The following is a 522846-nucleotide window of genomic DNA, read 5'->3' on the forward strand; positions in this document are numbered from 1 at the left end:
ATATTTCAATGAATATGCGGATAACATAAATACGGAAAGTGGCCTGCAGGTGGGAGGTGAGGAGTTGATGCGCTGGGGGAAGGCTGGGGAGATACAGTGCTGTTTAAGGGCAGGTATGAACAGCAGCTGTAACCAACTTGCTCCTAAGCTCTGAAGTTAGGAGAGGGGGATGGAGGGGATGGAGGATGGAGTCGAGGGTTAAATTAAAATAAGAAGGCAACTTCTGGGCAATCTTCCATTGTGAGGTGGGGTCCACATCCCCACAACCCACAAACTTGGGTGGCCGCGACGCCATGTGGAAAACCCGGAGGGGTGACTCCAAGATGCTTCACTCTGCGCTGCGCCGGAGGCCTCACCCGCCAGCTGAGCGTGCAGGTGCTCCGGCCAACCGCCCGGGTGAGCCCCGCCATTCCAGCCGAGGGTGCCCCAGACCGAGCAGAGGCCTCTGGATGGCTCCAGCCTGTCCTGCGGAGCCGCCCGGTCACTCACGTCCTCCCACGGGAGCCCAGCACCCCGGGGATTGGGGAGGAGCTGCCCTGAGTGCCCAAGCTCCTGACTCACAGGACCTGTTGCTGGACAGCACGGAGGGGGGTGGTTTGTCGGACACCGGGTGTCTCCGGACACAACGGAACAGACGAGGGAGAAGGGAAGGGTGGCGCTGGCAGTTGGACAGGGCGCGTGCTGGGGGGACAGAGGGAACTGGCAGGGGTTGGTGCGGACCAGGGAAGAACCGGCAGGAAGTGGGACAGCGCCCAGGAGAGGGGCACAGAACCGTCAGGCCGCGCTCCGTGGGGTGGAGGCGGCCAGCTGGGCCCCTCCTACCGCCGGGACAGCCTCGGCCCCCGGGGGTCCAGCCCTGAGGCCGACATGCCTCAGCGACTCCCACTCCGGGCTGAAGCCCGTGCTTGGGGCCCCCCAGCCTCTGTCGCCCGCCCCGTCCCCCCCATTCCCCGCCCCAAGCGCCCGGCTGCCCTTCTCTCCCTCCTCCGTGTCGTCCGCTCCGGTCTGGGTCACGCTGTTTTCAGGAGGCCGCCCCGACTCCCGGCCGGGCCGTCCCCCTCCCCCGCAGCCCCCGCGGTCCCCAAACCCCCGCACCCCGGTCCCCGCGCTCCGCCCCGCGCGCCGCCATTGGCTCCCCGCGGCCTGGCTCGGCCCGATTGGCTCCGCGCGGCCGGGGCCCGATTCGCGGTGGGCAGCTCCGCGGCGCGGATGCTGCTCGGTCCCGCCGCCGCCCCAGGAGCGCGGAGCCGGGAGCGGCCGGGCCGGGGGCACCGCTAGGAGCCGCCCCCGCCGCCCACCCCGGGCCCGCGGCCGAGGGCAGCCCGGGGGTCGCGGCCGCACCCGGCGGCCGCGGGCGGCGGACAAAGGAGCATGCGGGGCCGCGGGCGCTGAGCGCGGCGGGGCGGGCCGGGGATGCGGCGCGGGGCGGGCGGGGGCCGGGGGCTGCGGCGGCGCCGCTGAGCTGGGCCGGGGTCGGGTGCGGCGGCCGCGATGCCGCGGCTGCCGGTGAAGAAGCTCCGCAAGCAGGTGAAGCTGCTGCTGCTGCTCCTGCTGCTGAGCTGCGCCGCGTGGCTCACCTACCTGCACCTGGGCCTGGTGCGCCAGGGCCGCGGGCTGCGCCAGCGCCTGGGCGACGGGCGAGGTACGCGCGGGGGGCGCGGGGCGCGGGCGGCGGGGCCCGGGTCTCCCCACACGCGGGTCTCGGCTGGGCCTGACCCGCCCGGAGCCCCCGCCCGCCGTCCCCAGCTCTGCGATTCGGGGGGAGGGGGCGCGGCTCGGCTCGGCCCGGACGCCCGGTGACGTCGGCGGTGACGCGCGCGACCCTCTCTGGGAGGGTCCCTGACTCCGGGTTCTGGCCTGGATCCGGCGGTGAGGGGGCTAACGGTGGGCACCTGGGGAGGCCGCTGCCCCCCGACCCTGCTGAGGCTCCCTAGAGGCCTTCTCAGGCCTGGCCTCTACCACCTGCCCGCTTAGCAGGGCCTCAGTTTCCCCGCGTGCTGGGGACCCGGGCCGGGGCACGGCGAAGTGGCCGGTGCAGCTGGGACGCTTCCCGGTGGAGGTGCCCTCAGTGAACTGTGCCACGGTTCTGGGGATCCAGGTGTAGGGATGGGCCCAGCCTGGAGGAAGCTCTCCCAACCCACAGACAAAGCACATCGTCCGCGTGGGCCAGCGGGGGAGGGCCTCCTGGAGGTGGTGATCTTTGACACAACCTTTGGGCGAGAGGATTCCAGACAGGAAGGTGCAGATGAAAGCCTGGGCTGGGGAAGGAAGGGCAGACCCTCCCGAAGGAGGGAGGGAAGTACCGTCCACAGAGTGGGAGAGACCCCAGCTGGCTGCCTCTGAGCCTCTCCAGGGACCGGGTGTCCTGGCAGAACAGTGACACTGGCTGGGGACACCTAGGCCGCTCTACCTGCCAGAGCCCCTCTGTCTTTTCCTGTGCCGGGATGCCCGGTCCCACACAGGCCAAGGGTCTGGTTCTTGTCCCAACCCACGTACCTCACGGCTGCCACACCCTCGAGAGACCCCCAACACTGCTGAATCCCTAAAAGAAGCCCCAGCATAGCTATCAGCAGACAGGGCAGGGTCCACAGCTGACCCAGTGACCCGAAACAAAACCAGCACCCCCCAACAGCCCCTGCAGGCGCATCTGGTTTTCTGAGCAGCCAGGGGTCTAAGCCCAACCAGGCGGGGGCAGAGGCACAGGAAACCTTCTTCCAAGGACCCCTTGAGGCCAGGGCCACGAGCAAAGGAGGCCAACAGTGCCCGGGACAGACAGACCCTTCCCAGGTCCGCTGGGACCCCTCCACAGCCTCCCCACTCGAGCCGGGGCAGGCCTCTGTGCTCCAGCCCTCTCCACCTCCCGGACCTCCCTACATCCTCACTGCGGCCCTAGGGGACCTGAGTGTCTAAAGGGAGGCTTTGCTTCACCCCAGTTCTGCTCCTCCTGCTCCTCCTGCCCAAGGACACTCAATCCAGGGCCACGCCTGGGCTTCAGCATCCATGCCTGTCCCTCAGTCCAGACTTGGAGAGCTCAGATCCTTCCACAGAGGCAGTGCTGGCTGGCTTTCCTTCCACAGTCTCTGGCACTAGGCATGAGTTCCCGGTTCTGGTAAGGGAGGCAGACGTGGGACACTCCAGCACACAGAAAGGCTGAGAGTGCAGGGCAGTCCTGGGGTCTTCCTGGAGGCAGACCCACTCGACAGGAAGGGCCAGATGGGAGTGCCTGTGGGTGCCTACACACGCCAGCTGGCACACCCGGCTTTCCTCCCTCACACAGCTGCAGGATGGGAAAAGCCTGGTGGAGGGCTTAGGCCGGGCTGCCCCACCAGAGGTGAGGTATAGAAGAAGCTGCCTCGCTGTGGGGTGGATCATCCCGTGGCAGAGGAAGCAGATGGGAAGGAGAGGCTTTAGCACGGACACCACCTCCCTGCCCTGCTCCAGCCATGTGGGTCCCTGCCCCGCTGACCCCAGCAGCAGGTGGAATGGCTTTGGAGAGAGCCTAGGCCCCAGACGGACCTCATGTGCCACCTGCAGACGGCGAGAAGCTGACCAGTGTGACCGACGGCCAGGGCGTCCACGCTGTGCCATCCACACAGAGGGCGGAGGACTCCAGCGAGAGCCGTGAAGAGGAGCAGGCGGTGAGCAGGGCCTTGGGAAGAACGGGTGTGCAGAAGCTCACAAGACCCCGAAGCCACTCGTGTGTTGGTGGCTTGAGAACCTGTCCATTCTGGAGGGCGCAGCAGGGGGGCAGAAGACACAGGACACGTGGGTGGTGGACGCGTCACGGCTCGTCTATGCGTGCTCCAGCACCAGGCGTCCTGCCTGAAGTTGTCTCGGGGCTGCAGCAGGTGCATAAATGTGCTGGCGGGCGGTGTGTGGGGCAGCTGAGCATCTTCTTGGGCTAGAGTGACCAGGGTGCCTGAGTGTGTGTGCCAGGCGCCATGCCAGGCTTTGCGTGGTTGTGGGCTCTCGGGCATCTAGGGCCGTGTGGCTACAGTTGAAAGGGGTCTTTGTGAAGGTCTGGCTTGGGGTGTGTGAGCCCCTCCCTGCTCTTTGAGCCCTGACCCTGCTGCCTTTTCTGTCCTGTAGCCCGAAGGTCAGGACCCAAACATGCTGTTTCCCGGGGGCGCCAGGAGGCTGCCGCTGAACTTCACCCATCAGACACCCCCGTGGCGGGAGGAGGTGAGCGTGCGTGGCCTGCCGTGGGCCGGGAGGCAGGGCGGGGGCTGCGGGCCGTGGGTAAGGCCCTCCCATCCCCAGTACAAGGGGCAGGTGAACCTGCACGTCTTTGAGGACTGGTGTGGGGGCGCCGTGGGCCACCTGAGGAGGAACCTCCACTTCCCGCTGTTCCCTCATGTGAGTGCCGGGGTTGGGGGGTGCAGGGCGGGCAGGGAGTGTGGGGGCGTCAACGGTAACAGTCACTGCTCCCCCCAAGACTCGCACCACCGTGAAGAAGCTGGCCGTGGCCCCCAAGTGGAAGAACTATGGACTCCGTATTTTTGGCTTCATCCACCCTGCGAGGGATGGTATGGGGGTGAGGGCGCCCTGGGGGGGGGTGTCATGAGGCCCCACCCCCCTGAGATTAGTGTTGCGGCCTAGGAGACGTCCAGTTTTCTGTGGCCTCGGATGACAACTCTGAGTTCTGGCTGAGCCTGGACGAGAGCCCAGCTGCTGCCCAGCTGGTGGCCTTCGTGGGCAAGGTACCCCCACCCCAGCCCCGTCGTCTTCCTGGGCCTCCTGCAGCTCAGTCACCTGTCCTTCCAGCCTCTTGGGAAGGAGGACCGGATGGGTCTGGTGTCCCCAAGGAGAGAGTGAGCCCCCACCACCCCTGCTCTGTCACCCTCCAGACTGGCTCTGAGTGGACGGCGCCTGGGGAATTTACCAAGTTCAGCTCCCAGGTGTCCAAGCCCAGGCGGTGAGTGACGGGGGTGCATGTGCGCCTGTCCTCATGTATTGGTGGGAGGGGGCTGCCCACTGTCTCCTTATCCTGCGCACACTTGCACACATGCTGCACAAGCACCCTCCCAGCCCAGCTGCCATCCTCCTGAGGACCAGCCCTGAGGGGTGTGGGAGCTCCCCACCCCTTCCCTGGCTCCCCGCTTCCCTGGCTCCCCCCCCAGCTTCCCCCCTTCCCTGGCTCCCCCACTTCCCTGGCTCTCCGCCCCCAGCTTCCCCCTTTCCCTGGCTCCCCTCCTTCCCCCCCTTCCCTGGCTTCCCCCACTTCCCTGGCTCCCCCTCTTCCCTGGCTCCCCGCTTCCCTGGCTCCCCCCACAGCTTCCCCCCCTTCCTGGCTCCCTGCCTTCCCTGGCTCCCCCCTTCCCTGGCTCCCACCCTTCCCTGGCTCCCCGCCCCCAGCTTCCCCCACTTGCCTGGCTCCCCGCCCCCAGCTTCCCCCCTTCCCTGGCTCCCCGCTTCCCTGGCTCCCCCCTTCCCTGGCTCCCCCCTTCCCTGGCTCCCCACTTCCCTGGCTCCCCCCCTCCCTGGCTCCCCCCTTCCCTGGCTCCCCCCCTTCCCTGGCTCCCCCTCTTCCCTGGCTCTCCGTCCCCAGCTTCCCCCCTTCCCTGGCTCCCTGCTTCCCTGGCTCCCCCCCCAGCTTCCCCCCTTTCCCTGGCTCCCCGCCTTCCCTGACTCCCCACTTCCCTGGCTCCCCACTTCCCTGGCTCCCCCCTTCCCTGGCTTCCCCCCCGCCCCGGCTTCCCCCCATCCCTGGCTTCCCCCCGCTTCCCTGGGCATGGTGGGCTCAGCCCCTTCTCCTCGCGTCCCCAGGCTCATGACCTCCCGGAAGTACTACTTTGAGGTGCTGCACAAGCAGGACGACCGTGGCTCGGACCACGTGGAAGTGGGCGTGAGTGCGGCCCCCCACTCCCCCCACCCCACAGAAGCTTCTGGAGGCTCCACTCCCACCGCCTCCTTGCAGGACAACTGCAGTGGGGTCCCCATCCCAAAGTTGACAAAGCAGATGGTCAGGGCCGTGGGCCTGAGGTCAGGAGGAGGGTCCGCTCTGCCCTCTGGGGGGGCTCGTGCGACTTCCCTGAGGAGTCACCCTTGAGTAGAGTCTTGAGAGGACGCAGGCGTTCAGTAGAGAGATGTGGGGGCAGAGAATTTGGGGTGCGGTGCACAGTGAATTCCCGACCACCAGAACAGCGAAGGAAGGACCCAGCCGAGGAACCACGTCTTAGGGACTAGAAGGGATCTGGTGGCCAGGGCAGGCGGGGCCCGGGGGCTCTGGACAGACAGGGCTTTGTCCTGAGAATGAGGCCATCGGATTTGCATTCCAGGAAAAAACCCTGGCCGCAGAATAAGAGAGCCTGGGGGAAGAATTTTTACTGTGGCCTTTGGTCCTTGAACCCAGGGAGGTGGCTGGGACGGATGGGGGAGGGGGAAGGGGTGACAGCAAGGCAGGGCCTGGAGCCTCGTGGGTGTGGGGGCCTGCGCCACGTTGCCGGTGTCTAGTGTGTATGGGGCGCGTTTCACCCCAGCTCAGTTGGGCAGAGGGCCCGGGCTGGAGACGGGGTCGGGGTGGTCTGTGGAGGCCCCAGGTTGAGGTGAGAACAGCCCCTGGAGCCCCAACTTGGTGGGTGGGGTAGAGAGGTCTAGTGGAGGAGGCGCCAGGCCTGGCCCTTAGAGGCCGGCAGTGACCTCTCTGGGAGTGGGTGGTGTTGGAAGGTCACAACCTGAGGCCCGGAGGGTCTCAGGGAGGGAGGGAAGGAGGGAGGAGGAAAGGTGAGGAAAGGAGCATGGGGGCTCTGGCCTTGCCCCCAGGGCCCCTCAGCTTTCTGGGCTTCCTTCCCCAGCTTCCCTGCTGCCCCTTCCTGGAACCCCAGGACCCCTCTGCCATCTCCCCTCCTGCCTCTTTTAAGGGACTGGTCCTATGAGTCCCCCGCCCTGAGCCAGGGTAGACCCTTTCCTCCCTGGACCCAGCCACGGCTGTGCCCGACCCCCACCCTCTCTGCCCCCAGTGGCGACCTTTCCTGCCTGGCCTGAAGTTCGAGGTCATCGGCTCTGCTCACATCTCCCTGTACACAGGTGCGGAAGCCGCCTCTGGGGTGGGGCCTCTCGGGATGGGCTCGGTGTGAGCGGGAAGAGTGGAGGAAGGGGTCTGAGCACTCCTGGGAACTCCTCTGCCCCCAGATGAGTCAGCCCTGAAGATGGACCACGTGGCCCACGTCCCCCAGTCTCCAGCCAGCCACGTGGGGGGGCGTCCGCCGCAGGGGGAGACCAGCGCAGACATGCTGCGGCCAGACCCCAGGGACACCTTCTTCCTGAGTGAGAGGGGGCCCGCGCAGGGTGGAGGGGGTGCCTGCCCAGCCACCCTGTGACCGCCCCTCCTGCAGCGCCGCGCGTGGAGCCCTCGAGCCTGGAGGACGTGCTGGAGCCCTGCGCCTACGCCCCCACCTACGTGGTCAAGGACTTCCCCATCGCCAGATACCAGGGACTGCAATTTGTGAGTGCGGCTGGGGACCCCGTCCGGTCCCTCCGGGACTCCAGGCAGCCTCGTCCAGCCCCGTGGGAGGCCCGCCCTGAGCCCCGCACCCGCCCCCACCCCCAGGTGTACCTGTCCTTCGTGTATCCCAACGACTACACCCGCCTCACGCACATGGAGACCGACAACAAGTGCTTCTACCGCGAGTCTCCGCTGTACCTGGAGAGGTGCGCGGCGGGGCGGGGTCCGCTGTACCTGGAGAGGTGCGCGGTGGGCGGGGTCCGCTGTACCTGGAGAGGTGCGCGGCGGGCGTGGGGGGGCGGGGCGGGGTCCGCTGTACCTGGAGAGGTGCGCGGCGGGTGTGGTGGGGCGGAGCGGGGTCCGCTGTACCTGCAGAGGTGCACGGCGGGCGTGGGGGGGCGGGGCGGGGTCCGCTGTACCTGGAGAGGTGCGCAGGCGGGGCGGGGCGGGGCTCGGCTCTGATGCCCTCCCCGCCCCAGGTTTGGGTTCTACAAATACATGAAGATGGACAAGGAGGAGGGGGACGGAGACCAAGAGGAGGTGCAGCGCCGAGCCTTCCTCTTCCTCAACCCCGACGGTGAGGGTCCCCAGTGCCCCCAGCCCGCACCCGCCGTGCGCGGAGCTTCTAACCCGCGTTTCCCGCAGACTTCCTGGACGACGAGGACGAGGGGGAGCCGCTGGACAGCCTGGAGCCCACGGAGGCGGCCCCGCCCAGGAGCAGCCCCCCGTCCCCCGCCCCGCCGACCCCTCCCAGCCCCCGAGACGACAGGACCCCCAGGCGCACCCGGGCCCTGAGCTGGGCCGCCCGGGCCGCCCGCCCCATGCCGCTCTTCTTGGGCCGAGCTCCACCGCCGCGCCCTGCCGCGGAGCAGCCGCCCGGGACACCCGGGAAGGTGTACGTGACCAGGGTGCGGCCAGGACAGCGGGCCTCCCCCAGGGCCCCGGCGCCGCGCGCGCCCTGGCCGCCCTTCCCCGGCGTCTTCCTGCGCCCCCGGCCTCTGCCCAGAGTGCAGCTGCGGGCGCCCCCGCGCCCCCCACGGCCCCACGGCCGCAGGACCGGCGGCCCCCAGGCCACAAAGCTGCGGCCTCCAGCCCGGGCGCAGGCCACCCCGGGGGGCCGGGAGAGCCAGGCGCGCACGCTGGGACCTGCGGCGCCCACGCTGGACTCGAACTCGTCCTCCGAAGCGCGGCCCGTGACCTCCTTCCTGAGCTTGTCCCAGGTGTCGGGGCCACAGCCGCCGGGGGAGGGCGAAGAGGAGGGGGAGGACGATGGGGCCCCCGGCGACGAGGCCGCGTCGGAGGACAGTGAGGAGGCCGCGGGCCCGGCGCTCGGACGCTGGCGTGAGGACGCCATCGACTGGCAGCGCACGTTCAGCGTGGGCGCCGTGGACTTCGAACTGCTGCGCTCGGACTGGAACGACTTGCGGTGCAACGTGTCGGGGAACCTGCAGCTGCCGGAGGCGGAGGCCGTGGACGTGGTGGCTCAGTACATGGAGCGGCTCAACGCGCGCCACGGCGGGTATGGGGGGCGGAGACGGCCGCGGAGAGGAGGGCCTGGCCTGGGTGGGCCCCTCAGACCTTCCCCAGGGCACCAGCCCCCACCCCAGGGAAGCCCCGGCTTCTCCTCTTCCCTCCGGCGTTCCTGACTGCCCAGGACACTTGTCTAGCCTCAGGGACCTTCCTGGAGCCCCACCCAGGGCTGCGGTCCCATCCTTGTACCTGTGAGCCTCACTTCTGTCACCCTGAACGTGGGCACAGGGATGGTGAGTCCAAGCTGCAGAGATCAGCTCAGTCTCAGTTGCTGGACAGACGGCCTCATGGGGCCCCAGACCCCTCCTCTCCCCTGGCGGTGCCGGAGTGTTCCCAGACCTCAGGGTCTGACTGCAGCGGAGGGTGCAGGGCCTCTGCCCCACGGGCCCCTCTCATCTCCCCAGGAATCTAGTGCTGTCTCCACTCCAGCGGGCTGTGGGGGCGGGAGTGGGGAGCCTACTTTTGCTTTGGGGAGGTGCTGTGGACCTACGAGAAGGGGCAGTGTCTCTTGAGCCAGCCTTGAAGGCAAAGTAGGAGCCGCACAGTGAGGACAGGCAAAGGCAGGGGCAGAGGATGGAGACAGAGCCGCGCGGGACTTTCTCTTGTGTGTGATGGAAGGTTGTGAGCAGGGCAGGCGTTGGCCCGGTTTGGGTGCAGACAGGTGGGGCCGACAGCCTGGAGCCCTGGGGGGCGGGCGCTGGATTCTAGTTGGCTGCGAGGGCACGCCTGCCTTTGCAAGGTCTCAGCTTCCTGAGAGCAGCTCGTTATCCCAGTGGGGCCTCCTGGGATGGTGATGGTTGCGGCCCCACCTTTGCCCACCTGGGTGTGGAGGCGCCAAGAGCGTTTGGGGCAGGGGGTCCCTGACTCTTGGGCCGCGGGGTGCATGGGAAGGATAGTTGGAGGGAGGCGTCTGGACCCCTTACCGGTCACTCAGGTGGGCGCCCCCGTGAAGGGCACTGAGGGAGGGCATGAGGCCCACTGAAGAGACTTAGTCTAGGGCAGGGTTCTGTTTTCTCCAGATTCGGAGAGCAGAGTGGAGGGAAAGTGATGAAGAGGAGGGGCCAGAAACGGCCTGGGCAGTGCAGCAGCCCCCTCCACGCAGGGGTTAGGGTCGGCCCGGAGCTGCTGCCTGGGGAGAGGGGTGCTGTGAAGGCACAGGGGGCTTCTCAGAGGAGGTGACGCAGGGCCTCAAAGAGGAGGGGCTAGGAAGGCTGGGACAAACATCCCAGCTGGAGGACATGAGGGCAAAGGAGACTGGCTGTGCCCGAGGAGGAATCTGCTACCCCAGTGAGGGGAGGGTTCGAGGCCGCAGGTTAGAAACTGCTTAAGGTCCTAGAACGCTGCAGAAGCCGCTGGAACCCGGTCCCACGGGTGGAGGCAAAGTCCTGAGGGTTTCTAAGCAAGGGGGTGACTGGACAGGCAGGCATGTCACAGAGGTCACCTGGGACGTGCGTGGTGGCCAGGAGGCCTGCTGGGAGTCAGGGACGGGCCTGGGCTCGGTGCCGCAGGCTTGCCCCGCCCAGGGAGAGGGTGGCTGGAAGGGGGACCTGCCTGCTGGGCCTGCCTGGCGGGGCAGGAGCTGTGCCCAGGAGCTCGCAGCCTCCCCCACCCCAAGTTGGCTGAGTTTCTGTGGCCAGGGCGGCCCGGGGTTGGGCCTGGGGTGCCGGCTCGAAGCCCGCTTACGGGACTGACCACCGCGCCTTGCAGGCACTTCGCGCTTCTGCGCATCGTGAACGTGGAGAAGCGCCGGGACTCCGCGCGAGGGAGCCGCTTCCTGCTGGAGCTGGAGCTGCAGGAGCGCGGGGGCCGCCGCCTGCGACTGTCCGAGTACGTGTTCCTGCGGCTGCCGGGAGCCCGCGCGGGGGGTGCAGACGGAGAAAGTCCCGAGCCCGCTCCCGCCGCCTCCGTGCGCCCCGACGGCCGCCCGGAACTCTGCCGGCCGCTGCGCCTGGCCTGGCGCCAGGACGTGATGGTCCACTTCATCGTGCCAGGTGCGCAGGGCGGGCTGTGGTTTCCAGGAGACCCCACGGGAAGAATGTGATCCTCACGACCGGGAAGGGCGTGGGTGTCAGGGACGAGGTTTTCGCGGCTGGGAGGCCCCAGCGTAGCGTCAGGGTCGGCTCAGCGCCCCCCGCCTCCCCATTTCTCCTCCAGTGAAAAATCAGGCACGGTGGGTGGTGCAGTTCCTGGCGGACATGGCCGCGCTGCACGCGCGCACCGGGGACTCGCGCTTCAGCGTCATCCTGGTGGATTTCGAGAGCGAGGACATGGACGTGGAGCGGGCCCTGCGCGCGGCGCGCCTGCCCCGGTAACGGCGCGCCTTTCCTCCCCCGGGGGTGAGTTTTCCTGACCCCACCCCAGAGCCCCTGCCTGTGACTCCCCCTCCCCAGGTACCAGTACCTGAGACGCACCGGAAACTTCGAGCGCTCCGCGGGGCTGCAGGCAGGAGTGGACGCGGTGGAGGTCGGAGGGCCAGACGGGGTGGGGGAGCAACGCGGGGGCCGGGGAGGAGCGCGCCCTCGGGAGAAGAGCGCCGGGCTCAGACCTCCCGCGCCCCCAGGACGCCAGCAGCATCGTGTTTCTCTGCGACCTCCACATCCACTTCCCACCCAGCATCCTGGACGCCATCCGCAAGCACTGTGTGGAGGGCAGGCTGGCCTTTGCGCCGGTGGTTATGCGCCTGGGCTGTGGGAGCTCGCCCTGGGACCCCCACGGTGAGGCCCCGAGTGCCCCACCCTGTGATGCCAGGGTTCCCACCAACCGCCAGGGGCAAGTCCTTGAACTCTGGGCCTCTCTCAATCCCCAGGGGAGGCCTGTGAGTCCGTCGGTGCCCTCAGTGGTGCCCAGGGCCCCAGTCCCCTGACATCAGCACACCCGGGGCCACGGTGGGTCCCCAGGAACCTCCTCCAGTGTCCCGCACTTAAGCTCGGCGCTCCAGGGTCATGACCTAGCACCAGTGCACAGACTCCTGGCAGCCCCGGTGGTGACGGGACCCTGCACCTGAGCCCCTCCCGGGGTCTCCTAGGGGCCCTTTGCGGGGGAAGCCTTGCAGGACCTGGCCTGAAGGGCAGCCCCTCACCCTCCCCGCCCCAGGTTACTGGGAGGTGAACGGCTTTGGCCTCTTTGGGATCTACAAGTCGGACTTTGACCGGGTCGGAGGCATGAACACCGAGGAGTTCCGAGACCAGTGGGGGGGAGAAGACTGGGAGCTCCTGGACAGGTGACCGCCTCCCCACGCTCAGGGAGACAGAGGAGACGCCCTGACCGCTGCCTCCTCCTCCTCTGAGTGGGGGAGGGGAGCGGACGTGGAGCGAGCCCTGCGTGCCCCCATGGGCCCCCACCTGCTGAGAGAACTCTGCCCTTCCTCCTCTTCCCAGTATCCTGTAGGCCGAGAGAGACCCTCCACCGGCTTCACTCCTGAAACCCGTTCCCACCCTCAGGGTCCTGCAAGCTCAGGGACGTCCCTGACCCAGCTCTGCCCCGACCCTGTGGCCCTGTGGCGGCCCTGAGTCCCCCATCCTCCCACTGGGGTCCAGTCCCCGGACCAGGGTGCTGACCACCTCTCTGCTCCCCCCCACCAGGGTCCTGACCACCTCTCTGCTCCCCCCCACCAGGGTCCTGACCACCTCTCTGCTCCCCGCCACCAGGGTCCTGACCACCTCTCTGCTCCCCCCCAGCCCAGGGTCCTGACCACCTCTCTGCAACCCCCCACCAGGGTCCTGACCACCTCTCTGCCCCCCCGACCAGGGTCCTGACCACCTCTCTGCTCCTCCCCAGCCCAGGATCCTGACCATCTCTCTGCAACCCCCCACCAGGATCCTGACCACCTCTCTGCTCCCCCCACCAGGGTCCTGACCACCTCTCTGCCCCCCCATCAGGGTCCTGACCACCTCTCTGCCCCCCCAACCCCATCCTGACCACCTCTCTGCCCCTCACAGGGTCCTGCAGGCAGGGCTGGAGGTGGAGCGGCTACGTCTGCGGAACTTCTTCCATCACTACCACTCCAAGAGGGGCATGTGGAGCGCCCGCAGCAGGAAGGCCTCTCACACGGGGGTGGGGGCGTCGTGATGACGGGCAGCGCCTCCCAGCCCCAGCGGGAAGCCCGGGGCAGCTGCTGGGGCCTGGGCTTAGAGCTTGGTCCTGAGGGACCCGGCAGGGCTGGTCAATGGGTCACAGCCACCACCATGCCTGCCCCTCCTGGCCCACGGGGCCCCCATGCCAGGCCCACCCCGGAGGGGCAGCTTCACGGCGGGTCAGGGCCTGGCCTTGTCCCCAGTCTGCGATGATTTCTGTGAAATTTTGCTGTAGCGATGACATTGTTTTCAGCATATCCAAGAGTTCCATCTGTTCTGTTTTTTATTCAGAATGAAATGAAATATTTTTTTTAGTTCTGACTCGTCCTCTGCGCCTGTTCTCTTGGGAGATAGAGTCCTCACCCCCGGGGTCCCTGAGCCCGATCTCCTAACTCCAGCCGCAGCCCTTCCCAACCCACCCTCTCCCACCCCCAGGACCACATGCCCCTTCCTGCCTGTGAGCCTCTGTGCCCTGGGCCCTCCTTCCGCCCTGAGTCTGTAGGGCCTGTGCCCACTGATAGCAGATGTCATAGTCCTGGGGCGAGGAATGAGCAGTTACCACCCCGGTGGCCTTCATTCTGCAGTCAGAATCAGGGTGTCAGTCCCGCCCCAGCCTCCTCTAGACTGGAGGAGCCCTCTGCACCCAGGTGGGGCATGTCCTGTGCTGGGGTTGTGGGTGATCAGGCAGGACTCCAGGCTGCCAGAAACAGAAACCCAACTCAAGCTGGTGAAGCTGTCAGCAGGGGCCTGTGTGACTGTGGTAAGTGCAAGGTCAGAGTCAGCAGGGCACCCGAGGACTGACCCAGGGGCCGGTCGAGGACACTCCACCTTGTCTGCTCTGTGCCCGTGGGTCCCAGCGCAGCCCTATCCTGGACCCGGTCATGGGAGGGAGGCTGTCCCCTGCAGGCGCTGAGTGCCTGTGTAAGTTCCTTATGGCTGCTGTAGCAAATCAGCACAGATGTAGTGCTTTAAACACACACTTTTATTATCTTACAGTTCTGGAGATAAAAAGTCCTAAAATTAAGCCTGACACAGTGGCTCATGCCTGTAATCCCAGCACTTTGGGAGGCTGAAGCAGCTGGAGCCCCAGATGAGCTGGTGTGCACCTGGAGTCCCAGCTACTTGGGAGGCTGAGGCAGGAGGATCACCTGAGCCTGGGAGGCTGAGGCAGGAGGATCACCTGAGCCTGGGAGGCTGAGGCAGGAGGACCACCTGAGCCTGGGAGGCTGAGGCAGGAGGATCACCTGAGCCTGGGAGGCTGAGGCAGGAGGATCACCTGAGCCTGGGAGGCTGAGGCAGGAGGACCACCTGAGCCTGGGAGGCTGAGGCAGGAGGATCACCTGAGCCTGGGAGGCTGAGGCAGGAGGACCACCTGAGCCTGGGAGACTGAGGCAGGAGGATCACCTGAGCCTGGGAGGCTGAGGCAGGAGGACCACCTGAGCCTGGGAGGCTGAGGCAGGAGGACCACCTGAGCCTGGGAGGCTGAGGCAGGAGGATCACCTGAGCCTGGGAGGCTGAGGCAGGAGGATCACCTGAGCCTGGGAGGTCAGGCTGCAATTGGCTGTGATTGCGCCGCTTTACTCCACCCTGGGAAACACAGCAAGGCCCTGTCTTAGAAAAAAAAAAGTCCTAAAAATTGAGGTGTCAGCAGGGCCGGTCCCTTCTGGAGACGGTGTGGGGCTGTTTCCTTGCCTTCTCCGGCTTCTCAAGGCCACCTGGATTTCAGCAGCTTGGTCTCTCTCTCGCCCTCTCTCTCTCATCTCCTTCCGTGACTCTGACCCTGCTGCCTCCTCTTGTAAGGACCCCTGTGATTACGCTGGGCCCACCCAGCGAGCCCACGGTAACCTCCCCTCACACCCCTCACTGGGTCCGGTAAAGGCCCTTTGCCACGAAGGCGGCGGTCACAGGTGCGGGGCAGGCCCATCTCTAGGGGCCACTCTTCTTCCCACCTCCTCGTTCACACTGCGTGGGAAAATAGCTCACACGCCCAGCAGCCAAAATTATCCTCTGAAGATGCACCCAGATTGTGTCCTGAGGTCACCGCGCACCATGCACTAGGGCGGCGGGAGCTGGAGCCGGAGGAGGAACCGGGAGGACCTGCCCTTGGCCAGAGCAGCGCCTGGCCGCCTGAGGTGGGCTGCACAGGTCCTGCTGGTCCACGGGGGGCAGGAGCCACAGGGCGGGGGACCCGGCCGGCCACGCATGCGCCTGTGGGCCACGCGATGACCAGCCGTGCTGCCCACTGTGCCCTGTGCATCTAGTTCAGATGAAACTGTCCCCATGCGCAGATGTGTCCCAGCAAGAGAACTACCATTGGATTTAACGATCCACGCTACCCCGAGAGGATGAGGAAAGGAGAGAAGAGCCCTAAGCCACAGGCAGGCGAAGCCTGCACATCAGAGAACTAACCTTGGAAAACAAGGAGGTCAGACAAAATTCCACGTGATCTGGACGACACAGCGTCATTTAACGCACTTAGCAATGATTCATCGCCCACTCACTGCGTCACCCACTGAGGAAAATCAGTGAGCAGAACACAGGAAAACGGCTGCCCGCATGGAGCTTACGTTCTAATGTGGGAGGAGGGGCGCACAATGATGCCACAAATAAAATATCTGTATACAGCTGGCAGCGAGCACAGCAGAGGGACCGGGAGCCTGGCAAGGTCGCGGCCCATGTGAGTGCGGCCGCGTTTCTAAGTGGGGTGGTCAGGACCAAGTCTGAGAAGGTGAAGGCGGCCCGGGACACAGGCTGGGGGGCGGGGGCCAGCGGCGCGTGAAAGGAAATTTCTTAAAAATAATGACGAGGCCGGGCACGGTGGCTCTCACCTGTCATATCAGCACTCTGGGAGGCCGAGGCAGGAGTGATGGCAGCAGCAGCCCATCCAGAGTGGCCACTGGCCGCCGTGGGGAGGCACGGCCGGGCCTCCCACTCCACAGCACAGGCAGGAGCCCCACCCTCCCGGGCACTGGTTTCACTTGTGTGCACCCCAGCATTCCTGTGCTCTTGGGGACCCCCCACCCCTGTAGGCTTGGAAGTACAGGGCGCTCCGGGTAGCTGGAGTCAGGGCCTGCAGTCCGCTCCCAGAGGCGCCCCCCTGGCATGGTTGTGAGCCAAGTGAGGGGTGGCCCCAGGCCGCCCTTGAGCGCTGGAACTGCAAGGGGGAACTCACAGTGACATCACCTCCGCCCGGATGCCGGCCTGGGCCCTGCGAGGGCCTGGCGCCCCCACCCTAGGCTGCAAGGTGGCAGACGGGGCAGCAGGATGGCAGCAGTGGGTCCCTGTGTCCCATGTCCCCAGGGCAGCTGACGGTGCCACCCCCACCCTCACATGGCTGGGAAGGACACACTCCCAGGCCTGGAGCCCCCACCACAGCCTCAACCTCCCTTCCTGCTGTAAGCACCTGGCCAAAGACAGCTGGGACCCACGGGACCAGCGCTGGAGCACTGGGTTTTCTGTTCTGGGTTGATCTTGGAGCGGGGTTGGGGGCAAGCCCTGGTGCTGTTGCAGCCCAGCCGGGTGCGGACACCCTCAGAGCAGTGCTGATGCACCAGTCCCCTCCCACCTCAGCCCTCCAGACGGTGGGGACCACCGAGTGCAGAAGGGAGGCCAAGGTGGGGCTGGGGGCAGCTCAGAGCTGGTCTGTGGGAACCCCTTGGCACGAGCAGCCTGGGCACCATGTGGGAGGCAGACAGGCTCCCGGGAGGGAAGGGGCAGGTCCCTGGTGAGGCCCCACCTTCAAGCTAGGGTGGGCCTGAAGGCTGGGGCCCAGGCTGTCGGTCCCAAGGACCAGAGTGGGGACTTGTGGTGCCTTTTCTGGGCCCACCATGGCTGCCCATGGGCCAATTGGCACGCATTCCCCCCCTCGAAGCCCAGCCTCAGCTGAGAAGAGGACAGAGACAACAGAATGACCAGCTGCAGAGAGGAGCTACCCTCTGTCCTGAAGCCGAACACCCACTGTGATGACCTGCCTGGAGAAGGTGCCGCCACTCCCGGCCTCCTCTGCTGAGGGCCTCCGAGCTGCTCTAATACGGAGTAAAGCTCCTCCTCATCTTGCTCACCCTCTGCTTGTCTGTGTACCACGGAGGTGTCTGGCCAGAAAAGCAACACCTCGAATATCCTGTAACATTCTGGGGGCTCGTCTGGGGTCTGCGGAAGGCTGAGTAAAAGTGGGTCTTCCCTTTCTGTCCTTTCCTCCTGGTCCCTAAACTCCACAGTAACTCAAATGCAAGAATACCAGGCCTCCGTCAGCCAGTTAAATGTGACCAGTGCAGCTGCCAGGCTTAACACCTGGAGAACAGGCTCGCTAGGAGGACCCTGTCCAGTCCCTCATCACCCTCGGGGGTTGGGAGCGGTGGCTTCGTTCATGGAGGTCTAGCTGTCACATGGGACCAGAGGAGGTCCCAGAGCAACTGAGGGCATCTGGCCGGGGTCACCCCTTGCTGTTATCCAAAGGCCCCTGACTAACTCCAGACCCCAGCCTCCCACCAGGGCATGGGCACGAGGACCTCCACTCTTCCCGGCGCTCTTTTCTTTCTTTCTTTTGTGACTGTCACGGTTCCCAGCTCTTCTTTATACACAGGGTTAAATACTAAGTATGTTGTTGCAAACCGGAAACGTGACCGGCTAGCAGGAGCTTTGGCTTAGTCCTCAAAACCGCAAAACGGAAGGTTAAGAGCACCACGGAGGGAGCCTTGGCATCTGTGCGTAAATTTGTGGCAGGAACGTTCTTGTCATTTCCTTGGTTGCCAGCTTGGTGCCAAGCACCTTCAGACTCGGAAGGGAAGCCCGGTCTGAGGAAGGAAGGTTTTCTGTAAACGTGAGGGCCAAGGTCCCACGTGCGTGGCTTTCTTTGCCTTGCAGGGTAGCCTGGACCTCAGTCTATGCTGTAGAATTGATCCAGCCCTCCCAGCGGCCACCTCAGGAGAAGCTACAAGAGGCAATCCCAGGGAAACAGAGAACCGAATCCCAGAGGCACCTGCAGTGGGGAATCTAACCCTCTGCTCCTCCCTGTCCAGGTTCCCTCTCAAGCCTCCCCCAGCGCAGAAATCCTCGTTTTAGACAGTTCCCCATCAACTTAAGGGCGATCTTGGCACGTTTTCGGATGGCCCTGACAGATATATAGAGGCTTCCCAGAACTTAACCCAAGTATGTGAGCTCCCCTGGAAGGAGATCATATTGTATTTTGAATCCAACTCTGACCACTGCTGCAAAGCAGGCCGCCCTGCAAGTGGCAGAGAATTCTGGGGATGAGCTTATACAGGGCCAGGGAAGAGGATAAGCTTCATCCACCCAGGAGAACAGCAGGACCATCGGAGGATCCTAAATTCAACCCCAGCGATGAAAGGGGAGAGTGGAGGATGAAACACTTCCAGGCGCGTACTGGAGGGCTCGTGAGGGACTGGGACGAGGCTTTGGATTGTGCTGGGCTGCCCTGCTGGGGCAGGGATGGGATGGAGGCCCGCTGCCTTCCTGGGGGGGCGGGAGGGGCCTTGGTGAAGTGTGTGAAATCTCCTGATTCGGTCAAAGAACAGCTCATCTCAGGGGATGAGGGGGATGAGTTTATTGCACAGGCAGCCCCTGATGTCAGCAGGGGGATGAGGAAATGGGCTGTGGAGGGCATCCTGGGAGTGGTCACTTCAGCTTTCTGCAGTGGGGACTGGAAGGAAGTCCAGAAAAGAGAGGGGAGGTACGGGAAAAAGGCAGAGGCTCCAACAGCTGCCTTGTGGGCTCGCGGACCCCAGAATCCCTGGGTGCAGCTGCTGCCTGCTGCAAAGGCGCTGGACCAGGGCATTCAGGAGGGACTTTCCAGACAGCTGGGGGAGGCCACCTTGACCCTGCCCAGTTTGCGGCGGGGACCACTGGAGGGCAGCCTGTCCCTGGAGACGTGGGTTGCCGGGTCTAGGGCTGGTCTCCCAAATGGTACAGCAGGACTGATGGGTCCTGGGGCTCCTCTCCCCACCTCCAGGAGTCCAGACCACCACTGCTATCCAGGGGCCCCAGGTGATTCTGGGGGTCGAGGGGAGGAGGATGGACTCCTCTGGACTCCAGAGTGGGCCTGCCAGCTCCTTCTGCTCTGAGCCCCCCATCTCTTGGCACAACCGTGAGAGGAGTCAGCACAGTCCTGTGAATCCAGGAGCTTTTCTGTGCAAGGGCTTAGCTTCTTTTCCTTTTAGGAGGCATCTTCTCAGGCCAGTTCCCCAGTTCCCAGGACCTGCTTCCTCCCTCTCGTTGGAGGAGGTCCTGGCCCCACAGCTCCACCTGTTTATAATAAGGAAGCAACAGCGGGGCTGCCCCCACCTGCTAGTAGCTGCAATTTGGGACCAATTTAATGGGTCATACACCCTCCTGAGGCACCTTTCTATCCCAAGCTTCAGTCTGAAGCCCCGGAATGGAGCACTAGACCTGAGGGAGGTGACGGCAGGAGTCGAGGGGGCACAGCATAGGTGAGTGTGACTGATCCCTGCCAGTTAGACCCTCCTGCTTCCTGGATGGAGGTTGTGCTCACATCCACGGCCTAGATAAGGTCTAGGGAACTCAGGGGTTACTCACAGTGGGAGCCTTAGGCACCACACAGATGAGTGTGAATATTCCTGCTGGCTGTGCCTCCCCGCTTCATGGGTGAAGGTTGAGCTTGCACCAATGGTCAGCGCCTGCACTGGTCACTGGGACTCAGGGATATAATGTTGGAAGAAGAAAACGGCATGCCTTTCTCTCCTCTCCATCGCATACCCTGGTATTAGCTGCAGGGAGAGGGGACCACAGGGTTGCCTTCTTCCCCTCTTTCCAGATGGGTAACCAATCAATCATTTTCAGCCTGCATTCCTCACGTGCACCTAAAATCACTAGAATTCATTTGACCCTCAGACTCTGAAGAAAGAAAAAGGCTTTTCCCTTTTTTCCTCTTCTGTCTTCTCTTCATGGATGGGTAATCACATCTCTGTGCCCCAGGACACTCCCCTCGGGTACATTCCCCAAACTGGGAAGGGTTTCGTTATCCCAAACATTAAACTGCTTGGAAATCTCCTGAGGAGGAATGACTTCTCTTTGTCCATTCCCCCGTCACAGGACTCCAAGGTCAACAGAGCTCTATGGCTTGGGGGAAAGGAACCCAGATGCCTGGCGTGCCAGCAAAAGGGTAAAGATTCTTACCAGTCATACCCTGGCTTCTCTTTCTCTGTGCAAACTGATTGTAGGAATGACAAAAAAAAAAAAAAAAAAAAATCACCATATTCTCTACCCCTCGATGAGTTTAAAAGTCAGAAGTATTGGCCACTTGGCACTGCTGAGGTCAGGTAATAAAACATATCAAAGGACTTTTTAGAAAAGGAATGCTAGGGTTAAAAGTTAGCTTAATTAAAAGTGGATATCCATGGATATCCAAGCTGTAAGTATATTCAAAAGCTCTGTATATCATTTCTCTTTGTGGATCCTGTTTTTCTGAAGAAAGGTTTTTCTTTTCTTTGCAGTCAGCTGAATTATTTTTCTCTATTTTTGTCTTGCCAGTCTTTCTTTTTTCTTTTGAGAAGGAATCTCATGCTGTCACCGAGGCTGGCGTGCAGTGGTACAATCTCAGCTTACTGCAACCTCCACCTCCTGGGTTAAAGTGACTTTCCTGCCTCAGCCTCCCAAGTAGCTGGGATTACAGATGTGCACCACTGTACCTGGCTAACTTTTGTATTTTTAGTAGAGACGGTGTTCCCCATGCAGGCCAGGCTGGTCTCAAACTCCTGACCTCAGGTGATCCACCACCTTGGCCTCCCAAAGTGCTGGGACTACAGGTGTGAGCCGCCGTGCCTGGCCTTGTTTTGCCACTCTAATGCACACATAAGCAGCTCCAAGATAAACTTCTGATGGTCTGGGACTCCTTGGTCAGGCAGAGAAGGTGCTGCTGACCTTGTTTTAGGAAAAACTTGTTTCCCTCCCTGAACCTCAGGAATTAGAAGTGAATGGATTCCTCTCAAAATCTGTTTCGGTTTTCCAGCTGTGCCCACTTATCAGGTCTTAGAAACTGCATGTTTTTCTAGCCCTGGCTCCGAAGAGCTCCACTCCGGGGCCAGGAATCCAATTAAGAGATTAGCACATGAAATATCTCACAGCTACAGGATCTCCTTTTGTCTGTCTGCGTAGTTATATACGTGTGATGTTTATATAAAAGAGCTCTAATTGGTTGGCTTAAGGTAAAATAAGCACTTAGATCAAACATTCCTAAAGAAGAATAGAAGTTGTAATGTCTTTCAGTTCATGTGACTTTAATCTCTGAGAAATAAAAAGTTTTAAAAATTATCAGTAAAATTAAAATGTCTTCGGAGTGTACACGCGGCCCCAATCATGCAGGTCAGATACTGGGTTTGATGGATGCTTCAAGCTCTAAACTGCTTCTGGGCTTCTGAAAACTGCTCAGCTTTCCTGCTTTCCAGCTTGGTGAAGCCCGGGGACAGAGCGTAGCCACACCACTAACTATGCTGCAAAGAACCAGACCTTACCGGCGCCTAGTACGTAATTAAAATGACTCACCGTGTTCTACACCGGAATTAACAATTGTCAAGAGTTGTCATTATAACATGTAATTGAGACTACTGAAACTAGATTTACATGCAGGTGTGTAAGTAGAGGAAATTGTGGTTTGGTAAAAGATTATAACAAGGCAAGGGAAGGTACATTTCTTTCTTTCTTTTTTCTTTTTTTGTTCTCTGAGGTGAACGAAGGGGAAAGGTACATTTCTACCTGAGTTTAGAGGGTTAAAGGATGTTTAAAAGCTAAAGGTTTGAACAAATCGTGGAAGGTTTATAAATAAAAATAAATCTCATAAAAGAAATGTATATTGACTAAATTCAAAAGGTTATAATTTGCTTTATCCATAAATTGAACGATGGAATATTGACATAGTAACCTGATCTTTTACAAAAATCTGTAAAGGGTTATAAAAGGTTTATAAGAATCTCACCTTGTGGTCAAATGGATTAAGATTGGATTAATTTGTCTGTAAGGTTTCATTTTAAAAACTGAGGTTGATGGTAATGGTAAACTGATGCAGCGTGAAATCTGGCTTTTTCTCTCAAACGAGATCTTCATGTAATGAAAAATTTTTGTTTGCCTTGTGAATAAACTGAAAAAAGAAGGGAAGGAGAAGAGACAGGCTCTTTGGAAAAATAAGTAAAAATAAGTGTTCCCTCTGAGTGAGTGAAAGGTTTTGCTTTTTTAAAAATTTGAGTCATCATTTTGGCTACATCAATGACTTATGGTAACCTGAAATTCTATTAAATGCTTTTTTGGCGGGGGGGAGGTTTGTTTTTGATTTTGAGACGGAGTCTTGCCCTGTCACCCAGGCTGGAGTGTAGGGGCGCAATCTTGGCTCACTGCAGCCTCTGCCTCCACCTTCCAAGTACCTGGGATCGCAGGTGTGTACCACCACCCCCAGCTACTTTTTTAGATTTTTAGTAGAGACAGGGTTTTGCCATGTTGGCCAGGCCGGTCTCAAACTCCTGACCTCAGGTGATCCACCTGCCTCCGCCTCCCAAAGTGCTGGGATTATAGGCGTGAGCCACTGTGCCTAGCCTATTAAGTGTTTTAAGACATGTTTAGTTACGTAGAATGATGAAAATAAGGTGGTGTTTGATCTTCAGCTTATATTTTAGTGAATAATATTAATATGTGTTCCAGAATGGTGTGCGGTTTCTAAAAGCCTGATATCTGAGTGTCGCCAGTCGTGATGAGGGTTATTGTCAGCTGTGCTTTTGACTGTGACTACCCGAGGATGTTCTGACGTTCACAATTGTCTCGTTTTGATCCTCTTCAAAGGATGGATGATACGCCTTGACAGCATGGATTGTAACTCGGGAGACTGAAAACAGGCTTTGACCGGGTGTTCTAAACTAACGGAAGACTCAAGTCACGTTTTGTGACTTTTTTGCTTGGAACACGCTGATCCTTCGTTTTGTCAGTTGTGGGGGTGAATCCACCAGTGACCTCTGACTGCAGCTCGGAAGAAACGAAAGGGATGGGCCGTCAGACCCCAAATGGTCCCGCAGATGAGCCTCAGATGATGGCCCCCTTTCTCCAGGAACCCTTAGATAGGTCCCAGAGAGAGACCTGGCTGCGTTTTCCCCAAACAGTGGCCCCGTCAGCACGAGGAGTTAGAGTGGCATCGTCCCTATCCTAATGGCAGCTAGATGGAGCTCTTCAGAGGTGGCGTGACGGCAGCAGCAGCCCATCCAGAGTGGCCACTGCCGAGACACCCCTCCACGGAGCAAATGGGAGCCCCGACCCACCCAGGCTCAGGGCCAGAAATTTATCTACACACCCTGGCTTGCTTGGTAACTTCTGGAAAGTGAGTAGCCTGTGGGGCCTCAGTTTCCCCACCTGTAAAATGGAAGCTGTCATAGCTCTGCCCTTCTGGAACTCCAATGAGGATTAAGAACAGAGCAGGAAGGCGGGGTGCGGTGGCTCATGCCTGTAATCCCAGCACTTTGGGAAGCCGAGGTGGGCGCATCACGAGGTCAGGAGTTCGAGACCAGCCTGACCAACGTGGTGAAAACCCATCTCTACTAAAAATACAAAAATGTTTTTTAATTTTTTGCTGGGCATGGTGGCACGCACCTGTAATCCCAGCTACTCGGGAGGCTGAGGCAGGAGAATTGCTTGAACCCGGGAGACAGAGGTTGTGGTGATCCGAGATGGTGCCACTGCACTCCAGCCTGGGTGACAGAGCAAGACTCTGTCTTAAAAAAAAAAAAATACAGTCACAGCAACAACAGTAAGAATGAAGTGTTTGGCGGTGCCCGGCACGCAGGACCCCAGTCCAGGCGCCTGAGGGAGGCTGCATCGCCTGCACCCAGCAGTACAGGGCACTCACGGCCGGGCGGGCGGAGGGGCAGATGCGTTCCAACCCCTCACCCACCGCGACCGGACAGCAGCCATCGCCTCCCCAGCCCTCCCTGCCCCCTCCCTGCCCCCTCCCTGCTCCATTACTTGATTCTCCATCTGGAGGCTGCTGTCCTCCTGAAGAGCATCCAGGGTACCCCTTGCTCACCCGCTCACCTCCAACTCCGCACCCCCCTCCTGCTGTCAGACGCCACTCTGCTCCTTTCGGGCTCTTCCGTCCTTTTGGGGACCCTCTGTCTGGAGGGCAGCTACAGGGCCTCTGGAGCCAGAGGCCTCTGCTGCACCAGCCGCCCTGACAGACCCTGGGAGAGCCCCCAGAAGTGCCCTGCCTGTCTCAGACACACACACCCTTGCCCAGAGCCTTGCCAGGGGCTTAGGAAGAGCCCAACACGTCCAATGAGCCACAAACGCTGGATGGACGGATGGACAGGATGTCCCACAGGCCGGCAGTAGGTGGGGTGTGTGCAGATGAAAGGCCCCCCCAGAGCCTATGGGGGCCATACCCCTCAGCTACCTTCCAGGCCAAAGGCCACGGCTGGAGATCCCAGAGCTGTCCCAGCCCCTGGCCACGCTCCAGAGGGAGGGGGTGGTGCCCACGGGCAGCCCCGTAGGTTCCGTGGAGCGGCTGGAGCCCAGCTCGGACGGTTTGCAGGCGTGGGTGCTAACAGGAAGCGCCAGGACGCTTGCCGGTGGGTGAGCTGTGCCCCCACACCGGGTCCATCGACCACCCAGGGGCTCCCCTCAGGCACCCCCACCTCCCCCTCGGGCGGTGGGACCAGAGGCTCTGTGCACCAGCACACTCCTCAGTTCGGTTTTGATGATCGTTTTGCTTTTAACATCTTCACACCTTTCTCCCCAGATTCTCTCCCTGCTGCTCCTCGAGCCGCCCACCCCACCCCCCTCTGCCCTGGAGGTTTGTCTTCCGTGCCCCCCCCACAACTCCAGGCTGGCACCTGGGCCAGCCCGCCTCCTCCGAGAGCCTCCCGTGCCCCCATGCTGAGCCCGCCGCCCCCCGAAGGCCTCCTGTGCCCTCTCCCACCTCCTCTTGGAGATGATTGACAGGCCGCCCGCCGCACAGGACCCATCTAAGGGCGGCGCTCACTCACTCACCCTTCGAGACTTCCAGGTTCCAGGCTGTCAGCCTGACTGTGTGCCAGACCTGCCTGAGGCCAGATGCAGATTCCAGGCTCCACAGACAACCGCCTCCTCCAGGAAGCCCACTGCTAGGCCCTCCTCCAGGGCTCCTGGGAGAGTGAGACACTCAGGGCTGGTCACAGGGTCAGACAAGACTCCTCCGGGCCCGGGCTGGAGCTGTAGTGACAGGCCCGGCCGGAATCGCATCCCTCTGGCCCTGCAGCAGTGAGCGAAGGTGAGCCCAGGTGCCCGGCTGTGCCAAAACTTCCCAGCTTTGCCAAAACTGCCTGGCAGGGACCGTGCATCCTCAGGGAGGCAGTGCAGCTCTGGGGGGGCAGAGGGAAGGTCAGCAGAATCGCAGGCCACGGGCACCAGCGCGCCCATCCCGGCTCGGGCCACACGGAAGCCCCTCCACCGCGCCCTCTTGTGAGCCCTTCGGCCTCCCGGGGCTGCAGAGACCCTCCAGGCCGGCTTCCCTGTCACCAGGCCCAACCTGGCCTCGGCAGGGCCCCAGGTGGGCTGGGGTGGACCTGGGTGCGGGGCGGGCCCCAGCCCGTGCCAGGTACATACCTCAGCCCGCTCTGCACCGCACAAACTTGTCTCCCAGGGAAGCAGCCAGTCTGATGAGTTGGGCGTTCCCACCACGCCCTCCGGGGCCCCCACAGTCCTGGCCCGACGCAGAGGCTGCCCCGCACGCTGGGCTGGGGATGGAGCCCAGGACACCTTGGCCATCTGCAGTGGCCTCTGGGATGAGCTGGGAGGCTGGTGGGGTCCGGACCACAGGCAAGGTAGGTCTCCCACCTCACCCGGCGGCCCCAGCCCGGCCTCGCCCATCATTTCAGGGGCCCTCCCTTCCCCTCTAACCCCCAACACTGACCTCTGACTCCCACCCTCCAGTTTCCGCCCCTCAGCACTGACCCCACCCTCACCCTCACGCCAGACCTCTGCCCCCAGCCCCACTAGGGCAGAAGTCCTCAGGGGACGGGGCTGGGGTAAGGGTCTGCCCTGGAGGAAAGCCCAGAGCCAGAGTCCAGGGTCCAGGGAGAGGCACAGGCTGTCAGATGAGCTCGTGAGGGAAGCCGGGGGGTCACGGATGTTCGGCTCCCACCCTCAGCCCTCCAAGGCTTGCCCCCCTCATCTACCAGGGCCTGTCCCAGAGGCCAGAGAACCTCAGAGCCCTCCTGCTGGCCCACTGGCTGTGGTGCTCAAGGCAGATCTTCCGGCACAAGCCTCGCTTGATCTGGGCCGCCCCCCGCCGTCCCCACCCCGCTTCACCCTCACTCCCTCTCCACCCCAGCCTCCGCTCTCCCAGACCCCCGGTTCTTCCCCGAACACCCACTCCTGCCCCAGGCCTGGCATGCCAGGTCCCTCTGAGTCAACCCCCTGGGGCAGCCCCACCCCCTGCACCCTGACTCATGTGCTGGGAACAGCCTCTCACCCCAGGGCCTGGGGGGCAGGAGCAGAGTGGTGCCAGGGTCCCGGGAGCCAGAAGGGGTTGAGCCAGCTCTTTGGAGGCCTCTGTGGGGGTGAGGGGGTCCTCGGGGTGAGTTCCAGGGTCTGCAGGCCTGGGGGAAGGCCGGTCCATCCACTGGGGGAGGACCAGGAGGTGGGGAGGGGTTCACTGGGTTCTGAGGACCAGGGCCAGGGCTCCATGGGGTCCCGTTGGACCCTAAAGCTCTACCCCTCCAGCCTTTGTCCTGATCCCTGGCACTGACCCCTGCCCCTCCCCCCGCACACTGTCTCCTGCCAACGCTGCCTCAGCCTCATCCCCGCCTCCCCAGCAAGGCTGGGCCACCACGGAGGCTGTCTGGTCCTCAGAGCTCCCACGGGCCCTAGACCCCCAGGGGTGGGACAGCTCCCATTCAGGCTGGGGGTGACGGGACGCACCCCCCACAGGCCCCTGGCCCTTCCCCGATACTCAGGACGCAGGGGGCCCCTCTGTCCCACCCCCACCACAAAGGGCCCAGTCTGGCCTTTACAGGCCGAGAACAAGGAGGACCCAGGCCCGTGGCCCAGTCGTGGGATGGGAGAAAAGGAGGCAGGAGGCCAGGCTGGGACTGGGGCCGTGCGGACGGGGCCTGATCTTCCACCCAAATTCCACCTTAAGCGGTGGCAGCCCCTCCCTCCCACCTGGCCAGGTGTCCCCGCCCCCAGCTGTGCTCAGGGCTGGGCAGGCGTCTGTATCCAGGCGGCTCTGGGTGAGGCCAGCGGGGCGGGGACTCCGGGGAGAAGGCCTCGGGGACGGAGCAAAGACAGTTGGGCTCAGAGGCGCCACCAGGCCCGGCCCGAGGACGGCAGGCGCCCACCGCCATGCAGGATGGTAACTTCCTGCTGTCCGCCCTGCAGCCAGAGGCCGGCGTGTGCTCCCTGGCGCTGCCCTCTGACCTGCAGCTGGACCGCCGGGGCGCAGACGGGCCGGAGGCCGAGCGGCTGCGGGCAGCCCGTGTCCAGGAGCAGGTCCGCGCCCGCCTCCTGCAACTGGGACAGCAGCCGCGGCACAACGGGGCCGCCGAGCCCGAGCCCGAGGCCGAGATGGCCCGAGGTAGGCCACGGCCGCAAGGCGGGTGCCGGGCGGCGGGACGGAGGGGCAGAGGGGCAGAGGGGCAGAGGGGCAGAGGCCTCGGCGGGCCAGCTCCTGACTCACCCGGGCCTCACACTGAGTCATGCACCCCGCCCCAACGGGCGTGGGGAGAAGCCATGGGTGGGGCGGCCCCATCCAAGCAGGGACCCCCGCGTCCTCCAGATGCGGAGCCTGTCTGGGCCCCACCTGTGCCCAGCCTTGAGCCCTCCCTGTGGGGGATGACGGGAAGGCTGGCACCTGGCAGGCGGCCCAGGCCCCTGGGTCGGGAAACCCGGAACACGCCCTCGCCTGGCCCAGTCAGCACAGGCTCACGCAGGGTCTCGGGACACCCAGACACCCACGCTCCCCCCACGCCTCGTGGGAAGAGCAGGGCAGGGAAGCGGGGAGGGGTGGGGACGCCGGAAGTCCTGTCTGGGCCAGGGGCTCCCTGAGGAATTAGAGGGGAGGGCCGGCTGGAGTGACCCAGATTTCTCTGTGGGGACAGCAGGTGGAGGGGCACCTCGGTGCCTGCCAGACCCGCCCGTGGCGGAATCCCGGCCCCGCTCCGAGTGTGTGTGCGTCCCTGTGAGTGCAGGTGACAGGCTCACACACACACTGGGAGCAAAAGGCAGTCGCCCTAGAAATGTCGTTTCCTCCTTTGCCAGGCTACAGCAACAGGGATTAAGGTTAGACAGTAAGATGAACCTCCCAGAACGCCAGGCACCCAGATGCCAGTTCGTCGTGGTCCACCTGGTGTTTAGAGGGGCCTCCCCAGGACAGTCGCCCAGCAGAGGGGCCAGCCCTGAGGCCTGGACTGAGGGGTCCTCCCTCCCGGGGCCTCAGCCTTGCTGGTGACCAAGCTGGGTGCCCAGGGGTCATGGGGTGGAGGAGGGTGAGGGAAGGGTTAATTACCACCCGGCTACCCTGCCAATTAGAGGGAGGTGAATTATAATTGGGGGGTGGGGGTGAGGTCTCCAGGCTGGGGCGTGCCCCAACTCCAGGCTGGGTTTCAGGAGCGTCACAGGGTTAATAGCCCCGCCCAGAAGCCCCATTAACCAGGATGGGTGACGCCCCTGATGTGGGGTGTCCCGCATAGAGCATCCAGCTTCTGGGCAGAGTTGTGGGAGGCCACGGCTCCCTTCCCACACCCAACCCTGAGCGCCTCAGCCAGGTCACCCTGCCAGGCCCTCTCATGCCCCCACCGCCAGCCTGTCCACTCACTGTGGGGCTGGGCTGATGCAGCTGCCCTTGGCCTGTGTGTGGCTGGATGGGGTGGGTGTGGCCCCTGCCTCGGGCTCTGCCAGGTGGGAGAGGGCACTGCAACAGGACATACTGGTCCAGAGAGACAGGGCCACTCTCCGGTGACCGGGCACAGATGAGGTCTCGGCACAGCAGGAGCTCAAAAGAAGTCAGTGTGGGCCGGGGCAGGCCAGGATGGCTTCCTGGAGGAGGGGGCTGGGCTTGGACAGAGAGTCCCTGGCACATTCCCCAGGGACCAGGAGGTCAGTGGGTAAGCGCGTCTGCCTTCTCGGGCAGAGGAGACACAGCTGGGGGTGGGCTGTGGAAGGTGGACCCCCAGGCTGACAGGGGAGGCACAGCTCGGGGTGGGCTGTGGAAGGTGGACCCCCAGGCTGACAGGGGAGGCACGGCTGGGGGTGGGCTGTGGAAGGTGGACCCCCAGGCTGACAGGGGAGGCACGGCTGGGGGTGGGCTGTGGAAGGTGGACCCCCAGGCTGACAGGGGAGGCACGGCTGGGGGTGGGCTGTGGAAGCTGAGGAGACCAGGACATGGCAGGAACAGGGAGGCACTGGCCCCGGGGCCCGCCTGGCCTCCCTGCCCGGGACTGAGGCTGCTCCCAGGGTTGGGAATGGAGACGGAATGGTGGAGAGGAGGCAGGAGGCCAGTGAGTTGCTGTCTGGCAGAGCCGGGCTCCCACTGTCCCTCTCCGCAGGTGCATCCAGGGGCCAGTACCACACCCTGCAGGCCGGCTTCAGCTCTCGCTCTCAGGGCCTGAGTGGGGACAAGACCTCGGTGAGTGATGGCTCTGCGGTCTGGAGAGCGGGAGGCTCTGCAGCAGGCTGGGCACAGGTGAGCCAGGCGCGCCCTCACTGCCCCCTCCACCCACAGGGCTTCCGGCCCATCGCCAAGCCAGCCTACAGCCCGGCCTCCTGGTCCTCCCGCTCTGCCGTGGACCTGAGCTGCAACCGGAGGCTGAGTTCCGCCCACAACGGGGGCAGCGCCTTTGTGGCCGCTGGGTATGGAGGTGCCCAGCCCACCCCTCCCATGCCCGCCAGGCCCGTGTCCTTCCACGAGCATGGTGGGGTTGGGAGCCGGGCCGAGTATGACACACTGTCCCTGCGCTCCCTGCGGCTGGGGGCTGGGGGCCTAGACGACCGCTACAGCGTGGTGTCCGAGCAGCTGGAGCCCACGGCCACCTCCACCTACAGGCCCTTCGCCTACGAGCGCCAGGCCAGCTCCGGCTCGGGCCGGGCAGGGGGGCTGGACTGGCCAGAGACCAGCGAAGTTCCCCCGAGCCGGACCATCCGTGCCCCTGCCATGCGGACCCTGCAGCGATTCCAGAGCAGCCACCGGAGCCGCGGGGTAGGCGGGGCAGCGCCTGGGCCGGTTCTGGAGCCCGTGGCCCGAGCACCATCTGTGCGCAGCCTCAGCCTCAGCCTGGCTGACTCGGGCCACCTGCCGGACGTGCGTGACTTCAACAGCTACTGTGGCCACCGAACCCTGCAGAGGCTCAGCAGCGGGTGAGGGGCTGGGCCTGGCACGGGGAGGGGGCTTCTGCCATGGCCTCAGCCTGAACCCAGGTTTGGCCTGACCCCTGACCCCTCACCCCTGGCTCTGCAGTTTTGATGACATTGACCTGCCATCAGCAGTCAAGTACCTCATGGCTTCAGACCCCAATCTGCAGGTGCTGGGAGCGGCTTACATCCAGCACAAGTGCTACAGCGACGCAGCCGCCAAGAAGCAGGTGACCACCCCCTGACCACCCACTCGCTGCCCCCAGGCGACCACCCCCTGACCACCCACTCGCTGCCCCCAGGCGACCACCCCCTGACCACCCACTCGCTGCCCCCAGGCGACCACCCCCTGACCACCCACTCGCTGCCCCCAGGCGACCACTCCCGGACCACCCACTCGCTGCCCCCAGGCGACCACCCCCCGATCACCCACTCGCTGCCCCCAGGCGACCACCCTTGGGGGCTCCACCACTTCCCACTGACCTCTGCTCCCTGACCACCTCTCAAGATCCCCAGGCTGACTGGGCAGACCCCACTCTGTCCAGAGCCCCCTCAGTAGAGGAAGAGCAGGAGGGTACAATATGGATATACCTGTATCAGCCACATACACCCGCACGCACCTGCATCACGTCCGTCCCCCTGTACACACCTGCATCACCTCCGTACCCTTGTACACACCTGCATCACCTCCGTAGCCCCGTACACACCTGCATCACCTCCGTACCCCCGTACACACCTGCATCACCTCCGTACCCCTGTACACACCTGCATCACCTCCATAGCCCCGTACACACCTGCATCACCTGCATAGCCACATCTATACACCTGGACATATCTGCACACATGTGCATAGTCTGTTCACGCCATATGCCTGTGCCCACAGGCCCGCAGCCTTCAGGCCGTGCCGAGGCTGGTGAAGCTCTTTAACCACGCCAACCAGGAAGTGCAGCGCCATGCCACAGGCGCCATGCGCAACCTCATCTACGACAACGCAGACAACAAGCTGGCGCTGGTGGAGGAGAACGGCATCTTTGAGCTGCTGCGGACACTGCGGGAGCAGGACGATGAGCTTCGCAAAAACGTCACGGGTGCTGCCCGGCCCCTCCTCCTCCTGCCCCTCCAACTGTCCTCCCTGCCCCCATGTCCTCCCCCTCCACCTGCACCCTCTGCCTGGCCCCTTCCTCCTCCGCCTGTCCTTTCTCCTCCGTGCTGATCCCTCCACCCCATGCGGTTCCCCTCCGTCCTGCTGTTCGGCCCTTTTCCTGGCTGTTTCTACTTGGCCTCCACTCCTGCCTCTTTCCCGGACCCCGGGCCACCCTGTTCTGCGGCTGTGTCTTCTGGTAGCTGCCTCCACCCCCAGCCCGCTCACACGCCAGCCAGCTTGTCCCCTTTTGCTTGGTCCGAGCTCTGTCACCCCAGATGCCACCGCAGGGTCTCCCCAGTGGGGCTCGTGAATGAGGCACAGAACACAGGGACAGCCCTGGGGAGAGGCAGGACCTCCTCACGCCATCCCCAGAAACGCCAGGGGGTCGCAGGGCCGACGCTCACAGCAGCCTCCCCCTCGTCCAGGCATCCTGTGGAACCTTTCATCCAGCGACCATCTAAAGGACCGCCTGGCCAGGGACACTCTGGAGCAGCTCACCGACCTGGTGCTGAGCCCCCTGTCGGGGTCTGGGGGTCCCCCCCTCATCCAGCAGAACGCCTCAGAGGCGGAGATCTTCTACAACGCCACCGGCTTCCTCAGGTGCGCAGCCTCGGCAGAGGGGTGGGGGCCGCAGGCACGCGTGTTGTCAGGGACCCCGCCTGGCCCGGCACCCACAGCCCCACACGCTGCACGGGGCGCACTGCGGTGGGGCGAGCAGGGCCCAGGGTGGGACGGCATCGCGCTCAGGGCCTCGGCCCAAGGCAGGGCCTGGGCCTGGGGGTCCCTGGGGGGCTCTGATCTGCCTCCGTCCCCAGGAACCTCAGCTCAGCCTCTCAGGCCACTCGCCAGAAAATGCGTGAGTGCCACGGGCTGGTGGACGCCCTGGTCACCTACATCAACCACGCCCTGGACGTGGGCAAGTGCGAGGACAAGGTGAGGGCCGCGCTGCGGAGGGGGTCCCGTGGCCCTCGGCGCCGCCGCCCTGACCCGTGCCCCTGTCCGCAGAGCGTGGAGAACGCGGTGTGCGTGCTGCGGAACCTGTCCTACCGCCTGTACGACGAGATGCCGCCTTCCGCGCTGCAGCGGCTGGAGGGCCGTGGCCGCAGGGACCTGGCCGGGGTGCCGCCGGGCGAGATGGTGGGCTGCTTCACGCCGCAGAGCCGGCGGCTGCGCGAGGTGGGCATCGGCCTGGGCGGGGCTGGGGGGCCGTGGGTGGGCACCGGCCTGGGCGGGGCTGGGGGGCTGGGCGGGCACCGGCCTGGATGGGGCGTGGGGTGGGCGGGCACTGGCCTGGGCGGGTCGTGGGGAGGGGCGGGCACCGGCCTGGGTGGGGTGTGGGGGGGCGGGCACCGGCCTGGGCGGGGCGTGGGGGTGGCGGGCACCGGCCTGGGTGGGGTGTGGGGGGGGCGGGCACCGGCCTGGGTGGGGCGTGGGGGGGGCGGGCACCGGCCTGGGCGGGGCGTGGGAAGGGGCGGGCACCGGCCTGGGCGGGGCGTGGGAAGGGGCGGGCACCGGCCTGGGCGGGGCGTGGGAAGGGGCGGGCACCGGCCTGGGCGGGGCGTGGGGAGGGGCGGGCACCGGGCTGGGCGGGGCGTGGGGGGGCGGGCACCGGCCTGGGCGGGGCGTGGGGGGGCACGCGCCTGGGCGAGGCATGCGGGGTGGGTCCGACCCCGGCCCCGCCCCGCTAACCCCGGCCCCGCACCGCGCAGCTGCCTCTCACCGCCGACGCGCTCACCTTCGCGGAAGTGTCCAAGGACCCCAAGGGCCTCGAGTGGCTGTGGAGCCCCCAGATCGTGGGAGTGTACAACCGGCTGCTGCAGCGCTGCGAGCTCAACCGGCACACGACGGAGGCGGCCGCGGGGGCGCTGCAGAACATCACGGCGGGCGACCGCAGGGTGGGGGCACCCCCAGACCCAGGGGCTCCTGGGAGTTCATGCTGCGGGGGCAGGGGCAGGAGAGGGAGGGGGAGGGGAGGAGGCAGGGGGTGCCCGGAGCATCTGAGGTCAGCGGCCGGTGGGCAGGCCTTGGGCCCTGGGAGGATTTAAGTTCTGCCCTGAGTTTGAAGGGAGACACCTGATCCTGCCTGCGGCTGACGCCCCCGGCTGGGGGGCAAAGGCAGAAGCAGAGCCCCCACCGCCCGGAGTGGCAGGAGGATGCAGGGACCCCAGGGTGGCAGGAGGATGCAGGGACCCCAGGGTGGCAGGAGGATGCAGGGACCCCAGGGTTGCAGGATCCCCCCAGGGTGGCAGGATCCCCCCAGGTGAGGGTCTGAGGCCTCCAGTCACCGCTCGCGCCTCCCTCCCTCCGTCTCTCCCTGCAGTGGGCGGGGGTGCTGAGCCGCCTGGCACTGGAGCAGGAGCGGATCCTGAACCCCCTGCTGGACCGCGTCCGCACTGCCGACCACCACCAGCTGCGTTCGCTGACCGGCCTCATCCGAAACCTGTCTCGGAACGCGAGGAACAAGGACGAGATGTGTGAGTCGAGCAGCCCTGTTCCCGCCCCGCCGGGTCCGCGCACGTTACGTGGGGGCTCCCGGCCACGGGGGCCAGTGGCGTAGACAGGCACGCAGCTCCCTGGGGGAGGCAGGGGACCCCCAGTGCCCGGGTGGCTGGAGCGGGGGTGCAGACTGATCCCCGACCTCCCGCAGCCACCAAGGTGGTGAGCCACCTGATCGAGAAGCTGCCGGGCAGCGTGGGTGAGAAGTCGCCGCCCGCCGAGGTGCTGGTCAACATCATAGCCGTGCTCAACAACCTGGTGGTGGCCAGCCCCGTCGCCGCCCGGGACCTGCTCTACTTCGACGGGCTCCGAAAGCTTGTCTTCATCAAGAAGAAGCGGGACAGGTGGGGGCCGCCCTGCCCTGCAGCAGCCCAGCCAGGGGGTTCTCCGGGTGCCTCCCAGCCACCTGGTTTCTGGCTGCGTCCCCTCCTGACTTCCCTCCACCCTCAGCCCTGACAGTGAGAAGTCCTCCCGGGCAGCTTCCAGCCTCCTGGCCAACCTGTGGCAATACAACAAGCTCCACCGAGACTTCCGGGCGGTATGTTCCCCGAGCCCAAGGCGAGCAGGAACGCGGGTGCGGGGCATGGGACTCGGGGGGAGGGTCACGGAAACCCATGTGGAGCAGTCGGCAAAGAGGCCAGGGGTGGATGGAGACCAGGAACGCAGAGAGGAAGTGTCTAGGCCGCACCCAGCACACTGCAGGATGGACAGAGGGCGGAGGGCCACACGGGCAGACAGGCCATGACTTTGTGCCCTCTCTCCTCTGTAGAAGGGCTTTCGGAAGGAGGACTTCCTGGGCCCATAGGCGAAGCCTCCTGCAGGAGAAGGTGACGTGACCCAGCGTCCAAGGGACAGACTCAGCTCCAGGCTGCCTGACTCGGCCCAGCCTGGAGGAGAAGGCTGATGACCAGGGGCCCCTCGCTGGGACCCCCGTGTGCACCTTTGAGGGTCCTGGGCCACCAGGAGGGACAGGGGCTTATAACTGGGGACTTGGCTTCCGCAGGGCAGGGGGTGGGGCAGGGCTTGAGGCTGCTCAGGTGTGTGGGGTGGTGACCCAGTCACACTGACAGAGGTGGGGCTGGCCGTGGCCTGGCAGTATCTTGGGATAGCCAGCACTGGGAATAAAGATGGCCATGAACAGTCACTGCCCTGCATCTGTCCATGGCTGGCCTGATCCTGTAGCTGGCAGCATGACCAGGGCGGCTGATGCTGGGACTCAGGGCACCCCTCTGACCCTGAGGACACCCACCCCTTGGACTCACACACAAGGCTCCCAAGGTCAGAGGACACAGGACAGGGAGAGCCCAGCAGAGGGACACCTGGTACCTCAGGCCCAAGAGGGGACAGGGTGGACACAGGGGGACCACAGGCACACATGGAGCAGAGCTGGGGGCCTCAAGAGCAGAGGCGTGACTGGAGTGGGGAAGGGGGGCTGCCTCGTGGGCTACACTCATGCGGCAAATGAACCCGACTCCCTCTCCATGCACCCTGGGCCTGGAGTTGCCAGGACCTGGGGCTCTCACACTGGCTGCCTGAGGTTTGAGGCCCAGCAGGCTCTGGACCCCATTCATCTCACCCAGAGCCAGGCCATTTAGTTGTGAAGTTATTATTATTATTATTTGAGACGAAGTATTGCACTGTTGCTTGGGCTGGAGTGCAATGGTGCAATCTCAGCTGACTACAACCTCTGCCTCCCAGGTTCATCCAATTCTCCTGCCTCTGCCCCCCAAGTAGCTGAGATTACAGGCACACACCACCCCACCTGGCTAATTTTTTGTATTTTTAGTAGAGATGGGGTTTCACTATGTTGGCCAGGCTGGTCTTGAACTCCTGGCCTCGTAATCCACCCGTCTCGGCCTCCCAAAGTACTGGGATTACAGGCGTGAGCCATCACGCCGGCCTACTGTTGATATTCTTAAAACAAAGCTTCTGTGAAGCTCAGAACTTGAGGTCTCTAGGGGCCTGCCCATCGAGGACCTGCCTGGATTGGGAAGGGTCTAGGGACAGTCACATCCCCAACCAGGGACCAGGCAGGGAGGCTACCGTAAGCAAGGGACATGCCTGAGCTTAGGAATGGGGATGGGGAGAGGGCAGATTTGGCGATTTGGGGGGTGAGGAGGGAGGGACGAGACTCAGGCCCAGGCACAATCCAAAAGGACTTTATTTTCTGGCACTGGGAGGGGTCCTGAGGGTCCCAGGGCTGCAGACAGGGGTTGTGGTCCTGCTGAGGAGGAACGACCCCCGTGCCCTGGCACCCGCTGTCCTTATCATCCTGCACTCTGAGTGGGGGCTACATATCATCCTCTGACACCAGGCAGTAGAAGTCGGTGCGGGCACTGTAGTTTCTTGAACCGAGGTCCGATATGTCCACTTCGCTGCCCCGGCCCTCTACCAGCGAGACCCCACCCGTGCTGGGTGGAGCTGATGGCTCTCCAAAGACAGGCCCCGGGACACCTGCGGAGGGGAGACCGAGATGCCTGAGGTGACCACCCACAGCCTTGGCCCAGACACACTTAGGGGCTGTCCCAGCGCAGCTCCTGCAGTGGTGGCCTGTGAGGCCCAGGATATTCCCAGGCAGGCCCAGGGCTGAGCACCCCCGGAGCAGAGAGGCTGTGCAAGGGCCGTCGGTGCCAGGAAGAGTCCCCAACACCGGGGCCCCTCCAGGCCGTCTGCTCTGTGCCTGCCCCCGCTACGCCCTGGGCTGAGCTTCTCCGGTCCAGAGTGGAGCTGGATGGGCATACCCAGGTCGCCTTCTTCCAGGGCCCGGGCCTCCGGGACTCGGCCTTGAAGAATCAGCATGGGGTCCTTGTCGTCCTGCAGCTGCGTCTGGGGGTCTCCTTCCGCTGGCCTGTAGTGCACCTTCCGCGGCAGCGCCAGCCGCAATTCTTTCCAAAACTCAGAGGAAGGAGTCTGGGGGCCAGGTTGGGGCGGTTTGCAGGTGTGAACACGTGGGAGGGCGCGCACATCGTCAGCCCGCGGCTCACTAGCCCCAAAGAGCCCCGCGGCTGCAGCAGCTATTCCGCCGCTCCAGGGCCTCCAGGGCAGCTCCCCACATCGGTCCCGGACAGCAGAACCTTCCCCCAGGGCCCATTCACAAAGCGAGGTGCCTAGAGCTCTCCGTCTGCAGCCTGGACACCGCCGCCCATCTCTAATACGCCGCGCGCCCCGGCCCCTCCCACACCCCCCGCGCACCGCGGAGCCGCGCGCCCCGGCCCCTTCCACGCCCCCCGCGGAGCCGCGCGCCCTGGCCCCTCCCACTCCCCCGGCGCACCGCGGAGCCGCGCGCCCCGGCCCCTCCCACGCCCCCCACGGAGCCGCGCGCCCCGACCCCGCCCACGCCCCCCGCGCACCGCGGAGCCCGGTCTCCAGAGCAGCAAGGTCACCAGGTGGCGGTGCTGGCGCAGCAGGCGGAGCGCGGGGTGCGCGGGGTCGCGCCTCTGGCCCTCGAAGGTGATGAAGATGGGTCTGCGGGTGAGCTCCAGCAGCCGGCACAGGCCTTCCCTGCGGGGCGGGACCGTCAGGGGAGACGCCAAGCCGGGGCCTACCCACCCCGCGCGGGACCCACCGGAAGCTGTGGTTGCACCAGGCCCGGCTCAGGAAGGCGTCCGAGAGCACCACGATGAGGCGCCGGCAGCGGCTCAGGTTCACCAGGAGGTCGGCGGACGGCTCTGCGGGAGGACGGGCGTCGGAGGCGCGGGACTAGGGGGCGGGGCCTGTGTGGGGCGGAGCTCCAGGGTGGGGCGGGGTCTCCGGTGGGACGGGGCCGGGCGCGGGATCGAGGGGCGGGGCCGAGCTCCAGGGTGGGCGGGGTCTCCAGTGGGACGGGGCCAGGTGCAGGACTAAGGGGCGGGGCCCGGGTGAGGCGGAGCTCCGGGGTGGGGCGGGGCCCGATCGTGGGGGCGGGGCCCGGGATACCGGCGCGCGGCAGGAGGTCGCGGTCATCCAGGAAGAGCTTGTAGCCCCGACGCCGCTCCAGCTGCGGCTTCAGGATGAAGTTCACGAACTTGCGGTCCTCCAGGCAGTCGCTATAGGAGACGTAGGCATCGTAGAGCTTCCCGTCTGCGGACGGTGGCCAGTCATCCCGGTGGCTCCCGAGGCCTCACGCCAGCCCTCCCGGACTTTGACCCCAGCACGGAGCCCCCCGAGGCTGACGCCTCCCCGCCCCACGCCTCCAGAGCGGCGGAGGCCGCGGCGACCCCTCCTTGCGCCCACGGGGCCCCACGCACCGTTCATCTCCACCTCCCCGTACGCGTCCTGGTACCAGAGCAGCACGTTGAGACGGCACTTGACGTAGAGCGCGGCGGCCAGCAGCAGGGCCAGCAGGACCAGGAGGGAGGCCAGCACCGCAGCCACGTGGCTTGCAAGGCCTGCGGGGGGGTTGCCTGAGCCACCGCCCCTCCGCGAGCTCCCAAGCTTTGAGGTTCCCTCCTACCCTCTACCCAGGGGACCCCATCACCAGCTCTCTGAAGAGTGAAGGAGGAGGAGCTGACGTTCTGGATGGAGCAGGTGAAGGCCCCATAGTCCTCAGCGCTGGTCATGTTGACCCCCAGGACACTGGACACAAACCCCTCTGACAAGTTGGCCTTGAACCTGGGGATACCAAGCCAGGGTCAGGGTCCACTGGGGATACCAGTGGACACCCCAGAACCCCACCTGTCTGGGTTCACCCAGGGAGGCTGCAGAATTGGGCCTCTGGGTGGTTCTTGGGCTTTAAGCCAAGAGAAGTGACCAGAACCTGGAGGGGGGGCAGATTTGTTTCAGAGCAGCCGTCCCAGTCCTGGGTGTGGGGCCTGGAGGTCCTCTGATGGCAGGCTTGGCCAGGCGGTTGGCATTCATTCGGGCCCTAGACCTTGCTGACACCCAGAGCCCTGGGCAGTGTACAAGGTGTGTGTCTACAGGGGCCATGCAGACCCCAGCTCTGTCCCTGACATCACTGACCCTCTGTCTGGGGCCACAGAGGCACTCTGCTCACGTCATGTCTGGCCAGGTGGTTCTGGACCCTGGCATAGTTCAGGGAGACCACTGGCCTTGGCATGTCTGAGGGGTCACTCTGACCCTGGATACCCAGGCCTCTTACCAGGAGTGCTCGTGAAGGCTGTAGCGGCCCCCATTTCCCAGTGGAAGCCCGTCTTTCAGCCACTGGACTGAAGGCAGGGAGCAGTGGGGCCCAGAGATTACCCAAGCCGTGCAGTTCAGAGCGACTGAGCTGCCCAAGGCAGGCCCCAGCACCTGGTCTGCAGCCGGGGAGAGGAAGTCAAGGGCCCTGTCGCAGACACCTGAAGAAAGAGAGAGGACGCAGTGGGTCAGCTGTGCCAGGGTGCCCGGCCCCGCCACCTCCACAGGGGCCCACGGTGCAGGAAGAAACAAGGCCTCCGTGTGGTGTGGTGGTCACACCGTGTCTGCCCATGAGTCCCACAGGGACGGGCCTGGCACTTGCCACGTCTTCCCCCAGAAGTGGCCGGGCTTTGTGTGTTCCGCCCGCCCTGTGCTGAGGGGACAGAGAGCAGTGGCCAGTCACAGTTGAGCTGCCCCAGGCCCATGCACGAGCCTCGTCTGGCTGCTTGTCCACCCAGGACATGAGTCTGTCCCCCCATTTCCCAGATGCGCCTGGTGCCCTCCCCTGGTGACACCGTGATGCCCGTCTCAGAGGAGGGGCCGGGCACTGCACCCCTCAGCTTGGCCTGCCTCTGCTGGGGTATCTGCAGTGACTGTGGGCACCGGTGGGTTTGAGGACCCAGATGCCCAGTGTGCCAGCACCTTCCACTGGATGGGCAGAGCTGGGAGCCGGGAGCAGCTGGCCTTGGCTTGTCCCTGGCCCAGGGGTCTTGGGGCCCTCTGCTCCTGGCCACAGGCAAGCCCTCCCCACCACCTGAGGCCTGGACTTTCTCATCTTTACATCAGGGTTATGAGCCCTAGTGGAAGGCCAGACCGGCATCTCCTCGGTCGAGTGTGATCTCCTACCAGCCCACATCTACCACACCCCCGCCGTGGTCCCCGAAGTGCCCACTCCTCTGTTCGTGGGCCGTACTGACCCTCATGGCCTGGACTGGAGGCCTGGTGCAGGAGAGGGTGCAAGGCGCCCATCCTCACCACCCGCCCTGGTTTCAGAGCGAAGGGCCCAGGGGAAGGGGTGAGCAGGGCCTGTTACCCCCGGCACGTGGCCAAGCAGAGAGCCTGGGATAAGAGCAGGATGCATGATATGGAGTCAGCCCGAGGGGCAGGAGGTGGGACTGGGGACTCGCGCCCATCCCTCTCTGACCAGCCTACCTGGCATGGCTCTGAGCCAGGGCCTCCTCGGGGCAGGCTGAGCTCCAGGGCCACCCCCGGCTCCACAGGGCTCCTCAGCCAAGCAGCCTGATCCAAGAACTGGGTAGGATTCCTCTCTGCTGGCAGTCAGCTGGACAGGGCACCTGGATGGGTCAGAGGCTGCCGCCATCCCCAGGGAGCAAGTTAAACAGGAACAGGGTGAGTTAACCAGTAACTGCCGGCCGCAGACGGCACTGGGCCTGACCAGATGCCACCCGGAGCAGCCCCATGGATGCTGGCAGAGCTCCCAGAGGCCAGCAGGGCATCTCTTCGAGCCCCTCACACATGGCCAGAATGGGCCACCTTACACAGCCCAGGGCGACAGGGAGGGCCCCTCAAGTCCAGGGCCACCTCCACCGGCCCGGGGCCACCATGATGACCCTGCGGTACTGTGGACCTACCCCAGGTGGGACCCTGTCTCCTGAGATGGCAGCTGGCCTCACCCCTGGCTGTCCCCTTCAACAGAGCTGCCACTGCAGGGGCGTGCTGCTGTGCCAGTGATGTAGCCTGGCCTTGGGCAGAGGTATGATATGCCCTGTGCCATGGGGTGGGTGCCCAGCTGAGACCCTGGGCCACGCCTCAATGCAGTCAGTAATACACCTGGGCACAGACACCTCACACCTCGGGAGCCCTAAGCTTAGCCTCGCCCTGAGGTTGTGAGGCAGGAGACTGAACAGGGCCAGGGATGAGGCAGCTCTGAGGGGCTCATAGGAACCCCTTCTTCCTGGTCCCTGGTCCCTGCTCCCGGGTCCTGTGCCCTCTCCCAGCCCATGGCAGCAGCCACACACACCTCACGTCTCCCAGAGCTCCTCAGTGAGGTGGCTGCAGGGAGGAGCCCGGAGCCTCTTCCTCAGCATCCCGGGGGCCCCTCCTTACTGGGTGCCACAGTGTCACCCCGTTTATCCAACAGGCACTGACTGAGCATCTGCTCCCCTCCCTGCGGCAGGGACACAGTGGGAGTGGGGATGAGGGGATCGAGCCTAAGGTTCTGCACCCCAGCTTCCTTGGGACTCCACCCCGAAGGCCCCAGAGGCTGTGGCAGGGACAACCCTCTCAGCCTCCCACAGCCAGAGGCCCAGGTTTGGCTGTTTGACATTTCCCCAGGAACCAATACAGCATGAGGCACAGTCCCATGGGGGTGGCAAGGGGGTCCCGGAAGAAGCCCTTTGCAGTGGAGGACAGTCCAAGGAAGGTCATTGACCCACAGGAACCACCCACGTAGGGGCCATAAAACGCACACTTCCTCATGCAACCAATCCCTCACAGCCAGCCCAGGAGGACGCACCCCAGTCCAGCAGACCCCTGAGCGCCCCAGGCTCAGACCTCAAACCCCTCCCTCCAAAAGCAGCCTTAGAACCTTCTGGAAGTCAAGGGCAGACTGCCAGGATATGAGCACAGCAAGAAAGCAGATGCCCTCCCCTGCACCCCCTCCCCTGCCCCCTCTCCCCTGCACCCTCTCCCCTGCACCCCCTCCCCTGCCCCCCTCCCCTTCCCACCTTCCCCTGCACCCTCTCCCCTGCACCCTCTCCCCTGCCCACCTTCCCTGCACCCCCTCCCCTGCCCACCTTCCCTGCACCCCCTCCCCTGCCCACCTCCCCTGCACCCTCTCCCCTGCCCCCCTCCCCTGCACCCCCTCCCCTGCTCACCTTCCCCTTCACCCCCCCGCACCCTCTCCTCTACACTCTCTCCCCTGCACCCCCTCCCCTGCCCACCTTCCCTGCACCCTCTCCCCTGCACCCTCTCCCCTGCACCCTCTCCCCTGCACCCCCTCCCCTGCACCCCCTCCCCTGCTCACCTTCCCCTTCACCCCCTGCCCTGCACCCCCTCCCCTGCCCCCTCTCCCCCTCCCACCTTGCCCTGCACCCCCTCCCCTGCACCCTCTCCCCTGCCCATCTTCCCTGCACCCTCTCCCCTGCACCCCCTCCCCTGCTCACCTTCCCCTTCACCCCCTCCCCTGCACCCTCTCCTCTACACTCTCTCCCCTGCACCCCCTCCCCTGCCCACCTTCCCTGCACCCTCTCCCCTGCACCCTCTCCCCTGCCCACCTTCCCCTGCACCCCCTGCCCTGCACCCCCTCCCCTGCACCCTCTCCCTGCACTCCCTGCCCACCTTCCCCTGCACCCCCTCCCCTGCACCCTCTCCCTGCACCCCTACCCACCTTCCCCTGCACCCCCTGCCCTGCACCCCCTCCCCTGCACCCTCTCCCTGCCCACCTTCCCCTGAACCCCCTCCCCTGCACCCTGTTCCCTGCACGATCACACACAGCCCTCTGGCCCATGCACACCTGCACTGAGCTTCAGTCTCAGCCCGTGCACACTTGCACCTCCTACGTGGGCACACTTCCTACGACACACACCTCCCGTTAGCTCTGCACACAGCTCAGGCTACACACACCTCGCACACCCTCTGAGTATCTGCGACACCCATTGCAACACTTGTCACAGAACCCAGGGCCCCAAGCACCCCACGGCACACACTGCACCTCACACCCACCCTTGGCCACCAGTGCCACACTCAGCTTCCTGCTGCCCCTCACTCACACACACACATGCACAGGGCCCTGTGCGCCGCCAGCCTCCCCTCAGCAGGCCTGGTTCTAAGGACAGGCCCTGGCTCAGGCTCACTCGGAGCAGCAGGGAAGGCACAGTCACCTGTTTCCAGTTCTTCCCTCCGGGGCTGGGAGAATGTTGGTCACTGATGTGCCTTTGGGAGCGAACTGTCCCCTCCGCTGGGCCCCAGGGAGTGTCCACAGCACCCAGGCTGCCCCGGATGCATCGGCGAGCACCGTGAGGGCCTGGCGCGTGTTTATGTGTATTTTCATCAAAACTCTGCCTGTAGCTTCCTGGCCTCGCAGTCACATCCTCTCCTAAACCTAAACCCCACCCGGGCACCCCCCCTTCCCTAGGCGGGCGGGCAGTGGTGGCTCTTGCCCCGCCTGCCCCAGCTCTTCCTGTAGCTCTGAGTCAAGCGGCTCCTTCCTCTGGGGCCCGCCCCAGCCCACCCAGGCACGGCACTTTCCTCTGTGCAGTGTGTGAGTGTGTGTGTGTGTGTGTGTGTGTGTGTGTGTGTGTGTGTGTGTGTGTTGGGGGCTGGGGGGGTGCTCAAAGGGGCAGGTTCCAGGGGTGATGGGTGGGGCGTCCTCCTGGCATGGAGACCCCAGCCGGGGCCATCGTGTGTGCATGCACGGAGGACAGGGCTGTGCGGTCTGCAGTCTGCCTCCCAGTCGGCACTAGGGGTCACACTCAGGAGCCAAGGGGCCAGCTGGTTTGCTCCCCATGCGTCTCTGACCTCTGACCCCAGGGGACGGGGCCTTCCGGAACTCCAGGCCAACCATGGGGCTGCAGCAGGGCTCTGTGGCCCTCTCCCCGTCCCTCTCCCAGGCAGGGGCCCCCAGTGGGTGAGGAGTTGCTATGGCGTCTTGTGGACCTTCCCTTTAGGCTGGGGTGGGGGGGCAGCTGTCCGAGGCTCCTGGCTCAGAGCAGATGAGGGGCAGACGGCCTCTCCGTTGTCACCACACGGACACCCCCCAGGCTGACCTGGGACTCGGGACCCGGTGACTGGTGGCTGGTACTGCCCACAGAATCAGACAGGGGTCACCTTTGGCCCCTGGCCCTGCCCTCAGCCGCATGGGGCCGGGAATCTCAGTCCCAGCCTGGCCCTGGCGGCCGCGCACTGCCCACCGCGCTCTGCCGGGCACCCTGAGGTTCTCAGAAAGCGCCAGCTCGTCCCGCCCTCAGACCCAACCAGCGCCCTCGGTGCGCTCAGAGCCCTGCAGCTTGAGGGCGACTCCCGCGCAGCTCGGACGCACCGCCGCTCCGCTCCCCGCGCGCGCTGGGCCCCCCACGCCTGCCCTGAAGCGGGAACGTGCGCAGGAGGCTGCGGCCCGGCAGGCCGAGGGCCGCACCTCGCTCCCCTTCCCGGCGCCCTTCAAGTGCGGAGAGTGGAGGGACCGGGACGCGCACCGGGGCGGCTCGGGGTGCTCGCCCGGGCACAGGAGCGCGGATGGCGGAAGCTCCACCCGGCGCCCGGCGAGCTCCGGCCCCAGCCTGACTCTTGGTCGCCCTCGGCGCCTGAGGACGTCTCGAGCCGGGATCCAGGCTCGGGGGACGGAGGTGGGATCCCCGCGCGCCTCGGCCCTCTCTGTCCTCCTGCGCGGGGTTCGGGCAGAGGAAAGGGCTCCCCAGCCCCCTTCGCGCACCGTCCCTCCTTTCCCCAGGCCTGGAAGGGGCCGGGACGCGGGCGAGCTCGCGCTTCCGGGCGACGCGGGAGCCTCCCTGGCTCCGAGCCGCTTCCTGAGAGACCGCGCCCAGGGACAAGCAGCGCCCTGGGCCCCCGACTCCAGGCCTGGAGTGGCCCTGGGAGGACAGCGGCCTCCACTCACCTTCGCGGGTCCGATCGCACCGCCACTCACCTGCTGCCGGGACCTGGGGCTCGCGCGGGGCGGGGGCAGGGCAGCTCACCTGAGCCAGGTGCGCAACGGCGACGGCCCCGGCGGCGGCAGCAGGTGCGGCCCTGCCCCGCAGTCAGGGCGGGGGCGGACCCAAGCGTCCCGCTCTGCGCCCGAGGCTGGCGCTGAACTCGGTACTGCTGCCGGGGAGCCGCGGCCGCCGGGCCTGGGGCCAGTGGTCAAACCAGCCCGACCAGTGCGCGGAACCCCAGAGCCTTGGGGACCTTTCAGAGCGTACTTCCCTACCTCTTTCCTGTCCTCCAGGAAGCCTGTCCTGACCCCCGCCCCACCCCCAAGTGACCCCTTGTCTTCTCTTGTCACCCTCAGCACCCTAGGTGCAGGGACGAGAGGACCCCCATAGGCGTCCCTCCCTACCGGAGAAGGGTCAGGGCCTGAGGCTGCCCCTCACCTGCTTCCAGACCTTCCACACTCTGTGCCTCAGTTTCCCATCTATCCCCGAGGGCAGATATAATCCCCCCAGGGCCCAGCAAAGCCAAGAAAGCAAGACAAACAGGTTTAATTTTATTACGGAAACTCCTGCTGGCCGAAGGGAACAGGCCGGCGAGGTCGGCTCAGGCCACCTCCCAACACCCAGAATGGGGGCACTGCAGAATCTGGGGCCCACAAGTCAGAAGCGGCCCAGGAAACTTGGGCCAGTTTTCCAGCCTCGTGGGTGCCTGAGAAGTCCCACTCCCAGTTCTGTGGGTGCCCAGGGTCACCCAGAGTTCAATTCAGGATGTGCCAAGCTGGAGAGCCCCCACAGAGACGGAGCAGGCGGACCAGGCCGGCGGCTCACAGATGCCCTGAACATACAGGGAACTCCTGCAGCCCCCATGGGCACAGCCTTCTTACAGCACCGCTCCCTCCACACGCAGAGTGGGAGGCCGGTGGGAGGTGCGCTGGTGCTGGCACTGTCTCAGCTCCTGGGGGCCAGGGCCTCTGGACGGGCTCTGGCCCTACACGTCTGTGCTCCTGGTGCTGAAGATGGAGGCCAGGGTGGGACGGGTGGGCGTCGGGGGCTGAGGGCCCGTCCGCACCCTGCCCAGCCTCCGCCTTTCCCTCATCTTCTCACACAGACGCTGGTACTTTATCTCCAGGACGCTGTTCTTCACCGACTGCGGGACGTCAGGCACGAACCAGGCGGCAATGAGCTTGATGCACAAGGCCACGTGCTAGGAGCAGCACAGGAGAGGCCCAGCACGATCAGGCGCAGGGCTCCGGACGCTCCGGGGAGGAGGGCTGGAGAAACTGCCCCGACCCGCTCCGAGGCGTCCCCCGGTTCTTGCTCACCTCAAAGAGGATGACGAAGGCCAGGCGGATGGCCAGGAGGAACCAGAACTTCTTGGTGAGGGTGTAGTGGTGGGGATGGCGGTAGTCCCTGTACCTGGGGAAACGGAGCACCTGAGGTCAGGGGTCAGGAGTTCAGAGGGCATTCGGGGGGGAGGGGGAGTTCCAAACCTGCAGTGAGTCACGTTTTCTGAGCCCTCAATCCCATCAGGGTCCTGGAAGTCCTTGGTGTAGAAGACAGACAGGCTGTGGTTGACGTAGCCCGTGAGGCAGCTGGGGAGAGGGGAGAGGAGCGTGGGCGGGGGTGGGCTTCCAGGCGGCCCCTTCAGGTCCCAGGGTGCTTCTAGCCTGCGTTATGGAGGCCACACCACAGACAGCCACCAGTGGGATGGGCCCCCGGGCCAAGCACATCTTCACATCCAGGGGGGTCGGGGGCCTGCGGGGACTCTAGACATCACCAGCCGCCTTCCCTGCCAAGGACTGACCCTGGGGACCCAGTCTGCGGTCTGGTGGCTCCTCGACGTCAGAGGAGCTGGATAAGTCAGAAGAGGACACACAGGCCCCACATCGGCAGGGAGCCGAGTCTGGGAACTTCACCCCCAACTGCAGTCCTGGTCAGTTACTCTTGACCTGCAGCCCAGGGCCTGCAGGCCACCCCCGGCCCCAGCCTCACTGAAGTCCCAGGGGGAACCGGCAGATCCAGCCATTTCCAGGAGAGAGAGTCTGGGTCCTCCCCAGTCCCCCTGGGCTTGGCTGTGGCAGGACATTTCCCAGGGGTCTCCAGACACTTGGAGGCCTCACTCGACTGTGGAGTTGGCCTCTTTCAGGCACGGGCTGTATCGGTACTTGTAGACCACTCGAGGGATGAACTCAGACGTGAAGGCAATGACCATCCCGTTGGCAATGACGGCCAGCACACCGATGGTCTCCAGCACCTGGAGCCAGGTCCCTGCACAGAGCAGCGAGCAAGCGGCTGGATCCTCCGGCCTCCCTCGGCCGGCTCTGCCCCCACCTGCCCACAAGGGGTCCTCCACGTCTCTATGCATGGCGTCCCATTGCAGCTCCAGGGCCACGGAATTCACTAGGAAGTCCCCAGCCCCGCAGAGCATGGCCTCAGCTCTCCTGCGCCCTCACCCTGAGGTGGACAGCGAGGGACCCAGGAATCCTCACCCCTCCACCTTCCTGAACTTCTCAGCTGCCCCCGAGCCCCTCCACCTCCTGGGTTCCCACCCCAGGGCAGGACCTCGCAACCTGGGCTCAAGACTGGGGGCCTCCCCAACACCCTCCCCCATTCCCCACGTCCAGCACCCCAGCCCCGGTCACTACCCTGCTACCCGCCCTCTCAGTGTGGCCCATCTTGGGACACAGGCCACTGGCAGCATCTGGGTCCCCCTTGGGGGCATCAAGCCCCTCTGAGATCCTGACGGTTTGTGGGAGGGCCTACAAAGCGCCCAGCCCTGCCCACTCCCGCGACCCTCCCACCCAGGCTCAACCCGCATCCAAGGCCTCTGGAGAAGGGCTGGGTCTGTCTGCACGGTGAGATCGGAAAGATTATTTCAAGGAGAGCCCGGTGGCCAGAGAGAAGCCCACAGGCTGAGCTCGGCCTCGGTTCCCGCCCATCCTGCGCCCGTCGGGCCTGACCGATGTCCTTGGCTTTGCGGGGCACCAGGCGCCGCTGCAGCCGGACCATCTTGATGGCGTCCAGGCGGATCTCCACGAGGTTGCTGAAGAGCGCGAGCAGCGGCGCCAGGGGGAAGGCGGCCACGAAGATGGTGGTGAAGCCGTACTGGATCACTGCGGGGTAGGGGTCACGCTCGCGGGCGCCCCGCGATCATCTCTGGGAACCCCGCCCCGCAGCGCCCGCGCACCCGTCCCCGGGGACCCCGCCCCGCAGCGCCCACGCACTCATCTCCATGAACTCGTCGAACAGGCTGAAGGTGTTGACGGGGTTCAGAAGGTAATTTCGCTGCCAGTCCCTGAGCTCGGGGTCCCGGGCGGGCGCAGAGGCCCGCTTCGAGCGCCACTTGTGCGCCAGCCACCTGCGGGCGAGCCAGCGTGGGGAGGGCGCAGGGCGGAGGGGCCTGGGGCTCCCGGGGCTGGGCGGGGGCGGCACTCACGGGCCCAGGTACTCCACGCAGTTGCTGAGCGTCTGCTTTAGGCCCATGATGATGGCCATCTGCACGAACAGGTCCATCATGCAGCCGCTGGCGTGGCACTGCGGGGTCAGACGGGAGGGGGTCAGGGAGGGGTGCTGCGGGAGGGTCAGGGGAGCAGGGCGGCTCGGAGGCAGGGCGTGAAGCCTGGGGGTGACTGACCTCTTCCAGCTTCCACAAGCCCGCCAGGCGCGTGGACTTCCCCGGGTGGCCGTTGATCCTGTGGAGCGGGGGGAGGTCTGGGCACTGCGGGCAGCGTCCTGCCTCTTGACAGGGTGGGTGCAGCAGGACAGAGGCGGGGAGGAAAGAAACAGGACAGGCAGGCAGGCCCTGCAGGTGAGCGGGGCACAGGCGCTCACACCCAGACGGACCGCCCCCACACGTGGCCCACGCGCAGGCGACACGCAGGCTCCCGACGGTGTCTGTTAGGAGTGGCCTCGGTTTCTCCTCGTGGAAACGGCACGCTGGGTTATTTTGTGTTTAAAATCATCAGCTTTCCATAATACGAGAAAAATGTGAACTCCCTTAAACCAAACGTCAGGCTCGTGGTCACTGGTGAAATCCCACAAGCGTTCCTATGGTAGGTCACGACAACTAGCATTTAACACGGTTCTGGAATTCCTTGCAAACAGGCACGAGAAATACGAAGTATAAATAGAATACATTTGCAAAGGACAAAAATTACTATTTTTAGGCCGGGCGCGGTGGCTCAAGCCTGTAATCCCAGCACTTTGGGAGGCCGAGGCGGGTGGATCACGAGGTCAAGAGATCGAGACCATCCTGGTCAACATGGTGAAACCCCGTCTCTACTAATACAAAAAAAAATTAGCTGGGCACGGTGGCGCGTGCCTGTAATCCCAGCTACTCAGGAGACTGAGGCAGGAGAATTGCCTGAACCCAGGAGGAGGAGATTGTGGTGAGCCGAGATCGCGCCATTGCGCTCCAGCCTGGGTATCAAGAGCGAAACTCCGTCTCAAAAAAAAAAAAAAAAAAAAAAATTACTATTTTTAGAAAATAGGATTATATACTTGGAAAACCAAAATAAATAACTGAAAGCTGGGTGGGTAAATCAATCCAGTGCTCAAGTGGATACAAAATTAATGTCCAGCAGAACTGGCTCTTCTGTGTGCCACAAAGCCACAGGGAAACGTGGCATGAGAAGTATCAGTGGCAGCCGGGCACGGTGGCTCCCGCCTGTAATCCCAGCACTTTGGGATGCTGAGGTGGGCAGAGCACCTGAGGTCAGGAGTTCGAGACCACACTGACCAACACGGTGAAACCCTGTCTCTGTTTAAAAAGAAATATATATTTTTTAAAAAGAGAGAGAGAAGTATCAGTGGCCGGCAGACACCAGCGCTTTATCCATAACAGGAGTGAAATCCACAAGGTATCTGTGGGGCCTAAATGAAGAAAACTACAAAACTAATAAGGAGCATGAAAGAAGACTTGAATGGAGAACCTTGTTCTTCAGTAAGAAAACACAGGATGTGGCCAGGCGTGTGGCTCCAGCACTTCGGGAGGCCAAGGTGGGCGGATCACAAGGTCAAGAGTTCGAGACCAGTATGGCCAACAGTGAAACCCCATCTCCACTAAAAATACAAAAAGTTAGCCGGGGATGGTGGCAGGTGCCTATAATCCCAGCTACTTGGGAGGCTGAGGCAGGAGACTTGTGTGAACCCAGCAGGTAGAGGTTGCAGTGAGCCGAGATTGTGCCACTGCACTCCAGCCTGGGCGACAGTGCGAGACTCCGTCTCAAAAAAAAAAAAAAAAAAAAAAAAAGAGGCCAGGCATGGTGGCTCACGCCTATAATCCCAGCACTTTGGGAGGCCAAGGCAGGGGAATCAAGAGGTCAGCAGTTCAAGACCAGCCTGACTAACACTGTGAAACCCTTGAAATAATCTGTCTCTACTAAAAATACAAAATTAGCCAGGCATGGTGGCAGCTGCCTGTAGTCCCAGCTACTCAGGAGGCTGAGGCAGGAGAATTGCTTGAACCCGGGAGGTGGACATTGCAGTGAGCCGAGACTGTGTCACTGCGCTCCAGCCTGGGTGACAGAGCACGACTGTCTCCAGAAAAGAAAAGAAAATGCAGGATGTATTTGTAGGCAGAGCGATAGGCTGCAAAGATGTCCACGTGCTCATTCTTGGAGCGCTGACTACATTCTTACCTGGCAAAGGAATGTTATCTCACATGGCAAAGGTATTAAGGCTGCTAATCGGCTGAGTTTAAGACGGGGAGATTATCTCGGGTTATCTGGGTTTTCCCGGTATAATCACGGGGGTCCCTACGTGGGGACAGGGGGCAGATGGGAGCTGTCCTGACGCAGAAAGACTCAGAAGGACTCAGCCCCACGCTGTGAGCTCCACCGAGGGAGGAGCAGCCAAGCGCCAAGCGGAACCTGAAAACGAATTCTGCCCTGGAGCCTCCAGAGCGGCCCGGCCCTGCCAGCTCCTTGGTTTTCACCCGGCGGGACTCAGCTAGGACTCGTGGCCTGCAGAACCGGGAGAGAAAAGTCTGTTCTTTTGAAGCCACTAAGCTGTGCTCATCCTTACGGTGATTCTCCTGGAAATAATGTATCATTTTACTGATACAATCTTAAGTCCCCCAGGATTTTGAGATAGTTTGACAAAGTGATTCTGACATTCATCTGAAAGAATAAACATGTAAATAACCATTAAAAAAATAGAAGAGAAGAGTGATGGACAGCAGGTAGCCCCACGCAACAGCGAGGCAGAACAGATCACACCAGACGCGGTAGGGGCCAGCGAGGCAGAATGGATCACACCCGACGCGGTAGGGGCCAGCCCCGGAACGTCAGAATCCGTGAAAAGACAGAACAGATAAGTGAAGGGTGGAATTTGGTGTCTGGCAAAGAAGGCATTTCAAGTTAAGAGCGGTGGTGGGGACGGTTAGTCCATGAGTGGTTTAGGGACTAGACAACTGGCTGCCGTTTGAAAAACAAACAGGCTTCCCTCCTCTGCCCTGTGCAGAAAAGAAAATCAGGGATTTGCATGTTTAATTTTTTTTTGTTTTTTGTTTTGGTTTTTGAGACAGGATCTCTGTCACTCAGGCTGGAGTGCACTGGTGAGATGATGGCTCACTGTGGCCTCCACCTCCCAGCTCTAGCGATCCTCCCACCTCAGCCTCCTGAGTAGCTGGCACGACAGGCCCACACCACCACACACAACTAATTTTCTATTTTCTGTAGAGATGTGCAGGGGCAGGAAGGAGGGTCTCACTACATTGCCCAGGCTGGTCTTGAACTCCTGGCCTCAGGTAATCCTCCTGCCTTGGCCTTCCAAAGTGCTGGGATTACAGGCGTGAGCCACTGCACTCGGCCAAATGTTTAATATTTTGAAATCATAAACATCTAAAGGAAATCACAATTAAATATATATATACATATATATGTATATGTGTGTGTGTGTGTGTGTGTGTGTGTGTATATATATATATTTGAGATGGAGTCTCGCTCTGTCGCCCAGGCTGGAGTGCAGTGGCACCATCTCAGTTCACTGTAACCTCTGCCTCCTGGGTTCAAGTGATTCTCCTGCCTCAGCCTCCTGAGTAGCTGGGACTACAGGTTCACGCCAACATGCCTGGGTAATTTTTGTATTTTTGGTAGAGACGGGGTTTCTTCATGTTGGCCAGTCTGGTCTTGAACTCCTGACCTCAAGTGATCTGCCTGCCTCAGCCTCCCAAAGTGCTGGATTACAGCCATGAGCCACTGCACCTGGCCCACAGTTGAACATATTTATTAATGAGAAGTGGCATGAAAAAATAGAACCATAAAGGAACATATTGTCAGAAAGAAAATTTGCCTCTAGTGTAACATGGGAACCAGATCCATTTTTCACCTCTGTTTTCCGAGAGACACCTCTGTGTTCTACAGCTAAGCTCTAGGGTCAGACTTTGTGGTTTTTGACTGTTCCACCACCCACTGGCTGTGTGACCTGGTGACAGTTTCTTAACCTCTCTGGTCCTCAGTCATCTGATCTGTAAAATGGTCATGAGAGAAGCTCTGCCCTAGAGGGCTATTGTGCACATTGAATGTGTCAATGAACATAGCTAGAACTTAGGATAGAATGTGTGAGTAGCTATTATTATAAAGACCCATCTCATCCATCAGGAAAAACCAATTCAGTTCTTTAGTCTTTATATGAGTGAATCCCTACAAAGATTTACTCCCAAGAGGGAAAGCAGCTGTGTAAGGCAGAGGATGATGATTTTTTTAAAAACGGACCCTTTAGGAAACAAGAGATCATTAGGGAACAGATGAGAACTTAGGGAGAAGGAAAACCTAATTGATATCCTCAAGAAAATAAAAACACAAAGGCCAGGCATGGTGGCTCACGCCTATAATCCCAGCCCGAGGTGGGCAGATCACGAGGTCAGGAGTTTGAGACCAGCCTGACGAACATGGTGAAAACCCATCTCTACTAAACCTACAAAAATTAGCTGGGCATCGTGGCAGGTACCTGTAGTCCCAGCTGCTCAGGAGGCTGAGGCAGGACAATCACTTGAACCCAGGAGGTGGAGGCTGTGGTGAGCTGAGATTGCGCCACTGCACTCCAGCCTGGGCGACAGAGCGAGACTCTGTCTCAAAAAAAAAAAAAAAAAAAAGGAAAAGGAAACCATGAAAGGGATGCTGTGACTAAAAAATAAATAGGGAACAAAAAAAATCTTAGAAATTAAGACTTTAATTGTTAAATTAAAAAAAAATCAATGGATGGAGAAAAAGGCAAAGTGAAGGAGATCTCCCCAAATGTTGCAGGAGGAGACACAGAGCCGGGAGGTGCAGGAGAAACGGAACGTGGTCAGCGAGCCCAAGGGCCAGGAGCTCCATGGAGAGAGAGGGCAGAAGGAAAACATTTTTAAAACCAAACCTGAGGGGAAAAAAAAACGTTTAAGACTAAAATTGAATGAGCCAAGACAGGACACAGGTTTTCCACTGGAAGGGCTCACGGATTGCCCGGCACAGTGACAAAGAAGAAACCCACTCTGTGTGGCTCCCCAGCTTAAAGAGAAGGTCCTGGAGCTTCCAGAAGAAAAAATAAGGGTTTCCACACACTTCTCACCAGCCACTCTGCATGTTAGAAGGCAGCAGAGCAGTGACCTTCGACTTCTAGAAGGGAAAATTATCTTGAACTGAGATTGCTACACCCAGCCACGTCACGCTCACGAGCAAGGGTAGAATCGTGACATTTTCACACATGGGAGAATTCAGCAAGTTTACCAAATAGACATCTTTTAGGAAATAAGAGCAAAAACCAAGAAAGAAGGTGGCTTGGGAATTCAGGAACGAGTGGCCCTAACCCAGGAAAGCAGCAGAAGGAAGTCCAAGAAGAGAGCTCTGCAGGGGCCTGGAGCAGCCTGCGGCGTGTGGGTAGGAGGAGGGCTCGCAAGGAAGATCTCCAGGAAAAGAGGCTCCGTGCGATGCGCGGTGTACTAGAGACAGGCTGTGATGAGGGTGCTCAGGAGAAAAAGGCAATTAGAAACCCCGGGAAATGGATTGGAAGGCAGACAAAACTCCAGGAAAAACAGAGCTGTACAACAAATGTTCTGAATATGACGCAAAGTCAAACATGCCATAACTTTAAGAAACTGACAGAGAAGGAAGAAAGAAAGAGGGGAAAGAGAAGGAAGAGAAAAGAAAAGAAAAAGGAAGGAAGGCAGGAAGGAAGGAAGGAAGGAAGGAACACACACACACACACACACACACACGGCTTTGTTGCTACAAGAAGCTAACGAAAATGCTCGGCTGATATGAACAGCCAAGAACAGTGTTCGATATCCAGAAAGATGCTGGGCCTCACCAGCAGTTTTTAAAGGCACTTTTACAAAATGAAAAGACTCTGCCTGTCAGCTCAAGATGGAACGTGTGGCTTCGTACCCTGCGGGTGGCTGTGTGACCGACGCAGCCTTTTTGCACGTCTGTTTAGCAGTATCTATATTAACGTAAATGCACACTCCCAACTTGAAATTAAAATGGCTGGCTGCAGGCATGCTAGCTCACACCTGTAACCCCAGCACTTCGAGAGGCCAAGGTGGGAAGATTGCTTGAGCCCAGGACTTCAAGACCGGTCTGGGCAACATGAGAAAGCACGTCTCTACAAGAAATACAACCAATTAGCCAGGCGTGGTGGCACATGCCTGTAGTCCCAGCTACACAGAAGGCTGAGGCAGGAGGATTGCTTGAACCAGGAGTCTGAGGCTGTAGTGACCCTTCATTGTACCACTGTACTCCAGCCTGGGGCAATGCATCAAGATACTGTCTCTAAAAGTAAATAAATAAAATAAAAACAGGCTGCTGACACTCACTTCCCGGTATCACCATATAGGTGGAAGGGAATCGGGGCGGCCTACAGGCCCCTCAAGACATCCAGCTTTCGGGGGAGACACTCAGGAAGCAACCCAGCCTGCCAGGATCCCCAGGAAGCCTCAGGACTTGGGTACCTCTGCTGGTTTGGGGGCATGCAGACCCAGCTGGAAGGCTCCCTGGGCCTCCTACCTGACCACAAAGCCCCCCAGGAGGACTAGAAGCTCACTCGGGGTTTGAACAGCTAAGGACTCAGCACGCAGGGTTGGACCAGTTGACACTGAGGCCCCCACTGTCCTCCCCAGCCCCAGCTGGCCTCTCTGCACACAGGCAGCACTCTTCTGCCTCCAGACGGGAGATCAGGGTTCACCTCCAGGAACTTCCAGAGTGAGAGGCCCTACCAGGAGAGACGTGGCCCACAGCAAGCCATGGCGCATGCCTTTCCCAGGACAGATGGGGGTCAGGAACCAACATCTACGGGGCTGGGTGTGGTGGCTCACACCTGCAACCCCAGCAGTTTGGGAGGGCGAGGATGGAGGATCACCTGAGGTCAGGAGCTCGAAACCAGGCTGGCCAACGTGGCCAAACCCCATCTCTACAAAAAATACAAAAATTAGCCGAGTGCGGCAGTGTGCACCTGCGGTCCCAGCTACTTGGGAAGCTGAGGCAGGAGAATTGCTTGAACCCAGGAGGTAGAGGTTGCAGTGAGCAGAGATTGTGTCACTGCACTCCAGCTCTGGGCGACAGAGCGAGACTCCGTCTCAAAAAACAAGGGTAGGGTAGAGCTGCAGCCGCATGCCTCTCACCTCGCCTCCTAATTAGTGAAATGACCCTTTCTAGTCCCATCAATCTGTACCTTTGGCCGGTGCAGTGACTCACGCCTGTAATCCTCACACTTTGGGAGACCAGAGCAGGAGGGTCACTTGAGCCCAGGAGTTCAAGACCAGCCTGGGCAACACGGCGAGGACCCGTTTTTACAAAAAATATAAAATTAGTTGGGGGTGGGGGTGCGTGCCTGTAATCCCAGCTACTGAGGAGACCCAGGAGGTTGAGACTGCAGTGAGCCAAGATTGCGCCACGGCACTTTGCCTGGCGACAGAGCGAGACCCTGTCGCTCACTCTGTCTCACGTGCGCTCTCTCTGTGTGTGTATTTGCGTATGTATATATGTGTGTGTATATCTATGAAGATGTATGGAAAGGCGGACCCGAGTGCCCTTTCAGCATAAAGAGCAAGCGCAACTATTCTCAGGACAGAGCCATTTCTGCCAGCGCTGCTCTGTGTGCGCAAACGCACGAGAAGGCCTGGAAGACTGCCGACGGCCGTGACGCCCCCGCTGGGCCTGGGGTTCAGGGGCTGGGCTCGCTGGGGGCTTCCCTCACAGGCCTCTACATCGGATTTCCAATTGCTCTCAGCACTAATTATTACTGGAGACAGAGTCTCACTCTGCTGCCCAGGCTGGAGTGCAGGGGTGCGATCTCGGCTCACTGCAGCCTCCACCTGCCGGGTTCAAGTGATTCTCCTGCCTCAGCCTCCCGAGTAGCTGGGACTACAGGCACCTGCCACCATGCCCGCATAATTTTGTACTTTTAGTAGAGATGGGGTTTCATCACCTTGGCCAGGCTGGTCTCGAACTCCTGACCTCAGGTGATCTGCCCGCCTCAGTCTCCCAAAGTGCTGGGATTACAGGTGTGAGCCACTGTGCCCGGCCTGTTTTTAAAATTAAAGAAATGGACATCACCACGTCAAAGGCAGTGGGACAAGCCCCCTGCGTTGGTTGGAAGGGGCCCGGCGCCGGCCTACCTGCCCAGGATGAAGGCGATGTAGATGAGCGAAGAGAAGTGGGCGAAGAACTGCAGCGTGAAGAAGCGGATGGTGAACCTGCTCTCCCGCTCCGAGAAGGTCCGGGGCTTCTCTGGAAAGGGACAGGCCCTCACCTCTCTCCCTGCTCAGCGGAGAGCCCCCTCCCCGGCCTCTGACCGCAGCTTCGAGGCTCCAGCCCTGAGTCCTCCCGCCGGGTCCCCCGGGAGGATCTGGGTCGTCCTCTCACCGAAGTCGCAAAGCTTCAGGGCCACGAGCTTATTGACCTGCGGAGGAGAGTTCCGAATGACTCACTGCGGCCCCGCGGACCCCAGCTCGGCCCACCCCGCTCCCGGCCCCACCTTGGTCATGATGACGATGGTCACGTAGTGCACCAGGGCCCCGGTCACCACCACGGCCGTGGTCACCTGCTCCTCCAGGAAGGGCAGCACCGAGCTGCTGAAGAGCGCGGAGGCCAGGACTCGGTAGACCACCAGGACGTGCGCCATGCCGATCATGAGAGAGATCTGTGGGACGGCTGCGGTGGGCGCGGGCCCGGGGAGGGCGCAGGCGTGGGGGTGGGGGGATGTAGGGCTGATGGGAGGCGTGGGGGCAGGGAGGGCGGAGAGGGCGTGCAGCCGGTCTCCATCCCCACCACGGCATCCCCTGCGTACCATGAGCAGGGTGAGGACGAGGATGACGGTGCTGCGCAGGTAGGAATGCTCATGCAGCTGCGGCTTGTAGCTGGGACAGTTAATGAGCTCAAGTGCCATTTCCTCCTGCGGAGAGTGGAGGGCAGGCCTCAGACACGGGATACACGACCCACACGTGGAGAGACAGACACGGGACACACGACCCACATATGGAGAGACAGACACGGGACGCACGACCCACACGTGGAGACACGGGACACATGACCCACACATGGGGAAACACAGGGACACACGCCTCAGACACGTCAGGCGTAGCTGGGCTGTGCAGAGCTCCGGGCCGCCCCACCTCACCTGGTCCTCGTCCCACACGTAGAGGTCCCACTGCAGGACCACGCTGGCTCGCTGCCGCTTCCAGATCTCCAGGAACACTGTGGCTGTGGCCGGGGGAAGGGGGCGCATCAGTGCATACTCTGGGGGGCCTTGGATCCGGGCTGGCCCTTCCCCTTGCCCCGCAGAGGCGTCCTGCAACAACTCACCCCAGAGAGCCATGAAGATGGCAAACACCACCGTGCCATCGTTGTCAAAGAGGTGGGTGAGCTGGAGGGGGTGGGTGGGCCAGAGAGGGGGGCGGTGAGCAGGGTGAGTGGCCGGCAAGCCAGGGAGACGGGGGCGGGAGGCTGGAGAGGGGGCGGGTGGGCCAAGAGATTGGTGAGTGGGCCAGAGTGGGGACGCAGGGGGCTGGGGAGTGGGAGAGGTGAGCCAGGGAGAAGGGGCCAGAGCAGGGCCCAGATGAACTGGGAGCTGGGGAGGTGAGCCAGGGAGGGGAGGGGGTGAGCCGGGGAGAGGGTGGGTGGCCGGGGCCCCCGTGGGGAAGCTGAGCAGTTCTGCAGGGCTCCAGGCCTTGGCCTCCCCACCTCAGGTGGGTGCACCTCGCCCATCTTTCTCAGGCCCTGGGGTGCCCGGAGGCGACAAACCTTGGCAAAAGTGCAGGTCTCCGAGAGCCGCTGGTACCTGCGGCTGTGGTCTCCGAGGGGACACATGAGGATGTCGTGAGCTTCACAGATCTCCCTGCTATAGGGCAGGGTGAGGCTGCCGTGGCTCCTCCTGGCAGCGGAGCCCACCCCGGCCCCCCACGCCCAGTGCGCGCTGCAGCCCACCTGATCTGGCTGGCCTCGAACAGCGAAAATCCACTCAGGAAAACCACGAGGCCCGTCAGGGCGGCTGGCACCAGCATGTAGGTGTACCAGCCCAGCCAGGCGAAGTACAGGGCCACCTTCTCCCCGAAGTAGTCCCTGCAGGCAGCCGTGGTGAGGCTTGCTCCGCGGGGGGTGGGGCTGTCGGGGGCGGCGGGGCAAGGACGGGGTGGGGGAGGCGGGACTCTGCCTTGGTGGCGTCAGTGAGTCTGAATGGGGAGCACATCTGCGGGCGAGGGGGCGTCCACGGCGGTGTAGGGGTGTGGGGCCGTCCGTGGCGGTGTGGGGGTGTGGGGCCGTCCGTGGCAGTGTGGGGGTGTGGGGGCGTCCGTGGCGGTGTGGGGGTGTGGGGGCGTCCGTGGCGGTGTGGGGGTGTGGGGGCGTCCGTGGCGGTGTAGGGGTGTGGGGGCGTCCACGGCGGTGTGGGGGGCGTGGGAGCATCATGGCCATGTGTGGGCGTCCACAGGGGTGGGGCATCCGCAGTGGGGTGGTGGCTTCCGGGTGGTGTGTGGGGGATTCTGTGGGTCTGTGGGGGCATCTGCAGGGTGGGGCCCTCCGTGGAGGGTGTGAGGGTCCTGTGGCCGCCGTGGCCACCTTACCTGATATCGTCCACTGGCTGCTTGCGGAACATGCCCCTCCACTGCGCCCACGTCTTCAGGTTTTTTCCACCCTGGCTCGGGTGGCAGGGAGTGAGAGCTCCCATCCCGGAACACCGCCCCAGGGCCCTCTCCCGGCTGGCCCACCCCTCACCTTGTGTAGGGGAAACCTGGCCTCGAAGACCCCGTCCTTCACCAAATTCTCGAATGTCTCTGTGGGTCACAGGAGTTCACAAGTCGGGGGAGTGAGGTGCTGGGAGAACCCTGCCCTTACCATGCCCCTGTCTGTGCCCACCCCCACCCTAACCGCCAGCCCCCTCTGTGCCCAGCCCTGCCCCGCCCACAGCGCCCTGTCTGTGCCCACCCCCACCCTAACCACCAGCCCCCTCTGTGCCCACCCCACCCTGCCCTGCACTTACTGCCAGCTGAGGTCTTGTTTTTCTGGACCACGAAGTTCACGATTCGGATTCTGAGACCCAAGAGCCGGGACAGGGTGGCTGCGTGTGGCCGCAGTGGACCCTGCCTCCAGGTCTCCACCTGCCCTCTGGTCTGGCCAGGCCCAGGCCCCTTCCCGTCCTGGCAGAGCCCCCAACCTGCCAGCCCTGACCAGACCCCAGAATCCACAACTCACCCAGGAACCCACCCCGCCACTGAAAGCCCTCCCAGGATCCAGCCTGCCCCACGGCCTCCAGGATGGGCTGCTCTGGGGGCTCCGTCCCCTCCCAGCCCACAGCCCCCACCTCCAACCCTACCCCCACCTGCAGGCCCATGTGTCCAGAGCACACCCAGCTGTTAAACACACAAACCCTCCCTACACCCTGTGAGCGATTTTGTTCTGCCTGAGCAGGACTGAGGCTTAGGAAAGGAACGTCCCAAGGCCGCATGGCCAGGGAGCAGCACAGCCAGGCGGGCTCCAAGCCGCTCCTCATGCTGAGAGACATGGCTCCTGAACATCCCAGGGCATGTCTCAGGCCCACGCCCCCCACAGCAGCTCCCCTCAGACCCTCGAGCCACCTCCCCGCTCTGATGCCCCTCGCTCCTCCCCAGGACCCACAGCTCTCTGCTCACAATGCCCGTCCACTGCCTCGTAGCCAGTACCAGGAATGTCCTTGGCTGGTCCACCAAGCGGGCTGAGCCCCTGGGGCCTGGACAGGGCTGAGCAGGTCAGGGGGGCGTGGAGGGCCCGGCTTCGAGCCTCTCTCCTGGGCTGGAGGACTGGGGAGAAGCAGGGGCTTGGGGAGCAAGGAGGCTCTCCCTGCTGGGCCTCTGGGAGGCCAGGGACAGGGTCCGGGGAGGGGCATTGGACCTGCAGAGGAGGGGCCTTCAGGAGATGCTGGCCTTAGTGCAGGAGGGGCCTCTGGGCCTCTGTGAATCCTGCCCACCCCTCAAGGCTGGCTTTGACTCTGTCCCAGGAACGCAGGCAGCCACATGGAGCCCTCAGAACGCGCCGAGAGGCGAGAAATGTCAGAAGCCTTTATCGGGACGGGAAGCTGAGGCTCACACAGCTGGTGGGTCTCACACCCGGGGCCCGTGCCCTGAGACCGTGTGGCTGTCTTGCCTTGGTGGCACCCGGAGCCTGGCACTATCTCCTGCTCGGTCTGGACCAAGCACGCAGGTGGCGAGGGGTCCTCCCGGCCGCGGCTCTGGGCTCAGTCTCTCACCTCGTGGTGACCGGGACAGGCGTGGCCTCAGCCTGCTCGGTGTGGCGGGCGGGACCCTCGGGCTCCAGGAGGAGACTGCCGTACAGGTCGAAGATGCTGTTGTCGGCACGGATCCCGAAGAACACCTGTTTCTGGTCCTTTATCATCTGGGGGTGGGGGGCCACCTCAAAACCTTCCCCCACATCCTCAGCGGTGGCTCCTCCCCTGATGGGCCCCACGCCCCTGCCCCTCGCTGGGCACCAGCCCACCTTGGTGTGGAAGCCCTTTCTCCTGAGCTCTTCCAGGAACTGCCGCTGCTGCTGCACCTGCCGGGGGTCCGTCTGGGTGCGAAGGTCGGCCACGAGGACGTAGTCCCACTGCTCGGAGGCCTCGGTCTGCAGGAGGAGGCATAGGGCCAGGTGCAGGCGAAGGGGCAGGGCAGGGCCAGGCGGGGCCCGGGAGGGGCCCACGGACACCCACCTCACAGGGACTGATCTCCATCAGCGGGAAGCTGTCCCCTTCAGGCTCCACCAGGATCTGGAGGTTCTCTTCGCCCTGGGGGTTCAGGGAAGAGGAAGGGATGCCAGGATGTGATTGGGGTGAGATGCCCCTTGCTGGCGGGTTCCTGCAGCCGACCACGTGGCGACATACCACCCCTCCCCACAACGAAAACAGCAAACAGTCCCAAGGAGATGGCTGTGGGCGGTGACAGCCCAGCGGGGCAGGGCCTGCTACAAAGGGCCCGCAAAGGACCGTGTGGACGCCTGCAAATGCAGCAGGGAAGACGCAGCCTGCAGAAGCGGAGCATGGTGAGCAACCGACGGGGGAAGAGACGCAGGTCAGAGGACAGGACGACACCGGCGGCTTGGGGGAAGCTCCTGGTGCTGTGTGTATCAGAGCGTGGGTCTGGAAACTTTTTGCAGTGTTTAAAACTGAACGGTCCTAGTGCCTGGTATGGCCCATCTGCCCCTGGAGGTGCAGACAAGGGCACTCCCAGAAGCCGGATTTCACGTCAGGCCCCTGGGGGCTGGGCAGACGGAGGACATCGTGCTGTCCTCACACAGAAAGGACCTGCCGCAGGCGAGGTGAGTGCCCGCAGGGCGCTGTGCACGGGCTCCCGCAGGTGACTGCCTCAGGCACATCCCAGCAGACACGGGGACACGAGAACCATCTGGAAGAGGTGAATTTGGAGGGCCTCTGAGTGTCTCCCTGATATTTGTGAATGACTGAGGCAGCCTCCATGCTGTCTCTGGCTGCATCACACCCAGTCCCTGCCCCTGCAGCCCTCCCCTCTCCCGGCCACATGCTTGCCAAGCTAAAGACCTGCCTCCTCCAGAAAGTCTCACTTGACTGCTTGAGACAGGTGGCCCTTGAGGGCGGCCAGGTAAAATAGAGGCCACCTAGTTACCAAGTCACACTTCATTTGCAGATAACAGCAGCAGCATAGTACAGTATTAGCACAGTGGTAGTATACTGTACCATTAGAGTTTTAATCTAGGATGTTACAGTGTTAGTACAGTGTTAGCATGGTATAGTATTAGTGGAGTATTTGCAGTATAGTATTAGTATTAGTATTTGTACAGTATTAGCGCAGTGGTAGTATACTGTAGCATTAGAGTATTGATCTAGTGTGTTACAGTGTTAGTGTAGTGTTAGTAAGGTATACTATTAGTGGAGTATTTGCAGTATTAGTATTTGTACAGTATTAACACAGCAGTAGTATACTGTAGCATTAGAGTATTAATCTAGGATGTTACATTGTTAGTACAGTGTTAGCATGGTATAGTATTAGTGGAGTATTTGTAGTATAGCATTAGTATTCGTACAGTATTAGCACAGTGGTAGTATACTGTAGCATTAGAGTATTAATCTAGTATGTTACAGTGTTAGTACAGTGTTAGTATGGTATAGTATTAGTGGAGTATTTGCAGTATTAGTATTAGTATTTGTACAGTATTAGCACAGCGGTAGTATACTGTAGCATCAGAGTATTAATCTAGTGTGTTATAGTGTTAGTACAGTGTTAGTATGGTATAGTATTAGTGGAGTATTTGTAGTATAGTATTAGTATTCATACAGTATTAGCACAGTGGTAGTATACTGTAGCATCAGAGTATTAATCTAGGATGTTACAGTGTTAGTACAGTGTTAGCATGGTATAGTATTAGTGGAGTATTTGTAGTATAGTATTAGTATTTGTACAGTATTAGCACAGTGGTAGTATACTGTAGCATTAGAGTATTAATCTATTATGTTACAGTGTTAGTGTAGTGTTAGTATGGTATAGTATTAGTGGAGTATTTGTAGTATAGTATTAGTATTTGTACAGTATTAGCACAGTGGTAGTATACTGTAGCATCAGAGTATTAATCTAGGATGTTACAGTGTTAGTACAGTGTTAGCATGGTATAGTATTAGTGGAGTATTTGCAGTATTAGTATTTGTACAGTATTAGCACAGCGGTAGTATACTGTAGCATTAGAGTATTAATCTATTATGTTATAGTGTTAGTACAGTGTTAGTATGGTATAGTATTAGTGGAGTATTTGTAGTATAGTATTAGTATTCATACAGTATTAGCACAGTGGTAGTATACTGTAGCATTAGAGTATTAATCTAGTATGTTATAGTATTAGTACAGTGTTAGCATGGTATAGTATTAGTGGAGTATTTGCAGTATTAGTATTTGTACAGTATTAGCACAGTGGTAGTATACTGTAGCATCAGAGTATTAATCTAGGATGTTACAGTGTTAGTACAGTGTTAGCATGGTATAGTATTAGTGGAGTATTTGCAGTATTAGTATTAGTATTTGTACAGTATTAGCACAGTGGTAGTATACTGTAGCATCAGAGTATTAATCTAGGATGTTACATTGTTAGTACAGTGTTAGTATGGTATAGTATTAGTGGAGTATTTGTAGTATAGCATTAGCATTCATACAGTATTAGCACAGTGGTAGTATACTGTAGCATTAGAGTATTAATCTATTATTTTACAGTGTTAGTACAGTGTTAGCATGGTATAGTATTAGTGGAGTATTTGTAGTATACTGTTAGTATTAGTAGAGTGTTAACATAGTCTGGTGTAGTATTAGCAGAGCATCTGTAGCACAGCACAGCATAACGAAGTATGTTTCAGTGAATGCACAGGCCACACCTACACTAAGATCGTTGCTATTTATCTGACATTCAGCTTGACTGGGTGTCTGCTTCTTACTTTGTGTCGCTAAGTCTGCTGCCCTGGTCCAGGTCTGCCCTCCAGCGCCCACCCTGACCCGCACACCAGGAGCTGCCGGTTCCGGGAGAGGCCTCCCATTCCAGCCACCATCTCAACCACGAAAGCCACGAAAGGCATCCAAGTGACCACAGGATGGGAGGCGCTTGGCGGGGGGGCTGGTCCACACCAGTTGGGAACCAGGCGGCACAGCAGGAGGTGAGCGCGGGAGGGCGGGCGGCATTTCTGCCTGAGCCCCGCCTCCCATCAGACAGGTCGTGGCATCAGAGTCACTGGCGGGTCGGGGAGCGCAGATGTGCGCTCCCAGTGAGACTCGAACACCTGATGATCTAACGCGAAACAGCCCCCACACCCGCAGCCTTGGAAAAACGCTGTCCTTGAAAGCAGCCCCTGGTGCCAGAAAGGTTGGGGACTGAGGCTCTAAGGCATCGGGTGCCCTGGTCACGAAGGTGGGCCCATGCAGACACCTCCTCTGTCACGGGGACCTGGGCCCATCCAGACGCCTCCTCTGTCACGGGGACCTGGGCCCATCCAGACACCTCCTCTGTCACGGGGACCTGGGCCCATGCAGATGCCTCCTCTGTCACGGGGACCTGGGCCCATGCAGACGTCTCCTCTGTCATGGGGACCTGGGCCCGCGCAGACGCCAGCTGAGCCCAGTGCCACACTGCAGCCTTCCTGGGCAGGGAGGTTTTCACCCCGGTTGGCCCACGGGGCTCACCTGGTCCTTCTGCCCCCTCCTAGGCCAACGGTTCTTCTGCCTCTGAGCCCCTGGTTGGTCCTCCCCACAGCTCACAGGCAGATACCTGCACACAGGTGTGGTGGGCCACAGAAACTTCCCCCCATCCCGGGTCAGAGGAGAAACTTCCATCTTCAGATGGAGATGCAGGGAGGGTGTGGCACCTGCCCAGGCAGGGGAGGCCTCTGTCTCAGTGCAGACGGTGGCCTCCCCCGAGGGGACTGGTGGCTTGGGGGCTGTGGGAGTCACGGCAGTGGCTCTGTGGCTTGCCTCTGTAGGGGTCCAGGGAGTGTCGTGTTAGAGGGGTTAGTGAGGGAACGACCCCTCACATGCCTGGCTTCAGACCCTGGGTGAGGGTCCCTCCCCTGCCCAGAACCACAACTCCTCTGGCAGAGGCTGAAATTAGAGACCCGTCACGTCAGCCTGGGCCCAAAGCTGAAAGGATAAGCCCAGACCCCCGAGAAGAAAGGGACCAGGCAGGGACCCCAGGCCAGGCAGGACTTTCAGAGAAGCCTGGGGAGGGGGGCCGTCCCTGGGGAACACTCTCAGAGGTCGGGGAGGGAAGCCATCCTTAGCCCCAGAAATAAGGCACAGAAAACCCCTCCCCACCAAAGGTATCGTGCAGCACTGGGCGATGACCACACGCCTCTGGAAACGGCAGAACCAGTCTCCCCGGGGGAATGGGGTGTGGCTGGGACTGGCCCAAGCCCCCATCACCTTCCTGGGCTGACAGGGAGTCCGCCACCCCAAAACAGAGCTACACGCACACCTGGGGACCATGATGGCCCCTGGCTGCCCTTAGCTGCTCCCTCAGACAGGGGCAGAAGCACAAGGGCTACCAGGTGGAAGCTCCCTCAACAGCCAGACAGGGGGAGCCCCCCAACCCACAGCCAGATGGGGAGCCCCCCAACCCACAGCCAGATGGGGGAGTCCCCCAACCCACAGCCAGACAGGGGGAGCCCCCCACCCACAGCCAGACAGGGGGAGCCCCCCCACCCACAGCCAGACAGGGGGAGCCCCCCACCACAGACAGACGGGTGAAGCCCCCCACCCACAGCCAGACAGGGGGAGCCCCCCACCCACAGCCAGACGGGGGGAGCCCCCCAACCCACAGCCAGACGGGGGGAGCCCCCCAACCCACAGCCAGATGGGTGGAGCCCCCAACCCATAGACAGACGGGGGAGCCCCCCACCCACAGACAGACAGGTGGAGCACCCCCACCCACAGACAGACAGGGGGAGCCCCCCACCCACAGACAGACAGACAGACGGGTGGAGCCCCCCACCCACAGCCAGACGGGGGGAGCCCCCACCCACAGCCAGACGGGGGGAGCCCCCCAACCCACGGACAGATGGAGAGCCCCCCAACCCACGGACAGATGGGGAGCCCCCCAACCCACGGACAGACGGGGAGCCCCCCAACCCATGGACAGACGGGGGAGCCCCCCACCCACAGCCAGATGGGGGGAGCCCCCCAACCCACAGCCAGACGGGTGGAGCCCCCACCCACAGACAGGGGGAGCCCCCCACCCACAGACAGACAGGGGGAGCCCCCCACCCACAGACAGACAGGCGTAGCCCCCCCACCCATAGACGGACAGGGGAGCCCCCCCACCCACAGACAGACAGGGGAGCCCCCCACCCACAGACAGACAGGGGGAGCCCCCCACCCACAGACAGACAGGGGGAGCCCCCCACCCACAGACAGACGGGGGGAGCCCCCACCCACAGACAGATGGGGGGAGCCCCCCCACCCACAGACAGACGGGGGAGCCCCCCCACCCACAGACAGACGGGGGGAGCCCCCCACCCACAGACAGACGGGGGAGCCCTCCACCCACAGACAGACAGGGGAGCCCCCCACCCACAGACAGGGGCAGCCCCCCACCCACAGACAGACAGGTGGAGCCCCCCACCACAGACAGACGGGGGGAGCCCCCCACCCACAGACAGACAGGGGGAGCCCCCCACCCACAGACAGAAAGGCCTCAGGCTCCCAGACTCTGCTGTCAAACACTGGGCCCACCGGCCGGTCCCGGGGCCACAGCCACCAGCCCCCGGGATTGGGCCGTCCGTCTGTCCGTCTGTCCGTTTGTCCTGAGGGCTAGTGTCCAGGGAGCCACAGGGCTCTGGCTTCTCTGCTCTGCCCTCAGAGCCTTCACAGGTGGGGGCTGGACGACCCGAAGTCACTTCCACTTCCAGCCAAGTAGACTGTTGGGTTGGTTTGTCCACAGAGAGGGGTCTGGGACCCCCATGTCCCCAGTCCATGGGCCCCACCTCTGGGAAGCCACGTGTGGGCCGACAGGCTTCCAGATGGCAGGGCAGTGACAGAGGCTGGCCTTACACACTCAGTCTCAGGCCTCTGAGGCTTCAGCCAGCCTTGCCGTCTGCAAACCCAGAGAGGGAGGCCAGCTCTGGGCAGACAGCCGGCCAGACCCTGGCTCTGACACCACCGCAAGACCCCCTGCCTTAGCTTCCTCGTGTGTACAGCAGGGTACCCCTCACCCCTGCTCACAGTCCCCTCGATCATGTGCAGACACAGGGAAGAGGTGGACGGAACCAGAGACACTGTCGTCCTTCCCGTCCTTCCTGCCCCACACCCTCACAGGCCACATGCCCAGTGATCCAGGGCCCCAGGGAGTGGGTGGGGGGCCTGGCACCACATTGTGGGCACGGGCCAGGGTCCAGTGGGCAAGCCCCTGGCTCCCAATGAGGAAGCTTCTAGGGTCCCACAGGGACCCTCCCTCCCCAGGGCTGGAGTGTGAGGAAGGAGCTGGGGGTCCGGCCCATCCGTCCTCACAGTCCAGCCTCCAGGCTGGGACAGGCAGAGGAGATGGACCCCAGCCCTCTCCCAAGCACACCTGGCTAGTAGGTCCTAGGATACACATCGCCCCAGGTGTGCACGGACAGTGTTGGGACCTCATCTCCCCTGAGGTCGTGTCGAGCCCCTTTGCCGGCATCCCGGGCCCTCTGGGATCCGCCCCTTGAATACTTTGCAGTTTCGTCATCCGCTGAGGGTCGTCCCACGTACAGAGAGGCCCACCCCGTGAACCAGAGCACCTGGCCTCTGCCCGGCCACAGGCCCTCTGAGCGAGTCCTCCCCACCTGGCTCTGCTCCTTGAGCCCCCAAGCTCGTCATCTGCATCCCCCACTCCCCTCCAGCCGCCCGGTCTGTCATCTGTCAGTTCACCCATTCTCGTGCCCATCCACACCCAGACACTGATGGGGTGACCTGCCTGCTGCCCTCCCAGGCAGTGCGTGGTGTTTGAGGACATGGCGGGGGCCTACTTGGCAGATGTGGAGGCATGGAGCTTGGCATTGTAGGGCAAGAGGTTGGCAGAGGTTGAGAAAATGAGGGCAGCATTCTTGGGAGAAAGAATGTGTGTGGGCAGACCCTGAGGGGCAGGGTGCAATTGGCATCTGGACTCAGCAGTCAGCACTTCCCAGGGACTCAACACTCAGCACCTCCAAGGAGGACTTGGTAGCTACTACTCCTGGTGACTCAGCACTCAGCACCTATGGAAACTGAGTCTTAGTCCTTCCAGGGACTCCGTCCTTGACACTCCACCTTTGCAGAAGCAGAAAGGGCAGAAAGGGAGCCGCCGGGGGGGGAGGCTGGAGGTCGGCAGAAGCCGATCGGGGAAGGCAGCTTGGGCAGCCGGAGAGTTTGCACTTCAGCAGGGGGCAGTGGGGAGCTACAGAAGGGGTTAGAGCAGAGGAAAGGCATGCCCAGATCCAGCCTGGAGCTGGGACTACCAAGTCCTCCCTGTGTCTGCAACTGTCCTTTTTCATCACCACGAGAGTTTGACCTGCTCCGTTTCCGACCTAGACCGGTTCACCCCTCCTTAGGCAACTCGGTGGTCCCCCGCACCCAGGAGGTCACCATACTGGGGCTGAACTCAGTGTGGACACCCAATCAGCACAGCGCTACAGCCCAGAACTCCTGGCTCCAGCAGTCCTCCCGCCTCAGCCTCCAGAGAAGCTGGGACTACAGGCATGCGCCACCGCCCTTTTTCAAGGGCTAATGCTCTCACTTAGGGCAAACCAGATGCTGCTTCCCCACAGCCCCTAGCCAGCCCCAAGTCTCTCCTCGAACCCCAGCATGGGAGGAAGGGGCTGGCAGAGGGGACCCTGAGCTCAGGCCAAGGGGCATCAGGGGCTGGGCTGAGCAGCCAGGATGTCAGGGCTGGATGTGGAGGGCCGAGGAGAGCCCTGGGCAGAGGTGGAACCAGAGGCTGCCTGCGCAGCCCACACAGGGAGGCGGCAGGGAGGCTGGTTTCACTCCGCCTCGGCACTGCCTCCTCCCCGGGCCGACCAGGAGCTGGCACGCCCAGGCGTTGGCCCGGCCCCAAGTGACCTCCTCACTGGCAGAGGGGAGAAAGGATGTCCTCCTGCCTGTTCTCCTGCACCCCCCTTCTGCTCTGCACCCCAGGCCCCTGAGTTGGAATCCAGCAGCAGCGGTCGGTCCTCACCTGTGCCTGGGGCAGGGCTCCTTGGGGAGCAGAGACCCCACAGCCTGCTGGCCACTCTGCAGCTCCCAACCCCAGGGCAGCCTGCCTGGAGTCCTCAGCCCCCTCCCGCTTAGGGGCCAGCTGCGAGGCAAAGCCGCCACGTCTGGGGTCCTCACCAGCAGCCCCCGGCCCGGGTGGGCGTGCTCTCTCCATCTTGTATTGAGGACTCTGGGAAGGGTTTCCAGTCCCACACACTTGCTAAGAGCCCGGCCCTGGTGTCCTCAGAATCCCGGGCTGGACGGAGGAAAGCCGCCCTCCTCCAGCGCTTCCGACCCACAGCGTGCCCCAGCGGTCCAGGAGGCAGCCGAGCTCTGCTGGGGTCTCGCCCACACCCGACCTGGCAGCCTGCAGGGACCCCCCCACAGGAGTCTTCCAGGTGGGGCTGGCGGCAGGCGACTGGGGCCCGGTGGCTGGGGCGTGGCTGGGGGCAGCACAGGTGTGGACCCTTTGTAGCAAGGGACTCACCTGCATGCTGGCTGCGGCTGGAGTTCCGGGGCTGGGGCCGGCGGCCGGGAGAGTGGCTGCCCGTGGCGGGCACTCCTGCCTGACTTCCGCGTGGGACTTGCCCCTCCCTCCTCCTCCACCGTCCCGCCTGCCCTGCCGCACCTGGGTGTAGTTGGGGAGGAACCGGCATCTGGGCCAGGAGAGTCCCCCAGCCCCTGGGGCCTCAGACACCTTCCTGAGGCCCAGATGGCGGGTCAGGGGCCGGAGGGGCAGAAGGAGAGTTCCTAGGCTGGAGTTCCGGGAGGGGGTTTCTGCTGTGAGATGGGGCTCATGACACCCACTCTTAGGGGGAAGCAGGATGGCATGGAACCCTGGCTGAGCCTGCACCAACACCCCCACTTGCTTTGCCTCTCAACCCCAGCTCACACATCCCCACGTTCCCTCCTCAAGTACCCCATCCCGAGCAGCATCCCACCCCAGGCCATCACCTCCCCACCCCAGGCAGCACCCCACACCAGGGAGGACCCCACACCAGGCAGCACCCCACCCCGGGCCATCACCTCCCCACCCCAGGCAGCACCCCACACCAGGCAGCATCCCACACCATGCAGCATCCCACGCCAGGCCATCACCTCCCCACCCCAGGCAACACCCCACACCAGGGAGGACCCCACACCAGGCAGCACCCCACCCCGGGCCATCACCTCCCCACCCCAGGCAGCACCCCACACCAGGGAGGACCCCACACCAGGCAGCACCCCACCCCAGGCCATCACCTCCCCACCCCAGGCAACACCCCACACCAGGCCACCACCTCCCCACCCCACAAGTCAGTGTTGATTCACTTAGAGGAGAAACTGGGGCAAGAAGGACCGAGGATGAAGCAGACTCCCAAAGAAACTGTCTTCTCCCACCTCAGCTCTGCTTTCTGGACTCCAGCTGGGGAGTCCTTGGAGTCTTGGGGACACATGGCTGGCCCCGGGCTGTGTGGACGATGGAGGAGGAGCCCCCTGCATCCCCAGCCTGTGTAGACAACAGAGGAGACCCCGCATTCCCAGGCCCTGAACACATTCTGTGCAGCCTGGGCGGAGGGCAGCAGCTGGGAAGCTGGGAAGACTCCTGAGAGTGGCGTCCGGTGGAGTTCCCCGAGGACAGAGGTGGGCAGGGAGTGGGGCCCAGGCCGGCGGGCTGGCGGGCATTATCTGCAGGGTGTGTGGTGAGACTCGGATATGGGACGGCAGGTGCAAAACTCCAGGCGGAGCGCTCCCTGTAGAGTGCAGGGGTTCAGGGTGGAGGCTCTGGGGTCTGGAAGCAGCTGGGTGTAGCTGTCACCAACCTTTCTCTGCTTCAGTTTCTCCATCTCTAAGTGACAGTCAAAAATAGAACCTAAGGGGGTGTGTAAAGATCACAATAGTTGCCCCCGCGCTGTGGCTCACGCCTGTGACCCCAGCACTTTGGACAGCTGAGGATCACCTGAGGTCAGGAGTTCGAGACCCGCTTCTGAAAGCTGGGGAGGCAGGGCCAGAGCTCCACGGGCAGACGCTGTCACACAGACGGCACCACAGGCCCGCTGGGCTGGAGCACGCATGGGCAAGCCCAGCACCCTCAGCTGTGGTTCAGGCCCCGGCTTCCTCAAGGGATAACATGGCCCCACCCACATTTCTCCTTGGGGCACCTCCTGGCAGGCTGGGACGGCAGCAGAGGCCACAACTGTGCCACTTTAGCAAAGACAAGGGAGTGAAATGGTGGCCGAGGACCAGTGAACTCAGATGGAACAAATCCAGATGGAACACGCTAAGATTTGTGTGCAAAAGGGTTGTGGCTTAAACAAGCTGAGTGTTTTTCCTATAAGTGAAATCTGGAGTTGGCTGGGTATGGTGGCTCACACCCAGCACTTTGGGAGGCCGAGGTGGGCAGATCACCTTAGGTCAGGAGTTCAAGACCAGCCTGGCCAATATGCTGAGACCCCCATCTCTACTAAAACTACAAAAAATTAGCCAGGCATGGTGGTGCATGCCTGTAATCGCAACTACTCAGAAGGCTGAGGTTAGAGAATCACTTGAACCTGGGAGGTTGCAGTGAGCCGAGCTCACACCACTGCACTCCAGCCTGGGTGACAGAGCGAGACCCTGTCTTTCTCTCTCTCTCTCTCTCTCTCTCTCTCTCTCACACACACACACACACACACACACACACACCCCTGGACTAATGTGGCCAAACTATAGTCATTAGAGACCCAGAACGCCTTTAACTTGTTGATCTGCCACCTTACACGTAGGGTCCAAGCACCCGGTCCAAAATGGCTGCTCATGCTCTGGACATCACATCCACGTTCCAGCCAGCGGGAAGAGGAGAAGGTGAAGGAAGGAACCCCACCCTTCGCCTGGTTTGTCACATGACCACACTTTACGGCAAGGAAGCCTGGGGCGTGTGAGCTCTTTTCCCGTGGAAAAATGCAAGGTAAGTGGGAGACAGACACCCGGCCGTCTCACCAGTGGGTCGCAGCCGCCGAGTTAGAATTCAGAATCAGAATCCCCAAGGCTTACTGAGCACAGGAGGAGCTCACGTGCAAGGGCCATGTGGCCAGCCAGCTCCTGCCTGCTCCGGTACAGGTGTGGGTCCCCAGCCCCCAACTCGGCCAGCCCAGGACTCTCTGTGCTCACGTTTTCACTGCGTTAGGACAATCTGCCAGCAGGTCACAGGTGTTGCCCTACTGAGGTGTCACTTCAAGCATCTGCACAGCTGTGCTCTTTTTCAGTGACTTTTTCAGCATTCCGGTTGCACCGCAGAAACACTGCTCCTCTTCCCCCCACACGTTCCACAGGCATCACCTGGGGAATCCCCAGTCTCCTGGAGTCCTCCCGGCACAGCCGGGGTGTCCAGCCTCAGGGGAGAGTGCTCACCGAGGCGGCCGCATCGGACGCTGGCCCCACGCGTGTGGAAGTTCCCTTACATCCAGCGAAGTAGGCAGTCGGGGAGGAAGGGCAGACCCCACCCGGGCCCATCTGGACGGAAAACCAGCACAGCCCTTTCAGAAAGCAATTCGGCCATTATGCGTATGAAGAGCCTTAAAATTGTTTAGACTTTGGTCCATTAATCTAACTTTCTGAAAACTGTCCTAAAGGAACAATGCAAAATAATGAAAAAATATATATGTCATTTGCAGCGAAAGTGTAAACCAGCAAAGTTCAACAATAGGAGAGTATCAGAGCAAATGTGTTCAGATTTGTATGCTGATTAAGCGGCCATGAGAAGTTACGCTTTCACAGAGTTTTTGAGAATATAGGAAGATGCTTCTGTTATAAAAAAAAAAAAACAGGTTACAAATGTATAAAAAATTTGTCTAAATTAAAAGAGATTTATTAATTTATTATTTATTTATTTTTGAGACAGAGTCTCACTCTTGTTGCCCAGGCTGGAGTGCAATGGCGCGATCACGGCTCACTGTAACCTCCGACTCCCGGGTTCAAGCAACTCTCCTGCCTCAGCCTTCTGAGTAGCTGGGACTACAGGCGTGCGCCACCATGCCCGGGTAATTTTGTATTTTTAGTGGGATAGAGTTTCACCATGTTGGTCAGGCTGGTCTCGAACTCCTGACCTCAGGTGATCCACCTACTTCAGCCTCCCAAAGTGCTGGGATTACAGGCATGAGCCACTGTAATCCGGGCTTAAGCTTTAAATTCAGGATACCTGTGCAGAACGTGCAGGTTTGTTACACTGGTAAACGTGTGCCATGGTGGTTTGATGCTCCTATCACATGAAAATATGGGAAGAGTAGGGCCGGGCGCGGTGGCTCACGCCTGTAATCCCAGCACTTTGGGAGGCTGAGGCGGGTGGATCACGAGGTCAGGAGATTGAGACCATCCTGGCTAATACAGTGAAACCCCGTCTCTACTAAAAATGCAGAAAAAACGGGCGTGGTGGCGTGTGCCTGTAGTCCCAGCTACCTGGGAGGCTGAGGCAGGAGAATTGCCTGAACCCGGGAGGCGGAGGTTGCAGTGAGCCGAGATCGCGCCACTGTGCTCCAGCCTGAGCGGCAGAGGGAGACGCCAACTCAATTAAAAGAAAAAAGGGAAGAGCAGATTGATATGTGATTTTATATGTGCCTAACTGTGAACTAAGGGTGCGTATTATGCTTTTCCTCACTGTTTGTTTTCAAATTTTCTGACACAAACAATCACATTCAAGTCTATTATTAAAACCTTTATTTCCCCCAGACTCAGCCTGCTCAGCTGCCCGCTTTGCATGCAGCTCCTGAGTGGAGCTTGGCCTGGACGGCCCTGCCCTGCCTTCGCAGAGAACTCTGGTCGACGTCCCCGCGGGCCTCCTGCTCTTCCTCTGTGGACCTTGGACCCTGCTCCTCTGTCCTTCCTCCGCCCCCTCCAGAAGACTCATTCACCAGATGCCTCCCCCACCCCCAGGCCCAAAGTGCAGCAGAGGCGGGCCCTCCATCCCTGCTGCCTCCTTTCAATTGTGGGATCTGGCAGAGGGGTCAGGATGACAAAGCCAGCAAAGGCCCCAGGTGAAATCCCACAGGCAGGTGTGAGCACCAGGTGCCATTACCGTCTCCCTGGGCCCCTCCCTAAGAGACCTGTCCTCCCAACCCCACAGCCTCCCGGGCGTGGCCGCAGACACTAATGTCTTGTCCAGGGCGCTTCTGAGAGGCAGCCCCTCCAGGTCAGCTGGAGTCGGTGCCTCTGGGAACCTGCCCCTGCCCCTGTTTTCTCTCTGGGCTGGTCTCAGGCATCCTGCTGGCTGGAGCCTCTCTTGGCTGACTGCTTGGCAGGCGACCCCCAGCCTCAGGCCCCTGCAGGGGAGACCCTCTCCCAGCTGGGCCTCTGCCCTTGAGGTCCGCCTGAAGCCGTCCTTGGCTGCCACACCAGGTGGCAGTGGGGTGGGGACTCAAACCCCTCATGTCCTCATGACAGGGACGACCCCATCTCCCTGCTCCCTCCCCAGCACCTCTGGGCCTCACATTTCCACCAGTTCCAGTTTCTTGACTTAGGGAGCAGTCCTGCTGTCCAAGCTCCCTCCAACAAGCCTGAGAAAACTCTCAGGCACAGGTGTACATGTGGCAGGTGAGTGTGCTGTAATCCACTCACTGTTAGAGATTTACCACAGCAGAGGAAATATTGTTACTTTAGAAATCCCACCGGGTGCTGTGGTTCCTGCCTTTAATCCCAGTGAAGAGGGAGACCCAGGCATCTCAGATCAACTTCCCCTTGTCATTCCTAAGACTGTAAACTGAAGCCCTTTTCATATATAATTCCTGAGACTGTAAACCGAGACCCTTTTCATATGTTAAGTTATAAACCTAAGATTCTTCCACGTGTAACATCTAGAGTATAAGCCTATATAAAGATGGAACCTTCCTTTGTTAGGGGAGCTTTGCTGTTAGGTAACTATGCCACCTTGCTCCCGGCCGAATAAACTCCTTCCTCCTGTATTCGGTGTCCGAGAGATCCGTTTCCCATGGCTGTTCCTGCTACACCAGCACTTTGGGAGGCCAGGCAGATGGATCATGAGGTCAGGTGTAGGGCTGAGGGCCCCACAGGGTCGTGGGGTGAGCCTTATGCTGTGCTGAGGTGCAGGATCCGAGAAATAAAGAGACAGGACACAGAAGTGCAAGGAAAATGCAGCTGGGCTCGGGGGGCCACGCCACCTATAAGTGGAGTCAGGCGAGGCCCCGAATGTCCAGAAGCGTGAGTATTTATTGTGTATAGGTTAGGGGGCAGGGCAGTGAGTGAAGTCATCTTTAAGGATAGTGATAGGGTCGTGAGCAATAAAACATGGGGTCCACCCCCATTAGGTCACCTAGGCCAGGAGGTGGACAGTGAGCAGCAAGGGGCGGGTTCCCACGAAGGCAAGGGCCGTGTGCAGTAAGGGGTCCACCCCCATTAGGTCACCAAGGCCAGGAGGTGGACAGTGCACAGCAAGGGGTGGGTTCCCGTGAAGGCAAGGGCCGTGTGCAGTAAGGGGGTCCACCCCATTAGGTCACCGAGGCTTGAAGGTGGGCCGTGCGCAGTGAAGAGGGTGCATGTGCAATACTTCTATCTGTGGGAAACTACTACTAAGAAGATTTATGAGGGGATGCTTTAAGTCACACAGCAGTGACAGAACTGTCAGGGTTACCACCACCTGCTGGCAGCTTCCAGTGGGTTCTATGGGAAGATGCTTTTCGAGCAGCACAGTAGCAAGAGCTGATAAAGTTCACAGTCACCAAGGTGGATTGCGGGTCTGAGGGCAGCCTTCCACAAGAACTGGAGCAAGGTCCTATAACTCCTTTATCAGGAGGAGTGGCTCTCGCCCCAAGCCTGCCGTACAGCGGGTGTCTTTACGATACTGAACGCTGCCGCCTGGGCCATGGGTTCTTGTCCTGGTGTAACTGTTTTCCCTTAAATCATGCTCTGCACTGTGTCTGCTCTAGACATTCCTCCGATTATAAGCTGCTTATTCCTTAATTCATGCTCTGCACTGTGTCCACTCTAGGCATTCCTCCGATTATGAACTAAGATATAATTATAGGTATAGATGTAGGGAAATATTCTTTAGGCACTCATACTATCGACTATTATATGATTATATATAGAGGATCATATAAAGGGATTCTTCAAGCCCTAATTCTATAACTAATATATGATTGTATAAAGGATTATATAAAAGGAAATAGCTGAGTAGTAACCCTATAAACTGAGATATTCCTCAAGCCCTAACTGTGCCAGGGTTCTGCTTAGCTCTCATTCCTCGGTGCCTATATGGGGGGTTACCCACAGTCACGAGTTTGAGACCAGCCTGACTAACAAGGTGAAACCCCCATCTCTACTAAAAATACAAAAAAATTAGACGGGTGTGGTGGCGGGTGCCTGTAATCCCAGCTACCCGGGAAGCTGAGGCAGAAGAATTGCTGGAACCCAGGAAGTAGAGGTGGCAGCGAGCCAAAATCGCACCATTGCACTCCAGCCTGGGTGACAGAGCGAAACTCAGTATCAAAAACAGAAAAAGAAAAAAGAAATTCCTAAGCTCCCTCTCCTCTCTTTGCAAGGGCATTTTTAGAAAGCATTTTGGCCAATATTTCACTATTTACCACCATAAATATGACTCTGGCCTGCTCTGGCCCTGGGTAAGGACGGAATTGACCCTTTTCTTTTCTTTCTGTTTGAGATGGAGTCTCAGTCTATCGCCCAGGCTCGAGTGCAATGGCACGATCCCAGCTCACTGCACCCTCTGCTGGCAGGGTTCAAGCAATTCTCCTGCCTCAGTCTCCTGAGAAGCTGGGATTACAGGCGCCTGCCACTGTGTCCAGCTAATTTTTGTATTTTTAGTAGAGATGGGGTTTCATCATTTTGGCCAGGCTGGTTTTGAACTTCTGAGCTCGTGATCCACCCACTCCACCTCCCAAAGTGCTGAGATTACAGGCGTGAGCCACTGAGCCCGGCCCCGGCCCTTTTCCTTCTTTTATTATTTTTTCTTTATGACTGCTTACCAAAATAGCTGGTGGGCTGGTCTGATGACCCCAGGTCAGGAGGTAGATCTCGTCACGGAGGGAGCACAAGAACAGGGACAGGGGTTTGGTCTCCCACAGGAGTTCCCCCGTCCCGGATTTCCAGCACCAAATGTTAAAAACGCTCGTGTTGAATGAAGAGACGCCCCAAACAGGCTTTGTGTGAGCAACATGGCTGTTTATTCACCTGGGTGCAGGTGGGCTAAGGCCGAAAAGGGTGATAGCCCGACTCTTTTCTTAAAAGTTCCAGCGTCTTGAGGCTCTGGCAGGCATCTCCGCAGCTGTCCATGCACCCTTCCCCAGGCGGGGGACCCCCAGTTCTGCTGCTCTGGCGCCGCAATGGACCAAGTCCTCCAAGCTACTCAGCTGCCTCCTCTCACCAGCCACAGTGCTCCCTGAGCCACAAACCTCTGGCCTCACCCCAGCCCCTCAGGCCCACGTCTTGCAAGGGACTCTGCTGGTCCACTCATGCCCGGGTGGGGCCGTGAACACTTTTGCAGTTGGGGGTGAAGACAGGAACAGGTAAGGTGAGACTCAGATATGGGACGGCAGGTGCAAAACTCCAGGCGGAGCGCTCCCTGTAGAGTGCAGGGGTTCAGGGTGGAGGCTCTGGGGTCTGGAAGCAGCTGGGTGTAGCTGTCACCAACCTTTCTCTGCCTCAGTTTCTCCATCTCTAAGCGACAGTCAAAAATAGAACCTAAGGGGGTGTGTAAAAATCACAATAGTTGCCGGGCGCGGTGGCTCACGCCTGTAATCCCAGCACTTTGGGAGGCCGAGGAGGGTGGATCACGAGGTCAAGAGATCGAGACCATCCTGGTCAACATGGTGAAACCCCATCTCTACTAAAAATACAAAAAATTAGCTGGGCATCATGGCGCGTGCCTGTAATCCCAGCTACTCAGGAGGCTGAGGCAGGAGAATTGCCTGAACCCAGGAGGCAGAGGTTGCGGTGAGCCGAGATCGCTCCATTGCACCCTAGCCTGGGTAACAGGAGCGAAACTCCGTCTCAAAAAAAAAAAAAAAAAAGATCACAATAGTTGCCCCTGCGCTGTGGCTCACGCCTGTAACCCCAGCGCTTTGAAAAGCCAAGAATCACCTGAGGTCAAGAGTTCGAGACCAGCGTGACCAATAAGACGAAACTCTGTCTCTACTACAAATACAAAGTTTAGCCAGGCGTGGTGGTGGGCGCCTATAATTCCAACTACTCAGGAAGCTGAAGCGGGAGAATCACTTGAACTTGGGAGGTGGAGGTTGCAGTGAACCGAGATCACGTCACTGCACTCCAGCCTGGGTGACAGAGCGAGACTCTGTTGCAAAAAAAAAAAAAAAAAAATTACAATAGTTAGCATTTGCCAATGCTGGGAATTCTATTTGGCAGGTAACCAAAGCTCTATTGTGTTGGGTAACGAACACGTGGTCTGCGCGCCCAGAGCGGGAGCAGCAGTGTCTGATGGGCCACACCCGCCAGATCCCGCTCTGGGATCCCAAGGTCCCGCCCCTCACGCCCCACACGCCCGACCCGAGGGTCCCGCCCCTCACGCCCCACACGCCCGCCCTCGGGTCCCGCCCCTCACGTCCCACGCCCGCCCTCGAGCCCCGCCCCTCACGCCCCATGCCCGCCCTCGGGCCCCGCCCCTCAAGTCCCTTGCCCGCCATCGGGCCCCGCCCCTCACGCACCACGCCCGCCCTTGGGCCCCGCCCCTCACGTCCCTCGCCCGCCCTCGGGCCCCGCCCCTCACGGCCCACGCCCGCCCTCGGGCCCCGCCCCTCATACCCCGCCCCCAAGCCGACTGGCCCAAACCTCTCGCCAGGAGGCCTTGAGCTAAGAGTACTTGGGGCCAGGGACCCCAGTGGGACCGGACATCTCCCCGCCCTGGCCTAGAGCTCTCTGTGCAGTTTGGGAGAAACACCCATACCCAGGAAATGATCCTAACGCCACTGAGAGGGCAGCTGGAATGTGAACGCCACGGGCTGGGATGGGAAGTGTGGGTACCCCCCATCTGGGCACCCAGGAAGGAGAGCTAAGCAGATCCCCGGCACAATGCCTGAAGGCTTAGTTTATAGTATTATTACTCAGTTATTTCCTTTATGTAATCCTTTATATATAATCACATAGTTTATAGTCAGAACAATTAGTGCCTGAAGAATATCTTACTACCCAGTTACTTCCCTACATTTGTAATCATATCTTGCTTATAGTCGGAGGACTGTCTAGAGCAGACACGGCGCACAGCATGATTTAAGGGAAAAACAGTTACACCAGGACAACAATCTGTGGCCCAGGCAGTAGTGCCCCTGCCTGAAAGGGCATGTGCTACATGACAGGCTGGCCCAGGTGGCAGCGTTCAGTATCCTAAAGATATCCGCCGTATGGCAGGCATGGAGCAAGAGTCACTCCTCCTGAAAGGGAGTTGCAGTACCTTGCATCAGTTCTTGTGGAAGCTGGCCTCAGGCTGGCAAGCCCTCGAGCGTCTGAGAGCTTAAAACCCCTCCGGTATAATCGCTCCCTGGTGGCTGTGAACCCTGTCGGCTCTGTTGCTAGGTACTGACTCAAAGCATCCTCCTGTAGAAATCACTGGAAGCTGCCAGCAGGTGGCTGTATTCCCTGTCAGCTCTTCAGCTACTGTGCTGACTCAAAGCATCCGCCTATAGAAGTCCTTAGAAGTAGCCTGCACCCTAGATAAGAGATATCGCACACTGCACCCTCTTCACTGCGCACGGCCCACCTCCTTGCCTCGGTGACCTAATGGGGGTGGACCCTTTGCTTATCGCATGCATGATTGTCTTGACCCTATCACTGTTCTTAAGATGACCTTACTTACTACTGTGGGTAACCCCCGATCTGGGCACCAAGGAAGGAGAGCTAAGCAGATCCCTGGCACAATTAGTGCCTGAAGAATAGCCTACTACTCAGTCATTTACCTATATATACATACATATATATAATTATATCTTAGTTCATAGTCGGAGGAATGCCTAGAGCAGACACGGTGCAGATCATGAATTAAGGGATAAACAGCTATACATGTATAAGCGTATCTTGCTTATAGTCAGAGGAATGTTTGGAGCAGACACGGCGCAGAGCATGATTTAAGGGAAAAACAGTTATACCAGGACAAGAATCCATGGCCCAGGTGGCAGCGTTCAGTATCGTAAAGATACCTGCTGTGTGGCAGGCTTGGAGCAAGAGCCTCTCCTCCTGATAAAGGAGTTGTAGGACCTTGCGTCCAGTTCTTGTGGAAGGCTGCCCACAGACCCGCAACCCCAAGAGCCTCTGAGAACTTAAAACCCCTCCAGATAATTGCACCTTGGTGACTTGGTAACTTGTCAGCTCTCTAGCTACTGTGCTGCTCAGAGCAACCTCCTATAGAGATCATTGCAAGCTGCCAGCAGATGACTGTGGACCTGGTCAGCTCTCTAGCTACTGTGCTGCTCAGAGCATCCTCCTATAGAGATCATTGCAAGCTGCCAGCAGATGACTGTGGACCTGGTCAGCTCTGCTACTGTGCTGACTCAAAGCATCCGCCTATAGAATTCCTTGGAAGTAGCCTGCCCCAGACAAGAGATATTGTGCACTGCACTCTTCACTGTGCACAGCCCACCTCCTAGCCTAGGTGACCTAATGGAGTGGACCCCTTGTTTATTGACCACGTGATTGTCTTGTCCCTATCACTGTCTTTAAGATGACCACACTCACGACCCTTACCACTGTCTGGTACCCAATAAATACAGACGCTCCTGGATGTTCCAGGCCTTGCCTGTCTCCACTGGGAAACGGCGTGGCCCCCTGAGCCCAGCTGCTCTTTTCCAGTCCTTCAGTGTCTTGTCTCTTTATTTCTCGGATCCTTCACCTCAGCACAGTGATAGGGGACACCCCACAACCCTGTAGGGCTTGACCCTGTAGGAAGACGTCTGGGAGAGGACCTGAAGGATGCTTCACTGGGAACGAGGCCTGTGCAGGGATTGCTGGAAAGATGGCGTGGATGGGAGCTGGCTGCCCTGGCCACCCAGGCAACCCCCAGCTGGATGGGCCAGGGCCTGGGGCAGAAGGTGAACCAAGGGGTGGGCAGAAGGTGGCAGCATCCAGGCCTGGGGAGGCCCAACAGCATGCCCCCTGAGGCCAGCGCATCCTGGCACTGCCCAGCCTGTGTCCCAGGCCCACTGGGGGCTCCACACCGTAGCCAGGAGCTTGGGTGAAGCTCACATCACAGTCAAGCCCCATGCCTGCTGGACATGGCTGTGCAGGAGCCCCACAAATATATTTATATATTTAGTATGTGAATTATATTTCAGTAAAGCTGATACAAGATACACTTCACACACCATGCAGTTCAGCCATTCAACTCATTTAGAGTGTACGGATCAGTGGGTTTTAGTACCTTCAAGATAGGAGCTGAGGTCAATTTTAGAGCATTTTCATCGCCCCAAAAGAAATCTGCTACCCTTTAGCAGTCGCCCCTTATCACCCCTTCCCCAATCCCTGGTGAAAACTAATTTCTGTCTTCATAGATTTGCATTTTCTGGACATTTCATATAAATGGATCACATAATGCCTAGTCTCCTGTGACTGGCTTCTTTTACCTAGAATAATTTTTTTTTCTTTCTTTCTTTCTTTTTTTTTTGAGACGCAGTTTTGCTCTGCAGCCCAGGCTGGAGTGCAGGGCGCGTTCTCAGCTCACTGCAACCTCCGCCTCCAGCGTGCAAGTGATTCTCCTACCTCAGCCTCCGGAGTAGCAGGGATTACAGGCGTCCACCGCCACGACTGGCTAGTTTTTGTATTTTTATTAAAGATGAGGTTTCGACATGTTACCCAGTCTGGTCTCCACCTGCTGACCTCAGGTGATCTGCCCGCCTAGGCCTCCCAAAGTGCTGTGATGACAGGCGTGAGCCAGCGCCCCCGGCCTGCCTCGCACAGTGTTTTCAGGGTCCAGTCATGCTGTAGCGCGCACATGCTTCTCCCCTCTATGGCCGCCGTTATCAGGATGCTGCAGCTATGAGCGTCCATGTGTAAGTCTGGTGTGGACACGTGTTTCCATGTTTGAGGAGCTGCCATCTTGCTTTTCAAAGTGGTTCAGGAGCTTTTTTGCGGGGTACCATGCCAACAATTTGAGTCAACCAAAACCAGCGTGTCCGCACCATCCTTGACGCCCAATTTCACGCGATCCCGCGAAAAGATGACCCGGATCGGGCAGGACGCAGTGGCTCACGCCTGTAATCCCAGCACTTTGGAAGCCGGGCGGATCACCTGAGGTCAGGAGTTGAAGACCAGTCTGGCCAACATGGGGAAATCCCGTCTCTACTAAAAAAAAAAAAACACAAAAATCAGCCAGGCGTGGTGGCAGGCGTCTGTAATCCCAGCTACTAGGGAGGCTGAGGCAGGAGAATCGCTTGCACCCGGGAGGCGGAGGTTGCCGTGAGCCGAGATCTCGCCATGACACTCCAGCCTGGGCGACAGAGCCAGACTCCATCGGAAAAAAAACCAAAAAACAAAAAACCCAGATCGCACTGGGGTGAAGGGTCGGGAAGCGCCCAAAGGGAGAACCGGGCTGGACTCCGGGATCCGCCGGCGAGGACGGGGCGGAGGGGCGGAGGGGCGGAGGGCCTCGGGCCAGGCCGCTGGGGATGTCTGTGGTTACCTCCGAGTTCCGGCGGCCTTGGCGAGACCCACGCCACCCGCCGCTCGGTTCCCGCGGTCTCAGTCGCGCGGCGGTCCAGCCCCGGTTACCTGGCAACCAGGTGGCATCCTTCCCAGCAAGCCCTGCGTCTAACCCGCGACGTCAGACCACAAGGCCAAGCATGCCCCGCGCGGACTACAAGCCCCACAATGCACCGCACACCCTTTTCTTGCCAGCCCCGCGCCGCTCTCCGGAGACCCCGCGGGCGAGCGCCGCGACCCCTTCCCGGCGCTCCTCGCGCGGTGCGTGGCGCGTTCCCTCGCCGGTGAACCGCTGTGCGTGAGGTCGCGGCGCCGGGCGGAGCGGCTCCGGGCCGAAACGCCATGCGGAGGGGCGAGCGCAGGGACGCCGGGGGTCCGCGGCCCGGGTCCCCGGAGCCCGCGGGCAAGGCCTCGCTGGAGGAGCCTCCCGACGGGCCGTCTGCCGGCCGAGACGCCGGGCCGGGCGCGGGCCGCCGCAGCACCGAGTCCGAGGTGTACGACGACGGCACCAACACCTTCTTTTGGTGAGGAACGGGGGGCGGCGCGGGGCGGCTTGGAGGCCGGGGCCGCGGCCGGGGTTCGAGGGTGTGCGGCACCGGTCCCGGGCAGCGGCCGGCCCGAGCTCCCGAGGCCGGGCGTGGCGGGGCGGGGCGGGGGGCGCCATAGGCGGGGGGCCCTGGCCAGACCCTCCCCGGGGCTGCCTCGCGTGTCTCCCGCCTCCGCGCCGCCCCACAAATGCTGTCTCTGGTCTCCGTTCACGCTTGAGCCGTGTCCCGTCGTTCCGCCTGTGGCTGCGCGACATCGTGTCGCGCGTGTGTCGCCCCGACCCCCGCGTGGCGGCCGCGTCGGTGATGGTGTCGGCGAATCCAGGCTCTGCGTCTCTCCCCCATTGCCCCCAGCGGGGCCGGCGCGTCCGCCCTGCACAGCTCAGCCCCCGCCAAGCCCTGGGGTCCCGCGCCGCCGCTCTGCCTTTCCCGGGGTGGAGGCGGACGAGGTCCCGGGAGCCGCAGGAGGGCGGCGCTCTGTCCAGGCGGGCTCCGGGCGCGCTCCTACCCCCGCCGGCGCTGCGACCCGGCCCGGCCCTCTACTCCGCCGCGAGGCCTGCAAGCTGCTGCTCTCCGCTGCGCGGTGCGCGGTTCCCGTCCCGGGGAAGGCCCGGGGCGCACGTGCAGAAGTGGCCTCAGCCTGCGCAGAGCGTGTGGGACAGACAGACGCCTGCGGCCGGCGGTGGAAGGAAGGCGGCGTGGACGCTTCCAACAGACCCGCCGGATGGTCGGAGAACAAGTCTGAGGGGTGACGAGGAAGGCGCCACAGGACAGAGACTTCACGGGCCTGGCCTGTCCCCGGCAGCTGAAGCTCGAGAGAGACCTTCCGAGGGGTGGGAAAGCGGATTCGGGTGGAGGAGGCAGCCCTGCGTCCGGACCCACGCAGGGTCTTCCGTGGGCCGTGGGCAGCCGCTGTTGCGGGGAGGGTGTCCAAGCTCTGCTTTGGTTGCCTGTGGAGCCATCGAGAGGGAGAGGAGGTGGGGAGCATGCTGTGTGGACCCTCTGCCTCGGCCCCATGGACTTCAGGCCTCCCCATCAGAGGTCCCGCTGCGCCCCTTCAGGCGGAAGGGAGAGCGCAGTCCTCCCACAGCACGGCCAGGGACCACCGGGATCTCTGAGGTCCTGGAGTGAGGAGGCTGCTCTGGCTCTTCTTGTTTCTCATTTGGCCATTCAGCACATTTTGGAGACCCTGCTGCATGTCAGTTGCTGTTCTAAGGGATAAGAACTAAACAAAGTTTAGATTCTGGCACAGGCATGGAACTTCAGGAGGCACAGAATGTGCTGGCTGGAGGGAGGCTGAGTGTGAGAGAAGCCAGGGAGCGCACGCAGCCCACCCAGCTCGCCCAGGACCAGGGAGCGCACGCAGCCCACCCAGCCCGCCCAGGACCAGGGAGCACACGCAGCCCACCCAGCTCTCCCAGGACCAGGGAGCACACGCAGCCCACCCAGCCCGCCCAGGACCAGGGAGCACACGCAGCCCACCCAGCCCGCCCAGGACCAGGGAGCACACTCAGCCCACAGTGCCTGCCTGGTGAGAATTCTCTGTACCTGCAGGCCCCCACCAACCTCCTGAGTCCACCTGCACTGGCTTGCTGTGCTGGGATGTTTTTAACTCTAGTTTTGTGTTTCAGATAACTTTAATTTTTTATCTTTTCATTTATTTATTTATTTATTTTTAATAGAGACAGGGTTCACCTGTGTTGCCCAGGCTGGTCTTGAACTCCTGGCCTCAAGTAATCCTCCTGCCTCAGCCTCCCAGAATGCCGGGATTATAGGCGTGAGCCACTGCACCCAGCTAGGGTGCTCATTTTCAAAGATGGGTGCACTTTCTCAGGGCCAGTGATGGCTGCCATGTGTTGTTCTGTTGTAAACGATGAGGATAAGGCATGCAGTTAGATTCAGAGTTTGCCTGGTCCTGGGAGCACGAGGTTGAGCTCTCCTTCTCTGGATCCATTAAAGGTAGCAAGGACAATTACGGGGGACATCCAGAGGAAAATGTTTAGAGCCACAGACTCCCAAGAAGCACTGTGTGAAGATGTGGCAGCTGGTGTGGTCTGAAAATTGTTTGGGAGAACACATGGAGACCCTTTGCCCTGGCGAGGTGCCTGTGAACGCTGCCGCCTGTCCGTGGAAGACGCTGAAACTCTGGCACGACCACATGTGCTAACCAAGCCCTGAGCAGGGGGCCATTGTGATGTTTGGAGGGTTTTTATTGTATGTAGGGCTGAAGGCCACACAGGGTCATGGGGTGAGCCTTATGCTGTGCTGAGGCGCAGGATCAGAGAAATAAAGAGACAGGACACAGAAGTACAAGGAAAACGCAGCTGGGCTCGGGGGGCCACGCCACCTATGAGCGGAGTCAGGCGAGGCCCCGAATATCCAGAAGCCTGAGTATTTATTGTGTATAGATTAGGGGGCAGGGCAGTGAGTGAAGTCATCTTTAAGGATAGTGATAGGGTCGTGAGCAATAAAACATGGGGTCCACCCCCATTAGGTCATCTAGGCCAGGAGGTGGGCTGTGCGCAGCAAGGGGTGGTTCCCATGAAGGCAAGGGCCGTGTGCAGTAAGGGGGTCCACCCCATTAGGTCACCGAGGCTTGAAGGTGGGCCGTGCGCAGTGAAGAGGGTGCATGTGCAATACTTCTATCTATGGGAAACTACTATTAAGAAGATTTATGGGGGGATGCTTTAAGTCACACAGCAGTGACAGAGCTGTCAGGGTTACCGCCACCTGCTGGCAGCTTCCAGTGGGTTCTGTGGGAAGATGCTTTTCAAGCAGCACAGTAGCAAGAGCTGATAAAGTTCACAGTCACCAAGGTGGATTGCGGGTCTGAGGGTAGCCTTCCACAAGAACTGGAGCAAGGTCCTATAACTCCTTTATCAGGAGGAGTGGCTCTCGCCCCAAGCCTGCCATACAGCGGGTGTCTTTACGATACTGAACGCTGCCGCCTGGGCCATGGGTTCTTGTCCTGGTGTAACTGTTTTCCCTTAAATCATGCTCTGCACCGTGTCTGCTCTAGGCATTCCTCCGATTATAAGCTGCTTATTCCTTAATTCATGCTCTGCACTGTGTCCACTCTAGGCATTCCTCCGACTATGAACTAAGATATAATTATAGGTATAGATGTAGGGAAATATTCTTTAGGCACTCATACTATCAACTATTATATGATAATTTATAGAGGATTATATAAAGGGATTCTTGAAGCCCTAATTCTATAAACTAATATATGATTATATAAAGGATTATATAAAAGGAAATAGCTGAGTAGTAACACTTTAAACTGAGATATTCCTCAAGCCCTAACTGTGCCAGGGTTCTGCTTAGCTCTTCCTTGGTGCCTATATAGGGGGTTACCCACAGTTGTATGCTTATGTCTAGGAGTGGCGCCTTGAATGAGCTTGTCAGTGACCCGAGGACTTTGTGTGTGGGGTCATCTCAGATACCCCAGGTTTCCGGAAGATGCCCTGGATCTGCGTTTCCCAGCTTCACCTACACTTGGGAAGCATGAGTAGCCTGGTGAAGTCTTGCTGGTCTTGCTGGTCAGAGCCATTAGGGACAGCGTCACGGTCCAGGAGCCTCTCACAGGCCTGGGACAGCCCTTTAGGCGATGCCACTGTGTTTTCCTCTTGGTCTTGGCCTTCCTGCCTGCCTGGCATAAGTGCGGCCATCTCCAGGGAGGCAGCTGGTATTTTCCACTCCTCGTGGCAGAGAGCCAGCTGTCCTCATGCCCTCACCCTCGTGAAGTGGCTGAATTCCCAAGATTTATCGCAGCTCTGTTCTGCGTGCCTTCCTGGGGAGTCTGCCCAGATAGCAGGCAGGTAGGAGGAGCCATTGGGCAGACCCAGCATCCTGGTGGGGATACAGAAGTCGGCCTCTGAGTCTTTTTTGTGCTCTCTGGGGCGGCACTCTCTCCCCTCCGTGATGAGTGGACGTGGTGCTGTGTGTAGGGCAAGGACCGGAACTCATAGTTGTGGACCTTACTCTCCAGGAGCACTGGGTTTGAGCAGCTCTGAAGCGTGTCCTCCTGCAGGGCTGCTGTGCCTGGAGCCCTTTCTCTGGGTCACTTGCTCTCTGCCTCCCTTCCTGCCGGGTCCTCTTCATTCCCATTTCTGCTTCCACAGAACCAAGAGGGTGCTGGGCACTTGGTGACCACCTCGGTGACAGGGTGCACATTTATGTCAAGGGACAAAGGGTTATCTTTATCTCTCAGGTCATCTCTGTGTTTGGGGGGAAATGGGAAGATGGTGTGCCAGTTAGGGTTGATCACTGATCATTCTCCCTGCGCTGCACAAGGAGTGACTGCTGGGAGCCACTTTAAACGCTGCGGAAAGGTCTCTGTCGTGGAAAGCAGTATTAAAGAAGTCAAGTTTTATGCCAGGAATCCCAGCACTTTGGGAGGGTGAGGTGGGTGGATCACAAGGTCAGGAGTTCCAGACCAGCCTGGCCAATATACTGAAACCACTTTTCTCCTAAAAATGCAAAAATTAGCCAGTGAACGCTTGGAGTCCCAGCTGCTTGGGAGGCTCAGGCTGGAGAATCACTTGAACCCAGGAGGTAGAGGTTGCAGGGAGCCGAATCCAGCCAATGCACTCCAGCCACGGAGACACAGCAAGACTCCATTCCCCACCCGAAAACAAAGTCAAGTTTTAATTTTACCTTCTGTTGCACTCTGATCCTGTCTCTGTGTCCTCTGGAACGTGTGTTGGAGGGTGATCCTGTCTCTGCTGTGGAACGTGTGTTGGAGTGTGATCCTGTCTCTGTGTACTGTGAAACAGGTGTTGCAGTCTGATCCTGTGTCTGTCCTGTGGAACGTGTGTTGGAGTGTGATCCTGTCTCTGTATCCTATGAACTGTTGGAGTGTAATGCTGTCTCTGTGTTCTGTGGAACGTGTGTTGGAGTGTGATCCTGTCTCTGTGCTGTGGAACGTGCGTTGGAGTGTGATCCTGTCTCTGTGTCCTCTATGAACTTCTGTTGGAGTGGAATCCTGTCTCTGTGTCCTGTAGAACGTGTGTTGGGACTGTGGTCCTGTCTCTGTGCTGTGGAACGTCTGTTGGAGTGTGATCCTGTCTCTCTCCTGTGGAACGTGTATTGGAGTGTGATCCTGTCTCTGTGTCCTGTGGAACGTGCGTTGGAGTGTGATCCTGTCTCTGTGTCCTGTGAACTTCTGTTGGAGTGTGATCCTGTCTCTGTGTCCTGTGGAACATGTGTTGGAGGGTGATCCTGTCTCTGTGCTGTGGAACGTGTGTTGCAGTCTGATCCTTTCTCTGTGTCGTATGAACTGTTGGAGTGTGATCCTGTCTCTGTGTCCCGTGGAACGTGTGTTGGAGTGTGATCCTGTCTCTGGGCTGTGGAATGTGTGTTGCAGTCTGATCCTGTCTCTGTGTCCTGTGGAACGTGTGTTGGAGTGTGATCCTGTCTCTGTGTTATGGAACGTGTGTTGGAGTGTGATCCTGTCTCTGTGTCCAGTGGAACATGTGATGGAGTGTGATCCTGTCTCTGTGCTGTGGAACGTGTGTTGCAGTGTGATCCTGTCTCTGAGCTGTGGAACGTGTGTTGGAGTGTGATCCTGTCTCTGTGCTGTGGAACGTGCGTTGCAGTCTGATCCTGTCCCTGTGTCCTATGAACTTCTGTTGGAATGTGATCCTGTCTCTCTGCCCTGTGGAACGTGTGTTGGAGTGTGATCCTGTCTCTGTGCTGTGGAACGTGTGTTGGAGTGGGATCCTGTCTCTGTGCTGTGGAACGTGTGTTGGAGTGTGATGCTGTCTCTGTGTCCTCTGGAACATGTGTTGCAGTCTGATCCTGTCTCTGTCCTGTGGAACGTGTGTTGGAGTGTGATCCTGTCTCTGTGTCCTATGAACTTCTGTTGGAGTGTGATGCTGTCTCTGTGTCCTGTGGAACGTGTGTTGGAGTGTGATCCTGTCTCTGTGCTGTGGAACGTGTGTTGCGGTCTGATCCTGTCTCTGTGTCCTGTGGAACGTGTGTTGGAGTGTGATCCTGTCTCTGTCCTGTGGAACGTGTGTTGGAGTGTGATCCTATCTCTGTGTCCTGTGGAACGTGTGATGGAGTGTGATCCTGTCTCTGTGCTGTGGAACGTGTGTTGGAGTGTGATCCTGTGTCTGTGTCCTGTGGAACATGTGTTGCAGTCTGATCCTGTCTCTGTGCTGTGGAACGTCTGTTGGAGTGTGATCTTTTCTCTCTGCTGTGGAACGTGTGTTGGAGTGTGATCTTGTCTCTGTGTCCTGTGGAACGTGTGTTGGAGTGTGATCCTGTCTCTGTGCTATGGAACGTGTGTTGGAGTGTGATCCTGTGTCTGTGTCCTGTGGAACGTTTGTTGGAGTTGATCTTGTCTCTCTGCTGTGGAAACTGTGTTGGAGTGTGATCTTGTCACTGTGTCCTGTGGAACATGTGTTGGAGTGTGATCCTGTCTCTGTGCTGTGGAACGTGTGTTGGAGTGTGATCCCATCTCTGTGTCCTGTGGAACGTGTGTTCGAGTGTGATCCTGTCTCTGTGCTGTGCAACGTGTGTTGGAGTGTGATCCTGTCTCTGTGTCCTGTGGAAGGTGTGTTGGAGTGTGATCCTGTCTCTGTGCTATGGAACGTGTGTTGGAGTGTGATCCTGTCTCTGTGTCCTATGACCTTCTATTGGAATGTGATCCTGTCTCTCTGTCCTGTGGAACGTGTGTTAGAGTGTGATCCTGTCTCTGTGCTGTGGAACGTGTGTTGGAGTGTGATCCTGTCTCTGTGCTGTGGAATGTGTGTTGGAGTGTGATCCTGTCTCTGTGTCCTGTGGAACGTGTGTTGCAGTCTGATACTGTCTCTGTCCTGTGGAACGTGTGTTGGAGTGTGATCCTGTCTCTGTCCTGTTAACTTGTGTTGGAATGTGAGCCTGTCTTTGTGTCCTGTGGCACGTGTGTTGGAGTGTGATCCTGGGTCTCTGTCTTGTGGAACGTGTGTTGGAGTGTGATCCTGTCTCTGTGCTGTGGAACGTGTGCTGGAGTGTGATCCTGTCTCTGTCCTGTGGAACGTGTGTTGGAGTGTGATCCTGTGTCTCTCTCTTCTAGAACGTGTGTTGGAGTGTCGTCCTGTCTCTGTCCTGTGGATCGTCTGTTGGAGTGGGATCCTATGTCTCTGTCTTGTGGAATGTGTGTTGCAGTGTGATCCTGTCTCTGTGCTGTGGAACGTGTGTTGTAGTGTGATCCTGTCTCTGTCCTGTGAACCTGTGTTGGAGTGTGAGCCTGTCTCTGTGTCCTGTGGAACGTGTGTTGGAGTGTGAGCCTGTCTCTGTGTCCTGTGGAACGTGTGTTGGAGTGTGATCCTGTGTCTGCGTCCTGTGGAACGTGTGTTGGAGTGTGATCCTGTCTCTGTCCTGTGGAACGTGTGTTGGAGTGGGATACTATGTCTCTCTCTTGTGTAATGTGTGTTGCAGTGTGATCCTGTCTCTGTGCTGTGGGACGTGTGTTGGAGTGTGATCCTGTCTCTGTCCTGTGGAACATGTGTTGGAGTGGGGTCCTATGTCTCTGTCTTGTGGAACGTGTGTTGGAGTGTGATCTTGTCTCTGTGCCGTGGAACGTGTGTTAGAGTGTGATCCTATCTCTGTCGTGTTAACTTGTGTTGCAGTGTGATCCTGTCTCTGTGCTGTGGAACGTTTGTTGGAGTGTGATCCTGTCTCTGTCCTGTGAACTTGTGTTGGAGTGTGAGCGTGTCTCTGTGTCCTGTGGAACGTGTGTTGGAGTGTGATCCTGTGTCTCTGTCTTGTGGAACGTGTGTTGGAGTGTGATCCTTTCTCTGTGCTGTGGAACGTGTGTTGGAGTGTGATCCTGTCTCTGTCCTGTGGAACGTGTGTTAGAGTGTGATCCTGTGTCTCTGTCTTGTGGAACGTGTCTTGGAGTGTGATCCTGTCTCTGTGCTGTGGAACGTGTGTTGGAGTGTGATCCTGTCTCTCTGCTGTGGAACGTGTGTTGGAGTTTAATCCTGTCTCTCTGCTGTGGAACGTGTGTTGGGGTGTGATCCTGTCTCTGTCCTTTTAACTTGTGTTGGAGTGTGAGCCTGTCTCTGTGTCGTGTGGAACGTGTGTTGGAGTGTGATCCTGTGTCTCTGTCTTGTGGAACGTGTGTTGGAGTGTGATCCTGTCTCTGTGCTGTGGAACGTGTGTTGGAGTGTGATCCTGTCTCTGTCGTGTTAACTTGTGTTGCAGTGTGATCCTGTCTCTGTGCTGTGGAACGTGTGTTAGAGTGTGATCCTGTCTCTGTCCTGTTAACTTGTGTTGGAGTGTGAGCCTGTCTCTGTGTCCTGTGGAACGTGTGTTGGAGTGTGATCCTATGTCTCTCTCTTGTGGAACGTGTGTTGCAGTGTGATCCTGTCTCTGTGCTATGGTACGTGTGTTGGAGTGTGATCCTGTCTCTGTCGTGTTAACTTGTGTTGGAGTATGATCCTGTCTCTGTCCTGTGGAACATGTGTTGGAGTGTGATCCTGTCTATATGTCCTATGTAACGTGCGTTGGAGTGTGATCCTGTCTCTGTGCTGTGGAACGTGTGTTGCAGTGTGATCCTGTGTCTGTCCTGTGGAACGTTTGTTGGAGTGTGATCCTGTCTCTGTGTCCTGTGGAACGTGTGTTGGGGTGTGATCCTGTCTCTGTGCTGTGGAAGGTGTGTTGGAGTGTGATCCTGTCTCTGTCCTGTGGAACATATGTTGGAGTGTGATCCTGTGTCTCTGTCTTGTGCAACGTGTGTTGTAGTGTGATCCTGTCTCTGTGCTGTGGAACGTGTGTTGGAGTGTGATCCTGTCTCTGTCCTGTGGAACATGTGTTGGAGTGGGGTCCTATGTCTCTGTCTTGTGGAACGTGTGTTGGAGTGTGATCCTGTCTCTGTGCTGTGGAACGTGTGTTGGAGTGTGATCCTGTCTCTGTCGTGTTAACTTGTGTTGCAGTGTGATCCTGTCTCTGTGCTGTGGAACATTTGTTGGAGTGTATTCCTGTCTCTGGCCTGTGAACTTGTGTTGGAGGAGGAGCGTGTCTCTGTGTCCTGTGGAACGTGTGTTGGAGTGTGATCCTTTATCTGTGTCCTGTGGAACGTGTGTTGGAGTGTGATCCTGTGTGTGCATCCTGTGGAATGTGTGTTGGAGTGTGATCTTGTCTCTGTGCTGTGGAACGTGTTTTTGAGTGTGATCCTGTCTCTGTCCTGTGGAACATGTGTTGGAGTGTGATCCTTTGTCTGTATCCTGTGGAACGTGTGTTCGACTGGAATCCTGTCTCTGTACTTTGGAACGTGTGTTGGAGTGTGATCCTGTCTCTGTCCTGTGGAACGTGTGTTGGAGTGGCAGCCTGTCTCTGTGTCCTGTGGAACGTGTGTTGGAATGTGATCCTGTGTCTGTATCCTGTGGATCGTGTGTTGGAGTGTGATCCTGTCTGTGTGCTGTGGAACGTGTGTTGGAGTGTGATCCTGTCTCTGTCCTGTGAAACGTGTGTTGGAGTGGGATCCTATGTCTCTGTCTTGTGGAACGTGTGTTGCAGTGTGATCCTGTCTCTGTGCTGTGGAACGTGTGTTGGAGTGTGATCCTGTCTCTGTGTGCTGTGGAACGTGTGTTGGAGTGTAATCCTGTGTCTCTCTCTTCTAGAACGTGTGTTGGAGTGTGATCCTGTCTCTGTGCTGTGTACCATGTGTTGGAGTGTGATCCTCTCTCTGTCCTGTGGAACGTGTGTTGGAGTGTGATCCTGTGCCTCTGTCTTGTGCAACGTGTGTTGGAGTGTGATCCTGTCGCTTTGCTGTGGAACGTGTGTTGGAGTGTGATCCTGTCTCTGTCCTGTGGAACATGTGTTGGAGTGGGGTCCTATGTCTCTGTCTTGAGGAACGTGTGTTGGAGTGTGATCCTGTCTCTGTGCTGTGGAACGTGTGTTGGAGGGTGATCATGTCTCTGTCGTGTTAACTTGTGTTGCAGTGTGATCCTGTCTCTGTGCTGTGGAACGTGTGTTGCAGTGTGATCCTGTCTCTGTGTCCTGTGGAACGTGTGTTGGAGTGTGATCCTGCGTCTGCGTCCTGTGGAACGTGTGTTGGAGTGTGATCCTGTCTCTGCTGTGGAATGCGTGTTGGAGTGTGATCCTGTCTCTGTCCTGTGGAACATGTGTTGGAGTGTGATCCTGTGTCTTTATCGTGTGGAACGTGTGTTGGAGTGTGATCCTGTCTATGTGCTGTGGAACGTGTGTGGGAGTGTGATCCTGTCTCTGTTCTATGAACTTGTGTTGGAGTGTGAGCCTGTCTCTGTGTCCTGTGGAACGTGTGTTGGTGTGTGATCCTATCTCTGTTCTGTGAACTTGTGTTGGAGTGTGATCTTGTGTCTGCGTCCTGTGGAACGTGTGTTGGAGTGTGATCCTGTCTCTGCTGTGGAACGTGTGTTGGAGGGTGATCCTGTCTCTGACCTGTGGAACATGTGTTGGAGTGTGATCCTCTGTCTGTATGCTGTGGAACGTGTGTTGGAGTGTGATCCTGTCTCTGTCCTGTGGAACGTATGTTGGAGTGTGATCCTATGTCTCTGTCTTGTGGAACGTGTGTTGGAGTGTGATTCTGTCTCTGTGCTGTGGAACGTGTGTTGGAATGTTATCCTGTCTCTGTGTTGTGGAACGTGTGTTGGAGTGTGATCCTGTCTCTGTCCTGTTAACTTGTGTTGGAGTGCGATCCTGTCTCGGTGCTGTGGAACGTGTGTTGGAGTGTGATCCTGTCTCTGTGCTGTGGAACGTGTGTTGGAGTGTGATCCTGTCTCTCTGCTGTGGAACGTGTGTTGGAGTTTAATCCTGTCTCTCTGCTGTGGAACGTGTGTTGGGGTTTGATCCTGTCTCTGTCCTGTTAACTTGTGTTGGAGTGTGAGCCTGTCTCTGTGTCCTGTGGAACGTGTGTTGGAGTGTGATCCTGTGTCTCTGTCTTGTGGAACGTGCGTTGGAGTGTGACCCTGTCTCTGTGCTGTGGAACGTGTGTTGGAGTGTGATCCTGTCTCTGTGCTATGGAACGTGTGTTGGAGTGAGATCCTATGTCTCTGTCTTGTGGAACGTGTGTTGGAGTGTGATCCTTTCTCTGTGCTGTGGAACGTGTGTTGGATTGTGATCCTGTCTCTGTCCTGTGGAACGTGTGTTAGAGTGTGATCCTATGTCTCTGTCTTGTGGAACGTGTGTTGGAGTGTGATCTTGTCTCTGTGTTGTGGAACGTATGTTAGAGTGTGATCCTGTCTCTGTCCTGTTAACTTGTGTTGGAGTGCGATCCTGTCTCTGTGCCCTGGAACGTGTGTTGGAGTGTGATCCTGTCTCTGTCCTGTGGAACGTGATTTGGAGTGTGATCCTGTCTCTGTGCTGTGGAACGTGTGTTGGAGTGTGATCCTGTCTCTGTGCTGTGGAACGTGTGTTGGAGTGTGATCCTGTGTGTTTCGTGTTAACTTGTGTTGCAGTGTGATCCTGTCTCTGTGCTGTGGAACGTGTGTTGGAGTGTGATCCTGTCCCTGTCCTGTTAACTTGTGTTGGAATGTGATCCTGTCTCTGCGTCCTGTGGAACGTGTGTTGGAGTGTGATCCTGTGTCTCTGTGCTGTGGAACGTGTGTTGAAGTGTGATCCTGGCTCTGTCCTGTGAACTTGTGGTGGAGTGTCAGCCTGTCTCTCTGTCCTGTGGAACGTCTGTTGGAATGTGATCCTGTGTCTGTATCATGTGGAACGTGTGTTGGACTGTGATCCTGTCTGTCTGCTGTGGAACGTGTATTGGAGTGTGATCCTCTTTCTGTCCTCTGAAACGTGTGTTGGATTGGGATCCTATGTCTCTCTCTTGTGGAACGTGTGTTGCAGTGTGATCCTGTCCCTGTGCTATGGTACATGTGTTGGAGTGTGATCCTGTCTCTGTCGTTTTAACTTGTGTTGGAATGTGATCCTGTCTCTATGCTGTGGAACATGTGTTGGAGTGTGATCCATTCTCTATGTCCTGTGTAACGTGCGTTGGAGTGTGATCCTGTCTCTGTGCTGTGGAACGTGTGTTGGAGTGTGATCCTGTGTCTGTCCTTTGGAACGTGTGTTGGAGTGTGATCCTGTCTCTGTGCCCTGTGGAACGTGTGTTGGGGTGTGATCCTGTCTCTGTGCTGTGGAACATGTGTTGGAGTGTGATCCTGTCTCTGTCCTGTGGAACGTATGTTGGAGTGTGATCCTATGTCTCTGTCTTGTGGAACGTGTGTTGGAGTGTGATCCTGTCTCTGTGCTGTGGAACGTGTGTTGGAATGTTATCCTGTCTCTGTCGTGTTAACTTGTGTTGGAGTGTGATCCGGTCTCTGTGCTGTAGAACGTGTGTTGGAGTGTGATCCTGTCTCTGTGTCCTGTGGAACGTGTGTTGGAGTGTGATCCTGTGTCTCCGTCTTGTAGAACGTGTGTTGGAGCGTGATCCTGTCTCTGTGCTGTGGAACGTGTGTTGGAGTGTGATCCTGTCTCTGTCCTGTGGAACGTGTGTTGGAGTCGGATCCTGTGTCTCTGTCTTGTGCAACGTGTGTTGGAGTGTGATCCTGTCTCTGTCGTGTTAACTTGTGTCACAGTGTGATCCTGTCTCTGTCCTGTGGAACATGTGTTATACTGGGGTCCTATGTCTCTGTCTTGTGGAACGTGTGTTGGAGTGTGATCTTGTCTCTGTGCTGTGGAACGTGTGTTGGAGTGTGATCCTGTGTCTCTGTGTTGTGGAACGTGTGTTGGAGTGTGATCCTGTCTCTGTCCTGTGAACTTGTGTTGGAGTGTGAGCCTGTCTCTGTGTCCTGTGGAACGTGTTCTGAAATGTGATCCTGTGTCTGTATCCTGTGGAACGTGTGTTGGACTGTGATCCTGTCTGTGTGCTGTGGAACGTGTGTTGGAGTGTGATCCTGTCTCTATGTCCTGTGTAACGTGCGTTGGAGTGTGATCCTGTCTCTGTGCTGTGGAACGTGTGTTCGAGTGTGATCCTGTCTCTGTCGTGTTAACTTGTGTTGCAGTGTGATCCTGTCTCTGTGCTGTGGAACGTGTGTTGGGGTGTGATCCTGTCTCTGTCCTGTTAACTTGTGTTGGAGTGTGAGCCTGTCTCTGTCCTGTGGAACGTATGTTGGAGTGTGATCCTATGTCTCTGTCTTGTGGAACGTGTGTTGGAGTGTGATCCTGTCTCTGTGCTGTGGAACGTGTGTTGGAGTGTGATCCTGTCTCTGTTCTGTGGAACGTGTGTTGCAGTGGGATCCTGTGTCTCTGTCTTGTGCAACGTGTGTTGGAGTGTGATCCTGTCTCTTTGCTGTGGAACGTGTGTTGGAGTGGGGTCCTTTGTCTCTGTCTTGAGGAACGTGTGTTGGAGTGTGATCCTGTCTCTGTGCTGTGGAACATGTGTTGGAGTGGGGTCCTTTGTCTCTGTCTTGAGGAACGTGTGTTGGAGTGTGATCCTGTCTCTGTGCTGTGGAACGTGTGTTGGAGTGTGATCCTGTCTGTGTGTTGTGGAACGTGTGTTGGAGAGTGATCCTTTCTCTGTCCTGTTAACTTGTGTTGGAGTGTGATCCTGTCTCTGTGCTGTGGAACGTGTGTTGGAGTGTGATCCTGTGTGTGTCGTGTTAACTTGTGTTGCAGTGTGATCCTGTCTCTGTGCTGTGGAACGTGTGTTGGAGTGTGATCCTGTATCTGTCGTGATAACTTGTGTTGGAGTGTGATCCTGTCTCTGTGCTGTGAAACATGTGTTGGAGTGTGGTCCTGTCTGTCTGTCCTGTGTAATGTGCATTGTTGTGTGATCCTGTCTCTGTGCTGTGGAACGTGTGTTGGAGTGTGATCGTGTGTCTGTCCTGTGGAACGTGTGTTGGAGTGTCATCCTGTCTCTGTGTCCTGTGGAACGTGTGTTGGGGTGTGATCCTGTCTCTGTGCTGTGGAACATGTGTTGGAGTGTGATCCTGTCTCTGTCCTGTGGAACGTGTGTTCGAGTGTGATCCTGTCTGTGTGCTGTGGAACGTGTGTTGGAGTGTGATCCTGTCTCTGTCCTGTGGAATGTGTGTTGTAGTGTGATCCTGTGTCTCTGTCTTGTGGAACGTGTGTTGGAGTGTGATCCTGTCTCTGTGCTGTGGAACGTGTGTTGGAATGTGATCCTGTCTCTGTCGTGTTAACTTGTGTTGGAGTGTGATCCTGTCTCTGTGCTGTGGAACGTGTGTTGGAGTGTGATCCTGTCTCTGTGTCCTGTGGAACGTTTGTTGGAGTGTGATCCTGTGTCTCTGTCTTGTAGAACGAGTGTTGGAGTGTGATCCTGTCTCTGTGCTGTGGAACGTGTGTTGGAGTGTGATCCTGTCTCTGTCCTGTGGAACGTGTGTTGGAGTGGGATCCTGTGTCTCTGTCTTGTGCAACGTGTGTTGGAGTGTGATCCTGTCTCTGTCGTGTTAACTTGTGTTGCAGTGTCATCCTGTCTCTGTGCTGTGGAACGTGTGTTGGAGTGTGATCCTGTCTCTGTCCTGTGGAACATGTGTTGTAGTGGGGTCCTATGTCTCTTTCTTGTGGAACGTGTGTTGGAGTGTGATCTTGTCTCTGTGCTGTGGAACGTGTGTTGGAGTGTGATCCTGTGTCTCTGTGTTGTGGAACGTGTGTTGGAGTGTGATCCTATTTCTGTCCTGTGAACTTGTGTTGGAGTGTGAGCCTGTCTCTGTGTCCTGTGGAACGTGTGTTGAAATGTGATCCTGTGTTTGTATCCTGTGGAATGTGTGTTGGACTGTGATCCTGTCAGTGTGCTGTGGAACGTGTGTAGGAGTGTGATCCTGTCTCTGTCCTGTGAAACGTGTGTTGGATTTGGATCCTATGTCTCTCTCTTGTGGAACGTGTGTTGCAGTGTGATCCTGTCTCTGTGATATGGTACGTGTGTTGGAGTGTGATCCTGTCTCTGTCGTGTTAACTTGTGTTGGAGTGTGATCCTGTCTCTGTGCTGTGGAACATGTGTTGCAGTGTGGTCCTGTCTCTATGTCCTGTGTAATGTGCGTTGGAGTGTGATCCTGTCTCTGTGCTGTGGAACGTGTGTTGGAGTGTGATCCTGTGTCTGTCCTGTGGAACGTGTGTTGGAGTGTGATCCTGTCTCTGTGTCCTGTGGAACATGTGTTGGGGTGTGATCCTGTCTCTGTGCTGTGGAACATGTGTTGGAGTCTGATCCTGTCTCTGTCCTGTGGAACGTATGTTGGAGTGTGATCCTATGTCTCTTTCTTGTGGAACGTGTGTTGGAGTGTGATCCTGTCTCTGTGCTGTTGAACGTGTGTTGGAGTGTGATCCTGTCTCTGTTCTGTGGAACGTGTGTTGGAGTGGGATCCTGTGTCTCTGTCTTGTGCAACGTGTGTTGGAGTGTGTTCCTGTCTCTTTGCTGTGGAACGTGTGTTGGAGTTGGGTCCTTTGTCTCTGTCTTGAGGAACGTGTGTTGGAGTGTGATCCTGTCTCTGTGCTGTGGAACATGTGTTGGAGTGGGGTCCTTTGTCTCTGTCTTGAGGAACGTGTGTTGGAGTGTGATCCTGTCTCTGTGCTGTGGAACTTGTGTTGGAGTGTGATCCTGTCTCGGTGTTGTAGAACGTGTGTTGGAGAATGATCCTTTCTCTGTCCTGTTATCTTGTGTTGGAGTGTGAACCTGTCTCTGTGCTGTGGAACGTGTGTTGGAGTGTGATCCTGTGTGTGTCGTGTTAACTTGTTTTGCAGTGTGATCCTGTCTCTGTGCTGTGGAACGTGTGTTGGAGTGTGATCCTGTCTGTGTCCTGTGAAACGTGTGTTGGATTGGGATGCTATGTCTCTGTCTTGTGGAACGTGTGTTGCAGTGTGATCCTGTCTCTGTGCTATGGTACGTGTGTTGGAGTGTGATCCTGTCTCTGTCGTGATAACTTGTGTTGGAGTGTGATCCTGTCTCTGTGCTGTGGAACATGTGTTGGAGTGTGGTCCTGTCTCTCTGTCCTGTGTAACGTGCGTTGTTGTGCGATCCTGTCTCTGTGCTGTGGAACGTGTGTTGGAGTGTGATCCTTTGTCTGTCCTGTGGAACGTGTGTTGGAGTGTCATCCTGTCTCTGTGTCCTGTGGAACGTGTGTTGGGGTGTGATCCTGTCTCTGTGCTGTGGAACATGTGTTGGAGTGTGATCCTGTCTCTGTCCTGTGAAACATATGTTGGAGTGTGATCCTATGTCACTGTCTTGTGGAACGTGTGTTGGAGTGTGATCCTGTCTCTGTGCTGTGGAACGTGTGTTGGAATGTGATCCTGTCTCTGTCGTGTTAACTTGTGTTGGAGTGTGATCCTGTCTCTGTGCTGTGGAACGTGTGTTGGAGTGTGATCCTGTGTCTGTGTCCTGTGGAACGTGTGGTGGAGTGTGATCCTGTGTCTCTGTCTTGTAGAATATGTGTTGGAGTGTGATCCTGTCTCTCTGCTTTGGAACGTGTGTTGGAGTGTGATCCTGTCTCTGTCGTGTTAACTTGTGTTGCAGTGTGATCCTGTCTCTGTGCCGTGGAACGTGTGTTGGAGTGTGATCCTGTCTCTGTCCTGTGGAAGATGTGTTGGAGTGGGGTCCTATGTCTCTGTCTTGAGGAACGTGTGTTGGAGTGTGATCCTGTCTCTGTGCTGTGGAACGTGTGTTGGAGTGTGATCCTGTCTCTGTCGTGTTAACTTACGTTGCAGTGTGATCCTGTCTCTGTGCTGTGGAACGTGTGTTGGAGTGTGATCCTGTCTGTGTCCTGTGAAACATGTGTTGGAGTGAGGTCCTATGTCTCTGTCTTGTGGAACGTGTGTTGGAGTGTGATCCTGTCTCTGTGTCCTGTGGAAATTGTGTTGGGGTGTGATCCTGTCTCTGTGCTGTGGAACATGTGTTGGAGTGTGATCCTGTCTCTGTCCTGTGAAACGTATGTTGGAGTGTGATCCTATGTGTCTGTCTTGTGGAACGTGTGTTGGAGTGTGATCCTGTCTCTGTGCTGTGGATCGTGTGTTGGAATGTGATCCTGTCTCTGTCGTGTTAACTTGTGTTGGAGTGTGATCCTGTCTCTGTGCTGTGGAACGTGTGTTAGAGTGTGATCCTGTCTCTGTGTCCTGTATAACGTGTGGTGGAGTGTGATTCTGTGTCTCTGTCTTGTAGAATGTGTGTTGGAGTGTGATCCTGTCTCTGTACTGTGGAACGTGTGTTGGAGTGGGATCCTGTGTCTCTGTCTTGTGCAACGTTTTTTGGAGTGTGATCCTGTCTCTTTGCTGTGGATCGTGTGTTGGAGTGTAATCCTGTCTCTGTCCTGTGGAACATTTGTTGGAGTGGGGTCCTATGTCTCTGTCTTGAGGAACGTGTGTTGGAGTGTGATCCTGTCTCTGTGCTGTGGAACGTGTGTTGTAGTGTGATCCTGTCTCTCTCGTGTTAACTTGCGTTGCAGTGTGATCCTCTCTCTGTGCTATGGAACGTGTGTTGGAGTGTGATCCTGTCTCTGTCCTGTGGAACATGTGTTGGAGTGGGGTCCTATGTCTCTGTCTTGTGGAACGTGTGTTGGAGTGTGATCTTGTCTCGCTGCTGTTGAACGTGTGTTGGACTGTTATCCTGTCTCTGTCCTGTGAACTTGTGTTGGAGTGTCAGCGTGTCTCTGTGTCCTGTGGAACGTGTGTTGGAGTGTAATCCTGTGTCTCTGTCTTGTGGAACGTGTGTTGGAGTGTGATCCTGTCTCTGTCCTGTGGAACGTGTGTTAGAGTGTTATCCTGTGTCTCTGTCTTGTGGAACGTGTGTTTGAGTGTGATGCTGTCTTTGTGTTGTGGAATGTGTGTTGGAGTGTGATCCTGTATCTGTCCTGTTAACTTGTGTTGGAGTGCGATCCTGTCTCTGTGCTGTGGAACGTGTGTTGGAGTGTGATCCTGTCTCTGTCCTGTGGAACGTGTGTTGGAATGTGATCCTGTCTCTGTGCTGTGGAACGTGTGTTGGAGTGTGATCCTGTCTCTGTGCTGTGGAACGTGTGTTGGCGTGTGATCCTGTCTCTGTCCTGTTAACTTGTGTTGGACTGTGAGCCTATCTCTGTGTCCTGTGGCACGTGTTTTGGAGTGTGATCCTGTTTCTCTGTCTTGTGGAATGTGTGTTGGAGTGTAATCCTGTCTCTGTGCTGTGGAACGTGTGCTGGAGTGTGATCCTGTCTCTGTCCTGTGGAACGTGTGTTAGAGTGTGATCCTGTGTCTCTGTCTTGTGGAACGTGTGTTGGAGTGTCACCCTGTCTCTGTCCTGTGGAACGTGTGTTGGAGTCGGATCCTATGTCTCTGTCTTGTGGAATGTGTATTGCAGTGTGATCCTGTCTCTTTGCTGTGGTACGTGTGTTGGAGTGTGATCCTGTCTCTGTCCTGTGGAACGTGTGTTGGAGTGTGAACCTGTGTCTGTATCCTGTGGAACGTGTGTTCGAGTGTGATCCTGTCTGTGTGCTGTGGAACGTGTGTTGGAGTGTGATCCTGTGTCTCTGTCTTGTGGAACGTGTGTTGGAGTGTCATCCTGTCTCTGTCCTGTGGAACGTGTGTTGGAGTGGGATCCTATGTCTCTGTCTTGTGGAATGTGTATTGCAGTGTGATCCTGTCTCTTTGCTGTGGTACGTGTGTTGGAGTGTGATCCTGTCTCTGTCCTGTGGAACGTGTGTTGGAGTGTGAACCTGTGTCTGTATCCTGTGGAACGTGTGTTCGAGTGTGATCCTGTCTGTGTGCTGTGGAACGTGTGTTGGAGTGTGATCCTGTCTCTGTCCTGTGGAACGTGTGTTGTAGTGTGATCCTGTGTCTCTGTCTTGTGGAACGTGTGTTGGAGTGTGATCCTGTCTCTGTGTTGTGGAACGTGTGTTGGAATGTGATCCTGTCTCTGTCGTGTTAACTTGTGTTGGAGTGTGATCCTGTCTCTGTGCTGTGGAACGTGTGTTGGAGTGTGATCCTGTCTCTGTCCTGTGGAACGTGTGTTGGAGTGGGATCCTGTGTCTCTGTCTTGTGCAACGTGTGTTGGAGTGTGATCCTGTCTCTGTCGTGTTAACTTGTGTTGCAGTGTGATCCTGTCTCTGTGCTGTGGAACGTGTGTTGGAGTGTGATCCTGTCTCTGTCCTGTGGAACATGTGTTGTAGTGGGGTCCTATGTCTCTTTCTTGTGGAACGTGTGTTGGAGTGTGATCTTGTCTCTGTGCTGTGGAACGTGTGTTGGAGTGTGATCCTGTGTCTTTGTGTTGTGGAACGTTTGTTGGAGTGTGATCCTATCTCTGTCCTGTGAACTTGTGTTGGAGTGTGAGCCTGTCTCTGTGTCCTGTGGAACGTGTGTTGAAATGTGATCCTGTGTCTGTATCCTGCGGAACTTATGTTGGACTGTGATCCTGTCTGTGTGCTGTGGAACGTGTGTAGGAGTGTGATCCTGTCTCTGTCCTGTGAAACGTGTGTGGGATTGGGATCCTATGTCTCTCTCTTGTGGAACTTGTGTTGCAGTGTGATCCTGTCTCTGTGATATGGTACGTGTGTTGGAGTGTGATCCTGTCTCTGTGCTGTGGAACATGTGTTGCAGTGTGATCCTGTCTCTATGTCCTGTGTAATGTGCGTTGGAGTGTGATCCTGTCTCTGTGCTGTGGAACGTGTGTTGGAGTGTGATCCTGTGTCTGTCCTGTGGAACGTGTGTTGGAGTGTGATCCTGTCTCTGTGTCCTGTGGAACATGTGTTGGGGTGTGATCCTGTCTCTGTGCTGTGGAACATGTGTTGGAGTGTGATCCTGTCTCTGTCCTGTGGAACGTATGTTGGAGTGTGATCCTATGTGTCTGTCTTGTGGAACGTGTGTTGGAGTGTGATCCTGTCTCTGTGCTGTTGAACGTGTGTTGGAGTGTGATCTTGTCTCTGTGCTGTGGAACATGTGTTGGAGTGGGATCCTGTGTCTCTGTCTTGTGCAACGTGTGTTGGAGTGTGATCCTGTCTCTTTGCTGTGGAACGTGTGTTGGAGTTGGGTCCTTTGTCTCTGTCTTGAGGAACGTGTGTTGGAGTGTGATCCTGTCTCTGTGCTGTGGAACATGTGTTGTAGTGGGGTCCTTTGTCTCTGTCTTGAGGAACGTGTGTTGGAGTGTGATCCTGACTCTGTGCTGTGGAACGTGTGTTGGAGTGTGATCCTGTCTCGGTGTTGTGGAACGTGTGTTGGATAATGATCCTTTCTCTGTCCTGTTATCTTGTGTTGGAGTGTGATCCTGTCTCAGTGCTGTGGAACGTGTGTTGGAGTGTGATCCTGTGTGTGTCGTGTTAACTTGTGTTGCAGTGTGATCCTGTCTCTGTGCTGTGGAACGTGTGTTGGAGTGTGATCCTGTCTGTGTCCTGTGAAACGTGTGTTGGATTGGGATGCTATGTCTCTGTCTTGTGGAACGTGTGTTGCAGTGTGATCCTGTCTCTGTGCTATGGTACGTGTGTTGGAGTGTGATCCTGTCTCTGTCGTGATAACTTGTGTTGGAGTGTGATCCTGTCTCTGTGCTGTGGAAGATGTGTTGGAGTGTGGTCCTGTCTCTGTCCTGTGTAACGTGCGTTGTTGTGTGATCCTGTCTGTGTGCTGTGGGACGTGTGTTGGAGTGTGATCCTGTGTCTGTCCTGTGGAACGTGTGTTGGAGTGTCATCCTGTCTCTGTGTCCTGTGGAACGTGTGTTGGGGTGTGATCCTGTCTGTGTGCTGTGGAACATGTGTTGGAGTGTGATCCTGTCTCTGTCCTGTGAAACATATGTTGGAGTGTGATCCTATGTCTCTGTCTTGTGGAACGTGTGTTGGAGTGTGATCCTGTCTCTGTGCTGTGGAGCGTGTGTTGGAATGTGATCCTGTCTCTGTTGTGTTAACTTGTGTTGGAGTGTGATCCTGTCTCTGTGCTGTGGAACGTGTGTTGGAGTGTGATCCTGTCTCTGTGTCCTGTGGAACGTGTGGTGGAGTGTGATCCTGTGTCTCTGTTTTGTAGACTATGTGTTGGAGTGTGATCCTGTCTCTGTGCTGTGGAACGTGTGTTGGAGTGTGATCCTGTCTCTGTCCTGTGGAAGATGTGTTGGAGTAGGGTCCTATGTCTCTGTCTTGAGGAACGTGTGTTGGAGTGTGATCCTGTCTCTGTGCTGTGGAACGTGTGTTGGAGTGTGATCCTGTCTCTGTCGTGTTAACTTGCGTTTCAGTGTGATCCTGTCTCTGTGCTGTGGAACGTGTGTTGGAGTGTGATCCTGTCTCTGTCCTGTGGAACATGTGTTGGAGTGAGGTCCTATGTCTCTGTCTTGTGGAACGTGTGTTGGAGTGTGATCCTGTCTCTGTGTCCTGTGGAACTTCTGTTGGGGTGTGATCCTGTCTCTGTGCTGTGGAACATGTGTTGGAGTGTGATCCTGTCTCTGTCCTGTGAAACATATGTTGGAGTGTGATCCTATGTCTCAGTCTTGTGGAACGTGTGTTGGAGTGTGATCCTGTCTCTGTGCTGTGGAACGTGTGTTGGAATGTGATTCTGTCTCTGTCGTGTTAACTTGTGTTGGAGTGTGATCCTGTCTCTGTGCTGTGGAACGTGTGTTGGAGTGTGATCCTGTCTCTGTGTCCTGTATAACGTGTGGTGGAGTGTGATCCTGTGTCTCTGTCTTGTAGAATGTGTGTTGGAGTGTGATCCTGTCTCTGTCCTGTGGAACGTGTGTTGGAGTGGGATCCTGTGTCTCTGTCTTGTTCAACGTGTTTTGGAGTGTGATCCTGTCTCTTTGCTGTGGATCGTGTGTTGGAGTGTAATCCTGTCTCTGTCCTGTGGAACATGTGTTGGAGTGGGGTCCTATGTCTCTGTCTTGAGGAACGTGTGTTGGAGTGTGATCCTGTCTCTGTGCTGTGGAACGTGTGTTGTAGTGTGATCCTGTCTCTGTCGTGTTAACTTGCGTTGCAGTGTGATCCTCTCTCTGTGCTATGGAAGGTGTGTTGGAGTGTGATCCTGTCTCTGTCCTGTGGAACATGTGTTGGAGTGGGGTCTTATGTCTCTGTCTTGTGGAACGTGTGTTGGAGTGTGATCTTGTCTCGCTGCTCTTGAACGTGTGTTGGAGTGTTATCCTGTCTCTGTCCTGTGAACTTGTGTTGGAGTTTCAGCGTGTCTCTGTGTCCTGTGGAACGTGTGTTGGAGTGTGATCCTGTGTCTCTGTCTTGTGGAACGTGTGTTGGAGTGTCATCCTTTCTCTGTGCTGTGGAACGTGTGTTGGAGTGTGATCCTGTCTCTGTCCTGTGGAACGTGTGTTAGAGTGTGATCCTGTGTCTCTGTCTTGTGGAACGTGTGTTTGAGTGTGATCTTGTCTCTGTGCTGTGGAACGTGTGTTGGGGTGTGATCCTGTCTCTGTCCTGTTAACTTGTGTTGGACTGTGAGCCTATCTCTGTGTCCTGTGGCACGTGTTTTGGAGTGTGATCCTGTCTCTGTGTCCTGTGGAACGTTTGTTGGAGTGTGATCCTGTGTCTCTGTCTTGTAGAACGAGTGTTGGAGTGTGATCCTGTCTCTGTCCTGTGGAACGTGTGTTGGAGTGTGATCCTGTGTCTCTGTCCTGTGGAACGTGTGTTGGAGTGTCATCCTGTCTCTGTCCTGTGGAACGTGTGTTGGAGTGGGATCCTATGTCTCTGTCTTGTGAAATGTGTATTGCAGTGTGATCCTTTCTCTGTGCTGTGGTACGTGTGTTGGAGTGTGATCCTGTCTCTGTCCTGTGGAACGTGTGTTGTTGTGTGATCCTGTCACTGTCCTGTGGAACATGTGTTGGAGTGTGAACCTGTGTCTGTATCCTGTGGAACGTGTGTTCGAGTGTGATCCTGTCTGTGTGCTGTGGAACATGTGTTGGAGTGTGATCCTGTCTCTCTCCTGTGGAACGTGTGGTAGTGTGATCCTGTGTCTCTCTCTTGTGGAACGTGTCTTGGAGTGTGATCCTGTTTGTCCTGTTAACTTGTGTTGGAATGTGAGCCCGTCTCTGTGTCCTGTGGCACGTGTGTTGGAGTGTGATCCTGTTTCTCTCTCGTGGACCGTGTGTAGGAGTGTGATACTTTCTCTGTGTCCTGTGGAACGTGTGTTGGAGTGTGATCCTGTCTCTGTGTTGTGGAACGTGTGTTGGAGAGTGATCCTGTCTCTGTCCTGTTAACTTGTGTTGGAGTGCGATCCTGTCTCTGTGCTGTGTAACGTGTGTTGGAGTGAGATCCTGTCTCTGTCCTGTGGAACGTGTGTTGGAGTGTGATCCTGTCTCTGTGCTGTAGAACGTGTGTTGGGGTGTGATCCTGTCTCTTTCCTGTTAACTTGTGTTGGAGTGTGAGCCTGTCTCTGTGTCCTGTGGAACGTGTGTTGGAGTGTGATCCCATGTTTCTGTCTTGTGGAACGTGTGTTGGAGTGTGATCCTGTCTCTGTCTTGTGGAACGTGTGTTGGAGTGTGATCCTGTCTCTGTGCTATGGAACGTGTGTTGGAGTGTGATCCTATGTCTCTGTCTTGTGGAACGTGTGTTGGAGTGGGGTCCTATGTCTCTGTCTTGAGGAACGTCTGCTGGAGTGTGATCCTGTCTCTGTGCTGTGGAACCTGTGTTGGAGTGTGATCCTGTCTCTGTCGTGTTAACTTGCGTTGCAGTGTGATCCTGTCTCTGTGCTGTGGAACGTGTGTTGGAGTGTGATCCTGTCTCTGTCCTGTGGATCATGTGTTGGAGTGGGGTCCTATGTCTCTGTCTTGTGGAACGTGTGTTGGAGTGTGATCTTGTCTCTCTGCTGTGGAACGTGTGTTGGAGTGTGATCCTGTGTCTCTGTCTTGTGGATCGTGTGTTGGAGTGTGATCCTTTCTCTGTGCTGTGGATCGTGTGTTGGAGTGTAATCCTGTCTGTGTGCTGTGGAACGTGTGTTAGAGTGTGATCCTGTGTCTCTGTCTTGTGGAACGTGTGTTGGAGTGTGATCCTGTCTCTGTGTTGTGGAACGTGTGTTGGAGTGTGATCCTGTCTCTGTCCTGTTAACTTGTGTTGGAGTGCGATCCTGTCTCTGTGCTGTGGAACGTGTGTTGGAGTGTGATCCTGTCTCTGTCCTGTGGAACGTGTGTTGGAATGTGATCCTGTCTCTGTGCTGCGGAACGTGTGTTGGAGTGTGATCCTGTCTCTGTGCTGTAGAACGTGTGCTGGAGTGTGATCCTGTCTCTGTCCTGTGGAACGTGTGTTGGAGTGGGATCCTGTGTCTCTGTCTTGTGCAACGTATGTTGGAGTGTGATCCTGTGTCTGTGCTATGGAACGTGTGTTGGAGTGTGATCCTGTCTCTGTCCTGTGGAACATGTGTTGGAGTGGGATCCTATGTCTCTGTCTTGTGGAATGTCTGTTGCAGTGTGATCCTGTCTCTGTGCTGTGGAACGTGTGTTGGAGTGTGATCCTGTCTCTGTCGTGTTAACTCGTTTTGCAGTGTGATCCTGTCTCTGCTGTGGAACGTGTGTTGGAGTGTGATCCTGTCTCTGTCCTGTGAACTTGTGTTGGAGTGTGAGCCTGTCTCTGTGTCCTGTGGAACGTGTGTTGGAGTGTGATCCTGTCTCTGTGTCGTCTGGAACGTGTGTTGGAGTGTGATCCTGTGTCTCTGTCTTGTCGAACGTGTGTTGGAGTGTCATCCTGTCTCTGTGCTGTGCAACGTGTGTTGGAGTGTGATCCTGTCTCTTTCCTGTTAACTTCTGTTGGAGTGTGAGCCTGTCTCTGTGTCCTGTGGAACGTGTGTTGGAGTGTGATGCTTTCTCTGTGTCCTGTGCAACGTGTGTTGGAGTGTGATCCTGGATCTCCGTCCTGTGGAACGTGTGTTGGAGTGTGATCTTGTCTCTGTGCTGTGGAATGTGTGTTGGAGTGTGATCCTGTCTCTGTCCTGTGGAACGTGTGTTGGAGTGTCATCCTGTCTCTGTGCTGTGCAACGTGTGTTGGAGTGTGATCCTGTCTCTGTCCTGTTAACTTCTGTTGGAGTGTGAGCCTGTCTCTGTGTCCTGTGGAACGTGTGTTGGAGTGTGATGCTTCCTCTGTGTCCTGTGCAACGTGTGTTGGAGTGTGATCCTGTGTCTGCGTCCTGTGTAACGTGTGTTGGAGTGTGATCCTGTCACTGTTCTGTGGAACATGTGTTGGAGTGTGAACCTGTGTCTGTATCCTGTGGAACATGTGTTCGAGTGTGATCCTGTCTGTGTGCTGTGGAACGTGTGTTGGAGTGTGATCCTGTCTCTGTCCTGTGGAACGTGTGTTGTAGTGTGATCCTGTGTCTCTCTCTTGTGGAACATGTCTTGGAGTGTGATCCTGTCTGTCCTGTTCAGTTGTGTTGGAATGTGAGCCTGTCTCTGTGTCCTGTGGCACGTGTGTTGGAGTGTGATCCTGTTTCACTCTCTTGTGGACCGTGTGTAGGAGTGTGATCCTTTCTCTGTGTCCTGTGGAACGTGTGTTGGAGTGTGATCCTCTGTCTGCGTCCTGTGGAATGTGTGTTGGAGTGTGATCTTGTCTCTGTGCTGTGGAACGTGTGTTGGAGTGTGATCCTGTCTCTGTCCTGTGGAACATGTGTTGGAGTGTGATCATGTGTCTGTATCCTGTGGAACGTGTGTTCGAGTGTGATCCTGTCTCTGTGCTATGGAACATGTTTTGGAGTGTGATCCTGTCTCTGTCCTGTGGAACGTGTGTTGGAGTGGGATCCTATGTCTCTGTCTTGTCAAAAGTGTGTTGCCGTGTGATCCTGTCTCTGTGCTGTGGTACGTGTGTTGGAGTGTGATCCTGTCTCTGTTGTGTTAACTTGTATTCGAGTGTGATCCTTTCTCTGTGCTGTGGAACGTGTGTTGCAGTGTGATCCTGTCTCTGTGTCCTGTGGAACGTGTGTTGGAGTGTGTTCCTGTGTCTGCGTCCTGTGGAACGTGTGTTGGAGTGTGATCCTGTGTCTGCGTCCTGTGGAACGTGTGTTGGAGTGTGATCCTGTGTCTGCGTCCTGTGGAACGTGTGTTGGAGTGTGATCCTGTGTCTGCGTCCTGTGGAACGTGTGTGGGAGTGTGATCCTGTCTCTTTTCTGTGAACTTGTGTTGGAGTGTGAGCCTGTCTCTGTGTCCTGTGGAACGTGTGTTGGAGTGTGATCCTGTCTCTGTTCTGTGAACTTGTGTTGGAGTGTGATCCTGTGTCTGCGTCCCGTGGAACGTGTGTTGGAGTGTGATCCTGTGTCTGTGTTGTGGAACGTGTGTTGGAGTGTGATCCTGTCTCTGTCCTGTGGAACATGTGTTGGAGTGTGATTCTGTCTCTGTGTTGTGGAACGTGTGTTGGAGTGTGATCCTGTCTCTGTCCTGTGGAACGTGTGTTGTAGTGTGATCCTGTCTGTGTGCTGTGGAACGTATGTTGGAGTGTGATACTGTCTCTGTTCTGTGGAACGTGTGTTGGAGTGGGATCCTGTGTCTCTGTCTTGTGCAACGTGTGTTGGAGTGTGATCCTGTCTCTTTGCTGTGGAACGTGTGTTGGAGTGTGATCCTGTCTCTCTCCTGTGGTACATGTGCTGGAGTGGGGTCCTTTGTCTCTGTCTTGAGGAACGTTTGTTGGAGTGTGATCCTGTCTTTGTGATGTGGAACATGTGTTGGAGTGTGATCCTGTCTCTGTGTTGTGGAACGTGTGTTGGAGAGTAATCCTGTCTCTGTCCTGTTAACTTGTGTTGGAGTGCGATCCTGTCTCTGTGCTGTGGAACGTGTGTTGGAGTGAGATCCTGTCTCTGTCCTGTGGAACGTGTGTTGGAGTGTGATCCTGTCTCTGAGCTGTAGAACGTGTGTTGGGGTGTGATCCTGTCTCTGTCCTGTTAACTTGTGTTGGAGTGTGAGCCTGTCTCTGTGTCCTGTGGAACGTGTGTTGGAGTGTGATCCCGTGTTTCTGTCTTGTGGAACGTGTGTTGGAGTGTGATCCTGTCTCCGTGCTGTGGAACGTGTGTTGGAGTGTGATCCTATGTCTCTCTCTTGTGGAACGTGTGTTGGAGTGTGATCCTGCCTCTGTGCTGTGGAACGTGTGTTGGAGTGTGATCCTGTGTGTTTCGTGTTAACTTGTGTTGCAGTGTGATCCTGTCTCTGTCTTGTGAAACGTGTGTTGGATTGGGATCCTATGTCTCTGTCTTGTGGAACGTGTGTTGCAGTGTGATCCTGTCTCTGTGCTATGGTACGTTTTTTGTAGTATGATCCTGTCTCTGTCGTGATAACTTGTGTTGGAACGTGATCCTGTCTCTGTGCTGTGGAGCATGTGTTGGAGTGTGGTCCTCTCTCTCGGTCCTGTGTAACGTGCGTTGGTGTGTGATCCTGTCTCTGTGCTGTGGAAAGTGTGTTGGAGTGTGATGCTGTGTCTGTCCTGTGGAACGTGTGTTGGAGTGTGATCCTGTCTCTGTGTCCTGTGGAACGTGTGTTGGGGTGTGATCCTGTCTCTGTGCTGTGGAACATGTGTTGGAGTGTGATCCTGTCTCTGTCCTATGAAACGTATGTTGGAGTGTGATCCTATGTCTCTGTCTTGTGGAACGTGTGTTGGAGTGTGATCCTGTCTCTGTGCTGTGGAGCGTGTGTTGGAATGTGATCCTGTCTCTGTCATGTTAACTTATGTTGGAGTGTGATCCTGTCTCTGTGCTGTGGAACGTGTGTTGGAGTGTGATCCTGTCTCTGTGTCCTGTGGAACGTGTGGTGGAGTGTGATCCTGTCTCTGTTCTGTGAACTTGTGTTGGAGTGTGATCCTGTGTCTGCGTCCTGTGGAACGTGTGTTGGAGTGTGATCCTGTGTCTGTGTTGTGGAACGTGTGTTGGAGTGTGATCCTGTCTCTGTCCTGTGGAACATGTGTTGGAGTCTGATCCTGTCTCTGTGCTGTGGAACGTGTCTTAGAGTGTGATCCTCTCTCTGTCCTGTGGAACGTGTGTTGGAGTGTGAACCTGTCTCTGTGCTGTGGAACGTATGTTGGAGTGTGATCCTGTCTCTGTTCTGTGGAACGTGTGTTGTAATGGGATCCTGTGTCTCTGTCTTGTGCAACGTGTGTTGGAGTGTGAGCCTTCCTCTTTGCTGTGGAACGTGTGTTGGAGTGTGATCCTGTCTCTCTCCTGTGGAACATGTGCTGGAATGGAGTCCTTTGTCTCTGTCTTGAGGAACGTGTGTTGGAGTGTGATCCTGTCTTTGTGATGTGGAACGTGTGTTGGAATGTGATCCTGTCTCTGTGTTGTGGAACGTGTGTTGGAGAGTGATCCTGTCTCTGTCCTGTTAACTTGTGTTGGAGTGCGATCCTGTCTCTGTGCTGTGCAACGTGCGTTGGAGTGAGATCCTGTCTCTGTCCTGTGTAACGTGTGTTGGAGTGTGATCATGTCTCTGTCCTGTTAACTTGTATTGGAGTGTGAGCCTGTCTCTTTGTCCTGTGGAACCTGTGTTGGAGTGTCATCCCGTGTTTCTGTCGTGTGGAACGTGTGTTCGAGTGTGATCCTGTCTCTGTGCTGTGGAACGTGTGTTGGAGTGTGTTCCTGTCTCTGTGCTATGGAACGTGTGTTGGAGTGTGATCCTATGTCTCTGTCTTGTGGAACGTGTGTTGGAGTGTGATCCTGCCTCTGTGCTGTGGAACGTGTGTTGGAGTGTGATCTTGTGTGTGTCGTGTTAACTTGTGTTGCAGTGTGATCCTGTCTCTGTGCTGTGGAACGTGTGTTGGAATGTGATCCTGTCTCTCTCGTGAAACGTGTGTTGGATTGGGATCCTATGTCTCTGTCTTGTGGAATGTGTGTTGCAGTGTGATCCTGTCTCTGTGCTATGGTACGTGTTTTGTAGTGTGATCCTCTCTCTGCCGTGATAACTTGTGTTGGAGTGTGATCCTGTCTCTGTGTTGTGGAACGTGTGTTGGAGTGTGATCCTGTGTCTGTCCTGTGGAACGTGTGTTGCAATGTGATCCTGTCTCTGTGTCCTGTGGAACGTGTGGTGGGGTGTGATCCTCTCTCTGTTCTGTGGAACATGTGTTGGAGTGTTATCCTGTCTCTGTGCTGTGAAACGTATGTTGGAGTGTGATCCTATGTCTCTGTCTTGTGGAACGTGTGTTGGAGTGTGAGCCTCTCTCTGTGCTGTGGAGCGTGTGTTGGAATGTGATCCTGTCTCTGTCGTATTAACTTATGTTGGAGTGTGATCCTGTCTCTGTGCTGTGGAACGTGTGTTGGAGTGTGATCCTGTCTCTGTGTCCTGTGGATCGAGTGGTGGAGGGTGATCCTGTGTCTCTGTCTTGTAGAATGTGTCTTGGAGTGTGATCCTGTCTCTGTGCTGTGGAACGTCTGTTGGAGTGTGATCCTGTCTCTGTCCTGTGGAACATATGTTGGAGTGGGGTCCTATGTCTCTGTCTTGAGGAACGTGTGCTGGAGTGTGATCCTGTCTCTGTGCTGTGGAACGTGTGTTGGAGTGTGATCCTGTGTGTGTCGTGTTAACTTGTGTTGCAGTGTGATCCTGTCTCTGTGCTGTGGAACGTGTGTTGGAGTGTGATCCTGTGTCTCTGTCTTGTGGAACGTGTGTTGGAGTGTGATCCTTTCTCTGCGCTCTGGAAAGTGTGTTGGAGTGTGATCCTGTCTCTGTCCTGTGGAACGTGTGTTAGAGTGTGATCCTGTGTCTCTGTCTTGTGGAACGTGTGTTGGAGTGTGATCCTGTCTCTGTGTTGTGGAACGCGTGTTGGAGTGTGATCCTGTCTCTGTCCTGTTAACTTGTGTTGGAGTGCGATCCTGTCTCTGTGCTGTGGAACGTGTGTTGGAGTGTGATCCTGTCTCTGTCCTGTGGAACGTGTGTTGGAATGTGATCCTGTCTCTGTGCTGCGGAACGTGTGTTGGAGTGTGATCCTGTCTCTGTGTCCTGTGGAACGTGTGTTGGGGTGTGATCCTGTCTCTGTCGTGTTAACTTGTGTTGGAGTGTGAGCCTATCTCTGTGTCCTGTGGCACGTGTGTTCGAGTGTGATCCTGCTTCTCTGTCTTGTGGAATGTGTGTTGGATTGTAATCCTGTCTCTGTGCTGTGGAACGTGTGTTGGAGTGTGATCCTGTCTCTGTGCTGTGGAATGTGTGTTGGAGTGTGATCCTGTGTCTCTCTCTTGTGGAACGTGTGTTGGAGTGTCATCCTGTCTCTGTCATGTGGAACGTGTGTTGGATTGGGATCCTGTGTCTCTGTCTTCTGCAAGGTATGTTGGAGTGTGATCCTGTGTCTGTGCTGTGGAACGTGTGTTGGAGTGTGATCCTGTTTCTCTGTCTTGTGGAACGTGTGTAGGAGTGTCATCCTGTCTCTGTCATGTGGAACGTGTGTTCGATTGGGATCCTGTCTCTGTGCTGTGGAACGTGTGTTAGAGTGTGATCCTGTGTCTCTGTCTTGTGGAACGTGTGTTGGAGTGTGATCCTGTCTCTGTGTTGTGGATCGTGTGTTGGAGTGTGATCCTGTCTCTGTCCTGTTAAATTGTGTTGGAGTGCAATCCTGTCTCTGTGCTGTGGAACGTGTGTTGGAGTGTGATCCTGTCTCTGTGCTGCGGAACGTGTGTTGGGGTGTGATCCTGTCTCTCTCGTGTTAACTTGTGTTGGAGTGTGAGCCTATCTCTGTGTCCTGTGGCACGTGTGTTGGAGTGTGATCCTGTTTCTCTGTCTTGTGGAACGTGTGTTGGAGTGTGATCCTGTCTCTGTCATGTGGAACGTGTGTTGGATTGGGATCCTGTGTCTCTGTCTTCTGCAACGTATGTTGGAGTGTGATCTGTGTCTGTGCTGTGGAACGTGTGTTGGAGTGTGATCCTGTCTCTGTCCTGTGGAACATGTGTTAGAGTGGGATCCTATGTCTCTGTCTTGTGGAATGTGTGTTGCAGTGTGATCCTGTCTCTGTGCTGTGGAACGTGTGTTGGAGTGTGATCCTGTCTCTGTCGTGTTAACTCGTGTTTCAGTGTGATCCTGTCTCTCTGCTGTGGAACATGTGTTGGAGTGTGATCCTGTCTCTGTCCTGTGAACTTGTGTTGGAGTGTGCGCCTGTCTCTGTGTCCTGTGGGACGTGTGTTGGAGTGTGATCCTGTCTCTGTGTCGTGTGGAACGTGTGTTGGAGTGTGATCCTGTGTCTCTGTCTTGTGGAACGTGTGTTGGAGTGTCATCCTGTCTCTGTGCTGTGGAACGTGTGTTGGAGTGTGATCCTGTCTCTGTCCTGTTAACTTCTGTTGGAGTGTGAGCCTGTCTCTGTGTCCTGTGGAACGTGTGTTGGAGTGTTTTGCTTTCTCTGTGTCCTGTGCAACGTGTGTTGGAGTGTGATCCTGTGTCTGCGTCCTGTGGAACGTGTGTTGGAGTGTGATCTTGTCTCTGTGCTGTGGAATGTGTGTTGGAGTGGGATCCTGTCTCTGTCCTGTGGAACATGTGTTGGAGTGTGATCCTGTGTCTGTATCCTGTGGAACGTGTGTTCGAGTGTGATCCTGTCTGTGTGCTGTGGAACGTGTGTTGGAGTGTGATCCTGTCTCTGTCCTGTGGAATGTGTGTTGTAGTGTGATCCTGTGTCTCTCTCTTGTGGAACGTGTCTTGGAGTGTGATCCTGTCTGTCCTGTTAACTTGTGTTGGAATGTGAACCTGTCTCTGTGTCCTGTGGCACGTGTGTTGGAGTGTGATCCTGTTTCTCTGTCTTGTGGACCGTGTGTAGGAGTGTGATCCTTTCTCTGTGTCCTGTGGAACGTGTGTTGGAGTGTGATCCTGTGTCTGCGTCCTGTGGAATGTGTGTTGGAGTGTGATCTTGTCTCTGTGCTCTGGAACGTGTGTTGGAGTGTGATCCTGTCTCTGTCCTGTGGAACATGTGTTGGAGTGTGATCATGTGTCTGTATCCTGTGGAACGTGTGTTCGAGTGTGATCCTCTCTCTGTGCTGTGGAACGTGTTTTGAAGTGTGATACTGTCTCTGTCCTGTGGAACGTGTGTTGGAGTGGGATCCTATGTCTCTGTCTTGTCGAAAGTGTGTTGCCGTGTGATCCTGTCTCTGTGCTGTGGTACGTGTGTTGGAGTGTTATCCTGTCTATATGCTGTGGAATGTGTGTGGGAGTGTGATCCTGTCTCTGTTCTGTGAACTTGTGTTGGAGTGTGAGCCTGTCTCTGTGTCCTGTGGAACGTGTGTTGGAGTGTGATCCTGTCTCTGTTCTGTGAACTTGTGTTGGAGTGTGATCCTGTGTCTGCGTCCTGTGGAACGTGTGTTGGAGTGTGATCCTGTGTCTGCGTCCTGTGGAACATGTGTTGGAGTGTGATCCTGTCTCTCTCCTGGTAACTTGTGTTGGAGTACGATCCTGTCTCTGTGCTGTGGAACTTGTGTTGGAGTGTGATCCTGTCTCTATGCGGTGGAACGTGTGTTGGAGTGTGATCCTGTCTTTGTGCTGTGGAACGGGTGTTGGGGTTTGATCCTGTCTCTGTCCTGTTAACTTGTGTTGGAGTGTGAGCCTGTCTCTCTTTCCTGTGGAACGTGTGTTGGAGTGTGATCCTGTGTCTCTGCCTTGTGGAACATTTGTTGCAGTGTGATCCTGTCTCTGTGCTGCGGGACGTGTGTTGGAGTGTGATCCTGTCTCTGTGCTATGGAACGTGTGTTGGAGTGTGATCCTATGTCTCTGTCTTGTGGAACGTGTGTTGGAGTGTGATCCTGTCTCTGTCGTGTTAACTTGTGTTGCAGTGTGATCCTGTCTCTGTGCTATGGAACGTGTGTTGGAGTGTGATCCTTTCCCTGTCCTGTTAACTTGTGTTGGAGTGTGATCCTATCTCTGTGTCCTGTGGAGCGTGTGTTGGAGTGTGATCCTATATCTCTGTCTTGTGGAACGTGTGTTGGAGTGGGGTCCTATGTCTCTGTCTTGAGGAACGTGTGTTGGAGTGTGATCCTGTCTCTGTCCTGTGAACTTGTGTTGGAGTGTGATCCTGTCTCTGTGCTTTGGAACGTGTGTTGGAGTGTGATCCTGTCTCTGTCGTGTTAACTTGTGTTGCAGTGTGATCCTGTATCTGTGCTGTGGAACGTGTGTTGGAATGTGATCCTGTCTCTGTCATGTTAACTTATGTTAGAGTGTGATCCTGTCTCTGTCCTGTGGAACGTGTGTTGGAGTGTGATCCTGTCTCTGTGTCCTGTGGAACGTGTGGTGGAGTGTGATCCTGTGTCTCTGTCTTGTAGAATGTGTGTTGGAGTGTGATCCTGTCTCTGTGCTGTGGAACGTGTGTTGGAGTGTGATCCTGTCTCTGTCCTGTGGAACGTGTGTTGGAGTGGGGTCCTATGTCTCTGTCTTGTGGAACGTGTGTTGGAATGTGATCTTGTCTCTGTGCTGTGGAACGTGTGTTGGAGTGTGATCCTGTCTCTATCGTGTTAACTTGTGTTGCAGTGTGATCCTGTCTGTTTGCTGTTGTACGTTTGTTGGAGTGTGATCCGGTCTCTGTCCTGTGAACTTGTGTTGGAGTGTGAGCGTGTCTCTGTGTCCTGTGGAACGGGTGTTGGAGTGTGATCCTGTGTCTCTGTCTTGTGGAACGTGTATTCGAGTGTGATCCTATGTCTCTGTCTTGTGGAACGTGTGTTGGAGTGTGATCCTATCTCTGTGTTGTGGAACGTGTGTTGGAGTGTGATCCTGTCTCTGTCCTGTTAACTTGTGTTGGAGTGCGATCCTGTCTCTGTGCCGTGGAACGTGTGTTGGAGTGTGATCCTGTCTCTGTCCTGTGGAACGTGTGTTGGAGTGTGATCCTGTCTCTGTGCTGTGGAACGTGTGTTGGAGTGTGATCCTGTCTCTGTGCTGTGGAACGTGTGTTGGGGTGTGATCCTGTCTCTGTCCTGTTAACTTGTGTTGGAGTGTGAGCCTCTCTCTGTGTACTGTGGAACGTTTGTTGGAGTGTGATCCTGTGTCTCTGTCTTGTGGAACATGTGTTGGAGTGTGATCCTGTCTCTGTGCTGTGGAACGTGTGTTGGGGTGTTATCCTGTCTCTGTCGTGTAAACTTGTGTTGCAGTGTGATCCTGTCTCTCTGCTGTGGAACGTGTGTTGGAGTGTGATCCTGTGTCTCTGTGTTGTGGAACGTGTGTTGGAGTGTGATCCTGTCTCTGTCCTGTGAACTTGTGTTGGAGTGTGAGCCTGTCTCTGTGTCCTGTGGAACGTGTGTTGGAATGTGATCCTGTGTCTGTATCCTGTGGAACGTGTGTTGGACTGTGATCCTGTCTGTGTGCTGTGGAACGTGTGTTGGAGTGTGATCCTGTCTCTGTCTTGTGAAACGTGTGTTGGATTGGGATCCTATGTCTCTCTCTTGTGGAACGTGTGTTGCAGTGTGATCCTGTCTCTGTGCTATGGTACGTGTGTTGGAGTGTGATCCTGTCTCTGTCGTGTTAACTTGTGTTGGAGTGTGATCCTGTCTCTGTGCTGTGGAACATTTGTTGGAGTGTGATCCTGTCTCTATGTCCTGTGTAACGTGCATTGCAGTGTGATCCTGTCTCTGTGCTGTGGAACGTGTGTTGGAGTGTGATCCTGTGTCTGTCCTGTGGAATGTGTGTTGGAGTGTGATCCTGTCTCTGTGTCCTGTGGAACATGTGTTGGGGTGTGATCCTGTCTCTGTGCTGTTGAACATGTGTTGGAGTGTGATCCTGTCTCTGTCCTGTGGAACGTATGTTGGAGTGTGATCCTGTGTCTCTGTCTTGTGGAACGTGTGTTGGAGTGTGATCCTGTCTCTGTGCTGTGGAACGTATGTTGGAGTGTGATCCTGTCTCTGTCCTGTGGAACGTGTGTTGGAGTGGGATCCTCTGTCTCTGTCTTGTGGAACGTGTGTTGGAGTGTGATCCTATCTCTCTCCTGTGGAACACGTGTTGGAGTGGGGTCCTTTGTCTCTGTCTTGAGGAACATGTGTTGGAGTGTGATCCTGTCTCTGTGCTGTGGAACGTGTGTTGGAGTGTGATCCTGTCTCTGTCGTGTTAACTTGTGTTGCAGTGTGATCCTGTCTGTGCTGTGGAACGTTTGTTGGAGTGTGATCCTGTCTCTATCCTGTGAACTTGTGTTGGAGTGTGATCCTTTCTCTGTGCTGTGGAACGTGTGTTGTAGTGTGATCCTGTCTCTGTCCTGTGGAATGTGTGTTAGAGTGTGATCCTGTGTCTCTGTCTTGTGGAACGTGTGTTGGAGTGTGATCCTGTCTCTGTGTTGTGGAACGTGTGTTGGAGAGTGATCCTGTCTCTGTCCTGTTAACTTGTGTTGGAGTGCGATCCTGTCTCTGTGCTGTGGAACGTGTGTTGGAGTGTGATCCTGTCTCTGTACTATGGAACGTGTGTTGGAGTGTGATCCTGTCTCTGTGCTGTAGAACGTCTGTTTGGGTGTGATCCTGTCTCTGTCCTGTTAATTTGTGTTGGAGTGTGAGCCTCTCTCTGTGTCCTGTGGAACATGTGTTGGAGTGTGATCCCGTGTCTCTGTCTTGTGGAACATGTGTTGGATTGTGATCCTGTCTCTGTGCTTTGGAACGTGTGTTGGAGTGCGATCCTGTCTCTGTGCTTTGGAACGTGTTTTGGAGTGTGATCCTGTGTCTGTCTTCTGGAACGTGTGTTGGAGTGTGATCCTGTCTCTGTGCTGTGGAACGTGTGTTGGAGTGTGTTCCTGTGTGTGTCGTGTTAACTTGTGTTGCAGTGTGATCCTGTCTCTGTGCTGTGGAACGTGTGTTGGAGTTTGATCCTGTCTCTGTCCGCTGAAACGTGTGTTGTATTGGGATCCTATGTCTCTGTCTTGTGGAACGTGTGTTGCAGTGTGATCCTTTCTCTGGGCTATGGTACGTGTGTTGGAGTGTGATCCTGTCTCTGTCGTGATAACGTGTGTTGGAGTGTGATCCTGTCTCTGTGCTGTGGAACATGTGTTGGAGTGTGGTCCTGTCTCTCTGTCCTGTGTAACGTGCGTTGGTGTGTGATCCTGTCTCTGTGCTGTGGAACGTGTGTTGGAGTGTGATCCTGTGTCTGTCCTGTGGAACGTGTGTTGGAGTGTGATCCTGTCTCTGTGTCCTGTGGAACGTGTGTTGGGGTGTGATCCTGTCTCTGTGCTGTGGAACATGTGTTGGAGTGTGATCCTGTCTCTGTCCTGTGAAACGTATGTTTTAGTGTGATCCTATGTCTCTGTCTTGTGGAACGTGTGTTGGAGTGTGATCCTGTCTCTGTGCTGTGGAGCGTGTGTTGGAATGTGATCCTGTCTCTGTCGTGTTAACTTGTGTTGGAGTGTGATCCTGTCTCTGTGCTGTGGAACGTGTGTTGGAGTGTGATCCTGTCTCTGTGTCCTGTGGAACGTGTGTTGGAGTGTGATCCTGTGTCTCTGTCTTGTAGAACGTGTGTTGCAGTGTGATCCTGTCTCTGTGCTGTGAACGTGTGTTGGAGTGTGAACCTGTCTCTGTCCTGTGGAAGGTGTGTTGGAGTCGGATCCTGTGTCTCTGTCTTGTGCAACGTATGTTGGAGTGTGATCCTGTGTCTGTGCTGTGGAACGTGTGTTGGAGTGTGATCCTGTCTCTATCGTGTTAACTTGTGTTGCAGTGTGATCCTGTCTCTGTGCTGTGGAACGTGTGTTGGAGTGTGATCCTGTCTCTGTCCTGTGACCTTGTGTTGGAGTGTGAGCCTGTCTCTGTGTCCTGTGGAATGTGTGTTGGAGTGTGATCCTGTCTCTGTGTTGTGTGGAACGTGTGTTGGAGTTTAATACTGTGTCTCTGTCTTGTGGAACGTGTGTTGGAGTGTCATCCTGTCTCTGTGCTGTGGAACGTGTGTTGGAGTGTGATCCTGTCTTTGTCCTGTTAACTTCTGTTGGAGTGTGAGCCTGTCTCTGTGTCCTGTGGAACGTGTGTTGGAGTGTGATGCTTTCTCTGTGTCCTGTGCAACGTGTGTTGGAGTGTGATCCTGTTTCTGCGTCCTGTGGAACGTGTGTTGGAGTGTGATCTTGTCTCTGTGCTCTGGAATGTGTGTTGGAGTGTGATCCTGTCTCTGTCCTGTGGAACATGTGTTGGAGTGTGATCCTTTGTCTGTATCCTGTGGAACGTGTGTTCGAGTGTGATCCTGTCTGTGTGCTGTGGAACGTGTGTTGGAGTGTGATCCTGTCTCTGTCCTGTGGAACATGTGTTGTAGTGTGATCCTGTGTCTCTCTCTTGTGGAACGTGTCTTGGAGTGTTATCCTGTCTGTCCTGTTAACTTGTGTTGGAATGTGAGCCTGTCTCTGTGTCCTGTGGCACGTGTGTTGGAGTGTGATCCTGTTTCTCTGTCTTGTGGACCGTGTGTTGGAGTGTGATCCTTTCTCTGTGTCCTGTGGAACGTCTGTTGGAGTGTGATCCTGTGTCTGCGTCCTGTGGAACGTGTGTTGGAGTGTGATCTTGTCTCTGTGCTGTGGAACGTGTGTTGGAGTGTGATCCTGTCTCTGTCCTGTGGAACATGTGTTGGAGTGTGATCATGTGTCTGTATCCTGTGGAAAGTTTGTTCGAGTGTGATCCTGTCTCTGTGCTGTGGAACGTGTGTTGGAGTGTGATACTGTCTCTGTCCTGTGGAACGTGTGTTGGAGTGGGATCCTATGTCTCTGTCTTGTCGAAAGTGTGTTGCCGTGTGATCCTGTCTCTGTGCTGTAGTATGTGTGTTGGAGTGTGATCCTGTCTCTGTCGTGTTAACTTGTATTCGAGTGTGATCCTGTCTCTGTGCTGTGGAACGTGTGTTGGAGTGTGATCCTGTCTCTGTGTCCTGTGGAACGTGTGTTGGAGTGTGATCCTGTGTCTCTGACTTGTAGAACGTGTGTTGGAGTGTGATCCTGTCTCTGTGCTGTGGAACGTGTGTTGGAGTGTGATCCTGTCTCCTTCCTGTGGAACGTGTGTTGGAGTGGGATCCTGTCTCTGTCGTGTTAACTTATGTTGGAGAGTGATCCTCTCTCTGTGCTGTGGAACGTGTGTTGGAATGGGATCCTATGTCTCTGTCTTGTGGAATGTGTGTTGCATTGTGATCCTGTCTCTGTGCTGTGGTACGTGTGTTGGAGGGTGATCCTGTCTCTGTCGTGTTAACTTGTGTTCGAGTGTCATCCTGTCTCTGTGCTGTGGAACGTGTGTTGCAGTGTGATCCTGTCTCTGTGTCCTGTGGAACGTGTGTTGGAGTGTGATCCTGTGTCTGCGTCCTGTGGAACGTGTGTTGGAGTGTGATCCTGTCTCTGCTGTGGAACGTGTGTTGGGGTGTGATCCTGTCTCTGTCCTGTGGAACATGTGTTGGAGTGTGATCCAGTGTCTGTATCGTGTGGAACGTGTGTGGGAGTGTGATCCTGTCTATGTGCTGTGGAACGTTAGTGGGAGTGTGATCCTGTCTCTGTCCTGTGAACTTGTGTTGGAGTGTGAGCCTGTCTCTGTGTCCTGTGGAACGTGTGTTGGAGTGTGATCCTGTCTCTGTTCTGTGAACTTGTGTTGGAGTGTGATCCTGTGTCTGCCTCCTGTGGAACGTGTGTTGGGGTGTGATCCTGTGTCTGTGTTGTGGAACGTGTGTTGGAGTGTGATCCTGTCTCTGTCCTGTGGAACATGTGTTGGAGTGTGATCCTGTCTCTGTGCTGTGGAACCTGTGTTGGAGTGTGATCCTGTCTCTGTCCTGTGGAATGTGTGTTGGAGTGTGATCCTGTCTCTGTGCTGTCCATCGTGTGTTGGGGTGTGATCCTGTCTCTGTCCTGTTTACTTGTGTTGGAGTGTGAGCCGGTCTCTGTTTCCTGTGGAACGTGTGTCGGAGTGTGATCCTGTGTCTCTGTCTTGTGGGACATGTGTTGGAGTGTGATCCTGTCTCTGTGCTGTGGAAGGTGTGTTGGAGTGTAATCCTGTCTCTGTGCTGTGGACCATGTGTTGGAGTGTGATCCTTTCTCTATGTCCTGTGGAACATGTGTTGAAGTGTGATCCTGTCTCTGTGCTGTGGAACGTGTGTTGGAGTGTGATCCTGTGTCTGTCCTGTGGAACATGTGTTGGAGTGTGATCCTGTCTCTGTCCTGTTAACTTGGTTTTGGGGTGTGAGCCTGTCTCTGTGTCCTGTGGAACGTGTGTTGGAGTGTGATCCTGTGTCTCTGTCATGTGGAACGTGTGATCGAGTGTGATCCTGTCTCCGTCCTGTGAACGTGTGTTGGAGTGTGATCCTGTCTCTGTGTCCTGTGGAACGTGTGTTGGAGTGTGATCCTGTCTCTGTATCGTGTGGAACGTGTGTTGGAGTGTGATCCTGTGTCTCTGTCTTGTGGAACGTGTGTTGGAGTGTGATCCTGTCTCTGTCCTGTTAACTTGTGTTGGAGTGTGATCCTGTCTCTGTGTCCTGTTGAACGTGTGTTGGAGTGTGATGCTTTCTCTGTGTCCTGTGGAACGTGTGTTGGAGTGTGATCCTGTCTGTGTGCTGTGGTACGTGTGTTGGAGGCTGATCCTGTCTCTGTCGTGTTAACTTGTGTTCGAGTGTGATCCTGTCTCTGTGCTGTGGAACGTGTGTTGCAGTGTGATCCTGTCTCTGTGTCCTGTGGAACATGTGTTGGTGTTTGATCCTGTGTCTGCGTCCTGTGGAACGTGTGTTGGAGTATGATCCTGTCTCTGCTGTGGAACGTGTGTTGGAGTGTGATCCTGTCTCTGACCTGTGGAACGTGTTTTGGGATGTGATCCTGTCTCTCTCCTGTTAACTTGTGTTGGAATGTCAGCCTGTCTCTGTGCTGTGGAACGTGTGTTAGAATGTGATCCTGTCCCTGTCCTGTTAACTTGTGTTGGAGTGTGAACCTGTCTCTGTGTCCTGTGGAACGAGTGTGATCTTGTCTCTGTGCTGTGGAACGTGTATTGGAGTGTGATCCTGTCTCTGTCCTGTGGAACGTATGTTGGAGTGTGATCCTATGTCTCTGTCTTGTGGAACGTGTGTTGGAGTGTGATCCTGTCTCTGTGCTGTGGAACCTGTGTTGGAATGTGATCCTGTCTCTGTCGTTTTCACTTGTGTTGGAGTGTGATCCTGTCTCTTTGCTGTGGAACGTGTGTTGTCGTGTTATCCTGTCCCTGGCCTGTTACTTTGTGTTGGAGTGTGATCCTGTCTCTGTGTCCTGTGGAACATGTGTTGGAGTGTGATCCTGTGTCTCTGTCTTGTGGAACATGTGTTGGAGTGTGATACTGTCTCTGTGCTGTGGAACGTGTGTTGTAGTGTGATCCTGTCTCTGTCCTGTGAACTTGTGTTGGAGTGTGAGCCTGTCGCTGTGTCCTGTGGAATGTGTGTTGGAGTGTGATCCTGTCTCTGTGTCCTGTGGAACGTGTTTTTGAGTGTGATCCTGTGTCTGCGTCCTGTGGTACGTGTGTTGGAGTGTGATCCTGTCTCTGTGCTGTGGAACGTGTGTTGGAGAGTGCTCCTGTCTCTGTCCTGTGGAACATGTGTTGGAGTGTGATCCTGTGTCTGTGTCCAGTGGAACGTGTGTTGGAGTGTGATGCTGTCTGTGTGCTGTGGAACGTGTGTTGGAGTGTGATCCTGTCTCTGTTCTGTGAAGTTGTGTTGGAGTGTGAGCCTGTCTCTGTGTCCTGTGGATCGTGTTTTGGAGTATGATCCTGTCTCTGTGCTGTGGAACATGTGTTGGAGTGTGATCCTGTCTATGTCCTGTGGAACGTGTGTTGGAGTGTGATCCTGTCTCTGTGCTGTGGAACGTGTGTTGGAGTGTGATCCTGTGTCTGTCCTGTGGAACGGGTGTTGGAGTGTGATCCTGTCTCTCTGTCCTGTGGAACGTGTGTTGGAGTGTGATCCTGTCTCTGTGCTGTGGATCGTGTGTTGGAGTGTGATCCTATGTCTGTCCTGTGGAACATGTGTTGGAGTGTAATCCCGTGTCTGTGTCCTGTGGAACATGTGTTGGAGTGTGATCCTGTCTCTGTCCTGTGGAACGTGTGTTGGAGTGTGATCCTGTGTCTCTGACTTGTAGAACGTGTGTTGGAGTGTGATCCTGTCTCTGTGCTGTGGAACGTGTGTTGGAGTGTGATCCTGTCTCCTTCCTGTGGAACGTGTGTTGGAGTGTGATCCTGTGTCTCTGTCTTATGGAACGTGTGTTGGAGTGTGATCCTGTCTCTGTGCTGTGGAACGTGTGCTGGAGTGTGATCCTGTCTCTGTCCTGTGGAACGTGTGTTTGAGTGTGATCCTGTGTCTCTCTTGTGAAACATGTTTTGGAGTGTCATCCTGTCTCTGTCCTGTGGAACGTGTATTGGAGTGGGATCCTATGTCTCTGTCTTGTGGAATGTGTGTTGCAGTGTGATCCTGTCTCTGTGCTGTGGTACGTGTGTTGGTGTGTGATCCTGTCTCTGTCGTGTTAACTTGTGTTGGAGTGTGATCCTGTCTCTGTGCTGTGGAACGTGTGTTGGAGTGTGATCGTGTCTCTGTGTCCTGTGGAACGTGTGTTGGAGTGTGATCCTGTGTCTTTGTCTTGTAGAACGTGCGTTGGAGTGTGATCCTGTCTCTGTGCTGTGGAACGTGTGTTGGAGTGTGATCTTGTCTCTGTCCTGTGGAACGTGTGTTGGAGTGTGATCCTGTGTCTTTGTCTTGTAGAACGTGTGTTGGAGTGTGATCCTGTCTCTGTCCTGTGGAACGTATGTTGGAGTGTGATCCTATGTCTCTGTCTTGTGGAACGTGTGTTGGAGTGTGATCCTGTCTCTGTGCTGTGGAACGTGTGTTGGAATGTGATCCTGTCTCTGTCGTTTTAACTTGTGTTGGAGTGTGATCCTGTCTCTGTGCTGTGGAACGTGTGTTGGAGTTTGATCCTCTCCCTGGCCTGTTTACTTTTGTTGGAGTGTGATCCTGTCTCTGTGTCCTGTGGATTGTGTGTTGGAGTGTGATCCTGTGTCTCTGTCTTGTGGAACATGTTCTGGAATGTGATCCTGTCTCTGTGTTGTGGAACGTGTGTTGGAGTGTGATCCTGTCTCTGTCCTGTTAAGTTGTGTTGGAGTGCGATCCTGTCTCTTTGCTGTGGAACGTGTGTTGGAGTGTGATCCTGTCTCTGTCCTGTGGAACGTGTGTTGGAGTGTGATCCTGTGTCTGTGTCCAGTGGAACGTGTGTTGGAGTGTGATGCTGTCTGTGTGCTGTGGAACGTGTGTTGGAGTGTGATCCTGTCTCTGTTCTGTGAAGTTGTGTTGGAGTGTGAGCCTGTCTCTGTGTCCTGTGGATCGTGTTTTGGAGTATGATCCTGTCTCTGTGCTGTGGAACATGTGTTGGAGTGTGATCCTGTCTATGTCCTGTGGAACGTGTGTTGGAGTGTGATCCTGTCTCTGTGCTGTGGAACGTGTGTTGGAGTGTGATCCTGTGTCTGTCCTGTGGAACGGGTGTTGGAGTGTGATCCTGTCTCTCTGTCCTGTGGAACGTGTGTTGGAGTGTGATCCTGTCTCTGTGCTGTGGATCGTGTGTTGGAGTGTGATCCTATGTCTGTCCTGTGGAACATGTGTTGGAGTGTAATCCCGTGTCTGTGTCCTGTGGAACATGTGTTGGAGTGTGATCCTGTCTCTGTCCTGTGGAACGTGTGTTGGAGTGTGATCCTGTGTCTCTGACTTGTAGAACGTGTGTTGGAGTGTGATCCTGTCTCTGTGCTGTGGAACGTGTGTTGGAGTGTGATCCTGTCTCCTTCCTGTGGAACGTGTGTTGGAGTGTGATCCTGTGTCTCTGTCTTATGGAACGTGTGTTGGAGTGTGATCCTGTCTCTGTGCTGTGGAACGTGTGCTGGAGTGTGATCCTGTCTCTGTCCTGTGGAACGTGTGTTTGAGTGTGATCCTGTGTCTCTCTTGTGAAACATGTTTTGGAGTGTCATCCTGTCTCTGTCCTGTGGAACGTGTATTGGAGTGGGATCCTATGTCTCTGTCTTGTGGAATGTGTGTTGCAGTGTGATCCTGTCTCTGTGCTGTGGTACGTGTGTTGGTGTGTGATCCTGTCTCTGTCGTGTTAACTTGTGTTGGAGTGTGATCCTGTCTCTGTGCTGTGGAACGTGTGTTGGAGTGTGATCGTGTCTCTGTGTCCTGTGGAACGTGTGTTGGAGTGTGATCCTGTGTCTTTGTCTTGTAGAACGTGCGTTGGAGTGTGATCCTGTCTCTGTGCTGTGGAACGTGTGTTGGAGTGTGATCTTGTCTCTGTCCTGTGGAACGTGTGTTGGAGTGTGATCCTGTGTCTTTGTCTTGTAGAACGTGTGTTGGAGTGTGATCCTGTCTCTGTCCTGTGGAACGTATGTTGGAGTGTGATCCTGTCTCTGTCCTGTGGAACGTATGTTGGAGTGTGATCCTATGTCTCTGTCTTGTGGAACGTGTGTTGGAGTGTGATCCTGTCTCTGTGCTGTGGAACGTGTGTTGGAATGTGATCCTGTCTCTGTCGTTTTAACTTGTGTTGGAGTGTGATCCTGTCTCTGTGCTGTGGAACGTGTGTTGGAGTTTGATCCTCTCCCTGGCCTGTTTACTTTTGTTGGAGTGTGATCCTGTCTCTGTGTCCTGTGGATTGTGTGTTGGAGTGTGATCCTGTGTCTCTGTCTTGTGGAACATGTTCTGGAATGTGATCCTGTCTCTGTGTTGTGGAACGTGTGTTGGAGTGTGATCCTGTCTCTGTCCTGTTAAGTTGTGTTGGAGTGCGATCCTGTCTCTTTGCTGTGGAACGTGTGTTGGAGTGTGATCCTGTCTCTGTCCTGTGGAACGTGTGTTGGAGTGTGATCCTGTCTCTGTGCTGTGGAACGTGTGTTGGAGTGTGATCCTGTCTCTGTGCTGTGGAACGTGTGTTGGGGTGTGATCCTGTCTCTGTCCTGTTAACTTGTGTTGGAGTGTGAGCCTGTCTCTGTGTCCTGTGGAACGTGTGTTGGAGTGTGATCCTGTGTCTCTGTCTTGTGGAACGTGTGTTGGAGTGTGATCCCGTCTCTGTGCTGTGGAACGTGTGTTGGAGTGTGATCCTGTCTCTGTGCTATGGAACGTGTGTTGGAGTGTGATCCTATGTCTCTGTCTTGTGGAACGTGTGTTGGAGTGTGATCCTGTCTCTGTGCTGTGGAACGTGTTTTGGAGTGTGAGCCTGTCTCTGTCGTGTTAACTTGTGTTGCAGTATGATCCTGTCTCTGTGCTGTGGAACGTGTGTTGGAGTGTGATCCTGTCCCTGTCCTGTTAACTTGTGTTGGAGTGTGATCCTGTCACTGTGTCCTGTGGAACGTGTGTTGGAGTGTGATCCTGTGTCTCTGTGTTGTGGAACGTGTGTTGGAGTGTGATCCTGTCTCTGTGTCCTGTGGACCGTGTGTTGGAGTGTGGTCCTGTCTCTGTGCCGTGGAATTTTGTTGGAGTGTGATCCTGTCTCTGTGCTGTGGAATTGTGTTGGAGTGTGGTCCTGTGTCTGTGTCCTGTGAAACGTGTGTTGGAGTGTGATCCTGTGTCTCTGTCTTGTGGAACGTGTGTTGGAGTGTGATCCTGTCTCTGTGCTGTGGAACGTGTGTTGGGGTGTGATCCTGTCTCTGTCCTGTTAACTTGTGTTGGAGTGTGAGCCTGTCTCTGTGTCCTGTGGAACGTGTGTTGGAGTGTGATCCTGTGTCTCTGTGTTGTGGAACGTGTGTTGGAGTGTGATCCTGTCTCTGTCCTGTGAACTTGTGTTGGAGTGTCAGCCTGTCTGTGTGTCCTGTGGAACGTGTTTTGGAATGTGATCCTGTCTCTGTGTCCTGTGGACCGTGTGTTGGAGTGTGGTCCTGTCTCTGTGCCGTCGAATTGTGTTGGAGTGTGATCCTGTCTCTGTGCTGTGGAATTGTGTTGGAGTGTGGTCCTGTGTCTGTGTCCTGTGGAACGTGTGTTGGAGTTTGGTCCTGTGTCTGTGTCCTGTGGAACGTGTTTTGGAGTGTGGTCCTGTCTCTGTGCTGTGGAATTGTGTTGGAGTGTGGTCCTGTGTCTGTTTCCTGTGGAACGTGTGTTGGAGTGTGATCCTGTGTCTTTGTCCTGTGGAACGTGTGTTGGAGTGTGATCCTGTCTCTGTGCTGTGGAACATGTGTTCGAGTGTGATCCGTTCTCTTTGCTGTGGAATTGTGTTCGAGCATGGTCCTCTGTCTCTGTGTCCTGTGCAACGTGTGTTGGAGTGTAATCCTGTCTCTGTGTCCTGTGGAACGTGTGTTGGAGTGTGGTCCTGTCTCTGTGTCCTGTGGAACGTGTGTTGGAGTGTGATCCTGTCTGTGTCCTGTGGAACGTGTGTTGGAGTGTGGTCCTGTCTCTGTGCCGTGGAATTTTGTTGGAGTGTGATCCTGTCTCTGTGCTGTGGAATTGTGTTGGAGTGTGGTCCTGTGTCTGTGTCCTGTGGAACGTGTTTTAGAGTGTGGTCCTGTGTCTGTGTCCTGTGGAACGTGTTTTGGAGTGTGGTCCTTTGTCTGTGCTGTGGAATTGTGTTGGAGTGTGATCCTGTGTCTGTGTCCTGTGGAACGTGTGTTGGAGTGTGTTCCTGTGTCTGTGTCCTGTGGAACGTGTGTTGCAGTGTGGTCCTGTCTCTGTGTCCTGTGGTACTCAGTGCTGGTGACACATGGCTGTTGGCCCCACCCTTGTGCTCTGCATTGCTTCCTGGGTTCCTGCATGTGAATTGGAGCCTGTGCTGTGGCAGGATCTGGGAGATGCTGCCTTGAGGTGTCAATGTGCTCTCGGGTTCGTATGGGGCCAAGCCTAGCCACGTCTTCCTGCGGGTTGCCTGTGGTGTCCCTGAGGCCTGGTTGTTCCACCTTCTTCCTGGGCCCACTTGTTCCTGTTGGTCTCTTGCGGAACAGGGGTGTGGGGTCCTCACGTTGACCTGGCTTCTGGCTCTCCCGTGCTGCATCTGAGCAGGCTGCTGGGCTAGTGTCTCTTGCACGGGTCGCCTCCCTTAGGAGATGTTCACCCCTGTTTCTTACAGACACTGTGTACACCCCGAGTGAGAAGCCCTCATATGGGACGGCCGTGCAGCCCCAAGGCAGGGTCCTGTGGAGGTCCCATTAGCTTCCCCACCTGAGGCGTCCCTCACAGCAGGCTCCCATCCCGGCACCGCGCTCCAGCCAGGCCGAGTCCTGCTCCGTGCACGCTGCACCCACTCTGTCTGTGCTGTGGACCCTGAGAGTGGTTCTGGGTGTCTGGAGCCCCTTGACCCTTGTTCCTCCTGCAGGGTGGGCCTCTTCAGGAAGCCCCAGGGTGAGGCTCGTCCTGGCTTCCAGCACTTATGTCCTCCGAGGTCACTTCAGACATGTGCACCCTTTGGGGAGGTCCTGGGAGCCTGAGCCCAAGGGTGCCTGCTCCTCTGCTCCTTCCTCATTGTGGTCTCCGGTGATGCCTCCCAGGCTGCAAGCCCTCCTGACGTGGTGGTACTGGGACGTGGCTTTGCAATAGAAATGGTGGTTTCGCCGGGTGGGATTCTTTACATCTGTAATCCTAGCACTTTGGGAGGCTGCAACGGGAGGATAGCTTGAACCCAGGAGTTTTCAACCAGCTGCACAACATAGCAAGACCCTGTCTCTACCAAAAATAAAATTGTTAAAAATTAGTTGGGTGTAGTGGCCCGCGTCTGGCCCCAGCTCCTAGGGAGGCTGAGGTGGGAGAATTGCTTGAACCTGGGAGGTTGAGGCTGACCCTGTTGGTCATTCTTCTGGATAGATCTCAACCCAAACACTCCTAGCTCCTCAGGCCTGCAGGTTCACGTCCTCACCGCAGCTGCTGTGGCTCCCAAGGTGCCATGGAGTTACAGCCCTGCTCCACCCGCTGTCCTGCAGCTCATGCTGAGCCACAGCCACATCTGACCCTCCAAGGGGGCCCCTTCCTCCTGCCACACTGGCCCTGAGGCTGCTTGCACAGGCCTGGCTGCCCTGTCTCGAGGCCTTTGCATGTGTGTCCCCAACCCCCCATCTCTGGTCTGCCTGAGTGTCCCTGCGTGAGGCCCTCCCTACCCTGCACTCCCATCCCTCATGTTTTTCCCTGTAACATGCAGGGTTCCTTAGCCTCCCGTATTGGTCTCGCTCCACTGGAAGGAGGGCCCAGAAAGGCAGGCTGTGCCTTGTCCTGGGTGTGGCCGGGGCAGGGCTCAGGGAGTGGCTCCCACACTTGCTGTGTGACCTTCACAGTGTCACTTACCAGCCCGGACTTGCCTGTGGGCACCAGGCACAGCCCGCGAAGCTGCCCTGGCCCTGGGCGCGATCCCAACACTGCTCTTCGTAGAGCCGCGCTCCTCGTCCTCGTGTCGCCGACTCTGCGATCCCGACGCTGCTTTGTTTTGTTTTGCTTTGTTTCTTCTTTTTCTCCTTTTATTTCTTTTATTTTCTTTTCTTTCGACAGGATCTCGCTCTCACCCAGGCTGGAGTGCAGGGGTGCGATCTCAGCTTACTGCAGCCCCCGACTCCTGGGCTGAAGCAGTCCGCTCACCTCACCCTCCCTCCTCCCAAGTAACTGGGAGTAACACGTGCCACCACGCCCAGTTAATTTTGTTTTTTTTGTTTTTTTTTTGGTTGAAATAGGGTCTCACTATGTTGCCCAAGCTGGTCTCCAACTTCTGGGCTCAAGTGATCCTCCAGCCTCAGCCTCCCAGAGCTCTGGAATTACAGTTGCAGCCAATGCACCTGCCCCCAAACACTCTTTACTCTTCTTATCCTAACCAGGGCCGTCTTACTCTCCACGGAGATCTCATGTCCCCTGTGTGGAGGAAAGGGTGTGCCTCATGGAGGGACAGGCAGGCGCACAGGGGACTCCTGGGCCCCAGCTGGGCTCCAGCCTGTTTCCCCGCAGGGCTGTGTCCAGGAAGACACTTTCTGTGAGCCACGTGTGTTCAGCAGAGTGAGTCTCTGGGTAGCCAAATCCAGGCACTGTTAGGAATGGCATCTAAGCGGGCCTTCTGAAGTGGTTTCTCTGTGGCGGTTGTGGCCAGGTCCCACATACTGAAGGGCTCCTCCATGCGGAGCTCAGCTGGAAGGCTGAGATTCCCTGCAGTTTCCTCATGGCTTAGGACTCAAGTGAGAATGGATTGAAAGAAAAAGGTGGTTGAGAACTAAAAGGAAGCTCTTATTCACCTCTGGTTGTCTTAAATGCCCAGTATTGTGAAATATGGCAGAAGAATTCGCTTTCACACCTGTAATCCCAGCACCTTGGGGGGCCGAGGTGGGCAGATCACTTGAGTTCGTGACTTTGAGACCAGCCTGGACAACATGGCGAGACTCCTTCTCTACAACAATACAAAAAAATTCCAGCCTGGTCAACATGGTGAAACTCCATCTCCACTAAAAATACAAATTTAGCCGGGCATGGTGGTGCATTCCTGTAATCTCTGCTACTCGGGAGGTTGAGACAGGAGAATTGCTTGAAGCCAGGAGGCGGAGGGATATGTATACGCACCCATAATTAGCTGGGTGTGGTGGCACGCACCTGTGGTCCCAGGTGCTCCGGAGGCTGAGCTGGGAGGATGGCTTGAGCCCAGGATGGGAGGTTGCAATGAGCCAAGATTGCACCACCATACTCAAGCCTAGGTAGCAGAGCCAGACCCTGTCTCAAAACAGAAGAGTTCGCTTCTCTGTTTTCTTCGCTTGGGGCCAGTCTGCTTAGCATAACTGGATGTTTTCATAAGGAAAGTAAAACTTAAAGGGCATAAGACAATTCCTGAATGGATGGAGCACGTTCCATGTCTCACGAATGGGAATCCTGTGTTAGCTACCTGTCAGTCCTCACGCTACGTTATACATTCGGTTCCATTGCAGTCAAAATCCTCATGGAATCATTTGTACCCACTTGCCAAACTGCTGTTTAAATTACCATGGATTAAAATGAACGTGGAATCAATGTGCACGAATTGTTAGGGTTAGAAACGATAGGGGGCAGCATTCCGGACACAGGCGGGCTGGAGCCCCCACCCTGGCTCTTCGTGAAACCAGCCAAGTCCAGTGTGAGTGCGTTCAGTGGCAGCACTGACTTCGGGTGACACGTCCATGCCCCGCCATCACCGCGCTCAGCCCCGGAACCTTCCATCACCCAAAAGGCTTGTGTCCCGCTCCTGTTTGCTCTTCATGGGTGCCAACTCATTTCCTCGGGTCGTGTGTAGGTGACAGATGGGAGGTGGCTTCTGTGCCTGGCTTCTATGCCTGGCTTCTGTGGCGTGCTTTTCTTTTTCTTTCTCTTGAGACGGGATCTCACAGTGTTGCCCCGTCTAGTCTCGAGCTACTGCCCCAGAGCAGCCCTCCTGCCTGGGCTCCCGAGTGGCGTGTCTTTGAGCTCCATCCACACTGAGGTCCTTGCCAGCAGCACGTAACTCTGAGTGCTGAGCAGTGCCAAGCAGTACGGAGGGACATGGCGTTTCACCCACTGATAGAGTTTTGGTCTGCTTCCGATTTTAGGTTATTAGCAACGAAACATCTGCATGTAAGTCTTCGAGTGGACCTGTGTTTTCATTTATCTCAAGTAAACGTTTGAGAGTGTCTGGCTGGGCTGCATGGTAGACATGGGTTTAACTTTTCTGTCCCACTTTGCCGTCCCACCCGCTGTGTGTGAGCGTCTTCTCTACCCCGAGACCTCACCAGCACTTGGCGTTGTGATGCTTTTAACTTCAGCCATTGTGGCGGCTGTGTCTGATGTCGTGTCGCGGCTTTGATTTGCATTCACGGTGACCGTCTGTTCATGTGTGACACTTCAGCTGTTCATGTGCTTATTGCCCATTTGCATATTTTATTTGTGAGGTGCCTGTTCAATTTTTTGCCTCTTTTTTCCATTAAAGTGTTTACTAAGCTGTAAAAGTTTTTTTTTAATATATTCTGGATACAAAGTCTTTTTTTTTTTTTTTTTTGAGATAGATCTTGCTCTGTCCCCAGGGTGGAGTGCAGTGGCACGGTCATCCTAGCTCACTCAACCTTGACCTGGGCTCAAGCGAACCTCCCGCCTCAGCCTCCCGAGTAACTGGGACTACAGGCGCGTGCCACCACGCCAGCTAATTTCCTATAGAGATGGGGTCTCACTGTGTTACCCAGTCTGGTCCTGCATGCCTGGCATAGGCAGTCCTGTCTCAGCTGGACAAAGTGTTGGGACTACAGATGGCGCAGCCTGCAAAGTTTTGTCCAATGCACGACTGTGAATATTTTCTCCCAGTTTGTGACTTGCCTTTTCATTTCTTTAGGGCACAAACAGTTTATGTTTTGTGGAGGCAAGTCCTGGGCAGGGTGCTTTACATGCGTCATTCACTTAATTTTTACAATGTCCTTGGAGGTCAGAAGCTCCTCCGTTTAGAGATGAGGAAACTGAGGCACGAGGGGTACATCCTCTCTCTGAGGACACACTCGGTGGGTGTAGGAACCAGGTTACAGATGAGGAAACTGAGGCACAAGTGGTACATCCTCTCCGAGGACACACTCGGTGGGTGTAGGAACCGGGTTACAGATGGGGAAACTGAGGCGCGAGGGGTACATCCTCTCTCCGAGGACACACTCGGTGGGTGTAGGAACCGGGTTACAGATGGGGAAACTGAGGCACGAGGGGTACATCCTCCCTCCGAGGACACACTCGGTTGGTATAGGAACCGGGTTACAGATGGGGAAACTGAGGCACGAGGGGTACATCCTCCCTCCGAGGACACAGTGGGTGTAGGAACCGGGTTACAGATAGGGAAACTGAGGCACGAGGGGTACATCCTCTCTCCGAGGACACACTCGGTGGGTGTAGGAACCGGGTTACAGATGGGGAAACTGAGGCGCGAGGGGTACATCCTCCCTCCAAGGACACACTTGGTGGGTGTAGGAACCGGGTCTCTGGCTGCATTTGCAGGTGGTTGTGCAGAGGGGTCTCGGGCGAGGGTCTGGCACCGGCAGTGTTCCAGTTCTGGTGGCGCTGTGGTTCTGGTCCTGGGCCTGTTGTGGGCTGTTTCTGAGTGAGACATTTTCCACCAGCGATGGGACGGGACAAGATTGCAAAGAGAGCACCCTGCCTCCTCCTCCCACATCTGGGTCTGACAGCCAGGCCAGAGGATAAGCAGAGATGGCTGCCGCCTCACCCGCTGGCCGTGGTCATCTGCAGGCCTCTGCTCAGGCCCCTTCTCAGCCCTCGGTTTCTTGGGATGTTGTCCTGAATCTCTCAGATGTGATTTCCTGAACCGGAAGGCTGGTCGTCTTGCACAGTGAAAAGTACCATGTTTACATCTCCAGTAACTTTAACAGCAGACAGCTGCCTGAATGCCAGTGCCCTCCTGGCCTCTGAGCAGCAGCCTTCAGCTCCCCAGGAGTACGGGGCTCTTCTTGTCCAGCATCCTGGGGGCTGGTCTCAGCCCTCACTGGCCAGCAGATGCAGGGTCATCTCAGAGTTCCCCGCTGGGACTCGCAGCCACGTGCTCATTGGGAGTTGGAGAGTGGAGTTGAAGCTCTCTCCTCGGTGTGGAGCGGATTGGGGGCCTGTTACGTGAGCGTTTAGCAGTGCTTGCCATGCTCTGACACCATGCTTATGCGTTTCTGGATTTCAGGCGAGCCCACACCTTGACCGTGCTCTTCATCCTCACCTGTGCGCTTGGCTACGTGACGCTGCTGGAAGAAACGCCTCAGGACACGGCCTACAACACCAAGAGGTAACCGGCCCTCCCATCCTGCTTTCCGAAGCCGCCCCTGTGCTCCGTGTGGGGTTGTGGTGTCCTTGCCGCGTGGGCCGCCACCCTCTCCCTTGAGTGTGTCTGACGCGCGGACTCCTGGGGCCGCCCTGGGTGCCGTGTGGTGTTCCTGCCGTGGACTGGTCAGCCCCCCTCGCCTGTCCCCAGGAGCAGGAGTCTGCCGTCTCCATGTGCCCAGCGGCCTGTGCCGCGTTTCCCGAGTGTTGCGTACTGAGAGGCTGGAACGTTCTGTGGCAGCCTGCGGGGCTGAGCCCTCGAGTTCGGACGTCTCCCGGTGTGAGGTTCCTGCAGTGGCTGGTGCTGGTTCTGCCAGCCGGCGTGGCTCTTGCACGGATGGGGGTCGGCGGCCTGCTACCCCGCTTCTGTGTTCAGGAAGTGAGCAAACGCGTCTTCTCAGCGTGATCTCCACAGCAGGCAAGACACTGGGTGTGTCCTTTCCGGAGTTCCACAGGTTCCCGCGCCGGTCTCAGAATGTGTGTGGGAGAAGCTGCTTTTAGAGCCTGGGAATTTGTCGTGAGTTTTCTGTGCCTGATTTCTCCTCTCCCGATCCGTGCACCTTGCTGTGTCTGCCCAGGGCTGCCTCCTGCACAGCAAGGCCGCTGACACCTTCAGGGCCTGGGCACCGCTTGCTCCGAGCGGATGGTGGGAGGAGGCCAGAGCGGGGTCCGGAGAGCAGCACCAGGGAGGGCAGAGGTGGAGGGGGGCACAGGAGGCCTGTTGGTGCCCAGCCACACGGCGGCTCTGGTTGGCAGGAGCCTTGGGGCTCGTGGGGCGTCCGCTGTCCCTACGCTCTCGGGCCAGCACTTTGTCTTGTAAAGCAAGGGTCTCGATGTCTTCTTGAGTGTCGGACAGGCGATGGGTAGGCGCCGTGTGAACGTCATCACGCATGCACGGGCCTCGGGGGCCCTCTCTGCTCATTGACTTGCCACCAGCCCTGTAGGCTCCAGAGCACGAGCACACCCAGTGCCCTGTCTGTAGGGGACTGGGATGCTTTAGAGTCACCCACAGCAGACATCACCGAGCCCATCTCCCTGGGGGCAGCTGGCATTTCTGGTTACAAATTGCTGTTGGGTGCCTGGACCCAGGGCTCTGCAGCCTGCTCCCCAGAGGAGCTCACCTCTCCGTCCTCCCCTGTGAGACACGGTGGCCTCTCATGTCCTGGTCTTCCCCCTGCTCCTGGCTGCGCGCCCTGTGGGCTCTTTGCCACCTCGCTGACATCCCTCTCCCAGTCACCTCTGCTGGGCCTTCCTCTTTTTTCTGAGCCTGAGGTGGCAGCTTACTCTCAGGCCTGGCCCGGCCGGCGTCTCCTATCCTCCTTCTCCCTCTCCTAGGCCATCAGTCCCTGTTGGGGCCACGTGCAGAACCTGCAGGCCCTGTGTGCACTGGGTAATTAGGGTCCAGAAGTAGATGAGGGAGCATGTGCCATGCCTGGGCCCTGTGGAGGGACCACCTGGGGATGCTGCCCCTGTGGCTCTGGAGGCAGTAAGGCTGTTGGCAGGAGCTCCATGTTGTCTAGAGGGAGCTTTCAAGTAGGACTTGGTCTTTCTTGAATTCATCCGTCACCACCTGGCCAGTAGGGTCTGTGGCATCTGCCAGGCACAGCAGGGCAGGTGGATTAGGAAGCGACACTGGGTCTCCCCTCGCGTGCCCCCATATGGCAAGAATTGCCAAGGAAGAGCAGGAGTGCAGAGGGCATCAGGAGCGCTCCGCAAGAGCATTCACCAGACTCCACCAGGCATGTCATGAAGCCTCGCCACCCCAAGCCAGTCCCTGCCCTCCCAGGCCTGGGTGCTGTGGGAAGCACTGGGGGACGACGCAGACCCAGAGGGGTACAGCAGCAGTGGACACGTCCCCCGCTTCACCCAGCGCTGGCCTCTCCTGAGTGGCCCCCGACCCGAGAGGCTGGGTTCTGCCACCCTGTCCTCTCCAGCAGGGAACCCCTGTGTGTGTTCATCGAGAGGGCTAGGAGACGGGAATTCACGGGGCCCTGGGCACTTTCCTCTGAGGTTCTGTTTTGGGAACACTGGACGTGCTCCCAGCTCATGTTCTCTGGCCTCCTCACCCACTTTGAGGGCACAAGAGAAGCCACTCCTTCTCTGCTGCTGGCTCCTTCCACTGACATTGCCGTGGTGCCCCTGTCCGGAGTCCGTTCTCACGGCCCAGACCCGCACTGCAGGCACCAGGACCCTGACGGCGGCACCACCCTGACTCCTGCACAGCCTCTCTGCCGCACACTGGCTGTCCAGGAGACTGCAGGGGCTGGTTTATTTTTAATACAAGAGTTATTTGATGTCCTCAAGGGTAGATTTCTTACATAGAAAGTATCTGGCTGGGCACGGTGGCTCACGCCTGTCATCCCAGCACTTTGGGAGGCCGAGGTGGGTGGATCACCCGAGGTCCAGAGATCAAGACCATCCTGGCCAACGTGGAGAAACCCCGTCTCTACCAAAAATACAAAATTAGCTGGGTGTGGTGGTGGGTGCCTGTAATCCCAGCTACTCGGGAGGCTGAGGCAGGAGAATCGCTTGAACCCGGGAGGTGGAGGTTGCAGTGAGCCGAGATCACGCACTGCACTCCAGCCTGGGCAACAGAGTGAGACCTCGAAAAAATTAAAATTTCTGTTTTGTAAAAGACACTGTCAAGAGAATGAAAGGGTGGGCCACAAGCTGTTGAAAATATATACAAAACACTGACAAAGGGCTTGTATTCAGAATATGCAAAGAACTCTTAAAGCTCAACAGGAAGAAAAGAAGCAGGTGGGGCGGGGTTGCCACACCTGTAATCCCAGCGCTGTGGGAGGCCGAGGCAGGAGGACTGCTTGAGGCCCGGAATTCCAGACCAGCCTGGGTAACGTGGTGTATTAGTCTGTTTTCAGACTGCTAGGAAGAAATACCCAAGACTGGGTAATTTACAAAAGAAAGGGGAATTGACTCACAGTTCCGAACTGCTGGGGAGGCCTCAGGAAACTTACAGTCATGGCAAAGGTGAGGGGGAAGCAAGCCCCTTCTTCACAAGGCGGCAGGAGAGAGTGAGAGCCAGCACAGGAACAGCCGCTGCTTCCAGTCTCGCTGTCGCCGGGCTGCAGTGCAGTGGCGCGATCCTGGCTCCCCGCAACCTCTGCCGCCCTCAGCCTACCGAGTAACTGGGGCTACAGGCGTCCGCCACCATGCCGAGCTAATTTTTGTGCTTTTTAGTAGAGACAGGGTTTCACCATAGTGGCCAGGCTGGTCTCAAACTCCTGACCTCAAGTGATCTGCCCACCTTGGCCTCCCAAAGTGCTGGAATAACAGGCATGAGCCACCACTCCCAGCAAAAACTGCTACTTGTAAAACCATCAGCTCTCCTGAGACTCCCTTACCACATGAGAACAGCGTGAGGGAAAGCCGCCTTCGTAATCCAGGCACTTCCCTCCCTCGACACGTGGAGGCTACAATTAGAGATGAGATTTGCGTGGGGACACAGAGCTAGACGGTCACGTGGCGAAACTCCGTCTCCTCACAAATTAGCCAGGCATGGTGGTGCACACCTGTCATTCCAGCTACTCAGGAGTCTGAGGTGGGGGAGGATCCCTTGAGCCCAGGAGGTCAAGGCTGTAGTGAGCCAAGATCACACCACTGCACTCCAGCTTGGGCAACAGAGCAAGACCCTCTCTCAAAAACAAACCTGGGTGACAGCTACTCGGAAGGCTAAGGCTGGAGAATCACTTGAACCCAGGAGGCGGAGGTGGCAGTGAGCCGAGGTCGTGCCACTGCACTCCAGCCTGGGCGACAGAATGAGACCCTCTCTCTAAAAGATAGTAATGATAAGTGAGCATCAAGCCACGACCACAGGGAGGAACCTTGCATACATGTTCCTACGTGAAAGAAGCCAGTTGAGAAGACCACGCACTGTGGTTTCAGCTCGATGACCCTGGAAGAGGCGAAATGACGTCGTAGTGGAAAGATCAGTTGTTTCCAGGGAAAGAAGAGTGACCCTGTGGGGTTACTCCACCTCCTCCAGCATTCGTGTGGCACTGAGGCCACTCTGTGGTAGAACACGGCATTCGTGTGGTACTGAAGCCATTCTGTGTGGCACGGTCATGGTTGATACATAGCACTGTGCGTTTCTCCAAACCTGTAGAACTGGACAACACAAGAGTAAACCTTGTGGAGATTTTAAGCATTCATTTAGGAGATCGGTGATCCCAGCAGGGAATGCAGACTGACGAGAATCTTAACTGTTGCATATATATTTGGTGACCTTCCTGTGGGGTGTTCAGAAGAAGGTGCTGAGTAACTTTAGAAATCAGCAGCGTCTGTAAGGCCGGAGGGAAAAAGAATGGCATAGACGCTGCTCTAGTCGATAAAGTTTTGCTCCACAGAGGTGCTGGGTGGCAGCTGTCGCCATTTTGTTTATGATTGTGTGATGGCGTGAAAGCCAGCATCTCGCTGTGGGAGGGGAGTGTCTAGGTAATCAGAGGGAGGAGGCCGGAGTAACCCTGTGATGGTGGATTACGCTGTGGGAGGGGAGGGTCTAGGTAGTCGGAGGGAGGAGGTGGATGACCCTGTGATGGTGGATTACGCTGTGGGAGGAGAGAATCTAGGTAGTCGGAGGGAGGAGGTGGAGTGACCCTGTGATGGTGGATTACGCTGCGGGAGGGAGGGTCTAGGTAGTCGGAGGGAGGAGGTGGAGTGACCCTGTGATGGTGGATTACGCTGCGGGAGGAAGGGTCTAGGTAGTCGGAGGGAGGAGGTGGAGTGACCCTGTGATGGTGGATTACGCTGCGGGAGGGAGGGTCTAGGTAGTCGGAGGGAGGAGGTGGAGTGACCCTGTGATGGTGGATTACGCTGCGGGAGGGAGGGTCTAGGTAGTCAGAGGGAGGAGGTGGAGTGACCCTGTGATGGTGGATTACGCTGCGGGAGGGGAGGGTCTAGGTAGAATATAGCCTAAAGTGTGAGATGGATATCCAGGGGCCCATACCCATTTCAGTGACTGAATAACCACGTGAGAGATGGATCTTCCTGTGCAAGACAGTGAACGAGGTCGATACCCACTCCAGGAGTTGGTGCGACTCCCTGCCCCCGCCGGGCACTGCACACGTGCCCTCCTTCCTGGGTGTGGAGCACGGAGAGGGCGATGGGTGGGCGCCATGGCGGAGGCACCCACAGACACTCCAGAGCCTGGCGGCCCGGTTCAGCGGGCACTGGTCACGTTCATCGCGTGGCCCCGATGGCACGGCGAGGCTGCTGCCCGGTCCTCCCGACCCAAAGGCCCCAGCCCAGTCATGCAGAGCACGGCCGACACCTCACTAAGGAATGTTCCACAGAATTCCCGGCCAGGCCTCCTTCAAACAGTCCAGGTCATCAGTGACGAGGGGAGTCTGAGAGATTGTCCCGGCCTAGGGGAGCCTGAGGGACCCGGACGAGTAAACGCCACGTGGCGCTGAGGAAGGGATTGCGGGCGGGAGGAGGGCGCCAGGGAGGAGGGCGGTGCGGGCTTCGGTGAGCAGCCGTGCGTCAGTGCTGGCTTGTCAACCGTGAGGCGTTAATAGTGAGAAAACTGGGCATGGGAGATAATAGGAACTTTTACTAGTTTCACAATAATTCTGTAAATCTAAAGCCAGCCTAAAACTAAAAGTTTATTTTTAAAATGTAATATATTTGTTTTCTTTCTTTTTTTTTTTTGAGACAGAGTCTCGCTCTGTCACGCGGGCTGGAGTGCCGTGGTGCAATCTCGGCTCACTGCAACCTCTGCCTCCCAGGTTCGAGCGATTGTCCTGCCTCAGAGTAGCTGGGATCGCAGGCATGAGCCACCACGCCCGACAAGTAATTCTTATGAACAAATTAGGCTTGTGAAGTTGTGGTAAACATTATGTGATGTGTGGCCAGCCAGGTTAGAGTCCAGTGTGACCCGGTCTGAGCTGGCCTCTGGGCGGTGTGCACACATGTGAGGGGCCGCAGGCCAATTCAGGAGCTGGACACCCGCAGCACACCACGCGGCCAGGTCACACCCAGCGGCCTGGGGTGGCGTGTGCCTGTCCAGCGGATGGCAGGGGTAGCAGCTTCCCTGGGTCAGTGCTTGTGTTTCTCTTTTCATTTCTATCTTTTCTGGGGTGGGGGGCGCAGAACATTTCAGCGTCTTTCCTCTGAGTGTTAGGACTCTCTGCACGCGCCGTGGAGGCACAGCTGAGGCGGGGCCTGGGTACTGCCCCAGGGGCCTCTGCAGGGAACTTTTCACACCCCTCCCACCCCTCAGCACTGAGAGAGCTCAGGAGGGGCACCTGCACAGGGACGGGGGTCCCGCCTTGCTGAACCTGGCACAGGCATCACTGCGTCTGTCCCTGGAGGCTGACAGCAGGCATGTGGGAGCTGGGGCTTGGGTGGAGACAGGTCAGAAACTCAGGTTTTGCCTGGGGGGGCCATGGATGTCCTGCCTCCCAGGTGAGACCCTTGGGGCTCTGAGTGGACAGCAGCAGGTTCCCAGAATGACCAGACCGTTTCCCCGGAGGCACTGGGGCCCAGCCGCCTGCGCCCTCCCTATCCTCCATCTTGCAGGCCTCCTGCGGGCGCTCCAGCGGGCGTGACCTCACCTCGTCTGCTCGGGACTTTCTGGCCCGGGCACTCCTGCAGGCAGAGGGGAATCCCTCAGACCGAAGTTGTTTCTGGATACTTTTTAAGGGCGCAGTCTTACAACATAGCTCGCTTGTCTCTGTGGCCCCGTCTGTTCCTGCAGCCACGTGAACGTGTGTGTGCGCAGCGGCTTCCTCTGGAGGCGGCCCAGCATGTCAACACCCCGAGGTGTGACCGGAGGGACTGGGCGGTTCAGCAGCCAGCGGGTCTCAGACCTCGAGCTGAGCACGACTGAGGAGGACGTGCGCATGGAGCACCTGCGGAGCACAGGGGGTCCACGCGCGGGTGGGGGTGCCGACGTGAGCGGGTGCCCGCGGAGCACAGGGGGTCCACGCGCGGGTGGGGGTGCCGACGTGAGCGGGTGCCTGTGGCCAGGGCTGTCTGCACATCCGCCGGCCTAAGCTGCTTCTCATGGAGACCCACTGGGCCTCTGGCTGAGGCCGGCCCCAAGGAGCTTTGCCCAGGAGGGAGCACCTTCCCCAAGGCTCCTCCCCGATGCCCAGCGCAGCCCCTCGCACCTTCCTGGGTGGGGGCTGTGCCCCTTCCTTTCCGTGAACCTGCATCTTGGTTGCAGTTACAGCCCTCACGCTGCCATCTAATGAACCGCAGGAGTCCTGTTGGTATCAGATGAGATGACCCCAGAAAGACACAGGCGCTCTATAGAGACACCTCCTGGGTCCTGCCACAGTGGAGCAGGGAGGCGTCAGCGACACTGTCCCTCCTACGTGGGCGTTTGTGCTGATGGTCACATGCAGAGCATTCGGTGCTTTGCGTGTAAGCGAGTGTCTTGTCACGTGACCCTGGGAGCCACCGGCCGCCTGAGTGCGAAGGCCTTTGCCTGGCGTGGGCCACTGGGCAGGTGGAGTGTGAACGCTGGGCCCAGGTGGTGGAGGTAGCCTTCCCCCCGCCGACCCTTCCTCCCGCCTGCGTCAGGCTGTTCCACAGTGGGTGTCTGGGGGTCCCTGCAGCCTCCCACCTCCCTCCTGGGAGAATCCTGCACACACTGAGGGGCTGTTTGTTCTTTATTTGCAGAGGTATTGTGGCCAGTATTTTGGTTTTCTTATGTTTTGGAGTCACACAAGCTAAAGACGGGCCATTTTCCAGACCTCATCCAGGTAACTTGCCATTTCTTTCTCGTGTGTGCCCCTGTGGCAGTTGTGTTCTGAGCGGTCACTCCGTGTCTGTGCTGCTGGGTGTGAGTGTCCTGTCCTCCCCAAGGCCTCCGAGGCCACTTCCCACACTGGGACAAGGGCGTGGGGTTGCAAGCTGGCCGTGTACTCCTCCTCCAACCCCGGGGGTCCCCCCAGGCCTTCTCCGCCCCTTTCACTCTTCTGTGTCCAGGGGCCCTCCAGCGCTTCTCTTCCTGCTTCTGCCTCCTCTCCAGGGACCAGGGTGGTTGCGGGCTCCAGATGGGACTGTGAGGCCGGAGGGGTGTGGGCTCCAGATGGGGCTGTGAGGCCAGGGGGCCGTGGGCTCCAGATGGGCTGTGAGGCGGGGGGGCGTGGGCTCCAGATGGGCTGTGAGGCCGGGGGGGCGTGGGCTCCACATGGACTGTGAGGCGGGGGGTGTGGGCTCCAGATGGGCTGTGAGGCAGGGGATGTGGGGGCTCCAGATGGGGCTGTGAGGCGGGGGGTGTGAGGGCTCCAGATGGGCTGTGAGGCCAGGGGGTGAGGGCTCCAGATGGGCTGTGAGGCGGGGGGGCGTGGGCTCCAGATGGACTGTGAGGCCGGGGGGCGTGGGCTCCAGATGGGCTGTGAGGCCGGGGGGCGTGGGATCCACATGGACTGTGAGGCGGGGGGCGTGGGCTCCAGATGGGCTGTGAGGCGGGGGGCGTGGGCTCCAGATGGGCTGTGAGGCCAGGGTGTGTGGGCTCCAGATGGACTGTGAGGCGGGGGGTGTGGGCTCCAGATGGGCTGTGAGGCGGGGGGGTGTGGGCTCCAGATGGACTGTGAGGCGGTGGGGTGTGGGCTCCAGATGGGCTGTGAGGCCAGGGGGTGTGGGCTCCACATGGGCTATGAGGCAGGGGGTGAGGGCTCCAGATAGGGCTGTGAGGCCGGGGGGTGTGGGCTCCACATGGACTGTGAGGCGGGGGGTGTGGGCTCCAGATGGGCTGTGAGGCCAGGGGGTGAGGGCTACAGATGGGCTGTGAGGCCAGGGGGTGTGGGCTCGACATGGGCTGTGAGGTGGGGTGCGTGGGCTCCAGATGGGCTGTGAGGCCGGGGGGGTGTGGGCTCCACATGGGCTGTGAGGGAGAGGGGTGAGGGCTCCAGATGGGCTGTGAGGCCGGGGGGTGTGGGCTCCAGTTGGGCTGTGAGGCCAGGGGGTGAGGGCTCCAGTTGGGCTGTGAGGCCGGGGTGGGGGCGTGGGCTCCAGATGGACTGTGAGGCCGGGGGGTGAAGGCTCCAGATGGGCTGTGAGGCGGGGGGCGTGAGCTCCAGATGGGCTGTGAGGCCGGGGGGCGTGGGCTCCAGATGGGCTGTGAGGTGGGGGGCGTGGGCTCCAGATGGGCTGTGACGGCCCTGCCTTCAAAGTGTTTGCCTAGCACACTCTGCCTCAGTCACCACCCTACCTTATGGCCCTGAGTTCCAATAAGCCCCTGTGGACCAGAGCATCCCCCCAACCTCAGTGCACTCTGTGGCTCAAGTCCCGCCCCAGGACGGCAGCTCAGGCATCTGTAGGGTTGGCTGTTTCCCCTCATGGCCACATGAAGTAATTAGAAACATGTTTTCTGCTTCAACAGGAGTGTGTGTTATAGGAAGTTGCACTGTTGAGTTTTGATGTGTTGGTGTGTGTGTGCCCACAGCTCGCAGATGGGTTACTGTGTGTGGTCGTGCAGCCTGCATTCTCCACGTTCGTCATTTCCTTACTGATTTTTTGATAGCTGAAATTTTAATGACTGCTTGTTAGCCGTCATTCGAATGTACTATATTTAACCAATTTGTTTAAGACATAATATTGTATATTTAGGAAGTTGCCAGTTTTATTTTAATAAACCAGGCTTTGGTGAATTTTTGCACATATGCTTTGTGTAAATATCTGATTATTCATTTAATAGAATGTCCCAGAAGTCAGTATTAGATGAAAGGGTATACGCATTTTAAGCCTGTGATACGTGTTCTGAAATTGCCCTCCAGGAGGGCAGTGTCTGCTCCAGGGTCAGTGCCGTGGTGGTGAGTGAAGCTGCCCCATCCCCAGAGGCCCTGAGCAGGGAGCCATCAGGTGACCCAAGCAGGCTGGTCTTGCTGGCGCCTTCTTTGCCCACGCCTGGAGAAAGGGCTCCTTGAGTGCCTGATGGGCTGCTCTGCTGGCTGACAGCTGTGTGGGAAGGGCCAGGGCTCTGTCTGCCCAGTCCACTGAGCACAGATGGTCCTGCCTCAGACGGGTTTGGATTGATAACGCAGAGTGGTGGAAAGTACAGTGAGGGTCTGAAACCTACCGGTCACACCGTGAAAAGCCTGGTGCCGTTACAAGCTTCTTAAGTGGATTTGGAGCAAAGAAGAGCTGCGGGAAGCTCAGCGAGGGGCCATCCTTGGAGGTGCACCACATCCCTCCTGGGTGCCGGCATCCCTGGGCGCTGGGATGCAGCCACGAGCAGGACAGACTGGTCAGCGGCCAGCAGCTTGTCCTGGCACGCGGCCCTGACACAGGGCGAGAACCCTGGGAGACCCTCAGCTCTGACACAGGGAGAAACCCCTGGGAGACCCTCAGCTCTGACACAGGGAGAGACCCTGGAAGACCCTCAGCTCTGACACAGGGAGAGACTCCTGGAAGACCCTCAACTCTGACACAGGGAGACCCATGGGAGACCCTCACCTCTGACACAGGGAGACCCATGGGAGACCCTCAGCTCTGACACACGGAGACCCCTGGGAGACACTCAGCTCTGACACAGGGAAAGACCCCTGGGAGACCCTCAGCTCTGACACAGGGAGACTCCTGGGAGACCCTCAGCTCTGACACAGGGAGACCCATGGCAGACCCTCAGCTCTGACACAGGGAGACCCTCAGCTCTGACACAGGGAGACCCCTGGGAGACCCTCAGCTCTGACAAAGTAAGAGACCCCTGGGAGACCCTCAGCTCTGACACAGGGAGACTCCTGGGAGACCCTCAGCTCTGACACAGGGAGAGAGTCCTGGGACACCCTCAGCTCTAACACAGGGAGAGACTCCTGGGAGACCCTCAGCTCTGACACAGGGAGACCCTGGGAGACCCTCAGCTCTGACACAGGGAGAGACCCTGGGAGACCCTCAGCTCTGACACACGGAGAGACCCCTGGGAGACCCTCAGCTCTAACACAGGGAGAGACCCCTGGGAGACGCTCAGCTCTGACACAGGGAGATTCCTGGGAGACCCTCAGCTCTGACACAGGGAGACCCCTGGGAGACACTCAGCTCTGACACAGGGAGAGACCCCTGGGAGACCCTCAGCTCTGACACAGGGAGACTCCTGGGAGACCCTCAGCTCTGACACAGGGAGAGAGTCCTGGGAGACCCTCAGCTCTGACACAGGGAGACCCTGGGAGAACCTCAGCTATGACACAGGAGAACCTGGGAGAACCTCAGCTCTGACACAGGGAGAGACCCTGGGAGACCCTCAGCTCTGACACAGGGAGACCCTGGGAGAACCTCAGCTCTGACACAGGGAGAGACCTGGGAGACCCTCAGCTCTGACACAGGGAGAGACAACTAGGAGACCCTCAGCTCTGACACAGGGAGAGACTCCTGGGAGACCCTCAGCTCTGACACAGCGAGACCCTGGAAGACCCTCAGCTCTGACACAGTGCGAGACCCATGGGAGACCCTCAGCTCTAACACAGGGAGAGACCCCTGGGAGACTCTCAGTTCTGACACACGGGGAGACCCCTGGGAGACCCTGAGCTCTGTCACTGGGAGAGACCCCGGGGAGACCCTCAGATCTGACACAGGGAGAGACCCCTGGGAGACCCTCAGCTCTGTCACAGGGAGAGACTCCTGGGAGACCCTCAGCTCTGACACAGGGAGAGACCCCTGGTAGACCCTGAGCTCTGACACAGGGAGAGACCCCTGGGAGACCCTCAGCTCTGACACAGGGAGACACTCCTGGGAGACCCTCAGCTCTGACACAGGGAGACCCTCAGCTCTGACACAGTGCGAAACCCATGGGAGACCCTGAGCTCTGACACAGGGAGAGACCCCTGGGAGACTCTGAGCTCTGACACAGGGGGAGACCCCTGGGAGACCCTGAGCTCTGTCACAGGTAGAGACCCCTGAAAGACCCTCAGCTCTGACACAGGGAGACCCCTGGGAGACCCTGAGCTCTGTCACAGGAAGAGACTCCTGGGTGACCCTCAACTCTGACACAGGGAGACCCCTGGGAGACCCTCAGCTCTGACACAGGAAGAGACCCCTGGGAGACCCTCAGCTCTGACACAGGGAGAGACTCCTGGGAGACCCTCAGCTCTGACACAGGGAGAGACTCCTGGGAGACCCTCAGTTCTGACACAGAAAGACCCTGGGAGACCCTCAGCTCTGACACAGTGCGAGACCCATGGGAGACCCTCAGCTCTGACACGGGGGGATACCCCTGGGAGACCCTTAGCTCTGACACGGGGGTAGACCCCTGGGAGACCCTAAGCTCTGACACAGGGAGAGAGTCCTGGGAGCCCCTCTGCTCTGACACAGGGAGAGTCTCCTGGGTGACCCTCAGCTCTGACACAGGGAGACCCTGGGAGACCCTCAGCTCTGACACAGTGCGAGACCCCTGGGAGACCCTAAGCTCTGACACAGTGGGAGACCCCTGGGAGACCCTCAGCTCTGATACAGGGAGAGACCCTGGGAGACCCTCAGATCTGACACAGGGAGAGACCCTGGGAGACCCTCAGCTCTGACACAGGGAGAGACTCCTGAGAGACCCTCAGCTCTGACACAGGGAGAGACTCCTGGGAGACCCTCAGCTCTTACACAGGGAGACCCTGGGAGACCCTCAGCTCTGACACAGGGAGAGACCCCTGGGAGACCCTCAGCTCTGACACAGGGAGAGACCCCTGGGAGACCCTCAGCTCTGACACAGAGAGAGACCCCTGGGAGACCCTCAGCTCTGACACAGGGAGAGACCCCTGGGAGACCCTCAGCTCTGACACAGGGAGAGACCCCTGGGAGACCCTCAGCTCTGACACAGGGAGAGACCCCTGGGAGGCCTTCAGCTCTGACACAGGGAGAGAGTCCTGGGAGACCCTCAGCTCTGACACAGGGAGGGCCTCCTGGGAGACCCTCAGCTCTGACACAGTGCAAGACCCGTGGGAGACCCTCACCTCTGACACAGGGAGACCCTGGGAGACCCTCAGCTCTGACACAGTGCGAGACCCATGGGAGACCCTCAGCTCTGACAAAGGGAGAGACTCCTGGGAGACCCTCAGCTCTGACACAGGGAGACCCTGGGAGACCCTCAGCTCTGACACAATGCGAGACCCCTGGGAGACCCTCACCTCTGACACAGGGAGAGAGTCCTGGGAGACCCTCAGCTCTGACACAGAGAGAGACTCCTGTGAGACCCTCAGCTCTGACACAGGGAGACCCTGGGAGACCCTCAGCTCTGACACAGTGTGAGACCCGTGGGAGACCCTCAGCTCTGACACAGGTGGAGACCCCTAGGAGACCCTCAGCTGTGACACAGGGGGAGACTGCTGGGAGACCCTCAGCTCTGACACAGGGAGAGACCCCTGGGAGACCCTCAGCTCTGACACAGGGAGAGACTCCTGGGTGACTCTCATCTCTGACACAGGGAGAGGGTCCTGGGAGACCCTCAGCTCTGACACAGGGAGAGACCCCTGGGAGACCCTCAGCTCTGACACAGGGAGAGACTCCTGGGTGACTCTCATCTCTGACACAGGGAGAGGGTCCTGGGAGACCCTCAGCTCTGACACAGGGAGAGACTCCTGGGAGACCCTGAGCTCTGACACAGGGAGACCCCTGGAAGACCCTCAGCTCTGACACAGGGAGAGACCCCTGGGAGACCCTCAGCTCTGACACAGGGAGAGACCCCTGGGAGACCCTCCGCTCTGACACAGGGAGAGACCCCTGGGAGACCCTCAGCTCTCACACAGCGAGACCCCTGGGAGACCCTCAGCTCTGACACAGGGAGAGAGTCCTGGGACACCCTCAGCTCTAACACAGGGAGAGACTCCTGGGAGACCCTCAGCTCTGACACAGGGAGACCCTGGGAGACCCTCAGCTCTGACACAGGGAGAGACCCTGGGAGACCCTCAGCTCTGACACACGGAGAGACCCCTGGGAGACCCTCAGCTCTAACACAGGGAGAGACCCCTGGGAGACGCTCAGCTCTGACACAGGGAGATTCCTGGGAGACCCTCAGCTCTGACACAGGGAGACCCCTGGGAGACACTCAGCTCTGACACAGGGAGAGACCCCTGGGAGACCCTCAGCTCTGACACAGGGAGACTCCTGGGAGACCCTCAGCTCTGACACAGGGAGAGAGTCCTGGGAGACCCTCAGCTCTGACACAGGGAGACCCTGGGAGACCCTCAGCTCTGACACAATGCGAGACCCCTGGGAGACCCTCACCTCTGACACAGGGAGAGAGTCCTGGGAGACCCTCAGCTCTGACACAGAGAGAGACTCCTGTGAGACCCTCAGCTCTGACACAGGGAGACCCTGGGAGACCCTCAGCTCTGACACAGTGTGAGACCCGTGGGAGACCCTCAGCTCTGACACAGGTGGAGACCCCTAGGAGACCCTCAGCTGTGACACAGGGGGAGACTGCTGGGAGACCCTCAGCTCTGACACAGGGAGAGACCCCTGGGAGACCCTCAGCTCTGACACAGGGAGAGACTCCTGGGTGACTCTCATCTCTGACACAGGGAGAGGGTCCTGGGAGACCCTGAGCTCTGACACAGGGAGACCCCTGGAAGACCCTCAGCTCTGACACAGGGAGAGACCCCTGGGAGACCCTCAGCTCTGACACAGGGAGAGACCCCTGGGAGACCCTCCGCTCTGACACAGGGTGAGACCCCTGGGAGACCCTCAGCTCTCACACAGCGAGACCCCTGGGAGACCCTCAGCTCTGACACAGGAAGAGAGTCCTGGGAGACCCTCAGCTCTGACACAAGGAGACTCCTGGGAGACCTTCAGCTCTGACACAGGGAGACCCCTGGGGGACCCTCAGTTCTGACACAGGGAGAGACCCCTGGGAGACCCTCAGCTCTGACACAGGGAGAGACCCCTGGGAGACCCTCAGCTCTGACACAGGGAGAAACCCCTGGGAGACCCTCAGCTCTGACACAGGGAGAGACTCCTGGAAGACCCTCAGCTCTGACACAGGGAGACCCATGGGAGACCCTCAGCTCTGACACAGGGAGACCCATGGGAGACCCTCACCTGTGACACAGGGAGACCCATGGGAGACCCTCAGCTCTGACACAGGGACACCCTCAGCTCTGACACAGGGAGACCCCTGGGAGACCCTCAGCTCTGACACGGGGAGAGACCCCTGGGAGACCCTCAGCTATGACGCAGGGGGACTCCTGGGAGACGCTCAGCTCTGACACAGGGAGAGACCCCTGGGAGACCCTCAGCTCTGACACAGGGAGAGACTCCTGTGAGACCCTCAGGTCTGACACAGGGAGAGAACCCTGGGAGACCCTCAGCTCTGACACAATGCGAGACCCATGGGAGACCCTCAGCTCTGACACAGGGAGAGACCCCTGGGAGACCCTCAGCTCTGACACAGGGAGACCCTGGGAGACCCTCAGCTCTGACACAGGGAGACCCTGGGAGACCCTCAGCTCTGACACAGTGCGATACCCGTGGGAGACCCTCAGCTCTTACACAGGTCGAGACCCCTGGGGGACCCTCAGCTGTGACACAGGGGGAGACTCCTGGGAGACCCTCAACTCTGACACAGGGAGAGACCCCTGGGAGACCCTCAGCTCTGACACAGGGAGAACTCCTGGGTGACCCTCAGCTCTGACACAGGGAGACCCTGGGAGACCCTCAGCTCTGACACAGTGCGAGACCCCTGGAAGACCCTCAGCTCTGACACAGGGGGAGACCCCTGGGTGACCCTCAGCTCTGCCACAGGGAGAGACCCCTGGGAGACCCTCAGCTCTGACACAGGGAGAGACCCCTGGGAGACCCTCAGCTCTGACACCGCTAGACCCCTGGGAGACCCTCAGCTCTGACACAGGGAGAGACCCCTTGGAGACCCTCAGCTCTCACACGGGGAGACCCTCCTGGGAGACACTCAGCTCTGACACAGGGAGAGAGCCTGGGAGACCCTCAGCTCTGACACAGGGAGAGACCCCTGGGAGACCCTCAGCTCTGACACAGGGAGACCCTCCTGGGAGACCCTCAGCTCTGACCCAGGGAGAGACTCCTGGGAGACGCTCAGCTCTGACACAGTTAAAGACCCCTGGGAGACCCTCAGCTCTGACTCAGGGAGAGACCCCTGTGAGACCCTCAGCTCTGACACAGGGAGAAAGCCTGAGCAACCCTCAGCTCTGACACAGGGAGAGACCCCTGTGAGACCCTCAGCTCTAACACAGGGAGAGACTCCTGGGAGACCCTCAGCTCTATCCAGTCCAGGAGCCCCGTCTGCAGGGCACCTGGCGGGATGGGGAGTGTCTTGGCCTGTAGGTCTTGACCTTCCGAAAGCTCGTGCCACAGCGCCTCTGTGCTGTGCCTCGTCCCTTCCCACTTGGCAGGGCAGGGATTCCTGGTTTTTGTTTTGAGCTGTGCCCTACCTTTCTTCCATCAGTTTGGTTCGCTTGGCATCATTTCCACGTGACTTTGCCAGTCTCCGACTGATTGGCAGGGAAGCCTGTCCCGGAGCCACATGTGTCTCGTTAACTTGGGGGCTGGCAGGCAGCCCTTGGACCTCTCCAGTCACAGCACATTCAAGAGGACGAGTGATGAGTCCTGCGCAGCGGAGGCTCTGGGAGGGGCAAGGGGATGGGCTTTTCTCCAGAAAAGTGGTCCCCGTGGCTCTGGCCACTTTCTTCCCATTCCCTGGGTCCTGCCCAGGAACACCGCGTCCGGCTGCTGTAGCCGTAGCCATGAGCGACTGGGCCTCGTGAGGAGGAGTGGGAGGGGGCCCAGCCCGAGCATCTGGGCGCTGCTTGCTTGGGAATTTCTTGGCAAGGCTGAGGGTCCCGGGCCACTGAGGAGGGCAAACTGCATTTTCATCCTGCTTCCCCTGAAGGCTGAGTCAGCCACAGTTACCAGGGCTGTGAGGCTGCCTGTCTGTCTTTCCCTCTGGTTTGATGTTTAGAAAGACGAATGAGCACCAGGGGTGGCGGGGTGCGGAGTGGCGGGGTGGTGCTGGGACCAGGGAGCCCCCCGGCTGAGGTGCTCGGGGGAGCGGAGCGCCTGCTGGGCATTCGGGGCGGCAGGCCTGGTGCTGCTCGGGGGTAAAGCATGAGTGGGAGAGGGTCTGAGATGCCACCTTTCTGATCTGGGGCCTTCCCCAGCAGGACAAACATGAAAGACGGAGCTCAGCAGTGCAGGAAGTTCAGCCTCAGACGTGGTGACCTGAGGGGCCCACTCAGAAGTTTGTGGCTTCATGGGGGTGGCTGTCCTCTCGGAGAGAGCCTGCAGGCTGAGCACCCGCCCCGAAGGTGTCACCTGCAGTCAGCTAGTCCTTATGGGGCGAGGGCTGCCCCTAGTTAATTTCACCACAAGCTCCCCCTCCTTTTTTTATAGAGATGGGGTTTCACCAACTTGGCCAGGCTGGTCTTGAACTCCTGACCTGGTGATCCACCCACCTCAGCCTCCCAAAGTGCTGGGATTACAGGCATGAGCCACCACACCCGGCCCACAAACCGCTTTAACTGCAACTCTTGAGCCAGTGGGAATTTTCCAGATTCTTCTCATCCTCCAAGGCATGAGGAATAAGTTTGTGATCTCACTTAACAGATTTTCCTAAGAACTTTCAGGCGTTTGTATCTCCTGCCAATGCAAAGCGGCTTTTCGTGAACCATAGTGACCCCTGGCTTCCTGTGGGGCTGCATTTGCTCCTGAAACCTCACATCTGCATGTCTTGCCATGAGCTGCTCAGAGCCATGGCGAGGCAGGAATTGTGGGATGGTTTAACACTACAAGTCTATTAATGTAATTCATCACATTAACATGAAAAAATGATCCCCTTAAATGCAAAAAAGCAAAAATTCATATTCATCCATGACAAAAACTTAACATACTGGAATTAAACAAATTTTTTTTCTTTTTTTTTTTGGTGCCATGACTCAGATTGAAAGATTTTTTTTTTTTTTTCCGATTAAACATCTCAGGAGAAAGTTTTTTTTCTGTTTTTTTTTTTTTTTTTTTTCCAAAGACAGAGGTTTCACCATGTTGGTCAGGCTAGTCTTGAACTCCAAAGTGCTTGGATTACAGGCGTGAGCCACCATACCCGGCCGAGAAAGATTTTTTTAACATGATAAAAAGTATCCCAGCCTGAGCAAGATGACGAAACCCCATCTCTACAAAAAAGTAAAAATAAAAAGGCCAGACATGGTAACTCACGCCTGTAATCCCAGCACTTTGGGAGTCCGAGGCGGGTGGATCACGAGGTCAGGGGTTCGAGACCAGCCTGGCCAAGATGATGAAACCCGGTCTCTACTAAAAATACAAAAAAAAAAATTAGCTGGGTGTGGTGACGCGCACCTGTAGTCCCAGCTACTCGGGAGGCTGAGGCAGAGGAATCACCTGAACCCAGGAGGTGGAGGTTACAGTGAGCCGAGATCGTGCCACTGCACTCCAGCCTGTGCAACAGAGTGAGACTCCATCTTAAAAAAAATAAAAATAAATTAGCTGGGTGTGGTGTCATGTACCTGTGGTCCCAGCTACTCAGGAGGCTGAGGTAGGAGGATTGCTTGAGCCCAGGAAGCAGAGGTTGTAGTGCATCAAGATTGCACTCCAGCCTGGGCAACAGAGCCAGGACCCTGTCTCAAAAACTAAAATAAAATAAAATGAAAGTGGCCGGGCACGGTGGCTCACACCTGTAATTCCAGCACTTTGGGAGGCCGAGGTGGGTGGGTCACTTGAGGTCAGGAGTTCCAGACCAGCCTGGCCAACATGCAGGAACCCCATCTCTACTAAACATACAAACATTAGCCAGGTGTGCTGGTGCACGCCTGTGATCACAGCTACTCGGGAGGCTGAGGCAGGAGAATCGCTTGAACCCAGGAGGTGAAGGTTGCAATGAGCCAAGATTATGCCACTGCACTCCAGCCTGGGTGACAGAGACTCTATCTCAAAAAAAAAAAAAGTATCTACCAAAAACCTACCACATACTTAGTGGTGCTAGGTTAGAAGTGTCATAGTAAACATAGCACGGGGATGTCTGCCGAGTGCTTCTGTGCCACAGTTTATGGGTGAAAGATTTAAGGACTTGAATGGAAAAAAATGAAGAAAAAACTTCCACGTCTGAGAGAGAAATTGTGCTTAATTCTGAGTTACAGCTTGCTTTAGCAAGTCTCTCCCAGGGACCTGTGAGGGCCCAGAAGAGACACGGGGTGTCCAGGAGCCAGGAGCCAGCCCGGGGCGAAGCAGGGCAGGGAGTCCCGGGCCGGACGCACTAACGCTCTGTCTGTCTTTGTAGCTTACTGGAGGTTTTGGCTCTGCGTGAGTGTGGTCTACGAGCTGTTTCTCATCTTTATCCTCTTCCAGGTAAGCCGATTTTCTTAGTTGGATACCTGGGAACCTAGGTGAGAGCCGGGACCCCAGGCAGGGTGACAGGAGGCCTGGCACACGCCGCCCTCGAGTGGTGGGAGGAAGCAGAGCTAGACCCCCAGAAAGCAGGCCAAGCTGCGTGGGTGCTGACTGCATCCGCTCAGCAGGGCCTCACCCATGTGGGTGCAGACGAGGGCAGGGCCAGCGGTGCGGCTGCCGGGTGGCTTTGCCTGCAGCTGTCGTGTTCGAGGGCGGGTGGGCACCGGGCATGAAAGGAGCAGCCAGTCAGGCCCCCCATGCAGGCCAGTGTGTGCGTGACCGGGGCACATCTGGGCCTCCCAGGGGACCCCAGCGCCAAGAGGGACTGGGTTTTTGTTCCTGTGTTGTGTGGTTGACCAGCTGTGGCTGCGTGTGCCTCTTCCCCTCTGGCCACGTTCCGCAAGACGGGCAGGGCAGGCGGGAGAGGCGGCTCCTTCGTAATCCCGGGTCAGGCTGTGCGTCTGCCGCCAATGCTTGCTATGTCGATGCTCTGTTCCACTTACCTCAGTTTAAACACCCTTTTTGGTGTCTGTCTTCAGTTCACAAAGGACTTTGCTATTCCCGGTCTCACAGTGTGAGACTTTGCTATTCCCGGTCTGTCAGTGCGTGGCCAGATGATTCGTCATCGTGGCAGGATTGCCTTTTCCGGCGTAGATGTACACTCTGAATGTTAACACTTGCACAGATGTATAGAAACACAGGACACAGGACAATTCCACTGACCCCAGCGGCCGGTGAGGGATGTCCTCTGTCTCTTCAGAAACGTCCTACGCGTGGAGTCACGTGGTGGGCAGCCTCTCGCCACCCTGCACGGTGCCTCTGAGGTTCATCCAGGTTGAGTGTCTCACGGTGCCTGCTCCCTCGCTGCTGAGTGGCATCCCACATGTGCGTGGAGGTGTCCGTGTGCCCAGGGGAGGCTGTCTCGGGCAGAGCCGCTCTCAGCGTCGTAGGGCTGTGAAGGCCCCACAGGGTCGTGGGGTGTCCCTTATGCTGTGCTGAGGTGCAGGATCCAAGAAGTAGAGACAGGACATTGAAGAACTGGTGAAGAGCAGCTGGACTTGGGGGGCCATGCCACCTGTGAGCAGAGATCAGTGGCGGCCCCCAAATGCCCCAGAGCGTCTGTATTTATTAGGTCCAAGCAGGGGGCAGGGTCATGAGTGAGGTCATCATCTAGAGGCTTAGTGACAGGGCATACATAATCACATGAGTCACAAGCAAGGGGGCCACCCCATTATGTCACCTGGGCAGAGAGGTGGGCCGTGTGCAGCAGGGGTCCGTGCCGTGAGCAGTAGTAGAGGGTCGTGTACAGAAAAGGGGTCCACCCCCATTAGGTCACCGAGGCAAGGAGGTGGGCTGTGTGCAGCAGGTGTCATGTGCAACACTTCTCTGGGGGCTGCAGACTTCAAAGGATTTCTAACAGAAGGATACTGTCAGCCAGTGCAGTGGGAGCTGACAGACGCGTGCTCTTCTCTTAAGATAGTTATGGGAGGATGATTTGAGCCAGCACAGAAGCGAGAAAAGACTGCCAGGGTGTACAGCCGCCGTGACTGGTCACACCAGAGGGTTCTTCTCCCTCGGTTACTTCCAGGATCTCAGGCCTGAGGCCGACTTTCCACAGGAACTGGATGCAAGGTGCTACAACTCCTTTATCGGGAGGGGAGGCTCCTGCTCCAAGCCTGCCATACAGCGTGTGCCCTTTCAGGCAGGGACGCCACCGCCTGGGTCTTTGGTTCTTGTCCTGGTCTGGCTGTTTTCCCGTGTACGGCTTCTGTTCTGTGACTGCTCTAGGCATTCCTCCTGCTACAAACTACCATATGGTTATATGGAAGGATTGTATAAATCAGCACTGAATGTGTCGGGACAGCTCCGACTACGATACCTATATGTTTATACAGAAGTAAGTATGCTAGATATAGGTAAGCAGTTACACTTCAGGCGCTAATTCTATAAACTAATATATGATTATATGTGAAGGATTACATAAAGGAAACAGCTGAGCAGTAACACTATAAACTAAGATATTCTTCAGGCACTGCTTGTGCCTGGGGTCTGCACAGTTCTCCTTCCTCGGTGCCCATGGCGGGTGTTACCCACAAGCATCCCTGCACAGGCGTCTGTGTGGACACGGTCTCCGTTTCCCGGGTGGACCTCAGCCGTGGGATTGCTGGGCCAGGTGGCAGCTGTGCAGTGCTGTGTGGCTGCGCAGGGTCCCTGGACCAGGTGGCGGCTGTGCGGTGGCTGTGCGGGGTGGCTGTGCAGGGTGGCTGTGCAGTGTTGTGCGGGGTGGCTGTGTGGGATTCCTGGGCCAGGTGGTGGCTGTGAGGTGCTGTGTGGCGTCCCTGGGCCAGGGGGTGGCTGTGTGGGGCGGCTGTACGTCCACTGTCCGCTGTGGGTGTCCTGGTGCCTGGCAGCTTTGTCAGCACTGGGAGTCGTCAGCATCTCTGTGGTGATCACTCTAGCAGGGGGGCACCAGGACCTCACTGTGGCTTTCACTTGCGTTTCTGTGATGGCTAGTGATGTGGGCCGCCTTCTCAGGAGGAGGCGTGTGGATATCCTCCTCGGAGCCCTGTTAGTTTCTGCTCTTTGGAAAAGTGGGTTGTGTCTGCGTAGAGCGGTGTCCTGACGGTGCTTCAGGGCGCCTGCTGGAAGGGCCTGTGCCGTCTGCGTGACTTGCACACACTTCCTCTGGGGCTGACGTTTGCACAGATAGCAGCAGCGTCGTTCATTTTTGTGTGTGCGGATTGAAGACTTTTTGTCTGACATCAGGTTGTTAAGATTGTCTCCTATGTTTTGTTCTAAAACTTTCCTAGTTTTATATTTTACATTTAGATCACTCATCCATTTTGAGTTTGTTTTTAAATATTCATAGACTCACAAGAAGCTGCAAAAATATGTGTACAGGGAATACGTGTACCCGCCACCCTGCTTCCTCCAGTGGGAATGTGTCCCGCAACCGTGGAACGGTATCAAAACCAGGAGGCTGAGGCAGGAGAATCGCTGGAACCCAAGAGGCGGAGGTTGCGGTGAGCCGACGTCGCACCGCTGCGGTCTGGCCCGGGTGACAACAGCGAAAGCGTCTCAAAAAAAATTAAAGGGTTTTCTGTATTCGACATTATGCCGTCTTCCCTTCCAGTCCAGGCGCCTCTCGTTTCCTCGCGTGGCTGCCCCGGCGGGAACCGCGGCTCCACTCTCCACACGCAAGGGTGGGCGGCGGTGCCGGTGCTGCTGCTGCTGCTGGCGGTGGTGTTTCGGGACGGGGCCTTGCTCTGCCGCCCGGGCTAGAGTACAGTGGTGCGGTCCAAGTGTCTGCAGACCATAGGGCTCTAACTTCCCAGGCTCAGGTGACTCTCCTGCCTCGGCCTCCGAGGTATCTGGGACTATAGCCATGTGCCACCACGTTTTTTTGTTTTTGTTTTTTTTCTTTTTGAGACATGGTGTTGCTTTGTTGCCCAGGCTCTGGCATAATCTTGGTTCATTGCAACCCCTGCCTCCCGGGTTCAAGCAATTCTCGTGCCTCAGTCTCCCAAGTAGTTGGGTTTACAGGCATGTGCCACCACCCCTGACTAATTTGTATTTTTAGTAGAGACGGGGCTTCACCATGTTGGCCAGGCTAGTCTCAGAACTCTTGGCCTCAAGTGAGCCACTGCACCTAATTTTTAAATTTTTTGTAGAGATGGGCTTTTGCCATGCTGCCATGCTTTGCCAGGTTGATCTAAAACTCCTGTGCTCAAGCCGTCCATCCTCCTTGGCCTCCCAGAGTGCTGGGAGCATAGACATGAGCCACTGTGCCTGGCCAGACGGGCCTTCATTTGCTTATCCTGAGCCAACCTTGCATTTCTGTGACAGATCCTGCTTGATCCCAGGGTGTGCCTTTTTACACACTGCTGGACTTCTTTTCTAAGATCGTTGCATCCATATTTGTAAGAGATGTTGTCCTTCAATTTTCCTGGAGTGTCTCCTTCTGGTCTGATGTTTCCTCGTGATTTGACTGGGGCGAAGGCACACACTAGAACCCTGATGCATGCTGGTGGCGTGGACGTGGACCACCTGGTGAGATGTGTCTGCCAGTTCCCCCCGTAAAGTCACTCTCTTCCCCATTCCATAGTGTACGCCCCACAAGGAGGTCACTGTGTGCAGCCCCTGGAGGGAAGGAGGGGAGTTTCATTGCCCTCCTTGGGGTGTGGCATCTGCACGTTACCTGAATTCCTGTGCATGAAGATACCCTGCTTCTCTACTGTTCATTATTCCATCATTTGTTTCTATCAGTGTGGACACTGCACGCACAGTAGGCACACAGCACCTGTGCACTGGCTGTGTTATTCCATCGTTTATCTGTATCAGTGTGGGCGTACAGATACTTATCTTACACTTGGGTATTTTATTTCACTGTGACTCTGTTTATCTTGATGCCCAAATCGTGTTGCCATTGGGAGTTCCCACTGGGTTCCTGTATTGCTTTCACACAGCATCACTGAGTTCATGGCCGGTCAGGGGCGCGTGTGCTCACTGTGAGGGGGCGTCTGTAGACACGGCCAGTCAGGGGCGCGTGTGCTCACTGTGAGGAGGCGTCCGTAGACACGGCCAGTCAGGGGCGCGTGTGCTCACTGTGAGGGGGCGTCTGTAGACACGGCCGGTCACGGGCGCGTGTGCTCACTGTGGTGCGGAGGCGTCTGTAGACATGGCCGGTCAGGGGCATGTGTGCTCACTGTGAGGGGGCGTCCGTAGACACGGCCGGTCACGGGCGCGTGTGCTCACTGTGAGGGGGCGTCCGTAGACACGGCCAGTCACAGGCGCGTGTGCTCACTGTGGTGCAGAGGCGTCTGTAGACACAGCTGGTCACAGGCGCATGTGCTCACTGTGAGGGGACGTCTGTAAATGATGTAAACCTCCCTCGAGGTCAGGCCCAAACGCCTACCTCGCTGCAAGGCCCAGGGTCACATCGGGCGTTGCCTGCGTCGGGGTGAGGAAAGGGCACTGTCCCAGAGGGGGTTTCTGTGAGGGCGTTGGCCCGAGTGCACGCTGCGGGGGTAGGGGGGGTCTCGCAGCGGGAACTCAGGGGCCCAGCCGCTCCCGTCTGACCAGCAGTCCTCGTCCCCCGTCTCCTGAAGCTCCCCGCTCCCCGCAGCAGCACAGGTGTGGAAACGGGGTGACATGCCTGGGGGTTCCTGCCACACATGCTGCCTCACCCGGACTTCCCTGGGCGGGAGGGCTGCTCAGACGGGGCGCTGCCCTCCTCCCAGGCTGGTGGAGATGCAGTGTGCCACCACCGTCTGTTTCACGTGGCCACCATTAACTAGCCCCACTCTTGTGGGCACTGCCTCGCAGACCGTCCAGGACGGCCGGCAGTTTCTGAAGTATGTCGACCCCAAGCTGGGAGTCCCGCTGCCGGAGAGAGACTACGGCGGAAACTGCCTCATCTACGACCCCGACAACGAGACTGACCCCTTCCACAACGTCTGGGTGAGGCGCCGGGAACGCTGAGGCGGGTCCCTCGCCAGGCGCGCCCCTCGGCCCATACGTGGGGTCTGCTGCTGGCCCCAGCCGTGCTCAGGCGCCATCCCTGTGGGTCGCACTGTGGGGGGGGCACCTCCTCTCTGGGCTGCCAGGGCGTGGTCTCCACAGCACCTCTGAGTCCCCGGCCTGGTGCTCGGGGTCTGGCTGGTGCCGCTCAGGTGTGGGCTGACCTGCCAGGGTGGGGCTGAGGCGGCTGTGCCCCAGGGTCAGGGTCACACCCTGTCGCCCACAGGACAAGCTGGATGGCTTTGTTCCCGCACACTTTCTTGGCTGGTACCTGAAGGTACGTCACCTCCTGTCCCAGGCCGCCCCGTGCCCTGGGCTGTTTCTGCTCATGGGGTTGTCCTTGGGGTGCTCTGAGTGTGGTGGGATGCGCTGCACCCGCCCGGAGGTTCACGAAGCCACGGACCTCCCGGGCGTCCCAGAGACCTGGAGCTGAGCCCCGAACCTGGCGGGATCCCGCCTTGTTCCCGGGGCAGGACGGTGGAGAGAGGCAGCAGGGCAGGAATTCCCACCCCCGCCTGGGCTTGGGCACTGCCTATTCCACTTCTGAGGGGGCCTGTGCTACCTTTGGGGTCAAGAGCAGTGCCCACTTGACCTGGCAGCCCCTGCACACAGCCTCGGCTGGCGTAGCAGAGGGACACGTTTCCCCTGCAGAGCTTGGCGTCAGGCCGGGGCATGGGGCTGCTTTGTTTGCTGACAGTCATAGCATCAAGGCTGCTGGAGGGGCAGCCGCTCACCCCACACTCACCCCAAGACCTCACTGGGGGCCCTGCCGGTGCTGTGGACTCTGAGGACGCTGCCAGCAGGGGTGGGGGCTGCGTGCACCGTGGCCGGGCCTGCACGCTGGCTGAGGCGGTGCCCGACGCACGGTGCCCGCAGACGCTGATGATCCGGGACTGGTGGATGTGCATCATCGTGAGCGTCATGTTTGAGTTCCTGGAGTACAGCCTTGAGCACCAGCTGCCCAACTTCAGCGAGTGCTGGTGGGATCACGTAGGTGCCCAGCGCGGCCCCCGGGGGCAGCAGGTGCAGGCCTGGGGGCATTCCAGGTCCCCCTGTGCCCTGCGCGGTCCTCGGTGGGCATTCCCCCACATCTGCTTCCTCCTGCCCGCAGTGGATCATGGACGTGCTCGTCTGCAACGGGCTGGGCATCTACTGTGGCATGAAGACCCTCGAGTGGCTGTCCCTGAAGACCTACAAGTGGCAGGGCCTCTGGAACATTCCAACCTACAAGTGCGTTGTGGGGTTGCAAGGGCAGGGCCGGGTGGGTGTTACCTGGGGTGGCCTTAGCATCCGTGTCCCCGTGGACCCTGAGCACCAGGCCCGTCCAGCGTGCGGCTCAGGAGGGCTGACTGTGGGGCTTTGCCTCCTGGAACCTCCCCTCTGGCCCGCTGTCACTCAAGGCCAGGCGTCCCTCACGGTGGCCGCGGCATCACCCACTCAGCCCCCTCCTCGGTCCCCAGCAGCCCAGCTTGGCTCTGGGATTGTCCTCTGTATTTCTCCCTCCCTTGGTTATGAAATAGTTGCAGGTACTTTGCCATTTTCACTTTGGAATTTAAAAAAGAAACAAAAGTCTCAGAAAAGGCCTGGAGGGCCGGGTTCAGTGGTCCCCCTCCTGCCTGTGGGCGCCCCTGCCCTTCCTGGACACCTCTGCACACGTGGCCAGATGACAGCACCATGACACCCTCTGAGGGGCTGCAGCCACTGCTCAGGCTGGAAGAGACTCTGAATGCAGAGGGCCGTGGGGAGGCAGAGCTGGTGCCTGGGTGGCCAGACCTCAGCGAGCAGCCAGGCAGCAGCCGGGTGACCAGGGGCAGAGCTGGCGACGGTGTGGGGCGGGGTCTGGCGGGCTGCCGTCCTCAGCCTTCCGGCTCTGTGCTTCCCAGGGATAAGATGAAGAGGATCGCCTTCCAGTTCACGCCCTACAGCTGGGTTCGCTTCGAGTGGAAGCCGGCCTCCAGCCTGCGTCGCTGGCTGGCCGTGTGTGGCATCATCCTGGTGGTAAGGCCGGGCTGCCTCGCAACGGCGCGGGGGGCGGGGGTCCCGAGCGGAGCTGGTGCTCACCCCTCCTCCCGCTAGTTCCTGCTGGCGGAGCTGAACACGTTCTACCTGAAGTTCGTGCTCTGGATGCCCCCGGAGCACTACCTGGTCCTCCTCCGGCTCGTGTTCTTCGTGAACGTGGGTGGCGTGGCCATGCGTGAGATCTACGACTTCATGGATGACCCGTGAGGGCTGCCGAGAGCCGGGTGGAGACGCCTCCGTGGGCGGGGGGCGGGGGAGCAGAGCTCAGGAGGCCGGGGCCTAGGCGAGGCCGCCTGCAGGACTGTGGGGCTAGGGGTGCTGAGCCCGCTGCCGCCCCTGCAGGAAGCCCCACAAGAAGCTGGGCCAGCAGGCCTGGCTGGTGGCAGCCATAACGGCCACGGAGCTGCTCATCGTGGTCAAGTATGACCCGCACACGCTCACCCTGTCCCTGCCCTTCTACATCTCCCAGTGCTGGACCCTCGGCTCCGTCCTGGTGCTCACCTGGACCGTCTGGCGCTTCTTCCTGCGGTGAGCGAGGCGGGCGGTCCCCAAGGAAGGTGGCTCTCCGGGTCTCCCGGCGCAGGGGCTGCGGGAGCTGGGTGGTGGTGGTCTCGCCGTCCGTGTCCCGGCCCTCTGGCTGCCTCTGTGGGAGTGTCCAGCGGGGGGCGCCCGCTTGGGCCTTTCCTGACCCAGCCCTCGGGCCGTCGCTCTGCACGGATGGATCCAGGCCATGGCTGCCATCCAGGCCCAGGGTACCCAGCCCGTCCTGGATCTCCACAGGGACGAGGTGCCAGGTGTCCCTGGACCTATGGGGGCTGGTGTGGGAGCAGGTGGTGACGCCGCCCCCTGCCCCCAGGGACATCACCTTGAGGTACAAGGAGACCCGGCGGCAGAAGCAGCAGAACAGGGACGACCCGGGCAGCGCCGTCGGCAATGGGGACCAGCACCCGCCAGGGCTGGACGAAGACCTGCCGGGGCCCGGGGCGGCAGAGGGCGAGGGAGCCGCAGCTCCAAGCTGACCTGGGTCGTGGCTGCCTCGCGAGCCTCCCAGAGCCCCGGCCTCTGTGGCCACCTCGCTTGTGAGTCCCACCGGGAGCCACGCGCCTGGCCGTGCCCTCGAGGTTTTCCTCTCCCTTTGTCCCGTGCCCTTGGCAAGGCTCAGGGCGAGGGTGGAGGCGGCCTCCTTCGTGTGCGTGTGTGTGTGCTCGTGTGGCCGCCTGTGGCTTCTCCAGAGCTGGGAGCTGGCCGGCGTGGCAAGGGCGGGCTCTGGGACTGCGGGTCCCTCAGGAACCAGATCCTCCCTCCCGCTTCTGCCCAGTCAGCCCCGTGGCCTCTGGCCCACCCAGCTCCCTGTCACCCAGCTGTGGCGTGACCCAGGCAGGGACATCTCGGTACCATTTCTGCACTCTGTGGGCCCCAGGTGCACTGAGGCCCAGAGGAGCCTATGCTGGCCCCACATCCACCTCCCAGCAGCACCTGCGGGGCGTGGTCCACAAACACTCCGTGGCCGAGAGCGGCGGATCCAGCAGTGACGCTGAGCCATCTCCTCCAAGTCTTCCTTTCACAGACTGCCCTGGAGGACGTGTGGACGGGGTTAGAGGTCACTGAACTGGCCCTTGGGACATCCAGTCAGAGCCGGGGCCCTGCTGCCTCCACGGCTCTGAGTCGAGGGTCATCTTCACGAGCAAAGAGAACCAATAAAGTGACGGAAGTCCGAGGCTTCAGCCCTCCCCCCAGCTCCCCGTGTCCTGCTTTGGGGTCTGGTACGGCCCCCCCAGCCTGCCCTCATGCCCAGTGCCCACTTGGGGAAAACCACACAGAGGACGGGAGGCACCAGGGTCAGCCTCAGCCTCTGAGCAAGGACTTAGCGCCTGCCCCGCCCCCCAGAGCAGAGCAGGTGCGGACACAGCCCCTCTGCTGGGGCTCCAGGAGGGTCCAGGTCCACCCACCCCCTGCTGCGTTTGTTCCTTGCTGGGAAGCTGGGCTGGTGACCGCTGGCCAGTGGACACAGGATTCCTGGGGAGGGGCCGCTGCCTTCTCAGGCCACTGTTTTTTTGAGATGGAGCCTTGTCCCATCCCCCCGGACTGGAGTGTGGTGGCGTGATCTCCACTCACTGCAACTTGTGCCTCCCGGGTTCAAGCAATTCTCCTGCCTCAACCTCCCAGGTACCCAGGACTACAGGCACCCGCCACTACGCCTGGCTAATTTTAGTATTTTTAGTAGAGACGGTGTTCACCAGCTTGGCCGGGCTGGTCTTGAATTCCCAACCGCAGGTGATCCACCCGCCTTGGCCTCTCAAAGTGATTACAGACGTGAGCCACCGCCTGGCCAGAGCACTATTCTTAAAACTTTACCATGAAAATTTGCAAACACAAGTTGGGAGAAAAGAGGTCTCCTGGGCGCTGTTCTTCACTGTGGGCATGGGGTACGGGGCGTGGGTGGCAGGTTACAGGGTCTCCTGGGCGCTGTTCCTCACCATGGGCATGGGGTACGGGGTATGGGTGGCAGGTTACAGGGTCTCCTGGGCGCTGTTCCTCACCATGGGCATGGGGTACGGGGTGTGGGTGGCAGGTTGCAGGGTCTCCTGGGCGCTGTTCCTCACCGTGGACATGGGGTACAGGGTGTGGGTGGCAGGTTGGATACAGCCTGGGGGGACTCCGAGAGCCAGATGCACCCTCGCCCCCTACTCTTCCTCGGGCCCCAGGCTTCAAATAGCTTTACTGTTAACATTAAGTCATGAGGCTGGAATTGGAGACACAAGAGCAGCTGCCCGGGCTCAGCAGGATGGCGTCCTGTGGGCACTGAGCCTCACACCCAGCAAGTCCCTTCCCCACGGTCACGGCCACTCACCTTTGGCCTCTGCAGGCCTGCAGACGGGGTTCTTCCCGTTGCTCTGCCCCACACTGCCCCGTCCACCTCTGCAGGATATGCAGGGCCTCAGCATTCCGGAGCCCTCAGGAGGAACAGGTGGCAGCTTTGACCCCTCAGGAGAAAATGCCACCTCGTCTTCCCACTGCAGGGGCCCCTCCCCTCCCTCACACCCCACAAGTCCCCACACCTCCCGGTCACTCCTCCATGCTCTGCATCCCCGCTCACACTGAGCCACGTGTCTGGGTGGGTGGAGGCGACGCTCTCCTGGCAGTCACCATCTGCTCTTCCTAAGGACTGGGCAGGGGGCTGTGATCAGTCCTGTGTTCTGGAACCCACCGTGTCTGGAGGCGGCCCCTGGGAGCCCTCCTGGCAGCTCCTCAGGCCCAGACAGCACCCACGGGCTCCGGCTCCTCACACCACCAGCCACTCCAGACTCACCCATGGGTGTCTCTTACCCCAGGCAGGCCTGGCACCACCCGTTTCCTCAAAGAGCCCTGTTCCTCTGACGGGATCACGGTTACTTAGAAGCTAAGATTCTGGGTTACTTCATTGTTTTTTTTTTTTCCCCAGCCAAGCAGCAGCTTTATTAGTGGCGCTGGGTTCTCCCCATACCTTACAGTGTGCTTGGAAGCATTCCTGAGGGTTTCCATGGAATGCCTCCCAGCGCTCAGGACAACACTGTAGCATCAACACTGGGATGATATAAATAAAGCTTTGGTGTGTAGGTTTGCAGGAAAGAGTATAGGTTAACACTGTGATACGAAAACTTCAGACAACATCAGATCTCAATGTGAATTGGATTTCTGGCCAAGGGGGTAACTTCTAAGTGACTGGACACTGGGCCTGTTGCCATGGCTACTCGGGGCCCCGGCGGCGGGAGGAGGGTGTCTAGGGCTGGGGCTCCGCGTGGCCCTGTTGCTTCGCCTTCATCTGCAGGTACCGCCCTTTGCCTTCCTCAAAGCGCTTCTTCTCGTCCTCGGTCTCGGGCACAAGCTGGGGCAGGGGCAGCGACCTGCCCTCCTGGCTCAGCGACACATAGGTGAAGAAGGCACTGGCGGCCCGGTAGCGCTTCTGAGAGCTGTCCACAACAGGGTCGGCGTCCACCAAGACCTCGATCTCCATGGACTTATTGCTCGTGAAGGTCACTCATCCCGAGATGGTGATGACGAAGCCTTTTCTGATCTTGTCGTGAAAATTAATGGCGTCCACGGAAGCTGTAATGATGTTGGTCTTGCAGTGGCGTGCAGCCACAATCCCTGCTACCTCGTCCATGAGCTTCATGGTCACGCCTCCATGCACAAAGCCGTGTAGGGTACAATCTGAAGGCCCCACCAGGTGAATCAAGCTGGACTGGCTGTAGCTGACAGTGTTCGGCTCTGGGTTGAGGACTGGCTGGACAATGTCCCCGTTCCTCCACTTCGTCTCCATGCGCTCCAGCTTCTGGGCTTCGTATCGCTTCCGGCCCTCCTGCTCCTGCTCCTGCCGGGAATACACAACGGGAGGCACTTCGAGGACCTTGTCCACATTCTTCAGCGACAGGGGCACATACCAGAGGGTGGCCTTATTGGTCAGCTTTTTGGCACCTGTGAGGATGTTTTCAGACAACACGTTGATCTGCACCTCCGCCGAGTGCTTAGAGGTACAGGTGATCTCTGCGCGACGTGGGCCACCTCCCCGATGCACATGGGCAACAGGAAGTCGGTGCGCTCAACCCGAGCCAGCGCGGCCACACGGCGCTCCCCGTTCTGGCTGTGGCAATGCCGGGTGCTGATGATGGCACCCGCCTCCTCGATCATCTTCAGGATGGTCCCCCCGTGGACATTGCCGGCCACGTTGCCGTCATCTGGCCGCATGATCCGGCAGATCTGGATGGCGGACGGCGTCTGGGCCCGACATGCTGGCAGCGGCGGCAGGTGGCTGCAGGAGGGCGCGGGTGTCTGGCAGGCCCGGCGTGGAATCTGGTTTTTTTTTTTTTAATGAGATGATGGAGTCTCAAACTCCGTCTCCCAGGCTGGAGTGCAGTGGCGCAATCTCAGCTCACTGTAACCTCCACCTCCTGGGTTCAAGCGATTCTCCTGGCACAGCCTCCCGAGTAGCTGAGATTACAGGCACCCACCAGCACATCTGGCTGTTTGTATTTTCATTAGAGATGATGGGGTTTCACCACGTTGGCCCAGCTGGTCTCAAACCCCCGACCTCAAGTGAACTGTCCACCCCGGCCTCCCTCCCGAAGTGCTGGGATTACAGGCGTGAGCCACCATGCCCAGCCCCAGGTCACTTTAAAGGGCTTTATTGGGCCAGGCCAATGGCTGACACCTGTAATGCCCGCACTTCAGGAGGCCAAGACCAAGCACCAGCCTGGGCAACATGGCGAGAGACGCAACTTAGCAGCTCATCGCAAGTGGCATGGGGTGCCCGATACCAGCGCCCTCGCAGCGACCCCAGGAAGGACGGGAGCCCGACACCAGCACCCTCCCAGGGACCCCAGGAAGGACGGGGAGCCCGATACCAGCGTCTTCACAGGGACCCCAGGAAGGACGGGATCCCGACACCAGCACCCTCACAGGGACCCCAGGAAGGGCGAGAGCCCGATACCAGCACCCTCTCAGGGACCCAAGGAAGGACAAGAACCCCTCCTGCCAAGAAAGTGTTTTAATGATTATAAAGTGTCCAAAATACACTAGCAGAAATAAGCTGATCTGAGCGTTTCTCTTCAAATCTAGGATACGCAGGGTGAGAGCCCAGGGGTGCCTCGAGCCCGGGCTGTCCAGGGAGAGCGGGTCTCAGGAGCCCGGCGGGCAGGAAGCGGCTTAGGAGATGACCCTCAGGGATGACTTCTCCTTCTCCAGGGCCTGCAGCCGGTTATCCATGTCCAAAGACCAGTAGATGTCGTACAGGCTGCACACAAGCCAGAAGGGACGCGTAGGCAGGTGTCCTAGCCCGGGCCTGCCCACGCCCCGCCCCGCCCACGCCCAGCCCAGCCCCATCACACCCCGCCCATGCCCAGTCCCGCCTACACCACACCCAGCCCCGCCCCGCCCATGCCCAACCCCACCACGTCCCGCCCCGCCCACACCCCGCAGTCCTGCGCACGTACACCAGCTGCTCCAGGAGGCAGGCCGGCTGCCGCAGGCTCTCCATCAGCTGCAGGATGCCCGCGTCCCCCATGCAGTTGTTGCTGAGGTCCAGCTCGCGCAGGCTGCGGTTGGCCAACAGGGTCTCGGCGAGGCTGCCGCAGCTGCTGTCACTCACGTCACAGTCCCCCAGCCTGGGTGGAGCAGGGTGGGGTCAGGTGTGTGGGTGACCCCCGACATAGGCACCGAGGAATGAGAGCTAAGCAGAACCCTGGCACAGTTAGGGCTTGAGGAATATCTCAGTTTACAGCATTACTACTCAGCAATTTCCTTTTATATAATCCTTTACATAATCATATTAGTTTATAGAATTAGGGCTTGAAGAATCCCTTTATATAATCCTCTATATATAATCATATAATAGTTCATAGTACGAGTGCCTAAAGAATATTTCCCTACATCTATACCTATAATTATATCTTAGTTCATAATTGGAGGAATGCCTAGAGTGGACACAGTGCAGAGCATGAATTAAGGAATAAGCAGCTTATAATCGGAGGAATGCCTAGAGAAGACACAGTGCAGAGCATGATTTAAGGGAAAACAGCTACACCAGGACAAGAACCCATGGCCCAGGCAGCAGCGTTCAGTATCGTAAAGACACCCGCTGTACGGCAGGCTTGGGGCGAGAGCCACTCCTCCTGATAAAGGAGTTATAGGACCTTGCTCCAGTTCTCGTGGAAGGCTGCCCTCAGACCCGCAATCCACCTTGGTGACTGTGAACTTTATCAGCTCTTGCTACTGTGCTGCTTGAAAAGCATCTTCCCACAGAACCCACTGGAAGCTGCCAGCAGGTGGCGGTAACCCTGACGGCTCTGTCACTGCTGTGTGACTTAAAGCATCCCCCCATAAATCTTCTTAGTAGTAGTTTCCCATAGATAGAAGTATTGCACATGCACCCTCTTCACTGCGCACGGCCCACCTTCAAGCCTCGGTGACCTAATGGGGTGGACCCCCTTACTGCACACAGCCCTTGCCTTCGTGGGAACCCGCCCCTTGCGCACTGTCCACCTCCCGGCCTAGGTGACCTAATGGGGGTGGACCCCATGTTTTATTGCTCACGACCCTATCACTATCCTTAAAGATGACTTCACTCACTGCCCTGCCCCCTAACCTATACACAATAAATACTCAGGCTTCTGGATATTCGGGGCCTCGCCTGACTCCGCTCATAGGTGGCATGGCCCCCTGAGCCCAGCTGCGTTTTCCTTGCACTTCTGTGTCCTGTCTCTTTATTTCTCGGATCCTGTGCCTCAGCACAGCATAAGGCTCGCCCCACGACCCTGTGGGGCCCTCAGCCCTACGAGGGTGCAGGCGTGCCTGGCACTGCGCTGACCGACTGGGCGGCCTGTGCCTGGGGGGCACGGGGGAGGCCCACGCCGCGAAGCCCAAGCTCCGACATATACATGTACTCGGCTGCTCGGGACCCTCGGGTGGGGCCGTTCCCCAAGGCTCAGCCTTGGCAGCTTGTCTCACAGTCCCTCTGTGGCCCTGAAGGCGGGCACACACAGCCCCTCAGCAGAGCACAGCAGACTGACTCCCTGAGCAGCTCCCTCCTACGAGGCGGAGGAAGGACCAGAGGGCAACAATGTCCACCCACAGAGCCACACCCACCCCCCGGCTCCCCGCCTCCTCAACGCTGCCTGGCCAAGTGGGGCTGAGAGGAGAAGCCAGCCACAGAGACCAAGGGGCAGCTGTGGGGAAACGAGGGAGGGTGTGGAGGGTCCCGAGGAAGGCGCAGTGGACGACGGACTTCAGGCTCCCGAAAGAGACCAGGGTACAGGCCAGACGAGAGATGGCGGAGAAGAGCCAGCACTGACTCCCCAGGGTGCGGCCGGGCCAAGGAGCTGCGCTGGGCCTCTACAGAGTGGGAGCCAGGGAAGCTGCAGGACCCCCATCCCGGCGGTGGCTCCGGCAGACAGGCCTGCAGTGACCACGACCCAGGGTTCCTTGCCCCACCTGGAAGGCCCACAGGGTCCCGGCAGCCAGGATGGTGTTCCCTGAGAGGGAACTGGAAATCCGTCAGGAGGAAGCCCCCAGGAAACGCAGCCACGACTCGGCCTGCCCAGCTCGCCGCCCAGGGCTCCTGGGCCAGGATGACCAGCCACCCATGGAAACCCCCTGGCAAGAGGCACAGGTGAAGGAGCACACAAGACAAAACACTGATGGTGGAAATTCAGTAGACTGGTTGGCGAACGAGAACATCTCCCAGAAATAAGAACAAAACCTCAAACAGACAGAACATTTGAAGAACACAATTAGCAGGCCAGTCCAGGAAACCTCATGACAGGCTCGTGGGCGCACCAGAAAGAAAGGGGCGGGGCACGGTGGCTCACACCTGTAATCCCTGCACTTTGGGGGCTGAGGCGGGTGGATCACCTGAGGTTGGGAATTCGAGACCAGCCTGAGCGACATGGTGAAACCCCATTTCTACTAAACCTGACCAACTTGGAGAAACCCTGTCTCTACTAAAATACAAAAATTAGCTGGGCGTGGGAGGCTGAGGAAGGAAAGTTGCTTAAACCCGGGAGGTGGAGGTTGCAGTGAGCTGAGATCACACCACTGCACTCCAGCCTGAGCAACAAGAGTGAACCTCTCAACAAAAAGAAAAAGGAAGGAGAAGAAAAATCCCCAAAGGCGTAATACTTTCTTAGGAGGACCAAGTATCCAGCACAATAAAAGAACCAAGACACACATCAAGGCAAAGCACATGGAACCCCCAAACACAACGGGCAAAGACATCTTTAAAAGCTGCCAGTGAGAAAAAGCACATCATTCACACAAGATCATGGTGGCTCACACCTGTCATCCTAGCACTTTGGGAGGCCAAGGCAGGTGGATCACCTGAGGTCAGGAGTTCGAGACCAGCCTGAGCATACATGGTGAAACCCCATTTCTACCAAAAATACAAAAATTAGTCAGGCATGGTGGTGTACCCCTGTCATCCCAGCTACTTGGGAGGCTGAGTCTGGAGAATTGCTTGAGTCCGGGAAGCAGGGGTTGCTGTGAGCAGAGATCACGCCACTACACTCCAGCCTGTGTGACAAGACTCCATCTCAAAAAAAAAAAAAAAAAAAAAAAATCAGACCTCCAGGGGCGGGGCCACGGCAGCGAGAGGCAGGCTGGGAAGCTGCGCTGTACTGGCGTCGGCCGCGCTGTATCGTCATAAATAGAGCCGGTTTTGTGGTGTTTTCACTACTCGGTTGAATGTCTCAGCCATAGTAAGTGGGAAAGTGAGCTACAAGCGACCAGAGGGAACTGAACCAGGGAGAAGGGAACAGCAAGAACAGGACTCAGAGTGAAAGACACTCGCTGGAGAGGGAGACGCAGGAGGCGATGAGAGAGATGTCTGCAGCAAGGCCAGCCTTCTCAGAGATGATCTGGATGGCAACCTGGGTCCCAGTTAACCTGTGCTGGGCCAGCTCCTTCGCAGATGTTAATTACTGTGGAAGACTTTCCTTAAAGTATTGATCGGGCTGAAATTCTTCCATTTTTCTATGGCCAAAGTTTCTATCAGTCAAAAATCTATTAGTAATTCATTTAGAAGGAAACAGTAATATATTTCAACATTCAAATTCCCATAGAATGATTAGGCTTAGTATTTATTCACTGCCTGTTTTCAATTGCTTGTCCTGTTGCTTTTCTTATAATAAAGGTATTAGCAAGACTGTTCAGTATTCCAATATTAACTGACATCTATAGCAACTGAAAAGGAAATATTAGAAAACTTTGTGTTATCGAGATTCAAATACGGTAAAGATATTAAATATTTCATGTTAATAAAGCTATACAAATTTTCTCATTGGGAAAAAAAAAAAAAGATCACAGTGGATTAAGAATCAGAACAGCAAAGTCCTCCCTGGAAGCCAGAAAATGATGTAGCATCACCTACCAACTCTACGGGAACATCTGTAGCCCAGAATTCTATACCCAGCTGAATTTGTAGCCCAGAATTCTATACCCAGCTGAATGACCCAAGGGCAGAGCAGATGCACGCCTCCAAAAATTACCTTCTGCAGAACCCGTTCTTAGGAAGCTGCAAGACAACATGCTTTAACAAAGGGAGGAAACCTGGGAAGACATCCTGACCCGGGGTTCCTGCATAGCAGGAAGGTGGGCGGGGCTTCCAGGAAGATGGACCACAGGGTGGCCAGGGCAGGCTGGAGCCCCATAAAGCTATCAGGCTTTATGAACCAAGACCTCTGACTCTGATCAAAGTTAAAATGAGAACTAAGCCAGAGTGGTGCCACCACCCTGCCTTCCCCAGCACATGTGTTCTCACACAGATGCTCATGCTCACACACGTCCATACGAGCTCCCAAATATGCATACTCACGTCCCTTAAAGACTCACCAGAGTGACCGTAGCACGGAGCCAGGCTGGCCCAGGCCCTGGCAGAGCTCCTGCACACCTGCATCCCCCAGCCTGTTTTCGCTTATCTGCAGCTCCAGGAGAAACTTATTCTGGGCCAGCACTGAGCTGAAGTGGGAGCAGCAGGCAGCTGTGAGGCTGCAGGACTTCACCCTGTGGACATGGACAAGGACTGAGGCCTGGCAGGGGCCCAGGCTGGCCCAAAGCTGCGACCGGCCCTTCCCCTAAAGGCCCCACATGGACCTGAGCAGAAACATCCGAGAGCCTCCCAGCTTGTGGGCACCTGTGGCTGGTCCTCAGCCTCAAGCGGTGTCCCCAGCCCGTGCATTCTGAAGGTCAGAGCTGAGCCCAGCACCTCCCCTGGCCTCCTCGGTCACCCTGGCCCTCTCTTGGGTGACAGGGTCCCATCCCGCCAGCCACACTCACCACAGCGACTCCAGCTGGCAGCCAGGCTCCAGCAGGCTCTCACACAGCAGCCAGGCGCCCTCGTCCCCAAGCTTGTTGCCAGCCAGGCTGAGCTCCTTCAGGCTGTCCTTGGCCCTGAGGACACGGCACAGGTCCACGCAGCTCTTGGCGGTGAGGCCACACTCCCAGATCCTGCGGGAGACGGACCCCCATGGACTTTCCTCAGCACTGTGGCATGGCCTGAGGCGAGTCCAGGGGGTGGGGGAGGGCTCCGAGAATGGCCCGAGCCCCTGACCCTCTGGGAGGAGGCCTTGGGGAGGTGACTTACCACAGGGTCTTGAGCCTGGAGCCGGGGTGCAGCAGCCCCGGGCACAGCTCCGCGATGCCCACGTCGCCCAGCTTGTTGTTGCCCAGGGCCAGCTCCCGCAGGGACGTCTTGGAGGCCAAGATGCCGCACAAGTCCCTGCAGCTGTCCGAGGTGGCACCACAGTTCTCCAGCCTGGGATGCGGGTCACGCGTGAGGCATGCCGGACGCCCCCACCCACACCCCGTACCCCCCCAAGGCCCAGCACATACTTGAGCGTCTCCAGCCGGCAGGGGGAGTCCTTCAGGCCCTGGCACAGCATGTGGACGCCGGCCTCCTCGATGTCATTGTTGCTGACCGTGAGCTCCTTGAAGTCCGGCTTGGCCCTGAGCACCGCGGCCAGGGGCTCGCAGCTGGCAGGTGAGAGCCCGCAGTACTCCAGCCTGCGAGGCAGACCGAGCTCGGCACCACACAGGAATGTGCGCCAGCCGAGGGCATAATGCCAGGGAGTGTGGGGGTGCTGGCATCTCTTCCCCCCAGCCTCCTGCCTGGGCACCGGCTGGGAGTGCTGAGGGCCCCCTAGAGACTCATCCAGGGTGGCCGGTCAGGGACAGCCAGCCAGCGGCTCAGGCCCCTGTGGACACTGGCATTCATTCCTTCTGGAAACCCCCTCACTAACCAACGGCCCCACCTCAGACTCTGGAACCCAACCAGGCCCAAGAGAAAGAAACCAGCCTCCGGAGGGCTGGGCCGCCGGCCATGCTGGCTGTGGTCAACTCACGGTGGCCGGGCCCCCCACACACGGGGGTGCTGAGTGCAGCCTGACTCAAGGCCACACATATGTTCCCACTGTCAGGTCCCAGGACAGCTGTTCCTTGCCAAGGGCAACTGGAGGGGGAGGGAGGGCGACGACAGAGCCCCCCAGGGACCCTGTGACCTGAGTCCACTCATCACAGCTCCTCCCCTGGCAGGTGCTGTGTGTGCGGGGACTGCTGGGGGACAGGCAGTGGGGAGCACAGCCTGGGAAGGGCACACTCACTGCAGCTTTTCTAGGTGGCACTGGGGGTCCAGGAGAACCTCGCAGAGCAGCTGCAGGCCCGCATCCCCCAAGGGATTGTCGCTGAGGTGCAGCTCTTGCAGCGTGGGCAGGGAGCGCAGTGTGCCAGGCAGGACCCCGCAGCCAGCCGCCGTCAGGTAGCAGTTCTGGAAGCTGGAGCAGGCCTGGCTGTCAGCAGGGCTCCCCTGAACCAGCTATCGCCCACTTCACCTGCCGGAGCCCGGAGCCCGGAGCCCGGAGCCCTACTCCTTCCCTGGACGGGATCTGGGGTCTCCAGGCCGGGAGCAGGGGGTACACGTGTGGCTCAGCCCAGGGAAGCCTCATCTGCAGAAACCCCTTCAGCAGGGGTCCGGGAGAGCCAGCCAGAGGCTCAGGCCTCTGTGGACGCCAGCGTTCCGGTGATACCGGAAGCCCGGGGATGGCGGGCAGGGCCAGACCTTGGGCGCAGGGGCTGGGACAAGGCAGGAGGGGCCCTGTCCCACCGCTATGAGGCCACCAGGCCTGTCTGCCTCCGGCTGCTGCCGGAAGTGCCCGCTGCCACCACCTACCCGCCCACGACCCCTGGCAGCTCTGTCCCCTGCTGCCGGGCTACCGGAGCAGGCCGCATGGGGCAGAGGTGGCGCCAGCCCCGCCTCACCTCAGCTTCTGGATCTTGCAGGAGGAGCTCTGCAGGGCCTGGAGCACGCGGCGCACGCCAGCATCGCCCAGCTCGTTGCTGCGCAGGCTGAGCTCCATCAGCGCGGGGTTGGCCTGGAGTGCGGAGCTGATGTCCTCGCACTGGGCCTCTGTGAGGTTGCAGTCGTCCAGCCTGGGACCGGAACCCAGGGTCAGGCGGGCCGCGGCTGGCGCCGGCCTCAGACCCCACCGCCCCCCACGCGCAGGGGACGGCCATCGGCGGGCCCAGAAAACAACAAGGCGAGTCGCACGGGACGTTGTAGAAATGAAACGTGAGCTGTGAAAGTTCTCAGATGCTCGCACGCAGGCAGACGTGTGCCTGGCCTGACGCATTCTTCACTCCGACCGTGCGGCTCTAACCTCCAGGTCTGTCTCCAGGGAAAAAGCAAACCTGGCCGAGGTGACAGCTGTGGGAGCTGCCCGGAACAGGACACGGCTCGCCGTTCAGACACAGGAGCAAATAAACGGTAACACCAGCTTCTAATGTGATCAGTGAATGCACTCAAGTGCTTCCTGATGAATGAGGAACTGAATACACACAGCTAGGAAGAAAACCAGGTCTTGCTCACAAAAGAATGACAACTGATAAATGTGGAGAAAAGGGCTGGGTGCGATGGCTCACACCTGTAATCCCAGCACTTTGGGAGGCCGAGACGGGTGGATTATGAGGTCCAGAGATCGCGACCATCCTGGTCAACATGGTGAAACCCCATCTCTACTAAAAATACAAAAAAATTAGCTGGGCATGGTGGCACATGCCTGTAATCTCAGCTACTCAGGAGGCTGAGTCAGGAGAATTGCCTGAACCCAGGAGGCGGAGGTTGCGGTGAGCCGAGATCGCACCATTGCACTCCAGCCTGGGTAACAAGAGCGAAACTCTGTCTCAAAAAAAAAAAAAAAAGATGAGGCCCACACAGGCACGTGTCCTGCTGTGAAGCCGCTGGGTTTGTGAGGACCTTGAGGGCCAAGGACTCCCAGCCCCAAGCTTGGCAGGGACAGCCAGTGCCCACAGATGCCCACTAAGGGGGCTCAAGCTGTGTCCTGCCCTTGTGTTTCCAGGGGAGGGAGAGGGGCCAGGACGCTGGAGCCAGAGACCCACTGGCTGGTGCCCACCCACCTCGGCCCACACTGCATGAATCACATTTCACACACATGGAGGCTGCACAGTATTCACTCCCCATCTATAAACAAGGCGCTCCACAGCAGCGCACCCTTCAGAGCGAGCTGCCACCCGCAAGCCTGCCCCTGCCAGTGCCCCAAAGCCACCGAGGGCAACTGTACCTGACCACCTGGCACCGCTGGAGCAGGGGGAGCAGCTCGGCCCACCTAGCATCGCTCAGCTCCTCGCACTGGATGTCCACGCGCTGCACGTCCACACTCATGGCGGAGGTCGGGAGTGGCCTGGGTTGGGGGCAGAGGGAAGAGAACGTCTTGGCGGAACCCCTTCATAGTTTTACCAGCTGGAGAGTCTGCAAATTCTGCTCCAGGGCTGACGCTTCAGGAGGAGCTGCAGCCTCCCCGGGCCAGCACGTCCTCTTCACACCTTCCCACCTTTGTCTCCAAGAGCAGGGACCAGAACCCACCCCTGGAAAGGCCACCATGGGTGGCAGAGCTTGGGGACACAGATGCCACCCACCTCCTGGCTGATGCCACCCAGCCTCTGTGGGCACCTCCTCCTGCCCCACAGAGGCAGGGACAGCAGCAGCCCAGGAAGTCCGGCCTCTCACTTGCCTGGGCAAGGACAGGGTAGGGGTGGGTGGTCGGCGACCCGGGCAGGGGAGCAAGGGGGCCTGTGCATCACTCTGGGGACAGGCGGACTGGGCGGGCCGGGCAGGCTGCCCATAAAGCCCAAGACCTCCCAGGATGCCAGGATCCTGGACCCCAGCACCCCCCACACAGCCAGGCTCCACAGCCCTGAAACAGCTGGCAGGAGGCGCACCAGCCACAGTGTCCCGCACAGGGCAGAGCAGGTGGGGTGGGCACTCGGGGTGTCAGCTTCCATGCCCCCTTCTGGGGCTAGGGACTCCGCACCAAACCAGGGCATGTCCCCTGCCCCACAGCACGCCAGCCTACACAGAGGCTCGGCTGTCAGGCTAGCTGGGAGAGGTCAGCTGGGGACGGGCACAGCTGCCACACCCTGAAACCTCCCGAGGGACAGGCACAGAGCCTGAATGAATGAGGCCGGCTGCCCCGAGAGTCCAGCTCAGGCACCCACCTGCCAGGGGCCTGGGGAACGAAGTGGTCAGGCTGAGACAGCCACTCAAAGCCTGATAGGTGGATACATTCCCAGAGCACCTGCCAAACACTGGCCTGGGGGCCTCAGCAGGGCGGGAACCTGGAGAGGAGGGGGGACCCTGGAGGTAGCAGTCCTGATGCCATGCTGGGGGGAGGGGCAGGCACAGTGGGCAGAGGGCCCTCATCTAAGAGCCACAGAAAGCTGGCAGGACGCACTCCGGGAATGAAGAAACCCCGGCTGCCCTTCACAAAGACAGCAGAGTACAGCTCAGAGGCTCCTGCTGCCCTGAAACCCCGGCTTCCTGAGGCTGTGTGCCTGGCACGCACTCCCAGGGATGGTTCTGAGGCAGCCAGTCCACTCTGGCTGAGTAGAGGGAAGAGGCCCCTGGACCCACCGGGAGGAAAGAGCAAGGCTGCGTTTGGGTCCACGTGCCTCAGCGCCAGGTGGCTGGGCCTGCAAGGACGCTGTGGCAAAGGGCGGTGACACCCCATGGCCCCACACGGAGGAACAGAATCCACCCGGCCCCAAGCATGTGAGCAAACCCGGCCAGGGCGTGGTCGCCCAAACCCTGACTCCAGAATCGAGTCATCGGGAGGCACTGTGGGCGGAAGGGGGGGGGCTCCCCAGGCTGCACGCGCTCCCTGGATCAGCCTGACAGTCCTGTGTCCTCTGCACCCAGACGAAGGTGACCCCAAGGTGTCTTCCTCCTGAGAAAGCTTGGTGGGGGCTCAGGGCGGCCAGCACTCCCATGACCACCTGACACGAGGGCTGTGAGGGGCTCAGTCCCCACCACTCGGGCTTGACCAGACCCTGCTGCATCCCCAGGGCTGCACGCTGGAGCCAGGAAGGCACATCTGAACCTGTGTAGGACACTGAGCCCACTGAAGACCCCATGAGAATGTGGGTGTGTCTACCCTTCTCTGTGCCGGGAGGAGGCCGCCACCCCCTACTCAGCCAGGGCTAAAAGCACATTCAGGCCGCCAGCCGGCAGCCCGCTACGGTGAGGCCCTGACGGTCCCTTATCCAGAGACCAGACCTTCTCAACCTTACAGGAGGTCTCCGCAGCGCCCACGGCCTGAGCCCCACCCTGAGGAGCCACATAGGAGGGAGCCGTCCGGAGGCCGCTTCGGGTCCTTCGGTTCCGACGTGACCAGGTCGTGGACACGGCGACCACAGGAGGCACAGGGCCCCCCTCTAGGGAGACATGGGCCACTCTCAGCTGACACGCAAAGGGTCCCGACCCTGTGACCCCACCTCCACCCCACGTCAGGTCCCTGACCCGCTAGTTCTGGACACCCTGCCCCGAACTAAAAGGCTGGGACGGGACCTCAGAAAAACACGCAGGGGCTGTCCCCTCCTCTCCGTCCCGGCTCAGCCCAGGACGCTCACCCGGGCTCCTTCCGCACAGGCGGGGGCGGGCCGGGAGTCAGTCCCGGGGGCCGCGCCCAGCTCAGCCCCCGGGCTCATCCCAGTTACTTCCGCGGCCTTCCCACTCCCCACCGGGTCCAGGGGCAAGTCTGGGGTCCACACCCCGTTTGCCACAGTCTGGCCCCAACCAGCCTTTCCATTTAACCTCCCGGAACAGGCACCTGCACCCGCCTTCCCCGGACAGTCCCTCCAGCTCCCACAGCCCCCACCACCCAGGAGGGACCGGCCCTGCCCCTTCCCACAGGCTGGCCGGATTCCAGGAATTCCCCAAACACTGAACAAGAGCAAACCTGAGACACCCCTTGTTGCAGCCAGGCTGGAGACGATAAGGCGAGATGGGCGAGGCTGTGAGGAGGGTTTTCGGACCCTTCATGCCCGAGCTCGGGAAACATGTTCAAAAATCCTTTGTTTGGTCCTGCTTTTCTGGACCAAACCAATGCATCTTAAATGTTTTCGTGAATGTTTCACGTCTCTCTCAAATGCATAAAACCAAGCGGCATGAAAAGGGACGGTGCAGAATTTATTAAAAAAAAAAAAAAAAAAAAACCGAGCTGCCCCAACCACCTCGACACATGTTCTCATGATCTCCTGAGAGCTATGTCACCGGCCACACTCACTCATATTTGGCTTAGAATCAATCTCTTCAAATATTTTACACTATTCTTCTTTTTTTTTTTTTTTTTTGAGCCGGAGTTTCGCTCTTGTTACCCAGGCTGGAGTGCAATGGTGCGATCTCGGCTCACCGCGACCTCCGCCTCCTGGGTTCAGGCAATTCTCCTGCCTCAGTCTCCCGAGTAGCTGAGACTACAGGCGTGTGCCACCATGCCCAGCTAATTTTTGCATTTTTAGTAGAGACGGGGTTTCACCATGTCGGCCAGGCTGGTCTTTAACTCCTCACCTCAGTGATCCACCCACCTCGGCCTCCCAAAGTGCTGAGATTACAGGCATGAGCCACCACACCCAGCCGGTCTCAATCTCTTGACCTTGTGATCCCAAAGTGCTGGGATTACAGGGTTAAGCCACCACGCTCAGCCTATTCTTATCAACAATACGTTTTTAAAAATAAGAATGGCCCTGAAAGATGTCCACATCCTAATCTCCAAACCTGTCCCTTTACCTTAAAAGGGACTTTGCAAATGTTGAGACGCTAAGACAACCCTGGGGTGTCTGGGTGGCCTGCATAAAATCATGAAGGTTCCTATGCAGAAGGAGGCAGAGAAGACAGGTTTTCACGATGGAAGAAGGTCACCTCCAGAAGTTGGAAGAGGAAAAGTAGGTTCTCCTTGGGAACCTCCAGGACCAGCCTTGCCAATACCTTGATTTTCACCTCCTAAAACCCTCTTTGGGCTTCTGAGCTCCAGGCCTATGAAACCACCCATCTGTGGCAAATTTGTTATGGCAGGGATGAGAACACAGCTAACTGCAGCCTCCTCCTCCAGGGCTCAAGCGATCCTCCTGCCCCAGCGTCCCAAGTAGCTGGGACTACTGGCATGCACCACACAACTGGCTAATTTTTTCTATCGTTTGTAGTGATGGGCGTGCACCACTAAACTGGCTAGGCTGGTCTCCAGCTCCTGAGCTCAAGTGATCCGCCCGCCTCAGCCTCCAAAAGTGCTGGGATTACAGGCTGTGCCAGAGCGCTCAGCCCAATATAACTTTTTTTTTTTTGAGACGGAATTTCACTCTTGTTGTCCAGGCTGGGGTGCAGTGGTGCAATCTCGGCTCACTGCAAACTCTGCCTCCTGATTTCAAGCGATTCTCCTGCCTCAGCTCCTGAGTAGCTGGGATTACAGGCCCCAGCCACAACGCCAGCTAATTTTTGTATTTTTAGTAGAGACAGGTTTTAACCATGTTGGCCAGGCTGGTCTCGAACTCCTGACCTCAGATGATCCGCCCGCCTCAGCCTCCCAAAGTGCTGGGATTACAGGTGTGAGCCACCGCGCCTGGCTGCAATGTAACTCTAATGGCCACATCCTGTGCAGTCTCCTGCTTGTATTCGGTTTACTCAGCAATCACTAAGACAACATTTAAAACTGATTTCAAGGCCGGGCGCGGTGACTCACGCCTGTAATCCCAGCACTTTGGGAGGCCGAGGCGGGTGGATCACGAGGTCAAGAGATCGAGACCATCCTGGTCAACATGGTGATACCCCGTCTCTACTAAAAATACAAAAAATTAGCTGGGCACGGTGTCGCGTGCCTGTAGTCCCAGCTACTCGGGAGGCTGAGGCAGGAGAATTGCCTGAACCCAGGAAGCGGAGGTTGCGGTGAGCCGAGATCACGCCATTGTACTCCAGCCTGGGTAACAAGAGCGAAACTCCATCTCAAAAAAAAAACTGATTTCAGATTTTTAGGCTTTCCACCATTCTGGAAGAGGGCCCGCCTGGTTCTAAGGCCCTTCTGAAACACTGCCAAACTGTCCTCGGGAAGGGTTGCCTAAGTCCTCTGGCTTCCCCCGAGGCGCGTGGGCACCTTGGCTGGAGCCTCTCCCAACAGGACGTGCCTGGGGCCTGTTCGTCATTTTCACCAACCCTGGCGACAGCCCTGACGCCAACCCCCAAGTGCTGTCCCAGTTACGCTGCTCTCCTCCCCGGAGCACCAGGCGGCGGCTTCGCGGCCGGACATCCCGCCCCCAGGTGGCGCCGGGCGAGGCTCCACAATGGAGGGCGGAGGACCCTCCTTCCCCGACCGAGACCGCCCACCGTTCCCCCAACGCTTAGTGGTGGGAGCCGGGCGAGTCTTCACCGGGGCGGTCATTCCCGGGACGCCGCTTCTTTGGGAGAGTAAGGTCACGGCTTACGGGACTTGGGGAGGAAAGCTCGGCTGCGCCAGCGTTGGTTACGTCGCTCGCTGACACCCAAGGAACTAGGGTTCTCGGCGCGCGAGGACGAACCACGCAGGCGCAGCCGCGCCCCCGCGCAGGAACTTCCGGCGCGCCCCTACGGGCAGCTCGTGATGCGGTGACGTCACCAGGGAGCTACCTCCGCCGCGCCGTGCCGCTGCCTAGCGCAGCCTCCGCACCGCCTAGCCGGCCCCGACCCCGGCCTGCCCCGACCCTGGCCTCCCCCGACCCCGTCCCGCTGCGGGAGCACGTGTCTCGCCGGCGCGGCAGGGGCCTCCGAAGCGCCGAGCGCGCGTCCAACGGAAGCCCGACCAAGGCCGGCGCGGGGAGGCCTGGCTACAGGCTGACGCACCGCTGGAGCTACTGACCTCGGGACGGCTGGGGACGGTCGCGGGCCTGGAGACCGAGGGTTAGACGGCCGACTTCCTTCTCGAGCGTGCGGAACGGGATGAATGAGTCGACAGCTCCGGCCGCCAGAGCCAGCGGCGCAGGCGTGCTTTAGCCGGCGGGTGGGCGTGGCTCGATGCGGGGGGCGGGGACTAGTGGGCAGCACTCGGCGAAGGGGCGGGGCCTGGCGGGCGGGGCTCGTTCGGGGACCGGGACTGGTGGGCGGGGCTCGGTTAAGGGGCGGAGCCTGGCGAGGCACAGTCTTGGTTCCCGGGCAGGGTCTGGTGAGCGTGGCTCGGTTCGGGGTCCGGAAGCGTCTCCTTTGGGGGCGGGGCCTTCCCTGGTAGGTGGGGCCTGGTGCCAGGGGCGGGGCCTGGTACGCGCTGGCGCGAGTTGCGGGCCTCGCACCGGCCGACGTGTCTCAAATTCCTCAGAATCCTCGGAGCGGGAGGCCGGGGCCCGGAGCGGCGGCGCCGTTGGAAGCAGAATCCCAGGCGCGGGTCGAGCGTTGCTGGTGTGCAGCGCGCGGCCCCCAGGGAAAGTGGGCGCCTCGGGCCAGAGGGATCCGAGAGGAGCTCCGCGTGTTGGGGTCGCCGCCTCGGTAGCGGGGCTCGTTTGCGCCGGCCCCGCGTCCTCCCGCCCGTGCTCGTGGGACCCCCGCCCGCGAGGCTTGCGGAGCTGCGGCCTCGTCCCCTCTGGGGCCGGCATCCGGGCGGTGCTGCGCGGAGCCCCGCGCTGGGGGGCGCAGGCCGCTTTCCAGACCAGCCTGGGAAACGCAGAGCGCCCCCGCCTCCACCAAACGTGGGTTTCTTGACGTTTTTGACTAGTCCCCGATTCGCAGAATTGACATTTTGGCAGGTGAAGATTGCAAGTAATTACGGAAACTGTCAGATTCGTTCTTTAGCGATGTGTTAAACCTCTCCCCTGACTGCCTTTCTTATTTATTTCGGGACTCGCTCCGTCGCCCAGGCTGCACTGCAATGGCGCTCCCAGCTCACTGCAGCCTCCGCTTCCCGGGCTCCGGTGATCCTCCCACCTCAGCCTCCCGAGGAGCTGGGACCGCAGGTGCCACCACGCCCGTCTGATTCGTTTGTTGTATGTACGGAAGAGGTCTGCCTGTGTTGCTCAGGCTGGGCGTGTACTGGGCTCAAGTGATCTCCAGCCTCGGCCTCCCATAGTGCTGGAATTACTGGCATGAGCCACTGCACTCAGCCTGTTCATCTTTAAAAGTGGTTCGGCTGGGTGCAGTGGCTTAAGCCTGTAATCCCAGCACTTTGGGAAACCGCGGAGGGCAGATCACCTGAGGTCAGGAGTTCAAGACCAGCCTGGCCAACATGGTGAACCCTCGTCTCTACTAAAAATACAAAAATTAGCCGGACATGGTGGCGCGCACCTGTAATCCCAGCTACTCGGGAGGCTGAGGCAGGAGAATCTCTTGAACCCGGGAGATAGAGGTTGCAATGAGCCGAGTGCCACTGTACTCCAGCCTGGTTAACAAGAGTGAAACTCTCTCAAAAAGGGGGAAAGAAAAGGAATCGCCGTCTCAAAAAAAAAAAAAAAAAGTTGGTTCCCACACACACACACCCAGGAAAGCTCAGGGCCGGGAGGCAGCCCCCCTGGCTGTGACCCTCATCCTGTACATGTGACTAGTAGCTGATTATTTAACCCTCTAAGCTTTGGAGGCTGGATGTGAGGTTTAGAACTCATCACAGGAAGCTAGAAGGGTGCTGCCAGCTGATTCCTGGCCTGGCTGTCTTGACTGCTGCAAGAATTACATTTTGGGGAAAGCTGCTAAAATGTTCTGGTTTCACTTCATTCTTTTCTATGTCATTAACCTCTTACATTTGTCCCTGGCAGTTCTCATAGGAGTGAAGAAAATGAGGCCGGGCGTGGTGGCTCACGCCTGTAATCCAAGCACTTTGGAGGCCAAGGCGGGCGGATCACCTGAGGTCGGGAGTTCAAGACCAGCCTGACCAACACGATGAAACCCTGTCTTAAAAAATAAATAAATAAATAAACAGTGAAGAAAATGTTTGAAACGGCTGTTTGGGCTCCCTTTTCTGACACCCTGTGAGGAAGGTGCCCAGGTATGTGCGGGCACTGAGTCTGGCACCAGCACTGAGTCTGTGGCCAGGCTTCCCTCCTGGACAGTACGGCCACAGCCCCTGGAAGGGATGTCTTCATTTTTATTTTTGAACTTATCAGCTCCCCTAGTTATGTCTTTATCTTACTTTTAAACTTACCCAGTTCACTTAGTGTGGAATTTGGAGAATCAGAAATAGTCCCACCCCCAGTTTTTGTTTTTTTATTTGAGACAGTCTCACGCTGTTGCCCAGGCTCGAGTGCGATGGCGGAATCTCGGCTTACTGCAACCTCCGCCTCCTAGGTTCACAAGATTCTTCTGCCTCAGCCTCCTGAGTAGCTGGGATTACAGGCGCATGCCACCACACCTGGCTAATTTCTGTATTTTTAGTAGATACAGGGTTTCACCATATTGGTCAGGCTGGTCTTAAACTCCTGACCTCGCGATCCGCCCACTCAGCCTCCCGAAGTGCTGGGATTTCAGGCGTGAGCCATTGCGTCCAGCCCACCCCCAGTTTTATATACCGCCCCGGAGATGACCACTCTCGCCCGCTTCTGCTGGGTCCCAGCCGACTCCAGTGTGCCTGTCCTCCTGATCCTGCCGCATACAGGCCTGATAGCTGTCACCCTTTCCCTCCCCACCTGCCTGCCTCTTACACATCCAGCCCCACCAGGCTACATGTTAGCGTCAATGGGGAGCTTTTACTCTCTCCCTGAAAGGGAATCCAGGGACAGGCTGAGGCAGGAGACCCCCAGTGTTTATGAGGTGACTTTGGGTGCAGAGTCCCTGTGCCTGTTCTACGTATAACTATGTTCAGGCCAGGCGCGGTGCCTCACGCCCGTATCCCAGCATTTTGGAAGGCCAGTGCAGGCGGATCATTTGAGGTCAGGAGTTGAAGCCAGCCTGGGCAACATGGTGAAACCCCATTGCTACTAAAATACCAAAAAATGAGCTGTGCATAGTGGCGCATGCCTATAATCCCAGCTACTCGGGAGGCTGAGGCAGGAGAATCACTTGAACCCTGAAGGTGGAGGCTGCAGTGAGCCGAGACTGCACCACTCACTCCAGCCTGGGTGACAGAGTGAGACCCTGTCTCTAAATAAATAAAGAGATAATACGTTCACCTAAAATGCCTTTTTAACTAAGTATATGTACAGAAAGTGCATATCACATTAAGTATAGCGCTCACTGGATTTTCATAGGCGACATGTAAGCGCCGAGGATGAAGTAGCAAATATTTGGGAATTCTGCTTGGTTGGTGGCTGTTCCAAGTTCATATGTGAGTGGTCACGTGACCGGCTGAGCTTCGGTGACAAGATTGCTCTTAAGGCTTGGAATGTAGGGCATGCTCCAATCGTGGGCTGAGCTCTGCCTCCTAGCAGGAGGCGTTCACGATAGAGCAGGCTGGGGAGAGATCTTGACGTTCCCCATAAGGGCTCCTCACTGCAAGTGACAAGGTCTTGGCTTTAAGCCACCAATTTCAATCAGACAGGAAGCAGGCCAGTCAGCAGCACAGTGTACACTTCAGGAGATCCGTGCTGGCGTCGGGATACGCGACGCCTCTCAGGTCCCAGGCATGCCCTCTCCTTCCCTCCTGCGTGGAGGCACTGTGAGAATCAGACACTCCTCCAGGGCCCTGTCAGACACTGAGCTCCCCTCTGGGAAGTGGAAGGTACTCAGAATGCCAGCCAGCACCTCCCCCCAACACACACACACACACACACACACACACACACACACACACACACGGCGCTGTAGTGGACGCTGTGCAATGGTGGGACATGGGAGGTCTCCATCAGTTAACTCAGTGAGGTCAGGTGACTTTTTTTGAGATGGAGTCTCACTCTGTTGCCCAGGCTGGAATGCAGTGGCGTGATCTCAGCCCACTGCAACTCCCAGATCCCAGGTTCACGTGATTCTCCTGCCTCAGCCTCCTAAGTAGCTGGGATTACAGGCACTCGCCACCATGCCTGGCTAATTTTTGTATTTGTAGTAGAGATGGGGTTTCACCATGTTGGCCAGGCAGGTCTCGAACTCCTAGCCTCAGGTGATCCGCCTGCCTCAGCGTCCCAGAGTGCTGGGATTATGCAGGCGTGAGCCACCGCCCCCAGCCATTTTATTTTATTTTTGAGACAGAATCTCGCTTTGTTTCCCAGGCTGGAGTGCAGTGGCATGGTCTCAGCTCACTGCAACCTCTGCCTCCCAGGTTGAAGCAATCCTCCCACCTCCACCTTCCTAGTAGCTGGGACCACAGGTGTGCACCACCACACCCAGTTACTTTTTTGTATTTTTAGTGGAGACGGGGTTTCACCATGTTGCCCAGGCTGGTCTCCTGAGTGCAAGCAATCTGCTCACTTGGCCTCCCAAAGTGCTGGGATTACAGGCGTGAGCCACAGTGCCCAGCCTATTTTTTTGGTGTTGAGGGAGGGTAGGGTAACGGGAGCCCAGCTTGGGAGGGAGTGAGGAGTTGTCAATAACGTATTTTAAATTAAGGTATGTACATTGTCTTGTAGACATAATGTTACTGCATACTTAACAGACTGCACTGTGGTATAAACATAACTTTACTATGCACTGGAAACCCAAGCAGTCCCTCTGACTGGCGTCACTGCGATATTTGTGTGATTGCAATTGTCTGGAACTGAACCTGGGATGTCTCTGAGGTCGGCCTGTGCTGACTCCCGGCGCTGCAGAGTCTGGCGCCGCGAGGTGGTTTTCTGCTTCTTCCTGGCTGGCTGCTGCCGCTCACTGCAGACGCGGCGGGACCCTGGCACTGGGTAGGTGACAGAGCTTCCTCGCCACTGCTGCCTGGCTTCACCCAAAATTGGGTCGTTTGACAGACTTGAAACGGTCACCGGTAAATTCTTTTTACTTTTTTTTTTTTAATAAATTTAAACTGAGATGGAAAGGAAAGGCTAGGTTGTCAGAGAAACCACAAAGGTCTTTCTTCTAAAAAATATGGAACGTGTCACGAATTTGCGCGTCATCACTGCGCAGGGGCCAGGCTAATCTTCTGTTTCCTTCCAAGTTTAGTGTGTGTGCTGCCCAAGCGAGCACAATTCTTTTTTCTTTTCATAGAGTTTCCTCCTCCTGACGTTGGGGAAGACCCCAAAGGCCCGGCCTATGGGTGACACGTGGGAGGGTCGGGTCTGTGGGCCGAGGAGGGCAGCGGTAGAGGACTTGGAGTCGTGCTGCTCAGGGGACACCAGTGACCTGGCTGGAGGGTCTCCCATATCTGCCGTGAGCACAGCACCCCACGACTCCTGAGAGCTCGTCACAGATGCTGCGGGTGAGTCGGTCCTCAGACAGGAGGTTTGCTGATGCCTCCCCCAGCCTGGGCTTGTCTTCCCAGGGCCTTTCAAGGTACACACCCTTCATTCTGAGGAAGGCCAGTGGCTGACGCTTTCCTTCATCATCACGCTTTTGTTGTTTATCTAAGAATCGCTTCTCTAACCCAGGGTCATACTGACCCTCCTTTTCCTTCTTACACACATTTTACAGTTGTAGGCCTTACATTTTGGCTTATTATAAGTATTGAGGCCAGGCACAGTGGCTCATACCTGCAATCCCAGCACTTTGGGAGCCTGAGGCAGGGGGATCACTTGAGGTCAGGAGTTCGAGAGCAGCCTGGCCAACACGGTGAAACCCCGTTACTACTAAAAATACAAAAATTAGCCAGGTGTGGTGGCACACGCCTGTAGTCCCAGCTACTCAGGAGGCTGAGGCAGGAGACTCACTTGAACCCGGGAGGCAGAGGTTGCAGTGAGCTGAGATTGTGCCACTGCACTCCAGCCTGGGCGACAGTGACTCCATCTCAAGAAAATAAAGTAAGTTTTGAATGGATTTGTGTATGTGCTGCCGTGTGTAGACTGAAGCTTCTGTTCATAGCCACAGCCCCATCGTTCTAGTACCAATTGTTGCTAAGATTCTCCTTTTTTTTTTTTTTTTTTTTGAGAGAAAGAAAGAAAGGGGGAGAGAGAACAAGATTCTTGCTTTATTGCCCGGGCTGGAATGCAATCTAAAAATAGGTATTAAAAACCTCTTTTATGCTGATAATTGTGCTTAACAGCGGAGACAGGAAGGAATAAGGGAAGAAAATAACAAACAAACAGCCAACCAATATTTCATTTAAACCTATGAAATGCTATGCAAATGCTGAAGAGTGATTTACTTCCAATTATGTGGTCACTTTCAAAATAGGTGTAATGTGATAGTGAGAAAAATGTATGTTCTGTGGACCTGGGGTGGAGAATTCTATAAATATTCACTAAGTTTACTTATTCCAGGTCTAAGTTCAAATCATAGATGTCCCTACTAATTGTCTATGTCGTTGATCCGTCGAATATTAACAATGTGGTGTCAAAAATCTCCCGCTATTATTGTGCGGGAGTCTAGGTCTCTTTATTAGTCATTAAGAACTTGTCTTATGTGTCTGGGTGCTCCTGTATTGGGTGCATATATATTTATGATCATTAACTCCTGTTGTTGCATTGATCCTTTTACCATTATGTAATGTCCGTCTTTGTTTCTTTTAGTCTTTGTTACTGTTAAAGTCTATTTTGTGAGAGACGAAAGTTACAACTCCTGTTTGTTTGTTTTTGCTCTCCATTTAATTGGTGAATCTTCCTCCATCCCTTTGTTTTGAGTCTTTGTATGTCATTGCTTGTGAAATAGATCTGGATACAGCGTACCGATGGGTTTTGACTTTTTATTCAATTTACCTGTCTGTGTCTTTGATTGGGGCATTTAATCCATTTAAATTTAGAATTAATATTAATATTTGTGAGTTCAATATTGTCATTTAATGCTAGCTGGCTATTTTGCCCATTAGTTGATGTAGATTCTTCATTGTAGAGATACTCTTTACGTTTAGGTAAGTTTTTGGGATGACTGATACTGGTTGTTCCTTTCTGTGTGTAATGCTTCTTTCAGAAGCTCTTGTAAAGCAGGCCTGGTGGTGATGAAATCTCTGAGTGCTTGCTTGTTCACAAAAAATTTTATTTTTCCTTTGCTTATGAAGCTTAGTTTGGCGGGATATGAGATTCTGGGTTGAAAATTCTTTTCTTTGAGGATATTGAATATTGACCCCCACTCTCTTCTAGTTTGTAGGGTTTCTGCTGAGAGATCTGCTGTGAGTCTGATAGGCTTCCCTTTATGGGTAACGTGACCTTTCTCTCTAGCTGACCTTAGAATTTTCTCCTTTATTTCAACCCTAGTGAATCTAACGATTATGTGTCTTGGGGTTGCTCTACTTGAGAAATATCTTTGTGGTGTTCTCTGGATTAGCTGGAGTTGAGTATTGTCCTGCCTTACTAGATTAGGAAAGTTTTCCTGAATAATATCCTGAAGAATATTTTCCAACTTGGATTCATTCTCTTCATAACATTCAGACCTATCAATCATAAATTAGGTCTTTTCATATAGTCCCATATTTCTTGGAGACTTTGCTCATTCCTTTTTACTCTTTCTTCTCTAATCTTGTCTTCTCGTTTCATTTCATTAAGTTGGTCTTCGACCTCTGATATCCTTTCTTCTGCTTGATCAATTCGACTGTTAAAACCTGTGCAGGCCAGGCACGGTGGCTCAAGCCTGTAATCCCAGCACTTTGGGAGGCCGAGGCGGGTGGATCACGAGGTCAAGAGATCGAGACCATCCTGGTCAACACGGTGAAACCCCGTCTCTACTAATACAAAAAAAATTAGCTGGGCATGGTGGTGCGTGCCTGTAATCCCAGCTACTCAGGAGGCTGAGGCAGGAGAATTGCCTGAACCCAGGAGGCGGAGATTGCGGTGAGCCGAGATCGCGCCATTGCACTCCAGCCTGGGTAACAAGATTGCGAAACTCCGTCTAAAAAAAAAAAAAAAAAAAACCTGTGCATACTTCTCGAAGTTCTCGTGTTGTGTTCTTCAGTTCCATTAATTCACTTAGATTCCTCTCTAAGTTGTCAATTCTCGTTAGCATTTCATCAAACCTTTTTTCAAAGTTCTTAGTTTCTTTACATTGGGCTAGAACATGTTCTTTTAGCTCACTGAAGTTCCTTATTATCCACTTTCTGAAGCCTAAATCTGTTAATGGAATGCACTCGTTCTCAATCAGGCCTTGTTCTCTTGTTGATGAGGAACTGTGATCCCCTGTAGAAGGAGAGGCATTCTGATCTTGGGTATTCTCAGCCTTTTTATGCTGGTTTCTTCCCATCATTGTGAGTTCATCCACCTGTCGTCTTTGTGATTTCCGACTTTCAAATTAGGTCTCTGAGTTGATGTCCAACTTGTTGATTCCCAGCGCTGGAATCTGAGCAACCCACTGTGCTGGCCAAAACAGTGGTATTAAGATTCGTGGTGCTTTTCTGCCCGGGAATCTCCGGTCTGGCTTCCCTCTTGAGTCCCTTTTTCAATCAGGTAAATGGGTGACTCTGCCTTCCCAATCAAAAGGGGACCCAGTCTCGTTTACTCTGCACCAAGAACCGCCGCGCCAGGGCGCCGGCAAAACCGCGACACTAGCCACAAGAGTCGCCCTGGCGACCCGTGAGGCTCCTCCGCTGGGAATCTTCTGGTCCGTGGGTAACAAAATTTTGTCTGAAAGTGTGGCGTCCTCTCATTCTGTGCGCTTTCTCTGGGAGCTACAATCCCGAGCTGCTAGTGATCAGCCATCTTGGATCTCTCTCTGCCAAGATTCTCCTTTCTCTACTGAATTTGCTTACACTTATTTCAAAATCAGTTGAGCATGTATGTGAGGGTCTCCCCTGGACCCTCTGTTCTGTTCCACTCATCTATTTGTCTATCCTGTTACCAATGCCACACTGTCTGGATTTCTGAACCTTTATAATACATCTTGGGCCAGGTGCAGAGGTTCATGCCTGTAATCCCGGCACTTCCGGAGGCCGAGGGGGGGCAGGTCACGAGGCCAGGAGTTCAAGACCAGCCTGGCCAACATGGTAAAACCCGATTCTGCTAAAAGTAGAAAAACTAGCTGGGTGTGGTGGCACGCACCTATAGTCCCAGCTACTCGGGAGGCTGAGGCACAAGAATCACTTGAGCCCCAGAGGTGGAGGCTGCAGTGAGCCGAGATCACGCCACTGCACTCCAGCCTGGGCAACAGAGCAAGACCCCATCTCAAAAAACAAAACAAAAACATCTTGAAGTCAGGCATTGAATGCCCTCTCACAATTCTTTCCCAGAGCTGTTTTGATGATTGTATGCCACACAGAAACACAGGCCCATGAGCACACATACATGGGCAATACAAATACAAGTAAATGCACACCACGACCCAGGAATGCAAGGCTGGTTCAACATGAAATATGAGCCAATGGAATTCACCATATTCACATATGAAAAGATAAAAACACCAGACATGGTGGCTCACATCTGTGACCCCAGCACTTTGGGAGGCCAAAGCAGGAGGATTTTCCAGGTCACGACCAGCCTGAGCAACATAGTGAGACCTGATCTCTAAATAAATAAAAAGACAAAAAATTTATCATCATTTCAGTAGACTTAGAAAAGGCATTTGAGGCTGGGCATGGTGGCTCACGCCTGTAATCTCAGCACTTTGGGAGGCCGAGGCAGGCAGATCACCTGAGGTCAGGAGTTCAAGACCAGCCTGGCCAACACAGTGAAATCCTGTCTTTAAAAAAAGAAAAAAGAAAAAGAAAAGGTATTTGAGGCTGGGCGCAGTGCCTCATGCCTGTAATCGCACCACTTTGAGAGGCCGAGGTGGGCAGAACACAAGGTCAGGAGTTTGAGACCAGCCTGACCAACATGGCAAAACCCTGTCTCTACTAAAAATACAAAAATTAGCTAGGCGTGGTGGTGTGTGCCTGTAATCCCAGCTACTCATGAGGCTGAGGCAGGAGAATTGTTTGAACCTGGGAGGCGGAGGTTGCTGTGAGCCCAGATCACACCACTGCACTCCAGCCTGGGTGACAGACAGAGTGAGACTACGTCTCAAAGTCTCAAAAAAAAAAAACAAAAAAAAAAAAGGCATTTGATAAAATTCAGCAGCTTTATAAAGCTTCCAGAAAACTAGGAATAGAAGGGAATGTCTTTAAACTGATAAAAAGGCATATATTAAAAAAAGAATCTTGCCTTTGTGGTTCCTGGGAGGGAGACTTTAAATCTTTGGATTTTTTTTCCTTCTTCTTTATTCCACCTTGTAAGTAAGCTCCGACAGAGTCTCACTTTGTGACCCAGGCTGGAGTGCAATGGTGTGGTCTCACTGCAACCTCCTCCTCCTGGGCTAAAGCGATTCTCCCACCTCAGCTTCTCAAGTAGGTAGGACTACAGGTGCGCCACCACACCTAGCTAATTTTGTATTTTTAGTAGAGACGGGGTTTCATCATATTGGCCAGGTTGGTCTTGAACTCTGACCTCAAGTGATGTGCCCACCTCGGCCTCCCAAAGTGCTGGGATTGCAGGCGTGAGCCGCCGCACGCGGCCGCCTGTTCGCTTTATAACTTGGGGACCGTATTCCGTTCCCATAACCCGGGGGATCCGGCACGCACGAGCGTCAGACACCCGCAGGTGGGGCGGGAAACGCAGCGAGCGCGGAACCGGACGCCCAGGAGCCGGCCCGGGGGTGCGCGCAGCGGGGCCGCTGGACGGACTCGCAGCGCCCCCTCCTGGACGCGGCCGGCGGCGCGCGAGGCAGGAGCCGCCCCGGATGCGCAAGCGAAGCCGGGACTCGGGCGCCCTCTGCCGGCAGCTCTCGGGGCCTGGGGGGCGTGTCTCCCCGGTCACGTGACCTGAACCCTCGGGCTGAGAGGACGCCGCGCGCTTACGACGCCGCGAGAGACGCTGCAGGGGGGGCGGCTTCTCCGACAGCCGCGTGGACCGTTCCCGTGTGTCCGCTGTGCAAACCGGTCCTTCCCCCGAAGACCCGCTGCCCAGCCTTCCTCAGGTAAGAACTACCCAAAACCCAGGAGACGTTTTCAGAACATATGAGCACAAACAAGAGGGCGTGGTCCGCAGCGCACCCTCGGCCACGCGCGTCTGCGCAGCTCCGCGGGCTGCTCACAGACGAGCTCTAGTGCTGCTTTTTGTGTGTGTGTGTGACCGAGATTCACTCTTTTTGCCCAGGCTGCAGTGCAGTGGCGCGACCTCACTCACCACAGCCTCCGCCTCCCAGGTTGAAGCGATTCTCCTGCCTCAGCCTCCCGAGTAGCTGAGACTACAGGTGCGTGCCACGCCCGGGTACGTTTTGTATGTCTTGTATACATGGGGTTTCATCGTGTTGGCCAGGCTGGTCTCGAACTTCTGGCCTCAAATGATCTGCCCACCTCGGGCTCCTTGGGATTACAGGCGTGAGCCACCGCGCCAAGCCTATTATCGAATATTTCAAACATACAAACAGGTTTTCAAAAAGTAATGAACCTCAGGCCCGACCTTTCCCCTTAAACACATGCTCCGAGCCCCCGAGTCGCGCTCTCCCCTCTATCCAGGGTCTCCCGGAGGCCTGCCCCTGCTCCTTCCCAGACGGCGAGGGCCTCTCCTGCACCTCTGAACGATCTGGAAACGCCGCGCAGGGCACACCCACCCGCCAGCTGCTGGTTCCATTCAACAGAATTGGGGTGGGAACTGTCCACATTGACACTGGCGTAGCACGCGGTACTTAGGAGACGGAGACTGGCGCAGTTCATTCGTCTTAGCTGCTGTGGGCTGCTCCTGCCAGAACACAGGCACTTACTGATTGATGCTCCCGTCCTGTCTGACTTTATCCCACTGCAAACGCTCCCAACACCAGCGCACTGCGGGCCTCTGTGTGCCCCGGCACGGGGCAGACGCCCTGTCAGGCCCAGTCACCCCCCACCAGTGGCTCTCAGAATTTACACCCCCACCCCAGGGCACAGTCTCCCTCCCTGCTCTAGGCCTTCACCAGGCGGTTCCACTGCCTCAGTCTTCCTTGTCCCCACCCGTCATAGAATGTGAGACGGTAACTCACCGAGTGCTGGGCAGGACACTTTAGCTTGGACTTGCCTGTTCCTAACCTTTGCTTCGTTTGTTCTTTTTGAGACAGGGTCTCGTCCAGGCATGGGGAACGCAGTGCTGACGTCACAGCTCACTGCAGCCTCAACCTCCTGGGCTCAGGCGACCCTCCCGCCTCAGCTTCCCGAGGAACTGATACTACAAACACACACATCACGATGCCCAGATAAGTTTTGTGTTTTCTTCAGAGACAAGGTTTCAACATGTTGTCCAGGCTGGTCTCAAACTCCTAGCTCAAGCAATCGGCCCACCTCAGCCTCTCATAGTGCCAGGATTACAGATGTGAGCCCCTGCACCCAGCCAAGAGATATTTTCAAAAACACAAGTACAGCCGGGCGCAGTGGCTCACGACTGTAATCCCAGCAATTTGGGAGGCCGAGGCAGGCAGTTCACAAGGTCAGGAGATCGAGACCATCCTGGCTAACACGGTAAAACCTGGTCTCTACTGATAATACAAAAATTTACCCGGGCGTGGTGGCACGCGCCTGTAGTCCCAGCAATATATGGTTTTAAAAAGCAATCTGGAGGCCAGGCGTGGTGGCTCATGCCTGTAATCCCAACACTTTGGGAGGCTGAGGCGGGTGGATCACAAGGTCAGGAGGCTGAGGCAGGAGAATCACCTGGGAGGTGAAGGTTGCAGTGAGCCAAGATTGTGCCACTGTACTCCAGCCTGGGCGACAGAGTGAGACTCCTTCTCAACAAAAAGACACACACACGGCCGGGCACGGTGGCTCATGCCTGTAATCCCAACACTTTGGGAGGCTGAGGTGGGTGGATCACCTGAGGTCAGGAGTTCAAGACCAGCCTGGCCATCATGGTGAAACCCTATCTTGAAATAAATAAATAAATAAATAAAAATCACACTCACACAATTAAAATGGGCTGCCCAAAACAGCTCACACAACCCAAATGAAGGCAGAAACGGGGAAACGGACATGGGAAACAAATGCCATGAATGGCAAATTAATAAAATCTAAATCCAAATCCAAGTATATCGATAATTACATTAACTGCAAATGGTCTAAGCATTCTTTTTTTAGGACAGTGTCTTGCTCTGTCACCCAGGCTGGAGTGCAGTGGTGCGATCTTGGCTCACTGCAGCCTCTGCCTGCCACGTTCAAGCCATTGTCCTGCCTCAGCTTCCGAGTAGCTGGGACTACAGGCACGCACCACGGCTGGCTAATTTTTGTATTTTTTATAGGGTTTCACCATGTTGCCCAGGCTGGTCTCAAACTTCTGAGCTCAAGCAATCCACCCACCTTGGCTTCCCGAAGCCTTTTTTTTTTTTTTGAGACAGAGTTTTACTGTTGTCAAAAAGGCTGGAGTGCAGTGGCACAATCTCGGCCCGCTCTAACCTCCACTTCTCGGTTCACACCATTCTCGTCTCAGTCTCCCAAGTAGCTGGGATTCCAGGCTTGTGCTACCACGCCCAGCTAATGTTTTGTATTTTCAGCAGAGACAGGGTTTCACCACATTGGCCAAACTGGTCTCTGTATATATTTTCTATCTACGAAGATAATCTATTACTATTGTAAAACAACAACTTTTTTGTTTTGGTTTTTTGAGACTGAGTCTCACTTTATCGCCCAGGCTGCAGTGCAATGGCGCAATCTTGGCTCACTGCAGCCTCTGCCTGCCAGGTTCAAGCGATTCTCCTGCCTCAGCCTCCCAAGTGGCCGATCTGAGCCCAGCAGTAGTTTTAAAAACAGTCTGGGGGTGTGTATTCCTCTCTGAGAGCTCCAGTTTCATCCGTCTGTCATCCCATCCCGCAGTTTCAGCCACAGTGGTGCATGTGAGTGTCCCGGCTGGTGCTCTCAGGAGCACCAACAGTGCCGGAAAGCGGGGCAGACACCAGGCGCTTATTAGGCCGTGCTCCAGAGTCATCGTCCGGTTTCTCACCGTGATGATGCAGCGTGGGCACGCTGGTGAATCTGAAATCACTGACGATCACAGAGCTGGGAAAACTGTTGTGAACCTCACAGGCAGGCTAACAAGTGTGGCGTGATCGGCCCCGTGTGCAACTCAGAGATCTGGGAAAATGGCAGTGTCAGCTGCTGCCGTCTCCGTTTGGTTTCATTGTACTAACAACCTCAGCTGGCTTCACGGACCGAGAAGCGGCAAGATGAAAACACACAGGAGGGAAAATCCTGGGACTCTTTTTCTAGGGATGTAATACATATATTTACAAATAAAATACCTCATGGAAAAAAAAAACAATCTGAGGCCGGGTACGGTGGCTCACATCTGTCATCCCAGCACTTTGGGAGGCTGGGGCGGGCGATCACAAGGTCAGGAGGTCAAGACCAGCCTGGCCAACATGGTGAAACCCCATCTCTACTAAAAATACAAAAATGAGCCCGGCGTGGTGGCATGTGCCTGTAATCCCAAATACTCGGGAGGCTGAGACAGGAGAATTGCTTGAACCTGGGAGGCAGAGGTTGCAGTGAGCTGAGATCGCACCACTGCACTCCAGCCTGGTGACAGAGCAAGGCTTTGTCTAAAAAAAAAAAAGGAGAGAGATCCAAGATGGCTGATCACTAGCAGCTCGGGCTCCTAGCTCCCAGTGAAAGCGCAGAGAACGAGAGGACGCCACACTTTCAGACGAATATTAGTTGCTCACGGACCAGGAGATTCCCAGCAGAGGAGCCCCACGTGTCGCCAGGGCGACTCTTGTGGCCGGCGCAGCGGTTTTGCTGGTACCTTAGCACGCCAGTTTTTGGTGCAGAGGCCGGAGATTCCCGGGCAGAAAAGCACCATCAATCTTAACACCGCTGTTTTGGCCGGCGCAGTGGACTGTTCAGATTTCAGCGCTGGGAATCAACAAGTTGGACGTCTGCTCAGAGACCTAGTTAGAAAGTCGGTAATTACAAAGACAACAGACGGATAAATATATAATGAAGGGAAGAAATCAGCGTAAAAAGGCAGAGAATACTCAAAATCAGAATGCCTCTCCCTCTACAGGGGATCGCAATTCCTCATCAGTAACGGAACAAGGCTTAATAGATTACGAGTGTGTTCCAGTAACAGAAGCAGGCTTCAAAACGTGGGTGATAAGAAACTTCTGTGAATTAAAAGAACTTGTTCTAACCCAATGCAAAGAAACTAAGAACCTTGAAAAAAGGTTTGACGAAATGTTAACGAGAATGGACAATTTAGAGAGGAATATAAGTTAATTGATGGAGCTGAAAATCACAACACGAGAACTTCGCAAAGCATGCACAAGTTTAAACAGTCGAATTGATCAAGTAGAAGAAAGGACATCCGAAGTCGAGAACCAGCTCAGTGAAATGAAACGAGAAGACAAGATTGGAGAAAAAAGGATGAAAAGGAATGAGCAAAGTCTCCAGGAAATATGGGACTATGTGAAAAGACCTAATTTACGTTTGATAGGTGTACCTGAATGTGATGAAGAGAATGAATCCAAGTTGGAAAATACTCTTCAGGATGTCATTCAGGAAAACTTTCCCAACCTGGCAAGGCAGGGTAATATTCAACTCCAGGTAATACAGAGAACACCACAAAGATACTCTTCAAGAAGACCAACCCCAAGGCACATAATTGCCAGATTTATTAGGGTTGAAATGAAGGAGAAAATACTAAGGGCAGCCAGAAAGAAAGGTCAGGTTACCCATAAAGGGAAACCTATCAGACTTACAGCAGATCTCTCAGCAGAAACCCTACAAGCCAGAAAAGAGTGGGGACCAATATTTAACATCCTTAAAGAAAAGAACTTTCAACCCAGAATTTCCTATCCAGCCAAACTAAGCTTTATAATCGAAGGAAAAATTAAATCCTTTGCAAACAAACAAGTATTGAGAGAGTTCACCACCACCAGGCCTGCTTTACAAGAGCTTCTGAAAGAAGCACTATACATATAAAGGAACAACCAATATCAGCCTTTCCAAAAATATATCAAAAAGAAAAGAACATTAACACAATGAAAAATTTACACTAATGGGCAAAACAGCCAGCTAGCATCAAATGCTAGTATTAAAGTTATATATATTCCAATTGGATAAAAAGCCAAAACCCATCGGTATGCTGCATCCAGACCCATCTCACATGCAACGATACACAAAGACTCAAAACAAAGAGAAGGAGGAAGATTTATCAACCAATCAGAGAGTAAAAATAAACAAATAAAAAGCAGGAGATGCAATTCTCGCCTCTGATAAAGTAGACTTTAACAAAGAGCAAAAGAGGCAAAGAAGGACATTACATAATGGCAAAAGGATCAATGTAACAAGAAGAGCTAACGATTTTATAGATCAATGGACAGAAAATTAACAAGGACATCCAGGACTTGAACTCAGACCCGGAACAAGTAAACTTAATAAACATTTATAGAACTGTCCACTTCAAATACACAAAACATACATTACCACCTCATACCTATTCCAAAAGTGACTACATAATTGGAAGTAAATCACTCCTCAGTAATTGCATAGCATTTCATAGGTTTAAATAAAATATTGGTTGGCTGCTCGTTTGTTATTTTCTTCCCTTATTCCTTCCTGTTTACATCAAGTATAATTATTGGTATAAAAGAGGTTTTCAATACCCATTACTAGGCCGGGCACGGTGGCTCAAGCCTGTAATCCCAGCACTTTGGGAGGCCGAGGCGGGTGGATCACGAGGTCAAGAGATCGAGACCATCCTGGTCAACATGGTGAAACCCCGTCTCTACTAATACAAAAAATTAGCTGGGCACGGTGGCGTGTGCCTGTAATCCCAGCTACTCAGGAGGCTGAGGCAAGAGAATTGCCTGAACCCAGGAGGCGGAGGTTGCGGTGAGCCGAGATCGCGCCATTGCACTCCAGCCTGGGTATCAAGAGCGAAACTCCGTCTCAAAAAAAAAAAAAAAAAACCCATTACTAAACTGCATTCTAGCCTGAGCAAGAAAGCAATACTCCCATTCTCTCTCTCTCTTTCTCTTCCTTTTTCCTACTCTTCTTTATTCTTTTTCTTTCTTTATTTAAAAAAAAAAAAAAGAGAAAATTCAAAGGAACTTGTCAGAAATAAAAAAGACATCTAGCTACAAAACCTGGTCAAGACCTGCCTGTAGTCCCGGCTACTCAGGAGGCTGAAACACCAGAATCACTTGAACCCGTGAGGCGGAGGTTGCAGTGAGCCGAGATGGCACCACTGCACTCCAGCCTGGGCGACAGAGCATGACCCTCTCTCAAAAAAACAAAACAAAACTGGAAAACACCCCATTAAAAACAACCAAATTAAAAAACAAGAAAACAAACCAGTTTCAAAAATGAACAAAGGCTGGGCACAGTGGCTCACGCCTGTAATCTCAGCACTTAACAGAGGCTGAGGCAGAAGGATCACTTGAGGGCAGGAGTTTCAGACCAGGCTGGCCAACACAGTGAGACCCCGTCTATTCAAAAAAATCAAAAGCCATGTAACCAGCATGCTGGTGCACACCTATAGTCCCAGCTACTCAGGAGACTGAGGCAGAAGGATCACTTGAGCCAGGGAGGTCGAGGCTGCAGGGAGCGACAATCACACCCCTGGCACTCCAGCCTGGGGGACACAGCCAGGCCCTGTCTACAAAAAATAAATAGGCCAGGTACGATGGCTCACCCCTGTAATCCTAATACTGTGGGAGGCCGAGGCACATGGGTCACACTGAGCTCAAGGCTCAGGAGTTCAAGACCAGCCTGGACAACATGGCAAAACCCCGTCTCTACAAAAACAGGTTTTTTTAAATTAGCCTGGGAAGTCAAGGTTGCTGTAAGCCATGATCACTGCACTCCACCCGGTGCAATGGTGGGGGCGGGGGGGCTTGTTTCAAAAACAAATAAATAAAATGAAATAAAACATAGGCCGGTCATGACGGCTCACACCTGTAATCCCCATGCGAGCCCTCCCTTTGGGAGGCTCAGCTTGAGGCGGGTGGACCACCTGAGGTCCTGCGGGATGTAAACGAGGTCCTCCTCAAAGTTGACTTTCTGGTTATGCTTATTTTGTTTGCTTTTTGTCTTTCTGTTTTTTTTCCTTTTTGTGGAGAACGGGGTCTCCCTATATGACCCAAGCAGGTCAACTCCTGGGCTCAAGCTGTCCTCCCGCCTCTGCTTCCCGAAGAGCTGGGATTACAGGCGTGAGCCACAGTGCCCGGCCTTCTTTCTTGTTAAATAAGAAATCCTTCTTGCTTTTTGCTAATAACTTTATTAAGCCCTGTCCTATGCAGCTGTTAGACATGATCACAAGCACACAGTACATTCTGTGTCCTTGTACTTTAACCAAGGTATCTGTGCTGGACGTGCTCACAGGCATGTCCCAGCTCTCCCTTGCTTTTACCTGTTTAGAAAAGTTTTAAGTTGTAGCCAATCGGGTTTTAGTTTAGATTGTGAGGTCTGGCTGCAGCCAACAGAGATCAGACACTGCAGTAAGGACGACCCCAAGTGCATGAAAGATAAATATGTCCGCTTTTCCTGTGTTCATTGTACTCTCGAGGCAGGATAGCTGGCGGAAGTACCCTTCCTGCAAGAAGCAGAAATTGCCTTGCTGAGAGACCCTTTGTCTCAGTTTTTTTGCTAATTTTTCTTTGCAGCACTAAGCATCTGTTTCCAACAGGTCAGGAGTTCGAGACCAGCTTGGGCAACCTGGTGAAACCCTGTCTCTACTAAAAGTGCAGAAAATTAGCCGGGCATGGTGGCAGGCACCAAGTACTACTACTCGGACGGCTGAGGCTGGAAAATTGCTCGGACCTAGAAGGCGGTGGTTGCAGTGAGCTGGGATGGAGCCACTGCACTCCAGCCTGGGTGACAGAGTGAGACTCTATCTCAAAAATAATAATAATAAAATAAAAACAAACAAAACCAAAAATTAGATGAAGACTTGAAGACAAACTTCAGCCAATGGGACAGGACAGGCAGCAGGCACAGCAGCCCTGAGGAGACGCCACGGGACCACGGGACAGGCGGCAGGCACAGCAGCCCTGAGGAGACGCCACGGGACCACGGGACAGGCGGCAGGCACAGCAGCCCTGAGGAGACGCCACGGGACCACGGGACAGGCGGCAGGCACAGCAGCCCTGAGGAGACGCCACGGGACCACGGGACAGGCGGCACAGCACACCTCAGGAGACACCACGGGACAGGCGGCAGGCATAGCAGCCCTGAGGAGATGCCACGGGACCACGGGACAGGCGGCACAGCAACCCTCAGGAGACACCACGGGACACGCGGCACAGTAGCCCTGAGGAGATGCCATGGGACAGGCGGCACAGCAGCCCTCAGGAGACACCACGGGACAGGCGGCACAGCAGCCCTCAGGAGACACCACGGGACAGGCGGCAGGCACAGCAGCCCTGAGGAGACGCCACGGGACAGGCGGCACCGCAGCCCTCAGGAGACACCACGGGACCACGGGACAGGCGGCAGGCACAGCAGCCCTTAGGAGACGCCACGGGACAGGCGGCAGGCACAGTAGCCCTAAGGAGACGCCCAGGCTGTGGCCAGCCACGGACTGCAGACTGAAGCCACGGTGAGATCCTGCAACACTCAGAAGATGAGAATCTCGGCCGCCGTGGGCGGCAGGACTCCGAGGCATCTGGCTAGGAAGGCAAGGGGCTCAGCTCGCTGCAGAGTCAAGCGTGAACCCCAGGACCCCCCCGCGCCCCCACCCCACCCCGTCTCCCCTAAAAAACCGAAGTCTACGTCCACAGAGGCACAGTACACAAATGCCTATGGAGAAGGCTCCAGTCATAACGGGCAAGACCTGGCAGCAAACTAAATATTCCTTAGCAGGCGAACAACCCGCGCCATACATCCCCACAAAGAAATACTGCTCAGCAGAAAGTGCGCTGGTGCACACAACCTCCCATGTTAGAAACGGAAACGTGCGACGCAGCACCGCTAAGCACAGGCACCACGTGCAGCGAAGCCTGCCCCTCACGCATCCTCCCCGACTGACATCTGCTAGAGGCTGACCAGCAACTGCAGTCCCTCCGCGGCCCCTACCCACGGCCACCCTGCATTCCGCTTCTGAGTTTGACAATTTCCCACAGCAGAGAAATCGTGCAGAATTTCTCACTTGGCAAAATGGCAGGGCAAGGTTTTTGTTTTTTTCTTTTTTGAGATGGAGTCTCACTCTGTTGCCCAGGCTGGAGTGCAGTGGCACAATCTCAGCTCCCTGCAGCCTCCATCTCCTAGGGTCAAGCGATTCTCCTGCCTCAGCCTCCTGAGTAGCTGGGATTACAGATGCATGCCACCACACCTGGCTAATTTTTGTATTTTTGAGAGATGGTTTCACCATGTTGGCCAGGCTGTTCTTGAACTCCTGACCTCGTGATCCACTCACCTTTGCCTCCCAAAGTGCTGGAATTACAGGCGTGAGCCACTGCACCTGGCTTTTTTTTTTTTTTTTTTCCCCTCAAGATAGGGTCTTGCTCTGTTGTCCAGGCTGGAGTGCAGTAGTGTGATCTCAGCTCCCCGCAGCCTCAGCCTTCTTGGGCTCAAGCAGTCCTCCCACCTCGGCCTCTCGGGTGGCTGGTCTTGAACTCCTGGCTTCAAGCAATCCTCCCACCTCAGCCTCTCAAAATGTTATTACAGGCATGAACCACCATGCCTAGCCGTCTCCTGCTTCAAGGCTGAGTGATACTCCATTGTGAGGAGAGGCCCTGCTTCTGTTTGTTTTTTGAGATGTTGTCTACTCTGTCACCCAGGCTGGAGTGCAGTGGCGTGATCTCGGCTCACTGTAACCTCCGCCTCCCAGGTTCAAGCCACTCCCCTGCCTCAGCCTCCCTAGTAGCTGGGATTATAGGTGCCTGCCACCATGCCCAGCCAATTTTTCTTTTCTTTTTCTTTTTCTCTCTCCTCCTCATATAAATTATTTATTTTTAGTAGAGACAGGGTTTCGCTACGTTGGCCAGCCTGGTCTGACTCCTGACCTCATGATCTGCCCACCTCACCCTCCCAAAGTGCTGGAGTTAGTCATGAGCCACAGCACCCGGCCTGAGAGCGTGCATCCCTATCCGTGCCTCCCCGGACGGACGGCGTTTCCTCATGGCCGTGTGGGATCACTGTGGCTGGCTCTCAGCTACCAGAGGCCTTGGTTGGGAGGAGGCAGCTGGTGGTGAGTCCTGAGCAGGAATGTGATCCGAGGGGCAGGAGGGGGCGAGACGGAAGCTGACCTCCCCCAGGCTTCCTCCATCCCCTCAGTAGTCAGCAGGGCCTGTCGATCACTGGTCAGCTGGCCACTGGGGGACCTCAGGCAGAGGGTTTGTCCTTGGGGCCTCCCTGGGACATTCACGGCACCAAGGACAGCTCCTCAAGAAGGCGAGACACAGGTGCACTGAATCCAGCCCTGCTGCGCAAACCCGACCCTTTGCACCAGACCCAAGTCCCACAGAGGGTGGAGCCGGCCCCGAGCCCCCAGCCCCCAGCCCCCACCTCCCACCTGCATCTGCATCCCCAGGACCACCCCAGGTGGAGAGGGCTGAGTGGGGCGCCCCCACAGATGCTGACGATCGCCTGGGGCCACAGGGGTGACTGACGAAGACCTGCATGCACACGTGAGCGGGACAGCCAGGCCTAGCTGGAGAGAAACACACCACAGACGGGTTCACCCACACGCTGATACACATCACACACATGCAGACAGTTCAGAGAGTAGAGAACACTGACTCCAGGCCCAGCTGACCTGGACAGGACCCTGTGGTGACGTGTGCGGCCACCCCACGATGTCACCAGTGCCAAGCGCCCACCGTGTGTGGAGCAGCTGGGGATATGGCGGGTGTCCGAGGGGCTCTGCATCAGGATGCTTTTCCAGGCAAGAGGCGCGTCTCAGCACAGCTGCCCTGCCCCACGGCATGAGGACAGTCACTACCAGTGGCCGGTGCCAACCTCCACACACAGCTGCCAAGGGTCATCCTGAGCACTCAGCGGGTGCCCTTTCTGCGCAGACTACAGATGACCGTCTCGTTCACCTCGGGGTGACTCCGTGAGGTGGATACGAACGCACGCGTCTGACAGGTGATACGTCCAAGACCAGAGGGGAGGAAATGGACCTGACCTCGGCCCCGCTCTCCAGCCCTGCCCTGTACTAGACCCAACCCAACCTCTGCAGCCTCCTGCCCCGGACACACATCTGGCTGAGACCCCAGACCCAGATGGGGCAGAGCCTGGCACTGAAGAGCCACCAGGTTGGGGGCCCCATGTGGGCGGAGGGTGGTCCTCAGTCCTCCAGAAGATGGGTCCCCGCGGGAGGGGTCTTGGCGGCTCACGCTTCAGACAGATGGGTCCCCGCAGGGGGGGTCTCGGCGGCTCACGCTTCAGACAGATGGGTCCCCGCGGGAGGGGTCCTGGAGGGGTCTCGGTGGCTCACACTTCAGACAGATGGGTCCCCACGGGAGGGGTCCCAGAGGGGTCTCGGCGGCTCACGCTTCAGACAGATGGGTCCCCGCGGGAGGGGTCTCAGCAGCTCACGCTTCAGACAGATGGGTCCCCGCGGGAGGGGTCTTGGCGGCTCACGCTGCTTGCTGTGGGGCGGCTGACATGGAGCCCTCTGTTCTCAGTCAAGTGCAGACAATGAAAGAACCCTGGAGGGATGCTGGTAGGCAGCAGGGTCCTTCCTGCAGGTCAGGGTGCAGGGACGGGGCCTTCCCTGCACAGCCCTCCCTCGGTCTTGTCCTCTGGGATCGGCAGTTTGCAGGGGTGTCCTATCAGACCACGGGGGCCACACAGGGACCCAGATCTGTGAGGCCCAGCCCCTTGAAGAGCAGATGGGCTCAGTGGAGAAGCTGACTGCACCTGCCTTCCCTTCGGCCACACCAGGGCGAGTGTTCCGGCATCCAGGCCTCCGCAGGTATCCCCGTGCCTCGAGACCCTCCTGGAGGGGACAAGCTGGCTCCCCGCTGCCTGTCAGCACAGCTCCTGAATCCCAAGGGGTCAGCTCCCACGTGGGACCCTGGTCCTCCCACACCCTGGCCTGACTGGGCTGTCCCCAAGGCATGAGGGGGTTTCTGTGGAGCCTAGGGCAGCGGCTGCTCTCTGGGAGTCCCCAGGATGGGGATGTGGCTGGCCTGTCCCAGCTCAGGACAGACCCCAGGCTGTCCAGCAGTTCCTGTGCTGAGACTCCCTGTTGAAGCCACCCAGGGTGCTGGATGTTGAGGGCCCATGCTGTCCAGAGCTCAGCATGGAGCAGGGGCCCTGGACCCTCCACATCTGCCCTGGACACCACAGGACCACAGGACGGGCCCGGCCCTGGACCCTCCCCATCTGCCCTGGACACCACAGGACCACAGGACGGGCCCAGCCCTGGACCCTCCCCATCTGCCCTGGACACCACGGAACCACGGGATGGGCCCAGCCCTGAACCCTCCACATCTGCCCTGGACACCACGGGACGGGCCCAGCCCTGCAACCCCAGCGGGACCCTGACACCAGTCCCTGCCCAGCCCCGTAATGACCAAGAGGCAGGTCCAGAGACACGCCCTGCATGGGTTCACCTACATCTGACCCCCTCCGCAGGCTGTGACAGGCACGCTGTGGAAGGGGCCAGGGTGGTACCCAGTAAGCTGCCCCATAGCCCCAGACGGCACCCGGCCTTGGGAAGTCACTGTCACTGTTGATGGGGAAGCCGGTCGCTTGGAGGCTGCCGGAGAGAAGAATGAGTGTGGTGTTCCTGCAGCCCTGGCCAGCCAGCAGCATGCCCTGAGGCCCACAGAGACCCCCACTAGGGCAGAAGTCCATTCCCAAAGAGGCCTGGTCCAGCTTCAACCCGAGCCCTGGAAGGGCAGGGGCGCTACGAGCCCCCAGGAGCAGCCGGGATGACCACGCTGGGGACGAAGCCCGCTGTGGCTGTGGCCAGACTGAGAACTTAGCCCAAGGCAGGGCATGCCCCTCAGAGCAGAGTGGGTGCCGGAGCCTGGGTGTGCCCAGCAAGGCAGAGCCAATGACACTACCAGACTCCAAAAGCAACCAGCCATGAGGTGGAGCATGGCGCGGTGGGGCGGGACACAGTGGGGCGAGGTGGACCAGCCGCCAACCTCATCTACAGGAGGCAGGGATGGCCAAGCTCCCAATCCCCGATGGGGCAGCGAGGCCTGAGGACAAGTGTGGGTGCTGGGGTCCTGCTTCCAAGGTCCACAGACTGCCCCAGGCAAGAGGGCCAAAGAAAATGGGGCACATGAGGGTCCAAGAGTTGGGGTCCCTACATCTGCCATTCTTGGCAGGTACATTTCATGGTTGGACAAAGTCAGGAAACGTGACGCCTCTCACCGCCCAGAAGGCTTTCAGGTAGACACCTGCCAGCACAGATCCCCAGCCCCAGCCCCCGCCCGCTGCAGGACCAGGATGCCCTCCTAGCTGCTAGCATAGTAAGTCCTCTGTCCCGACAATCTGCCTGATTGTCCAGAGCTCCCTGGATGCTCTGGACCCAGACCCCTGACCGGCTTCTCCCAACCTCCCACTTCCAAAGTCAGTGGAGGGCCCAAGGCTGGACAGGCAGGCAGTTCCCACATAGCACGTACCGGGCCACACGCACGCCGCACCCCACCCTCAGCCAAAAACCAGGGTCAAGACCATCCAATAATTTACTGCGTTCCCATCTGCACCTGACAAGGGCCCACAGAGGCCTGGGAGGGGAGCTAAGAGCCGGGGTTCCCGTGGCATTTGGGACACTCAAGACAGTCTGCACAACGCGTCCCTTGGAGGGTCTGCGGTCACCTCGGCCCACGGTCCCTGGGTGGCTGGGCTCCAGCAGCCCTTCCTTCCTTCCTCCTCCTCCTTCCGTCTGCACCTCCTCCCCGCATCCAGCACCTCCACGTCCTCAAGCCTGTGCTGGGTGAGGCACAAAGGATGCTGCTGACCACAGGCCGGGAGACCACAGGGGCGGGGAGCCGGGCAGTCCGGTGGGCGTGGCGGCCGCCCTGGGAGCCACCTCACCTGTGTCAGGAGAGCACACACTTGCAGCTCATGCAGCCGGGGCCACTCTCGTCGGGAGGGTTCAGCTTCCGCAGCTTGTGCTGCCGAATCTCACGCACCAGCGTGTAAAAAGCATCCTCCACTCCCTGGGAAAATAGGGATGGGATCAGGGGGGACCAGCCAGGGGCCCCCTGCCTGGGCGAGGGGGGCTCCCTGCTGTGGGATCAAGCCGTGCCTGGCCCAATGCTCCCGACTCCCCCAGCCTCGTCCCCAGGCCCACCACACAGACAGGAAGCTGGGCTCTGGTTGTCTCGAAGCCCCCGGGGCCACCCCCATCACTATAGAGCAGTTCTCTCAGAGATTAGGGTGATACAGGATCCTCCTGAACTCCAGGTCTGGCCAGGGTTTGACCGCCCTGCACCCAGCTCTCATCTGAGCTATGGCCAGTGTCCCTGGCAGCCCCACTAAGGGCTCAGAACCAACAGATGCCCGTGGGACACTATGGGGCAAAAGGGGCCAGGCCCCAGGGTCACCGCTCCGGCCTGGCTCAGGGCAGCTCTCTCCAAGGACCTCTGCCTCCCCAGAGCTGTGTCGGCCCAGGACTGCAGGGCGTGAGCCCAGGCCCCGGCCCTCGCCTCCCTCACTGCCCTGCCGTCCCGGGAGACTTACAGCGCAAGGGGCCGCTGGGTCACATGGGTCCCGGGGGGTCCCAGAGGGTCCCGGAGCTGGAGCCAGAGCCAGAGCGGCTGCCCTGTGTCAAGGGAGAGGGCTCAGTGAGTGCTGCTCCCTGGCTGGGGCGGGGCGGGCGCGTCCCTGGCTAGCAGCGGGGTGGAGAGCTGGCTCACCTGCCGGGTTTTGGCCGAGGTCTCAATGTAGGGGATGCCATAGCTTCGGGCGAGGTCCTGAGCCTGCCGAGACTCCACGGTGCGTGCAGCCAGGTCACACTTGTTCCCCACCAGCACCATGGGCACGTCGTCCGAGTCCTTCACCCGCTTGATCTGCTCCCTGAGAGACGAAAGGGGAGAGCTGGCGGGGCTGCAGGCACAGCTGCATCCAGGACAAGCACAGAGAGGACGGGAGGCCCCGTCGTCCGGCACGGCCCGCCGGGCCAGCCTCGTGGTTCACCTGTACTGATGGATGTCCTCGAAGGACTTGGTGTTGTTGATGGCGAAGACACACAGGAAGCCCTCCCCGGTGCGCATGTACTGGTCCCGCATGGCGCTGTACTCCTCCTGGCCGGCCGTGTCCAGGATGTCCAGCAGGCACGTCTCCCCGTCAATGACCACCTGCTTCCGGTAGGAGTCCTGCAGGAGGACACGGCTCAGGGACCCCCTCAGGACCGTCCTCGGGGTGAATTCACACTGCCAGCCCCTGCCTCATACTTCGCATGCCCCTTCTCGGGGGTGCTGAGACGAGGGGCTCCCCTCCTCTGGGGGAAGCAGGAGACAGGCCCACACCACCGTGCAGGGCCAGGGGCTGCAGCCACCCCATCCTGGCCGTGTTCTGGGCCCGCCCACAGCGGCTGTGGAGGTCTGGACAGCGACGCCAGGCTCACCTCTATCGTGGGGTCGTATTCGTCCACAAAGTGGTTCTGGATCAGCTGGATGGTCAGGGCACTCTTCCCCACGCCACCGGCGCCCACCACCACGAGCTTATATTCCGTCATCGCTCCTCAGGGCCTGTGGCCGGGGGTACTGCGGGGTCTCCTGCCCCACCTGCCAAGGAGGGCCCTGCTTAGCCAGGCCCAGGCCCCAAAGGGCAGCTGCTGGCAGGGCCATCTGAAGGGCAAACCCACAAAGGGCCCTGGGCCCCCCCAACACTGGGGCGGCAGGGGTGGCAGCGACGACAGCAGCGTGCCTACCTGCGCGGCTGCGACCCGGCGGGTGGGGGGGGTGTCGCCTCGTCCCCACCTGCTCTTAATGACCCAGTGAGGCGAAAGGGTGCCGGCCCCCAAAGGCAGGGCTGACAGCTGAGCACTCTCAACCACGCACCCAAATTAGAAGCTGCTGGGTCGGCAGAAAGGCTAACGGGAGGCGCCCGAGGGCTGGTTACCGTCCCCCGGAACAGGTCTGGCCACGGCGGAGCGCGCCACGGCGTGCCCGGGCAGGCCAATGCCAGCCCGCAGGCCCCGCGGCGCTACTGCCTCGGACAAGTATTTGCTGAGCGCCTACTGCGTGCCAGGTGCCGCCGGGGGGAGGGCAGACCCGGGCGGCGCCCCGCGCCCCCGGCGGGGATGCCGGGCATCCAGCAGAAGAAAGCGGGAGTAGACGGGCGGGCAGGGCTCCCGGGAACAGGGGCCGAGAGGCGGCGCGGGAGCCCCGGCCTGGCCCACGACCTGTGATGCTGAACCGGGGGTGCCGGGCGGGCCGTGGCCGCCTCCGCCCAGACGCGCCGGGCCCGAGGCTCCAGGGGACGCCGGCGTGGGGACCGCAGGCCCTGAGGAGGACTGGGTTCGAGCCCGCCCCCGCCGCCCGCTCACCTATGCCCGCGGACCCCGCCCGGCCCGGCCCCACCCGCCAGCCGCTCACGCCCGCCGGCCCCGCGCCCCCGGCCCGCCCCGCGCGTAGAGCCGCCGCCTGGGGGCGGGGAGGGCGCGCGGCCCGGCCGACCCCCGCCCGCACTCACCGCTCACTGGCGCGACTGCCCCCGGGGCCAGGGCCGGGGCGGGGCGGGGACGCGCGGCTCGCCCCGCGCATGGGCTCCGTCCGCGGCGGGTGCGGCTCAGGCTGCGGGCGCCGGGCGCGGGCGGCGAAGACTCTGCCGGGCCCGCGCACGCCCCGCCCCGCGCCCGTCCGTCAGCCCGACGCGGCCTACCATTGGCCGCGCTCTGCCGGGCCCCGCCTCGCCCCACCTCGGTTGGCTGAGCGGCCCGTCCGTCAGGAGCCGCGGCCGGGCGGGGCTTCCGGGAGCAACGCGGGAGGCGGAGCCAGGAGGGCCGCGGCCTCGCGGGGGTGGGCTCGACCTGCGCGCGGAGCCGCGCTCTGCGGTGCACGAGGAGTGCGCGGAACCGGCGTCTGGGGCCCCGGACTCTCCCGGGAACAGGCCGGCGAGAGAGCCCGACTCAGCGGCGCCCGTGGTTCGGAGCCCTTCCCTGCGCCGGCAGCGCGGCGCCGCCCACCGCGGAGGTCCCTGGGCTCCGGGTTGGGAAAGGCTGGGGTCCACGCGGGACCAGGCCCGGCCGCTTGGAGCTGGGACCCTCGGGTGGCCGCGCGCTCCGGATGAGCGGCCCGGCACCCAGACGGTGCGCTCGCCGCCTCCCCCGTGCACACCCCAGCTCCCCTACTCCACCCGCAGCCCACCCCGAGGACGCCTTGCAGGCCGGTGGGGTTCCGGGCGGCGGGCGCAGCCGCGAGGACGGCCTCACCGCCGCCTTCCTCTAACTTGGGCCTGCTGGCAGGCGACCCTGCCCGCCCAGTCCCCCCAGACTTGAAGGTCCAGTTAAACCGTAGCCACAAATTGCCATCGGGGAGCGAAGTGCCCGGGGCTCACCCCAAGCACAAAAGCGCACATCCTAGCTCCTTTCACACTCAAAAGGACGTGTTTTTAACATTTTTTTAAATTGCAAAGGAATCAGAAATACATCAATAAAAAACAAAAGGCGGGCCGGGCGCGGTGCACGCGCCTGTCATCCCAGCACTCGGGTTAGGGTTAGGGTTAGGGATGTGGGCGATCACCTGAGGTCAGGAGTTCGAGACTGGCCTGGCCAACATGGTGAAACCCCGTCTGTACTAAAAATGCAAAAAATTAGCCGGGCGTGGCGGCGCATGACTGTAATCCCAGCTACTCGGGAGGCTGAGGCAGGAGCAGTGCTTGAACCCCGGAGGCGGAGGTTGTGGTGAGCCGCGATCGCGCCATTGCGCCCCAGCCTGGGCGACAGGGGGAGACCCCGTCTCAAAAAGAAAAAGGGCAGGTGATTTACAGACCCGCAAACCCTGCCTCTGCCCAGCCCAGCGCCCGCCCCGCCGCCACGCCCTCCCGCGCTGGTCGCCGCTGTCCCCGGGCTCCACCCACGTGGGGTCCCGGGGGTCCCGCCTGTCGTCCGTCCGCCGCGCGGTCGCAGTCAGCGCCCGGCTCGGGACGGACGCGCATGGACGCGGCCGAGAGGCGGCGTCCCCCGCGAGCCTGGCGCTCGGGCGCACTCCGGCGTCCGGTCTGTTTCCTGGTCCTTGGGGGCGCTTTCACCGGGGGTTCCTTTTGCGCTCGGCCTAACTTCCAAGCAGAGGTCAGGGCGGCAGGCCTCGGCCCCGGGAAAGGCGGGCGCGAGCCTCCTGCAGAGACCGCCTTTGCCGGCCCCGCGTGGGAAGCCCCGGGACGGCGAGGAAACGCAAGTGCGCCGCGACGGCCCGGGCTCGGAGCCAGAGGGGGCTGGCACCTGACGCGTCTGCGCCCACCCGCGTTGGTGGCGCGTCACCTCCCGCTGGGACCGCCCGGGGCTGCAGGTCGCCCACGCGCAAGCCAGCCCGCGTGGCCCCGCCCCAGCAACCGTTGCTAAGGGGCGTGGCTCTGCCCCACCGAACGCGAGGCTCCCGCGGCTTATAAATATTAGCGGATTCAAATAAGGCCCCGCCCTCGTTGTCATGGCGCCGAGGCTGCAACCCCGCGGCCGGAGGAACAGCCAGGAGCAGGAGACGGCGCCTGGCGGCGGAGGGCAGCCAGGGCCGAGCCCCCAGAGCCGGACACCCGGGTCGGACACCTGGGCACTCAGGTGAGAGCCGAGCGCACCCTTGGGGTGGGAGCCGCAGGCCTCGCTCTACGCCCGGTGTTAGGGGGAGCCTGCGCCGAGACCTGGGCGAGGGATGAAGTGGCACAGCCAGCGGGGACGCAGTGATGGCCCTGCACGTCAGATCTGGTCCCCTGGGGACCCTGGCCCCCAGCAGACCCTGGGCCTGCCCTGAAGGGGCTCTCTGTCAGGGGACGGGAGGGGCCCCAAGCCCTGCCCTGAGGGAGACACAGAGGCACGGACTCAGGATGCTCCGGAGGCTCCAGGGTGGGGCTCAGGAGGCGAGCAGGCTCCGCCCTCACAGCCCCCCAGGTGAAGGGGCCAGGGCTCCCGGGGACCCAGAGGTGATGAGCTACCCACCAGGGAATGGCACTAGCTGGGGTCTGGAGCCTGGGGGCTCACAGAGAGGACGCCGGGTGGGAGCAGGGCCGTGAAGGGCATGGATGGTTCAGGCCTGAGTAAGAACTCCAGGAGCACTGTCTGAGGTGGGAGTCCGGGGGGGCTTTGGACTCCACAGCCTCCAACCCCTGGTCCTTGCACCCTCAGGCCTTGGGGCTCAGACCAGCCTGATACTTGGGGCTCTCGGGCACAGAGGAAACGAGGGTGACTGATTCAGCCCCTGGTACCACCCATGGGTGTCCAGGGGCTGCCTCACCCGGCCAGTTCTCGTCCTCCATGAGGCTGGAGGCTGAAGGCCTGGATGGAGGTGGCAGGGTCCTGCTGAGGCCTCAGGCCTTGCCCCGGCTGGAGAAAGGCAGCCAGCAGGGGAGAGTGGCTGGAAACTCCATGAGACTCTACTGTGGGCTTCTTTCAGCCTTGCTGTACGGTGACCTTCCAGACCAGGCCACCGAGGCACGGGAGCCTGCGCTGCTGCCCCGTTCCAGCACTCCCCCCACCACCTCCGTCAAAGACCAGCCACGGCGGCTGGCACTGGGGCAGCTCTAGACAGGATGGACAGGACGCATCTTCAATGTCCGCACGAGGGCAACAGATAAAAGCCAGGACGTTCTAAGTGACTATATGCACATCCGCCTGTTCACGGCTTTCTTCTACAAATATTTTAGCGCCCCCTCCTGCCACTGTGGACAGCAAAGAAGCACCCAGCTCCGGGGCGAGGCAGGCCCTCAACCCGACGCGTAGTAAGACACACGGGGTTCTGAAGTGGATCTGTCTTAGGAGGATAAATCTGGGAAGGCTGGGGGCTCCTACAGGAGGGAGGTCCAGACTGAAGACGAAGCCGCTGGTCAGGGAGGAGGACTCCGGACACTCTAAGCACACTTCTGGCTCCACCCCTGGAGCTCACGATTCCAGGGTCTGGGGCCGAGGCAGACGTCTGCATCTTTAAGGGACAACACCAGGCTCACCTGGTGCAGGTGGTCCAGGGACGCACCGGGCAGACACCCTCAAAGGCCTGGGGAGGGGCTCTGGAAGAATGGGGTGCCACTGGTACCCCAGCACGCTCGGTACCCCACACACCCACGCCGGTACCCCCAGCACACTCGGTACCCCGCACACCCACGCCGGTACCCCCCAGCACGCTCTGTACCCCGCACACCCACGCCGGTACCCCCAGCACGCTCGGTACCCCGCACACCCACGCCGGTACCCCCAGCACGCTCGGTACCCCGCATACCCACACCAGCATCACAGAGGAGGGAAGTGGGATTGGGATGAGCACCAGGCTTTGCGTTGGGGGATCCAGAGGTACCCAGCATCAGTCAAACACCTGACTCTCTTCCTCCTCACCAGCTGGGCAGGGAGACGGTCAGGTCCTGGGCTGACCTGCCCACCTCCGGGTGCTGTGACCTCAGCCCGGCCCATTCAAGGTTCCCCTGGGCACAGTGACACGGCCAGGAAGCCGCCCTGACTCCTGCAGGTACTGCCTGAGGCTCATGCTGCCTCCTTGCCCGGATGTTTGACCCACAGCAGAAGGCGGCTGCCTGCAGGTGAAGGGGCTCAGAGGGCACAGGGTGGGTAGGGGAAAGCCTGGGACCTGATCCTGGACCCCAGGCTCAGAGACCATCAGGTGGAGAAAGACCTGTAGCCCAGAGCTTGAGGCAGCCTCGGGAACCCCACAGCGGCAGGCAGCTGGCCTGGCACCCCCAAGCTCGCAGCCCTCGTGGGCCTCAGATGGGGCGGCCTGGACCCTGAGCATGCGCAGAAACATCGGGAGGGTGTCCTACAGAGCAGACGGGTGGAGCAAGGCTGGGGAAGGGAGTGCGAGGCGCTCCAGGCTGAGTCCAAGCAGACAAGGGCCCCATGAGGCCCAGCCAAGTCAGGAGCCTTCTCTAGGCTCAGGGTGGGGGCAGACACCAAGGGCTCGCTGTGTGGGGGGAGGGAGTTGAGGGCTGTGCCAGGGTCTCAGCTGGGCTAAGGAGGAAGAGGAGCAAAAACTTGGAGCTTTGCGTTCTGCCTCTGCCAGCAGGTTTCACGTGAATGGACCCCGTCTGGGACAGATCCCGGGGGTCTCGGCCCGGCACCGCCAGCATCCGGGTGCGGGAGCTGAGCTGGCAAGGCCTGCACAACCCCTGCCCACAGAGCAAGGGCCCTAGCGGCCAGCAGGGCAGCTGCAGAGAGCAGCGGGTGGAAGAGTACCTGTCCCTTGCCCGGCTGGTGAGTTCAGGCACGGGGCGCTGGCCACAGAGGCCTGTGTGGGGTGACATCCCAGGACCCTTTCTGCTGATGTCCAGCCTGCCCTCGGTCCCCCTCCTGCTGGTCTTCCTGCTGACGGTTGGCCTCAGCCCAGCCCCTGAAGCTGGGTCTGCTCCACACACTCTGCCCTTGGGACCCCAGCCAGGCCCCAGGTGCTCGGTGACACAGACATCCCCAGACATTTGGGTCACAGACAGGAGGGAGCCAGGTCAGAACCCACAAGTAGAGGCTGAGCGTCCACTGCCCTCCAACCAAGAGGAGTCCTTCCCTTGAGCAGGAGACCAGGTGACTCAAAGCTCAGGGCAGGGCCAGGTGCCGTCTGGGCTCCGGGCTCCGGGCACAGTGTGTCTGCCCTGGGAGTCTCCTTGGAGATGCCAGCCCCCACCCAGGGCAGGTCCTTCCCTGGCAATGGCCCCACCAGCCACGTGCAGCCCAGGTTCTGCTCACCCCCATCCCACCAGCCAGGCCAAGGCCAACGTGGCCAAGGCAGGGAAACGTCCATGCCCGCTCCAGCGGGAGCCCCACAGAGTCCTACCAGCCAGAAGCAGAGACGGAACTAGGGTGGGGAGAGCCGGGACCAGCGCTGACCCCTGGTTGCTTTCTACAGCAGGCCCTGGCCCTGGTGGACGACCTTCGACTGGTAAGGGCGCTGGAGTTGTGTGTGGACACCCGCGAGGGCAGCCTGGGGGACTTTGGTGAGCCCCGTCACACCCCACCACGGCCACGGCCAGGCCTCCCAGTAAACAACACACGTTTTCTGGTTATGAACACAAAGCTGTCCACACCTCTCAGCTCAGGCCACAAAGCAGCTTCCTTAGGGTTGGCCCCTCACCTGAGGTCTGTGTCAGGTACAGGCAGAGGACAACACACTCAGTACCCCACACAACCATGCCAGTACCCCCAGCACGCTCAGTACCCCACACAACCATGCCAGTACCCCCGGCACGCTCAGTACCCCACACAACGGCGCCGGTACCCCCGGCACGCTCAGTACCCAGCACGACCACACCGGTACCCCCGGCACGCTCAGTACCCAGCACGACCACGCCGGTACGCCCGGCACGCTCAGTACCCAGCACGACCACGCCGGTACCCCCGGCACGCTCAGTACCCAGCACGACCACGCCGGTACCCCCCGGCACGCTCAGTACCCAGCACGACCACGCCGGTACCCCCGGCACGCTCAGTACCCAGCACGACCACGCCGGTACCCCCGGCACGCTCAGTACCCAGCACGACCACGCCGGTACCCCCGGCACGCTCAGTACCCAGCACGACCACGCCGGTACCCCCGGCACGCTCAGTACCCAGCACGACCACGCCGGTACCCCCGGCACGCTCAGTACCCAGCACGACCACGCCGGTACCCCCGGCACGCTCAGTACCCAGCACGACCACGCCGGTACCCCCGGCATGCTCAGTACCCCGCATGACCACGCCGGTACACCTAGCATGCTCAGTACCCCGCATGCCCACGCCGGTACCCCCAGCACGCTCAGTACCCCACACGACCACACCGATACACCCAGCACACTCGGTACTCCACATGACCATGCCGGTACCCCCAGCACGCTCAGTACCCAGCACGCCCACGCCGGTACACCCAGCACGCTCAGTACCCTGCACAACCACACCGGTACACCTAGCATGCTCAGTACCCCACACGACCACGCCGGTACCCCCAGCATGCTCAGTACCCCACACGACCGCACCGGTACCCCCAGCACGCTCAGTACCCCACACAACCATGCCGGTACCCCCAGCACGCTCAGTACCCCACACACCCACACCAGCATCACAGAGGAGCAAAGGCCGATATGGTGCTGAGTGCCATATGGCGTCTCCTGAAACTCATCTTGAAATAATCTCAGCTATAGCAGGGTGTGGTGGCACACACCTGTAATCCCAGCTACTCGGGAGGCTGAGGCAGGAGAATTGCTTGAACCTGGGAGGCGGAGGTTGCAGTAAGTCAAATTCGCTCTACTGCCTGCTAGCCTGGGCAGCAGAGCAAGTTTCCATCTCAAAAATAAGTAAATAAATAAAAATAAAAAATTAGACCGGCATGGTGGCACCTAGGGTCCCAGCTGCTCGGGAGGTGGGGAGGTCAAGCTGCAGTGAGCTGAGATTGCACCCCTGCACTCCAGACTGGGTGACAGAGCAAGATCCTGCTGCAAAAAAAAACCTCCCTGCCCCCGCCAGGTCCCTTCTCCTTCGCCAGGTTCACGTGTTCATGTGTTCATGTGTTCACGGTGTGTCTTCGCCCAGGCTCCCTCCCGTGCATGCGCAGCACATCAGGCCGCGGTTATTTTTTCTGATCTAGTTGAGAGTTGCAGATACAAGGCCCCTTTATTTACTGACGCATCAGCATGTATTTCCTGAGAGGGAGGACATTCTCTTAAATGCCGCACAATGATCAAAGTCAGGAATTGACACCGTACGTGACTCTCAGCCATGCTGAAGACCATAATCAAATGTCAACAGCTGTCCCAACAGTGACTTCTTTTTTTTTCTTTGTTTTGAGACAGAGTCGCTCTGTTGCCCAGGCTGGAGTGCAGTGGCACGATCTCAGCTCACTGCAAACTCCGCCTCTTGGATTCAAGTGATTCTTCTGTCTCAGCCTTCCGAGTAGCTGGGATTACAGGCACCTGCCACCACACCCAGCTAGTTTTTGTGTTTTTAGTAGAGACGGGGTTTCATCATGGTAGCCAGGCTGGTCTTGAACTCCTGACCTCAGGTGATCCGCCCGCCTCAGCTGTGAAGCCACGGCACCAGCCGACAGTGACCTTTAGAGCAGGAGGCGCTTTCCCACCCAGGGTTGCTGGCTGTTTGCATTCCTCTGACTGAGATCCACGTCGGTTGGTCTTGTTTTCTGTTTTGCAACGGCCTGTGAAGTCCTTGACCACTGTGTTTGGCCACTCTGTGCACCCCCGAGGCCATCTGCACTCGCTCGAGCCCTTCCCACCAGGCACGGTCTTGGAGCGCCTGTGCCCACAGGCCTGCCTTCCTCCAACGCCCGCTCTGCATCCCTTCTCACGGTGCAGGGATTCTGTCTCACAGGGCCACGCCCCATCCTACAAAAGACTCCAAATGCAGGGCCTTTTCCTGGGACCTTGGGCTGTGCAGAGACACTGGCTGGGGCGTCTGGCCCCACGCTCTGGGGATCTGGGCCTGAGCTCCGTCTGTGTGCAGCTGTGTGCAGCTGTGTGCAATGGTCTGGGATGCCAGGGGAGGGCTGTGGCGGCAGCTCAAGGGCAGGGCCCGGACTCTGGGCCATGGGAGCACCACCACCCAGCCACGCTGGCCCGGCCCTCATCCCGAGCCGATCCTTGGAGCCGACTCTTGCAGCCCAGCTGCAGACGAGGGCACGGAACATGAGGCTTCGGGAGCTCAGGGCAGCTGGGCCAGGTCCTCTACCAGGCCCACAGAATCAGCAGGCCCCTTGGGTCGTTAGAGGAGCCACAGCCTTGGAGCAGTGCCCAGGTGCCACATAACTCCTCTTTCGGTGTGGAGAGAGAGAGGCCTGTGAAGTTGACCCACGAGTAGTGAGGGGCCAGGGCCACTGATGCCTCGGGGTGCAGGAGGGTACATAGGTGGGCGGGGTGAGGGGCCCGGCCAACCTCCTCCTCCCGTGCCCTACAGGGGTGCACCTGCCCAACCTGGACCAACTGAAGCTGAATGGCAGCCACCTGGGCTCCCTCAGGTGAGCGCCTGGGTGGGGTGGGCTGGGCCCCTGCCATGAGGGGATCCCAGGGGCAGGCCCTGCAGGAATGAGGGGAGAACTTGGTGGGAGTGGGGGGCCTTGGGCTGAGACAAGTGTCCCAGGGGTCTAGAGAGCACCATCCTGCTGGCTGCCTGACCCCGAGTGACCCTGTGGAGGGTGGATGGGCAGGTGGGGGGAGCCTGGGACATTCAGGCAGGTGTGGGCTCCCTCCCAAGTGTGAGGGGGTCTCTCAGTGGGTCTTTGTTGAGAGGACTACTCCTGGGCCAGCCTGGCTCCCAGGGGTCCTGCCTTTGTCCTGTGGCCTCTGGCTCAGCCCGGATGCACCCCCTTGCCGCGTGACTCCAGCACTTGTAGCTCTTGTGTCTAATGGGTGGGAGGCCCCCGCTGCAGGGACCACCCCACTCGGAGCTGGGCCAGGGTCAGGGCATCATTCCAGGTCGTGTGGTCAGCAAACACCCCAACGGTGCCCCCAACCTGGGCTCAGAGCCCCCACCTGAGCTGTTCCTGGTGGGCACCCCAAAGCCTACTAAGGCTGGGGGCCTTCTGGCCTCTGCACCACTCCTTGCAGCCCGGGACTTTGGCTGCACCATGAGGCCAGGAGCTTGGGGTCTGGGTAAGAACAGGAACCTCCAGCCAGAACCCGCCCACGGAACCCGGACCGGAGGCAGCCCCCAGGAGAAGCTCCGTGCCCTGACAGCACCTCATGATTTGGAGCTGAAGACATGGTGGCTCTCACGTCGTCGGAAGGAAAAGAACAAGGCGGAAGGATCGTTATTCCGGAGGTTTGGGCAAAGTGGATTTTGTGAAAACGCTGCTGGTTTTACGTAGCCTGTTCCCAGCAGCATAAGGCAGAAGAATTCCAGACAGAGTTCTAGAATATTCTCCAGCTGTTTGAATTGGGCTTCAAGGGCCACATCTAGTTATTTCCAGATGAGGATAAGGTATTAAATATGCAACCTCGCTTTGAATGTTCCTCTGTTTATGAAGCAAATATCAAATGGGCTGGGCACAGTGTCTCATGCCTGCAATCCCAGCACTTTGGGAGGCCAAGGTGGGCAGATCACCTGAGGTCAAGGGTTTGAGACCAGCCTGGCCAATATGGTGAAATCCCATCCCTACTAAAAAGACAAAAATCAGCTGGGCATGGCGGTGCATGCCTGTAATCCCAGCTACTAAGGACACCGAGGCATAAGAATCGCTTGAGCCCGGGAGGCAGAGGCTGCAGTGAGCAGAGACCGCGCCACTGCACTCCAGCCTGGGTGATAGAGTGAGACTCCGCCTCAAAAAAAATAAAGTAAAATAAAATAAATATCCGGAGGAATTTAATAAAATACATGAAGATCTGGAAATGGAAAAATATTGGAAAACACTCTGGGGGCAAAGACACAGTGAGCAGCCCACAGAACTGGGACAGAGAAGGGCCTGGAAATGAAGCCATGCCTGCAGCAGGCACCCAGACAATGCCATGAACCAGAAACTAGGACGGGTATGGGAAATAGACATCTTGGAAGCACACCCCCTAGCCAGGCGCGGCGGCTCACGCCTGTAATTCCAGCACTTTGGGAGACCGAGGCAGGAGGATCACTTGAGATCAGGAGTTCAAGACCAGCCTGGCCAACATGCTGAAAATCTGTCTTTACTAAAGATTCAGAAATTGGCTGAGCATGGTGGTGCTGGTAATCCCAGCTATACAGGAGGCTAAGGCACGAGAATCACTTGAACTTGGGAGGTGGAGGTTGCAGTGAGCTGAAATCACACCACTGCACTCCAGCCTGGGCAACAGAGCAAGACTCCTCCTCCTCAAAAAAAACAGAACAAAAACAAAGAACATAAAAAGTGCCCCAGTACAAGACTATTGATATTCTAATGGAGATGGCCGTTTTTTTTTTAGCTTAACAAAGAAGCCTCTATTGTTAAGACCAACAAATTGGCTCAAAGAACAACAAAAATATATGTTGAATAAATAAAATATAAAAGCTTTTGTTGTAGGATTGCAGAAAAAACATTAGGAAAAAAAAAAAGAAAATGCAAAAGAAAGCCAGGCACGGTGGCTCACGCCTGTAATCCCAGCACTTTGGGAGGCTGAGGAGGGCGGATCACCTGAGGTCAGGAGTTGGAGACCAGCCTGGGCAACACGGTGAAATCTCCATTACTACAAAAAAATAAAAAAATTAGGGGGGCTGGTGGCAGCTAATTTTGCGGTCCCAGGTACTCAGGAGGCTGAGGTGGGAGGATTGCTCGAGCCCGGGAGGTGGAGGCTACAGTGAGCTAAGATGGTGCCACTGCACTCCATCCTGGGTGACAGAGCAAGATTCCATCTCAAAAAAATAAATAAAAATAAATACATAAATAAATAGGTTGGGCACAGTGGCTCGTGCCTGTAGTCCCAGCACTTCAAGAGGCCAAGGCAACGGGACCACTTGAGTCCAAGAGTTCAAGACTAGCCTGAGCAGCAGAGCAAAACATCATCTCTATCAAAATAAAAAACAAAAATAAAAGAATCAGGCCAGGCACAGTGGCTCACACCTATAATCCCAGAACTTTGGGAGGCCGAGGTGGGCGGATCATCTGAGGTCAGAAGTTCAAGACCAGCCTGGCCAACACGATGAAATCCCATCTCTACTAAAAATGCAAAAATTAGCTGGGTGTGGTGGTGCACACCTGTAATGCCAGCTACTCGGGAGGCTGAGGCAGGAGAATTGCTTGAGTCTGGGAGGAGGAGGTTGCAGTGAGCCAAAATCGCACCACTGCACTCCAGCCTGGGCAACAGAATGAGACTCTTGTCTCAAAAAATACGTATATATTCAAAGGAACTTGTCAGAAATAAGACATCTAGCTACAGACCGAAAGGAAAAACAAACTGAATTGTTGGCACTGAAACACATCCTAATAAAGTTACCGGCTTGAAGATAAAGGCAAAAATTTGGGGCAGCCAAGAAAAGAGATCGAGTTGTCTTTTTTCTTCTTTGAGACAAGGCCTCACTCCGTCGCCCAGGCCGGAGTGCAGTGGCATGACCACGGCTTACCACGGCCTCCACCTCCTGGGCTGAAGTGCTCCTCCCACTTCAGTCTCCTGAAGTGCCGGGATTACCGGCATGAACCACTGCGGCCGGCCTCAAGTTTTTTTTTTTTTTTTTTGAGATGGAGTCTTGCTCTGTTGCCCAGGCTGGAGTGGAATGGCGCAATCTTGGCTCACTGCAACCTCCAGCTCCCTGGTTCAAGCAATTCTCCTGCCTCAGCTTCCCAAGTAGCTGTGATTACAGGCGCCTGCCACCACGCCTGGATAATTTTTGTATTTTTAGTAGAGATAGGATTTCGCCACGCTGGCCAGGCTGGTCTCGAACTCCCGAACTCAGGTGATCCACCCACTTCAGCCTCCCAAAGAGCTGGGATTACAAGCGTGAGCCACCTCACCCGGCAGGTTGTTTTTTAAGGACAGAAAAAATGTAGTGCTCCTCAGACGTCCCCACAGTGGACACCGGAACAAAAGCCTCAGCAGCCTCCTGGGAAGACGCTGCGACTCACAGCCTAATGGCTGCAGAAGCTCCCAGCCAGGAGCCATCTGTGCGTGAGTCAGAGATCAAGGAGTTTCCATTAGCCGCTCTTGAAGCAATCACTAGACACAGATCCCAGCCGATTAAGAACTGAGTGGAAAAGCCACGTAAGGCAGCAGGCTGAGGCTAGATGTTGACTCCACACACCGAAGATGGATGGACCACAGGGAGTGCACCTGGCAGGCCACAGAAGGAAGCGAAAGTGACGGGCAGGATGAAACCCAGGTAGACGCAGCGCTGTGAGCCGGAGAGCATCCCAAGAAACCACCCAGCCCTGGAGGAATCTGGCCGCAGTGGGGGACAGCCTGGGAGCTTGGGTGACCCTTTCACAAGGAGGTGTTCGGAGACAGCGTGGTGGCGCAGAAAGGGGCGGGCGCAGGGTCCCGGGGACACTGCGTGGTTGAAATCGGCACGGCTGCAGTGGTGGACAGAGCGGACAGACGGCCGTGGGGCCCGGCAGGAAGCAACACGTCCCCGCACACCACAAGCTGCCCTGACCCCCCAGCTCCAGCAGCTGGTCCCCACCAAACCTGCCAGCTCAGCACGAGGGCAGCCCCCACCTCAGTGTCCAGGGGCGCAGGCTCCTGGGCAGCTTTCCGGACCCTTACTCCGAATTCGAGTGCCCCCAAAGCTACTGAGGGGATCATCAGAAAGAGAGAGCTTGTGATGCCTGCAGGCTGCCGGGGAAGGGCGGCGGTGGCAGCAGGTGGGGCGTGGCTGGGCCACCTGCCGTGAGGGTGGCAGCAGGTGGGGCGTGGCTGGGCCACCTGCCGTGAGGGTGGCAGCAGGTGGGGCGTGGCTGGGCCACCCGCCGTGAGGGTGCAGCATCCAGCCCTGCAGGGTCCCATGAGTCCCTCTCTGCTGCGTGGAGACGAGAAACTGTGGAAATAGAAGACACAGGACACCGAGAAAGAGAAAGCAGCGTCTGGGCCCGGGGGCCGCTGCCCACCAAAGCGCCGAGTCCGCCGGTGGCCCGAGTGCCTGGACGCTCTGACTTACTGAGCACAAAGCAGGGGGCAGGGCAGGCAGGGCGAGGCCACGGCGGGCAGTGGCAGGGTCAGGAAAATCCCGTGTCTCGGAGACAGGGCCCAGGACTTTGAAGAAGCCGAGGCGAGGGGAAAACCTGAGGCGTCAGCACTTACTTCATCCTTGTCAAGAAAGAACAAGGTCGCTAAGATTTATGTCACTGTGACTGATTCTTCTCTTCGGAGGAGAAGAGGAACCAGGTGCAGAAGCAGAACTTGAAAGTAGCCATGGAGCGTGACCGCTGAGGCACGGTGCCACGCAGAGACTGTTAAGTCCCTGGATGTCCCCGGGTGTCCCCGACGGCCGCCAGGCCCGCCGCAGGAGCTTGGAGCGGCGGTGTTTCCTCCTCGCTCCCCCGAGGACAGAGACGGAGACGCCTCGGCCATCCTGGACATCTCCTTCCCTGGCTGGGTAAACAGCGGGCGCTCTCCCAGCACGGGCACTGTCGCACGGCCGGGCATCCTCCGGCGGCCCTGATGCGGGCGGAACGGAGGGCTTAGAGCATCTGGCCTTAGGGTCACCTCTTCTCCAGTGCCACTTCAGTCCCGTACTTCCTGACCTGAGACTCAGTAAGATGAAAGCTTATATGATTATATACGTGTGTATGTTTGTGATTACGTATGAACAGCTGTGTGATCACTTAGGATTAGATACACAGGAATAACTGTGTAACTGTATGTCTAATTCTTTTCTAATTCTGTGTTTATGTGAGAACATGCTGAGGCTTCGGGCCCTTGCCTCGGTTCTTGCGGGGTTCCCCCCTACGGAGGGCAGCTCCCCAGGGCTCGGAGAAGGAGGGGGACATTGTACCCACACCAGAGCCAGGAGGGAAAGGCAGAGACCCTCCTCCTCAGCCTAGAGGCCACCATGCGAGGTCACACCTGCCCCTGCCCTCGAGGCAGCCATAGGCTGGTGTGGCTAGGCACCGTGTCGACCACCAAACCCTGCCTTCTGCAGGGACCTGGGCACATCTCTGGGCCACCTGCGGGTGCTGTGGCTGGCTCGCTGTGGCCTCACTGACCTGGATGGCATCGCCGCTTTGCCAGCACTGAAGGTGAGTCTGGGCGCCCTGGGCTGGGGAGGGCCGGGCTGGACCCTGGCTCAGAGTCCACGCTGCCCAGGAACTCTACGCCTCCTACAACAACATCTCGGACCTGAGCCCGCTGTGCCTGCTGGAGCAACTGGAGCTGCTGGACCTGGAGGGCAACGGCGTGGAGGACCTGGGGCAGGTGCGCTTCCTGCAGCTGTGCCCTCGCCTGGCCACACTCACCCTGGAGGGCAACCCGGTGTGCCTACAGCCGGCCCCCGGCCCCGCCAGCAAGGTGCATGTCCGGGCACCCGGCCAGCGTGTGCATGGCAAGGGGAGGCTCCCTGTGGCTCCAGCCCTGGGCCCCTCCCTCTGGCAGGGACTTCTGTGCCCACCTGTGCCCTGTGGCCTGTTCACCAAGAGTTCATCTCTTCTGTCACCAGAAGTCTGACAGCTCCCAGGGTGTCCTCCTGGGCCAGCCCTCCCAGTTCCCACAGGGTCACCTGCAAGCACGTCACGTCCCTCAACCCACGTATGCACCCGTGAGGCCCACGCACAAGCCACACGGAAACACACAGAATCGTGTACACAGATGTGCACACACCCACACACCTGTGTGTGCCCCGTCCAGAGCCACGCCCGGCCCAACAGACCCCACAGACCACCCTGTGCACACATCTGTATACGCCCCGTCCAGAGCCACGCCCGGCCCCACGGGCCCCAGAGACCACACTGTGCACACATCACCTCCCTACGCAGCCTGTGCGTGTCCTGCTTAGAGCTGGCACAGGTGCGTGCAGGCCCCAGGGGAGCTCACAGACCCTGCACAGGCCACGCCCGCCCTGAGCTTCATTAGCTGCTGCTTGGTGCTGCCACATGCTGGGGTCAGCGTCCACCAGTGCCCAGTGGCTGCTGTTCCGTGGGCCAGAGCCCTGAGCTCAGGGCAGCTCCGTGGGCCAGAGGGCATCCCTGGCCCCAGCCTTGGGTCTGGAGAGTGGGGTCCTGCATCCTGAGCGGGTGAGAGCCCATCCCTGAAGTCCCTGGGGTCTGAGAGTGACCCACGCCTGCCCCAGCAGGGCAGGGCAGCATCACCATCTCCGCCCCCTGCCCTGCCCCACGGTGGGTCTGGAAGAGGGAGCCTGGGAAAGAGCCGGCCTGAAGGGCCCACCTGACCCAGACCTGCCCTCCCTCCCCCTCCGCCCGCAGGTGCCCAGGGGTTACAACTACAGGTCGGAAGTGAGGAAGCTCATCCCCCAGCTTCGGGTCCTGGACGAAGTTCCGGCCACACACACAGGCCCACCGCCCCCACTGCGGCTGAGCCAGGACTGGCTTGCGGTGAAGGAGGCCATCAAGAAGGGCAACGGCCTCCCCCGGCTGGGTAGGACAACCCCAGGCAGCTGCCTGGAGGAAGAGGCCCCCACCCCAGGACGGACAGCCGCGTTTCATGCCCGCCCCCAGCCTTGATCCCTGGTCCCCAGAGTCCAGGACACGGTCTCTGAGCAGCCCACGGTGGGAGAGGAGGGTCTGGAGGGAGGGCCTCTCCAGAAGGCAGCAGCGTCAGAGGCCAGCCTCTGGCCATGCAGCGTGGGTGTCGGGCTCCCTGGTCTGTGGACAGAGTCCGGGGCGGGCTCTCGGGCTGACCAGCTGGCCTGGGCCTTGGTGACCTCTGCTTCTGACCCTTGGGCAGACCGTCCCCATGGAGGCCCCATCCGGAGACTTGACCCTGAGCTGTCCCTGCCTGAGACGCAGCCGCAAACCTCCAGGCCCTGGCCCTTCTCACTGCTGGTCCTCGGGGGCCCCCTGCCTGAAGGCCTGCTTTCTGAGGACCCAGCCCCAGAAGATAACACCAGCAGCCTCACCCACGGTAAGTGACACACCCGAAAGCTGACCCTGCAGCCCCTCGGCCCCGAACTAGGCCCAGCCATGCTGTCTCCCGCAGGTGCTGACCAAGTCCTGTGTGGGAACCCCACCAAAGGCCTGCGGGAGCGCAGGCACCAGTGCCAGGTACACCCCCGGGGACCAGCCTCCAGGGCCCCAGCTCCCCACGCGCACCACCCTCCAGGGATGCAGCCCTGACGGTGCCCTGCCCCACTGCCGTTCCAGGGGAAGAATCCCCAAACCAGTCCCCTTTCCTCCTCAGGGCAGGGAGCCCCCGGAGCAGCTGCCCCAGCACAGGCCAGGAGATCTGGCCCCCAGCAATTCCAGCCCAGAGCCTGACCCTGCAGACAGCTCTGACTTCCCGGCCTTGGCCGAGCTTAGGCCCTGGAGGGAGCTTGGCACGGGGTGGGTGTCACCCCGACCCGACCCCTGTGTGTGTCTGTCTGGTGGGGGTCAGGGCTGCGGCTGCCTTGGCTGAGTCATCATTGCTCCATCCCTGAGCCTCATGTGCAGTTGGGTCAACTCCAAGAAGGGTCAGGGCTGAAGCTCCTCTTCCTCTCCCCACTCTACCCCCTCCCCTATAGGCACCTGGAGTCCCAACAGGAAGGGGCTGTAGCCCCCGGGAGCCGACGGAGGGTCCCTGAAGAGCAAGTGCACCAGGCGGAGCCCCAGACTCCCCCCAGCCCCCCGAGCCTGGCCTCAGGTACTGAGCCTGTCTGCCATGCCGGGGAGTGACCCAGCACCCCACCTCTGTAGGTGACACCTACAGATCTGACATTCAGCCTGGTCCCCTTCCTCAGCTGGGCTCTGAGAGAAACTGTGACAGGGAGGTCCCCTTCTGGGGCTGGGGAGGGCCAACCCAAGTTCTCCCTCTCCCAAGCCATGGTCCAAGCCCTGTGACCTTGTGGCCACCCAGACTGGACTCAAGAGAGACCTCGTTCCACAAAAGCGTGGTGTGAAGAGTCCAGAGTGGTCTGGACAGAAAGAAGCAGCCACCCCAGGGCGCCAGCAGGCAGAACATGCCCACTGGGCAGCTTTCAGGGGCACAGGCACCAGGCCAGGGGTCAGCGGCCAGTAGCCTCCCCAGGAGATCAAGGCAGGTGTACTCAGGGTACAGAATTAAGCCACGCAATGCCCTCTCCCAATGACACCAGCTTCAGTGTGACCACAGCTTCGAGGCAGAGAGGACCCTCCCTCAGTGGGCAGGCAGGCTGGGCGGGGCGCAGTGTAAGCAGGGGCGATCCCGCGGTGGGCAGGCTGACGCTCCTGTGCGGGAGCCTGGTCAAGGGGGCTGGGATGTGCAGGGAACAGGGCAGGCCAAGCCTCTGCCCTGCTGGTGGGTGACTGTGAAGGGGCAGAGAGAGGGGTCAGCAGCTGGTCACCTAGTGGCCAGGCAGGGCAGCCAGGAGGAGGGCAAGCTGCAGTGGCCTTGAGCCAGGGTCAGGACAAAGGCATGCCAGGGCTGCAGGTGCCGGTGCAGGCAGGCACTGGGGGACCGGCCTGGGGCAGTCGGCCGGTGACCAGCCTCTCTGGGACAGGGCACAGACGACCCAGGGCCAGAACCAGGTCTTGGGATCGCCTTACCTGCCCCAGAGGTGGGCCTGCCCAAGCAGTCAGGGGTCACAGGGCTGGGAGCACAGAAGGTGGGGTGCAGCGGAGCAGCCTGAGGGGCAGGGATGCTGCTGCCTGTGGACCCCTAGCCTGGACCATGGCCTTGGGGCTGCAGAGCCATGGGTGGGCTGTGGCCTCCCCTTGCCTCACAGCCTTTCTGACAGCCGTCACTCTGTTTGCTTTCCAGAGCCCCCCAGGACCTTCCGATGTCAGCTTGTCCCTTCCCCTCCCAAGCACCCGATGCCACCAGCTTCTGGCAGCAGCTCCCCCCGGTGGCCCACAGACCTGCAGTCCAGGGGGCGTCGGCTCCGAGCCCTGGGCAGCTGGGGGCCTGGCCTGGGTGATGGGGCGGCCGCAATGGCCTCAGACCTGAGCCCTGGAGCCCCGGGATGTCCTGGCCCAAAGCCAGCAGCAGATGCATCAGCCAGACCCCCCAGGGCAGCTGAACTCTCCCACCCCACCCCTTTCCCCCACTTAGTGTAACCCCCACTGCCTGTGCCGGGGCCATGACCTGCCCATATATGTGGTCACGGGAGCACGGGGTGGACTTGGCCTCATGGAGCACAGAACGTCTGGGCGGGTGTGTTGGCGGGTGGAGGGAATGCTTGGCCCTGGGGAAGATCCTCTTGGTAGAAGGGAATGGGGGATCGGGCTTGAACCCAGTTTAGGCCCCTGACAGGGTTTGGCTTGGGAAGGGAGGGTCCCGATCCAGCCCTTCCTTCGGGCCAGGCTTTCCCGCGGGCACTGGGTTGCGGGGCTGGTCACAGGGGCAGGCCTGTCAGAGGCCTCTCCTGCTAGAGGTGGGTGTGGCCGAGGGGCAGGGGCTGGGGCTGGGGCTGGGGCTGGGGCTGCGAGTCCACCCCCGACTCCCCCACTCCCGGCCGGCCCCAGGGTAAGAGCCACCTCTTAGGCCTCCGTGGCCGAGTCCCAGGGTCCCAGCTGCTCGCCCTCGGCTTCCCGTCCCCGGGGCATCTGCAGGGCTCCCGCGCCGCGACAGGGCGGCAGTTCCCTCCTGCTGGGTATGCACTGGAAACCAAGCGAATCATTTTCGCCTCTCAGGTGTACAGAAATGCGATTTACTTTGTAGGCAACGTTGGTTCATTAAATTACGCAGTGGACCCCGCCTGCCTAGTCCCCGCGCTCCCGGCCCCTAGGCGCGGCGGCAGGCGTCCGCGGTGAGCGGCGGGCAGCTGAGGAAGCGGAAGCTGTATCTGCTCTGGGCCGTGCTCGGCACGGACAGGGCCACCAAGGGGCAGCTGCGGTCCACGCTCTTCCGGCACACCTGGGGGCGCGGGGGCTGAGAGGCGCGCAGGGCGGGGCGGGGCGAGGAAGGGAGGGGAGGGGGGACGGGGAGGGAACTTGGAGGGGCAGGGGAGGGGAGGGGCATCGGAGGGGAGAGGAGGGCAGGGGAGGGGAGGGGGGAGGGGAGGGGAGGGGGCACTTCCGCAGGCGCGCCCTCACCCGAACTCGGTGCTCCTTCGGGAGCCGCCAGTCCTCCAGGCCCAGCGGCGGTGGGGTGGGGTCAGGAGGGCCGCGCTCTCCCTCCGGCGCGCGCTCCCCGGGAATGGCGGGCAGGTGCTGCGCGGGCCCCTCCCGCGGGTGGAAGCGCCTCCCCAAGCTCGGCGGCAGCTGTAGGGCCCGCGTCCTGAGGAGCGAGGGTCGTGAGGGCGGCGGCCGGCCCGGGAAAAGCGGCCCTAGAGGGCTCCGCGCCTGGTGACTCGGGGCTGCAGGGCGGGACCTGGGGAAGTTGGGGCCGCCCCGGCGAGGGGATCCGAGGGACCGTTTTGCTGGGGGGGGGGGCCAGGAGAGGAGGCGGGGTCCCGGGGACCCGCGGTCCCCACCGTGGCCTCCGGCGACCGACCCGGGGCTCCCGCACGCGTCCTCTGCACGGGGTTCCAGACCCCGCCTCCGGGAGCGGGAAGCGGTCGATGGACAAGTCGGTGTCGTCGGCGAAGACCCTCGGGGCCGGAGTCGCGCAGTGTGGGATCCGGTGCTCGCCGAGGACCTGCGGGGCGCGTCGGTCACCCCCGCACCCGAAGCCCGGCCGCCCCCCGAGGGCCCGCGCCGACCTCGCCCTTGGGGCCCAGGAGCAGCGTCACGCGGTCGCGGCTGGAGTGAGAGGGTTCGGGCTCCCGGCCCGAGGACGCGCACGGCGGCTTCTGGGCGTCGCAGGGCCCCTCGCCCCAGACCTGGGAGGGCGCGGAGCGGCGGGTGAGGGGCGGCCGGGCGGGCTCGCGGGCCGGGGCTCACCGTGATGTGGCGGCGCGGGGCCAGCAGCCTGGCCGGCGGGAAGCGGTACAGGCGCTGCGGGAGGCCGCGCACGAGCTGCTTCAGCACCGCGCAGCCCAGGTCGGCCGTCTCCCGCTGCGACTGATTGAGGATGCGGACGAGCTTCTCCAGGACGCTCACGGCCACGATCTTCGGGCAGCTGCCCGTCGGGCTGGGGCGAGAGGGGGACGCTGTGAGCAGATGCGGCCTGTCCACCCCACGGCTGTGCGCCCCGCCCGGAATCCAGCTCCAGCCGAGCGCTGGAGGCCTGGGCCGCCCCTCACCTCTGCTGGTGTTCGGGTCCCGGGTAGTCACGGTCTGTGCAGGGCTCTGGCGCCAGGACCGGCTTGCGGTGCCTGGCCGATCGGGTTTTCTGGAGATCTAGAGAGGAGCACTTTTGGGGAGGGGGACCCTCGAATGGCGTACCCAACGAGATGTACCCTGTGAGGCCTGACCAGGCCTGCAGTGCCTGGGGGCACGGGTAGCAGGGCCAGGGTCAGAGGGGTGGGAAGAGCGGCTGTACCCTGGGGCCTGGAGGACCTCCTTCAGGACTCTGGGTGAGATCACGGGCCTGAGGGATGGAGGGTGGGTGAAGGGTAACAGGGAGCCCCGCTCCACTGCACCTGCTGATCCTCTTCCGAAGCTCCTGGCCTGCACCAGTGCCTGCTCGAAGGAAGCACCCCTGCCCTGGGGAGAGTGCCCTGACGCCTTCAGCAGGTGGTAAGGGAGGCCCCGCTGGCAGCTGCTGGAGTCGGAGTCAGCGCCCCCTGAGCTGCTGGTGCCCAGACAGGGCAGGGAGCCCCAGTTTACGGTCTTGTGATGCCCCTCGGAGTGCTTTCCAGGGGACCCCGGGCTCCCTGTGTCCAGCTGTGGCCAGGGCCAGGGCTGCCTGTGGACCACACTCTGCTTCATGTCCATTCCAGCTCCAGGCGCCAGCCCTGCCCCCATCCAGCCAGAGCGGGCAGCGCAGCAGGGAGCCCCTCTTGGCTCCCGGTACCCAGGACCCAGGCCCAGCACATGGCAGGACAGTGATGGCCCCTTCAACCCCAACCCGTTCTACAGATCACAGGACTGAGCATTGGAGGCTTAAGGGACTTATCCAGGGACACCGAGGGGTAGTGTCCTTGAGTGGCCTGGGTCTTCACCTGCCAACGTGAGCCCTCCCTTCTGGCCCCTAGGGAGTCCCCGCCTGTGCAGTTACTTTTGCTGTGAGTCAAGCTCCACGTTGGTGAAGAGGTTGGGGTACCGGTGGGCAATGCTGTCCCAGTCCACGTTCTCCAGCCGAAAGCCCTGGCCAGGAAATGAGGCATGTGTCCCATCCCGCCGGGCTCCAGACCCCAGACCACACACGTGGGAGGCCTAGCTCACCTCCCCAGTGGGGACCTGAATGTTCTCAGAGACGTCACTTGGGTCCATCAGAGTCCCTGCCGTCACCACCTGCCAGAGGGGACCAGAGGCCAGTGGGCAGGGACTGGGGCGAGTGGCACCCTCTCCCACAGCACCTCTTCTCTTTGACCTCACCTGTACTTCGAGGCCTCCTGATTCCTCCCTGCTGGAGCCTGGAGTTCCGGAGGCAGCCTGAGCCGGGCAGGCTTCCAGGCAGGCCAGGGCGCCCCAGCAGAGGTACCGGATGGGAGGGTGAGGGCTGGGGAGGGCGGCTGGGGCAGCAGGGCTTAGGGGTGGGCTCACCTCCACACTGCCAGTCTGGGATCGCAGCATGCGGCCCACCCATGAGGAGCGGGCTAGCTGCAGGAGGCAGGACTTCTGGAAGTTCTGCAGCTCGGCCTCCACCTCCTGGAGCCTGCGGGTGGTCTCCAGCAGCCGATCCTCCAGGTACTCCTTCTGCTCCAGGAGGGCCTGTGGGTGAGACGCCAGCCCCCGCCTGGCTCCCAGAAACAGGACCGCGCCCACTCCCTGTGCCCCCGCCTCACCCACTGGGCTCGCTCTTTCTGTTCCTTCAGCTGCAGTGTCAGCTTCTGGACCCGGCTCTGCAGGAGCCTCTCCTGCCTGTGGGAGCTCCTGGAGGAGGGGTGACCTCAGCAGTCCCCAGCCTGCTCAGGCAGGGGTTCTTAACACCAGGTCAGTGGTGAAGGAGGGGCACCACTGCCATCTTGGCCCCAAGGGCACACAGCACAGCTGCGCTGGGGCCGGCCAGCCTCCCACTGGTCTGGGCAGGGGTCTGGCACCCATCCACATTCGCAGAGCTGGGGTTGAGGCTGTAACGTGTTAGCTTAGGCTCAGGGTGGAGGATCAGTGCGGGCAAGGACGAGGGAACAGATCTGACTCGGTTGGGGTTGGGGTCAGAGACCAGGAGTCCGGGCCAGGACAAGGCGGGGTTGGGTTGGGCTGGATGCTGTGCTTCAGACCTCTTGGGCGGAAGTGCCGCCACCTCCTGCAGGATGTGGCAGAGCCGGGTGTCCCGGCCATTCTACACCTCCCACCGCAAAGCCTGGATCTCTAGTTTTCGACGCCCCCACAGCAGCCGCAGCGTGCGAGGATCCAGGGACTCAGGAGCCAACCTGCAGTGACAGTGCCCCTGCTGCTCGCTCAGGCTGGGCCCCGGCCATCTGGCCCAGGAGTCTCACCACTGCTCCCTCCCCTCCTTACTGCGGGTCGGCAGAGCAGGCCACCCGTGAGGAGTGGGGCGTAGTGTCCGGCAGGCTTGTGGGAGTCCCAGAGGCTGCAGGTGTGCCCGCTGGAGGTCCCAGGTGACCACTGACCGACTGTCGGTCTGTGGGGGACAAGAGAGCCTCCTCTTCGACTTCTTCGGCCCCGGGGCCAGACTTGGGGGCCATTCGTGATGTTCTTTGGGAGCTGGGAGGGGTGGGGGGGGCCGAGTCTGCTGGGTGTGCTTGCCTGGCCACACAGCTTGGAGCCGCCCAGCGGCACCAGCGCTCACGGAGCATGGCTATCTGAGGAGCTCCCCAAATGGGTGTCCACACCTGTGCGTTTCTGACCTTTGCCTGTGATGTGGTGTCCTTCTCTTTCTCTCTCCTCTCCCCAGCTCAGGACCGCACCCCCAGCACTCACCTGAGGCCAGAGCTCCAAGCAGGCCTGGGAGGGAAGGGCTCTGTACCGTTGCCCTGGGTACCAGCACCCAGAAAGGGAGGGGCTGTTTGTTACCTGGAGGCTCCAGGGAGACCCCAGACCAGGCCCCTGGGTGAGTCCTGAGCCAGCCCAGCCTGGAGGAGGTGTGAGAGACTGAGCCACTGCTCAGCTTGGGGTGGGCAGAACCACTTAGTGGCCAACACCCTCGACCTGAGGGAGGCCCCAGCATCCCCTACCCAGCCTGGTGGCAGCAGCGTGACACATACAGGGGCATTGCTGCCTGTGAGCCAGGCCAGCGTAGCCATGGGGGTGTGGGGGACAGGAAGCTGATGGGTAACAGTGACAAGCTGGGGACTGGTGAGGGCTCACCTGCAGTCGTACACCCCTGCCCACAGCCCCTTTTTAAATTAATAATTAATTTTTTAGAGACAGGGTCTTGCTTTGTTGCCCAGGCTGGAGCGCCTTGGTGTGATCCAGCTCATGGTAACCTCGAATTCCTGGGCTCAAGCGATCCTCCCACTTCCGCCTCCTGAGTTACTGGGACTATGGGCGCCTGCCTGCACCGCCAGGCCGGGCCCCTTCCACCTCAGTGACCTGCACTCACCCCCAAGCTGGAAGCCTCACCTTTTCCAGCCATCTCCACACCCTGTGGGCCACCCCCAGGGACCCCCGTGGGCATTGCCAGTATCATGACAAGTATTTCCTCTCCTCCTGGACAAAAGCGAGGCCAGACCTGACCCACAAGACCCAGCACCGCAGCCCTCACCTCCGCCCCGCCCTCACCCATTCACCCTCCATCTCTGCAACTCGGCTGGGTAAGGTCTCCCTAGAGGAGCACAGGGGAAAGGCGGGCAGGAGGCCCCTCCACGCCCACAGCTGGTTCTGAGCTGGGCAGAGCAGGCAATGAATGGCGGACCACGAGGCTGCGGGCCCTGGCCGGGACAGCGGGGCGGAGGAGCGGCTTCCAGCCGGCTTCGCTGTGCGCGAGGTCCGGCCCCGGGGCCTAAAGGGCAGGTGGGTGTCGGGGAAGAGCCTCAGCCGGGCCCGGCCTCGTCCGAGCGGGCACCTCCCGCACCAGGGCTCCACCGCCCGAGCCGGGGACGCGCGTCCAGGCGACTGCGGGGTCCCCGGGGGCCGGCCCCGAAAGCGAGGGGCGGTGCTGGCCCGCTGCCCCTGGGCACGGGTGTGGTTGGTGGGATCCCAGGCCGGCGACCCTCCCTGGGCGGGAACCCCCCACACTTGAAGGCGGCCGAGGAAGTGCGCCCAGGAACGGGGCCGGACACCTGCCCCGACGCGCCGCCCGGGGGCCGCAGCCGCCGCGTTTCCGCGTCCTCCGCAGGGTGGGGGATGGGGGCGGGGACCGTCGCTAGGCCCCGCCCTTTGGTCCGCCCACACCTGGAGTTTCTGGAGGCGGGGCGCGGCGGCGAGCCAATGGGGCGGGGAGGGGCGTGACGGGGGCAGCCAATGGACATGGGCTGGAGGGCGGGACACCCGCGCGGATAAGCCAATAGGGGTGCTAGGGGGCGGGGCGTGCGGGCCTCGGGCCAATGGGGGCGCGGGGTCGGGGCGCGCCGCGGCGCTGGGGGCGGCAGGTTGCGGCGGCGCCCGAGCGGGTCCCGAGGCTGGCGAGCGCCCAGGTGAGCCGCGCCGGGTCCCGGGGCCTTCCGAGCGCGGGGCGCCGACTCCAACTGTGGAGCGTTTTCCGCGAGGCCGGGGCGGGGGGCCGAGGGCGGGGGCGTCGCCGCACCTGCGCTCACCCTGCGGAGCTGGGACGCCCTGGCTCCCGCCAGGCTGGGGTTGCGGCGCGGGCATCCGTGCCCGCGGCGGAGACCGAGACCTTCGGGGCGAACGGAGCGATTGGGCGGCGGGGCTCCCTGGGTTGGCGGGGGCCGCTCAGACCCGGAGTCCGCTGGATGCACGGGGTCGAGGTCTGGGTCGCGACCCCGGGCCCCGCTGCGGCCTGAGCGGCTCGGGGTGGGGCGTTCCCATGGCGGCGGCCGAGTGCCCTCCGAGCCAGGTGAGGCGGACAGGAAATCCTGGATCTGGTTAATGATTCGCCTTGTTCCGGGAGTGCGGGCGTGGCAAGAGGAGGCCGGTGAGGTGGCGAGCCTGCATGCTCCGGAGGGCCACCCCAGGAATGTGTGGCCGGCGGGTGGGGCCGATGCGGAGGGGCCGCAGCCCGAGCCGTTTCTAGGGCAGGTCAGGAGGAGGAGGACCGGGCTGAGGTAGGAGTAGGCAGGTCCTGACCCTGTGACCTGCGCCTTCCCCACAAAACAGGGATGCTCTTGGGGCTGGCTGCCATGGAGCTGAAGGTGTGGGTGGACGGCATCCAGCGTGTGGTCTGTGGGGTCTCCGAGCAGACCACCTGCCAGGAAGTGGTCATCGCACTAGCCCAAGCAATAGGTGAGTGCTCTGGGGGTGACGCTGGCCCGGCAGGTAGAGCCGAAGTGGGGCCTGATGGTCTAGCCCTGTGTTTCACGCAGGAGGGTGGGGCTGGTTGCTGAACCGTCTTGTTTTTGCCGATTCCTCAAGCCAGGTAGACAGAGTGGGGGGCACAGCGGCTGACCTTCTCCCCTTCCCCCCAGGCCAGACCGGCCGGTTTGTACTTGTGCAGCGGCTTAGAGAGAAGGAGCGGCAGCTGCTGCCGGAGGAGTGTCCAGTAGGTGCCCAGGCCACCTGCGGACAGTTTGCCAGCGATGTCCAGTTTGTCCTGAGGCGCACGGGGCCCAGCCTGGCTGAGAGGCCCTCTTCAGACAGCTGCCCACCCCCAGAACGCTGCCCAATTCGTGCCAGCCTCCCTGCAAAGCCACGGGCAGCGCTGGGCTGTGAGCCCTGCAAAGCACTGATCCTCGGGCCAGCCCCCAGCCTCTCACGTCCTGGGCCTGCAGCCCCCATGACACCCTCACCAGGCTGCTGCACAGACCTGCGGAGCCTGGAGCTCTGGGTGCAGAGAAACGCTGAGGAGCTGGGCCACGAGGCCTTCTGGGAGCAGGAGCTGCGTCGAGAGCAAGCCCGGGAGCAGGAGGGACAGGCACGCCTGCAGGCACTAAGTGCGGCCACTGCTGAGCACGCCGCCCGGCTGCAGGCCCTGGATGCCCAGGCCCGAGCCCTGGAGGCTGAGCTGCAGCTGGCAGCAGAAGCCCCTGGGCCCCCTTCTCCCATGGCATCTGCCGCTGAGCGCCTGCGCCAGGACCTGGCTGTTCAGGAGCGGCAGAGTGTGGAGGTGCAGGGCAGCCTGGCCCTGGTGAGCCAGGCCCTGGAGGCTGCAGAGCGAGCCCTGCAGGTGAGCCCCGGGACCTCGTTCCCGTCACTTCCCCTCCCCTGACATGAGCAGGTTTGGGGGTCACAGCGTCCGGCTAGGGAGAGCGCTTCCTCCGGGGCACAAGGGCTATGGAGCCCCGTGGCTGTGCCTCCTGAGGGTCCCGTGTGCCCTCAGGCCCAGGCTCAGGAGCTGGAGGAGCTGAACCGGGAGCTCCGTCAGTGCAACCTGCAGCAGTTCATCCAGCAGACCGGGGCTGCGCTGCCACCGCCCCCACGGCCTGACAGGGGCCCTCCTAACACAAAGGTCGGCGTGGTTCTGGGGGAGGCTGGGAGGTGAGGACCTGGCCCAGCCCCACTCCAGGCTGACTTCCCTCCCCACAGGGCCCTCTGTCTCCAGCCAGAGAGGAGTCCCTCCTGGGACCCCCCCTGAGCCCCGTCCTGGTGCCTACCCTAGGCCCCGAGGGTATGTCTGTGTGCCACCTACCCCTGGGGCCCGGGGCCCTCCTGTGGCCGCAGCCTCCTCAGCCTGTGTCCTCCCACAGTGGCTTCCATGAAGCAGAACTCCTGGAGGTAGCAGCAGCTCCTGCCCCAGAGCGGCGTCCTCTGGCAGCCCAGCCCCAGGCTCTGTGACAGACCAGTGAGGGCAGTGAGACCAGCCTGCCTGGACCCTAGAAGGAGGTCGGCGGTCACAGAGGGCTCCTGCACCACACAGTGGGAAGCTCTGGGCTCGGCATCAGGAGCAGGGGGTGCAGGGGAGGACTGTCCGAGTCCTTGCCAGGTCTGCCAGACACCCTGGAGAAGCATGGGGCATAGCCAGGTCAAACTTGCCAGGCCCCAGAGGCCACAGCTGTCTGCTGGGGACAGGAGATTCGTTGCCAGTGCTCAGGCTGTGGGCATGTGCCTGCCTGCGGGAGGCTCCTTCACGGTGTGTGTGTGCCACCTCCCGACCCCAACGCTAAAACCTCAATAAACTGCCCGCAGTGGCTTGAATGTGTGCTAAGGCTGCGCTGGGCCAGGTCTGTGAGATCTTGAGCGTGAGCCTCCACGGGGTGTCACTGAGCAGCACCCGGAGACACCTGCAGCTGGCCACGGCGGGAGCATCTTTGAATGGGATCCCTCAGGGACCAGTGCTCAGTGGGGCCCAGCGCTGGAGCTTCCTGGGCTCCACATTCCATCTGCTCAGCCCTGCCTACCCTCAGTGGCTCTCCTGTTGAGGGCCCCAGCCTGGCGGGCCTGCTGGCTGAGCCCGGCCTGACTGTTCCAGGCTTATCTGAACCCCCTCCCACCTGACTCCTCGTTGTGTGACCTGTGCCCCACCAGCAGCAGGAACTGAGGACGCTGGGATGAGCTAGACCCACCTGTTAGGTTTACTGAGAACTTGTGGGGGCGGGTCCCAGATTCCTAGGTCAGCCAGGCCCAGGCAGCTTCACCACCCCAGGGAGGGCATGGAGGGCATGGGTACCGTGGGCAGGGGCTGCCCCCTCCTCCCTAGGTGGATGTGAAATAACTGCCGTGAGCCTGCAGCTTTGAAACTGGGGCAGGGGCCGGGTGCCGTGGCTCACACCTGTACTCCTAGCACTTTAGGAGGCTGAGACAGATGGATCACTTGAGATCAGGAGTTCGAGACCAGCCTGGCCAACATGGTGACACTGTCTCTACAAAAAATACAAGGCCCAGCATGGTGGCTCATGCCTACTATCCCAACACTTTGGGAGGCCGAGGCAGGCAGATCACCTGAGGTCAGGAGTTGGAGACCAGTCTGGCCAACACGATGAAAACCCATCTCTACTAAAAATACAAGAACTTAGCCAGGCGTGGTCATGCGCAGCTGTAATCCCAGCTACTCGGGAAGCTGAGGCAGGAGAATCGCTTGAACCTGGAAGGTGGAGATTGCAGTGAGCCAGGATTGAGCCACTGCACTCCAGCCTGGGTGACAGAGTGAGACTGTCTCCAAAAAAAAAAAAAAAAAAAAAAAAAACTGGGGCAGTGTCCGCATTCCAACCCAGCCCCTGCCTGGGCCCTTGGGCTGCCTGTCACTTCTCCTGGTCCTCAGGGTGAACCAGACGCTCCCAGCTCCAAAGGCCATGGTTGGGGTTGGAGAAGAGGTTTTTTTGTGGTGAGCAGAATGTGGGGGACCCCTACACCTGGGTAGAGCCATGGGTGGTATTGGAGGGGTCAGGGGCGTCCAGTCTTTTGGCTTCCCCAGGCCACATTGGAAGAATTGTTTTGGGCCACACATAGAATACACTAACGATAGCTGATGAGCTATAAAAAAAAAAAAAAAAAAAAAAACCGTGGCCAGGCACAGTGGCTCATGCCTGTAATCCCAGCACTTTGGGAGGCTGAGGCAGGTGAATCACAAGGTCAAGAGTTCGAGACCAGCCTGGCCAATATAGTGAACCCCCCATCTCTCCTAAAAAGTACAAAAATTAGCTGGGTGTGGTGGTGCATGCCTGTAATCCCAGCTACTCGGGAGGCTGAGCCAGGAGAATTGCTGGAACCCGGGAGACAGAGGTTGCAGTGAGCCGAGATCACGCCACTGCACTCCAGCCTGGGTGACAGTGAGAAACTCCCGTCTCAACAAAATAAAAGAGAATTTACAGACTTGTGTTGGGCTGCATTCAGAGCCGTCTCAGGGGCGACAGTTGGACAAGCTTGCCCTAGATCATGGGATCTTTGTGCTTTGAGGGTGAAGGAATTGGATGGACTTACCTTTCTCTTGGGTGGCCCTGCCTCTGGTGCTGTCCCTGTCCCCGGAGCAGACGAACGGAACGTGGAAGTTCTGAACTTGAGCAAGGAAGCCATCCGCAGGGCCCCCCAGAGGCCAGGGCCACCAGCTCCCTGCTGCATAGAGGGGACTTGGCTATTTCCTGCCCGAGGCAGGGAACCAAATGTAGTGAGGCCAGGCAGCAGACGTGGCTCCCCGAGCCAGCGTCAGCAAGCCAGAACCCCCACCTGACCTCGCTCCTGTCTGCACTCTGGCCTCAGCCTGCTCCCTGGCTCACAGCCGCCCATCCCTGGGAGGTTCTCAGGGGCCTGGACCTGCCTAACCCGTGGCTCCAGACAGGGCTAAGCCCAGGGTCACATGGGGTGGATCCTGGAATGCAGAGGCCAGGTGGGTTGTGCCTGGGCAGCTGGCCTGGGGCCCGAGGGCTGACTCCTCCATCCACAGCCCCCACCCACACTCCAAAGGGCGGTTGTACCTGTGACCAGCCTTCTGACCCATCATGGGGTCATCCAGAAGCACACAGGCCAGCAGGGGGCAGTGCCAGGTGCCATCCAGAGCCCACCCCCATGTCCTCCTGGGGTCATGAGTTCTGCCCCACCTGCCTCAGCCCCTCAATAGGAAGCAGGCATGGGGCTGGCAGAGCACACGCTGTGCTGTTCTGTGTCTGTTTTCAAGGAACACCTGTTCTTCTGAAGCCACCGCCCGGGTGCCCGTGCCTGGTCTGCTACTGCTAGCTCTGATGAAGCTAACCAGCCTTCTTCCCCACCAGGAAGGCGTCCTGGCACCCGCTGGGTCCTGGCGAGGGATGGTGTGGGGACTTCCTCCTCACTGGCTGTTTCATTTTTCATTTTTTTGAGACAGAGTATCTCTCGTCACCCAGGCTGGAGTGCAGTGGCACAATCTCATCTCACTGCAACCGCCACCTCCCAGGTTCAAACAATTCTCCTGCCTCAGCCTTCCAAGTAGCTGGGACTACAGGCGCACACCACCACGCCCGGCTAATTTTTGTGATTTTAGTAGAGACGGGGTTTCATCATGTTGTGCAGCTTGGTCTCGAACACCTGATCTCAAGTGATCCACCCCACTCATCCTCCCAAAGTGTTGGGATGCCGGGCGTGAGCCACTGAGCCGGGCCTCTCACAGCTGTTTCAGGTGAACAGAGTCCCATGGTCCTGAAAAGTGGCCAGAGCGTTTCAGATCACTAAGCAAACCTTTGAGTGGCTGAAAAGTTTACTTTTGAGTCTTAAACTGTACTTTGAAAACTATATTGTGTGCTGTGCTGGTGTGTGGAAAGGCTGGGCTCCCTGAAAATATCCAGTTCCACCGCAGGGCAGGCCCAAGCCAAGCCCACCCTCAGGCGACGCACGGTGGCATCCTACCTGGTGTAATATGGGCAGAGGCAGAGCCAGGCCGAATTGAGGGACTGTGCTGGGGCCCTAGTGGCCCAGACTTCCCACCTGACCCCAGCACAGAAGTGCTCTGTGGGTCTGGCCAAGGACCCCGGTTCGCTGAGGGGTCCTCACAGAAAGTCCCTATCCGGCAGGAAGTCAGCTCTGCAGGTTCCACCCCAAGGCCACATACAGCCTTCCCCACCTGCAGATTCTGCCAAGCCTCAGTCTGCAGTGGTGACAGGCAACCCCATCAGGACAGGGTGCTTCTAAAGGCCAGTCCGAGTGCATGCCAGGCGTCCACTAAATCTGCCTCTCCCTCTCCAGCGAGCTGGGTGCAGCCCTCAACCCCTGCAGCCATGGGGAGAGGGGACAGGGCCTGCAGGCTCGGACACACCCTGGTCCTGATTTTCATAGTGGTCTTCAGAAGGCAAGCCCAGCAGACAGGCAGCTGGAGAGGCACATGGGCCCAGCACGCCGACTCCCGCAGTGGCCTCACTGAAGCGGCAGAGACACAGAAGCGCCAAATCCGTCACTCTCTTCCCGTAGGAAGTCCCCAGAGGATGGCCCTGTTGGCTGAAGATAGAACCATAACACCCGTGCCTGCCCAGGGCCACCTTCGACTTGGCTACAGGAACTCCGCAGACCGGCACCCTGGACACACAAGGAAAAGAAAGTTCCCTCCAAGGCGGAATCTGGCCCAGCCTCGGCCTCAGCAAGCGGAGGGCAGCACAGCCCCGAATGACTCCGCTACCCGCCACCCGCCGCCCCGCTGGGCAGACAGGCACACCCTGCCCACGGGGGCACCCCCTCCCTACGGTGTCCGGCTGCCCTCGCGTCCCCGTGCGGCCGCTCGCCTGCCCGCCAGACCCGGGTCACGGGGCCAGGAGGGTCGCGCTGCCCAGGCACAGATCAGCCGCTGTCACACGCACAGTGGGTCTGGAGCAGCGCAGTGTGCGGTGGGCAGGGGCTGCCCTGCGTCTGGAGGGACGGCCGGGTGGGCGGGCGGAGGAATCGACCCCCACCCCCGTCCCCTCCAACTTGGGTGTCCGAGCCCCGCCGCCCCTGCCCAGCCGGACCCCCGCAACCCCCGCGGGAGGGCGGCCTCGGAGGTGCGCCCCGCCCGCCAACCTGGCATCCCTCGCGCGTCACCTGCGACCCCGGCGAGGGGCGGCCGCCAGCTCTCGGCCCAACTTCGGCCGCGGCCCCGGGCACCTCGCGCCCCCGGCCCGCCCCGCCCCGGCCGGATCCCCACCGCCCACGCCCCGCCCCGTATGCAAATGCCTGGCCCCACAGCCAATGGTCGGCCGAGCCGGGCGCGCCCTGCCGCAACGCAGCCAGTGGGTGCGAGGGGGGTTCGCGACGCCCCGCCCACCGCCGCGCGGCCCTTCGCGGGCGAGGCCGGCGCGTTCTTTTCTGCACGTCGGCCCGGGGAGGGACGGCACCTGCCAGGCGGGGCCTGCGGGGCGCTGGCCACGAGGGCGCGGCGGGGCCGGGGCGCGTCCCCCAGCCGGGCGGATGGTACGGCCGAGGTGGTCCTCCTCCCGCCGCGCGGTGGTACGGCCCGGGCGCGCGGGGCTTCCGGGTTGGGCGTGGGGCAGCCTGGCGCCCGGTCCTCCGCCCGCGGGTGTGCGTGGGGCGGCAGGGCGGGCAGGGAGCTGCTCCTGTCCCCGCGGCACGGTGGTACGACCCGGCCGCCTCCGTGCCCCGCACCCGCATGCCGCGGGCCGCCCCCCCCGAACCCGCTGGGCGCCCGGCGCACGTAGCCCGGGTCGTGAGCCGGGAAGGGCCTCGTGGGCCGGGAAACGGCGTCCTCGGGACGCACGCGCCACCCGCTGGGCGGCCTGGGGTCCCCAAAGGACTCCCGGGTCCGTCCAGCTGGCGAAGGGGAGGCTCTGGCTCTGCCTGGTTTGCCTGGCGACGCCCCGTGATGGCCTTGGGGACTGTGGGTCCCTCTTGCGCGCTCTGTCTCCACGGAAGCCTCGTGAGCCTGGCCGGGGTGCTGCACGGGGCTGTGCCTGTCTTTTGCCGGGACGAGGCGAAAGTAGCCTGTCTGTGCCCTGAAAAGGTGTAAAATCAAAGGAGCCTTGACGGTTTGACCTTCATTAGGACGCGCAGGGCCAGCTTCGGACGTGGAAGTGTCGGACTCTGGGTGGGGCCCCAAAGTGGCAGCCAAGGGCGATCTGGCCGCCGGCCCCCGTTGGCACTGTCACCCTGGCCCGCGGCCCCAGGCCGTCTCCCCTCAGCTCCCTGGCGCTAAACTCACCGCCCTGCCCTTTGTTCCCTCCTGGCCCCATGACCTCCCTGCACCAGCATTCGCGCAAGCCTGGGCCGCAGCCTGCCCACTGCCCCGATCCCAGCCCTGGCGGTCAAGTCCTGGGGCCCCAGGGAGGCTCCGACTCAGCCCAGGTCCTCAGGAACTTGAAGGCTGGGGACATAAATTCAGGTGCAGGGTCTGGAGTAGGTCAGACGTGGTCAGCAAGACATGATCAGGGTCTTGCTGACCCCTTGACCCTGGCCCCCAATAGAGCCGAGTGGCTCCTTGTACCTCTGGCCACCCGTGAATGGGGACGGTCCCAGAGCAATAAGGGCCACTCGGTTCTATTGGGGGTCAGGGGTCAAGGGGTCAGCAAGACCTCTATCATGTGGGTCGTGAAAGAACCCCTGGGAGTCAGTGGGATCCCTGAGGAGCCCCTCGGCTTCAGGGCAGAGCAGAGGCTCTCAGGGCAGTCGGACTAGGGACAGGAAGGGGCAAGAGGACGGGGTGGCTCTGTGTTCGTCATGCCCTGCTGATGTGAACCCACTTCTGCCCCAAGCCCTGCCAATTTCACATGCACCTTTTCTCACCATCTGTAGTGAGTGGGATGGTCCCCACAAAAGAAGATATATCCACATCTTAATGCCCAGACCCCCTAAACGTGGCCTTACTGGGAGAAAGCATCTCTGCAGATGTGGTTAAGGGAAGCATCTTGAAGTGAGATCATCCTGGACTACCTGGGTGGGCCCTAAGTCCAATGACCAGTGTCCTCATAAAACACAGAAGAGAGAAACACAGGCTGGGTGCGGTGGTTCAAGTCTGTAATCCCAGCACTCTGGGAGGCCGAGGTGGACAGATCACCTGAGGTCAGGAGTTTGAGACCAGCCTGGCAACATAGTAAAACCCCATCTCTACTAAAAATAATAATAATAATAATAATAATAATAATAATAATAATTAGCCAGGCATGGTGGCGTGTGCTTGTAATCCCAAATACTTGGGAGGCTAAGGCAGGAGAATCACTTGAACCCAGGAGGTTGGCAGTGAGCTGAGATCGCGCCACTACACTGCAACCTGGGCAATGGAGCAAGACTCCGGTTTAAAAAAAAAAAAATGGTGAGAAAACCAAAAAAATAAAAAAGAGAGAGAAGACAGACACAGACAGAGGGAGGCCATAGGAATCCACAGCCAAGGAACGCCTGGAGCCCATGAAGCTGGGACAGGAAGGCCCTCCCCAGATCCTCAACAGGGGGTGTGACCCTGCCAGCCTGGGTCTCAGACCTCTGGCTTCCAGACTGAGAGAATGCATTTCTGTTGTCCAAGGCCCGCAGTTTGTGGCCGTTTGGTATGGCAGCCCCGGGACACACAGACACCTGCCTTCCCTACATGGAGATGCAGCCCTGCCCGTCCCTCCCCCAGCTCTGGGAGTTTTGGCTCCTTTGTTCTCATTCCACCCACCTCCTTCAGCTACCCTTGCCCCCGCCCCACCTCCCCCAGGCGTCCACCTGGCTCTGGGGCTCCCTGCTGCTCGGGGTGGGATGGGTTTCAGCGTGGGCAATGACTGGGTTCAGTGACCATGGGGTGTGTGTACGTGGGGGGGGGGGGGCTGGACAGAAGCAAGGGAGCTCCCAGCCCAGCTCCACCCGCCGTGCACACCAGGAGCAGCACATGGCAGCATCAACCGGGAATCCAGCCGGAGCCTCTGAGCGCAGGTCTGTGTGACCTGTGTGGGCAGGATGCACATGTGTGCACACTGGCACTAGCAGGTGACCAGAGTGGCCCGTCCATGTGCAGGGGAGGTGATGGTACTGACGGGGGGCTGCAGACGGAGGCATCTGCCTGCCTGCTGGTGTGTGAGGCATTTGAGCGTGTGTGAGCAGGTAAGGAGTTGTTTTGTGTCAGGTGTGTGTGTGGGGGGGGATCAGCAGGTTGGAGGTAATAGCTACGTGCCTGTGCTCTCAGGAAGAATCCTCCTTGCTAGTCTAGCTCTGGGCAGCTGCCTGGGGATACTTCTTAGGCCTGAGCCTGAGCGCTGCCTGGCATAGCTGGGTGGGTTGTGCACTGACCAAGGGTGCTCACCGAGGACACGTTCTTCATGTTTCCCTGTGGATGTGTGTGTTTATTTAATTTTTTTTAGAGATGAGGGTTTCACCTTGTTGGTCAGTCTGGTCTTGAACTCCTGCATTCGGGTGATCCACCCACCTCGGACTCCCAAAGTGTTGGGATTACAGGCGTGAGCCACTGCACCTGGCAATGTGTGTTTATTTTTAAATTTATGTATTTATTTATTTTTGAGACAGAGTCTCTCTCTGTAGCCCTGGCCGAAATGCAGTGGTGTGATCTCGGCTCACTGCAACCTCCGCCTCCCAGGTCTTGGTTCAAGCAATTCTCCTGCCTCAGCCTCCAGAGTAGCTGGGATTACAGGCACTTGCCACCACGCCCAGCTAATTTTTGTGTTTTTCCTAGAGACAGGGTTTCACCATATTGGCCAGGCTGGTCTTGAACTCCTGACCTTGTGATCCACCTTCCTCAGACTCCCAAAGTGCTGGGATTACAGGCGTGAGCCACTGCACCCGGCTGCGTGTGCTTATTATTTATTTATTTTGCATACGTTTATTTTTTAAATTTTATTTTATTATCTTTTTTTGTTTTTGAGATGGAGTCTTGCTCTGCCGCCCAGGCTGGAGCACGATCTTGGCTCACTGCAACCTCCGCCTCCCTGGTTCAAGTGATTCTCCTGCTTCAGCCTCCCAAGTAGCTGGGACTACAGGCGCGTGCCACCACACCTGGCTAATTTTTGGTATTTTTAGTAGAGACGGGGTTTCACCGTGTTGGCCAGGATGGTCTCAATCTCCTGACCTTGTGATCTGCCCGCCTCGGCCTCCCAAAGTGCTGGGATTACAGGTGTGAGTCACCGCGCCCAGCCTTTATTATCACTTTTTTAGACAGAGTCTTGCGTTGTCAACCAGGCTGGAGTGCACTGGTGCTTTCTCAGCTCACTGCAACCTCTGCCTCCTGGGTTCAAGTGATTCTCCTGCCTCAGCCTTCCAAGTAACTGGAATTTCAGGGGTGCACCACCATGCCCAGCTAATTTTTGTATTTTTTTTGAGACATAGTCTCACTTTGTTGCCCAGGCTGGAGTGTACTGGCACAATCTTGGCTCACTGTAACCTCTGCCTCCCAGTTCAAGGGATTCTCCTGCCTCAGCCTCCCAAGTAGCTGGGATTGCAGGCACTAGCCATCACACCTAGCTCATTTTGTATTTTTAGTTAGGGTTTCACCAAGTTGGCCAAGTTGGTCTCAAACTCCTGACCTCAGGCGATCCTCCTGCCTCGGCCTCCAAAAGTGCTGGGATTACAGGTGTGAACCACTGCGCCTGGCTTGTTATTTTTTAGACAGGGTCTGTCACCCAGGCTTCAGTGCAGTGGTGTCATCACGGTTCACTGCAGCCTCAGCCTCCCCTGGGCTCAAGCAATCCTCCCACCTCAGCCTCCTGAGTAGCTGGGACTACGGGCGTGCACTATCATCTCAGGCTAATTTTTTTCCAATTTCTTGTAGAGAGGAATTTCTCACCGCGTTGCCCAGGTTGGAACTCCTAGGCTCAAGTGATCCTCCCGCCGTGGCCTCCCAAACTGCTGGGATAACAGGGTGTGTGCCACCGTGCCTGGCCTGGGTGATGTGTTTATTTTGACAATTACCAGCAGGCCCCAGGCAGCCTGTTCTCCTTCCCAGGAGCCTCAGCCTGTGTCTGTGGGTGCCCCTTTATCTTAATGGCCTGCAGGCAGGATGCCGCACATGCAAAAGTAGGGGCGGTCCCTCAGCCCACTGACCACATGGGACCCCACCTGAGCTGTACCCATGTCACCCTCACAATGACCTAACAGATATGATCGCCAACTTTCCTCTTTCATGGCCAAGGACACGTAGGCACACAGAGGTTGAGAAAGTGAGACTGAAGCTTGTGGGTTCAGGTGGCTGGCCTGGGTGACCGTCGTGACACCCAGCCCCTCCTGACCCCACCCTTCTGGCCCACTGGGAGTAGATTGCTCCAGAGTCCTCCGTAGTCTCTCCCGCACCATCCGCTCCTCCTTCTTCAGGGAGTTTTCAGAGCCCGGCAGTGCTTATTACTTTTCCCATTGCAAACAGAAGACAACACCCTTTTCACGCCCTCCTCCTTCTCAGTTACCTCCACCTTTCTCTTCCCCTTTGCATTAAGTCAACTTGAAAGAGAAGTCGGTGTTCACAGCCCCTGCACACTCTCTGCGCAGCGCTGCCGGCCCACGGTGAGCTGACCCACCCTGCTGCACCCAGGCTCCCTCCCGCATGATGTGTGTGCACGCCCTCCCGGGCCTCCAGAAGCCCCTCTCCTGGCTTTTCCTCCAGCCCCCACCCCTAGCACCCCTGTGGTCCTTCCTGGACTCCTTTGCAGATTCCAAACCTCTTCAGGTTGGAGTCCCAGGGTTCAGGCATGGTCCCCAGCCGCCCGCCACATGCGATCCCCACATTTTCATCTTCATCCAGAGCAGCCTCTGCCCACTCCATCTGTGGCACCTCCCATTCCCCCGGGGGGACTAAAGGGGCACCCGCGGACACACACGCTGAGGTTCCTGGGAAGGAGGACCGCCCGCCTGTGGTCAGCTTGAGCCCCCGACCTCCATCTCCTCGGGGGCTGCTGGTAGTTGTCAAAGGAAACACAGGCGCCCACGATGGGACGTGAGGGAAGCGTCCTTGGCGGTGCACAGCCTCCCAGCCACGCCAGCCCGCCTCAGGCCTCCCCCGTCCTCCCCGTCTCTTCTGCTTCGCCGCCTCATTCCTCCAAGTCCTCGGCAAACCCTGGCAGCTCCGCCTTCGGCATCCACCCGGAGCGCGCACATCCCACACCCGCGCGGACCCACCCGGGCCCTGCACGGGGACCCCGCGGGCCCCTCCGGACGCCTCTCCAGCGCTTCCCGCAGCGGCCAGGGGGTCTCGCGAGCCCGCGCCTGCTCGGGACCCCCGGAGCCTCCCCGGGTGCGCTGCGCACACGCCGTCGCGCGTCCCAGGGCCACCCGGCGCCAAATCCACACGGGACTGCCCGCCTCGTCCGCCAGCGCGCACGTTTCGCTGCGCCTGCTGCGGGACACGCGGACGCGGGCCTGGGCGGGAACAGCCAGCTCTCGGAGGGCTCCGGCAGGGTCCGGGGAGAGGAGCGCGACGCTCGCCGCAGAGAACCCAAGGACTACCTCCCAGGCGCTCCCGCCGCGCGCAGGTCGGGCTAGGAGCTGAGGTGGCGTGGGGGCGGGGCTACGAGCTGAGGTGGCTTGGGGGCGGGGCTACGAGCTGATAGGGCGTGGGGGCGGGGCTACGGGCTGATAGAGCGTGGGGGGCGGGGCTGCGTACGTGGGGGCGGGGCTAGAGCTGATAGGGCGTGGGGGCGGTGCTGACGGGGCGTGGGGGCGGGGCTACGAGCTGACGGGACGTGGGGGTGGGGCTACGAGCTGATGAGGCGTGTGGGCGGGGCTGCGGGTGCGAGGCGGGGCTGCGGGTGTGTGGGCGGGGCTATGAGTTGATGGGCGTGGGGGGCGCGAGGCGGGGCGGGGCTGCGGCTGCGGGACAGGGCGGGGCTGCGGGCGGTGGGGTGGGGCTGCAGGCGCGAGGTAGGCTGCGGCTGCGGGCGTGGGGGCGGGGCGGGCTGTGGGCGCGGAGAAGGGCGGGGCTGCGGGCGTGGAGGTGGAGCTTGGCGTACAGGAAGTAGCGCCTATTCGCTCTGGGCGGTGGGCGGAGATCCGGGCGGTACCAACTGCCCCGGCCGCGGGGGGACGGCCTGGACCAGCCCACGGTCGGGGGTTAGTACGAACTGTCCCAGGACACTGGTCTACCCGGACGGCAGTCTTGCATTAAACAGTGTTTCCAAAGTGGAAGGTAGGCCGTTTAAACGCTTCGAGATCCCCGGCTGCGAGGAGCGGCACCTTCCTTACTTCAGTCATTTCTTTCCCGCTCTGGTCCCAGTGGTTCCGGTCAAGGGGCGGGGCGGAGTGGCCCGGAAGAGGCGCCCTGCACTTCCGGGTCGAAGACCGCTCGGCGGCGGCGGCGGCGGCGGCTGTGGTGGCCGCCGGGCCCAGCAGCGAGTCTCGGTCGGGCAGCGGCGGGGAGCGCCCGGGAGCGGCCGCGGGGCGGGAGGTTTCCGGGTACGTGCGGCTGCCGCGCTGGCCCTGGGCTCCTGCTCCTCCGGGCCGCAGGCCGCCTGCGGCCGCCGCGCGCTTTGTCTGCGGCCTGCACTGCGGGGCGAGGCCTGTGCCGCGCTGGCCGCGGGCCGGGAGGGCGGGTGCGTGCGCGCGTCGGGAGGCCCGGAGGAGACTGGGAGGCTCTGCGGGCGGACGTCCCGCGCTGGCGGAGACGTGGTGGGCTCGCCCCGTGGCGCCCACGGCCGTGCCCCCTGCGGGTCCGCCCTGCCGCGTTTGGGAGAGAGCGGTGCCTCCGCTGCCTCGATTCCGGCTCCTGCGCGTGGCTGCCTCCGGGCCTCGGGCCTCGTCCACTCGTCCGCAGGCCCGTGTGGCTGGCGGGTTTCTTGTCCCTTAACTGTTGTAGTGTTCAGAGCAGCCTCTCGGGAGTAAGCATCGTTCCCGTTTTATAGATGAGGGGGCGCAGCCCGGAAAGGCTAAGTAACTGGCCGGCGCCGTGCAGCCGCCGGGGCAGAGCCGGCCGCCGTGGGTCCGCGCCGGCCCTGGCTCCGATCGCGCTCCTCGTAGCGAGGCTTGCGTTCCACCGGCGTCGGAGTGTATGTGCTTTACGCGTTTCGACAGCAGCAGAACGGCAGGCATTTGCCCGGGGATCACTGGGCAGGCTTCGAGGCTGCGGTGGGGTCTGGCGTCGGGCTTGGCATGCTTTACCCCCTCCCGGACCACCCGGTTCTCCTTCTTAGGGGAGGAACGTTAAGTCAGTGCCAGCAGATGACCCCTCTCAGCCCCATGGGCACCGCAAGCCTGGGTTTGGTCCTCAGCAGCGCTGCAGCGTGGTGTTCATCTCAGGCTCGCGGAGATCTTAGTGCGCGCCTGACTTTTTGACTTCCGTGGTAGTTTACAGTTTTGAGGTCTCCGAGCTGATACAGCGAATGGTGAATAAGAGAAAAAAGAGTCGGCCTGAATTGAGATGTTGGACTTGGCTGCAGGCTTCTTCACAGCCTGGGATAGGCACGCAGGTTCCGGGGCTGGCGTGGTGGCAGCCACCACGGACACCAGAGGCCCTTTTCATTCCTTAGCAGCAGTCGGGACGGCCAGTGCATTGCTTCCCCGGAATCTCAGAGAGAGAACTGTCCTTTCCAGTTTTCTCTCTTCCCCTTTAATCTCCCACTAAGCAGGAGAGCCACAGCGGCCCCTCCACCCAGATCTCTGCTAGCCCTGGCCAGGTGGTCAGCAGCTGAGAAGGGCAGTGGGCTTTTCTGCAGAAATTGCTTCCTGGCCTGTGGCCTGGGACATGGCGGAGGTGTGTATCGTGAAGGGAAGATGTGTTTGAACCGAGGCTGCTAGTGCAGCCATAAGGCCAGAAGCTAGGGGCTCCTATTAACGCAATGTCTTGACTGCACGGCTCCTGGTGGTCCCAAAATGTCTTGTGCCTGGTGCTTGTCCTGGATTCTTTTCTCTTTGACAAAATAAACTCTGGTTACTGCTGTATGATACTCCGGGAAGGGATGTTGTTCAGTGTCTCGGAACCTGACCTTCCCGCTGCCGTGGTGGAGGTGTGTAAGAGGCCCGTGGAGGCCTCACTCGCCAGCTGTGGTCAGGTACGAAGGGCTCAGGACTTAGCCCCACAGGTGCACGCGCTCGCAGAGTTCAGCTTCATTCCTGAGCTGGTATTTTTGGCCAGCTCCCATGTGCCAAACCCCACACGACCTCTCTGATCTCTTCTGGAAGGCCCTGCCATTGCCTACCTAACCCTTGGAGGTGACCCTCAATCTCAGTGCATCAAGGGAGAAGCCAGGAGTTACTTGTTCACATCTTACTGCTCCCTGCAGCCTCAACCCCCTGGGCCGAAGTGGTCTTTGCGCCTAGGACTCCAAAGTAGCTGGGATTACATACAGGTGGTCTCTACCACGCCCAGCTGAATTTTAAAATTTTTTGTAGAGACAAGGTTTTGCCATGTTGCCCAGGTTGGTCTCATAACTTGTAGGCCCAAGTGATCCACCTGCCTCAGCCTCCCAAAGTGCTGGGATTACAGGTGTGAGCCACTGCGCGCGGCTGATTCACATTTTCAGCTTTGTGTGTGAAAGTGAAGATTTGCACTTGGGGCAGTTGGACCCTGAACTCCCCACCCCCCACCCCCAGCTCTGCTCTCGTCTCCTAGGTGGTCTTGGCGTTTGAAGTATTCCTGGTAGATGTGTGTGAGAGAATCTGCCTCTCTCTCGGATGTATTTCTCCAGGGCAGGGACTGCATTCGCCTTGTGCTGCACGAAGTAGGGGCAGGGTAGGTGTTGGAGCAGGTGCCTGGAAGGATGTGGGGTCTATAGTGGGGTGGTCACAGCTATTGCCAGGGAGTTACGGTCCTCTTATCTGAGAGCTGTGGCCACTGCTAGGTCTCAGTGCACCCCATGGGAGGGGGTCACTCTCCAGGATGGGCCGTGGCTCTTATGTCTCTGAATGGGAGAGGGGTCACCCTCCAGGATGGCCCGTGGCTCTTACGTCTCTGAATGGGAGAGGGGTCACCCTCTGGGATGGCCCGTGGCTCTTATGTCTCTGAATGGGAGAGGGGTCACCCTCTGGGATGGCCCGTGGCTCTTGTGTGTCTCTTAGAAGCCAGTGTCTCTAGGACTCAGGTGTGGAACGGGCAGGAAGTCTCCGCAGAGTTGCTGGGTCCGCCAAGCAGCAAGGGTGTAGACTCACTTGAGCCGGGATTGTGAACAGTTGTCTTGACCTTAGGGCAGCAGGTAGAAGCAAGGTTAATTACCAGTTTGGCAAAACCACTTCTACAATCACTGTTTCCAGGCAGTAGTAACATATGGGAGTTGACAGTTTGATCACACTGATGATCCTTTTAAAAAGCATCATCATAGAATCCAGGGTTTTTCGCTCCTGTCAGATGGGCAGCGAGCCTGGCGTCTGAGCCTTAGCCCCATCAGGGGATCGTTCTCCCGGAGTGTCTCGACAGCAGTGGCAGTGACAGCCCCTTTCCCTCGTTGCTGTGGTACACGTGTGCATCCTGCGGTGGTGGCGGGAGCTCCGATTCCAGGTGGCCTTGAACTCCAAGGCCCCTGGCACTTCCTGGTCTCTGGTGCAATGCTCTTTCCACTGGTGGATGGAGCTTGGACCTGGTGGGAAACAGAGTACCTCACTGCCCTGCTGGATTCCTGGCTCACTCTACTAGGAGAGGCCTTTGCTCCAGGTGTCGCCTGGGAAACGAGGTGAATAGCACTGACGAGAAATGAAACACGTGCACGCATCTCATTCCTTATCTGGGACCAAAGTTTGAGTCCCTGGTGTGGAAGGAGGAGCGTGTCCAGCTAGATTTCCCCAGGCTTTTGTACAGGGTCCTGTGTGGCTTCACAGTGACCTTGCAGAGTGGAAAGGGCGGGGTCCTTGCTGACGACTCAGGGCCTCAGGTGAGTGGCCTTGGCAGCCAAAGGGTGGGCCTGGACTCCATGCCTTCTGCCTCCTCAGCTTTGGGTACCACTGGGGACTCAGCAGCACCCTGGTGGATGGGGTTGGGGGGCGGTCAGAGGAGCCTCAGGGCCCCCCAGCAGTGGCTAGCCTTGGCAGGGAGAGCAGCCTTGTGCCACCGAGGCCTCTGTGGTGCTCAGCCCTCAGCCAATAAAGCCCGGCTGTGCCTCCACTCAGGATGAGGCCGTTTCATTCATATATGATGTTGTGGTTCCTCGGGACTGTTGCAGTTCAGTGATCAGTGACGTGGTTTTTTTTTAATTAAAAACAAAATTTTTTTTGACTGGGTTCAGCGGCTCACACCTGTAATCCCACAACTTTGGGAGGCTGAGGTGAGAGGATTGCTTGAGCCCAGGAGGTTGAGACTGCCGTGAGCTATGGTCATCCCATCGTACTCCAGCTTGGGTGACCCAAGGAGACCCTGTCCCCCCCAAAAAATTGGGGTGAAGTCTTGCTGTGTTGCCCAGGCTGAACTTAAGCTCCTGGGCTCAAGGGATCCTTCTGGCCTAGACGCCTGAGTAGCTGGGAGTACAGGTGCGCCCCATGCCCAGCTGGGATCCGGCTTTGCAGGCAGCTCTGTGAATGTGAATCGTGTGCAGGGCTTAGTGGTGAGGGTTGCTCTGTGTGTTAGATCTTAGGGCTCACCCTTCGTGTGTCGTGGCAGTGGACGTGTCACCGGGATGTAGTGTGCAGGGAGAGGGTGTCACTCTTCAGAGGGCTGTTTACAACCTGGGACAGTTTGGAAGTTCCCTGGCTTTCTTTCAGAGCTCAGCTCCAATGTGCAGCAATGGATGACGACAGCCTGGATGAGCTTGTGGCCCCGAGCCCAGGACCGGATGGACACCCACAGGTCGGCCCCGTGGACCTGGCCAGCGACTTTGGTGAGCTGCCCGGCGCTGGGCAGGGGCGTCCCCAGGAGGAGTAGGGTGCCGGGTGTTTCTCTCAGTTGTTGGCTTCCCGTTGGAGGTTGTCGCCTGTCAGCTTTCAGTCTCTAAAAAAATTATCCTTTGATTTTAAATTGCGGAAGTAGTATATTCTTTTGTCTTATTTTTAACGCAAACAACACAAATGTTGAATAAAAGGATGTTGCTGGTTTGGCGCAGTGGCTCACGTCTGTAATCCCAGCACTTTCGGAGGCTGAGGCGGGTGGATCACGAGGTCAGGAGTTCAAGACCAGCCTGGCCAACATGGTGAAATCCTGTCTCTACTAAAAATACAAAAAATTAGCCAGGTGTTGTGGTGGACCCCTGTAGTCCCACCTACTCAGGAGGTTGAGTCAGAAGAATCACTTGAACCCGGGAGGTGGAGGTTGCAGTGAGCCGAGATCGCACCACTGCACCTCAACCCAGGTGATAGTGTGAGACTCTATCTCAAGAAAAAAGGCTGGGTGCAGTGGCTCACGCCTGTAATCCCAGCACTTTGGGAGGCTGAGGTAGGTGGATCACTTGAGGTCAGGAGTTTGAAACCAGCTTGGCCATCATGGTGAATCCCTGTCCCTACTAAAAATACAAAAAATTAGCTGGGCATGGTAGTGTGTGCCTGTAATCCCAGCTACTTGGGGGTCTGAGGCAGGAGAATCACTTCAACCCAGGAAGTAGAGGTTGCAGGGAGCTGAGATGGTGCCACCGCACTCCAGCCTGGGAGACAGAGGGAGAGTCTCGGGAAAGAAAAAGAAAGGGTGGCCAGGCGCGGTGGCTCAAGCCTGTAATCCCAGCACTTTGGGAGGCCGAGGCGGGTGGATCACGAGGTCAAGAGATCGAGACCATCCTGGTCAACATAGTGAAACCCCGTCTCTACTAATACAAAAAATTAGCTGGGCATGGTGGCGCATGCCTGTAATCCCAGCTACTCAGGAGGCTGAGGCAGGAGAATTGCCTGAACCCAGGAGGCGGAGGTTGCGGTGAGCCGAGATCGCGCCATTGCACTCCAGCCTGGGTAACGAGCGAAACTCTGTCTTAAAAAAAAAAAAGAAAAAGAAAAAGAAAGGGTGTTGCTTTTCTCTGCATCTGCCCCACCTTGCCCACCCTGGGCAGCCATCAGCTGCTCAGCAGGTGCTCCTGAGGACTCTGTGCCTGTGCAAAGCAACCCTGCCGTCTGCTGTGCGGTCTTGACGCCGCCCCTGCGGCCTGTGTCTCACCCTGGTGTCTAGCAGAAAGCAGTGACGGCAGCAGTGGGGACTCTGGGGACGACAGCGACAGCGAGCACGGAGATGGCACAGACGGAGAAGGCGAGGGGGCGTCTGAGGAGGAAGACCTGGAAGACAGATCTGGTGAGACAGCCGGTGTTCACGCCGGCTCCTGTGTTTTCTCTTGTCGTGATGGGGACAGCTGGCCACGTCCCCGCAGTCACCTGCAGTGAGGCCTTGTCTTCAACTGCGGTGATGGCTCACTTTATTTGTAGTCCTTGTTTTTTGAGATAGGATCTTGCTCTGTTGCCCAGGCAGGAGTGCAGCGGTGCCATCTCAGCTCACTGCAACCTCTGCCTCCTGGGTTCAAGGGATTCTCCTGGCTCAGCCTCCTGAGTAGCTGGGATTACAGGTGCTTACTCCGAAACCTGGCTAATTTTTGTATTTTTAGTAGAGATAGGGTTTCACCATGTTGGCCAGACTGGTCTTGAACTCCTGACCTCAAGTGAGCCACCGCATCCGGCCTGTAGTCCTTCATTTTGATGTTCAGTTTGACAACATAATAGGTTTTTTCTCTGTTGAGAAAAAAAAATCAAAATGTCCAAGAACACCGAACAGCATGAGCTGCAGTGTTTTTGGGGAGAATGTAACCGGACTGGAATTTCCCATGGAAGGAGCAGTAAGGTCTTGGCAACCGCCTTCCCCCGCACAGCCCCGCAAAGGCCTGCCATCATCAGATAGGTACTGGGTGGGGTTAGTGTGACCCAGGGTTTGTGCGGCCCGGGACCTCCTGTAGTTCCTTCTCTCATTTGACCGGAACTCCTAATAGAGCTGACAGATGCATGTGATTTTATTCAGGAATTCAGGGCAGGCACGGTGGCTCACGCTTGTAATCCCAGCACTTTGGGACAGTGAAGTGGGCAGATCGCTTGAGCTCAGGAGTTCGAGACCAGCCTGGACAACATAGTGAGACTCCATCTGTACAAAAAATACAAAAATTAGCCGGGCATGGTGGTATGCGCCTGTAATGCCCGCTACTCAGGAAGCTGAGGTGGGAGGATCGTTCGAGCCTAGGAAATTGCGCCTGCATCAAGCTGTGATCATGCCACCGTGCTCCAGCCTGGGTGATAGAGTGAGACGCTGTCTCAGACAAAACAAAGGGGGCACGAGTTTGTCGGGGGCACCGGTGGTACCGCCTTCCCCGTCCGCTGTTGCCACCCCCATGGTGCACTGCCTGTGAGGCCCCAGGGAGGTGGCCTGCCCCGGCTCAGCTGTGGCTGCTTCCTTGGGGGCTGAGCTCAGCCTCAGAACTTTGCCTTCCCACCACTTCCCTTCTGACATCACCCTCGGGCTGGAACATCCACGGTCCTAAAGTGGCTGCTGTGATCTGTGTCTCACAGTCTCTTTCAAGAGAGCCCCGTGGTGACCAGTGTTAGAACACTCTGGAAAGGAGCCCTCCTGTGTGAGGCGTGTTCGTGAGGGAATGGCGCTGATGGCCTGAGCGGTGTGTGTTGGCTGCGCGTCCTTCCCGAGCTTGATGTCGAGCTCTGCACGTGCTCTTGCAGGTTTGCCGGGTGTGCAGGTCCTGAGGGGGGAGCTGCTTACTCCCAGCACTGGAATCGGGCACTTGTTCATCTGCGGCAGGTCTCGCACAGGCCCCGGGCGGTCAGGGCTGCCAGGTGACTTACCGTCCTTGCCTTGAGATCCAGAGGGCTCCTTGGATGCCAGAGACTGGGCTGGGGGCTGGAGTGAGCGCAACGGGAGCCTCAGCGGGGCCCCCACTGTGTCTGCGCTCACTTTCCAGTAGCCGTGGCTGGAGGATGGGGTGGCTGGAGGATGGGGTCGTAAGGGGAGCTGCCACCTGAGGTGCAGGAGGAGGTGACCGGGCAGGGGTGGCTGTGAAGAGACAGAAGGTTTACAGAGACCTGGAGCGCCTGAGGACTGAGCGCCCCAAAGGAAGGGGATGGGAAGGCACTGGAGAGGTGTTGGTGCGCCAGTGCGGGCAGAACTTTAGTGAACACTTCTCTTTATTCCTCTTTTTTTTTTTTTTTTTTTTAATTTATTTTGAGACGGCGTTTTGCTTGTTACCCAGGCAGGAGTGCAGTGGTGCGATCTTGGCTCACCGCAACCTCCGCCTCCCGGGTTCAAAGCCATTCTCCTGCCCCAGCCTCCCCAGTAACTGGGATTACAGGTGCCTGCCACCAAGCCTGGCTAATTTTTGTATTTTTAGTAGAGATGGGGTTTCAACATGTTGGCCAGGCTGGTCCTGAACTCCTCACCTCATGATTCACCTGCCTTGGCCTCCCAAAGTGCTGGGATTCCAGGTGTGAGCCACCACACCCGGCAGGACCATTCTTTACACATGAAGAAGCAGCCAGTGTGTACCTAACTGATGGGAAACACAGTGTTGAGGAGGGAGGTACTCCACGGGCAGGGCCTGCGTCCCTGGGGCCTGGGACCTTTCTGTTCCCATGCTGGTGTTTGCTGCTGGAAATCACTTGTTCCACTGCTGCTTCCACCTTTAGGTAGTAGCCCTTCCACAGAGAATGGGAACTGAGAGAATTCTTATCTGCTGCCTCCCTCGAGGCTCTCGCTCCTCCCAGCCTCTTCAACAGTGTAAATTCCTGTTCCGAGTGTGCCTCTCCCCCTGCCGGATGACCGCAGGGTCCTGGGAGCGATGTCCCAGCGCTGGCATAGTCCCGCCCACGCGAGTGGAACTAGGAGAGTCTCAGGGCTGAGTGGGAAGTCTTGCTCCTCTTGCCCGTGTGAACTTGTGTTCAGTTTACTCAGTGTTGTTTCTGTGTAGTTCGGTGGGAAGAAAACACAAATGCAAAGGCACCTGTGGGCTCTGCTGTGTTGAACTCAGAGCATCTCCCTCTCCCTGCTGGCCAATCCCTAGCCTCAGAACCACTCAGAATTGGCCAGAACAGTTGTGGTCAGTGGCCCTGTTAGGAGCCTTGTTCTGCCTCCCACAGGGAAGAGGAATGGGTGACATTGGAAGGACGGCACGTCTGCAGGCAGATGGTTCGTCACCCTAATGCTTTAAGAAGGGGATGTTGGAAATGGGGGCTGCTGCACTGAGGGGCTTGCCAGGAGGCTCAGAAATTAATCTGATCATCTCTGGGACAGGGCCCCAGGGCTGCCTCTCGGGGTCTGTCTCAGCCCCAGGCTCAGCTTGGAGGAGCTGGTCTGGCATTGAGGACGCTCAGCTTCCTGCCCCTTGGGGTAGGGCTCCTGGGGTTGTGAATGTGCTGAATGTGGACCTGGAGGTGGGTGTCCGGATGTGCACGCACGGGGAGGTGGGCTCTGCACTGCAGACCTGGCGTCCTGAGCATAGCTGGGGCCCGCTTACCTGGCGTCCTGAGTGCAGCCTGACCTGCTTACCTGGTGTCCTGAGCTCAGCCAGGCCCGCTCACCTTCAGTGCTGCCATTCACGCTGCCAGTCCTGCTTGCAGCAGCTGAAACATTTCCTCTCTCTCTAGGTTCCGAGGATTCAGAAGATGACATGGAGACATTGCTGGAGGTAGCCTGTACTCAGGAGAAACTGGAAGCCGCTGGCTCTTTTAATTCTGATGATGACTCAGAGAGCTGCCCCATCTGTCTCAACGCGTTCAGAGACCAGGCCGTGGGGACGCCGGAGAACTGTGCCCATTACTTCTGCCTGGACTGCATTGTTGAATGGTCCAAGGTGAGTTCACCTCTGGTTGGCTTCTTGTCCCTTCAAGGTGGCCTCCCTGTTTACAGACCCAGCCTGTGGTTAGCCTCTTGCGAGGTTCTAGCTCTACCCTCTGTGGCTGACACCGGGGCCACAGGATTGAGTCTGGCTTGGCCTTTGCTTTGTGAGCACTGTGGCTCTTGGAGGCGTGGGTGAACTCACTGTGAGGCATTTGTAGTGCCCCGGTATTGGACTGGAAAAAGGAGGGCCGTGGTCTCCTGGGACCAGCTGCAGAAACCGTGGGTGAGGGAGGGGCCATCTAGGCCTGTGACCCAGAGCGCGTGAGCAGGTGTGCGGTGCTGCTCGGGAGGGGCCAGCTAGACCCTCGAGCCGGAGCATGTGAGCAGGTGTGCGGTGCTGCTCGGGAGGGGCCAGCTAGACCCTCGAGCCGGAGCACGTGAGTAGGTGCTGCTTGGACAGTGTTCCTCTCAGTTGATAAAGAAAACACGGGTACGGTTCAGCGCTCATTCACAATAACCAGCATTGAAAGGGACTGTCCTTCAAACAGGTGAAGAGAGTTGACTGAATATTCAGTGTATTTTATATTAAAATGAACCTTTAGAAGCAACCAGTTCCCTCTCCCTTCTGAATATTTTATTGTAAAAAATGTCAGAAAAATAGAGCACACAGTCCGAGGACGAGTGATGAGCCCCCCACTCCTGTCCTCAGGGCTCAGCTCCCTCCCTGCTGTCTGCGGCTCTCCTCATGACCGTGACGTCACCCAGGATATCTGGTGACTGGGGCCTCCTGCTCTGTTTCCCCATGTAGCTGAAAACTGTCGGCTTAGTTTGAAGCAGGACTCAGCAGACATTGCTCATGCTGCTGGTGGCAGCAGGCTGTGGCGTTTCCCAGAGTCTGGTTCCGGGACTTCTTATTGCTGTTCTGCTGTGGTGGGTCTGCAGCCTATAGTAGATTCAGGCTTCAGCTTTTCTTTTGGCAAGTGAAGCATTCATTTAAGTCGAGGGACGGGATACAGTGTTTGCTGTGTATCTTCTGTGTGGCATTTATTAGATAAGGATTGGGCAGAAGATGGTATTTGCAAGTAAGTTTGTCAGTATAGAAACCTTATAAATGGGGCCGGGCATGGTGGCTCACACCTATAATCCCAGCACTTTGGTAGGCTGAGGTGGGCAGATCAGGAGGTCAAGAGATCGAGACCAGCCTGGCCAACATGGTGAAACCCCATCTCTACTAAAAATACAAAAATTAGCTGGGCATGGTGGCACGAACCTGTAGTCCCAGCTACTCGGGAGGCTGAGGCAGGAGAATCACTTGAACTCAGGAGGTGGAGGTTGCTGTGAACCAAGATCACGCCGTGGCATTCCAGCTTTTCTTCTTTTTTTTTTTGAGATGGAGTCTTGCTCTGTTGCCCAGGCTGGGGTTCAGTGGCATAATCTTGGCTCACTGCAACCTCTGCCTCCTGGGTTCAAGGTATTCTCCTGCCTCAGCCTCCCGAGTAGCTGGGACCACAGGTGCATGCCACCACGCCTGACTGATTTTTGTATTTTTTGTAGAGTTGGGGGTTTCACCATATTGGCCAGGCTGGTCTCAAACTCCTGACCTTGTGATCCGCTCGCTTCAGCCTCCCTCTTTTAAAGAGCTTTTCTAACACAGCTGTGATCAAATATCAAATGAAGCAAGGCCCCTTTCGAGAGGCCTTACTCCATAGAGACAGCAGTGGGATGCAGATTCTGTCCATTTCAGCAGGAGTTCAGAGCACTTGATATGTTGTCAGATCCACACATGAGGACAGGAAGGCACCAAGAATTGCCAATATCACTTTGAAAAGGGAGAAATTGCCTGCTGGATGTTGTGATTTATAAAACTACAATGATTGAAGTGGAATCGGTCCAGGAATGAAAACCAGGCCTAGGGAGTTTGCAGGGGCCCTGAAAGAGACCTGGGCACACTCAGTGGGAGACAGGCAGTGCCTGTGAGGCAGAGGAGGCTGCGAGCTGCCCACAGCACACACACGGTGCTGGATGGAGTCAAGATCTTGAATTAGAAAGCAAAACAGACTTGGAAAAGAAAGCCCCGGCAGCTCTATGATGAGAAAAGGGAAGGATTTCCTAAGCAGTCTGAGAGTGTCTGCAAGCTGGCGGTGAGCATGTGGGGCTCAGCAGCAGGGCTCCTCCAGAGACCCCGGTCCCACTGTGGGAGATGCCCCGCATGCCCCTTGAGCAGACTCCAGAGGTGAGGGTGTCACAGAACCCCGGTCCCACTGCGGGAGATGCTGCCGCACGCCCCTTGAGTAGGTGGGAGGATGGCGCCCCAGACTCCAGAGAGAGGGGGTATCACAGAACCCCAGTTCCACTGTGTGGGACACTGTCACACACCCCTTCAGGTGGGGAAGATGACACCCCAGACTCCAGAAGTGGGGGTGTCACACACACAACCTCAAAGGCACATGTATTCCTGGGTGTTTACCCGAGAGAAACAAGCACGCCCACACAGAGACGTGTTTGATGTGCACCGCAGGGGAACGGACGCGGGGGCCGTTTGTGTGGCGGTGCGGCATCTCCTCAGTGCTAGAGAGGGCAGAATGCTGTGAGCGGGGTCTGTGCTGCGGCTCCAATCCTAAGGAACCCCGGGGCAGATGCACCTGCCACACCCCTGCAGCAGCAGGAAGCAGCCAGGTGGGAGCGGGAAGGGCCAGAAGACCGGGTGGGGACTGGGCAGGATGTACAGTCAGAGCCCATCGAATTATTCAGTCAAAATCAGTGTTTTATTGTGTGTGGTATACGTCAACAAAACCGATTTAAGATCTTATGTGGGTCAGAACACTACTGATAAAGCCAAAAAAAATGCTGCAGCACATACCTGACCGTTATCTATACTGTGAAAAATTCTAGAAATTTGCTAGTGACTGTCCAACCGTCTCCTGGAAAAGTTGGCAAAAGAGTTGAAGAGGCTGACTGCAGAGGGGCCTGTCCACGATGCCGCCCCAATGCCTCCCGCCTCCCGAGATGCTCCCGCTGGTGGAGCTGCCCTTCCCTTCTCCGTCGGGCTCGCAGATTCACAGGCAGAGCTCACTGTTCCCTTCACTGTCGTGTCAGCAGCTCATGCAGGCCTGGCTCCCGGAGCGTTTAGCAGACACTTGGTCATCTTTAGTGTAAAAGACGTTTCTGATCTCCGAGTGCAAGTGATTTATGAGATTCTGATACCATTCTTATTTCTTACAGAATGCCAATTCCTGTCCAGTTGATCGAACTGTATTTAAGTGCATTTGTATTCGAGCTCAATTTGGTGGTAAAATCTTAAGGAAGGTGAGTGTGGGTGCTGCACGCTGGGTGAGGAAGCCCCAGCCATGCTTAAATCCCTTCCCTGTGGGACAGTGTGCTTTCCAAAGGGGCTTGCTCTCCTGAAATGAGTGTTGGTTAATGCTTTGTAGAAGTCAGTCTGGTGCCCCTTGCAGCCATGAGCAGGAAGCCTGGAGCTTGAGTTGTGCCCTGTCTGGAGGTTTTGGGGTCCGGGTTGGAGGTGAGAGGCAGAGATATTGCCAGTTCCTGGGGCTTCCTTTTGACCCCACCCCTGTGCCCTTCACCTCTGGGAGCAGCTCTCTGGCCCATCTGCTCAGAGCTCTTTGTTTTATTTTTGGGACAGTCTCTCGCTCTTACCCAGCTGGAGTGTGGGGAGTGGCACAATCACAGCTCACTGCAGCCTCAACCTCCTGGGCTCAAGGAATCCTCCTGCCTCAGCCTCCTGCATAGCTGGGTCCACGGGTGGCTAATTATTTTTTTTTTTTAATATAAGACGGAGTTTTGCTCTTTTTGCCCAGGCTGGAGTGCCGTGGTGCCATCTCTGCCCACCACAACCTCCACCTTCTGGGTTCAAGTGATTCTCCTGCCTCAGCCTCCCAAGTAGCTGGGATTACAGGCACCTGCCACCACACCTGGCTAATTTTGTATCTTTAGTAGAGACGGGGTTTCTCCATGTTGGTCAGGCTGGTCTTGAACTGCTGACCTCAGGTGATCCACCTGCCTCAGCCTCCCAAAGTGCTGGGATTACAGGTGTGAGCCCCCGCACTGGCTTTTTTTTTCCCCAGAGACAGATCTTGCTCTTAACGGCAGCCCAGCACCTGCCGCCTCACCCTGCTCGATGACTCTGCTGCGGGGCTGCAGGGCTTCCCGCTCTTTCCGTGCATCATGCTTTGCTTTCTGTTGAATATTTTCCTCTAAGATCACTACCCTGAAATGGTAGAAAACAAAAATTCCTGTGTGCATGCTGAGTGAGACCTTCTGGGCCCGTGGAGCCCACATAGGAATCCAAAGCCCAGGCTGCAGTGCAGTGGCGCTGTCTCGGCTCACTGCAGCCCCAGCCTCCCAGGCTCAAGACATCCCCTTCTTCAGCCTCCCGGGTGGCTGGACCGTAGGCATCACCACCACGCCTGGCAGAGCTTTGCTTTCTCGAGCTGTGGCAGCCACAGGGGAGAGGGAAGGTCAGAGTGTGGGAGAGGAGGCCAGTTCTCTTGGGGCTGGAAATGAAGGATGCTTATCTTTTTCATCTGCTTTTAAGAAAGTAGCATCCTCTACACAGCTGCTGCTGTTGATCAGCAGCATTAGAAGGACCTTTAGGGACATGCCTGAGGCCTTCTGAATATTAGAAAAGGCTGGGTGGTGGCTTCTAGATTTAGAAAGTAGAGGAAGCCAGGGATACAAGAGACAGGCTTTTTCTCTCCCTACAGAATCTCACTTTGTTACCCAGGATCGTAGCTCACTGCAGTCTAACTCCTGGTCTCAGAACATCCTCCAGCCTTTGCCTCTTTCTGTGCAGTTTTCACTGGAGCTGGGGCCTCTGGTTGCGCTGTGGCCTCCTGGGCCTGTGCTGTGGCTGTCTGGTGCAGGCCTCCCTTTGCTGCCTGGGCAGCTTGAGGCCTCAGGGTGTGTTGGCAATTTCAGAAGCATTTCTGGTATGAAGGTAGTCTTCATTTACCTGAAATAGCTCCCAATGTAGTATGCAGACCGTGAGCCACCTCCTCTGTATGGAGGGAGACTTAGGTGAACCTCGCGGGCAGAAACACAGGATGGGCTGGGACAGGCAGATCACTTGAGGTCAAGAGTTGGCGACCAGCATAGGCAACATAGCAAAACACCATCTCTATTTAAAAAAAAAAAAAAAAAGGCCGGGCATGGTGGCGCGTGTCTATAATCCCAGAACTTTGGGAGGCCGAGGTGAGTGGATCACCTGAGGTGAGGAGTTCAAAACCAGCCTGGCCAACATGGCGAAACTCCATCTCTACTAAAAATACAAAAATCAGCTGGGCGTGGCGGTGGGCACCTGTAATCCCAGCTACTCAGGAGGCTGAGGCAGGAGAATCTCTTGAGCCCGGGAAGTGGAGGTTGCAGTGAGCCAAAATCACGCCACTACACTCCAGCCTGGGCAACAGGAGTGAGACTCCATCTCAGAAAATAAAAAGAGAAGAAGAAACAGGGTGGCAACTCTGAGACTCTGACTTGTGCTGTTGGGGAAGGATCCGAGGAGGACTCCAGGTCCATCAGCAGGAAGTATGTGCAGGGCTGGAGGAGGGCCTGCGGTCCCCACCTCGCCCCGGAATAAAGCCTTAGATGGCAGAGAGAGAAAAGGAGCCAAAGGCTGGTCATGCCTGAGAGTCACTGAGTCATAGCGCTGTTGGGCGCGTCCTCCAGGCGGACTGGACCCTCGTGGCAGAGCAGTGCCCCTTGGTGCCAGTTTTCACTGGCATGTTTCTGAGTCTTTGCTAACTTACGGGACTGCGTGTCTGAGTCTGTCTCCAGCCTTCTCCGGGCACTCTCTCTGTCTACACGGCAGTTCAGCACCTGCCGCCTCGCCCTGTGGGGGCGCAGGGCTTCCCGCTCCTTTCCATTCATCAGATTTTGCTTTCTGTTGAATATTTGCCTCTTAGATTACTACCCTGAAATGGTAGAAAACATAAAAATCCCTGCGTGCATGTGGAGTGAGAACCTCAGAGCCCACAAAGGAATCTGAAGCCGATCGATCTGCTCTGGATTAACTGTGTGTCATGGTGTGAATTGACCGTGGGGAGTTCGGGTCCGGTGTGGTGTGTGATCGACAGTTCTGTTCTAGATCCCGGTGGAGAACGCCAAAGTGAGTGAGGAAGAGGAGGAGGATCCGACCTTCTGTGAGGTGTGCGGCAGGAGCGACCGTGAGGACCGGCTCTTGCTCTGCGATGGCTGTGATGCGGGGTAAGGACGGCTGAAAGGGCACACGTGCCCTGCCGCGTGCTGGGTGGGCCAGGAACAGGAGGCACGCAGAGCCTTCTTCCTCCCTCTGTGAAGTCAGTCCCAGCACCCGCAGCAGTGTGGTTCAGTCTTGCGGACCACACACCTCGGGCCTTCCTGTTGCATCCACTCACATCTCCATCTTTTCCCACATTGTGAGGCTGCTCTCGGAAATGCGGGTAAAGCCTCAAGACAGAAAAAGAGAACAGCGAGCCAGGAGGCTATGGGGCCGGCTGGCCAGAGGTGGGGACGTATCCTGGGTCCCGGCCCTTCTATTGGGGAGGAGTGGCTCTGCTGGCGTCCCGTCCTGGGTCCCGGCCTTCCTGTGGGTGGGAGTGGCTCTGCCGGCCTCCCGTCCTGCTTTGTCCCTCACCTTCCACCCTGCTCCTCCTTCCCCCTCCAGTGCACGTCCAGTTAACCTGCACCCGCTGCTCTCCGTGGCACAGCTGGGGATAGCTGGGAGCGCCTTCTCAGGCCTCTGCGTGGCCCTGGCTTCCCAGGAGCCCCGTAACATCGTCCCCTCATCCCTGCTTTGTCTCATTGGCTGTAGGTAGACGTCCGCTTCCCCATCAGCCTCCTGTGAATGGCATTCCTTGTTTATTTGAGTAATTTTTCTGCTGTAAAATTATGGCGAGAGGATTCCGGAAACTTTCCCTTGGGGCATGTGCCCCAGAAGACATTGAAAGAACCAGTGAGGCTGCTAGATCTGGAGCCTTCTCTTGGGCAGAAAGTAGCAGGGTCAGGGTTTGGACTATGGAGCAGCCAGAGCCAGGAGGCCCTGATGTGCTGTGGCTGGAGCCACACAGGACAGGCTCCTGGTGAAGGCCTTTGCTGTGGCCAGTGGTCCTAGTCAGCCCAGCTTTGACTTGGCCTCGACCACAGCCACCTGTGCCCCCACCTGTTGCCTCATTCTTACCCACATGCCCAGGCCCTGCTCCACTCACGCCAACGGCTCAGGACCCCCAGGCCCTGCTCCCTTCACACGCCAACGATGCAGGACCCGCAGGCCCTGCTCCACTCAGAAGCCTACGGCGCAGGACTCGCTGGCTGGCCTTTTGCAGACACTGCAGGAGCTCCTCTGGAGCCCAGGAGGCAGCCGCCACGTTTGTCTTGCTAAGACACCTTTGTCCTCAGTTCACCCTCCTTGTGGCCTGTGGGAGTTCAGGGGCTTGCAGTGCGCTCCACCAGCCCCTCCAGGTCCCACCCCTGGTCGGTCTCGCCTTCTGCTCCCAGCAGCCTGGGTGACTGCCACACCTCTGCTCACATTCGCAAACATCTTGTCTTCCCTCCTTTCTTACGAGCCTTAGCTTAAATCCACGTGTCATGACGGTTTATTGAATGCTCTGCCTTGACAGATCTTCACCTCCTCAGGGTTCCTGCAGTGTCTGCTAACTGCCCAGCATGTGCAGAGTCTGAAGGGCAGGGCTGCTGCCTCGAGTATCCTAGGGGCCTGGTCAGCACGACTCTGGGCATGGTGCTTACTGACTTACACCGTGAATATACACAGAATGCTTAAAAAAGGCAGAAGGGTGCTCAGCACTCCATGCCCATGAGTGAGACTGGTCTTCTTTACCTGTGGCCATGGCCATTCTGGGCATGTGAAAGAAGGGCCTGAGCTGGCCTGGAATCACTGGACATGACCTGAGAGGCCATGGCCGTGATAGCCAGAGGTCTGATCCTGGCCGCCGCAGCCACCACCCTGGGCAAGGCCCTCGTCACAGGCCGGACTGTGAGCCTTCTGATGGCTGAAGGGCAGCTGAGGCCAGATGAGGCTGTCAGTTTTCATACACAAAGCCTCGGCTTCCTGTTAGCTTTTATTTTGTTTTTCACTTACTTTTTCTGAGGCAGGCAGAGTGCAATGACGTGATCTCAGCTCAGTGCGCCGCCGCACCTGGCTAAGTTTGTATTTTCAGTAGAGACGGGGTTTCAGCATAATGGCCAGACGGGGGTGGAACTCCTGGACTCAAGCGATCCGCCCACCTCGGCCTCCCAAACTGCTGGGCTTACAGGTGTGAGCCGTTGCGCCTGGCCTAGTTGTAGTAACTTCTGACAAGGCTCTTGGGGATGTTTACAACGTAATTAAAATTTTTTATTATCCTAAGTTTTACTTACAAATTCAATATATTGATTTTTTTTCCCTATAGTATTGAATTACCTGGCAGATAAAATGACACAAGTATATAAAAACCCCAATGGACCTAAAACGTTAAAGCTGATGAATGATTCTCATTCTTGTAGACATTTCCATACTGCTAATGTTGCGGTCTGCTGCGTTTTCAGTTAAGTCTGACTTAAAAGTTACACATCTATGATTACTTAATTACTCGCGTAAAAACGGAATCACAGGCCGGGCGCGGTGGCTCACACCTGTAATCCCAGCACTTTGGGAGGCCGAGGCGGGTGGATCATGAGGTCGAGAGATCGAGACCATCCTGGCCAACGTGGTGAAACCCCATCTGTACTTAAAATACAAAAATTAGCTGGGCGTGTTGACACGTGCCTGTAATCCCAGCTACTTGGGAGGCTGAGGCAGGAGAATGGCTTGAACCCAGGAGGTGGAGGTTGCATGAGCCGAGATCGCACCAGTGCACTCCCTGTGCGCCGTAGCTGGGCAGATCTTGGCAGCCCTCCTTGTCCATGTGATCGTGTTTAGACTTGCAGCCATTTTCTTCTTCTCAGAGATGAGTGTGGAGGACACAGGCCTGGCCTGGATGTGGATGGGGGCCTGCCGGGTGCAGAGGGGCCTCTGCTTGGGCCTCAGGTGGAGCTGCAGCCTCCTCCAGGACTGCTGGAGCTTGATGGGAGAGTGTGTTGGACCTTTTCAGACTTTGGCCTTCTTTGAAAGATCGCACTGTTCAGTTCTTGCCTTTGCCCTCTGGAGAACTTGTGTAAGAGCAGATGTTAGGATGGGATCTAGTTAGGGTTCTTCACAGCCCCTCCTTCCCACCCAGTCCTCGGTGCTGGCCTGGCATCCTCATACCCCCCTGTCTACCCCTTGCCCCGTCCTTGGTGCTGGCCTGGCATCCTCATACCCCCCCATCTACCCCTTGCCCCGTCCTCAGTGCTGGCCTGGCATCCTCATAACCCCCCATCTACCCCCTGCCCCGTCCTCTGTGCTGGCCTGGCATCCTTATACCCCCCCCGTCTACCCCCGCCCCATCCTCGGTGCTGGCCTGGCATCCTCATACCCCCTATCTACCCCCTGCCCCGTCCTCAGTGCTGGCCTGGCATCCTCATACCCCCCCGTCTACCCCTTGCCCCGTCCTCGGTGCTGGCCTGGCATCCTCATACTCCCCCGTCTACCCCTTGCCCTGTCCTCGGTGCTGGCCTGGCATCCTCATACCCCCCCGTCTACCCCCTGCCCCGTCCTCGGTGCTGGCCTGGCATCCTCATACTCCCCCGTCTATCCCTTGCCCCGTCCTCGGTGCTGGCCTGGCATCCTCATACTCCCCCGTCTACCCCCTGCCCCTTCCTCGGTGCTGACCTGGCATCCTCATACCCCCCCGTCTACCCCCTGCCCCATCCTCGGTGCTGGCCTGGCATCCTCATACTCCCCCGTCTACCCCTTGCCCCGTCCTCGGTGCTGGCCTGGCATCCTCATACCCCCCCATCTACCCCCTGCCCCGTCCTCTGTGCTGGCCTGGCATCCTCATACCCCCCTGTCTACCCCTTGCCCCGTCCTCGGTGCTGGCCTGGCATCCTCATACCCCCCCGTCTACCCCCTGCCCCGTCCTCGGTGCTGGCCTGGCATCCTTATACCCCCCCCCCCGTCTACCCCTTGCCCCGTCCTCAGTGCTGGCCTGGCATCCTCATACTCCCCCGTCTACCCCTTGCCCCGTCCTCGGTGCTGGCCTGGCATCCTCATACCCGCCTGTCTACCCCCTGCCCCGTCCTCTGTGCTGGCCTGGCATCCTCATACCCCCTGCCCCGTCTCCTCGGTGCTGGCCTGGCATCCTCATAACCCCCATCTACCCCCTGCCCCGTCCTCAGTGCTGGCCTGGCATCCTCATACCCCCCATCTACCCTTTGCCCCGTCCTCAGTGCTGACCTGGCATTCTCATACCCCCCCGTCTACCCCTTGCCCCGTCCTCAGTGCTGGCCTGGCATCCTCATACCCCCCCATCTACCCCTTGCCCCGTCCTCGGTGCTGGCCTGGCATTCTCATACCCCCCCGTCTACTCCTTGCCCCGTCCTCGGTGCTGGCCTGGCATCCTCATACCCCCCCGTCTACCCCTTGCCCCGTCCTCGGTGCTGGCCTGGCATCCTCATACTCCCCCCGTCTACCCCCTGCCCCGTCCTCGGTGCTGGCCTGGCATCCTCATACTCCCCCCGTCTACCCCCTGCCCCGTCCTCGGTGCTGGCCTGGCATCCTCATACTCCCCCCGTCTACCCCCTGCCCCGTCCTCGGTGCTGGCCTGGCATCCTCATACTCCCCCCGTCTACCCCCTGCCCCGTCCTCGGTGCTGGCCTGGCATCCTCATACCCCTGCCCCATCCTTGGTGCCGCACCTGGCAGCATGTGCCGTGCTCTCAGGGGAGTCTGCTTGTCTTCTTGCGTATCCGTCTCCTGTCTGTCTTGTGTGAGGCCTCAGCGAGGGCCACACCATGGGCACCTTCTTGTAGGTGCAGGATTTGTGGAGGAATGGGTTTACTCTTGTTTCATCTCATACTTTAGATCCTAGAGCAGTTCAGCACCGTGATTAGTAAGCGTAAGTTCAGTTGACTTCAGGCTCCATTTTCAGCGAAGTGCCAGCTTGGCTCCCTTCCCTTGTTTGTTTTTGCCTTGCTCAGGGCTGTCTGGGGTCTTCGGAATCCTTTCAAGGATCTTGGCACAGACTGCCGAGTCTCGGCTGCTTGGAGGCCACAGATGCCTTGTTGCAGGGCAGCACTTCCCACACTACCTTCCTGGAAGGCTTGATAGAAACAAGTAAAAAGTCGTTCACTTGCAGCAAAGACATCTTCACCTTCTTCACTAGCCTGCTGTGATGGGCGCCGGGTGAAACCCCATGAGTGAGGGTGGGAGAGACGAGCCTCTCTGGGAGGGGACCCCCAGGCAGCGCCTGCCGCAGGAGCTCAGCGTGAGCCACCGTCGGCCGCTGGGTGTGGGCTGGGCCCTGCGTGGGTGTCGAGGTCAGCTCAACTGCTGTCAAGAACCACAGGCTGGGCAGCTTACACCACAGGTCTTCCATTTCTTGGTTTTGGAAGCTGGAGGTCTGAGATAGCAGCAGACTGGCTCCCGGAGAGGCCCCTCTTGCTGACTGACACGCCGCCTCCCCGCTGTGTCCTCACCTGGCCTTCCCTTAGTGCTCCTCTCCCAGTGTCATGCTCCTCTGTAGACACCAATTCCACAACCTCGTTCAGCCTCAGCTACCTCCTTAAAGGCTCCATTTCTTCCTGCTGTCGCACTGGGGGTTAGGGCTTCTACTTAGTAATGTTGAGGGTGCAGGTAAGCCCATCAGAGAAAGCATCGCAGACATGGGTGCAGCTGGAGCCTGCTTTGAGGTCCCCTTGTTGAGAGGTTTGGGGATGGCGTGAGCAGCATCTGGACGCTCTGGCCCCGCTCGCTCCTGTAGGTACCACATGGAATGCTTGGACCCCCCTCTCCAGGAGGTGCCGGTGGACGAGTGGTTCTGCCCAGAATGTGCCGCCCCTGGTGTCCTTGCCGCTGGTAAGGACCCTGCTTCCATCCCAAGGCACACTTAGACCTCTCACTGTCCGCTCTGCCGTCCCAGGGAAGGGCCTCAGGGCGAGGGGCAGCTGTGGCTTGGGGAGGACCTCTAGGGCCATCTGTTGGGGGCTCGTCTTCTCGGGGTTGTGTGTGGGGTCCATTGGCTGGGGGCTTCCGGCCCGCAGGGTTAGGAGCACTACACTTCATGAGAAGCCCCGTGTCCTGTGCACAGGTCAGCCCAAGCCAGGGCTGCTGCATGGCCAGCAGCCGTGGGGGGAGGCATGTGGTCTGTGCATGTGGCACGTCAGCCCTGGTGGTTCTTCCTAGATGCAGGTCCCGTGAGTGAGGAAGAGGTCTCCCTGCTCTTGGCTGATGTGGTGCCCACCACCAGCAGGCTTCGGCCTCGAGCAGGTCGGACCCGGGCGATTGCCAGGACACGGCAGAGTGAGAGAGTGAGAGCTACCGTGAACCGGAACCGGATCTCCACGGCCAGGAGTGTCCAGGTGGGTGGCCCAGCCCCGACGCCTGTCCCAGAGCCCCTGCTGCCCTGTGTGGTCTCAGCGGTGCGGGTAGGCGCAGTGTGGGATCTGCCCAGCCCCCATGGCTGTGTTCATCGGCCTGCTGAGGGGAGCAGGTGAGGGCACCCCAGGGTGAGCCCAGCGGCCCCAGGTGGAGCTGGAGCCTGTGTGCTAAGGGGCAGGTGCTCTGGGAAACCCCCCTTGCTCCCCAGGCCCCATGCCAGCACCACTCCCTCCAGGCACCTGCCAGCGCCTTCCTCTTGCACTAGAGTTGATGCTCTGCTTCAGGTGCTCCCTGCAGCCTCTGTCCTCACAGCTACCTTTCTCTAAGCAGTGGACAAGCAGGAGGGTCTGGGCTCTGGGCATCTGGTATGTGCCCTTGGCAAGCATAACATGGAATTTGGAGTGACTGGGAAGGCTGTTCCTGTCCAGTGCTCTGCCCAGCACTGCGACACCCCCACCACCGTGACTGGTGCTCTCCCTGTGCCCTTGGGATTCTTTCTGTTCCCACCCGCCTGCCCTTTTCCCTCTTCCCTGCCGCGCACCACTGGAACACCTGCCTGTCCCCCACCCGCCTGCCCCTTCCTCATCCCTTCCGCACACCACCCGCACACCCGTGCAGGAGTCTAGTTCTCAGGGCTTGCCCTGAGCTCCGCCCCGTGCCCTTCTCCCTCCAAGAACTCCACTGTCCTCTGTTACTGCCTGACCCTGCCCTCCATTCTGGCCCTGAGCTGGCCTCCCAGAGCCCTCCCGGGCCTGCTGACCTGGGCAGGCCTAGTCTTTCCCCTGCGGGAGCGCTCAGCAGCCTCTGTGGCAGGGGCGAGGAAGGCCGGGCCAGTCTGCTGCTGCGGGGGGCCAGTGGAGGTGTCATGCTTCTCTGGCTGCCATTGTGGGCTGTGCTTTGGGCTCTGTGTGGGGTCTGTGCTGGCCTGGCTGAGGCCACAAGGGCCCCTGATGGCGCCACCCCCTTTGCCTGTAGCATGCACCAGGGCCCCTCGAGTCTTCGTTGCTGGACGAGGCCATCGAGGCCGTGGCCACCGGCCTGAGCACCGCCGTGTATCAGCGCCCCATGACGCCGCGCACTCCCGCCCGACGAAAGAGGAGGACAAGTAAGCCTGGCAGGAGGGACTCTGCAGCCCCTCTGGGGGCCCACGCCGGGGGTCCACTCACCAGTTCCCTCGCAGCCAGGGCTGTGGGCATTTCTCTTTCTTCTTTCTGCAACTTAATCTTCTCAGCTGAAAAGAAAACATGACACGAGCCCGCCGAGGCCGGGAGGTGTGGGTCTGACCTGCAAGTCTGCAACCTTATTGCCTCTGGCATTGTGCCAGGGCGATGCCAGCCTTCCGGAATTGTTCCCCTCTGCTTTTTGGAAGGATTGCTTCCTAAGGTTTATGGAGGCAGTCATGTTATTTTTGCTGTAAGCGTGTGTCAGAATACACCGCTGAAGCTGTCTGGGGCTGGGCTCTTCGTGTGGGCGGAGCTGAGATCCGCAGTTCAGCGGCGTGTCTTGCTCCTGCCCCGCTCAGGTTTCCAGTCTGTTTCTCTGAGTTGTGGTGGTTTTGTCCCAGTGCTGGGTAACTTTGATGACTCGGCTAGCAGAGGTGCACTGTGAAGTTCCTAATCCTCCCTTGAATTGACAGGCAGCTCCTGGGGAGAGCCATCGCCACTGTGGGTTGTCAGGCGCTCCCTGGCACTGGTGCGCCCCTGTGGATTTAGCCCTCAGAAAGAGCATTATCTCTTCCCCCGTGGCGGTGACTGAAGTCACTGTGGACTCATGGGCTCCCGTTTTACTCAGAGTTTCTACTCTGTGATTAGAATTGTGATTATTGAAGCATACATACTTTTTTTTTTTTTTTTTTTGAGTCAGAGTCTCTCTCTCTCTCTCTCCTGGGCTGGAGTGCAGTGGTGTGATCTCAGCTCACTGCAACCTCTGCCTCTGTGTTCAAGCCATCCTCCTGCCTCAGCCTCCCGAGTATCTGGGATTACAGGCGTCCGCCATCACACCTGGCTGATTTTTGAATTTTTAGTAGTGATGGGATTTCACCATGTTGTCCAGGCTGGTGTAGAACTTCTGACCTCAGGTGATCCACCCACCTCGGCCTCCCAAAGTGCTGGGATTTCAGGCAGGAGTCACCGTGCCTGAACTGAAGCATGCATACTTCTTATTAGCTAAATGCATCCACTGTAGCGTGTAGTTCTAGGTCTGACAAATCTAACTTCCACTCCAGCCAGCACAAGCACAGTTACAGACCACGCTTCCGGCCCCACAGCCCTGCGGCCATATACATCCCTGTGTCAGTCGTGCTGGTCCTGGGGCTCCGGAGTACTCGGCGTCTGTGGGTCTGGCGTGGGGGCTCCAGCTTGCTGCTCCTTTTGCTCAGCGCAGCATTCTGGGAATCTCCAATTATCTGTGTCTGTGACTATTACTGAGAAATAATTCATTGCATGAATATACCACAGTTTGTCCTGTCGATGGGTGTTTGGGTTGTTTGAGTGTCAGGGTATTAAGAATAAAGCTGCTATGGCTGCCGTAGCACAGTTCCTTCTGTGGGCAGATGTTCTCATTTCTATGAAATGACATGCAGAGGAGTGGTAACGCATTTATGCAGAGGACTAGAGCGGTTGGCTCATCTGGTAAACGTGCGTTTGGCTCTAGAGAGAGTTGCCAAACCTTTCTCCAAGGTCACTGCGCCAGTTTCTAATCCATTGGCAACACGGAAGAGCTCTGGCAATTCCCCATTCTCTCGGTAACACTCAGAACCCCTGGGTTTTATTTTTGCCTACCATTGGGCACGTGGAGGCGCCTCGAGGATCTGGAGGCCCTTCTGTGAACTCTGCTGGCCCTGCATCCTGGCGTCCGTGCCCAGAGCCAGGCACCGCTGTGCTTTATTGCACTCTGGTGATGGGTATTGGCGGTGGCGTGCGCCTTGTATGGCCTCTTCTGTGGCTTGGGTACTCCTCCAGGAAGCACTGGTTCCTTTAAGTGAGAATTGGAATTCAGAGACCAAATTTAGGTGGTTGGTCATTCATTGTTTCTAGGTCTGACTTTGCGTCCTGCACCCTGTGGAGTTCGGCTTGTTCACTTTTGTGTTTGCAAGGGACCCTGGGGGTGTTCTGTCACAGGGCCACTGTCAGCAGCAGTGGCTGCCAGTGCTCAGGGTTCCCAGCAGCTCACTGACATGGTCCAGGCTTCAGGGCTGGCGTTGCTCGTGGCTGCTTAGATTCTCCGGGAAATGTCTATGAGGAGCAGCTTGCCCTCCCCCAGTGCTTGTGTGACTGGTGGGGTGGCGGCGTGGACAACCCTTTCCTGTGTCTACCAGTTTTAGCAGTGTGGTAAACTCACAGTTTAAATACCTTGGATGTGTTTTCGTGATCTGTGCCTCGAGGGTTCATCTATTCTGTCTGCATTGGTAGCTCCCTCCCTGCTGGGCTTCCTGGGGTGTGGGGATACAGAAATACAGAAATAGGGCGTTTCCTTTCACTTTCCATTGTCAGTGCTTGCTGTCGTCTAATTTAGTTTTGTTTCATAATTTTTCTTTTTCTTTTTTTTTTTTTGAGACGGAGTTTCGCTCTTGTTACCCAGGCTGGAGTGCAATGGCGCGATCTCGGCTCACCACAACCTCCGCCTCCTGGGTTCAGGCAATTCTCCTGCCTCAGCCTCCTGAGTAGCTGGGATTACAGGCACGCGCCACCATGCCCAGCTAATTTTTTGTATTTTTAGTAGAGACAGGGTTTCATCGTGTTGACCAGGATGGTCTCGATCTCTTGACCTCGTGATCCGCCCGCCTCGGCCTCCCAAAGTGCTGGGATTACAGGCGTGAGCCACCACACCCGGCCCACTGTTTCATAATTTTTCTCTTTTTTTTTTTTTTTTTTTTTTTTTTTTTTGAGACAGAGTCTCATTTTGGAGCTGGAGGGCAATGACGCGATCTCGGCTCACTGCAACCTCCATCTCCCAGGTTCAAGTGATTCTCCAGCCTCAGCCTCCCAAGTAGCTGGGATTACAGGTGCCTGCCACCACGCCTGACTAATTTTTGTATTTTCAGTAGAGATGGGGTTTCACCATGTTGGCCAGGCTGGTCTCGAACTCCTGACCTCAAGGGATCTGCCTGCCTCGGCCTCCCAAAGTGTTGGGATTACAGGCGTAAGCCATGGCGCCCGACCCTGTTCCATAATTAGTAAGATATTTAGTGGTACACTCAGGGAAGTCAGGCTCTGTTCTTAGATGCTGCTCATTTCCTTTCTCTCCCCCATAGGGACATGTTCTTTTTATTCTTTTTTTTTTTTTTCGAGACAGGGTCTCACTGTTGCCCAAGCTGGAGTGCAGTGGCATGTTCTCAGCTCATTGCAACCTCTGCCTTTGAGCCCCAAGCAATTCTCATGCCTTAGCCTCCTGAGCAGCCTGTAATCCCAGCACTTTGGGAGGCTGGGGCGGGTGGATTTCTTGAGCCCAGAGACCAGCCTGGCAACATGGCTAAGCCCTAGCTATACAAAAATTAGCCAGGCACGGTGTTGCATGCCTGTAGTCCCAGCTACTGGGGAGGCTGAGATGGGAGAATAGGTGAGCCCAGGAGTTTGAGGCTGCTGTGAGCTGAGATCATGCTGCTGCACTCCAGCCTGGGTGACAGAGCGAGGTCCTGTCTCAGAAACAAATCGATGCCAGTGCGTGTGGTCCCTCTGTACTGGCTCCCTGGGCTTGGTCCTCTGGGCTAGACTCACAGGAATGGGGTGGGAGGGAGGTCCCAGCACAGAGAAGCACAGGCTTCAACAACTTCTCTCTAGGAAGACGGAAGAAAGTGTCAGGAAGAAGGAAAACCCCGTCCAGACCATCTGCAAAAAGTAAAGGCACAGCAACAAGATCTAAGAAACGCCAGCGTCGAGTGAAGAAAAGAAAAGGGACGAGGGTGAAGGTGAGAACTGGCAGCAGTGCCCGAGCCTACCGCCAGCCTCGGCGCCTGCGTGTGGTTTCCGAGCAGGGCTCCTCCGCCTCACTTCGTTTCTGTATTTACTCAGCGATTTGCTGATGGAAATGAACATTTCTGTAGCACAGACTGAAGTGTGGGGTTGAGGCCAGCTGGTTCCTAAGGCACGTTGAGCCGGACACACTGCGGGGTGTGTCCCCAGGAACCTTCCTGCAGCCATCAGCTGGTCAGGGAGCCAGGTGTGAGCCGAGCTAGTGCAGGGCCCTCTGGCAGAAGCCCCCTGGAGTGGAGCAGCTGCGGGTTTCAGGCAGGCCTGCCCAGCCTGGCTCTGAGGAGTGACACGTGTCTGACAGACCCCGTCTACCTCCTCTGACCCACCCTCGCTAGGCCCTAGGAGTGGCCTCCTTCATATATGTCGTGGCTTTTGGTGTCCTGGGCCCTTTTCATCCCAAATCCCAGACCAGGTATTTATGAATATGTATGTTTAGTTGCTCCCTAAAAACTGTCCTTGTTTATAGGGTGGAGGGTGATGTGTTCTGTGTGCACGTGCTTGATGCTCAGCCCAGGACTAAGTCCATCACCTCGTCCACTCACAGACTGCACACTTAACATTTTAATGTATAAAAACCTGAATTGCAGAAATTGTTCAGGTGTTTGCTGAATCTTTTTGTTTTGTTTTTTGAGACAGGGTATCACTCTGTGGCCTGGGCTGAAGTGCAGTGGCGTGATCCTGGTTCACTGCAGCCTCCACCTCCCCAGGCTCAGGTGATCCCCCCACCTCACCTTCCTGAGTAGCTGGGACTACAGGCGCGCTCCACTGCAGCCAGTTAATTTTTTAATTTTTAGTAGAGACGGGGTTTCACCATCTTGGCCAGGATGGTCCTCAATCTCTTGACTTCGTAATCCATTCGCCTCGGCCTCCTAAAGCGCTGGGATTACAGGTGTGAGCACCAAGTCTGCTGCATCTTTATATGAGTTTATACTCAAGATCATTATTCATTTCCTACTAAATAAACTTACATAATACACATTTGTGTAAAACCACATTTTAGGAACGTTTTTGGTTGGTTGGTTGTTTTGAGATGGTTTTTCACTCTTGTTGCCCAGGCTGGAGTGCAATAGCACGATCTTGGCTCACCGCAACCTCCGCCTCCCGGGTTCAGGCAATCCTTTTTTTGAGATGGAGTCTCGCTCTGTTGCCAGGCTGAAGTGTGGTGGTGCAATCTTGGCTCACTGCATCCTCCACCTCCTGGGACCAAATCTCAGCCTCTTGAGTAGCTGGGACTACAGGCACCCCACCACCATGCCCAGCTAATGTTTTAGTAGAGATGGGATTTCACCATGTTGGCCAGGATGGTCTCAATCTCCCGACCTCGTGATCCATCTGCCTTGGCCTCCCAAAGTGCTGGGATTACAGGTGTGAGCCGCCGTGCCCTGCCTCAGGCAATTCTTTTGCCTCAGCCTCTCAAGTAGCTGGGATTACAATCATGCGCCACCATGCCTGGCTAATTTTGTATTTTTAGTAGAGATGGGGTTTCGCCATGTTGGCCAGGCCGGTCTTGAACTGGCCTCAAATGATTTGTCTGCCTCGGCCTCCCAGAGTACTGGGATTACAGGTGTGAGCCACTGTGCCCTAGTTTCAAGGGGTTTTACTGTCAGTCATCAGTTGAATTTTTTGTTTCCCTCTTTGTGAGTTTTCACTGAATGTCTGCTTGTGAAGTCGGTCTGCGGTGGACCTGTGTGGTGTTGGGTCTGCTTGTGGTCATGATGAGTGCGTGGGAAGCCGGTCCGTGGTGGGCGTGTGTGGCGTTGGGTCTTCTTGCGGTCACGATGAGTGCGTGGGAAGTCGGTCCGTGGTGGACCTGTGTGGTGTCGGGTCTGCTTGTGGTCACGATGAGTGTGTGGGAAGCCGGTCCGTGGTGGACCTGTGTGGTGTCGGGTCTGCTTGTGGTCACAATGAGTGCATGGGAAGCCGGTCCGTAGTGGGCGTGTGCGGCGTTGGGTCTGCTTGCGGTCACAATGAGTGTGTGGGAAGCCGGTCCGTGGTGGGTGTGTGCGGCATTGGGTCTGCTTGTGGTCACGATGAGTGCGTGGGAAGTCGGTCCGTGGTGGACCTGTGTGGTGTCGGGTCTGCTTGTGGTCACGATGAGTGCGTGGGAAGCCGGTCCGTGGTGGACCTGTGTGGTGTCGGGTCTGCTTGTGGTCACAATGAGTGCATGGGAAGCCGGTCCGTAGTGGGCGTGTGCGGCGTTGGGTCTGCTTGCGGTCACGATGAGTGTGTGGGAAGCCGGTCCGTAGTGGGCGTGTGCGGCGTTGGGTCTGCTTGTGGTCACGATGAGTGCGTGGGAAGCCGGTCCGTGGTGGGCATGTGTGGTGTTGGGTCTGCTTGTGATGATCATGATCGGTGTGTGTGTGAAGCCCATTGGCTTTGGCTTAATACTCACCCTCCCTCACATTTGCTGTTGCTGATGAAGCCTTGGCGTGGCATTTGTAGAGCCTTCGTAGGTGTCATTCCTGCTTGTCCGTTAATCTTGTTCTGTTATTGGATTCAGAGTGAAGTCACCACTCGTTCCCGAATTGCGCGGACGCTGGGCCTGGGCAGGCCTGTTCACAGTACCTGCATTCCGTCAGTGTTCAAGCCGGCGGAACCCTCCCTGGGGCTGCTGCGAGCAGACATTGGAGCTGCCTCTCTGTCTCTATTTGGAGACCCCTATGAGCTGGACCCCTTCGACAGGTGACCGAATTGGTGATGGTCCTGCATGGGCACCCGCTCCTCTCCATGGGGGCTGTGGCCACAGGGCTCTGAGGTGCACATGGAGGCCTTAGGGTTCATGTCTTTGAGTGAGGGTGGCCGTTCCTCCTATCACACCTGTGTGTATGGGGCCCGAGGTGCACGCGGAGGCCTTAGGGTTCGTGTCTGTGAGGGTGGCCATTCCTCCTGCCGCCACACTTGGTGCAGGTGGGCCTCGTGGAACTTAGAGGTCTGGTGCAGGTCCTGAATCACACGTGCTGCCGTGGCCAGTGCTCGGCCATCCTCCTCAGTGCTGTCTCCCTGGGCTGGGGGTTCTGGGAGCTGGGAGTCACCTGTTCCCTTTGGCCTATGTCCTTCCCTCTAGCAGTGAAGAGCTTTCTGCAAACCCTCTTTCCCCGCTGAGTGCCAAGAGACGGGCACTGTCCCAGTCGGCCCTGCAGTCTCACCAGCCTGTGGCCAGGCCTGTCTCCGTGGGGCTTTCCAGGTGTGTAAGGGCAGAGTCTTCTGGGGAGGTGGGGGCGGCAGTGGGGCAGCAGCTGGGGGCTCCAGGGTGTGGCCATGACAGCCTGGGTGTCCGTGGTCCTGGGTGGCCTCAGCACCTCCCCTCAGCCGTCACGCTCATCAGGGAGCTCTGGCCTAAGGCAGTGCTCAGCCTGTCCTGCATGGAGGCCACGGCCTGCCTGTGAGCAGGGACTGGAGTTGCTGCAGCAACTCCACGAGGTGGCCCCTCTGCCCCCACCCCAGCCTGAGAGCCACCAGCACAGGGACCCCGCCTCACGCAGGAGCAGGGGCCCTGGTGAGTACGGCTGTTATCAGAGGTCACCTCTTGGCCAGTTCTGTTTTGGCACAAGAAAAAAATTAACCCAGAGCAATGGAACAGGTAAAGATGCTTGTCTGCCCCTCCCGCCTGATGGTGCAGTGTGGCCAAGGCATCGGAGGTGACTTCTCCCAGAAACACCTGGTTTCCCTGGTTTCACCTGGCTGGGAGGTAGGGCTTCCTCCTTCCCTCTGGGAGGTCTGTTGGGGCACCTCTTCTCAAAACAGCATCTGGAGCAGGACTGTGGGGGAGGCACAGGCCCAATCCAGCCGCACTCTCCCTGACTCCCGCCTGCTGCAGGGCTCTGCCTTGGGTACCACCCCATGGGCCGTGAGAGGCAGTGATAGCAGGGCCTCGGGTCTGTGCCCACAGGAGGCGTCTCCCTGCAGCAGTGCCGGAGCTAGACGTGGAGGACGAGCCAGTGCCCGACCTGCTGGGCAGCATCCTGTCAGGCCAGAGTCTCCTGATGCTGGGCAGCAGTGACGTCATCATCCACCGTGATGGCTCCCTCAGTGCCAAGAGGGCAGGTGAGCGCCTCCCCCCACACAGCCACCCACTTCCTCCTGACACAGCCGCCCACCTGACCCCAGTGCTCGCCCCAACATGGCCATGTGCCTCCCCCTGCACAGCTGCCTCCCTCTGGGCTTCTGGTCCTCAGCCTGCTCCCAAGGGCTCAGCCTGTGTCTCAGTCACAGAAGATGTAACTGAAGTGGGGGGACCATTGCTCAGCCATTTTTCTCCATTGATTTCCCTTGAGCAGTTTCCCAGTTAGCCCCGAGTTCTTACTGAGCCCCACAGCTGCAGGGTATGGCCCCTAGTGCCTGGGTAGTATCATTTCCTATCGGGGCACTGCCCTCCCCTGGTGAATATCGTGTCCTAACGGGCTCAAGCACTGCACGTTGTCATCCACAGTGTGGCTGTTGGAAGCAGCTCTTCCTCCAGGTGTGGAAAGGCAAGGTGTCCACCTCAACAGGCAGATGGGAGTTTAAAGCGCACGACCTCACGGAAAACCAGTTGTGATAAAAGTTAAACCACTAGCATTTACGAAGAGCGGGTGGGAAATGATTGCCATTGATTTTTTTTGTTTTTTAGCTCCAGTTTCTTTTCAGCGAAACTCAGGCGGTCTGTCCAGAAGGGAAGAAGGGTCCAAGGACTGCCTGCGGCCCAGAGCACTGCCCTCAGGGAGCCTGGCTCAAGGCCCCTCGGGAAGCAGGCCACAGGGCACAGGGCTGAGCTGTCAAGGCATCCCCGCCCACACGTCGGGGGCGCCTGGGAGGCTGGACTTCTCTGCAACCCCTGGGCCGGTTCAGGCTCAGAATTTGTCAAATGGGAGTGCGCCTGGCGTAAGACACAGTCACAGCCCCCGGTTCAGCGGCACCAACAAGCATACTTTGCCCCTTGCTTTTGCCACGTCTAAGATCTCCAGCAGAGATTCTAACCCCCCATCTCGCAGTGCGGTGCCAGGGCCTCCCCTGAAACCAGCACCCAGAAGAGTGGACATCTCCGAGCTACCCAGGATACCAAAGATCAGGAGAGACGGCAGCGGCGGCAGACAGGCCACAGCCCCGGCCCCTGGGCAGAGCATCGAGATCCCCAGCGCTTGTATCAGCCGGCTCACCGGCAGGGAGGGCACCGGGCAGCCAGGGCGAGGTGCGCGGGCAGAGAGCGAGGCCAGCAGCAGGGTCCCGCGGGAGCCCGGCACACACACAGGCAACTCCCGGCCTCCAGCCCCCAGCTCCCATGGCAGTTTGGCCCCACCGGGATCCTCAAGAGGGAAAGGGGTTGGGTCGACCTTTGAGAGCTTCCGGATCAACATTCCCGGAAACACGGCGCATTCCAGCCGACTCTGCAGCCCCGGCTTCTGTAACACGTTCCGGCCCGTGGACAACAAGGAGCAGAGGAAGGAGAACCCCTCGCCCCTCTTCTCCATCAAGAAGACAAAGCAGCTGCGGAGTGAGGTCTACGACCCCTCGGACCCCACCGGCTCTGACTCCAGCACCCCCAGCAGCAGCCCCGAGAGGTCCGGCCCCGGCCTCCTGCCCTCTGAGATCACGCGAACCATCTCCATCAACAGCCCGAAGGTCCAGACGGTTCAGGCTGTGCGCTGCGTCACCTCCTACACGGTGCAGAGCGTCTTCGGGACGGAGCCCAAGCCTCCTCTTGGTCCATCCTCCACCGTGTCCAAGCTCCGGGGCGCGGTGGCTGCCGAGGGGGCCTCTGACACGGAGCTAGAGGGGCCGGGCACAGAGGAGCCCATGGAGAGCCAGGGCCTGGCTGCCCGGGTGCGGAGGCTGTCCCCCGCAGAGCCCTGGGAGGACAACGATGGGGCGTCTTGCAGCACCTTCTTTGGCTCTGAGGAGCGGACAGTGACCTGCGTGACAGTCCTGGAGCCGGAAGCCCCGCCCAGCCCAGATGTGCCGCAGGCAGCCACCCACCGGGTCGTGGAGCTCAGGCCCCCTTCCCGGTCCCGCTCCACGTCCAGCTCCCGAAGCAGGAAGAAGGCCAAGAGGAAGAGGGCATCCAAGGAGCACCGGCGGACACGCTCCAGGACACGCTCCGGATCCAGGGACAGGAGCTCGAGGTCAGGGTCGCCGTTGGTGGACGAGGAGCGCCTCAGGAGGCAGCGGTCCAAGGCCAAGAGCCGGCGGTCCTCGAGCGACCGCTCCAGCAGCCGAGAGCGAGCCAAGAGGAGGAAAGCCAGGGACAAGAGCCGGGAGCACAGGCGGGGCCCCTGGGGCCGCAGCTGGAGGACGTCCCGGTCACGCTCGGGGAGCCCGGGCAGCTCTTCCTATGAGCACTATGAAAGCAGGAAGAAGAAGAAGCGGAGATCAGGGTCCAGACCTCGGGGAAGGGAGTGCTCCCCTCCGAGCAGCCTGGAGAGGGTCCGGAGGCACAAGCAGCAGCGGGAGCGCAGCCGCGAGCGGCTGGACCGGAAGGAGACTGCGGCACGGCCCCGAGACCGGAGGAAGCGGAGGTCCCGGTCGCCAAGCTCAGAGCACAGGGCGCGGGAGCACAGGCGGCCACGGTCCCGCGAGAAGCGGCCCCGCAGCCGCTCCCGGTCCCCAGAGAGGAAGGGAGCCATGAGGGAGGCATCCCCAGCGCCCCTTCCACAGGGGGAGCCAGTGCGGGAAGATCTCCCAGCCAGGTCGCCAGCCTTGGTGGAAGCTCGTATCTCACCAGAGGCGGCTGTGGCCGACCATGTCCCCCTGCAGGCCCCCCCTGTCCTGGAGGTGGCGGCCGAGTGCGCGCCTGATGACCTGGATTATGGCGACTCCGTGGAGGCGGGACACGTCTTTGACGATTTCTCAAATGAAGCTGTTTTCATGCAGCTCGATGACATGAGCTCGCCACCTTCTCCCGAAAGCACAGACTCTTCCCCGGAGCGCGACCTCCCACCAAAGCCTGCATTGCCCGCAGCCAGCCTGGCCGCCATCCAGAGGGAGGTGTCGCTAATGCACGATGAAGATGCTTCACAGCCCCCACCCCTGGCAGAGGACCCCCAGGAGCTGTACGTGGCTGAGAAGACTGAGGCGCCCAGTTCCCTGGGTGTGGCGCCCGTCGGGAAGGAGGACGGCCCTACCATGAGTGCAAGGGTGCAGGAGGCAGCCAGGCCTGAGGAGGTGGTTTCGCAGACCCCCCTGCTGCGGACCAGAGCCCTGGTGAAGCGGGTCACCTGGAACCTGCAGGAGTCGGAGAGCAGCGCCCCTGTCGAGGACAGAGCCCCCCGTGAGTAGGGCCTCGGACCCCATTGAGGACAGGGCCCCCAGGGAGTCAGGCCCCGGACCCCCCTGAGGACAGAGCCCCCAGAGAATAGGGCCCTGGACCCCATTGAGGATAGGCCCCCAGTGAGTAGGGTTAGGACCCCGGCCCCTGTCCAGGATAGGCCCCCCCCAGTCAGTAGGTTGTAGGGTCCTGGTCCCCGTCCAGGACAGGCCCGCAGTGAGTAGGGTGTAGGCCCAGTCCCCATCTAGGACAGAGCCCCCGGTGAGTAGAGTGTAGGGGCCCGGCCCCTGTCCAGGATAGGCCCCTAGTGACTCTGACCCCTGTAGAGGACAGGGCCCCTGGGTGAATAGGGCCCTGACCGCCACAGGGGAGCTTCTGAGGCCAGGGAAGAGTGGGATAGTGGGGGCGGGGTCTCTCTGCAGGTGGGCCGAGCAGGTCATGGTAGGGGGGTCATTGGCTAGGAGCTGGCATACGTCTCCCCTCCTCTGGCTGCCGGGGGTGGATCTGAGGGCTGCTCTGTGGTCCTTGTTCCTGGTGCTTTTCTGGATTTTTCCAGCTATGAGCAGCATTCTGGGCATGGGTGGGCACAAAGCACCCACCTCCCTGTCTGTCGGGCCCCCAGGGGCACCACTTCACAGGCCAGAGAAGCCCCGAGAAGGAGCCTGGGATGTGGAGGACCTGGCCCCCACAGGGGTCAGGCAGCTGTTCTCCGAGCCACCCCCTCCTGGTCATGTGCTTCCGGAGCCTGGGTTTCCAGACACAGACCCCTCTCAGGTGGGTGCGTCGGCTGGAGGGCTGTGGGCTGTGGGCAGTAGCCTGGCACCCATGCCACACATGCTACACCAGGTTGGGGCTGAGGCCTTATGGCTCCTAGGCACAGGGCTGGCAGTTGTAAGGCCCTGTGCTCAGTGGGGCATGTCCTTCCCAGGTTTACAGCCCCAGCCTGCCTCCGGCCCTGGCTCAGCCCTCAAGCATCCCACCCTGCGCGCTGGTCAGCCAGCCCACAGTCCAGTTCATACTGCAGGGGAGCCTGCCCCTGGTGGGCTGCGGGGCAGCACAGACCCTGGCCCCGGTGCCCACTGCCCTGACCCCAGCCTCAGAGCCAGGCGGTCAAGCCACTGCAGCCAGCAACTCGGAGGAGAAGGCCCCCACTCCTAGGCTAGCTGCAGAGAAAACCAAGAAGGAGGAGGTAAGTCCTGCCTCTTCCCCTTCCCCCATGTTCCCATCTTGTTTTGAAACTAAAGTTGTTGGCCGGGCATGGTGACTCAAGCCTGTAATCCCAGCACTTTGGGAGCCTGAGGTGGGCAGATCACCTGAGGTCAGGAGTTGGAGACCAGCCTGACCAACATAGAGAAACTCCATGTCTACTAAAAAATAATTTAAAAGTTAGCCGGGCGTAGTGGCGGGTACCTGTGATCCCAGCTACTCGGGAGGCTGAGGCAGGAGAATCACTTGCACCCAGGAGGTGGAGGTTGCAGTGAGACATTTGCGCCACTGCACTCTAGCCTGGGCGACAGCATGACTCCATCTCAAAAAAGTTGAGGGGCGGAAGCTGGTCCTTGTGCCTCTGAACTGCAAGGGTGTCCACAACCACAGTGCCTGTGGCCAGAGGGACTCCAGGCTCCTGCCCAGCCATGTCCAGCATGATGCGCGTGCCCCCCTAGTACATGGCGACGCGCGTGCCCCCTCTGGTACGTGGCGTGACGCGTGTGCCCCCTCTAGTACGTGGCATGACGCACGTGCCCCCTGTAGTACGTGGCGTGACGCGCGTGCCCCCTCTAGTACGTGGCGTGACGTGCGTGCCCCCTCTAGTACATGAAGAAGCTGCAGGTGCAGGAGCGTGCAGTGGAGGAGGTGAAGCTGGCCATCAAGCCCTTCTACCAGAAGAGGGAGGTCACCAAGGAGGAGTACAAGGACATCCTGCGCAAGGCTGTGCAGAAGGTGGGCTGTGCACGCGTGTGCCTGTGGGAGCTCTGGGTCCCGGGCAGCGCGTTGCTGCCGTGTGGCAGGACTCGGTGCTGTCTCCTTGACGTGGACTTTGGGGTGAAACCGAGTGCGAGTCTGAGGTTGGCCAACCCGGTCAGAGGTCTGCGTAGCCACATCCTGGCTGCAGGTCTGGGGCTGCCCTGGCAGGTGCTTAGGGAAGAGGTGCTTCGGTGCCTGCAAGGCACATGCAGATGTGTCCTAAGATGTTTAAAATTACCCAAGGCTGCGCAGTGGCTCACGCCTGTCCTCCCAGTACTTTGGGAGGTCGAGGTGTGCAGATCACCTGAGGTCAGGAGTTTGATACAAGTCTGGCCAATATGGTGAAATGCTGTTTCTACTAAAAATAAAAAAAATTAGCTGGGTGTGGTGGCACATGCCTGTAATCCCAGCTACTCAGGAGGCCAAGGCAGGAGAATTGCTTGAACCCAGAAGGTGGAGGTTGCAGTGAGCTGAGATGGCACCACTGCACTCCAGCCTGGGTCACAAAGCAAGACTCCATCTCAAAAAAAAAAGTTGCCCAGCCCCCCCTTCAGCTTCCAGATAGAATAGGACTCCCAGAGGTGAGCAGGTACCTGGTGATGTGTCTCACACCCAGGGTCTCTAAGCTCAGGCTCAGGCTTCCCCCGACACTGCGGGACCCTCAGTGGCCCTGTGACGTGGCAGAGCAAGCAGGATGGGGGTCTCAGGTGAGTGGGGCGGCCCCTGCTGCCATCTGTATTCATGTCAGCACCCAGGACCTGTTCCCGTGCTGTGGCCCAGAACCTCTGGGTGGGAAAGGACATTGGATGACTGGCCCTCTCTCCCCAGATCTGCCACAGCAAGAGTGGGGAGATCAACCCCGTGAAGGTGGCCAACCTGGTGAAGGCCTACGTGGGCAAGTACCGGCACATGCGCAGGCACAAGAAGGTGGAGTCTGGCGAGGAGCCGCCCGCCCAGGGCGCCGAGGGCTGAGGCTGGGCACCAGCACACCTGCCCTCGGGTTCCTGCGGCGATGCGGCGATGCTCACCGTTGAAAACTGGACACTTTTGTATGTATGTTATAGATACACTGTTTCCATTCTAATTTATCAAAAATGGATTATCTTTAGAAGTTTCTTGATTGACTTAATACTTAGAAGGTAAAGCACTTGGTGACTGGGAGAGGCTCTGGCTGGGGTGGGGGCGTCTGTGATCAATCTGTAGGTGGCCTCCCGCTGGCAGCTGTGGGTGCACCTGTCTCTGGGTTAGGAACGTCTTTGCTTTCTCTCTTCGGCTACGTTGTGCTCCTGTAAATAGGTGCTCTAGTTTGCACTCGGCACAGCTGCCTCCCAGCAGCCAGGGGCAGCACTGAGGCCTGGCGACGGGAGTCGGGCTTGGGGGGTGCTGCCCCTACCCTCTGCATAGCTGGCGGGGGCCACCTGCCTCTTAAGGGCCTTGTTCTTTGAGTCAGTTATTGCCTGTAATGTGTGTGGTGAAGACAGAAGTGAGTTGGTGTGCAGGGAGGCTGTGTGCAGGTCCCTCCCTCCCTGGGCCCCACCCGTGTCCAGCCTGGACCTGATTCCCCGCCAGCCAAGACGCCAGAGCATGTTCTGGGGCTCTTTTTATTAGACTGGGTGGCCACGGCCAGCTCTAGGCAGGCTGCTCCAGCTCCATAAGGAAGCCCTCGATGACGTCGTAGAGGCTGTTGGCGCTGGACAGGCAGAGGCTGAGGCTGCTGCTGTCCAGGGAAGACACCCCCTCGCGCTGCGTGCCCTCCAGGTACACTCGGCACAGCCAGGGCTCCAGCTGCCAGAGGGCATCAGGCGTCTGTCAGTGGGCCTGGGCACATGGCCGCCCCTCCCCGAGGCTCCGGTCTCACCTTCACCAGGACCAGGCTCTTCTCCTTGGGTCTCCCGGCTGACAAGTCCTGGCCGAAGCCCAGGTAGATGGTGCAGTGTGGGGAGCTGCAGCGGCGCCGTGCCCGGAATTCCACCAGCTCTGCAGGAGGAGGCTCTGCTGAGTACCTGGAGGCAGGTGCTCCCCGGGACCCCTGGAGACAGCACCCCAGGCAGGGGCCCCACTGACCTTGGAAGAAGACTCTGAAGTCGAAAATGGGGGTGTCGAAGTTTCGAGGCAGCAGACAGGCTGGGGTGGAGGGGCTGGCGGAGCCTGGGGGGCCGCCCACCTCCCAGTATACCTTGCACTTGCCCATGCGCCGGGCCCACAGCTGCGGCCCCCGAAGCTCCAGCTGCAGCCCGGGGGCCACGTGCCGCAGCAGCTCCTCTGTGTAGCGCAGCTGCTTCTGGTCCGGAAGCTCAGCAGGGCTGGGGAATGCCACTGGCTGGGGATCTGTGGCCCAGATGGCTGGGCCCGGGGGGCCGTACAGGAACACACAGCTCGGGCGCCCCACTACCTGCTGCAGGACCATGCGGCCCTTGTAGGTGATGGTCACGTCCAGCACCCCTGGGCTGGGCTCTGCGTGGAGACCAAGCTGTGAGCAGTGGCCGTGGGTGGGGGACAGGCTGCCCCCTTCCCAGGGCGCACTCACCTCCCACCACAGTGCAGGCACCTGGGGAGCGGGCCAGGTGTGGCTCTGCCTGGTGCAGGGGCTCTGGGGCTGTGGCCTCGCCTATATCCAGAAGGAAGTCTTGTGCTGGCACCGCATCGCCACCCCCTCCCTGTGCCCCAGGCCCCCCATCCCCTATCCCTCTCACCTGCCATTAGGGCGGGGGGCTGGGGCCTGGGGCTGGGGGTCGCCTCTGCTGCCCACTTGTGCAGCTCTCCAGCAGGGAGCCCTGGGTCTGAGGAGGGAGGAGGGCAGTGGGAACGGGGGTCCCCTCCTGTTCTCCACTCCCCACTCCCCCTTCTCAAGCGTCTGTCCAGGGATACTGGCCCCTCCCATTCTCCCTGGGGCTCCACCCTCCCCTCGGCACTGCTCACACCTCCAGCACAGCCCCCAGTGTTCAGTCCCTCTACGGGAGCCTCGGCTGGGCCTGGATCTGCCCCCCACGACGCTGTCAGCAGATGGCCCCCCAGGCAGCTCTGCCACAGTGCCTGAAGCAGGAGGTCCTGCTGGTCCCCAGCTGGGGCAGGGAGGAGGCTTGGGGCTTGGAGTTCAGCATCTTGTGCTAGGAATGGCCCTGGGGGCCCAGCCTGCAGGGAAATGTCAGGCTCAGCATTGCGCAGCTCCCTGGCCTGGCGTGAGGAGAGGCAGGCAGAGAGGAGACTACCTGGGAGGGTGGGGCGGCCATGGGGGCCTCTGCCTCCGTCCGGTCCGTGCCTGGGCCTTCTGAGGGAGGATGGGGCAGGGGTTAGGCCCCAAGACCAGAGAGAGACACAGCCAGAGCCCGGAGCAGCCCCCACCAGCTTCCCGGCTGTGAACCCTTAGGGCTGTGTCCTGGGGCTGCTGGCAGCCTCTCCCAGAACAGCTCCTAAAACTACAAATCTGACCGGGAATGTCCCCCCTTCCCTGCTTGGGATGAATGCCAGCGCCCTTGGCAGCCAGCGTCGCTCACCTCGGCAGCCCAGCTCCTGGCTCAGCGTGTACACCTTGTGGGGGTCCGCGGGGTCCCCTGAGTTGTCTTGCAGCATCACGAAGCGACGCGTGCTGTGCAGGGCGCAGCGGAAGTTGGTTTTCCAGCCGGCGCGCTCTGCAGCCTCGCAGGGCGGCTGGTCACCTCCGCTGCTGCTAGGCGGCCACCTGCCGCGGGCCACGGCCCACGCCTGAAGAGGGGACAGAGGACGTGGGCTCGGCCCGCGGGGTCCTGGGTGCGCTCTCCCATCCGGGGCGGGACGGGGCGGGGTCCCACCTTGAAGATGCGCGCGTCCGCCTCGCTCAGGTCCTTGCGCCCGAAGTGCTTCCAGGGCACGCGGAAGCGGGTGCGGGCTTCGTCCAGCCACCGCAGCCCCTCGTAGCGGCCGCTGCTGACCTCCCCAAGGAGCCACTCTCCGAACAGCACGCGTGGGGCTGCCCTGTGGGTGGCGGGCCGTGGGGAGTCAGGGCGGGCAGCGGGGCGCTCCGGGCGGGCGCCTGGAGAGGGTGGGCGGGGCTCTGACCTCTCCGAAGCCAAGGCCATCGTTCCCTCCGCGGGGCGGCTAGATGGCGGGCCGGTGTTACAACGGGAGGGTGACGCTCCAGTCACTGCAGAAGCCAGGCCGCGTGGCCAGGTGTCACGGGGGTTGGGGTCACAGGTGTGGACCGAGGGCTGGTGTGGCTCTCTCGGCAGAGGGGCTACAGGTGTGACTGCAGGTGTGGCCAGCGCGCACACGTGAAGTCTCAGGTGTAGGACCAGCGTCCAGGCCAAGCCGGTAGGTGCAGGCCGGACCCTGCGGGGATGGGAAAGGCCGCGTCGAGGGCGGGCCAGGCTCCCGGGAAAGCGAAACCTAAACGGCGGGCGGCGCTTTCCCACCCTCCCCGATCCCCGCCCCCGTCCCGTTCTCCGCTCCTCGGAACCCCGCCTCCGAGTCTCTCCCCGCCCGACCCTCGTCCCTTGGGCTCCCCCAGCCCTGGGCTCTCCCCCTCGGGGGTCACGCAGCCCCCGCGGAGGCTGTTGCTCCCGGGTCTGCACCACGTGGGCCCGGGGTCCCGAGTACCTGTGTGCCAGAGCCGCTGGGAGGGGAAATTTCGTCTCGCGGGGAAGCGGGGGGCCGGCGTTTTTATGTAGCGTGGCCGGGCCGGGGGCGGGGCCCGAGAGGCTGCAGGTGCTGCCGAAGAGGTCACGTGGCCAGGCGGGTGTTTCCGGGAAAAGCGCGCGCGGCCTGTTCCTGCTTTCGGATGCGGCAAGCGGGGCCCCGCCCCGGGCAGCGCGGAGGAGGGAGCGACGGAGGCGGGCAGCGGTGGGCTCTGCCTTCCCGCGTGGCTCAGGCTTCCAGGGTCCAGCGGCTCCTCCTCTGGGAAGCAGCCCCTACGCGCCTGGGGCGGGGGGTGGGGGCGCGGGCAGTTAGCGAGGGTGGGGGACACAGTGGGATAAGCTGGGAACCCCACGTATAAGCGAAACGTGACCCCAGGCAAAAGCAGGTCCTTTTTGCGCTTTTAGAAGTGGGTAATGGGTGGGGCTGGGCACCGTGTCTCATGCTTGTAATCCCAGCACCTTGGGAGGCCAGGGACACCCGATCCCTTGAGGTCAGGAGTTTGAGAGCAGCCTGGCCAACACAGCGAAACCCAGTCTCTACTAAAACTACAAAAATTAGCCGGGCGTGGTGGCATGGGCCTGTAGTCCCAACTACATGGGAATCACGTGAGCCTAGGAAGTCGAGCCTGCAGTGAGCCCGGATCAAGGTACTGCACTCCAGCCCCAGCGACCGAGCGAGACTAAGCCTCAAAAGGGAAGTGGGTAATGGAGGTGGATGTGCCTCGAAAGAGGGGCAGTGTCGCGTCTTTTTGAGTTCCTTTTTCTGTTTTGTTTTGAGACGGCTCTGCAGGGTCCAGCCGCCTCCTCTGAGCGCTCCTGTCTCAGCCTCCTGACAGCTTGGACCACAAGCTCGAGCCTCTCCGCCCAGCTAATTTTTCTATTTAGTAGAGATGGGTTTTCACCATGTTGGCCAGGATGGTCTTGATCTCCTAACCTCAGGTGATCCGCCCACCTCGGCCTCCCAAAGTGCTGGGATTACTTACAGGCACAGCCACGGTGCCGGCCCTGTTTGGGTTTCTAAGATTGTTCAGCCAAGAATATCAGATACTCTCTCAATTAAAACATTTGGAAAGGAATTAGTGGTGTCTTTTCATTAGGGAAAGTGCTGATGACTCACAAGGGACCCCTTGATAATTCTGGGCATGGGCTCCGGCCTCGAGAGAAGTGCGGGGGCGTGTGTCTCACCCTCGCCTGCAGTCCCTCCTGCCCGGCCCCACAGACTCGCCCACCCCAGCGCACCTCAGTCCAGGCCTCTGGAGGGGCGTTTACTGCTGCACCCCAGGCCAAGCACGCAGATTTCAGAAGGGGACTGGGACCCCCTGGCAGGTGTTTGACACCACCGGCATCCAAGCCCATCATCTGATTGGGGGTTTGCGTTGGCTCCTCAGCCTCCCCCAGCAGCCTCTGTGTAGGGTCAGGAGGAGGAGGTCCCCGGTGTGGGGCGGTGGGGGGTCGCCGTCTCAGGCTGTGGTTAGAGCAGGGGAAGAACTTTCCCCGCCAGCTGGCCCAAGCCTGGGGAGGGTGCGGGAACAGCAGGTGGTTTACGGGAAGCGCTGCAGCGCGCTTGGGGTGGGGACAGCGTGGCTGGACTTGCCACCCACATCTGCACACCCGGGCTCCAGCACCGAGGACCATGGGGGACGCTAGCGAGTGGGGAACCCCCCCACCTCCCCACGGACCCCCATGCCCGCCCCATGCCGCTGCCTGGGTTTCGGGAGCCTCAATTTATTCTGTGTTGGGTCAGGGGTGGGGGGAGCGGGGCCTCCAGTGCCCGGGCGGCTGGGGGAGGGGGGACAGCTACGTTAGATGTAGGTGGAGTTGTCGTCGCTGGGCGCATCGTGAGGACCCCCGCCCCATCCCCCGTCCTCGCCCTCATCGCCACCGCTGGAGTCGCCTGCGCCATCCACGTCCGGGATGGGCGCATTGAGAACGACCACGTCCGCCTCCGCTCCAATGTCCTCACCGAACCACACGGCCTTGTAGCCGCCCTCTGGCCGCCGTTCCTTGGTCAGGATGGACCTCACGGCCACGGGGCTTCCTCCGCTGTGGGTCGCTGCCGGGGACTCAGGGGCAGAGCCGGGGGCCTCGGGGCCAGAGGGTGAGGGGCCGGGGGGCATGAGGCTGGGGGTCGTGGGCTCCGTGAGGATCAGCGGTGTCTCCGAGGGCTTGGGGTTGTGCGTGGGGCTGGGGGCAGGTGCCCAGTTGGCCTCATGGTCAGGTTGGAATGCCTGGTGGTCAGAGCCGTGGGGCTCAGGCTCCTGCGGGCGGGGAGGGTGGGTGTGAGCGGAGTCCCTGTGTCTCTGCAGCCCTGCCCTCTCTACACCCTCAGTCCATGCTGGACCTGGACGCCCCCTCCACATCTGCCGTTCTGCCCTCCCCTGGCCGGTCTTCATCTCCCGCCCCGTCCTCCTGCCGTACCCCCTGCCCTGGGCCTCACCAGGGCTTTGCCAGAGCAGCACTTGAGCCGGGGGCCATAGTGCTTGTGGACTAGGATGGCGAGGCCGAGGACAGCCAGCAGCAGCAGCGCGCCCAGCACCCCGCCCAGGGCGGCCATGTCAACCACCGAGAAGCGCTTGTCCTCCGAGGGTCGGCCACCCGGCATCCCTGCCAAAAACACCATCACCCCCACTGTTGAGTGCCCGGGGCCAACCTGTGCCAGGCTCGGGATGCCTGGAAACCACCCAGGCCTAGGCTGTCTCCCAAAGCTCTGGCTCTGCTGACCCTGGCTGGAGGGGGCTGCATGTCCCAGTGAGACCCTGAAGGCCCCGGGGAGGCCAGGCTGCTCACGGGAGGCGCAGGGGCTTGCAGGGAGAGCAGCACCCGTAGGAATTGTGGGAATCGCCGGATGGCAGGTCTGGCCTCTGCCCTGCACACATCACACCTCACCTCACTGGAGGCCTTGGGCCTGTCTGGGCGTCTGTCAGACGGAATAGACCCCTCTTTGGGATTTCATGGTCAGGCCAGGCCAGCCTGGGGTGGCCTCTTCCCACAGTGTGTCCCAGACCACCCAGCATCCTGAGTCAGGGAGGGAAGGGCGACTCCTTGGCAAACGGAGTGGGTGTTACCTGAGGACGCGGTGCTCCTGCTGACCCCGGGGGTCATCGGCTGAGAGGTTCCCGGCTCTGGGGTCTGTGCTGTGCCCCCACCGGGAGTGGCTGGTTGGTGGGAGGTGCTGGTTCCCACACCCGGGGGCATCGGCTGAGAGGTTCCTGGGTCTGGGGTCTGTGCTGTGTCCCCACCGGGAGTGGCTGGTTGGTGGGAGGTGCTGGTTCCCACACCCGGGGGCATCGGCTGAGAGGTTCCCGGCTCTGGGGTCTGTGCTGTGTCCCCACCGGGAGTGGCTGGTTGGTGGGAGGTGCTGGTTTCTGCACCTGAGGGTCTCCCGGACGTGGGTGAGGTTGGTGGCCTCAGAGTTGTGCCAGAGGGTGGGTGAGGGCCTGTGCCTCCCCCAGAACTGGTCGTGGAGGGCCCCTGGGAGGGCCCAGGGGGTCTGGGGGCCTCGGAAGTGGTGCTGCTCCAGGGCCCAGTTGTTCCTCCGGCCTCCGGGGAGGAGGGGACATCTGGGGGCCGGGAAGAGTGTTTGGGCTTTCCTCTGCCCGCCCCCTGCACCCTTGCCTCAGGGAAGGGAAGGGCTTATCTGGAGAACCCTGGGGCTCACCTGTGGAGGGGGGCTCCTGCGCGGAAACTTGGATCTCAATGACTGTGGTCGCGGTGCCCAAGCTCACCGTGTTGTTGGCCTCAACCTGGGGCAGGAAGGGGCTTGTCCCTCCTGGGTTCCTCCTTAAGCCCCACACCCTCAGAGACCTCCACCTGCCCTGCCGTTCACCTCTGCATAGAAGGTCCCCGCCTGTGGCAGTGTGGTGGCGGTCAGCACAACCTCTCCCTCCATCCGGAAGTGTGAGTGGTTGGTGATTCGATACGTGATGGCTGAGTTGAGGTCCTGGAGAGGGCCTCGTTGAGTTCCCGGCCAGGCTGCCTCCCACATGCAGCTCTGACCTGCCCACCGCGTGGAGGCCAGGTGGGCCCAGGGACCCCGGGCAACAGGAAGGCAGCCGGATGGGGCAGCAGGCATCAGCCTTGGTGTGCTGCCTACCGGGAACTCCGGGTCCTGAGCCTGGATCCTCAGAGGCTGAGAGGGGGCAGCTGCGTCCTCGACCACGACACCTGCTCCAGAGCCAAGCGCCACGGTGCCACGGTACAGGCTCTGGGGGAAGCGGGGTGGGCTTCCGGCTGCAGCCACGGCCCTCACAGTGACCTGGGTCACTGAGTAGCGGGTGAGGTCAGCCTGCTGGCCCTGGAGGCGGGAGGCAGGACTGGTGGGGTTGAAGGTGGAGCTGGAGCCTGGGGCTCAGGAAGGGCAGGTGCAGACTGGAGGGACCCCGCCCTGCCCTCTGTGGAGGTGCCCACCTCACCTTCACCAGGAGAAGGAAGGTCATGGGGCTGGGGACACTCCTGGCCATGGTGAGGTTACCGGAGTCTGGGTGGATGACGAACGTGCCATTCACGTTTCCTGGGAGGACGAAGGAAGTGCTCAGCTCCGGCCCCCCGAGGCTCAGGGACCCAGCCAGCTCTGCCTAGCTGGCAGGTGTCCCCAGGTGGGGACAGAGACAGGGACAGGGAGGGGTCCAGGGTGCTGCTGCGGGCTGGGCCCCACTCACCATTCTGGACGCTGTAGATGATACGTTGTTTGATGCCATGGTCACCATCCTCAGCATAGATGGGTCCCGGATGCAGGACGAGGGGGGACGGCTTCAGGGATAGTGGAGGGGAGGGCACATCGTGGGGTGGGGTGGATGGCCGCAGCCTGGCCCCTCTGGCTCCCCCCAAGGTCAGCCAGGGCAGGGCTGGCCGAGGAGGGGCCTGTCACTCTGGTGGCTGCCTAGGACATCTGCTGTCCCAGCATCACAATCAGTGACACCCCCTTGGGTCCCTTACTATGAGTCAAATTGCCCAACAATATTGAGACCCATTTGCACAATGCTTGTCTTAACAGGCAAGGAAACATTTAGAAAGGGAGGGACCCTGGGGGTCTGCATTCTGCCTTTCACCGGCCCTTTGGTGACCCAGGCCCCCTGGTGCCTGTGTGGCCTCAGTGGTGACTGTGAGCAGGGCAGAGATGTCACCATCCCCTGAGAGCTCCAGGGCCCCAGCCCACCTCCCTGGGACCCCGAGCCCGCCTGGCTCCAGGCCCACGCTCCTCTCTGTGTGGAGATTTGCCCCCTCACCACCTCGAGATGGGAAGGGTCGGTTTACAAGGAGAGTCTGTATTTGTTTCAAAATCACAACCAAAATTGGCTTCACCCTCGATTGGCCCGACCCTCTCCTGACCCTGATCCTGGTCATGCTTGCCTCCGGCCCGCCTGGAAGTCCCTGCCCCGTGCACCGCCCCCTCCCTCCCCATTACCAGTATGTGCCCAGTGGGGACAGCCCCGAGGTACTGAGCTTGGATGCAGACGTAGCCGTCTGAAAAGCTGCAGGGCAGGAACCAGGGGGGCCTCAGGTCGGCGGGCACCACGGTGAGCACTAGCGTGGCGGTGGCCGTGTGGCCGGGCTCCACGTTCTCCTCCGGGGTGTCCTGCAACGGTCGGCTGTGCTGGATCAGGCCTGGGAGCAGCTGGGTCCGGGGGGCCTCAAGTGTCTGGGACTCAGGGGCGGGGTGACCTGCTCACCCGCACCAGCAGCCGGAAGGCCATCTTTGGCCGCTTGTCGAAGTCCAGGGGCCGGTCCAGCCTCAGGGCAGGACGGTTTGCACCCACCAGGGAGAAGTAGTCACTGGCACCCTGGAGAGGGTCGAGGGGACAGAGCCTGAGAGCCTGGGAGGGCGAGGGTGGCTGCGGGTGTCAGAGGCGAGGGGCCCGTGCTGGGGGCAGGGCGGGCAGCACTCACTGCCGTCTCTTCCTGGAGAGTGTAGAACAAGACGTCGTTTGCGTCTGGGTCCTTGGCCTCCAGTTCCGTCTCTGGGATGACGGTGGAGTTCACTTTGGTGTCCTGGGGAGGGAGAGGAACTTGGTCCGACCATGGCCCCTGTGGACCCCGCTGCGATGGAGCCCCCTGCCCTCACCCTGGGCTCCCACGCCCCCCCGTGCCCAGCCCCGGCAGCATCGCTGGCCTCACCTCCTCCACGTTTATCTCCTTGGTCGTAAAGGGGAACTCCGGGGAGTTGTCATTGACGTCCAGCACTGACACGATCACCCTCATCTGGGTCACCTGTAGGGCGTGGCCATCAGCCTCTCCCACGACCTCTCCCGCCGTGAGTGAGGTGCACCTTCGACGGCCATCCGTCCACTCACTCACTCACTCATTCAGTGGTGTTGGGGGCTGCAGGGGGGCTGCCCAGTTCTAGGTGCCGGGACGCAGAGATCACAAGTGACAGATCTCTGCCTGGTGGCGCCTGTCCTGGCAGGACTCACAACAATGAACAAAATGGAATCTGTAAAGCTGGGAGATGACAGGTGCTCCAGGAAGAATGATGCAGGTGCTGGGGACGCAGCCGGCAGAATCTCAAGTGAGGACACAATCCTAGTTCTTTGTTTGGAGACGGAGTCTCGCTCTGTCTCCCAGGCTGGAGTGCAGTGGCGCGATCTCAGCTCACTGCAACATTCACCTCCCGGGTTCAAGTGATTCTCCCGCCTCAGCCTCCCAAGTAGCTGGAACTACAGGTGTGTGCTACCATGCCTGGCTAAGTTTTGCATTTTTAGTGGAGATGGGGTTTCACTATGTTGGTCAGGCTGGTCTCAAACTGCTGACTTCAGGTCATCCACCTGCCTCGGCCTCCCAGAGTGCCGGGATTACAGGCGTGAGCCATCGTGCCCAGCCGACAATCCACTTTCTTCAAACAAATCTCCAAGAAAAAAGACAGGAGAAAGGGGAACGTGCAGATTCACAGAAACTCAGGAGGATTTCCAACAGGGGCGTGGTGTGAACCTCGCTCAGACCCTGATTCAAACAACAAATTGTAAAAGACCCTTCAGAGACCACGGAAATGTGGCATCCTGGACACTGGAGGATGGCAGGAAGCGACCACTTTTCCCAGGTGGGAAATTGACATCGTAGTTATGTTTTAAAAGGAAGGTTCCTGGCCGGGTGCGGGAGCTCATGCCTGTAATCCCAGCAGTTTGGGAGGCTGAGGTAGGTGGATCACTTGAGGTCAGGAGTTTGAGACCAGCTTGGCCAACAGGGTGAAAACCTCTCTCTACTAAAAATACAAAAAAAATTAGCTGGGCATGGTGGCGCACACCTGTAATCCCAGCTACTCAGGAGGCTGAGGCAGGAGAATTGCTTGAACCCAGGAGGCAGAGGTTGCAGTGAGCGGAGATTGCACCACTGCACTCCAGCCTGACGACAGCGGGAAACTCTGTCACACACACACACACAAAGGGTCCTGGCCAGTCACAGTGGCCCACACCTGTAATCCCAGCACTTTGGGAGGAAAAGGCAGGTGGATCACCTGAGGTCAGGAGTTCGAGAGAAGCCTGACCAACATGGAGAAACCCTGTCTTTACTAAAAATATAAAATAAGCCGGGCATAGTGGTGGGTGCCTGTAATCCCAGCTACTCGGGAGGCTGAGGCAGGAGAATTACTTGAACACAGGAGGCAGAGGTTGCAGTGAGCCGAGATTGTGCCATTGCACTCCAGCCTGGACAAGAAGTGTGAAACTCTGTCTCAAAACAAAACAAAAATTAGCCAGGCATGGTGGCAGGTACCTGTAATCCCAGCTACTCAGGAGGCTGAGGCAGGAGAAATCACTTGAACCTGGGAGGTGGAGGTTGCAGTGAGCCGAGATCTTGCCTCTGCACTACAGCCTGGGCGACAGAGGGAGACTCCGTCTCAAAGAAAAAAGGGTCCCTCTCTTTCAGAGACACATCCCAAGATACGTGTGGGTGACATGCCGTGGTGTGCGGAGGGCGCAGAGCCCGCTGTCTGCTGGTAGGTGGGGGGCCTGTGCTGGCCTCAGGATTCTGCAATTTTCCTTAATAAATTGCAGAAGTGGTGGGAGTGGAGGTGGGCGGATGGTGGATTTCTGGGTCGAGCTGGGGCAGAGCCAACAGATTTACCAATGGGGGGACGTGGGGGAGACTCGGGGAGGGAGGGCGAGTGGGAACCGAAGCGGTCCCAGTGACTGGCAGGATAAAAGTGCCTCCCTGGCGGGGGCAGTGGTGCTTGAGGAAATGGGTGGGAGTCTCGGGCACGCTGGGGGCAGAGTCTGGGCTGGAGGAAGTGTGGACGTCACTCTTGGACGGTGGCATTTGAAAGCACAGCCGAGGTGAGGTCACCAGGGAGTGGCTGTGGACTGAACCCAGCAGAAGTGGCCGGACAGGCAGGGGAGTAGGGCAGGTACTCACCAGCAAGCCTCCCCTCTGGCACTGCAGCTCAGCCTGAAGCAGTGAGTTCTCCTGTGGAGACAGATGGGCCTGCAGTCACCATCCCACCCCACAGTTGGGCGGACAGGTGCTGGCCCAGACCCCATCAGCAGTGGTCAATCCTGAGCCGTGGGCCCAGGCAGCTTCCTCCCTAAATGGCCCAGCCTTCTAGGGCAGGTGCCACCAAGCGTGGGTGTCAGTGGATGCTGTGGGCACAGAACCCTGAGGCCCCCGGGGAAGGCGTGGCCTGGGGAATCCAAGCGCCCTCCCCCAGCCCCTCCACCCCGCCCACCTGCCGCCCACACCTCGTAATCAGGAGTCACGTTGAGAAACAGCTGGTTTCTAAGGATCCGAAAGGCAAAGGGGGTGGACGAGGATCCGAGGGTCACCTCCAGGCCCTCTGGGACGTGGATGTCCACCAGGGGCTCGGTGACATCTGTGTTTTCCTCAACTTCGAAGTAGGTCTTGTCCACAGAGCAGTCTGCAAGGTTGCAGAGGAGGAGTCAGCGCCTCCCAGCCCCCGGCTGCCCTCTGCCCCGTGCCCCCACCTACCCCTGCCCGAACGTACACTGGGCCTGGGCCAGGGCCCCCGGGGGTTGGCCGAGCAGCCCGGCGAGCAGCAGGGGAGGCCACAGCAGGGCCCAAGCCCCCATCTTGGCGGCCGTCACCTGGCGGGAGGGTCCGAGCGTCTCTGGCATCCAGAGCTGGCGCAGTTCCTGCCTCAGCGACCTTCGCCCCAGGGTGGCACCACCCACTTTATGATCCTTTACGACCAGCCTCTGCCAAGGGGGCTCCCGCTGGCCGGCCGGTCCAGCCCGCCACCAGGAGGGATGGTCATGTGGCCCAAGCTGGACTCAGTGCAGGGGTCAACCAGGGGCTCAGGCCACAGACCCCGAAGCACAGGGCAGGAAGGAGATTGGCTCTTGGGCCCTATGGGGCGGGGTCAGGGCGGGGGCAGGGTGGGGGCCAGGGCGGGGCCAGGGCAGGGGCAGGGCCGGGATGTTGGGGGAGAGGAGCTGGGGGCTGGGGGCAGGAGGGGGGCAGGGTGGGGGCAGGACGGGGGCAGGGTGGGGGCAGGGCAGCGGCAGGGCCAGGGTGGTGGGGGAGAGAAGCTGGGGGCAGGGGCTTGGCCCTTGGTGTTGAGAGGTCTAGAACCTACCCCCCCCCCCCCCCGCAGCCTGGCTCCTTCCCTAAGCTCTCCCTCAGGCAAAGTTCCCAGGGCCACCCCTGGAGGCTCCGAACCCGGGTGCTCCCCAGGGATCACCTCCCTCCCTCCCTGACGCAGGTTCTGAAGGAAAAGGCTCTCCTCCCTGTGTCCTAGGGACACCCCTGCCTGTCCCAGAGACAAGTCGGCTTCTCAGGGTGGGGCTGGCCAGGGCCTCAGTAATGGAGACAGCAGGGCTCTGAGGGCAGCTGGCAACTCTTGGGGGCCGTCGTGCCCAACAGAAGCGGTGAGGTGAGACTGGACACTTGCCCTGCGTTTTTCTTTTTTTTTTGGCAACCTCGGACTCCTGGGTTCAAGTGATTCTTCTGCCTCAGCCTCCACAGTGTCTGGGATTACAGGCACCCACCACTACACCTGGCTAATTTTTGTATTTTTAGTAGAGACGGTTTCAGCATGTTGGCCAGGCTGGTTTTGAACTCCTGACCTCGTGATCCACCTGCCTCAGCCTCCCAAAGTGCTGGGATGACAGGCGTGAGCCACGGTGCCCGGTCACTCTGCTCTTTTCCTTGGCCCCCCAAACCCCCAGCTGCAGGGAGAGGCCACTGGGTGGGGTCAGGGCGAGGAAGGGGCTGTTGTGACAGGAAAGTGCATCCTTCCCTCCGGGCCTGTGTGCTGAAGCTCCTGGCCTCTCGTGGCTGGGGCTGGGCTCAGTGTCGCAACGCTGCACGGCCCTGCACCCCCATGGTCGCCCGAAGCCCTGCACGCTCCCTGCTCCACAGGCTCTGCGGGGTCAAGCCACTGGTCTGAGGCCACACAAGACAGAGGGTCCGAAGTCCTCGTGCCCGAGTAGACTCCTGGCACCCTGGGTGACACCCCCACCCTCCAGTCTTTCTGCCTGAGCCTCCCTGGTCCCTTCCAGAAACACTGACCACATGGCTCCCTGGCAGGAGCTGGGGAGCCCCTAAATGTCTGCTAATGCATGACAAGGGGTGGGGCGGGGCCCTGGGGTGCTTAGTCAAGGTACCGAGGTACCAGAGGTAGCCCTGATGTCAGAGATAAGGATGAACGGCTGCCGTGGCCACCAGGTGTAAAGGCAGCTGGGTGTGGTCACAGCCCCTGTGGGCAGATGGGCCCTTCCATCTGCAGCCCCAATGCACAGGGGCTGCCTCGATTGTACCAAGTGGACACAGCAGACTCGCAGCGTCTGGGTCTGATTCCTCCTTTATTGGTGCCGAGTACCGCCACTCCCCCTTTCCCCAACCCGCCCCCCAACACAAGCGTAGCTCCGCTCTAGGCCTGGCAGGTGGCGAGGGGCTTCCTTCCTCATCTGGGCCGCAGGGTTCCTTCAGCAGCAGCGCCACCGGCTCGTTCTGAAACAGTAACCCCAGGCCCGGGCCCGGCGGGCAGCCAGGGAGACCAGGCCCTGTCCAAGGGGGCCCTCAGGGGCATCCTGCAGTGTAGACAGCTCGTGAGGGATGGCAGGGGTGGGGGGCTCCTGACCCCAGCCCCCCTGCTGGAACTGGGCCTCCCCTGGTCACCAGCGTGGACCCGGGGGTCCTATGGACAGAAGGGAGGGTCTGGGGTAGGGCGGGCACTCACCAGGCCTGTAGGTTGGGCGCGTCGGACAGGCAGAACAGGCCGGCTCCGAGCCTGGACCAGGCTGTGCTGTTCTCCGCCTCCTGCTCGCTGACCCCCACCCCAAAGCAGAGTTAGTCCCGGAGCTGGGGGTCCGCCCTGCTGCAGGGGCGCCCCAGCCCCGCCCCCGCGCCCCAACCCCGCCCCCGCGCCCCAAAGTAGAGTTAGTCCCGGAGCTGGGGGTCCGCCCTGCTGCAGGGGCGCCCCAGCCCCGCCCCCGCGCCCCAAAGCAGAGTTAGTCCCGGAGCTGGGGGTCCGCCCTGCTGCAGGGGCGCCCCAGCCCCGCCCCCGCGCCCCAACCCCGCCCCCGCGCCCCAAAGCAGAGTCAGTCCCGGAGCTCGGGGTCGGTCCTGCTGCAGGGGCGCCCCAGCCCCGCCCCCGCGCCCAGCCTCACCTGCGCTTCCCCACCAGGCCCTGCAGCAGCCGCTGCAGCCGGGCGCCCTCCCGCAGGCGGCTGAGCTCGCTGGTGAACGTCCCGTCCGAGTGTCGCGGGGCCCTGGGGAGGGGTCGGCGGGCCGGGGTCAGGGCGGCGCGGCGGGGGCGGGCGCGGCGGGGAGCGGGAGGGGGCGGACGGCTCACCGCGGGGGCGCGGGGCGCGCGGCGGAGCCCCCGAGGAGCAGCAGCAGCAGCAGCAGGGGCCGGGGGGCCATGGCGGGGCCGGTCGCGGGTGCGGATCGCGGCGGCCACGGCCTGAGCCCCGCGCGGCCCCTTTATGGCGGCGCCCGGAAGGGGGACGGGCCGGGGGCGCCCAGCACCGCCCCGGCTCCACGCGGCCCGGCCGCGCCCAGCGATCTCGGGAAGGTCAGGGCCGCCCCCCCAGCTGTCGCCCGGACGCCTCCCGCCCCCTCCGCCGCGCTGGCGCCCCTCAGCTGCTGGGGGCGGGGATCCGGGCCTGGGGGGTAAAGGGGGCGAAGGGGGCGCGGGACCCTCAGAGGGAACGGCATCGCGAAGCCTCGGAGCCTGCGGGGCGCTGGGGTGAGGGGCTAGGGCTTGGCGTGGGCCTGGGGAGCGCTGGGGGTCCCGGGGAAGGGGCGGCGGCCGGAGCTGCGGAGGCCCCCGGAGCCCCCGGAGGGGCGACCTCCTCTCGGCTTCAGCCTTGGGAAGGCGCCTCTGGTCCCAGGAAGGCCTGAGCGCTGCTGCTGCCGGGTGGCCGGAGTTGGCATCTGGTCACTTTCAAGTGTCCGGTTCAGAACCTTGAGGTTCCCTGACCTTGATGTGCAGCCGCCGCCGCCCTCCTCACCGCACGCTCCGTCCCCCAGAATGAAGCCCGGACCCCCCATTCAACACTCGCCCCACCCCGTCCAGCTGCTTTCTGCCTCCTGGGACAGCGCGCAGGGGGAGCCTCGCGGGTTTGTCCTTTGGCGACCGGCTGGTCCTGCCTCCGCCGCCTTCGCCGCGGCGTCCATCGGAATCTCCTTCCCTTTTACGGCGAACCGCATCCCGTTGTGTGCAGGGACCACGTCCTTCATCCGTGGGTCTCTTCATGGACACCTGCGTTGCTGCACCTCTGGGCGCCTGAATAACGCCGCCATGGACACGGCTGTGCAGACGGCCCCTGCAGATCCCGTTTTCAGGTGTCTGGGTGATAGTTACAAGGCAATTGCTGGCGACAGAGTAATTCTGTGTTAAACATTCACCCCACCGTTTCCCACGGCAGCTCCACAGACGACACCTCCCAGCAGGGCAGCAAGGGCAGGGCTGGTCATGTTCTGGGTTTTGCTGCAGTGTGCTGGCGATCCGGTGAGCGCCATGCTGTGTCTCACTGCGCTTTTGATTTGCGTCTTCCTAATGACCCGCGTGTGGAGCATCTTGTCCAGCGTCTGTGAGCCATTTACACACCGTGGAGCGAGTGGATGGGAAACGCCTCAGACCCTTTGATATTCCACGAGACTCTCTTGCTTTTTCTCTCTTTATTTCTTTCTTCTCTTTTTCTTTTCTCTCTCTCTCTTTTCTTTCTTTCTCTCTCATTCTCTTTCTTTTCTTTCTTTCTCTCTCTTTCTTTCTTTTTTCTTTTTTGAGACAGAGTCTCGCTCTGTCGCCCAGGCTGGAGTGCAGTGGGGCCATCTCGGCTCACTGCAACCTCTGCCTCCCGGGTTCAAGCAATTCTCACACCTTGGCCCCCCAGGTAGCTGGGGCTACAGGCGTGCACCACCATGCCCGGCTAGTTTTTGTATTTTTAGTAGAGACTGTATTTCACCATGTTGGCCAGGCTGGTCTCAAACTCCTGACCTCAGGTGATCCACCCGCCCTGGCCTCACTTTCTCTGCACACTGTCAGTCGACGTCGCTGCAGCCGCTATTTTTAGCTTCCGCAGTTCTAGCTGCGCGGCTGCTCCTTGCTGTGGTCTCAGTTGCATTTCCCCAATGGCAGGGACACAACCTCTTTCCAGGCGCTTATGTCCATTTGCAGGTTGTTGTGGGTTAAATGTGGCTTCACATCTCCTGCCCATCTTTAAATTGTTCTCTACGGCTGAGTTTCTTTTTATCATGGGAAATATGCACAACATGAAACAGCATTTTAGCCATTTTGAAGTATAAAGTGATACTCAGCACAGTCACGAAATCGTACAGCCACCACTGCTGTTTCGTTCCAGAACTTTTTACTCCCCAGATGGAAAACTTCTGAGTAACTGGGTTTACGGGCGTGCGCCACCACATCCCCTCATTTTTTTTTTTAATTGTATTTTTATTTTTTTGAGACAGAGTCTCACTCTGTCACCCAGGCTGGAGTGCACTGACTAGATCTCGGCTCACTGCAGCCTCCGCCTCCCAGGTTCAAGCTATTCTCCTGCCTCAGCCTCCCTAGTGGCTGGGATTACAGGCACCTGCCACCATGCCTGGCTAATGTTTGTATTTTTAGTAGAAATGGGGTTTCACCATGTTGCCCAGGCTGGTCTCAAATTCCTGACCTCAGGTGATCCACCCACCTCAGCCCCCCAAAGTGCTGGGATCACAAGCATGAGCCACTGTGCCCCGACACTTATTTTTGTATTTTCAGCAGAGAGTGGGTTTCACTATGTTGGCCAGGCTGGTCTCGAACTCCTGGTCTCAAGCAATCCGCTCACCTTGGCCTCCCAAAGAGCTGGGATGACAGGCGTGAGCCCCGCCCACAGTGCTGGGATGACAGGCGTGAGCCCCGCCCACAGTGCTGGGATGACAGGCGTGAGCCACCGTGCCCGGCCCCTTTTGTATATTGTGAACAGTGCTGCTGTGAACATTTACACACAAGCCTTTGAACACCTGTTTTCACTTCTTTTGGGTCTATAACATACCCGCTGAGTCATATGGAAACTTTGTATGTAACTTGTTGAGGAACTGCTGAACTTTCCCCCACAGCGACCACACCATTTCACATGCCCCCGGCGGTGAGCTTTCCTCATCCTTACATTTATTTTTATTTATTTTTTATTATCGCCATCCTAATGGGTAGGAAATGGTATCTTATTGTGGTTTTGATTTGCATTTCCCCAGTGACTAAAGGCGTTGAGCATCTTTTCAAGTGCTTCTTGGTCATTTGTGTGTGTGTGTGTGTTTTTTTTGAGACGTAGTTCCGCTCTTGTTACCCAGGCTGGAGTGCAATGGCGCGATCTCGGCTCACCGTAACCTCCAACTCCTGAGTTCAAGCAATTCTCCTGCCTCAGTCTCCCAAGTAGCTGAGACTACAGGTGTGCGCCACCACGCCCAGCTAATTTTTTTGTATTTTTAGTAGAGACGGGGTTTCACCATGTTGACCAGTATGGTCTCGATCTCTTGACCTCGTGATTCACCCACCTCGGCCTCCCAAAGTGCTGGGATTACAGGCGTGAGCCACCGCGCCCGGCCTGTGTATTTTTTTTTTTTAAGACAGAGTCTTGCTCTGTCGCCCAGGCTGGAGTGCAGTGGCACGATCTCAGCTCACTGCAACCTCCACCTCCCAGGTTCAAGCAATTCTCCTGCCTCAGCCTCCCAAGTAGCTGGGATTATGGGCGCCCACCACCATACCTGGCTAATTTTTGTATTTTTAGTAGAAACGGGGTTTCACCATGTTGGTCAGGCTGGTCTCCAACTCCTGACTTCAAGTGATCCATCTGCCTTGGCCTCCCAAAGTGCTGGGATTACAGGCGTGAGCCACCGCACCCGGCCAAATGTGTATCTTCTTCGAAGAAATGTCTGTTCAAGTCTTTTGCCCATTTTTATTATTTATTTTATTTTGAGACAGGGTCTCACTTTGTTGCCCAGGCTGTAGTGTATTGGCTGAATCACAGCTCACTGCAGCCTCAGCCTCCTGGGCTCAAATGGTCCTCCTACCTCAGACTCCCAAATAGCTGGGACGGCTCACACCACCACACACAGCTAATGTTTGTATTTTCAGTAGAGACGGAGTTTCACCATGTTGGCCAGGCCGCTCGAATTCCTGACCTCAGGTGATCTGCCCACTTTGGCCTCCCAAAGTGCTGGGATTACAGGCGGCAGACACCGCACCTGGCCTGTTTTTACAGGATCTTCTATACAGAAAATCTGCAAGTAGAAACAGTTTTCTTATCCAATTTTGGATACCTTTAATTTCTTTTTCTTGACGAATGCTCTGGCTATAATTTCCAGAACAGTGTCGAACGGAAGCAGCAGCCCTGGGCATCCTTGTCTCTTTCCTGATCTTAGGGAAAGGCTTTCAGTTTCTCACCATTGAATACGATGTTAGCTGTGTGTTTGTTTTTTTTGAGACAGAGTCTTCCTCTGTGTATGATCTCGGCTCACTGCAACCTCCACCTCCTGGATTCAAGTAATTCTCATGTCTCAGCCTCCTGAGAAGCTGGGACTACAGGCATGTGCCCCACACCCAGCTAATTTTAATTTTTGTTTTTTAGAGATGGGGTTTCAACATATTGGCCAGGCTGGTCTTGAACTCCTGCCCTCAAGTGATCTGCCTGCCTCGGCCTCGCAAACTGCTGGGATTACACATGTGAGCCAGTGCGCCCGGCCAGTCAAGTTTGCTCCTATTCCTAGTTTATTGGGTCTTCTTATCATAAAAGGGTTTTGAATTTTATCAAATGTTTTTTTCTGCAGCAATTGAGATGATCACGTGGGTTTTCTTCATTCTGTTAATGTGGTGTATTACATTGAATTCCGTCTATTGAGTCACCCTTGCATTCCTGGGATAAATCCCACTGGGTTATGATGCATAATCCTTTTAAAATGCTGCTTTTCTGGCAGGCAGCACTTTGAAAGGGATTGTGTTTGCTCATACTTTGTTGAGACTTTTTGCATCTATATTCATAAAGGATACTCATCTGGAATCTTCATTTCGTGATGTCATTACTGTTGAGTTTTGAAAGTTATTCATATTTTTTGTATACAAGCCATTTGCTGGATATGTGATTTGCTATTTTCTTTTTTAAATTTTTTGTGTCTATTTTAATTAATTATTTATTATTATTATTTTGAGACGGAGTCTCACTCTGTTGCCCAGGCTGGAGTGCAGTTGTGCAATCTTGGCACTCTGCAACCTCTGCTTCTCGCGTTCAAGCGATTCTCCTGCCCTAGCCTCCTGGGCAGCTGGGATTACAGGCACACGCCATCACGCCCAGCTAATTTTTGTATTTTTAGTAGAGATGGTGTTTCACCATGTTGGTCAGGCTGGTCTCGAACTCCTGACCTCTTGATCTGCCTGCCTCCGCCTCCCAAAGTGCTGGGATTCTGGGCGTCAGCCACCGCGCCTGGCCTATACTATATACTTCTGTTGTTTATCTGAAAATGAAATGTAACCAGTTGTGATCATATCTCACTGCAATCAGGGCTCACTGCAGCCTCAATCTCCTGGGCTTAAGTGATCCTCTGGCCTCAGCCTCCTGTACAGCTGAGACCACGGATCCATGGTGCCACACCCAGCTAATTTTCTTGTTTTTTCATAGAGATGGGGTCTCGCCATGTTGCCTCAGCTGGTCTCAAACTCCCGGGATCAAATGATCCTCCCACCTCAGCCTCTCAAATTTCTGTGATTACAGGCATGAGCCACATGCCTAGCCTAACCCATTTTTAATAAGGACCTCAATTCATGCCTAACACATGAAAAACATCAACTCAAATATGCTGTCAGGAGAATGAGAAGACACAGGCTGGGAAATGATATTTGCAAATCACAATGTCTGATATATTTTCTTCCGTTTTAGTGTGCAGCCGCACGTTGTCGATTTTAGGGTCATTTTCTTGATGGCTACTAACGTTTCACCACTTCCTGTGTGTGCCTGTTAGCCATCAGGGTGCCGTCTTTTGGAATGTGCCTGTTAAAAATCTTTGCTTTTGTTAAAAATTGGGTTGTCTATGCTGGGTGCAGTGGCTCCTGTAATCCCAGCACTTTGGGAGGCTGAGGTGGGTAGATACTTGAGGCCAGGAGTTTGAGACCAGCCTGGCCAACATGGCGAAAACCCATCTCTAATAAAAATGCAAAAAAAGTTAGCTGGGTGTTATTGTGTGCCTGTAGTCCCATCTACTCAGGAGGCTGAGGCAGGAGAATCACCTGAACCTCACTGAGGCAGAGAACCTCACTGCACTCCAGCCTGTGTGACAGAGCAAGACTCTGTCTCAAAAAAAAAAAAAAAAGTGCAGAAGCTCACGCCTGTAATCCCAGAACTTTGGGAAGCCAAGGCAGGTGGATCTCCTGAGGTCAGGAGTTTGGGACCAGCCTCACCAACATGGCAAAACCTCGTCACTACTAAGAACACAAAATAATTAGCCAGGTGTGGTGGTGGTTCACGCCTGTAATCCAGCTACTTGGGAGGCTGAGGCAGGAGAATCTCTTGAACTCGGGAAGTGGAGGCTGTAGTGGGCCGAGATTGTGCCACTGCACTCCAGCCTGGACAACAAGAGCGAAACACGGTCTAAAAAAAAAAAAAATTGGGTTCTCCGTCGTTTGTCATTGTTTCAGAAGCGATCTTTGTATACTGGATCTGCACGCTGTACCAGAGATGTGTGCTGCAAACATCCTTTCCCGCCTAGCTTTGTTTTCACTGTCTTGATGGTGGCAGACGTCTTGGGGGCCAGCTTGGCTGGCTGCACCAGAGCCAGATGCCTGCCCACACTTGCCCGGTGCAGCCCCTTCCCCTACAGACCCCAAGACCCTGCCTGTGACTCTCCAGTGCCTGCTCCTTCTCAGAGTCCTCACTTCTCCCGTCAGCGCGCCCCGTCAGTGCCTCCATCTGGCCTACGTCCTCCATACTTTCGAGGTCAGGATCCTCAATTCCTGGCACCGCCGCTCCTCCAGGCCTCCCAGAAACAAAGACAAGGAGGTTGGGACGTGCATCGCCCGGGGTCCTACACAGTGATGCCGCCTCTGGTGCCTCCAACCCCCTTTAGTGACAGGACTGCAGAAAACACCGCTCAGGTCACGTGTCACCCCGATTTTATGAAGTCCACAAACTTCTCTCTGCTGCGCTTTGCAAGCACTTTCTCTTCTGGACGTTTGGAACCCGCCAGGGCCGGTCCTCTCCTTCCAGCTGCCTCCTCGCGGACTGAACCTACGGTCGGTGGGGCCGGGACCCCTGCCCAGGGTCCCAGAGGCGCCTACCTGGCTCGGGGTCACTGCCGGAGGAGCCGCGGCCGAGTGTGGTGGTCGCGGGGCGAGGACCAGAGGCTGCTGCGGGCGGGGTGTGCGCCAGGCGTCGGCGGCTGGGTCGGGCGTGGAGGCTGCGCGCGAGGCCAGAGCGAGTCCGCGGGGGAGGCGGAGCTTGGGTCTTCCCGCGTCTGGCGAGACCGGCCCGGGAAGGACGTTTTCCCAGAAGCCAGGTGAACTGGGCGGGGTGCGCGGGACGGCGCTGGCTCGAAGCCCGCGCGTTTAGGGGCCGGGTCTGGCCGCCCCTCCATCCCTGTGGGGTTATCAGGGTGCAGACCCGCGCGTCCCCGCCCACCCCGCGTGACAACCACCTCGCTTAATTCCCGTCTCTTTGGGCCGTCGCATTCGTCCACGTGCCCGTCTTTCCCTGCGCAAAATTCCAGGATGAGCAAATACTGGGCGCGGGCGCACGGTGGAGCGCCGCAGGGAACCCCCACTTCCCCCCGCGCCCCCACGAGCCGGGTCGGGGGCGGGACCGGGGCCTGGCGGGGCGTGCCCGAGGGGAGGGACTCCCGGGCTGGGTGCCCGGCGCTGTCCGCGGCGCTCACGCCCGCCGGGGCGCGTGGGGCCGGCACGCCATGGGGAACCGCAGCGCCGCGGACGCGGGCGGGCTGCTGGCGGGGCGCGGGCCGGGAGCGGGGCTGGCGGGGCCAGGTGCGGCGGCGCTGGTGGGAGGCGTGCTGCTCATCGGCGCGGTGCTCGCGGGGAACTCGCTTGTGTGCGTGAGCGTGGCCACCGAGCGCGCCCTGCAGACGCCCACCAACTCCTTCATCGTGAGCCTGGCGGCCGCCGACCTCCTCCTCGCGCTCCTCGTGCTGCCGCTGTTCGTCTACTCTGAGGTGAGCCGCGTCCGCGCCCGCTCCCTGGTTCCCGGTCCCTGTCCCCGAGGAGGACCCGGCGCGACCCGGCCCCTTTCTGCTCCGGAGCTTCCAGCCCGGGCGGCGGCAGCTGCGCTCCGCCTGTTCCCACCACCGCCCCCTCGCGCCCTCCCACCCGCTGCGCTCTCCGTCCCCGGACCCTCGTTCCACTCCTCCCTTCCCCCTCTGTCTTGGCGTCTGCTACCCAGGAGATGCCCCTGTCCTTCGATCCAGCGACCCCAGAAACAGACGACTTTGTCAAGCCCAGCCCCCTCCATAGCTGGATTTCACCCCCAGGGAAACCAGCTGGACAGGCAGGCTCAGCCCCCTGGATGCCCTGGGACACACACACACACACCGCACACACACTACACACACTGCACACACTGCGCACACACACTGCACTCGGCCACAGCCACGCACACCCAGTGCAGACACTTGCACAACTCCAGAAGGAGGCTCAGCTTGCAGGGTAGCAGGGGAGGCCTGGACTGGACAGAATCCAGGGGAGGGGAGGGTGTGTGGGAGCCAGGACCCTGCTGAGAACCCTGGGGGGTGAGAGGGAATTAGGGGATGGAGCCCACACCCCACACCAGGTCTGGCCCTGGAGAGGGTCGGCCTTGGTGCCAGCCCCTCTGCTGCCAGAGAAAAGCAGCTTAGGGCTGAGCTGGGGACGTGGTGTCCTGGACTATGGGAGAGGGGGGCTGGGGTTTCCCCTTGGTGGCCACGGTGAGTCCTGCCGGCTGGGGCAGGGACCAGCAGCCTCAGACACGCGTGACCTGTGCTCCTTTCGAGCCACAGACGTCACAGTGACGACGCTTAAGCTCCTAATCTTCCCAAATCGGCGGGAAGGGATTAGGGGGACTGCCTGCTCCTTTGCCCTTGGAGAGTAACTCCGTGTGGCGTCCCACGCTGGGCATTGGGCAAGGTTGTCACATTTTTTAAACTAATTTATCTTTAAGACAATCGTCATGTGGATACTGCCATCACCCTTGTTACAGATGAGGAAACAGAAATGAAGTAACCACCCGAGCCTCCTACACTGAGCTTCACCAGACAGTCTGGCTTGTGCTCTGAGGGACAGAGCAGCCAGCTTCACGTTGCAGGCCCAGCAGGGACCCTGCCTACCCCAGGCTGGGCAGAGGGCTCTCCTTGAGCCCCATGACATCAGGCCCCGCCCCCAGGGTCTTCCCCAGGCCTTTCTCATGTTTGTAACAAAAGGGAGACCATGTCCAGGAGAGTGACTCACGCCTGTAGTCCCAGCACTTTGGGAGGCCAAGGCAGGAGGATCACTCGAGCCCAGGAGTTTGAGACCAGCCTGGGAAACATACTAGACCCGGTCTCTACAAAAAATTAAACATTAGGCAGGGCGCGGCGGCTCAATCCCAGCACTTTGGGAGGCAGAGGCGGGTGGATCAAGAGGTCAGGAGTTCGAGACCAGCCTGGCTAACATGGTGAAACCCCGCCTCTACTAAAAGTACAAAAATTAGTTGGGGGGGGGTGGTGCACACCTGTAGTCCCAGCTACTCTGGATACTGAGGTGGGAGGATCACTTGATCCCAGAGTTCCAGGCTACAGTGAGTCATTGCACTCCAGCCTGGGTGACAGAATGAGACCCCGACTGGGGAAAAAGAAAAAAAAAGGGTGACGTGAGTTGGGGAGGTGGTGGTTCTCTGCCCCCTCCTCTAGCCTCTGGCTTACAGCTGGGCCGTCTTCTCGATATTCAGCCCTGGAACTATCCATAAGAGCGAGGGTCACAAGGGCCCGGCGGTGGCTGTGAGGGTCCCTGGCCGCGCAGCGGCGGGAAACCTCAGGTCTCGTGTGCTGCGCCCTCGGTGTCCCGTGCAGGTCCAGGGCGGCGCGTGGCTCCTGAGCCCCCGCCTGTGCGACGCTCTCATGGCCATGGACGTCATGCTGTGCACCGCTTCCATCTTCAACCTGTGCGCCATCAGCGTGGACAGGTGCGCCGCCCTCCCCGCCCGCGCCCCCGCACCCCTCCCGCCGCCGCCGCCGCCCTCACCGCGGCCTTCGCGCCGTCCCGCGCCCCCTCGGCGCTCCCCGCAGGTTCGTGGCCGTGGCCGTGCCACTGCGCTACAACCGCCAGGGCGGGAGCCGCCGGCAGCTGCTGCTCATCGGCGCCACGTGGCTGCTGTCCGCGGCGGTGGCGGCGCCAGTGCTGTGTGGCCTCAACGACGTGCGCGGCCGCGACCCCGCCGTGTGTCGCCTGGAGGACCGCGACTACGTGGTCTACTCGTCCGTGTGCTCCTTCTTCCTGCCCTGCCCGCTCATGCTGCTGCTCTACTGGGCCACGTTCCGCGGCCTGAGGCGCTGGGAGGTGACCCGTCGCGCCAAGCTGCACTGCCGCGCGCCCCGCCGGCCCAGCGGCCCCGGCCCGCCTTACCCGGCGCCCGGCCTCCCCGAGGACTCCTGCGGCCCCGACTGCGCGCCCCCCGCCCCCGGCCTCCATCAAGGCCCCTGCGGCCCCGACTGCGCGCCCCCAGTCTCCGGCCTCCCCGAGGACCCCTGCGGCCCCGACTGCGCGCCCCCAGCCTCCGGCATCCCCCAGGGCCCCTGCAGCCCCGACTGCGCGCCCCCTGTCCCTGGCCTCCCCGAGGACCCCTGCGACCCCGACTGCGCGCCCCCCAGCTCCGGCCTCCATCAGGGCCCCTGCGGCCCCGTCTGTACGCCCTACGACCCCGTCCAGGCCACCGCGCTCCCACCCCAGACCCCGCCGCAGACCCGCAGGAGGAGGCGTGCCAAGATCACCGGCCGGGAGCGCAAGGCCATGAGGGTCCTGCCGGTGGTGGTCGGTGGGTTCCCTTTTTGGGGGACGGGGGGGAAGGAGGGGAGGAGTACGCGGCGCAGAGGGCGGGGCGGGGCGCTGACGCGGCTCTCGGCGCCCCCAGGGGCCTTCCTGCTGTGCTGGACGCCCTTCTTCGTGGTGCACATCACGCAGGCGCTGTGTCCCGCCTGCTCCGTGCCCCCACGGCTGGTCAGCGCCGTCACCTGGCTGGGCTACGTCAACAGCGCCCTCAACCCCGTCATCTACACCGTCTTCAATGCCGAGTTCCGCAACGTCTTCCGCAAGGCCCTGCGTGCGTGCTGCTGAGCCGGGCACCGCCCCGCGGGCTGGGCGCCACGCCCCAGGGACCAAGGAGATGGGAGGGCGGTTTTGTACGTTAATTAAACAAATTCCTTCCCAAACTCAGCTGTGAAGGTTCCTGGGGGTTGAGGGGAACAGGGGAGGAGGGGCTTCTGCCCGCCAAGGAGGCCCACAGAGCAGACCCCCCACCCTCAGGCCCACTCAGTTTGCAGCGCCCTGGCCCAGCCTCCCGTCTATGCAGGGGACAGGCGGGAGGGGAGAGGAACTAGCGTCCAGGAAGGCACGGTGTGTCCTGGGCAGCCCAGTCCCAATGGGAAGACATCAGCCACTAGGCCCTGCCCAGACCAACTCCCGTCTCAGCGGACCAGGCACAGGGGGCTCCAGACTGTTCCACAGAACCCGGCAGGGGTGCTCAACCCGTCATTTCAGAAGCTGCCTTGAGGCCGGGTCACAGCTTCCTGCCAGTCCCTGGGCCTGTGGTGCTGGGTGGGGCCCCACCAAGGAGCTTCCCTGGAGGGGGCTCCATGCTCAGTCACCCTGGTGCCCAGCCAACCGCTGCCCAGCGTCCATCTATGTGGCGGGGCCAAGGAGTGGGAGCAGGGAGGAGTCAGCGGGGCGAGGTTGGGCACAGTGGGGCCGGGGTTGGGCAGAGCGGGGAGGGAATGGGCAGAGTGGGGCCGGGATGGGCAGAGCACAGCCAGGGGTGGGCAGAGCCAGCCAAGCTTCCTGTCTGCATTGGGCTGCCTGGCTCCCTCAACCATAGCGCAGCCCCCGACCCTGGGAGAGGAGGGGAGGCTCCCAGGGACCTCCATGAAGGAACAGCCCACCCTGGACTGGATCCAGCTCTCCCAGGCCCAGGCTGTGGGAGAAAAGGGGGGCCCTCCGCCTCCCAGTCCTGCTGGTTGGACCTTTCCTGTGCTGGGGATGCAGCGTCTGAGCCAGGGTGCTGAACTCCCATGGGAACATTGAGAGCCTCCAGGCTGCGCAGTCTACAGCACAACGCACAACCTCAGCTTGTCAGTGCAGGCTGCATGAGGTGGTCACTCCTGTAATCCCAGCTACTCGGGAGGCTGAGGCGGAAGGATCCCTTGAGGCTGGGAGGTTGAAGCTGCAGTGAGCTGAGACTGCACCACTGCACTCCAGCCTGGGTGACAGAGCGAGATCCTGTCTCAAAAAAGAAAAGAAATATTGGGTGGAGAGAGGGCCATGTCCAATTACTGCTGAGGTGCGGCTGCCCCATCCCGTCTGGTGACCACGCACTCCTGTCATGGCCTCTGCTGCCTCCTCCAGGAACCTCCCCTGACTACCAACTTCCCAGGGCTAGCACGTCCCAGGTCACCCCCGGAGCAGACTGAATCACAAGGGATTCTGGTCTGACACCCATGAGTAAAGGAGGGGCGCCCTCCAGCTTTGCCCCAGGACCCAAGCCCCCAAATGTGCCTCACTGACAGCGCTGGAGGCCATGGGAGGTGTGAAGTGCACCTGAGGGTCCTGGGGGTGCCGACACCCTGGGGCAGGGCGACCTCTGATCTCAGCCTCCCGGACTTGAAAAGGAGCTGTGGAAACCTGGGATTCCGACAGATGTGTGGTGCTCTGCCTTCCATTCTACGGAAAATCGGGGAAGAGTAAGTTGCCCCCACAATTCCAGGGAATACCCCCTTTCCATTCCTGCAGGGGCTGGTTGGCTGCAGGAGGCCAGGGGCTTCCCTGCCGGCGGGGGTCACTGTGCCAAGGGCTCCCACGGTGCCTCCCCAGCGGGCGGGCGCTCAGGCTCCTTCTCGTGGGTGTGCTCTGCACAGCAGCGATGCTGGTGTTTTCGGCTTTGGGGGATTCTTCGTAAGGGGTGCAGGTCCTCACTTCCCTGCCACCTTTATGTTGGCTAAAACCCAAGGGAGCAGGCCCAGCTCTGCCGCCCGCCTGCCTGGACAGGGCCAAGTTCACGGCGAGGCCTCAGAGGTGCCTCCCGAGGCAGCCATGGCGGACCCTGCGGGGTTGGATGAAAACCCACTCAATGTAGTGTCTCAGAGGAAGGGCCAGGTGGGGTGAGGGGAGGCAGGAGGGGCGGTATCTGGGGCGCATCCCGCAGTAGGCGAGAGCCCTTTCCAGCCTCCACTGCTCCCTGGCAGCGCTGATGGCGCAGCACCAAGTGCCCCCAGCAGGAAGCTGAAGTATCAGCAGGGGCGTGGCCTGGCTGGGCGGAGACTTTACTAAGTAAACAGGCGGGGCGCGGTGGCTCACGCCTGTAATCCCAGCACTATGGGAGGCGGAGGCGGGTGGATCACCTGAGGGCGGGAGTTAGAGACCATCCTGCCCAACATGGCGGAAATCCCGTCTCTACTAAAAATACAAAAATTAGCTGAGTGTGGTGGCGCGTCTGTAATCCCAGCTACTTGGGAGGCTGAGGCGGGAGAATCACTTGAACCTGGGAGTTGGAGGTTACAGTGAGCTGAGATTGCACCACTGCACTCCAGCCTGGGTGACAGAGTGAGACTCAGTCTCAAAAAAAAAAAAAAAAAAAAAAAAAAAAGGAAAAAAATCAATAAACCAAGTGGTCCGGAGACACCCACAGACTCAAAAGACGGGGCCTCTGTGGAACCCACAGCCAGCGAGCCTCTCCCCGAGCACAGCGCCTTCCAGGGGGGCTCATGCCCAGCTGGGGCAGAAAGCGCTTCAGAAGAGAGCATCAGAACCGCTGGCGCAGGTGCCTCCTGGCGCTGCCGGCCCACCCTGGTGCCCGCTGAGCTGTTGCTGGAGCTGCACTTTCTTGCCCCAGGGCAGCCTCAGCTGTGGAGCCTTATGAGTGCAGAGAACACAGGCTGTGAGGGAAGAAGCTTCCAGAACAAGAGAAATGCTGCTCCAGCAGCACTCTGGGTAGGCAGGGCAGGTGGGTCCCATGTCCAGGCCCAGCCCAGCACCCAAACATGCAGGATGCACCCGCTGGTGCCCCCCACAGGTTTCAGCCCCTTCTCTCTCCTCCGCCTGGTACCAGGGCCATGAGAAACAAGGAGACCAGGAGGACATGAGGCTGTGCACGTGGAGGCCTGACGGAGGCCACCGAGCCGTCCACGTGATGAGGCTGTGCGCGTGGAGGCCTGACGGAGGCCACCGAGCCGTCCACGTGATGAGGCTGTGCGCGTGGAGGCCTGACCGAGGCCACTGAGCCATCCACGTGATGAGGCTGTGCGCGTGGAGGCCTGACGGAGGCCACCGAGCCGTCTATGTGATGAGGCTGTGCGCGTGGAGGCCTGACGGAGGCCACCGAGCCGTCCACGTGATGAGGCTGTGCGTGTGGAGGCCTGACCGAGGCCACTGAGGTGTCCACATGTGCTGAACAGGCTGCGCTGGGTCCTTGGGCTCACTCAGGCAGCCTGGGCACAGGAGGGCACTATGTGCCCCAAAGCCTGGTGTGATGCTCCCAGCAGCTGTGAGGTTCTTGTGGAACAGAAGGAATGAAGACTCTCCTGGACTACACGTGCCAGCCACTGGACACCACGCTTTAGCTGGTCACACTTTCCCATGCACTGGAGGTGTGGTGGACTCGGGCTTCCCACCTGCATGGGCAGGAGGAAGGGAACCCCTCCCAGAGGGCTGGCACTGAAACTGGCCGTCTGCGTGGGGAAGGGAGGCCTTATTTACACTTTATTGACAGACACACACGTATGTACATGTGTCGCAGCACGAGCCCCGTGGGCAACACTGGACGCTCATGATCCTGGGGCTAAAAGTCTCTCCTTGAGCGGGCAGGGGCCCAGGCGGGAGGAGTCTGCTCCCCAGGGCACCATTACTTAAAGTTTGTTAATAACTTGTCCAGCAAGTTTCTCCACCTTCCCACACCCCTCTTCTCAACATCCCCCCAGAGTCCTTGGGGGGCCTTTGACCTGCAAAAACCTCGCAGGAGTGTAAGGGGATCCAGCTCACAGGGCAGCTGGGGGAGCCTCACACGGTCACCTTCTCCATCACGCTTTCAGCCACGTGGACTTCGTCTGCTTGCACCGTGACAGCTGCTGACTGGCCACACATGTGCTGGTGATCTTTCCAGTCCTGGAAGGGAGGACACACCCACGTCAGCAAGGTCCCCTTGAAGCGGGACCTGGGCAGGGTCCCCAAGGTGGACCCCAGGCCCCCCACCCTAGAAGCTGCAGCCATGTGTGAGCTCACACGGGGGTGCTGAGAGGACACCCTCCACAGCCCCCGCACACCTGTGTTCGTGGCCTCTGCTCCAGTCCGGCCCCCCTACACTCTCTTGGTTTGAGGAATTGGATCAAGAGGCCGGGCGCGGTGCCTCACGTAATCCCAGCACTTTGGGAGGCCGAGGTGTGCGGAGCACCTGAGGTCAGGAGTTTAGACCAGCCTGGCTGACATGGTGAAACCCCATCTCTACTAAAAATACAAAAATTAGCCGGGCATGGTGGCAGGCACCTGTAATCCCAGCTACTCGGGAGGCTGAGGCAGGAGAACTCTTTGAACCCGGGAAGCAGAGATTGTAGTGAGCCGAGAGATAGTGCCGCTGTACTCCAGCTGGGGCGACAGAGCGAGACTCCACATCAAAAAAAAAAAAAAAAAAGGCAAACAAGAAACCAGGGTATGACTCTGCAAATCGGTTGTTTTGTGTTGGGGATATAACAAAAAATATCACACATGCAGAAAAACATTTGCATATGTAAATATGACACATGCAAATTTCAATCCAGTTCTGGTTTTGTGTTGTGTTTTGAGACGGAGTTGCCCTCTTCTTGCCTAGGCTGGAGGGCAATGGTGCGATATCCGCCCACTGCAACCTCCACCTCTGGGGTTCAAGTGATTCTCCTGCCTCAGCCTCCTGAGTAGCTGGGATTACAGGTGCCCGCTACAGTGCCTGGCTAATTTTTGTATTTTTAGTAGAGATGGGGTTTCACCATGTTGGCCAGGCTGGTCTCGAACTCCTGACCTCAGGTGATCCGCACGCCTTGGCAGGATGACAGGCGTGAGGCACCACGCCCGGCTCCAGTTGTTTTTAAGGGCGAAGATGAAAAAGCAAACGAACCAGCCCGTGGCTGCAGAGGGGCTTGTGGTTGTGGCTCTGCAGAAAGAAAGTAGGGGATGGTGCTTGACAGAAGGCAGCAAACGCACCTGCGGCCGCTCCTGCGAGGTCAGCACGGAACCAGGCCCCCATGCCTGCTACATGGAGTGCCTCGAGCGCCTCGGCACAGAGCAGAGCTCAAGAGGAAGCGCCAGGTGCTGACACGTAGGCGGCCCCGTCAGATGGAGGCAGCCCTGTGCACGGGGCACAATAGGGGTGATCTAACACGCAGAACAGAAATACACACATCCAAATGGTGACGGGTATACCCTGGATGGCAGGATGCCCGATGATTATAATGAAAAGGCAAAATTAGGCCAGGTGCGGTGGCTCACGCCTAGAATCCTAGCACGATGGGAGGTCAAGGTGGGTGGATCACCTGAGGCCAGGAGTTCAAGACCAGTCTGCCCAACATGGCAAAACCCCATCTCTACTAAAAATACAAAACTAGCTGGATGTGGTGGTGTGCACCTGTAGTCCCAGCTACACAGGAGGCTGAGGCAGGAGAATTGCTTGAACCAGGGAGGTGGAGGTTACAATGAGCTGAGATACTGCTACTGCACTGCAGCCCAGGCGACTGAGTGAAATCCCATTAAAAAAAAAAAAATGACATGGACATAGACCATAAGTCTACACAGCACGACAGCAACAGCAGCAAACTGCAGCGGCTGGTGTAGACCACTACCCGCCCACCCTGCCTCCAATCGGGGCGGCCAGGAGCGGTTCTGGCTCGTGCCTAGACTGTGTGTGGCGAGGGGACTGCACCCTTCATGGGAGCTGCCACCACTGAGAGGATGTGGGCCCCGGACGAGGCCCCCAGGAGTTCTCGATGCTTCCCCCTCTGGTCTTCAGGTTGAGCCACTCCCCGGGGCCTGTGCAGGAGGGAGAGAGGTCGTACGTCTGTTGACTCAGCTATAGAAGCTTCCATCGAGTTCTTCACCAAGGCTGACTTTTAAAATCAGAACTACTAGTTCTTTTAAAAGCAAACTTTTCCATGTTAAACATCACTGTGATTCTTCCTACAGTATAATGTTAAAATATTTTGGAAAAAAATCATTATCTGAAAAGCCAGAATTAGAAATTAGTGTTTTAGTTTTTGAAAAATAGAAAAAAATAGTTAAATTCACAAGAAGCTAATAGTAAAAGTGCCCGAAACAAATGAATGACAAAACGCAACATCACAGACTTTAAAAGTGACGTCTTTGGGAGGCTGCGGTGGAGAGGACCCAGCTCGAGCAACATAGCAAGACCCTGTCTTTATAAAAAAAATGTTTTAAAATTAGCTGGGTGTGGGTGGCTCATGCCTGTGGTCTAAGCTACTCGGGAGACTGAGGCAGGAGGATCACTTGAGCCAGGAGGTCAAGGCTGCAGTGAGCCGTGATGCCACCAGTGGACTCCTGCCTGGGTGACAGTGCAAAACCCTGTCTACAAAAAAACCTACAATAAATAATGAAATAAAAACAGTGACTAAAAATCCAGTTGAGAAACAATCCGAACCTGATTTACGGTGATCCGGGCCCCACAGATGAAAATCATGACGTGGGGCTTGCTTTCAAACACTCTGGCCTCACCCCAAAGACAGCGAGAGCCCTGCCCATCTCACCCTCCCCAACACCAGTCCTCTCAAAGCAAATGGAAGAACATGCGCCAGGCTCAGTGGCTCACAGCTGTAATCTCAGCAGTCTGGGAGACTGGGGCAGGTGGATCCCTTGAGCCCAGGAGTGCAAGACCATCCTGGCTAACATGGCGAAACCTCGTCTCTACTAAAAATACAAAAATTAGCTGGCACGGTAGTGCATGCCTGTAATCCCAGCTGCTAGGGAGGATGAGGCAGGAGGATCCCCTGAACCCAGGAGGTGGGGGCTGCAGTGAGCTGAGATGGGGCTGCAGTGAGCTGAGATGGCGCCACTGCACTCCAGCCTGGGCAACAGAGTAAGACTCCATCTCAAAAAATAAAATAAAAATAAATACATAAATAAATAAACAAGACTATTCTTTACAAAACTATTCTATAAGAGAATGAGAGGCTGGGCAGCCAGGCACGGTGGCTCACGCCTGTAATCCCAGCACTTTGGGAGGCTGAGGCGGGTGGATCATGAGGTCAGGAGTTTGAGACCATTCTGGCCAATACGGTGAAACCCCATCTCTACCAAAAATACAAAAATTAGCCGGGTATGGTGGTGCGCGCCTGTAGTCCCAGCTACTTGGGAGGCTGAGGCAGAAGAATCTCTTGAACCCAGGAAGTAGAAGTTGCAGTGAGCCTAGATCGTGCCATTGCACTCCAGGCTGGGTGACAGAGCAAGACTCAGTTTCAAAACAAAGAGAATGAGAGGCTAGGAATGGTGGCTCATGCCTGTAATCCCAGCACTTAAGGAGGCCAAGGCAGGTGGATCATCTGAAGTCAGGAGTTCAAGACCAACCTGGTCAACGTGGTGAAACCCCATCTCTACTAAAAATAGCAAAAAAAAAAAAAAAAAAAAAAAATTAGGCATGGTGGTGGGCACCTGTAATACCAGCTACTTGGGAAGTTGAGGCAGGAGAATCATTTTAGCTCAGGAGGCGGAGGTTGCAGTGAGCTGAGATCATGCCACTGCATTCCAGCTTGGGCAACAGAGCCAGACCCTGTCTCAAAAAAAAAAAAAAAATTACAGTGACTACAGCCCGGCACAGTGGCTCACGCCCGTAATCCCAGCACTTTCAGAGGCCGAGGCGGGCGGATCAGTTGAGGTTAGGAGTTTGAGACCAGCCTGGCCAACATGGTGAAACTCCACCTCTACTAAAAATACAAAAATTAGCCAGGTGTGGTGGCAGCCCCCTGTAATCACAGGTATTTGGGAGACTGAGGCACAAGAATCACTTGAACTCAGGAGGCAAGAGGTTACAGTGAGCTGAGATCGCACCACTGTACTCCAACCTGGACAACAGAGCAAAACTCCATCTCAAAAAAAAAAAAAAAAAAAAGAGCGACTAAATGCCCCCAATCACTCTGATTACGGTAGGAAAAGTAATCCAGGCCTGAACTTCCATTTCTTGCCTACAAAAATTCTCTTTAATTTCTGTGGAGTAGATGACTGAATAACAGAAACAGGAACTGTGGACAGTCTTTCTCACGTGGCTCTGCAATGGGTGTGGAGGCTAGGGAGCAATGACTAGCAGCCCTCAGAGTATCCAGCAGCCGCCTGCAGCCCTCAGGGTACCCAGCCGCCGCCTGCAGCCCTCAGAGTATCCAGCAGCCGCCTGCAGCCCTCAGGGTACCCAGCCACCACCTGCAGCCCTCAGGGTACCCAGCCACCGCCTGCAGCCCTCAGGGTACCCAGCCACCACGGATGGGGCCTCACATGAGAGCACTACCCAGCCATGACATATGCCAGCCTCCTGCCGGGTCTTCCCAGAGCCAGAAAGGAGCCCCAGACTCTAGGATGCAGGGAGGGAGGAGGGGAGTTAAGCATGGTCCGAGGCAGCAGGAGCACAAGGGGAGGGAGAGCCACCCAGAGGTCTACCCTGCAAGGGAGGAGGTAGGGCATGAACTCGGTGCAGGTGAGACCTACCTTGCGCTGGCAGAAGGTGGAGCAGTAGTTGACCTTGTGGCAGCCAGTGCACTCGCTCATGGCCTCCCGGCCACAGTTAACACAGGACTGCTGCAAGAAGGACACACGAGGCTGGTCAGTGACGTGGCCATGGAGGGCCCAAGATGCCGGGGACAGAGGCAGGTGCAGGCCGGCGGCTCAAGGTCTCCCCACCAGACTAGGACTGCACCCCACCCGCTGCTCAGAACGTTCTTGTCACCTCCAGAATCAGCTCTTTCTGGCCTCAGTGCAGTTTGCCCCTTACATTCATTCATCGGAAAATCAGCATGGCCCGGGCGTGGTGGCTCACTCCTGTAATCCCAGCACTGTGGGAGGCTGAGATGGGCAGATCACCTGAGGTCAGGAGCTGGAGACCAGCCTGGACAACATCTCGAAACCCTATCTCTACTAAAATTAGGAAAATTAGCCGGGCATGGTAGTGTGCGCCTGGAATCCCAGCTACTCAAGAGGCTGAGGCAGAAGAATCGCTTACACCTGGAAGGCAGAGGTTTCAGTGAGCCAAGATCACACCACTGCACTCCAGCCTGGGTGACAGAGGGAGACTCTGTCTCAAAACAAAAGGAAAATCATCATGGAAATATTTCTCCAAACTCCAAGGAGCTTCACTCCAGCCCGGCCAGCACAGAAAAATCAAACTCAGGAGTCCACCACTACCAACACTCCTGAGCAAGGCTGGGGGCGTCAGCCTGGGCGTACCGTGGCAGCCATGTGTCCCAAACTGCCACTGCGGCGCCACAGCCGACACCCCACCCCCGTCCCCACACCCAGTCGGTTTCTGTGGTTGATTGAAAAGATGACAGCAGCATTTGCGTACTTTCTCCTTAAATTATGTTATTGGAGTTTTTGTTTGTTTGTTTGTTTGTTTTTTGCGACGAGGTTTTGCTCTATCACTAGGCTGGAGTGCAATGGCGCGATCCTGGCTCACTACAACTTCCATTTTCTGGTTTCAAGTAAGTCTCCTGCCTCAGCCTCCCAAGTAGCTGGGACTACAGGCATGCACCACCACACCCGGCTAATTTTTTGTATTTTTAGTAGAGACGGGGTTTCACCATGTCGGCCAGGATGGTCTTGATCTCTTGACCTTGTGATCCACCTGCCTCGGCCTCCAAAGTGCTGGGATTACAGGCGTGAGCCACCATGCCCAGCCTGTGCCTCTACTTTAAATGACAAAATATTTTTCTTTTTTTGAGACGGAGTCTCGCTCTGTCACCAGGCTGGAGTTGAGTGGTGCAACCTCAGCTCACCACAACCTGACTCCCTGGTTCAAGCAATTCTCCTGCCTCAGCCTCCTGAGTAGCTGAGATTCCAGGCTCGCGCCACCACGCCCAGCTATGGAAAGCCCGTCCTGGAGCAGTCACGGACCTGCCTCCTGGGCGCCTCTTTGGCTACAGCCAGGACTTTCAACCACTTGGGCCTTTTGCAGTAGTATGCCCTTTGCAAAACCTTTTTTTTTTTTAACTAAAAAAATAATTTTTTAGCAAGGAGCACGTGGGTCTGAATTAGAGCAGCATGAACTCATATTCTCTTCACACACAGATACAGAAACGGGGCAGAGATGTCCACAGACACAGGTGACGCCCTTGTTCCTGCTCTGCAGCTGAGCGCCTCCAAGCGACACATCCCAGCAGCACCAGGCCCACCCCGCACCCAGGGCTCACTTTCTAAGACTCTCCAGTAAAAGGACCCGGGGTTCCGTGGAGAAGGGGCTGATTCCGGGCCGGGGCAGGGAACACAGGAGGAGCCTGGAGTGCCCTGACTTGCCCCAAATGAAAAGGAAGCCACGACTTGCCCCAAATGAAAAGCCTGTTGACGGGGGCGCATCAGGGGACACAGCAGCGGACCGCAGGAGCTCCCCAGGGCCGAGGACGGACAGTGTGGTTCACAAAACAAAGTAGGGTTGTGTTCTAGCTCAGAATTTAAAACATATATAAAGTAAGTCCATCCTGATACAAACAAATGATCAAATGAACAGAAATCCCCGCTATTCTGGATTCTCCGCTGTCTAGGAGGACCCCCAGCCATGAACGTGCTCCCTGACTACGTGTGGAAGAGGAGAAGCAGCCCCTGGTGGGAAGGTCAGAGCCATCTGCAACGTCACTTGGTTGTCAGGGACGCCCACAGTGTGGTGAGACAGGTGCCCCCCCACCCCACGAAACCTGCCATCCGCCCCCACGAGAAAGCACCGGACAAGCCTTTATCGAGGCACCTGGACAAACTGTCTGACCAAGCCCACCTCAGAACCACAGGGCGCGGGAAACGAGGAAAGACGAAGAGGCCGTCATAGACCGAGGGTGCTGGGCAGATGGTGCACAGAAGCGCATCTGCCCACGGGCGGCGGGGACGGGCCTGGAGCAGAAGCGGGATGTTGCTAGTGAGAGTCAAAGTCTGGAGTTCACGGTGACACCAACACTGGCTTCTCAGCTACGGCGAAGTGCCCTGTGGACTCAGAAGCTACAGAGGGGAGGCGGCGGAGCAGCAGAAGGGGCCCTCACTGCCCACTTCGCAACTTTTCTGTAAACTGAAATTATCCCGAAATACATTTATTTAATCCCAGCACTTTGGGAGGCCAAGGCGGGTAGATCACCTGAGTTTGGGAGTTCGAGACCAGCCTGACAAACATGGAGAAACCACATCTCTACTAAAAATACAAAAATTAGCCGGGCGTTGTGGCACAGGCCTGTAATTCCAGCTACTTGGGAGGCTGAGGCAGGAGAATCGCTTGAACCCGGGAGGTGGAGGCTGTGGTGAGCCAAGATCACACACTGCACTCCGGCCTAGGCAACAAGAGCAAAACTCCATCTCAAAAAAAAAAAAAATTCATTACCGCAGAAGTGAGTGTGTGTCGCAAGAGGTTAGGACAAGACACTGCATATTTCTGCTGCCAAGGACATCGACGAGTCCCATTCTGCGCCGACAGGAAACTGCCAGGAATCACAGGACTGCAGATGGCGCGGAGGGCAGCAGTCCCCAGATGGCTCTTGGCACAGGGGCTCCAGGCCTGCCTGGGCACCTGAGAAGCTCATGCTGCCCGAGCAGCTAGTATTGCCATTGGCATTCAGAGTTCTCTGGGTCACAGGCGGGCAGAGGAGAGGACTGCAGCGGAGCACCCTGCAGGGAGTCCCGCCCGAGCAGCGGGGCGGCCCTCAGCAGAGACTCTGAAGGGTTCCCGGCCTGATGGGAACACACGCTTAGCAACACAGTAGCTGGTGTACTTTGGTCCAGGTGGAAAACAAGCCTGAGAATCACATGAGCTGGTTTCATTATGATTGATTTTTAAATTAGACAAATTACAGATAACTAACAGAGCCACTCCTTCAGAAACGGCCAACCAAGAGTAAGACCAGAAGATCACATATAAAATGTCTATCAATTTTTTTACTTTCAAAGAATACGTTAATAATGTATTCATTATTATTTCTGCAAATAAAATGGAGTCTAACTTGAAAACCTAGATACCAGCCAGGTGTGGTGGCTCACACCGTAATCCCGGCACTTTGGGAGGCTGAGGCGGGAGGACCACTTGAGCCCAGGAGTTTAAGGTCAGTCTGGGTGACGTGGCAAGACCCTGCCTCTACAAAACAACACAAATATTAGCTGGGCATGGGGGCATGCACCTCTCAGCTACTAGAGATGCTGAGATGGGAGAACTGCTTGAGCCTGGGGCATGGAGGTTGCAGTGAGCCGAGATCGCACCACTGCACTCCAGCCTGGGTGATAGATGGAGACTATATCTTAAACAATTAAACAAAGAAAAAGGAAACCTAGACATACCCAGGATGGAGCCGAGGCTGTGGCTGGAGGTAGCCTGGTGTCCAGGAAAACATCTTTAAGAAGGAATTGCCCCTTTGCCTCTGATGTCTGAATTCCACAATTTTACAACAGCCAAGCGACACCTTAGACTACCCCGCATCCACCCCATGTGGGGCTTCATTTTCAGGCCTTGGGAATGCCCAAAGCACCTGCCTGGCCTTGCTCCTCGTCAGGAACGCCCAAGGAGCCCGGCTGGCCCCGCTATCCCCTCAGGAACCCCCAACGCACCCGCCTGGCTCCACTCCCTCTGAACCTGCACCTGGTCCCGTTCCATGCCAGCAGCAGGTCCTCCAGCTGTGAGGCCAAGGTGGGCCCAAGAGCCTGAGCCTGTGTCCTCATCTGTTAAGAGCACATCGGTTGTGTGCACTTGTGTGCTTGTGGGACACTCACACCTGACCAAGCTGCAGACACAAACAGTGCCCACACTGCTGAGAGTGGCCACAGGAGCAGAGAGAAGTGTCCAGAAACCGCCGGTCAACAGACCCAACTGTGCCGCACATATCCTCCCGGCAGCGAGGGACACATGGGGGCCCGCCCACGCCAGCGTCCCGCCCAGGCTCTGTGCATGGGGCTCTTGAAGGCATGCTATGGCTGAACCGGGCACTGCAGAGTAACAGTGAGGGCCAGTAACAACTGACTGGCCACTTTGCTGACAGTGACCAATATGAGTTTTCCACTGGCCAATAACCCCAGGTCTTCCTGGGTCTGCGCTGGCTCCGAGGGTCATTTCCAGTCCTCTGTCCACTTCCTGAGTGCTGAAATCCTGCGGCTCTAGTGTTGCTGTGACCAAATCAGCAGACACCCCTGCACTGTCGGCAGCTGGCAGGTATGCACAGCACAGCAGGGAGGATCACGCATCTTACAGGGAGTATGCACAGCACAGCAGGGAGGATCACGCATCTTACAGGGAGTGCTTCCTTTTTTTTTTTTTTGAGACGGAGTCTTGCTCTGTCGCCCAAGCTGGAGTGCAGTGGCGTGATCTTGGCTCACTGTAACATCTGCCTCCTGGGTTTAAGTAATTCTTCTGCCTCAGCCTCCTGAGTAGCTCGGATTACAGGTGCTCACCACCATGCCCAGCTAATTTTTGTATTTTTAGTAGAGATGGGGTTCCACCATGTTGGCCAGGATGGTCTCGATCTCTTGATCTCATAATCCACCCACCTCAGCCTCCCAAAGTGCTGAGATTACAGGCGTGAGCCACTGCGCCCAGCCAGGGAGTGCTTTCTTTATGACTTACTCTCAGAGCATGTGAGCGCTGACAGGGCCTCGATGGAGCCAAGTCCACGTCACCATCACCCCCGAGCCGACTGTGGCCGAGTCCACGTCACCATCACCCCCGAGCCGACTGTGGGCGAGTCCACGTCACCATCACCCCCGAGCCGACTGTGGGCGAGTCCACGTCACCATCACCCCCGAGCCGACTGTGGGCGAGTCCACGTCACCATCACCCCCCCGAGCCGACTGTGGAGGAGTCCACGTCACCATCACCCCCGAGCCGACTGTGGGCGAGTCCACGTCACCATCACCCCCGAGCTGACTGTGGGCGAGTCCACGTCACCATCACCCCCGAGCAGACTGTGGGCGACTCCACGTCACCATCACCCCCGAGCAGACTGTGAGAGACTCCACGTCACCATCACCCCCAAGCCGACTGTGGCTGAGTCCATGTCCCCATCACCCCCGAGCCGACTGTGGGCGAGTCCACGTCACCATCACCCCTGAGCTGACTGTGGGCGAGTCCACGTCCCCATCTCCCCCCGAGCCGACTGTGGGTGACTCCACGTCACCATCACCCCCGAGCCGACTGTGGGCGAGTCCACGTCCCCATCACCCCTGAGCCGACTGTGGCCGAGTCCACGTCCCCATCACCCCTGAGCCAACTGTGGCCACAGGCCCTCTATGCACAGGGCCCTCCGCCTGCCTCAGGGGCTGGGTGAGTGGCAGTCACTGGCCTGGGTTTCAGAGCCACTGGGAGAAGCCTGAGTGCCCTTCCAGATCCACGCCCGGGTCTAGTCCAGAGGCTCCTTTCCTGGCACACGGTGAGTTCAGGTGAAGCAGCCGCCTGATTCCACAGGCCTGGCCTCCTCTGGAGAGGCAGACGGGAAGAGGGGAGACTGAGCAGGAAGCAGCGGTGGACGGGGCTTCAGGAGAAGCTGCTAGAGCCGGAAGTCGTGAACCGGAATTGGGAGAGCCCGAGGTCCCCCGGCATGGAGGCTGAAATACAACCCCCGACTTGGGGCGCGCGGGGCCAGCGGGGGCTGGACAGTGGGGCCAGGGGGCTGCTGCTGCGCCCTCGGGGTCTGTCCCAGGACCATGCGGCTTCGCCAATCCCACCACAGGACAGAAGGGTCCCCATGACTGTACCCTGAGACAGCGCGGCAGCTCAGCTAAAAGAGCAATGCAAATTAGACTGGATTATTCTCCCTGGAGGAAGCAACTGAAATAAGAGAAAACTCTCAAAAAATCAAGCAGGTTTATCTGAAAGCTGAGCCGCACGCGTAAGGAGATCAAAGGATTAGTCTAATAGCATCTTTCTGAGCTGGGACAGAGTTTGTTGTGTTTATGAAAAGACCACGAAACAGATCTCTGAAGAAGCATTGGGCAAAACCAAGTCTACAACCCGCCCCTGCTCCGGTCCCCGAAAGCCCAAACTGCTCCTGTCCCCAAAAGCCCAAACTGCTCCGGTCCCCGAAAGCCCAAACACCTCTTCCCGCCGGCCAGCCAGGGTCTGGCTGAGGTGGGAGTACAGAGCCACCTCCGTGCTTTCCCAGCCTGCCCCGCCAGTGCCACCTACCTCCTCCCGGGCACCTGGCCACTCCTCCTGTCCCCCCTCACACACCTCCTGGCTCCCGCAGGAGACTCCATGGCTGCGACTGCGGGGGTGCTATGAAGAGCTCCTGGGGACGTGGGGATGGCAGGCTGCTCTTGAGTATCCCAAAGACACCAGCAACCCTCGCTGACTCGGCCATGGCAGGGCGTCGGCCTGGCTTTGGAATCTGACTTCTCGTGCACAACAGGTGACTCACCTGCCTCCGGTCTGGCCAGGCCCATCTGGCTATGTGAATGTTAGGCTGACACCAGAGCACAAGGCAGGAAAAAGCCCTCACTTAAAAACCCCCATGCCTGAGCTTCAAGGAAGTGTCACCGAAACACAAGCCCCTCTGGGCGCTGCTTGTGGTACCGGCAGCCTCACGGTGTTGGGAGAGGCCCCGCGGGGAAGCGGCTGCTCCGGGGCCTGGCTCCAGCCCTCCAAATCCCCAGGCACGCAGGCACCGTCCAGGCACAGCACAGACCTGTTTCTGAGCTTTCTAGGAGTCAGTGACATTGTTATGACTTTACAACTTATGTATTCCTCTCCCTTTCATGTATTTCTTTGCTATGGTATATCTAACACTTGAAAAGGAAGTTAGGGAGGCTGGAGAAAGCCTGAGAGAGAGGCTGGGAACAGGATGTGGGCTCAGGGCAGCATGGCGAACAACAAACCAGGGCCACGGCAGAGAGTCCAAGACCTGCGGCGACTGGGCCGGCTTCTGCTGGACACTGTGCCCTTGGAGGCCAAGGGCATCTGCTCTTCTGCTGTGTGGAATCTCTGCAGAGCTCATTATGTGCACATGAGCGCAGATTTCCTGTGGTTAAAACTAGCAAACACCCCCATAATGGCTTCAGCTGGGCTTCATTTTATTGTTTTAAAATTCCAGATAAAAGGCCAGGTGCAGTGGTTCACACCTATAATCCCAGCACTTTGGGAGGCTGAGGCGGGCAGATCACCTGAGGTCAGGAGTTCGAGACCAGCCTGGCCAACATGATGAAACTGTCTCTACTAAAAATACAAAAAATTAGCCAGGCATGGTGCCAAGTGCCTGTAATCCCAGCTACTCGGGAGGCTGAGGCAGAAGAATTGCTTGAACCTAGGAGGCTGAGGTTGCAATGAGCCAAAATGGTACCACTGCACTCCAGCCTGGGTGACAGAGTCAGACTCTGTCTCAAAAAAAAAAAAAAAAACAAAAAACACACACACACAAAATAAACCTTCCAGACAAAACATCAAAGCAGGCAGTCTCAGGCCTGCCCTCCCACTGCTGGAAGCTCTGGTGCTCTCACAGGTGCTCGTGAGTGAGGCTTCCTCATTCCCACATGTGGACCTTTCCATTCAGACACGTCGAACCCTGACTCTCCAGCACTAATGACAAATAACAATTCAATGGCACAAAACAAGCTTGTCCAACACCAGGCCTGCGGCCACATGCAGCCCAGGATGGCTCTGCATGAGGCCCCACACAAATTCATAAACTTAAAACGTTATGAGGCCAGGCGCAGTGGCTCACACCTGTAATCTTAGCACTTTGGGAGGCCGAGGTGGGCAAATCACCTAAGGTCAGGAGTTCAAGACCACCTGGCCAACATGGCAAAACCCTGTCTGTACTAAGAAAAATACAAAAATTAGCCAGGCGCAGTGGCACGCACCTGTAATCCCAGCTACTCAGGAGGCTGAGGCAGGAGAATCCTTGAACCCAGGAGGCAGAGGTTGTGGTGAGCTGAAATCACACCACTGCACTCCACCCTGGGTAACAGAGCGAGACTCCGTCTCAAAACCAAAAAGAATTCTGAGATTTTTTTTTGGTGATTTTTTTTTTTAGCTCATCAGCTACCGTTAGTGTATTTTATGTGTGGCCCAAGACAATTCCTCTTCTTCCAGCATGGCCCAGGGAAGCCAAAAGATTGGACATGGCTAGCAGAAAGCCTTCTTCCCATTCTGCAGTGCATGAGATCAGGGAATGGAGACTCATTTTGATCCTACTCATGTGGGAAACCATTTGGTGCTTTCCACAGGGGAGGCGGAGGCCAACACGCACGGCGCCCTCTCTCCTCAGGAGCCCGCCTTCCTCACCTCGCCGCGTGACTCCCGCCCCCCGCCCAAGCCCAGCCCGCACCCCCAGGCTCCCGGAGGCCGCTGGTGCTGCTGTCGCAGGCTGAAGGGACCAGCTTTTGAGGCCCCTCCTGGTGGGACTTGTGACCCCTCCCTCCCCACCAGCCCTCGTAAGATGCCTGAGGGGCTGATCTCAAAGAAATCTCCAGTCTAATTTAGAGCCTCCTCTCACAAGGTCCCAGCAGCCTTGCTCCTGCCTGGATGCTGTAGCCATGATGGCACCACAGCGGCCATCATGGCCACCACCTTTGCTGGAACGGCTGCATGCACACAGCACTGGGCACAGGCAACCAGGTCTGCAAGCACCTGCGACCGTTCACTGTGTCAGCCCTCGGCAGAGTGGCAGGGGGGCAGCAGGGGACAGCGGCACCATGAATGTCTCCACCAGCCACGTAACCGTGCTGCACCCTAGCGGGCACGATGCCTGCTCCCAGCCTCCCTAAGCACAGCCGCTGTCCTGACGCTCTGTAAGGGGTGACGTCTTGTTTTTTACTACTGGCCTGGGGGCCAGGCGCAGGGGCTCACACTTAGAGTCCCAGCACTCAGAGAGGTTCACTGAGCGGATTTCTTCAGACCAGGAGTTCAGGACCAGCCTGGGAAACACAGTGAGATCCTGTCTCTATAAAAACAAAACTTAGCCGGGCACAGCGGCTCACGCCTGTAATCGCAGCACTTTGGGAGGCCAAGGAGGGCAGATCACCTGAGGTCAGGAGTTCAAGACAAGCCTGGCTAATACAGTGAAATCCCATGTCTACTAAAAATACAAAAATTAGCCAGGCGTGGTGATACATGCCTGTAATTCCAGATACTCAGGAGGCTGAGGCAGGAGAATCACTTGAACCCAGGAGGCGGAGGTTGTAGGGAGCTAAGATCGCACCGCTGCACTCCAGCCTGGGTGACAGAGTGAGATTCTTCAAAACAAAACAAAACAAAACAAAAAGACTGCCTCTGGAGCAAATATCAGGCTGTTACCCTTTCCTCCTCTAGATCCTGAGTGGTTTCTCTTGCAAAGGTCCTCTCTGTGGGACTCCAGGAGAAGGCCACACCACAGGAAGTACTATGGTCCTGTCACTAGCATGGATTCCCTAAATTTTAAATTCATTTACTGAAGACGTCTCAAGAAAATGGACAAAATTGCCGGGCGTAGTGGCTCACGCCTGTAATCCAAGCACGTTGGAGGCCAAGGTGGGCAGATCACCTGAGGTCAGGAGTTCAAGACCAGCCTGACCAACATGGTGAAACCCCGTCTTTAAAAAAAAAAAAAAAAAAAAATGGACAAAATCAAAAATGTCTGCCACTGGCCATAGACAAATACAGCTTAAATAAGTCCTAGACGCTGAAGTATATATGCTATAGCTCAGCTGGGAACATCTACGTCTTTTTCTTAATACCTTAGCCGTATCAGAAATTTTTCCCTATTTCAAATAAAGTTTAGAATTTGAGGTTTATTCCCATAATACATAAAAGTTCACTTTTGTAGCAACAAGAAAAAAAAGAAGAAAGAAAATGAAACTCAGTGTATCTAGGACACCTGGCAGGAGTGTGAAGTGGCGTCCACTTCAAGTGACAGCCCTGAGAGGAGGAGGACGGGGAGGCACACTCAGTGCCTCTAAGTCCTAGCTCAGCTATTCACACTGAGCGGAGGACGGGGAGTCACTCTCGGTATCTCTAAGTCCTGGCTCAGCTATTCACACTGAGAGGAGGACGGGGAGTCACTCTCGGTATCTCTAAGTCCTGGCTCAACTATTCACACTGAGAGGAGGATGGGGAGTCACACTTGGTATCTCTAAGTCCTGGCTCAGCTATTCACACTGAGAGGAGGATGGGGAGTCACACTCAGGGCCTCTAAGTCCTGGCTCCGCTATTCACACTGAGCGGAGGACGGGGAGTCACACTCGGTATCTCTAAGTCCTGGCTCAGCTATTCACACTGAAAGGAGGGCGGGGAGTCACACTCAGGGCCTCTAAGTCCTGGCTCAGCTATTCACACTGAGAGGAGGATGTGGAGTCACACTTGGTATCTCTAAGTCCTGGCTCAGCTATTCACACTGAGAGGAGGACGGGGAGTCACACTTGGTATCTCTAAGTCCTGGCTCAGCTATTCACACTGAGAGGAGGACGGGGCACCACACTTGGTGTCTCTCAGTCCTGGCCCTGTTGTTGAACTAATGACTGAACGAATGACACGTCCTCTGCGCAGCTTCAGAGAAAGGCACACACCACTGCTAACACTTGCTGACCTTTTCTGAAGCACAGGATGTTCACTCGACAGCCGCTTCCAGGGCAGGGAGGGGCAGCCCTTTCTACCCTTTTAAAAGGCTTAGCCTTCTTCCACCAAACAGGATTTTAACAATAAAGGGATTTCATGCCACATTTCTTTCTTAGAAATATATAAAATTACAAATAAAATTCAAAGTCCAGCCTTTGAGGGCAGGACCCAGCTGACCCAGAAGTGTCAGGCGTCCCGGCTGCTGGATGGGTGGGGGTGGGTGGCCACCAAGTGACGCAGAGATGGAGCCAGGATGGCTTCTCCCGGAGGCTGCCCCAGGCCACCAGGTGTGGGTGCCACACCACAGTCACAGGCTGCAGTCCCCCTGGCTGGAGCTGATGAAGTGGCTGGAAAATGAGGGGATAAACCTAGAAAGGAGGGGCAGAGCGAGGACATCTCCATCAGCACAGAAACGCTCCCCATGTCCTTGTCTAAGCTGAGCGGCTGACACAGCGTGTGGGGAGACGCCCGGGGCCCAGCGCCATGGACGCTGGAAGACCAGGAGCACTAAGCAGAAACCACAGCGGCCACTTACCACCCAAGAAGGTTCTGGAGCTTGAACCTTCACAAGATAGAGACGTAAAAAGTGTCACAGGCTTCCCAGGAAAATCCAGAAAAGCCACACCTTGGCAGATCCAAGACTAAGGATGAGTCAGACGGAGGGAAAAGTCCGAGACCTGCCCGACCAGTACAAATGCGGAGCCTCTTCAGGGTCATCAGCGGGAGTTCGGCCTGGGAGAACAAAGTCCAGCACTTTTCAGGGGAAGATAAGAGAAGCCAACAGAATTCAGAGTCTCCAGCATATAAACTACCATATATTGGCCAGGCGCAGTGGCTCATGCCTGTAATCCCAGCACTTTAGGAGGCTGAGGCGGGCAGATCACAAGGTCAAGAGTTCAAGACCAGCCTAGCCAACACAGGTAAATCCCGTCTCTACTAAAAATACAAAAATTAGCCAGGCGTGGTGGTGGGCTCCTGTAATCCCAGCTACCTGGGAGGCTGAGGCAGGAGAATCGCTTGAACCCGGGAAGCAGAGGTTGCAGTGAGCCAAGATCCTGCACTCCAGCCTGGGCAACAAGAGCGAAACTCTGTCTGAAAAAAAAGAAAACCTCTACCATATACACAGTATATAAACTAAAATTCTAACAGACCATCAGGAAGTACTGGACATGAAGAGAAAAAGGAGCCAAAAGAAATAGATCCTGAGGGCCACGTGTGGTGGCTCACACCTGTAATCCCAGCACTTTGGGAGGCCCAGGCGAGTGAATCACTTGAGGTTAGGAGTTTGAGACCAGCCTGAACAACATGGTGAAACCCCGTATCTGCTAAAACTACAAAAAATTAGCTGGGCATGGTGGCATGTGCCTGTAATCCCAGCTACTCAGGAGGCTGAGGCAGAAGAATCACTTGAACCCGGGAGGCAGAGTTTGCAGTGAGCCGAGATCGCACCACTGCACTCCAGCCTAGGTGACAGAGCAAGATTTCATCTCAAAAAAAAAAAAAAAAAAAAAAAAAAAAAAAAAAAAAAGGCCAGTACAGTGGCTCACGCCTGTAATCCCAGTAATCCCAGCACATTGGGAGGCTGAGGTGGGCAGATCACGTGGTCAGGAGTTTGAGAACATCTTGGCCAACATGGTGAAACCCCAAGTCTACTAAAAATACAAAAATTAGCTGGACATGATGGCACGTGCCTGCAATCCCAGGTACTCAGGAGGCTGAGGCAGGAGAATCACTTGAACCAGGAGAATTGCTTGAACCAGGGAGGCAGAGGTTGCAGTGAGCCGAGATCATGTCACTGCACTCCAGCTTGGCAATAGAATGAGACCCCATCTCAAAAAAAATAAATAAATAAAAAAAATAAACCAGGCGTGGTGGTGCAAGGCTGCACTGAAGATCACACCACTACACTTCAGCCTGGGTGACAGAGTGAGACTCCATCTCAAAAAAAAAAAAACCTGATCACATACTGATAAGTCATTTAAAAAATTCAGAATCTAAAAAGCTCTTCTGCTTGCCTGCGGCCATTAAGACATGCCTTTCCTCCCGCTTCACCCTCTGCCACGGTGGTGAGGCTCCACCAGCCACCTGGAGCTGCAGCGTTGCCGTGATCACCGCAGCAGCCCTTCAGTGGTGCTGCCGGGGTGTGGAGCTGGGGCACACCTAAAGACCAGGCATTCCTCCCATGAAGGCTTCCGGACGATCACCACCACGGGTCCGGGGGAAACTACAACCCCTGTGCGACAACTCCTAACCACTGACTACGGCCTGAAAAGAGAGTAACTGTTCTCTAGGTGCTGATCCAGGAGAATTAGTAACAAGTACCTGATGCGCATTCAATGACAGAAAATTTAAGAACTAAAAAATAAACAGGCTGGGCGCAGTGGCTCATGCCTGTAACCCTAGCACACTGGGAGGCCGAGGTAGGCGGGTCACATGAGGTCAGGTGTTCGAGACCAGCCTGGCCAATATGGCGGAAACTCCGTCTCTACTAAAAGTATAAAAATTAGCTGGGCGTGGTGGCGCGTGCCAGTAATCCCAGCTATTCGGGAGGCTGAGGCAGGAGAATCACTTGAACCCGGGAGGCAGAGGCTGCAGTGAGCTGAGATTGCATCATTGCACTCCAGCCTGAGTGACAACAGTGAGACTCCATCTCAAAAACATAATAATAAATAATAAAAAAATAAATAAATAGGCTGGATGTGGTGGTCCAAAGTGTAACCCTAGCACTTTGGGAAGCTGAGGCAGATGGATCACCTGAGGTCAGGAGTTCAAGACCAGCCTGGCCAACATGATGAAATCCCATCTCTACTAAAAATACAAAAAATTAGGCCAGGTGAGGTATCTTATGCCTGTAATCCCAGCACTTTCAGAGACCAAAATGGGTGGATCATGAGGTCAGGAGTTCGAGACCAGCCTGGCCAACATAGTGAAACCCCATCTCTACTAAAAATACAAAAAATTAGCCAGGTGTGGTGGTGGGTGCCGGTAATCCCAGCTACTCAGGAGGCTGAGGCAGGAGAATCACTTGAACCCGAGAGGCAGAGGCTGCGGTAAGCTGAGATCGTGCCACTGCACCCCAGCCTCAGCAAGGGTGAGACTCCATCTCGAAAACAAATTTAAAAATAAATAAATAAATACTTGTAATCCCAGCACTTTGGGAGGATGAGGTGGGCAGATCACTTGAAGTCAGGAGTTTGAGACCAGCCTGGCCTACATGGTGAAACCCTGTGTCTATTAAAAATACAAAAATTAGCTGGGTGTGGCAGCGGGCGCCTGTAGTCCCAGCTACTTGGGACAAGGCTGAGGCAGGAGAATCACTTGGGAGGCTGCAGCAGAGGTTGCAGTGAGCTAAGATCGAGCCACTGGACTCCAGCCTTGGCGACAGAGCGAGACTCCATCTCAAAAAATAAAACAAAGTAAAATAAAGCGACTACTAAAAAAGCAAAAATAAAAAATAAATGATAAATAAATAAATGAAAAGTTCTATAAGAAGTAGAAGCCCGGCACAGTGGTCCACATTTGCAAGCCCAGCACTTTAAGGGGCTGAGGCAGGTGGATCACCTGCACTCAGGAGTTTGAGATCAGCCTGGGCAACACGGTGAAACCCCATCTCTACCAAAAATACAAAAAATTAGCCAGGCATGGTGCTAGGTGCCTGTAGTCCCAGCTACGTGGGAGGCTGAGGCACAAGAATTGCTAGAGCCTGGGAGATGGAGGTTGCAGTGAGCTGAGATTGCACCACATTCTAGCCCAGGTGACAGAGTGAGAGTCTGTCTCTCAAAAAAAAATAAAAAGTAGAAAGAAATGAGGAAAAACATTTCTTAAATAGATTTTGTGGGAAAAATATGAATTTGACTTTTGTTTACAAATCAAAGTCCACATTACCATACCCGAAAAAGCAGCTACAGACGACACATCCCTGTTCTTCCCTGTGGCCTTCAGAGCTCTCCAGCTGTGCTGAGCAGACAGACGCCTTCCCCCCTCATCTTCTCACCCCTGCGCCCGGTGACACATGGTGCCTGTCTGCTGGGTCTGGACTGTGAGAAGCTGAGAAGCCTCCACCCTCTCTCCAACTTACTCTGGCTCTAGGAATTTCTCTCTGCCATCTTCATGTCACCCGCCTCAACCTTTATGTGACCTGAAAGTCTTCAGCCTAGGTAAAGGGTTCATACGAAGCACAGACTTCACACGAAAAGAAGCCGAAGGGGCCTAGGTGAGCCTCTGCTTGTGCTGCAGAAAACAAGGGCATGGCGACCTGCGAGCCTCCCACCGTGCACGGGAGCCACCTTCTGAAGAGCGTGCCAGAAGCTGGGCGGGCGCTATGACAGCAGACGGGTGGAGCGCGGCACCAGGAAGGGGCTACGCATTTGCCCCGCCAGTTGCCGACAATCAAAGACTCAACAGACGATGTCCTCCAAACTTAATAAAGTATCAGGCACGTTTCAGTACGTGAAGACAACCTCAAGTATGAATAATGCCTAGAAAAGGTGAGTATTCACAGGCCCAGGCGCGGTTGCTCACGCCTGTAATCTCAGCACTTTGGGAGGCCGAGGCGGGTGGATCATGAGGTCAGGAGATCGAGACCATCCTGGTCAACGTGGTAAAACTCCATCTCTACTAAAAATACAAAAATTAGCTGGATGTGGTGGCGTGCACCTGTAATCCTAGCTACTCGGGAGGCTGAGGCAGGAGAATTGCTTGAACCCAGGAGGTGGAGGTTGCAATGGGCCAAGATTGCTCCACTGCACTCCAGCCTGGGCAACACAGCGAGACTCCAGAAAAAAAAAAAAAAACAAAGAAAGAAAAGAAAAGGTGAGTATTCACAAATAATAGCTGATGTGCATAAAATTGTCTCCCTTTCTGAAACCAACCAACCATATTTACAAAAACCAAAACCACCTTAACAATCACAGTTGTCACTTTTCTATAGGAAAAGCTTCATGTGTAAATGATTCTCCACAGCTCCCTTTTCCAGAAAGGTGGGGCAGGGGCCTTGCAAGCCAAGGCGGGTCTTGCACAGTGGCGCAGGCGCCAGGCGGCCAGGGGTTCAGCATGCATCATGTCTTTCCACTTATCCCAGGTTACCTCCTTCCGTTCGGCGTCAGCATGGATCTTGGCCTGGTTTGCGGCAGCTTCTCGGTAGGTGCTGGCATGTTTGGCTTGTTCAAACATCGTCTTTAGCTGCTGTGCGGTGTTGAGCAGGGAGTTGACCATCTCTTCCAGGTACAGCCAGCTCCGCGGCTCCGACAGCTCCAGCCCATTCACCATCGCAGGAGGTGATGCTTTGGTGGGAGTCGGGGGTGGGACCGCCAGGGCAGGCAGGGATGTCAACACTAGAGCATTTGCAAAGCAAAACAACAAAGAAATCAATACATTTCCTATTTATGGCCTCCATTAAAAATTCTCATCACCTGGCACAATGGCTCATCATTGTAATGCCCATGTTTTGGGAGGCTGAGGTGGGAGGATCACTTGAGCCCACGAGTTCAAGACCAGCCTCAGCAACATAGCAAGACCTTGTCTCTATAAAAGAAAAACAAAACCAACTAGCTGGGCATGGTGGCATTCACCTATGATCCCAGTTACTCAGGAAGCTGAGGCGAGAGAATCACTTGAGCCCAGGTGGTCAAGGCTACAGTGAGCCATGATTGTACCAATGCCCTTCAGCCTTGGAGAGCTGGTGAGACACTGTCTCAGAAAGAAAAGAAAAGAGGCTGGGTGTGGTGGCTCACACCTGTAATCCCAGCATTTTGGGAGGCCAAGGCGGGCAGATCACTTGAGGTCAGGAGTTTGAGGCCAGCCTCATCAACATGGGGAAACCCCGTCTCTACCCAGAAAATACAAAACTTAGTCAGGCATGGAAGCATCTGTAATCCTAGCTACCTGGGAGGCTGAGGCATGACAACACTTGAACCCAGGAGGCAGAGGTTGCAGTGAGCCAAGATCAAGCCACTGCACTCCAGCCTGGGTGACAGTGAGACTCCATCTCAAAAATAAAAAACAGAAAAGAAAACTCTTACCAAATGTTGGGAAGTAAGGTAAAAAACTGACCAACGAACAACAAATCACTGCCTGACACCCCCCAGCTTGCACCAGAAGTGAGGTGTCCACGCCTTCCCACTGCACCCACCCAGCTCCACATTGTAAAAATCATCCAAATGTGCCTGCTGGACCTGAAAATGTTCACGGAATCAGCCGAGGGCAATGACCACGGAAAAAAGTGGCCCCAGGCTAAATTTTTTTTTTTTTTTTTTGAGACAGTGTTTCGCTCTGTTGCCCAGGCTGGAGTGCGGTGGCGTGATCTTGGCTCACTGCCCTCCCAGGTTCAAGCAATTCTGTTTCAGCCCCACAAAGCCAGGATTACAGGTGTCCACCAGAACGCCCAGCTAATTTTTGTATTTTTAGTAGAGACAGAGTTTCACCACATTGACCAGGCTGGTCTCGAACTCCTGTCCTCAGGTGATCCACCTGCCTTGGCTTCCCAAAGTGCTGGGATTACAGGCGTGAGCCACCGTGTCTGGACCCAGGCTAAATCTTGTAAACAGTAAAGCTGACAAAAGAATTCCTGGTTTCAGTTCTGCTCACACAGAAAGTCTTCTTGGGTGCCTGCAGTCACACTGGGGTGATTGAGTAAAGAAAATAGGTGTTCAGTTTCTTTTCTTTTTTTTGTTTTTTTTTGAGATGGAGTCTTGCTCTTGTTGCCCAGGGTGGAGTGCAATGGTGCGATCGCGGCTCACTGAAACCTTCACCTCCCTCCTGGGTTCATGCAATACTTTTGCCTCAGCCTTCCAAGTAGCTGGAATTACAGGCATGAGCCACCATGCCCAGCTAATTGTGTACTTTTAAGAGAAACAGGGTTTCTCCATGTTGGTCAGGCTGGTCTCGAACTCCCGACCTCAGGTGATCCATCCGCCTCTGCCTCCCAAAGTGCTGGGATTACAGGCGTGAGCAACCGGGCCCAGCCGAGTTTCTTATAATTGGAGAAGAAAGCTACACAGTGGGAAAGGAAGGAAGTAGAACAAAGGCTGAGGTTTTGCACTGAAACTAGAGACGCTGGGGCAAGTCACGGCTTTCAACACACACAGACCCAGAGCACAACTGTGCACATGTGCGCATGAGCGTGCTCCCGACTTCTGCGCACCAAGAGCAGCCGGGAACGGAGATCCAGGAGCCTCGGGCACAGCTCGCACCAGGGGCGAGTGGTTGATGGGAACCCCCAGCCCTCCAGGAGAAAAAGCCCTGATTTGAAGTATTTGCCGATTTCTTTGTATAAATAGTTCATCAACACCGGCCCCACATTTCTTTTTTTAATCTATAGAGATGAGGTCTTCTTATGTTGCCCAGGCTGGTCTCAAACTCCCGGCCACGGCTTCCTAAAGTGCTGGGATTACAGGGGTGAGCCTTCGCACCGAGCCCTGAGATGAGCTTTAAAGATGGAAATAGTTTAAATAGGTGTCTCACACCTGTAATCCCAGCACTTTGGGAGGCCAAGGAGGGTGGATCACTTGAGGTCAGGAGTTCAAGACCAGTCTGGCCAAAATGGTGAAACCCCTGTCTCTACTAAAAATATAAAATTTAGCTGGGTGTGGTGATGTGCGTCTGTAATCCTAGCTACTTGGGAGGCTGAGGCAGGAGATTGCTTGAATCCAAGAGGCGGAAGTTGAAGTGAGCAAAGACCGCACCACTGCACCCCAGCCTGGGCAACAGCAAGAGACTGTTTCAAAAAAAAAAAAAAAAGTGCAATTGATTAAATGAAAAATCAAAGTTAAAATGTGTTTACAGCGTATTGTCACTTTAAAGACTTAGGCCGCATGTGATACTAAGCTTGGTTTTTCATTCTTTCACCAGATACCAAACGTCCATGCTAGCTGGAGAGACCAGTTCCCACCTGCCGAGGGTCTACCCTCACGGAGAAGACGAACGCAAACTCATCAGGAAGAACTTCAGGCTTCACAGGCTAATTGGTTGCTAGGGGAGTGCCTTGCTGTTGTAGCAAAAGCAGCTTCCACAGCACACACACAAATGGATGTAGCTGTGTCAATAAAACTTTATTTACAAACACAGGCAGTGGGCCACACGTTGGAGTCACTGCTTTAATGCATCGACACCAACAAACAAAACCAAAACCAAAACAAATAGTATTTCACTTAGAAATCCTTCCACGCAATCCTGAGGACAACAGCCTGCACATGTGTGAATTCTTTCAAACCCACCTATTTTGGGATGCGACGTTGGCAATGCAGCCTCTGGAAATGGTGCGATCTGGCAGCTGTCCTGATAGCCGGGGTAGTGAGGCTCGGGGTGGCTGGCCCTGCATGGCGGCTGCACGCCGGCCTCTTGGACTGTTGGCGAGAAAAGCGACAAGGAGCATTGCGGTGGTTGTCTGCACAGCCGACTCTAAATATCTCGCTCTGTGGCTGTGCCATTCGATACACAGAGTAGCTTATGGCCGCTCGTGGCTACTGCCGAGCCCTGAAATGTGCTGAGCCTGAACTGCTGACATGATAGGACTGGTGACATATCAGGGGAAATAAAACATATTATGGAAATTAGTTCCAGCTATTTCCTTTATTTTTCTCAATGTGGCTACTAGAATATTTTCCAGCGGGCATCTGGCTAGGATGCATTTCTGTTGCACAACCCTGGTGAAAAGCAGGGGCCAGGCCAGGTGAGGTGACTCACGCCTGTTATCTCAGCACTTTGGGAGGCTAAGGCGGGTGGATCATGAGGTCAGGAGTGTGAGACCAGCCTGGCCAACATGGTGAAACCCCATCTCTACTAAAAATACAAAAATTAGCTGGGCATGGTGGAATGCATCTGTAATCCCACCTACGTGGGAGGTGGTGGCAGGAGAATTGATTGAACGCGGGAGGCAGAGGTTCAGTGAGCCGAGATTACGCCATTGCACTGCAGCCTGGGTTACAAAAGCAACACTCTGTCTCAAAAAACAAAAATAAACAGGAGCCAGCAGATAGAGAGTATTTTCAGCTTTGCCAGCTCTGGGGTTTGTCACAAGTAACCCACTCCCACACGCTGACCCCACTGACACTCCACGACCCACCGGATGTGGCTCACATGCTGTTCCCACAAAAAACGCCTGGTTCCAGACCCGACTCGAGGTGCCCAGGAGCCTACTGGCTTTGGAGATGTGATGTCACAGAAAAGGGGGCACTGAGGATGTGAGAATTGGGTGACATGATGTCACACACAAGGGTGCACTGAGGATGGTGAATTGCATGATGTCATGTCACAGTCAAGGGAGTACTGAGGATGGTGAATTGGGTGATGTGATGTCACAAACAAGGGTGCACTGAGGATGTGTGAACTGGGTGATATGATGTCACAGACAAGGGTGCACTGAGGATGGTGAATTGCACGATGTGATGACACAGACAAGGGTGCACTGAGGATGTGAGAATTGCATGATATGATGTCACAAACAAGGGTGCACTGAGGATGTGTGAACTGGGTGATGTGATGTCACAGACAAGGGTGCACCGAGGATGTGAGAATTGGACGACATGATGTCACAGACAAGGGTGCACTGAGGATGTGTGAACTGGGTGATGTGATGTCACAGACAAGGGTGAACTGAGGATGTATGAGCTGGGTGATATGATGTCACAAACAAGGGTGAACTGAGGAGGGTGAATGGCGCGATGTGATGTCACAGACAAGGGTGCACTGAGGATGTGTGAACTGGGTGATATGATGTCACAAACAAGGGTGCACTGAGGAGGGTGAATTGCGCGATGTGATGTCACAGAGAAGGGTGAACTGAGGATGGTGAATTGGGTGATGTGATGACACAGACAAGGGTGCACTGAGGATGTGTGAACTGGGTGATATGATGTCACAAACAAGGGTGCACTGAGGAGGGTGAATTGCGCGATGTGATGTCACAAAGAAGGGTGCACTGAGGATGTGTGAACTGGGTGATGTGATGTCACAGACAAGGGTGCACTGAGGATGTGTGAACTGGGTGATATGATGTCACAAACAAGGGTGCACTGAGGAGGGTGAATTGCGCGATGTGATGTCACAAAGAAGGGTGCACTGAGGATGTGTGAACTGGGTAATGTGATGTCACAGACAAGGGTGCACTGAGGATGTGTGAACTGGGTGATGTGATGTCACAGACAAGGGTGCACTGAGGATGTGAGAATTGCGTGACGTGATGTCACAGACAAGGGTGCACAGACGATGTGTGAACTGGGTGATATGATGTCACAAAAAAGGGTGCACGGGGGATGTGTGAACTGGGTGATGTGATGTCACAGACAAGGGTGAACTGAGGATGTGAGAACTGGGTGATATGTCAAAAACAAGGGTGCACTGAGGATGGTGAATTGCGCGATGTGATGTCTCAGACAAGGGTGCACTGAGGATGTGTGAACTGGGTGATGTGATGACACAGACAAGGGTGCACTGAGGATGTGTGAACTGGGTGATATGATGTCACAAACAAGGGTGCACTGAGGATGGTGAATTGCGCGATGTGATGTCTCAGACAAGGGTGCACTGAGGATGTGTGAACTGGGTGATGTAATGTCACAGACAAGGGTGCACTGAGGATGTGAGAATTGGGTGACATGATGTCACAGAAAAGGGTGCACTGACGATGTGTGAACTGGGTGATATGATGCCACAAACAAGGGTGCACTGAAGATGGTAAATTGCGCGATGTGATGTCACAGACAAGGGTGGACTGAGGATGTGTGAACTGGGTGATGTGATGTCGCAGACAAGGGTACACTGAGGATGGTGAATTGCGAGATGTGATATCACAGACAAACGTGCACTGAGGATGTGAGAATTGCGTGACGTGATGTCACAGATAAGGGTGCACTGAGGATGTCTGAATTGGGTGATATGATGTCACAAACAAGGGTGCACTGAGGATGTCTGAACTGGGTGATGTGATGTCACAGACAAGGGTGCACTGAGGATGTGTGAACTGGGTGACGTGATGTCAAAGACAAGGGTGCACTGAGGATGTGTGAACTGGGTGACGTCATGTCAAAGACAAGGGTGCACTGAGGATGTGTGAACTGGGTGACGTGATGTCAAAGACAAGGGTGCACTGATGATGTGTGAACTGGGTGATATGATGTCACAAACAAGGGTGCACTGAGGATGTGAGAATTGGGTGACGTGATGTCACAGACAAGGGTGCACTGAGGATGTGTGAACTCGGAGGTGTGATGTCACTGAGAAGGGCGCACTGACAATGTGTGAACTGGGTGACGTGATGTCACAGACAAGGGTGCACTGAGGATGTGTGAACTGGGTGATATGACGTCACAGACAAGGGTGCACTGCGGATGTGTGAACTGGGTGATGTGATGTCACACACAAGGGCACACTGCGGATGTGAGAATTGGGTGATGTGATGTCACAGACAAGGATGCACTGATGATGTGTGAGCTGGGTGATATGATGACACAAACAAGGGTGCACTGAGGATGGTGAATTGCGCGATGAGATGTCACAGACAAGGGTGCACTGAGGATGTGTGAACTGGGTGATATGATGTCACAGACAAGGGTGCACTGAGGAAGTGTGAACTAGGTGATGTTATGTCACAGACAAGGGTGCACTGAGGATGTGTTAACTGGGTGATGTGATGTCACAGACAAGGGTCCACTGACGATGTGTGAACTCGGTGATATGATGTCACAAACAAGGGTGCACTGAGGATGGTGAATTGCGCGATGTGGTGTCACAGACAAGGGTGCACTGAGGATGTGTGAACTGGGTGATATGACGTCACAGACAAGGGTGCACTGAGGATGTGAGAATTGGGTGATGTGATGTCACAGACAACGGTGCACTGAGGATGTGTGAACTGGGTGATGTGATGTCACAAACAAGGGTGTCCTGAGGATGGTGAACTGGGTGATATGATGTCACAGACAAGGGTGCACTGAGAATGTGAGAATTGGGTGATGTGATGTGACAGACAAGGGTGCACTGAGGATGTGAGAATTGGGTGATGTGATGTCACAGACAAGGGTGTACTGAGGATGTGAGAATTTGGTGACGTGATGTCACCGACAAGGGTGCACTGAGGATGTGAGAATTTGGTGATGTGATGTCACAGACAAGGGTGCACTGATGACGGTGAATTGCGCGATGTGATGTCACACACAAGGGTGCACTGAGGATGTGTGAACTGGGAGATGTGATGTCACAGACAAGGTTGCACTGAGGATGTGTGAACTCGGTAATATGATGTCACAGACAAGGGTGCACTGAGGATATGTGAACTGGGTGATATGATGTCACAAACAAGGGTGAACTGAGGATGGTGAATTGCGCGATGTGATGTCACACACAAAGGTGCACTGAGGATGTGAGAATTGGGTGACGTGATGTCACAGACAAGGGTGCACTGAGGACGTGTGAACTGGGTGATGTGATGTCACAGACAAGGGTGAACTGAGGATGTGTGAACTGGGTGATGTAATGTCACAGACAAGGGTGCACTGAGGATGTGAGAATTGGGTGATGTGATGTCACAGACAAGGGTGCACTGAGGATGTGTGAACTGGGTGATATGATGCCACAAACAAGGTTGCACTGAGGATGGTGAATTGCGTGATGTGATGTCACAGACAAGGGTGCACTGAGGATGTGTGAACTGGGTGATGTGATGTCACAGACAAGGGTGCACTGAGGATGTGTGAACTGGGTGATGTGCTGTCACAGACAAGGGTGCACTGAGGATGTGTTAACTGGGTGATATGATGTCACAAACAAGGGTGCACTGAGGATGGTGAATTGCGCAATGTGATGTCACAGACATGGGTGCACTGACGATGTGTGAACTGGGTGATATGATGTTACAGACAAGGGTGCACTGAGAATGTGAGAATTGGTTGATGTAATGTCACAGAAAAGGGTGCACTGAGGATGTGTGAACTGGGTGATATGATGTCACAAACAACGGTGCTCTGAGGATGGTGAATTGCGCGATGTGATGTCACAGACAAGGGTGCACTGAGGATGGTGAATTGCGCGATGTGATGTCACAGACAAAGGTGCACTGAGGATGTGAGAATTGGGTGACGTGATGTCGCAGACAAGGGTGCACTGAGGATGTGTGAACTGGGTGATATGATGTCACAGTCATGGGTGCACTGAGGATGGTGAATTGGATGATGTGATGTCACAGACAAGGGTGCACTGTGGATGTTGAACTGGGTGATGTGAGGTCACAGACAAAGGTGCACTGAGGATGTGTGACCTGGGTGATGTCATGTCACAGACAAGGGTGCACTGAGGATGTGTGAACTGGATGATATGATGTCACAAACAAGGGTGCACTGAGGATGGTGAATTGCGCAATGTGATGTCACAAACAAGGGTGCACTGACGATGTGTGAACTGGGTGATATGATGTCACAGACAAGGGTGCACTGAGGAGGTGAGAATTGGGTGATGTGATGTCACAGAAAAGGATGCACTGCGGATGTGTGAACTGGGTGATATGATGTCACAAACAACGGTGCACTGAGGATGGTGAATTGCGCGATGTGATGTCACAGACAAGGGTGCACTGAGGATAGTGAATTGCGCGATGTGATGTCACAGACAAAGGTGCACTGAGGATGTGAGAATTGGGTGGCGTGATGTCACAGACAAGGGTACACTGAGGATGTGTGAACTGGGTGATATGATGTCACAAACAACGGTGCACTGAGGATGGTGAATTGCGCGATGTGATGTCACAGACAAAGATGCACTGAGGATGTGAGAATTTGGTGACGTGATGTCGCAGACAAGGGTGAACTGAGGATGTGTGAACTGGGTGATATGATGTCACAGTCAAGGGTGTACTGAGGATGGTGAATTGGGTGATGTGATGTCACAGACAAGGGTGCACTGTGGATGTTGAATTGGGTGACGTGAGGTCACAGACAAGGGTGCACTGAGGATGTGTGAACTGGGTGATGTGATGTCACAGACAAGGGTGCACGGGGGATGTGTGAACTGGGTGATGTGATGTCACAGACAAGGGTGAACTGAGAATGTGAGAACTGGGTGATATTATGTCACAAACAAGGGTGCACTGAGGATGGTGAATTGCGAGATGTGATGTCACAGACAAGGGTGCACTGAGGATGTGTCAAAGGGGTGATGTGATGTCACAGACAAGGGTGCACTGAGGATGTGTGAACTGGGTGACGTGATGTCAAAGACAAGGTTGCACTGAGGATGTGTGAACTGGGAGACGTGATGTCACACACAAGGGCACACTGCGGATGTGAGAATTGGGTGATGTGATGTAACAGACAAGGAAGCACTGATGATGTGTGAACTGGGTGATATGATGTCACAAACAAGGGTGCACTGAGGATGGTGAATTGCATGATGTGATGTCACAGACAAGGGTGCACTGAGGATGTGAGAATTGGGTGACGTGATGTCACAGAGAAGGGTGAACTGAGGATGTGTGAACTGGGTGATGTGATGTCACAGACAAGGGTGCACTGAGGATGTGAGAATTTGGTGATGTGATGTCACAGACAAGGGTGCACTGAGGATGCGTGAACTGGGTGATATGATGTCACAAACAAGGGTGCACTGAGGATGGTGAATTGTGCGATGTGATGTCACAGACAAGGGTGCACTGAGGATGTGTGAACTGGGTGATGTGATGTCACAGACAAGGGTGAACTGAGGATGTGTGAACTGGGTAATGTGATGTCACAGACAAGGGTGCAGTGAGGATGTGAGAATTGGGTGATGTGATGTCACAGACAAGGGTGAACTGAGGATGTGTGAACTGGGTGATATGATGTCACAAACAAGGGTGCACTGAGGATGGTGAATTGCGCGATGTGATATCACAGACAACGGTACACTGACGATGTGTGCGCTGGGTGATGTGATGTCACAGACAAGGGTGCACTGAGGATGTGAGAATTGGGAGATTTGATGTCACTGACAAGGGTACACTGAGGATGTGTGAACTGGGTGATATGATGTCACAAACAAGGGTGCACTGAGGATGGTGAATTGTGCGACGTGATGTCACAGACAAGGGTGCACTGAGGATGTGTGAACTGGGTGATATGACGTCACAGACAAGGGTGCACTGAGGATGTGAGAATTGGGTGATGTGATGTGACAGACAATGGTGCACTGAGGAGGTGAGAATTGGGTGATGTGATGTCACAGACAAGGGTTCACTGAGGATGTGTGAACTGGGTGATATGATGTCACAGTCAAGGGTGCACTGAGGATGGTGAATTGGGTGATGTGATGTCACAGACAAGGGTGCACTGAGCATGTGTGAACTGGGTGATGTGATGTCACAGACAAGGGTGAACTGAGGATATGTGAACTGGGTGATGTGATGTCACAGACAAGGGTGCACGGGGGATGTGTGAACTGGGTGATGTGATGTCACAGACAAGGGTGAACTGAGGATGTGAGAACTGGGTGTTATGTCAAAAACAAGGGTGCACTGAGGATGGTGAATTGCGCGATGTGATGTCACAGACAAGGGTGCACTGAGGATGTGTGAACTGGGTGATGTGATGTCACAGACAAGGGTGCACTGAGGATGTGTGAACTGGGTGATGTGATGTCACAGACAAGGGTGCACTGAGGATGTGAGAATTGGGTGACATCATGTCACAGACAAGGGTGCACTGACGATGTGTGAACTGTGTGATATGATGCCACAAACAAGGGTGCACTGAAGATGTTAAATTGAGCGATGTGATGTCACAGACAAGGGTGGACTGAGGATGTGTGAACTGGGTGATGTGATATCACAGACAAGGGTACACTGAGGATGGTGAATTGCGCGATGTGATATCACAGAAAAGGGTGCACTGAGGATGTGTGAACTGGGTGATATGATGTCACAGTCAAGGGTGCGCTGAGGATGGTGAATTGGGTGATGTGATTTCACAGACAAGGGTGCACTGTGGATGTTGAATTGGGTGATGTGAGGTCACAGACAAGGGTGCACGTGGGATGTGTGAACTGGGTGATGTGATGTCACAGACAAGGGTGAACTGAGGATGTGAGAACTGGGTGATATTATGTCACAAACAAGGGTGCACTGAGGATGGTGAATTGCGCAATGTGATGTCACAGACAAGGGTGCACTGAGGATGTGTCAAATGGGTGATGTGATGTCACAGACAAGGGTGCTCTGAAGATGTGTGACTGGGTGACGTGATGTCAAAGACAAGGTTGCACTGAGGATGTGTGAACAGAGTGATGTGAGGTCACACACAAGGGCACACTGCGGATGTGAGAATTGGGTGATGTGATGTAACAGACAAGGATGCACTGATGATGTGTGAACTGGGTGATATGATGTCACAAACAAGGGTGCACTGAGGATGGTGAATTGCATGATGTGATGTCACAGACAAGGGTGCACTGAGGATGTGTGAAGTGGGTGACGTGAAGTCACAGACGAGGGTGCACTGAGGATGTGTGAAAGGGGTGATCTGATGTCACAGACTAGGGTGCACTGAGGATGTGTGAACTGGGTGATGTGATGTCACAGACAAGGTGCACTGAGGATGTGACAATTGGGTGATGTGATGTCACAGACAAGGGTGAACTGAGGATGTGTGAACTGGGTGATATGATGTCACAAACAAGGGTGCACTGAGGATGGTGAATTGCGCGATGTGGTGTCACAGACAAGGGTGCACTGAGGATGTGTGAACTGGGTGATATGACGTCACAGACAAGGGTGCACTGAGGATGTGAGAATTGGGTGATGTGATGTCACACACAAGGGTGCACTGAGGATGTGTGAACTGGGTGATGTGATGTCACAAACAAGGGTGCCCTGAGGATGGTGAACTGGGTGATATGATGTCACAGACAAGGGTGCACTGAGAATGTCTGAATATGGTGACGTGATGTCACCGACAAGGGTGCACTGAGGATGTGAGAATTTGGTGATGTGATGTCACAGACAAGGGTGCACTGAGGACGGTGAATTGCGCGATGTGATGTCACACACAAGGGTGCACTGAGGATGTGTGAACTGGGTGATGTGATGTCACAGACAAGGTTGCACTGAGGATGTGTGAACTCGGTAATATGATGTCACAGACAAGGGTGCATTGAGGATGGTGAATTGCGCGATGTGATGTCACAGAGAAGGGTACACTGAGGATGTGTGAACTGGGTGATATGATGTCACAAACAAGGGTGAACTGAGGATGGTGAATTGCGCGATGTGATGTCACACACAAAGGTGCACTGAGGATGTGAGAATTGGGTGACGTGATGTCACAGACAAGGGTGCACTGAGGACGTGTGAACTGGGTGATGTGATGTCAGAGACAAGGGTGAACTGAGGATGTGTCAACTGGGTGATGTAATGTCACAGACAAGGGTGCACTGAGGATGTGAGAATTGGGTGATGTGATGTCACAGACAAGGGTGCACTGAGGATGTGAGAATTGGGTGATGTGATGTCATAGACAAGGGTGCACTGAGGATGGTGAATTGCGCGATGTGATGTCACAGACAAGGCTGCACTGAGGATGGTGAATTGCGCGATGTGATGTCACAGACAAAGGTGCACTGAGGATGTGAGAATTGGGTGACGTGATGTCGTAGACAAGGGTGCACTGAGGATGTGTGAACTGGGTGATATGATGTCACAGTCAAGGGTGCACTGAGGATGGTGAATTGGATGATGTGATGTCACAGACAAGGGTGCACTGTGGATGTTGAACTGGGTGATGTGAGGTCACAGACAAAGGTGCACTGAGGATGTGTGAACTGGGTGATATGATGTCACAAACAAGGGTGCACTGAGGATGGTGAATTGCGCAATGTGATGTCACAAACAAGGGTGCACTGACGATGTGTGAACTGGGTGATATGATGTCACAGACAAGGGTGCACTGAGGAGGTGAGAATTGGGTGATGTGATGTCACAGAAAAGGGTGCACTGCGGATGTGTGAACTGGGTGATATGATGTCACAAACAACGGTGCACTGAGGATGGTGAATTGTGCGATGTGATGTCACAGACAAGGGTGCACTGAGGATAGTGAATTGCGCGATGTGATGTCACAGGCAAAGATGCACTGAGGATGTGAGAATTGGGTGACGTGATGTCGCAGACAAGGGTGCACTGAGGATGTGTGAACTGGGTGATATGATGTCACAGTCAAGGGTGCACTGAGGATGGTGAATTGGGTGATGTGATGTCACAGACAAGGGTGCACTGTGGATGTTGAATTGGGTGATGTGAGGTCACAGACAAGGGTGCACTGAGGATGTGTGAACTGGGTGATGTGATGTCACAGACAAGGGTGCACGGGGGATGTGTGAACTGGGTGATGTGATGTCACAGACAAGGGTGAACTGAGGATGTGAGAACTGGGTGATATTATGTCACAAACAAGGGAGCACTGAGGATTGTGAATTGCGAGATGTGATGTCACAGACAAGGGTGCACTGAGGATGTGTCAACTGGGTGATGTGATGTCACAGACAAGGGTGCACTGAGGATGTGTGAACTGGGTGACGTGATGTCAAAGACAAGGTTGCACTGAGGATGTGTGAACTGGGTGACGTGATGTCACACACAAGGGCACACTGCGGATGTGAGAATTGGGTGATGTGATGTAACAGACAAGGAAGCACTGATGATGTGTGAACTGGGTGATATGATGTCACAAACAAGGGTGCACTGAGGATGGTGAATTGCATGATGTGATGTCACAGACAAGGGTGCACTGAGGATGTGAGAATTGGGTGACGTGATGTCACAGAGAAGGGTGAACTGAGGATGTGTGAACTCGGTGACGTGATGTCACAGACAATGGTGCACTGAGGATGTGAGAATTTGGTGATGTGATGACACAGACAAGGGTGCACTGAGGATGCGTGAACTGGGTGATATCATGTCACAAACAAGGGTGCACTCAGGATGGTGAATTGCGCGACGTGATGTCACAGACAAGGGTGCACTGAGGATGTGAGAATTGGGTGATGTGATGTCACAGAAAAGGGTGAACTGAGGATGTGTGAACTGGGTGATATGATGTCACAAACAAGGGTGCACTGAGGATGGTGAATTGCGTGATGTGATATCACAGACAACGGTACTCTGACGATGTGTGCACTGGGTGATGTGATGTCACAGACAAGGGTGCAGTGAGGATGTGAGAATTGGGTTATTTGATGTCACAAACAAGGGTGCACTGAGGATGGTGAATTGCATGATGTGATGTCACAGACAAGGGTGCACTGAGGATGTGTGAACTGGGTGATATGACGTCACAGACAAGGGTGCACTGAGGATGTGTGAACTGGGTGACGTGAAGTCACAGAAAAGGGTGCACTGAGGATGTGTGAAAGGGGTGATCTGATATCACAGACTAGGGTGCACTGAGGATGTGTGAACTGGGTAATGTGATGTCACAGACAAGGTGCACTGAGGATGTGACAATTGGGTGATGTGATGTCACAGACAAGGGTGAACGGAGGATGTGTGAACTGGGTGATATGATGTCACAAACAAGGGTGCACTGAGGAGGGTGAATTGCGTGATGTGATATCACAGACAACGGTACACTAACGATGTGTGCACTGGGTGATACGATGTCACAGACAAGGGTGCACTGAGGATGTGAGAATTGGGTGATGTGATGTCACAGACAAGGGTGCACTGAGGATGTGTGAACTGGGTGATATGATGTCACAAACAAGGGTGCACTGAGGATGGTGAATTCTGCGATGTGATGTCACAGACAAGGGTGCACTGAGGATGTGTGAACTGGGTGATATGATGTCACAGACAAGGGTGCACTGAGGATGTGAGAATTGGGTGATGTGATGTCACAGACAAGGGTGCACTGAGGATGTGTGAACTGGGTGATGTTATGTCACAAACAAGGGTGCCCTGTGGATGGTGAATTGCGCGATGTGATATCACAGACAAGGGTGCATTGAGGATGTGTGAACTGGGTGATGTGATGTCACAGTCAAGGGTGCACTGAGGATGGTGAATTGGGTGATGTGATGTCACAGACAAGGGTGCACTGAGGATGTTGAATTGGGTGATGTCAGGTCACAGACAAGGGTGCATTGAGGATGTCTGAACTGGGTGATGTGATGTCACAGACAAGGGTGCACTGAGGATGTGTGAACTGGGTGATGTGATGTCACAGACAAGGGTGCACTGAGGATGTGTGAACTGGGTGACGTGATGTCACAGACAAGGGTGCACTGAGGATGGTGAATTGCGCGATGTGATGTCACGGACAAGGGTGCACTGAGGATGTGTGAACTGGGTGATATGATGTCAGAAACAAGGGTGCACTGAGGATGTGTGAACTGGGTGACGTGATGTCACAGACAAGGGTGCACTGAGGATGGTGAATTGCGCAATGTGATGTCACGGAGAAGGGTGCATTGAGGATGTGTGAACTGGGTGATGTGATGTCACAGACAAGGGTGCACTGAGGATGTGTGAACTGGGTGACGTGATGTCACAGACAAGGGTGCACTGAGGATGGTGAATTGCGCGATGTGATGTCACGGACAAGGGTGCACTGAGGATGTGTGAACTGGGTGATATGATGTCACAAACAAGGGTGCACTGAGGATGGTGAATTGCGCAATGTGATGTCACAAACAAGGGTGCACTGAGGATGGTGAATTGCGCGATGTGATGTCACAGACAAGGGTGCACTGAGGATGTGAGAATTCGGTGACGTGATGTCACAGACAAGGATGCACTGTGGATGTGTGAACTGGGTGATATGATGTCACAGACAGGGGCGCATTGAGGATGTGAGAATTGGGTGATGTGATGTCACAGACAAGGGTGCACTGAGGATGTGTGAACTGCGTTACGTGATGTCACAGACAAGGTTGCACTGAGGATGGTGAATTGCGCGATGTGATGTCACAGATAAGGGTGCACTGTGGATGCTGAATTACGTGATATGATGTCACAGACAAGGGTGCACTGAGCATGTGTGAACTGGGTGATGTGATGTCACAGACAAGGGTGAACTGAGGATGTGTGAACTGGGTGATATGATGTCACAAACAAGGGTGCACTGAGGATGGTGAATTGCGCGATGTGATGTCACAGACGAGGTTGCACTAAGGATGTGAGAATTTGGTGACGTGATGTCACAGACAAGGGTGCACTGAGGATGTGAGAATTGGGTGATGTGATGTCACAGACAAGGGTACACTGAGGATGTGTGAACTGGGTGATATGATGTCACAGACAAGGGTGTCCCGAGGATGTGAGAATTGGGTGACGTGATGTCACAGACCAAGGTGCACTGAGGATGTGTGAACTGGGTGATGTGATGTCACAGACAAGGATACACTGAGGATGTGAGAATTGGGTGATGTGATGTCACAGACAAGGGTGCATTGAGGATGTGTGAACTGGGTGACGTGATGTCACAGACAAGGGTGCACTGAGGATGTGAGAACTGGGTAACGTGATGTCACAGACAAGGGTGCACTGAGGATGATGTGTGAACTGGGTGACGTGATGTCACACACAAGGGTGCACTGAGGATGTGTGAACTGGGTGATATGATGTCACAGACAAGGGTGCACTGAGGATGTGAGAATTGGGTGATGTGATGTCACAGAGAAGGGTGCACTGAGGATCTGTGAACTGGGTGATGTCATGTCACAGAGAATGGTGCACTGAGGATGGTGAATTGGGTGACGTGATGTCACAGACAAGGGTGCACTGAGGATGTGAGAATTGGCTGATGAGACGTCACAGACAAGGGTGCACTGAGGATGTGTGAACTGGGTGATGAGATGTCACAGTCAAGGGTACACTGAGGATGGTGAATTGGGTGATATGATGTCACAGACAAGGGTGCACTGAGGATGTGAGAACTGGGTGACGTGATGTCACAGACAAGGGTGCACTGAAGGTGTGAGAATTGGGTGATATGATGTCACAGACAAGGATGCACTGAGGATGGTGAATTGGGTCATGTGATGTCACAGACAAGGGTGCACTGAGGATGGTGAATTGGGTGACGTGATGTCACAGACAAGAGTGCACTGAGGATGGTGAATTGGGTGATGTGGTGTCACAGACAAGGGTGCACTGAGGATGTTGAATTGGGTGATGTGAGGTCACAGACAAGGGTGCACTGAGGATGTGTGAACTGGGTGATGTGATGTCACACACAAGGGTGCACTGAGGATGGTGAATTGGGTGATGTGGTGTCACAGACCAGGGTGCACTGAGGATGTTGAATTGGGTGATGTGAGGTCACAGACAAGGGTGCACTGAGGATGTGTGAACTGGGTGATGTGATGTCACACACAAGGGTGCACTGAGGATGGTGAATTGGTTGATGTGATGTCACAGACAAGGGTGCACTGAGGATGTGTGAACTGGGTGATGTGATGTCACACAAAAGGGTGCACTGAGGATGGTGAATTGGGTGATGTGATGTCACAGACAAGGGTGCACTGAGGATGTGAGAACTGGGTGACGTGATGTCACAGACAAGGGTGCACTGAGGATGTATGAACTGGGTGATGTGATGTCACAGACAAGGGTGCACTGAAGGTGTGAGAATTGGGTGATGTGATGTCACAGACAAGGGTGCACTGAGGATGGTGAATTGGGTGATGTGATGTCACAGACAAGGGTGCACTGAAGGTGTGAGAATTGGGTGATGTGATGTCACACACAAGGGTGCACTGAGGATGGTGAATTGGGTGATGTGATGTCACAGACAAGGGTGCACTGAGGATGTGAGAACTGGGTGACGTGATGTCACAGACAAGGGTGCACTGAGGATGTATGAACTGGGTGATGTGATGTCACAGACAAGGGTGCACTGAGGATGTGTGAATTGGGTGATATGATGTCACAGATAAGGGTGCACTGAGGATGGTGAATTGGGTGATGTGATGTCACAAACAAGGGTGCACTGAGGATGTGTCAACTGGGTGATGTGATGTCACACACAAGGGTGCACTGAGGATGGTGAATTGGGTGATGTGGTGTCACAGACAAGGGTGCACTGAGGATGTTGAATTGGGTGATGTGAGGTCACAGACAAGGGTGCACTGAGGATGTGTGAACTGGGTGATGTGATGTCACACAAAAGGGTGCACTGAGGATGGTGAATTGGGTGATGAGATGTCACAGTCACAGGTACACTGAGGATGGTGAATTGGGTGATGTGATATCACAGACAAGGATGTTCTGAGGATGCCCGATTGGGTGATGAGATGTCACAGACAAGGGTACACTGAGGATGGTAAATTGGGTGATGTGATATCATAGACAAGGATGTACTGAGGATGCCCGATTGGGTGATGAGATGTCACAGTCAAGGGTGCACTGAGGATGGTGAATTGGGTGATGTGATGTCACAGACAAGGGTGCACTGAGGATGCGTGAATTGGGTGATGTGATGCCACAGACAAGGGTGCACTGAGGATGCCCAATTGGGTGATGAGGTGTCCCAGTCAAGGGTGCACTGAGGATGGTGAATTGGGTGATGTGATATCACAGACAAGGGTGAACTGAGGATGCTGAATTGAGTGATGAGATGTCAGCATCAAAGGTGCACTGAGGATGGTGAATTGGGTGAAGTGATGTTACAGACAAGGGTGAACTGAGGATGCTGAATTGAGTGATTAGATGTCAGAGTCAAAGGTGCACTGAGGATGGTGAATTGGGTGATGTGATGTCACAGCCAAGGGTGCACTGAGCATGTCAGGTCGGCACTGGAGCAGCTCACCTGTGGCTCCTGTGAAGACATCGCCTTGAGCCGGACTCTCTGATATGACAGCAGTGGCCTCCACTGTGGATGCTCGGTCAAAGGTCAGTGCCCCAGAGGTCGTGATTTGTCCTGAGGGTGTCACGGTGACTGGAAAGGCAGAAACATGTTTCACGCGGCCAGGCCCGACAGTGGTGCCCATGGCACACAGGTCTGTGCCACGCACGGGCGCCAATCCTCGTGGGGGCCTGGGCCGCAGTGCGGGCAGCAGTAGCCACACCCTCACACACAAAGGACATGGGAGAAGCCCAGACCTCAGAGAAGACCCCACAGAAGAAAGCCAGGATGGCAGCTCGCCACCACCAATTGTTATGTTTACATTGTGAGCCATGGAAATGTGCTGCCAGCCAGAATAAAATAATACTTTAAATGATTTTTAAAAACTTGTGGTTTGAATCAAGAAAAAGTCTTTCATCCAAGCTGAAAGTAAAAAGTGGCCACGTCCTACAGCACGGCTGCCTTTCCAGCCCAAAAGAAATCCCGGTGATGGATTGGGAGACTCCGCTGAGTCGAACAGTTCCCGTACCTACCACCCAGGGCCTCGGGTGTTTCAGAAAGACCCTGCTCTATAAATGCAGAAGTCCAGACTTACATTAGCTGAGGCTCATTATGAAGACATTTTCTCCTATTACTACCTCTCCCTGTTTAAATCTGGTCTGTACAAAGAATAGACACATGAGCTGGGCATGGTGGCACCTGCCTGTGGTCCCAGCTACTTGGGAGGCTGAGATGGGAGTAGTGCCTGAGCCTGGGAGGCTGAGGCTGCAGTGAGCAGGCTGGGATCCTGACGCTGCCCTCCAGCCCGGCCACAGACAAGCCCCCAGACCTCTCTGCGGGCCTCGTCCAGCGCCCTGAGAACCAGTCACCTAGGACGCATTTGTCAGGAAATGTCCCCAATCACGTGCAGGGCACTGGGCACGGCACTCCTCACGTTGGCAAACCGCCCAGGACAGGGCCAACAGTGCCCAGGTCCCAGGGAAGCAAGCAGCGCTGGGCACTGGGCAGCACTTCCTGCCCAGGGCCACAGTGTAAAGGAAGAAGTGGCAAGGCGCTGACAGCCCTCCCACCACGCGAAGTGCCTTAGAAATGAGCATCCCGCAGTGGCCGTGGGAGTGGGGACGAGAGAAGGCAGTGCACTTAGGTCACCTCAGTAAACGAGAGCTGTGTTCTCAAACTCACAGGTGGTGGCTGCGGTGGCGGGAAGCAGTGTGATGTTCTTGGGGGAGTCCTTCTTCACGGGCGCTGTGGGCAGCTCGTTCTCTTTCTTGCGCCTTTTGTAAGGCACAAAAAGCCTGACAGGGCCACTCTGGGGGAGAAAGGCAAAGTTGGACAGGCCACCACGTTCATGTGTGCAAAAGTTATGCTGCTCCTTAAATGGGGGCACCCCGGGGTGTGTGAGTCACACGGTGAGACCACAGCAACAAGGTAATCGCCCCTAAAGTTCCTACCTCTTTAGGCCCTAAATCCCCTAAAATGACAGAAAAGATACTTTTAAAAAGAACATACGAGCTGGGCGCGGTGGCTCATGCCTGTAATCTCAGCACTTGGGAGGTCGAGGCAGGTGGATCACCTGAGGTCAGGAGTTTGAGACAAGCCTGGGCATCATGGTAAAACCCCGTCTCTACTAAAAATACAGAAATCAGCCAGATGTGGTGGTGCACACCTGTAATCCCAGCTACTCGGGAGGCTGAGGCAGGAGAATCGCTTGAACCTGGGAGGCAGAGGTTGTAGTGAGCTGAGATCGCGCCACTACACTCCAGCCTGGGTGACAGAGTGAGAACCCATCTCAAAAAAACAAATAATTTCTATCTCTTCATTGACATTCTCCAGTTAAGGAGACATTGTCTTCAGGCCTTCCAGGAAGTCTCTCGCTGTGGTTTCCCTCAGTCCTCTGAACGTATTTCGGGTGGCTACTGAAGCCTTTGCCTGTCAACCCCACGTCGGGCCCTCTCCCAGGCACTGTCCACTGCTTGTCTGAACGTATTTACGGTGGCTACTGAAGCCTTTGCCTGTTAAGCCCACGTCGGGCCCTCTCCCAGGCACTGTCTTGCTTTCTTCCTGTGCACGGTTCGCACTTTCCGGGTTGCTCACGTCTTAGAATCTTAAGCATCACGCAATGCAGGCGAGACATGGTGGCCACTGTGGAGAGCGGTCCTTACTCTGGGCTCCCCGCTACCATTTGCTTGTTGATCATTCAAGGACGGGCTGGACGCTTTGCTGAGCCTTGTTCTCCCGTGGCAGCCTCTGCTGCTGCTCCTCGGAGGGCTCCGCCCTGGGGATGTGCAGTCACCTTCGGTGATGGGGGTTCTGGCTGTCTCTCTCCCTGATCTCTGTCAAGCTGTTGGTTTAGTGAAGTGTCAGAATCAACTAACTGCCAGCTGTCTGCTTCATTACTTCCGACGGTGCCCTGGGGCACACGCTGCTCCACTGTCTGAACCAATGAAATTAGGGCTTCTTTACCAAGGGCTCAGAGCTTTGAGGTGTGCTTCCCAGGTGGGTTCTCAGCTGTGGCTTTCCTTGGCGAGATCTCTGGTAAACTCGCTGACCTACAGCTTAGTTTCCTGCTCTAATGGCGCTGCTGGCTGCCTCTAACTGCTTGCCACCAGAATGTCCACTGCTCTCCAGGGCACTTTCAGGCTTCAACATCCCCGTACTGTTTCAAATCAAGTCAGCTCCTTTGGGAAGGGATTTGGAGCTCTCTGTCCTTACGGCCCGTCTCTCTCGGGCTGAATGTCTGAGCCCCTACTCCAGACCTGGAGGTAGGAATGGTGTTTGCATCTATCAGGGAGCCCGGCGCGTGGGGGCAGCAGCCTCTCACTGCGTGGACCCTCCACCCCGTGGGTAACCTGGGTTGAGGGAAACTGGGGCCTCCCTGTGCTTGGCCTGCCATGCCTGGGTAAAGCCTCTGCCCCCGAGTGGGGCTGACTTAGAGGTTTTCCAGTCATACTTCCCTGGAATTGACTGCCACTCGGAGCTGAAGGGGTGGAGAAATGCTGGTGGCCTGCGCCTCCCAGTGGGATACCACATCCCTTGATTGGGAGCCGTGAGGAGTGGGAGCCGTTTTCTTGGCCACAATCATATGGAGGAGTGGAGGCTCCCCCACAGGGAGCTGGGGACAGAAAGGGAGGGTATCGTGCAAATCCCACAACCCTGTGTCCTTCCCAAGACGTAGGACATTCTCTTGGATGTCTCTTTATTTGCTGTATGCCCCTAGGGCAATTTCCAGAGCCTTTTTAAAAATAATATTCACCAGTAATTTCTCTGTGGAGTCAGTCCATTGAGCTCATCACACAGTGACTCCAGAAGTGGAGTCCAAAAGTTCTAAACTTTGATAAAGTCCAATCTAAGAAATCCTAGTTCTAACTGCAGGCAAGGAAGATTCTCCAATGTGTGTTCTCCCAGAAGCGTTACCGTTTTACCTTTTCCTTTAGATCCATGGCGCATTTGGAGTTCATTTTTGTATAAACTGTGAAGCTGTGGTCATCCTCTGTCTCTGCCTGTGAACGTCCAGTCACCCCAAGGCCATGTGCTGGAGTCCACCATGGCGCTCCAGTCAGACCCAGATCCGGGGGTCTCTCCCTCTGCCAGCGCCACACGGTCTTGATTCATGTCACGATCTAGAAAGCCTTAAGATCTCGCAATGCGATTTCACCCGTTTTAGACTTTTATTTGGCCTTTTTATCTCCTTTACCTTTCTATATACATTTTAAAATCAGCTTGTCTGCATCTATGAAGAATTGTTGCAATTTTGATAGTAATCGTGTTAAACCTAACAATCAACTTGGGAAAAAGTCACATCTTTACTATACTTCCCATCCACAGACGCAGAACATCTTCTGAAGTATTTCAATCTTCCCTGGCCTCTCTTGTCAGCATTTCGAGGCTTCCACGTACACATCCTGCACATGATTTCCTAGGTTAGCATCGAGGTCCTCCGGTGTTTTGGAGCCACTGAGAACGACCCACCCTGCTGGCTGAACTGCCCGACGGGACTGACGCCATCTCCCTGCTCTTGACTCCTGCAGCGTCTCTGCGTCTCACCTACTGGCTTTTCCAAATCAAGTTCAACATTACTTTACGTTCACAAGATGTTTTTTCCACTAGAATCACGTGAAATCTATATATGAACTAGACAATTCTAGAACGTTTAGTTTTTCACCCCAAGAACACGGTAGGTTTCTCCATGTTATTTTATTTTTTTTGAGATGGAGTCTCGCCAGGCTGGAGTGCAGCGGCGTAATCTCGGCTCACTGCAATCTCTGCCTCCTGGATTCAAGCAATTCTCCTGCCTCAGCCTCCTGAGTAGCTGGGATTACAGGTGCCCGAAACAACATCCAGCTAATTTTTGTATTTTTAGTAGAGACAGGGGTTCCACGATGTTGGCCAAGCTGTTCTTGGACTCCTGACCTCATGATCCGCCCGCCTCGGCCTCCCAAAGTGCTGGGATTACAGGTGTGAGCCACCGCGTCCAGCACTCCATGTTCTTAAATTTGTTTTTATTTTCTCATAATTACCCAGATTAGTAATAAAATTAAAATAAGGATATCTCATTAGTCAGCTTTTAAACTAATTTTAAGATTTTTTTTTTTTTTTGAGACAGAGTCTCATTCTGTCACCCAGGCTGGAGTATAGTGGTGCAATCTTGGCTCACTACAATCTCTGCCACCCAGGTTCAAGTGATTCTTCTACCTCAGCCTCCCAAGTAGCTGGGATTACAGGTGCCCACCACCACACCTGGCTAATTTTTGTATTTTTAGTACAGATGGGGTTTCACCGTCTTGGCCAGGCTCGTCTTGAACTCCTGATCTCCTGACCCACCCGCCTCGGCCTCCCAAAGTGCTGGGATTACAGGCATGAGCCACCGTGCCCAGCCAATTTTAAGATATTTTAAAATAGAATTCAACACTAAGGGAGGCTGAAATGAAACTGGTATGTTCATATGTTACAAACTAGTGTAATGTATGAACATTTGAAAGCTACACAGCAATATATACCAAAATTAAGGAAAATTATTTTGGAGCCGGGCACAGTGGCTCATGCCTGAAATCCCAGCACTTTGGGAGGCTGAGGTGGGCAGATCACATGAAGTCAGGAGTTCAAGAGCAGCCTGGCCAAGATGGTGAAACCCCATCTCTACTAAAACTACAATAATTAGCTGGGTGTGGTGTTGGGCACTTGTAATCCCAGCTACTCGGTAGGCTGAGGCTGGAGAAGTGCTTGCACCCAGAAGGTGGAGGTTGCACTGAGCCGAGATCATGCCATTGCTCTCCAGCCTGGGTGACAGAGCAAGACTCCATCTCAAAAAAAAAAAAAAAAAAATAGGCCAAGCACCGTGGCTCACACCTGTAATCCCAGCACTTTGGGAGGCTAAGGTGGGCAAATCACCTGAGGTCAGGAGGTCAAGACAGGCCTGGCAAATATGGCGAAATCCCATTTCTACTAAAAGTTCAAAAATTAGCCGGGTATTGTGGCACACGCCTGTAATCCCAGCTACTTGGGAGGCTGAGGTAGGAGAATCTATTGAACCTGGGAGGCGGAGGTTGCAGAGTGCCAAGATGGCGCCACTGCACACCAGCCTGGGCGACAGAGTGAGACTGTGTCTCAAAAAAAAAAAGGAAATAAAAATAAAATTATTTTGGGTCTTTTTGAAGCAGTTAACAATTTAGAATAAGGAAATATGTTAAAAAGACATTAAAAGCTCTCTACATGAATAAGTTTACAGTAGCATTTTTCTGACATGTTACAAATTGCAGAATATAAAACAGCACATACACATTTATTTCAGTCATTAGGAAAAGTGCGCATGTTTAGTTTTAGAGTTAAGGTGGTGACATTATAACCACTTTTCTTTCTTTTTTTTTTTTTTGAGTCAGAGCAGTCTTTTTTTTTTGAGTCAGAGCAGTCTATTGCCAGGCTGGAGTGCAGTGGCACAATCTCGGCTCACTACAACCTCCGCCTCCCGGGTTCAAGCAATTCTCCTGCCTCAGCCTCCTGAGAAGCGGGCATTACAGGCGTGCACCACCATGCCGGGCTAATTTTTTTTTATTTTTAGTAGAAACAGGGGCTCCAGAATGGTCTCGATCTCCTGACCTTGTGACCCGCCCGCCTCGGCCTTCTAAAGTGCTGGAATTACAGGCATGAGCCACCACGCCCGGCCCCACTTTTCATTATTTAAGGAGCTTTCCATAAATGCTCTTTGAACTACATCTTGGGGGCCAGCCACGTGCCCCCATCGAGACCTCAGGATTCACTGTGGTGTATCTGGGAGCAGGGGACAGAGCAGCCCGGAGAAGTGAGGACGCATCTCTCTCCAAGGCAGCAGGCAGCAGGGAAGCAGCCAAGAGGCCTAGGGCTGTGGGACCCGCTCAGCCGCCCCAGCCCCACCAAGTGCTCCTGCTCCAGAGGTGCTGGCAACTCACCAAGGTCATGTCGTCGCAGCAGGCGGCACAGGTGCATGAGGCAGCGTGAGGGTTTAAGATCCCATCCTGAAACGTACAAACTACCATGACGCATCAGAAGGTCAGCCCCTAAACGGGAATCGTTCAATACTAGAAGATTTCAACCACTTTTACCACTTACCTGCCATTCATAAAGATAAAAATTCTTTTTTTTTTTGGAGACAGGTTCTTGTTCGGTAGCCCAGGCTGGAATGCAGTGGCACCTTCTCGGCTCACGCGAATCTCATGTCTCAGCCTCCCAAGAAGCTGGGATTACAAGCCTGTGCCACCACACCTGGCTCATTTTTATATTTTTAGTAGAGACAGGGTTTTCCCATGTTGGCCAGGCTGGTCTCGAATTCCTGGCCTCAAGCAATCCACCTGCCTCAGCCTTCTGAAGTGCTGGGAGAAGTGCTGGGATTATAGGCGTGAACCATGGCACCCAACTTAATAAAAATAAAAATTCTGAGAAATCAGGGCCAGGCGCTGTCTCTACTAAAAATACAAAACAATTAGCTGGGCATGGTGGCTCATGCCTGTAGTCCCTGCTACTGGGGAGGCTCAGGCAGGAAGATAGGTTAAACCCAGGAGGCAGAAGTTACAGTGAGCCGAGATCATGCCACTGCACTCCAGTCTGGGCGACATGGTGAGATTGTCTCAAAAAAAAAGCCGGTAACTTCCAGAGCCTTGTACTTTTCACAATGCCATTATTGGTGGTAGGATCTACCTCTTTTCTTTCAAGAATTTGCAAAAGACTTTACAAGAACTGCTTCCTTAACACCACCCGAGGAGCTAAACTGGAATAGGAAGTAGAAGGCCTCTTGTCTTAGGAGCAGACTGAAGAGAAGTTGGGTGACTTCAAAAGGGTCACAGGCACTCAAACAGAGGCCGTGATCTTAACTTCTACGTTTCTCATTCTGTATGTATTTGCGCCCATTCTGTGCCAGGCGCTGTGACCTCACGCACTTCTCCCAACAATCCTCACCGGGCCAAGATCACCATCATCCCATGTAAAACATCAGGAAACTGAAATACACAGAGGGTAACTCGCCCAAGGTCACACAGGCAGCGAGCGGAGGCCTCAAACACGGTTTGTCTGACCCCGTGGCCTGTGCCCCGCCACCAGCTGGGCCACCTAGGAGGGCCCCACGTCCGAGCTGCGTGCCGAGCACGGGTGAGGGTGCACGTCCGATACCTGGATGAGGCACTGCAGGGGCCGGCCTGCATAGCGAATGCTTCTCTTCCAGTCTTTGCTGCTGGCTCTTCCTGCCATGGCCTCAAACTCAGTGGGGCTGTACCAGTTCTCCCCCTGCTTGATGCACCGCCCCCGGCCGCCTGCAAGGAAGGGCAGCAGTCACCATGACAGCAGGGGGGAATGTCGCCCCACTGTCGCCTTGCTCCTGGCACCTCCTCCGCTGCTCCACCAGCACCAGCGCTCCAGCGGCTCACGCAATCTCACTCACCCGTGTGCTTGGTCTCGACAGTCACACCTGAGACTCTTGTCAGGTCACGTCTGAGCCACCACAGGTCTCCCTCTGTGGCCTGTGCCCCTGACTCCATGAGATCTCTCCACCCACTGTCTGCAGTCATTGCAAGTTCAGCCCGCCCCACACTGAGCACCTCTGGTACCTACAAGTCCCAAGCTGACCAGGCAATGGGAGGAACACGGGCCAGCCCTGCCTCTCTCCCGCTTCCTCTCCCGCTTGTCCCCCATCGCATGGGTCATGAGGGCTTCTCAGCTCAGCCTCAAATGGTTCCCGGGCCCATCCCTGCCCTGCGCCTCTCCAAGGCCTCAGCTCCAGTTCACAGGAAATGGGTGTCACCTGCACCTACTGTCTTTTTAACTAGTACTGTGTGCCACGACTTTGGTCTTTCTCAGCTCCCAATTTATCCTAGGGGGATTACAAACGGGAATACAGCTTTGAGGTCTGAAGCTGCAGTCCTCACCAGAGCCCGGCCAGCTCCCGTACACGGTCCTCACCTGAGCCCGGCCTGCTCCCGTACACAGTCCTCACCTGAGCCCGGACTGCACCTGTACACAGTCCTCACCTGAGCCCGGCCTGCTCCTGTACGCAGTCCTCACCTGAGCCCGGACTGCTCCTGTACAGAGTCCGTCCTAACCTGAGCCTGTACAGAGTGCGTCCTCACCTGAGCCTGTACAGAGTCCGTCCTCACCTGAGCCTGTACAGAGTCCATTCTCAACTGAGCCTGTAAAGAGTCCGTCCTCACCTGAGCCTGTACAGAGTCTGTCCTCACCTGAGCCTGTAGGGTCCATCCTCACCTGAGCCTGTACAGAGTCCGTCCTCACCTGAGCCTGCACACAGTCCGGCCTCACCTGAGCCTGTACAGAGTCCGTCCGCACCTGAGCCTGTACAGAGTCCATCCACACCTGAGCCCGTACAGTCCGTCCTCACATGAGCCTATACAGAGTCCGTTCTCACCTGAGCCTGTACAGAGTCCGTCCTCACCTGAGCCTGCAGAGTCTGTCCTCACCTGAGCCTGTACAGAGTGCGTCCTCACCTGAGCCTGTACAGAGTCCATTCTCAACTGAGCCTGTAAAGAGTCCGTCCTCACCTGAGCCTGTACAGAGTCTGTCCTCACCTGAGCCTGTAGGGTCCATCCTCACCTGAGCCTGTACAGAGTTCGTCCTCACCTGAGCCTGCACACAGTCCGGCCTCACCTGAGCCTGTACAGAGTCCGTCCGCACCTGAGCCTGTACAGAGTCCATCCACACCTGAGCCCGTACAGTCCGTCCTCACATGAGCCTATACAGAGTCCGTTCTCACCTGAGCCTGTACAGAGTCCGTCCTCACCTGAGCCTGCAGAGTCCGTTCTCAACTGAGCCTGTAGAGTCCGTTCTCACCTGAGCCTTTAGAGTCGGTTCTCACCTGAGCCTGTACAGAGTGCGTCCTCACCTGAGCATGTACAGAGTTCGTCCTCACCTGAGCCTGTACAGAGTCCGTCCTCACCTGAGCATGTACAGAGTCCGTCCTCACCTGAGCCTGTAGAGTCCGTCCTCACCTGAGCCTATAGAGTCCGTCCTCAGCTGAGCCTAGAGAGTCCGTCCTCACCTGAGCCTGGAGAGTGCGTCCTCACCTGAGCCTGTACAGAGTCCGTCCTCACCTGAGCCTGCACAGAGTCCGTCCTCACCTGAGCCTATACAGAGTCCGTCCGCACGTGATCCTGTAGAGTCCGTCCTCACCTGAGACTGTAGAGTCCGTCCTCACCTGAGCCTGTACAGTCCGTCCTCACCTGAGCCTGTACAGAGTCCGTCCTCACCTGAGCCTGTACAGAGTCCGTCTTCACCTGAGCCTGTACAGAGTAAACGTACTCACCTGAGTCTGTACAGAGACCCTCCTGACCTGGGCCTGTAGAGTCCGTTCTCACCTGAGCCTGTAGAATCCGTCCTCACCTGAGCCTGTACACAGTCCATTCTCACCTGAGCCTGTAGAGTCCGTCCTCACATGAGCCTGTAGAGTCCGTTCTCACCTGAGCCTGTACAGAGTCCGTCCTCACCTGAGCCTGTACACAGTGCGTCATCACCTGAGCCTGTAGAGTCCATCCTCACCTGAGCCTGTATAGAGTCCGTCCTCACCTAAGCCTGTAGAGTCCGTCCTCACCTGAGCCTGTAGAGTCCGTCTTCACCTGAGCCTGTACAGAATCCGTCCTCACCTGAGACTGTACAGAATCCGTCCTCACCTGAGCCTGTAGAGTCCGTTCTCACCTAAGCCCAGCCTGCTCTTCTACAGCGTCCTCACCTGAGCCTGTAGAGTCAGTCCTCACCTGAGCCTGTAGAGTCCGTCCTCACCTGAGCCTGTACGGAGTCTGTCCTCACCTGAGCCTGTAGAGTCCGTCCTCACCTGAGCCTGTACAGAGTCCGTCCTCACCTGAGCCTGTAGAGTCTGTTCTCACCTAAGCCCAGCCTGATCTTCTACAGCGTCCTCACCTGACCCTGTACAGAGTCTGTCCTCACCTGAACCTGTAGAGTCCGTCCTCACCTGATCCTGTAGAGTCCGTCCTCACATTAGCCTGTAGAGTCCGTCCTCACCTGAGCCTATAGAGTCGGTTCTCACCTGAGCCTGTAGAGTCCGTTCTTACCTGAGCCTGTAGAGTCCGTTCTCACCTCAGCCCAGCCTGCTCTTCTACAGCGTCCTCACCTGAGCCTGTACAGAGTCCGTCCTCACCTGAGCCTGTAGAGTCGGTCCTCACCTGAGCATGTACAGAGTCCGTCCTCACCGGAGCCTGTAGAGTCCGTCCTTACCTGAGCCTGTACAGAGTCCGTCCTCACCTGAGCCTGTAAAGACCGTCCTCACCTGAGCCTGTAGAGTCCATTCTCACCTGAGCCTGTAGAGTCCGTCCTCACCTTAGCCTGTAGAGTCCGTCCTCACCTGAGCCTGTACAGAGTCCGTCCTCACCTGAGCCTGTAGAGCCCGTCCTCACCTGAGCCTGTAGAGTCCGTCCTCACCTGAGCATGTACAGAGTCCGTCCTCACCTGAGCCTGTAAACAGTCTGTTCTCACCAGAGCATGTACAGAGTCCGTCCTCACCTGAGCCTGTACACAGTCCATTCTCACCTGAGCCTGTAGAGTTCGTCCTCACCTGAGCCTGTAGAGTCCGTCCTCACCTGAGCCTGTAGAGTCCGTCCTCACCTGAGCCTGTAGAGTCCGTCCTCACCTGAGCCTGTAGAGTCTGTCCTCACCTGAGTCTGTAGAGTCTGGCCTCACCTAAGCCTGTACAGAGTCCGTCCTCACCTGAGCCTGTACAGAGTCCGTTCTCAGCTGAGCATGTAGAGTCTGTCCTCACTTGAGCCTGTCCACAGTCCATTCTGACCTGAGCTTGTAGAGTCCGTTCTCACCTGAGCCTATAGAGTCCGTACTCACCTAAACCCAGCCTGCTCTTCTACAGCGTCCCCAGCTGAGCCTGTACAGAGTCCGTTCTCACCTGAGCCTGTAGAGTCCGTCCTCACCAGAGCCTGTACAGAGTCCGTCCTCACCTAAGCCTGCAGAATCCGTCCTCACCTGAGCCTGTACAGAGTCCGTCCTCACCTAAGCCTGTAGAGTCCGTTGTCACCTAAGCCCAGCCTGATCTTCTACAGCGTCCTCACCTGAGTCTGTACAGAGTCTGTCCTCACCTGAGCCTGTAGAGTCCGTCCTCACCTGAGCCTGTACAGAGTCCGTCCTCACCTGAGCCTGTAGAGTCCGTCCTCACCTGAGCCTGTACGGAGTCCGTCCTCACCTGAGCCTGTACGAAATCCGTCCTCACCTGAGCCTGTAGAGTCTGTCCTCACCTGAGCCTGTACAGAATCCGTCCTGACCTGAACCTGTAGAGACCGTCCTCACCTGAGCCTGTAGAGTCCATTCTCACCTGAGCCTGTAGAGTCCGTCCTCACCTGAGCCTGTACAGAGTCCGTTCTCACTTGAGCCTGTAGATTCCGTCCTCACCTTAGCCTGTACAGAGTCCGTCCTCACCTGAGCCTGTACAGAGTCCGTCCTGACCTGAGCCTGTAGAGTACGTTCTCACCTAAGCCCAGACTGCTCTTCTACAGCGTCCTCATCTGAGCCTGTACAGAGTCCGTTCTCACTTGAGCCTGTAGATTCCGTCCTCACCTTAGCCTGTACAGAGTCCGTCCTCACCTGAGCCTGTACGGAGGCCGTCCTAACCTGAGCCTTTAGAATCCGTCCTCAACTGAGTCTGTATATTCCGTCCGCACCTGAGCCTGTACAGAGTCCGTTATCACCTGAGTATGTAGAGTCTGTCTTCACCTGACCCTGTACACTGTCCACTTTCACCTGAGCCTGTAGAGTCCGTCCTCACCTGAGCCTGTAGAGTCCGTCCTCACCCGAGCCTGTACAGAGTCCGTCCTCACCTGAGCCTGTAGTGTCCGTTCTCACCTAAGCCGAGCCTGCTCTTCTACACCGTCCTCACCTGAGCCTGTACAGAGTCCGTGCTCACCTGAGCCTGTAGAGTCCATTCTCACCTGAGTCGGTACGGAGTCCGTCCTCACCTGAGCCTGTAGAGAGTCCGTCCTGACCTGAGCCTATACAGAGTCCGTCCTCACCTGAGCCTGTAGAGTCCGTCCTCACTTGAGCCTGTACAGAGTCCGTCCTCACCTAAGCCTGTAGCGTCCGTCCTCACCTGACCCTGTAGAGTCCGTCCTCACCTGAGCCTGTACAGAGTCCGTCCTCACCTGAGCCTGTAGAGTCCGTTCTCACCTAAGACCAGCCTGATTTTCTACAGCGTCCTCACCTGACCCTGTACAGAGTCTGTCCTCACCTGAGCCTGTAGAGTCCGTCCTCACCTGTTCCTGTAGAGTCCGTCCTCACATGAGCCTGTAGAGTCCGTCCTCACCTGAGCCTGTAGAGTCCGTTCCCACCTGAGCCTGTAGAGTCCGTTATCACCTGAGCCTGTAGAGTCCGTCCTCACCTGAGCCTGTACAGAGTCCGTCCTCACCTGAGCCTGTAGAGTCCGTCCTTACCTGAGCCTGTACAGAGTCCGTCCTCACCTGAGCCTGTAGAGTGCGTCCTCACCTGAGGGTGCACAGTCCATCCTCACCAGAGCCTGTACAGTCCATCCTCACCTGAGCCTGTAAACGCCGTCCTTACCTGAGCCTGTACAGAGTCCGCCCTCACCTGAGCCTGTAGAGTCCGTCCTCACCTGAGACTGTACAGAGTCCGTCCTCACCTGAGCCTGTAGATTCCGTTCTCACCTAAGCCTATAGAGTCCGTTCTCACCAGAGCCTGTACACAGTCCGTCATCACCTGAGCGTGTAGAGTCCGTCCTCACCTGAGCCTGTAGAGTCCGTCCTCACCTGAGCCTGTAGAGTCCGTTCTCACCTGAGCCTGTAGAGTCCGTTCTGACCTGAGCCTGAAGAGTCCATTCTCACCTGAGCCGAGCCTGGTCTTCTACAGCGTCCTCACCTGAGCCTATACAGAGTCCGTCCTCACCTGAGCCTGTAGAGTCCGTCCCAACCTGATCCTGTACAGAGTCCATCCTCACCTGAACCTGTAGAGACCGTCCTCACCTGAGCCTGTAGAGTCCGTTCTCACCTGAGCCTGTAGAGTCCGTCCTCACCTGAGCCTGTAGAGTCCGTCCTCACCTGAGCCTGTACAGAATCCGTCCTCACCTGAGCCTGTACAGAGTCCGTTCTCACCTGAGCCTGTAGAGTCTATCCTCACCTGAGCCTGTACAGAGTCCGTCCTCACCTGAGCCTGTACAGACTCCGTCCTCACCTGAGCCTGTGGAGTCCGTCCTCACCTAAGCGTGTAGAGTCCGTCCTCACCTCAGCCTGTAGAGTCCGTCCTCACCTGAGCCTGTAGAGTCCGTCCCAACCTGAGCCTGTACAGAGTCCGTCCTCACCTGAGCCTGTACAGAGTCCGTTCTCACCTGAGCCTGTAGAGTCTGTCCTCACCTGAGCCTGTACAGAGTCCGTCCTCACCTGAGCCTGTACAGACTCCGTCCTCACCTGAGCCTGTGGAGTCCGTCCTCACCTAAGCGTGTAGAGTCCGTCCTCACCTCAGCCTGTAGAGTCCGTCCTCACCTTAGCCTGTAGAGTCCGTCCTCACCTGACCCTTTACAGAGTCCGTCCGCAGCTGAGCCTGTACAGACTCCGTCCTCACCTGAGCCTGTAGAGTCCGTCCTCACCTGAACCTGTACAGAGGCCGTCCTCACCTGAGCATGTACAGTCCGTCCTCACCTGAGCCTGTACAGAGTCCGTCCTCACCTGAGCCTGTAGAGACCATCCTCACCTGAGCCTGTAGACTCCATTCTCACCTGAGCCTGTAGAGTCCGTTCTCACCTGAGCCTGTAGAGTCCGTCCTCACCTGAGCCTGTATAGAGTCCGTCCTCATCTGAGCCTGTAGAGTCCGTCCTCACCTGAGCGTGTACAGTCCATCCTCACCAGAGTCTGTACAGTCCATCCTCACCTGAGCCTGTAGAGTCCGTCCTCACCTGAGCCTGTACAGAGTCGGTCCTCACCTGAGCCTGTACAGAGTCCGCCCTCACCTGAGCCTGTAGAGTTCGTCCTCACCTGAGCGTATAGAGTCCGTCCTGACCTGAGACTGTACAGAGTCCGTCCTCACCTTAGCCTGTAGAGTCCGTTCTCACCTGAGACTGCAGAGTCCGTTCTCACCAGAGCCTATACACAGTCCGTCATCACCTGAGCGTGTAGAGTCCGTCCTCACCTGAGACTGAAGAGTCCGTCCTCACCTGAGCCTGCAGAGTCCGTCCTCACCTGAGCCTGTAGAGTCCTTTCTCACCTGAGCCTGTAGACTCCGTTCTCACCTAAGCCGAGCCTGGTCTTCTACAGCGTCCTCACCTGAGCCTGTACAGAGTCCGTCCTCACCTGAGCCTGTAGAGTCCGACCTCACCTGAGCCTGTACAGAGTCCGTCCTCACCTGAGCCTGTGGAGTCCGTCCTCACCTCAGCCTGTAGAGTCCGTCCTGACCTCAGCCTGTAGAGTCCGTCCACACCTCAGCTTGTAGAGTCCGTCGTCACCTGAACCTGTACAGAGTCCGTCCTCAGCTGAGCCTGTACAGAGTCCGTCCTCACCTGAGCCTGTACAGAGTCTGTTGTCACCTGAGCCTGTAGAGTCTGTCCTCACCTGAGCCTGTACACAGTCCGTTCTCACCTGAGCCTGTAGAGTCCATCCTCACCTGAGCCTATACAGAGTCCGTCCTCACCTGAGCATGTAGAGTCCGTCATCACCTGACCCCGTAGAGTCCGTCCTCACCTGAGTCTGTACAGAGTCCATCCTCCTGAGCCTGTAGAGTGCGTTCTTACCTAAGCCCAGCCTGCTCTTCTACAGCGTCCTCACCTGAGCCTGTACAGACTCCGTCCTCAACTGAGCCTGTAGAGTCCGTCCTCACGTGAGCCTGTACAGACTCCGTCCTCAACTGAGCCTGTAGAGTCCGTCCTCACCTGAGCCTGTACAGAGTCCGTCCTCACCTGAATCTGTAGAGACCGTCCTCACCTGAGCCTGTACAGACTCCGTCCTCAACTGAGCCTGTAGAGTCCGTCCTCACCTGAGCCTGTACAGAGTCCGTCCTCACCTGAATCTGTAGAGACCGTCCTCACCTGAGCCTGTAGAGTCCATTCTCACCTGAGAAAGTAGAGTCCGTCCTCACCTGAGCCTGTAGAGTCCGTACTCACCTGAGCCTGTACAGAGTCCGTCCTCACCTAAGCCTGTAGAGTCCGTCCTCACCTGAGCCTGTACAGAGTCTATTCTCACTTGAGCCTGTAGAGTACGTCCTCACCTGAGCCTGTAGAGTCCGTCCTCACCTGAGCCTGTACAGAGTCCGTCCTCACCTGAGCCTGTACAGAATCCGTCCTCACCTGAGCCTGTAAACAGTCCGTTCTCACCTGAGCATGTACAGAGTCCGTTCTCACCTGAGCCTGTAGAGTCTGTCCTCACCTGAGCCTCTACACAGTCCATTCTCACCTGATCCTGTAGAGTCCGTTCTCATCTAAGCCTAGCCTGCTCTTCTACAGCGTCCTCACCTGAGCCTGTAGAGTCCATTCTCACCTGAGCCTGTAGAGTCTGTTCTCACCTAAGCCCAGCCTGCTCTTCTACAGCGTCCTCACCTGAGCCTGTACAGAGTACGTCCTCACCTGAGCCTGTACAAAGTCCGTCCTCCTGAGCCTGTAGAGTGCGTTCTCACCTAAGCCCAGCCTGCTTCTACAGCGTCCTCACCTGAGCCTGTACAGAGTCTGTCCTCAACTGAGCCTGTAGAGTCCATCCTCACCTGAGCCTGTACGGAGTCCGTCCTCACCTGAGCAAGTACGGAGTCCGTCCTCACCTGAGCCTGTACGGAGTCCATCCTCACCTGAGCCTGTAGAGTCTGTCCTCACCTCAGCCTGTACAGAATCCGTCCTCACCTGAACCTGTAGAGACTGTCTTCACCTGAGCCTGTAGAGTCCATTCTCACCTGAGCCTGTAGAGTCCGTCCTCACCTGAGCCTGTACACAGTCCGTTCTCACTTGAGCCTGTAGATTCCGTCCTCACCTTAGCCTGTACAGAGTCCGTCCTCACCGGAGCCTGTAGAGAGACCGTCCTCACCTGAGCCTGTACAGAGTCCGTCCTCACCTGAGCCTGTACAGAGTCCGTCCTCACCTGAGCCTGCTCTCCATCCTCACCTGAGCCTGTAGAGTCCGTCCTCACCTGAGCCTGTAGAGTCTGTCCTCACCTGAGCCTGTACAGAGTCCGTCCTCACCTGAGCCTGTACAGAGTCCGTCCTCACCTGAGCCTGTACAGAGTCCGTCCTCACCTGAGCCTGTACAGAGTCCGTCCTCACCTGAGCCTGTACAGAGGCCGTCCTCACCTGAGCCTGTAGAGAGGCCGTCCTCACCTGAGCCTGTAGAGGCCGTCCTCACCTGAGCCTGTAGAGGCCGTCCTCACCTGAGCCTGTAGAGTCCGTTCTAACCAGAGCCTGTAGAGTCCGTTCTCACCTAAGCCGAGCCTGGTCTTCTACAGCGTCCTCACCTGAGCCTGTAGAGTCCATTCTCACCTGAGCCTGTAGAGTCCGTTCTCACCTAAGCCCAGCCTGCTCTTCTACAGCGTCCTCACCTGAGCCTGTACAGAGTACGTCCTCACCTGAGCCTGTACAAAGTCCGTCCTCCTGAGCCTGTAGAGTGCGTTCTCACCTAAGGCCAGCCTGCTTCTACAGCGTCCTCACCTGAGCCTGTACAGAGTCTGTCCTCAACTGAGCCTGTAGAGTCCATCCTCACCTGAGCCTGTACGGAGTCCGTCCTCACCTGAGCCAGTACGGAGTCCGTACTCACCTGAGCCTGTACGGAGTCCATCCTCACCTGAGCCTGTAGAGTCTGTCCTCACCTCAGCCTGTACAGAATCCATCCTGACCTGAACCTGTAGAGACTGTCCTCACCTGAGCCTGTAGAGTCCATTCTCACCTGAGCCTGTAGAGTCCGTCCTCACCTGAGCCTGTACACAGTCCGTTCTCACTTGAGCCTGTAGATTCCGTCCTCACCTGAGCCTGTACAGAGTCCGTCCTCACCTGAGCCTGTACAGAGTCCGTCCTCACCTGAGCCTGTAGAGTCCGTCCTCACCTGAGCCTCTACAGAGTCCGTCCTCACCTGAGCCTGTACAGAGTCCGTCCTCACCTGAGCCTGCTGTCCATCCTCACCTGAGCCTGTAGAGTCCGTCCTCACCTGAGCCTGTAGAGTCCGTCCTCACCTGAGCCTGTACAGAGTCCATCCTCACCTGAGCCTGTACAGAGTCCGTCCTCACCTGAGCCTGTACAGAGTCCGTCCTCACCTGAGCCTGTACAGAGTCCGTCCTCACCTGAGCCTGTACAGAGGCCGTCCTCACCTGAGCCTGTAGAGAGGCCGTCCTCACCTGAGCCTGTAGAGGCCGTCCTCACCTGAGCCTGTAGAGTCCGTTCTAACCAGAGCCTGTAGAGTCCGTTCTCACCTAAGCCGAGCCTGGTCTTTTACAGTGTCCTCACCTGAGCCTATACAGAGTCCGTCCTCACCTGAGCCTGTAGAGTCCGTCCTCACCTGAGCCTGTACAGTGTCCGTCCTCACCTGAACCTGTAGAGTCCGTCCTCACCTGAGCCTATAGAGTCCATTCTCACCTGAGCCTGTAGAGTCCGTCCTCACCTGAGCCTGTACAGAGTCCGTACTCACTTGAGCCTGTAGATTCCGTCCTCACCTTGGCCTGTACAGAGTCCGTCCTCACCTGAGCCTGTAGAGAGTCCGTCCTCACCTGAGCCTGTACAGAGTCCGTACTCACCTGAGCCTGCTGTCCATCCTCACCTGAGCCTGTACAGTCCATCCTCACCTGAGCCTGTAGAGTCCGTGCTCACCTGAGCCTGTACAGAGCCCGTCTTCACCTGAGCCTGTACAGAGGCCGTCCTCACCTGAGCCTGTGCAGAGTCCGTCCTCATCTGAGCCTGTAGAGTCCGTCCTCACCTGAGCCTGTACAGAGTCCGTCCTCACCTGAGCCTGTACAGAGTCCGTCCTCACCTGAGCCTGTACAGAGTCCGTCCTCACCTGAGCCTGTACAGAGTCCGTTCTCACCTGAGCCTGTAGAGTCTGTCCTCACCTGAGCCTGTACAGAGTCCGTCCTCACCTGAGCCTGTACAGAGTCCGTCCTCACCTGAGCCTGTAGAGTCTGTCCTCACCTGAGCCTTTAGAGTCCGTCCTCCCCTGAGCCTGTAGAGTCCGGCCTCACCTAAGGCTGTACAGAGTCCGTCCTCACCTGAGCCTGTACAGAGTCCGTTCTCACTTGAGCATGTAGAGTCTGTCCTCACTTGAGCCTGTCCACAGTCCATTCTCACCTGAGCCTGTAGAGTCCGTTCTCACCTGAGCCTGTAGAGTCCGTCCTCACCTAAGCCCAGCCTGCTCTTCTACAGCGTCCTCACCTGAGTTTGTACAGAGTCCGTCCTCACCTGAGCCTGTAGAGTCCGTCCTCACCTGAGCCTCTAAAGTCCGTCCTCACCTGAGCCTGTACGGAGTCCGTCCTCACCTGAGCCTGTACGGAGTCCGTCCTCACCTGAGCCTGTAGAGTGTGTCCTCACCTGAGCCTGTACAGAATCCGTCCTCACCTGAACCTGTAGAGACCGTCCTGACCTGAGCCTGTAGAGTCCGTCCTCACCTGAGCCTGTACAGAGTCCGTTCTCACTTGAGCCTGTAGATTCCGTCCTCACCTTAGCCTGTACAGAGTCCGTCCTCACCTGAGCCTGTAGACAGTCCGTCCTCACCTGAGCCTGTAGAGAGTCCGTCCTCACCTGAGCCTGTACAGAGTCCATCCTCACCTGAGCCTGTACAGAGTCCGTCCTCACTTGAGCCTGCTGTCCATCCTCACCTGAGCCTGTAGAGTCCGTCCTCACCTGAGCCTGTACGGAGTCCGTCCTCACCTGAGCCTGTACGGAGTCCGTCCTCACCTGAGCCTGTAGAGTGTGTCCTCACCTGAGCCTGTACAGAATCCGTCCTCACCTGAACCTGTAGAGACCGTCCTGACCTGAGCCTGTAGAGTCCGTCCTCACCTGAGCCTGTACAGAGTCCGTTCTCACTTGAGTCTGTAGATTCCGTCCTCACCTTAGCCTGTACAGAGTCCGTCCTCACCTGAGCCTGTAGACAGTCCGTCCTCACCTGAGCCTGTAGAGAGTCCGTCCTCACCTGAGCCTGTACAGAGTCCATCCTCACCTGAGCCTGTACAGAGTCCGTCCTCACTTGAGCCTGCTGTCCATCCTCACCTGAGCCTGTAGAGTCCGTCCTCACCTGAGCCTGTACAGAGTCCGTCCTCACTTGAGCCTGCTGTCCATCCTCACCTGAGCCTGTAGAATCCGTCCTCACCTGAGCCTGTACAGAGTCCGTCCTCACCTGAGCCTGTACAGAGTCCGTCCTCATCTGAGCCTGTACAGAGTCCGTCCTCACCTGAGCCTGTACAGAGGCCGTCCTCACCTGAGCCTGTACAGAGTCCGTCCTCACCTGAGCCTGTAGAGTCCGTCCTCATCTGAGCCTGTACAGAGGCCGTCCTCACCTGAACCTGTACAGAGTCCGTCCTCACCTGAGCCTGTAGAGTCCGTCCTCACCTGAGCCTGTAGAGTCCGTCCTCACCTGAGCCTGTACAGAGTCCGTCCTCACCTGAGCCTGTACAGACGCCGTCCTCACCTGAGCCTGTACAGAGTCCGTCCTCAGCTGAGCCTGTATAGAGTCCGTCCTCACCTGAGCCTGTACAAAGTCCGTTCTCACCTGAGCCTGTAGAGTCCGTTCTCACCTAAGCCCAGCCTGCTCTTCTACAGCGTCCTCACCTGAGCCTGTACAGAGCCCGTCCTCAGCTGAGCCTGTACAGAGTCCGTCCTCACCTGAGCCTGTACAGAGTCCGTTCTCACCTAAGCCTGTAGAGTCCGTTCTCACCTAAGCTCAGCCTGCTCTTCTACAGCGTCCTCACCTGAGTCTGTACAGAGTCCGTCCTCACCTGAGCCTGTAGAGTCCATCCTCACCTGAGCCTGTACGGAGTCCGTCCTCACCTGAGCCTGTACGGAGTCCGTCCTCACCTGAGCCTGTACGGAGTCTGTCCTCACCTGAGCCTGTAGAGTCTGTCCTCACCTGAGCCTGTACAGAATCCGTCCTCACCTGAACCTGTAGATACCGTCCTCACCTGAGCCTGTAGAGTCCATTCTCACCTGAGCCTGTAGAGTCCGTCCTCACCTGAGCCTGTACACAGTCCGTTCTCACTTGAGCCTGTAGATTCCGTCCTCACCTTAGCCTGTACAGAGTCCGTCCTCACCTGAGCCTATAGAGAGTCCGTCCTCACCTCAGCCTGTACAGAGTCCATCCTCACCTGAGCCTGTACAGAGTCCGTCCTCACCTGAGCCTGCTGTCCATCCTCACCTGAGCCTGTAGAGTCCATCCTCACCTGAGCCTGTACAGAGTCCGTCCTCACCTGAGCCTGTACAGAGTCCGTCCTCACCTGAGCCTGTACAGAGGCCGTCCTCACCTGAGCCTGTTCAGAGTCCATCCTCACCTGAGTCTGTAGAGTCCGTCCTCACCTGAGCCCAGCCTGCTCTTTTACAGCGTCCTCACCTGAGCCTGTATACAGTCCGTCCTCACCTGAGCCTGTACAGAGTCCGTACTCAGCTGAGCCTGTACAGAGTCCGTCCTCACCTGAGCCTGTAGAGTCCGTCCTCACCTGAGCCTGTACAGAGTCCGTCGTCACCTGAGCCTGTACAGTGTCCGTCCTCACCTGAGCCTGTACAGAGTCCGTTCTCACCTGAGCCTGTAGAGTCCGTTCTCACCTGAGCCTGTACAGCGTCCGTTCTCACTTGCGCCTGTAGAGTCCGTCCTCACCCGAGCCTGTAGAGTCCGTTCTCACCCGAGCCTGTAGAGTCCGTCCTCACCTGAGCCTGTACAGAGTCCGTCCTCACCTGAGCCTGTAGAGTCCATCCTCACCTGAGCCTGTACAGAGTCCGTCCTCACCTGAGCCTGTACAGAGTCCGTCCTCACCTGAGCCTGTAGAGTCCATCCTCACCTGAGCCTGTAGAGTCCGTCCTCACCTGACCTGTAGAATCCGTCCTCACCTGAGCCTGTAGAGAGTCTGTCCTCAGCTGAGCCTGTAGAGAGTCTGTCCTCACCTGAGCCTGTAAAGAGTCCGTCCTCACCTGAGCCTGTACAGAGTCCGTCCTCACCTGAGCCTGTAGAGTCCGTCCTCACCTGAGCCCAGCCTGGTCTTGTACAGCTCCCTCACCTGAGTCTGTACAGAGTCCGTCCTCACCTGAGCCTGTACAGAGTCCGTCCTCACCTGAGCCTGTACAGAGTCCGTCCTCACCTGAGTCTGTACAGAGTCCATCCTCACCTGAGCCTGTAGAGTCCGTTCTCACCTGCTCCTGTACTGAGTCCGTCCTCACCTGAGCCTGTAGAGTCCATCCTCACCTGAGCCTGTACAGAGTCCGTCCTCACCTGAGCCTGTACAGAGTCCGTTCTCACCTGCTCCTGTACAGAGTCCGTTCTCACCTGCTCCTGTACAGAGTCTGTCCTCACCTGAGCCTGTACAGCGTTCTCACCTGCTCCTGTACAGAGTCCGTTCTCATCTGAACCTGTATAGAGTCCGTCCTCACCTGAGCCTGTACAGCGTTGTCACCTGCTGCTGTACAGAGTCCATTCTCACCTGAGCCCAGCCTGCTCTTGTACAGCGTGCCGCTGATGTTCCGGCACCGCACGGGCAGCTCGCTGTCGTACACAGAGGGGTCCCAGTTGTATTTGGTTCCACCTTTTTCTTGGCCGGAAGCCAGAGGAGTTGGAGGAGACTGAGGACCTTAGGCAGAGAAGTATGAAGGTGAGAGGCAGGACACCAGCTGGGGTAGTACAGCAGGCGCCCTCATCTTACAGGCACCCACCTCCCGCAGCACTACCTCCTTCAACTGTAGAGGAACTCTTCTCAGCCAGGAAAATCTCACGGCTCTACTTAAAATCTATTAATATCTGATATTCAAAATTTACCACAAAAAGAAACAAACAAACAATTAAATCCCTGAAATAAATTCTAGAACCTCTGAAGCATGTTCTGCCCAAGGCCTCGGGGTGCAGGCACCGCTGTACCTGGGGCGGGGGGAGTCGCTGTACCTGGGGCGGGGGGGGGGCCGCTGTACCCGGGGCGGGGGGCGTCGGTGTACCCGGGGTGGGGGGGAGGTCGCTGTACCCGGGGCGGCGGGGGGGCCGCTGTACCTGGGGCGGGGGGCCTGCTGTACCTGGGGTGAGGGGGGCCGCTGTATCTGAGGCGGGGGGCGGCCGCTGTACCTGAGGCGGCAGGGGGCCGCTGTACCTGGGGCTGGGGGGGCCGCTGTACCTGGGGCGGGGGAGGCCGCTGTACCTGGGGCGGGGGGGAGCTGCTGTACCTGGAGCGGCGGAGGGGCCGTTCCTGGCGTTGGGGGGAGCGCTATTCCTGATGTCAGGGGGGTCGCTGTACCTGGCGTGGGGGTGGGGGCCGCTGTACCTGAGGCAGGCGGGGGGGGCCGCTGTACCTCGGGTGGGGGGGGGCCGCTGTACCTGGGGCGGGAGGCTGCTGTACCTGGGGCGGGGGAGGGAGGCCGCTGTACCTGGGGCGGCGGGGGGGCCACTGTTCCTGGCATTGGGGGGAGCGCTATTCCTGATGTCAGGGGGGCCGCTGTACCTGGCGTGGGGGGTGCGCTGCTGTACCTGGGGTGAGGGGGGCCGCTGGGCCCTTCAGCCCGGCGGTCTCCACGATGCTGCCATCCGTGTGAACGACGATCAGTGTTGCCTTTTCGGTGTTCAGGCTGTCCCCGATCTGAAGGGCTGTCCTACCAGACTGGAAGGAAAAATGGCTCCGTCAGGTCACGTCTGAGCAGGACACCGGCCTGTCACTGAACCCAGCTGTGCTGCCTCCAGCAAGGCTCTGGCTGTTATACCAAGAAGGGCCGCTGACCCAGACACCTCCAAGAGACTTAAAAACAGAGCCCAGAGCAAGAACAGACAATGCCTGCGTCTGCGTGGTGCTGAGGGAAATGTTTGCCGTCGTTTGTTACAGGGAAAGAATAAATGTGCTCTGCAAATAGGAAACACCCTGCCCTCCACCTGAGCAGCTCCCACAAGGTCAGTTTTCATGGAGGGTTTCCAGCAGACCAAGATGGCTGCCACAGCAAGGCCTCGTGCAGGCCTCCCTCTCAGGCCCTGGCCCCAGAGGCCCCTACAGATGTCCTCTGTACAGATGGCGGCTAGAGACCAGGGCCTCAAATCCACATTTCCACACTGGCTGAATGATGCTGCTGACTGCTGACTGCTTCCTCTGGGCAGGTCCCCAAATTACTCTTGAAACTGCACAGACCCCGCCACAGGCAGCAGAGTCCCCATGCCCACCTGGCACTGCTGGAACCTTACCCCCACCCTGGCCACGTCATCCAGCAAACTCTGGCCTCCAGGCTCTCTTCACCCAGCTGTGGGGCAGACCAGAGATCTCCAGGGGCCTCTCCAAACCCAGTGTTCCGGGTGCTCCAAGGTTTTCATTTTGAATATGAAACCAACAGAGGCAAAGCAGAAAGACAACTGTTTCTTATATCTGAAAATGTCCCTTTCACATCAGGGCACTAAGCAGGAGTTTATCATGGAATTGAGGGACCCCCAAAACGCACGCCTGGCGCCTGGGCTCCCGGAGGCCCAAGGGTCAACACCTCACGCCGGGGGTCCTACCCTGTGCCTGAGTCACCACAGATCTGCGGCTCTTCACTGAGAAAGGAAATGTCTCGTGATTAAGAGTCACAGGGTATTTTTCTTAGGAAGGGAACATACAGTTATTTGAGAGCACACGCTGCTGGGTTGTCAGTTTCCAAACAGGAACACACCAGTCTCTGGTCTTCCTGGCCTGGAGGGAAGAAGACCAGCCTCGCCCTGTGCAAGCCACCCCTGCTCCCTGACATCAACACATTCCGGGTACCCATAGGTGCCTTGGGCTTCAGCCCCTCCTAGGAGATGAGGAGAGCCCAGACCCCGCTGCCAGGAAGGAGGAGCCTGACTGAAAGGACAGATGGCCACGTGGCTGTGGGTCAGCTTGTGTGTGTTCCAACACCCACCAGAACTAAACCAAGTCTCTCAGCTGGGCGCAGTGGCTCACGCCTGTAATCCCCGCATACTGGGAGGCCAAGGTGGTAGCTGCCTGAGGTCAGGAGTTCAAGACCAGTCTGGACAACATGGTGAACCCAGGAGGTAGAGGTTGCAATGAACCGAGATTGCACCACTGCACTCCAGCATGGGTGACAGAGTGAGACTCCATCTCAAAAAAAGAGAAAGAAAGAAACCAACTTTCCAAGTTTCATACGTTTTTACTGAAGTCCTTCATAAGTTTTCTGTTTGCTGCTGTTCTAACAATAACTCTGCTTTCCAGCCGGGCATGGTGGCTCACGCCTGTGATCCCAGCTCTGTGGGAGGCCGAGGCAGGTGGATCAGCTGAGGTCAGGAGTTTAAGACCACCCTGGCCAACATGGTGAAACCCTGTCTCTACTAAAAATACAAAAATTAGCCCGGCATGGTGGCGGGTGTCTGTAATCCCAGCTACTCAGGAGGCTGAGGCACAAGAATGGCTTGAACTCACATGGCAGAGGTTGCAGTGAGCCGAGACTGCACCACTGCACTCCAGTCTAGGTGACAGAGTGAGACTCTGTCTCAAAAACCAAACAAAAAAAACAAATACTCCGCTTTCAGGTATACGGAGAGGACATCCCAGGTGTGTGATCAAGGCTGAAACAAATACTCTGCTTTCAGGTATACGGAGAGGACGTCCCAGGTGTGTGATCGAGGCTGAAAAGACTGTAACGAACAGGTGCCAGTGGACCCCGGGAAAACCCCTTTCTGGGACCGGACCCACCACAGCATCTGCCACTTAGAAACAAGGTTGCCTGCCCTGGTTGACGGGGTGTCCCCAGAATCGCCGAAGGCCCCACATACAACACACAAAGCAGGCTGATATGACACGATTGTGAAAGAGCTCTCAATGTGGCCACAGACACTATTTGAAACGCAACTGGCTCCCCGCAGTTTCCTAAATAGGCAGCAGGAAGGCGTGCAGAACGGAGGGTGGGGAGGCTGCGCCACAGATGCTAGGAGAACAGGACATGTGGGAGGGGGTGGGACGCTTCTTTCCACCGTCCTGCAGCTCCAGAACCAAGAGGCACAGGCAGGCCGGGCCTCGAGCAGAAGCTGAACTGCGGCCTGACAGCAGCCTGGGCTGGGTCGGGAGCTGGGAGTCCCCGCCCATCGCAGGCCACAAGCCCATCTGGCGAGGTGAGACTCTTCGACTGGCCTTCCATGGGCAGGCAGCTTCTACCCCGGCTCTGATTTCTCCCACCTCAGCACAGCTCGAAGGCTCCTGAGTGCAGAGTGAGCCAGTGCGTCCTCCCGAGCTCACAGAGCAGACGCTAACACTGCAGGCTGAGCCCCGGCGTGGCACCAACCCCGCTAGGCTATGCCCCCAGGAGCAGCTTACCAGAACATGTCCTGAGATGGACGCCGCATTCGCCACAGACGTGGTGAAGACGTTATCTGCGGCGGCCCCCACATTAGCCACTGTCACTGTGGTCACCTCTGCAACAGAAGAATCTCATTTAACAAGCAACAAAAGCCAGAACTGATAAAGCAAACAACCTCACTCAGGTGCTTCAAGCAAAGTGATCCCCCTCAGGTATGCACATTTGCAGCCAGAAAGAGCTTACACTTCCCTCAAACACTCCATCAACATCTCCAGTCCGTAGTCTCAGCCATAGGACAGGAAATCTATCCTTCCCAGTAAAGCTCTTTACGGCAACAGCCCCCCTCCACAATGCTCTACGAAACCACCCCTGGCTTCTATCTCCTACGGCGAGGCTGTTGAGTCCTGCCGGTCAGGTGTGCCCTGTGCCTACAAGGAGCTCTCGGCCTCCCCACAGGTAAGGACACCTCCTGGACCCACTCTTGCAGCTCACTTCCCGACTCTCCTCCAACACAGGGGTCAGGCCACCACCGACAGGCGCCCTCAGCCCCGTGCTCACTGTCCTTGCCCTTGGTCTCCAACCCCTTCCTCCTAAAAAGGGCATCCAACCAGGCCGGGCGTGGTGGCTCATGCCTGTAATCCCAGTACTTTGGGAGGCCAAGGCGGGCGGATCACAAGGTCAGGAGTTCGAGACCAGCCTGGCCAAGATGGTGAAACCTCGTCTCTACTAAAAATACACAAAATTAGCTGGGTGTGGTGGCATGCACCTGTAGTCTCAGCTGCTTGGGAGGCTGAGGCAGGAGAATTGCTTGAACTCAGGAGATGAAGGTTGCAGTGAGCCGAGATTGTGCCACTGCACTCCAGCCTGGTGACAGAATGAGACTCTGTCTCAAAAAAAAAAAAAGTGCATCCAACCTGCCTATGCCCCTTGGTGCCACCCACCCCACCCCAAAGCATGGAACTCAGCCCCCTGCCATGCAGACAGGGCAGGTCTCACAGAGCTCAGCTGCACCCTACCTCCCGCCACCTGTCACCCCAGATAGGTCCCGCAGCTGCAGCCTCTGTGTGCGGCCCTGCCGCCAACATCCCACACCCTCCTGTCTGCCTCTGCAAAGCCTCTCCTTATGTTCCTAGACCAAGCAAGGGACTCTTCTGTCACCCAGTGTTCTAGAATGTCCTGTGCCCAGGGCAATCTCTGGCACACAGCAGATGCTTAAAAGATACGGGTTGAATGAGTCCTGACCATACCATTAATCCAGCACTCACCAAACTGCCCTAAAAATGCCTGTTCGATATCTGTCTCCACTAGCAGACCACACCAGGCACACGGCTAACTCGCCCTCACCTCTCAGCAGCACAATACCTGGCAGGCGGCACCAGGCCACGGTGAGTGCTGAACGCCAGGCCTACAGCAGCCCTGGGCACCCGCCCAAAGCTGAGTTACTCAAACCTGGAAACTACTTGACTTCAGCTATAAGCAATTTGTAGAACATACTAAAATGCTTTGACCACATCAAAACACAACTACGACATTCTGCAGTAGAAAACATACATCAACATGTTTCTCTGACATCATGACAGACAGCATCATATTTCTTTTCCACATTCAGAAAAATCCGTGCAAAAGGCCGGGCAAGGTGGCTCATGCCTGTAACCCCAGCTCTTTGGGAGGCCGAGGCGGGTGGACCACGAGGTCAGGAGTTCAAGACCAGCCTGACCAACATGGTGAAGCCCCATCTCTACTAAAAATACAAAAATAAGCTGGGCATGGTGGCGGGCACCTATAACCCCAGCTACTCAGGAGGCTGATGCAGGAGAATCACTTGAACCCAGGAAGCGGAGGTTCCAGGGAGCTGAGATCACACCACTGCACTCCAGCCTGGGCGACAGAGTGAACACCATCTCAAAAAGAGAGAAAGAAATAAATGTGCAAAAATGACAGAAACTTGAAGTAAACCTCATGGCCCCAAATCCCAATGTCAAACCAGAGTTTATGAACAAAAGCCAACCTCTGAGAGTCACAAAGCCTTCCCCCACTGTTTTTCCTTAACCAACCAAACAAGCAGCAGTGACCCCCTTGCCTCCGAAGGCCACACAGCTGACGCATGCGCAGCCCAGTCACTGCTGCCAACCCCCACCCTGCCCCAGGCCGAGCAAGCACCCAGAGCACCTGCAAGGCCCTGACACACCCAGCACACCCACCAAGCAGCATCTGCAGGGCTCTGAACACTCGGCTGCCGGTCCCTGGGGACACTCGGGAGCTCCAACTGGGAAGGGTGCCGTGAGTGGGGAAGCCAGTGGGTGGGGAGGGCGGGACACAGGAGACGGTGGGACAGGCCGCAGTGGACCGCCCCAGCCCCGCAAGCATCTGTGGGCTCTGCCCGGGGCTCCCAGTGCTTTGGAGCCTGAGAACGAGGCTGCTCTGTGTGCCAAGAAACTACAGCAGCTTGTACAAAAATATGGGCTGGCAATCCCCAGCGGCCTCCCCAAAGGAAGCCCGACAGGACGGGGCGGGAGGAGCAAGGCCTTAGAGGAGAAGGCAGGAGGAAGGAGGAGGACTGGGCGGGGAGCCTTCACAGGTGGCTCCGCGCCCCCTGGGCCACCACACAGCCACGCTGACCTCTGGCAGCAAGGCCTCCAGCAGGCCGCCCACCCTGGCTCCCCAGCGCTCAGGTCGCGCTTCTCCGGGACAGGTGGGTGAGGGGAACCAGGATGGACCAAGGCAGGGCAGGGGCAGGGCTGCACGGGGCAGTGGTAGGAGGCGAGGCTGCCGCAAAGAAAAGGGGCGGGGCGGGGGGGGCAGGTGAGGCTGGGCGGGTCACCTGGGGCAGGTGTGCGGGGCAGGTGTGCGGGGGCAGGTGTGAGGGGCAGGTGGGGCGAGCTGGTCACATTGAGGGGCAGGTGTGCGGGGCAGGTGTGCGGGGGCAGGTGTGAGGGGAGGGTGGGGCAGGCCGGTCACGTGGGGCAGGTGTGAGGGGCAGGTGTGAAGGGCAGGTGTGTGGGGCGGGCGGTCACGTGGGGCAGGTGTGAGGGGCAGGTGTGAAGGGCAGGTGTGTGGGGCGGGCCGGTCACGTGGGGCAGGTGTGCGGGGCAGGCGCGCGGGAACCGGGCGAGGCAAGAGGCCGGCGGGCGCACTTGCCTGCAAAGGCTGCGGCAGCGGCGGCCTCGTCGGGCCCGGGCAGGGCCTCAGCGCCCATGTCCATGTGCCCGGGCTCCGCCGCCATCACCGCCACTGCCGTGACCCGCGGCGTCTCCCGCTCCGCCTCCGAGTCTGCGTCCTCCTCCGAGTCCTCGTCCCTGCTCAGCACCGGCTCCTCCGCATCGCCTCCCGCCGCGGCCGCGGCCGCCGCCGCGACAGCGGCCGCGGCCGCCACCGCAGCCGCCTCAGCCAGGCCCAGCTGCTTTGCCGCCGAGTCCGAGTCCTCCATCCGGACTCCGCCGAGCCCTCCCGAAGGCCCGTCCGGGACCGCCCGAAGCGCCGGTCGCGGAGCCCGAAGCGAGGTCCGAAGAGGACGCCCGAGCTGGGCCGAGGCCGCCCGAAGCCGCCGCCCGAACAGGGGCCGAAAAGGCAGCCAGCCGCCGAGCGGAGCCGAGTCCAACCCAGCCGCCGAGCGGAGCCGAGTCGAACCCGGCCACCGAGCGGAGCCGAGGCGAACCGAGGCTGACCGAGCAGGGGCCGAACCTGCACGAAGCCGCCGAGCCGAGACCCAGTCCGGAACCGAGGAGGGTCGAAGCTCCCCGAAGTGGGAAGCCGAGTCAGTCCGAATAGGTCCGAGTCCGCACGAGGGTTTCCGAGAAGCTCGGCCCAGCTCTCCTCACTGCCTAAGAGGCTGAGGCTGCTGTCGTTCCCGGCCGACAAGGCTGGACGGCTCTGGGCAGATTCCCGCTGGCGCTCGACGCAATTCGGCCTCTGAGAGAGAGCCCAGTGCCGCGGGCTTCGCTCCTTCCCGCTGCCGGCGGGAGCCGAGTCAACCCGACACCGAGCCGAGCCGAGCCGAATGTCCCCGAGCCCGAATGCTCCCGAACCTCTGCTCTCCGCCTCCTCCCTTCCGAAAGTGCCCGAGCGCTCCCGGACAGACTAATCGGGCCTCGGCCGTGGCTCGGCCGTCCGCTCCGAAACGCGGCACGGTCGGGCCCCTTCGTCAGGAGACGCGAAAATGGCCGAAGGAGCGCGAGCGGCGCAGGCTCAGAGGCTGCCGGGATCGCGACGGACCGGCGGGCGGGACGGCTAAAATGGCGGCCGCGCGGCGAGGTGAGCTCCGGCGGGGTGGGGGCTTCCGGGCTTGCCGCGGCCGGTGCGGCGTTTCCATGTGGTGGCAGTCAGGTTTCCGTTTTCGGTGCGCTCACGGGGCTGTGCCACCGCCTCTACGTGAGCGAGGCAGCTCCGTCACCCCATCGAGAAGCGCGGCCTGGCCGGGGTGGCGGGCGTCGTGCGCCCCGCGGAGCTGCCCCGCGCGCGGACGCCTGGCCCTGGGAAGGCGGGTGCGGAGCACTTCTGGAGCGATTTTGGGGGCCCCGGTCCCGGGCAGCTCCTGTCCCGCGCGCGGCTTCTGTGAGGACACGTGGGCGGGACGGGCGCGGGGCTCCGGCTGCCCTGCCTGAGAGACGCCTCCGAGAGGAGGGATGGACAGCCCGGAGCGGGCCGCCGGCCATGCTGCCCCGCGCGGCGCCGCGCCTGCGCGCACGTTCCCAGTTTGAAGGAGTAAAGAGTGGCCGCTCCGCAGGCAGGCAGCGTCTCGTCCACAGGATGGTTTGCGTGTTTACATTAAGTTCATGTCCGGCGCCGTGGCGCGCGCCCGTCATCCCAGCACTTTGGGAGGCCCAGGCTGGGCAACGTAGCAAGACCCCTGTGTACACGGAATTTGTAAACCTCGGCCAGGCATGGTGGCGCACGCCCGTGCTCTCAGCCACGCTGAAGGCTGAGCGGCCGGCGGGTCCCCGGAGCCCGGGAGGTCGAGGCTGCCATGAGCTGTGATCGCCCCGCTGCACTCCAGCCTGGGCGACAGAGCAACACCGTCTCCAAAAAACTTAAGCGTATTCCAGGACAAGATGTCTTCACACACCTTGTCCCTTACATCACGGAAGACATCTGACCCATTTACTTGCATGCTTAACTTCTGTCCTGCCGAGGCTTTTACACACTTGTTTTTCCCAAGCCCCACAACTTCAGTCTGTAACAGTGAGCAGCTGCACATAGCAGATACATTGGAATTGTTTAAGAAGCCAACCTTTGGCCAGCGCGGTGGCTCATGCCTGTAATCCCAGCACTTTGGGAGGCTGAGGTGGGCGGATCACCTGAGGTCAGGAGTTCGAGACCAGCGTGACCAACATGGAGAAACCCCGTCTCTACTAAAAATACAAAATTAGCCGGGCGTGGTAGCACACGCCTGTAATCCCAGCTACTCGGGAGGCTGAGGCAGGAGAATGGCTTGAATCTGGGAGGCAGCGGTTATGGTGAGCCAAGATTGCACCATTGCATTCCAGCCTGGACCACAGAGTGAAACTTTGTCTCAAAAAAAAAAAAAAAAAAAAACTTTTTTTTTTTTCTTTTTTCCCGCGAGGCAGTCTTGCTCTACTGCCCAGGCTGGAGTGCAGTGGCGCATCAGCTCCCTGCAACCTCCGCCTCCCGGGTTCAAGCGATTCTTCTGCCTCAGCCTCCTGAGTAGCTGGGACTACAGGCACAGGCCACCACACCTGGCTAAGTTTTGTATTTTTAGTAGAGATGGGGTTTCACCATGTTGGCCAGGCTGGTCTCGAACTCCTGACCTCATGATCCACCCACCTCAGCCTCCCAAAGTGCTGGGATTACAGGCATGAGCCACTGTGCCTGGCGAAAGAACCCAACCTTTAAGAAAAGGATCAGAGCCGGGCTCGGTGGCTCACGCCTGTAATCCCAGCACTTTGGGAGGCCGAGGCGGGTGGATCACGAGGTCAAGAGATCGAGACCATCCTGGTCAACATGGTGAAACTCCGTCTCTACTATACAAAAAATTAGCTGGGCATGGTGGCGCGTGTCTGTAATCCCAGCTACTCAGGAGGCTGAGGCAGGAGAATTGCCTGAACCCAGGAGGCGGAGATTGCGGTGAGCCGGGATCGCACCATTGCACTCCAGCCTGGGTAACAAGAGCGAAACTCTGTCTCAAAAAAAAAAAAAAGAAAAGAAAAAAGGACCAGAAGGGATGAAAACTCCAGTTAATGCAAAATCAGCACAAATAATGACAGGTATTTAGGTAGCCCGGTTTAAGAACAGATCAGGTTTAATGAGTGGCCTGCCGGTAATACGATGCCATGTGCTTTGCGATGCCCTTGGCTTTCTGCTTCCAGCAGGTGCCGCCTCTTCCGGGAGCCCAGTTCTGAGCCTCTGATGCCAACAGCCTGTGTTTACTGGCTTAAGACTCTTGCCCATGTGAGATTCCACAAACCATGGCACAGAAGGCCCCAGATCTGCCCAATAAGACAAAAATCTCACTGAGGCCGGGTTTCTGTCCTGCCCTCCCTGGCGCTGAAGGGGAAATGGAAGAGAGGCTGTGTTCAGGTGGCTGTGCTGCCTGCTGCCCAGGGGTGCAGCTTAAGCCTCCTTTTATGAGAGGTTTTCACCCAGTTCTAGATCAGTGTTGCCTGATCCACATGTGCAACTCGCACGAGCCCTTTTCAGACAGTTAATCCCACTGGGCCATGGTGGATCCAGGGCGAGTCAGAGGAGTCTTCAGATGCAAAACCTCAGAATCAGAAAGGAGGAAAGAGGCTCCACTCACTCACTCATCGGGCTTCCTGTCGCCCCAGGTGAGTGGGAGAGGGTGCAGGAGTTGCACGATGAACAGGTTGGACTGTGGCACTGCTGCTTTGGAAAATTCTTATTTTTGGAGGGATATTTGAGGATAACGTTCCAGAGGAATCCAAATGTCTGTTATCAATTATGGAAAAAGATTTGTTACAACTCAAGTCAGAAAAGGTTTTCATCTAGTCCCGTATGTGGCAAGTACAGAGAAGCATCAGAAGTTGAGGAGAGCTGCTGTTTGGGAAGCTTCGGGATGTTGCTTTCCGTGAGGGCCCGCTGAGGGTTCACTTTCCACCCACCCCCACACTCAGCGTCTGCAGCCTCAGGTTCTGAAAGGCAGAGACTACTGCCTCAGTGAAGGTTGGACGGAGAGGGTGGAGAGGGCTCACAGTGAATGCGATCAAAGGAGAATAAAGCGGGTGGTTCCTGTCTAGAGCAAGACACAGGAAAGCATCCTGGTGGCTGTCAGGCCTTGCTCACGGACCCCTTCTCTTCCAGGGAGAGGCTCCTCCACCATGGTATCCTGCTGCATGCTCCTCCAGGACAGAGCCCAGAGGGCGCAAGTGCTGCCACGCAGAGCGTCTTCCTCACCCCCACGGTTTCCCTAAATTCTGCCTCCTGTTCCTCCACAGATTTAGAGTTGATGTAACTTCCTCTGGTCTGCGTGCTGGCTCCGTCCCCCACCTGCTGAGGCCTGCATGCACAAAGTGCCTTAGCACGCCCAAACCCAGCTACCAAGGGGTGGCCACCTGCCTCTGTCCTGACCACTAGTGGCAGGAAGATGGAAACCCCCCAATTTGTATGTCCATAGATTCATTCTATTTTATTTTTGTCCATGTATTTTTAAGGATGGAGCCTTGATCTCATCCGGGCTGGAGTGCGGCAAACACAGGTCACTGCGGCCTTGGCCTCTTGAAGCACCGGCATCACGGGTGTGAGCCGCTGTGCCTGGCCGCAGTATGAAACGTACACAGCCCAGGAAATGGCTAGCAGATACTTAAGTGCCCCCAAACAGAAATATATTTTCTCTGAAGAGAATGAAAAAAGTGGCCAGGCACGGTGGCTCACACCTGTAATCCCAGCACTTTGGGAGGCTGAGGTGGATGGATCACTTGATGCCAGGAGTTTGAGACCAGCCAGGCCAACATGGTGAAATCCTGGCCCTACTAAAAATACAAAAAATTAGCCGGGTGTGGTGGTGCATGCCTGTAGTCCCAGCTACTCAGGAGGCTGAGGCGGAAGAATCACTTGAACCTGGGAAGCCAAGGTTGCAGTGAGCGGAGATCACGCCACTACACTCCAGCCTGTGAAACAGAGCAAGATTCTGTCAAAAAAAAAGAAAGAAAATGACAAAGTTATTTTTTCTAACTCGTAGCTGGGACAAGAGTCATGGTAACATCACTGGGAGTGCCTGTGTATGGAGGCTGTCCCCTAACCAGTCCTGTCCACAGTCACTGAGGGCAGGGGCTTCGGTGCACAGACCGCATCGTTCTGGGATGGGGGGGGGGTCCCACAAAGGCCCTGCTGGCTCATGGGACCACATTTGCCTCAAGCATAGTGATAGAAGCCCCAGACAGACTGGGAGCCGTGGCCAGGTCCCCGTGGCCCCCTGGAAACAGATGGCAGAAGCAGCCCTTCCTGTCAGCACCCGGGAGGCTGCTCCCAAGCCTGTTGAGCCTGGGGCTCCTTAGCCACTCACCAGCTGTCTTCGCTTCCCCTTCAAATGCTGTTTTACGTCAGCGGAACCTACTACACCCTGTATTTCCTCGCCACGCTCCTGATAGTCACGTATAAAAGTAAGTCAGGGCTGGGCGCGGTGACTCACACTTGTAATCCTGGTGGTTTGGGAGCCTGAGGCGGGTGGATCACTTGAGGTCAGGAGTTCAAGTCCAGCCTGGCCACCATTGTAAAACCCTGTCTCTGCTAAAAACACAAAAAGTAGCCGATCGTGGGGGCAGGTGCCTGTAATCCCAGCTGCTTAGGAGGCTGAGGTGGGAGGATTGCAGCAAGCCGAGATCGTGCCCTTGCACTATAGCCTTGGAGATAGAGCAAGACCCTGTCTCAAAACAGAAGAGGAAAAGGTACGTTGAGGCCGCCGCTGCTGCCCTGGGTAATGTGTGTCCTTTCTCCACCTGTGCTCCTCAGGTCAGATGTTCAGCTACCCTCACCGCTGCCTGGTGCTCGATCTCGTTCTGCTGCTTCTCATGGGGATTCTGGAAGCAGTCCGGTTGTATCTGGGTGAGTGGCCGGTCAGACTGTGAGGAACTTGTGATAGGAGTTGCTGTCTGCTGCCGCAGCCTTTAAATACTCATTTTTTCGTAGTATGGTTCTTGGAGACATTTTTCATCCAGACTGCTGGCCCTGTTGCCTGCAGGCTCCCCTTACAGTATCATTAAGTATTAATTGAGAAGTTTTGTCCCAGAGACAGATAACACTGGGGGCATCGCTGGGGAAACTCCGTTTGGAAGTATGTCCTGCAGAAGCCCAGCCCGCCAGCACATCCGGAGCTGCGTCCCCTTCCTTCCCCTTGGCCTCAGCTGTCTGAGGAGGAGGGCCTGGAGAGTTCTGCCAGGTCCCAAGGAGGCAGAGTCTAGAGGGGTGGGAGCACCCCCAGCCTCCCCAGTCCAACTCTAGCAGTCCCCAACTCTGCAACCCCTTCAAGCGGCCTGCTTTTTTTGAGATGGGGTCTCACTCTGTTGCCCAGGCTGGAGTGCACTGGGACGATCACAGCTCACTGCAGCCTTGACCTCCTGGGCTCAAGTGACCCTCTCCCCTCAGCCCTCCTGCTCCTCCCAAGTAACTGGGACTACAGGCACCTGCCATCATGCCCAGCTAATTATTATTATTGTTATTATTATTATTTTGGTAGAGACAAGGTGACAGGGTTTCACTGTGTTGCCCTGGCTGGTCTTGAACTCCTGGGCTCAAGAGATCTGCCCACCTTGGCCTCCCAGAGTGCCCGGCCCTTCCTCCCTTTTTTCAACCACATAGTTTATTAATTTGATCTTCTCTGGTCGTCTGTGTGTTGGGGGGTGAGTTTGGTTTCGCCCTCCTCGGAGCTCAGCTCTGTGGCCCTCGGGGTCCAGACTTCTAGCCCTCTGCATGTTCATGGTCATAGCACGTGTGTCTGTGAAATGCTGCCCTGCCGTGGGGACACGGCAGGCACGTCCAAGGCACTTTGCACCCACCAGGCTGGAATCGTAGGCCCCTCTTGTTCACACACAGACACACCCCGATGCCCAATGTCCAGTGAAGAGCCGAGGCTGCAGGGAAGGTGGGCCCCCTTCTGCTTGTCATGAGGCCTCAGACCCCACTAGGAGGAGAGGATGGAGGCAGTCCTCTCAGCTGCCCGTCCTGTCCTGCCCCCTGCGGGGTGCCCGGCTGTCCGTGTCTTGTCTGTGCTGGCAGATAGTGCCTGAGCCTCTGCAGCTCGCTGCCCAGAGCCACACTGCTGGGAGGGTGCCGGTGCTACTGTGGCACAAGCCTCGGGTCTTGGCCCGCCCCAAGGTGGTGGGGGCAGGGTGTGTCCTGGCCCTTCAGAGTCTGCTAGGCCAACTAGCACCCTCCCCAAGCACACCACACCCTGCAGGGGCTCCAGGCACCCAGCTCAGCTAGTGACTGACCCATTTGTTTGCTAAATACGCACTTTTGTTTTTAATATGTATTCATGAAATTTTCCAGAACTGGCCTTGGACCAGAGAAAAATATTTTTGGGATTTTTCAAAAAAGTCCCTTCAGTTCCACTTGGAATTAGGAGAAGGTGGCAGATGCACTTGAATCATTTTAGAAACCAGAGTCGCCCCGTTCACACAGCCGGCCACAGGACCCAGAGGCGGCTCAGCCGTGGTGCTGCAGGGGCACCTTCCCAGGAGGGGCTCACGCCGTGCTGCACGTGCTCTCTGACACTGCTGGGTCCTGGGTGGCCCCCAGGGGTGGTTTCCCTGGGATTCCCCAGGCCGGAGCGATACAGGCTGAGGGGCTGCTCTGGTCCCAGCAGCCCTGCAGGCACCCGCGGGTGGTGGGCTCTGGGGAGCGCCCTGCCCCACTCTCACTCCCCCTTTGCTCTGCTCTCCAGGCACCAGGGGCAACCTGACAGAGGCTGAGAGGCCACTGGCCGCCAGCCTGGCCCTCACGGCTGGCACCGCCCTCCTCTCTGCCCACTTCCTGCTATGGCAGACCCTGGTGCTGTGGGTGGACTGGGCCCTCAGCGCCACGCTCCTGGTGCTCCACAGCCTGGAGGCCATGCTGCAGGTGGTGGCCATCGCCGCCTTCGCCAGGTAGTTGCGGGCACCCAGGACACGCCACGCTGGGGCCCCCTCCTGGCCAGCCAGACCCCCAGCTGTCACCTCCCATTTCCTGGACCAGAAGGGCACTGTTCCTAGTGATTGGCCGTAGATGGTTCTGGATGGTTCCATCTGCCTTGGCAGGGGTGGGGGCAGGAGCCAAGGCAGAACAAAATGCTGGAGGTCCCGGTGTTGGGGACAATGGCAGGGACCACATGGAACTGCCCTCCAGGTGAGGCCCTGTCAGGGTCTGGCTTCAGCAGCCAGGCCTCCATGGACCCCACGAGCCCCCAGGGCCAAGAGGAAGGATAGAGCCCCTCAGAACAGAGGCCTCGTCTCAGCATTCCCCATCACCCCTCCTTCCCCGATGGTCCTACTGTGTGTTCTGGGAGCCCAATTTACTCCTTGGCCAGGCCCCAGCCATGTTTCCTAGTTGGGAAGGAAAAGCAGGATGGCGTGGGCCTTGTGCCCCGAGCGCCCCAGCTCTGGCTCACGGGCAGGCAGGCCCAGGTGCAGTAGTGCACTCTGGGTTCCAAAAGCAATAAATGCAAACAAGCCAGCAGCTCTGGTGTCGGAATTTCCATCTCAGCCACGCTCCTCCCTTCCTTAGGGGCTTCTGAGGAGAGGTCAGGGCTGAGGCCGGGATGGGACCGAGGGAGAGAGAGCAGCTGCGGGGCTCGCGTTCTGAGCCTCTGGCCACGAAAAGTTTAGCAACTTTTGCCTTGTGCACTTAGTCCTAAGCAAATTCTGTCTGTGATCTTTTTTCCCATTCCCAGATTGACTGTAAGTTCCCCTTAAAAAGTATCTAAACTGTTACTTACAGTAGCTTTCCTTCATTTGCTTCTGTTGTGTTTTCTGTTAGGAATAATTACATCCAAATATCTAGAGATTTTCTCTTCATCGAATTTTGTAAATAAAGGACTGCGTATGCCTCTGAATTTCTGCTGGTCACGGCCACCACCACACCCCATCTCCAGTTCCCCCTCCCTGGGAGAGAGTGCTCCCTGCTCACCACTACTCAGGTCCTGGCGAGCCTCACCCTCCAGCCCTGGCTGCCTTTGTCCGAGACGCCCTTGGGTGCCTTCCGCTCGGTGGACTCCTGAAGGCAGGAAGCTGTGGGACTTCCTGGGCCTCCCCTGGGGCTCCCTCAGCTAGGGTGGCTGCGGCTGCAGCACCTGAGCAGCCTTTCCTTCCTGTGTTCGTGGAAGTACCTGGTTGCCGTGGGCTGACTTTCTGTGACCTGTCTGTGGCCCCTGAGGCCACGTGAGCTGCAGGACGGGCCTGAGGACCTGCTTCCCATCCCTGTGCCCCTGCAGCAGAGCGCCGCACACCAGTGCCAGAGCACCTCCCACACTAGTGCCTGCTGCCCTGCACACTCCTGCCTGGACTTGCAGACGACCAGCTGGGCACGCCTGCCACCTGGAGTACTCAGCCCAGGGACCACGTGGGCTGCGGAAGGGCCTCCTCCCCAGGCTGGAGACCTGTTGCCTTTGTGGTTAATGGATCCTGACACCTCCAGTCTCAGTGGGTGCACAGAGGCCGGGGTCACCTGTTCCACAGGGAACGCCATGGCTCCAGGTAGCCCAGAGTGGGTGAGGCCCGTGAGACCGGTCTGGACTGTTTTCTGAGGGCAGGCCGGCACTCATGGTGACACCGTAGACACCGTGTATGGGTGGAGAGGGACCCCCTTGAGGGCAGGCCGGCACTCACAGTCACACCATAAACACCATGTATGGGTGGAGAGAGACCCCCTTGAGGGCAGGCCGGCACTCACACTGTAGACACCGTGTATGGGTGGACAGGGACCCCCTTGAGGGCAGGCCGGCACTCACACTGTAGACACCGTGTATGGGTGGACAGGGACCCCCTTGAGGGCAGGCCGGCACTCACAGTCACACCGTAGACACCGTGTATGGGTGGACAGGGACCCCCTTGAGGGCAGGCCGGCACTCACAGTCACACCGTAGACACCGTGTATGGGTGGAGAGGGACCCCCTTGAGGGCAGGCCGGCACTCACAGTCATGGGTGGTGAGAACCCCCCTTGGCTGTGCCCTCTTGGCCACTCCCCACTCTGCCTCCAGGGAGGGTGAGGGCGCAGTGGGGTTGGGGTTCTTGGCCCCTGTGCCCTGGGTCAGGCAAGATCACACGTGGAGCAGGATCATGGCAGGTTCTAGGAGATCAAACTGCAAAGGCCATAAACCAGGAAGCCAGGCTTTGCCGGGGCTCGGGCAGGCACTGGGCCCGAAGGACGAGGGCCACTTCCTGCCACCCCTTCACGGAGCTCACCTGTGGCACCTCCCCAGGAAGTCCTCTGGCCAACCCAGGGTAAACACACAAGCCCTGCCCCTCTGGGACCACGGCCCCAGGGACCCAGACTCCTGGCCACACTCATTCCCTCCACTGCCCAGGACCAGCAAGCAGCCGGAGCCTCAGGTCCCTGCATGGGCCTGGCGTGCCCTGTGCCCTTCACCCCCTCCTTGCCCAGTTCACTGCATGGCAGCCGGTTACCCGCTGTGTCCACTGCACCCTGGCCCTGTTCTGAGCGGTCAGGGCAGCTGAGGCCGAAGGGCCATCCTGGGAACCAGGGAGATGAGAACAGAACCGGACAGTCCCCCTGCTGTGGGCAGAGGGTGGGGCCTGGGCCTGATGAGGGGGCCATGCAGGGAGAGAGGCATCCTCAGAGGGTCACAGGTGTCCCCACCTCCCCCGACACCCCTGTCCCTCAGTGCCCAGGATGGGCAGAAGTGGGGCCTGTAGGAGTGGGAAGGAGGCTCCGTCTCACCCTGGGAGCTCCAGGCTCCAGGCCTGGGTCCTGCCTGGCCCACCCACTCACTGAAGCCTCTGCCCCAGCTTCCCGAGGCCTGAGGCTGTGACCTCCCCAGGGCTGGAACCCTCCCAGGCATCGCGCTGGCGCTGTCCCCCAAGGCCCACGGGCAGTGTCTCCCCAGTCCCCTCCCTTCACCTTCGCCTGCTGGGTTGCAGCTGGGCCTCGCCCTCCTCATCCCTCGCTGTCCGAGCTCTAGGGGCTAGGCCCTCGGAGGGGACCCCGGGGGGTTTTGGGGAGGACGAGTCGGGCTGGGGCTGGGGCTGGAGCCCTGGGGGACACGGGCGGGGCGGAGCTGGCACTCAGGTCCCAGGCGACCGGGGCGCCTCCAGCCCACCTCCTCCTCCCCGCGCGCCCGCCCGCTCTCGGTGACTCCGCAACCTGTCGCTCAGGTTCCTCCTCTCCCGGCCCCGCCCCAGCCCGGCCCCGCCGAGCGTCCCACCCGCCTGCGGGAGACCGGGCGCCGCGGCCGAGGTGCGGACAGACGGACGCCCGGGCGAGAGCCGAGGGGACAGGCCGGAGCGGGTGAGCGCCGCGGACGCGGGGGAGCACGCCCGGACCTCAGTTTACCCGGGGGCTATGGGACTTGGGGCTTCTGGGTCAGGACACCCAGAAGGCCGGGCGCGGCGTCGAGGGCCTGGGGCACTAGGAGGCCGGCCGGCCCGGGGCGGGGGGCGGGGGGCTGGGGGCCTGGCCGGGCCCTGCCTCCCCTGGACTCGGGGCTCCGGCGGGTCCTGCTGCAGCCCGGCCTGCCCCGTCGGTCCTGGGCGGCGGCCGGTGAGTCGGGGCATTTTTGAGCCAGCAACGGGTGACTCACCCGCCGTCCTGCCCCCTCCCAGCTCTGGGGCTTGGTGGGGGCAATCCTGCCTCCGGAGGGTGCAGGTGGCAGCCAGGCTTCTCCCCCTTCTGGGCGGCGGGGCCCTCCGGGAGCCTGACCGTAGAGGTGAGCCCCAAAAGCCCGTTCCCGCTGGGCCGAAGCCAGGACGCGCTTCCCGGGTGTCGCAGCCCAGAAGGAAGCCAGAGGCCAGGGACGCACCAGCTGGGTCCGTCTCCAGGTCAGGGTCGGGGTGGGAGTTTCGGGGAGGGGGGAGCCTGGGACGGGGGCTGCAGGGGCCCTGCCGGGTGAGGCAGGAGGGGGTGCTGTCAGGAGCCTGTGGGCCTGCAATCTTCCGCCATCCCAGGTTCCCGGTTCCTGGGCCCAGCTGCCTGGCGTCGCCCCTTGGTGTGGGGTCTCCCTGGTGGCAGGGGAGGGGGAGGCAGGGCCAGGCATACTTGGACCTTCGTCCCCCACCCACTCCGTGCCCACCCCCCCCACCCCCGTCGGCTGTACTGGGAGGCAGGCCCAGCTGGCGGCGGCCCCTCCCCTCCCTGCTCCTCCTGGGTCCCACCCTGTGCCCAGCCTCTCCGGGGCCTGCTTAGGACCCAGGCCTTGGCACAGCGCTCCCACTGGGCCTTCTCCACCTGCCTCCGTCTCCCTCTCCACCCTCAGCTTCCCAGCTTACCCCTTCCTCCCTCGAACCACAGCTTCCAAACCAGGTCATGGCCCTGGCATAAGGGGCACCCCATTCCAGGGTCCCACCCCATGCCCCTGAAGGCAGCCTGGAGCCCCTGTGACTCAACTGATCCCTCTCCAAGGTCACTCAGCATGTGGAGCTGGAATTTGAACTTGGAGCCCGTCCCTCCACCCCCCTGTCCTTGCCAGGGCCTCCTCACCTCCACTGCCCTACTGACCGGGCACCCTGCTCTGCCCCGCTTCACAGCAGGAAAATGACCGCAGTAAAACCAAAGTGCAGCCTGGGCCTCCAGGGCTCCACCCCCACCCCCACTGAGCGGGGGCGGGGCTCCCACAGGCCCCAGGTGCCTCCGACCCAGACACCACTCCTGGGCCCACCGTGCTGCTGCCTGGCCCTCAGGTCCTCCACACCCCGCAGGCAGCCGCTGGCCAGCAGGTTCCCAGCCTGGCCTTCCCCGGGGGGACGCGTGTCACGGCCCTGCCTTCGTGTTTGTTGCCCACGGGCCCTAGTCTGCGACGGTGTGTGGGTGTCCTGCCCAGCGTGTGCCTGGGCACACGTGCCTGGCACCCTTGGTGGAGCCCAGCAGGAATCCCATTAAGCAAACACTCAGGCCCGCCGCTGAGCCCGTGAACATTCCGGACATTCTCCATGCATAGGTGGACGGAGGAAGCGGCCAAGCCCTCTTGGCGAGCCCAGCCCCTAGTGGCCCCCCAGACCTCGCAGGAGCCCGCCCTCTAGGCCAGACCTGGTCAAACCAGAAAGTACTGGGTGCTCAGGCCACTCCCATGACCCTCCATACCAGCAACGCTGGCCGGGGGCCCCCACCCTGGCAGACCCAAACTCTGAAGCCACAGGGCGAGGCCCCGCCGGCCCTGGCAGGAGGCGGATGGCGTGGACCCTTGGGGAGCTGGCCGAAGAGCCAGAAGACAGCCAGGTCGACGCAGGTCGCAGTCCCCTTGAGACAAGTCAGGCTGGTTCAGGGCCATCGGCTGTGCCGATCCCCCAGGGAAGTCCCCAGGTCCAGCCCAAATCAGACCCACCTGCCTGCTCTGGCAGCTGGGCTTTAGTTTCTCCAAAATGCATCAGGGGAGAGGTCAGGGCTGGGAGCCCAGAGGCAGCTCTAGGGATTCTGCCCCTGGGGAGGCCAGAGGCGCCAGCTGCCCACCCCATGGCCACCCTACCTCGTTGGAGGGGCAGGGAATGCTGTGTGGTGGGGCAGCTGGACGGGGCTCCCAGTCTCAGCCGCACCCACGCCATCCCTCCAGTCCCTTCCCTGGGCTGGCCGCGTGACCACCTTCCTGCCCTCGGGGTGAGGAGACACCGCACCCCCAGGACCCCAGGCTTCCCTGTCCGCACGGCCTCTTCCCTGCCATGCCTCCCAGGCCCAGGAAGGAGCCAAGGGCCGGCCTCTTTGCTGGGGCCTGGACAGAGGTGGCATGCATGGGTGGCAAGTCCACATGCGTGGCCAGGGGCCCCTTGGGGTGCAGGCCTGGGCGGGGCAGGAGTGGCAGCCAGAGCCGGCTCCCTCTGGACTTCATGCCCACCCCCTGGCTCCAGCCTCACCTCTCCGGCCACCCTGCAGCTCCCACCTGCCCTCCCCCACCTACCCACCGCACCCCTCCCCTACCCACCCCACTCCCCCGCCACACCCCTGCTGCCCCCCAGCACCAGAGCCTTGAACTCGATGCTCCCCTGCTCAGAAGGCGCTTTCCCCCAGGGCCCTTGTCAGAGCCTCCCAAGTAGGCTCTGGGGGTCCCTGTGGAGAGTCCAAGGTCTGGGGCACTATGAGGCTTAACAAGGCCAACTGGGACTTGGGGAGGGGCTGTGCCCCCGCAGGAACCCCTGCCCAACCCAGGCCAGTCGGGGCTCTGGCCCAGGGAGGGCGCAGTATATGGAAGACACCAGCCAGGCCAGGAGGAAGAGTCAACAGAGCCCCCCTGTCCACCCAGGTGTGGGCCAGGCACCGGCCTCAGACTCGGGCCACGCTAAGGGCTGCCCTTCCCCCGCTGGCCGCCTTCCAGGACACCATGAGCCAGTCCGGGTCCGTGAGCTGCTGCCCGGGTGCCACCAAGTGAGCCCCCCGCCCATCCCGAATACCCCCCCGGCAGTCCCCAGGGAGGGGTGCAGTTGGGCCCTTCCCTCACCAGTCCCTCCCCTGCAGCGGCAGCCTGGGCCGGTCTGACGGTATGGCCAAGATGAGCCCCAAGGACCTGTTTGGTGAGTGAGGGCTGAGCAGGGACTGGGTGTCACGGGGGGGAAATGGGCACTGCCTCCAGCCTGCCCCACGGCTGTGCCTGGCCCAGCACAGGGGATCCCTGGGGGCCCAGGGCGGCCTCTGGACCCTAATCAACCTTCGGAAAACACCAGGCCACTGGATCCCCTCCCCCACCCCGTAAGGGGAGAGGCCTTTACTAATAATTCAGGGAGCATCAATATTGATTCCCCTGCACTCCTCGCTGCAACCTGATCGTAGTGGGGTTCAGGCAGGATGAGCCGCCAGGTGTCTGCCCCAGGAGGGGGGCCTGGTGAGCCCCACATCCCCCCCTCCAATCCGCCCTTCCCCAGGCCTGACCCCACCCTCTCCCTAGCTAGACGCACCCCTCTATTTGTGTCTTGGGACACGCGACCCAGTCTGGAAAGCGAGAAGACCTGGGAGGGCAGGGGGTGAAGCTGGCAGCTCTCAGGGTGGGAAGAAGCCTGGCCAGGGCCCCTCCTGTCCCCTCACCCTCCAGGACAAGAACCCCCCAGGGAACAGGCTCCAGGTCCCCACTCTGAGCAAGCCCGTGAGCCACATCCTTCTCCAAGGGGGCTTCCCCGGAGGGAGGGAGGGGTCTTCCTGCAGGTCCTGCTTTCACACTGACATCCTCCCACGGAGCAGCCCCCTCAGCCTGACTCTGCCTTCCCTCGTGGCCCCGCCTGGGGGTCCGGTCCCAGCTGGATGGGAGGCTGTGGGTCCCACCTGTGGGGTGAGTGACTGGCGTCTCCCCTTTCAGAGCAGAGGAAGAAGTATTCCAACTCCAACCTCATCATGCACGAGACATCCCAGTACCACGTCCAGGTGAGGCCCCGCCCCCACAGGGCACCCCCAGGACCTCGCTGTCCTCATGCTCCAGGTTCTGACACCCACAGGGGCTGGAGGAGGCCAGAGCCAGAGGACACAGGGACCCCGTCCTGGGGGGTGAGGTAGCCCAGGGTGTGCAGAGGGAACACTGTGGGTTTTGGGCAGCCCTGGGTGGGAAGAGCCAGTGGAGGAAATTATCATCTTGGCCCCCAAACAAGGAACTGGATGGGGAGGGGGCAGGCTGAGCAAAGACGCCCTTGATGGAGGCTGCAGGGAGGGCCGGCGGGTTCTCAGGGCTCAGACAGGGCTGCCTACAAGCGCAGGATCAGCCGCCAACCCCGACGGCTTTTCAGTTCTTCAGGATCAGTTTCAGTCACACACAGAACTCAGGAAATGTGTTCTTTTGGGGGGTTGTTTTCTTTTCTTTCTTTCTATTTTGTTTGTTTGTTTTGAGACAGGGTCTTGCTCTGTCACCCAGGTGCCCAGGCTGGCGTGCAGGGGCGAGATCCTGGCTCACTACAGCCTCCTCCCCCCGGGCTCCAGTGATCCCCTCGACTCAGCCTCCCCGTGGGCCTACAGGCAGGCACCACCATGTCTGTCTAATTATTTTATTTTTTGTAGAGATGGGAGTCTCTTTGCTGCCCAGGCTGCTCTCGAACTCCTGGGCTCAAGCGATCCTCCCACTCCTAGCCAGACCTGGTAGCCTGAGCTTGTAGTCCAGCTACTGGGAGGCTGAGGCAGGAGGATCACTTGAGCCCAAGACTTCAACCTAGAATTCCACCACGATCCTCCAGCAGCCTGGGCAACAAAGTCTTAGGCCAGGCACGGTGGCTCACGCCTGTAATCCCAGCACTTTGGGAGGCTGAGATGGGTGATCACCTGAGGTCAGGAGTTTGAGACCAGCCTGGCCAACATGGCAAAACCTCGTCTCTACTGAAAATACCAAATCATCATGGCATATGCCTGTTATCCCAGCCACTCGAGAGGCTGAGGCAGGAGAATGGCTTGAACCCAGGAGGCAGAAGTTGCAGTGAGCCAAGATCGTGCCACTGCACTCCCGCCTGGGCAACAGAGCCAGAGTCCATCTCAAAAAAAGAAAAGAAAAGGGGCTGAGTGCAGGGCTTACACCCAGCACTTTGGGAGGCCGAGGCAGGTGGATCAGCTGGGGTCAGGAGTTTGAGACCAGTCTGACCAACATGGTGAAATCCTGTCTCCACTAAAAATACAAAAATTAGCCAGCTGTGGTGGTGCACGCCTGTAGTCCCAGCTACTCGGGAGGCTGAGGCAGGAGAATCACTAGAACCGGGGAGTCGGAGGTTGTAGTGAGCCAAGATCGCACCATAGCACTCCAGCCTGGGGACAGGGCAAGACTCCGTCTCAAAAAAAAAAAAAAACAAAAAAGGCCCCCCTGCGCCTGGGTGCTCCCTGGGCTCCTGGCTGTGGTCCAAGCCCACAGGACCAGGAAAGGGAGAGAGGATGGGGGAGGCAGGAGCTGGGACCTCCCGCGGGGCCAGGCCTCTCTGCTGCAAGCAGGCCTGGCTGTGGCCCCAGTGTTCCCTGGTTCCCCTTGCTGTCCTCCACACCTGCAGAGGTGAGGCAGGTCACTGTTCTTTGAGCCTCAGTTTCCTCATCTGTACAAAGGGTCCAAAGAGCTGTCACGAGTCCCTGAGCTTTTGAATCAGACTGTTTTGGGTGAAGGCACGGAGCGGGGGCCGGGTCTTCCTGGGCAGCTCTGCCGCCTTTCTCAGGGACTTTGCCCTCCTGGGGAGGAGCCTGGAACCTCCCAACCTGGCTCCTGGACTTTGGCCCCTGCAAGCCTGGCCCAGCCCCCCGCCAGCGGGAGCCTTTCCTGCCTGTGTGAGGGCAACAGAGTGAGGAGTGGGTGGTGGGTGGGGTTTTCCTGTCCCTCCGCATGAGGATACTGGGGCCCAGAGAGAGGATGAGAGCGTGGTGGGAAGTCTCTCCAGCCAGGTGGGGGCAGATCAGAGCTGCCCTGACAGTGGGCTGGGGGAGGGCACCTGAGCCTGGGTCCGTGGTTTGCAGGCATGTGTGTGGGGTGGGGTTCTGTTACCACCAGTCAGCCCATCGGCCCCACCGCTCCAGACCTGTGGCTCCTCCACCTCAGTGGCCCCAGCCCAACCTCTGGAAACACTATCTGTCCTTCATCACCACAGTTGTGTGTGTGTGTGTGTGTGTGTTTGACACAGAGTCTCGCTCTGTCACCCAGGCTGGAGTGCAGTGGTGTGACCTCGGCTCACCGAAACCTCCGAACTGTTCAAGCAGTTCTCCTGCCTCAGCCTCCCGAGTGTCTGGGATTACAGGCACGAGCCACTGTGCCCGGCGAGTTTTTGTATCTTAGTAGAGATGGGGTTTCACCATGTTGCCAAGGATGGTCTCGAACTCCTGACCTCAAGTGATCTGCCGGCCCCGGCCTCCCAAACTGCTGGGATGACAGGCATTCATCACCGTGCCCGGCCTCCGTCACTGTCTTTTGAAAATCGGAAATTAATTTTGATGAAGTCCATTCGTATGTGTTTTTCTTTTACGGTTTAGGGTTACTGACCTCCTAAGAAGTCGTTCCACCGGGCGTGGTGTCAGGTGCCTGTAGTCCCCGCTACTCGGGACGCTGAGGCTGGAGGATCCCTGGAGCCCAGGAGTTCTGGGCTGTAGTGCGCTATGCCGATCAGGTGTCCACACTAAGTTTGGCATCAGTATGGTGACCTCCTGGGAGCGGGGACCACCAGGTCGCCTAAGGAGGGGTGAACCGGCCCAGGTCGGAAACGGAGCAGGTCAGAACTCCCGTGCTCATCAGCAGTGGGATCGCGCCTGTGAATAGCCACTGCACTCCAGCCTGGGCAACATGGCAAGACCCCATCTCTTTTTTTTTTTTTTTTTTTTTTTTTTTGAGACGGAGTTTCGCTCTCGTTACCCAGGCTGGAGCGCAATGGCGCGATCTCGGCTCACCGCAATCTCCGCCTCCTGGGTTCAGGCAATTCTCCTGCCTCAGCCTCCTGAGTAGCTGGGATTACAGGCACGCGCCACCATGCCCAGCTAATTTTTTTGTATTAGTAGAGACGGGGTTTCACCATGTTGACCAAGATGGTCTCGATCTCTTGACCTCGTGATCCACCCGCCTCGGCCTCCCAAAGTGCTGGGATTACAGGCTTGAGCCACCGCGCCCGGCCCCCATCTCTTAAAAAAAAAAAAATCGTTCCTTGACCAAATTTGTGGCGATTTCTTCTGTGTTTTCTTGTATTTTTTGCAGATTAGGAATTCAGTGTGGAAGGTCCGGTGTCTTCTCTCGGATGCTTCACAGCATAGGCCTCTGCGTTAGGGCCAGGATCCATGTTAAATTCTTAATGATTTTTGAGACAGAGTTTCGACGTAGTGAGCCACACTGACTGTTTGGAATGTTGAACCACCTCACCCCCATTTGTTCCGTGTGCTGTACTTGTCGTGTGCTGAGGAGCTAATCTGGTGATATTGTTGGGGAAGTTTTGCTTTGGTGGCCGTTAGTGGCATTGGTCTGTAATTTTCTTATGATGCCTGTGGCAGGTTTCGTGGCAGGGTTATGTTGGTTTTACAAAATGGGCAGGGAAGTATTCCCTCCGCTTCTGTTTTCAGGAAGAGTTTGTGAAAGCTTGTTACTGTTTCTGCCTTAGGTAGCTGTTAGGATTTGCCGGTGACACGCTGGGAGTGCAGGATTTTCTTACTGGAAAGGTTTTAGTTGTTAATTCCCTCCCATGCCTGTAAGATCTGTAATGATGTCCCCTCTTTCATTCTGGTTTTTTTTTTTTTTTTTTTTTTTTTTGAGACGCAGTTTCGCTCTTGTTACCCAGGCTGGAGTGCAATGGCGCGATCTCGGCTCACCGCAACCTCCGCCTCCTGGGTTCAGGCAATTCTCCTGCCTCAGCCTCCTGAGTAGCTGGGATTACAGGCACGCACCACCGTGCCCAGCTAATTTTTTGTATTAGTAGAGACGGGGTTTCACCATGTTGACCAGGATGGTCTCGATCTCTTGACCTCGTGATCCACCCGCCTCGGCCTCCCAAAGTGCTGGGATTACAGGCTTGAGCCACCGCGCCCGGCCTCATTCTGGTTTTTGAGAATCGTGTTTTCTGTAGTATTTACCAGCTTGGTGGTTTTTTTTTTTTTTTTTTTTGGTCTTTTTCTTTTTTGTGGAGAACGGGGTCTGGCTATATCGCCCAGGCAGGCCTCAAACTGCTGGGTTCAAGCTATCTTCCTGCCTCTGCCTCCCTGAGAGCTGGGATTACAGGCATGAGCCACAGTGCCCGGCCGGTTTTATTAACTGTCTTATAACTAACTTTGGGCTCTGCTGATGTGCCCCCGCCGTCGGTCTGCGTGCCGGTGCGTGGACCTCCGTTCCTACCTGCCACACTTACTTTGGGTTTTATTTGATTCACTTTTCTACCTGCTTAACGTGAAAGCTTAGATGATTTAGCTTTTTTTTTTTTTTAAAACAGAGTCTTGCTCTGTCGCCCAGGCTGGAGTGCAGTGGCACAATCTCGGCTCACTGCAGCCGTTGTCCCAGGCGTGGAGTCATTCTCCTACCTCAGCCTCCCGAGTAGCTGGGACTACAGGCAAGAGCCACCATGCCTGGCTAATTTTTTTTTTTTTTAAGACGGGGTTTCACCATATCGGTCAGGCTGGTCTCGAACTCCTGACCTCAGGTGATCTGCCCACCTCAGCCTCCCAAAATGCTGGGATTACAGGCGTGAGCCACCGCACCCGGCCCAGGCCTGGCTAATTTTACATTTTTAGTAGAGATGGGTTTTCTCCACGTTGGTCAGGCTGGTCTCGATCTCCCAACCTCAGGTGATCAGCCTGCCTCGGCCTCCCAAAGTGCTGGAATTACAGGTATGAGCCACCACAGCCGGCCAAGAACTATCATTTTAATGCATGTATTGATCTTTTTCTATAGTAAGAAAATTGGTATCTACTACCTGTGTTTTTCCCATTTTTACATTTTGTTGTGTGGGTTGATTTCTCCCTTTGCATATGGTACTTTTTTTTCTGGGCAGAAACTTTTTAAAAATTAAGTCGGCTGGGCACAGTGGCTCATGCCTGTAATCCCAGCACTTTGGGAAGCCAAGGCGGGCAGATCAACTGAAGTCAGGAGTCCAAGAACAGCCTGGCCAGCATGGTGAAACCCATCTCTACTAAAGATACAAAAATTAGCTGGGCGTGGTGGCAGACACCTGTAATCCCAGCTACTCGGGAGGCTGAGGCAGGAGAATGGCTTCACCCTGGGAGGCAGAGGTTGCAGTGAGCCGAGATCGTGCCACTGCACCCCAGCCTGTCAACAAGAGCAAGACACTGTCTCAAAAAAAAAAAATTAGGTCAAATTTATTAGTCTTTTCTTTCGAGCAACTGTATTTTCCTTCCCACTTAGGAAAGCACCCTGTTAAGAGGCCCTTTCTGAGGCGATCAGAAATCATCCAGTTTTTTCTTTTTTTTTTTTGAGACAGTCTTCCTCTGTCACCCGGCTGGAGCGAGATCTCGGCTCACTGCAACCCCCATCTCCCAAGCAACCCTCCCACCTCAGCCTCCTGAGTAGCTGGGACTACAGGTGCACTCCACCACGCCTGGATAATTATTTCAGTTTTTGCAGAGACAAGGTCTCACCATGTCGCCCAGGCTGGTCTCAAACTCTTGCTCAAGGAATTCACCCACCTCAGCCTCCCAAAGTGCTGGGAGTACACCAGGGTGAGCTGCTGTGCCCAGCCAACATCTGTTTTTTTTTGTTGTTGTTTTTTTTTGAGACGAAGTCTTGCTTTGTTGCCCAGGCTGGAGTGCAATGGTATGATCTCGGCTCACTGCGACCTCTGCCTCCCGGGTCCAAGCGATTCTCCTGCCTCAGCCTCCTGAGTAGCTGGGACCACAGGCGTGTGCCACCACACCTGGTGAATTTTTTGTATTTTAGTAGAGGCGAGGTTTCACTGTGTTAGCCAGGCTGGTCTCGAACTCCTGACCTCATGATCCACCAGCCTCGGCCTCCCAAACTGCTGGGATTACAGGCATGAGCCACCGTGCCCAGCCCATCATCTGGTATTTTCTTCACAAGCTTTTTTTTTGAGACATAGTCTCTCGCTCTGTCACCCAGGCTGGAGTGCAGTGCTGCGATATAGTCTCACCGAAACCTCCAAACTGTTCAAGCAATTCTCTTGCCTCAGCCTCCCGAGTAGTTGGGATTACAGGCACCTGCCACCATGACTGGTTAGTTTTTGCATTTTTAGTAGAGACAGGGTTTCACCATGTTGGCCAGGCTAGGATCGAACTCCTGACCTCAGGTGATCCACCCACCTGGGCCTCCCAAAGGCTAGGATGACAGGCATGAGCCACGGCACCCTGCCACGTGAGCTTTTGTTTTGCGTTTTACGGTTGTCTTTGACTGTCCCGCAGTTCACGTCAGTGTTTATCCAGCTGTGCCAGCATCGTGCACCGAATGGTCAATCCTTCGTGGGAGGGTTTTACTCGGCAAACGTGGAGCTTGGCTGCAGGAGGGGCCTGAGCCAGGCCTGGAAAGAGGAGAGGTGGAGGGCGCAGGGTGGGGCTGGGCTGGCCGCAGACCCTCAGGGATGGATGTATCTGGCACGCACTTGTGGGGGTCAGCTGTGCACCAGGCTCTGCCCTGGACCTGGGACACAGCTCAGCAAGTGGCCGCCGGAACCCTGCCCTGGAGTGGCGAGCACGCCGGCCTCACAGCAGGCCAAGTGCAGCGCGACGCTGGGTTCAATTCAGGGAAACAGGGCAGGGTCAGGGATGGGGTGACGGCGACATTGTGGCCAGGTGGCCAGGGAAGGGGCGTCTGAGGAGGGAGAGTGCTGGGGAGGCTGGGTGAGGTCAGGTGTGGTGGGCGCGGAGAGGTGGCCAGGTGAGGGCAGGTGTGGTGGGTGGGCACTGAGCCCGCGCGGGGAGGTGGCCGGGTGAGGTCAGCAGCAAGGGGCCGGGCAGCAGTAGGAATTCTTTTGAGGGGATTGTCTGGACACAAGTGTGCTCTCTACAGATTTCATGGCTGAATAGAGGCTCCCCCCACCAAAAGTGGGGCTGGGTCCCCCTCCTACTGCCCAACCCAGGGTTGGCTGTGGCCCCTGGGGGCTGGACTTTCAGCACAAGGAGGGCTCTGCCCCAAAGTGACCACCTGCCCACCCCCAGCACCTGGCCACATTCATCATGGACAAGAGCGAAGCCATCACATCTGTGGACGACGCCATCCGGAAGCTGGTGCAGCTGAGCTCCAAGGAGAAGATCTGGACCCAGGAGATGCTACTGCGGGTGGACGGCGAGTCCCTGCGGCTGCTGGACATCGAGTCTCAGGTGGGGCCCAGCCCACAGGGCAGGGAGCCTGGTGGGTGGAGGCAGCGGGGGTGGAGGCAGCGGGGGTGGAGGCACAGTGGGTAGAGGCAGTGGCTGCCACCTGCTGCTGCCCAGAGGTGTGTCTGGGCCTCTCTGCAGGGGCAGCCATTTCCCATCATCTGGTCCCTGGAAGTGGCTGGGACCAGGGTGGGCAGGGAGGGCCGCATGGAGCTGAGAGCACAGGGGAGCTCGGAAGCCTGGGTCTGCCGTGCACGCACCCACGGGGCGTGTCCAGGGCCTCGCCCTCGCTTTGGCTGGCTGTGTCCGAGGGCCTGTGCTCCAGGCACCTCCACGACTCCAGGCACTCCCTGCTGGTGTCTCGCGGGTGCCCGGGCCCTGGGTGAGTACCACGCTTGCGGCGTGTCCCGCAGGAGGAGCTGGAGCACTTCCCGCTGCCCACGGTACAGCACAGCCAGACGGTGCTAAACCAGCTGCGGTACCCGTCTGTGCTGCTGCTGGTGTGCCAGGACTCGGAGCAGAGCAAGCCGGACATCCACTTCTTCCACTGCGACGAGGTGGAGGTGAGGCGGCACCGCGGGAGGCGGTCTCCACAGCGCCGTGCCCTCCCTCACCCCCTCCCCCCCGCCGCCTGACACCCGCTTTCCCAGGCAGAGCTGGTGCACGAGGACATCGAGAGCGCACTGGCCGACTGCCGGCTGGGCAAGAAGATGCGGCCGCAGACGCTGAAGTAGGCTGCGGGCGGAGCGGGGTCGAGGGGGCAGGTGGGGAAGGGGCCAGGCAGGGAGGGAGGGCCAGGTGTGGCCCTGGCGGGGCTGAGCAGCGCCCCCTCGCCCCCCAGGGGACACCAGGAGAAGATCCGGCAGCGGCAGTCCATCCTGCCCCCTCCCCAGGGCCCGGCGCCCATCCCCTTCCAGCACCGTGGCGGGGACTCCCCACAGGCCAAGAACCGCGTGGGCCCGCAGGTGCCACTCAGCGAGCCAGGTAGGTGGGGACGCTGGTGGGAGCTCCAGGGGGCTGTCTGTGGGGCTCGGTCAGCAGCCCCGTGTCCCCTGGCAGGCTTCCGCCATCAGGATTCGCAGGAGGAAGAGCCGAGGGCCGTGCTGGCTCAGAAGATAGAGAAGGAGACGGTGGGTGCCCGGGCCGGGCAGGTGCCCCCCAACTTCCCTCCCTGAGGCATCCCTGGCGCCCCACTTCCCTCCCCGCCGCATCCCCGGCAGTGGACGCTGGTCCTTGCTGCCCCGCCCCAGCTGTGGCCCCGGCTCGTCCCGTCACCTGTGGGGCTGTCCCTGCCGCAGGACGGGCCGGTGGGAGTGTCAGAGGCTGACCCCTGACCCCTCTGACCCCAGCAAATCCTCAACTGCGCCCTGGATGACATCGAGTGGTTTGTGGCCCGGCTGCAGAAGGCGGCTGAGGCTTTCAAGCAGCTGAACCAGCGGAAGAAGGGGAAGAAGAAGGGCAAGAAGGGACCGGCAGGTGCGGGGGACGGGGACGGGGACGGGGACGTACGGGGGACGCTAAGGGAGCTGGGGGAAGCTCCGGCCCGCACAGTGGGCTTCCTGGGACCGAAGGCGCGGGGGTGGGGAGACCGGGGCGGCTCGGCTCACACGGAGCCTCCCATGCCAGAGGGTGTCCTCACGCTGCGGGCGCGGCCCCCCTCTGAGGGCGAGTTTGTCGACTGCTTCCAGAAAACCAAGCTGGCCATCAACCTGCTGGTGAGTCCGGTGGTCACAGCCCTGCCCGCCACCCGTGCTGAGGGAGGGTGGAGGTCTGACCCCGCCCTGCTCACTCCTCCCTGCCCACAGGCAAAGCTGCAGAAGCACATTCAGAACCCCAGCGCCTCCGAGCTCGTGCATTTCCTCTTCGGGCCTCTGGACCTGGTGCCTGGGGCTGGGGCGGCGGGGCGGGGTGGGTTCTCGGGAGGTGGGGGGTGGGGGCGGAGCGTTGTCGGGGCAGAGGCCTCTGGAGTGTCTCCCGGGCTCGGGGTCGGGGTAGCAGGTGCCTGCCTTGGGCAGCCGGGCTCACGCTGTGTGGCCACAGTACCTGGGGTCCAAAGTCCCTTCCTGAGGACCAGCTTGTGGAGCTGCGGGTGGCTGGGCGGGGGTCTGTGGGCTACAGGAGGCTGGGCGGGGGTCTGTGGTCTCCAGGGGTCTGTGAGCTGTGGGAGGTCTGTGGGCTGTGGGGGTCTGTGGGCTGTGGGGGTCTGAGGGCTGCGGGGGGGTCTGCGGGCTGTGGGGGGTCTGTGGGCTGTGGGGGGTCTGTGGGCTGTGGGGTTCTGTGAGCTGTGGGAGGTCTGTGGGCTGTGGGGGGTCTGTGGGCTGTGGGAGGTCTGTGGGCTGTGGGGGTCTGTGAGCTGTGGGAGGTCTGTGGGCTGTGGGGGGGTCTGTGGGCTGTGGGAGGTCTGTGGGCTGTGGGGGTCTGTGGGCTGTGGGAGTCTGTGAGCTGTGGGGGGTCTGTGGGCTGTGGGGGTCTGTGAGCTGTGGGAGGTCTGTGGGCTGTGGGGGGGTCTGTGGGCTGTGGGAGGTCTGTGGGCTGTGGGGGGTCTGTGGGCTGTGGGGGGGTCTGTGGGCTGTGGGGGTCTGTGAGCTGTGGGAGGTCTGTGGGCTGTGGGGGGTCTGTGGGCTGCGGGGGGTCTGCGGGCTGTGGGGGGTCTGCGGGCTGTGGGGGGTCTGTGGGCTGTGGGGGTCTGCGGACTGCGGGGGGGTCTGTGGTCTCCGGGGGTCTGTGGGCTGTGGGGGTCTGTGGTCTCCGGGGGTCTGCGGGCTGCGGGGGGGGTGTGCGGGCTGTGGGGGTCTGTGGGCTGCGGGGGGGTCTGTGGGCTGCGGGGGGGTCTGCGGGCTGTGGGGGGTCTGTGGGCTGTGGGGGTCTGCGGGGGGGTCTGTGGGCTGTGGGGTTCTGTGGGCTGTAGGGGGGTCTGCGGGCTGTGGGGGGTCTGTGGGCTGCAGCGGGGGTCTGCGGGCTGTGGGGGGTCTGTGGTCTCCGGGGGTCTGCGGGCTGCAGGGGGGGTCTGCAGGCTGTGGGGGGTCTGCAGGCTGTGGGGGGGTCTGCGGGCTGTGGGGGGTCTGCGGGCTGTGGGGGGTCTGCGGGTTGCGGGGGTGTGTGCGGGCTGCGGGGGGGGTCTGCGGGCTGTGGGGGGGTCTGCAGGCTGTGGGGGGGGGTCTGCGGGCTGCTGTCCCCTCTGATTCAGACCCTTTTGCCGCCCCAGATCGTCAACACCTGTGGCGGCCCTGACATCGCACGCTCCGTCTCCTGCCCACTGCTGTCCCGAGATGCCGTGGGCTTCCTGCGTGGCCACCTGGTCCCCAAGGAGATGTCGCTGTGGGAGTCGCTGGGAGAGACCTGGACACGGCCCCGGTACGGCCACGCGGAGCCGAGCCGGGGCTGCCCTGGGGGCCGGCGTGGGGGTCCTGGGTGGGCCAGTTCTGGGGGGCGGGGCTGATCTCGGGACCTCTCACCCCAGCTCCGAGTGGCCACGGGAGCCGCAGGTGCCCCTGTATGTGCCCAAGTTCCACAGCGGCTGGGAGACACCCGTGGATGTGCTGCAGGAGGCTCCCTGGGAGGTGGAGGGGCTGGCGCCTGCGCCTGTCGAGGAGGTGAGAGCACCAGCAGCCCCATCCCCCCCAGCCCAACACCCACCCCTCACCAGAGTTCCCCCCACAGCCCGACACCCACTCTCACCAGAGCTCCCCTCAAGCCTGAAACCCACCGCTCACCAGAGCTCCACCCCAGCCCGACACCCACTCTCACCAGAGTTCCCCCCACAGCCCCGACACCCACTCTCACCAGAGCTTCACCCCCGGCCCCAACACCTACCCCTCACCAGAGCTCCCCTCCCCAGCCTGGACACCCAGCCTGCCCCTGCCCTCCTTACCCAGCCGCAGCCCCACGTCTAGCTCAGGCTGCCCACCTTCCCCACAGGTGAATCCAGTGAGCCGACAGTCCATACGAAACTCCCAGAAGCACAGTCTCGCTTCAGAGGCCACACCCCCGGGGGATGCACTGCCGCCACTCAGCTCCCCACAGGCTCACAGGTAAGCCCCCAAAGTGAGGAAGCATGGAAGTAAATCCCTTCAAAACCTACAGGCTCTAAAAACATACGGGTACACTGCCACCAGATGCTGGCAAGTGCATTGTTCAAGTGGGTCAAAATGCCACTTTTCCAGATTTGAAGCGGTTTTCATTCTAACTGTGTAATAATTAATTAAAGGAAACATTTCAAAAGTCACGTACAAACTCTCGACCCTAATATATCAGCTCTTTCGTGCATCCACATTTATGTTTAGAATCAAGGTTAGAAACTTACTAAACCCCTGAACTTGAGTGGTTTCACCAAACACTGTTGCCCTGTTGGGGCTGTTGGGACTGATCCAGGCCCAGCCTCTTGTAGAGCCACAAGAGGAGACCGAGGTCCTCGGCCAGTGACGCCTCTCCCCCTTCCCCGCCCCACCCCCGACTGCAGACAAAGGACGAGCCCAGGCACTAGGGGAGTCCCGTCCTTGCCTCCCCTCCTCCCTTCTGTTCTCATTCCAGGATTTGCTTTTGGGGGTAAGGGGGCTAGAAAGCCATCTTCTAAGCAAGCATGGCCTCCCCTTGCCCACACGTCAGCCTGGTTCCCCTGGCCCCGGGCCTAGGACCACACTTAGAAACATTTGTACCTGGCCGGGCGCAGTGGCTCACACCTGTCATCCCAGCACTTTGAGAGGCGGAGGTGGGTGGATCACAAGGTCAAGAGATTGAGACCATCCTGGCCAAGATGGTGAAACCCATCCCTACTAAAAATACAAAAATTAGCTGGGCATGGTGGCGCGTACCTGTAATCCCAGTTACTCTAGAGGCTGAGGCGGGAGTATTGCTTGAATCCAGGAGGCAGAGGTTGCAGTGAGCCGAGATCACGCTACTGCACTCCAGCCTGGAGACAGAGCAAGACTCCAGCTCAAAAACAAGAAAGAAAGGAAGGAAGGGAGGGAGGGAGGGAGGAAGGAGGGAGGGAGGGAGGGAGGGAGGAAGGAAGGAAGGAGGGAGGGAGGGAGGGAGGGAGGAAGGAAGGAGGGAGGGAGGGAGGAAGGAGGGAAGGAAGGAGGGAGGGAGAAAGGAAGGAAGGAGGGAGGGAGGAAGGAGGAAGGAAGAAGGAAGGAAGAAGGAAGGAAGGAGGAGGAAAGGAACGAACGAATGAACGAACATTTCCACCCTTTGACTTCTGCTCCTGGCCTGTCCCCCCCCAGCCCTGTCCTGATAGTCCGCAGCCCCCTCATTTCTCTGAGCACCTGGACATGGGAGCTGCCCTGATGACCAGGGCCACACTGACCAGGATGGACGGCCTGGCCTGGTGACAGCCACAGGCCTGTTCTGTGCCAGAGGCAGCCCCCATGGACCTTTGAGGGGCAGGTCCCACCCCACAGAGAGGAGCTTGAGACCAGTCCTCTGCTGAACTACGCGGGCTGTTTTCAGTACTCAGAGGTGCCATGGCTCCGAAGACATCCTGGAGCTCACTGGCCAGCTGGGGAAGCTGTGACCCTGGCATTTCCCAGGAACGCCCCTGGCTCTGGTTCCCCTGGGGTGCCGGCCTGGAGACCCCCAGGTGGCCTGGGATGGGCCAGCCTTGCTGTGCCACAGGTCCCTGCGCCACGCCCACCTCCTGCCTGCCCCTCCTCCGCGCAGGGCCCCAAAGCTCTGGGGCTGTCACAGTTTCCATTCTGGGCCGGCGCTGCAGCCTGTCTCCACAGTGCCCTCCAGAGCAGAAGAGGCAGCCAGCCGTGCCCTTGGGAAGCTGCTGCCCCCAGCCCCTGCCCGGGTCTCAGAGGAGACCCCCACCAGCCTTGGCCTCAGCCCTTCCTCTTCTTCACAGGGGCTACCAGCCAACACCAGCCATGGCCAAATACGTCAAGATCCTGTACGACTTCACAGCACGAAACGCCAACGAGCTGTCGGTGCTCAAGGATGAGGTCCTAGAGGTGAGGGGGCTGGACGAGGGGGTCTGAGGGGGAAACGGGGCAGGGCCTCAAGGGAGGGGCTACCAGGAGAGGTGGGGAGCCGTCTAGGGCCAGGCTGGGTGACGCCAGGACGGGGCACAGCTGCCGGCCCCTTTCTCCAGGGTCACCACCCCTGGGCTCTGATCAGGATCCAAAGCCTGCTGGAGGGGCCTCCCCATCTTGGGGCTCCCCAAAAGTGTGCAGGGACCCCTGTGTCAGGCTGGGGGGAGCGTCTGTACCACACGGACCCAGCGGGGGCCTGTCGTTCACACCCACCCCGGAGCCCCTGCGCACTGGCTGCCTCTGCCAGCTGGAATCCAGGCCACCCACTGGGGGACAGAAAGTGGGCCACATCCACAGCCCGGTGAGGCAGCTCACGCCCGTAACCGCAGCACTGTGGGAGGCCAAGCCCGAGGATCCCTTTAGCCCAGGAGTTCGAGACCAGCCTGGGCAACACCTCGAAACCCCATGTCTACACAAAATATAAAAAGTAGCTGGGTGTGGTGGTGTGCGCCTGTGGTCCCAGCTACTCGGGAGGCTGAGGTGGGAGGATCGCTTGGGCCCAGGAGATCGAGGCTGCCGTGAGCAGTGACCGCGCCACTGCACTCCAGCCCGGGCGGCAGAGTGGCACCCTGTCTCAAAAACGGGCTCCCAGACCTCTCGAGGCAGGGCGGAGGAGGAGCAGCCCCGCAAGGGATGGAGGGCTGGAAACGGCGGTGCGGAGGGACAGAGCAAAGCCGCGGTCCGGGAGACCCTGGGGCGCCCTCTGGCCTCTGCGGGTGTGGGAGCTGACGGCGCGCCCCGCAGGTGCTGGAGGACGGGAGGCAGTGGTGGAAGCTGCGCAGCCGCAGCGGCCAGGCGGGGTACGTGCCCTGCAACATCCTGGGCGAGGCGAGGCCGGAGGACGCCGGCGCCCCCTTCGAGCAGGTGAGCCCGCGGGCGCCCCAGGGCTCGCGGAGGGAGGGAATGGCTGGCGCGCAGGCGACACGGGGTCCCGGGCAGGTGCGGGGAGGCGGGCGGGGCGCGGAGCCTGATGCCCCCGCCCCGCCCGCAGACCGGCCAGAAGTACTGGGGCCCCGCCAGCCCGACCCGCAAACTGTTCCCAAGCTTCCCGGGGAACAAAGACGGTGAGAGCTGCGGCTTCGAGGCGGCGGTCCCGGGCCCAGGGCCCCCTGAGGGAGGCGGGCCAGCGGGGGGAGGGTGTCCCTGGGCGGGGCGGGGCAGGGGCAGGGGCGGGGGTGGGCGGGGTCCCTGGGCCGGGGCGTGGGAGGGGTGGGGCCGCGGTGGGGGCGGGGTCCCTGGGCGGGGGCGGGGCAGGCCCTGGGCGGGGGCGGGGGCTTGAGTCTCGCGCCCTCTCAGAGCTGATGCAGCACATGGACGAGGTCAACGACGAACTCATCCGGAAAATCAGCCACATTAAGGCGCAGCCGCAGCGGCACTTCCGTGTGGAGCGCAGCCAGCCCGTGAGCCAGCCGCTCACCTACGAGTCGGGCCCCGACGAGGTCCGCGCTTGGCTGGAAGCCAAGGCCTTCAGCGCGCGGTGAGCGGTGGTGCGGGTGGGGGCGCGGGCGGGGGCTGCGGGGCGGGGCTGGGGGCGTGGGGGCAGGGCTGGGGCGTGAGGCAGGGCGTGGGGCGGGGCTGGGGCGGGGTCTGCGGGGCGCGGCCGGGGCGGGGCGGGGCTGGGGGCGCGGCCGCAGGTGTGCGCAGGTGCGCAGCCGTCGGGGACGGGCTGAGGGGGATCCAGGCAGCCACGCCCACGGTGCGGCCCTGATGCCCTCCTGCCCGCCTGCCCTAGGATTGTGGAGAACCTGGGCATCCTGACCGGGCCGCAGCTCTTCTCCCTCAACAAGGAGGAGCTGAAGAAGGTGTGCGGGGAGGAGGGCACCCGCGTGTACAGCCAGCTCACGGTGCAGAAGGCCTTCCTGGAGGAGGTGAGCCCGCCTGCGCTGCGGCGCCCCCTCCCCTCCTGCCCCTGCACCCCCGCCGGCTCCTGGGGTCGCAGAGCAAGGAGGAGGCAGTCCCCGGACCTGTGGGGCCCTGGGCTGAGGCTGCCCCCGTTTTTCTTCCTAGAAGCAGCAAAGCGGGTCTGAGCTGGAAGAACTCATGAACAAGTTTCATTCCATGAATCAGAGGAGGGGGGAGGACAGCTAGACCCGGCTGCGGCGGGCGGGTCTGCCAGAGGGGAAGCCCACCCGCAGGGCATGGAGTACTATTTTTATATGTGTATGTATTTTGTACCAAGGACACGGAGGGGGTGTGGTGCTGGCCTGGGTCCCTGCCCCTGTCAGAAGGCACAAGGCCCATCCTTGGGCCCAGCAGTGCCCAAGGCCCGGCCCACACCAAGGCCAATCTCAGCCAAACCTGCCGCCTGGTGGTGCCAGCCCCTTGTCCACCTTCCCAAGACCACAGAACTCCCTGGGGTGGGGCCTCTGTCCCTGGCCTCCCAGTGCACCTGTGGGGGTCGAGGCCCCTCTGATGCTCCCCCATCTCCACCCCCTTCCACATCCACCACACCCCAGGGTGGGCTGGAGCTAGGTCTGGCAGGGCTGAGCCCGGCACACACACAGGGTTCTGCTCCCTGAGGGGGGCCTGAGAGGGGCTCCAGCAGGCTGTGCCTGCCTTAGGGAGTAGGTGGGGGAATGCCACATGTTTCACCTGCATGGGTGAGAATGCAGGGGATGCAGAGCTGGCCTCAGACACCCCCAGCGCTCACCCTCACAGGCCCAGGACTGGAACTTCCTCTGGAGAGGTTTCAGGCCAAGGATCCCTGCATGGTATTGGGGTGCTGGTGGGTCCTGGTGCCTGGACTTGAGTCTCACCCTAGAGCTAAGAGGTGGCCGAGGCACCAGGGCTAAGCGATTAAAGCAGTAAAGTCTCCAGGAGCCGTGTGTCTCATTCCCTGGGAGCGGGAGTGGGTCCTGGAGCCCCTGGAGATGGCACCTTTTCTAAGCACTGCCAGGCAGGGGCCGGCCATCAGCCAGGCTGTTCAACCCCTGAACCCAGAGGGGACCCTGCCGGTTCCTCCTCCTGTGGCCCTCCCAGTCCCGGCATCCAGAAGGCCCAAAGCCTGTCACCCAAGCCCAGCTTCTGCTGGGCACAACCCTAGTGGGAGTGGTGGGGATGGAGCCAGCTCCGCCAGACTGTGAGCAGGCCGAGGGAGGGGCATGAGTCAGAGGGTGAGGCCGAAACTGGATTTGGAGATCTCAGCCCCAGGCTGACGGAGGCTCCGGAAAAGAGGGACCGGACCACACTCAGCGCCCTGCCTGGGAGGGGCGCCTGACTGCCCATCCAGTGTCCACGGGAGCCGCACCCTGGGAGGGGCCTTTGGTGCCCTCTGCTGGTGGCTCCGTGTGCTGCCATGGGTGTTGCCCAGCGGTGCCCTTGCCATGGATTGGTGGCAGGGGGCACGGGGCAGGACCCAACCCTGGGGCGGGGCATCCGGAGACACAGTCCTGGGGTCTTGGCCTGGGCAGGGGCGACGGTGGGGCTGGGTTGGGGGGGCGTGTCCCTCTCCCTGTTCAGCACCCATCCAGGCCTGGACACCAGGCCTCAGAATCCCTGACTCAGTTCAGGCCGCACTGGGCCAAGTCGTAACCACAGTGTCTGGCCAGGGTCGGGTCGGCTGAGAGTGTCTGGTGTTCTCTGAACCATGACCCGGGCTTGATGACCACCATCCCTCTCCCAGGCCCCCCGGAAGAGGGTCCCCACCCTGTCAGATGGACCCTGCAGACACGGAGACAGTCCCAAGAGGAAAAGGGGAGGGATGGGGCGCTGGCCCCTCCCTGCCGCCCACAGATCCGGCCAGTTGGGAGCCAGGGACCCCCAGCAGTGGGATGGGTGCCCTGCCTGCCAAGCCCCCACCTCGAGATGGGGACCGGCACCCGGGGCTACATCTGTTCCAAAAGGGGCCTCTGTGGGCCCCAAGATGCTGGGCCTGGGAAGCGGGGGAGGGGCTGCCCACTCCCGACCACCCCAGCAACAGAGCCTGTCTTTGCCAGGATGGTCTGGGCTTCATATGCCCGCTCCAGGCTGCTCAGCTCTCGAGGGCCCCAGACCTACACTTGCTTCCTCAGCCCCCTCCCCGCCCACCTCCCCTAGCCCACTTAGAGCCCTCTGCCTCCTGGACAGCTGAGGAGCTCCCAGGAAGCTGGATCCCCAGATCCCAGCGCCAGGCCCCAAGCAGGCTCACACCCCAGGAGCCCTGAGTCCCAGGCACCCTGGCCCCAGCTGTCTGCTCAGATCTCTGGGCTTGCAGAAATTCTCCCCATTTCTTCTAAGGGGCTTCATGCCACCTCCTGAGACCCCTTGAGAGCAGATGGGACCACTGACTCCACCAGTCTGGCGACGGGCACAGGTCACCTGGTGTCAGGTGGGCTGGCTCTCTGTGTCCGCTCTGGCCGCCCACCCCAGGGGTGAGGATCGCTCCCCTTCCTCCCTGAGGGCATCACCGTTTGGGGCCTCAATGTTCCGAGTGCTGCCCCAGCAGCCCTGTGAGGCAGGCATGGAGAAGCATGACACGTAGAGGGCCAGGTCACCTGCTCGAGGTGCGTGTTTGGGGCAGGGGCTGGGATAAAATGCCATCTCTCATAGTTCCAACGTGTCCTAACCACTCACCCTACCCCAGCCTCCCCGGCCACCTCCCCGCCAGGCAGGTCCACAGAAAGAGGGCGATCTGCTGGGGCTGGCTTCACGGGGCCTGGGTTGCCAAGGGTCTGTCCCTGAATGTGAGAGAGTGTGCCCTGGGCGAGGGAGGGCGGGGCTTTGAACCCCAGACCTCAGGGTGGGTGGCCTGAGCTGCCAGGGGGACTGCCAGTGGCCACAAGCAAATATCCCCACCAACAAGGCCTGTCTGTCTCGGGACAAGCGTCTCTTTGTGGCTGCCATTCTCCTTCTCTCCTCCCCCAGCTGGCCCTGTCCACCCACGCCCAGTCAGGCCCAGCAGGACCCAAGAAGGGCTTCCCGTGCCACTTAGGAAAGGCTGTTTCTTTTTTATTATTTTATTTTATTTTTATTTTTTTAACAAGTAATATAAATTTAATTAAAGGTTGTGGAAAAAGTCATACAGGCACACTAAAAATGAATTGGAATCCAGCATCTGACACTGATTAACGTATTTAGCAGATTAGACGAGACCTAAATTTCTGTAAACAACATTGAAAAACAATTTTTTTTTTATTTTTATTTTTTATAAAGGTGGGGTTTCACCATGTTGGTCAGGCTGGTCTTGAACTCCCGACCTCAGGTGATCTGCCCGCCTTGGCCTCCAAAGTGCTTGGATTACAGGCGTGAGCCACCACGCCCGGCTGAGGGCTGTTTCTTCTTTAAAAAGATGTCACAGAGGTTGGCACAGCAGCACGTGTGGTAAGATGCCCCTCACACCTGTGAGGGTGCCATGGGCCCAGCCAGCACCTGTTACCTGGGGAGGGGGTGAGAGTGGGACTGAGAAAATGGCGCTGTGTGTGGAGAACACGAAAGGATCCCTGCTGAGCCCACAAAGCTGAACGACCCCAGCAGCACTCAACGTCGTGAGAGAGGCAAACGGCCGAGGTCACAGGAGATGTGAAGACATTGGTGTGAGGAAGGGGAAGACCTTTCTGTACAACATTTCAAAAAGGAGTGGATGCCGGGCGCGGCGGCTCACGCCTGTAGTCCCAGCACTTTGGGAGGCTGAGGTGGGCAGATCACCTGAGGTCAGGAGTTGGAGACCAGCCTGGCCAACATGGTGAAATCCCATCTCTACTAAAAATACAAAAATTAGCTAGGTGTGGTGGCGAGCGCCTGTAATCCCAGATGCTCCGGAGGCTGAGGCAGGAGACCGGCTTGAACCCAGGGGCAGAGGTTGCAGTGAGCCAAGATCATACCACTTCACTCCACCCTGGGCAACAGAGCGAAACTCCATCTCAAAAAAATAAAAATAAAAAATAAAAAGGAGTTGGTGAGTTTGATTTCGGCAAAATTAAAGACTTGCAGCCAGGCACAGTAACTCACACGTATAATCCCAGCACTTTGGGAAGCCAAGGGAGAGGATCACTTGAGCCCAGGGGTACAAGACCAGCTTGGGCAAATGGTGACATCCTGTCTCTACAAAAAAAATTATTAAATTAGCCAGGCCAGGCACAGTGGCTCATGCCTGTAATCCCAGCACTTTGGGAGGCTGAGGCAGGCAGATCACAAGGTCAGGAGTTCGAGACCAGCCTGACCAACGTAGTGAAACCCCGTCTCTACTAAAAATATAAAAATTAGCCAGGCTTGGTGGCCCTCACCTGTAATCCCAGCTACTCAGGAGGCTGAGGCAGGAGACCGTCTTGAACCCAGGGGCAGAGGTTGCAGTGAGCCAAGATCATACCACTTCACTCCACCCTGGGCAACAGAGCGAAACTCCATCTCAAAAAAATAAAAATAGGCCGGGCGCGGTGGCTCAAGCCTGTAATCCCAGCACTTTGGGAGGCCGAGGCGGGTGGATCATGAGGTCAAGAGATCGAGACCATCCTGGTCAACATGGTGAAACCCCGTCTCTACTAAAAATACAAAAAATTAGCTGGACATGGTGGCGCATGCCTGTAATCCCAGCTACCCAGGAGGCTGAGGCAGGAGAATTGCCTGAACCCAGGAGGTGGAGGTTGCGGTGAGCCGAGATCGCGCCATTGCGCTCCAGCCTGGGTAACGAGAGCGAAACTCCGTCTCAAAAAAAAAAATAAATAAAAATAAAATAAAAAAAATAAAAAATAAAAATAAAAAACAAAAAGGAGTTGGTGAGTTTGATTTCGGCAAAATTAAAGACTTGCAGCCAGGCACAGTAACTCACACGTATAATCCCAGCACTTTGGGAAGCCAAGGGAGAGGATCACTTGAGCCCAGGGGTACAAGACCAGCTTGGGCAAATGGTGACATCCTGTCTCTACAAAAAAAATTATTAAATTAGCCAGGCCAGGCACAGTGGCTCATGCCTGTAATCCCAGCACTTTGGGAGGCTGAGGCAGGCAGATCACAAGGTCAGGAGTTCGAGACCAGCCTGACCAACGTAGTGAAACCCCGTCTCTACTAAAAATATAAAAATTAGCCAGGCTTGGTGGCCCTCACCTGTAATCCCAGCTACTCAGGAGGCTGAGGCAGGAGAATCGCTTGAACCCAGGAGGCAGAGGTTGCAGTGAGCCGAGATCATGCCACTGCACTCCAGCCTGGGTGACAGAGTGAGACTCCGTCTCAAACAAACAAACAAAAAAATTAGCCAAGCCTGGTGGTGAGTGCCTGTGATCCCACCTACTTGGGAGGCTGAGCGGGGAGGATCCCTCAAGCCTGGGAGGTTGAGGCTGCAGTGAACCAGCATCACACCACTGTGATTTTTTTATTGTTGTTGAGACAGAGTCTCGCTCTGTCACCCAGGCAAAAATGCAATGGTGTGACCTCAGCTCACTGCAGCCTCCACCTCCCAGAATCGAGGGATTCTTGGGCTGGAATTACAGGCACCTGCCACCACAACCAGCTAATTTTTGTATTTTTAGTAGAGACAAGGTCTCACCATGTTAGGCTGGTCTAAAACTCCTGACCTTAAGTGATCCACCTGCCTCGGCCTCCCAAAGTGCTGGGATTACAGCCGTGAGCCACTGCATGCAGCCAAATTTTTTTTATTTATTTATTTATTTTTTTTTTGGAGAAAGAGTTTCACTCTTTTGCCCAGGCTGGAGTCCAGTGGAGTCCAATCTCGACTCATCACAACCTCCACCTCCCGGGTTCAAGCTATTCTTCAGCCTCAGCCTCCTGAGCAGCTGGGATTACAGGCATGCACCACCACACCCGGCTAATTTTGTGTTTTTAGTAGAGACGGGGGTTTCGCTATGTTGGTCAGGCTGGTCTCGAACTCCTGACATCAGGTGATCGGCCTTCCTCCGCCTCCCAAAGTGCTGGGATTACAGGTGTAAGCCACTGTGCCTGGCAAAAAAAAAAAAAAAATTTAATGAAAAATGTTTTTTTAAAGACTTGCATTCACCAAAGGCCACTTGGACCGAACGCTGAGCGGAGAGCAGGGCAGACACCCAGGGCAGCAGCTCCCTCTCTAGGCGGAGTCTGTGGGTCTCCAGGGGACCTTCTTAGAGCACTGTGAGCTCCAAACTGGTTTCTTCTTTTTTCTTTCTTTTTTTTTTTTTGAGATGGAGTCTCACTCTGTCACCCAGGCTGGAGTGTCATGGCGTGATCTCAGCTCACTGTAACCTCTGCCTCCCAGGTTCAAGCGATTCTCCTACCTCAGCCTCCTGAGTAGCTGGGATTACAGGTGCCTGTCACCACGCCCAGCTAATTTTTGTATTTTTAGTAGAGGCGGGGTTTCACCACGTTGGCCATGCTGGTCTTGAACTCCTGACCGTAAGTGATCTGCCAAAGTGGTGAGATTACAGGTGTGAGCCACTGCACCCGGCCTCCAAACTGTTTTTGTAGCAAGAATGAGAAGGAGGTTGGGCACACGTGACTCATACCTGTAATCCCAGCACTTTGGGAAGCCAAGGCTGGTGGACTGTTTGAACCCAGGAATTTGAGATCAGCCTAGGCAACACAGCAAGACCCTGTCTCCACTAAAAATTAAAAAATTAGCCAGATGTGGTGATGTGCATCTGTGGCCCCGGCTACTCGGGAGGCTGATTCGAGAGAATTGCTTGAGCCCAGGAATTCGAGGCTCCAATGAGCTGTGATGGTGCCATTGCAACTCCAGCCTGGGTGACAGAGCAAGACGCTGTCTCAAAAAAAAAACAACAATGACCCACAACAGGGTGCGGCCGGACGCAGTGGCTCACGCCTCTAATCCCAGCACTTGGGAGGCCAAGGCCAACAGATTACCTGAGCTCAGGAGTTCAAGACCAGCCTGGGCAATGCAGTGAAACCCTGTCTCTACTAAAATACAAAAAAAAAAAAAAAAAAAAAAACTAGCCGGGCATGGCGGCATGCACCTGTAGTCCCAGCTACTCAGGAGGCTGAGGCAGGAGAATTGCAAGAACCCAGGAGGTGGAGATCGAGCTGCTGCACTCCAGCCTGGGCTACAGAGTGAGATTCTGTCTCTTTCTTTTTTTTTTCCCCTGACCCCCCTCTGAGACTCCATCTTAAAAAAAAAAAAAAGAAACAGTGTGCTCTGAGTTGAATTAAGTCCTTTTAAAATTCATGTGTCAGTCCTTGCCCCAGTACCACAGACTGCACTCCAGCCTGGGCAACAGAGCAACACTCTGCTTCAAAAAAAAAAAATTAAAGCAAAACAAATAAAAAGGGGAAAGGTGGACACAGACACGCTCACCTTGATTGCTGGCGGGGAGCGGGGCAGGGAGGCTTCCACCTGCCGAGGATCGCCAGCCCCAGGAAACGCAGTAACCCGCCTTTTCAACCGCACCCTGGATGCCCCAGGTGGACCAGCAGACGTCGCTGATTTGATGCCGTCTCACCTGACCCGGAGCATGAATATCCAGAGTCCTGGGCACCTGCTGCCCAGCTGTTGGCAGTGTCCGGGAAGAGCTGGGAGCCACGCTCCAGCCGCGGCTGACCTGGCCGGCTTATCCAGCTTACTTGAAAGAAGCTCTTGTGGTTGTTCAGACCTGGGGACTTCTGCTCCAAAATGAACAAAGTAAAAACAACGGACCGTCTTCGCTGCCGTGATAAATCCGCACTTTCCCGTGAACATTAGAATTTCGAAACCTGCCCCCGTAGGCGAGGCTGCTCCGCCACCTGAAGCTCTTTCTGATGGGCTCGGTTAGGGAGTATGCATGTTCCTTATTTTATTTATTTATTTATTTATTTTTGAGACGGAGTTTTGCTCTTGTTGCCCAGGCTGTAGTGCAATGGCGCAATCTCAGCTCGCTGCAACCTCTGCCTCCTGGGTTCAAGCGATTCTGCTGCCTCAGCCTCCCAAGTAGCTGGGATTACAGGCATGAGCCACCACGCCCGGCTAATATTGTATTTTTAGTAGAGACAGGGGTTTCTCCATGTTGGTCAGACTGGTCTCGAACTCCCGACCTCAGGTGATCCGCCCGCCTTGGCCTCCAAAACTGCTGGGATTACAGGCGTGAGCCACCACGCCTGGCCACCTGTTCATTATTGAAATGGGACGGGTCAGCGCTTGGAGGTCTGGGGAACCCCACAGACCAGACAGCTAAGACAGCACACTCCGGCATCACTCACAGGCCTGAGCCGGTCACAGAAGGTCCACAGTGATCCAAAAAGGCCATCAGGCTGCTCCTCCCTGTTCCAACCACAAATCTGGATGAAGTCAGATTTTCCTTACGTACCTCACCTAGAACAATGGATCCCAGAGGCCCAGGCAGGTGCGGGGAGGAGGACTCAGCTGCCAGGAAGCCCGACACAGCAGACATTTGCAAATGTGGATACCAATGCCACTCTGCCCACTAGATTTTTTTGTTTAAAAAAGATGTAGTCGGGCGTGGTGGTTCATGCCTATAATCCCAGCACTTTTGGAAGGTTGAGGCAGGTGGAGCACGAGGTCAAGACCAGACTGGCTAATATGGTGAAACTCCATCTCTGCTAAAAATACAAAAATTAGCTGGGCATGGTGGTGTGCGCCTGTAGTCCCAGCTACTCTGGAGGCTGAGGCAGAAGAATTGCTTGAACACGGGAGGCGGAGGTTGCAGTGAACCAAGATCTCGCCAACGCATTCCAGCCTGGGTGACAGAGCGAGACTCCATCTCAAAAAAACAAACAAACAAAAAAGCATAATTATTTATAGAAATTGCTCTTTAAGTGTGAAAGGCGCTAGCTCCCCAAACAGCCACGAGGACTTGGGTTGTTGACGCAGCCACGTGGGCATGAGTGCTGCAGCCGGAACGCTGCCTGAGAGTCTTCACAGGGTCTGAGGGGAAAGGAGGGCTGGGGTGGGCGTGTGTAAGGTTTTGGGGTCTGGTTTAAGGTGAGTCTTTAGGAGACTGAGTTAGGATCGAGCGTGTTTCGAATGTCATCGTTTCGGGACTCATGGACATCTGAAGGGTTTGGAGACTGAGCCTCGCTGAGCTATCCACTCATAGGTCCTAGACAAAGACTTTTAGGAAGTTCCCAACACAAGGCATTCACAACCTCATCTTCCCGGGTGAGTAAGACTTCCCCGGCTCAGCAGTCTATTACTGTTTTTTGTTTTGTTTTGTTTTTGAGACAGGGTCTCGCTCTGTTGCCCAGGCTGGAGTGCAGTGGGGCGATCACTGTTCCCTGCAGCCTTGACCTCCTGGGCTCAAGGGATCCTCCCCGCCTCCACCTCCCAAAGCGCTGGGATTATAGGTGTGAGTCACTGCACATGGCTCCATCCTTTTTTTTTTTTTTTTCAAAACTGACTCTCAGGATCAAGGAAAATTGACCATCTTCATCATTTTTAACTGTGCGGGCCAGTGGCATTGAGAAAGTGGAAAAACTCAAACCGAGTTCTCTCTGCTGTCACCACATGGCAGTCATCAGCTCGGAGGACTCCTGCTTCTCCCTGCCACCATGCAAGCAGTGGGCTTTGCAGCAGACGCCGGCTGGGTGTCGCCCGTTCAGTTCGCTTCTGAGGCCGTGTACCTGCAGTGAGCTCAGATCCACAGGCGGGGGCTCAGCCCCACAAGACTGCCCCACACCTCCCACCAGCCGTGAGTCCAGGCCTCTGGAAGGTGTCACCAAATGGCATCAAATTGGGGTGCCCGCCACCCCCTCTTTGGATTTGATTTGCTAGAGAGGCTCACAGAACTCAGGGAAACATGTTTACCAACTTATCACTAAGAATATGTAAAAGCACAGAAAGACACAGCCAGATGGAGAAACCAGGGGGTGAGGTCTGGAAGGGCTCTGGGCGCTGGAGTTTCTGTCCCCGTGAGGTTGGGATGCGCCGCCCTCCCCGCACCCAGCAGTATTCCTGTTCACCTTCCTGTTGGCCCCCATGTGCTCAGGTGTCCGGACACTCCCCAAACCCTGTCCTCTTGGGCCCTTTATGGAGACTTCATTGGATAGGCATGAGTGACAGCCGTGTACAAATGGGACTGGACCAGATTGGTGTGGTCTGAACCCAGCAGGGCCTGTCTGTGCAGATTCTTCCTGGCCTCTCTGCGGCATTCTTTCCTCCAGGGTGTGGGGCAGGGCCTCTTCCGAAATGGGGGTCTTGTGACCCACAGTCAGACAGGGTAGGTCAGAGAATTTACTTATGGCCAGCTCCAAGACAGAAAGGCGGGGGGAGGATAGAGTCCTACTTTTAGGTGTTTTTTGTTTTTTTTTTTGAGGAGTCCTATTCTGCCCCCCAGGCTGAAGTGTAGTGGCACAATCTCAGCTCACTGCAACCTCTGCCTCCCAGGTTCAAGCCATTCTCCTGCCTCAACCTCCCAAGTAGCTGGGATTACAAGCATGAGCCACAGTGCCTAGCTAATTTTTTTGTATTTTCAGTAGAGACAGGATTTCGCCATGTTGGCCAGGCTAGTTTCAACCTCCTGACCTTAGGTGACCCGCCCACCTCGGCCTCCCAAAGTGCTGGGATTACAGGTGTGAGCCACCACACCCGGCTAGGATTTTATTTTATTTTTTTTTGAGACAGTCTCACTCTGTCGCTCAGGCTACAGATTGTACGGTGGTGCAATTTAAGCTCACTGCAACCTCCGCCTCCCAGGTTCAAGTGATTCTTCTGCCTCAGCCTCTTGAGTAGCTGGAACTCCAGGCACCCGCTGCCAAGCCAGGCTAATTTTGTATTTTTGGTAGAGATGGGGTTTCACCATGTTGGCCAGGCTGGTCTCGAACTCCTGACCTCAGGTGATCCGCCCACCTCAGCCTCCCAAAGTGCTGGGATTACAGGGGTGAGCCATCGCCCACAGCCGAGCTCAGGACTTCAAAACCAGCCAGGGCAACATAGTGAGACCTCGTCTCTAAACGCTGTATACACACCTCTACGGATATATGGGTCGAGCTGTCTAATCTGTGTCTGTCTCTATCTAACTGTCTGCATGTATGCATCCACCTGCCTGTGTATCTATCTCTATCTATCGCTGTGTCTAATCCATCAGAATCTCTCAGGGTTAGTTAACTCGCCTGTCCTGCAGATCACCACCACGTGGCTCCAGAACTTTCTCATCTTGCAAAACCAAAACCCTGTCCTCATTAAGCACTCACTCCCCGGCTGGGCATGGTGGCTCATGCCTGTAATCCAAGCACTTTGGAGGCCAAGGCAGGCGGATCACCTGAGGTCGGGAGTTCAAGACCAGCCTGACCAACATGGTGAAACCCTGTCTTTAAAATAAATAAATAAATAAAGCCCTCAGTCCCCATTTCCCTGCCCCAGTCCCTGGCACCCACCGTCCTGCTTCCTGCCTCTGTGGGGCCGCTCTCCAGACCTCAGATGAATGGAATCGCACTCATTGGTCTTCATAACTGGCTAACTTCACTCAGCACAGTCCTCGAGGTTCATCTGTGTTTAATAGGTCAGAATTCCCTTCCTTTTTTCTTTTCTTTGAGACCGAGTCTCACTCTGTCGCCCAGGCTGGAGTGCAGTGACCAGCGGCATGATCTCGGCTCACTGCAACCTCCGCCCTCCTGGGTTCAAACGATTCTCCTGCCTCAGCCTCCCGAGTAGTTGGGCATGCACCACCAAGCCCGGCTAATTTTGTATTTTTAATAGAGACGGAGTTTCTCCATGTTGGTCAGGCTGGTCTTGAACTCTGGACCTCAGGTGATCCGCATGCCTCGGCCTCCCAAAGTGCTGGGATTACAGGTGTGAGCCCCCGCACCCTGTGGGGTGGATTATTCATGCCACCCCTTTTTAGAGCACACAGGGTAACTTCCTGACGTGGCCACGGCATTTGTAAGCCGTCACGGTGCTGGTGGGGGTGTAGGGGAGAGGCACCGGCAGTCACTCTTGTGGCCATCTCAGTTTTGGGGGGATTTGGCCGGCTTCTTTACTGCAGCCTGTTTATCAGCAAGGTCTGAAAGCCTGAGTTCCTCTGAGGGGATGGACAGCATCGAGGGGTCCTGCTGTCTCCGGACCTCAGCCGTTTCCCACGCCTGGCACAGGCGTCTCCTGTCTCAAGGGCTGCTTGGCACTCCCTCCCTGAGACCCTGGACTCTGCTCAGACACTGGCCCCCAACCCCATCCTCCCAGACTGATGGTCAGGGCGCTCACTGGCCCACTTGCCCTCCGGGTCAGCCCCAGGACAGTGCCGGCCTCACTCGATGAGGCTCCCCTGGGCCACCTCTGTGGCTGTCCCGGGCGGCCCGTCCGCCGCTCACTGTGTCTGGCCTCAGAGGTGCTGGTGTCCACTCAGCCTCATGCCTCCTTTTCTGCCTTCTCTGCCTCCATGGGCCAGCCAGAGTCCTTCCTGTGCGTCTAGCTACATGGCTACCACCTCAGGGGTTCCAGCTGCAGCTCTTCAGGACGGCCCTCCTGTTACTGAAAAGGGGCTCCAATCCAGACCCCACGACAGGGCTCTCGGATCTCATGCAAAAAAGAATTTGAGGCAAATCCACACAGTTCGGTGAAAGCAAGTTTATTAAGAAAGTAGGCCAGGCACGGTGGCTCACTGCACTCCAGCCAGGGTGACAGAGCAAGACTCCATCTAAAAAAAAAGAAATGTAGGGCCAGGCACGGTGGCTCACACCTGTAATCCCAGCACTTTGGGAGGCCGAGGTGGGCAGGTCACATCAGGAGATCAAGACCATCCTGGCCAACATGGTGAAACCCTGTCTCTACTAAAAAATACCCGGGCACTGTGGTGTGCGCCTGTAATTCCAGCTACTCAGGAGGCTGAGGCAGGAGAATTGCCCGGGAGGTGGAGGTTGCAGTGAGCTGAGATTGTGCCACTGCACTCCAGCCTGGGTGACAAGAATGAAACTCTGTCTCAAAAAAAAAAAAAGGATAGCAACTCCATAGACAACGCCCCAGTCCGTGGGCCACTCCACTGCTTCTGTTTATCGTTACTTCTGATTATATGCTAAACGAGAGGTGGCTTATTCATGAGTTTTCCAGGAAAGGGGTGGGCAATTCCCAAAACTGGGGTTCCTCCCCTTTTAGGCCATATAGGGTAACTTCCTGACGTGTGTAAACCGTATGGCATTTGTAAGCTGTCATGGCACTGGTGGGTGTCTCTCAGCAAGCTAATACGTTATAATCAGCATATCGTGGGCAGTGAGAATGACTAGGCCCAGGAGGGTCGCTTTCTTCACCGTCTTGGTTTTGGTGACTTTTGGCTGGCCTCTCTGTTTTTGAGACGGAGCCGCACTCTGTCACCCAGGCTGGAGTGCAGCGGCACGATCTCGGCTCACTGCAACCTCTGCCTCCCAGGTTCAAGCAATTCTCCTACCTCAGCTCCCCAGGTGCCCGGGATTACAGGAGCCCACCACTGCACCCGGCTAATTTTTTGCATTTTTTTGAACAGACAAGGTTTCACCATATTGTTCAGGCTGGTCTCAAACTCCTAACTTCAAGTGATCCACCCGCCTGGGCCTCCCACAGTGCTGGGATTGCAGACCTGAGCCACTGTGCTGGCCTTGACCAGCTTCTTTAACAGGACCTGTGTGGTGGGCGACCTCCTGTCTATCCTGTGACTAACCTCCTGGGAATGCAGCCCAGCAGCCCCCACCCTTGTTCCACCCAGGTCTTGGTCAAGATGGAGTCGCTGTGGTTTAAGTGCCTGGGCAGGGTGGGCAGGAGGGCAGGGTCGGCACTGTGCCTCGGGCCAGGTGGTCCTAGGTGGGCCCCAACACTCTCCATGGCCCCCTGGGGGAGGGTTGTCCCTGCCGCCCACCACCTGGGTGCCAGGTCAGGGACTGGGGTCTACGGAGGAGGCTGTCCACGGAGAGGGCTCAGCAGGGTGGGCCAGGACACAGCACTAGGCACCCTGAGACCCTACAGCCCCTGCCTCATGGCTCAGAACTTGGTCAGCAGACTCTGGGGCTTTTCCCCATTCCCCCAAGCTCCTCTCCGTCCCACTCCACCATGTAACTGCCTTTGAACATGATGACAGCGAGAGAAATCTGACACGGCTGACTCTGTCTTGCTTCCAGCCTCACAGGCTGGCTGTCTTGCTCATTCCTGGACATGAGACAAGCTAACCTTGGGAGACATTTAGTTTATAGTTCAAATGACAATAGTTATTCCCCAAAACATAACTAACGAAAAGCCACCCATTTAGGAGGATGAGGCCTGGATTTTACTTTTTTTTTTTTATCGTAACAGGGTTTCCCCATGGTCTCAATCTCTTGACCTCGTGATTAGCCCACCTTGGCCTTCCAAAGTGCTGGGGTTACAGGCATGAGCCACTGTGCCCGGCCGACGCCTGGCTTTTACTAAGCTGTAGACACAGTTGAATAATTACCAGGCATTCTCCCAGAGGTCACAAGATTGGCAGCTTTCCCAATTCCTCCTGCAGATCACGTCCCTATTATGGCGCCTAAGACCGGCCTTTTAAGATGTCTTTTCAAGCTTTGCATTTCTGATTATCACAGGATCCTTCAGGGGTCACTTTGACAGCCAGGGAGCTCTGCGGCTGGCGACGCCTTCGCTTGAGTTTTGCTTGTACCTGCTGGGCTCATTCTGCCCACTCGGCTGGTGGGCTGCACTCAGCTCATGCTACCAGTCTGGATCCCACACCTGCCAAGGGCGAGCCAGGTGCGGTGCGGCAAGGGGCGTGTGGGCGAGCGAGCGCAGGGTCAGCCACGCTGAGTGCTGCAGCAGGCCAGGCAGCTCCGGGCACTGGCACAGGCGCCACCACGCTGAGTGCTGCAGCAGGCCAGGCAGCTCCGGGCACTGGCACAGGCGCCGCCACGCTGAGTGCTGCAGCAGGCCAGGCAGCTCCGGGCACTGGCACAGGCGCCGGCTCCACGCGAGGCCGTGGCTGGACCAGACGTACCACAAGCAGCTTCCACTGCAGGCGCCAGCGTCCAGACGATGGGAGGGCAGCGGCACCTGAGAGCTCAGAGATGCCAGGAACCACAGAGCCCCAAAGACAGTGTTATAGCACGTCACACCCCTGGCCTGGTGATCCCCACGGTCTGGGCTCCCAGAAGGGCTGCAGCTCTTCTCTGCTGTTCATCACTGGCAGCGCAGAGAGCGGGTGGTGGGGGGTCGTGGGGGCGCGTTTCAGTCCACTTGTTACAGCGCTTTCAGTGTCTTTCAGCATCACCGCCAGCGGCTTGTCGAGCGGCTAGGAACGTGTTACAGCTCCTTTCACTCCTGCCATTTGACAGGTCCTGAATACTTATCCTGCATCCAGGAAGAATGAGGTTTCAGGGACATCTGGAGGGTGAGCAAGGCGGAGATGAGCTTGACTGAGCCACAGAGCAGCTCTCAGTGCAGACAAAACCCAGTGTGGGTAGCTTCTGTCTGCCTGCAGGTCCTCCCAACAAGTCTGAGTCTAGCTGAGTCTGGGGTCTTTATGGGCTCAGAAGGCATCCATGAATCTCTCACTCTGGATTTCGGACTCCACCTGGACCGGGCAGCCCCACCCCAGGCTTCAGGTCGTCCCTGGCCTAAACACAGAGTTTCACCAGGGACCCACTCCTTCCCACCTAGGAACCTGTCTGCCTCACATCACCATCAACATGCCATCCACAGTGCCCAGCTATCTGTTGAGGGGTGCCTGTAGGCCCACGCCAAGCTGCCCTCAGCCCTCCAGTCTCCAGGGAGCAGAGGCAGCAGGGGGCTGGCGTGGCAGCACCACCCCGTCTGCGCACACCTGGCTGGGCTGCAACAGAGCCTGCGCTAGGCCACAGTTGTGCTCTGCCCTAGAGCAGACACCAGCAGCAGGGAGAGGCCAGGGAGTGGGAGCTGAGCCTGCAGGAGCACACGGATGCCCAGGTCCCGAGCCACGGCTGGGTAGCTGCAGCTGTGCCCGGGAGCCTGGGCTCCCACCCTGCCAACTCAGTGGGGCACAGGGCACCTGTTCCCAGCCCTGCCAGCTCCACGGAGTGTGCAGCCCCAGCTCTGTCTCCCCCACTGCAGCTGCTGTCCTCGCAGTGGCCAAACAGGATGGATCGCTGCCAACATCATGGTGACTGACGGTTCCACCTGGACTTGCCAACCAGTCCTTGAAGCTGAGCAGGTCTCAGACTCATTTTACCCAGCCTCTATTCAAGATGGATTTGCTCTGGTTCAAACACCTCTGACACCGTGGCTCCCACCCAGGGACTGAGTCAATGCAAGAGGCAGCCTCAACTCCCTGTGATTTCATCTCCGGCCCAGCCGACCAGCACTCCCCACTTCTGGTCCCCTCTCTGCCAAACTATCCTTGAAAAACTTAGTCTCTGAGTTTTCGAGAAGATTGATTTGAGTAATAACTCCGTCTCCTCTGGGGCATGGCCAGCCTTGCATCAGTTACATTCCTTACTGCAATGCTACATCTCTGAATCGATGTCCTCTGTGCACTGGCAGAAGAGCCCATCAGGCAGTTACAGGTGAATGACTTTGTCCGTGACAGGTGATGATCTGAGGTCTGTAACTGCAAAATCCGATCACCATGCTGAGGCTGAGGAAGCCAGCCTTGACTGACTGAGGCTTGCAGGTCCGTCACACCCACCCTCATTAGTTCCGCTGTGTCCCACGCCCCAGGAGCAAAGGGAGGGGCTGCTTCAGCCGGCAGAGGGCTCAGGGACATTCGCCACTCCTTTATGCAAGACTGGAAGAAAAAGGAACAGGTCAGGTGTTTCCCTGAGTCAGCTCCAAGGTTGGGGGCAAAGTCCACAGACACCTCCCTCGTCCGCCCCACACAGGCCAGGCAGGATCCTCCTGCCCCGTAGCTGACTCATGCCTGTCTCCCACCTGCAGCATGGAGCCACGCTGACCCCTCCTGCCAGCCATTCTCACCCCACAGAGATCTCAGAAGTAGAGGGTCTTGCTGGCCATCCAGGTGAAGTAATGGAGGACAGGTGAAGAGAAGCTGTTTGGGGCCAGGTGCGGTGGCTCTCACCTGTAATCCCAGCACTTTGGGAGGCCAAGGTGGGTGGATCACCTGAGGTCAGGAGTTCGAGACCAGCTTGGCCAACATGGCAAAACCCCGTCTCTACTAAAAATACAAAAATCAGCTGGGCATCGTGGCATGCGCCTGCAGTCCCAGCTACTTTGGAGGCTGAGGCAGGAGGATCACTTGAACCTAGGAGGCAGAGGTTGCAGTGAGCCAAGATTGTGCCATTGCCCTCCAGCCTAAGTGACAAAAGCAAAACTCCATCTCAGAAAAAGAAAAAACAGAAAACAAGTTTATCAGGGAAGTAAAGAAACGGAAGGCTGGCTATCCCGTCGGCAGAGCGGTGACGCGGCTGCTCCACGGAGCATGCTTGTGGTCATTTCCTGATTATGTGCTAAACAAGGGGTGGGCAATTCCCAGCACTGAGAGTTCCTTCCCTCTTTAGACTACATAGGGTAACTTTCTGCCATTGCCAAGGCATTTGTAAACGCTCATGGCGCTGGTGGGAGTGGCTCTGAGCGTGCTAATGCGTTATAATCAGTGTGTCATGACCAGTGAGGGTGACCAGAGGTCACTTTTATCGCCATCTTGGTTTTGGTAGGGTTAGACTTCTTTATCATGACGTGTTTTATCAGCAAGGTCTTTATGACCTGTGTCTTGTGCTGACCTTCTATCTCACCCAATGACTCAGACACATTCTACCCAGCCTCTGTTCAAGATGGATTTGCTCTGGTTCAAACACCTCTAACACCTTGGCCTCCCAAAGCCCTGGAAATCCAGGCCTGGGCTGCCACAGCCTGCGTGCACGTGTGCCCTCTTTCCCACACAACACCCCTTGGGGCCCATCCCTCTGTCTAGTGGGCAGCGCGCCACTCTGCGGAGGGGCTGCAGTTCGCTGGCCCATTCTCCTGCTGATGGGCATTTGGGTTGCTTCCGGTTTGGACCTTTTGTCAATAAAGCTGCTATGAAGATCTGTGTGTCAATCTTTTTGTGGGGAACTTTTTACTGAGGACTGGTAGGCACCTGCCTACATGCTTGAGTTTATCAGAAACCACAGAACCATTTTCCACAGCTCATTTTGGTCCACTTCCTTTTTTTTTTTTTTTTTGAGACAGTCTCACTCTGTTGCCCAGGCTAGAGTGGAGTGACATGACCTCAGCTCACTGCAAACTCCACCTCCCAGGTTCAAGCGATCCTCCTGCCTCGGCACCCCCCAGTAGCTGGGATTACAGGCACTCGCCGCCATGCCTGGCTAATTTTTGTATTTTTAGTAGAGACAGGGTTTTGCCATGTTGGCCAGGCTGGTCTCGAACTCCTGAGCCCAGGTGATTCACCCACCTCAGCGTCCCAAAGTGCTGGGCTGGCAGTTGAGAGCCACCGTGCCTGGCCTTTGTTCCACTTTCATTCCACCCGCGGGGATGGGTGTTCCCGAGGCTCTTCGTCCCCACCGGCACCTGGCCTTGCCAGTCTTTCGTTTTCACTATGATCCATGTGGACAGATCGCACGGTGGTTTTCTTTCCTTTCTTTTTTTTTTTTTTGAGACAGAGTCTGGCTCTCTCGCCCAGGCTGGAGCGTAATGGTGCGATCTCAACTCACCGCAACCTCTGCCTCCTGGATTCAAGCTATTCTCCTGCCTCAGCCTCCCAAGTAGCTGGGACTACAGGTGCCCGCCACCACATCCAGCTAATTTTGTTTTTATTTTTAGTAGAGATGGGGTTTCACCATGTTAGCCAGGATGTTCTCAATCTCCTGACCCTGTGATCCGCCCTCCTCAGTCTCCTGAAGTGCTGGAATTATAGGCGTGAGCTGCCGCCCTGGCCCTGACGGTGCTTTACATTGGCACTTGCCTAATAAATACTGTACACCACCACGCTTGTCCAACCCTAGGCCCGCAGGCCAAATGTGGCCCAATACAAATTTGCGACCTTTCTTAAAACATGTGGGTAATTCCCCGTATAGGCACCGAGGAATGAGAGCTAAGCAGAATCCTGGCTCAGTTAGGGCTTGAGGAATATCTCAGTTTACAGCGTTACTACTCAGCAATTTCCTTTTATATAATCCTTTATATAATCATATATTAGTTTATAGAATTAGGGCTTGAAGGATCCCTTTATATAATCCTCTATATATAATCATATAATAGTTCATAGTACGAGTGCCTAAAGAATATTTCCCTACATATATACCTATAATTATATCTTAGTTCATAATCGGAGGAATGCCTAGAGTGGACACAGTGCAGAGCATGAATTAAGGAATAAGCAGCTCATAATCGGAGGAATGCCTAGAGCAGACACGGTGCAGAGCATGATTTAAGGGAAAACAGTTACACCAGGACAAGAACCCATGGCCCAGGCAGCAGCGTTCAGTATCGTAAAGACACCCGCTGTACAGCAGGCTTGGGGCGAGAGCCACTCCTCCTGATAAAGGAGTTATAGGACCTTGCTCCAGTTCTTGTGGAAGGCTGCCCTCAGACCCACAATCCACCTTGGTGACTGTGAACTTTATCAGCTCTTGCTACTGTGCTGCTCGAAAAGCATCTTCCCACAGAACCCACTGGAAGCTGCCAGCAGGTGGCGGTAACCCTGACAGCTCTGTCACTGCTGTGTGACTTAAAGCATCGCCCCATAAATCTTCTTAGTAGTAGTTTCCCATAGATAGAAGTATTGCACATGCACCGTCTTCACTGCGCACGGCCCACCTTCAAGCCTTGGTGACCTAATAGGGTGGACCCCTTACTGCACACGGTCCTTGCCTTCATGGGAACCCGCCCCTTGCTGCGCACGGCCCACCTCCTGGCCTAGGTGACCTAATGAGGGTGGACCCCATGTTTTATTGCTCACGACCCTATCACTATCCTTAAAGATGACTTCACTCACTGCCCTGCCCCCTAACCTATACACAATAAATACTCACGCTTCTGGACATTCGGGGCCTCACCTGACTCCGCTCATAGGTGGCGTGGCCCCCTGAGCCCAGCTGCATTTTCCTTGCACTTCTGTGTCCTGTCTCTTTATTTCTCAGATGCTGCGCCTCAGCACAGCATAAGGCTCACCCCACGACCCTGTGGGGCCCTCAGCCCTACAACATGAGATTTTTTTTGCAATGTTTTTTTAAAGCTCATCAGCTATTGTTAGTGGTTTTTTTTTTTTTTTTTTTTTTTTTTTTGAGACAGAGTCTCGCTCTGTTGCCCAGGCTGGAGTGCAGTGGCGTGGTCTCAGCTCACTGCAACCTCCGCCTCCCAGGTTCAAGTGATTCTCTTGCCTCAGCCTCCGAGTAGCTGGGACTACAAGCACAGGCCACCGCGACCAGCTAATTTTTTATTATTTTAGTAGAGATGGGGTTTCATCATGTTGGCCAGGCTGGTCTCAAACTCCTGACTTCATGGTCCACCCACCTTGGCCTCCCAAAGTATTGGGATTACAGGTGCGAGCCACAGCGCCCGGCCTGTTAGTGAGTTTTATGTGCAGCCTGAGACAGTTTTTCCAACGTGGCCGAGGGAAACCAAAAGATGGACACTTGCTGTATACTTCTTCTGTGATGGACACTTGCTGTATACTTCTTCTGTGATGGACACTTGCTGTATACTTCTTCTGTGATGGACACTTGCTGTATACTTCTTCTGTGATGCAGATTTCCTATTTTTTATTTCAATGGAGAGAAGAAAGTCCCCTCAATAGATGCTGGAACAGGTGGAGAAAAACTACCTTCCAAATCAAGGGAGCCCGGTGTGGTGGCACATGCCTGTAATCCCAGCAATTTGGGAGGCCAAGGTAGGAGGATTCCTTGAGCTCAGGAGTTCAAGACTAGCCTGGGCAATACAGCGAGACCCCATGTCTACAGATAATATGAAAATTAGCCAGGCATGGTGGTAAGCACCATTGTAATCCCAGCACTTTGCGAGGCCAAGGCAGGAAAATCACTTGAGGCTGAGAGTTGGGGACTAGCCTGGCCAACATAAGGAAACCCTGTCTCTACAGAAAACTTTAAAATTGCCGGGCACCGTGGCTCACACCTGTAATCCCAGAACTTTGGGAGAACAAGGTGGACAGATCACCTGAGGTCAGGAGCTCGAGACCAGCTGGCCAACATGGTAAAACCCTGTCTCTATTTTAAAAAATACAGAAATTAGCTGGGTGTGGTGGTGGGCACCTGTAATCCCAGCTGCTCTAGAGCCTGAGGAAGGAGAATTGTTTAAACCCAGGAGACAGAGGTTGCAGTGAGCTGAGATCGCGCCATTGCATTCCAGCCTGGGGCACTGAGCGAGACTCCGTCTCAAAAAAAAAAAAAAAAAAAAAAAATTAGCCAGGCACGGTGTGGTGCACCTATAGTTCCAGCTACTCGGGAGGCTGAGGTGGGAGGATTGCTTGAGCCTGGGAGTTGGAGGCCACTGTGGGCCATGATCACACCACTGCACCCCAGTCCGGGTGACAGAGCAAGACCCTATCTCAAAAAAACAAAAACAAAACAATTGGAGAGGCCTCAAAGACTAACATGAAAGCAAAACACCTTCAGAAGAAACCATGAGAAAATATTTTTATCACTTGGGAGAAAGCAAAGACTTCTTAGAGAAAATACCAAAAACAGTAATAAATATAAAATTAAAATTTGATAGGCTGGGCGCGGTGGCTCACACCTATAATCCCAGCACGTTGGGAGGCTGAGGTGGGTGGATCACGAGGTCAAGAGATCGAGACCACCTGGTCAACATGGTGAAACCCTGTCTCTACTAAAAATACAAAAATTAGCTGGGCATGGTGGCGCACACCTGTAATCCCAGCTACTTGGGAGGCTGAGGCAGGAGAATTGCCTGAACCCAGGAGGCGGAGGTTGCGGTGAGCCGAGATCCCGCCATTGCACTCCAGCCTGGGTAACAAGAGCGAAACTCCGTCTCAAAAAAAAAAAAAAAAAAAAAAAAAAGGAAGGGAACACATACTGAGAGGAAGTATTGAAACCACCTTTAGCCGGGCACGGTGGCTCATGCCTGTAATCACAGCATTTTGGGAGGCCGAGGCGGGTGGATCACCTGAGGTCAGGAGTTCGAGACCAGCCTCACCAATATGGCCATCTCTAAAAAAAAAAAAAAAGAAGAAGAAACCACCTTTGCAAAATTTTAACTAAGGAAATTATGACAGTGAAAGATATCGGACTTAACCAATCCCATCTTGCTTCTAACCTTCAAACGTGCTTGTCCATTCCTGGCCATGCCAAACAAGCCTTGGGAAGGAATTTAGTTCAGTTTTTGTTTTTGAGACGAAGTCTCACTCTGTCGCCCAGGCTGAAGTACAATGGTGCGATCTCAGCTCACTGCAACCTCTGCCTCCCGGGTTCAAGCAATTCTTCTGCCTCAGCATCTTGAGGAGCTGGGATTATAGGCGCGTGCCACCAGCCCAGCTAATTTTTATATTTTTAGTAGAGACAGGGTTTCACTTTGTTGGTCAGGCTGATCCCGAACTCCTGACCTTGTGATCCACCTGCCTTGGCCTCCCAAAGTACTGAGATTACAGGCATGAGCCATCGCACCTGGCCGTTTATAGTTTAAATAATATATAAATAAAAACAGTCTAGTTTCCCAAAAACTAGACTGTTCTGTAAAATGAGTGAAAGGCCACCAGCCACCAAATTAGGATGGAGGGGCTGGAATTCTAAATATTACCAGCCATTATTCCGGAGGAAGTCATAAGATAAGATATGTAACTTCCCCAATTACTCTTAAAGATATCGATACCATTGTGAACCTTGGTGTGGGAAGTAGAAAAGTTCCTTTTTAAAGTTCCCTTTCTTGTTAAAGAATAAGTGTGCTAATAACTTTGTGAAGTCCTATCCTATGTAGCTGTTAACATGCCATGTTTGCGGGCATGTAGTACATTCTATGTCCTTGTATTTTAACCAAGGTATCTGTGCTGGACGTGCTCACAGGCATGTCCAGCTCGCCATTGCTTTTACCTGTTTCGAAAAGTTTTAAGTTATTAGCCAATCGGGTTTTAGTTTAGACTGTGAGGTCTGACTCTAACCCAGGGAGATCAGACACAGCAGTAAGGACGACTGCCAAGTGTGTAAGGGATACATCTGTCTGTCTTCCTTTGTTCATTGTACTCTCTAGCAAGGGTACCCTTCCTGCAGGCCAGGAAGTAAAAATTTCATTGCTGAAAGATCTTTTGTCTCAGTGCTGTTTTCTTTGCGGCACCGAGCATCTATTTCCAACACTTGGGTTGGCCTTTTTTTTTTTTTTGAGACAGTCTCGATCTGTAGCCAGGCTGGTGTGCAGTGGGACACTCTCGGCTCACTGCAACCTCCACCTCCCTGGTTCAAGCCATTCTTCTGCCTTCTGCCTCCCAAGTAGCTGGGATTAGAGGTGCGTGCCACTAAAACTGGCATTTTTTTTTTTTTTTTTCCCTGAGACAGACTTTTGCTCTTATTGCCCAGGCTGTGGCACAATCTCGGCTCACTGCAACCTCCGCCTCCTGAATTCAAGTGATTCTCCTGCCTCAGCCTCCCGAGTAGCTGGGACTACAGGCATGCGCCACCACGCCCGGGTAATTTTCTGTATTGTTAGTAGACACGGAGTTTCTCCATATTGGTCAGGCTGGTCTCGAACTCCCCACCTCAGGTGATCTGTCCGCCTCGTCCTCCCAAAGTGCTGGGATTACAGGCATGAGCCGCTGCGCCCCGCAGGACTTGCCTTTTAAGGTGTCTTTTCGGCTGGGCGCCGTGGCTCACGCCTGTAATTCCAGCACTTTGGGAGACTAAGGTGGGCAGATCACGAGGTCAGGAGATCGAGTCCAGCCTGCCCAACCTGGTGAAACCCCGTGTCTACTAACCATACAGAAATCAGCCGGGCGTGGTGGGGGCGGATTCCCAGAAGCAGGTTCCCCGCCGCGTCCGGGCCCGGGCTCCGCAGCCGCCCCTCCCCTGCTTCCTGCAGCGGCCCCGGCCCCACCGCATAGGGGCTGAGCTCGGAGTCACCGCGGACCCCGCCTCGCCGGGTTCGGCGCCCGGGTGGGTCCACCTCAGGCCCTCCCGGTGCGTCCCGCGGGGCAGGAAGGAGGCGAGGCCCAGCCGCCCCGCATGGTGCCGGCGTTTCCCCTGGCCCGCCCGCGGCGGCGGCTCCGGACCCGCGGAGACCTCGCCTGCGGGACCCGCCGCCAGCACTCCGGGCCCGGCCTCCGGGACGGGGCTCGGTCTGCCTCCGGGGCGGGGCTTCGTCCTCGGGGGCGGGGCTCGGTCTGTCCCTGGGGCGGGGCTTCGTCCCCGGGGGCGGGGCTTGATCCTGGCGCGCAGGACCCCGCGAGCCTCGCCCTCCCGCGCCGCACTCCGATTGGCCGGCGCCCGCGGGGCATTGTGGGCCGCCCGTGCGCCCGTTCCGTCGCCGCTACCGCCGCAGCCTCCTCGACCTTGCTATGTCGAGCTCCCCCGTGAAGCGCCAGAGGATGGAGTCCGCGCTGGAGCAGCTCAAACAGTTCACCACCGTGGTGGCTGACACGGGCGACTTCCACGGTGAGGACGGCGCGAAGCCTCGACTTCCCCCGGTCCCCTGTTCCGGGACGCGGACCGGGTAACGGTGCCCCGAGCGGCTCGGTTCCGGGGGAACGAGCGCAGGTGCCTCGTCCTGGGGCCCGGGTGCCGTGAGGGGAGCGGGGTCGGGGGCGGCCGCGAGGGGAGCTGGGTCCGGGGAGGCCGCGAGGGGAGCGGGGTCCGGGGAGGCCGCGAGGGGAGCGGGGTCGGGGGCGGCCGCGAGGGGAGCGGGGTCCGGGGAGGCCGCGAGGGGAGCGGGGTCAGGGGCGGCCGCGAGGGGAGCGGGGTCCGGGGAGGCCGCGAGGGGAGCGGGGTCCGGGGAGGCCGCGAGGGGAGCGGGGTCCGGGGCGGCCGCGAGGGGAGCGGGGCCCGGGTGCCGTGAGGGGAGCTGGGTCGGGGGAGGCCGTGAGGGGCGCGGGTCGAGCTGGGGTCGGCGGTGCGGGCAGGCCCTTGGGAGCCGTGGGTACGAAGCCCGAGCCGCAGCCTCGCCCGCTCCGTCCGCCCAGGGTGGGGTGAGCTGCGCGCTGTGCGCCCTTGGGAGCTTCGGCAGCTTCCAGAGCCTCCGAGTTCGGGAGACGCCGGGGGGAGCTTGGAGCTGACTCCACGTGGCCGGTTTGTGGTCGGCCGGCTGCGACTTTGTTGGGCTGATTTCCCGGCGGAGCGGGAGGAGCTACTGTCGGTGCGCCGCCGCGCTTGAGCCCTGCGTGCCCGGGGGTGGCCCCGTGGGCGGCAGTGCTGGGCCTGGGTGGGCGGCCACCGCCAGGCCGCCGTTTGCGGGAACGCCGGGCGCACGAGAGCACAGGGTTGTTCCGCTCTCAGATAGTACATTTTCTTGGGATTGAATTGTTTTCATTGGAGAGATCTTGGAAAATACAAAGAAGGGTTATTTTACTAATACTTCGCTCTTCCGTCCTCTGCAGTGCAGAGTAGATGAGCCTTGTGTCTGTGTTTTGTGGAGAACAAGTAATATTTTTTAAGAAAATCATAGAATGTTTCATGGATGAATGCTGTGAGCACCTAATACGGAAGTGACTTCCTGTCTTTTCTGCTTTCTCATGGTGACTTGAGAAACAGGCTTTAATTCCTCTTTGTTAACAGTAAGGGCATTGTTTATCCAGCAGAGCCTGAAGAGTGAATTGGCATGTTTGGCTGCTTAACCATAAAAGATGGGGATTCAGTGATTGGCTTGAGGTGCCACAGCCTGCTCCAAACCCCTCTTTGGGAGATCCAAAGCTAGAGCTGTGAATCTCTCACACACACAGCCCCCTGTTGTAGTCCAGACCTCTTTCTTCATAAGAAAGCAAGTGCCAGAAAAGTGGCTGCACATTTTTCTGATTGTCAGTTTTTTCCCTTCTTAGCACGGAGAATAATTTGCAGCTTCCTTAGTGGACAGAGCCCTTATCTGTATTGTTCCTTGCCGACCCCCGCCAGTTAGGGCACAGCTGGTGGGAGTATCAGATCCATTACACTTGGCAGTGCAGGGCCAAGAAAGATGGATTTTCCTAAACCCATATCCGTAGGGGGCTTTGGGGATCCTGTTTTTGTTGTTGTTGTTTTGTTTTTTAAGAAATCTTCTGCCCCAAAACCTAAAATACAATAAAAATAAATAAATAAATAAATAAATAAATAAATAAATAAAAGAAATCTTCTGGCCAGGCGTGTGGCTCACGCCTGTAATCCCAGCACTTTGGGAGGCCAAGGCGGGTGGATCACCTAAGGTCATTAGTTGGAGACCAGCCTGACCAACATGGTGAAACCCTGTCTCTATAAAAAAGGATAAAATAAATAAATAAATAAGAAATCTGGCCACGCACAGTGGCTCACGCCTGTAATCCCAGTACTTTGGGAGGTCGAGGCGGGTGGATCACCTCAGGTCAGGAGTTCAAGACCAGCTAGACCAACATGGTGAAACCCTGTCTCTACTAAAAATACAAAAAGCCTGGCATGGTGGTACCTGCCTGTAATCCCAGCTATTCAAGAGGCTGAGGCGGGAGAATCGCTGAACCCAGGAGGCAGAGGCTGCAGTGAGCTGAGATTGCGCCACTGCACTCCAGCCTGGCGACAGAGCGAGACTCCATCTCAAAAAAAAAATCTTCTGAACCCAAGTCGTGACATATTTTTAAATAAATGTTAAAAAAAAAATACATTCATTGATAGTATATGTTCATAAATGTTATGTAATTGTAAAATGGACTGTTGGGTTTGTGATCTGTATTTTGTGAAGGTTCTTAACTCCTTGAGGGAGGAAGGCACAGACCTCAGAAAATAGAATCAAAGCTGTGAATGCTCTTCCCAAAAAAATGTGACCCTCTCCATTTTGCATTCAGTTTAGAGGTCCCTGGACCCCGAAACCCATTTTTGCCCCAATGGGCCTTGATTTTGTTTTAATTTTGTAAAAGCCGTTTGCTGAAAGCTGACTTTATCAAGGGGTGATTTTACACAAAGAAATGGGTTCTTTTCAGTGCCTCATTCAGTGCATTCTGGCACACCTGTGTCAGCACTGTGCCAAAACTGGCTTTTTCTTAACTTGTCATGTTGAAATGAGGATAGACGCACAGAGGTTGCAAAATCAGGCCATACAGTCTCATGAATCTTTAACCAGTGTCCCCCAGTTGTGATATCTTGTGTGACCACGGCATGGTATCCACACCAGGAAGTGGGCACTGGTGCAATGCTGGCGCTGTTACAGACTGCAGACCTGGCTCAGGGCTCTCCAGTTTTCCCCTGCATTGGGGCAAGGATGCTATATTACAATTTCATAAAATGTGTAAATTTCTGTGACCACTGTGATGGGACATAGCTGTCCCATTGTCACTGAGATGCCCCTGTGTCCCCAAGAGCCACCTCATTCCCTGTTCCTTGGCAACCTCTATTCTCTACCTCTATAGTTTTGTCATTAAAGGGCCCTTTGAAAGTACTTACTTCAGCCTGAGCAACATGGTAAAACCCCATCTCTACCAAAAAAAAAATTAGCCAGGCGTGTTGGCACACACCTGTAGTCCCAGCTACTCAGGAGGCTGAGTTGGGAGGATCACTTGAGCCCAGGAGGTTGAGGCAGCAGTGAGCTGTGACTGTGCCACTGCACTCCAGCCTGGGAGACAAAGCAAGACCCTGTCCCCCACTGCCCCCCCCCACAAAAAAAAGGTACTTATTTGCCAAATAAAGTTACTGAACTGGCTAATCTCCTCTTCACCTCCACTTTCCATTTGGACAGCCTGATCAACAAGATCCTAGGTTAAGCCTTGTTGGCTTTGAATTCCTACCTTGGTTACCTGAGAAAGAACTAATGTGTTCAAAGAAACAATAGTTTTAAAAATAAAACAATCCTTGGGTTTTTGTTTTTGGGGGTTTTCTTAAGACAGGGTCTTGCTCTGTCACCCAGGCTGTGTGTTGGTACAATCACATGATACAACGAGGCTCACTGCAGCCTTGACCTCCTGGGCTAAGATGATCCCCCCTCACCTCAGCCTCCCAAGTAGCTGGAACTACAGGTGTGTGCCACCACTCCCAGCTAACAGCCCTTGTTGAAGATAACCATGTGGTGCTTATGTTGAAGTCAAAATAAAATGTAGAGACGAATCTCTAAATTTAATGATTTATTTGGGAAGAAAAAACTGCAATTCAGGCAGACTAGGTGGTCTTCGATATGTCCAAAGAGCAAGAGAAAGTTGGGGCCAGCCACTGTGGTTCATGCCTGTAATCCCATCACTTTGGGAGACTGAGGCAGGGGATCGTTTGAGCCTAGCAGTTCAGGACCAGCCTGGGCAACAAAGTGAGACCACATCTCTACCAAAAAATTTTGGCTGGGCACGGTGACTCACACCTGCAATCCCAGCACGTTGGGAGGCCGAGGTGGGTGTATCACCTGAGGTCAGGAGTTCAAGACCAGCCTGGCCAACATGGTGAAACCCCATCTCTACTAAAAATACAAAATTAGCTGGGCGTGGTGGTGCATGCCTTTAATCCCAGCTACTTGGGAGGCTGAGGCAGGAGAATTGCTTGACACCAGGAGGCGGAGGTTGCAGTGAGCCGAGATCACACCATTGCACTCCAGCCTGGGCAAGAAGAGAGAAACTCCGTCTCAGGAAAAAATAAAAAAATTAAAATTACCCAGGAATGGTGACTAATTTTTTAGCCACCTGTGATCCCAGCTACTCGGGAGGCTGAGGCAGGGGATCGCTTGAGCCTGGGAGTTAGAGGCTGCGGTGAGTCCTGTTTGTGCTGCTGCTCCGCAGCTTGGGTGACAGAGACCTTGTCTCAAAAAAAAAAAAAGTCGGAGGTTTTATAAAAGAGGAATGTTCCATGTTGCTCTTTGAGAAGGTTCATTGGCACTAGCAAGGTTCTGGAGAGCTGGTGCGTTTTCATCTGTGAGTAATAGTGGTGGAGAAAACTAGTCTCAGAGTCACCGCAGGTTGTTTCAGCAGCTGTTAGATCAACTGGCTTTAGGTTATGGCGGCAGTTTCAGTAGCCAGGTATGCATTGAATTACATTTTTGTGGCAATGTTATGTGTCCAGAGGACTCTACCCCCCAGCTTCTTGACTTTGTTGTAGTTGGGTATAACAGGAATCATGCAATTCGTATGACCAACTTTTTATATTTTCCTGTTTTGATCAAGTTATTTCTCTGAAAGCGTCACTGATCAACCATTTTGAAGGTAGGTTAATTGTCTGTCAGTGCTGGGACTGACCTGCCCACTTTGGAGGGAAGGTATGAGGGTTTATGTCAGCGACCTGGGCCACATTTGAGCAACAAAGAGACCAGAAGGAAAAGTGTTATCAGAGCAGGTCTGTTTGGAATCCAGCCTCAAGTTCCCTCTTACCAGTTTCACAGGATCAGTAATCTCTGGATGTTGAGCTAAGATTATCCCGTTAGGAGAGTTGGCTTTGCAAAGACTAGAAGGTGATAAGAACAAAGTTTAAAAATCATAATACAAAAAATAGCAACAATATAATAAATCTACTTTGAATAATAGTTCTAGCCAGGCGTGGTGGCTCACACCTGTAATCCCAACACTTTGAGAGGCAGGTGGATCCCTTGAGGCCAGGAGTTCAAGACCAGCCTGGGCAACAAAAAGTGACAGTTTGTCTCTAAAGAATGTTCTTAAGTTTATTTATTTATTGAGACAGAGTCTTGCTTTATTGCCAGGCTGGAGTGCAGTGGTACGATCTTGGCTCACAGCAACCTCCACCTCCTGGGTTCAAGCAATTCCCCTGCCTCAGTCTCCCGAGTAGCTAGGACTACAGGCGTGCCCCCACCACGCCTGGCTAATTTTTTTGTATTTTAGTAGAATCGGGGTTTCACCATGTTAGCCAGGATGGTCTCTATCTCCTGACCTCGTGATCTGCCTGCCTCAGCCTCCCAAAGTGCTGGCATTACAGGCATGAGCCACTGCGCCCAGCCCACAAGTTTATTTTATTTTTTTAAAAGAATGGTTCTAAACCATGAACCTGGCTAGGCGTGGTGGCTCATGCCTGCAATCCCAGCACTTTGGGAGGCTGAGGCAGGAGTATCCCTTGAGCCCAGGAATTCAAGACCAGCCTAAGTAAGACAGACCATGTATTTTAAAAAATAATAATAGCAATAGGCTGGGCATGGTGGTTTACGCCTGTAATCCCAGCACTTTTGGTGGCTGAGGCTGGCAGATCACTTGAGGTCAGGAATTTGAGACCATCCTGGCCAACATGGTGAAATCCCTTCTCTACTAAAAATACAAAAAATTAGCCGGGTGTAGTGGCAGCTGCCTATAATCCCAGCTACTCAAGAGGCTGAGGCAAAAGAACTGCTAGAACCCAGAAGTCAGAGGTTGTAGTGAGCCGGGATTGCAGCACTGCACTCCAACCTGGGCGATAGGGCAAGGCTCCATCTCGAAAATAGTAAGGCACGAACGTAATTTTGAAGGTAACTGATGTGTGTGCATGCATGTGTGAACACAGTTCCTGGCTCATAACTCCCGCAACCGTTGTTCTAATGTTGGGGCACTCTAGGCCTCAGGTGCAGGCCTCAGAAAACAGAGTTTCTGTCGCTGACCTTCTCTCCTTTCACCTGCTTTCTCTTCTCAAGGCAGGACTGTTTTCTGCCTTTCTGTTTCGGAGCTGTCCGTAAAGAAATTCTCTACTACTTTTCTAACTGGGTCATAAGACCCTCATTTCAGAAAAAAAAAAAATACTGCTCAGCTTCCAGTGAAAGGAGAAAAAAAAAAGTACAAAGACCTTCATTTCAGAAGGGGTCCCACCACATGCCCTGGAGAAAGTGTTGCACAGAGGCCAGTAAGAATCTGAACAGAGAGGCATTGCTGGGTTTCCTCACTCAGTAGATGATAGCCCTTTTGTCCAATAACATTTCAGCAGGGCTGGCCATGCTTCAATCTTGTCTCTCCAATAGAGTCTCCATAAAAGGCCCAAGAAGACAGGGTTCGGGGAGCTTCCAGATACCTGAACACGTGGAGGCTCCCACAGGGTGGTGCACCGGGGAGGCACTGTGCCCTTCTCACATGCCTTGCCCTGTGCATCTCTTCATCTGCATCCTTTGTATAATAAGCTCGTACATGTAAGTAAGTGTCTCCCTTAGTTCTGTGATCTGCTCCAGCAAATTAACTGAACATGAAGGTTAATTCAAGTTGGGGACCCCAATGATGCCAGTGGGTCAGAAGTTCTGGAGGCCCAGACTTGTGACTGGTGGGAAGTGAATAATGGTTTGGTCGGGGCTGAGTCCGTAAGATCAGCGTTCACATCTGGATCATTGACTCTAGACCGGACGCCTCCTTGTGGGGGCACAGCAGTGGGAAGCACATTTTCCAGTGGCCAGCACCCTCCCAGCTCTCACCTCTCCCATGTAGTTACAAGTCAGCTCTTGCAGTGGCGCTTAGAGTTTGTTTTTCATCATTGTGCAAACAGCCGCCTCATGACAAACCATTGGTCACCAGGAAGAAGGTGTGACAAGTGTGGCTGCACCCCACTTTGGGAAATGCTTGATTCCCCTAACATCCTTGGGACTTACAGGGTTCCTTCACGTGTTTCCAGCTGGAAGCAAGCACTCATTTTTCCTTTTGAAAATTATTTCCCTAGCCATCGATGAGTACAAGCCCCAGGATGCTACCACCAACCCATCCCTGATCCTGGCTGCAGCGCAGATGCCCACTTACCAGGAGCTGGTGGAGGAGGCGATTGCCTATGGTCGGAAGCTGGGCGGGTGAGTGCCTTGGACTCGGGGTTGCGGGAGGGAGTCCCAGCTAGGCCCTCATGCTAGTCTAGTTGGCCTTGTTTCCCTCCCTAAACTGAATTTTAGTTCTCAAACACCATGAACTCAAGGGGGGAAGAAACTGTCTTTTTGAAATGAAATCTGCCTGGAGTAACCTGCACCTGACGTAAGCGAGCAGAGTCTTGCCATGTGTGCACCCTGTAAGCACCACCCCAGTCAAGAAATGGAGCATTTGCAGACCCAGAGGCCCCCCACTTTGCAGTCAGTCTCCCCGGCTCTGGTAACACGTATCTTCTGGCTGTCTTTTTTTTTTATTATTTGTGAGATGGAGTCTTGCTTTGTCATCCAGGCTGGAGTGTAGTGAAGCAGTCTTGGCTCACTGCAGCTTCCACCTCCCCAGTTCAAGCAGTTCTCCTGCCTCAGCCTCCCAATTAGCTGGGATTACAGGTGTGCGCCACTACTCCTGGCTAATTATTGGGGTGTTTGTTTTTTTGTTTTTTGAAATGGAGTTTTGCTTTTGTTGCCCAGGCTGGAGTGCAATGACATACAGCTCACTGCAACCTCTGCCTCCCGGGTTCAAGAGATTCTCTTGCTTCAGCCTCCCGCGTAGCTGGGATTACAGGCATGTGCCACCACACCTGACTGTAATTTTTGTATTTTTAGCAGAGATGGGGTTTCACCATGTTGGCCAGGCAGGTCTCAAAACAGTGCTGGGATTACAGACGTGAGTCACTGCACCTGGCTTTTTAATTTCTTAACAGCTTTATTGATATAAAATACACTAAGTACACAGCCTGATGGGTTTTGGTAAATTTGTGCAATGATGCAGCATCATCACAGTCTGGATTTTATAACTCCCAGAATGTTCTCTGGCACCTGTTTGCAGTAGGTCCTCAGTCCCTTACCCAACCAAGCGACTGCAGACCACTCTTCATGCCCATGGCTTTGCATATTTCAGATGTCATTTTAGATTCTCTCCAAGGTAATTCACAGCTGGAAGATGGTGCCGAGCAGGCAACTTGGGCACCACACAGGACAGGTCCCTCTCTGGTACTGGCTTCGCTTAGGTCCAGCTGGCTGGTGAGTGGCTCCCCTGACCATTGTGACAGCCACTCCGGATGCTGAGTCTGACCCTCCTCTCTCTCATCCTAGCTGGCTCCCCTTTCCTCCTCTCATGGGGGTGTTGCGCCCCTGTGGCATCAGCCAGGCCTAAGGCCTTGGTGCTTCTGGTATTGTATTGGGTGACACTGGTGCCTTTGCTTGGCTGGGTGATCAACAGAGCTCCGCCCCCATGTCCAGGTAGCCCAAGGACTTTTTTTTTTTTTTTGGAGACAGAGTCTAGCTCTGTCACCCAGGCTGGAGTGCAGGGTCACAGTCTCAGCTCACTGCAGCCTCTACCTCCTGGGTTCAAGCCATCCTCCCACCTCAGCCTCCCAAGTAGCTGGGACTACAGGTGCATACCACCATGCCTGGCTAATTTTTGTATTTTTTTGTAGAGGCAGGGTTTCACCATGTTGCCCTGGCTAGTTTCAAACTCCTGAGCTTGAGCAATCTGCCCACCTTGGCCTTCCAAAGTGCTGGGATTACAGGCATGTGCCTGATTATAGGCTTGAGCCACTGCAACTGGTCTGGCCCAAGAATTCTAACCCTTGACAGTCTAACTGAAGATCTTCCTATGTGTAGTGAGCTAATGAGGCCACTCAGATAGTGGCTCATTTTGGAACAGCATCATGGACTTCACCTGGTGTCTGTCCAGTGACTTTGAAGAGATGGAAAATACAATATTTTGCAAGTGCCAAAAGATGCAGGGATGCAGTTTGGGATGATGAAGAGAGCTCTGGAGATGGATGGTGATGGTTGAACAGAATTGTGAATGAGCTTAATACCACCACACGTAAAAATGATGGGCTGTGGGCAGTGGCTCATGCCTGTAACCCCAGTGCTTTGGAAGGCCAAGATAGGAGGATCCCTTCGGCCTAGGAGTTGGAGAACAGCTGGGCATGGAGGTGTGCACCTGTAGTCCCAGCTACTTGGGAGGCTGTGGCGGGAGGATCACTTGAGCCTGGGAGGTGAAGGCTGCAGTAAGCCGTGATCACACTACTGCACTTCAGCCTGAGCGACCCTGTCCTGGGGGAAAAAAAAAGGTTAAGATGGAAATTTTATGTTATATGTTATTTTACTACAATAGAAAAAAATGTTTTGACAGAAAAAAAGATGGAGGGAAAGAAATTTGGCAAAGAAATAACAGAATTCGGCCGGGCACGGTGGCTCACTCCTGTAATCCCAGCACTTTGGGAGGCTGAGGCAGGCGGATCACCTGAGGTCAGGAGTTCGAGACCAGCCTGACCAAAAAGAAATAACAGAATTCATTTTGTAGACTCTTGTGCACTTAAATCTCAGAAGCTTCTAACCTACGTTTTTCCCTTTGAATTTCAGGTCACAAGAGGACCAGATTAAAAATGCTATTGATAAACTTTTTGTGTTGTTTGGAGCAGAAATACTAAAGAAGATTCCAGGCCGAGTATCCACAGAAGTAGATGCAAGGTAAGTATGCTTGCTCCTGTGTAGGGTCAAGGCCTACAGGGTTGTGGGGTGTCCCCTGTCACTGTGCTGAGGTGCTGGATCTGAGAAGTAAAGAGACAAGACACTGAAGGACTGGAAAAGAGCAGCTGGGCTCGGGGGGCCACACCACCTACAAGCGGAGACAGGCGAGGCCCCAAACATGCAGGAGCGTCTGTATTTATTGGGTATAGGTTAGGGGGCAGGGTAGTGAGTGAGGTCATCTTAAGAACAGTGATAGGGTCAAGACAGTCATGCATGCGATAAGCAAAGGGTCCACCCCCATTAGGTCACCGAGGCAAGGAGGTGGGCCGTGCGCAGTGAAGAGGGTGCAGTGTGCGATATCTCTTATCTACGGTGCAGGCTACTTCTAAGGACTTCTATAGGCGGATGCTTTGAGTCAGCACAGTAGCTGAAGAGCTGACAGGGAATACAGCCACCTGATGGCAGCTTCCAGTGATTTCTACAGGAGGATGCTTTGAGTCAGTACCTAGCAACAGAGCCCAGGGTTCACAGCCACCAGGGCGCGATTATACCGGAGGGGTTTTAAGCTCTCGGATGCTCGAGGGCTTGCCAGCCTGAGGCCAGCTTCCACAAGAACTGATGCAAGGTACTGCAACTCCCTTTCAGGACGAGTGACTCTTGCTCCATGCCTGCCATACAGCGGGTATCTTTAGGATACTGAATGCTGCCACCTGGGCCAGCCTGTCATGTAGCACATGCCCTTTCAGGCAGGGGCACTACCACTTGGGCCATAGATTCTTGTTCTGGTGTAACTGTTTTTCCCTTAATTCATGCTCTGCACTGTGTATGCTCTAGATATTCCTCCGACTATAAGCAAGATATGATTATATATATATAACTGCTTATTCCTTAATTCATGCTCTGCACTGTGTGTGCTCTAGACATTCCTCTGATTATGAACTAAGATAATTATATATATATAGGGAAATAGCTGAGTAGTAAGATATTCTTCAGGCACTAATTGTGCCAGGGATCTGCTTAGCTCTCCTTCCTCTATGCCCAGATGGGGGGTTACCCACACTCCTGCACTGGACGGGCTGGTCAGGTGTCCACTGTTAAACACATGAATGCCAAGGTGAGGTCAAGGGGCTGTTCCACCCATAGTCTCCATTCCAAGAGAAGGTTTATTCTGAGCTCTCCCATAGTTGGTACTGAGGACCAAGAGCTTCCTGTTTAGCAACTGATCTCTAGTGTTTTTTTTTTTTTTTTTTTTTTTTTTGAGACGGAGTTTCGCTCTTGTTACCCAGGCTGGAGTGCAATGGCGCGATCTCGGCTCAGCTGCAACCTCTGCCTCCTGGGTTCAGGCAATTCTCCTGCCTCAGCCTCCTGAGTAGCTGGGATTACAGGCACGCGCCACCATGCCCAGCTAATTTTTTGTATTTTTAGTAGAGATGGGGTTTCACCATTTTGACCAGGGTGGTCTCGATCTCTTGACCTCGTGATCCACCCGCCTCGGCCTCCCAAAGTGCTGGGATTAAAGGCGTGAGCCACCGTGCCCGGCTCTAGTTTTTTTTAAATACAAATTATAGCCAAGGGATCCCACTGAGGACCTTTGATTGCGAGACTGGGTGTGAGTTGCTGTCGGAGCCATTCTGCATGCCTCGTGCGAGGGGAAGGTGGGCGGGTGGTGGGGGTTTGGTGCTTACGGTGCAGCTCAAAACTGACTTCGGCAGGCACCCTGCCTCCAGCTTGCACTGCGTGGTGCGCATCCTACCTGATCTGAGGGGATGGGTTCTTGTTCCCACAGGCTCTCCTTTGATAAAGATGCGATGGTGGCCAGAGCCAGACGCCTCATTGAGCTCTATAAGGAAGCTGGGATCAGCAAGGACAGAATTCTTATAAAGCTGTCTTCAACCTGGGAGGGCATTCAGGCTGGAAAGTAAGTAGTCCCCCACAAGGAAGGAGCTTTCAGATACTCTGTCTCTGTTGTTGGTGGGCAGGATCTAAATGGCATCAGGCAGGTTTGACTCTCAGCCCTGGGGCATGCCAGAATGGGGAGCACAGCCCACAGCTCGGACTTGACCAGCTGATGTCAACCTAGATCTGCCCTCTGCTCCAGAGCCAGCTCCCCAACTTGCTGGTGATCAGAAATGAAGGGATTCCCAGGAAGTGCCATTCACCCACCCAGCAGAGAAGAACAGCCACTGGTTAACACCTGCAAATTCTGTCTTTCATTCCTCTGTCCTGATCAACACAAACCTATATTTACATGATTTTTAAAAAGTAAACTATTGTTGGCCGGGCGCAGTGGCTCACGCCTGTCATCCAGCACTTTGCGGGGGCCAAGGCAGGAAGATCACCTGAGGTCATGAGTTCCAGACCAGCCTGGCCAACATGGTGAAACCTCATCTCTACTAAAAATACAAAATTAGCCAGGTGTGGTGGCGTGCACCTATAATTCCAGCTACTCAGAAGGCTGAGGCAGGAGAATAACTTGAACCTGGGGGCAGAGGTTGCAGTGAGCCAAGATCATGCCACTGCACTCCAGCCTGGCAAAAAGAGCAAAACTCCATCTCCAAAAAAAAAAAAAAAAAAGTCAACCATTGTTATAGAAAATATATGCTGTAATCCCAGCACTTTGGGAGGCCACAGCAAGTAAATCAATCGCCTGAGGTCAGGAGTAAATTAGCTGGGCATGGTGGCAGGTTCCTGTAAGCTACTCGGGAGGTTGAGGCAGGAGACTCGCTTGAACCCAGGAGGCGGAGGTTGCAGTGAGCTGAGATCACACCATTGCACTCCAGCCTGGGTAACAAGAGTGAAACTCCGTCTCAAAAAACAAAAGTTTTTAATTAGCTAGGTATGGTGGCGAAGCCCTGTGGTTCCAGCTACTCAGGAGGCTGAGGCGGGAGGATCGGTTGAGTCTGGGAGGTTGAGGTTGCAGTAGCTATGATCGCACCACTGCACTCTAGCCTGGGTGACAGAGTGAGACCCTGTCTCAGAAAAATGAAAACAAATATATGTACGTTCAGAGTGGAAGAGAGACAGAAAATGTCTAAAGCAAAGTAAAACTCCTCTGTGGTGTTCTCACCAGTAGCCAGTGCCAGCTACACTTAGATCACATCAGTAGGAGGTGTGCTGTTGCCACGTCTCTGTGTTTGCATGTTCTACCACCTGCCATCACTACCTGCTTTGAGATGCGTCTCACTTTTTCACCAAGGCTGGAGTGCAGTGGCACGGACTCAGCTCACTGTGGCCTTGACTTCCAGGCTCAAGCGATCTTTCCACCTCAGTCCCCCAAGTTGCTGGGACGACAGGCAGGCACCACCATTCCTGGATAATTTCGCCATGTTACCCAGGCTGGTCTCGAACTCCTGGGCTCAAGAGACCTACCCATCTTGGCCTCCCAAAGTGCTGGGATTACAGGCATGAGCCATTGTGCCCGGCCTCGTTTTTTATGTGCTGAAAAATACTCCATTGTACGGATAGGCCATAGTTACTCATCTGTTGATGGACACATGGTCAGTTTCCGCCTTGGGAACTGTGATGTATATTGCTGCTCTGAATACAGATGTGCTAGTTTTGCTCTGGACACGTTTGTTTCTCATGGACGTATGCCTAGGAGTGGAGGAACTGCAGGCTGTTTCCCAGCTCCGCTGTGCCATCTGCCCTCCCCTTGCCGGGTGTGAGCTCTGCAGCCACACTTGAACACCCCTGTGTGGCCATGTGGCAGAGGCACCTAGGGAGGGGGATCTTGTGTTTGAAGGTGCCTGAGCAGAGGCTTGCTGTCTCATCCCATGCCCCAGCCACATGGCACAGTATGGGCACTGCCCCGTCCTTGGGGATCAACCCCAGGATGTCCAAAGTGCACTGGGATTGGGGCAAGGGGCCTAGTGTGGCCAAGGGGCTCCTCTCAGCACACACCAGGGTGCTGTGGGCTGCTGCAGGGTGGCCCCAGGAAGGGCTAGGGTGGAGCAGGGTGAGGACTAGACTGTGGTAGGGCTGACTCAGTGGTTCGGCCTGGGAGCTGAGCCCTGGTGAGTTCTGGGATGAGGTGAGGGCCTTGTGCAAGAGCAGGGGCCTCCTTGCCTTCATCTATTGTGTAATGTGGGTTGGAGAAAATCCAGCTTGTCTATTGTGTAAGGTGGGTTGGAGAAAACCCATAACCCACTATCCATTTAGAACCCTCTTGAGTATTACAGATTTGTTCTCAACAATGGCACGAGCCTGTTCCTGCCATTTTTAGTTTAAGGCCCCATGAGCACCTTTGGCAGCCTGTGGCTCTGGGTGGGCGTCTGGCCCGCACTTACCTGCCCCCGCCCCGCAGGGAGCTCGAGGAGCAGCACGGCATCCACTGCAACATGACGTTGCTCTTCTCCTTCGCCCAGGCCGTGGCCTGTGCCGAGGCGGGTGTGACCCTCATCTCCCCATTTGTCGGGCGCATCCTCGACTGGCATGTGGCAAACACCGACAAGAAATCGTACGAGCCCCTGGAAGACCCCGGTGAGGGTCCCCCTGAGGTAATGGGGTAAGGGAAGAAGCCTCAGCCGCACCTCAGGCGGGAAGAGCCTGAGATGGAGCTGGTGCATCAACAAGCAGTGAGGTGCACAGGTCGGCGCGGGGCAGCAGGGATGTCGGCTAAGGTAGTGCAGTCGGCAGGCACTGGGAGGGCAGGCGGGGCGGTACCTCTGCGGACGCTTTCCTAGACACAGGCTGGTCTCCTTCCAGGGGTAAAGAGCGTCACTAAAATCTACAACTACTACAAGAAGTTCGGCTACAAAACCATCGTCATGGGCGCCTCCTTCCGCAACACGGGCGAGATCAAAGCGCTGGCCGGCTGTGACTTCCTCACCATCTCGCCCAAGCTCCTGGGAGAGCTGCTCAAGGACAACACCAAGCTGGTGCCTGTGCTCTCAGCCAAGGCGGGTGAGGCCCCTCTGCCCTGTGGTGGTGCGGGGGAACCTCCCACCTTGGGGCAAGGACATCTCGGGAGACATGAGGGTGAAGTGAACCTCAGTAGAGGGCTGGGCTTCCCTAACACATCTCATTCTAGTCCTCAGCTGAGGCACAGTGGGCTGAACCCCACTTCAGTGTGAGCCTGGCTGGGGTTGAGGGCTGGCCCTGGTGGGAGATGCTGGGCAGCAAGCTCAGGGACAGCTCAAGGGCCAAGGTGGGGAGGGACACAGCTGGTTCTTGTCCCCGCAGCCCAAGCCAGCGACCTGGAAAAGATCCACCTGGATGAGAAGGCTTTCCGCTGGTTGCACAATGAGGACCAGATGGCTGTGGAGAAGCTCTCCGACGGGATCCGCAAGTTTGCTGCTGACGCAGTGAAGCTGGAGCGGATGCTGACAGTGAGTGCTGTGTGTGGGCAGCCGCAGACATCCGCTGAGCCCCACGAGAGTCCAGGCCTGGGCATGGGTGTTAAAGTTGGGCAGAGACCCCAGGTCTCATTCGCGGGCTGCCCAGCAAGAGGGGCCTGCTGAGGCCATCGGGGAGGACGGTTCCCCTTGGTGGGTCGTGGCTCCTCTCTGGCCTGTGTGGTGACTGACTGTGGTGTTGGCCACCCTGTGGCCCTGGCCCCCATTCAGGGCCCAGAACCCACAAGGGCCTCCCTCCTTCAAGTGGTGCCTTGTGGGGCTTCACGGTGCGGACGGCAGGGGTGGCGAGGCCGACCGTGCCCCTCATGCTGTGCTTGTTCTTAGGAACAGATGTTCAATGCAGAGAATGGGAAGTAGTGCAACACCTGCGGCTGGACTCCGGGTCTGCACCGCTGGCCAGCTGGGGCCTGACTGCACGTGGCTTGTGGTGAATCTTGCATTTTTACCAGTTGGAGCAGGGACAGATCATAGATTTCTGATTTTATGTAAAATTTTGCCTAATACATTAAAGCAGTCATTTTTCCTGTGCTGTTTCATTCACTGTCTCCGTCCCCTTTGTCCCCTAAACATCACCTGCCCCAGCTGTGATGGGCTATAACATAGGCCAGGACTCAGAGATGGGGTCGGGGTCAGGGTACCCCAGACACAACCGCCTGTGCCACTACCTGGGAACCAGGTCAGGGTTGTTGCTGGGTGGCCTTTTGACAGGGGTCCCTTCCTCGGTAGGGACCTGCCTGAGCCCTTAGACCTATAGGGTGCATCGGTGGAGCTGGGTGTGGGTAACCCCCCATATAGGCACCGAGGAATGAGAGCTAAGCAGAACCCTGGCACAGTTAGTTAGGGCTTGAGGAATATCTCAGTTTACAGCGTTACTACTCAGCTATTTCCTTTTATATAATCCTTTACATAATCATATTAGTTTATAGAATTAGGGCTTGAAGAATCCCTTTATATAATCCTCTATATATTATCATATAATAGTTGATAGTATGAGTACCTAAAGAATATTTCCCTACATATATACCTATAATTATATCTTAGTTCATAATCGGAGGAATGCCTAGAGTGGACACAGTGCAGAGCATGAATTAAGGAAGAAGCAGCTTATAATTGGAGAAATGCCTAGAGCAGACACGGTGCAGAGCATGATTTAAGGAATAAGCAGCTTATAATCGGAGGAATTCCTGGAGCAGACACAGTGCAGAGCATGATTTAAGGGAAAACAGTTACACCAGGACAAGAACCCATGGCCCAGGCAGCAGCGTTCAGTATCGTAAAGATACCCACTGTATGGCAGGCTTGGAGCGAGAGCCACTCCTGATAAAGGAGTTATAGGACCTTGCTCCAGTTCTTGTGGAAGGCTGCCCTCAGACCCACAATCCACCTTGGTGACTGTGAACTTTATCAGCTCTTGCTACTGTGCTGCTCGAAAAGCATCTTCCCACAGAACCCACTGGAAGCTGCCAGCAGGTGGCGGTAACCCTGACAGCTCTGTCACTGCTGTGTGACTTAAAGCATCGTCCCATAAATCTTCTTAGAAGTAGTTTCCCATAGATGGAAGTATTGCACATGCACCCTCTTCACTGCGCACGGCCCACCTTCAAGCCTCGGTGACCTAATGGGGGTGGACCCCCTTACTGCACACGGCCCTTGACTTCATGGGAACCCGCCCCTTGCTGCGCACTGTCCACCTCCTGGCCTAGGTGACCTAATGGGGGTGGACCCCATGTTTTATTGCTCACGACCCTATCACTATCCTTAAAGATGATTTCACTCACTGCCCTGCCCCCTAACCTATACACAATAAATACTCACACTTCTGGACATTCGGGGCCTCGCCTCACTCTGCTCATAGGTGTCGTGGACCCCCGAGCCCAGCTGCGTTTTCCTTGCACTTCTGTGTCCTCTCTATTTCTCGATCCTGCGCCTCAGCACAGCATAAGGCTCACCCCACGACCCTGTGGGGCCCTCAGCCCTACACTGGGCGAAGGGTATGCTTATGATGCCAGGGGCTCCCAGGGTGCTGTCCCAGGTGGGTCACAGATGAATGCTGATGCAGTCTCAGGCCTCCAAGCACAGGCACGTGTGGACGCCTGCCAGAGGAGCAGTGCCAGCCAGACCCTCCCTCCTGCTTTTGAGGGCCTGGGCCTCCTGTTCCCTGTCAAGGCTGCCCCACCGTGCCCCCATCTTGTCCTGTTGTGGCTGACACCTTGCAAGGGATGCCAGGTTCCTGCATGGGGTCATGGCATCACCTCGTGGGAACAGCACAACATGCACCAGCCACAGGCTTTGAAGCCCCCATCCCATTTTGTTTGTTTTCAGACGGAGTTTCACTCTTACTGCCCAGGCTGGAGGGCAATGCTGCAATCTTGGCTCACTGCAACCTCTGCCTCCTGGGTTCAAGTGATTCTCCTGCCTCAGCCTCCCAAGTAGCTGGGATTACAGGAATGTGCCACCACACCCAGCTAATTTTATATTTTTAGTAGAGATGGGATTTCACAATGTTGGCTAGGCTGGTTTCAAACTCCTGACCTCAAGTGATCCACTTGCTTCAGCTCCCTAGAATTACAGGCCTGAGCCACTGTGCCTGGGTTTTTTTGTTTTTTTTTTTTTTTTTTTTTTGAGACAGAGTCTTGCTCTGTCACCCAGGCTAGAGTGCAGTGGTGTGATCTTGGCTCACTACAACCTTCGCCTCCCAGGTTCAAGCGATTCTCCTGCCTCAGCCTCCCGAGTAGCTAGGATTACAGGCACACACACCACCTGGCTCATGTTGATATTTTTCACCATGTTGGTCAGGCTGGTGTCAAACTCCTGACCTCAAGTGATGTGTCTGCTTTGGCCTCCCAAAGTGCTGGGATTACAGGCATGAGCCACTGCACCTGGCCACCTTTACTAATCCTAACCCAAACCTGAAACCCAGCACAGCAAGCCCAGGCCTGCAAACAGTTCATACACTGAGTTTGAATGCAATGGGTTGCACTAGGAAGGGCTTGTGGAGGCGGTGATGGGTGGCCTGTGAGGTGGTCCCTCAGTTCCGACAAACACTACAGGGTGATTGCCACACCCAGTCCTGGTGAGGCTGCAGGGAGAACAAGGCAAGTGGGGGCTCCTGAACCCACATCTGTCTGGCTTCCCAGCTGTGGACATGAAAGGCCAGTCTAGCCAGTGATCCAGGGACTGCCCTGGGCCCCACCCAGGGGTCAGCAGGGGACCCCCATGGCTCTGGGGCACCCCCTTCCTCCTGTCCCTGGAAGCCGCCACCAGGTCACAGGTTGGTCCTGCCTGGCTCTAGGGATGCCAGGAACTGCAAAATGAGGGTCCCTTGAGCCCCCATTTGCTAGGGTCTGGAGCAGCTTCTGGACCTGCCCCCAGCCCTCCAATGGCAGGGACAGCAGAGCTTCTCACCCTGAACCTACGAGCTACCTTTAGACCCAGGCACCTGGCCACCCCTCCTCAGTTCCAGCCTGAGCATGCCTGGCCCATCGAGCATGCTGAGGGGACAACTCTGAGGCAGGATGGCAGGCCAGGGAGACAGCTGGGCTGCCAGTGCCCCTTGGTCAAGAACAGTGCAGGGCTGCCCCTGGGGTGGAGAGCTGAGTGGGCAGAGCCCTCCCCACTGCTGAGGAGTCCCTCCTCCCTTTCAAGGCTTCCCACAGTAGCCTGGGCTTGTGCCTCTGAGCCGGTCAACAGGCTAAGTCCTAAGGAGACATCAAAGGTCTCGTGGCTCCGAATCACTAACAGCACCAGCATCTCCCAGGAGACCTGGCAGAATGCAGCTCTGGGGACGGAGGCCATGCTCTGCATACGACTGTGAATGCCATTTGCAAACATTCAACCATCTTAGCACTTAGAACTGTGAAACCATCACCCCAAAACGAAATCTCATACCTACTGTCCCCATTCCCACCCTCAACCAATCTACTTTCTGACTTACGTTTTCTGGACATTTCACAAAAAATGGAATCACAGAGCACAGGCCTTTTGAGACTGGTTTCTTTCACTCAGCATTTTTTCCAGGTCCACCCATATTACAGAAGGTAAAAGAACGTCATCCCTAGCTGGCCACAGTGGTGTGTCCCCACAGTCTCTACTGGGGAGGCTGAGGTGGGAGATCACTTGAGGCCAGTTTAAGGCTGCCGCGAGCCATAACTGTGCCTGTCAACAGTCACTGCACTCCAGCCACGGCAACATAGCAAGACCACACTAAAAATAGCGTCATTCCTTTTTATAGCCAAATAATCCACCAAATGGCTACATAAGCCTTATTAATAGATACCAATAATTATCAGACGTATTGATTACCCATTGTACGAAAATGACTCATCCATTATCGTGAGTAGCTCTGCCACATGCACGAGGGTACAGAGCCGCATGGTTTATTTCTCTGGGCAAGTGAACACACACTGGGTATGTGGGGAAATCCTCATCCACCCTCCACTGCTCTTCCAGAGGCTCTGTCCTCTTGCCTTCCTCCTCTGCCCCAGCCTGGTGCTGCCCCAAGCCCTGTCCTGGCAGAGAGAACTGGGCACAGCAGGGAGGCTCTCCATGCCAAAGGCCTCGCACGCAGCTGAGGAATGGTGAAGAGGCCTGTGGGCGGCTCACCCGGGGACAGGTCTGTGGGGCCCCTTGTGACAACTACTTCACATCCCCAAAGCCACAACTGCCTTGACCTTCAATGCTGGGCTCAGTCGATCTGGCTGACCAGAGGGGCTCAGCATGGTTCACCGCCCTTCATCTACCTGCTGTGGCCTGAAGATGTCCCCGCAAAACCCGCCCGCTTCAGTCCTCACCTGCCAGGGGACGGCAGCAGGTGGGGCATGTGGGAGGTCACGGGTCACAGGGCAGAGCCTCACCCTCACAAGAGGGTGACTCTGGCGCTTTCATCTTGGGTTTCCAGCCTCCAGAACTGAAGCTGATTTCTGTTCATAAGACAGTAGCTTTACAGTCTTTCCGTACAGGAGCCCAAATGGACTAAGACATTAAGGCAGGATCTTAAATTTTCTTTTCTTTTTCTGAGACGTAGCCTTGCTGTTGCCAAGCTGGAGTACAATGGCACGATCTTGGCTCATTGCAACCTCCGCCTCCTGGGTTCAAGCAATTCTGCCTCAGTCTCCCCAGCAGGTGGGATTACAGGCGCCCGCCACCACACCCAGGTAACTTTTTGTATTTTAGTAGAGACAGGGTTTCATGATGTTGGCCAGGATGGTCTCGATCTCCTGACATGATCCACGCACCTCGGCCTTCCAAAGTGCTGGGATTACAGGCGTGAGCCACCGCGCCCGGCCTTTATGTTTTCTTTAAAAAAGTACTTGTTGGCCAGGCACGGTGGCTCACACCTATAATCCCAGCACTTTGGAAGGCCAAGGCATGTGATCACCTGAGGTCAGGAGTTCGAGACAGCCTGGTCAACAAGGTGAAACCCGATCTCTACTAAAAATACAAACATTAGGCCGGGCACGATGGCAGGCCCCTGTAGTCCCAGCATTTTGGGAGGCCGAGGCAGGAATATCACTTGAGGTTAAGGGTTCAAGACCAGCCTGGCCAACATGGTGAAACATGATCTCTACTAAAAATTATAGAAAAATTAGCTGGGCCTGTAATCCCAGCTACTAGGGAGGCTAAGGCTGAGGCACTCCCACCTGGGCAACAGAGGACGACTCTGTCTCAAAAAATAGTAACACAAAATTAGCTGGGCATGGTGGCACAGACCTGTAATCCTAGCTACTCCAGAGGCTGAGGCAGAATCGCTTGAACCTGGGAGGTGGAGGTTGCAGTGAGCCGAGACTGCACCACTACACTGCAGCCCGGTCGACAAGAGCGAAACTCCGTCTCGAAAAAAAAAAAAAAAAAAAAAAAAAAAAAAAAAATTAAAAATAAACCTAAGTACTTGTCCAGAGATGTGCATCACCACACCGGGGTCAGGGCAGACCCCAGAGCCCTGCGGCCAGTGCTACACGGGCGTCCTGAGTAATCCCCAAGGCGCTGGAGAAACGCAGCCTTCAGGGCAGGGACGTGGCCGCAGTACTTCCTTCTTCCACTTTTTTCTGAATTCTCCTTATTGAACGGTTTTATTATTATTTACTTTTGAGATTAGTTTCGCTCCTGTTACCCAGGTTGGAGTGCAATGGCATGATCTTGGCTCACTGCAACCTCCAACTCCCAGATTCAAGCAATTCTCGTGTCTCAGCCTCTCAAGTAGCTGGGATTACAGGCGCCCATCATCACACCCGCCCTACTGAATGGTTTTATAATCACAAGGGGCCTCCTGGCAGGTCGTTGGCACCAGGAGCCACCCTGGTGCTTGGGGATGACTGTGGCTGAGAGGGTAAGGTGGGCTAGAGGAAGGCCTTAGATGGCTCAAACTGCAGAACTGTGAAGAAGAGGGTCTAAGCCGTTCCTGGAGGCCCTGTGCTGGGGCCAGCGGGCAGCCCGCTGGAGACACACGGCCCAGGCAGGTGCCCAGCACGCCGGACCACTGTCTGCTCTTGACAGCAGCTGTGCCCAAGGCCACTCTGTGCAGGGCCACCGGGGACAGCACTTTCTTCTCAGTGAGACCCGCACGGTGTCATAGTCACAGCTAAGCAAGTCTCTAAATGCTTAGACGGGACGGGGCTCACATTTTAAACCACATGCCAGGAAGACATCTCCAACAGGAAAGTGCTGCCATTGCCAGTCAGCCTCGGGGCAGGAGGCTGCTGCTCCCAAAAAACTTCATTCACCTGTGGCCAGAGAAGTTCTGAGCCAGCTCTCGCCGGCTGCCTCCCCTCAAGGCCCCCGCCCACGGCTAAAGGGGTGGTGGGTGGCGGACTGGCCACAACAGGGCCAGCCCCCACAGAGGACCCCTGAGCTGACTCTGGCAACCAGTCCCTGCAACACCTGGCTTGGAATTCCCGAGGACCACCGGGCAGCCACCACAGCTTTCCGGGCATCTGGGGTCTTTTCTCTGCCTCCTACTAGAACATGCAGGGCGTTGGGGTGTTGGAGCCTCCAGGAGACTGACACCCCCTCAGAGCTGATTCCAGGAGGCCTCCAACAGTCCCAATAAGGCCAGGCCGGGCAGCCATCTGGGGCCGCCATCCAGGTTCCTTGTCAGGAGGGGCGAGGCGGGGTCCCTGGAGATCCGAGACGGGGCTGCCTGCCTCTGGAGACACGTGGGCTGTCTCAAGGGGTGCATCTACCCAGCAGGTTCATTTCCTGCAGGACAGACGTGTGGTCAAGGTTCGGCACCTGGCGCGGCTCTGCAGATGTGGCAGGAATGTGCCCACCCTGGTGCCCTCACCGGCTGCCACAGAGGAAGAGCAGGTTCTGCACGGCCGAGACAGTGGAGTTGGCGTTCTGGCCTGTGACCAGGTGGCGGTCCAGCACGACGTGCACGGCATCAGGCTCGCTCGCTGGGGAGGACCACGGGCACCCGCCTCAGGCAGTGTCCACCCCACCCACCAAGAAGCCCGAGCTCAGGTGGGCGCCCAGGGTCAGCAGGTCAGCCTGTCTGGGTCGAAGTCAGTGTCACAGGGGTCTACAGAACCCAGGGCCCAGCAGGCTCCTCCCCCAAGCTGAAGCAGGCAAGCCCCTCCACCCCTTCTTCTGTAAGCACAGAGGGCACTCTCAGGGCTCACCACTGAAGCTGGCACCAGAATCCTTCACAAAGTCCTCCACCACCAGCGGTAGGTGGGCGAAGCCGGGGGCCCTGACGAGCTCACACACAGAGGGCTGCAGGGAGGGGGTGGGGCTCCTGAGCCAGGGCCCACTCCAGGGGACAGGAAGGTCAAATCAGGGCAGGGAGCCTCACCCAACCAAGTGGGACTAGGGGTGTCACTGCTCGTGACAGGGACGGCCACTAAGGCTGGAGGCCGGGGAGACAACCGAGGCCAGCCATCTTCCTGTGGGGTGTCCCTGGGAGCGACAAGGCCACCACGGGACGAGGGCCCAGCTCCCCAGCACTGGAGCACACAGGTGAATACAATGGCAAGGGCTTCGAGGGTGAGCCCCGTGGCAGGCAGACGGTTGGGCAGTCACCCTCTGGGCAGGCGTGACTCTAACTACTCACGTGAGGGGTCACACCCACCTGTAACCTGAGACTGGGTTGGTGCTGCCCCTCAGAGGACAGCACTGAGTACTCACTGAAGAGGGGCCCCGAGAGGGAAAGTGACATCCCAGCTGGGGGCCAGGCCCGTTTCACTTCCAGTGAAACCTGCATCCGCATGGCAGCCCACCTCTCCCCGCCCCAGGGCCTGTGCGTCAGCTGCTCCCACGGTCCAGCGCCCACAGAGCCCACTTCATAGCTTTTGGGCCTCAGATGGACACAGGCCGTCTCCGAGGACAGCCCCACTAGGCTCTCAGCTCCTCCTGATGCATGCGCAGGTCCACTGCCCCTCCCTCCCCACGTCTTCTGGTGAGAGGGCCTGGGCTTCCAGCAGGCCCCAGGCCAAGACTAGCGGTGAGGGGTTCTGGAGTCTCCGTCCTCATCCCTGGCTGTCATGGGGAGGACAGGGCGGGGAGCACAGGGGGCCTCTGTCCTCCAGGCACTCACCCCTGTCAGGCTGTAGCCCTGGAACACCCAGGATCCGTCCTCGTTGGTGGCACAGCACAGAGCGGCGACACCGTGGCCGACGGCACAGATGGGCTCTGGAAGCAGCACGTGGCGCTCTGGGGCCCCGGCCACCCGCCTCCCGATGCCACTGCATGTGGCTCCCCCAGGCCTATGCCGCCTACCCGGCCCCCTCCTCCCGGGTCTTTTCACCAAAACCCAGGCCACTGCCCGGCAACCCCAGGGCACAGAGCCCGACTGCCCGGCGCAGTGGCAGGCGCTAGAGGATGCCCTGTGCAGGGGAGGTAAGCCTGCGGCGGTGCCCGTACCCCGCAGTGGGGTCACCCTGGCTCCACCGGAAATGCTGAGTGCGTTCCCACGGCTGAGGTGGCCACAAACAATCACTGCCTGCCCAGGCCACGCTGGGGCAGCGGCCTGGCTCCCACCTACAAAAGGAGTTGTATAGAGCACTGGCCTGTCCACCTGGCCAGTGGACACACTCCTCATCACAGCCAACACTGAGCCGGGGCAGCCGCCAGGTTGCCATGGACTTCCTGACCACACCCCTGCCGGCCTCGAGCCCCAGGCCCAGCCCTGGATGCCAGGCTTTTCCGGAAGGAACCAGGCTGGTGTCCTGCCTTGCTCATGAAGGGCCAGGAGGGCATGACCACCCACCCTCGGGAGCCCACACAGAGGCCTGCAAGACAGTCACCAGAAGAGGACAAGTGTGTGTGTGTGTGTGTGAGAAGATGGGTGTCACTACTTCCCACCCACAGCCATTGCAATGGCCACTGACTAGAGGCCCAGAAACCCCTACCTGGGCGTCCTCCCACCTCTCCTGCTGGTGGGAGACCCATTTCTTGTGAGTTGCACATTCAGCCCCTACCCCGGGCCCCAGGGTCACCTACTTCTCTCTGACCGGAAGTGCTGCAGGATACGGGCCAGGGAGCCACTGCTGGCCAGGTCAGTCAGGGCCCCAGGACAGCTGGGGATCAGGAGGGCATGGTAGCGGGCACCTGGGGGAGACCACAGACCAGGTGGCCACACATCAGTCCAAGTGAGGCCCCCTGCAGGACCAGGGCTCCACAGGGACCAGCAGGTCTGATGACATCATCTGTCCCTTTTCCTCCACGGGCCACAGCTCCCAAGGGCCACCCGACCTTCCCGTCTCCACACGCCTACCAGCTCTCCTCCCCAGAGCAGCTCAGGAACCCTGGGGCCCCAGACGTGGGTCTGGAGGCTGCCCTAGATGGTCACAGTGCTTCAGCAGGCGAGCTGGGGCACTCACTAAGACCCAACGTATCTGGAACCCTTGACCCTCCAAGGTCCCAGGCACCCCACCCCAGGGAGTGGGTCCCGGGCCTACCGTCGATGGACTCAAGCTTGGCAGGGCTGGCGTAGGCCTTGAGGCGGAAGTCCTGCACCCAGCGTGTGTTGCTCTCGGTCACATCCACAAAGTCCATGGCTTTCCCCTGGAGGAGCAGAGCCCAGGGGCCGAGGGTCAGCACCCGGGTTCTCCCTGTCGGCTCAGAGGGAGCCTGGAAATGCTGACAGGCACCGACCACTCCTCCACTGGTCTCCCAGGCTGGGGAGCCTGTCCCAGGAGCAGCCTCAGTGGTCTGCTTCCTAGCAAACACACCCACAGTTTACAAATAAAAGCCTGCAGTGGCGAATATGTAATGCATCCTTGCCGTGATTTATCTACATCTGCTATCCCGGGGGTCCCACGATCAGAGGGTGGAGAACTCCTCCCGTGGAAACATCTGTGCGGGTCCCTCGCACCACGGCTGCGCCTTGCATCTGCTATCCCTGGGTCCCCATGATCAGAGGGTGGAGAACTCCTCCCATAGAAATATCTGTGCGGGTCCCTCGCACCAGGGCTGTGCCTTGGTCTCCCGCTCACACACACGCAGAAGCACAGACCTGCAACGAAAAGGTCTGCCTTGTCACACGTGGGTCAGAGCCCAGGAAGTGGGGACCTGGACTCAGGACACCACCAGGATTTGCTTACAGACCCTTCACCCCTCCGCCAACTGCAGGGGCTCCCCACGCCTCCCAGGCAGCGATGGCACTCTCCTGACCTTGCCCCTGGAGAGGTGGGGACAGACCCCAAGTGTGGCTGGGAAGGAGTGGCTGGACTTACCCCAGGGGTGGCCACCTGCAGGTTGAAGGCGGGGCTGGCCATCGTGAAGCAGTGGAGGAAGGACTGGGCCGACACACCTGCAGAGGGTCCCAGTGGGTACGGGCTCGACAGGACCAGCCTGCCCGCCTCGGGGACTACCCAGACACCTCCATGGCCTCGCCTGACCCCAGACCTCACCTCAGGGAGCCATCCAGACACCAGGGTATCCAGAGTGGCCCCACAGCAGGGCACGGGCACTGCCCCCAACGCCACCCCGAGCTCCATCCCGCTCCACCCCCATGGCCTCACCTGACCCCAGGAGCCCACTCCCCTACACACAGGGCCCACTACTGGAAGCCCTGAGGCAGGACCAGTCGCCCATGCATGTCCAGGAGGAGGAAGCTGGGAAGGCGTGAGTCAGAGGGGCATACCCAGGTCTGCCAGACCCAGAGGCCTGCATCCCCCATGGCAAGCTCTTCCCCAGCCTGGCACTATCACCTCCAGCCCCCAGCCAGAAGCAGGGACAGGATACAACCCACCTCAACTGTCCATGCCACTCCCAAACCCCAGCCTTGTCCCGGTGCTAACAGAGCCACGAGAGGCCTTTCTGGGCGACAAACCGGGGTACGAGGGTCACAGGGTTCAGCTCATCCCCTCACTGATCCCCCCACCAGAGACTGAGGCCCGCTGGCACCATGGAGTACGCAAAAGTGTTCTGACCCCTCCTCACCCCCTCTAGGGAAAAAACTCAGGGCCCCATTCCTCACAAGGGTTCTGGGATTCTGCCCCTCCCCGCAGCTTTTCTCAGCCTCCTCCTGCCCCTCAAAGAACTTTTAAAAAAGAAATCCAAGGCCGGGCTCGGTGGCTCACGCTTGTAATCCCAGCACTTTGGGAGGCTGAGGCAGGCGGATCACCTGAGGTCGGGAGTTCGAGAGCAGCCTGACCAACATGGTGAAACCCTGTCTCTTTAAAAATAAAAATAAAAACAAAAAAAAAGAAATCCAGCCTGGCCAACATGGTAAAACCCCATCTCTTAAAAAAAAAGGTTAAAATAAAATAACACACCACACCCAGTCCAGAAGGCTCTGGGGGCTGCTGTCCCACCAGGGGAAGGACACAGCCCCGCCCACCCTGGCAGCCGGAAAGCACACACACGTTTATTCCAAAGTAGCATGAGCCGCATCTTTCTACATTTAATTCTGGGCCCCAATCTTTCAACTTCATTTTAATCTTCATTCTTTTTTTTTTTTTTTTTTTTTTTTTTGAGACGGAGTTTCGCTCTTGTTACCCAGGCTGGAGTGCAATGGCGCGATCTCGGCTCACCGCGACCTCCGCCTCTTGGGTGCAGGCAATTCTACTGCCTCAGCCTCCTGAGTAGCTGGGATTACAGGCACGCGCCACAATGCCCAGCTAATTTTTTGTACAGTAGAGACGGGGTTTCACCATGTTGACCAGGATGGTCTCGATCTGTTGACCAGGATGGTCTCGATCTCTTGACCTCTTGATTCCCCTGCCTTGGCCTCCCAAAGTGCTGGGATTACAGGCGTGAGCCACCGCGCACGGCTAATCTTCATTCTTATATAAATTAATACGTATTCACTGTAAAGTGTCCACATATGGAAAAAAAAAAAAAAAAAAAAAAACGCCCGGTAGACTGCCGCGTGCTCAGCTCCCTACCTCCTGCCCGCCTTTCTCTTCCTCCCAAAGTACTGCCCCGGGGCCTGCTGGCCCTAAGACCCCCTGTCCTCAACGTGCCTTCCCAGGGGCACAGCCAATCTGGCCTGACCGCACCCCCACCCCTACTTGCTCTGGAAATAAGCCCCAACCCACACCCCCAGAACTGAACCCCACCCAAGGCTCCTCCCACCTGCAGCTGGGGGCGTCACTCAGGGCCCCCAGAGCTCAGCGCACCCCCACGACCCCATAGCCCCGTCTCCCCTGCCCACACTTGAGGAGCTACAGACTTCAAGAGGGAGGGCCCTGGGTCCCAACGCGGACCCACCTCTCCGTGGTGACCTTAGGCGAAGGGCTCAGAACAGGGCCGGGACCCTCGGGCTCCGCCGCTCATCCCTCCCCTGCTGTCCCGAGACCCCGCAGGCTCAGCCGACGCCCCCGCCGCACTCCGCCAGCGAGAGCCCCAGGCCAGCATCGCCCTGACACACTTGCCCCAGGGCGGGGGCCGAGGGCGCCTTCTCCAGGAGGGGGCTCTGGGTCTCCTCAGGACCCGGTGGCTCAGAAACCAGGAACCCCGCGGCCGCCCGACGTCAGAGCGGGGTCCACTCCCGAATGCCCCTCCCCACACCGGGGCTCCCCTCTCGGAGCGCAGCGGCCTCGGGAACACGCGGTTCACCCTGCTAGAAACGTCGGGCCAGGGCCGCCTCGCCGCGTAGACAAGACTCCGAGGAGCGACGCAGCGCCAGGGAGGGGGCTCCACGGCTACCCCGCCAGGAGGTCCACCCCAAGCCGCGACCCCACCCCTGGGTCCACCCCCGTTCCCATCCCCCCCGACCCCGCCCCAACCCGCGTCCCGCCCCGAGCCCCATCCCGGCCCCCACCCGGCGCCCTCAGCGGCCTGGACTTGCGGTGCCACAGGACGCGCGCCCACCGCGTCCCGGACCTCCAGCCTCGGAGGATCCCGCCCCGGGCAGCGGCCTCTTCGGACACCGGCCCCGGCCGCCGGGCCTCACCTTCGGCGGCGCCGCTGGCCACAAGCAGACAGGCGGGCCGGCTAGGGAGGCGCTCGGCCGCCATGGCGCGAGTTCGACGCTGGGACAGCGCTGGGTCTGCGCGTGCGTGCGTGCGCGGCGGCTGGCGCGCCCGGGAGGACGCGGGTCACGTGCCGCGGCGGCCGGGGGCGGGGCGGGCCTCGGCGGCGCTCGGCGCCTGCGCGTTCGTCCCCGGCCGTGTCGGCTGCGCGCCCCTCAGCGCTCCTGGGCAGTTCCGGTCGCGCCCGCTTTGGCCTCGGCGGTTTCTGCCTCCGAGTCCGGCGGGGCCGATGGGTGGGGTCGCGAGGGTCCTCCCGGCCGGAGGCATCTGCCGCGCGCCTTACCTGGCGCCTGAGCAGGGAAGCGCTCCTGGCCTGGGGTGGGGGCGTCGGGGCGCGCAGGTGTGGGCGAAGGCGGGCCTCCTCCTCCTGGTCTCAGCGACGCTCCTGCCTCGGCCTCCGGAGCGGCTGGGACTACAGGCGCGCCACCCCGCCCGGCTGATTCTGTAAGTTCAGCAGACACGGGGTTTCTCCATGTCGGCCAGGCTGGTCTCGAACCCCCGACTTCAGGTGGTCCGCCTCCCACAGCGCTGGGATGACAGGCGGAGCTACCGCGCGCGGCCTTCCTTATTTTATTTAGTTATTTATTTTGAGACAGGGTCTCGAGTGCAGTGGCGCCATCTCAGCTCACTGCAGCCTCTGCCTCCCGGGTTCAAGTGATCCTCCCACCTCAGCCTCTTGAGCAGCCGGGACCACAGGCGCACGTCACCACGCCCGGCTAATTCCTTTGTGTTTTCAGTAGAGACGGGGTCTCACTCTGTTGCCCAGGCTGGTCTCGGACTCCTGACTTCGAGTATCTGCCTGCCTTGGCCTCCCAAAGTTCGAGGACTGCAGGCATGAGCCACCGCGCCCGCCCAGCCTGAAGCAGTTTTTCCTTAGACTGTAGTGGGAGGGGGTGACCACGTGGGGCGGTCAGCAGACAGGCAGGCAGCCTTCAGGTCCTGGGCAGGAGAGCACAGGGGAGGCGACAGAGGCGCTTGGGACAGAGCTGCCAGGTGAGTGGGTGGCCTGTAATCCCAGCACTTTGGGAGGTGGAGGCGGGCGGATCACCTGAGGTCGGGAGTTCGAGACCAGCCTGGCCAACATGGAGAAACCCCATCTTCTCCGTGTCATGACCAACATGGAGAAGCCCCTGGCCCCCTGCTGCCAGTATGGAGGTCCCACCAGCCTCTGCTCCACCCAGGGAAACTGTCATGGTTGGGAACAGCCAAGGGGAGGACTTCTGTGGGTTCCACCCCCTCAAAACCATTGGTCTCTGGTTCCCCCAGCTCAGCCTGGAGAAGGATCCCTGATCCATGCCTAACAGGCAGTGCACCCTGCCTCACCTGACACAGAGCCCTCCTACCACAGGGGAAGCGGGAGCTAGGGGCTGGCACGGGCAAAGCCGGGAGTTGGGCTGGGGAGTGGAGACTGAGCTGAGTGAGTGTCCAGTTTTAGGCGGGTGCGGGTGTCTGAAGCCTCGCAGGCCTGTGGGCACAACGCAGGCTGGGCCTAGCTACCTGGAGAACTTTATGGATCTGCAGAGGATCACATCCCCCACAGGCGCACACTGTGGGCCTCAAACCCGGGAGCCGGAGGGGCAGATTGGGGCAGGTCTGCCTGCCTGCCCAGCCCCACCTGTGGGAAGGAAGTGACCCAGTGCCAAGGCAAGAGACAGAAGGCAGGAGCTGTCCTAGTACAATAAACGGATTACTTAGTTTTAGCAATGGTACCAAATACAGTTAGAAGCAATCACATAATCAATTATACGATCAATCCTATTAAATCGGTATTCTTTATTAATGTTTGCTTTACTGTTACAGCATAGAATCATTTTAGTATTACAGTATAGAAACAATTGGGTGAAATGTAATTAGGAACTGGAGGGACGTTGTGAGAAGTGATCAGGAGGCGAGAGTGAGAGCCTCGCGGTAGCGCCAGCGCCTGGGAACGCGCCCGTCACTTAGCAGGCGGACCTTGTGGTAGCGCCAGCGCCTGGGAACGCGCCCGTCACTTAGCAGGCGGACCTTGTGGTAGCGCCAGCGCCTGGGAACGCGCCCGTCACTTAGCAGGCGGACCTTGTGGTAGCGCCAGCGCCTGGGAACACGCCCGTCACTTAGCAGGCGGACCTTGTGGTAGCGCCAGCGCCTGGAAAAGTACCTGTTACTTAGCAGGCGGTGAAGGGGAGTTTCCCTTACTGGGGGAGTTCAGAGAACACTGCTCTGCCCGGCTCTTGAGGAAGGCCTGGCATTAGCCGGGCTGGCCCTCAGACATCCAGGGGCTTAAATGCCTCTCTGCGGTGCTGCACGCCGATGGTCACCATCCTCGTCCACCTTCATGTTCCGCTTTCTCGCCCGGTGCTCTTTGTAAGTTCTCAGAAGTCATGGGGAGTTAGCACAGAGGAATCCTAAAAGCCTTTGGTCCGTCTGATAAGTGCATGAGCAGATGCTGATGTACGCACCTCCCCTCCGTGCAGCAGCTCCCTGAGAGGGAGGCCCCTGTTCTGTAAGCACGTGATGTGCTTGACCCTGTCAGTCACGTCAGATAATTCACTCTCCTGACCCTGCCCTGCTTCCCTGTATATAGTAAATGTCAGCACGTCCAGGCGTTCAGGGCCGCTGCTGGACTCCGCCTTGGTGGCAGTGGTCCCCGGGCCCAGCCGAACTCTTGTCTCTGTGTCTTGTGTCCTTCTTTGCTGTGATCTGTCGTCTCGGCACTAGACCCTGCGGGGCTGGGCCCTGCGCTCACCTGTGCTGGCCGCAGGGTGTCCCTCACAGCTGAGCTGGGCCAGCTACAGGTGCAGGAGCTCCCTCCCTTGAGTTAGAACAGCAGTATGGAGGAGGAAGCTGGAAGCCAGGCTCGGCCGGGACCCTGGTGGCAAGTCCAGCACCTGCGTGTGCACCCGTGTCCACAGGCGGTGTGCCCCCCAGTGTGCGCTTGAGGCCTCGCAGGAGTGCAGCTGTCAGGTCTGTGAGTGAGCGTCACTGGTTCCCGGGAAAGTGCACGTCCCTCGTGGCATTCTGAGTCCAGGGTGGCTGGCCAGAGCGTGACCGGCCGCCGTAGCAGCAGCCCTCCAGGAGGCAGGAGCTCCATCCGCTTTCCCTGGCTGCCAGGTCTCCTGTGTGCAAGGCCACCCTTGTACCCTTATTGCTGAGCCCTGGAGGGTGGGTGCCCTCTGGGCACCCCGCTGCTGCTCTGGCAGCAGCCCCCAACCCTGTGTGCCCACCCAAGTGTGCTGCCATGTCCTCCTCTCCACCAGGCCAGCCTCTGCTCCCCACCTCTCCACCCCTGGCCCATGGGAAAGGGTGCTCCTCAGGCCCTGCTCAGGGCTGACGTTGGGCTGGGTGGCAGGACACCTGGGCACAGTTGGGGGAGCCATGGGGGAGCGGAGCCCCTGAGGGTCTCATGGGGCCAACAGGTCTGCAGTCAGCAGCCCGTCCCAGTGATGTCTCCTGGGAAGGGGCCCAGGCCTGGGGGTAATGGCGTCACTGATGTGGGTCCATGGCCCTATTGTGGGGTATCCAGGGGCACCTGTTGGACTGCCCACCTCACCATCCTGCCCTACTGAGCCTCCTCCCTCAGCCATTGCCCAGCTTCACGTCTCAAGTCCTGGAGTGGGGCTCACTGCCTGCCCTGTGAATGTGGAGTTCTGATGCATCTCACAATGAATGCCCCAGGCGGGGCAGGTTTGGGGGCTGAACACCAGGGGCTCTGCCAGAGCCCGTGGCAAATACCTGGAACCTGGGGTCTTGCCTTCGCTTGGAGACGGAGAGACTCGGGTGTGGGAGGGTCACAGGACATGTCATGCAGCAGTGAAAAGGTTTTGTTCTGTTTCCTGCCTCCAGAACTTGCACATGCTGGAATCCAAGGACGGGTGGGAGGGGTCCGTCCCTGGAGATGTCTGCCCTCTGGGGCTGGCCCATGCCCGGGACCTCCTGTTACCCCTGCTGCCTTGCTCAGTGAATTCGGGGCATGCTGCGCCTTTCCCCTGCTGCCTTTGCACTTGCCACTCTTCCCTCTGCTTATCAAACTCCTAACCAACCCTCAAAGCCCACAGGCACCAGAAGCACCATCTCAGAGACTCCACAGACACAGACGTACAGGTGTCCTGCAGTATCCACGCGAGGTTGATCCCAGGACCCCTGCAGATGCTCAAGTCCCTGATGTAAAACACTGTAGTGTTTGGCCAGGCATGGTGGCTCACACCTGTAATTCCAGCACTTTGGGAGGCCGAGGTGGGTGGATCGCCTGAGGTCAGGAGTTTGAGACCAGCCTGGCCAACACGGTGAAACCCCATCTCTACTAAAAATACAAAAATTAACTGGGCGTGGTGGTGCCCAGCTGTAATCTTAGCTACTCAGGAGGCTGGGGCAGGTGAATTGCTTGAACCTGGGAAACGGAGGTCATAGTGAACTGAGACTGTGTCACTGCTGTCCAGCCTGGGCCACAGAGCAAGACTCCATCTCAAGAAAAAATGAAAAAACGGTGCAGTGGCTCACACCTGTCGTCCCAGTACATTGGGAGGCCAAGGCAGGTGGATCACCTGAGGTCGGGAGTTCAGGATGAGCCTGACCAACATGGAGAAACCCCCTCGGGAGGCTGAACCCGGGGCGCAGAGGTTGTGGTGAGCCGAGATCGCGCCAGTGCTCTCCAGCCTGGGCAACAAGAGTGGAACTCTGTCTCAAAGGAAAAAGCAAAGGTGTAGTGTTTGCATGTAACCGATATATGTCCTCCTGTGTATTTTAACTAATTTCTAGGTTACTTGTAATACCTAATGCAGCGTGACTGCTGTGCGAAGAGTTGCTGTACTGTGTCGTTTAGAGAATAATAAGAGGGGAAAAAAGACACAACCACTCACGTTTACTTTTTCAAATACTTAACATCCTTGGTTAGTTGAATCCACGGATCCTGAGAGCTGACTGTACCCCCTTCCTGAGCACATCCCCCATGCAGGGCTGCCCTGGGTGCCCTCTGTTAGCTCAGCCCCACCACAGGGTGGACCTCAGAGGTGGGGGCCTGGGACCAGGAGACGTGGCCTCTTTCTTGGGATGGGGTGTGTTGGGCAGCCCTCGAGGTCGTCCAGACAGGGCCCTTTCCCAGCAGGGCTCAGCCGGGTTCCTGTTTCACCAAGGCTGGGCCTGGTGGAGTCTGGAGACTGAGACCCCAGCACCGTGGGTCATGCAGACCCAGAAGCTGGAAGCAGAGGGCAGTAAGTGACAGCCGCTAAGACGTGGCGGGCTGGGGCATGAGGGTGCCTTCACCGGGGCGTCGGAAGCACTGTCAAGAGGACGAGCTGCTGGCTGCGATGTCTGCCCTCCCAGCTGGTGTGGCCTGGCCAGAGACGTCAGACGTGGCAGGTGCTGGCCTCTGGAGAGAGATGCAGCAAGGAGGAAGGCCCTGTCGCAAGCTGGCCCAATCCAGTGCCCATGACATGGGAAGACAAGGTGCAGCAGCCCCGGGCAGGGCCCCCGGGAGGGGCTGGACACGCCCCTCAAACACTTGCGGATTCGCTCACTTGGGGGCAACCCGAACCTACCTGTGCCTTTGGTCCCCTGTGTCAGGGCGGGCCCCAGGGGGTGTCCTCAGCACTGGCCACGCCACACGCCTTTCCTGCCCTGGTTGGTTCCCACGTGGGGCATGCAGTTGACAGCAGAGGCCCTGTTCTGCCCAGCGTGCCTCCAGGGCAGGTACAAACAGCCTGGGCCTGGAGACAGCAGATGGGAGTGTGTCCAGGTGCTGAGGGACTGGTCACTGAGAGGCAGGGAGCCTGGCATCTGCCCGCCCTGCCCTGGGACCAGGGAAACACCAGAGGCCCAGCTGTCAGCCAGGACCTGCAGCAGCCCGGGGTGGGAGTCTGGAGCAGTGAGTGCCCCCGTGGGCCTTGGTCGCTGTGCCCTGCCCGCATGTGGGGTGTGATCAGCAGTCTCGCTGAGAATGCACTAGGGTGGGAGTCCTGGAAGAGGAGTTGGACCCTCTCGGCAGCAGGGAGGGGATGCTGGAGAGGAAAAGTGGAACATCCCCCCAGCCCACGCTGTTCTGCACGCTATGATAAATACCACATGCGCCCTAGGAAGCCACACGTGTGTCGCTGGCTCCTAACACGAGGATGGGACCTGAGATGCTGGCGCAGGTTCCCAGAAAGGCTCAGAGCTGAGGGTCTGCAGGGAGTTCTCACAGAGCCTGGGGGGCACAGCCTCCCTCAGTGCCTGGACGTGGCACTGTCTGAGCATCATCTCGAACGACAGACGTGGACACCTCTGTCCTTCGAGATGATGCTGCACATCTGAGCTTTCCCATTTCCAGATTTCCCCGTAAGCGATTTGACTTCACAGCTTGACCTTTTTATATATTTGTATCTGGTATTTATTTAGCCCTTAGAAGTGTTCTGAGGCCAGATGCAGTGGCTCATGCCTGCAGTCCCAGCCCTTTAGGAGGCCTAGGTGAGCCGGGTGCGGTGGCTCACGCCTGTAATCCCAGCTACTCAGGAGGCTGAGGCAGGAGAATTGCCTGAACCCAGGAGGCGGAGGTTGCGGTGAGCCGAGATCGCGCCATTGCACTCCAGCCTGGGTAACGAGAGCGAAACTCCATCTCAAAAAAAAAAAAGGAGGCCTAGGTGGACGGATCGCCTGAGGTCTGGAATTTGAGACCAGCCTGGCCAACATGGTGAAACCCTGTCTCTACTAAAAATTAAAAATTAGCCAGACGTGGTGGTGGGTGCCTGTAGTCCCAGCTACTCAGGAGGCTGAACCCAGGAGGTAGAGGTTGCAGTGAGCCGAGATCACACCACTGCACTCCAGCCTGGGCAACAGAGCAAGACTGTCTCAAAAAGAAAAGTGTTCTGTCATAAAACTGAAACGATACAGCTCTGGGCATCCCCGATAATTGTTTTCCTTTGGGAAAGGTTCCTACACTGCTGAGGTTTAGGGGCACCGGAAAGCAGAAACCAAGCCTCAGAATCCCACGCGGAGACTGTGACCTCCTCCCGGGAGGGAAGCCAGAAGCCGAGCACCTGCGGGGGATTAAAGAGAAAGGAGGAGGTGACATCGTGACAAAGCCGCAGTCGCAGCTCAGAACAGGCTCTGCCAGCTCAGAACAGGTTGTGCTCACCGCCTTGCCCGTGGCACGGGGTCATCCACTCCCTGATGCTGGGGCCATCCGATCTCATGGGAAGGAAACGTGAGGCCCCCGGCTCGCTCCACACACAACCTAAGTGCCAGATGGATGAAAGGCCTACGCATGAGTAGATGCCGGTAACGTGAGACTCGAACGTGGCAGGATATCCTTCTGCCCGCGATTCCAAAAGCTTACTCAGTACGGGGAGAATGGTTCCAAGTCAATAAACTCGGGTTTTAGAACGTCGGGAGCACAGAGAAGCAAGCGGCTACTGACTGGAGAAAGTCATTGGACGCACGCAAGCGGCAAAGGGCTCAGGACGCAAAACACTGCAAGAAGTCTAACAGATGAGAAGGCACTCCCGCAAACGACACACAGGCCGGGCACGGTGGCTCACGCCTGTCATCCCAGGACTTTGGGAGGCTGAGGCAGGTGCATCACCTGAGGTCAAGAGCTTGAGAACAGCCTGGCCAACGTGCTGAAACCCCATCTTTACTAAAAAAAAAAAAAAAAAAAAAAAAAGCCGGGCATGGTGGCAAGCTCCTATGGTCCCAGCTACTAGGGAGTTTGTGGCAAGAGAATCACTTGAACCTGGGAGGCAGAGGTTGCAGTGAGCCAAGGTCACGTCACTGTATTCCTGCCTGGGTAACAGAACAAGACTCTGTCTTAAAAAAAGAAAAGAAAAACACCGTGGGCATGATGGCTCAGGCTGAGATGGGCAGATCATGGGGTCAGGAGATTGAGACCGTCCTGGTCAACGTGGTTAAACCCCACCTCTACTAAAAATACAAAAAAATTAGGGCATGGTGGTGGGCGCCTGTAGTCCCAGCTACTTGGGAGGTTGAGGCAGGGGAATGGCTTGAACCTGGGAGGCGGAGGTTGCAGTGAGCCAAGCTCACACCACTGCACTCCAGCCTGGTGACAGAGCAAGACTCTGTCTCAAAAACAAAAGAAAAAAAACACACGCAAGTGGCACAATGAGGAAAAATCAAATGATGAAACCCAAATAGCCAGGAGCCTTCTTTTTTTGGGGGAGGGGGACAGAGTCTTGCTCTGTCACCCAGCCTGGAGTGCAATGGCACAGTCTCAACTCACTGCAACCTCCACCTCCCAGGTTCAAACGATTCTCCTGCCTCAGCCTCCTGAGTAGCTGGGACTACAGGCATGCACCACCATGCCCGGCTAACGTTTGTATTTTTTTTTTTCTTTTGAGATGGAGTTTCGCTCTTGTTACCCAGGCTGGAGTGCAATGGCGCGATCTCGGCTCACCGCAACCTCCGCCTCCTGGGTTCAGGCAATTCTCCTGCCTCAGCCTCCCGAGTAGCTGGGATTACGGGCACACACCACCATGCCCAGCTAATTTTTGTATTTTTAGTAGAGACAGGGTTTCACCTTGTTGACCAGGATGGTCTCAATCTCTTGACCTCATGATCCACCCGCCTCGGCCTCCCAGAGTGCTGGGATTATAGGCGTGAGCCACTGCACCCAGCCTACATTTGTATTTTTAGAAGAGACAGGGTTTCGGGCCGGGCGCGGTGGCTCATGCCTGTAATCCCAGCACTTTGGGAGACCAACGTGGGTGGATCACCTGAGGTCAGGAGTTGGAGACCAGCCTGACCAACATGGAGAAACCGTCTCTACTAAAAATACAAAATTAGCCGGGTGCGGTGGTGCATGCCTGTAATCCCAGCTACTCGGGAGGCTGATTCAGGAGAATCGCTTGAACCTGGGAGGAGAGGTTTGCAGTGAGCCAAGACCACATCACTGCACTCCAGCCTGGGTGACAGAAAGAGACTGTCTCAAAAAATAAAATAAAATAAAAAGGGTCAGGCATGGCTCACGCCTGTAATCCCAGCACTTTGGGAGGCTCAGGTGGGTGGATCACCTGAGGTCAGGAGTTTGAGACCAGCCTGGCTAACATGATGGAAACCTGTCTCTACTAAAAACACAAAAATTTTGTTTTTGGTTTAATAGGAAAAAAGAAAAAAAAAAAAAACAAAAATTAGCCAGGTGTGGTGGCAGGTGCCTGTAATCCCAGCTGCTCAGGAGGCTGAAGCATGAGAATCACTCGAACCTGGGTGGCAGAGGTTGCAGTGAGCCGAGAGTGCGCCACTGCACTCCAGCCTGGGCAACAGAGCAAGATTCCATCTCAAACTAATAAAAATAAAATAACAAGAATAAGGAAGGGAACTTGAACAGATTACATCAAGGATGGACCCTGATAAAAGACAGGTCCAGGCCGGTCAGAAGGGTGATGTTGCATGATCCCATCTACAGGCAATGCTCGATTTGGGAGAGCCGTCCGGGCAGAAGGTAGGTGGTGGGTGCCGGGGTTAGGCGGGGAGTCTGTGTGAAGGGGACAGAGTGTCTGTTTGGAGTGATGAGGCGTTCTGGAGGTGGCCGGCGGTAATGGACACACATGAAGCTGCTGAACCATGCACTTCTCAGTGGCTGAGACAGTAAATTTTGTGTTTATACAATAAACCCCAAAAAAGACGTGCGTGCCGTACCACAAATCCAGAAGAGGTTGGTTGGTTGGTTGGTTGGTTTGAGACGGAGTTTCACTTTTGTTGCCCAGGCTGGAGGACAGTGGTGCGATCTTGGCTCACTGCAACCTCTGCCTCCCAGGTTCAAACAATTCTCCTGCCTCAGCCTCCCGGGTAGCTGGGGTTACAGGCACCCGCCACCACGCTGGGCTAATTTTGTAGTTTTAGTAGAGACGGGTGTCTCCATGTCAGTCAGTCTGGTCTTGAACTCCCAACCTCAGGTGATCTGCCCACCTCAGCCTCCCAAAGTGCTGGGATTACAGGTGTGAGCCACCGCGCCCGGCCAGAATAGGTTTCACAAAGATTTTCTTGGTGTTTTTGTTGCTGTTGTTTTAGACGGTCTTGCTGTGTTGCCCAGGCCAGAGGGCACAGTCATAGCTCACTACAGTCCCAGCCTCCCCAGCTCAGGCAGTCCTCCCGCCTCAGCCTCCTGAATAGCTGGGACCACAGGCGTACACCACCATGCCCCATGCCTGGCTCCTTTTTATATTTTTATTGTAGAGATGGGGGTCTCACTATGTTGGCCAGGTCGGTCTCAAACTCCTGAGCTCAAGCCATCTGCCCACCTCAGCCTCCCAAAGCGCTGGGATTACAAGTGTGAGCCACCTCCCTCGGCCTACAAGGATTTTCATTCCTGCTTTGTCTAAAGGTGAAAAAGTTTTGGAAAATCTAAGAATCCTTTAATAGAGAATCACTGAGTGAAATGAGGCGGCATCATGGGTGGAGTATCACAGCAGCAAAGCGCCAAGCTGCGTGGGTAAAGACGGCGGGCCCACCTTCTGTCCTCTCAGCTCCCTCCAAGTCCCTGCTGTATCACAAAGGGCTGGCTGGTTGGTTTTAAAGCACAAGCCACAGAATGGAGAGAATGGGTGGCTGGAGGGCAGGCTGAGGTGGTGAGGGCCCTGCTGGCCTATCACGACGGTAGCCCTGGCACCCATGGGCAGGTGAGCTGGGAGCTGGAGGCGTGAGCAGCGTCTGCACGGAGCCATCTCCTCTGTACACCTGGCTTGGGTCGTGGGGCTCGAGGGGTAGGGGCCTCCGCGACTGGCAGGAGGCAGAAGCGCAGGTGGTGGTCGAAGGAGGCTGTCGCAGGGCAGCCTGGGTGAGCGCGGCAGGGTCGGTTCTGGCTGTTTCTACCTCGTGCGCCATCGTGTCTGTCTAGGCCTTGGTGTGGGTGCACGTACAGGGACTAATGCTCTGGGGAGGGAGTGTGCCAGGAGGGCAGGAGGGAGATGGCTGGGCTGTCCCCCCACACCATCTGAAGAAGGCTTGGAGGGGAGGGGGCCAGCGGGCTCTTGTCTGCCAGCCTCAGCCACCTGTGGGGTGAGGCCTGGGGGCCCAGGATGCAGAGCTCACGGGGGCGCTTCCAGGGACGCAGGGCGCGGAGCTCACGGGGGCGCTTCCAGGGCAGCAGCAACCTTGCATCCTGTTGGCCCACATGCTGCAGCCTCACCCATAGCCAAGCTGCCAGTTAGACACCTGGTCAGAGTGGGCTGGGGGGCCATGAGCGAGAGGTGTTGAGGGGAGCCTCTTCTGCTCTCAGGATGTGGGGCTCGCTGCAGGGAGGGCTGAGGAAGGGCCTCCCCTGGCTGGAGAGCTCAGCCTGAGAGCGGTGCTTGCCCTTCCTCACCCCATGTCCTCACCGCTCCTTGGTCCTGGAGGCCCTGGGTGTCCACCTTGGATCAGGACCCACAGGAAGGCCAGGGAGGAGGATGGGGCAGGGCCTGGGTGGGGCTTCAGTCCAAGCCTCCCGGGATAAGGGCATAGGACTGGCAGGGGGGCCAGCCAGAGGGACCTGGATGCAGCACCCCTCCCCTGGAAGGCCCGGGGATGGATGCCACCCCCTCATTCCCGTGAGAAGCCCCTGCGTCTCCCTGCCACATGCAGGTCAGGATGCAAGCCCAGCCTTTAGACAACAGAGTTTATTTCAGACTCAGCCTCCACTCAGGCCCAGGGCTCCTGTGGCCGATGGCCAGTGAGAGCAGGCCCCGTTCCCACAGTGCCCACCACCACCTCCGGGAGCTCGCCTGCTGCTGTGTGCTGAGGGCCACACGCGCTGAGGGGGGCTGTGCAAAGGGCCTGTCAGGCTCGGGGGCCGAGGACAGTGTGACGGTCGCCACCAAGCTGTTCTACACTGGCTGTTACTGCATTTATATGCTGGGTAGATGCAGAGGGTGCCGGGTGCGGGCTGTAGGGGCAGTGTAGCGGGGCCGGGTGGGCACAGCTTCCAGGGGCCCTCGACATCCCTGCCTCCCCGACAGCCTCAGGGCTCCCCTGGAGCACAAGCTGGGGAGGGCGACCCTTGGGAAGCCCCAAACACAGCCAGGCTTCAGGCTCTGTCTTTCCACCCAGCCAGGCTCGGGTGGTATGGGGAGGGACCACCCCAGGTCGGTCCCACTGCTTCGGCCCAGGCAGACCCCCAGGGGTATGAAAAGAGCAGAAATTCGGAGAGTGGGGCAACTTTTAATGTCCCCACCAGGTGGGGGCCCAGGCGGAACCCATCCCAGCACCCCGACCTGCACTCAGAGACCAGCCCTGGGGGCCTGGATCACCCTGCCCAGGGGGCCACACACAGGATCCATTCCTTTCTCACGGTTCCCCAGCTGTGCCCCCTCCAGGCATCCGTGCCGTGGACCCGGGAGCCTGGGCTCCTTCTGCCCTGGAGGCTGGGGCAGTCCTGGATCGGCAGGGCAGGCTCTGGCCTCCTGTCCACTGTGTGCATGTGTGGGGCATATAGGGGTGTGTAATGAATGTGCGTGTGTACACATAAATAGGGGTGAACTCTGCATGCACTGGCTTCCTCAGGTCTGTACGGGAAGTGGCTCCATGCCCCCCACCTGGCCCCACGGTATTATTTTTTCCGGGCCAGGAAGGCCACACCAAGAATCACGGCTATGGCTGCCACGGCCACACCCCCAGCCACCAGCAGGGTGTTCAAGTTCTCACAGGACCAGGGACCTCGGCACCCAGGCCCCCCACTGGCAGCCGCCTCCTCCTCTGCCCCGTCCCCAGGACCCTTGGGCTCTGAGGTTGCATCAGGACTGCTGGGGCCCGTGGGGGCCGGCTTCAGGTTGCTGTGGTTGTTGAGGAGGGCGGGGTCTGCCTTGGCCGGGGTCTTCTTGGCGGGCGCCGTGGTGGGGGCTGCCGGTGGCTGCTGCTTCTCCGCCGGGGCCTCTTTCTTCGAGGGCTTGGTCGAAGGGGCTTTCCCGTCAGCTGCCGGGGGTACCTTGGCCTCGGTGGTGGCCTGGGGTGCCTTGGTGTCGGGCTTGGGGCTGCTGGCCGACTTCCCTCTGGACTCCATGGTGGGCAAGGCGTATGGGCCGGGCAGGTGGCTGCACTGGGGGCTCAGAACAGCTCACCGCCCCTGAGCATTCTATGGGCCTGGAGGGAGATACAGAGAGGCTGCGTGTGGGTCCAGTACCCCCGCCCCATACCGCCCTGAACATCTGGTCCCCAGGAAGCCCCTGCCCAGTTCTCTGGACTCCCTGGAGCCCCAGCTCAGGGACCTCCCGAGGGCCTCAGGCGCTTCTCTTCCAAGGCCTGGCCTCCGTCTGTCCGTGACCACTCCCCAAGGAGCCCCTCCAGCCGCACAGGGTGGGAAGAGCTAGGGGCCTCCGTGTGCTCTTCTGTGAAACCCATGAAAATGCCGCAGGAGGCTTTCTGTGGAGAAGTGAGCTTGGTCCTGAGAACTGGAGAGAAGAGCATTCTCCCTTCCAAGGAGGGGAGGTGATGGGAGCCCCTTCTCAGGAGAGCATTCCTGCTCTGCAGAGACGGACACTGAGGCCACGAGGCTGCGACCTGGGATCTCAGGTGGCCATCAGGGTGGGTGGTCCACGAGAACCCAGACTTGAGAAAACCGAGGTGCCTCTCCAGGCCGGCAGTGCAGGGCTGTGCCTCCTTGGGCCGTCTGCCCCTCCCCAGCCTCTGGGGCCCTTTCCCCAACAGGGGACGGTGCCTCCCTCCAGCCCTGGGGTCGGAGTCCTTGCCAAGCCCAAGGCTGTGCTGTCTCTGTGGGCAGACAGTCCCTGGCATGAAACAGGGTGGACACAGGCTGCATCTGGCCCGAGGGTCAGGGTGGAGGACGGGGTTCTGGGCGGTGGGAAAGGCGGTGACCAGATTCTCCACGACCCAGGCAGAGCTGGGGAGAGCCCTGGGGCCCAGCTGCCCTGAACCTGAGTGGGTCTTGCCCCAAAGCCTTAGAGGCCACCTGTCTGCCTCTCCCAGGGAAGGATGAGAAATCCCCTTGACCTGCAGGGAAAGGCACCCAGGGAGGCGCGTTCCCCACCCCCACCACCGGGTGCACTGACCACACTGAAGGTCACCCGAAGGTCACAGCGTGATGAGGGTGTCTCCGGGAGAGGCCCAGCTGCTGCCGACTTTCCAGGGAAGCCCAGCCACCCCTACACCCTGGCAGTTCTGGGGGGCCCAGCTGCTGGGCATCAAGTTTGCAAAGGGCAGGTGGTCTGCCCCCCCAACCTCGCTATTTGTGGCACTTAGTCCCAGGAGCAGCTGCGCCCCGGAGAACAGGCCCCCACCCACCCCGCGCAACCCCGTTGACCTTCAGGGCTCGGAGCCACCTCCTCGCGCCGCGGGACCCAGCGCCCGCCTCGCCCCGCCCCGCCGGCTGGGAGCCTCCCGCCTTACGCGTCCTCCGGCCTTCCCCGGGCTGCACGCTCCTCCGCTGCGCGACGGCGGCTGCAGACACGGAGGACAGCTCGGGAGTTTCCCACAATGCACTGCTCCGGGGGCTGGGGGCGGGGCGACGGCGGCTGCTGACGCGGAGGACAGCTCGGGAGTTTCCCACAATGCACTGCTCCGGGGGCTGGGGGCGGGGCGGGGCGACGGCGTCTGCAGACGCGGAGGACAGCTCGGGAGTTTCCCACAATGCACTGCTCCGGGGGCTGGGGGCGGGGCGGGACGACGGAGGCTCCGCCCCGCAGGGAACCGCGGGGGCCACAAACCCAGCTCCGCTCCAGACCCGGGGTGGGGGCCAAGCTTAGGGCCAGGGAGAGCAGCGGCGGGGTTCAAGTCCCATCCCTGACGGCCAGAGGCAGGGAGCGGGAGCAGGGGTGGGGCGGCACCCAGCATCCCCTGCGGGCCAGGGTGCCCCTTGGTCGGTGGGTGGGTGGGTGCGTGGGCCTAGCCCTGCAGTCTGAGTGAAGCCAGTTATGGGAAGAGGGGACTGCCCTTCCCCACCCCCAAACAGACCCCCCAGACAGACGGCAGCATCTACTTAGAATATTTATTTATTCTCTGACAAGACAAGACACAAAAAGTTACAACTTCTTAAAACTCTTCAAAAGAAAAAAATATAATTCTCTAAGCAGCAGCAGCGGCTTCCAAGGTTCAGAGGTGACGGGAGGGGCAGCTCCCAGGAACAACCGTGAACCGGGGGGCCCGGGCCTGGGCCCCAGGTAGTGTCGCTGGGAAGGGGCCTCCGAGGAGGGCCCCGGTTTGGAGGACACAGCACCAGCACGATCACATGGCGGGGGTGGGGCAGGGAGAGCTTCGGCTCACAATAGGGATGGGCCCGGTGGGAGGACGGGGCTTCTGGAGTGTCGTCAAGGGCCTTATACAGAGGCCCAGAGAGAAGGGTGGGCCCTGAGGGGACTTGGGGGCAGCCCTCCCTCCTGAGCAGGGCAGCCCCCCTCAGGCTCCACACTGGTCCCCATGGCCGCCCTGCTACCTGGCCAATCCCAGGCCAGGGTGGAGGACTCAGAAGAGAGGCCAGGCTGGGTAAGTTCGTTCCTGGATGGGGTCAACAGAGCCTGGGGCACACACCAGCACACAGAGTGGGCAGGAAGGAGGGCAGCCCCTGGCAGCCCCATACCCAAGGGCCAGGCTAGCTCCCCACTACACACGCACACGCACACGCACACAGATCTCACAGTCTGGGCCCCAGCCTGGGGTGGGAGCCAAGGGGCTCACCAGAAAGTCCCACAGTGGGTAGGGGGCTTGCCCTGAGAGTCACACCCCAGGGCAACCCTCGCTTGGGATTCCTAGCTCAACATGGAGGGTCGGGGACCCCAGTCCTCTTGCAAGTCTGGCTAGGGAGGCAGAGTCAGGCCCTGCCAAGGAGACAAGAGCAGCTGGGGAAGGACGGAAGGGCCGGAGAGCCCCTTGGGCCCAGCAGGTTCAATAAATAGGTTTGTGCGGGGTCCCTGTGTGGACCAGGACGGCCATGGAGACTGGAGCCCCCAGACCAGAGACCAGCTCTGTCCCTGGGGGTGTCCAGGCCAGGGCAGGACTGGGGCAGGGGCGAGATTGAGGAATGTAAAGATTTCTGCATTTTCTACATAAATAAGACATTGATCCCAATGGTGTGGGCAGCACCCCGGGGGCTCGCGTGTGCACCACCCATGTGGACCCTGCACCCCACCCCCTGCTGCCCCTGCCGACAGGGAGGGCTGGGGAGAGGTCTTCCCTTGCTCTGTTCTGTACTGGCTGCCTGGCTCCGGCCCCACAATGGCCCTGCCCGGCTGGCTGGGGTGGAGCAGGCGCTGGCTCAGGCCTGGGGGGCCTGCAGCAGCCCCAGCAGGGACTCTGCAATACCCAGGAAGTAGACCACCTGTGCAATGCCGAAGAGAGGTGCGATGACCAGGGCACGGCAGTAGGCGCCCTTCAGGAAGGCTGAGGGGCCCTCATGCCGCAGGATCTTCCTGTGGAGGAAGGAGGGGCAGGTCAGCCCGTTACGCGACCCCCAGGCCCCCAGGTCCACCGCCTAGGGGAAGGAGTGGAGGCTCAGCCCGTTATGCGACCCCCAGGCCCCCAGGCCCCCCGTCGGGGGACCTCCCCACCTGGCACAGTCCAGGAACCCGGTGTAGGTGTCCTCGTTGACCCCCCGCTGAAGCGACTGGAGCCGCGTCTTCACCACTGCAAGGGGTGCTTGGGTCACAGTGCGTCTGGTCAAGGGCCCGCTCGCACCCCATCCCCAGCCAGGCATTGTCCCACGCACTGACCGTCACAGGGGTTAACGGCCACAGCAGCTGCACTCCCGGCCACACAACCGGCCAAGAAGGACACGTAGAAGGGCGACTTCTCCTCGGACGCCGGGCGGCCCAGCTGGTTCAGGTTGGCAAAGAGCGGGAAGTAGACCACGGAGAAGGGGACGTCCCTGTGAGGAGGGCAGAGGTGGTGGGGACAGGAGGTGGCAGGGTGGGCAGGCCAGCCCTCCCTCCACGCCCCACCCCGCACCCACCCTGTGCCTCCGACCTGAGCAGCGTGGCCCCGAGTCCCTTGTAGAGACCGGCAATGCCGCGGCTCCGCAGCAGGTCTCTGGTCAGCTGGGTGGCCGTGGGCCGAGGGGCAGCTGGAGCCTCCACTGAGGGCTGGGCACGCCCCTGGGCCGAGAGCTGGCCCTGGGTAGCCAGAATCTTCCTCTGGGCGGCTGGGGAGAAAGGAGCTGCTGTCTCTTCTGCGCAAAGTGGGCAGGGGCCACACTCTGGCCCTCTGTGCCCTGCGCTCCCCTTGCCCTCCCCTCCCTCCTCTCCTCTTCCCCCTCCCCTCCCCTCCCCCTCCCCCCTCACCTATGCGCCCTGCATCCTGCAGCTGGATCTTCAGCATCTCCATGGGCGTGGTCACAATCACCTGGCAGGTGCCAGCCCCGCAGCCCGCCAGCATCTCTTTAAGCAGGGTCAGCTTCTGCCTGTGGTAGGGACAAGGCCTCGGTGAGTTGCAAAAGACAAGCCTACCTGCCACCCTCTGGGCTGCCCACTGTGCCTGGCTGCAGAGGATGCTGGGAGCCGTGGAGGTACAGCCTCCCTTCCTCCCACCTCCAGCCCTGCAGCAGCGGGCAGGGAGGAGCCTGATGGACAGACGGCCCCACAGGCAGGGGCCTGGGAAAGGCAGTGGGGCTGTCTCCAACAAAGGAAAATGGGAAATTGGGGGTTGAGTGCCCCAAAAAGGGGCTGCAAGGGATGGGGGAGCCGGTCAGTGCCCTGAAGCCCTCACTCACACGGGCAGCAGGCAGTGGTTGCGGGCCAAGGACGGCCGGGCTCCCCTGGTCAGGGAAAAGGAGAGAGCCTGCCCCACAAGGTCAAAGAAGCCCCAAGCAAGGGGGTGAAGACAGGCAGAGCCCCCAGGTGGGACCCAGCTGGCCAGGGGGACCCATCCTTTGTCTGAAGCCAAGGACCCCAGGCAGGCCCCTCACCCGTCCTTAGAGAGCTGATGTCGGAAGAAGTCGTTGGCTGCCAGCTTGATGGCCTTCTCGGGGGTGACAAGGGTCAAGTTGACAGCGGCTCCTGTGGAGCAGGGGGTCAGCCGGGGGACACGCTCGGTGGCCTGGGTGGGGAGGCGCTCTGCCAGGACTTGCCTCCTGGCTGGCAAAGCCCCATCCCTGTCACTCCTGGCCACCATCTCCTGCCCTCTCACCCGTATTTGGGCCTGGTGTGTGCCAGGCAGGGCGGGGCCAGGCAGGGTGGGGTGGCACCTCTGGCTCAGGCGCTCCCACGTCCACTGCAGCTCCATCTATCTCTGATTCTGGGCTGCGTCTTGCTGCTAAGGGCATGGGGGGTACCCCTGAGGCCTCCCTGAGGGGTTCTCCCTCCCTGGGGGTACAGAGGGTGCTTGTGCTGTCAGGCGGCTGGAGCCAGAGGTCACACGAGCGTGTGGTCTGGAGTGGGCCAGAGCTCGGGGGAGACGGTGGAGAGCCCCATCTCAGTGTCCCGAACTCAGGGCTGTAGAGCTTCTGCCAAATCCAGGCTGCGGATTGTGTCCTAAGCTGCTTTGCAGTCGTGGCCCCTACTGTCTCCCATCCCCAGCCAGATGGGTCTAGCCTGTCCCAGAAGGCAGCGGCGGCTGCCACCACCACCTCAGAGGAGGCAGATGTGCAGTAGTATCCCACGCACCAGGCACTAAGTGGGGGCGGGGAGCTGCCATGGCTCACCAGGCATCCAGTCCCCCCACACTGGCGCAGCCCCCACAGACATGTTCACGCTCACAGGCCCAGCCCGAGCTGGCCGCCCTGCCCTGCCTCCCCCACCGAGACTCTCGGGCGCTACCCAGGCCTGCCCATCCCAAGCCGGGCCAAGTCGAGCCGAGCCTCACCCCGGTACATGCCGAAGTAGCCCTCGGAGCGGATGGTCTTGATGAGGCAGTCGGACCTGTGGCCAAGGGGACGGGGTGAGCCAGGGTCAGCCGGGGCCAGCTGGGGCCAGCCGGGGCCAGCTGGGGCCCGGGGCCCTGCACTGTCTAGGCTGACAGAAGAGGCCAAGTCCTCATCCCAGCCCTGACCCACATGGGATCTCCCCCAGGCCTGCCTGCCTGTCGAACAGGGTGGGGCACAGGAGCAGAGTCCCTGCCTCTCGAGCTGCCCTGCGTTGGCCCCACGCCCGGCGCCTGCCCAGCACACTCACATGCTCGTGTACACGCGTTGGCCATTCTGCTGGTTCTGCAGCCTGGTCTTGGCCAGGTCGATGGGGAACACGCAGGTGACCCCGATCAGCCCGGCGATGCCGCCATTGATGAGCTTGGCTGGCAGACTGTGTGGACAGGGGGTGTCAGGACCAGCCTCCTCGACCAGGGATCAGGGTGGGGGCGGGGCGTGTAGCCAGGACTGGAATCTGACCTGATCTGCTTATCAGCCATTTAACTCAATTGCACCCAGGTGGGAGCTGAGGAGGTGGATGCCAGGCGGGGCGGAGTTGGAGGCAAGAAGGCCTGGAGAGGGTGGGACCAAAGGGGCTGGGGGAAGGTGGCAGTGCTCCACCTTCAGGGGAATTTCCAGGCGTCAGCCCCCCGACTTTTGTCCTGGAGGAAGAGGAGATGGGAATGAGTGAGGGTGGGGCCACCCGAAGACAACCCTCCCCCAGCCTCCCTCTCACGCGCGGCCCCTCAGCCATCACCCCAGGCTGGAGCCGTCACTGTTCCCTGAGGGTGCAGCGATGGGAGGCACCTGCTGCCCAGTCCCATGCCCACCCCTGGGACAACCTGGCTTCCCTGCAATCCCCCCCCACCAACCGCCAGCGTCCTCCCAGCCAGCCTCACACGCACGCTCACGCTTGGGCTCACGTGCATCCTGGGCCAGCTCCGGCTTTTAAAGGGCCAGGCGCCTCTGGGGGCAGTGCCAGGGGCCAGTGTGCCCACCAGAGCACCTCAACCTGGACAGCTGTGGTGACTGTCCCCCACATCCTTCAGCACAGATCGACGTGGCCGGCGCCTGTCCCCTTCCCGCTAGGGGCTGGGGTCCCGAGCGCCCTAAAGCGCCCCCCACACCTGGGCTCAGCCACCCCAGGTACAGCAGCTCCACCCTGCGCCTGCAGAGCTCCTCCCCAGGCAGAGGCCACAGCCCCCATACCCAGCCCCCTGCCCACCTTCCTCCCCTCCACACCGCCGAGGAGTTTCACTCACAGACACACAGAAGCCAGTGAGGGGACCCCTGGAAGCCTCGTGGGGGAATGGCTGGCCTTCTGTGGCCCCCTGTGGTTGGCACCTCCACCCACTACAGGGGAGGGGAGACCAGGCCTCTCTCACTAAGGGGAAGGGCTGGGGAGCCAGAGCCAGACTCAGGGGCCTCCCATACGGTCATGGCCATAACGTCTGAGCCTCAGGGGCCCTTCCCCCTCCCGAGGCCCCCCGAGGCCAGCTGTTGTGGGCACCGGCAGCGCCATGGCCCAGGGCCACAAGGCTGGCTCACACCCGCAGTTCACCAGGAACTCGTGACCACCTTGGCTTTCCAGGGCTGGCCCATCCGCCACCTACCCTCGACACGCCACCTGGCCGCTGGTCCTGCTCGCCCCAGGCACTCACTCTGGACGGTTCCCTCCCTCCACACTCCAGCCGGCACTCACATCGGAGGGGAAGCTGCGGGGGTGGATGCGAGGGGCCGCAGGGATTGGCCATGGGGCGGGGTGGGGCGGACCTGAGGGGGGGCTACTTTCTCTTTCACTTTGGGCGAGCAGAGGCGTCCTGCAGCCTTGAGAGGACGGATGAGCTGGGGCAGGTCTGGCTCAGACTGACCTGGCACGGCCACGCCACCCACTGACACAGACCTCAGCCGTGGCCACCACACCCCCAGCACGCGTGGGTTCCTGTCTGCTGCCTGGGGGTTGAGCCCTAGGGCATTTCCTGACCTGGATCTGTCTAGGGCTGGTACCCTGAGGATGAGGCTTTCTCAGGTACAGGGTACCCTATGTGTACCTGGATGGGGAATTTCAGTGCTGTGGGGCAGAGATGGGCTGACACCCACTCGTGTCTGTGGGATCTGTCTGCTAAAGGCAGGTGCATGTCAGGGAGGCCTCATGCTAGGGCACAAAAAAAGGGCCTGCTGTCTACAGGGAAAGACTGGGTGAGTCCCAGAGGCCACTGGTGCCGCCACAGGCCCTGCTCACGTGGCAGGTCCAGAGGGCATGGGAGCTGGCACACCCAGGGCATTCTGCCCCCTGCGTGTCTGGCTCAGGGCTTCACCACCAAGAGACCTGCCTCTCCCCGCCTCAGCCTGTGGTGACGAGCTGACCTCTGAACTTGGACCTGATCCCTCCCAGCTCCCTGACACCCCACTCTTCGGGTGCAGACTGGCTACAGCTCTCTCGGCTGCCCTGGGCCCTTCATCTCCACTCTAGTCACGCTGGGGATCTACCCTGGCCCTCCGGGGACTAAGAAACCCCCTTCCTCCCGGGAGCCTATCTCCACTTGGCGGTGAGGGACACCTGCATGAAGGGGGCAGTCCTGAACGTCAGGCTGACAAAGAGGGAGAGGGGCCATTTGTCCCAGGAAGAGAGGCAGGCCTGGGCCCGCACATCACCCAGTGCAGCGGAGAGGAGCTTCTGGGTGGAGGATGATGACAGTGAGGGGCTCTGCCTGGGGAGGAACCGGCAGGGGTTCCCTCTGAACGCCAACCCCCGCTTTCTCTGTCCTCACTCCGCAGTTCCCACCCCGGGCTTATGAGACAGCTGGCCAGGGCCCTCCCCCGGCACTGACGTTGCCATAGAAACCCTGCAGCCGGCCCCAGCCAGGCCCCAGGGCTGTGAGCCCTCACGGTCCCCCCTTCAAAGTCAGGTACTGAGACCACAGGCCAGCCAGGGAGAAAGCAGGAGAGCAGAGACCACCCCACGGGAAGATACCGTTGCTTCCGGATCTGCAGAAGTAAAATCTTCCACCCAAGAAGCCGCCAGGCTCCTCCTACCCCCAAGAAAGGCAATGGGGGTGAGGCTCCGAGTCTGGGACTGGCCGCCGGCTCCCCATTCAATCTCCCTCTGTCCCCGTCCTCTTGGGGCGGCGCTTTCTAGCCTGCTGGCTGGAGGGTCCCGGAAAGGGTCTCCAACCGCGCGGTGCCCCGGCCAGGGGACAAAGGAGAAGCGGGCTGGGAACGGCTCTCTCCGCTCGGAGGCCGGCTCAGGCCCCTGCCTCACTGCTGGGGCTCAGCCGAACGCGCTGTCCTCCGCGATCCGGCCGCGCACGTGTCCACAGATGTCTGGTGAAATCCCACGTGTGCGCCCCACGCAGCTCGGCCTCCCCTCCTTGGGCTCGGGCCGCGGGCACCCACCCTCGGGCACACGTGTGTGCGGGGAGCGCGCCGGGAGGTCGGGGCCGAGCACGGCCTCTTACGCCAGGGCAGCAGCGGATCGAGGTATCCGCTGGTCCAGAACCCCCGCCCCAGGCCACGTCGTCCAGGCGGCTGTCACCTCCCCAGGCCGCCGCGGCCCCGCTCGGCCCCGCTCGGATGGGCGTAGCGGAAGGGAGCCGTGGGGCGGACACTCACCGCGCTCACCGCCGCCGCCGCCGCCGCCGCCGGGCTCGCCTCCCCGCCGCGCCGCGCGCTCAGCCAGCACCTCGGCGGGGAGGCGCGTCTGGTCGGCGCCGCGCGCGCTCCGCCCTTCGGCCTCCGCCGGGCTTTGGCTCCTCCTACCGGCCGCCGAGACTACTGCGCCCAGCCAGGCCAACGCCCCGCGCCACCTGCCCCCTCCCCCTGCTAGGGTAGGTGGCAGTTCTGCGCGCAGAGGCCAGGCTGCACGTCCCCAAGGTCCTTTGTTGTTTTCCAGGCCTCAGGGCCCTGCAGGGACAAGGAACCACGGGGCGCGGGCAGGTGGCAGAGCGCGGGGGGATAAGGGTGTCCTGGGGGAGGCGTGGTCTCCAGGGCAGAACAGGTGCTCGGTGGAACTGCCCGGGCCAGCGCAGAGGGCCAGTGCGCAGGTGGAAGCACAAGCCCACCTGCTGAAAAGCGACTTTGTATCCAAAGCAGCCCACTTGGAGCCAGGTGCCTGCAATCTCAGCACTTGGGGATGCCAAGGCAGGCAGATCACTTGAGATCAGAAGTTCGAGACCGGCCTGGCCAACATAGTGAATGGACCTTCATCTCTACTAAAAATACAAATATTAGCCAGGCGTGCTGGCAAGTGCCCCTAGTCTCAGCTACTCGGGAGGCTGAAGCAGGAGAATTGCTTGAACCTGGGAGGCAGAGGTTGCAGTGAGCCAAGATCAGGCCACTGCACTCCGGCCCGGGTGACAAACTCCCATCTGAAAATGAAAACGAAGTAGCCCATTTGGGCTACCTTGCAGCACAGGTCCTCCCGGGAAGATCAGGACCCACAGGAGGCCCCAGGCACAGTGGGAGGGGATAGGACCAGGCTGTGGGGCATGTGTTCAGGCAGGACTTCCTCCCAGCAGGGCGGGGCCTCTGATAACCCTGCCACCCCCCTCCCCGCCCGCCCTCCAGTGCTTTCTCCATCCAACAAATCAATCAAGCTCTGAAATAGCGAATCAAACAGTGCAGGTTTGACGCCCATGGGGAACCCTGTCCCCACACACTGGAGAGGCCTGAAGGTGGGGGCTCTGCCCATCCGCTGGGAGAAGTCCAGGCCAGCCGAAAGTCTGTGGGGCCTAGGCCTGGGCAGGCTCTGAGGGCTGTGGAGCCGACGAGCCGGGCCCCTCAGGGTCCTTGGGGGCCAAGCCTGTGCGCTGGATGCTGTCCTGGTACTTGCAGCGGCCGAGCTCCAAGACCGCCCGGACCTCTTCAGCCACGTCCTGCCGGTCGCTCTGCTCCAGGGCCTGCACCAGGAGCCCCACAGCCCCCGGCTGCCCAGCCTGGCGCTCAGCCCAGGAGAAGAGCATGTGACGGATCTGCCCATCCAGATCATCCCTGTGGGCAGAGGACGGGGACAGAGGGAGTCCCGCCCACCTGCCCAGTACCCCCACCATGCTCTGCCTCGGAGTGTCAGGGAGTTCCCTGCGGCCTGGGCCAGCCTCGGCCAGACGGTTCCTTTCCAGCCTGGTATTTGCCCTTCCCCCACCTCCCCTGGAAGAAACTTCTGTGAGCATCGGGCGGGCCCTCCAGGCAGCCAGTGGAAGCCTCACCGGAACTCGTGCCGGATGCGCTGCAGCTCACGGTAGGACACGCCCAGGTGCAGGGCCACCGCTGGCCAGTCCGGACCCAGGCGCCCAGCCACGGTCAGGAGGTTGCTCTGCGTCAGGAAGCCGGTCTCAGCATCTCCCAGGTTCAGGGGCGCCAAGGAGAGGCCAGCCCCCCGCCGTGGTCCTTCGGACCCCCGAAGCCTCTGTTGGAAAGAGAAAGAGCAGAAAACCCTGGGCTCCACCCCTGGGCCTCGGTCCTGCCCCCACCCCTCCACTGTCCCTCAGTCCCACCGGCAGCTTGATGGGCAGAGTGGCCATCCACAGGGCATCCGCGCCCTTCCTCTGCCGGGCAGCCTCCGCCTCCTCGGGCACCTGCACGGGCACTGCGCCACGGTAGAAGGACACCTGAGGGGCATCGAATGGCGTTCAGAGCTCGGCCCTGTGCCCAGGCAGCCTGGGGCGCCCACCCCCTCGCCCACCTGGCCCCGCACAGCCTGGGCCTCCCGATCCAGGGCGGTGGTCACGTACACCTCCTTCACATTCTTCAGGTGTGAGTAGAAGACAAAGCAGATTCTGCCCTCCACGCAGTCAGGGCGGTCTAGGGGATGGTGGGGGGTGGGGGTGGGGCTGAGCAGGGGGCACAGGAAGGACAGCAGGGCTCCCTCTCCAGGACGCGGAGGCCTCACCAGCATCCACGTCAATGCCTCGCTCAAAGGCCGCAAAGAACTCCTCGCCCTCGAACATCTCCACCGTGTCGGAGGGCTCCGGGCCACGGTAGCGCTCCAGCAGCCGCCGAAGGGTGGCGTCCACCTGCAGGGATGCCATGCAGCTCCGCAGCCAAAGCCCGGCACCCCAGCCCTCCAGCCACCGCCCCGAGCCCCCAAGCCGCGTACCCCACCTTGTTTCGGGGCAGGCACTGCAGCAGAACCTGCTCGGGGTCTCGGCGCCGCTGCAGAGCGATGAGGTTCACACGATGCAGCCGCAGCCGCTCCCAGGCCTTCCGAGCCAGGCCTCCCACGCAGTTCTTGGTGGTGTACCAGAGCCAGTACCTGGGAGGGCCGGGGGTGAGGGAGGGGGCTGAGGACGCTGGGGGCACTGACTGTGGGGAGCCCCCGATCTGGGCGCCGAGGAAGGAGAGCTAAGCAGATCCCCAGCCTGATCGGTGCCCCGAGAACATCTTAGTTTATGGTGTTACTTCTCAGTCACTTCCTTTATATAATCCTTTATATATAATCACGTCTTAATTTACAGGCAGAACAATTAGTGCCTGAAGAATATCTTACTGCCCAGTTATTTCTCTACATATATACAATTGTATTTTAGTTCATAGAGGAATGCCTAGAGCAGACACGGCGCAGAGCGTGATTTAAGGGAAAAACAGTTACACCAGGACAAGAACCTGGCCCAGGCGGCAGCGTTCAGTACCGTAAAGATACCCGCTGTATGGCAGGCTTGGGGCAAGAGCCACTCCTCCTGATAAAGGAGTTGTAGGACCTTGCTCCAGTTCTTGTGGAAGGCTGCCCACAGACCCGCAACCCCGAGAGCGTCCGAGGGCTTAAAACCCCTCTGGATAATTGCGCCTTGGTGACTAAACTTTATCAGCTGTTGTTACTGTGCTGGCTCAAAAGCATCCTCCTATAGAGATCACTGGAAGCCACCAGCAGGCAGCTGTGGACCTGGTCAGCTCTGTTGCTGCTCAAAGCATCCTCCTATAGAATCCCTTGGAAGCAGCCTGCCCCAGACAAGAGATAGCGCACACTGCACCCTTCACTGCGCATGGCCCACCTCCTAGCCTAGGTGACCTAATGGGGGTGGACCCCTTGTTTATTGCCCACGTGATCGTCTTGACCTTATCACTGTTCTTAAGATGACCTCACTCACGACCCTTTCCCCTGTCTGGTACCCAATAAATATAGACGCTCCTGGTCATTCGGGGCCTCGCCTGTCTCTGCTCATAGGTGGCGTGGCCCCCGACCCAACTGCTCTTTTCCAGTCCTTCTGTGTCCTGTCTCTTTATTTCTCGGATCCTGCGCCTCAGCACAGCACAAGGGACACCCCACGACCCTGTAGGGCTGTGGCCCTACAACTGACCAGGAGAAGTGTGTGACCTGGAAGCGTGCGTACAGGTGGGTGAGCTCCAGGACCACCTGAGCTGTGATGTCATCCCAGGTGGCTGCAGGAGGGGCCCAGTACAACAGGTGCAGACAGGAGCGGTCCAGACTGAGGCCTGGGGATGGGAGGGGCAGCAGGTTGAGGCCTCCTGGCTGGAGATCCCCTCCACCCTATGGCCACAGGTCCAGGTGTGCCCCATGGCCGCCTCTCACCTGTGACACCAGAGGGCAGAGGCAGCTGCACGGTGACAGGTCGGAGGAAGTTGGGGGGGCCGCTCTGTGACAGGCACAGCAGGGGGCTCACTGTGGCCTCTGGCTCTCCCAGGAGGGCTCGCAGCTCTCGGCCAGCCATGCGCACCACCTGCGGCGGACGGGCCCCTGAGGACCTGCCTGTGGGCCGAGGTGCCGCCTGCCACCCTTGGTGCTCCCCTGGCCGTACCTGCATGGAGACTCGACGAGGCTCCTCAGTGGCCCCAGCGGGGAAGATGACCTTGACCCCAGGATGACCCGAGGAGCACAGCAGTGTCCCCTCTGGGGGCACCAGGCAGGCGTTGGATATGGGACGGGAGACCACAAGGAACCAGGAGAAGTGGGGCACCTGGCAGTGAGCCCAGAGCCGCTGGGACAGGCGAGGGGGACAGTCAGAGGAGCCGGGGTCAAGGCACGGCCAGCTGGGGACATGGAGGGACCAGATCTAGGACAGACGGGGCGGGGCAGAAGGTGCCAGGGCGAGGCTCTGGGCAGGGGTGCATGGCACAGGGCAGGAGCTCCCCACCTGCCACTGGCAGACCTGGGTGGCCCTCACCTTGGGTGCTTCTTCCTCCAGGAAGGTCTCCAGGTCACTCCAGCTGCTGTCATTCCGGGTCCTGACCACCACCTCACGGCAGCGCCAGGCCCGTGGGGGTGTGAAGAGCAGCCACAGGCCCACATCCTGCCAGGAAAGGGCGGGTGAGGGCTGGGGCCAGGCCTGGGTCCGCACACCCCCACCACACCCCCTCACCACACCCTGGCCGTGCCTGCTGGAAGGCCACCCCGTGGGGCTGCAGCTCCAGCACACGGCTGAGCAGGGCATCATGAGGGCCCAGGGGGACGAGGCCCGGCTCTGGCAGCAACAGCCGATAGCGGATGGTGATGGGAGTAATGGTGGCCCCCGCTGGGAACAGCAGGCGGACGCCACAAGCCAGGGTCACGGAGCAGCCTCCAGGGGTCACAGGAAAGCTGAGTGAGGAAGGAGTGCGCATCGGGTCAGACCCACAAGGGCCTATGTGTCAAGAGCCTGGACTCAGGAACTCTGGAGGTGTCGGAGGCGCTAGGGCAACAGGCAGACAGACACCCCTGCGGCCCCCTCACCCCGCCCCGTACCTGTCCAAATCTGAGGTCAGGAAGAGCCTGGGCATTTCTGGAACGAAGGCTGCCCCTGTGGAGGGTCAGACACACGGCTAGGACACTGAGACCACGTCCAGTCCCAGGGCTGCCCCTCTAGCTCCAGGCCTACCTGGGGAACTCGGGGCTTCTGGCGAGGCCTCGCCCAGGGGGTTCCCCTGCAGGCGCACAAAGGGGGCATCCAGCAGCTCAGCGGGCAGGTCCCGGAGCCGGTTGTCCCTCAGGTCGAGCCGGGTGAGGAGCGGGAGGTGGGCCAGGCTGGCTGGCACAGAGGCCAGGAGGTTGCTGTGCAGGACCAGGAGCCGCAAGGACCGCAGCCCCGCTGTGGGCAGGTGCTGGCTTAGGCTCGGTACCAGCGAGGCCCACGACGCCGGGACACTCCTGCTGCCGCCCCCCAGAGCAGCCGTGTCAGACTGTCCCCGACAGCTGGGCTCAGAGAACTCCCACAAAGCCACTCAGGGAGTCTCAAAGGCCAGGGAGGTGCAGTGACTCCCAGGGGCAGCTGTGGACCCAGCTGTGGGTGCAGAGGCCCCTGCCGTGGGGTCAGTGTGCCAGGGCATGGTGGCTACTCACCCAGGGAGGCCGGGAGGCTCTGCAGTCGGTTGGAGGCCAGGTTGAGCTCACGGAGGTTGCCCAGGCCTCCAATCTCAGGAGGCAGCGTGTCCAGAAGGTTCTGAGAGAGATCGAGGCGCTGCAGGGTGGACAGGGCCCCCAGAGCTGGGGGCAGCGTCTGCAGGCGGTTGTGTGTCACGGCGAGGAAGGTGAGGGCGGGGAGGGCCCCCAGAGCCTCAGGCAGCTTGGAGAGGTAGTTGTGAGACAGCAAAAGGGCACCCAGACCTCGCATCTGCAGGACACAGGCCGGCAGCGTCTCCAGGCTGTTGAAGCTCAGGTCCAGGTGGGCCAGATGGGCCAGGCCACTCAGACCAGCAGGCAGGGCGGTCAGGGCGCCCCGGAGACAGGCGCCTAGCGTGTCCCGGCGTTGCCCTCCTGGGAAGGGGGGAGGCGGATGTGGCACTCAGAGCCAGGGTCCCAGGTCCCAGATCAACCCTGCCAGCCAGAGAAACAGCTGCTCGAGAGGCACCGACCTCCCACCCCCACCCCCACCCCAGCCAGACAGGGACAGACAGAAACACTGGAGAGGCCGCTGCAGGTGGAAGAAGCGGGGATGGAGACCCCCAGCTCGTCTCAGCTGACGCCATCACCCACGACAGACACCCCTCCAGCCCTCACCCCACTCACTGCACTGCGGTCTGCGAGAGACCCCCGAGGGGCGGCTTGGTGGCCTGGGGCCAGGGCCCAGCCGGCCTCACAGCGGGGTTGGGAGTCGCCGAGGATGGGGCTGGGGCTGGGGCTGGAGGTTCGAGAGCAGAGCAGTTCACACCCGGGGGCTGCGAGGGGCGGCCTGGAGCTGCAGTTGGGCCTGGGGTTTGCCTTTGAGGACCAAGCAGCAGAGGCAGGGCAGGGTGAAAGGTGGAGACAGGGCCGGGAACGGGTGGAGCTCACCTGTGAGGACCAGGGAGCGGAGGCGGGACAGGCTCCGAGGCACCCGGGCCAGGGTGGCCTCCAGCAGCTGAGGCTCCTCGTGAGTGCTCAGACGCAAGAACTCCACCTGCAGCAGCTGAAGGGGCTGCTGGACACACAGGTGAAGCAGGCTGTGGCAGCCCCCGGGGGACAGGTCCAAGCTCAGCCGGTTGCCGCCCAGGAAAGGCAGCGCCCTGGATGCTGCATCCACAGCCTCCGAAGCATCTTCTGCAGCCGGTGCCACTGCCTCCAGCTCTGGCCCCTCCACTGCTGCAGACATCACCCCCCGACCGTCCTTGGAGGCCAGACATGTCCCAGCACGCAGGCAGGCCTGTCCAGGCAGGGCCCAGGGAGCTGCAGAGGCAAGGGGAGGGGTGAGCGGGAGCCCTCCTCTCTTTGGGGAAACAGGGACTCTGGCTGGAGTGGGGAGCTCTTGAGCCATCGGGGCCTGGGCTGGAGAGTGGGGGAGACCTCGTGGGCATCCTGCATCCCCGAGGCATCACTGGAAGGAGGGTTGGGAGATGGGCCTCCCAGGGCGAGAAGCAGCACCAGGCAGGAGGCCTCACTGTCAGCAGCAGAGAGGGAGGGAGGCTTCAGTCCTGGTCCTGGAAATCTGACCCACGGACGCCTGCAGCTGTGAGGTCACCCAGGCTGTCCCGCAGGTCTCGGAATGAACCCCCCTTCGGTTTCATCAGCTTTGCCAGGTGGGCCATGACCCTCCTCTACTGCGGGGTGACTGCGCCCCGAAAGTCAGGGAAGGTAGTGCAAGCTTGAGGGCCTGAGGCCGGGACCCCAATTCATGAGACGTGGAACAACGCTCTCCGCCCTTTCCAGTTGGGTCCGCTGGGGAGGGTGGTGCGCCGCGCACTGCCGGCTCAGATGGCGTCGGGGATGGGAACGGTCCCCCCTCCCCGCAGCAAATGGACCGGGGCTCCTCAGTGCGCGCTTGGCGCGGGGAAAACCGCCGGCGCGTTTCTGGGCGGGCGGAGACCGTAGACCCCGCCTCGTCGGAACGCGCCCCGGCCGGGCCGGGGTCACATCGGAGGCCTCCGGGCTCCTCCCCGACCCGCCTTCCCTCCGCCCGTTCCCGCCCAGGAGACGCGGACGCCACCCGTCCATCTGCCGCGCAGCTGCGCTCGGCTTCCCGTTAGTCAGCGGGTCGGGGCCGTCCAGCTTCCCCCGTCCGGAAGGCCCGCGGCGCGCCGCGAAACCCACCCTTTCCCAGGTTCTCGGGGCCGCGGTGCGATCCCAGGCCGGGGTGACGGGGGTGCTCTTGCCGCTGGCCCGCGCCCAACCCGGCTAGAAGCCAGAACAACTGCAGTGCCCGTCCCCAACCAGCCCCTACGGCCTCCTCCGGGAAGCCGGCCGCTACCTCCCCTCTGGGCCCGCAGAGACCCTTCCTTTCGAGCCATCACTCTGGGCCCGAAGCCCTGGCAGTGATCCTCCTGGCGCCGCCTCCTTGAGTCGCGCAGGGCAGGAGGCTCCGTAGCTGGTGTGTGTCAAAGCCAAGAACCTGAAACCTGCTGTCCGCCCTCCCCAACTCGGCATCCCCGGGGCTGGCCGCGGGCTTCATTCACCAGCCCCGTCGCCTGGCAGAGCACGTGCTCCAAGGAGGAAGCAGACAACACCAGCGGCGCCTGCGTCTGTACTCGGGTCACACAGCCTCCTCCTTCCACTTCCCAGCTACCACCATCCCTCCCTTTGGGAGGCGCAGGTCTCTTCCAGGCCTCCCTGCTTCCGTGCCCACCAGCCTCTTTCATGTAGGTGCCCGAGGGATCGTTTTAAAAACCAACCACAGGCCGGGCGCGGTGGCTCACGCCTGTAATCTCAGCATTTTGTGAGGCCGAGGTGGGCGGATCACTTGAGATCAGGAGTTCAAGACAAGCCTGGCCAACATGGTGAAACCCCGTCTCTACTAAAAATACAAATATTAGCCGGGCTCGGTGGCAGGTGCCTGTAATCCCAGCTACTTGGATCCCTGCCTCCAGGTTGAGGCAGGAGAATCGCTTGAATCTGGGAGGCAGAGTTTGCAGTGAGCCAAGACTGTACCATTGCTCCACCTGGGTGACAGAGCGAGACTCCATCTCAAAAATAATAATAATAAAAGTAATAAAATGCTAGGCACAGTGGCTCACGCCTGTAATCCCAGCATTTTGGGAGGCTGAGACGGGCGGATCATGAGGTCAGGAGTTTGAGACCCGTCTGGCCAATATGGTGAAACGCCGTCTCCACTAAAAATACAAAAATTAAGCTGGGCGCAGTGGCTCACACTGGAATCCCAGCACTTTGAGAGGCTGAGGTGGCGGATCACCCAAGGTTGGGAGTTCAAGACCAGATTGACCAACATGGAGAAACCCTGTCTCTATTAAAAATACAAAAATAGCTGGGTGTGGTGGTGCACTCCTATAATCCCAGCTACTTGGGAGGCTGAGGCAGGAGAATCGCTTGAACCAGGGAGGTGACTGTGGTGAGCCGAGATTGTGCCATCGCACTCGAGCCTGAACAAAAAGAGTGAAACTCCGTCTCAAAAAAAAAAAATTAGCCAGGTGTGGTGGTGGACGTCTGTAATCCCAGGTACCTGGGTTGTGGGGGAGGCTGAGGCAGAGGAATCACTTGAACCTGGGAGGTGGAAGTTGCAGTGAGCTGAGACCGCAGATCACACCACTGTACTCCAGCCTGGGTGACAGAGCGAGACTACCGTCTGCAAAAAAAAAAAACAATGCACTTGTAAGTCACAGTGGCTCACACCAGTAATCCTACCACTTTGAGCCACCAAGGCAGGAGGACTGCTTGAGGCCAGAAGTTTGAGACCAGCCTGAGAAACAGAGCAAGGCTCCATCTCTACAAAAGATTAAATTACAGGCCAGGCACCGTGGCACACGCTGTAATTCCAGCACTGTGGGAGGCCAAGGTGGGTGGATCACCTGAGGTCAGGAGTTGGAGAGCAGCCTGGATGACATGGCAAGATCCTGTCTCAAAAAAAAAAAAAAAAATTAAAATTATAAAAAATAAAAACCAATTTGTAACTGCTGCTTATCCAAGTGTAAATTCTGGGCAACCTGAATCTGTGCTCCCAGGTCGCAATCCTCAAGCCTGGCCCACGTAAACATCTCTCCACTTACATTAGACTTAGGGACTTCCTTTTAGGTAAATACTTGAAATTTGAAAATAAGCTGAATGAAAGAGACCAGACAAAAAGCAAAATACCGTATGATTTCACTCTTACGCGAGGGGTGTTACTGTTGTCAGAATCGTGGGAACGGGAAGTAGAATGGTGGCCATCAGCGGCCAGGGGAGCAGGGAACAGGAATTTAATGGGTACAGAGTTTGTTGGGGATAATAAAAAGTGAGATGGGGCCAGGCACAGTGGCTTGTGCCTGTTATTTCAGCACTTTGGGAGGCTAAGGCAGGCAGATCACCTGAGGTCAGGAGTTTAAGACCAGACTAGACAACATGGTGAAACCCGTCTCTACTAAAAATACAAAAATTAGGTAGGCGTGGTGAGGCATGCCTGTAGTCCCAGCTACTAGGGAGGTTGAGGCAGGCGAATTGCTTGAATCCGGGAGGTGGAGGTTGCAATGAGCAAAGATCACGTCACTGCACTCCAACTTGGACAATAGTGAGACTCCTCAAAAAAAAAAAAAGTTGGTGTGGACGGAGGCACACCAATGTGAAGGGACTGGCTTAAGACACTGAATGGCTTCCCTTTGTAATTACAAAAGCCCCATGCTGGCCAGGCATGGTGGCTCACACCTATAATCCCAGCACTTTAGAAGGCCCAGGTAGGAGGATCACTTGAGCCCATGTTGGGCAACCCTGTCTCTACCAAAAACACCAAAAAATGTTGGCCGGGTGTGGTGGCTGAGGTGGGAGGACCACCTGAGCCCAGGAAGTTGAGGCTGCAGTGAGCTGTGATCGAGCCACTGCACTCCAGCCTGGGCGACAGAATGAGGCCCAGTCTCAAAAATTAAAAAATGTAGTAAGTCCCATTGTTCCCAAGGTGGTTTCCTGCCTTTACCCCAGATGTGTGACCCTGAGCAAGAAAACCTTTCTGTACCCAACTTCCTCATCTACAAAGGGGTATGAGGCCACTGAAGGCGACCGAGAAGTTCGAGTTCCAGTGCTTGATGTATACCCCACTGTTGTCAGAGCCCCACGCGAGCTGGCGCTGCCTGCGTGACACCTCAGGTATCCGCCTCTGACCTCAGTGTCTGGTGCTTGCCCCGGATATTGGCAGGGTCGGCTCCTTTTCATCTTTTAGCTCAAGGACACTGCCTCGTGGAAGCTTTCTCAGGCTGCCCAGACCGATTCCCTCTCTGTCCCTGTCCCTCGGATCGCTTCCTTCATTCGCTTCCTGTGTCCTCGCACACGAACTCCAGTTCTTAGGAGGCAGGGCCAACCCTGTTCCCTCCCAGGACCGCAGGGTGTAGCAGGGTCCCTGATAGGCTGATGTCCACATGGACACAGAGGTCAGTTCTGGGCCGAAGCGGCCGGCGCAGGGCCTGCCCACTCGGACCTCACTCCTCCCAGGGGCGCGTGGGCGACGCTGCCCACGACATTCTCCTGGCCTCTAAGGCTCGCGCTCGTCCTCTGGCAGTACGCCCTGGCCCCGCATGGCGGGCGCGGCCTCCCAGGTAGAGCCGCAGTCGCTAAGTCCGAGGCGGCTGGCTCACCTCACTGAGCCCGGCTGGACATGGGACAACGGGTCGCCGCGGCCGGAGAATCACCACAGACTCAGAGCGAGCTTACGGCCTGCAGCCTCTGCCCGGGCCCACGTGCAGTTCCGCGTAAGCCAGTGGCGCAGGCCACTTCCGGCAGCGGTGTACCATGGGGCTTGTGGTTCGCGGGCAAAGCATACATCCCGGGGGGGGAGGGGTGGCGGCCGCGCTGCATGTTGGGAGCTGTAGGCGTCGTGTGGCATGATGGGAGCCCCTGGTACTGAAGACAGATGTCGTCCCCTTGGGCTTGCTTGGTCCATCGCCCCACGAGTTTTGGGGGACATTCGCCCACGCTATAAGAGCAGCCAGTTCCGGAACTACTGCGCTTCGCCTTTGCCGCAGAAACTGCCTGAGACGGGAGCGAAGCGGGGGGGGGGGTCAATGGTTTCTCCGCCGTCGTAATTGGCTGAGCGCCTCGTGACGTCACTCTGAGGCGCCTCATGCGTCGCCGCGCATGTGTCCCAGAGGCTTCTGGGTAGCGGTTTACCCCCGCCCCTTGCGTCGGCGCCTTCCTTTTCCTCCCTGACGCCGCCGAGGTCGCACGAGTTGGGGCTTCTCCGCCGCCGCTGCAGACGCCGCCGCGTGAGTGTGGTGGCCGGGCCCGGGGTGTGGGCTGGGGCTGGGGATGCGGGGCCTTGGGGATGCGGGGTGGGCGGCGGGCCGCGGGGCGGAGTATTTCTGGGGCAGAGGCCTACGGGCCGAGCCACGCGCGGCCTCGCCCGGGGGCCACGGGGTGGGCAGGCAGGAGGCCGCCGGGGTAACTCTGCCGTCGCGCCCTTTCCGCCCGCCTCAGGATGCGCTACGTCGCCTCCTATCTGCTGGCTGCCCTCGGGGGTAACCCGTCCCCGAGCGCCAAGGACATCAAGAAGATCCTGGACAGCGTCGGCATCGAGGCGGACGACGACCGGCTCAACAAGGTAGCCGCCGCCCCTGCCCCGCAGCCGTCGCGTGGCCCGTGGCCCGTGGCCCGTGCAGGCGACCCTTCTGCCTGATCCGGCCTTGTGCTGGAGGGTCCGGGGAGCGGCTTGTGCCAGTCCGGTTGGTGATTTCTTGCGTAGAGAAGCAAGCAGGGTGGGGGCCGGACGCGGGCGGATCACCCGAGGTCAGGAGGGGTTCGAGACCATCCTGGCCAACATGGTGAAACCCCATCTCTACTAAAAGTACAAACGTTAGTCGGGTGTGGTGGTGGGCGCTTGTAATCCCAGCTACCTGGTAGGCTGAGGCAGGAGACTCCAGCCTGGGTGATGGAGCAAGACTGTCTCAAAAGGGAAAAAAAGTAAGCAAGGCGAGTATGAGGCAAGGTCGTGACTAACGAGCTTTGGAAGTTCAGTACAGGTGAGATGCATGAGATTGCTTAAAAAACAGGCAGGCCTGGTGCGTGGCTCCCCCAGCACTTCGGGAGGCCAAGGCAGGTGGATTATTGGCGCTTAGGTGTTCCACACTAGCCTGGAAAACATCTCAAGACCGGGCCTCCACCAAAAGTTAAAAAAAAAAAAAAATTCTTACTTAGAGCCAATAATTAAAAAAAAAAAATTAGTCAATGGTGCGCGTCTGTAGTCCTAGCTATTCAGGAGGCTGAGGCGGGAGGATCGTTTGAGCCTGGGAGGTCCAGGCTGCAGTGAGTCGTGATCACGCTGCTGCAGCCTGACAGCCAGGTGTGGGGGCTCATGCCTGTAGTCCCGGGCTAAGATGGAAGAATCACCTGAGCCCGAGATCGCATCAGTGCACTCCAGCCTGAAGTCAAAGCCAATTTCAGTGCCGCCTTATTTTGCCCATGTTTAAGACAGGTACGAACAGTCAGCATTGAGTCTGAGAACGCTGGCTTCCGTTTATCGTTGCACCACTTAACCAGTGAGGCTGGTGGCTCCCTTAGGGCGTATTTCCACGTGGTGTACCCAGTCCTGCTGTGACTCTAGAAGGGATCGGGCAGGGCAGGGCTGCAGCTGCGCGTTTCTGGCAGCGGCTGGGCGATTGTCTCCTCCAGGTTATCAGCGAGCTGAACGGAAAGAGCGTTGAGGACGTGATCGCCCAGGGTGAGTCTGTTTGCAAGAGATGTTCATCTGTTTTCACGGTCCATCCTAATCCCTGCCGGTCAGCGTGTGGCCTGCCAGGTTTCGCTTGTGGACCAGAGCACCCTAGAAGCCTCACCCGAGGAGTGAGCAGGGCTCCAGTGGGCTCACGCCATGGGCGCTTCTAGACACGCCAGGAGCGGGGCAGCAGGGGCACACTGCTCTCCCTGGACTCCGGGTGGCCGTGAGACCATTTCCTAGGGTTCCTCCGAAGCCTGGCGTCTGGAGAACTGGGGTCACGTAAACAGTCCTACCACGTGCTTTCTGTGAAGGGGGTTGTGGATGGGGACTAGGTGCCAGGGATGACCACAGGCTTCTTGCCTCTTGGGCAGATGGTTTTCTGTTGACATCAGCTGAGCTGGTGGGACAGCTGTTGCTGTTCTCTGTGCACATGACCAGGACGGGGCCAGCCTGGCAAATGGGCCAAGCCATGAGCACATCGCTGTGGCCGGAGATCTGGACGCTGTGGCAGCACACTCACTACCTGCCTATAAACATATCTGTCCAGTGGACCTCGGAGGGTGGAGGTGGGGACAGTGGGGAGGTGGGCAGTGTCGCCTGATTCCTAGAAGGCGAGTCCCTGGATAGGAAAGGTGGGGAAGAGAAGTCCCTGACAGTAAATGTTGAGGAGTGGCCCGGGAGGGAGGGTTCTGGAAGAACGGGAGGCACTGGAGCCGTATGGTGGGGCCCAGGTATGTTGGGCACACTGTGCCATGCCTGGTGCCATCTAGCTTCTGTGTGGAACAGCCTCCCCAGCTGGGCAGCTGCTCTGATCTCAGCTCTTTCCTTTCTGCAGGTATTGGCAAGCTTGCCAGCGTACCTGCCGGTGGGGCTGTGGCTGTCTCTGCTGCCCCTGGCTCTGCAGCTCCTGCTGCTGGTTCCGCCCCCGCTGCCGGTAAGTGGGGGCCTGGTGAGTGGGCAGAGGGCTGAGGCTCAGACTGTCACTGTTGGGTCTTCACTACTGGGGGGACTGGCCCAGCACTCAGCGCTCACCATGTGCTCTGTTCCACAGCAGAGGAGAAGAAAGATGAGAAGAAGGAGGAGTCCGAAGAGTCGGACGATGACATGGGATTTGGCCTCTTTGATTAAACTCCTGCTCCCCTGCAAATAAAGCCTTTTTACACATCTCTCAAGTATCCCATGAGCAGTTTGTCAGAGGGTCGCCTGTGCACAGGTTTCATCACGGACGGCAGGTGTGGGGCTCAAGCGTGGGCCACGCGGCGTTGGGGAAGGGTCTGGTGCAGGATGAGCATGAGCCGGGCAGTCTGGGCATCACAGCTGCCAGGGGCCCCTTCCTGTGGGCCTTAAACAGTGTCCAGGCTCCTGAGTACACCCGGAAAATTGCTAACAGGCTGGGCACAGTAGCTCATGCTCATATTCCCAGCACTTGGGAGGCCGAGGAGGGAAGGTCACTTGAGGCAGGCGTTTGAGACCAACCGTCTCTAAAAAAACAGACCAGGCGTGGTGGTGTATGCCTGTAGTCCCAGCTGTGTGAGAAGTTGAGGGGAAAGGGTCACTTGCCCAGGAGGTTGTAGTTACAGTGGGCCCCGATGGTGCCGCTGCACTCCGGCTGAGCAGCAGAAACAGCAGAAACAGCAGAGAAGCTGATCTGAAGCAGAGTTTGGGTAATCGGGGCTCTGTCCTTGTGTGGCTTGGTGCCTGGCCTCGCAAGGCCAGGATTGGTAGCCTCTGGCTTCACAAATGCATGCAGGAAGTGAGCCCAGCTTGGGGGTGGCAGCGTCCCTGGCTTCCCCTGCAGGGTCATGGCTCTGCCATAATGCCCTGAGCGACTTGCACAATCACCTAGCTATGGCTTGTTTTTCTGCTGTTCATGAGCCAACCCCTGCCTTACTGGGCAGATGTGCTCAGGGCTTGTGGGCCGTGACCACAGAGCCATGTGCCCACTGAACTGAGTCCTTTGGGGTGGGCCTGCCCTCCCCCCACAGCTGTGGCCTGCAGTATGGGGCTAAGGACAGGCTATCACCGTCCCCTCAGCCTCTATCCTCCTGGCGTGGGCCTCAGAGTCTTTGCCCACCAGTGTAGGCACCCCAGGAGATGACCTGCCCCTTCTACCCCAGGCTTGGGAGCAGCAGCCCACGGACTGGCTTTGGTGTGGGGTGCACCTGCTGTGTGACCACTTCAGTTCTGGGGGTTAAATGGGATCTAACACAAGACAGCTGGAGCGGCTGGGGGAGACCTGGAGGAAGGCAGAGTCCCCAGAGGGGAGGGAGTGGGGGTTGTGGGGGCAGCCAGGGAGCCACAGAAGGTCCTGAAACGGAGGGGGACCGAAAATGCTTTTCATTTCTTTTTTTTTGAGATCGAGTTTCACTCTTGTTTCCCAGGCTGCAGTGCAATGGCACAGTCTCGGCTCACTGCAACCTCTGCCTCCCAGGTTCAAGTGATTCTCCTGCCTCAAGTGGCTGGGACTACAGGTGCCTGCCACCACTCCTGGCTAGTTTTTTGTATTTTTAGTAGAGGAGGTTTTGAACTCCTGACCTCAGGTGATCCGCCCATCTCAGCCTCCCAAAGTGCTGGGATTACAGGCGTGAGCCACCATGTCCAGCCCCAAAATGCTTTTAAAACATTCCATCTCAGGACCTTCTCCATGAGTTGCTGATCCCAAACCCAAGGTGGAAGGGGTAGACCATCTCCTGGGGTGCCTGTATTCCCAGCACTTGGGGAGGCCCAGGCAGGTGGATCACCTAAGCTCAGGGGATCAAGACGAGTCTCCATTAAAAATACAAAAATTTCACGCCTGTAATCCCAGCACTTTCGGAGGCCAAGGTAGGCCAATCACGAGGTCAGGAGATTAGACCAGCCTGGCCAACATGGTGAAACCTTGTCTGTACTAAAAATACAAAAATTAGCTGGGCGTGGTGGTGCATGCCTGTAATCCCAGCTACTTCGGAGGCTGAGGCAGGAGAATCAAACCAGGGAGTTGGGGGTTGCAGTGAGCCAAGATCACGCCATTGCACTCCAGCCTGGCGACAGGGTGAGACTCTGTTATTAAAAATATATATACAGGCCGGGCGCGGTGGCTGACGCCTGTAATCCCAACACTTTGGGAGGCCGAGGCGGGTGGATCACGAGGTCAAGAGATCGAGACCATCCCGGTCAACATGGTGAAACCCCGTCTCTACTAAAAATACAAAACATTAGCTGGGCACGGTGGCGCATGCCTGTAATCCCAGCTACTCAGGAGGCTGAGGCAGGAGAAATGCCTGAACCCAGGAGGCGGAGGTTGCGGTGAGCCGAGATCGCGCCATTGCACTCCAGTCTGGGTAACAAGTGCGAAACTCTGTCTCAAAAAAAAAAAAGAAAAAAAAATATATATATATCAGCTGGGCATGGTGGTGGGCACCTGTAATTCCAGCTACTCAGGAGCTGAGGCAGGAGAATCACTTGAACCCAGGAGGTGGAGGTTTCAGTGAGCTAAGATTGCACCATTGCACTCCAGCCTGGGTAACAAGAGTGAAACTCTCAAAAAAAATTTTTTTTTTCCCCACAGATCATGACATATTTTCCAGAGATACCTTTTTTCTTATTTCTTTTTCTTTTTTTTTTTTGAGATGGAGTTTTGCTCCAACCTCCACCTCCCAAGTAGCAGGAATTAACAGGCACGCACACCATGGCTGGCTGATTTTTGTACCTGGGATTACAGGCGTGCACCACCATACCCGGCAAATTTTTTTTGTATTTTTAGTAGAGACGGAGTTTCACGATGTTGGCCAGTCTGGTGTCAAACCCCTGACCTCAGGTGATCCACCCACCTCGGCCTCCCAAGGTGCTGGGATTATAGGCGTGCACCCCTGCACCCAGTGTATATTTTATTTTTTATTTTATCTAATTTTTTGAGTCAGAGTCTCCCTTTGTTGCCCAGATTGGAGTACAGTGGTGCCATCTCGGCTCACTGCAGCCTTGACCTCCCGGGCTCAAGTGATCCTCCCACCTCAGTCTCCAGAGTAGCTGGGATTACAGGTGCACTCCACCACAGCCAACTAACTTTTGTATCTTTCTGTAGAGATGGGGTTTCACCACGTTGGACAAGCTGGTCTCAAACTCCTGGCTCAGGCAACCCACCCACCTGGGCCTCCCAAAGCCCTGGGATTACAGGTGTGAGCCACTGCACCCTGCCTTAATAATATTTTTAAAAAGACCTTTTTGGCCAGGCGTGGTGGTTCACGCACGCCTGTAATCCCAGCACTTTGGGAGGCCGAGGCAGGTGGATCACAAAGCCAGGAGTTTAAAACAAGCCTGACCAACATGGTGAAACTGTCTCTACTAAAAATACAAAAACTAGCCGGGCGTGGTGGTGGACACCTGTAATCCCAGCTACTCAGGAGGCTGAGGCGGGAGAATCACTTGAACCCGGAGGTGGAGGAGTTCAAGTGAACTCTGCCGCTGCACTCCAGCCTGGGCGACGGAGTGAGACACTGTCTCAAAAAAAAACCTTTTTTGGTTCCCTGTAAAAGCAGACTTGTGAGTAAAGCCAGGTGAGGAGTGGAGGAGGCTGGAACGTGTGTAGTAGGGGTGGGGCAGCAAATGGAGGAGGAAGCACAGAGAAATGACCCCAGCAGGGTGCAGCTAGGGAGTGCAGGGGAGCAGTGCTTGACAGAAGGGGCAGGGGTGAGGCTGGGGCACTGGTGGCCCAGGCTCAGGGAAGGGCCCCCCACAGGAGTGGACCTAGGGTTCAGGGTGCATTCCTCAGAGTTCCAGCCTTGGACCCTGAAGGGAGGGGGCCTGTGTCGCCCGGAGATCATGGGAGCGGGGCGTGACACCGCCTGGGCCCCTGGAGCTTGTGCTGCGGTGGGGTGCTTCCAACCCCAGCCGGGATTCTGGGAAGGACCGCCTAGTTTCTGGCTCCTGAGCCTCCCAGGGGCTTGGAGGGAGGAATATATACCCAAAACAGCCTGACCCAGCTGTGGAAACGGAGCAGAGGTCTCCCTGTGCTGGGGCGGCCACACCCGTCGAGGCAACAGCACCTCAGAGGGGCTAAGGCTCGAACCCTGACCTCTCTCGGCCTCTCCTGGAGCGGGCGGAGGGAAGGACCCTCAGTCCCTGGCTTCCCCAACGGCGGTTGCCCTGACGAGCCCTGGACTTCCATCCCTGCTTCACCGCACCCTAAGCCCTGCGACCTCCAGCAGGGTCGCCCCAATCCAGTCACAGGGGCTCCTGACATCCCAGGCAAGCCCCGCCCCCCACACCGTAGCCCACTGCATGTCTGCTGCAGTGTACCTCCCTCCAAAGATTTGGAAGAGGCCCACGCGCAGAGAAAGGCTGGAGTGCAGTGGCACGATCATGACCCACTCCCACGCAGCCCAGACTCCAACCTCAGCCTCCTGAGGGGCTGAGACTACAGGTTCGCGCACCACACCTGGCTTACGTTTTAATTTGTTATATGGACGGAATCAAGCTATGTTGCCTAGGCTGGTCTCAAACAATCCCCCCGCCCCCGAGCCTCAGCCTCCCAAAGTACTGGGATTGTAGGTGTGAGCCACTGAGCCTGGCCTAGGAGGAGTCCTTCCAAGTCAAATATGGTCACATCCTCCCTGCTTGGCCCTCTCCCACCGCTGGGCCCAGCTGCTTGCTCTCCCCTCATTCCCCCACAGCCTTCCCCTGTCCCGCTAGGCCGCCTGGGGGCCTACAGCCCTGTCGGCTAATTTAGCTGTCAGAGCTCAACTAGCCGTCAGAGCTCAACTCGGCCTCACGTCCCCAGGGGAACCCCCCAAGACCCCTGAGGTGCCCCACACCTGGCAACTGCCTCTCGGTTTTCTTTTTCTGAGACGGAGTTTCGCTCTTGTTGCCCAGGCTGGAGTGCAATGGCACGATCTCAGCTCACTGCAACCTCCGCCTCCTGGTTTCAAGCAATTCTCGTGCCTCAGCCTCCCGAGTAGCTGGGATTACAGGCATGGACCACCACACCCGACTAATTTTTGTAGTTTTAGTAGAGACGGGGTTTCACCATGTGGCCAGGCTGGTCTTGAACTCCTGACCTCAGGTGATCTGCCCGCCTTGACCTACCAAAGTGCTGGGATTAAAGGCGTGAGCCACCGCGCCTGGCCCTAATTTTTGTATTTTTAGTAGAGACGGGGTTTCACCACATCGGCCAGGGTGGTCTTGAACTTCCAATTTTCTGTGATCTGGCCCCCCGGCCTCCCAAGTGCTGGGATTACAGGTGGGAGCCACCGCACCTGGCCTCCTCTCACTTTGAGTTTCTGTAGGTGCCTACCTGCCCCCAGTAGGGCTGGGGTGGGGTTGACTTTCCACTGCTCTCTGGGATGGCTGGGAGAGGCTGAGGACTCTGTGGGGCCAGCATCCCCACAGATGGCCCCATCCTGGGAAGGCCCTGCTCTGGCTTCTCTAACTGAGCCAGGGTTGGGGGCAGCCCCATGCCCTATCCCAGACCCTCTGCAGCCCTGACAACAGACAGCGAGTGTTCCTGGGGAGACAGAATCTCATTACCTCCCACCCCAACCTAAGCCAGCCTCTCGTTTGGGGTCGTGTGAGGTGCAGGGCAGGATCCTGGATCCAAGCCAAGGGCGGCTTGCTCCACAGACCAGGAGAAAAATGCGGAAAAGGGGTGGGAGGGTGACATCACCCAGAAGTGCTCCACCTCTGGGGCAATTAAAGGGTGGCGGGGCGGGCCCCAGTCAGACGCAGGCAGCCCCAAAGCCTGAACAGGCAGGGCTGGACCCAGGTACAGACCCAGGTAAGAGGCCAAGGTCCGGAGGGGCCGCGGGCGCGGGACAGGGGTGAGACCCCACGTCAGGGCACGTGGGTCCCCCACGAAGGGTTTGCAGGACTTGCATCCGGCCTTAGATGTTTATGGGTCAGTCTGTGGGTGAGCCAGTGGGTCCTGGGGGTCCCGAGGCCTGGGCGGCTTTCAGGTCTGGGGGTGCTCCTCCAGGGGGCCAGCTCCTCCGTGTCCCGGGTGGGTGTGACAGACAGGAGGACCCAGTGGGGAGGGGCGGCGGCTGCCCTAAAATCAGAGCCCCCTCTCGCGGGTACCCAGATCTGCGAGGCTTCCGGTCTCCAGGCTCGAGGGCCTGCGCTCGGCCTATCCCGCACCCCTACGTGCCCCACCCGTGCCCACCAGGGGCGGACAGCGGGCGGGTGGTTTTGAGGGGCGACGGCGGAGGGCGGGGCTCAGCGCGGGGGGCGGGGTCCTGGGCGGGGGCGGAGCCCCAGGGCACGGCCGTTCCCCGCGCGCCGCGATTGATCCTCGCGTGCCGGCCCCGCCCCCTCCGTGAGCCCCGCACTTAAAAGCACCGCCTCCGCGCCGCCCGCGTAGGTTCTTCGCCTCCGCCCGCGGGGCCCTGAGCTAGAGCGGCAGCGGGACTCGCCGGCCCCGGCCCCGGCGAACGAGCGGCGAACCCGCGGCGCACAGAGGCCCGGCCTCCCCGGAGCCCGCCGCCACCGCGATGTTTCCCCGGGAGACGACGTGGAACATCTCGTTCGCGGGCTGCGGCTTCCTCGGCGTCTACCACGTGGGCGTGGCCTCCTGCCTCCGCGAACACGCGCCCTTCCTGGTGGCCAACGCCACGCACATCTACGGCGCCTCGGCCGGGGCGCTCACGGCCACGGCGCTGGTCACCGGGGCCTGCCTGGGTGAGCGGGGCCGGGGCCGGGGCCGGGGGACGTGCTCGGTGGGCGCAGGGCGGCCCCGCGGCGAGTCAGTGGGTGCCGTGGGGAGGGCTCCTGTTCGCGCCCCAACCCGCGAGGATCCAACCCGGGTCGCTGGCCCGGGGGCGGGGCCTGGCTTGTTTTGCTCCGAAGGTGCCGGGGCCGCCTCTCGGGCGCAGAGGTTGTGGGGCGGGCGGGTGCGGCAGAAGCGCCTTCATTGGACAGAGAAAGTAGCTCGTGGACGGGACCGTGAGAACCCGAGGAGGGACCTAAGCCACCCCGTGGCCCTGGATGTTACACCCGGTGCCAGCGGTCGGTCACTGTGTCCTGGGCCTCCGCAGTTCCAGGCTGTTATCGGGGGCCTGGCACGGGGGTGGCCTCTGAGAGGCGTCTGGGAACCGTGGCCTGGTCCTTCCCAAGGCCCGGTAGGAGGAGCCCGCTGAGGTCAGGACTGGAGCGAGGGGCTCTCCTGCCCTCTCCTCACACGCGGTGCCTTGTGGCCTGGCTCCCGGGCGCGGCCCACCACTTTGGCATACGTCATGGGTGAGGGTGCTTCTGGTCTCTGGAGCCTGTGGTCAGGAGGTCGCAGGTCTCTGTGTGCTGGGCTGGCCTCGGCTGGTAACATCGGCTGCCATGAGGAAGTGGTGTTTACAGTACACGACCTCAGGAGTCCTGGAACTGCTGCCCAGCTCCCAGCCTGCAAGGACACCCAAGATGCCAGGGGCGCCCTGCTCAGCAGGAGCCTGTCCGGCCTTCGCCCCTGCCCTCTTCCTCTGATCTTTGTCCTGGGAGGGATGGGGCTGGACCACAGAAGTTAACCCCCCCGGGCCCAATGACTAGAGCCGTTATTGGAAGAGCCCCCTTCAGCCCCCTGCCTCTCACGGAGGCCTCAGACAAGCGCCTCTCATTCGGCCCCCTGGCTTCAAGACACATCAGGGTCCCTGCTACCCCAGCTTCTCCCACAGTGCCTCCCACCCTGCTCCCAACAAGACTCCGACTCTTGGGTGGTCGTGCACAGCTGAAGCCCCTAGTGCGGCAGTGCTCGCTGAGAAGCCCCTGGCCCCACACTGCCCCACTCTTGACCAGGGCCATGCCCTGGAGGAGGGCTCAGACCTCAGCTCCTCCCCCAAGGTTCCTGACCACTCCTAGGGACTAGCCCCATGCCGGCCAGCACCCCTGGGCCCCAAGAGGAGTGTCTGGCTGGGGTGCTGGCTGTTGGCTGCAGTGGGACACAGGTATGCCTTCCTAGGGACTAGGCCCGGACTGCTTCCAGCCCAACACCCCCAGGGCCTGTGAGCTGTGACCTGTGTGCCTGGCTGGGCTTTGTGGGTCTGCCCCATCCCCCCACTGGATCTGGCCAAGTGGGTGAAGGCTGAGACCGGTCAGAGTCGAGCATCTGCCTGGTCCCCTGTCCTGGGCTGGATGCCACACCAGGCCCAGTGACTCATGGGGACAGGCAGTTGGGAAATACCAGGCAGAGGGCAGGTCCTGGTCTCAGCTGACCAGCCTCTGCTGTCTGCGGTCCCATGGGAGGTGGCCAAAGTCCCAGCTGTGAGCTAGGCCCCACGGGCACTGGGACTCCTCCAGGGTCTGTATGCCATGGAGCCCTGGGCACGGGGCCACAAAGGAAGGTGGGTTCCTAGGCCCAGGAGCACTGGCCCCTAACCTCGGTCGTGCTGCCCCAGGTGAGGCTGGTGCCGACATCATCGAGGTGTCCAAAGAGGCCCGGAAGCGGTTCCTGGGCCCCCTGCACCCCTCCTTCAACCTGGTGAAGACCATCCGTGGCTGCCTGCTAAAGACCCTGCCTGCCGACAGCCACGAGCGTGCCAGTGGGCGCCTGGGCATCTCCCTGACCCGCGTGTCGGATGGCGAGAACGTCATCATATCCCACTTCAACTCCAAGGACGAGCTCATTCAGGTGGGGGGGCCTGGGGGAGCCATGCTGGAGGGGGCAGCTCAAACCCCAAGGCCCCTGCTCATTCTCGCACGCTCTGTCCCTGCCCCGAAGGCCAATGTCTGCAGCACGTTCATCCCTGTGTACTGTGGCCTCATCCCTCCCTCCCTCCAGGGGGTGGTGAGTATCCCTAACCCTGAGCACTTTCCATGGGGTGGGATGTGGGATGAGGGACAGAGGAGGAGGCCGCTGAGCACCGTCCCCTTCAGGCCATTGCTCTGCCACCGCGTTACCCCACTTCCCCTGTCAGTCCTGGCGTCTCCAACAGCCACCTCCCTGTGTTACTCAAGAAAGAGGGCAGCTATGGCAACACACGCTTCCTGTGGCTCTCTGTCCCCGCCCCCCCAACGTCTGCGATCTGCTCAGTGCCTGGCTGGCCCACAGCCAGTGCCCAGTGGATAAAATGCTCGAATGATATAGCCACTGAATGGGGCCCTTGGTGGCCGGATCGGGTGGCTGGCACAGCCGGCAGGCCCTCACGTGCAGCCCTGTCTGTGTGTCCTGCGGAAGCGCTATGTGGATGGTGGCATTTCGGACAACCTGCCACTCTACGAGCTGAAGAACACCATCACAGTGTCCCCCTTCTCGGGCGAGAGTGACATCTGCCCACAGGACAGCTCTACGAACATCCACGAGCTTCGGGTCACCAACACCAGCATCCAGTTCAACCTGCGTAACCTCTACCGCCTCTCCAAGGCCCTCTTCCCGCCCGAGCCCATGGTGAGCCCTGCTCCGGGGACTGGCCTGCCCAGCCTCTCCTCACTGGCACCTTGACTTCTCCTGAGTGCCTGGGGTAGGGTGGGAGTCTGTGCAGCCTCTTCTGAGGGCTGGGGGAGGTGCACACTTCTTCAGGGGCAGATGGCCCACCCAGCCTCTCTGTCTAGCCGGTTCCATGTCCAGCCCCTCTCTCACTGCAACCTCTGTTCAAGCAATTCTCGTGCCCAGCCCCACAAGTAGCTGGGATTACAGGCGCCCACCACCACGTCTGGCTAAATTTTGTATTTTTAGTAGAGACAGGATTTCACTATGTTGGCCAGGCTGATCTCAAACTCTTGACCTCAGGTGATCTGCCTGCCTCAGCCTCCCAAAGTGCTGGGCTTAGACGTGAACCACTCACTACACCCAGCCTCTTTTTTTTTTTTTGAGACAGGGTCTCGCTGGGTGCGGTGGCTCACACCTGTAATCCTGGCACTTTAGGAGGCTGAGACTGTGGATCACGAGGTCAGGAGCTTGAGACCAGCCTGGCCAACATAGCGAAACCCCGTCTCTACTAAAAAATGCAAAAAAAATTTACCAGGCACACACCTGTAATCCCAGTTTACTTGGGAGGCCGAGGCAGGAGAATCACTTGAACCTGGGAGGTGAAGGTTGTGGTGAACTGAGATCACACCACTGCACTCCAGCCTGGGTGGCAGAGCGAGACTCTGTCTCAAAACAAAAAACAAAAACAGGATCTCACTCTGTCACCCAGGGTGGGGTGCAGTAGGGTGATCTTGGCTCATTGCAATCTCTGCCTCCTGGGTTCAAGTAATTCTCCTGACTCAGTATCCCGAGTAGCTGGGATTACAGGCCTGTGCCATCATGCCCGGCTAATTTTTGTATTTTTAGTAGAGATGGGGTTTTGCCATTTTGGTCAAGCTGGTCTCTAATCCTTGACCTCAAGTAATCTGCCCGCCTCAGCCTTCCAACGTGCTGGGATTACAGGCGTGGGCCGCAGCTCCCGGCCTCCTGTCCAGCCTCCCTGTCCAGCCTTGATCTTGTTCTGGATCTAGGATAGGTTTTGGGGCTGGGGGCTGCGGAAGGAGGTGGCTGTCAGGGACTCCAGAAGCGTGGGCCGACCACTTCCGTTTCATCCTCCTCATTGCAGGTGCTGCGGGAGATGTGCAAGCAGGGCTACCGGGACGGCCTGCGCTTCCTGCGGCGGAACGGTGCGCGGGACCGGCCGGGTTGGGCGGGCTGGGCTCGGCTCTGCTGCCCTCTGCCGGCCGACCCGGCCGCGGCCGCGCTGATTAACTGGGAATCCCTTCTCGTCCCCACCCCAGGCCTCCTGAACCGGCCCAACCCCTTGCTGGCGTTGCCCCCCGCCCGCCCTGACGGCCCAGAGGACGAGGACGAGGCCGAGGCCGTGGAGAGCGCCCGAGCGGAGGATCACTCGCAGCCGCCTGGGGAAGGTCACATCCTGGAGCACCTGCCCGCCCGGCTTAATGAGGGTGCACTTCGGGGACGGGACAGGACGGGACGGGAGGAGGGGAGGCAAGAGGGGAGGGAAGAGAGGAGGGGACGGCGAGGCAGGGAGGGAAGCCGAGCGGGTCCTGGGCTCCCCTGCCTCCACTGGCCGCCAACCTCCTGCCCGCCCGCCCGCAGCTCTCCTGGAGGCCTGTGTGGAGCCCAGGGACCTGCTGACCACCCTCTCCAACATGCTGCCCGTGCGCTTGGCCACGGCCATGATGGTGCCCTACACGCTGCCGCTGGAGAGCGCCGTGTCCTTCACCATCCGGTGTGGGGGCAGGAGGGTCGGGAGAGGGGCCCTGGGGACGGACTTGGGGATCATCCGCGAGTGATGGTCACGGGGAAGGTGGGGTGGGGTGGGCGGTGCCGAACCAGGGCACAGAGAGGGCCCGGTGGGTGGGCGTGTGGTCCTGGTCGAGCCCCTGAGCGCGCGCTCGCCCCCTCCGCAGCTTGCTGGAGTGGCTGCCCGACGTTCCTGAGGACATCCGGTGGATGAAGGAGCAGACGGGCAGCATCTGCCAGTACCTGGTGATGCGCGCCAAGAGGAAGCTGGGCCGCCACCTGCCCTCCAGGTGAGCCGCTGACCGCGCGCCCGCCTGCCCGTCCACGGCCCGCGGCGCCTGTGCCCGGCACTGAAGCCCTCCCTGCCCCGGCCCCTCCCCGCAGGCTGTCGGAGCAGGTGGAGCTGCGCCGCGCCCAGTCGCTGCCCTCCGTGCCACTGTCCTGCGCCGCCTACAGCGAGGCACTGCCCGGGTGGATGCGCAACAACCTCTCGCTGGGGGACGCGCTGGCCAAGTGGGAAGAGTGCCAGCGCCAGCTGCTGCTCGGCCTCTTCTGCACCAACGTGGCCTTCCCGCCGGACGCTCTGCGCATGCGTGCGCCCGCGGACCCCGCCCCCGCCGGCTCCGCCCCCGCGGACCCCGCCCCCTTGCTGAACGCCTGAGACCCCGACCCCCGGCCTGTCTCCATGACCACTGCAGAGTGAGGAGGAGCGGGCCTTGCGGTGGACCCCGCCAGCCACTCACAGCTGCACTGAGTGGGGAGGTTGGCACGCCCCCCCGGGGCCGCCGAGGCCCGCACCTGTGCCTTAGTCGCCCTTCCCTGTGCTGCCCGCGCACCTCCCCACCTTCCTCCGAGAACTCTGCAGCTGCTCTTCCCTCCCCTTTTTTCATGTCCTGCTGAAAAGTCCGTGTGAAGAATTATTTATTTTCGTCAAAGCACATGTAATAAATGCTGCAGCCCAGCCTCTGCCCACTTCGCTTCTATGTGACTGCCGGCTTGCTGGAGAGCATGGTGGCTAGGCGCGGGCACTCCTCAGCTGACCAGCATCTCCACAGCTGCAGGTCAGCGCTTCCAGCGTCGCAGTCCTGGGCCTGGCATGTGGAACGTGCCAGGCTGGCCTGGGCACCCCCTACAGGCACATGTGAGCCTGGTGCATTCCTGCCTACCCCCTAGCTAGCACCCATACACACGACCCCCACTTTGCCCGGAGGCCTCCTGGCTGACCCTTGGCCCCAGCCTTCTGAGAGCCGATGGAAATATTTGGGACCAAGATCCTTGGTAAATAAAACAGGAAAATGTTTGCAAAAGGTGTCACCTGCCCCTCCCGCCACACAATGACACAGCGGGGTGTGTGTGGCTTTTGGGGTCGGACAGCTGTAGAGGCCGAGGTTCCTGAAGCTGAGCAGAGGACCCGAGTCAGGGCACACACACAGCTGGCCGGGTGGCGGGTGGGTGTGTGGTCCTGACGGAGCCCCTGAACGCGCTGCTTGCTCCCTCCCCAGCGTGCTGGAGTGGCTGCTCCAACTTGGGCATTTGACCCAAAGCTCTGTCCCCCACCCTCACAAGCCTCTCTGGCTTCATGCACACACGCTCTTGTTCCCCTGCCAGTACACAGGGGTGGAGGGGGCTGGGATATGGAGGCAGGTGAGATCCTAGCTGAAGGGGGTCAGCGCTGAGCTGGAGGAGAAGTGGTTTCCTGAGGGCATACTCTGCATGGTGGGGAGACCGTCTGAGGGGAGAAGGCCAGCCCTCCTTGGTAACAAAAAAGGACCCACGGCCTGAGGCTGCTGGAGCAGAGCCCTGGGCCTGGCTGGCTGTCCAGAGCTCTTAGCCCTGCCAGAGCCAGCCCCCACCTGCTCCTCCCAGAAGGCGTGGGGTGGCTGTGGTGGCAGCCCCCTGCCAACAATAACGGTTGGTTCTGAGATCCGGGACCGGGTGAGCCGGCCAGGCAGGTCCCTGGTGCGCCTGTGCCAGGGGCCAACCCCCTTGGTCTCAAGGTCCTGTCCCATAAGCCCAGCCTATTGTGGTTCAGCTGGGTCCCAGGCCCCTCCCCTTGAGAAGCAGAGGCCTTGCAGCCCCCAGGATTGCTGGGCGGGATCATGAGGTCAGCCCTGCAGGTGGGTGAGGGGCCAGGCTGGGGCTGGGGCTGGGGCTGGGGCTGGGGCTGGGGAGGGCTCCTCGGTCTTGCGTGGAATTTTCTCCCCGGCAGGAGGGCTCCACTCGGGCCTCACGCAGCTCTTCTTTCCATTCCTCCCCAGAGGGGAGCCCTAGTCAGGAGTGCTGGGAGGGGCTGCTGAGGTGGGACCTCCCTGTGCCCCAGCTGGTTCACCGAGTACTGCCAAGTCCAACGTTTTCTAGCGTTACATGTTGATTGTTTTTGTTTGTTTGTTTTGAGCCGAGTCTCGCTCTGCCTCCCAGGCTGGAGTGCAATGGCGCGATCTCAGCTCACAGCAACCTCCGCCTCCTGGGTTCAAGCCATTCTCCTGCCTCAGCCTCCCAAGTGGCTGGGATTACAAGTGTGCGCCACTACGCCCAGCTAATTTTGTATTTTTTTTTTTTTTTTTTTTTTTTGAGATGGAGTCTCACTTTGTCACTCAGGCTGGAGTGCAATGGCTCGATCTCGGCTCACTGCAACCTCCGCCTCCTGAATTCAAGTGATTCTCCTGCCTCAGCCTCCCGAGTAGCTGGGACTACAGGCGCATGCCACCACGCCCGGCTAATTTTTTTTTTTTTTTTTAGTAGAGATGTGTTGGCCAGGACGGTCTCTATCTCCTGACCTCGTGATCCACCTGCCTTGGCCTCCCAAAGTGCTGGGATTACAGATGTGAGCCATGGCGTCCGGCTATTTTGTATTTTTAGTAGAGATGGGGTTTTGCCATGTTGGCCAGGATGGTCTTGAACTCCTGACCTCAGGTGATCGGCCCACCTTGGCCTCCCAAAGTGCTGGAATTCCAGGCGTGAGCCACCGCGCCGGGCCTACATGCTTATTGTTTAAAAATTGGGAAATTATAGAGAAGACAGTAACGCCTCCCCACCCCTAGAGATAAACGATGCAAGCGTTTGGTCTGTTTCCTGCCCGGCTTTTTCCTGCACACACGTTTGGCGACTTAAGTCGGGCTCTTCCGGACGGGAGCGGCCCTTCCCAGGCGCTGGTGTCTAGGCCGCCCCTGCAGCCTTGTCTCTGCTCCGGGGGGTCCCTGGGTCTCCGGGGCACATCGCTGCTCCTCTGCTCACTCAGACCGACAGAGATCGGGCCGGCAGGGCAGCTCAGAGAGGCCGGGACAGGCGACAGCAGCACAGAGCAGCCTCTCCCGGGGCCGGCCCAAGCGGGGGTCTCGGTGCCTGTGAGGCGGCAGGGGTGGCTCAGAGCCCGGTGCCCCTGTCGTCCCGTCTGGGTCCCAGCTGGGGCGGGGCGCGCCCAGCGTTTCCGGGAGGAGCGGCCCTGGCGAGAGGCAGGTGCGTCAGTGCAGCTCATAGGTAGGCAGGCGCCCGCTGGACCCGCCACCGAGGCAACGCCGCCCGCCGGACCCGCCACCGAGGCACCGCCGCCCGCCCGGCACCCTCTCCCAGCCACCGTGGCCCGCGCCAAACCTGAGCGTGTCGGTCAGGGACTCCGGGTACCCCTCGGGACGCGAGGCAGCAGGGACCAGGGCAGACTTGGCCTCCAGAGTTGCAGGAGCGCACCCGGACGGCCCATCCTCCCAGCTCCCTGGGGCCCAGTCGCCGTGGCTTCCGGCAGGGGTGGACCTTCGGTCTAGCCTGAAAGCTGGAGGGTGAGGCGACAACGTGGCCTGGAGGCAATGGCCCTGGTCTCTAGTGTCCCCTTCCCTCACCTGCTCAGACTTGCCCTCTTCGGAGGTGGCCTGGCTAAGGAATACGGGAGGACCCTGGGCGTGGAGCGAGGAGCCAGGATCCCAGCTTTCCGGTGGGGGAAGGCGGGTGTCGCTGGGGAGCAGCTTTGGGAATCCGGGATGAGGACGCTGTGGGAAGGACAGGTGGCTCTGGTTAGGGGGCGGGGCGTCCCTGCAAGGAGTTCTGGGACAGGGAAGGGCCTTAGAGATGGGGGGCAGGGGTCTTAGGTTTCGAATCTGAAAGTATTCCTGAGCAGAGCTTCAGAGGCGAGGGGCTCTGCCGGTTGGGACCTGGCCCCTCCACCCTGCGGGCTTAGTTGTGGGGAGGGAGGGGCTGGTGGGCAGGAGGGAGGAGTTTGCCCTGGCTGCCAGCTGTCATGAGGTTGGGCCACCCAGGCCCAGGCTAGGGGCTAAGGACTTGGTAAGGGCTGGCTGAGCCCTCACTTGGAATCAGATCTCCAACTGCAGAAGGTGGCGGGCTCCTCCCTCACTGACCCCAAGCCCGCCCCTCTCAGCTTTCAGGAGCCAGCTTCCTCATCACCAGGTCTTCTCCACTGGCCCCTGAGACTGCCCCCACCTCCAGCTTCCCATCCTGAACTGGGCAGCTCCTCCTGGGAAGCCTCTCCCTGGGTTCCAGCTTCCTGAGATGCCAGACCCATCGGGGCAGCACCCACAGGCCCTGAGCCTGTCTCACCCACCCCAGTGACAGCCCCAGCCCCCTGGCCCCACCTTGCCTTCCGCCCTCCTTCCCACCTGCTGGGGGAAGGGCCTGAGCTGACCCTTCAGACACACTCGCACCCCAGCAGCTCTCCTCCCGAATTTCTTCTGACCCTCCCTTGGCTTCACAGCACCTGAAGGCCAGGCTGAGGCCCCCTGTTCCCATGGCTAGCCCAGGAAAGCCTGGGGCTAATGAGGCCCAGGAGGAGGAGGCGGAACTGGAGGGAGGTCCTGCAGAGCCCAGGGCTGCCATGCTGAAGCAGGCCCAGGAGCTGTTTCTGCTATGTGACAAGGAGGCCAAGGGCTTCATCACCAGGCACGACCTGCAGGTGAGTCCCCGGCCCCAAGAGACTGCCTTGGCCTGGGGTGGACCTCAGCGGCTCATCCCTGCTGTCCTTCCCTGACCAGGGTCTCCAGAGCGACCTCCCCCTCACGCCTGAGCAGCTGGAGGCCGTGTTTGAAAGTCTGGACCAGGCTCACACTGGCATCCTCACCCCCCGGGAGTTCTGCCTGGGCCTGGGTGAGCCTGAGGCCCGCCCATCCCCCACTGCCCAGAGGCTGGAGCACCCGTCGGGAGGCTGGGCGCCTGTGTCCCCTGGTGACTGCACGCACTCGCGCCTGGGGTCCCCAGCTCTGTGCAGTGTGTGGAAGCTGATCTTCCTGCCCCCCACTCCTCTCTTGTGCTATGCCCCGTGGGGCTGGGAGCTGGCCTGTCACCTCTTGTTCCCAGGCCAATAGGACCAGAATAAGGAAGAAAAACAGGAAACTGGGCCCTGAGAGAGGCCAGGATACTCGCTGGGAGGGTGAACGGGACGGAGCCAGGGCGGTGACCCACAGCCCCGGTAATGCTCGATCCATGCCTGCAGGGATGTTTGTGGGGGTGCAGTCGGCCCAGGGAGAAACCCCCAGCAGGACTCCCGAGGAGACCTTTGAGTCGGGCTGGTTGGACGTGCAGGGCACGGGGGGCTCTCTGGACGAGGAGGAGGAGGAGGAGGAGGAAGAGGAGGAGCGATTCCACACTGCGCTGGAGCAGCTGGGGGTGGCCCCAGTCCTGGGCGAGTGAGTCGGCGCTGGTCCTGCCACCCCGCCCCTCCTGCCGCTTCTCTGCCTGCATGCTGTCTGCCCCCGTCACCCGAGTGCGGGTCCCGCACAAGCTCAGGCCCAGCCCAGCGTCAGCTGCGACTCCCTGGGAGGGACCCGTCGTGATTTCCCGCAGAATTTGCATTTCAGGAGGCAGCAGCCAGGGCTGCAGGGAGGAGGGGCGGCGCCGGGAGCGGGGCCACAGCCCGGCACTGCCCGGGTACACACACCTCACCGGCCACCCACGCTGGGCAGCGGCGAAAGCGCTCAAGGGAGGGATGCCCTGCACGCGGCAAGCGCTCCTGTCCGGTCCAGGACCAAGGAGTCTCCCAGGGGCTTGCCGCGGGCGGAGGGGAGCCTGCTCCCCGCCTCTACCAGCTCCAGCCTCAGTTCCCGCCCGCCCTCCAGGCAGCGGGCTGTGAGGACGCTCTGGGCCCGGCTGCAGCGCGAGCGCCCCGAGCTGCTGAGCTTTTTCGAGGACGTTCTGATAGGCGCGTCGGCCTGCCTGGAGGCGGCGGCCCGGGAGCGCGACGGCCTGGAGCAGGCGCTGCGGAGGCGAGCGCCGGGTGGGGTCTGGGGGCCAGCGGAGGGCCTCGGGCAGCAGCAGAGGGGGTGCTGGGGGGCTGCAGCTCTGGCAAGTTCTCATCCAGGTCTCCCCGTCCCCCGAAGGCGCGAGAGCGAGCACGAGCGGGAGGTGCGCGCTCTGTACGAGGAGACGGAGCAGCTTCGCGAGCAGAGACGGCGCCCGCCAAGTCAGGTGGGCCTCGGGCCCCGCCCTCCCGCCAGGCCCAATCCCACCGCGCCGGCCTCGCGGGCTCCGCCTTCCCCGAATGAACCCCACCCCGAGGGCTCCACCTCTGCGAGGCCCGGCTGCCCCCAGTCCAGGGAGACCCCGCTGGGCCTCACCCCTCGCGCCCGTCCCGTCTTCTCCACCCGACCCCGCTCCCAGCCCCTGGCCCTCCGTGTGCCTCCTCTGCACGCCCGGGCGGCCGGCGAAGGCTCAGTGGTCCTCCGTGCTTCCCAGAACTTCGCCCGCGGGGAGCGGAGAAGCCGCCTGGAGCTGGAGCTGCAGGGTCGCGAGCAGGACCTGGAACGCGCGGGCCTGCGGCAGCGGGAGGTGAGCGCCCGGCGCCTGCCCCGTTCCCGGCCCCGTCCCCGGCCCGCGGGTCGTCGGGAGCCTGGGCACGCGCGGCACCCCGGGGAAGAGGGAGCGTTCCTCGCCGGTCTCCATCCCTCCAGTTAGAGCAGCAGCTGCGGGCCCGGGCTGCGGAGCACCTGGAGGCGCAGGCCCAGAACTCCCAGCTGTGGCGGGCGCACGAGGCGCTGCGAGCGCAGCTGGAGGGAGCGCAGGAACAGATCCGCAGGCTGGAGGACGAAGCGCGTGGCCGCCAGGAGCAAACCCAACGGTGCCGGGGAACGGGGCTGGGGCGGGCCCTGGGGCGTGTCCCGGGGGAGGGGCCGAGGGGCGCTCAGGTCTGCGCCACTTTCATCCCCACCTCAAAGTCCCAGCCCTGCTCTGTGGGAGGGAGGGTCTTCTAGGGGGTCCTGGGGATCCTCAGTAGCCTTCCTGCAGCCGGGTCACCACCTCCCACCCACAGAGACGTGGTCGCCGTCTCCAGGAACATGCAGAAAGAGAAAGTCAGCCTGCTACGGCAACTGGAGCTGCTCAGGTGCGGCCAGGCTCAGGCCGGCGAGGGAAGGGGCTCCGAGCTCCCCAACATTCTTGGCTACTGCTCTGCTCCGCTGGAAGTCCTTCCTTATGTCTGCCTTTCATGCCTCATGCTGCAGTCCCAGCCAGACACCTCTCTTCTGTCTGAGGGGAGTCAGAGCCCACCTCCCCCACCTTGAGCTCCCTCAGATCCGCTCAGTGTCGGACTCCTCCTTCCCTAGGGAGCTAAACACACGGCTGCGAGACGACAGGGACGCCTTCGAGGCCAGGCGGGCGGGCAGCAGCCGCAGGAAGGCTCTGAACACGGCCCGCCTGCCTGGGCCCACCTGCTGTTGTTGCTACTGCTGGACTCGGCCCCCGAGACGTGGCTCTGGCCACCTTCCCAGTGCCCGGTGACCAGCCCCGAGTGACTCACGGAGCGTCAGCTGGAAGCTGCCCTGGCAGGAGACTTGTCATGGGTGGGGGGTGCCTACTCAGGATGCGGGCTCTCCCCTGGGGGCCCCAGGCCTGCCTGACCGAAGACATGAAGAACTAGCCTGGAGTGGTCAGGGGCCTGGGAGTGGTCAGGGTTCTGAAGTGGTCAGGGTCCCGTGTGCCCTCTGCCAGTCTTCATTCTGTACCCATTCAATCAACCCCATCTCAGTTCAGCAGAAACCCCCCCTGGTCAAATAAACCTACTGCCTGCACTGCATCCTCCTGGCCTTCGTGTGTCTGGGAGCCGCAGCCTGTGTGTGCACATCGCATGAGTGGCCACTGTGCACGCGTGCCGTGTGGGTGAACACGTGGGCCTCCGGCACTGGGGCTGACGTCCTGTGTGTCCTTTTGTGTCCCTGGTCATGCCCCTCAACGCATACTACCCATGAAGGCTGGAGCCCCACGGGGCCCTCCACGGTGTGTGGGTCAGGGCTCCCCACTGTCTTGCCCAGGAGCCCGACCACCGCCTCCCTTGCCAGTCCTCGTGTGGGTCAGTGATGAATGAGCTCGGGGAGGGGGGAGCCCCCTCCTTCCTCACTCCCACTCTTGGCTTCCTGGTGCCGCCCTAGACCGGTCCTGCCCTTCCTCCCTCACCTCCTAGCACCACTCCCAGTGGCCCCTTCCAGTATGTCTGGCTGGGACCCCAGGCCCGCCCGGGTCTCCCGGGTGTCCACACTGCACGCAGCCCAGCCTCTCTCCTGCATCTGCCCACAGCGCTAGGTCCTGCCCTGCACCAGGCCGGCAACCGTTCTGCCGACCCCTGAAGCCTCTAGGCGGTTCCAGGGTGCGGAGAAAGAGATGGGGTTGGGC

At 58.1% G+C, this 522846-nt stretch overlaps 28 protein-coding genes, 2 long non-coding RNA genes, 2 other non-coding genes and 1 pseudogene across 70 annotated transcripts; 17 read left to right on the forward strand and 16 right to left on the reverse strand.

Annotated features, from left to right (window-relative positions):
• Positions 1-1491: 1491 nt before the first annotated feature.
• On the forward strand, positions 1492-13368 carry B4GALNT4 (beta-1,4-N-acetyl-galactosaminyltransferase 4). Its single transcript, XM_064370249.1, has 20 exons — positions 1492-1642; positions 3535-3638; positions 4090-4182; positions 4261-4356; positions 4436-4526; positions 4600-4700; positions 4848-4915; positions 5767-5845; positions 6960-7026; positions 7132-7266; positions 7335-7444; positions 7550-7650; positions 7924-8021; positions 8090-8963; positions 10682-10965; positions 11129-11282; positions 11365-11437; positions 11535-11688; positions 12068-12194; positions 12913-13368. The coding sequence occupies exons 1-20, from the start codon at positions 1492-1494 to the stop codon at positions 13040-13042; spliced, it is 3090 nt and encodes a 1029-aa protein (XP_064226319.1). The 3' UTR covers positions 13043-13368.
• Positions 13369-21278: 7910 nt separating this feature from the next.
• LOC110569507 (uncharacterized) lies at positions 21279-25926 on the reverse strand. Of its 2 annotated transcripts, XR_002479602.2 has the most exons (3): positions 25636-25926; positions 25042-25391; positions 21279-23022 (listed from the first exon to the last, which is right to left on the reverse strand). It is a non-coding gene; the product is annotated as an uncharacterized LOC110569507 (long non-coding RNA). The 2 variants fall into 2 exon arrangements; XR_010340202.1 differs by lacking the exons at positions 25042-25391; positions 25636-25926 and adding an exon at positions 23647-23781.
• On the forward strand, positions 25743-35313 carry PKP3 (plakophilin 3). Its single transcript, XM_064370247.1, has 14 exons — positions 25743-25853; positions 27412-27607; positions 29577-29656; positions 29753-30384; positions 30485-30608; positions 31262-31466; positions 31948-32122; positions 32338-32455; positions 32528-32698; positions 33232-33417; positions 33843-33996; positions 34170-34362; positions 34469-34556; positions 34788-35313. The coding sequence occupies exons 1-14, from the start codon at positions 25773-25775 to the stop codon at positions 34821-34823; spliced, it is 2439 nt and encodes an 812-aa protein (XP_064226317.1). The 5' UTR covers positions 25743-25772; the 3' UTR covers positions 34824-35313.
• Positions 35314-36161: 848 nt separating this feature from the next.
• SIGIRR (single Ig and TIR domain containing) lies at positions 36162-43378 on the reverse strand. Its single transcript, XM_064370317.1, has 10 exons — positions 42976-43378; positions 40286-40444; positions 39096-39294; positions 38475-38608; positions 38245-38385; positions 37934-38077; positions 37584-37686; positions 37369-37519; positions 36760-36928; positions 36162-36472 (listed from the first exon to the last, which is right to left on the reverse strand). Exons 2-10 carry the CDS (start codon positions 40290-40292, stop codon positions 36309-36311), a joined length of 1212 nt encoding a protein of 403 aa, XP_064226387.1. The 5' UTR covers positions 40293-40444; positions 42976-43378; the 3' UTR covers positions 36162-36308.
• A 1893-nt stretch (positions 43379-45271) lies between these two features.
• Positions 45272-69434, reverse strand: ANO9 (anoctamin 9). 4 transcript variants are annotated; one of them, XM_064370316.1, is made up of 23 exons: positions 69363-69434; positions 60892-60966; positions 60681-60806; positions 60433-60578; positions 59191-59240; positions 58926-58984; positions 58775-58827; positions 58140-58274; positions 57957-58053; positions 57519-57579; positions 57334-57416; positions 57004-57108; positions 56692-56856; positions 56580-56616; positions 56333-56444; positions 48374-48431; positions 48176-48273; positions 47964-48097; positions 47700-47852; positions 46860-47007; positions 46230-46331; positions 46062-46155; positions 45272-45943 (listed from the first exon to the last, which is right to left on the reverse strand). In XM_064370316.1, the coding sequence occupies exons 1-23, from the start codon at positions 69366-69368 to the stop codon at positions 45728-45730; spliced, it is 2313 nt and encodes a 770-aa protein (XP_064226386.1). In that variant the 5' UTR covers positions 69369-69434; the 3' UTR covers positions 45272-45727. The 4 variants fall into 4 exon arrangements, 3 of the variants coding, with proteins under 3 accessions (XP_064226386.1, XP_064226385.1, XP_064226384.1); XM_064370315.1 differs by having other exon boundaries at positions 57957-58050; positions 58775-58845; XM_064370314.1 differs by having other exon boundaries at positions 58775-58845.
• Positions 69435-70229: 795 nt separating this feature from the next.
• Positions 70230-73634, forward strand: LOC135272144 (uncharacterized). Its single transcript, XR_010340239.1, has 3 exons — positions 70230-70498; positions 71620-71801; positions 73559-73634. It is a non-coding gene; the product is annotated as an uncharacterized LOC135272144 (long non-coding RNA).
• A 9206-nt stretch (positions 73635-82840) lies between these two features.
• On the forward strand, positions 82841-166851 carry PTDSS2 (phosphatidylserine synthase 2). 3 transcript variants are annotated; one of them, XM_021676993.2, is made up of 13 exons: positions 82841-83022; positions 134292-134393; positions 142073-142155; positions 153633-153700; positions 159068-159202; positions 159489-159539; positions 160139-160252; positions 160374-160492; positions 161146-161260; positions 161339-161484; positions 161624-161809; positions 162138-162360; positions 162702-166851. In XM_021676993.2, exons 1-12 carry the CDS (start codon positions 82841-82843, stop codon positions 162298-162300), a joined length of 1464 nt encoding a protein of 487 aa, XP_021532668.2. In that variant the 3' UTR covers positions 162301-162360; positions 162702-166851. The 3 variants fall into 3 exon arrangements, with proteins under 3 accessions (XP_021532668.2, XP_064226343.1, XP_064226342.1); XM_064370273.1 differs by lacking the exon at positions 162702-166851 and having other exon boundaries at positions 161751-161809; positions 162138-162232; XM_064370272.1 differs by lacking the exons at positions 82841-83022; positions 134292-134393 and adding an exon at positions 141804-141899.
• On the reverse strand, positions 164357-166064 carry LOC105719850 (cytosolic acyl coenzyme A thioester hydrolase-like; annotated as a pseudogene).
• Positions 166788-181090, reverse strand: RNH1 (ribonuclease/angiogenin inhibitor 1). Of its 4 annotated transcripts, XM_021676990.2 has the most exons (11): positions 180563-180611; positions 178054-178108; positions 175381-175500; positions 174062-174232; positions 173407-173577; positions 172640-172810; positions 172392-172562; positions 172085-172255; positions 171641-171811; positions 167251-167421; positions 166788-167051 (listed from the first exon to the last, which is right to left on the reverse strand). In XM_021676990.2, exons 3-11 carry the CDS (start codon positions 175479-175481, stop codon positions 166964-166966), a joined length of 1386 nt encoding a protein of 461 aa, XP_021532665.2. In that variant the 5' UTR covers positions 175482-175500; positions 178054-178108; positions 180563-180611; the 3' UTR covers positions 166788-166963. The 4 variants fall into 4 exon arrangements, with proteins under 4 accessions (XP_021532665.2, XP_012311496.3, XP_021532664.2 ...); XM_012456073.3 differs by lacking the exons at positions 178054-178108; positions 180563-180611 and adding an exon at positions 180973-181090; XM_021676989.2 differs by lacking the exon at positions 178054-178108 and having other exon boundaries at positions 180563-180651.
• Positions 181091-186026: 4936 nt separating this feature from the next.
• LOC135272151 (U6 spliceosomal RNA) lies at positions 186027-186131 on the reverse strand. Its single transcript, XR_010340242.1, has one exon. It is a non-coding gene; the product is annotated as a U6 spliceosomal RNA (small nuclear RNA).
• Positions 186132-205586: 19455 nt separating this feature from the next.
• On the reverse strand, positions 205587-208702 carry HRAS (HRas proto-oncogene, GTPase). 4 transcript variants are annotated; one of them, XR_002479603.2, is made up of 6 exons: positions 207491-207650; positions 207061-207239; positions 206781-206940; positions 206605-206686; positions 205957-206081; positions 205587-205851 (listed from the first exon to the last, which is right to left on the reverse strand). XR_002479603.2 is itself a non-coding variant. In XM_021677014.2 (6 exons), exons 2-5 carry the CDS (start codon positions 207599-207601, stop codon positions 205962-205964), a joined length of 570 nt encoding a protein of 189 aa, XP_021532689.1. In that variant the 5' UTR covers positions 207602-207650; positions 208561-208702; the 3' UTR covers positions 205587-205846; positions 205957-205961. The 4 variants fall into 4 exon arrangements, 3 of the variants coding, with proteins under 3 accessions (XP_021532689.1, XP_021532688.1, XP_064226303.1); XM_021677014.2 differs by lacking the exon at positions 206605-206686 and adding an exon at positions 208561-208702 and having other exon boundaries at positions 205587-205846; XM_021677013.2 differs by lacking the exon at positions 206605-206686 and adding an exon at positions 208561-208702.
• Positions 208703-213083: 4381 nt separating this feature from the next.
• Positions 213084-226671, forward strand: LRRC56 (leucine rich repeat containing 56). Its single transcript, XM_012456077.3, has 11 exons — positions 213084-213268; positions 213915-214002; positions 216947-217007; positions 222566-222662; positions 222730-222930; positions 223842-224013; positions 224323-224499; positions 224575-224639; positions 224776-224914; positions 225079-225216; positions 226312-226671. Exons 1-11 carry the CDS (start codon positions 213092-213094, stop codon positions 226605-226607), a joined length of 1611 nt encoding a protein of 536 aa, XP_012311500.2. The 5' UTR covers positions 213084-213091; the 3' UTR covers positions 226608-226671.
• Positions 226672-227274: 603 nt separating this feature from the next.
• On the reverse strand, positions 227275-232334 carry LMNTD2 (lamin tail domain containing 2). Its single transcript, XM_064370232.1, is given in 14 exon segments — positions 227275-227406; positions 227586-227769; positions 227966-228129; positions 228194-228313; positions 228375-228564; positions 228677-228773; positions 229016-229281; positions 229594-229682; positions 229761-229829; positions 230082-230237; positions 230324-230411; positions 230759-230911; positions 231000-231574; positions 232232-232334. Coding segments are annotated over 13 exon segments (2007 nt in total). The 5' UTR covers positions 231299-231574; positions 232232-232334.
• Positions 232335-233032: 698 nt separating this feature from the next.
• On the forward strand, positions 233033-235695 carry RASSF7 (Ras association domain family member 7). Its single transcript, XM_021676996.2, is given in 7 exon segments — positions 233033-233077; positions 233718-233843; positions 234026-234723; positions 234877-235005; positions 235083-235119; positions 235122-235164; positions 235244-235695. Coding segments are annotated over 6 exon segments (1119 nt in total). The 5' UTR covers positions 233033-233077; positions 233718-233719; the 3' UTR covers positions 235332-235695.
• An 11497-nt stretch (positions 235696-247192) lies between these two features.
• Positions 247193-285322, forward strand: PHRF1 (PHD and ring finger domains 1). 6 transcript variants are annotated; one of them, XM_064370271.1, is made up of 18 exons: positions 247193-247241; positions 251469-251584; positions 252853-252972; positions 256311-256516; positions 259726-259809; positions 262607-262725; positions 268334-268428; positions 268756-268931; positions 269926-270055; positions 273729-273856; positions 276421-276602; positions 276985-277104; positions 277810-277964; positions 278530-281163; positions 281783-281934; positions 282089-282349; positions 282973-283101; positions 283954-285322. In XM_064370271.1, exons 2-18 carry the CDS (start codon positions 251491-251493, stop codon positions 284095-284097), a joined length of 4929 nt encoding a protein of 1642 aa, XP_064226341.1. In that variant the 5' UTR covers positions 247193-247241; positions 251469-251490; the 3' UTR covers positions 284098-285322. The 6 variants fall into 6 exon arrangements, with proteins under 6 accessions (XP_064226341.1, XP_012311504.2, XP_012311506.2 ...); XM_012456081.2 differs by lacking the exon at positions 247193-247241 and adding an exon at positions 247848-250447; XM_012456083.2 differs by lacking the exon at positions 247193-247241 and adding an exon at positions 247848-250447 and having other exon boundaries at positions 276988-277104.
• Positions 284713-287749, reverse strand: IRF7 (interferon regulatory factor 7). The gene is made up of 11 exons (XM_012456089.2): positions 287698-287749; positions 287161-287430; positions 286914-287076; positions 286620-286827; positions 286335-286393; positions 286047-286257; positions 285819-285905; positions 285653-285733; positions 285190-285579; positions 284984-285102; positions 284713-284910 (listed from the first exon to the last, which is right to left on the reverse strand). The coding sequence occupies exons 2-11, from the start codon at positions 287178-287180 to the stop codon at positions 284755-284757; spliced, it is 1494 nt and encodes a 497-aa protein (XP_012311512.1). The 5' UTR covers positions 287181-287430; positions 287698-287749; the 3' UTR covers positions 284713-284754.
• A 1751-nt stretch (positions 287750-289500) lies between these two features.
• On the reverse strand, positions 289501-296749 carry CDHR5 (cadherin related family member 5). 5 transcript variants are annotated; one of them, XM_064370252.1, is made up of 15 exons: positions 296665-296749; positions 296402-296577; positions 296079-296129; positions 293850-293942; positions 293622-293723; positions 293405-293515; positions 293140-293310; positions 292394-292484; positions 292148-292245; positions 291829-292029; positions 291562-291675; positions 291394-291478; positions 290801-290962; positions 290173-290339; positions 289501-289993 (listed from the first exon to the last, which is right to left on the reverse strand). In XM_064370252.1, the coding sequence occupies exons 1-15, from the start codon at positions 296747-296749 to the stop codon at positions 289538-289540; spliced, it is 2163 nt and encodes a 720-aa protein (XP_064226322.1). In that variant the 3' UTR covers positions 289501-289537. The 5 variants fall into 5 exon arrangements, with proteins under 5 accessions (XP_064226322.1, XP_064226321.1, XP_064226320.1 ...); XM_064370251.1 differs by having other exon boundaries at positions 290801-291055; XM_064370250.1 differs by having other exon boundaries at positions 290801-291106.
• Positions 296750-298537: 1788 nt separating this feature from the next.
• SCT (secretin) lies at positions 298538-299546 on the reverse strand. Of its 2 annotated transcripts, XM_064370246.1 has the most exons (4): positions 299476-299546; positions 299291-299392; positions 298861-298947; positions 298538-298699 (listed from the first exon to the last, which is right to left on the reverse strand). In XM_064370246.1, the coding sequence occupies exons 1-4, from the start codon at positions 299544-299546 to the stop codon at positions 298585-298587; spliced, it is 375 nt and encodes a 124-aa protein (XP_064226316.1). In that variant the 3' UTR covers positions 298538-298584. The 2 variants fall into 2 exon arrangements, 1 of the variants encoding a protein (XP_064226316.1); XR_010340198.1 differs by lacking the exons at positions 299291-299392; positions 299476-299546 and having other exon boundaries at positions 298633-298711; positions 298861-298946.
• A 7512-nt stretch (positions 299547-307058) lies between these two features.
• Positions 307059-310450, forward strand: DRD4 (dopamine receptor D4). The gene is made up of 4 exons (XM_021677037.2): positions 307059-307319; positions 309186-309298; positions 309402-310147; positions 310244-310450. The coding sequence occupies exons 1-4, from the start codon at positions 307059-307061 to the stop codon at positions 310444-310446; spliced, it is 1323 nt and encodes a 440-aa protein (XP_021532712.2). The 3' UTR covers positions 310447-310450.
• Positions 310451-314057: 3607 nt separating this feature from the next.
• On the reverse strand, positions 314058-383354 carry DEAF1 (DEAF1 transcription factor). Of its 3 annotated transcripts, XM_064370300.1 has the most exons (12): positions 382900-383354; positions 379779-379876; positions 376982-377111; positions 375954-376100; positions 361525-361664; positions 360312-360377; positions 355072-355198; positions 353854-353982; positions 338305-338433; positions 335177-335424; positions 319048-319137; positions 314058-314481 (listed from the first exon to the last, which is right to left on the reverse strand). In XM_064370300.1, the coding sequence occupies exons 1-12, from the start codon at positions 383186-383188 to the stop codon at positions 314377-314379; spliced, it is 1698 nt and encodes a 565-aa protein (XP_064226370.1). In that variant the 5' UTR covers positions 383189-383354; the 3' UTR covers positions 314058-314376. The 3 variants fall into 3 exon arrangements, with proteins under 3 accessions (XP_064226370.1, XP_064226372.1, XP_064226371.1); XM_064370302.1 differs by lacking the exons at positions 376982-377111; positions 379779-379876; positions 382900-383354 and adding an exon at positions 376534-376548; XM_064370301.1 differs by lacking the exons at positions 375954-376100; positions 376982-377111; positions 379779-379876; positions 382900-383354 and adding an exon at positions 374839-374871.
• Positions 383355-383917: 563 nt separating this feature from the next.
• On the forward strand, positions 383918-391759 carry TMEM80 (transmembrane protein 80). The gene is given in 6 exon segments (XM_064370231.1): positions 383918-383938; positions 383940-384012; positions 387037-387056; positions 388241-388334; positions 388684-388776; positions 390614-391759. Coding segments are annotated over 6 exon segments (507 nt in total). The 3' UTR covers positions 390820-391759.
• Positions 391760-394137: 2378 nt separating this feature from the next.
• EPS8L2 (EPS8 signaling adaptor L2) lies at positions 394138-414402 on the forward strand. 2 transcript variants are annotated; one of them, XM_021676973.2, is made up of 20 exons: positions 394138-394171; positions 397322-397377; positions 398154-398218; positions 405398-405559; positions 405970-406119; positions 406207-406286; positions 406398-406540; positions 406616-406686; positions 406906-407032; positions 407183-407271; positions 407362-407436; positions 408762-408910; positions 409017-409149; positions 409475-409587; positions 411402-411507; positions 412333-412452; positions 412580-412652; positions 412885-413065; positions 413321-413456; positions 413596-414402. In XM_021676973.2, the coding sequence occupies exons 2-20, from the start codon at positions 397347-397349 to the stop codon at positions 413674-413676; spliced, it is 2085 nt and encodes a 694-aa protein (XP_021532648.2). In that variant the 5' UTR covers positions 394138-394171; positions 397322-397346; the 3' UTR covers positions 413677-414402. The 2 variants fall into 2 exon arrangements, with proteins under 2 accessions (XP_021532648.2, XP_021532647.2); XM_021676972.2 differs by lacking the exon at positions 394138-394171 and adding an exon at positions 397127-397231.
• A 23352-nt stretch (positions 414403-437754) lies between these two features.
• Positions 437755-453554, forward strand: TALDO1 (transaldolase 1). The gene is made up of 8 exons (XM_064370303.1): positions 437755-437904; positions 444988-445111; positions 447557-447664; positions 449451-449582; positions 451968-452143; positions 452369-452566; positions 452846-452991; positions 453343-453554. The coding sequence occupies exons 1-8, from the start codon at positions 437808-437810 to the stop codon at positions 453373-453375; spliced, it is 1014 nt and encodes a 337-aa protein (XP_064226373.1). The 5' UTR covers positions 437755-437807; the 3' UTR covers positions 453376-453554.
• A 6071-nt stretch (positions 453555-459625) lies between these two features.
• On the reverse strand, positions 459626-466428 carry GATD1 (glutamine amidotransferase class 1 domain containing 1). Of its 3 annotated transcripts, none has more exons than XM_021676968.2 (8): positions 466355-466428; positions 463689-463765; positions 462912-463017; positions 462454-462561; positions 461549-461643; positions 460635-460728; positions 460298-460409; positions 459626-460212 (listed from the first exon to the last, which is right to left on the reverse strand). In XM_021676968.2, exons 1-8 carry the CDS (start codon positions 466416-466418, stop codon positions 460206-460208), a joined length of 663 nt encoding a protein of 220 aa, XP_021532643.1. In that variant the 5' UTR covers positions 466419-466428; the 3' UTR covers positions 459626-460205. The 3 variants fall into 3 exon arrangements, with proteins under 3 accessions (XP_021532643.1, XP_021532645.1, XP_021532644.1); XM_021676970.2 differs by lacking the exon at positions 466355-466428 and adding an exon at positions 465670-465718; XM_021676969.2 differs by having other exon boundaries at positions 459626-460409.
• A 3277-nt stretch (positions 466429-469705) lies between these two features.
• Positions 469706-471261, forward strand: LOC135272106 (uncharacterized). The gene is given in 7 exon segments (XM_064370255.1): positions 469706-469935; positions 469937-470006; positions 470009-470086; positions 470088-470292; positions 470295-470333; positions 470336-470362; positions 470365-471261. Coding segments are annotated over 7 exon segments (732 nt in total). The 3' UTR covers positions 470448-471261.
• Positions 471262-478512: 7251 nt separating this feature from the next.
• On the reverse strand, positions 478513-480799 carry CEND1 (cell cycle exit and neuronal differentiation 1). 4 transcript variants are annotated; one of them, XM_012456099.2, is made up of 2 exons: positions 480714-480799; positions 478513-479450 (listed from the first exon to the last, which is right to left on the reverse strand). In XM_012456099.2, the coding sequence occupies exon 2, from the start codon at positions 479368-479370 to the stop codon at positions 478921-478923; it is 450 nt and encodes a 149-aa protein (XP_012311522.1). In that variant the 5' UTR covers positions 479371-479450; positions 480714-480799; the 3' UTR covers positions 478513-478920. The 4 variants fall into 4 exon arrangements, with proteins under 4 accessions (XP_012311522.1, XP_012311523.1, XP_012311525.1 ...); XM_012456100.2 differs by having other exon boundaries at positions 478513-479471; positions 480714-480797; XM_012456102.3 differs by lacking the exon at positions 480714-480799 and adding an exon at positions 480628-480664.
• Positions 480800-481297: 498 nt separating this feature from the next.
• Positions 481298-488788, reverse strand: SLC25A22 (solute carrier family 25 member 22). Of its 6 annotated transcripts, none has more exons than XM_021676984.2 (11): positions 488129-488344; positions 486768-486869; positions 485635-485816; positions 485423-485548; positions 485115-485170; positions 484219-484309; positions 483596-483714; positions 483282-483456; positions 483029-483183; positions 482867-482942; positions 481298-482728 (listed from the first exon to the last, which is right to left on the reverse strand). In XM_021676984.2, exons 3-11 carry the CDS (start codon positions 485652-485654, stop codon positions 482575-482577), a joined length of 972 nt encoding a protein of 323 aa, XP_021532659.1. In that variant the 5' UTR covers positions 485655-485816; positions 486768-486869; positions 488129-488344; the 3' UTR covers positions 481298-482574. The 6 variants fall into 6 exon arrangements, with proteins under 6 accessions (XP_021532659.1, XP_021532660.1, XP_021532661.1 ...); XM_021676985.2 differs by lacking the exon at positions 488129-488344 and adding an exon at positions 486417-486507 and having other exon boundaries at positions 486768-488120; XM_021676986.2 differs by lacking the exons at positions 486768-486869; positions 488129-488344 and adding an exon at positions 488767-488788.
• On the forward strand, positions 487108-488985 carry PANO1 (proapoptotic nucleolar protein 1). Its single transcript, XM_012456025.2, is given in 4 exon segments — positions 487108-488581; positions 488583-488657; positions 488659-488720; positions 488723-488985. Coding segments are annotated over 4 exon segments (777 nt in total). The 5' UTR covers positions 487108-488204.
• An 8-nt stretch (positions 488986-488993) lies between these two features.
• Positions 488994-500007, reverse strand: PIDD1 (p53-induced death domain protein 1). 3 transcript variants are annotated; one of them, XM_012456105.2, is made up of 18 exons: positions 499428-500007; positions 498295-498339; positions 497949-498071; positions 495353-495724; positions 494423-494836; positions 493962-494171; positions 493829-493883; positions 493483-493684; positions 493272-493397; positions 492906-493160; positions 492680-492827; positions 492447-492582; positions 491254-491404; positions 491042-491165; positions 490835-490953; positions 490647-490760; positions 490359-490558; positions 488994-490143 (listed from the first exon to the last, which is right to left on the reverse strand). In XM_012456105.2, the coding sequence occupies exons 4-18, from the start codon at positions 495648-495650 to the stop codon at positions 489885-489887; spliced, it is 2811 nt and encodes a 936-aa protein (XP_012311528.2). In that variant the 5' UTR covers positions 495651-495724; positions 497949-498071; positions 498295-498339; positions 499428-500007; the 3' UTR covers positions 488994-489884. The 3 variants fall into 3 exon arrangements, with proteins under 3 accessions (XP_012311528.2, XP_064226391.1, XP_064226390.1); XM_064370321.1 differs by having other exon boundaries at positions 492480-492582; positions 492906-493085; positions 498295-500007; XM_064370320.1 differs by having other exon boundaries at positions 492906-493085; positions 498295-500006.
• A 560-nt stretch (positions 500008-500567) lies between these two features.
• On the forward strand, positions 500568-503286 carry RPLP2 (ribosomal protein lateral stalk subunit P2). 2 transcript variants are annotated; one of them, XM_021676980.2, is made up of 5 exons: positions 500568-500670; positions 500882-501005; positions 502073-502121; positions 502954-503052; positions 503173-503286. In XM_021676980.2, exons 2-5 carry the CDS (start codon positions 500883-500885, stop codon positions 503244-503246), a joined length of 345 nt encoding a protein of 114 aa, XP_021532655.1. In that variant the 5' UTR covers positions 500568-500670; position 500882; the 3' UTR covers positions 503247-503286. The 2 variants fall into 2 exon arrangements, with proteins under 2 accessions (XP_021532655.1, XP_012311529.1); XM_012456106.3 differs by having other exon boundaries at positions 500569-500670; positions 503170-503286.
• Positions 502158-502291, forward strand: LOC135272152 (small nucleolar RNA SNORA52). Its single transcript, XR_010340243.1, has one exon. It is a non-coding gene; the product is annotated as a small nucleolar RNA SNORA52 (small nucleolar RNA).
• A 6292-nt stretch (positions 503287-509578) lies between the features above and the next one.
• Positions 509579-514906, forward strand: PNPLA2 (patatin like phospholipase domain containing 2). The gene is made up of 9 exons (XM_021677035.2): positions 509579-509765; positions 511466-511698; positions 511789-511854; positions 512245-512454; positions 513602-513662; positions 513777-513944; positions 514099-514231; positions 514413-514535; positions 514630-514906. The coding sequence occupies exons 1-9, from the start codon at positions 509579-509581 to the stop codon at positions 514904-514906; spliced, it is 1458 nt and encodes a 485-aa protein (XP_021532710.1).
• Positions 514907-518152: 3246 nt separating this feature from the next.
• On the forward strand, positions 518153-522253 carry CRACR2B (calcium release activated channel regulator 2B). Its single transcript, XM_012456107.1, has 10 exons — positions 518153-518170; positions 518945-519142; positions 519222-519333; positions 519680-519872; positions 520302-520448; positions 520563-520650; positions 520918-521010; positions 521133-521299; positions 521492-521563; positions 521784-522253. The coding sequence occupies exons 2-10, from the start codon at positions 518978-518980 to the stop codon at positions 521956-521958; spliced, it is 1212 nt and encodes a 403-aa protein (XP_012311530.1). The 5' UTR covers positions 518153-518170; positions 518945-518977; the 3' UTR covers positions 521959-522253.
• The last annotated feature ends 593 nt before the right edge of the window (positions 522254-522846 follow it).

The sequence above is a fragment of the Aotus nancymaae genome, unplaced genomic scaffold (genome assembly GCF_030222135.1).
Source record: "Aotus nancymaae isolate 86718 unplaced genomic scaffold, 86718_ANA_hifiasm-v0.15.2.pri h1tg000106l, whole genome shotgun sequence".
In the NCBI taxonomy this organism is placed as follows: Eukaryota; Metazoa; Chordata; class Mammalia; order Primates; family Aotidae; genus Aotus; species Aotus nancymaae.

Bases quoted from the DNA above. Each gene is read 5' to 3' on its own strand.
- DRD4 (XM_021677037.2), top strand. From the start codon at position 307,059: ATGGGGAACCGCAGCGCCGCGGACGCGGGCGGGCTGCTGGCGGGGCGC. The intron at 309,299-309,401 runs GTGCGCCGCCCT...CGCTCCCCGCAG, and splicing joins TGCGCCATCAGCGTGGACAG to GTTCGTGGCCGTGGCCGTGC. The intron at 310,148-310,243 runs GTGGGTTCCCTT...CGGCGCCCCCAG, and splicing joins GGTCCTGCCGGTGGTGGTCG to GGGCCTTCCTGCTGTGCTGG.
- PHRF1 (XM_012456081.2), top strand. From the start codon at position 250,323: ATGCTCTTTCCACTGGTGGATGGAGCTTGGACCTGGTGGGAAACAGAG. The intron at 250,448-251,468 runs GTGAATAGCACT...GCTTTCTTTCAG, and splicing joins GGTGTCGCCTGGGAAACGAG to AGCTCAGCTCCAATGTGCAG. The intron at 268,932-269,925 runs GTGGGTGGCCCA...CTTTGCCTGTAG, and splicing joins CCACGGCCAGGAGTGTCCAG to CATGCACCAGGGCCCCTCGA.
- PTDSS2 (XM_021676993.2), top strand. From the start codon at position 82,841: ATGCGGAGGGGCGAGCGCAGGGACGCCGGGGGTCCGCGGCCCGGGTCC. The intron at 142,156-153,632 runs GTAACTTGCCAT...CTGTCTTTGTAG, and splicing joins ATTTTCCAGACCTCATCCAG to CTTACTGGAGGTTTTGGCTC. The intron at 161,261-161,338 runs GTAAGGCCGGGC...TCCTCCCGCTAG, and splicing joins TGTGTGGCATCATCCTGGTG to TTCCTGCTGGCGGAGCTGAA.
- RPLP2 (XM_012456106.3), top strand. From the start codon at position 500,883: ATGCGCTACGTCGCCTCCTATCTGCTGGCTGCCCTCGGGGGTAACCCG. The intron at 501,006-502,072 runs GTAGCCGCCGCC...TGTCTCCTCCAG, and splicing joins ACGACGACCGGCTCAACAAG to GTTATCAGCGAGCTGAACGG. The intron at 503,053-503,169 runs GTAAGTGGGGGC...TCTGTTCCACAG, and splicing joins TGGTTCCGCCCCCGCTGCCG to CAGAGGAGAAGAAAGATGAG.
- CEND1 (XM_012456099.2), bottom strand. From the start codon at position 479,370: ATGGAGTCCAGAGGGAAGTCGGCCAGCAGCCCCAAGCCCGACACCAAG.
- PNPLA2 (XM_021677035.2), top strand. From the start codon at position 509,579: ATGTTTCCCCGGGAGACGACGTGGAACATCTCGTTCGCGGGCTGCGGC. The intron at 512,455-513,601 runs GTGAGCCCTGCT...TCCTCATTGCAG, and splicing joins TCTTCCCGCCCGAGCCCATG to GTGCTGCGGGAGATGTGCAA. The intron at 513,945-514,098 runs GTGCACTTCGGG...GCCCGCCCGCAG, and splicing joins GCCCGCCCGGCTTAATGAGG to CTCTCCTGGAGGCCTGTGTG.
- DEAF1 (XM_064370300.1), bottom strand. From the start codon at position 383,188: ATGGAGGACTCGGACTCGGCGGCAAAGCAGCTGGGCCTGGCTGAGGCG. The intron at 377,112-379,778 runs GTAAGCTGCTCC...TTTTCCTTCCAG, and splicing joins CCATCTCAGGACATGTTCTG to TCTGGTAGGACAGCCCTTCA. The intron at 355,199-360,311 runs GTGAGTTGCCAG...TTTCTCCCCCAG, and splicing joins GCTGCGACGACATGACCTTG to AGTGGCCCTGTCAGGCTTTT.
- B4GALNT4 (XM_064370249.1), top strand. From the start codon at position 1,492: ATGCCGCGGCTGCCGGTGAAGAAGCTCCGCAAGCAGGTGAAGCTGCTG. The intron at 1,643-3,534 runs GTACGCGCGGGG...TGCCACCTGCAG, and splicing joins GCGCCTGGGCGACGGGCGAG to ACGGCGAGAAGCTGACCAGT. The intron at 7,651-7,923 runs GTGCGCGGCGGG...TCCCCGCCCCAG, and splicing joins TCTCCGCTGTACCTGGAGAG to GTTTGGGTTCTACAAATACA.
- PKP3 (XM_064370247.1), top strand. From the start codon at position 25,773: ATGGAGCCCAGGACACCTTGGCCATCTGCAGTGGCCTCTGGGATGAGC. The intron at 33,997-34,169 runs GTGAGTCGAGCA...GACCTCCCGCAG, and splicing joins GAGGAACAAGGACGAGATGT to CCACCAAGGTGGTGAGCCAC. The intron at 34,557-34,787 runs GTATGTTCCCCG...TCTCCTCTGTAG, and splicing joins TCCACCGAGACTTCCGGGCG to AAGGGCTTTCGGAAGGAGGA.
- SIGIRR (XM_064370317.1), bottom strand. The intron at 37,687-37,933 runs GTATCCCGGGCC...GTCCTCCCGCAG, and splicing joins CGACCTCCTGCCGCGCGCCG to AGCCGTCCGCCGACCTCCTG. The intron at 37,520-37,583 runs GTGGGTCCCGCG...CCCGCCCCGCAG, and splicing joins TGGTGCAACCACAGCTTCCG to GGAAGGCCTGTGCCGGCTGC.
- PIDD1 (XM_012456105.2), bottom strand. From the start codon at position 495,650: ATGTCTGCAGCAGTGGAGGGGCCAGAGCTGGAGGCAGTGGCACCGGCT. The intron at 491,166-491,253 runs GTGGGGTACGCG...GCATCCCTGCAG, and splicing joins AGTGCCTGCCCCGAAACAAG to GTGGACGCCACCCTTCGGCG. The intron at 490,761-490,834 runs GTGGGCGAGGGG...GATGCCCCTCAG, and splicing joins CCCAGGCTGTGCGGGGCCAG to GTGTCCTTCTACCGTGGCGC.
- SLC25A22 (XM_021676986.2), bottom strand. From the start codon at position 485,654: ATGGCTGATAAGCAGATCAG. The intron at 483,715-484,218 runs GTGAGGGGCCTG...TCCCTACCACAG, and splicing joins CATCAGCTCTCTAAGGACGG to GCAGAAGCTGACCCTGCTTA. The intron at 482,943-483,028 runs GTCAGTGCGTGG...CACCCCTTGCAG, and splicing joins GGCCGTTAACCCCTGTGACG to TGGTGAAGACGCGGCTCCAG.
- ANO9 (XM_064370314.1), bottom strand. The intron at 60,807-60,891 runs GTGGGTGTCCGT...CTCCTCCTGCAG, and splicing joins TGGAGATCAGTCCCTGTGAG to ACCGAGGCCTCCGAGCAGTG. The intron at 56,857-57,003 runs GTACGCAGGGGA...GCCGTCCCACAG, and splicing joins TCGTCCTCACCCTGCTCATG to ATCTCTCTCATGATCGGCAT.
- HRAS (XM_021677014.2), bottom strand. From the start codon at position 207,601: ATGACGGAATATAAGCTCGTGGTGGTGGGCGCCGGTGGCGTGGGGAAG. The intron at 207,240-207,490 runs GTGAGCCTGGCG...GTCCTCCTGCAG, and splicing joins AATACGACCCCACGATAGAG to GACTCCTACCGGAAGCAGGT. The intron at 206,082-206,780 runs GTGAGCCAGCTC...CTATTTTCCCAG, and splicing joins CCTCGGCCAAAACCCGGCAG to GGAGTGGAGGATGCTTTTTA.
- RNH1 (XM_012456072.3), bottom strand. From the start codon at position 178,136: ATGAAGGGTCCGAAAACCCTCCTCACAGCCTCGCCCATCTCGCCTTAT. The intron at 173,578-174,061 runs GTGAGGCGGGGC...GGCCTGCTCCAG, and splicing joins TGCAAGATCCAGAAGCTGAG to CTTCCAGAACTGCTACCTGA. The intron at 167,422-171,640 runs GTGAGTCTTTAA...TGCTCCACCCAG, and splicing joins TCCGTGCTACGGTCACTCTG to GCTGGGGGACTGTGACGTGA.
- IRF7 (XM_012456089.2), bottom strand. From the start codon at position 287,180: ATGGCCTTGGCTTCGGAGAG. The intron at 286,828-286,913 runs GTGGGACCCCGC...TCCCCTCTTCAG, and splicing joins CGGACGCGCGCATCTTCAAG to GCGTGGGCCGTGGCCCGCGG. The intron at 286,394-286,619 runs GTGAGCGACGCT...ATCCTCCCTCAG, and splicing joins CCAGGAGCTGGGCTGCCGAG to AAGGCCCAGGCACGGACCGG.
- EPS8L2 (XM_021676972.2), top strand. From the start codon at position 397,188: ATGAGCCAGTCCGGGTCCGTGAGCTGCTGCCCGGGTGCCACCAA. The intron at 398,219-405,397 runs GTGAGGCCCCGC...GCCCACCCCCAG, and splicing joins CATCCCAGTACCACGTCCAG to CACCTGGCCACATTCATCAT. The intron at 412,453-412,579 runs GTGAGCCCGCGG...CCCCGCCCGCAG, and splicing joins CCGGCGCCCCCTTCGAGCAG to ACCGGCCAGAAGTACTGGGG.
- CDHR5 (XM_012456091.3), bottom strand. From the start codon at position 296,749: ATGGGGGCTTGGGCCCTGCTGTGGCCTCCCCTGCTGCTCGCCGGGCTG. The intron at 293,943-296,078 runs GTGAGTACCTGC...CACGCCCTACAG, and splicing joins GCCAGAGGGGAGGCTTGCTG to GTGACCCAGATGAGGGTGAT. The intron at 292,485-293,139 runs GTAATGGGGAGG...CTATCCCTGAAG, and splicing joins TCCCCACTGGGCACATACTG to CCGTCCCCCCTCGTCCTGCA.
- CRACR2B (XM_012456107.1), top strand. From the start codon at position 518,978: ATGGCTAGCCCAGGAAAGCCTGGGGCTAATGAGGCCCAGGAGGAGGAG. The intron at 520,449-520,562 runs GCGAGCGCCGGG...CGTCCCCCGAAG, and splicing joins CTGGAGCAGGCGCTGCGGAG to GCGCGAGAGCGAGCACGAGC. The intron at 521,011-521,132 runs GTGAGCGCCCGG...CCATCCCTCCAG, and splicing joins CGGGCCTGCGGCAGCGGGAG to TTAGAGCAGCAGCTGCGGGC.
- TALDO1 (XM_064370303.1), top strand. From the start codon at position 437,808: ATGTCGAGCTCCCCCGTGAAGCGCCAGAGGATGGAGTCCGCGCTGGAG. The intron at 437,905-444,987 runs GTGAGGACGGCG...TTATTTCCCTAG, and splicing joins TGACACGGGCGACTTCCACG to CCATCGATGAGTACAAGCCC. The intron at 452,144-452,368 runs GTGAGGGTCCCC...GTCTCCTTCCAG, and splicing joins CGAGCCCCTGGAAGACCCCG to GGGTAAAGAGCGTCACTAAA.
- SCT (XM_064370246.1), bottom strand. From the start codon at position 299,546: ATGGCCCCCCGGCCCCTGCTGCTGCTGCTGCTGCTCCTCGGGGGCTCC. The intron at 299,393-299,475 runs GTGAGCCGTCCG...ACCCCTCCCCAG, and splicing joins GCGCGCCCCGCGCCCCCGCG to GGCCCCGCGACACTCGGACG. The intron at 298,948-299,290 runs GTGAGGCTGGGC...GGTGGGGGTCAG, and splicing joins GGCCTGGTGGGGAAGCGCAG to CGAGCAGGAGGCGGAGAACA.
- GATD1 (XM_021676968.2), bottom strand. From the start codon at position 466,418: ATGGCGGCCGAGCGCCTCCCTAGCCGGCCCGCCTGTCTGCTTGTGGCC. The intron at 462,562-462,911 runs GTAGGCCCGGGA...GGTCTCCCCCAG, and splicing joins CAAGCTTGAGTCCATCGACG to GTGCCCGCTACCATGCCCTC. The intron at 460,729-461,548 runs GTGAGTGCCTGG...CCCTCCCTGCAG, and splicing joins AGGGCTACAGCCTGACAGGG to CCCTCTGTGTGTGAGCTCGT.
- LRRC56 (XM_012456077.3), top strand. From the start codon at position 213,092: ATGGACCCCGTCTGGGACAGATCCCGGGGGTCTCGGCCCGGCACCGCC. The intron at 213,269-213,914 runs GTGAGTTCAGGC...TGCTTTCTACAG, and splicing joins ACCTGTCCCTTGCCCGGCTG to CAGGCCCTGGCCCTGGTGGA. The intron at 222,931-223,841 runs GTGCATGTCCGG...CTCCGCCCGCAG, and splicing joins CCCCCGGCCCCGCCAGCAAG to GTGCCCAGGGGTTACAACTA.